This window comes from Hyperolius riggenbachi, chromosome 12, assembly GCF_040937935.1.
Source record: "Hyperolius riggenbachi isolate aHypRig1 chromosome 12, aHypRig1.pri, whole genome shotgun sequence".
NCBI lineage: Eukaryota > Metazoa > Chordata > Amphibia > Anura > Hyperoliidae > Hyperolius > Hyperolius riggenbachi.
In genome coordinates, this window is record NC_090657.1 from 181,952,662 (window position 1) to 182,522,089 (window position 569,428).

Here is a 569,428-nt window from a genome sequence, read left to right on the forward strand (position 1 = left end):
GCTGCCCAGCCCCTCAGTGCTGCTGCCCCCACCTGCCCTGTCTCTCTGCTGCCCCGCCCCTCAGTGCTGCTGCTCCCACCTGTCCTGCCTCTCTTTTGCCCCCCCCCCCCCCCCCCCCCTCAGTGCTGCTGCCCCCACCTGTCTTGCTTCTCTGCTGCTCCGCCCCTCAGTGCTGCTGCTCCAACTCTGCTGCCCCCACATGCCCTGCCTCTCTGCTGCCCTTCCCCCACCTGCCCTGTCTCTCTGCTGCCCTGCCCCTCAGTGCTGCCCCCACCTGCCCTGCCTCTCTGCTGCCCCGCCCCTCGGTGCTGCTGTTCCCACCTGGTTTGCCTTTCTTCTGCCCCACCCCTCAGTGCTGCTTCCCCCACCTGCCCTGCCTCTCTGCTGCCCCGCCCCTCAGTGCTGCTGCCACCACCTGTCCTGCCTCTCTGCTTCCCTGCCCCTCAGTGCTGCTGCCCCCACCTGCATGTCCCTCAGTACTGCTGCCCCCACCAGCCCTGCCTCTCTGCTGCCCTACTCCTGGGTGCTGCCCCACCAGCCCTGCTCTTCAGTGCTGCCCCCACCTGCCCTGCCCCTCAGTGCTGCTGCTTCCACCTGCTCTGCTGACCTGCCCCTCAGTGCTGCCCCCATCTGCCACCCCCACCTGCCCTGCCTCTCTGCTGCCCTGCCCCTCAGTGCTGCTGCCCCCACCTGCCCTGCCTCCTGCCCCGCCCCTCAGTGCTACTGCTCCCACCTGCTCTGCCTCTCTGCTGCCCCACCCCTCAGTGCTGCTGTCCCCATCTGCCCTGTCTCTCTTCTGCCCCGCCCCACAGTGCTGCTGCCCCCACCTGCCCTGCCTCTTCTGCCCCGCCCCTAAGTGCTGCTGCCCCCACCTGTCTTGCCTCTGCTGCCCCGCCCCTCAATGCCTTGCCTCTCTACTGCCCCACCCCTCAGTGCTGCTGCCTCTTCTGCCCCGCCCCTCAGTGCCCTTGCCTCTCTGCTGCCCCACCCCTCAGTGCTGCTGCCCCCACCTGTCTTGCCTCTCTACTGCCCCACCTGCCCCTCAGTGCTACTGCCCCATCTGCCCTGCCTCTCTTCTGCCTCGCCCCTCAGTGCTGCTGCCTCCACCTGTGCTACCTCTCTGCTGCTCTGCCCCTCAGTGCTGCTGCCCCATCTGCCCTGCCTCTCTTCTGCCCCGCCCCTCAGTGCTGCTGCCCCACCTGTCCTGCTGCTCCGCCCTTCAGTGCTGCTGCCCCCACCTCTCTGCTGCCTCGCCCCTCAGTGCTACTGCCCCCACCTGTCCTGCCTCTCTGCCCCTCAGTGCTGCTGCCCCCACCTGCCCTGCCTCTCTGCTGCCTTGCCCCTCAGTGCTGCTGCCCCTACCAGCCCTGCCCTCAGTGCTGCTGCCCACCACTTCTGCCTCTCTGCTGCCCTGCGCCTCAGTGCTGCTGCCCCCACCTGCATGTCCCTCAGTGCTGCTGCCCTGCCCCATCAGCCCTGCCTCTCTGCTGCCCTGCATGTCCCTCAGTGCTGCTGCCTCCACCTGCTCTGCTGCCCTGCCTCTCAGTGCTGCCCACATCTGCCCTGCCTCTCTGCTGCCCTGCCCCTCAGTGCTGTTGCCCCCACCTGCATGTCCCTCAGTACTGCTGTCTCCACCTGTGCTGCCCACAGCTGCCCTGCCTCTCTGTTGCCCCCACCTGCCCTGCCTCTCTGCTGCCTCGCCCCTCAGTGCTGCTGCCCCCACCAGCCCTGCCTCTCTGCTGCCCTGCCCCTCAGTGCTGCTGCCCCACCAGCCCTGCCTCTCAGTGTTGCTGCCCCACCTGCATGTCCCTCAGTGCTGCTGCCCTGCCCCTGGGTGCTGCCCCATCAGCCCTGCCCCCACCTGCCCTGCCTCTCAGTGCTGCTGCCCCCACCTGCATGTCCCTCAGTGCTGCTGCCTCCACCTGCTCTGCTGCCCTGCCTCTCAGTACTGCCCACATCTGCCCTGCCCCTCAGTGCTGCTGCCTCCACCTGCTCTGCCACTCAGTGCTGCCCCCACATGCCCTGCCTCTCTGCTGCCCTTCCCCCACCTGCCCTGTCTCTCTGCTGCCCTGCCCCTCAGTGCTGCCCCCACCTGCCCTGCCTCTCTGCTGCCCCGCCCCTCGGTGCTGCTGTTCCCACCTGGTTTGCCTTTCTTCTGCCCCACCCCTCAGTGCTGCTTCCCCCACCTGCCCTGCCTCTCTGCTGCCCCGCCCCTCAGTGCTGCTGCCACCACCTGTCCTGCCTCTCTGCTTCCCTGCCCTTCAGTGCTGCTGCCCCCACCTGCATGTCCCTCAGTACTGCTGCCCCCACCAGCCCTGCCTCTCTGCTGCCCTACTCCTGGGTGCTGCCCCACCAGCCCTGCTCTTCAGTGCTGCCCCCACCTGCCCTGCCCCTCAGTGCTGCTGCTTCCACCTGCTCTGCTGACCTGCCCCTCAGTGCTGCCCCCATCTGCCACCCCCACCTGCCCTGCCTCTCTGCTGCCCTGCCCCTCAGTGCTGCTGCCCCCACCTGCCCTGCCTCCTGCCCCGCCCCTCAGTGCTACTGCTCCCACCTGCTCTGCCTCTCTGCTGCCCCACCCCTCAGTGCTGCTGTCCCCATCTGCCCTGTCTCTCTTCTGCCCCGCCCCACAGTGCTGCTGCCCCCACCTGCCCTGCCTCTTCTGCCCCGCCCCTAAGTGCTGGTGCCCCCACCTGTCTTGCCTCTGCTGCCCCGCCCCTCAATGCCTTGCCTCTCTACTGCCCCACCCCTCAGTGCTGCTGCCTCTTCTGCCCTGCCCCTCAGTGCCCTTGCCTCTCTGCTGCCCCACCCCTCAGTGCTGCTGCCCCCACTGCCCCACCTGCCCCTCAGTGCTACTGCCCCATCTGCCCTGCCTCTCTTCTGCCTCGCCCCTCAGTGCTGCTGCCTCCACCTGTGCTACCTCTCTGCTGCTCTGCCCCTCAGTGCTGCTGCCCCATCTGCCCTGCCTCTCTTCTGCCCCGCCCCTCAGTGCTGCTGCCCCACCTGTCCTGCTGCTCCACCCTTCAGTGCTGCTGCCCCCACCTCTCTGCTGCCTCGCCCCTCAGTGCTACTGCCCCCACCTGTCCTGCCTCTCTGCCCCTCAGTGCTGCTGCCCCCACCTGCCCTGCCTCTCTGCTGCCTTGCCCCTCAGTGCTGCTGCCCCTACCAGCCCTGCCCTCAGTGCTGCTGCCCACCACTTCTGCCTCTCTGCTGCCCTGCGCCTCAGTGCTGCTGCCCCCACCTGCATGTCCCTCAGTGCTGCTGCCCTGCCCCATCAGCCCTGCCTCTCTGCTGCCCTGCATGTCCCTCAGTGCTGCTGCCTCCACCTGCTCTGCTGCCCTGCCTCTCAGTGCTGCCCACATCTGCCCTGCCTCTCTGCTGCCCTGCCCCTCAGTGCTGTTGCCCCCACCTGCATGTCCCTCAGTACTGCTGTCTCCACCTGTGCTGCCCACAGCTGCCCTGCCTCTCTGTTGCCCCCACCAGCCCTGCCTCTCTGCTGCCCTGCCCCTCAGTGCTGCTGCCCCACCAGCCCTGCCTCTCAGTGTTGCTGCCCCACCTGCATGTCCCTCAGTGCTGCTGCCCTGCCCCTGGGTGCTGCCCCATCAGCCCTGCCCCCACCTGCCCTGCCTCTCAGTGCTGCTGCCCCCACCTGCATGTCCCTCAGTGCTGCTGCCTCCACCTGCTCTGCTGCCCTTCCTCTCAGTACTGCCCACATCTGCCCTGCCCCTCAGTGCTGCTGCCTCCACCTGCTCTGCCACTCAGTGCTGCCCACATCTGCCCTGCCTCTCTGTTGCCCCCACCTGCCCTGCCTCTCTGCTGCCCCCATCTGTCCTGCCCCTCAGTGCTGCTGCCCCCACCTGCCCTGCCTCTTCTGCCCCCCCCCCCCCCCTCAGTGCTGCTGCCCCCACTTGCCCTGCCTCTCTGCTATCCTGTCCCTCGGTGCTTCCACCACCTGCCCTGCCTCTCTGCTGCCCAGCCCCTCAGTGCTGCTGCCCCTACCTGTCCTGCCTCTCTGCTGCCCCATCTGCCCTGCCTCTCTGCTGTCATTTGCATAGCACCACCCCTGGCACGCCAGTCGCATGCCTTTCACCTCCCCTCGATAGTAACATACTCCCTGCTGGACAGGAAGTATGTCACTGGGATTCCTGGCTTTCCCATTGCATTTGCGTATTTTCAGTGCATGCATGCTGCACCTCCACTGCCAACAAATTTACATTTTTTTGCGTTGCCCAGTGACTTCCATAGAGAAAAAGAAGATACTGCAAAACACTGCACCATTCTCTCGAACAACAACAATGTTCAATATTTATTGTACCGCAAATATTACATTAAAATTACCTAAAAACATGAATATATAGCAGTATAGCGCAAAAAAAAAAAGGATCCATAATACTGACAACAATCAAAAAATATATAAATATCTCATGTCAGTAGTTTAAATATAAAGTGAAACAGTAGCTCAGCTGATGACAATTGCAACAATAAAAAAAAATTATATATATATATATATATATATATATATATATATATATATATATATATATATATATATATAATCTTCTCAAAAATTAGCATATTGTGATAAAGTTCATTATTTTCTGTAATGTACTGATAAACATTAGACTTTCATATATTTTAGATTCAAATACACACAACTGAAGTAGATCAAGCCTTTTATTGTTCTAATATTGATGATTTTGGCATACAGCTCATGAAAACCCAAAATTCCTATCTCAAAAAAATAGCATATTTCATCCAACCAATAAAAGAAAAGTGTTTTTAAAACAAAAAAAGTCAACCTTCAAATAATTATGTTCAGTTATGCACTCAATACTATCAGGAGATTTTGGAGTACTTCATGCTTCCATCTGCTGAAAAGCTTTATGGAGATGAAGATTTCATTTTTCAGCATTACCTGGCACCTGCTCACAGTGCCAAAACCACTGGTAAATTGTTTACTGACCATCGTATTACTGTGCCCAATTGGCCTGCCAACTCTCCTGACCTGAACCCCATAGAGAATCTGTGGGATATTGCGAAGAGAAAGTTGAGAGACGCAAGACCCAACACTCTGGATGAGCTTAAGGCCACTATCGAAGCATCCTGGGCCTCCATAACACCTGAGCAGTGCCACAGGCTGATTGCCTCCATGCCACGCCGCATTGAAGCAGTCATTTCTGCAAAAGGATTCCCGACCAAGTATTGAGCGGATAACTGAACATAATTATTTGAAGATTGACTTTTTTTTAAAAAAACAAACATTTTTTTATTGGTCGGATGAAATATGCTAATTTTTTGAGATAGGAAATTTGGGTTTTCATGAGCTGTATGCCAAAATCATCAATATTAAAACAAGCACCCATAGCGTGTGCTAACTTACACGCGCTTAACTTTACAGCTGCTCCATTGAACCCGCCCTGAGCCCTGGAGAGTCCAGTGGCTTCAAAGGATGAGATTCCTGCACTTTGATTGGCCCAATAGGCTGCCTCTCAAGTGACACACAGCCTACTGGGTCAATCAAAGTGCAGGAATCTTGTTTTTTGAAGCCACTGGACCCACCGGGGCTCAGGGGGGTTTCATTGGAGCACACGCTAAGTTATTGGCATGCTCGTTACACTAATAGAGCGCGCATAAGTTAGCAGCGCATGCTATGGCAGAATAGCGAGCGCTAGAGATTTTTACTGCTTGCTGCTGGTTCTGGGTGCGTGTACTGGACAGGCATGGTCGGAAAATTCCGCGGAATTATTAATTCCGTGATTCCGGTATATAAGCATGCTTTTCAAAAAGTACCAATCCTTAATCATGCTACTTTTTCTATTGAATTGATCATAATGGTAGTATGGTTTATGCTAGGCCAGCTTTACCATGTAGTGTGGTTCATAGTCTAGAGGTTAAGACAGATACCTACTAGCTACTACACACTGTATCCTGGGTTCAAATCCCAGCTATGGTATATAAGCATGCTTTTCAAAAAGTACCGATCCTTAATCATACTACTTTTTCTATTGCATTGATCATAATGGTAGTATGGTTTATGCTAGGATAGCTTTACCATGTAGTGTGGTTCATGGTCTAGAGGTTAAGACAGATACCTACTACACACTGCATCCTGGGTTCAAATCCCAGCTATGGTATATAAGCTGTTTTGAAAATCTGCAATTCCCTACTGGATGATATGGATGGATGGATGGATGGATGGATGGATGGATGGATGGATGGATGGATGGATGGATGGGAGGAGGGGGAGGAGGAGGAGGAGTTTTAAAATTTTCTAACGGAATTCCCTCGGAATGAAACGGTAGCGGAATTTCGGTAGTGGCGGTATGCGGAATTACCACGGAATCGGAAATTGGCTATTCCGACCATACTGGATGCTATGTGAGTGTTTGGTGTGGGTACTGGGTGCCAAGTGGAGGCTTGCTGCTGCTGAAACTACTGTAGATGAAACATGGATGCAGGTACTAGATGTCACATCTTCCAATATTCACCTGTCACACACCTTCTGGCCTATGTCCAGGCCTCCGTGCCGGTGCTCGCCTCCTGCAGGTACACCACTCCCGCCTCAACGTAGGACAAATGGAGACAGCACACAAATGGCTTCAGTCAAATAACTGTATTGAATAGCATGCAGAGGCACACATACGACATGTTTAGGGCGGAGCCCTTCCTCACCGGAGGTCTTTCAAAAAACGTATATGGTTTCAACAACGACCACAGGAGGCAGAGGAAGGGCCGCAGGAAGGGCAGGAAAGGAGGAGAAGGAAGACCAGACGGGCCGGGAAGAAACATAGAACTAGGAGGCCCAGTTCAGGGCGGGAGGGGACACAGAGCGTGGTGAATCTCTCTCAGCATGTGCTTTCAGATGTGGAACAGCGGGTCCTTGAGAAGGGCCTGTCATTTGCACCTACTAAACATATGAATGTTTTTGAGACCATAGTTGATGTCAATAGATTTGTTAGAGCTTTTCTACTTCGAAAGCATTTTTCTGATGGTGAAGCAACCGGGGGCAGGGTTAACAGAGCTAGGGATAGCGTTACCGATATTGGAGATTTTAGGGAGCTCAGTGCAAGATGGGCCCTGGATTCTCTGGCCGCAGAAAGCACTGGTTCAGTCTCCCTAGAAGATGTCAAACCGATCCTTGCCCGTAACCCGTCTTTTTATCCCCTGACCAGCCGCACACATCATGTGGAAACCTTTCAGGAGTTGGTGGAGAGAGATTTGGTGGAATTGGAAGGGGCTTTGAGTAAAAACAGACCGAACTTGACGCACCAGGAGCGACAGGCCCTCTCTAGTCTTCAAAGTAACTCAAATATAGTTATCCGGAATGCGGATAAAGGAGGTGCTGTCGTTGTCCTGGATAGCGACAGTTATAGGTCTGAGGCCCTGAGGCAACTAAATGATTCTATGGTGTATCAGAAATTGGGAGCAGACCCTATGAGGGTTTTCCAGAGAGAATTGTTTGATTTGTTGTCATTTGGACAGAGTTTGGGTGTGTTAGATCAAAGAATGGTGGACTATTTGGGTGTCCTTGATCCGATCACCCCAGTCTTCCACCATCTTCCCAAGATTCACAAACCGGGCGCTCCCCCGGAGGGCAGGCCCATTGTGGCTGGCATTGGCTCTCTGGGGGAGCGCCTGAGTGAGTGGGTCGATTCAATGTTGCAGCCGCTGGTCAAGCGCCTTCCGGGCTATGTTAGAGACACCAAGCATTTGCTTTCTAGCTTGAAGGGTTTTGTGTGGGAAAAACACTTTGTATGGATCACCATCGATGTGAAGGCCCTATATTCATGTATCCCCCACAATTTAGCCATTGAAGCTGTTAAATATCATCTTGAAAAATACTCCTCTTACACTGAGGATCACCGGACCTTCATCTATTTGGCTGTCGAGTACCTCCTGGCCCGCAACTATTTCATGTTTGATGGCGGCTTCTACCTCCAGAGGTGTGGCGCCTCCATGGGGGCCAAGTTCTCCCCATCTTTGGCCAACCTCTATATGGGGTGGTGGGAGGAGAGCCACATCTTTGGGGGTGGGGGTCGCCGTCTGGGGGATGTTGCGTGGTACGGGAGGTACATCGACGACCTATTATTGGTCTGGCAAGGAATCCCTGAGGATATCTCTGCCTTTGTGAGTGACCTCAATAGCAATTCTTTGAATCTACAGTTCACCCATAGCTGGGGGGTGGGCTCAATAGACTACTTAGATGTCACTTTAGTGGGAGACCCTGTCCGGGGGAGAGTACACACTAGGACATTCCGGAAGCCCTGCAGTGGTAACACAACTCTCCGGGCCACGAGTTGCCATCCAAAGCATACCATCTGTGCGGTCCCTGTGGGTGAATTTATCAGGGCGCGACGTAATTGTTCGGAGGAAACGTGGCTCGGGGAAGAATTTGAGAGGGTGGAGAATAGACTCTTGGATAGAGGTTATCCTGGGTGGATGATCAACAAAGGAAAAACGAGAGCCAACAAAAAAAGTAGGGATCATCTACTGACAACAATTGGAAGGAATGATACCACAGATTCAAGGCCCACCTTCGTTACAACCTACAGTGTGGAATATAACAGGATAGTTTCCATTTTGAGAAAGTATCTTCCTGTGTTAAAAGGGGATGAGGACTTGCGGGGTATTTTACAACAGGGAGTACGTTTTGCTAGTAGGCGCGCGCCCACTCTGGCCCAATCCCTCTCGCCTAGCCTGTTTGAGTCTAGTCCTAGATCCTCAACCTGGCTCAGTCTGACCGGCTCGTACAAATGTGGGGTGAGAACATGCCACTATTGTAGTGTACATAAACGAACACGGGAGGCAATATCAACCTCAAATGGACGTAGGTTCCCCATTAAGGAATTCATCAATTGTGGCACGCCTTATGTGATATATCTTGTCACGTGCACGGAGTGTTCCCTACAGTATGTGGGGTGCACTACCAGACCTTTACGTGCCAGAATTGGTGAACATTACTGCGGCCCAGGGTGGTTCACTACCAACATTTCTAATGTAGCGAAGCACTTTCGCCAGGTCCATGGTGGAAATATGGCTTCGTTCTCTTTTCATGGTCTGGAGAGGATCTTTCCAGCCCAGAGAGGGGGTAATTTGGTCAAACGGCTTACCAGCCGAGAGGCTCTATGGATTTTTAGACTGGGAACGAGACTTCCAATGGGTTTAAATTCCCGTTGGGATCTAGCATTAATAACTTAGTGAGGAGTTGCTCCGGTGCATGTGTTTCTCCCTGCTCTCTTGCTATCTGATTTTATTTATTTTATATTGGGAACTTTTTCTATATATTTTTAAGTAAAATTTGACAGAGTACAGACATTTCGCATGAGATATACCATCAAGGATTGTTTCTCTTTGGAATGTGAATATCCCATCCTGGATGTGGTGCTTAGGGGAGTGCCTCTAATTGTGGGACCTCCCCCTCCACAGGAGGCTGGTATATATAGTGTCTAGTGTCATAAATTTTTAGCTATGAGTAAGAACCGTCTGGTTCGAAACATGTCAGCTATATGATGTGTGTTGTGGTGTGGATACGTCCATAATAAAGGAACCTGATGCAAGGGATATCGTGCGGACACCCTTTCTTTGCTTTTGTCTCGTTGGATTGGCCTGTCCCGGTTCCAGCACTGTCCCAGGGAAGTGTGAGCGGATTTCTGGGGATTTCTACTCCCGCCTCAACGTAGGACAAATGGAGACAGCACACAAATGGCTTCAGTCAAATAACTGTATTGAATAGCATGCAGAGGCACACATACGACATGTTTTGGGCGGAGCCCTTCCTCACCTGAGGAAGGGCTCCGCCCGAAACATGTCGTATGTGTGCCTCTGCATGCTATTCAATACAGTTATTTGACTGAAGCCATTTGTGTGCTGTCTCCATTTGTACTAGATGTCACATGGCTGCAAATACTTGGTGCCATGCCTGCACTGGGTGCTGGCTATGGGTGGGCATTGTGGGTTCTGAGTGCAGGTACTGGTTATGTGGGTGCAGATATAGGATGCCATGTGGAGGCTGTGTGCAGGTGTGAGTACTGGGTACAGGTACTGATTGCCAGCTATAGGGGGTATGGGTGCGAGTACTGGGTGTCATGTGGCTGGCTGATGCTGAGTACTAAGTGCCATATGGAGGCTGGATGTGAGGATTGGGTGCAATATATGTGTGTGTGGGGCTGCTAGACTGAATATCATGTAGCTGCTTGGTGCAAGTACTGGGTGCCACCTATAGGGGTGTAGGGTGCCATGATGGATGGATAAGTATTGTAAAGGCTGCTAAAACACTCTAAATAGAACATCTCCATTATCCATCAGGCGTGCCGGTTAGTTGAGACTTCCAGTTGCCCCAGTTCTGGATAACGGAGACTTTGCTGTATTGTTTTGAAGAGTGGATGGCTTTATGTGAAGGCCTACCCTAACAGACTGTTACGCTTTTCTCTGTACAGAGTTCTAATGGTTGCCAGGGAAGAGTTCCTTCCTGTGGAGGGAGTTCATGAGGAAGATGATGGTGCCCATCCCCTATATGTTCCCCACTGCCTACACTGTGCCCATCACTACCCTGACGAAGGCCATGCTGAATAACGCTGTGGTGCCAAGCGAGAAGAGGAACTGGGTGAAGGGAATGCTAAGGGGAATATGATGGGCTTCTGCTGCACTCAGGAATTGTGTATAGACTTCCTGACAATGTCACGCTTAGGGATTATGGGTAGACATCCTGCCAGTGCCGCACTAAGGGATCATGGGTAAATACCCTGCTAGTACCGCACTAAGGAATCATGGGTAAATACCCTGCCAGTGCCGCACTAAGTGATCATGGGTAAATACCCTGTCAGTGCCACATTGAGGGATTATGGGTAAATACCCTGCCAGTACCGCACTAAGGGATCATGGGTTAATACCCTGCCAGTGCCGCACTAAGTGATCATGGGTAAATACCCTGTCAGTGCCACATTGAGGGATTATGGGTAAATACCCAGCTAGTATCACATTGACAATTTATAGATAAACTAGTTGACCTAAGCCCGTTTAAAAACAGGCTAGGTATGTCCCTAATGCACTGCACGCATGCGCGCACACACACGCGTGCCCCTTCTGACCCCGTCCTCCCCCGGCTCTTGGCAGTGTCTCTGCGTCCCTGCACATGCGTAGTGCACAAAAAGCACTGACGGACGGACATAGCGACACTTGCCCTTTATTAGGTAGGATTCCCTGCTAGAGCATGACTAAGGGATTTGGGGTAACTATCATGCTAGTGTCACACTGAGGGCCATTCATGTGAAAGATCAATACAAAGTGGTGTACACGTGAGAAGTGGAACGGAAATCATACATGATTCCAAACATTTTTTACAAATCAATAAGTGCAAAGTGGGGTGTGCGTAATTATTCAGCCCCCTGAGTCAATACTTTGTAGAACCACCTTTTGCTGCAATTACAGCTGCCAGTCTTTTAGGGTATGTCTCTACCAGCTTTGCACATCTAGAGACTGAAATCCTTGCCCATTCTTCTTTGCAAAAAAGCTCCAGCTCTGTCAAATTAGATGGACAGCGTTTGTGAACAGCAGTTTTCAGATCTTGCCACAGATTCTCGATTGGATTTAGATCTGGACTTTGACTGGGCTATTCTAACACATGGATATGTTTTGTTTTAAACCATTGCATTGTTGCCCTGGCTTTATGTTTAGGGTCGTTGTCCTGCTGGAAGGTGAACTTCCACCCCAGTCTCAAGTCTTTTGCAGACTCCAAGAGGTTTTCTTCCAAGATTGCCCTGTATTTGGCTCCATACATCTTCCCATCAACTCTGACCAGCTTCCCTGTCCCTGCTGAAGAGAAGCACCCCCAGAGCATGATGCTGCCACCACCATATTTGACAGTGAGGATGGTGTGTTCAGAGTGAAATGCAGTGTTAGTTTTTCGCCACACATAGCGTTTTGCATTTTGGCCAAAAAGTTCCATTTTGGTCTCATCTGACCAGAGCACCTTCTTCCACATGTTTGCTGTGTCCCCCACATGGCTTGTGGCAAAATGCAAACAGGATTTTCTATGCTTTTGTTCACAATGGCTTTCTTCTTGCCACTCTTCCATAAAGGCCAACTTTGTGCAGTGCACGACTAATGCTGGATACACACCATGCGTTTCCGCGTTCGATGCGTCCGTCGATACGCGTCGATTCGATTATTTCCGACATGTTCGATTCAAGCTTCGATGGATCGTTAGGTCGATTTGCCATACTTTACATGGCAATCGACCTAAAAATCATCGAAATTCGTTCGGAAATGCTCGTAAATAATCGAATCGGCGCGTATCGATGGACGCATTCGACGCGGAAACTCATGGTGTGTATCCAGCATAATAGTTACCCTATGGATAGATTCCCCCACCTGAGCTGTAGATCTCTGCAGTTCGTCCAGAGTCACCATGGGCCTCTTGACTGCATTTCTGATCAGCACTCTCCTTGTTCGGCCTGTGAGTTTAGGTGGACGGCCTTGTCTTGGTAGGGTTACAGTTGTGCCATACTCCTTCCATTTCTGAATGTTCGCTTGAACAGTGCTCCGTGGGATGTTCAAGGCTTTGGAAATCTTTTTTGTAGCCGAAGCCTGCTTTAAATTTCTCAATAACTTTATCCCTGACCTGTCTGGTGTGTTCTTTGGACTTCATGGTGTTGTTGCACCCAATATTCTCTTAGACAACCTCTGAGGCCATCACAGAGCAGCTGTATTTGTACTGACGTTAGATTACACACAAGTGCACTCTATTTAGTCATTAGCATTTATCAGGCAATGTCTATGGGCAACTCACTGCTCTCAGACCAAAGGGGGCCGAATAATTACGCACACCCTACTTTGCAGTTATTTATTTTTAAAAAATGTTTGGAATCATGTATGATTTTCGTTCCACTTCTCACGTGTACACCACTTTATATTGGTCGTTCACGTGGAATTCCAACAAAAATTATTCATGTTTGTGGCAGTAATGTGACAAAATGTGGAAAACTTCAAGGGGGGCGAATACTTCTGTCTAGTCGGTACAGTCATATATATTGATATTTATGCACATTTTAATTGACAGTGTAATTTTTGTCATTACTGTGTTTTTATGTTTCAATAATTTTTATTGGAATTTTTTCAAAAATTAAACATATGTCACAGACATATATGTATAAAAACAAGACACTGTATACATAAACATACTTTGTTTAACAGATATATGAATAAAAGAAAGAAGGACCTGTACACCTGACCTTTTATATCACATAATGATCTTAAAATATAAACACATATTTATTCACAAACATCTGTTGGTCTTTTTATTTCTATATTTATACACCTCAGACGTAGAACTCCACTGGATATTCACCAATGTTTAATAACTGATTCTTACAGCATTTGCTCACTAATTTTACTAAAAAAAAAAAAAAATCCCATATGCGTAAGAACCTAATCCCAATACCCATCACACGCGTACAATACGCGCATAATTACGCATTAATATACGCATAAAATACGCATCTAATACGCATTCCCTCAAAAAAACGCATCTAAACTCGCTTAATGCGTCTGAACGCAAACCGCGGCAAACGCATATAAACGCACATTGAGCGCGTATTAACGCAAACGCAAAAACGCTTAAGTTTTGCGAAAATTACGCGAAAAATCACCAATTAATGTATCAAATAACAAAAATAACGCATATGAGATCAGAATATCACAAATTTTTGCCAAGTTACAAACAAGAGATTCATACTCCTGTCTGTGCAATGCCAAGCGGAAATTCTGCATACTAACTACCTATCTACCCATTATAATTTAACTTCTATAATAACCTAATATGTCTAAAGGACCTCAGTGAGTGTCCAATTATATTTCAAGAAACTCCAAAGTCGCATTGTAGGCAGCTCAACCTCTGGAGAATGGGGGCACTTAAGCCACCCTACAGAGACTCCAGAGTGCGCCACCTCGATAGTTGTCAATACCTTGCTTAATCTGATTACTGTGTTTTTAATGTCTTTTATTAAAATAAATCAGAAACTTAGGTCACAAAGTAATCTGCTAGTCTGTCTCTCATTTTTCTGTAAAAGACCCCTGTAATGTAGCAGCAGCAACAGGTGTTAGTCTACTTCAGGGGTGCCCACACTTTTTCGGCTCGCGAGCTACTTTAAAATTTCCCGAGGCCAGGAGATCTACCAACGTCTCAAATGCTAAGCACGCCCCCCCGCGTAGGTTAGCCAGGTATATGTGCCTGCAGCATAGGTTACGTGCCCTCAGTATAGGTTAGCCAGGTGTATGGGCCCTCAGTGTAGGTTAGCCAGGTATATGGGCCCCCAGTGTAGGTTAGCCAGGTATATGGGCCCACAGTGTAGGTTAGCCAGGTATATGGGCCCCCAGTGTAGGTAAGCCAGGTATATGGGCCCCCAGTGTAGGTAAGCCAGGTATATGGGCCCCCAGTGTAGGTTAGCCAGGTATATGGGCCCCCAGTGTAGGTTAGCCAGGTATATGGGCCCTCAGTTTAGGTTAGCAAGGTATATGGGCCCTCAGTTTAGGTTAGCCAGGTATATGGGACCTCAGTGTAGTTAGCCAGGTATATGGGGCCTCAGTGTAGTTAGCCAAATATATGGACTCTCAGTGTAGTTAGCCAGGTATATGGGCCCCCAGTGTAGGTTAGCCAGGTATTAGAGATGTAGCGAACGGTTCGCCGGTGAACGGTTCCAGGTGAACTTTGGGGGTTCGCGTTCGCCTGGACCAAGCGAACTTTTGCGGAAGTTCGATTCGCCCCATAATGCACTATGAGGGTCAACTTTGACCCTCTGCATCACAGTCAGCAGGCACATTGTAGCCATTTAGGCTACACTAAGCCCTGGAGCCCCCCCCCCCCTTATATAAGGCAGGCTGCAGTGGCCATTAGCCTCACTCGTGTGCCTGCTAGAGACAGACTAGGGACAGCTGCTACAGACTTGTTCTTCTAGGGACAGATTAGTTAGGTTCTTGGCTGCTTAGCTTGCTCCTGGCTGATTATTATTGCTTTTATAGCACCCCTCAACAGCTCTTTTCAGAGCTCATCCTGTACTTTTTTTTTTTCTGTGTCAAACTGACATTTTAGTTGCATGCACAGCCTTGCTAATTCATAGTGTGTGTGCCACTGCCAGCAGCCTTACTTAACCTCCTTAGCGGTAACCCCGTGCTGGACACGGGGTAAGCCGCCTCGGAGGATATCTCAGCCCCTGGTGGGCGATTTAAATTCTGTAAAGTGCTGTACGCACAGCTAGCAGTTTGCTAGCCACGCATACAGCTTGATCGGCACCGCTGCACGGCAATTGGCCGCACGCAGCGGCGGAAGAGGGCCCCCCGCCAGAGCTCTGTGCAGCCCGGACCAATCACTCCCGGGCAGCGCAAAGGGCTGGATCGGGTGCGCCTGACGTCATTCCGATCGTAGCCATGGCGACAGGAGAAGCCAAAAAGGAGGTCGCGTTCTAAATGCAATCTCCTGTTTGCTGTTGTTGCCGGCGGCGATCGGACTAGAGGGACACATGCGCCCTCTAGTGGTGTTTCATGTAGCTATCACTCGGGTAGCTACATGAAACAAAATAATTACAAAAAAAGTGTAATGCAGCCTCCTTGGCGGAAAAATTGAACCGCCAAGGAGGTTAACCCACCTCATCACTGCATATACCTAGCTTTGTGTTGAGTGAACCCAGCTCACTGCATTTAACTACCTGTTGTGTTCTGTGAACCCACCTCACTGCATATACCTAGCTGTTGTGTTGAGTGAACCCACCTCACTGCATCTAAGTTCCTTTACTGTTGAGTGAACCCAGCTCACTGCATCTAACTACCTGTTGTGTTGAGTGAACCCAGCTCACTGCATATACCTAGCATCCCCCAAGATGGACAAAATGGACAAACCAGGTAGAGGAAGAGGTAGAGGCAGACCCAGAGGAAGGCCATCAGGCACTGGCAGGTCTGTGCAAGGTGGTGTTGCTGTGATTTCGTGCGGACCTGGCCCAAAATACAGTGCTCAGAACGTGCCATCACTTCCCAAGATCAGGACGTGCTTGACTATTTAACACAGAACACCTCATCTCCCGCAGCCACCAGCGGTACAACAAGCACCACATCCGCTGCATTTGACACTTCGCAGGAGTTATTTGGTGGTGGTGGTGAAATCACTGATTCCCAGCCACTACTGCAACAACAAGAAGAAGGCGCAGGTATACCACCTCATACGTCTGAGTTAAGTGGCGATAGTATGGACGTAACGTGTGAGGAGGGGGATGATGAACCACCTGAAGTTGGTGCAGTTGAGGAGTAGAGATGTCGCGAACCTCCGATTTTCGGTTCGCGAACCCCGTTCGCGAACCTTCGCAGAAAGTTCGGTTTGCGAAAAAGTTTGCGAACCGCAATTCACTTCAATGGGGAGGCGAACTTTAAAATTTAGAATTTTTTTTACTGGCTGAAATCTTAATGGAAAGCATGTTTCAAGACTTCTCCCTCCTCCCTCCACCCTCCTCCCCTTCTACCTCCTCCCCTTCTACCTCCACCCTCCTCGATCCTCCCTCCTCCCCTTCTACCTCCACCCTCCTCCCTCCAGCCTCCTCCCCTTCTACCTCCACCCTCCTCGCTCCACCCTCGAAAAAAGTTCGCGAACCGCAATTCACTTCAATGGGGAGGCGAACTTTAAAATTTAGAAACATTTTTACTGGCTGAAATCTTAATAGAAAGCATGTTTCAAGACTTCTCCCTCCTCCCTCCTCCCCTTCTACCTCCACCCTCCTCGATCCTCCTTCCTCTCCTTCTACCTCCACCCTCCTCCCCTTCTACCTATTCCCTCCTCCCTTCTACCGGAGGGAGGAGGGTCTCATCTGCCAGGGAATTCCAGTATTTCAAAAAACAGCTTACATACCATGACTGGGATTTGAACCCAGGTCTCAGTGTATGGTAGGTAACTAAAAGTATTCAGTATCCTACTGAATAGGTGCTGGCTTACTGAGCAGACAGAGCCAAGATTCGAACCCTGGTCTCCTGTGTCAGAGGCAGAGCCCTTAACCATTACACCATGCAGCCACTGCTTACAGATATGTAGCCAGACATGGCCTTGTCTTTTGTGTTCAACAGTTGTCAAGAGAAAAATTAGACAAGATAGCAGTGTTAGGAAGACTTGCCTAAGGTCTCCTACTGAATAGGTGCTGGCTTACTGAGCAGACAGAGCCAAGATTCGAACCCTGGTCTCCTGTGTCAGAGGCAGAGCCCTTAATTATTACACCATGCAGCCACTGCTTACAGATATGTAGCCAGACATGGCCTTGTCTTTTGTGTTCAACAGTTGTCAAGAGAAAAATTAGACAACTGTTGAACGCAACTGTTGAACACAAAAGACAAGGCCATGTCTGGCTACATATCCTTAAGCAGTGGCTGCATGGTGTAATGGTTAAGGGCTCTGCCTCTGACACAGGAGACCAGGGTTTGAATCTCGTCTCTGTCTGTTCAGTAAGCCAGCACCTATTCAGTAGGAGACCTTAGGCAAGTCTTCCTAACACTGCTACTGCCTATAGAGTGTGCCCTAGTGGCTGCAGCTCTGGTGCTTTGAGTCTGCCAGGAGAAAAGTGTGATATAAATGTTATTTGTCTTATATAATTTTTCTCTTGCATTGAGCATAAATGGTACATGCTAGGCTACTTTCAGCTACTTTCAGCTACTTTCAGCTAGTAGTGTTGGTGGTATAATGGATATGTTAGTTACCTACCATACACTGAGACCTGGGTTCAAATCCCAGTCACGGTATGTAAGCTGGTTTTTGAAATACTGGAATTCCCTGGCAGATGAGACCCTTCTCCCTCCGGTAGGAGGGAATAGGTAGAAGGGTACAAGGGTAGAAGGGGTGGAGGGTACAAGAGGCTAATTAAAATTTCCTTAGCAGAGTGTGTAGCAGCTGTCCCTTAATTAATTAGTATAGGCAGACTGTAACGATTGTGGAATTCTCTCCGTGATCAGCGCACAAGACGTGCACTGACACTGCGGAAATCCTCCACAAGCGTGTAATTTGAGGAAACCCAGCAGAAGGTGCAATGCACCTGTAGAGGGAAATTCCTGTCGACAGGTGGAGCTGTGGAGTGCAGAGGAACAGCTCCTCTGCCCTGCCACACACGCCAGACAGGAATTGTATGAAGGGAAGAAACGCAGGGCAAGATAGCCCTGAAAGAGAGAGATCAAAGCGACAGAGGGTATGTGTGTTCACCAAACTAGTCGCCACCCTGCGACGATGAACACACAACCAGGAAGACAAAGCGAGAAGGCAATCGCCGGAGATGGCGATTGCTAACAGCGACACAAGACCGAATAAGCACAGATGAGGAATGTATGTTTGTCCACCAATCTAGCCGCCACCTGCGACGGTGGACACACAACAGAAGAAACCAAGTGAGAACGCAATCGCAAGAGAAGCGATTGCGGAAGAGAATGAGCACAGGGACAGATTGTATGTGTGTGCACCAAACTTAGTCGCCAACCCGCGACGGTGCATACACACAGCAGATATGAAGTAGGAACGCAATCACGAGGGAGGCGATTGCCAGAGGTGACACAAGGCTACAGCAAGGCAGAACACGAGAGTAGCAAAGGCACAGAAAATCATACAATGAGAGGATAAGGAAAATAACAAACGCTAGCTAAACGCGAACACCGCACTCATTCGCAACAGTGCACGCATTTATGCGCGGTCTCCACGTGATAAGCACAATAGAGACAAGCACGCCTAACTAACCACCGACAGACAAACATGAAACAGAGGACGCGAGCGCTTGCTTAACGGTTACCTCACCGAGCCTCCAGCAAGCGTTCGTAGCAGATACACGAAAACAGGAACACGTAAGAGACACGATCCACTGCTCTTTCCGCCAGAGCGAGTGCGATCCAAGTATAGTAACAATAGAACAGAAGGGCCTACCAGTAACAACCGCTGCTCTGGTAGCACCCCACAGACAGACAGAACAGGCAATACAAATAATGCAATCCTAACTGCACTAGGGAAACCTGCCTAGTGCAGTCCCAGGAATACTCTAAGCTAATCTTCAAACAATGAGCAAGGCTGACACTCTCCGGAGTGTTTCACAGGAACTAACCCTTATGACCAGCAACTTACTGTGGGAAACATAGCTCTTTATATAGCAAGCCTACAAAGGATGTGGCTAGGCAATCTGCATGACAAACATATGCAAATTCCTCAACAGCAAGCTGCACAACTGACAAAAGGTCTCTCTTCCAGAGACCTGCAGAATGCAGACCTGAACAGTGGTCAAAAGGCTGCCTGCCTGCGCAGGCAGCCACGCGGATCCTCACACAGACGAGTGAGTCAAATGGCTCAAGGACCTTGACTTGTATAAGGGGGGGGGGGGTGGGGCTCCAGGCGTGAGTGCAGTCTGATTGGCAACAATGTGCCTGCTGACTGTGATGTAGAGGGTCAAAGTTTTGCTCAATAGAGCATTATGGGGCGAATCGAACTTCCGGGAAAGTTCGCCATTGGTAGGCGAACGCGAACCACCGAACTTCGCCTGGAACCGTTCGCCGGCGAACCGTTCGGGACATCTCTATTGAGGAGGTGTCTGAAGAAAGCGAAGCTGGGCAGGAGGATTATGATGACGATTATACGGATGCCACGTATGTTCCCGGTAGAGGAGATGACCAGGGGGACAGTTCAGAGGGGGAGTCAGAGAGGAGTAGGAGGAGACGACTCCATGATAGAAGCAGAGGGAGCTCGTCCTCAGAAACAGCTGGGGGCAGCAGCACACAAAAGACAAGCCACCCTCCTTCTCCTCTTCATACTTCAGGTGCATCGTCTTCATCCGCTTTCTCCCTTGCACCTTCACAGCCACCCTCCTCCACACCGCCTCTTCCCTTCAGCGGTTCTTTCTCCTCTGCCCACAGCAGTACCCAGCTGTCCGTGAAGGAAGTATTTGAGCGTAAGAAGCAAATGTCTGCCAGTCACCCTCTTGCCCGGCGTCTGACAGCTGGCGTGGCGGAACTATTAGCTCGCCAGCTATTACCATACAAGCTGGTGGAGTCGGAGGCTTTCCGGAAGTTTGTGGCCATTGGTACACCGCAGTGGAAGATACCAGGCCGCAATTATTTTTCACAAAAGGCCATACCCAAACTGTACCGTGCAGTTGAGAGGCAAGTGGTGTCATCTATTGCGAAGAGCGTTGGGTCAAGGGTTTACCTGACCACGGATGCCTGGTCTGCCAAGCACGGGCAGGGCCACTACATTACATACACAGCCCATTGGGTCGACTTGGTGACCGATGGCAGCAAGCAGGGAGTACGTGGCTGCGCAGCGGACCGACTTGTCACACCTCCACGGCTTGCAGGCAGGCCTCCAGCCACCTCCTCTCCACCTGCTACCACCTCTTCGCTGTCGTCATCCTCCTTCTCCTCCTTGGCTGGTGCCGCAATCTCCTCTCCAGCTACACAGCCCCAGCACCCCAGGGCCTATGCTGCATGCCAGGTACGACAGTGTCACGCAGTGTTAGACATGTCTTGCCTGAAAGCGGAGAGTCACACTGGAGCAGCTCTCCTGGCTGCTCTTAACAAACAGGTGGAGCAATGGCTGACCCCACACGAGCTTGAGATCGGCAACGTGGTGTGTGACAACGGCAGCAATCTCATTTCTGCGTTGAATTTGGGAAAGCTGACACGCATACCCTGCATAGCACATGTGCTGAATCTGGTTGTGCAAAGATTTGTGTCCAAGTACCCAGGCTTAGAGGACATCCTGAAGCAGGCCAGGAAGTTGTGTGGGCATTTCAGGCGCTCTTACAAGGCCATGGCACGCTTTGTGGACATTCAGCGTAGAAACAACTTGCTGGTGAGACGCCTGATTTGCGATAGCCCGACTCGCTGTAATTCCACCCTGCTGATGTTCTCTCGCCTGCTAGACCAGGAGAAAGCCGTCACCCAGTACCTGTATCATTACAGTACAAGGACACAATCTGGGAGGATGGGGATGTTGTAGCCCAACAACTGGACACTGATGCAAAATGCATGCAGGGTCATGGAGCCCTTTGATGAGGTGACCAAACTGGTAAGTCGCGCTGAGGGCACCATCAGCGATTTGATCCCCTACGCCTACTTCCTGGAGCGTGCCGTTCGTAGAGTGGTGGATACAGCTGTGGAGGAGCGTGAACGAGAACAATTACGGCAGCAGGAGTCGTGGGAGCGATTTACATCCGAACCCGATGTTTCCACAACACCTGCAGCAGCACAGAGGGGGGAGGAGGAAGAAGAGGAGTCGTGTGGGGAAGGAGAGGAGTCAGACTCTGATGATGGTGATGAGGAAGGTGTTTCTGTGGAGGAGGAAGAGGCGGCGGAAGAAGAACAACCGCAGCAGCCGTCACAGGGGGCTTCTGCTGCTCCATGTTCCCGTGGTATTGTTCGTGGCTGGGGGAGGAAGAGGAGTTGCGTCCCGTCACTGAGGAAGAGCAAGAGGAGATGGAGAGTACGTCTGCATCCAGCTTTGTGCAGATGTCCTCTTTCATGTTGTTCAGCCTGTTGAGGGACCCCCGTATCAAAAAACTCAAGGCGAATGACCTGTACTGGGTGGCGGACCTGTTACCAACTCAACAGAAGGCGGAAAGGATGCAGCACATGCAGAACAAGCTGTCGATGATGCTTTACAATGCGTTTAAGGGTGATGTGGCTGCACAACGCAATCAAGGTACCACTGGCAGTAACCCTCCTCCTCCCAAGTCCACGCAGGCAAGGACAGGACGCTCCAGCGATCTCAGGGTGATGTCGGACATGCGGACATTCTTTAGTCCAACTCCTCGCCAAAGTCCTTCTGGATTCACCCTCCACAAACGCCTGGACCGGCAGGTAGCCGACTACCTGGCCTTGAGTGTGGATGTAGACACTGCGAAAAGCGACGATGAACCCTTGGACTACGGGTTGCGCAGGCTTGACCTGTGGCCAGAGCTGTCCCAATTTGCCATACAACTTCTCTCTTGCCCTGCCGCAAGCGTCCTGTCAGAAAGGACCTTCAGTGCAGCTGCAGGCATAGTTACTGAGAAGAGAAGTCGCCTAAGTCACGACAGTGTTCAGTACCTGACCTTTATCAAAATGAATGAGGAATGGATCACGGAGGGCTACTGCAGGACCGAAGACTAAGTCAGTCCCCACACACAGCATCTCTGCCTGCAGGCCGCTTGCCTTCTCCGCCACCACCAACAGGGTCCAAGACTCTAGGCGGATTCCTGAAATTGCTACACTAATTTTTCTGGTGCGTGTACATGCCTGCCTAATTTTTCTGGCTGCACTGCGGGCTGCTGCAACAAATAAACAAAAGACATGTACATGTGCCCATCGCCATTCGTGATCATTACCTTGCCGCGGCGAAGGGGCTTGTGTATCACAATGAAGCAATGACCGCCAGCTATTTGAGTGTCTCGGGTGGGGGTGGCACACAAAATATAATAAGGTCGTTGCTTCATTGTGGTCAGACCAAATTTGATCAGCTGGACAGTCACTGTTGTTCTATCATTGAGCTACCACAGCCCCGCGACCATATGGGCTTGAAAAACGCCACGGCCTACACTCTGACTACAGTGCGCACCAGTCCAGCACGGCCGTCACTACGCAAACAGCTGTTTGCGGTGCGCTACACAGTGAGTTTGGTGTGTCAGTGTGAAGCAGAACTCTAATTACACTCCCTGATTGATGTATACCCATGCAAGATGTTTGAAAGCACTTTAGGCCTGCAATTTAGCATTCAATGTGATTTCTGCCCTTAAAATGCTGCTTTGCGTCAAATCCAGATTTTTCCCCGGGACTTTGGGCATGTATCCCACTCCGCCATGCCCCCCTCCAGGTGTTAGACCCCTTGAAACATCTTTTCCATCACTTTTGTGGCCAGCTGTGAGGAAACGCGGAAAAGCCGCCGCTTCTCAGGGTGAGGCGGTTGTTTCCTCGTCCAGCATGGCGTCACAACGCGGAAAAACCGCCGCATGCCGCATAGGCAGAGCGGCGGAATCCGCATTGGGAGCGGCGAAATCCGCATTGGAGGCGGTGGACTTGCCGCATGGTAGTGTCCCTGACAAGGGGGCTGAGCGTGGGGAAGCCGCCGCTGGTGTAGTGAGCGGTGCGGCGGCTCCCACGCCCGGTCCAATGGATACATTGCAAGACAGTACTGGTGTGGCTGGGACTGATAGTCCACCAAGATTCAGAGTGACACGCGCGCGCACACAGAGGCAGAGCTTATATAACAGCCAGAAGCGAGTCAGCTGACCAGGCCGGTCAGCTGACAGTTGTTACACCTCTCATTGGTCCAGCAATTAGGGAGGGGCCTGGAGAGTGTTCTGGTATATATACTGCTGGCTGTTCAGTTGCTGGTTGTCTGGCGTTGTGATCACTACGTGGTAGCACGCAGACCTGAGTCAGATCCGAAAGTGTGCCGGGACCAGCTGGAGCTGTAATCCTACACTTAGCTAGATTTGTTGATAGTTTAAAGTACTAGTTTGATTGTGATTATCTGTTATGACCTTCTGCCTGCCTGACCATTCTCCTGAACTCTGATCCTGTACTTTGTCATTCTGATTCTCTGTTGCCGAACCCCGGCTCGTCCTTAGACTCTGCATCTGCCTTCTGATTTTGTACCTCGATATTTCTGATACCCTGTTGCCGAACCCTGTCTGTGCTTTAGACTTTGCCTCTGCCTTCTGAATCTGTACTTTATCTGTCCGTGTGTTTACGACCTGGCTTGTCCGACCTCGAGAACCGACCTTACTGTTAGAGGCGGTTCCCAGTCCTGATAGTGACACTCCCTTTTGAGTGTCACTCTCGTTCTGTAGTTCCTTCTCTCAGCCTGACTCCTCCCTCCGGGAGGGTCCAGAAGGAATTGGGCAGTACTCCTTACTGCTCTGAGGCCCAGTCCTCTAAATATTACTGTTTGCACCAAACACCCTCACTCTACTCAGGTGTCCAGAGTGGTATATCGAATTATCGGTGATACTGCAGATCATCTATAATCTGGTATATATCTGTATTCCCACATGATACTGCAGATCACCGGTAATCAGATCCTCTGTGTTACACCGATCGTTACACCAGCATAATTTTTTCTATTTTTCAAAGTTCGCATCCCCATTGAAGTCTATTGCGGTTCGTGAACTTTTCGGCGAACCGAACCTTCCGCGAAGGTTCGCGAACAGGGTTCGCGAACCCAAAATCGGAGGTTCGCGACATCTCTACCAGGTATATGGGGCCTCAGTGTAGTTAGCCAGGTATATGGGGCCTCAGTGTCGTTAGCCAGGTATATGGGGCCTCAGTGTAGTTAGCCAGGTATATGGGCCCTCAGTGAAGTTAGCCAGGTATATGGGCCCTCAGTGTAGTTAGCCAGGTATATGGGGCCTCAGTGTAGTTAGCCAGGTATATGGGCCCTCAGTGAAGTTAGCCAGGTATATGGGGCCTCAGTGTCGTTAGCCAGGTATATGGGGCCTCAGTGTAGTTAGCCAGGTATACGGGCCCTCAGTGAAGTTAGCCAGGTATATGGGCCCTCAGTGTAGTTAGCCAGGTATATGGGGCCTCAGTGTAGTTAGCCAGGTATATGGGCCCTCAGTGAAGTTAGCCAGGTATATGGGGCCTCAGTGTAGTTAGCCAGGTATATGGGGCCTCAGTGTAGTTAGCCAGGTATATGGGCCCTCAGTGTAGTTAGCCAGGTATATGGGCCCTCAGTGTAGTTAGCCAGGTATATGGGGCCTCAGTGTAGTTAGCCAGGTATATGGGCCCCCAGTGTAGGTTAGCCAGGTATATAGGCCTCCAGTGTAGGTTAGCCAGGTATATGGGCCCTCCAGGTATATGTACCTGCAGCGTAGGTTACCAGGCAGGCAGAAGAGAAGAGGCGGCGAGGATAGACTCTGGCAGGCCAATGGGATGTAGGAGAGAAGCGGCGGCGAAGAGAGAGGCGGCGCGGCTGCTACGTCATGGCTGGGGGCGGTGCCGGGCACGTTGCAAGCACGCACGTTGCAGGCTGCCCGTCGCCGCCCCCAGCCATGACGTAGCGGCCGTGCCGCCTCTCTCCTCCCTCTCTCCTCGCCTGCATCCTTATTGGCCAGCAGCTAAACACGATGACCTGCTGGCCGCAACAAACTTTTACTAGACGCGGCTGAGAGGCCGCGGTCTACCAAGAAGGCGGTCGCGATCTACCGGTAGATCGCGATCGACCTATTGGGCAGCCCTGGTCTACTTAGTGTCATTTCCACTTTCACCTGTGCGCCATCTAAGGTTCTGACGTAATTATGCAATACACAGGTGGCTTTGACAACAGTGATAGCATATTTAGGCTGCATTTCCATGGCAGTGTGGAAAATGCGCCACTTACTAGTAAGAATCCCAAAGGCACATTCAACAACTTGCCTTGCTCTTGTTAGGTGGTTGTTGAATACCAGTTTGTTATGCGACAGATTCCTTTGAGCATAGAGTCGCATGACATGCTCAGAAAGGGCAAAAACCTCACCACCAACACACAGGGGTAATTAGGTTCTTGTGTGCCAGGCCAGGGTCGTGGTGCAGGCAGATTCAAATTTCCAGCTTGCAGTTTAATTCCAAACCGACTATGGCGAAATATAGCAGGGTCATGAGAACTACCATAACCACCCACATCCACATATATAAACTTGTATTCAGGATCTACCACAGCCATTACTACAAGTGAGAAGTATTTTTTATAATTGTAATAAAGACTGCCACTGCCGGCAGGCATGACTACTCTCACATGCTTGCCATCCACTTCTCCTAGGCAGTTGGGAAAACTATGTTTGTCCCAAAACATCTGAATGTTAGACTCCCACATAGCAGAATCAGGTGTGGGCATAAACTCTGACTGAAGCACATTCCAAAGCAAGGTGCAGGTGTCCAAAACCAGATAACGAATAGTTGTTCTTCCCATCCTAAACTGATAGTGCAGTGCAGCATAGGAGTGTCCTGTTGCCAAGAATCTGTGAATAGAAAAAGCAATGGTTACATTTTGTTTTGCAGTTGCTGTCCTTCGGAGAAGATGGAAGTCGGTACGTGATAGTTATCGAAAAGAGTTAGAAAAACAATTTCAGGAATCCAAAAGTGGTTCTGGCAGCTCACAACGAGTTAAATACAAATTCACATCAATCCTAGAACTCCTAAGACCACATAATGATTATCCTGCGTAAGTATAGCGCAAATGTGAACCTATTGCTATACCATCATTATACCTATGCTTATGATATAGATTTATATATTTCATTCAAGAACTGAAGATAGCCTACCACCAGACCCAACAGAGGAAGAAGCAGAAGTGTTACCACAACCAGACAGTGAGGTGGAAACACAAGATCTCTATTTCCAGGACCACGAGACAGCGACACAGGATGAAAGTGAATGTACTCCACCAGATCACACACAACACAGCTCACCATCTACCAGGCCACGCACCAATGTGACACATAGAGGGTTCAGGGCATCAACACAAGGCAGGAGAATGGGGAGAAGTATAAGCAGGGCAGAATATGATGAGAAGCTAACCAGTTCAATAAAAAAGGCTGTGGATCACATGGAGAAAAGAGAGGATGAAGTAGCCAAATTAAAAGATCCATGCACACAGTATCTTTTAAATTTAGTGCTTTTTCTGCAAAAAAGTTCCAGAACACAAACCATGGGCAGCCAGGCTTGCAATTTCAAATACACTGGACAGTTTTTTGCAAACTGACAGACAGCCATCAGAAGGTAGTCAAGACTACTTTCCTCAACCACACGTGTCTGCCCCTGCCCCTTAACATCACTATACTCAATACCAAGCACAAAGTTACCATCCTCATCATATGTATGAGCCACCTACTTACCCAGCTATGCATAGGACAAATATCAGACATGGTCGCCATGCTCATTTGCCTATACCAGCACCTGCACGTTATGAGCCACCTCATACCTATCATACTACATCATTGTCTCATGAAAATCCTGTGTACACTGACTTGAACTATCAAAACACCTCACAAAGCAGCTCTGCCAGTACACCACCATCTTTCAATGCTGATAATACAATGACAGAATTCCTGTTCCAACAGGATTAATAGTACTTTCAGATCATGAGAAAATACGTGTATTTTTAGTGAAATGTTGTACGATTCCATGTATTTTGGGGGAAACTCCATGACAGAGCTCAAACTTCCCCGACAGATCTTTTACAGCACTGCTAAAGTCATGTATATTTGGCCCCACCCACATTCTCTTGCATTACCACGCCCATTTTTCGGCATGCGGCGCAGGGGTTTTTGTCAGAGAAAAAAAATCCTGTGTCAGTAAATTTTTATGTCTTTGCCAGTAAATAATAATGTAAAAGGTTGGCAACACTGGTGGCGGTGCTTTCAATTACCGTAAGTGTTAGCATGAGACGGAGTCTACAACCCACAAAAGTGGCTCAGGTAGTGCAGCTCATCCAGGATGGCACATTAATGCGTGTTGTGGAAAGAAGGTTTGCTGTGTCTGTCAGCGTAGTGTCAAGAGCATGGAGGACCTACCAGGATATAAGTCAGTACATCAGGAGATGTGGAGGAGGCTGTAGGAGGGCAACAACCCAGCAGTAGGACCGCTACATCCACCCTTGTGCAAGGAGGAACAGGAGGAGCACTGCAAGAGCCCTGCAAAATGACCTCCAGCAGGCCACAAATGTGCCTGTGTCTGGGTCAGGTGGGGGTTGTGCTTACAACCCAACACTGTGCAGTAGGTTTGGCATTTGCCAGAGAACACCAAGATTGGCAAATTCGCCATTGGCACCCTGTGCTCTTCACAGGTGAAAGCAGGTTTACAGTGAGCACATGTGACAGAGTCTGGAGACGCTGTGGAGAATGTTCTGCTGCCTGCAACATCCTCCAGCATGACAATTTTTTGTGGATGCTTTAGTCCAGATCTGTGAGGAGATCCCTCAGGAGACCATCCGCCGTCTCATCAGGAGCATGCCCAGGCATTGTAGGGAGGTCACACATCCACATGAAGGCCACACACACATATACACACTACTGAGCTTATTTTGTCTTGTGTTAAGGACATTACCGTACTATAAGATGTACTTTTTCTCCCCCAAAAATGGGCAGAAAGTCCCTGCATCTTATACGGTGAATGCAGGTAATTTCCGACTTACGAACGCCCGCCGAAACGTTGGGGATTCCCTGCAAATTTTGCCCTCTGTTGCAATCCAGTTTTTACAGGGCAATCAACACAAAGCCCCAGTGTGAATGTAGTGTAAAAAGTTTCATACTAATGAGGTGGCCTGTGGTCAGACACTTCATACACACCACCGTCTATTGCTACCAGATCTCAGCTGCCTGTAAACGTTATGTATTTATAAGAGGGGGCCAGCAGGATATGCTAATAATTCAAAGTCAATGCTAATTTCATGCAAACTTGCATAAATCTGCATAAAATTAGCATATCAGTGATCTTCCCTAGTGGACAACCAGAAAAAATACCAATATGCCTAAAAAATATCAATACTTTTCAGATGGCCGGATTTATTGTAGTCGATATCAGCTGAGAAGGTCAAGGCGAGACAAGACCAAAAACATTTATATTGCGCTCTTCTATCAGACTCAAGTGCCAGACCTGCAGCCACAGGAACTCCAGTGAAAATAATGTAATAAAAAAAGTGCTTCATTTTTACAATAATTATGTATAAATGATTTAGTCAGTATTTTCCCATTGTAAAATCTTTTAAATCCGATTTACATTTGGACATTTATCACATGGTGACATTTTTACTGCTGGTAGGTGATGTAGCTGCTGCTTGCTGTTTTGACAGTTGGAAACAGCTGTAAACAGCTATTTCCCACAATGCAACAAGGTGCACAGACAGGAAACTGCCAGGAGTACCATGGTCCTCAGAGTTTCTTGTGGGCGGAGTTTCACCACAATATCAGTCATACAGCGCCCCCTGATGATCTGTTTGTGAAAAGGAATAGATATCTCATGTAAAAGGGGGTATCAGCTACTGATTGGGATAAAGTTCAATTCTTGGTCACGGTTTCTCTTTAAGGCACGCTCCATGTGCGACCAGGATAATTAGTGGGCCCATTAGTGCCCATAAATTGATTGATTTTGTTGGCCAATTTAATTGCCGATCTGACCTTCTGACTCGAGGAGCTCGATCAGGTACACGCCGGTAGCCGTGTTCGATTTCCCGTCGAGTGTATGTGTCCCCCCTCTGTGCCATGTTGATGGCTCATCTGCCATGTCGCCGCAAATCCTCGCCCCCTAGGGTGTCACAAGGAGCGCTGGTACCACTTGGCATTGTAGCAACGTCACTACATGTGCCTGTTTCATGCTGTACACATGCTCTCTGCGACGCCAGACACCGGAGGAGTCCAGGATTCATGCCAGAGGACAGTTTAACCTCCCTGGCGGTAATCCTGACCTACGCTCAGGCTAGCCGCTGGGAGCTCTATGCAGAGTATAGCGCACAGCGGGCGTTTTTACTCACCTCCCTGGGGATCCAGACGTCGGTAGCCATTCTCCTTCCTGTCCTTGGAGGCTCTGCTTCCCCCTGGTGTGATCGCCTTCTGTTGTAATGATGACAGATGGCAATCTTACTGTAGAGTTACAGCGCCACTCGGAGGACGGAGGGAAAACTGCAGCACTGGACCCCAGGGAGGTGAGTGAGGTGAGTGGGTGGGGGGGGGGGTTAACACTGCACAAGGTGGGTGGGGGAGGCTGAAGTGGCGCTGGGACGATTTCTAGTTGACTTCAAGCTAAATCTTTTGGAAATCTGTGTGCAGTGTGTGGGCAGGCACCGAATTCAGATTCGATCAGCGTGGGATCTATATAATGTTTGATCTGGTGGCAGATCGAGTGATCCCAATAAATCACAATCCTATGCATTACCATTCAGCAGAAACAACAGCTTGCAGCAATGATGGGTAGCTATAGCAGTCCCTTTCTGCTGTACTGTACGTACACAATTAAAATGCATAAACAGAAAAAATATTTATGTATATATTAAAGATTAACACACTATGATATGTTTATGTACAATATGCTGGTTTCATTTACACACGTGTAGCTTAAAAAAAGAAAAAGTCAATAGAATGTTATTTTACAAAGAAGATGCAGAGGTGAAGTGGGCAATGTACCGCAGACCACTCTGTGATGATTGGGGGGTCTATACCGATTCCACTCAGTCTGTGGCTGCAGTGAAAACCCACGGGGTGGGGCGTGACCTCTGTTCAGTACCAACAGCCAATCACGTGCAGACATTGGCATCGATTTACTAAGGCATCGCCATCGATGGCCCAACATTTCCAAGTGGGGGTATTCTAAAAGTGCCCACTAATGGTTTAATTTTCAGCGAAGAATCGCCCTAGCGATCAGGTAAATGCGAATGGAAATAAAATGTCGTAATATAATACATTATGTCATCATCAACCAACCAATCTGTGCTTCCTATCCATCACAACCGATGATAAAAACAGTTTTTCCAATTGACTAAATTGTTGAACGATCACCATCAAAATTGTTCACAGGCCATTTGGGATATGAACGAGACTTATTTTCTGCCAATCTGGTCGCATTTATCTGATCGTTTGAGCGATTCTTCACTGAGAATCATACCATTAGTGGGCACCTAAAGTGATCTAGGAAACCTGGATTTTATTAATTTAAAAATTCGTCATTAGGCGTTAGATGATCAGTGAGATATTAATCATTCAGAGCCATTTAATGCAAATTAATTTAAATTAGAAACAAACCAATCAAAGGCAGCTTGTGAGATAGGGTTGGGCTATTTGCAAGCTACATGCAATCTGCATCAATGATAATTTGCATCTCTTGCATACAGTAGACAGAGATCGCTGGCACTAGATGCAAGGCAGAGTGTCTTAAAGGGAACCTTAACTGAGAGGGATATGGATGTTTCCTTTTAAACAATACCAGTTGCTTTGCAGCCCTGCTGATCTCTTTGGCTGCAGTAGTAGCTGAATCGCACACTTGAAACAAGCATGCAGCTAATCCAATCTGACTTCAGTCAGGGCACCTGATCTGCATGCTTGTTGAGGGGCTGTGGCTAAAAGTATTACAGATACAGGATCAGCAGGAGAGGCAGGTAACTGGTATTATTTTAAAAGGAAAAATCCAAATCCTTCTCAGTTTAGGTTCCCTTTAAATAAAGCACTTGTCCAAATACCTGTGCTCACGGTGAAAAGCAGATTCCAATGTAGACAAGAGGAGAGGAGCCAGGCACATAGGCTTTAAAAAGACTCCAGTGCCTTATTACTCATCCAGGGTTACGACACAGGCAGACATAAACAGGGCAATGGGGCTAAGGAAACACTGCGGCCTAGAAGCCGTTTCATTGTAAGTACCGCTTCGTCAGAGGCTCAAATGCAGAGTGTTTGTATTTTTAAACAATAGTAGTTCCCTGGCTGTCCAGCTGATCCTCTGTTAATACTTTTAGCCATAGCCCCTGAACAAGCATGCAGAGCAGGTGCTCTGACTGAAGTCTGACAAGTTTAGCTGCATGCTTGTCCAGGGTGGGTGACAGAATAGTCAGCAGGACTGCCAGGCAACTGGTATTGTATAAAAGGAAAACAATCTTTTCATTTCAGGTGCCCTTTAGATCACACATCACTTATGGCAGTACCCTGAATAGAGACGTATGGAGATCTTTGGAGCTGTCTTAGTAAACCAGGCCTCTCAGGGCTGAAGCCTATTTTATCGGTTCCCCTGCACATGATTGGATGTATAGATTGAACACAAACGCTCTTCCTTCAGTAAATCGCCCAAAGAGTTATTGCACAAAGCCAGAAAAGTAGTCCTAAAATATATGGATACTTATTAATCTATCATATGATTAGGATGCACAGTGCTGGTCACAAACACAGGAGTCAGCTAGACCCCCTCCACAGTGCTGGTGAAATACACAGGGGTAAACTAGACCCCCCTCCCCAGTATACACTGTCGGTTAAAGTTCTAAAAGTAAAAATCCTGGCCAGAGTCCCTGCATTGGGAACAGTGCTGGTCCAAGCCTCCACTGCAAACAGTCCAAGACAAGGTCCAAAGTCTATGCAAGGCAGTGGCGCCAATATGCTGAATGCAAATTCAGAGTTCCCAGTAAATACAGTGCCTCCAATGTACCTGGCGCTTATTAGATCCTCTAGTCTGCAGTGGAATTCAAATTGACCAATATACAAAGTGCTGGTTCCGAGCTTCCAAAATACACAGCCCTAGAACAGTTCTGGTCAGACCCTCAAGCAGGTGTGGTGCTGGCACGTAGTCTCTGACTGTATATAGACAGTTTAGGGAAAATCGTCCAGTATACACAGTTCAGGTCAAATCCTCCAATATACACAGCATTGGTTTGGAGCCTACAGTATACGCCCTACTGGGCAGAGACTCAAATGCATGCAGTCATATAGTTCCTCTTGTCCAAATTTAAACAAAAATAAAAATTTGACATAGCTAAAGCAGAATTCTTAAGCCACAGCACCCTCTAATGGCTGGATGTAGGGACTGCATTTATGACATATCAGCTGAATTCAGTTTTTGCTGTAATATGCATAGCTGTAATAAACTCTGCCTAATCAATATGCAAAAATACAGACTCCACACATGTATGAAACGGCTCCACACAGGTGGGGTGGAGGGTGTGAGGACCTTCCATAAGGTAGAAGATAAAGGGCTTCCGGTTTAGCTTGGTGAAGATAAAGACAGCCTGGCACAGAGGCGGCATAGCGGGCTCTATTGCATTAGGCTCTGCACTGCAAAGCTTTGGGGCATGGCTGGGTGGTCCGTTAAGGTTTAAGGCTGCTGCTGGTACTGGTGCTCGGTGGCAGTAAAGTAATCCTCCAGAAGGCCTTGCAGGTATTCGAAGGTGGGCCTCTGCTCGGGGTTGTGCTGCCAGCACTCCAGCATGATGTTGTACAGCTCCTGGGGGCAGTTTGCTGGGCATGGCATACGGTAGCCTCGCTCCAGAGACGTGATCACCTCCAGATTGGACATGCCTGGAAGAAAAAATATGAAAGATTTCAGCAACATGGCTTCATCACCGTCTTAAAACGGACGTAAGAGTAGAACACATAGTTCTATTTCGAGTAATGCTGCTGTTCTAGCTCCATTTATCTATCCCTGACATCTATTGTTCAGACCTGCTGCAGGACCCCTCAGTAGCGGCACATTTAGATAGAGGCGGCTCTGGATAGGGGGACCCCCCATTAGAGTCACCTCTGGATAGAGGCTCTGGATAGAGGGACCCCCCATTAGAGTCACCTCTGGATAGAGGGACCTCCCATTAGAGTCACCTCTGGATAGAGGGACCCCCCATTATAGTCATCTCTGGATAGAGGGACCCTCATTAGAGGCATCTCTGGATAGAGGATCCCCTCGGTAAAGGCACCTCTGGAGAGACAAAGTGTAAAGGCATCTCCCATGCGATGACAATCTCTGTCCTCTGCACCCATGCAGAGACTGAACTGTGGCCACATGCAAGAAGGAGGCGAGGCAAAAACAGCCTCAGACTCACTGACCTTATGGGGAACTGCCATAGCCTAAAGAACTTGGTCTTACAGACAATATCTTGAATATTATCTATTCTACCCTGTCCTGTAAAAAAAATATGTGCCTCCCCACCTCTAAAAGGAGCACCATATTTTTCGGGCTATAAGATGCTCCTGACCATAAGACGCACCTAGGCTTAAAGGACAAAAACCGGGTGGTGGAAATATACTAAACCTGGTGCATCCATGGTGAAGGGGCATCTTGTGAATTATTCCCCTTTTGTACCTCATGTCCCCCTGTATCCTCTGTTAGTCCCCGTGTCCTCATCTGCACGTGTACATACCTGGAGTCCCTGAAATTGCGGTGGATTGGAGGTTCATATTGGCAATCCTTGCATTTGGACTATAATTCGCAGTGACTTTTCCCCCCACTTTTGGGGAGAAAAAGTGAGTCTTATAGTCCACAAAATACCATTCATGGGCATCCTTAACATAGCGGATCATGTGACTGGATCACCCCTCCGTTCCAAATAGACTAGCCTGCTCCAGCTTCCTGTTTTTTGGACATCTCCTCCATCAACCAGGCCACACCTCCCACTACGCCATAGGATAACTGGTAACAATCTGATTGGCAGGCCGGCCCTGCTTCCTCGTACCAACCCTGTGTGCCAGATCCTACAACCATCAAGTTAGGCCAGTTTAATTGAAAACTCCACTGTTCCGTGATGCATATCATTGCCACGCCAGCGCTTTTGCAATGTAAGTAAAATTATTTTTTGATTCCAGGCTTCAACCATCTATGAGTTTCTAAAATTGGAATTTCTACCAACTCTTATATTTAGTTTGTAAGAAAATATTTCATGGATCACTTCTCAAATCACCCTCACCTGGATATGGCGTCCGCCCGTATGTAATAATCTCAGTCATAAGGATACCGAAAGACCAAACGTCAGATTTTATAGTGAAGGATCCGTAGTTGGCAGCTTCAGGCGCAGTCCATTTTATGGGAAATTTAGCCCCTGGTAAAATAAAAGATGACGTTGTTAGACTGAAGGCTTGCAAAGCAAAATAACTTGTTTAATGAGAGTTAAAGAAGAAAGCGCAAACCTGACTTGCTACTAAGATTATGTCAACTGTTTCAGTTAATGGTTTAATCATATACAGGGGGAAGAAGTGGAGGTCGTGACAGATTTTATTTTCCTGGGCTGACCATGAAATCTTAAAAAAAAGCTTTAAAAATTCTGCTTTTACATGGTAAAAGTTTGCACTGCTGTCCTGCGTTTGCTAAAAGTAAAAGTACGGAAAATATCAGTTGGGTGATTCACACCAGCAGTGATAATTATTTATAATAATTTTTTTGTCTTGGATTTATTACAACAGGTGATAATTCCCTAACCTTTCAAAAAACACAGTATACTGCCACGACCCAGTAAGAGCTGGGCTGAGGCAGAGGCAAAGAAGGCACCGGCATGTGGTGCAGAGTGGGAGGGGCACATCTGACTCGCCATCAGCGTCCCACTCTCATCTGGGAATGAGGGCCAAGCAGTAACACGCACCATCCTGCACAGCCCAGCCCTGCTCTGATCTCCTGCTCTGTGAGCTGATAAAATGGGGCAAGTGATGGTGAGTACATAGACAAGAAATCCTGAGGACTTTAGTAAAAATCCTGTAACACACTGCACTACTTAGGAAGAAACAGTGGCGGCTCAGTAACTGGCTATAATGACCTAGTCCTAGATCACAACATATGCTTGCCGAGATTTGTTTAATTTTTTTGGTGTTTTGAAGATTTCAAACATTGGTGAGTGTCCAACAGATTTTAGGAGAGAATTCCAGAAGAGAGATGAAGCATGTGAGAAATCCTGCTTGACTAGATGAGGCGGATACCGGTGCGGAGTATGTATTTTGTATGCGACTTCTACTCACCCTCTCTGGCTGTATATTCGCTATCTTCAATCACACGAGCCAATCCGAAATCAGCAATCTTGCATGCCATGGTGGAGGAAACGAGGCAATTTGCAGCTCGAAGGTCACGATGGATGTAATTCTTCTGCTCAATGAACCACATTCCCTCCGCGATCTACAGCAAATAAAATAAGACGACTTAATGATCAACTCCTCTGTGATGAGCCACAACAGACAGTGCTTGCAGCCGATACTGCAAATATGGTGCCAAAACATACACCTGATCTTGGATTCATGTTCTAGTTCTGAAGCCCTTTCCGTTAGCACATGCGATAGTAAATGTGCACAAACTTTTATCCATTGCATGACGGTAGTTTTTGCAAGAAATATTACAACAGAGCGAGTGGGTGGCAGCTACAGGAGAGCGGTAGCGTGTGATAATTGAATCTACATCCTGGCAGGGATAACAGGTCCCAAACATGGAGAAAAATGTCAATTATCAAAGTCTAGAAAAGGTTAAGGATTACTATAGTATTCAATGCACCAATGGAAAGCTAATAAGATAGATGAAGGAGGGCCCCTCTGGTCCAGGGACCCCGGTGCGGTCACAACCTTTGCATCCCCTATTGCTAAGCCACTGGATGGACAACACTCTGTATTCCTTTATTTATGCCCAGCATGATATTGCTTATAGGAGAGAAAAGCAGACTGATGAGATTCTCACTTGGGCTGCTGACCTGTACTGTCCAATCAGCAGGCAAGGGAGGAGCTTTGCCCGCTCTTTGGTACTCAGATTTAGAGAAGAGAAAGGTGTGAGCACAGAACTGCTTGTACTGCTGGTGTAATGTTACTGGGCTATGTGGATCCATGAACTGCCCAGACAGAATGGCAGATCTTTAAAGCACAACTGAAGTCAGAAGGATATGGAGGCTGCCATATGTATTTCCTTTAAACAATACCAGTTTCCTGGCAGCCCTGCTGATCTATTTGGCTGCAGTAGTGTCTGAATCACACCAGAAATAAGCGTGCAGCTAATCCAGTCAGATCTGACGAAAATGTCAAACACCTGATGTGCTGCATGCTTGTTCAGGGTCTATGCTTAAAATGGTATTACTTAAAAGGAAATAAGTATGTAAGCCTCCGTATTCCTCTCACTTCAGTTTTCCGTTAGGTAAGTAAGATATTCTACATGTAACAAATTCACAGGGGCAGATACTTATCCCAGTGACAGGGAAGCTGGAGAAAAAGGGCTACAAAAGTTCAAAAGTTGCTCAAAGTGACCAGACATGACCCTGGGTGCTGCTTACATTTTCCTTGAAATGTTTTTGATAAATTTGTCCCTGTTTATTTTAGTGGTCTGACTGCAGTCCAAGTAAGAGCCCCTCCCATAATCCCCGGTGTCTCACCTGAGCGGTGAAGTCGATGAGTTGCGGCACTTGTAGACGGTTGCCTTCATCGCTCTTCAGGAAGTCCAGCAAGCTGCCCTTCTGCATGAACTCAGTGATGATGTAGATGGGCTCGTCTACCGTCACGACAGCGTGTAAGCGGACCAGGCGCTCGTGCTGCAGCGTCTTCATCAGGTTGGCTTCTTCCAAGAAGGCTTCGGGGGACATGGTGCCCGGCTTCATCGTCTTCACCGCCACCTGGGTGTGCCCACTGTACGTGGCTACAAAGAATAAAGAGGGTCATTACTAGAGGCGGGCATTCTTTATGTTAAAGGATACCCGAGGTGACATGTGGCATGATGAGATAGACATGTGTATGTACAGTGCCAAGCACACAAATAACTATGCTGTGTTACTTTTTTTCTTTCTCTGCCTGAAAGAGTTAAACATCAGATGTGTAAGTGGCAGTTCCTGTCTGAGTCAGGACTGGGTCAAACTACAGTGTGACCCTCATTGATAAGAAATTACAACTATAAAACGCTTTCCTAGCAGAAAATAGCTTCTGAGAGCAGGAAAGAGATAAAAAGGATCAATAGTTCATCAATTTTAGCTCTGGCATACTTCAATTAAGGTGTCATTGAGCAAAAACAATACAGTAAAAACTTAAAAAGTGGATTTAAATATGAAATAAAACTGTGAAATATCTTAAAAAGTCATTTTTAAGAGAAGGAAGATAGATACAATTGTTTATTTCATTAGTTTATTTTCACCTCGGGTGTCCTTTAAGAAAACTTTGTAGCTGCGATAGGACAGAGTGTCTGACTGCTAAGCAGCTGCTGCTAACCTGCAAACTTCACCATTGCCCAACACTATTTTCCCTAGCTAGTGTGATGTGCAATCTTTCAAAACTTTGAGGACGGTTTAACACTTGTTTTATGCGTTGCCTTGCCGTGGGATGCTCCTGCCCCATCACACCACAACGCAAAAAATGACAATCATATGACCCCGTGGCAGAGTGCGCAAACGGGGTCATATGTATAGTGAAGTGATGTACTCCGAGCTGGGCAGGAAGTACATCACTGGGATTCCCTTCAGTCTGCGCATGTGTGCATGACGCACATCGCTCCGGGGTTTACACTTACTGTATATACTCGGGTATAAGTCTAGAAATTAAGGTCTGATTCACTTCATAAAAGTATAGGGGTCGACTTATACACAAGTCTAAGTTAGCGGTCTAGAGACTGTCGGCACTTTTATTGGCCTGAGGAAGGCTCAGACCCGTGAAACGCGTTGCCTGTGCTTTGCTATTAAAAATTCTTTGTCTAAGAATTTCGTATCTGAGGAGCCACCTGATTTGTTCTTTTTTAGTTGTTTTAATGTATTTTATACAACCAGAGCGCCTCTTTATCCCCTATATGTGCTAAATCTACCCCTCAACTTCCCCCGTTGAAGGGGTATAAGCATTAGCCACGGTGTTTTTACACAAGCCTAGTGCTTCTTTTTATCAAGGAGATCGACCAGTCGAGGTCCTGACGGACCACCCCGAGTGGAGTCGGGTTCATTGTCTTCACCTGCTGCCAGTGGTCGGTTGCCCCTAGCAACTTACCTTTGTGAGTAGACCTTATGTTTAATTCTTTCCACATATTGTGTTACTTTGACAAACTGCACCATTGGGCTCCCATGTTCTCTCTTGTATGTTTTGCTCCAGGGTGCTTACACACGCCATACACTTTGTGTCTCTCTTTTCAGAATCGATCAGAGAGAGATTTGTATCTTGGTCGAATCTGTCCATATATCGCTAGATGTACGGCTACCTTAAGAACAATTTTCTCTTTTTATTACTATAGAAAAATCACTAAAATCAAAATGTGGACAGTGCAATACATGTGTTATGTAAGTAGAGCAAGTATTTCTCTACTATTTATGTGTTTGTTTTTCTGAGATAGTAAGGTTGACAGCTCCATGCATTTTATTTAAAAGTTGTGAAAATATTACCTAAGAGAAAAGTAGATTGCATATTGGGCTATGGTGTGTAAATAAATTAATGGATTTAATTTGCATTCAGCAATGCTACTGACTGCCACTGGAGGGCACCCAAACCCCATAATATCTCTTCTTAGGTAAGGAAGTTTTGTGCAGTAAAAAAAACCTATTGTCACGGACGGTTGCGGGGCCGCAGACGCGTCCTGAAACCGCCCGTGAAGAAAAAGCGATCGCACTCGATTCTCTGCATCGATTGCGCTTCAGATCAATAGGACCAAGATTTGATGTGTAGTATCCCTCTGCCTAGGAACAGCTGGGGGATCTGTCTTAGCTGAGTAAGAGCCTGGGGGAAGGTGTTAATTAGCTTGGACATATTCCCTGTGGAAGGCACAATTCCCCTTTCTGTTCTGGGAACCAGGTGACACCTAGATGTTAATTAGCCAGCAGAGAACTCACTCTGCCTTTTGGGAAAGACAGGATGAGCTCCCAGCAGGGGGCTATTCAAAAATCTGCTCTGCTCAGACCGGCCGGAGCCACATGAGAAAGCATGGAGATTAGGATTTTGAGCATGTTTAACCAGCTGAGCGGTCTGGACGAGCTCAGCTCGTCCAACACCGCCAGCGGCTGCCGCTCAGGCCCTGCTGGGCCGATTTTAATGAAATAAAAAGCAGCACACGCAGCCGGCACTTTGCCAGCCGCGTGTGCTGCCTGATCGCCGCTGCAGCGCGGCGATCCGCCGCGTGCAGCGGCGAAAGAGGGTCCCCCCAGCCGCCCGAGCCCAGCGTAGCCGGAACAAACAGTTCCGGCCAGCGCTAAGGGCTGGATCGGAGGCGGCTGACGTCAGGACGTCGGCTGACGTCCATGACGTCACTCCGCTCGTCGCTATGGCGACGATGTAAGCAAAACAAGGAAGGCCGCTCATTGCGGCCTTCCTTGTTTATTATGGGCGCCGGAGGCGATCGGAAGAACGCCTCCGGAGCGCCCTCTAGTGGGCTTTCATGCAGCCAACTTTCAGTTGGCTGCATGAAATAGTTTTTTTTTTATTTAAAAAAAACCCTCCCGCAGCCACCCTGGCGATTTAATCAGAACGCCAGGGTGGTTAAGCAATACCGTTCAGGTGAGAAATGTGGAAGTTATATCATTCTGCTGGTCCGGATCTTGTGAGTGTTTTGATATTAAATTTGGGCCACTGGCATAACCAGAACTCTGGGAATTCCACCGTTTTTTAACCGGGCATGCAAACATGCCCAAGTTTGATATCATATTAATCGGTAGGTTCTGGGGATCGAGAATATGTAATTATTATTTGTGTTCCGGCCGCGCAGGTCTGCCTAGGGAACATGTCAGGATTATGAGGTTGCTAAAGCCCCTGCCCAGATGTGATTACCATAGTCCGGCCTGGGGGCCGACTCTGGAAGCCCGCCTCTGATCTCAGCTCCATTAAAAGTGAATAAGCTGCCTGGGAAAGAGAGTCCTCCACCCTGAAAACATCTTGAACTCATCGGTGCCAGCTTGAGGATATGCTGGCATCCACCTGGTCTGAACTCTGAACTTTGATTGAAACCAAGAACTTTACAAGTTTTCCCACTAAAGGACATCTTTCCAGGAACTAAGTATTTTTCTCCCTTTTTTTATTTTTTATACTGGCTATTACTGTTTTAATAATTGTTGATTTTAATAATTGTCTGTATATATTAATTATTTATATTGCTGTGAATAAAAGACTTCCTCCAAGTCATTCACTGTTCCGCTACCCTGCTTATCAGCACACACAGAACTGATCCCGGGTCTCTGAAGATACGCTACTGTTTGTTTGTTGTTGGCTAGACAGAATACCGTGTGTTTAACCGTTTTATTCGCAGGACTAGTCAGTCAGTGGGCTCCTCGGTCCCATGGTAACCACGGTGGTGGCAGATCTATCCTGAACCAGTGTGTGAAGTTGTAATTACCCGTATCTCACAGGCTCCCTTCTGGTTTGTCTGCGGCTAATTCTTAGCGGTTCCTGCGCATTGACTGCGACCAGAGTTCGCACGATCTGTGCGCTGGCACCGTTTAGAAGGCCAATTGCGGTCAGCCACTAGGGCTCCTGTGACAGTGTTAGGCAGCGGTTGGGACCTGTGTTGTGCTGAAAGTATCTAAGATAGCGCTAGCGCTATCAAGAAACGAACTAATTCGTTGGTGTAGCTGGAAGGCAATATATTTTTTATATATACAGAGAGACTGTGTAGCCAGTACCCCTCCCCAAAAGTTTTATTTTATCTGGCGTGGAAATGTCAGGGAACTACAAGAAAATGTGCCTGGCGGACCTGCAAAATCTTTGCCAAGAGAGAGGCATTGATGTCGGCCGCAAGAAACAAGGGGACCTGGTAACGGAATTGTTTCAATGGGATACCCAGCAACTGCGGGAGCCGGGAGTGTCCGCTGAAGTGGATACCAGCCCATCTGACAATCGAGGGGAACCAGAGACTGAGACTCCTGACCGTACAGAGGTTGTGCATCCTGAGGGCCCTGCATCAACAGTTACGCAGGAGAATGTCAGTGTGGACCCCAATCCCAGAGTTTCTGAAGGTACTCGCCTGGAACCGGCCAGTACTGGACTGTCCGTTGGTACTGACCCGGTAATGCAGCAGGCATTACGAAAGCTGATGGAGACTGACCTGGAAAAGTACATGCAGTACATGGAAGCCCGTGAGGAGCGGGAACGCCAATCTGCAGAATGCAAGGCTGCTGCTGCTGCAGAACGCCACGCGGAGAGGGATGCCGCTGAGCGAGAACGGGAGCGCCAACGACAGCATGAGCTAAACATGGCAAAAGTGCAACAGGCCAGCCGGAGTTCACCGCCCAGCCTCCCTGCTGAAGGAGCTGCACCACCCGTAAGTGCAAAGTTTAAATTTGCTAATATTGAAAAGGACACAGACATTGACTTGTTTTTGCGGTCTTTTGAAAAAGCATGCCGTCAGTATCGTCTGTCCCAAGACCAGTGGGCCAGACATCTGACACCTTTGCTGCGCTACAAAGCGCTTGATGCTTTCGCAGAATTGCCTGCGGAAAAGGATAATGATAATGCTGCTATAAAAGACGCTATCATTACTAAGTACCAGCTGACGCCAGAAGCCTATCGGAAAAAGTTCAGGGCCTGGCAGAAAAAGTCTTCTGATTCGTACCGAGATGTGGTCAGCAGCTTGCTCACCACACTCCGCCAGTGGACTCTAGGCCTCACCAAAGGGTCTTATGGCGTCCTGGAGGACTTGATAGTCCTCGAACAATTTCTGAACATTTGCCCTGCTGATGTACGACAGTTTGTGTTAGAACGCAGGCCGGCTTCAGCCACTGTCGCTGCAGACCTTGCTGAGACTTTTGCAACTACCCGGGTGGCTGATACCCGCAGAACTGTCCCATCCAGCTGGAGAGGAGGTCAGCCCAATACCTCAGCAGACTCTCCTGCCCCTGTGAGCCGTCAGCAACAGAGGCCACCCAGCACAGCTTCTGCACCCAGGGCTGCAGCGCCTGGAGAGGTCACCTGTCACTACTGCCGCCAGCCCGGACACATGAAATTCGACTGTCCGGAGCGGAGACAGACACCACCAGCACCTGGATCATCTGCATCACCTGTACCTCACCCACAGCAGAGGCAACCCGCCAGCGAACCACAGCCTGGATCATCAGATTTTGTCCTGTTTGCCCGCGGAAAGGAAATCCGCGACCGAACCGACCAGCAGCAACTTGTTAGAGTGAACGGCAAAGTTGTCACCGGATTTCGAGACACCGGAGCTGACATCACGTTAGTTCACTCACACCTTGTGCCAAAGGAGAGCATCAGCTCCAGCCAATCCCTTGCCCTTACTGGAGTAGAGGGCACCCTTTTTCACATAGCCCACGCGAGAGTGAAGCTGGATTGGGGAGGAGGGGTCCAAGAAAGGGTTGTTGGGGTTATGAAGGATCTCCCAGTCCCTGTGTTTCTAGGGACTGATTTGGGCAAGCTTGTGTCCTACTATGAACCTGCCACGACCGCCTTGTCGCTCACGGAAGGAGACGGACTCTCCACCCACCACCAGGTACTTTATACACTTGGGGGAGCACCAGGGGGGGTGGGTTGAATGTGCCCAGTTCAAGGGTACCAGGTTCAATAGTGCCTGCTTCAAAGGCACCTGAGTTTGATGTACAGACTGTCTGTTGTGATGATGCTGTAACTGTACCTGAGTTTACTGTACAACCTGTCTGTGATGAAAAAATGTCTATACCTGTCAATGTCATTACTGCATGCAACGATGATTTGAGTAATGTCCGTCTGTGCCATTCTGACAGTGTACCTGTGCTAGCAGTACCGCGCAGCTGCACTGCTCAGAACCCGAGCTCAGAACAGGTGGAGGGGGTTCCGGCCTCCTCCCCCTCCTCTGACCGCAGGGATGAGACCTTTCAGCCGCTGGCCTCGTGTGACATGAGCCAGTTGGCTGAAACTGACAACGCTGTATTCTCAGCCGCACTACAAAGTGACCCAAGCCTGGAGGTGCTCAGGCAGCAAGCCGCTGAGCCCCTCGCAGACGGGCCGCTTTCAAGGTGTCCTGGGAAGGAGGGAGACTGTACAGTGAGTCTGTACAGCCCCCTACCGGTAGATCACATGCGAATACCAAATGGCTTGTGGTCCCGAGTGCGTTCAGGGGACATGTGCTGAAATCCGCACATGATAATTCCCTGACAGGACACTCTGGTGTCCGCAAGACACTTGCAGGTATTCGGAGGCAGTTTTATTGGCCCAGGATGAACAGGGATGTAGCAAACCACTGCAAAGCATGTGCAGTCTGTCAGGAGCCGGGAAGGTCCAGGGATTCCCGCGGGGTTCCCTTAGGTCCACAGCCACTTCGCAGGGAACCCCTGCGTGGGCGGGCTGTTGACCTACCCAAACCACTGCCCGTTGTCAGCAGTCCCGGCAGACACCACATCCGACCGCAGTGGCGCCAACGCCCTGTCCAGTACGGTCCATGTCGGGCCAAACCTGAAGGTAGCAGACCGCGACCTGTCCAGTGGAACCAAGCCGCAGGCGCCAAGGGGTTTTCCCGCCGTGCCGGAAGCTCGAGACCCATCAGCCAGGTTAGCGGCGCCGCCACACATCTTGCGGATATGTATCTGAGCCGCAGACAAGAGGGAGGGCTGTCACGGACGGTTGCGGGGCCGCAGACGCGTCCTGGAACCGCCCGTGAAGAAAAAGCGATCGCACTCGCGATTGCGCTTCAGATCAATAGGACCAAGATTTGATGTGTAGTATCCCTCTGCCTAGGAACAGCTGGGGGATCTGTCTTAGCTGAGTAAGAGCCTGGGGGGAGGTGTTAATTAGCTTGGACATATTCCCTGTGGAAGGCACAATTCCCCTTTCTGTTCTGGGAACCAGGTGACACCTAGATGTTAATTAGCCAGCAGAGAACTCACTCTGCCTTTTGGGAAAGACAGGATGAGCTCCCAGCAGGGGGCTATTCAAAAATCTGCTCTGCTCAGACCGGCCGGAGCCACATGAGAAAGCATGGAGTTTAGGATTTTGAGCATGTTTAAGCAATACCGTTCAGGTGAGAAATGTGGAAGTTATATCATTCTGCTGGTCCGGATCTTGTGAGTGTTTTGATATTAAATTTGGGCCACTGGCATAACCAGAACCCTGGGAATTCCACCGTTCTTTAACCGGGCATGCAAACATGCCCAAGTTTGATATCATATTAATCGGTAGGTTCTGGGGATCGAGAATATGTAATTATTATTTGTGTGCCGGCCGCGCAGGTCTGCCTAGGGAACATGTCAGGATTATGAGGTTGCTAAAGCCCCTGCCCAGATGTGTTTACCATAGTCCGGCCTGGGGGCCGACTCTGGAAGCCCACCTCTGATCTCAGCTCCATTAAAAGTGAATAAGCTGCCTGGGAAAGAGAGTCCTCCACCCTGAAAACATCTTGAACTCATCGGTGCCAGCTTGAGGATATGCTGGCATCCACCTGGTCTGAACTCTGAACTTTGATTGAAACCAAGAACTTTACAAGTTTTCCCACTAAAGGACATCTTTCCAGGAACTAAGTATTTTTCTCCCTTCTTTTATTTTTTATACTGGCTATTACTGTTTTAATAATTGCTGATTTTAATAATTGTCTGTATATATTAATTATTTATATTGCTGTGAATAAAAGACTTCCTCCAAGTCATTCACTGTTCCGCTACCCTGCTTATCAGCACACACAGAACTGATCCCGGGTCTCTGAAGATACGCTACTGTTTGTTTGTTATTGGCTAGACAGAATACCGTGTGTTTAACCGTTTTATTCGCAGGACTAGTCAGTCAGTAAATCGGGTCCACTGGCCCATACCAGTGGTGGTGGCAGATACCGTGGAATCGTGTGTACGTTGTAATTACCCGTGTCTCACAGGCTCCCTTCTGAGTTGTCTGCGGCTAATTCTTAACGGTTCCTGCGCATTGACTGCGACCAGAGTTCGCACGATCCGTGCGCTGGCACCGTTTAGAAGGCTAAGTGCGGTCAGCCACTAGGGCTCCTGTGACACCTATTCTGAAAAAACTAAATCAAATACTCACCTATGGACAGGGAAGGCTCTGGGTCCTTTAGCTCCTTCCCTTTCCTCTCCTGGTCCCCTCATTTCAGCGCTGGTTGCTCTCTCTGCCGCTGCCTGAGGCTTCAGAAGTCTTTGGGTGCATGAGTGCTCCTGAGGATGGGCATACGCGAGAGAGCAGCCAGCGTTGGAACGACAGGACCAGGAAAGGAACGGGGAGGCGCTATAGGACCCAGAGCCTTCCCCCTCCTTGGGTATCTGTTGTATTTTAAACCTGGCTTCAGACTCACTTTAACCATTTCTGCAGCCCAGACGTGAAGCTCACGTCCGGGCGGCTGCTCTGCTGCGGTGCCGCGCTTCGGCACACTCCCACGCGCGATCGCGGGCGCGCTCCTGTGCTGTCCCCCGGTAGCCCTGGGATCAGTGAACGGGAACATGGTTTCCGATCACCGATCCGTGTCCCCAGCAGAAAAACCGAAGCGCTCTTACAAGAGGCTTCAGTCTTTCTGCACGTAAAATTTTCCGCGTCATCCTTGTGCTTCCGGTTAGCGAGAAGCACAAGGAGAAAAAAAAAACCTCAAGGTAGCCATCTTGTGGCCAAAGAGTAAAACTACATCTACATATTTTTTACATTGCAATTTACACATATAATAACATTAAAAATTAACTGTTTATTGCCCACACCAACATATTACCGAAATAAAATTTTTATTGGAAAAAAAAAATTACAATAATAATAAAAAAAAAAGACATAAATAGTTACCTAGGGGTCTGAACTTTTTAAATATGCATTTGAAGGGGGTATACTACGAATTATAAGCTTGTAAATAGTGATGGACACAAAACGGAAAAAATGCACCTTTATTTCCAAATAAAATATTGGCACCATACATTGTGATAGGGACAAAATTTAAATGGTGTCATAACCGAGACAAACGGGCAAATAAAATACATAGGTTTTAATTATGGTAGCGTGGATTATTTTAAAGCTATAATGGCAGAAAACTGAGAAATAATGATTTTTTTTCTTATTAATCCTGTTAAAATGCATTTATAAAAAAATAATTCTTAGCAAAATGTACCACCCAAAGAAAGCCTAATTAGTGGCGGAAAAAACAAGATATAGATCAATAAATTGTGATAAGTAGTGATAAAGTTATTAGCAAATTAATGGGAGGTGAAAATTGCTCTGATGCATAAGGTGAAAAATCTCCGTGGGCTGAAATGGTTAAAGGAAACCAGAGCTGAGCAAATATAAAAGTTTTATACATACCTGGGGCTTCCTCCAGCCCCATGCGCACGGATCGCGCCCACGCCGCCGTCCTCAGTCTTCTCCCTCTTCGTTACTGGGTCCCATAACTTTAGCCAGTCTGCGCAAAAGAAGTGCACCCTCCACGTATCTCTCTGTAGATAAGGCATCATACAGAGGTTTGTAGACAGTCCCTAAAGGTAGCCATACATATAGTGATTCTGATTCCATCGACAAAGCGATCGACTTTATTAAGAAATCGACCACAGCATTGTTGGGGGCAGTTGGTTTGCCCAGTATAGGGCCCAGAAAATTCTGAAGGCGGCCCTGCAGCCCGGCTCCTGGTCTAACGGCTTCCCTTTCCTCTCTGCTCTCCTGATTGGGGCTGAGCAGCTTTTCAGAAAGGGACTTGTTCTCATTGTGAATTGTTACAGCGCTCTATGTAAGAAATGTGTTGCCTACCCAACCAAACGTCGCCAAACTGCCCGGCACCCAGCTTCTTCTCCAGCTTCAGCGAATCTCGCGGCACCTCCCAGGCGTCCTTCTCCCACGGCTTCTCCGGACGGTCAGCTTTACAAGCTTTGGTGAGTTTCTGGCATAAGCCGTCATTATTGTCTGCAAGTAAACAAAAACAAATACATCAGAACTCCTGCAGGGAATAAATCAGAAGCTATACAAATGGTGCCGAGTTTGGATGCCAAGTCATCTGCTTATTATTTAATTTCCTCCTGAGACTCCAGTGACGGCCTAAATCTTAGCTCTGGATCTGTCCCTATTAGGTATACACTCCAATGGGACAGTCCCTATTATCTATAGGGAACCATAATGTGAGGGGGATATTGAGGCTGCCATATTTATTTTCTTTTAAGCAATACCAGTTGCCTGGCTAACCTGCTGATCCTCCCCCTCTATTACTTTTAGTCGTAGACCCTGAACAAGCATGCAGCAGATTGGGGACTCTGATCCACCATTCCTTTCCTCCATAGTTAATACGGCCAATATTTTCTCTCTCCAACATAACAATTGTGTTCACCACATACGTGGCATCACCATCCCCCCCCCCCCCCAACACAGGTAGTTACCCTAACTCCCCTCTCCCCATAACAAGTATAACTACTTGCCCTTGCCCTTCCCCCAAATAAAAAAAGTGTGGCCACCAAACCACCATCATGCGAGAATCAGTGGCGGGCAGCTGCAGTGAGGATGAGCAGACAAGGTGCTGGAGCAGGTAATATATACTGGTCTACTGTGCTACTCATGGAAGGTGGGCAGCAGCTACTGGTGGATTGCTAGAGCGAGAAGTCCTATACTCAGGGCCGGATTTGTACTTCTTACCGCCCAAGGCCGACTATTACCAGCCGCCCCAACCGAAACCGTATCCTACCACCTCTCTCCACACACACACACCCAAAAAATTTTGGGCCGCTGGTGTCCACTATTGCGGCTAGTGCCGAGGTCTCCATGGCAACGTGAAGTGAATCAATCACGTCACACGGGGGAACTGGTCAATGAAGCGATCTACAGGTGATGGGCGTGGTGGGAGCCGTCCACCACACACACATTGTCAAAAGTGGCTCACAATTGGACATTGGGTGGGGTCAGCAACACGTAAAAGTGAGTCCTGTACCCACTGCTGTCTCCAGGGTAACAGCGCTGGCCAATCAATAATTAAGAAATGGGTACTGTGAGAGGCTGCTTTCAGTATTCTGTACTATTTGCTGGTGCTGCCCCTGGTCCTTTCATTCCCCACACCAAGTGCGTGAGACCCGGCCTTCTGTAACTGCCTGGAGCTGCTGCTATGTCATTGGACAAGGTCTGGCTTTTTGCTAGTCACACACTGTTCACAAACATTTAATTAACGGACTGCAGCTGCCTGTAGCACAGCACAGGCAGATGCCAGCTGGTACTAATAGTGCAGTTATCCTGACCCCTTTCATTTGTTTGGACACTTGCAAATAATGCCCTGCAAATAATGCCCACTGTCTGCAGGCCGCCCCTTGTTTATCTGGTGCCCTAGGCCATGGCCTATGTGGCCTTGCCAGAAATCCGGCCATGCCTATACTGGAGGGGGGCATAGCCGTAGCATTCACCCCTGCGACCCCTGCCTTTGCAGGGGGGCCCAGAGGCTTTGGGGGCCCCTCCTCTCTCTCCCCAAATGCAGGTGCAGCCAATTAGCAAAAAAAAAACACCTCCCTGTTAAAATTTCAGAAACCGTCCCTGCCACCTCCTCCCCCCATGCAGAATAGCGGAAGAGTGTGTAATTTTCTCCTGCTTCAAGACGCTGCTTCTCAGCGAAACACTCTCTCCACCTGATCACGTGACCCTCATGGGGTTTGAGGACCAAGGGGGGTCATTTTTGCAGGAGGGCCCTATTAAAGTGACCCTTAAGCCAAAAAAAAAATATTTTTTCTCACCTGGGGCTTCCAATAGCCCCCTGCAGCTGATCGGTGCCCTCGCCGTGTCACTCCGATCCTCCTGGCCCCGCCGGCAGCCACTGCCGGTTTCGCCGTCAGGACCCGACAGGCTGGGAACGCGAGTGAACGCGCGTTCCCAGCAACAATAGCTCCCTCTATGCTGCTATAGCAGCCCTCTATGCTGCTATAGCAGCATAGGGGGAGCTATTGTGGCTGGGAACGCGAAGAATGACTCGCGTTCCCAGCCTGTCGGGTCCTGACGGCGAAACCGGAAGTGGCTGAGGCGGGGACAGGAGGATCGGGAGGGGCACGGCGACGGCACCGATCTGCTGCAGGGGGCTATTGGAAGCCCCAGGTGAGTAAAACTCATTTTTTTTTGGCTTAATGATTGCTTTAAGTCTAGTTACGCCACTGGAGGGGGGTAGGAAGAGGCCAGATTCTCACAGCTTCTGTACACTCTTCAGCTGCAGAACCCAATCCCCCAGTAATTCCACCATTTACAGAGATTCACCAAACGAACACATGCCCTTTACTGTCCCAACATCCACCTGACCAGGGCCAGTTCGCTGATGAAGCAAGGTGAAACATTTGCATCAGGCGCTGGTATTACAGGGGCAGCATGTTTGTACTGTGTTTACACTAATAGCATGCAGTCAGAGTAGGAGGAGAAGCGAGAGGAGAGCGAGGTGAAGAGGTCATCATTGGGGAAAAGCAGCTTGTTGTGCAATGTGGGGAGTCTGACAGTGACTGAGGAAGGGGAGGCAGGGGGTTAGCGCATACTTACAAGTTTGCCACAGGCAGCAAAAAGTCTAGAGCCGGCCCTGCACCTAACACTGAAATATCTGTTTCTACCGAGTTTCTAAGTGAACTCATCCCATGTTAATACACAGATTATCATCCCAAAAAAACAGCATGTATCCGTTCTGAAAAAAGGTCTTACTTTGGTAGTGTTTGACCAGCTCATGCAGCGTTTTGAACGTTTTCCTGGGAGAGATGTAAAAGCCACCGTCGTCCATACTGCGAATCTTGTAATGTTTCACCGCAACTCCTGTCTGAGGGTTGAAGTCTCTGACGGACAGCGAGTAGCAGCCTGAATGACATAAAGTGAATATATACAGTATTATGCATAAGGCGGGGTTCAGATGAACTGAAACATGCAAGCTGAAATCGTGCAAAAACTGCACTTCTGTTTTTCAATGGCATCGCAATGTTTATGCATTTTGTGTGAGTTGCTTTTTCCGATTTTCATGTGTTTTAAATTCAGACGGCAGGTCTGTATTTTTTCATGGGCGATTTGTATTTTTGATGTAAGTCAATGGCAGCACTGAAAATTCACATAAACATTTTTTTTTCAAAATACATTTTCATATAAAATCACTTCAATGAAATTCATGGAAGAATCACAAAACTTAAATTGGCATTCAAAAATCAAAAAAATGCACAAAAGTTTCAACAAAAAAATACCCGAAAAATCGGAAACACCAATTCATGCATGCGGGAAGTTGCATGCAGAATTCCCTACGACAATTGTGAATGGCCCCCAAGTATTAACCCCTCCCCCGCTCCCACTTACCTTGGTTTATTCTGTATCTTTCAATCTGCCGCTTGGGGCAAATAATTTGTGTTATTAATAATAACATAGTTATTTCAGCTGAAAAAAGACAAACGTCCATAGAGTTCAACCAGAAAACAAAGTACAACACCAGCCTGCTCCCTCACATATCCCTGTTGATCCAGAGGAAGGCGAAAAACCCTTACAAGGCATGGTCCAATCATCCCCAAAAGGGGAAAAAAATCCTTCCTGATTCCAGATGGCATTCAGATCCCTGGATCAACACCACCGGGCATTACCTAGTAATTATAGCCGTGGATGTCCTTCAATGCAAAGAAAGCATCCAAGCTCTCTTTCAGGGCTGGAACCCACAGGAGCGCTTTTGGCAGCGTTTTGGCAGCACTGCGATACGCTAGCAGTTTGCCAAAACGCTGGGCTAATGTTAATGGATGGGTCAACTTCCACAGGAGCGTTTGCGTTTCTCAGAAACGCAAACGCAGGACGTGCAGCATTTTGGGAGCGTTAGCGCTTCAATGTAAAGTATTGAACCGCTAGCGGAAACGCTCAGCAAAACCTAAACTGAGCGGTTTTGCTAGCGTTTTGCGGTTCAGCACACTGTAACAAAATGAAAAATAATTCACAGGACCAATCAGGATAAAAACGCAAAACGCAAAACGCTAGGCACCCGCTGGGGAAAAAAATACAATATTGCAAAACACGACCAAAAACGCGCATGAATCCGCCTGCAAACCGCTCAGACAAAACGCTAGCGGTTGCGTTTTGCGTTTGCGGTTTTCAGTGGGTTCCAGGCCTCAATGCAGCTATAGTTTGCCATAACTACTTCCTGTGGTAATACATTCCACATATTATGGTAATCACTCGTATGCCTGGTACACACCATGCAACTTCCCATCAAATAGATGGGTCAATAGATCATTTCTAACATTTTGCTGATCGATTTTCTGATCACTTCTATGTAAATCGATCAAAAAAATGATCGGAAATCAGATTGGACCTGTCGGAAATTATCTATTCAACCCATCTATCTGACAGGAAATTGCATGGTGTGTACCATTCTTTAGGGCTGGAACCCACTAGGAATTGCTGCAGCGCTTTTAAATCACAGATGTGCTGTGTGTGCAGAGTTGCCTAGGCCGATTGCATTTCCTTCCGATTTTAAGCGTTGTACAGTAACCTGTACAGCGCTTCCGATTAGCGGTTCTTTAATTTTTAACACAAAAAGGGAAGGGTATCCGCACTCCTATGTGTAAGTGCTGGATGTGCTAGGGTCAAAATATATGTTAAATCAGATTAGAAGAAAGCGGCCCATTAAATAAGCACCAACCAGCTAATGGTAAATATAGTCACAAGAATCTTTATTTACACACATGATAAAGTCACAACATATACCGTAGTTCATATGAAATATATAGGATATTGGATAATAATATACTCATATGCTTATACCAACACAAAAATAATTTTTTTCAGATGTGCACGCTGACACACTGTGGGGACTGGCAGTATTACACGCTTTTCACATCCTTGCAAGCCACGTTGGTTCTTCTTCTCTTCCGCCTTCCTTTCTGGCTCTCTATGCCGCACTCGTCATTTCCGGCGGACGGGATCCATGACGCACTCTCCTCTCCTTCCTAGGTATATTTAAACGCCGCAATGGCGGCTGCACCATTACGCTCTCCTCTCCTTGAGAAAGCGGACGGAGATCCGCGGAACTAGTGGGACCTACCTTGAGGGGAACCCCTGCCTGTCTTGCCACCTTGCGCTCCCGTTCATTCAGACCTGGTCTAAGTATTAGCTATTTTTCTAGCACTTTTCTTCTATCACTCACTTTGTGTACTTTATCTATGGGCTGCTTTATTCAGTATTAGGATGTTATCACATGAGTTTATGCAATACGCAATATGCATTATATGAAATGATGTTTGTTACTATGTTTATGCACTGCACTTTAGACTGAACCCGGGTTCCTTCACTTCGTGGGCTTTATATTAAACCCTGAGTGGAGATAGATTTAATAATTAATTGATTGGTTTACCATTGTGGGGATGTGCAATAGTGACCAGATGGCTTAGCTGTGCAATTATGTGTTTTTAAGTGTTTTTATTTTTGTGTTGGTATAAGCATATGAGTATATTATTATCCTATATATTTCATATGAACTATATGTTGTGACTTTATCATGTGTGTAAATAAAGATTCTTGTGACTATATTTACCATTAGCTGGTTGGTTCTTTAATTTTTGTTTCTTTTTAAATAAATGTTATTATACTTACCAGGTGTCCCAATGTCTGGCTTATGTCCGTAGCCCCGCCCCCTAACAGAGTGGTTATAGGTGCTTCTCTAGGCCCAATCACAGAAGCTGTGACCTCTTCTGCTAGCTGACGGGGCTACGGGCAAAAGCCGGACATCAGGACACTTGGTAAGTATATTTAACTTTATTTAAAAATCAAACCGCTTGGCCCCAAAATCGCTGCAAAATCACTTTCAAAAGCTTCTATACATAGCATTGAGCGCAAACATGCCCAAAATGCTGCATGTCCTTCAATTACGATTAATCCTAATCACAATCGCACTAGAAGGTTCCCCAAAATTCAAATACATTGGGAAAGTTTTTTGGAATCGTCTGTGATTTTCAGCGAGCCAAAATCGCTGTAGTGGGTCCCAGCCCTTACTGTAAAGAACCATTTTCTAAATAGATGGCAAAAACTTTTTCCTCCATGCGTAGATCATTTCCCCTAGTCCTTTGCCCAAGCCTAGGGACAAAAAAGCTAATCTGCCAAGCTTTCATATTGCCCTTCTATTGTCACTATTTTATATTGCCCTTATAGGGCTTGATTCACAAAAGCGTGATAACTGAGTTATCACGCCTAAAAGCTTTGCATGTGCAAACTAGGGTGCTAAGTAGTTTGCACGTGCAAACTAGGGTGCTAAGTAGTTTGCACATGCAAACTAGGGTGCTAAGTAGTTTGCACGTGCAAACTAGGGTGCTAAGTAGTTTGCACGTGCAAACTACTTAGCATTGTAGTTAGCACGTGCAAACTACTTAGCACCCTAGTTTGCACGTGCAAACCACCAATATCTATTTTTCTCTTCCTTCATTAACTTTGACAAAATTAAAAAAAGAGCATTTTTTTCCGATGAACTCGGTCCCCTCAGTTTGGCTCTGTCTATCGCGAAGGCTGACTAGTAAACATGATTCCTGTTTGCTTTATTTTACATGCATATGAAACGCAGTGGTTCCACAGTGTTCCTTACACAAAGGTCGTCACTTAATCACCTTTCATGGTCTCGCTGTCTCGAAGCATAAAGGCTCCGGTCTGATTGTCGGACGCCATCAGCTGCCGCTCTGCTTCTTTTCTGCCCACACTTTTGAAATACCAACTGCGAAAGGAAAGAGCAGCATTCAGAAACTCCTGTATTCTCACAGTTCCAGTCAAAAACAAACAAAAAGTGTAAAGGACAACTGTAGTGAGAGGTCTATGGAGGCTGCCATATTTATTATCCTGAGTAGAAGAAATAGAGAGATCCGCTCGACAGGTGCAATAAAAGTCCGATTTTTATAGAAAAAACATGTGGCTGGACATAGCAGATTAGCTATGGTTTCCCTTCCATGTACATATTTATTTCCTGTGAAACAATACTAGTTGCCTGGCAGCCCTGCTGATCTATTTGGCTGCAGTAGTGTCTGAATCACACCAGAGACAAGCATGTGGCTTATCTTGTCATGATAATAATGTCAGAAACACCTGATCTGCTGCATGCTTGTTCAGGGGCTATAGCATAAAGTATTGGAGACAGAGGAACAACAGGACAGCCAGGCAACTTGTATTGTTTAAAAGGAAATAAATATGCCAGCCTCCATATCCCTGTCATTACAGGTGTCCCTTTAACACAGCTTTTTATTTATTGGCATTCTAATCCATTCTCAATGCTAAATGACTTTATTTATATTGTAGTCAATTGTTAACAAAGAAAAATAAAACAAGGGGTTTTCATATTTTTTTAAACAGGGAAATATGAAAGCCTATTTTAAGGGGGGGGGGGGGGAACAAAACAAAGCACAGGTCTAGGACTGACTAGTTCAACACTGCACCAGCTGCCCTATGACTCTTTCCACCCCCACTTGTGTTTTCTGAAGGCAGGGTAGGTGGATGATTGATTTTGTTTGTTCCCTGGTGTCTAATGGCCTCCATCCCTCCACTGTACAGTTCCTTGATGTCTACTGCCTCTTCTCCCTCCCCTATATAGTTCCCCAGTGTCTAATGGTCTCCCTTTTCTCCCATATACAGTTCTCTGGTGTTTAGTGGCCCCTCCCTCCCCTATACAATTTCCTGGTGTCTAGTTGCCCCCCACCCTCCCCTATACAGATCCCTAGTGTCTAGAACCCCCCTCCCTCCCCTATACACTTCCCTGGTGTCTAGAAGCCCCCTCTCTCCCCTATACAATTCCCTGGGGTCTAGTGCTTTCCCCCTCTCTCCCCCATATGCCTTCCCTGGTGTCCTATGGCTTCACCTCCAATATGGCTTTCCTGGTGGTCTAGAGTGGGTCAAACATAATGCAAAGTGGGGAAACCACTTGGGGGCCAAATTTGATGGCTCGGAGGGCAGATTTGGCCCGTGGCCGGAGTTTGACATGTATGCTCTAGGGGGATCCAGAGGTGAATGTGTAACTTTTTTTTTCAGTGTCGCTTCAAATTTGCATTAAAAGAAAGAAGGACCAGATAAGATTGCTCCATACAGAGCAAAATGGTCTAAATGGTCTGATGATCAGTGTATGAAGTTTGTACTTCAATTACACCTGAGGTGACATGTGACATGATAAGATAGACATGGGTATGTACAGTGCCTAGCACGCAAATATCTAGGCTGTGTTCCTTTTTTGCTGTCTCTGCGTGAAAGAGTTAAACAGGCTTGCAAGTGACAGTTTCTGTCTGGGTTGGACTATAATGTAACCCTCACTGATAAGGAATTACAGCCATAAAACACTTTCCTGGCAGAGAATGGCTTCTAACAGCAGGAAAGAGATAAAAAGAGTCAATAGTTCATAGATTTTGGCTCTGGCATACTTCATTGAAAAGAGGCCATGAAACAGTAAAAACTTAAAAATTCGATATAAATATATAATAAAACCGTAGGATAACTAAAAAAAGTCATTTTTAGGAGAAGGGGGATAGATACAATTGTTTATCTCATCATTTTTTCACCTCGTATGTCCTATAAGCCTCATACACATGATGGATAGTCTTCGGCAGAGATCAGGGCTGGTGTTTCTATGCGGCATAACTGGGCAATTGTACGGGGCCCCCAAACTCATCAGGGCCCCAAGTCAGGGAATGTAGAATTCTGTCAGTACAGTATGAAAATGTAAGGGGCCACACACTTATTTTTCTCAGGGCCCCATTTTACCTTATACTGTCCTGAGCCAAGATGATAATTTTGGCCCATCTGGGGCGCAAATCTAGCGGGTGTACAGCTGGCCCCCAACATTATTTAGCAATCCCCTATGGCAATTCGCTAAGCAATGAACAACAAACATTGTGGTCTTCTGTTATTATCAATGCCACTTGCTCATTTGCTCCCCATCGTCCCTCCTCCCCTCTCACATGAACAGTACATGAGCATTGCACAGAAGGTTGCTCAGCTACAGCACGGCAACATTCTGTGCAATGCTCACTCCTAGGATTGATGCCATAATGAATTGGTCTATAAATCAAAAAATACAGTATATCCCACACTCAATTTTCTGAAAAAATGTACCAGAATAATCCACCAAAGGCAGATCAACCAATATAAAAAAGGGAAACTATCACATTGAAGAAGAAACGGAGGTAGATACAGATAGAATGTAAATATAACTTACTCTTCTGATTCCAGAGAATTGGCTTTTCCAACATAATTACTCGGAAGATAACCTTCTTCCCCCGTGCGTAGCAGTCGCGCCCGCCACCACTCCCCCGAGCTGCAACCAGGCAAACACAGGCGGTTATTGCAAATGGAAGGGATCGTATACAGAATTTATTACATTACATTTTTATACTTTATTTAGAGTTGTATTTTGATTACTGACTAGATACAGTAGTAGTGCTGGGTACACACGGTGCTATTTCCCGTCTGATCGACGCTTGATAACGGGGTTAATTTTCCCCCTCCACCCATGAATGTTGATGGTCCACAAGAATTTGAGGTAGAGAAAATTCTTGACTCTCATTTTGTAAGAAATTCTTTGCAATATTTAATTGACTAGAAGGGATATGGACCAGAAGAAAGGTCTTGGGTTCTTGCTAAACAGGTTCATGCTGAGTTAGCTATTAGGGAGTTTTATGAGAAATTCTGGGAAACCCAGGTTGGAGTGTCCAGAGTCCACTCCTAAGGGAGGGGGTACTGTAAGATCCAGTGGCCGCTCATGGCAGCAGAACTCTGAGACCCACGTTGAGGCGCAAGCCTCTGGGTCTCGGCCTGTCTCTGACGTCACTGGAGCGCATGGCACTCAGCTCCCATTGGATAAGCAGCGGACGTGCACTCAGTACGAGCTCTGCCGCTGTAATCATTAACCACGTGTGTGCATTGCGTGTCAGTCTCCCTGCTGACATGCTCTCTGTTGATTGGTTACTTTGGATTCCTTTACTTTCTGATTGGTTAGTCCTTGTATAAATCAGAATCAAGTTTATTTCGCCAAGCATGACTGGGTCATGCCTGGAATTGGGTTCGGCACAAAAACAGAGAACTCTGCTACACAAAAAGGCAACAACAATGACATTAAAAACAACCATGACAGCTTGCAAAAAAAAAAGAAACAGAAACAGTAGATAGATGTACGCTAAAGAGGTGTAGCTTAAAGAGACACTGAAGCGAATTACTAGAAGATTAGCAGCAAAGAAAATATTCTCATACTTTTATTTTCAGGTATATAGTGTTTTTCTAACATTGCATCATTCTATAATATGTGCAGATTACACAACACTCAGCTTCCAAAATAAGTCTTTCAGAGCAGTCTGTGAAGTAATGACCTCTCCTCTAGCAGAGGAAAAGTAAATAGTCCAGGAACAGTTGAGATAATAAAAGTCAGATAACAGCCCTCTCCACGACTAAAGGTGGCCATACACTGGTCGATTTGCCATCAGATTCGACCAACAGACAGATCCCTATCTGATCGAATCTGATCAGAGAGGGATCGTATGGCTACCTTTACTGCAAACAGATTGTGAACCGATTTCAGCCTGAAACCGTTCACAATCTGTTGTGGTGGTGCTGCTGCCGCTCCCCCCCCCCCCCCCCCCCGCCGCATACATTACCTGCTCCGCCGGCACGACTCCCGGGTCTCTCTCCGCTCTTCTCCGTCTCCGCTCTGGTCTCCGGCTCCAGCATGCTTCACTTCTTCCTGCCCGGCAGGAAGTTTAAACAGTAGAGCGCCCTCTACTGTTTAAACTTCCTGCCGGGCAGGAATAAGTGAAGGCATGCCGGAGACCAGAGCGGAGAAGAGCGGAGACGAGCGGGGGCAGTCGCGCCGGCGGAGCAGGTAATGTATGCGGGCTCTATTGCGTCGGTCGTCGGGCACTCGAACGCCGCTAGCGATGCGCTCTTCACCCGCGGGCGATCGACGGTAATTTTCCGCACGGCGCGATCGACGGGATCGGACGAAATGAATCGAAATTCGGCATGTAACGCGAACGATTGCCAGCAGATTCGATCCCAGTGATCGAATCTGCTGTCGAAACGGCAGTAAATCGGGCCAGTGTTTAAGCTTAACTTTAGTCGGAGAGCTTAATGGCTTGTTTGCATAGAGATAACAACTGGAGTTTCTCAACTCTTCCTGTACTAGAAACAATTAGACTGATGTATCTGATCTTAATGTTTTATTTCTTAGCTGTGCTACACATACAAATCATAATATCATTTTTTTTCGCTTCAGTGTCTCTTTAACAGAAGTAAATGAAAGGTGACGGCTCTCTGTCATCGCCCGTGATAGCTTATGCTAGGCTTGTTGCTGAGACTGCACTCACACCAAGTTGCCTGTCTTGCTGCCGACTTGTGTCTGTCTCTTGACTAAGCTTCTTTCAGATTGCTTTACCGTTGCCGACCTCTGCCTGTAGCTGACCACGCTTCTCTATTGGATTACCCGTTGCCGACTCAGCTAGTACCTGGATTTCCCTGACTGCCACTTGGACCGATCCCTGCTTGTAAAAGGACTTCCATAAACTCTGCCTGGACTGACTCTGGCCTGTTATTGACCACGCATCTGTCTAGTGATTATACTTCAGCCACAGCCTGCTATTTTGCCATCATCTGGACTGCCTCAGCCTATAGGCCTCAGGTGACTATTAAGTATACGGTGTTTGCATTGCTCATTGCTGTGTTTGGTGATTGCTGTCTGTCAGTTTGTATGATAAATCTGCCTGCAGGGTACTGCAGTTTGTATAAAGGCTTGTACACACGCCGTACTAAAGGCAACGACGGGTCCGTCGTCGGATCGTCCAGAAACAGCCTTATCAGTCCGCCGGCAGACTGTACACACGCTGTACTGTCTGCTGAAAACCCGCCCTGCGGGAGGTGCCGACAGACCCGTCGTTGCCTTTAGTACGGCGTGTGTACGAGCCTTTAGGCAGGAGTTTCCGCAGGCATTAGGGCTGGGCTATAGGTCAGTCATATGGGCATACAACTTAACTTATAGCAGGTAACCAGACAAGCCTGACAATGGCTCAGTCCAAATAATAGAAGATAGGAGAGGTGGGTGAATACTTACCTGTCCTGACGTCTTCCCCCCAGGCAGGTGATTGCAGGGGGCAGTCCGTGACCACACAGGCAGAGGCTATTGAAGAGCTTTGGCAGTCTTGACAGACATATGAAACCAAATGAAGCAGGGGATCCCTGTCCGCGTTCAGCACCTCACCTGACAGATGAGATGATGTCCAATATTTAAAATGATGTTTCTATGTTTCTAATGTTTGGTTGTTGTGTTTTCCACAGTGAGCAGAAACACCTGGTCCCCCAAAGTGCACTGAGGAAGAAAGATGCCTAACTAAATAGCTTAGGCTATGCATCATTGGGAGGGCGGGGCTACATACCAATATACAGCTATATATAGATTTAGGAAGTGTTTTGGATGCTGAAACCAGGATAATTAACATAAAAGTGAGCATCCTTAATAATCTGCTACATGTTGTTATGGTTCTTCTTTAAAGGTATGGTTTTCTAGTACAATAGACTTTCCAATCCGAAATTAGTGATCTGATTGAAATTAGAGGATGTTGCAGAACAACAACAAAAAACAACCAGCAGCCGATCCTTTTTGCAGACTGATTCCATCTGAAATGATCAAATTCGATATAAAATTTCATCCCATTTATGGTCGCAATCGACGATTTACAATCTTTTCCTTTTGATCAGATTGGAAAGTTGATTGAAACAGAAATTTGTACCAATAATGGGCAGCTTCAAAACAGGCCACAGTCGCAGGCCAGAGCAGGATCATCCACCAGGCAGCCTAGGCAGGTGCTGGGGGCCTAGTGGGTATCAAGGGGCCCACCTGCCACCTTCTTTGACTTCTCTCCACTTCAGCTTACCAAAGGGACCACAAGGGGGCCCCAAATCTACTCCTAGGGCCCCAATACATCTTAACCCATCTTTGTCGCAGGCTCTGAATTAGTGGATCTTACTCTTCCAGCAGCTTGAAAAGGTCGCCTTTGTTGAATCTCAGGTCATCGGGGTGAACCCCATCATAGTCGTATAAAGCCACCAAATCTGCTTCTTCTGCTGCAAGGAAACATGGAGAGGCAAAAACGTCAGAGCAGAGAGAAGCGAAGAATGAATAATCTGCTAGCGAGGAACTCACAGGGCAGGGAAATAAAAGTCACACACAGCCAAAGACATCAAATGTAAGCAAAACTCCAGCTCTATTCACATGAGGTTAGAGGATGGACATAACAGTTCCCCTTGAGGCCCCTATTACACGTGTCTTGCAATGCTTTGTTGCGTTACCCTGTTTTACTAACGCAACAGTAATGCAAGACAATGGGGCCTAGAAAACATACAGTCTCACGTCGGAAGTGCCCGATCGTCCGACGAGCCAGTGACGTATCTACAATTCATGGGGCCCCCGTATTACTTTGAGGGCCCCTCCCCCCAATGTTCACACCCCTTCCCTTGTCACTTTTCACAGCCTTGGGGCCCATCTCACAAGGGTTATAAAAGAAGTGTGGCCATCATGATCTTCACACCCATAACAAGTGTCGCCACAAACACACCTGATCTGCAGTATAGTCCCCTGTATAGGAGGAAGGGAAGGTTAGTAGTTGGGGGGCCCCCACAGCTCTGGGCCACCTTACAATAGCAGGTGCTGCTCCCCTCTAGTTACACTCCGGCCCCGAACCACCACAAAGTCAACAGCGCATTACCCCTTGGACTTCCGCGGCGTTGGACTTCCCAAAAACATACAGATGAGTTAAATGGCTTCCCCCTAAATTGGCCCTAGACTGTGATGAGCATATAACTATGCTAGGTTTAGATTAGATTGTGAGCATCTCTGGAGGCACAGTGAAAGACAAGACTGCATATATTTTACAAAGCGCTGCAAAAATTTTTCCCGTTATATAAATCCTCTATAATAAAACCTAACTGTCCCTGCGTCATCATCTTTCCCTGTCTGTGTGTCCGTGGTTTTCTGTACTGCGCATGTGCGCAATACAGTCAACCGTTCAGACAGGAGGACGGGTCTCCATTCAGTGTACAGAGTACCCAGCTAATCAACACTGTATCATAGACACGCCTCCATTAAGTGTACAGAGTACCCAACTAATCAACAATGTATCATAGACACGCCTCCATTCAGTGTACAGAGTACCCAGCTAACCAACACTGTATCATAGACAAGCCTCTATTCAGTGTACAGAGTACCCAACTAATCAACACTGTATCATAGACACGTCTCCATTCAGTGTACAGAGTACCCAGCTAATCAACACTGTATCATAGACACGCCTCCATTCAGTGTACAGAGTACCCAGCTAACCAACACTGTATCATAGACACGCCTCCATTCAGTGTACAGAGTACCCAGCTAATCAACACTGTATCATAGACACGCCTCCATTCAGTGTACAGAGTACCCAGCTAATCAACACTGTATCATAGACACGTCTCCATTCAGTGTACAGAGTACTCAGCTAATCAACACTGTATCATAGACACGCCTCCATTCAGTGTACAGAGTACCCAACTAACCAACACTGTATCATAGACACGCCTCTATTCAGTGTACAGAGTACCCAGCCAATCAACACTGTATCATAGACACGCCTCCATTCAGTGTACAGAGTACCCAAGTAACCAACACTTTATCATAGACATGCCTCCATTCAGTGTACAGAGTACCAAACTAACCAACACTGTATCATAGATACGCCTCCATTCAGTGTACAGACTACCCAACTAATCAACACTGTATCATAGACACGCCTCCATTCAGTGTACAGAGTACCCAACTAATCAACACTGTATCATAGACAAGCCTCTATTCAGTGTACAGAGTACCCAACTAATCAACACTGTATCATAGACACGCCTCCATTCAGTGAACAGAGTACCCAGCTAATCAACACTGTATCATAGACACGTCTCCATTCAGTGTACAGAGTACCCAGCTAATCAACACTGTATCATAGACACGCCTCCATTCAGTGTACAGAGTACCCAGCTAATCAACACTGTATCATAGACACGCCTCCATTCAGTGTACAGAGTACCCAACTAACCAAGACTGTATCATAGACACGCCTCTATTCAGTGTACAGAGTACCCAGCTAATCAACACTGCATCATAGACACTCCTCCATTCAGTGTACAGAGTACCCAACTAATCGACACTGTATCATAGACACACCTCCATTCAGTGTACATAGTACCCAACTAATCAACACTGTATCATAGACATGCCTCCATTCAGTGTACAGAGTACCCAGCTAACCAACACTTTATCATAGACACGCCTCCATTCAGTGTACAGAGTACCCAGCTAACCAACACTGTATCATAGACACGCCTCCATTCAGTGTAAAGAGTACCGAGCTAACCAACACCGTATCATAGACACGCCTCCATTCAGTGTACAGGGTACCCAACTAATCAACACTGTACCATAGACACGCCTACATTCAGTGTACAGAGTACCCAAGTAACCAACACTGTATCATAGACACACGTCTATTCAGTGTACAGAGTACCCAACCAATCAACACTGTATCATAGACATGCCTCCATTCAGTGTACAGAGTATCCAACTAATCAACACTGTATCATAGACACGCCTCTATTCAGTGTACAGAGTACCCAAGTAACCAACACTTTATCATAGACACGCCTACATTCAGTGTACAGAGTACCCAAGTAACCAACACTTTATTATAGACACGCCTCCATTCAGTGTACAGAGTACCCAAGTAACCAACACTTTATCATAGACATACCTCCTTTCAGTGTACAGAGTACCCAACTAACCAACACTGTATCATAGACACGCCCTTCATTCAGTGTACAGACTACCCAACTAATCAACACTGTATCATAGACACGCCTCCATTCAGTGTACAGAGTACCCAACTAATCAACACTGTATCATAGACACGCCTCCATTCAGTGTACAGAGTACCCAGCTAATCAACACTGTATCATAGACACTCCTCCATTCAGTGTACAGAGTACCCAACTAATCAACACTGTATCATAGACACACCTCCATTCAGTGAACAGAGTATTATTATTATTATTATTATTATTTAGTATTTATATAGCGCCGACATATTACGCAGCGCTGTACAGTGTATATATATTGTCTTGTCACTAACTGTCCCTCAAAGGAGCTCACAATCTAATCCCTACCATTGCTATATGTTTATATTATGTAGTGTAAGTACTGTAGTCTAGGGCCAATTTTTTAGGGGGAGCCAATTAACTTATTTTGTATGTTTTTGGAATGTGGGAGGAAACCGGAGTGCCCGGAGGAAACCCACGCAGACACGGAGAGAACATACAAACTCTTTGCAGATAGTGCCCTGGATGGGATTCGAACCAGGGACCCAGCGCTGCAAGGCGAGAGAGCTAACCACTACGCCACCGTGCTGCCCCTAGCTAATCAACACTGTATCATAGACACGCCTCCATTCAGTGTACAGAGTACGCAGCTAATAAACACTGTATCATAGACACGCCTCCATTCAGTGTACAGGGTAACCAACTAATCAACACTGTACCATAGACACGCCTCCATTCAGTGTACAGAGTACCCAAGTAACCAACACTGTATCATAGGCACACCTCTATTCAGTGTACAGAGTACCCAACTAACCAACACTGTATCATAGACACGCCCTTCATTCAGTGTACAGACTACCCAACTAATCAACACTGTATCATAGACACGCCTCCATTCAGTGTACAGAGTACCCAACTAATCAACACTGTATCATAGACACGCCTCCATTCAGTGTACAGAGTACCCAGCTAATCAACACTGTATTATAGACACGCCTCCATTCAGTGTACAGAGTACCCAGCTAATCAACACTGTATCATAGACACGCCTCCATTCAGTGTACAGAGTACCCAGCTAATCAACACTGTATCATAGACACTCCTCCATTCAGTGTACAGAGTACCCAACTAATCAACACTATATCATAGACAAGCCTCTATTCAGTGTACAGAGTACCCAACTAATCAACACTGTATCATAGACACGCCTCCATTCAGTGAACAGAGTACCCAGCTAATCAACACTGTATCATAGACACGCCTCCATTCAGTGTACAGAGTACCCAGCTAATCAACACTGTATCATAGACACGCCTCCATTCAGTGTACAGAGTACCCAGCTAATCAACACTGTATCATAGACACGCCTCTATTCAGTGTACAGAGTACCCAACTAATCAACACTGTATCATAGACACGCCTCCATTCAGTGAACAGAGTACCCAGCTAATCAACACTGTATCATAGACACGCCTCCATTCAGTGTACAGAGTACCCAGCTAATCAACACTGTATCATAGACACGCCTCCATTCAGTGTACAGAGTACATAGCTAATCAACACTGTATCATAGACACTCCTCCATTCAGTGTACAGAGTACCCAACTAACCAACACTGTATCGTAGACACGCCTACATTCAGTGTACAGAGTACCCAGCTAATCAACACGGTATCATAGACATGCCTCCATTCAGTGTACAGAGTACCGAGCTAACCAACACTGTATCATAGACACGCCTCCATTCAGTGTACAGAGTACCCAGCTAACCAACACTGTATCATAGACACACCTCCATTCAGTGTACAGAGTACCCAACTAATCAACACTGTATCATAGACACGCCTCTATTCAGTGTACAGAGTACCCAGCTAATCAACACTGCATCATAGACACTCCTCCATTCAGTGTACAGAGTACCCAACTAATCGACACTGTATCATAGACACGCCTCCATTCAGTGTACAGAGTACCCAACTAATCAACACTGTATCATAGACACGCCTCCATTCAGTGTAAAAATTCAAACATTAACATAAAACCCAAACACTGTACTTTGGGTGGCCACATGCAATACGATTTTTTTTTTAGTTTGAGAATTAAAATCGATTCTTCCAATTGTTTGTTAGCTTGTGTAAAATTAGACCAATGTAACACACACACACATACACGTGTGTTCAAACTACAACCCATGAAAAAAAAAATGATCGAAAACTGAAAAATAAATTGCTCAGGTCTATAAATGAAGAAATGTGCAATCTCTCCTACACCATACAATATGAGATTTTTACTGTGACAGATAGAAAAAAACCACCAGGGGGAAATACAAACAAGAAAAACGCATCATACTTCTCGACTGAAAAAAGGAAAAAATGCAACCTTCAATTTTTCTACACATCCAATAGTTTTTATCAAAAATACGGCAAAATCAAAGTTTTATAGTATTGAGTGTGGCCACCTTAGTGACAGAGTTTGCGCAGACTTTGGTATATAAAGCTGTACCCTCCATGGACACTTACCTCCCCCTCCAGGGTTCTCTCGTGGCTTGTTCTGTAAAATAATCAGAGATAGCGGGTTATTTGCTTGTCCGTGTAAATAAATTAAATAGAACAAGGTCTCCCGTATAAAGGCGTCTGCTCAGAAGATTAGAAATCTGCAGCCGGACGGAGAAAACAAACACCCGATTAATCATTACATTGAGCATTACTGGCAGGGAAGATATTTTTCACGTGTGTTGACTGCACTTATGTTTTGTGTGGATAGGGGAAAGGTCATTATAATCCAGACACTGATATTACGCGTTTCACAGATCACTGCTATTCATCTGAAGAAGCGGACTATGACCCGTGAAACGCATAATCTCATAAGTGTCTGAACTGCAATAAATCATAATTACCTCATTCAGGCTTTGTCCTTTTTAGAGTCCCTTACACACTCCAATGAGTTCTGGGTCACCATGAGCTTGCTGGTTAGTCTGTGCCTCTCGGATTCACAAGCCCTACTCCATAGAGCCAAATTAATCCATGCCATGCACTGATGAGGATCAAACAATCCGAAACAGTCTGTATGCATGTTGGATTATTATGGCTCTGTACATATTAACAAGCTAACACATCATTGCATTCCAACCAGCGGTTCTGGAGGTGTGTTTAGCTTCTAAGGGTACAATGGTTAATTTGCATATATTCAGCAGTGTTGCTCTGGGAGACATCTCAAGCTCACTCCAACCTGAATTATCGCAAATTCTTTCTGTTTTAGGAAAGCAAACTTTTGTTTTTCCTTTTTAGAGGTAAGCTTCTTTATATTTTGTTATTATTCATTGTCATTTTTGGGTCTCCTCCTTCTTTGAACTTAAAATATACCATACATTTTTGTGGAGCACAACCCACCCGACAGAGAGGCCCAGAAATGAGTGTGGACAGGATTTCTTCACTAGCGATTATTCTGTGGTTACTGGTCCTGCAACGCTTGTTTGGGAGTATCATCCATACCTTGCTTTGATGCAAACCATCACTTCAACATACTTAACTGCACTATAAGGGGCTCCCGGTATCTATTCATTCTGAAGGTCGGAGTATGTTGTGGCTCCCCTTTCATGTGCAGCGCCCCTCCCATTCCATGTGCAGCCCCCTCTTCCATGTGTACCATCCATGTACAGCAGCCCCCTTCCATTCCATGTGCAGCGCCCTTTCCATGTGTGCCATCCATGTACTGTGGCCCCCTCCCATTCCATGTGCAGCTCCCCCTTCCATGTGTAACATCCATGTACAGCAGCCACCCTCCCATTCCATGTGCAGCCCCCTCTTCCATGTGTACTATCCATGTACAGCAGCCTCCTTCCATTCCATGTGCAGTGCCCTTTCCATGTGTGCCATCCATGTACTGTGGCCCCCTCCCATTCCATGTGCAGCTCCCCCTTCCATGTGTAACATCCATGTACAGCAGCCACCCTCCCATTCCATGTGCAGCCCCCTCTTCCATGTGTACCATCCATGTACAGCAGCCCCCTCCCATTTTATGTGCAGCCCCCTCTTCCATGTGTATCATCCATGTACAGCAGCCCCTCCCATTCTTTGTGCAGCCACCTCCTCCATGTGTACCATCCATGTACAGCAGCCTGCTCCCATTCTATGTGCAGCCTCCTCTTTCCTGTGTAACCTCCATGTACAGCAGCCCCTCCCATTCCATGTGCAGCCCCCTCTTCCATGTGTACCATCCATGTACAGCAGCCCCCTCCCATTTTATGTGCAGCGCCCTCTTTCATGTGTATCATCCATGTACAGCAGCCCCCTCCCATTCCATGTGCAGCGCCCTCTTCCATGTGTATCATCCATGTACAGCAGCCCCTCCCATTCTTTGTGCAGCCACCTCCTTCATGTGTACCATCCATGTACAGCAGCCCCCTCCCCTTCCATGTGCAAACCCCTCTTCCATGTGTACCATCCATGTACTGCAGCCCCTCCCATTCCACGTGCAGCCCCCTCTTCAATGTGTATCACCCATGTACAGCAGCCCCCTCCCATGTGCAGCCCCGTCTTCCATGTGTACCATCCATGTACAGCCGCCCCCCCATTCCATGTGCAGCCCCCTCTTCCATGTGTAACATCCATGTACAGCAGCCCCCTCTTCCGTGTGTAACATCCATGTACAGCAGTCTCCTCTTCCATGTGTATCATCCATGTACTGCATCCCTTCCCATTCCATGTGTAACATCCATGTACAGCAGCCCCCTCCCATTCCATGTGCAGCCCCCTCTTCCATGTGTATTATCCATGTACAGCAGCCCCTCCCATTCTTTGTGCAGCCACCTCCTCCATGTGCACCATCCATGTACAGCAGCCCCCTCCCCTTCCATGTGCAAACCCCTCTTCCATGTGTAACATCCATGTACTGCAGCCCCTCCCATTCCACGTGCAGCCCCCTCTTCAATGTGTATCACCCATGTACAGCAGCCCCCTCCCATGTGCAGCCCCGTCTTCCATGTGTACCATCCATGTACAGCCGCCCCCTCCATTCCATGTGCAGCCCCCTCTTCCATGTGTAACATCCATGTACAGCAGCCCCCTCTTCCGTGTGTATCATCCATGTACTGCATCCCTTCCCATTCCATGTGCAGCCCCCTCTTCCATGTGTAACATCCATGTACAGCAGCCCCCTCCCATTCCATGTGCAGCCCCCTCTTCCATGTGTATTATCCATGTACTGTAGCCCCCTCCCATTCCATGTGCAGCCCCCTCTTCCATGTGTATCATTCATGCACAGCAGCCCCTCCCATTCCATGGGCACCCCCCTTTTCCAGCTGTATCATCCATGTACAGCAGCCCCCTCTTCCATGTGTATCAACCATGTACAGCAGCCCCCTCCCATTCCATGTGCAGCCCCCTCTTCCATGTGTAACATCCATGTACAGCAGCCCCCTCCCATTCCATGTGCAGCCCCCTCTTCCATGTGTATTATCCATGTACTGTAGCCCCCTCCCATTCCACGTGCAGCCCCCTCTTCTATGTGTATCATCCATGCACAGCAGCCCCTCCCATTCCATGGGCACCCCCCTTTTCCAGCTGTATCATCCATGTACAGCAGCACCTTTCCTTCATTAACAGCTCCCTTGGGCATCAGTTTCCCAGATTTATGAATAAAGCTAGCCATAAACAATACAATTTCGCTTTCCATTGCTATTAAGATTGACAATACAATCAACTGACCAAACACAATATTGCGGTTTAGCGTTTCGATTGTATTGTCGATCATAATTACGATTGTGCAAACTAAAAGCCACTTCCATTCATGATCGATTAGACGTTTTCTTCTGATTGAATGTCTAATTGGGCATAAAAAAATTGTACAGTGCATGGCTACTTTTCTATGGCTGTTAGAAGTCCTACGAGTTGGAAGGTACTAGTTAAGAGGGGGCATCCCATCCACTAATAGAGACTAGAAGCTGTCAGATACTGGATAGCGGTATTTTTAAGCATTTTACTGATTTTGTGCTGCAGGTATGACATGAATGAAGCAATGCGAACTAGCATACACATGTATGCAAATTTTACAGGAGAACTGAAGCGAGAGGGAAATAGAGGTTGCCATGTTTATTTCCTTTTAACCTCCCTGGCAGTATGATTATTTCTGGATTTTATGGTCTAAAAGTGGTGCAATTTTGTGCACGCTTTCAGACCCTAAGGCCTCTTTCACAGTGGGACGTTAAAGTCGCACATTACAAAAAATTATAACGCAGACTAACGCACAGCAATACAAAGTCTGTGCGACAGTCACAGTGCACAGTGTTGTGTGTAATGTGTAGCAATATTTAGAAAGTGCTGCATGCTGTGCGTTTAGCAATACATTTGCTGCGTTATGTGTGTTGCACATGCTCAGTAATGTTTTAAAAAAAAATGTAACGCATGCGCCGTTTTTGTTCCATCAGTATGCAATGAAAACGGCACACCAAGAGACACATAACGCAGTGCAAAATAATGTCCAATTTTATAACCTACATGCGCTGTGTTAGGGGCATGTTGTGCGACTTTAACGTTGCATCAAACGCAACATCCCACTGTGAAAGAGGCCTAAAACCAGGAAAAAATCATGCTGCTAGAGAGCCACTTCCCTGGGATCCAGCGCTGCAGTTCTCCCTCCATCCTCCGGGTGGCACTGTAACCCTGTCGTGAGATCGACCGCCTGTCCTCATGACGAATCCAACTCCTCTGAGGACAGGAAGGAGAATGGCTGCTGGTGTCTGGATCCCGGGAAGGTGAGTAAAAACGCCCGCTGCGCATAAGGCTCTGCACAAGCCTCCCGGCGGCCATCACGAGTCAAGCTCCGGATTACCGCTACTGGCTCCTTTTTTCCACTCTGAGCCTGACTCAAGGATTAAGCCAGGGAGGTTAAAGGATACCCGAGGTGACATCTGACATAATGAGATAGACATAGGTATGTAAAGTGCCAGGCACACTAATAACTATCCTATATCCTTTTTTTCTTTCTCTGCTTGAAAAGTTTAAAAATCAGGTAAGTGGCAGTTTCTGTCTGGGTCAAGACTGAGTCAGACTACAGTGTGACCCTTACTGATAAGAAATTACAACTATAAAACACTTTCCTAGCAGTAAATGGCTTCTGTGAGCAGGAAAGAGATACAAAGGGCCAATTGTTCACAGATTTTAGCTCAGGCATACTTCAATGAATGTGTCATTGAGCAGAAACAATGAAACGGTAAAAAATTTAAAAGTAGATTTAAATATACAATACAACTGTGGAATATCTAAAGAAAAAGTCATTTCTAGGAGAAGGAGGATAGGTGAAATTGTTTATTTCCACCTTGGGTGTTTTTTAAGCAATACCAATTGCCTGGCTATCCTGCTGATCCTCTGCCTCTAATACTTTTAGCCATAGACCCTGTACAAGCATGCAGCACATCAGGGGTTTCTGACATTATAGTCAGATCTGACAAGATTAGCTGCATGCTTGTTTCCGGTGTGATTCAGACACTACTGCAGCCAAATAGATCAGCAGGACAGCCAGGCAACAGGTATTGCTTAACCACTTGAGGACCACAGTAATAAACCCCCCTAAAGACCAGGCTGTGTGTTGCATAATTGGCCACTGCAGCTTTAAGGTCAAGCTGCAGGACCGCACAACACAGCACACGAGTAATCCCCCCCCCCCCTTTTCTCCCCACCAACAGAGCTCTCTGTTGGTGGGGTCTGATCGCCCCCCCCCCCCGCCCCAGTGTTTATTTTTGTTTATATAAATATTTATGTGTTTTTTTAATTTATTATTTTTTACTATTTTTTAATATATTTATTTATTTAAAACCCTCCCTCCCTCCTCCAGCCTGCTAATCATAGCGATCAGCTCTCATAGGCTTCACCCTATGAGAGCCGATCGCTCTCTTGTCCCCCAGGGGGACAGCCGTGTCACGCTGTCTAACAGTCTACCGAGCTGCAATAGTCGCTCGGAGACTGAAGAGGTGGTGGAGCTCCGCCCCCCCGAGCAGGAGATGCGCGCGATCTCCTGCAAAATGCCGCCCCAAGACTTGACGCCAATTGCCGTTAGGCGGTCCTGAGGCTGCCACCGCGACCACGCCCGTTGGTGTGGGGCGGTCTTTAAGTAGTTAAAGGGACCCTGACCTCTTAAAATAAATGAAATTGGTACTTACCTGGGGCTTTCTGCGGCCCACCATAGGTCGGGAGGTCCCCCGGCGTGGTCCTGGCTCCTCTCCCGGTCCCCACGCTGCATACCACACCGCCAACACCCGGGCCGGGTGTCGGGCTCCCACTTCCTGAACTGGGAAGCTCTTCAACGTCACGTCGGCCGCTGCGCGTCATCACGGCGGACGGCGTGACAGTACTGCGCATGCGCGGTTAAATTGCGCATGCGCAGTACTGTCACACCGGCCGTCGTGATAATGTGCAGCGGCCGACGTGATGACGAAGAGCGTAAGGTAAGGTAAGTACCAATTTTGTTTATTTTTAGAGCTCGGAGTCCCTTAAGGCCTCTTTCCAACCAGGACATTGCGTTTTAGGGGACGTTATAGGTCGCATAACGTGCCCCTAATGCAACGCCTGGTGGTGTTGGAGGAGGACGCTACCTAGAGCTGCGTTATGCAGCTCTTGGTGCGACTTTTCTGTCCTATGCGCTGCGGAGACCACGTGATCGGAACACTCCGCATCACGTGGTCCCGCCAGCTAATCAGCCGCCGCTCCAGGAAGAAAACACTGGAAGTGCAGTGAATATTAATTAGCCATGTGGCTAAGTACGAAAGCGGACTCTCCACTCCTGTAAAAAAAAACATTACTGAGCATGTGCACACAGTCTAAAGGGCAGTTCCAAAGGGTAGGAGCAGCATGACAGAAAGCTCTGTGTCCAAAGGGTCTCAGGTGCCCTAACAGCTCTGTCATTTCCGATCCTGTTTTGCCTATAGCAAGGGAAGATCGCAGCTGATAACTGCGGTCCTGTGCAATCCGCACCATCCTCGGGTGAAGCAATGCGTTACAGCGTAATTTCACATGCAATATGCTATTGCCGTAACTTCTTAACACACTTCTGAAACATCTGATCTTGTGTTTGGTGAGGCTCTCATCATGGGCGGGGATTTCCAGCATTTCACCACTTCCTCATTCAGCAGCATCCGAGTCACACTGACCACGGGGAACATTCTGCCTATTGCAATGCAGAACGATGTGATTGAAGAAGTAACGTTCACCTTACAGGAAGCACCTTCCAGGGTTACAGCGATCTGCAGGAAGTGGGGAGACTTTCAAGGAATCTCCGTCCGTACATACAAATGAAACTCGTGCCTTAGGGCTTGTTCACTCGTGTGGTCAGGCACGTCGCCTTCTAGCTGGTTTTAAATGCTTCTCTGCAAACGGCGGTTACCTGACCCTGGGAGCTACATGTAGTGTCATCAGAATTATAGCCCAAGCTGCAGTGTAGTAGAGCAACCACAAGATGTCACTGTTTGTAAAATGCAATGATCTCTATGGTAATGTCATTTCCTGTATTCACTCTGTGTTCCTCTCTGTTCTGACTAAGTTGCATTTCCTGATAGTGGTGTATGATTTATGTATGCATGTTTTCCTTCAGTAAATAGTTTTAACTTGTTATACTGGGTGCCTTTCTGCATGTTTTTTTTTTTTTGAATCTTTTTTAAATTAAAGTTGAAATTTATTGAAATTTTGAGAGGGAAAAAAATGGACCAGCAACAAACATTACAGTATTATATATTAACATCCCCCCCCCCCCATCAATCCCTTCCCATCCCACCCTCCCTGGGTTCAGTGCAACTTAGAGCAAAGAAGAACTCGTCACAACAACTCTGTATATTAGAATAGTAACTTATTCCAACATACACCCAGAGCCTTCAATTAAGTAGGGTTGTCTAAAACATTGTTGTTGTCGATATATTCAATCCAACATTGCCACATCTTCTTAAATTTTTCAGGGCATTTACGCTTGAGAAATGTAAGTTTGTACAACACCATGGCCCCATTCATTCTCTTAACCCATGAAAAGACAGAGGGAGGGGTATCACTGCCCCATCTATAAAAAACCTCCCGTCTTCCATAGAAGCTCATCAACTGTACCATGGCGATGCCTTGGGGAGAAATATTAGAGTCTATATATAAACCCAACAAAAGAGATCTAGGGTCAACCACCACCCTCTCTCCCATTACCTGTCATAATATGGGCCAGATCGGACCATGCCTGTCTGCATGTTCAAAACACTCTGTTGCAACAATGGGAAATGATTGAACGCGGCGTTTGCGCAAACAACAGTAAACTATTGCGCCGGTAGGGGCAGTCACACACACCAAAACAATTACTACTCAAAAACAGAGTGCGATAGGCCAGGGGATACCATTTATAATTACTTTATCGTATCAAAAATTCATGTGCAAATGTAGGCATGCTCGCCCATAAAATCACTTAAAGAGAGACTGAAGCGAAAAAAAAATGATGATATTATGATTTGTATGTGTAGCACAGCTAAGAAATAAAACATTAAGATCAGATACATCAGTGTAATTGTTTCCAGTACAGGAAGAGTTGAGAAACTCCAGTTGTTATCTCTATGCAAAAAAGCTATTAAGCTCTCCGACTAAGTTAGTCGTGGAGAGGGCTGTTATCTGACTTTTATTATCTCAACTGTTCCTGGACTATTTACTTTTCCTCTGCTAGAGGAGAGGTCATTACTTCACAGACTGCTCTGAAAGACTCATTTTGAATGCTGAGTGTTGTGTAATGTGCACATATTATAGAATGATGCAATGTTAGAAAAAAACACTATATACCTGAAAATAAAAGTATGAGAATATTTTCTTTGCTGCTAATCTTCTAGTAATTATTCATAGTACACAACCAATTCACTATATTAGTCCACATATATTTTTTTTCTCTTCAGTGTCTCTTTAAAATGTAAAACCTGTGGAGCGCTCCTCTCACATAACCCAGCCACCATACACGCCTCAATCACACTGGTTCCGGTACCGCACCCGATATTCCACAGCGTGGAGAGACAGAGGTAGCCAGGTTCTGCTGACACAGCTTAACAAAAGTCTGCCATGCACTGATGCCCGCAAGAAGTAGCCGGTTTTTCACCTAGGCACTGTCAGTCCTGTTCATGACATCTCAGGATCTCGGCGTCCTTCTTCAGAGCTTGTCGCTCATCCCAGCCACGCACGGGGAGGGGGGGAGGGGGGGGGGGCGGCAGCTTGCTTACACACAGGGCAAAGGTTTCTTCCAGCAGGTAGTTGTTGCTGGTAGGGAGCGCTCAGATCTCCGTCACAGGTTAAGCCCCGCCCACTATTCGCTAGAATGGACAACACCTAAACGATGAGCATCCTGGCAGCCGTTTACCGGCGTGCAACCGAGTGAATGAGCCCTTTACTCAGGCAGCGCTGACTGTTGTCCTAAGCAAACACACCTGATATTTCACACATGACTACTGCACCTGCGCTGGAGCCGGGGAGGTCAATATTGCTACTGCGCCTTTGGCTGTGGTTTCAGGGGCTTCCAGGGCTGGATCGCCAGGACAGAGGAGGACGGGGGAAGCCTCATTAGAATCCAGAGGCTTCGGGGGGCGCATGCGCGGCGTCGGCGTGATCGGATGTAGGTCAGCCGAGCTCCGTGCCTGAGTGAGTGATAAGAGGCTAACTACAGCAACCCAGACCCCACGAACAGGCTCAGCTCACAGAGGTGGCTCCCGGGACATGTCCACGAGGAAGCGGACCAAAAAAGGGAAAGAAAAGAAGGCCAAGAAGGGTACTATTCCCAAACTATTCGCGCACAGCTCTGAAGGCCTCAGCCCTAAGATGGCCGCCACCGCGACGGACAAGACGCCCAGCCCATCGGCAGAGTCTTCGCCTCAATCTAGCAGGAGCTCCCCAGGCAGCATTACTCCTCCGAAACAAGACAACTCAGCTCTACTGAACTCCATACACAAAATGCTCAGGAAGGAGCTGGACAATGCAGTCACGAGCATTAACACCAACCTGCGTGACCTGGGTGAGCGAGTACATGTTGTCGAACAGCGGCTGGACTCCTTCGCGGACGCCTTAGCTGTGGACAAGAAGCGCCTAGATGCACACGAGCAGAGAATCGAGGCTCTAGAAGCCAGACTAGAGGACCAGGAAAATCGAGCCCGCCGATCTAACGTCAGAATACGGGGCCTCCCTGAGTCCTTCTCAGATGTCCGCGCAGTGGCCACAAACCTATTCTCTGCAATCCTGCCTCAGCTAGACCCATCACTACTGCGCTTAGACAGAATTCATCGGGCCCTGGGAAGACCACGGAATCCGGATCTACCCCGAGACGTAATTCTCAAATTCCACTACCACAAAACGAAAGAGCAGGTAATGGCGGCCACCCGAAACCTAACTGCGTTACCAGGGGTCCCTACGTCTGTGCAACTTTATGCGGACCTCTCCCCGCTAACCTTACAAAAGCGGCGATCGTTCCGGCCGGTGACGCAAGCCTTGCTAACAGAAGATATACGCTATAAATGGGGCTTCCCGTGCTCCTTGATTTGACAGGGGACAATCCATCGTGTCACCACAATGGAGGAAGGCAGGCGTATCTTAGCAGCGGCGAACATCTCTGTGACTCTGCCTCAAGCCTCAGATACCCCTAGAGTACAACGCCCTGAACGCACATGGCAGCCATCCAGACGGAGGTCGAGCTCTACTCCTAGATCACCAGCTTCTTCCCCAAGATAAGTGTAATCTTCTTAACTTTTGCTTCATCCTTACTTTTTATCTTACCCTAAACATAAAATATGTCACTTTATACTGCCATTATTATATGGGCCCAGAAGGCTGGCGCCTGGGATATACAGGCCCGCTGAGTGACTACCCTACAACCTTTCAGCTTGCCACCTTATGGCACGGCGAACTTATGCAAGCATCATATCTACTCAGCGCTCACCGTGCCCAAGGAATGCACCAAGCACCTGATTATTAAATCCTGAACTATGGGTATCACATAGGCCTTCACCGTCAACAATCTCATATACTTGGGACGATCCTTCTACCTTGACAGCTGGCCTACCCCTGCCTGAGAGGACACTGGCGACCCCATATACCAGATACTGTTACATGTGGTATTATGCTATATACGCTCCAGGAATAGCAGGCACCCCCTGCGTGGTAGGCCCCTGTAGAAGGGCCCCCTGTGCCACTCGATAACAAATGTTCCCTGAAACATAATCTCCTACTTGGACGATGTTGTCCTACTTACATAATTATTATCAATCTGTATTGCATACTAAGCCATAAATGTCATATGCTCTCTATGGGGCCTCTCGAACTCTAGCTGGGGTTGCCCATTGTGGGGACCGGATGGCTGCTGCGCCCGGAGTGTTGATTTTGACGCCTGGCCGCAGGGGCTGGTTCACCCTCCCCCCCCTGGGCTCCCCTGCTTCTGTTAAGACGGGTCTGGACAGTACAAAACGAGGGTAACTTCCCTCGTAACCACTTTGTCTGGTCTCACCTCACTCAGGTTAAATATGTTGTTTCCCCTCGACTCTAGGCAGATGATGAGGAGGACTCGTAAGTTCTCCTTTACTGCCTCCCTGATAGTATGTGTTATTATCTTAAGGTTCAGGGACTTGCTCGGTTGCAAGTCTTCTGCTGTTTACTTAAAGTTGGTTAATGTTCTAATTTCACTGTTGGTCACCTGTCCTAATAGAAAGCTCTCCATCCCCACTACTATAGGCTGCACTAATAATTCCTCCCTAATTAAACCTCATGGAATCCTTGAAACTGATATCCCTTAATGTAAGGGGTTTTAACTCCCCAATGAAGAGGAGAAAGGCATTCTTAGAAATAGAAAAGCATAAACCAGACATTTTATGTCTGCAGGAGACGCATTTTTCTGAGACCTCCTGCCCCACCTTTTTTCACAAACACTTCTCTACTGTGTTTCATGCCAGAACTAACAAAAAGCATAGAGGTGTTTCGGTACTAATAAGAAATACACTACCCGTAGAAATATCATCTGTTGACCTAGACCCAGAAGGATGCTACATTATCTTAAAAGGCTCACTCCATGATAAACTGCTATATCTAATCAGCTGTTATGCCCCTCCTGATAAAGCACTTCAGGTTTTTACAGAGATACAGAACAACCTTGAGATAGGGCCTAACACAATGTTTATATGGTGCGGCGACTTTAATCTGACCATGCATGAGAGGCTTGATAAATCTAGACTATCGCCAGATAAACTGACTAAAACCCAACGCTCTCAGCTATCCCTGATGATTGAAGATAACTTCTTAGTAGAAACCTGGAGGGAACTCTACGGTGAAAAGAGAGGATATACACACTTTTCCAGCGCACATGGTACCTACGCGAAAATTGATCATGTACTGGTTACATCCTCACTTACACCATCCCTACGCTATCTAAGACATATCCCGGTTACCTTCTCAGATCATGATCTCTTGCTCCTTAGCGTTGATCTTCACATCCAGGCATATTCACGCCCACATTGGCGCTTAAACGAATCCCTGGTTATTAACCAGTCCACCAGAGCCCAGATCTCTGATTTCCTTGAGGAATACTTTGACTTAAACAATGTCAACAATATATCGCCAGTCACTCTGTGGATGGCGCATAAGGCAGCCGTTAGGGGATTCCTGATTAAGACCGCCTCTCAGGTCAAGAAACATTCTCTGGAACAGTTTGATAACTTGCACTTTAAGCTACTTAGACTTCAGCGCATCCACCAACAAGAGCCATCCCTCTATCTCCTCAAACAAATAAAGGATACGCGAGAGCAACTAGATGTCATATTAGCAAAATCTACGGAAAGGGCCCTTAGACTAACTAAAGCTAGCTATTACAGATATGCAAATAAGCCAGATTCCTGGTTGGCTACCAAACTTCGAAACCAAAAAAAGTTTAACACTATTAATAAGATCCGCATGGCCAATGGTCGAGTCACTAGCAATCCAGAAGAAATATATCAAGCCTTTCATGCATACTACTCTAGCTTATATTCAGCCCATCCATCCCCTGCACAGGTAAATATCCCTGACTTTCTAGCAACCCTCAATCTACCCAAACTTACCACCAAAGCAGTCCAAGAAATTAACAAAACATTTACCGATGATGAAATTGAAGATGTCATAAAGAAAACGAAACTTCATAAGGCCCCAGGCCCAGACGGCCTAAGCTCTATTTACTATAAAAAGTTCTCTGCTACGTTAACCCCCTACCTTACCAAATGCCTTAATAACATAAGAACTAAACCCCTGGCCTTCCCAGAATTTCTGGACTCTCATATAACCACTATTCCCAAACCTGATCGTGACAAGCTTAGCCCCAAAAATTATAGACCCATAGCCTTACTGAACCAGGACTATAAAATATTAACAAGTATACTAGCTATCCGTATCAATAAAGTCCTCCCGGCCCTGGTAAACAGGGATCAAGTAGGGTTTGTACCATTCAGGCAAGCTGCGGATAATATCCGCAAAACTATCAACATACTCCACCATGCAAGGGCTTCTGGGTCTCAGGTGGTGTCGTTGGCCTTGGATATTGAAAAGGCCTTCGACACCATCTCCTGGAAATATATGCTTGAAGTAATGCATCATGTTGGTCTTAAGGGGGCATTTACTCATATCATTCGCCAGCTATACTCTTCACCCAGAGCCTATCTCAAGTTGCCAGGGAGTACTAAAAGCCCAATATTAATACAAAGAGGCACACGTCAAGGGTGCCCACTGTCACCAGCAATCTTTGCGCTAATCATGGAACCCCTTGCGAACTTTATTCGTTTGAACCCAGATATTCAGGGATATCGGATTGGTGACCGGGAATATAAATTAAGCTTATTTGCGGACGACGTGCTTCTGACACTGACCAACCCTGTGATATCTATCCCCAACCTGCTGAAATCACTTAAATCTTTTGAGGGTGTCTCAGGTCTTAAGCTCAACTTCTCCAAATCAGAAGCAATGTTCAGTAATTTCCCCAAAGGAATGGGCAAATACATTAGTGATATTTTTAACTTTAAACACCAGCCGCATTACCTTAAATATCTGGGCATTAAAATAACGGTAGACCCCTCACAACTTCATCACTGGAACTATACCCCCCTCTATAAAGCCCTTTTGAAGCTAATTCAATCTTGGATGAACTATAATATCTCCTGGGCAGGTAGAATCTCTGCAATTAAAATGACCTTACTGCCTAAAATATTATACTACTTTCGCACCCTTCCTGTACCTGTAACCAAGAAAGAGTCAGAACCCCTACAGAAACAAATTTTCCAGTTCATCTGGGCTGAGAAAAAACCTAGAGTTACTAGGTCCACCATGATGAATCATAAAAAGGAGGGGGGTCTCTCCGTACCAAACCTGTTTAAATATTATCAGGCCTCCCAGTTGGCTTTTATTCCAACAGTCTACTCCGGCCCACACACACCGTTATGGGTTAAACTGGAAAATGATTGTATGAATCCCTTAACATGGAAAGGTATTTTATGGGCTAAAAAATGGAATAACTCTGCAATCAAGCAGCTCTCGCCTTTCTCTCATCATACAATAATCATCTGGAAAAGGGTGAGGTTTAAATATCATTTGCAGTCTGATCCCTCCCAGCTGACTGAGATACTACATAATCCTGAGTTCCCTGAGGGGCTGAAAGGTCCTAACTTTAAATGGTGGATTAATAATAATATCTGCTCTATAAAACACCTACTTTATAGAAGTAAGATCCCCTCTAAACAGACCATGATGTCAGAGTTAGCGATTCCGCCATCAGAATTTTTTCGAACGCTCCAGCTGCATCATTATTTGACTTCAATAGCCAAAGTAGACCAAAGTGTCCCCCTAACAACATTTGAATCTATCTGTACGTCAGACCCACTACGTAAGGGCATACTATCCCTATTGTATTCCACACTGAACGCTAGGCCTCAGGACGTCAAGTATTCTTTTCAGCTGGCTTGGGAGAAGGACCTGCAGAAAGATCTGGATAACAATGAATGGGATCAATGTTTTGACACACTTTCCAAAGGCAGCCTCTATGTAACAGATATGGAAGTCTCACTTCGACTCCTTCACAGGACTTACTTGGTCCCTGAGAGACTGCACCGCATCTTTGTAGATCAATCTGATCTCTGCTTCAGGGGATGTCCAGATGTAGGTTCACTGTATCACACGTGGTGGGTTTGCCCAGAGGTTGCCTCCATTTGGCGAAAGATTATACAGAAACTTAAAAATATTTTACTAATTCATCTAGAGCTAGACCCTGCTATGTGCCTGCTAGGTTTACAACCTGAGCATGTTACGTTTGCACAGCACAAACTTATTCAGTTTGCTCTGAACGCAACCAAAACGTATATAGCCTCGCAGTGGCGCCAACCTAAACTACTTTTCACCAGAGTACTACACCGGATACATATTACAATGCTTAATGAAAAAATTAAGGCAAACCTGCTGGACAGGACCGACCACTTTGAAAGAATCTGGCTCCCCTGGATACAGAATGGGTTATCCCCGGGAGTAAGATGCCAACTGGGAGCTTTCTAGATAACTATGCTGGCCTATCAGCCCTAACCAAGGTCCTACACCAGAAGTGTATCCTTCCCTCCTCTTCCCTTCTCATAAATAACCAAGGACACTGAGGCTCAGGTGACCATCAATTCCAACTCTGTATTAATTTTTTCTTTCTGTTTATTTTTCGTTTTCTTTTTCGTTGTTCTGTTCTTCGTTATTGTTTAGTTGTTATACTATCAATACTAGCCACAGGCTATCTACATCCAAGACTATACCTAGTCTTTATCTCAAGATAATCTTTAGGTAGCTCTAGAGACTGACCACTGCTTCAAATTAGGCCACCAATTGCATACTGTAACCTGACGAAATGTATGTATCTGCAGTCCTTCTGTATTCAATCAATAATGCCAACTTGTGCCTATTGTTTGCTCTTTACAATAACTGCATGTAATTCCTTTTCTATGGCCACCTAATAAAAAAGTTTTTGAAACTAGAATCCAGAGGCTTCCCCCTCCTGAGGTAAGGGGGGGGGGGGGGGGGGGTTACTAATTTTCTAAATGTTAACCATACACTGTACAGTTTTTGTTGCCCAGTTAGACATTAGTCGTTTAGGCTAAATGATCTCCAATTACCAACGATATTAAGGGCCAACATGGATCGAATGATTGATCTGCAAAGTTATAATAATGGATCGTTGTATCGATTGTAATAATGATCATGATATTGATCAAAAAGAAAATCGCTTGATAATTGAATAATGTACAGCCAGCTTTAGGCCTCTTTTGTAATTGAGATTTTCTATTTTTACACTGCGTGCGTTTTGATGCAATTATCATGCGTGGCCATGTTTACTGCATTTGTGATTTTTTTTTTGTGACGGGATAAAAAAGAGAGAAAGATTTGACCAAATTGTGAATGCAAAGAAAATGTTGCAAACAATGCGTCTGCGTTTGTCCAAAAATCGTTAGTTAGCAGTAATCATTACATAGAATGTTCCAACATAATAGGGGCGGAGACTATAGATGCGGAGGTGTTATAGAAGTAACTGACTATTAACTCAGCAGATGGGTACAACAGTGTGCTATATATACTAAAGTCTAAAGAAAGCCCAACAACTTTCCCATTCTATTTCAGTCCTATTTTCACACAAAGTATTCAGACCGTGTCATGTGACTCTTTACCATAATGCAATTTCCTAATTTAAGAACACCAGACAAATATAGTTTAAAGTGTACCTGAGGTGACATGTGAAATGATGCAGATGTATGTACCGTATGTACAGTGATATGTATACAAATAACTGGGCTGTGTTCCTTTTTATTTTTTTTCTGGCTGAAAGAGTTAAACATCAGGCATGCAAGTGACATTTTCTCTCCAGTCGGGACCTAGTCAGACTATAGCTAATCCCCACTGATCAGGAATTACAGCCATGCAACTCTTTCCTGACAGAGAACAACTTTTGAGTGCAGGGGATAGATAAAAAAGGCAAAGAGTTCATATATTTTAGCTCTGGAATACTTTAAAGGATACCCGAGGTGACATGTGACATGATAAGATAGACACGTGTATATACAGTGCCAAGCACACAAATACCTATGTTGTGTTCCTTTTTTTTTTCTCTCTCTCTGCTTGAAAGAGTTAAACATCAGGTATGTAAGTGGCAGTTCCTGTCTGAGTCAGGACTGGGTCAGACTACAGCGTGACCCTCACTGATACAATAAAACTGTGGAATATCTTAAAAAGTCATTTTTAGGAGGAGGATAGATACAATTGTTTATTTCATTAGTTTATTTTCACCTTGGGTGTCCTTTATAGACATGTCATTGAGCAGAGACAATAAAACTTTAAGTCAAACTTTTTTTTTTATCTTCTTATCTGCAAAAATGATAATAGCAAAACAATGAAAAAAACTCCCTTGAGTTTAAAATCTGTATGTGTAACTTAATGGTTAAAGAGAAACTTACAAGTATGTTGCTGGACACGCACAAAAAACATTTGCAAATACGACAACCTTGGATACAACTTGAGTTTCCTGGCCTAGACAATGACGCCTATACTGCATATTGGAAATTATTCTTTTCTGGTGGACTCCTCTCCCCTCCTCTTACCCCATTGCCTCCTCCTGATGCTCACACTCCTTTATTTTCTTCCATGTTACTCTTTAGGGCAGGGGTCCACAAACATTTTGGGTCGAGGGCCGGGTCAACATACTTCAGACTGCTGGGGGGGCCAGAGTATACATAAAATGATGTAGAAGTCTTTGCGGGCCAGACAGTGAAGCATACCCAGGTGACAACCTGCAGTCCAATTGGACAGCAGTGTCACCTGATGTGGAATGTGATTGGAAACCAGCGAATTACTGCTTTCTGCCTTCCATGTGGATGGGTGGTGCCAGAACTGCTATTCTGTATGTGGACCATCAATATTTAAAGATGTAGCTGCATCTATAAGTAATGCATTTTGTGTGTGGAGGGCCGGAGAAAAAGCCTCAGGGGGCCACATTCGGCCCGCGGGCCTTAGTTTGAGGACCACTGCTTTAGGGCTTGGGGTGGGCACATTAACCACTTCAGCCTTCAGTCGTTTTCACTTTTTTGCATCCGAGCAATGTTCACCTCCCATTCATTCGCCTATAACTTTATCACTACTTATCACAATGAACTGATCTATATCTTGTTTTTTCCGCCACCAATTAGGATTTCTTTGGATGGTACATTTTGCTAAGAGCCACTTTACTGTAAATGAATTTTAACACGAAGAATAAGAATAAAAAAACTGAAAATGTCATTATTTGTCAGTTTTTGTCCATTATAGTTTTAAAATAATACATGCCTCCATAATTAAAACTCACGTATTATATTTGCCCATTTGTCCCAGTTATTACACCGTTTAAATTATGTCCCTATCACAATGTATGGCGACAATATTTTATTTGGAATTAAAAGTGCCTTTTTTTCCATTTTGCATCCATCACAATTTACAAGCTTGTAATTAAAAAAAAAATAGAAATATTTCATCTTTACATTGATATTTAAACAGTTTAGACTCTTAGGTAAATATTTACATGTTTTTTTTTTTTATTGTAATGTTTTGTTTTTTTTTTGTTTTTTTTTAAATTAAACATTTTATTTGGGTATTTTTGGGTGGGTAGGATGTAAACAGTAATTTTTTTTTATGTAAATATGTGTTGATGTTTATATTTTTTACATTTAGTTGTAGTTTTACTTTTTGGCCACAAGATGGCAACCTTGAGTTTGTTTACATGACGTCACTCTAAGCGTAACATGTACGCTTAGAGCAGGCTTTCTCAACCAGGGTTCCCTGGAACCCCAGGGTTCCTTGAGAACTCTGCAGGGGTTCCTTGGCATTTTACCCCATCGTGGGGGAAGTATAATAGAGCACACCATAATAGGTGGTACTGTAACAAGAAGCACTATATTGGGGGGTCAGGAGACAGTATAATGAGTGGCAGTGTAATAGGAGATAGTGAAATTAGCAGCCTAACCTATTTAAAGACCATGCCTCCCAAAAAATAAATGTAGGGGTTCCTCGAGACCAAAAAATTGTTTGCAGGGGTTCCTTGAGATCCAAAAGTTATTTACAGGGTTCCTCCAGGGTAAAAAGGTCGAGAAAGGCTGGCTTAGAGGGACTAAGGGGCACGCAAGAGACAGAAAAAGCGAAGCTTCCGAGAGAAGCTGTCGCTTTTTCTGCAGGGGAGAGGAATCAATCATCGGGTACCATGGCCCGATTGATTGATTCCTGGGCTAACGATCCACGGCCGGGAGTGTGTGTGCACGCGCGTGATCGGCCGCGGGAGCGCACATGGCCTCCTGGACGTAGCTTCTACACCCAGAAGCTTAAATGGTCAAAGGGGTTCTCTGGGGGGGGGGGGTGTGTGTTGAAAATAAAAACCGACACTAACCTGGAGCTTCTACCGGCCCACTGTAGCAGTAATGGCCCACGCCGTCCTCCAACGTTCCGCCTTTCCCTGGTGCCGGCCCCGGTCTAACGCTGCATCCCATCCAACTGCGTGTTTGCTGCCGCGTGCGTCATTGGAAGCTTACTGAGCAGGCGCAGTACAAGAAAACTTTGTACTGCACCTGCGCAGTAAGCTCCCAATGACGCGAATGGGAGCGCGCATTATTCATCTTGTTAAGGTGGCCACACACCATACAATTTTTTAAATATCTGTTCAATTTAAGAACTGCAATCAATTTTTCTGACTGATTGTAACATTTCAAAAATATGACCAATGTACCACACACTTATGTTCATTATTTTTTCCTCAATTATGATAAAAATGATTGGAAATGCTGAGAAAATTGCTAGGGTGTGTATATTTATAAATTAACAATCCAACACACACCATACAATCTTTAGTAGAAATTGAAGAGAAATATCTGGCATTCCGGATCGATTTAAATCGGAAAAAAAAAAACGGGAAATCCGATCTGATTTTTCAGTCGAATGAAAAAAAGCTTTCAATTTTTTTGAGAGATATGATCGTTTTTATCGAATTACTGTAAAATCTGATCATTTTATTGTATCGTGTGTGGCCACCTTTAGACGAATAATTGCCCAGTGCCGGCGGTGGGGAACGGGTGATCGGAGGAGGACGGCGCGGGATATGACAGCTACAGTTCTTTTTGAAAAAACAATTGCAACATTATGATTCCGGATTACTATTACATGCAAAATTAAAATTTCCCTGAAATGTCGCATTATGATTTTGCAATGTAATTGCGAATTACGATTCAAAATTGCGATTATGTGAACTTCTGCTGATCGCTACGGCTGATTGTGCTCCTCTAAAGACATATGATGACCCCCTGACAGTCTATTATTTACAAACACCTCCCTTCCAGAGCAGCCTGTATACTACTGTCCTCTAACACCTGCATCCTTGTATGACAGCTTTATTCACAAGGCTTGTAGATCAGGTCTGATAATGTTCTGTGCTGCACTTCCTGGTCCCGCAACTGCCCTTCATGTCTGGTGAGCACACAAGGAACAGGACGTTTCAGACCTCACTGCAGATCACAGATGTGTGAGTACAGCTCTCACACAGTAACAGGAAGCAGTGGTGGGTGTTCAGTGAGAGACATAGGGAAACTGGCAGAGTGCTGAGTTATTAGAGTTGGTTTGCAAACAAGTCCTTGTATCTCTTCAGGGGAGCAAAATCAGTAGAGACACACTTTAATTGAATTACAAAACAGGGAGCAATGTCAGGCTGATTTCATCTATTAATGCTACATTTTACACTTTTTACAGACAACCACTGCAGACAAAACTGTATATGTGTGCTGGAATGCACAACTGTGTCTATCAACGATGCTGAAGATTGATCGTCTCACAATCCCAGAGTGCACTGCTGCAGCCCGGGCCGGAACTTTACATACCAAGAATTTAAATTATATATATATATATATATATATATATATATGTTATTTTATTTATTTATTTTAAATTGCACTTTTTCTGAATTCATTTTCTGAAGTCCAGTAGAGTGACAAAAGAAGGGTCCACCAAAATACAGAAGGAAGCTCAGCGCAAACTTAAAAAACACCCGAGGTGAAAATAAACTAATGAAATAAACAAATGTATCTATCTTCCTTCTCCTAAAAATTACTTTTTAAGATATTCCACAGTTTTATTTTATATTTAAATCTACTTTTTAAGTTTTTACTGTTTTATTGTTTTTGCTCAATGACATATTCATTGAAGTATGCCAGAGCTAAAATCTATGAACTCTTGACCCCTTTTATATCTTTCCTACTCTCAGAAGCTATTTTCTGATAGGAAAGTGTTTTATAGTTGTAATTTCTTATCAGTGAGGGTCACACTGTAGTCTGACCCAGTCCTGACTAAGACAGGAACTGCCACTTACAAACCTGATGTTTAGCTCTTTCAGGCAGATTAAGAAAGAAAGAACACAGCATAGTTATTTGTGTGCTAGGCACTGTACATACACATCTCATACACAGCCAGCAGGTAGAAATGCAGTCAGGGCCAGTTGAATGCACATCACCTGCGCCCACCTGGAAGCCGGCACCCTGAGCGACCGCTCAGTTCAAAGGCCGGCCATGTGCAGGTGCATCTGCCAAGGACAAGCATAAACTCCAAAGAGTAATTAGTGCTGCAGAAAAAAAATCATAGATTCACCCTGCCTCAGCTAGACCTCTTTCACACTGCAAGAATGGAGTCGAGGGCCTCCAGGATTTCACATGGCCCCTCCCACCCGGGCAGTCACTTCTTCGAGCTCCTCCCATCGGGCCGACGGTAAGGACCCATCGCCTTCAGAACCACCAGGCGCAGGAGCACATTCTTCCCTCAAGCAGTCCTCCATCTGAACTCCAACTCCTCCCCAGAGCAGGATTATCCATCAGGCAACCTAGGCAGGTGCCTGGGGCCTAGTGGGTGTCAAGAGGCCCACCTGCCAACTTCTTTGATCTCTCTCCACTTCAGCTAACCAAAAGGACCACAAGGGGACCTCAAATCTACTGCCTAGGGCCCCATTACATCTTAATCCATCGCTGCTCCGCCTGCCTGTGGCACGCTAGCCCCTAGTCAACAACAGCTCCCTTGCTGATCACTCTGCACTCACGCACCCTCTTGGACAGTACTGCCCCACACCCTAGTTGTTACAGCTCTCAATGAATGATCCTATATCCCCTACGTATGCTGCTATGCCTGTCTCAATGTATATCTTTATGTTTGTCAACACAATATGTCTGTCAATGTAACACTGCCTATGCCACGTGTACCACAACCAATTTCAGGTACGACAATCATCGCACTTGGCAAAAAAAGTAAATTCTGATTCTGAAAAGCTATTTACAAAAAGACTTCCCATTTTTAATGCAGGCCTTTTTTAGGTTTGCGCCCGCATTTCTCAGTGCCAGGAATTGTGGGGAAGTGAGACATTTCTTGATGCAGATAAAACTGCACTAAGCAATCAGCAAACAGGAACTTCATGTTAACTAAAAATAAAAAAGTAAGCTAAAATTTGAGCAGAACCTCCCAACCCTCGGGTCTTACATTGGTTTAACCTTCTTAGCGGTAATCACGAGTTCAGCTCGGGGTGGAAAAATCATGCTAGGAGCGGTAACCCCGAGCTGAACTCGTGGTAGCTGCCGGGAGCTCTATGCAGAGTGTAGTGCTCAGCAGGCGTTTTCACTCACCTCCCGGGGGATCCCGATATTGGCCGCCATTCTTCTTCCTCTCCTCCGAGGCTCTGCTTCCCCCTGGTGAGTTTGCTGTCTATCGTCATGACAACAGTCGGCAATTTCACTTTAGGGTTACAGCGCCACCCGGAGGATGGAGGGAAAACTGCAGCCCTGGATCCCAGGGAGGTGAGTGAGTGCTGGGCTGCTGCAGAACTTCCTAGCAGCATGGTTTTTTCCAGGTTTTGGGATCTAAAAGCATGCAAAAAAAAAAAAAAATTGCGCTGCTTTTAGACTCTAAAATCCAGAAAGAATCATAACGCCAAGGGGGGGTTTAAAGGAAACCTAAAGTCTAACTTAGGTGCCCAGTTGAGGTTACCTGGGGCTTCTTCTAGTCCCCTGTAGTCCTTCTGGTCCCTTGCTGTTGTTCTGGTCCAGTCCCCTCAGTAGGTGTCCCCTCCGAAAGCTGTGTGTGAGGCCTTGGGCCGCGCAACTCCTTTAACACGCATTTCAGAGGGTCTTAGCTACTGAATGGAGCAGAACAGAATGGCAGTGAGGGACCTGAAGGGCTACAGGGGGCAAGAAGAAGCCCCAGGTAGGTTAAACTGGGCACCTTAGTTACACTGAAAGCGGACCTGAACTCAAAACTTCTTCTTTGCTCTAAAAGATAAGCAACAGCATAATAAGCTTTAAAGTAAAAAAAAAACATTTGTTACAGCTGATACAAATCCTGAAATAAATCTGCAGTGTCTACTTCCTACTTTCATGGAAGCAGACATAGGGTTAACTTCCTGTGTTTACAAATTAGCTGCTCTGCCGAGGCAGCCAGATGACACAGCTGAGAGATCAAATTACAGCTGCGATTGGTCACAGATGAGGGGTAATTAGACAGGCTAAACTCTCTAAATACAATCAGGGTGCATTTCTCTCTGTTTTACTTCTGTCCTGTGCAAGAGTTCAGGTCCACTTTAATGGAACCTTTAAATAAGAGGATAGATTACATATATGATACAGGGGAAATTCTGCATACAAAACAAGATCAGAGTGCATAAATTGACTCCTATATCAGCATTATGGATTGAGTTAAAATCAACAATAATTACAAAACTGTACAGTGCTGGGCAATAATTGAAAGGTTTTAGGGCCAGTTTCCACTGAGCGACGTCCGTTTTTGTTTCTGGCCACCAAGGCTCCCCTTATGCTGTGAAGACGCAGACCGGATCGCTAAGTCGTGCCATGCACAGCTATAGGGATTCAGCTGCACGCTGCAGAACTCTGAGGCATGTCGTTCATTCACACAGAAATTAGATCGGGATGGCAAAGATAGATAGCGTTTCCCTGCCCCCCTGGCCTGCGGGGGAAACGCTGCAGATTTGCACAGAATTCAGCAGTAGTGGAAATAGGCCCTCTCTGCAGAGTTAGGGAGCCCTTAAAGAGACACTGACGTCTCTTAAAAATCATCTTTTTAATACAAAACCCTGTGAAACATTACTGTCCTAACTAAAACGCCGCATCCCTGTGGCTGAAATCTAACTAAATCCCCCCTAACTCCCCTCCCCCGCAAAATCCACGACTTTCTTGCTCGTGGATTTTGCTGCTGTTGGAGGCAGAGCTATGAGCTGCAGCTCTGCCTCCATTTGCGCCTATCAGCGGTGGATCTCCGCCTCTCCCCCGCCCCTGTCAGTGAAGGAAGATGAGAGGGGCGGGGGAGAGGCGGCGATCCGGGCTGATAGACGCGCTGAGAGGCAGAGCTGCGACTCATAGCTCTGCCTCTCACGGAAGCGCTGCCCGGATTGCCCCCCGGGGAGTTTGGGGGGATTTAGTAAGATTACAGCGGTGGGGATGCGGCGGTTTAGGTAGGGTAGAGATGTAACACAGGTTTTTGTAATAAAAAGAGGATTTTTAAGAGACTTCAGAGTCTCTTTAAAGAGGAACTGTAATGAAAATAACATAATGAATAAAATTGTTTTTTTTTCCACAATATTCATTTATGGATTACTTAGTCAGTGTTTGCCCGTAGTAAAATCTTTCCTCATCTTGATTTACATTCTGAAATGTATCACTGGTATCTTTAGTTCTGTCAGATGATCTGTACAGAATGTTCGTTACTGAGAGTTCTAGCCACAGAGGGAGATACTGCTTGCTTGGCCCTTGGGAAAAGCCATTATTTCCCACAAAGCAATGAGGTTCACAGACAGGAACTGTCAGGACCTTGGTCCTGACATCACACTGTGGGAGGGTTTTCACCACAATATCAGCCATACAGACTTCCCTTGTTTGAGAAAAAAATAAAGATTTCTCAATGGAAAGGGTGTATCAGCTACTGATTGGGATGAAGTTCAATCATCTTTAACACTCCTAAGTGATTTGTCTCACCTCAACCACCAAACCCCCCTCTTTTTTGTATTTATAATTTGTAATCAAGATATACCGCCCATAAATATCGGAAGAGGCTGTGTACATTAACCGTAACTTTACCACTGCGTACAGAATTACAAATCAGTCTAAGTTTCATATTAGTTTCTTTTGTTATTTTAAAGTGGCCCTGTAGTGACATACTGTATAGTAGAATGTAATATATTAGGATACCCACTTTTATGTCAAGTATCCTGGTTACAGCATCAGAAACATTTCATACATCTATATATTGCTGTATGTAGCCCAGCCCTCGCAGTGATGTTTAGCCTAGGCTATTATGTCATTGCAGTCTACCCCAGAGCATTCTGGGACACCAGGTGTTGTTCCTGCTCCCTTTCAGGACACAGAACAAACATTCCACAGGGATGCACTGTGTCAGCAGTAAAGATGCTGCAACCTGTGATAAATTTCAAAATAAAAATCATAGTGTGGACAGATTTTACAGTTCACAAACACTGATTAAATCATTTAGTAATATTGTAAAAAAAAAAAAAAAAAGAAGAAGCAAATTTATCCATGAAGTTCTTTAAAGTGGACCTGAACTCTTGCACAGCACAGAAGGAAAACAGAGAGAAATGTACCCTGTATGTATTTAGAAAGTTTAGCCTGTTTAATTCTTCCTCATTTGTGTCTAATCACTAGTTGTAATTTGATCTCTCCCGTATCACGTGACTGCCTATGACAAAGATGGCAGATAAGGCTGCGCAGCACTAGGGCCAACCCCCCGATCCACGCAACAGGCTGTTTCCTGTTGCGTGGATCTGGGGGTTGGCCCTAGTGCTGCGCAGCCGCAGTAGCGGCCATGCGGAATGCGCAGCCGCGGCCACGGCCGGCAGCCATCTTTATACAGGCAGCAGAGCCCGACTCTGGCCTTGGGGTCGGGAGCCATTCGGGGTCATATTGAGAGGCGGGGACCCGGCGGAACGGCACGGAGGGCGCGGACGGCGTCCTCCGTGCCATTCAAAGTCATGCAGGTAGTTAACTTTTTTTACATTTTGGGGGCAGATTTTGGCCTCGGAAGTCCTTTAAAGGTTATTATGCTGTTGTGTATCTTTTAGAGCAGAGAGTAGTTCTGAGTTCAGGTCCGCTTTAAAGACCAGTTTAAGGCGAATCAAGTTCACTTTTAGCTCTACTGTGATATTAGAATAACTACATAATAATGCACACAGCTCATACCATGGCATTGAATTCTCGGATAAAATACCTATATAATATAATATACCTATTGTTTGCTGGCTCCATTGTTCCTAAGTATGTGTTATATGTGGGAACACATGCTTACTCTTCAAACATTCTTTAGTGTGATAAGTGATAATTAAACTGTAATCATTCCATACTTTCGTCATCGTCTTTGAGGAATAGATAAGACTATGTCAATATTAATAAGGTTGCATGTTGATGCCCTGTGAGTGATGTGACATACTGTACTCGGTGTACTCTGTATAGCACTGTGGAGAATGTGTCTGACCAATATAAAGGCATAATAATAGTAATATTAATAAGTGCTTGTACTAAAGTGTGCTTTAAATGCCATAGCATTGCTGTATAAGCTGTTACTCTGTGCCTGTACTGATAGGAATCTAGCTGCAGTATGTGCTGATCTCTGCTACCTCCAGTATGTATATTGAAAGCTGTTACTCTGTGCCTGTACTGATAGTAAACTAGCTGCAGTGTATGCTGATCTCTGCTACCTGCAGTATGTACAGTATAAGCTGTTAAGGTAGCCATACACTGGTCGATTTGCCATTAGATCGACCAGCTGCCAGATTCCTATCTGATCGAATCTGATCAGAGAGGGATCGTATGGCTGCCTTTACTGCAAACAGATTGTGAATCGGTTTCAGCCTGAAACCGATCACAATCTGTGGAGCTGCTCCTGCCGCCTGTCCCCCCCCACCCCCGTATACATTACCTAAAGCTGGCTCCGGGTCCTCTTCTCCGCGCTGCACCACATCCCAGCATCCCGCACCGCATCCCAGCGTACAGTGTCACTCCGTGACCAGGAAGTTCAAATAGAGCGCCCTCTATATGAACTTCCTGGTCACTGGAGTGACACAGGAAGTTAATGTACGCTGGGATGGAAGCAGGAACAGAGCGGAGAAGACGCGGAGAAGATGCCCGGGAGCCAGCGTCAGGTAATGTATACCTTATCGGATCGGCCGCCGCTAGGGACGCGCTCCATACCCGCGGGCGATCGACGGTATTTTTCCGCACGGCGCGATCGACGGACCGATCTGATTTCGGGAGGAAATCAGATCGGCGGGTGCGTTTAGCGTGAACGATTGGCAGCAGATTCGATCCCAGTGATCGAATCTGCTGTCGAAACGGCCGCAAATCGGGCCAGTGTATGGCCAGCTTAACTCTGTGCCTGTACTGATAGGAAACTAGCTGCAGTGTGTGCTGATCTATGCTACCTCCTGTATGTACAGTATAAGCTGTCACTCTGTGCCTGTACTGATAGAAAGCTAGCTGCAGGGTGTGCTGATCTCTGCTGCTGCCAGTGTGTACAGTATAAGCTGTTACTCTGCTGCTGTACTGATAGTAAGCTAGCTGCAGTGTGTGCTGATCTATGCTACCTCCAGTATGTACAGTATAAGCTGTTACTCTGTGCCTGTACTGATAGAAAGCTAGCTGCAGGGTGTGCTGATCTATGCTACCTCCTGTGTGTACAGTATAAGCTGTTACTCTGTGCCTGTACTGATAGTAAGCTAGCTGCAGTGTGTGCTGATCTATGCTACCTCCAGTATGTACAGTATAAGCTGTTATGCTGGGCATACACGGCTCGATTTTGCTGCTCGATTCTCCCGCTCGATCGTTTCACCGCTTGATTCCGCAGTCACGCATGCTTGTGGTCACTTCCTGTTTCGGGTATGCGGAAGTGCACGAAATCGTATTGTAAAAATACGCTTCCGTGCATGCATGACAAGAGCTTGTAGAGGGTCCCGGGCAGCGGTGGTGGTTGTGGGAAGCCTCTGGAGGATGCCTGTGTCCTCCTGGAGCCCACTATTACTGTGCACGGATACCTGGAACATCTGCCAAGAGCTTCTAGAGGGTCCCAGGCAGTGGTGGTGGACATGGGAAGCCTCTCTAGAATCCGTGTCCTCTTGGAGACCACCATTGCCACGCACTGACCCCTGGAACATCTGACAAGAGCTTCTAGAGGGTCCCAGGCAGCGGCAGAGGTCATGGGAAGCCTCTGTAGGATCCGTGTCTTCCTGTAGAACACCATTGCCACGCACGGACCCCTGGAACATCTGACAAGAGCTTATAGAGGGTCCCAGGCAGCAGTGGTGGTCAAGGGAAGCCTCTGTAGGATCTGTGTCCTCCTGGAGACCACCATTGCCACACACGGACCCATGGAACATCTGATAAGTGCTTCTAGAGGGTTCCAGGCAGCGGTGGTGGTCATTGGAATCCTCTGTAGGATCCGTGTCCTCCTGGAGACCACCATTGCCACGCACGGACCCCTGGAACATCTGACAAGAGCTTCTAGAGGGTCCCAGGCAGCGGTGGAGGTCATAGGAAGCCTCTGTAGTGTCCGTGTCCTCCTGGTGACCACCATCGCCACGCACGGACCCTTGGAACATCTGACAAGAGCTTCTAGAGGGTCCCAGGCAGCGGCGAAGGTCATGGGAAGCTTCTGTAGAAATGTACTTCTTATCTGTATATATTTATACAGGGAGCAGGGTGGCAGGGAGCAGTTATAGTTACCTGTTCCTGTTGGCTCTTCCTCCACTGGCGGCTCTGAGCCTCCGTCAGGTCTTTTGGGTCTCGATCACATGAAATGACGTGATTGGGATCCAAGAAGGCATGTCGGGATAACATCTCTCTCAACGTGAAGGAAGACGAAGACGATCCAGCCATCTGGACTGATAACTATAAAAGCTCCCTGCCTCCCTCTCTGCATACCCTGCCAAGCCCAACAGGCTGAGGGCGGCACACTTTCCCAGCAGCAGGAAAAATTCGGCCCTGCAGCCAAATAAAGTTTTACTTTATTTGGCTGCTAAAGGGTTAATGAAAGTATGTAATTCTCAAACATCCGAATCCAAGCAGTGAAGTGCATTGAAGGCTCACCCGAGTGTTGAAGGAAACATGGAGGTGGTTGTAGGCATCCATCTGAAAATGGCGCCTGTGAATAATGGCGCACAGTGTTGCCGCTAATCCATTTGCCGCTTATCGCTATTTAACGTTAAAGCCTTATTGTTATTTAGCGTTAAAGCCTTATCGTTATTTAGCGTTAACACACAGAACCCTCTCTGTACCTATCCCTAACCCCTAAACCCCCCCAGTGGTGCCTAACCCTAACCACCCCCTGGTGGTGCCTAACCCTAACCACCCCCCTGGTGGTGCCTAACCCTAAGACCCCCCCTGGTGGTGCCTAACCTTAAGACCCCCCAGTGGTGCCCAACCCTAACCTTGACAGTGTTACATTAAATCCATTCACCGCTTTGCAGTTAAATAACGTCTGCAGTTTGGCTTATGTAGGGCGCTATTGATAAATAACGTTAGTGTGTGCCACTATTGATAAATAACGTTAGTGTGTGCCACTATTGATAAATAACGTTAGTGTGTGCCGTTTTTCTTCTTTTTTCCCTGTGCGCCATTATTATGCAGTACTAACGATAAATAGCGATAAGCGTATCTTTTTAATGCGGCGCCATTTTTATGCATAGGCGCTGGGCGCCATTATTCACTGATCCCGGTTGTAGGGCCAAAATAGCCATCCTCAGTGTCGGACTGAGAAGTGGTAAAACTGAGGAAATCCACCTACTGGCCATGTAGCAGAAACCCTGTATCATCACTCCCAATAGAAACCTGCAGCAGGTCTTCACTGTGAGCAGCAACACCTGATTACTGCTGCTTGGCCAGCAAGTGGATTTCCTCAGCTTTACCAGCTCCCAGTCCGACACTGGCCATCCTCGTCGCCAATGTGTTGTGTTCAGTAATCACAGATGCAGAACAACTGGAACTAGGTTTATTTATAAGTGTCTGCAGCTCTCTACATAAAGTACAGCTTTCCTCTGTGTCTCCAGAATGCATAAACAGGAACTAACAACCCACAGCAGTACAGATCATCTTATAAAAAATGCAAGTAGCAAAATGCCATATAGAGGCCAGACAGGACCGGGCCGAGGCATAGGCTGGAGAGGCTCCAGCCTCAGGGCGCAGTGTAGGAGGGGGAGCACAATTCATTCAGCTGTCATTCCTAATTGTGTTTGAAACAGAAAGAAATAAGAAAAGGGGATACATAGCAGTGACTGCAAGCCAGATAACTAGATATTAAGGTGTTGGGGAGGTTGTGGGCCCTGTGGCGCCTCTTAGTCTAATAGCAATCAGTGTGTGACGGCTGGAGGGGCGCACTTTGGTGTCTCAGCCTTGGGTGCTAGAGGACCTTGTCCCGCCTCTGAGGCCAGATATATGAACACCACAAGAATATTTTGCTAATTATTTAAAAGAGCATGTTCAATTGTAATACAGACACAGATAGAGGAAGGGCCTAAGAGCAGGGGTCTCATTAGGGGTCTGCATTAGCACCTCACTGGGGTCATAGTAGAAAACATGAGAATTACTGTATGTGTGCTGTGTGTATGGGGTGATATACAGCACTGGGGAGGGAGGGGGAGTATGGCCCAGTGTATACCAGTGTCGGCTGAATGGGAGGTGCTGATCCTTTCGTATTTACAGGATGGATTGCTAAATGATACCATTGGACACCTGCACAGATACTAAACTTTCACCTGATGCAATCAGGAACAAGCATCTCTGATAACAAAATGTCCAGGCTAGCCGCTGAATACTGGTAACTCATGGGACTGCTGCTGACGGAGTTATCAAAGAATTTTACCTTCACTCCCTGAATAAACTTCATGACACTCCTGCATATTTTTAAAAACTGTTCCTTCTATTAGATCCACAGTACCATGATTACTATAAGCAGAACTTTCTGGACCTCATAGCTTTACTTACTATCTACGGCCCAGATGCACCAAATGTTTCTCATGAGTTACTCCATCTTAACCACTTCCGGGTTTCGGGTGGTTTTGCTGATCTGTGTTGCGGGGGCTCTTCAGCCCGCAGCACAGATCAGATAGCAGCCAGGGCGATCAGACTTCCCCCCGCATGTCCTGAAGGGGGGTCTGATCACCGCCGGCTGTTTGCGCTTGCGGGGGGGCGCTCTCTTCAAAGCCCCCCTCCACAGCGCTTTCTGGCCTCCTTCCCCTTCCCTCCCTCTCCCTCCCCCTGTGAGCTTCAGCCTATCAGATGCTGGCGATCCCCGGCCAATCAGAGGCCGGGGATCGCCGATCTCCTCTACGGCGCTGCTGCGCAGCAGCACCGTATGTATGTAAACAGCGGGGAACTTCCCCGCGTGTTTACATTTACCCTGCGAACTGCGATCGGAGGCTCGCAGGGTGGTCACGGAGACACCTTCTGACATGGAACGGCCCCATGGAAAACACTTCCGGATTCAGGGACGTACTTATGCGTACGCAGAATCATGAAGTGGTTAAAGTAAATCTGTAGCGAAAATAAAAACAAATACTCACCTAAGAGAAGGGTCTGAGTCCTAATGAGCCTTCCCGCTCCTCTCACCATCCCTGCATTCCAGCGCTGGATCCCCGGTTCAAATCCCTGCACATGCAAAAGAGCGTGCTCACGCATGCACAGTACGGAGCGGCCCATCTACGGGAGCACTCGGGCTCCCAAAGATTTCTGTAGCCTCGGGCAGCAGCGAGAGCAGTCTTGGTCGGAGACTGCTCACCGGGAATTCAGCGCTGGAGCGCGGGGACAGTGAGGAGAACAGAAAGGCTCTAAAGGACCCAGAGCCTTCCATCTCCTTAGGCGAGTATTTTTTTTATTTTCACTTCAGAATCGCTTTAACTATCATATTTTTCGGACTATAAGACGCTCCGGACCATAAGACGCACCTAGGTTTAAAGATATACTAAACCGGGTGCATCTATGGTGATGTGGCATCTTGTACCTCATGCCCCCTTTTATCTCTTGTGTCTCCCTGTGTCCTCCTCTGTCCCCCTTGTGTCCTCCATGTGATCTACTCTATGCCCCTTTGTGTCCTCTGTTTGTCCCCATGTGTCTCCCTCTGCATGGGCGCAGTACAGAGAGTCCCTGACATTGCTGCAGGTTAGAGGTTGGTATTGGCAGACTTTCACAAGTCAGGAACTCCCTGCATTTGGACTATAAGACGCAGTGACTTTCTTTCCCCCCTTTTGGGGGAGAAAAAGTGAGTCTTATGGCCCTTTTCCACTAGCAATCGCTAGCATTTGTGCTAAACGCTAGCGATTGTGATTCAGCAAAGTCCTAATTTTTCCCGGCGATTGCGATTTTGCTATGCACTGCAAAGCATAGCAAAAATCGCGGCAAAAATCGTTCCATGGCGTGATCGCGCTTAAGTAGAGAACAAACCGCGGTAGTGGAAATTACCTACCGCGATTCCTATGTTGTGAAGCAAACCCTAGCGATTTTAAAATCGCTAGCGATTAGAGCTTTTGCAATTCAGCATCGCATTCGCCTCTAGTGGAAAAGGGCTCTTATAGTCAAAAAAATACAGTATATCTCTCATATTAATTATACAATTTATTAGCTACAGGCTCTCTATACACCAGTGAATCTGGATATGTCCCCAGCTTTCAAAGGGAATAAAGAGATGATTTGCATATTCAGGAGCGATGCATGTTGCAGTTGCTTACTTACAGCTGAATTATCGCAAATATCTTGTGTTTTAAGAAAGCAAGTTACACTGACCGTCGCATTTTGCAGGAGGGCTTCTTGATCTGTTTTAGCCCTTTATAATCTCCTAGTGCTTCTGGGTCATCATGATCAATCTGGTTATTCTGTAGTACTGGTTCCTATCCCATGGAGCCAAATCAATCCCACCCATGCACTAATGAGAACCAGAAAGTCCAAAACCGTCTGTATGTAAGTTGGATTGGTGTGGCTCTATAAAATGTATAAGCTATAGGCTCACTATATACCAGCGGTTTTGGATGTGTGCCCAGCTTTAGGCCCTCTTCAAACTGAAAATCTGATTTGCAATTCTGATTTTCTCTAAATGCTATCAAAACAAGAAGAAAAAATGCTGAAAAAAATGCAGCACCGATTAAAAATCGTAAATCAGAATCAGTTGTTAAATCTCGTCAAAATCGAAAATTGGAATCGCATGTAGTGTGCAAGAGGCCTAAAGGGCATAAAGAGATGATTTGCATATTCAGGCGTTATGCATCATGGGAAACCACGAATGTTTACTTACAGTTGAATTATCACCAATACCCTCTGTTTTAAGAGTGCAAAATTACACTTAATTATACAATAAATGTTCCCAATATATAACGCAGAACCTTTCCCTCCTCCCCCTGCATGTCACCCCCAGTACTCACCGGAGGTATGGTGGGGTCTCTCACATAGTGGCCAGTGTCAGATATCTGAGGGGTGTCATCAACCGTCTTAGGAGGCATGGTGGGGGTTTTGGGTTCTTTGGACTGCATACAACCCATCTTCGTAGAGTTTTGAGACACAAGATGGGAGACAGAGAGAGCGAGAGACAGAAAGAGATAGACAGAGAGAGAGACACAGAGAGAGAGACAGAGAGAGATAGAGAGACTGAAATACAGGAGAACAGAAAGAGAGACCGGGTTGAAGTTATAGGTGGAAAACTTTGTGAAGTGTTTTCAGAAAAGTTTGGAATCCTTCCCGACGACAGTCAGTAATCTCCTCTTCTTTCCTCTTTGCGGAGCGGCTGCACAACCTCTCTTGTCTGTGGAGAAGCGGAGAAAGTGCGAGGTCACACAGAGGAATTACAGGAATAGTTGTCAGCTGGGACATTTGCGCCTTTCAGTGGGTGACAACTTCTCTTTTCATAAAGCCCATTTACATGAAATTACTTCACATCAGCAGCTTCCGTAAGAGAACTTAAAAAGCAGAAGTTGTAGGCGAAGCGCTGCATGGCTGAGATAATATAGCTGCAACCGAGGGAAACTGAACAGTACTAAAGAGGCCTTATTTACTATGCTTCTCCTGGACGCTTCTCCTGGACGTGTGGAGAACTTGGTGGTCCCGCCAACCATAAACGTACCAACCTATCAGCCAACCTCACCATGGACCATACGATCCATATTATCACCATGAAATATGGAGGCCTATGTGTTAGCATGCATGAAAAGCTTAGTTGTCTTTTTGTTTTTTCCTACCTTGGTAAGCCTTTTCTTCCCCGACAAAACTTTGAGAAAGGTGCAGTGACATCCAATTATTTCAGTAGCTGTTTGAGGTCAGGAAGGTGGCTCTATTCCACAGGTGTCAAACTCAAGACCCGCCTCCGAATTCTGCCCTCCTTGCCATTTTATGTGTCCCTGGAGAGTTTTCAATGTCCATCAAAAGAAAGACGGCACGCGGCCTTCCTGTCTAGAAGAGAACACCGATGATGGTGTTTCTGGTTAAAACACACCAGTTTGAGCCGGGGTGCAGCAATAACCCATGGGACACCCCCAATTAAATTAGCATGGGGCCCCCTCCTGGTATCCAATACTGTGTTGTGTCTTTTCTGTTCCTACTGGAGTGGAAGTCGCAAGCTCTGTGCTTCCATACTTCCATCTCCTGGTCATATTTCATGCTTCAGGAGCCAGAGGTATGCAGCATAGAGCCTTTAGCTATCAGGAAGATCAGAGGAGATCCATAACAGCACAGGAGCAGGTAAACATTAAACTGCTCAACTAATTATTTGTTGCACGAGTCACAATTGCTGACTGGCAATACAAAAAACTTTATTGCACATAATGATAAAGACAAAAATCCACAATAACCACCAGGGATTAACCAGAGGGCTAGGCCAATACTGCCTACCTAATTAAAACCACTAAAACTGGAACTGGTGCATTGTGCCTACAGCCATCCCGTAAATCAATAGCCCAGCCATAACAAAATTGAATACAATGTGCTATGCATACTCACTAGTTGGTAATCAATCCCTAGATATCGCATGCATGGCCGCGCATTCATGCATACACTCACACTGCCTTGATTCATTGGAATGCAGTGTTGGGGGCCCCCTTAATGTAGATTAGGAAGCTGATCCAGTTCCAGAGATTGAGTTAATAAATAAACGGAATCCGTAACGGCATAATGTATTCAAAGGCCACAGTTCCTCACCATCCAAGACTAGTGAACAGAAGATACGGGGGCTGAATCATCTCTGGACTGACTCAACACAGACCAATGGCTTAAAGGACCACTATCTCGAAAAAAGTAGGCAGTTAAAATCTGACAGAACCGACAGGTTTTGGGACAGTCCATTTCCTCATGGGAGATTCTCAGGCTTTCTTTGTTTTCAACAGCATTTCCTGAACAGCAGCTTGACTGCCAAAATAGTAATAGATACCAGCCTGCCTCCCTAATCACTTGCATGCTATTTTATCAGTAAAGGTAGCCATACACTGGTCGATTTGCCATCAGATCCGACCCACTGATAGATCCCTCTCTGATCGAATCTGATCAGAGAGGGATCGTATGGCTGCCTTTACTGCAAACATATTGTTGCTAGGCTTGGTGGTATATTCTCCACAGTCAGCACGTGGTGTATATCCTGATGTGAAGGAGGTACACACGCTAGCACAAGGAACCAGGATATCCCCAGTTTAGTGGAGGAGAGGACTGACTCCCGTAGGAGATGTGGCGCACAGAGCAGGCATAGATCCGAGCAACCACAAACAATACTTAAATACAATGGATACGATATTCCTAGTGTATTACAATTACAGCTATCAATGAAGCTACAAATGACTGACTAACATATGTATATATCGGCGATGAACCGATATATAACATAAGCAAGGAACGGTAGCTAGGAACTGGACCAATACAAGAAACATGACTCAGAAGGATTCGCTACTTCTACGCAGAAGTGAGCGCAATCCACGCAAGGTAACAGGAACAGAACTAGGAAGGATTCGCTACTTCTACGCAGAAGTGAGCGCAATCCATGCAAGGTAACAAGAACAGGATTTAGAAGGATTCGCTACTTCTATGCAGAAGTGAGCGCAATCCATGCAAGGTAACAGGAACGAACTAACTAAGCACGGGTGATCACGATACGCGCAACCTACCAAAGCATGCTAGAAACTGACTGACTGAACACAGGATATAAACAGTTCGAGTACGTATATATCAGCGACACTGATGTATTAACGTAACACGAATACAAGGAAAATAACAAACTCATCGAGCTGTAGGCTCGATGAGGTAACCGTTAAGCAAGCGTTCACGTTCTTTGTTTCGTGTTTGTCTGTTGATGGTTAGTTAGGCGTGCTTGTCTCTATTGTGCTTATCACGTGGAGACCGCGCATAACCGCGTGCACTGTTGCGAATGAGTGCGGTGTTCGCGGTTAGCTAGCGTTTATTATTTTCCGTATATTCTCATTGTATTTGCTGTGCCTTTGCTACCCTCGTATTCTATTCTGATCTGCCTTGTGTCACGTCTGGCGATCGCACCTCTCGCGATCGCGTTCCTGTTTCGTATCTGCTGTTGTGTGTGCGCGGTCGCGGGGTGGCGACTAGATTGGCGCACACACATACATCCTATCCCTTTGCTCAATCTCATTCGCAATCGCCTCTCTTGCGATTGCGTTCTGCGCTTCGTACAAATTCCTGTCTGGCATTTGTGGAGGTACAGAGGATTGGTTCCTCTGCACTCCCCAGCGCCATCTGCCGACAGGAATTTTCCCTCTACTGGTGCTTGCACCAAAAGCTGGGTTCTAGTATCTTGACACGCTTGTGGAGGACCACCGCAGTGTCAGCGCACATCTTTGTGCGCTGAACACGGAGATATCCCACAATCGTTACACTATGCAAGCACATGCATGTAATGACATCAGAACTGCTTGGTTTGCAATACCACTGCAGCCAGCAGTACACGCTGCAGAATCGATCGTGACAGTACCCCCCCCCCCCCTTAAACGCGGCCTCCGGACGCCTATAAAAACTGGTATATTTCTCCTGAACCACCTAGACCAAAAAATCAGAAGTGGAAAATACAGCAAACTGATCTAACTGATAATTCATGAAGGTCAGGACAGCCCGACAAGACCAAATTCCCGAATCAGTCTCACCAAGACTGGACCAATCGGAACCAGAACCTACCGAACCAAGCCCATCAGTACTACAAGCCCCAGTGTGTTACCCATCAGAACCGTGATCTCCAGAAAAAAAAAACCCGAAACTCTCTGAGCGATACCCACCGCCTTCCAGGGACTGGCTAAAAATGCCAAAGCCTTTGCAATGCCCACCGGAACTGTCTTTACCAACACAAAACCCACTGTTGAACCAGTCCAAGGTACCAGGACAAGTTTCCTCAGAGATCTCCCAGAACACTTTGAAGTTCCATAGAGATCCCAAAAGGTTAAAACGCCCTTTAGGGTCACATGGAGAACTATCAAGAACCCCTATGGAACCTAGGGGAATTCCAGAGTCAGGGTTACAAGGACAAATATCAAGATCAGGGCTTTCAGGGACCAGAACCATCTCTGGGCATGCAGGCAGACTGGCAACATCAGAACATGTCTCCACTAAGGAAGCATCTGAGCACGCCAACACCTTAGACACAATTGGGCATTCTGGCACACGGAGCACATCTGGGCACACTGGCACAAGAGAAACTTCTGGGCATGTCATGGAACTGCGGACCTCAGAGTCAGTCAAGATAGGACCGAAATCAGGACTGGGCAAAAAAAAATCATTATGACTAGACTTCACAGCTACTGGATTCTCACTAAAGAATGCAGGATCAGACTTAGATGTCACTGATTCTAGCAAGGTTATTAACAAATCATGTTCAGGGGCATTTACAAGACAGGACAAATCTTCTGATGTATGCACCGAACTAGACAGGGTTTCCATAGCTTCTTCTGGACTGGACAGAGACTCATCAAATACACTGGATTGAAGCTCATGAAGGGCTGCAAAAAAAGTCAGTATTGCAGCAACCCCCACTGAACTAGGCAAAACTGAGGAACTCACTGGACAGGAAGGGGACTCTGGAACTTCTGCCAAACCGACCAGAGAACCAGAATTTTCCAGGATACAGGGCTGGGTTTCAGGAACACTCATTAACCCAGACTGAAACTCTGAGATTTCTATTATTTTCTCCAGAGAGTCAGAATTATCCATGTTACAGGGCAATACTTCTAAAACATTCAGAGGACAGGGCTGAAGTTCCCTGGCCACTGTGATATCAGAGAGGGACTCAACATCATTAGCAAAATCAGACTGTGTACAGGGCAAGGTATCTAAGTAGCTTCTGTCTTACTGGGAAGTAACACTGAGTTATCCATGGTACAGGGTGGAATTACAGGAACATTTACTGGACAAGGCAGGGATTCAGGAACAATTTCACACAAAAGGAGCTCTGAATCACTCGCTGAATCAGCCAAAGGTGCTGAAGCAGGCGGGTCAGAACGCCAAATTTGCGAATCTGGAGTCAAGTTCAATTGTGGTTTTGTAACGATCGGTGTAACACAGAGAGGGTCTGATTATTGGTGATCTGCAGTATCACCAAAAATACAGATATATACCTGATCATTGATGATCTGCAGTATCACCGATAATCAGATATATTACTAACCTCTGGACACCTGAGTAATATGAGTGTTTGGTGCAACAGTAATACTTTGAGAACAATATCTGGAGGACAGGTACAAAGGCAGTAAGGAATACTGCACTAGAGAATGAGTACCTTTCAGCAGCCTGAGAATCTCCTGCAGGGGGGAGTCAGGCTGGGAGAGGAAAGGACCAGAGCGTGAGTGACACCAATAGGAGGATGTCACTGACTGATCTGCGAACTATCTCTAAACTGAGGAGATAGTTCTCAAGGTCGGGCAAGCCAGGTCGGCAACACACGGACATACAAAGTACAAAGACAGGAGGCTGATTCGGTAATTCTAAGGCACGCAGGGTTTGGCAACAGAGTATCAGATATAGCGAAGTACCGAATCAGTGAACAGAAGAGTGGTCAGGAAAGCAGTAAGTCATAACAGATAATAAACAATGCCTAGTCTTGGGTGTGAGCTCCGTGATCATCAACACCCTGGAACTAGTCTGACATATAACAGAATGGTAACACAAGTCCCTAATCTTGGGTGTGAGGTCCTTGATCATCAACACCCTGGAACTAGTCTGAAGTATAACAGAATGGTAACACAAGTCCCTAATCTTGGGTGTGAGGTCCTTGATCATCAACACCCTGGAACTAGTCTGAAGTATAACAGAATGGTAACACAAGTCCCTAATCTTGGGTGTGAGGTCCTTGATCATCAACACCCTGGAACTAGTCTGACGTATAACAGAATGATAACACAAGTCCCTAATCTTGGGTGTGAGGTCCTTGATCATCAACACCCTGAAACTAGTCTGGAGTATAACAGAATGATAACACAGATTCTGACAATAAGAGTGCTTCCACGTAGTGATCGCAACGGCAGACAACCAGCGAATGACCAGCACCCGGTATATATAGCACAGCGCTCTCCAGCGCCTCCCCTAAGTGCTGGACCAATGGGAACTGGTTGAATCGTCAGCTGACCGGCTTGGTCAGCTAACTCCCTTCTGGCTGTCATAAAAGTTCTGCCTCTCAGCGCGCGCGCACGTCCTTCTGAACCTGTGTGGAATATCAGTCCCAGCCACACCAGACATGTGTTGCGTACCACCCGCCGCGCTGGACGCGGAACCAGCCGCACTGCTATCAGGGCATGCGGCGGTTTCTCCGCGTTCAGCCATACTGGCAGATGTAGGCCTACGCGTGCAAACCGCCGCGTTGAATGCGGAATCAGCCACCTTGTTCTGAGCACACGCGGCGGCTTTTCCGCGTTTTCTCACAGGTTTTTATTAAATTATAGGCAGACTTAATGCATGCATTCAATACTGCTTCACTTTTAGCACTGAAGAAATGACAGAATGAACTTGAATCACTCTCCAATTCACAGACCAGAGCTTCAATCTCCCATTTCTCAAATGGAGGATCTCATGCACACTTAACGACAGCTGAACATTCAGGCTGGACACAGTTCACAGGTGTGGTTGTGGCAGGAACATGTATTGCGTTATTTATCAGGCGATTACTTATTCCTAAGAATCTCCAAAACCTGTAACAAGTTCAACTGTAGTATATGCAAATTTCCCTTGCTGCACAAATAAGTTGATCTGCTCAATACTCTGTAATATGTCTTCATAATCATATTCAGACAATTCATTTAAACAAGAATCTTTATTCTCCCTGGCTAGCAACAAAAGTTCACTAGTAGTCTCATAAGTCCATTTGACTCCCATGAATGGTAACTGAATTTCATTATCTGCTAATGGCAGAGTCTCATTACAGGTCTTATGCGCAGTCGCTATGGATAACGACTCTGCTGATTGTAGACGTTTCTTGGAATGTTTACGCTTGGCTTTAGACCTTGCTGCCTTAGGTGATTTATTCAAAGATGAAGGAAAGTTATCAGTGCAACTATCTGCTTGCTGATTATTTTTGCAAGCAGTTAAAGGAACAGCTGATTGACAAGCTGCCAGGAGCTCATTAAAAGGATAAGGCAAATTAGTTTTGCGCAGCCAGTTATGGATCACAAAAGCTAGAAATTTCAGCGGACGCTCTTTCAAGTTGGTATGATCCAGGACATCATAAGCCCACTGAAACAGTTTTCCCTTAAACAAGATATAAACTATCTGGGATGCCCAGGTACTGACAGGAGTAGCCTGGAGTTCGGGATTAGCGAGAAACCTGGTACATTCAGAAAAAAACTCATTTTCTGTTTCAGAGTTAAGTTTCTCAAATCTCTTAAAGGAACAGGAACCATTTGCTGGAGGTCTCCTCCACAATGGGGATTTGTAATGGGGCTATCATAATGTTAGGCTTGGTGGTATATTCTCCACAGTCAGCACGTGGTGTATATCCTGATGTGAAGGAGGTACACACGCTAGCACAAGGAACCAGGATATCCCCAGTTTAGTGGAGGAGAGGACTGACTTCCGTAGGAGATGTGGCGCACAGAGCAGGCGTAGATCCGAGCAACCACAAACAATACTTAAATACAATGGTGTGAGAAAATGCGGAAAAGCCGCCGCGTGTGCTTAAAGCAAGGCGGCTGATTCCGCGTCCAACGCGGCGGTTTGCACGCGTAGGCACGCGTCTGGTAGTGTGGCAGAGCGCGGAAAAGCGCTGCATGTTCTAACAGCAAAGCAGCTGTTTCCGCGCCCAAAGTGGCTGTTTGTACGCAGCAGCGTACCTTTGGAGTGGCTGGGTCTGTTAGTCCACATAGATGGATGAAGAGCTACGCGCGCGCGAGCCAGAAGTCAGTACCTTTATACCAGCAGGGGAAGTGTCAGCTGATCAGGACGATCAGCTGATTCCTGCTGGACTCATGATTGGCTGAGTGGCTCGGGCGAGGCAGCAGAGTTCAGCTACATATATATTCTGCTTGCTTGTCAGTTGCTGGTTGTCTGCCATTGCGAACACTTACGTGGAAGCATTCAGACCTTAGTCAGATCCAACAGTGTGTTATAACCAGGAGGACCTGGAAATTCACACTTAGCCAGATTGTTTGAATTGTATTTTGTTTATGCTTAAGCTAGTTCCAGGGTGTAGAGACCAAGAACCTCACACCTAGTTTAGGGAATTGTATTATCATTTGTGTTATACTCCAGACTAGTTCCAGGGTGCTAAGACCACGGACCTTGCACCCAAGACTAGGGAACTGTATTATCATTTGTGTTATACTCCAGACTAGTTCCAGGGTGTCGAGACTACGGACCTCACACTAAGACTAGGCGTTGTTTGATATCTGTTACTACCTTGGGAGCTATCTCTCTTCCTTAAGAGATAGTCTCCAGACCTGCTAGTGACATCCACTCTTCAGGTGTCACTCCCGCAGGGGTCCCCTACTCCACAGAGGGGACACTGCTCCTTATCAGTCAGGGACTCCCTTTCCAGGGGTCCTTGACTGCAGTAGAGTCTTCTCTACTTATTGGACCACCTGCTACCCCGGTGGTCCAAAGGTTACTGTTGTACCAAAACACTCATAACACTCTCACTTCTGGTGTCCAGAGGTTAGTAATACATCTGTATTATCGCTGATTCTGCAGATCATCGATAATCAGGCGTATATCTGCATTTTTGGTGATACTGCAGATCACCAATAATCAGATTCTCTCCCTCCCTCCGCGGCCGCTGCTGCTGCTATTACCTGCTTTAGGCAGCGGCCGCTTCCTAATCCGGGTTCCCCTCTTCATCCTGCGGACTCCGTAACTGTATCACAGCAGCGCGCCCGGCGCTGCTGCTGTGACGATGCAGGGGCCAGGAAAGAGCGGTTCCCCTGGTAACGGCGATGCACCGCTCTTTCCTGCCCCCTGCATCGTCACAGCAGCAGCGCCGGGCGCGCTGCTGTGATACAGTTACGGAGTCCGCAGGATGAAGAGGGGAACCCGGATTAGGAAGCGGCCGCTGAAGCAGGTAGTTTAGCAGCAGCGGCGGCCGCGGAGGGAGGGAGGGGGCGGGCGGGCGAGCGAGCAGGCGGGGGGCGCAGACCACCACCCACGACTCGCATACAAGCCGACCCCCCAACTTTTGGCCCCCTTTTTGGGGGTCAAAAATTCGGCTTGTATGCGAGTATATACGGTAAGCAAGGAACGCTAGCTAGGAACTGGAACAATACAAGAAACAGGACTCAGAAGGATTCGCTACTTCTACGCAGAAGTGAGCGCAATCCACGCAAGGTAACAAGAACAGGACTCAGAAGGATTCGCTATTTCTATGCAGAAGTGAGCGCAATCCACGCAAGGTAACAGGAACAGGACTGAACTAACTAAGCACGGGTGATCACGATACGCGCAACCTACCAAAGCGTGCTAGAAGCTGACTGACTGAACACAGGATATAAACAGTTCAAGTACGTTTATATCAGCGACACTGATGTATTAACGTAACACGAATACAAGGAAAATAACAAACGCGCTAGTATGCGTATATATCGGCGATGAACCAATATATGATGCAAGACCAGCAAAGTAACAAATACTGAAAAACAGGATCAGGACCAGAATGACTCACTGACCCCTTCGCAGGAGTCAGTGCAGTCCACATGAGATCTAGGAGCGAGGGGGCCCAGACAGAGTAACAGACTGATCTGAAACTATGATAGCCCGTGGAGCCCTGCAGGAAGCAGATATTTATACTGAGGTCATCCAATGGGAGCAGACATGCAGATTCTCACACAGGTGAATGGTAATTATTCAATCCTGAGCTGGCCAGAACTGCAGAGCCACTGCAGATGGAATCAGCAACTAGTTTGAGTGCAAACCAAACTATGCACGCAAATGCATGTAATTATTATTATTATTATTATTATTTAGTATTTATATAGCGCCAACATATTACGCAGCGCTGTACAGTGTATATATATATATCTTGTCACTAACTGTCCCTCAAGGAGCTCACAATCTAATCCCTACCATTGCCATATGTCTATATTATGTAGTGTAAGTACTGGAGTCTAGGGCCAATTTTTTTATGGGGAGCCAATTAACTTATCCGTATGTTTTTGGAATGTGGGAGGAAACCGGAGTGCCCGGAGGAAACCCACGCAGACACGGAGAGAACATACAAACTCTTTGCAGATAGTGCCCTGGCTGGGATTCGAACCAGGGACCCAGCGCTGCAAGGCGAGAGAGCTAACCACTACGCCACCGTGCTGCCCAGTTCTGATGTAATGACATCAGAACTGCTTGGTTTGCAATATCACTGCAGCCAACACCTTGAAACTAAACTGCATCACGGTGGCCAAGACCATACAGCGGTTTAACAGGACGAGTTCTACTCAGAACAGTCCACAGATGTTGAGTGTATGTGCTCAGTATCATTTCCAGAGGATGCCTTTTGCAAATAGACGTATGAGTGCTGGCAGCATTGCTACAGAGGATGGAGGGGTTAAGGGTCAGCCTGTCAGTGCTAAGATCATGCGCCACACACTACATGTAGTTGGTCTGCATGGCTGTCATCCCAGAAGACAGATAGGGGGTTGGGGTTGTACTCATTTTTGTTGCCAGTGGTTTTGACATTATTGGCTTTGTGTTAAGTTATTTTATATTTGACAGCACTATTGCGCTGTTGTGGCTCTCGGCTCGGAAATAGCACATTCCAGTCAGGTCCGCTCCACTGTGCAGGCGCAAGAGATGCCTGCATCTGTTCAATAGAGCGGACCCAACTGGGATCGGCTATTTCCGCCTATTTCCGAGCTGAGAGCTGCAGCGGCGCCCCCACTGGAGCCAGGGAAGGTAAATATTACACAGCCCGACAAATTGTCAGCTGTGCATTGCGAGGGCCAAAGTGAGACCACCGTGGGATGGAGGAGGACGGGGAAAGCCGCAATAGTATCCAGAGGCTTCCCCCTACCAAGGTAAGTACCCCCCAGGAGAACTTTTTTTTTAATTTTTTTTTACTTTTTAAATGTTTCCATGTTTTTATTGAACACACCATGTAAACATTCACAGTGCGGGTGGAAAAACTATGTGAACCCCTGGATTTAATAACTGGTTGAACCTCCATTGGCAGCAATAACCTCAGCCAAACGTTTCATGTAGTTGCAGATCAGACGTGCACAATGGTTAGGAGTAATTCTTGACTATTCCTCTTTACAGAACTGTATCATTTCAGCCATATTCTTGGGATGTCTGGTCAGCAATATATTCAGCAATATTCTTGGGATGCCACAGCATCTTAATCGGGTTGAGGTCAGGACTGATGAACTGCAAGGCTTTTGGAGGTACTTTTATAACCCTTTCCAGCTTTATGCAAGTCAACAATTCTTAATTGCAGGTTTTCTGAGAGCTCTTTTGTGTGAGGCATCATTCACATCAGGCAATGCTTCTTGGAAAAAGCAAACCCAAAACTGGTGTGTGTTTTTTTTATAGGGCAAGGCAGCTGTAACACTTCCGATCTCATCTTACTGATTGGACTCCATCTGGCTGACACCTGACTCCAATTAGCTTCACGTACTTTTTCCACCTGCACTGTGAATGTTTACATGGTGTGTTCAATAAAAACATGGAAACATTTAATTATGTGTGTGATATTAGTTTAAGCAGACTGTGATTGTCTATTGTTGAGACTTAGATGGAGATTAGATCACATTTTATGAACAATTTGTGCAGAAATCCATATCATTCCAAAGGGTTCACATACTTTTTATTGTTACTGTATTTACAAAAAACGTTTGTTCGATACTGTATATAAGATAAAGGAATTGGATACTCACAAAACAGAGTCACCCACTGGCTATCACTGTATAAGCGGGTATGGAAAGCCCATCCTTACCTAGGTGAGGGTGCCAACTGCGTACGAGAGGAATCGTCACCGGGAGACTTGGGTGCAGGACACAGCCGGTATATGGATGGAGGGGAATGAAATAATTTGGATTCCAGCAATTGCTAGAGGCCGAATTATAATGTTTTATAAGTAACTTTAGCTCCGTCTACTGAAGGCGCCGAAGTTACTCCGTGTGCCGCTATAGCTGTAATTCCTATTACGGCCTATGGTGGCGTCGGCTGCGCCAAAATCTCTTGCACCGGAATGGGAGTGTTCGTGCCGACCTTCCAGCCATATGGCGATGGTGGTCACTCCACAATAAACAGTTTATATGCTAGATCCATCATAAGAAGTACCTTCAAAAAGTCATAGGACTAGACTATGGATCCATGTAGGCTAATAGCCCAAAATTTTCATTTTTACAAGGACGGCCTGTTTTGTAATTACACACAGCACTTGTTCAGGCTAGTCATGCAGAATTAGAAGCACCTGATGTGTTCAATGTTACTAACCATGCACGGCTAGCCTGACGCAGTGGTCTCCTAAAACACGAAACATGTTGTTCACATGCTAATAAATTATTATAGCTTTTAGTTTGTGTGATTCTTTAGGAGATCAGTGCGCATTTATACCCTTCATCATTTGTAGGGAACTGCATATTCCCACTGATGACCACAGTCATCTCTCTACGCTGCTAGCTTCAAATATTATTATTATTTAGTATGTATATAGTGCCAACATATTCCGCAGCGCTGTACAGAGTATATGGTCTTGCTACTGATTGTCCTCAGAGGAGCTCACAATCTAATCCCTACCATAGTCATACATCCACATAGTCAACGGCCGATTTTAAGAGTACATCAATTATCTGTATGTTTTTGGGATGTGGGAGGAAACCACAATGCCTGGAGGAAGCCCATACAGACACAGGGAAAACATAGATCATGTCCTGGCTGGGATTCAGACCAGGGACCCACAATACTGTTGCAATAAATTCAATAATATATCATGATACCTATTCAATAAAATACAAATAGACAAGCAGAGACAAATGATAAACACTTCTTTTGCCTTCTCCCTCATCAGTCACTCACCTTTGCCGCTCTGTAACATACGTGTTCCCGTCAGTTAAGTCTGCTCAACTTACAACTGTCGCGGCTCTTCTGCTCTTGTGGGAGTCATGCTGCAGCTCTGTCGCCCAGACTGACCAACAGGAAGGTGCAGTGGTCTGAGTGATGGGGAAGGTGACAGAGATGGAAACTGTGACATTAGAGGCTACAGCATGTCACTCTGTGAGTTTCAGAAGCATGGAGACCAGCCAGGCATAAAGCACAAAGTCCGATACAGGAGTGGCAGAATCCCAGCCGCTAATCAGGCAGGTGTAATGTCAACCCTCTCTTATCCACAGTGTAATATGTGAGGAATGAGTACTCACCATACTGCACTAGGACCTCAGGCTGCAGCTCTGCATCACACAATGACGGGGGTGGGGGGGGGGGGTTAAGAGGAACTAGAGGCGCGATTATCAGCAGGAAACAAACACTGTAAAATACAGCCCTTACATAACATGGGGAAAGTTTGTTTTGTGCATGTAACGCAGTGACATTTAAATGAATACTCCGCTCTCCCTGAAGAAAGATACACAGTACAGTATATGACTGTATAGACAAGTAATTCTGTACTTTAAAGCAGGGGTCCCCAACCTTTTTGAGCCCGGGGCCCACTGTCCCGACCAAAATTTTCTCCGGGGCCACCCGGGGGGGATGGGGGGGGGGGGGGGTGGAGGGGCGTGGCTAGTGGCGGCGGCAGTTACCACAGTATAGCAAGTACAGTTAACCTAGTATAGCAAGTACAGTTAGCCCAGTATAGCTAGTACACTTAGCCTAGTATAGCTAGTACAGTTAGCCCAGTATAGCAAGTACAGTTAGCCCAGTATGCCTAGTACACTTAGCACAGTATAGCTAGTACAGTTAGCCCAGTATAGCAAGTACAGTTAGCCCAGTATAGCTAGTACAGTTAGCCCAGTATAGCAAGTATAGTTAGCCCAGTATAGCAAGTACAGTTAGCCCAGTATAGCAAGTATAGTTAGCCCAGTATAGCAAGTATAGTTACCACAGTATAGCAAGTATAGTTACCACAGTATAGCAAGTAGAGTTAGCCCAGTGTAGCCAGTAGTTACCCCAGTATAGCAAGTACAGTTACCCCAGTATAGCCAGTAGTTACCCCAGTATAGCCAGTAGTTACCCCAGTATAGCAAGTACAGTTAGCCCAGTATAGCAAGTACAGTTAGCCCAGTATAGCAAGTACAGTTAGCCCAGTATAGCAAGTATAGTTAGCCCAATATAGATGCCCCAGTGTCGCCAGTACAGTTAGCCCAGTGTAGCCAGTAGTTACCCCAGTGTAGCTAGGATAGGTGCCCTCTCTCCACCGCGGCCGCCGCTCCTGTTACCTTATGAGCGGGCGGTCGCTTCCTTCCTTATATTCCCCCAGGCGCTCCTCTCCTCGGTTGCAGCATCTCGTAATACAGCAGCGCTTCCCGCGCGGCTGCTGTAAAGAAGGGAAGGAAGCAGGGCAGCGGCTTCCTGTAGCGGCCGTTACCATGGGAACCGCTGCCCCACCCCCTTCCCTCCTTACAACAGCTGCACAGGAAGCGCTGCTGTAATACGAGATAGGTGAAGGGCTATGGGGAATATAAGGGAGAAAGTGGCCGCCGCTCTTAAAGCAGTAGGATCAGCTATATTATTCCAGGGAAAAAAACACATATATAAGTAGATAAATACTTGATCTACTTACATAACACATGTATTGTACTGTCCACGTTTTGATTTCAGTGAATGTTATATAGTATAAAGATGAGAATTCTGTTCCTGGTGGGGGCCATGTCTTTTGCCCACAGTAAAGGCTAACTCGTGATGTCATTTCTGCCCTTTACTTTTTTTCTTGTCTGCTCCAATCGCTGAGTCACCTCAGCCTTGCTTGTAAACACAAGTAATTAGGGGATCAGGTTTCTGATAAGCAGCAGACAGGGAAATAAAGGGAAGAGGAGGAATATATTATAGATAAAAATAACTCCCAGCATGCAATTCTTTAGCAACGACTACTAAAGAGCCAGTGCTCCTAAGGTATATGATAACTCCAAATCATAACAGCAGAAAATGTTTTGAAAGTTTTGAATGCAGGATTAGCATCTTTATCACTTAATACACTCAGACCAGTTGCTGTTGAAATTTGATTTTTATGGTGACGATACCGCTTTAAGGTAACAGAAACGGCGGCCGCGGGGGGGAGAGGAAGAAAGGCCAGATCCGCCGCGGCCCCCCAGAAATTTGCCCACGGACCACCAGGGGGCCGCGGCCCCCAGGTTGGGGGCCTCTGCTTTAAAGCATACATGAGCTCAGGAACCTTACTGCAAAGTAAATTTCTAATCTGCCCTCACAAACACAGCTTTAAATATACATTGTGTAGGATTTCAACTTGTGAGAATTTGCTCTCTTGTATTGGAGAGTCTCTCTGAAGTTGACAGCACTGCTTGACCTGGTTCTGACACTCTACTGCAGGGGTGTCAAACTCAAACACAAAGTGTGTCAAAACTGAACACTGGGACCAAGTCACGGGCCAACCTCAATGTCTAAATCAATTATAAAAGACCTTTGCACTGCCTTACAGTCCACTATATTGTCCACAAATAGGCACGTACACACGCCATACTAAAGGCAACGACGGGTCCGTCGTCACCTCCCGCTGGGTGGACGTTCCAGCGACAGTCCGGTGTGTGTACAGTCAGAGCTGGGACAAGGTCCTCCTGCACCCAAGGCTGAGACACCAAAGTGCGCCCCTCCATCCCTCCCACCCCAGCCGTCACACACTGATTGCTATTAGACTAAGAGGGCCACAGGGCCCACAACCTCCCCAACACCTTAATATGTAGTTATCTGGCTTGCAGTCACTGCTATGTATCCCCTTTTCTTATTTCTTTCAGCTTAAAACACAATTAGGAATGACAGCTGAATGAATTGTGCGCCCCCTCCTACACTGCGCCCTGAGGCTGGAGCCTCTCCAGCCTATGCCTCGGCCCGGCCCTGTGTACAGTCTGTCTGCAGACTGATAAAGCTGTTTCTGAGTGATCCGCCCGGCGGATCGCTCATAATCAGCCTTATCAGTCCGCCCACAGACTGTACACAAGCTGGACTGTCTGCTGAAAACCCGCCCAGCGGGAGGTGACATGTGTACGGGCCTTTAGACCAGGCTTCCTTTTGTTTCTTCAACTCTTCCAATTCCACTCACCTCAGATAAATACAAACATAAAATTGCAAGTACAGCAGTAATCTTCCACCTTAAAATTCCCCACGTGGTATATTATGGTTCACCGTCTAACTCATGCTTTACCACCTCTAGGGACCACCCTCACCTTTTGCTAAGGCTGCCCCGACCCACAGACAGCTCACAAAGCTCTATGTGATCCAATACGATCTTATAGGCTCTCCGATTCCTTCAAACTTGTGTGGCGATCAGGGCTGTGGAGTCGGTCCAAAAATCCACCGACTCCGACTCCGACTCCTCAGTTTAGGATTCCACCGACTCCGACTCCACGACTCCGACTCCTCCAATTTGCATATTACAATTTTGTTGATTAAAAGTATGTAACATGAAATTCGTCTCTTAACTGCCAACGCTTAGGAATTTTACAAGACAACTGAAGTGAGAAGGATATGTAGACTACTATATTTATTCCCTTTAGACTAAAACTAGTCCTTGGTAAGAGTACTTGTAAAAGGTACAACCGGAACAAAGAAAATCTATCAAGTGTGGGTGCATGTAAGAATGTGAGGAGATTGTAAACAGACAACACCTCTGTGTTCAATGTGCACAGCATTCTCAGTGGATTCCCTGCAGCTCTGTGGGGAGTGCATATGTAGAGTATAGTACTACTGTGTAACAAAGTAAACCTGAGACAGATGAAATTAAAGTTTTATACATACCTGGGGCTTCCTCCAGCCGCCTTCAGGATAATCAGTCCCTCGTTGTCCTCCTCCACCACCTGGATCTTCTGCTATGAGTCCAGGTACTTGAGCCAGTCAAGCGTAGTGCGCATGCACACACTCCGCCGCCAGGAGCATATTACACCTGTGCAGCACTATTGCGCAGGTGCAGAATGTTCCTGGCTGTGGGAGCGGCATGCGGCCAGACAGCGCTGACTGGCTGAATTACCAGGACTCATAGCAGAAGATCCGGGTGGTGGAGGACAGTGAGGGACTGATTAGCCTAAAGGGGGCTGGAGGAAGCCCTAGGTATGTATAAAACTTTACTTTTCATCCGTCTCAGTACCCTTTAATTTGTAATCACCAAACCAAATTTTAATAACATATCAAATTATTTGATTTCATCAGCAAAGGGAGTGCATACATTTGCATAAATCAGCATCAATGCAGAATTATTTCCATCTCGTTGACCATCTCTATTAGTGACACAGCTACACATCAGGCTTTATTCTTACAGCATAGATGTTATTTAGTATATATAAGAGATTCCTGTGTACACATCATATATACAGTCACAATCTGACCTTAAAAATACGGGGACTGCTTTATTGAAGCAGCACAAGTAACTAATTTTGATTGGTTTATTTCATTTTTGTGGACTAAGCACAGCTATTACTGTATATATACATTATTTTTAATGACTATTATCTGAGAAATAGAACATTTTATCATATTTTCTATTTTAATTACAGTTACAAATTCATTAGGAGTCGGAGTCGGTGCATTTTTTCCCGACTCCAGGCACCCAAAATTGCCCGACTCCACGACTCCGACTCCGACTCCACAGCCCTGGTGGCGATGTCACGAATATACTGTATATAACCAAAAAGAAAGACTATTATAGCGTAGACTGCCTCAGAAGCCTTGCGGGGGGACACCACTACCAGTTATATCACCGTGTATAAGCGAAGGGGTCACCACATCCACACCTGTGCACCCGGCACCAATAGAGACCGTGCTCACCTTGTATCTCTGCTGTCCAGGTCACAGACAGCTTTAAACAGCATACGTGCACGGCTCTTTCCACTATGGATCCCTCACCACCAGCCAATACACAGTTCACTGCAACTGGATAAACTCAAAGGCCTAGTGCACACCGGAGCGTTTCCGCTGCGGTTTGCGATCTGCTTGCGGGTGCGGATCTGCTAGGGTAATGCATTTCAATGGGGTGGTGCACACCAGAGCGGGTGGCGTTTTGCAGAAACGCATACTCCCGGGCTGCAGCAGATTTTGGATTGCGGATGCGTTTCTGCCTCAATGTTAAGTATAGGAAAAACGCAAACCGCTCTGAAAAACGGCACTTCAGAGCGGTTTGCCAGGCGTTTTTTGTTACAGTAGCTGTTCAGTAACAGCTTTACTGTAACAATACATGAAATCTACTACACCAAAAACGCTACACAAAACCGCAAAACGCTAGCTGAAACGCTGCAGAAAAATAAGAAAAAGCGTTTCAAAATCTGCTAGCATTTTGCGGATCTGCTAGCGGTTTTTGGTGTGCACCAGGCCATATAGTGTAAAACCGTTTATTAAAAGGACTAAAAAATAGTAGCGCTACTCACAAACATCAGGTCAAACAAGCATGTAATAAAAATCCGAGCACTGCAAGCCACCTCCTGCCCGTTAAGCCACGCCCTACGCATTTCGTCTCATGACTCATCAGGGGCTATGGACAGGATTGGTGCTCAGTGCTCATATATCCCTCCCCTCATACATATTCAACAGTATTACAATTCCCCCATGTCTAGCACTTTCAATGTTTCATACCCTTAAAGGGGAACTGAAGAGGGAGGTATATGGAGGCTGCCATGTTTATTTCTTTTTAAGCAATACCAGTTGCCTGGCAGCCCTGCTGATCCTCTGCCTCTAATATTATTAGCCATAACCCCTGAACAAGCATGCAGCAGATCAGGTGTTTCAGACTTTAAAGTCAGATCTGACAAGACTAGCTGCATGCTTATTTCTGGTGTTATTCAGATACTACTGCAGAGAAATAGACCAGCAGGCCTGCCAGGCAACTGGTTTTGATTAAAAGGAAATAAATATGGCAGCCTCCGTATACCTCTTACTTCAGTTCCCCTTTAAACCCATGTATACATGTGTATTTATACGGCTCCCGAAGGTTGCACGCCCGAGCCTTATTCGTATAAAACTTCACATTAATAATCAGCCCGTTTACACAATACTATACCACTACTTCCTTCCGTTCCAGGGGTATTCTCGGCCCAAGCGCATGCGCAAATAGTTGATTCTCATCTCCCGAGATCATCCCTTCATGACCACCGCTATACATGCCACATCCCTCACTTTGGTATCCGCATGCGCAAAGCCCTACTGCTTCTCCCGGACCTCCCCACTCCTCACCATGGCAACCCAAACAACACAATCCCTCCCACCCACCCCTGCAGCTTAATCTCCTGTATATACTTAGGTCCGTGCAACGCTTCCTGCGCCGTTTACAGATCCGTACTGTAATGATCAGTGGTGTATCTGATAAACAGAATGAGCTCTATCAGCACAGCAGTCAGTACTTTATTGAAGTGTGATCACACGTGATTGGGTGCACAGTAGTATTCCGGAATACGTATAAGTGATAGCCCTTAGTGGCAATGTCGTTCACAGATCGGTCAGTATAGGTACAAAGTCAAGAGGCAAACTCAAAGTCAGTAATCAGGCAACAGATCAGATTGGCAGAAGTACAGAATCGTAGAGCAAAGAATAGGCAGAAGAACAGGCAAAAGGTCATACACAGTAATAAACAATACAATTTGATATATTTTCCTGAGCTAAGTGTGAATCCCCGGGGACCTGCCAGATCAAGCACACATGGATCTGACTAAGGTCTGAGAGCTTTCACTGCGAAGTTTCAGCAACAACAGACAAAGAGCAAATGATCCGCACATCCTTAAATACGAACAGCAATTCACCGAGCCGCCCAGAATGCCCAGCCAATCAGAAGGCGGCCTGACGTCAGCCGACTTCCGGGTCAGCTGACACGTCTCCGCAGCCCATAAAGATGCTGGTGTTGCCAGCCGCCCTCTATGAAGCATTGACAGACTGGACCTTCCAGGGACCATTGGGAGGTCCGGAGACGCCGCAGGGGTGACAACCGTGACGTCAGACGCGGAAGCGGCGTTCGCGCCGCTATCCGCATAGGAGGTAATTTCACTACTTCTGACACGTACCTACTATAACCAAAAAGCCACCCCAAAAAGACCCCACCCTCATAAATCAATAATACTTATTGTGTATAGCATATATTCCACTCTACATTACATAACATTATATTACATATTGCGTCACCCATTTAAAAATCCCATAGTGTATCTGTCTAGAATAAACATATATACCTCACCTCTTATGCTTCAAACATCATAACCTCACTAAATTATATGAATACATTCGTGTTATGCTCTACATATACCTTACTATCCCCATACTTTCTCATTAAATTCTAACGTGCTATTATTACTACGGTGTCACGGAACAGCCGTGAGAAACGCGGGCGACTTGGAAGGAGCCGCGCAGTCCAATTTCTGATCGCTGTCTGGCTAAATTTGTGCAGCCATTACAGGAATCATAAATTGACATTCCTGGTTTTTTAAAGTACAAGTTTTTCTCCTCTGCCCCTGACTTAGATGATTTTGATGTGTTTTGATGTGTTAATTAGATTAGAATGTTTATCTTTCATTACCTCTCTAGTCACCAGCTGGGGACTCTATTCAGAGAAGGCTTCCCTCCCCAGCAGGGGGCTACTCCAAACCTACTTTCCCCCCAGACTTCTTGGCACCGATGAATGGCCAATCTGAAAGCCGGGGTGGTATGATTTCCTGTTGGTATACGAAAACCGAATATCGCACAGCTATGAAATTCATATAGTCTTATTCAGTAAAATCTGGCCATCGTGCTGATATGAAATTCATTGTGATGGCCCGTCCAGTTATTGAGGTATGACCCTTCTCAAGAACTGGGTCCGCTGCCCTAGCCATGTCTGATGTCATATTAATCCGTATTTTCCGACAAGTATGAATCTGTTACCCCCCTAAATATAACGTGTATCGTTCATGAGTTACAGCATTTTATAAAGTTTAGCCCTAAAATCTCTCAGAGGGAATGAACTGTCATTGGTTGGTAATTCAGAGGGGGCTGGCATTGCCACAGCCCCAAACCAGCTTCAGCAAAAGTATCTGCGAGGGACCCTCCCCTCAGTCCTCCACATTCCATCTGTACAGAGCTGTCTGGTGCTAGCCAGAGGACACATGGCTAGCGGTCATCTTGATCGGCCATCTTGTCTAAACTGAACAAAGGACATTTTCCATATTGCTTGGATTTTAACTTTGCTGAACTGAACAAAAGGAACTCTACAAGTTTTCCCAGAACGGAAATTTTTCCACAAACCCTTAGTATTTTCTCCCTTTTTTTATTTCACACTGGCTATTACTGTTTTAATAATTGTTGATTTTAATAATTGTCTGTATATATTAATTATTTATGTTGCTTTCAATAAACCGACACTATCGTCAGTTGTTGTTCCAGCTACCCTATTATTCAGCATACACAGGAACTGAACTCAGATCTCTGAAGAGATGCTACTATTGTTGATATCTAGACAGAATAGAGTGTGTTTAACCGTTTTATTCGCAGGACTAGTCAGTCAGCGGGCTCCTCTGTCCCATGGTAACAGAGGTGAATGATACAAGGTCGACTGGCACACCATGTCAATTCTCCAAGCAAATTTATTGTTTGCACAGCATGACAATTGTTTCGGGGCCACGGAGGGTCCCCTTCATCAGATAAAGTGCAGACATACGTATGTCTGCACTTTATCTGATGAAGGGGACCCTCCGTGGCCCCGAAACAATTGTCATGCTGTGCAAACAATAAATTTGCTTGGAGAATTGACATGGTGTGCCAGTCGACCTTGTATCATTGACATTGGATTGATGTTGCCTTCACATCGAGACTGAGCACCCAGACTACACACGGTAAGGTGTGCCAATCTTAAACCTGCAATTACATGGTAACAGAGGTGGTGGCAGTTATACCCTGAACTAGTGTGTAAAGTTGTATTTCCGTAACCCACGGGCTCCCTTCTGGTCGGGCTGCTGCCCAAATTTCTGTCGGTTTCTGCGCAAAGATCGCGACCAAAGCTTGCATGGTCTGTGTGCTGAAACCGATTGGAAGGCAATTTGCGGTCTGACCACTAGGGCTCCTGTGACATAAGGTATATTCGTATTTTTCTTATTGCCACAATTCTATGTGCAATTAATACTCTTGTGCTCTTACCACACTGATAATTACCTCCTAATATTACATGAATACTAGCATCCCATTATATATATACAGTATTACCCATGTGCTACAACATAAACTTAACCATGTGTACTTTGCTTATTATCCTATGCAATTGTGTCCACAAAACACACTTTTATACCATCCTTTTAAAGTCACAGTATCCTCTCACAAATCTCTTTATCAAGTGTATTCACATATTCCACCCCTTCAACATCTACATTAATGTGGGGTGCCATGACCCCTCCATCCCTTATACAGTGGCTTGCAAAAGTATTCGGCCCACTTGAAGTTTGCCACATTTTGTCACATAACTGCCACAAATATGAATCAATTTTTTTGGAGTTCCACGTGAAAGACCAATACAAAGTGGTGTACACGTGAGAAGTGGAACGAAAATCATACATGATTCCAAACATTTTTTACAAATAAATAACTGCAAAGTGGGGTGTACGTAATTATTCGGCCCCCTGAGTCAATACTTTGTAGAACCACCTTTTGCTGCAATTTCAGCTGCCAGTCTTTTAGGGTATGTCTCTATCAGCTTTGCACTTCTAGAGACTGAAATCCTTGCCCATTCTTCTTTGCAAAACAGCTCCAGCTCAGTCAGATTAGATGGACAGTGTTTGTGAACAGCAGTTTTCAGATCTTGCCACAGATTCTCGATTGGATTTAGATCTGGACTTTGACTGGGCCATTCTAACACACAGATATGTTTTGTTTTAAACCATTCCATTGTTGCCCTGGCTTTATGTTTACGGTCATTGTCCTGCTGGAAGGTGAACCTCCGCCCCAGTCTCAAGTCTTTTGCAGTCTCCAAGAGGTTTTCTTCCAAGTTTGCCCTGTATTTGGCTTCATCCATATTCCCATCAACTCTGACCAGCTTCCCTGTCCCTGCTGAAGAGATGCCCCCCCTGAGCATGATGCTGCCACCACCATATTTGACAGTAGGGATGGTGTGTTCAGAGTGATGTGCAGTGTTAGTTTTCCGCCACACATAGCGTTTTGCATTTTGGCCAAAAAGTTCCATTTTGGTCTCATCTGACCAGAGCACCTTCTTCCACATGGTTGCTGTGTCCCCCACATGGCTTGTGGCAAACTGCATTTGGTTACTTTATGGAAAAGGACTTAAATTCAAAAAACGAGGAACTGAATTGTTATAGTATCAAAAACTTTGTAGAAAAACTTTATTAACATGTATTGCAAAAAACATTAAAACAGGTTCTTCGATTCCACATAATTAATTTCCAATAAATGGTACATCAAAATACATCCAAAAGGCTGAAGCTGATGGAGCTGGTAAGAATTATATTCTGGCTTGACTTGGTTGTAACCTTAAATAAGCATTGTGTCCTTAAAGGCAACGACACATGTTCGTTTCGGGCTCTTTATATAATATAGCCTAACTAGGCTTCCACCATAGCAGCGTCCTCTTTACATTTCGCCGTGGAAAGGCCACTTTATGCATCTGGTGGGTCAGATGCTATTCCACTTTTTCTGGCCTCTATATTGACTGAGCCATACAGAATTTTGTGTTACGGCCTGATGAAGGGCATATGTATTATATAAAGAGCCCGAAACGAACATGTGTCGTTGCCTTTAAGGACACAATGCTTATTTAAGGTTACAACCAAGTCAAGCCAGAATATAATTCTTACCAGCTCCATCAGCTTCAGCCTTTTGGATGTATTTTGATGTACCATTTATTGGAAATTAATTATGTGGAATCGAAGAACCTCTTTTAATGTTTTTTGCAATACATGTTAATAAAGTTTTTCTACAAAGTTTTTGATACTATAACAATTCAGTTCCTCGTTTTTTGAATTTAAGTCCTTTTCCATAAAGTAACCAAATGTTTATACAGGCAAAGTGGATTGCCTTTTAAAAGGACTGTGTTTTCGGATCCTTTACTTTTAAAAAAGGACTGTACCCTAATATATATATATATATATATATATATATATATATATATATATATATATATATATATATATATGCCGAGGGATGAGCAGCACAAACCGAATTTTATGCAATACTATGCAAAGCATGCACGCAGCACTGGAGGTCCCCAATCTCCATAAGAAATATATAAATACAGAGGGTGCTGCAGCACACAACAGGAAAATAGTGACAGGGGCTCTTGGTTACGCTTTAACGCGTTTAAGCTCACCAACTGCGCCAAAGTGTCCCCGATCTGGTGAGTCCTACTCTAACCAGGCAAAAATGCTAGTTTTTATCAGCGTTCTAGTGGGAACCATGCCAAAAGCCCAGGGGTCAGCTAAATGGGAGAAATGAAATTAAAAACACCTCACCTTCTACTAGCTACTAACTGAACTATGAGCACCGCTCATTTATTTGCTTAACTGTGCTAGAGGTGGGTGTGGTTATGCACGCTCACAGGGGAAAATAACATAAGCCAAGGGATGAGCAGCACAAACCAAATTTTATGCAATACTATGCAAAGCATGCACGCAGCACGGTTTGTGCTGCTCATCCTTTGGCTTATGTTATTTTCCCCTGTGAGCGTGCATAACCACACCCATCTCTAGCACAGTTAAGCATATAAATGAGCGGTGCTCATAGTTCAGTTAGTAGCTAGTAGAAGGTGAGGTGTTTTTAATTTAATTTCTCCCATTTAGCTGACCCCTGGGCTTTTGGCATGGTTCCCACTAGAACGCTGATAAAAACTAGCATTTTTGCCTGGTTAGAGTAGGACTCACCAGATCGGGGACACTTTGGCGCAGTTGGTGAGCTTAAACGCGTTAAAGCGTAACCAAGAGCCCCTGTCACTGTTTACCTGTTGTGTGCTGCAGCACCCTCTGTATTTATATATATATATATGTATATATATATATATATATATATATATATATATATATATATATATATATATATACACAGTTGTGGCAAACTGCAAACAGGACTTCTTATGCTTTCTGTTAACAATGCCTTTCTTCTTGCCACTCTTCCATAAAGGGCAACTTTGTACAGTGCATGACTAATAGTTGTCCTATCTCCCACCTGAGATGCAGATCTCTGTAGCTTGTCCAGAGTCACCATGGGCCTCTTGACTACATTTCTGATCAGCGCTCTCCTTGTTCGGCCTGTGAGTTTAGGTGGACGGCCTTGTCTTGGTAGGTTTACAGTTGTGCCATACTCCTTCCATTTCTGAATGATCGCTTGAACAGTGCTCCGTAGGATGTTTAAGGCTTTGGAAATCTTTTTGTAGCCTAAGCCTGCTTTAAATTTCTCAATAACTTTATCCCTGACCTGTCTGGTGTGTTCTTTGGACTTCACGAAGTTGTTGCTCCCAATATTCTCTTAGGCAACCTCTGAGGCCCTCACAGAGCCGCTGTATTTGTACTGACATTAGATTACACACAGGTGCACACTATTTAGTCATTAGCACTCATCAGGCAATGTCTATAGGCAACTGACTGCACTCAGATCAAAGGGAGCTGAATAATTATGCACACACCACTTTGCAGTTATTTATTTGTAAAAAATGTTTGGAATCATGTATGATTTTCGTTCCACTTCTCACGTGTACACCACTTTGTATTGGTCTTTCATGTGGAATTCCAATAAAATTGATTCATGTTTGAGCAGTAATGTGACAAAATGTGGAAAACTTCAAGGGGGCCGAATACTTTTGCAAGCCACTGTATATAACAAATTATACCAACCTATTTAACATTAAGACTAACATCTTCTTCATGTCCCCAACGAGGGAAAACAACCCACCCCCATCACCCCACTGCCCACGACAAATTATGTTTGTATTTATCTGAGGTGAATTGAATTGGTAGAGTTGAAGAAACAAAGGGAAGCCTGGTCTAAGGTGGATTTTGTGGACAATATAGTGGACTGAAAGGCAGTGCAAAGGTCTTTTATAATTGATTTTGATACTTGAATATGAATGTGATATTCTTACCTATGCAGCATGCCTACAGGTGGGAACAATAGCAGTAGCACCTCCTGCACTACCTCAGATTGATAAGTATTGCTGTTACATGTCTTTTATAGCATATCATGCCTCTTGTATTGGAAGATTTAAATTAAAGTTTGAAGCTTTTATTGAAGTTGGAGATGACGAAGTGGCTCCTGGATTTTCTTTTTCTCCTATTGAAATAAGGTTTATATGTAGTGTGGAGCGCGCCAATTTTTTCCTCTTTGAGTTGTCTGGTGTCTAGTGGCCCCCTCCCTCCTCTATACAGTTCCCTGGTGTCTAGTGGCCTCCCTCCCTCACCTATACAGTTACCTAGTGTCTACTGGATGCCTCCATCCCCTATACAACAGGTGACAAACTCCGGGCCTGGGGGGCCGGATCCATACCAGTGTTTAGGATGGACTGAGAAAGAGAGGAACGTGTTCTACCTGGTGGACCACACCTTTCCTGATCCAGACCCATCAATTCAATTGAACTGTGTCAAAAATGTGTGATGACCTCGGCCCTCGAAGGACCAGTTTGACATCCCTTCCCTACACAGTTCCCTGGTGTCTAGTGGCCCCCTCCCTCCCCTACACAGTTCCCTGGTGTCTAGTGCCCCCCCTCCCCTATACAGTTTGCTAGTGTCTAGTGGTCCCCTCCCTTACCCTTTACAGTTCCTTAGTGTTTAATGCCCCCCCCCATATAGTTCCCTGGTCCTCCTCTCTCCCATACACAGTCCCCTGGTGTTTATTGGTCCTCCCTCCCCATACAGTTCCCTTGTGTCTAGTGGCCCTCTTCCCTCCCCTATACAGTTCCCTGATGTCTAACGCCTCCTTCCTACCCTATACAGTTCCCCCCTCCCCTATACAATTTACTGGTGTCTAGTTGCCCCCTCCCCTATACAGTTTACTGGTGTCTAGTGGCCTGCCAGCTGATCTCTGGGGAATGTTGGTTTCTGAGAGTTCCAAAACCAGTGAAAATAATGCCTGGTCTCCCAGAATGCTCTGGGAGAAGAATTCTGCACTTAGGCTGTGATGTCACTGGAAGGGTGGGGCTACATACCAATATATATATATATATATACAGCAATATATAGATATAGGAAGTGTTTCTGATGCTGAAACCAGGATAATTACCATAAAAGCGTGTATCCTTAGACTGGCAGGAGTAGAGTTAGGTATTAACACCCATAGCTCTGGTTATGAGTTCAATTAAGACAACACAGGAGGGTACAAGTGATGCCCCTCATAACGCTGCATCTGCCAAGCAGCCACACAGGAAATGCTGACACTTATTTAGCAAAATCATATTTGGAATTATATTTCTGTTGAAAGACATAGGGCCTGAGCTAACTAACGCAGCTGTGTCCCCTTCTGTCCACTTTTCAGCATCTGTAGCATTGATGTGTACCTGAAAAGCGGACACAACTGCGTTAGTGGGCTCAGGCCCATAGCGTGTCTTCAATATACCGGTACAGCACAATGTTTTCACTGATGCCCGGTGTTCTGCCTTAGGTAAAGGGTTGCCCTCACAACACACCACACCACACAACACACACGCACACACACACATAGGGCTGCACGATTTTAGGGAAAAATCAAAACTGCGATTTTTCTCAGAAATTGCAATTTCGATTTTACCCCGATTTTTTTCTAAACAAGCTTTTGCACTGTAGGGCAGAGTGGGGGGGTGATGTTAAGACGATCTGGTGATCGTCTACTATCTGCAGCAGCTTTGTGCCAGCACTGCCCGGCCCGTTGTCTGTAGTACCTCATGTCTGTCTGGCCCCGCTGTGCGCTCTGTACAGCTCCGCCTACTGCTGCCGTCATTCCATCTGTAAATTGGTAAAGCTGTATGTGCCCGGCCGCTCGCTCAAGTGGATCCGCCCCCCCCGCTTATTAACACTCATACATATTCACTGCTTCTGGCCAATCCGCGCACAGCGGGGCCAGACAAGGTACAGACAGCGGACCGAAAAAACGAGGTTACTGACGATCAGAAGATCGTCTTGCCACGAACCGCGGTTTCGGTTTTAAACCGAGAAACCGTGCAGCCCTACACACACACACACCACACACACACACAGACACACCACACACACAGACACACACCACACACACAGACACACCACACACACACACACACACACACACACACACACACACACAAACACACACACACACAGACACGAACAGAGACACACACAGCCACACACACACACACACACACAACACACCACACACACACAGACACACCACACATACACAGAGACACACACACCACACAACACACACACACCACACACACACAGCCACACACACACACAGACACACACACAGACACACACACACACCACACCACACACACAGACACACACAGAGACACACACACCACACAACACACCACACACAGACACACACAGAGACACACACACACAGAGACACACACAGCCACACACACACACCACACAACACACCACACACACAGAGACACACACACCACACACACACACACACACATACACACACACACACACACACACAGAGACACACACACACACAGACACACACACACACACACACACACACACACACACACACACACACACACACACACACACACACACACACACACACACACACACACACACCACACAATACACACACACCTCTGACAGCATGGAGATCTTGAGATCTTTATTTTAGATGTATTTAAAGAGGAACATTAACCCAGGATTGAGCTTCATTCTAATCAGTAGCTGATACCCCCTTTCCCACGATACATTTTTACCTTTTCTCGGATAGATCATCTGGGGCTCTGTATGGCTGATATTGCGGTGAAACCCCTCCCACAGTATGATGTCAGAGCCATGGTCCTGACAGTTTGCTGTCTGTGAACCTCGCTGCATTGTGGGAAATAACAGCTTATTCCTACTGCCCTTTTTTCCAATCTCCCTCTGTGTATAGAATTCTCAGTAACGGACATTCTGTACATCACCTGACAGGACTAAAGATGTCCCACCAGTGATAAATTTCAGCGTGTAAATCAGGGAGAGGAAAGATTTTACAATGGGCAAACACTAACTAAATAATCTATAAATTAACATTCGTAAAGCATAAATAATTGTTTTCATTACGTTATTTTCACTACATTTTCTCCTTAACCCTCCTGGCGGTATGAAACATTCCGCCAGGAGGCAGCACAGCAGTTTTTTTTTGTTTTTGTTTTCTTAAATCATGTAGCGAGCCCAGGGCGGATAGCGGCGCAACGGATAGCGGCGATCGGGAACGGGGCGGCAGCGATCGGTGTGCTGGCGCAGCTAGCAAAGTGCTAGCTGCGTCCAGCAAAAAAAAAAAATTATGTAAATCGGCCCAGCAGGGCCTGGGCGGCACCCTCCGGCAGCTTACCCCGTGTCACACACGGGGTTACCGCCAAGGAGGTTAAAGGAACCCTGAACTTATATAAACAAGATGTTAACATCAAGGCTGCTCTGCATTAAAGTGGACCTGTAGAGAAAATAATGTAATTTAAAAAAAAAACTGCTTTTTTTTATTTTTTTTTAACAATATTTATTTATAAATGATTCAGTCAGTATTTGCCTATTGTAATCTTTCCTCTTCCTGATTTACATTCTGATATTTATCACAGGTGGTGACATGTTTAGTCCTGTCAGGTGATCACTGCAGAATGTTTGTTTACTGAGAATTCAAAGTCAGTGAAAAAAATGCCTGGTCTCCCAGAGTGCTCTGGGGTGGGGGGGGGATTCTGCAAAGCTAAATAGCTTAGGCTAAGCATCGCTGAGAGGGCGGGGAAACATACCAATATACAGCAATATATAGCTATAGGAAGTGAGTTTGATGCTGAAACTAGGAAAGCTACCATACAAGTGGGTATCATTAACCACTTCCCGACCGCCGTATTGACAATTGGCGGCCGGGAAGTGGACCCCGCAAGGACCGCCATATAGACAAACGGCGGCGGTCCTTGTAGGGGCATGGGCGGAGCGATCGCGTCATCCGTGACGCGATCCTCCGCCTCCGCCTGGCGCCGCTCACCCGCCGCAACATCCCGCCGGCCATACGGAAGCGCCGGCGGGATGTTAAATAGACGATCGCCGCATACAAAGTGTATAATACACTTTGTAATGTTTACAAAGTGTATTATACAGGCTGCCTCCTGCCCTGGTGGTCCCAGTGTCAGAGGGACCACCAGGGCAGGCTGCAGCCACCCTAGTCTGCACCCAAGCACACTGATTTCCCCCCCCCCCCTGCCCCAGATCGCCCACAGCACCCCTCAGACCCCCCCCTGCCCACCCCCCAGACCCCTGTTTGCACCCAATCACCCCCCTAATCACCCATCAATCACTCCCTATCACTATCTGTCAACGCTATTTTTTTTTTATCCCCCCCCTCCCCCCTGCCCCCTCCTGATCACCCCCCACCCCTCAGATTCTCCCCAGACCCCCCCCCCCCCCAGACCCCCCCTGTGTACTGTATGCATCTATCCCCCTGATCACCTGTCAATCACCCATCAATCACCCCCTGTCACTGCCACCCATCAATCAGCCCCTAACCTGCCCCTTGCGGGCAATCTGATCACCCACCCACACCAATAGATCGCCCGCAGATCCGACGTCAGATCACCTCCCAAGTGCAGTGTTTACATCTATTCTCTACCCTAAACACCCACTAATTACCCATCAATCACCCCCTATCACCACCTGTCACTGTTACCCATCAGATTAGACCCTAATCTGCCCCTTGCGGGCACCCAATCACCCGCCCACACGCTCAGATTGCCCTCAGACCCCCCCTTATCAATTCGCCAGCGCATTACTTACATCTGTTCTTCCCTGTAATAACCCACTGATCACCTGTCAATCACCTGTCAATCACCCATCAATCACCCCCTGTCACTGCCACCCATCAATCACCCCCTGTCACTGCCACCCATCAATCAGCTCCTAACCTGCCCCTTGCGGGCAATCTGATCACCCACCCACACCAATAGATCGCCCGCAGATCCGACGTCCGATCACCTCCCAAGTGCAGTGTTTACATCTATTCTCTACCCTAAACACCCACTAATTACCCATCAATCACCTCCTATCACCACCTGTCACTGTTACCCATCAGATCAGACCCTAATCTGCCTCTTGCGGGCACCCAATCACCCGCCTACACGCTCAGATTGCCCTTAGACCCCCCCTTATCAATTCGCCAGTGCAATATTTACATCTGTTCTCCCCTGTAATAACCCACTAATTACCTGTCAATCACCTGTCAATCACCTATCAATCACCCATCAATCACCCCCTGTCACTGCCACCCATCAATCACCCCCTGTCACTGCCACCCATCAATCAGCCCCTAACCTGCCCCTTGCGGGCAATCTGATCACCCACCCACACCAATAGATCGCCCACAGATCCGACGTCCGATCACCTCCCAAGTGCAGTGTTTACATCTATTCTCTACCCTAAACACCCACTAATTACCCATCTATCACCCCCTATCACCACCTGTCACTGTTACCCATCAGATCAGACCCTAATCTGCCCCTTGCGGGCACCCAATCACCCGCCTACACGCTCAGATTGCCCTTAGACCCCCCTAATCAATTTGCCAGTGCAATATTTACATCTGTTCTCCCCTGTAATAACCCACTGATTACCTGTCAATCACCTGTCAATCACCTATCAATCACCCATCAATCACCCCCTGTCACTGCCACCCATCAATCACCCCCTGTCACTGTCACCCATCAATCAGCCCCTAACCTGCCCCTTGCGGGCAATCTGATCACCCACCCACACCAATAGATCGCCCGCAGATCCGACGTCCGATCACCTCCCAAGTGCAGTGTTTACATCTGTTCTCCACCCTAAACACCCACTAATTACCTATCAATCACCCCCTGTCACTGCTACCTATCAGATTAGACCCCTATCTGCCCCTAGGGCACTCAATCACCCGCCCACACCCTCAGAACGCCCTCAGACCCCAGTCCTGATCACCTCGCCAGTGCATTGCTTGCATCTATTCCCCCCTCTAATCACACCTTGAGACACCCATCGATCACCTCCTGTCACCCCCTAGCACACCTACCCATCAGATCAGGCCCTAATTTGCCCCGTGTGGGCTCCTGATCACTCGGCCAAACCCTCAGATCCCCCTCAGACCCCCTTCCGATCACCTCCCCAGTGCATTGATTGCATCTATTTTCCCCTCTAACCACCCCCTGAGACACCCATCAATCACCTCTTGTCACCCCCCCCTAGCACTCCTATCCATCAGATCAGGCCCAATACAACCTGTCATCTAACAGGCCACCCTGCTTATGACCGGTTCCACAAAATTCGCCCCCTCATAGACCACCTGTCATCAAAATTTGCAGATGCTTATACCCCAGAACAGTCATTTTGAGACATTTGGTTTCCAGACTACTCACGGTTTTGGGCCCGTAAAATGCCAGGGCGGTATAGGAACCCCACAAGTGACCCCATTTTAGAAAAAAAGACACCCCAAGGTATTCTGTTAGGTGTATGACGAGTTCATAGAAGATTTTATTTTTTGTCAAAAGTTAGCGGAAATTGATTTTTATTGTTTTTTTTTTAACAAAGTGTCATTTTTCACTAACTTGTGACAAAAAATAAAATCTTCTATGAACTCGCCATACACCTAACGGAATACCTTGGGGTGTCTTCTTTCTAAAATGGGGTCACTTGTGGGGTTCCTATACTGCCCTGGCATTTTAGGGGCCCTAAACCGCGAGGAGTAGTCTAGAAAACAAATGCCTCAAAATGACCTGTGAATAGGACGTTGGGCCCCTTAGCGCACCTAGGCTGCAAAAAAGTGTCACACATGTGGTACCGCCGTACTCAGGAAAAGTAGTATAATGTGTTTTGGGGTGTATTTTTACACATACCCATGCTGGGTGGGAGAAATCTCTCTGTAAATGGACAATTGTGTGTGAAAAAAATCAAACAATTGTCATTTACAGAGATATTTCTCCCACCCAGCATGGGTATGTGTAAAAATACACCCCAAAACACATTATACTACTTCTCCTGAGTACGGCGGTACCACATGTGTGGCACTTTTTTACACCCTAAGTATGCTAAGGGGCCCAAAGTCCAATGAGTACCTTTAGGATTTCACAGGTCATTTTGCGACATTTGGTTTCAAGACTACTCCTCACGGTTTAGGGCCCCTAAAATGCCAGGGCAGTATAGGAACCCCACAAATGGCCCCATTCTAGAAAGAAGACGCCCAAAGGTATTCCGTTAGGAGTATGGCGAGTTCATAGAAGATTTTATTTTTTGTCACAAGTTAGCGGAAAATGACACTTTGTGAAAAAAAACAATTAAAATCAATTTCTGCTAACTTGTGACAAAAAAATAAAAACTTTTATGAACTCACCATAATCCTAACGGAATACCTTGGGGTGTCTTCTTTGTAAAATGGGGTCATTTGTGGGGTTCCTATACTTCCCTGGCATTTTAGGGGCCCTAAACCGTGAGGAGTAGTCTTGAAACAAAATGACCTGTGAAATCCTAAAGGTACTCATTGGACTTTGGGCCCTTTAGCGCAGTTAGGGTGCAAAAAAGTGCCACACGTGTGGTATCGCCGTACTCGGGAGAAGTAGTATAATGTGTTTTGGGGTGTATTTTTACACATACCCATGCTGGGTGGGAGAAATACCTCTGTAAATGACAATCTTTTGATTTTTTTACACACAATTGTCCATTTACAGAGTTATTTCTCCCACCCAGCATGGGTATGTGTAAAAATACACCCCAAAACACATTGTACTACTTCTCCCGAGTACGGCGATACCACGTGTGGCACTTTTTTGCACCCTAACTGCGCTAAGGGGCCCAAAGTCCAATGAGTACCTTTAGGATTTCACAGGTCATTTTGAGAAATTTTGTTTCAAGACTACTCCTCACGGTTTAGGGCCCCTAAAATGCCAGGACAGTATAGGAACCCCACAAATGACCCCATTTTAGAAAGAAGACACCCCAAGGTATTCTGTTAGTAGTACGGTGAGTTCATAGAAGATTTTATTTTTTGTCACAAGTTAGCGGAAATTGATTTTTATTGGTTTTTTTCACAAAGTGTCATTTTCCGCTAACTTGTGACAAAAAATAAAATCTTCTATGAACTCACCGTACTACTAACGGAATACCTTGGGGTGTCTTCTTTCTAAAATGGGGTCATTTGTGGGGTTCCTATACTGTCCTTGCATTTTAGGGGCCCTAAACCGTGAGGAGTAGTCTTGAAAACAAATGTCTGAAAATGACCTGTGAAATCCTAAAGGTACTCATTGGACTTTGGGCCCCTTAGCGCAGTTAGGGTGCAAAAAAGTGCCACACATCTGGTATCGCCGTACTCAGGAGAAGTAGTATAATGTGTTTTGGGGTGTATTTTTACACATACCCATGCTGAGTGGGAGAAAGATCTCTGTAAATGGACAATTGTGTGTAAAAAAAATTAAAAAATTGTCATTTACAGAGATATTTCTCCCACCCAGCATCGGTATGTGTAAAAATACACCCCAAAACACATTATACTACTTCTACTGAGTACGGCAATACCACATGTGTGGCACTTTTTTGCAGCCTAACTGCGCTAAGGGGCCCAAAGTCCAATGAGCACCTTTAGGCTTTACAGGGGTGCTTACAAATTAGCAACCCCCAAAATGTGAGGACAGTAAACACACCCCACAAATGACCCCATTTTGGAAAGTAGACACTTCAAGGTATTCAGAGAGGGGCATGGTGAGTCCGTGGCAGATTTCATTTTTTTTTGGTGCAAGTTAGAAGAAATGGAAACTTTTTTTTTTGTCACAAAGTGTCATTTTCCGCTTACTTGTGACAAAAAATAATATCTTCTATGAACTCACTATGCCTCTCAGTGAATACTTTGGGATGTCTTCTTTCCAAAATGGGGTCATTTGGGGGGTATTTATACTATCCTGGAATTCTAGCCCCTCATGAAACATGACAGGGGGTCAGAAAAGTCATAGATGCTTGAAAATGGGAAAATTCACTTTTTGCACCATAGTTTGTAAACGCTATAACTTTTACCCAAACCAATAAATATACACTGAATGGGTTTTTTTTAAATCAAAAACATGTTTGTCCACATTTTTCGCGCTGCATGTATACAGAAATTTTACTTTATTTGAAAAATGTCAGCACAGAAAGTAAAAAAAATCATTTTTTTGCCAAAATTCATGTCTTTTTTGATGAATATAATAAAAAGTAAAAATCGCAGGAGCAATCAAATAGCACCAAAAGAAAGCTTTATTAGTGACAAGAAAAGGAGCCAAAATTCATTTAGGTGGTAGGTTGTATGAGCGAGCAATAAACCGTGAAAGCTGCAGTGGTCTGAATGGAAAAAAAGTGGCCGGTCCTTAAAGAGAACCTGTACTGAGTAAAAATATTTAAAATAAACACATGAGGTAACTTCAAATGAACATTACATAGTTACCTTGCCATCAGTTCCTCTCAGAAGCTCACCATTTTCTTCTGACAATAATCCCTTCCAGTTCTGACAATATTTTGTCAGATCTGAAATATATCAGTTGCTGTCAGTAAAATATCAGTTGCTGTCAGTTATAGCTGAGGGGAAAACTGATGTGGCAGGTAATGTCCATGTGTCCCTATGGCTCAAGTGGGCGATGTTACAGTTTAACTGTGTCCTGACAAGAAAGCTGTTATGGGTAATGGCCATTTTCAAAATGGAGGACGGAAAATTCCCTTGATCACAGTGGACAAACCGGATGCAGGAAAGGAGAAAGACACTGAGGAGTAGACTACATGGAAGGTAAGTATGACTTGTGTATGCTTATTTTGACTTTTAATTTTCAGTTCAGGTTTTCTTTAACCTATTTTGGTTCCTGGGCGTAGTTTCTACGTCCAGGAACCATGCGCGCTACCACGCGCTCCCGCGGCCGATCGTGCGCGTGCACGCGCACTCATGGCCGCGGATTCGGTAGCCAAGGAATCAATGTATCGGGCTATGGAGCCCGATCACTGATTCCTCTCCCCCGCTGAAAAAGCGACAGCTTCTCTCGGAAGCTGGGCTTTTTCTGGCCGTCTCCTTCCCGATGCGTCACTCTAAGCGCGTGCTACGCTTAGAGTGACGTCATGTAAACAAACTCATGGCCGCCATCTTGTGGCCAAAAAGTAATACTACACCTGAAAAAAAAAAGAAAGAATTAACACACATTTACATTATAAATCTATTGTTTACCTCCCACCCGTCCCAAAAGTACCCAAATAAAATGTTTAGTATAAAAAAAAAAAAAACCATTACAATAAAAAACAAACAAACATGTAAATATTTACCTAAGGGTCTAAACTTTTTAAATATCAATGTAAAGATGAAATATTTCTATATTTTTTTTATTTTAAACTTGTAAATAGTGATAGATGCAAAATGGAAAAAATGCACCTTTATTTCCAAATAAAATATTGTCGCCATACATTGTGATAGGGACATAATTTTAACGGTGTAATAACCGGGACATATGGACAAATACAATACGCGAGTTTTAATTATGGAGGCATGTATTATTTTAAAACTATAATGGCTGAAAACTGAGAAATAATGAATTTTTCCATTTTTTTCTTATTCTTCCTGTTAAAATGCATTTACAGTAAAGTGGCTCTTAGCAAAATGTACCCCCCAAAGAAAGCCTAATTGGTGGCGGAAAAAACAAGATATAGATAAGTGCATTGTGATAAGTAGTGATAAAGTTATAGGCTAATGAATGGGAGGTGAACATTTCTCACGTGAAAAGGACGGAACCTGAATGGGTTAAGGGGGGTAAAGCCCACGGTCCTCAAGTGGTTAATCATTTACTGTATTCTACTATATGTCATTAAGGTGCGTCTTTACAGTTATATACCGGTAATATACCGGTACAGCAACATATTTTCACTTTGATGCCTGGGGTTCTGCCGTAAAAGTTTGCTTTAGCCATCCTCAATCTAACTTCATTTCGAGGCCATTCATATAGACGATCTTCTTTTTGAGGCCATTCATATTGGGAATCGCAAAACAATTTTTCCATGATTATATAGGAAAGCGATTTTGGAGAGATTGCGTTTTGCAATTCTTTAACAATGAGGGCAGGCGCACACATAACATAACATGAAAGGCTGGGTTTTAAGTCATGTGCAGATGTTTTTTGTGCGTTTTTGGGTGCGTTTGCGTTTTTTTTTACCGCAGATGCTTTTCTTTAAGCGGTTTGCGTGCGTTTGAATGCGTTTGTGGTTCATATATGCGTTTTGCATGCATTTTACAATTGCGTTTTATGCAAATACCTGGGAAGACAACAGGAAGCGGTAATACATCACAAAACAATTTTTTTACAAAGGCGCAAATAAAAACGCATGAAAAATACATACCATTGCATTTCCATTGACTTCCATTATGTGCGTTTTTGATGTGTTTTTGCATATTATGCAACAAAACCAGCATTTTTGAAAATGTACGTATAGAAAACGCATATCCGTTTTTTATATGAGTTTTTTCCTGCGGCCTGTAGACTTCCAATAACAGCACAAAGTGCAGCGTTTTCCGCATTGCTAGCATTTCTGCTAAGTGTGTTCCTAGCCTGAAACGCAATTTCTCTACAATTGCTAAACGCTGCACACGCCGCATTTGCGATTAATCGCTGGCAAGCAATACAGAGAGATCCCTGCCATACACTTTACAATAGGGCTTTTCAAAACAACAGCGATCACCAGCAATTGAAAGCAATGTGGAGATCGTGCCGGAAACACTCTGATGTGAATGGGCCCTTTAGGGCTAGTTTCCATTAAAACGCAGAGCTGCGCGTCACTCCCGGCAGGTGGGCAGGGCTTGCGTTCCCATTCATTATACTAAATGGGATCGCGGGCTGATGCGCCCTGAAATGCAGGCAACCATGCATGGCGATTTAGCGGTGAATCGCAGAGCATGAATGGAACCAGCAGGCAGTGCAGTCTGCTGTCTCTGCGATCGCATTTCCATAAGTACGCATGAAAGCGCGCTATATGGAAACGAGCCCTTTGGTGTACTTAAAGTGGACCTGAACTCATGCACAGGACAGAAGGAAACAGAGAAATCCACCCTTTATGTATTTAGAGAGTTTAGCCCAGGCATGGGCAAACTTGGCCCTCCAGCTGTTGAGGAACTACAAGTCCCACAAAGCATTGCAGGAGTCTGACAGCCACAGTCATGACTCAAAAAGGCAAATGCATTGTGGGATTTGTAGTTTCTTAACAGCTGGAGGGCCAAGTTTGCCCATGCCTGGTTTAGCCTGTCTAATTCAATTCAGTCAGCTGACTGCGATAGCAGAGAGCTAATTGATAAATACAGGATATTAACCCTATGTCTGCTTCCATGAAAGCAGGAAGTAGAAGCAATGGTGATTTATTGCAGGATTTCTATCAGCTGTAACAAAGAAAAGGTTATTATGCTGTTGCTTATCTTTTAGAGCAGAGAGGAAGTTCTGAGTTCAGGTCCGCTTTAAAGGGGCCTGAAGTTCTATTACCAAGTCGCTAACAGTAAGGCAGGGGAATGGAGTGGAGATGAATACCTTTAAAGCTGTGTAAATGGGTTGATACTTATCACGCAAACAATAAATGTTAATCCCAAAATTTGGGGGCGTTTTTCAATGGAGCATATGATCGGGGGGTGGGGTGGTTTCTGTTGTGAGTGTGGGTGGTTGGTCGGCAGTCCACCGGTAATGCATGGAGGGGGGTGAAACTAGCTGAGCAGTTGCACGATCAATTCAGATGCCGTCCATCATGCCTCCCCAATCAGTAATGATCTGGGGGGGACAGCAAATTTGTGTTGTCAGTGCAGGTGGTCGGTCAGAAGTCCACTAACCAGTAATGCATGGAGGTGAGTGAAACTAGCTGAGCAGCGCCACCATGGCTGGATTTAAAGCAAGGCCACAAAGGCCATGGCCTAGGGCACCAGGAAGCAAGGGGTGGGCAGCCGGCTAGCACCCTCAGTCAAATTGCCAAAAATGTAAATGGCAGTGATCCCAGACCCAGTCTGCAGCAGTGAAGGGCATTATTATAAGACGGCAAGAGAACAATTATAAGACGATGAGGGATGGGGGGGGGGGGGGGGGGGGGGGTTAGGAGCAGCATCCATCATGCCTCCGGGCTCATTATGCATTTCATTGCTTGCAGCACAGTGGCGTAGTGGTTAGCTCTCTCACCTTGCAGCAATGGGTCCCTGGTTCAAATCCCAGCCAGGACACTATCTGCATGGTGTTTGTATGTTCTCCCCCATATGGCGGTGCTGAGAAACAACAGAGCCACTCTGCGATCACCATTCTGTGTTAGGTGGTCGCAGAGAGGTTAATCTTGTGGTTAATATTAGTTTCTGTGGAAATAACATTCAAGTCATTACCTCCTCTTGGGATGCTTATATATCACACCTTCCAGGAATGCAACCACGCCGGTTACTGTATGCGGGAATTATAGGGAAGGTATATATATGTATACACAGACACTGTCTATAGACATCCAGATGCAGTATGTTCATTACTTACTATTTAAATAGGAAAAATGCATTTTAGCACGTTACAACGTATCTACAATTTTTCTTTGTCTTCCAGGGCCGATTTGTGGAAAGGCCACAAAGGCCTGGTCTTTAAGCAGCAGATGGCCAAGGGGCATCTGGCCATGGAAGAGGGATTGCTGCACATGGAAAACGAGGCTGCAAATGAAATATGGAAGCAGCAAATAAGGAGCAACATATGGACATAGAGAGCTGCTGCGCGGCTCAAGGGATCTGTATATACAGTAACTAAAGGGGTTGCTGTACATGGAGGTTAGACATGGAAGAGGGGGCTGCAAATGATTAGGAGGGGGTGGGGGGCTGCATATGGAAGGGGAGCTGCAAGAATGTTGGCCTAGGAGCAGGAAAACTATAAATCCAGCCTTGTTGTTCTATCCTATAAGTTCCTATACCTGTACTAATGTGGTCTGGATTACTGTAACCTTTTCTAGCTGCACTGTCTCAGTAATATATCTAATCTTCTTTTCTTTGTCAAGCTTTGTCGACCCAGCGAGGAATGGGCTGCCTCTGTTGTAATGAATACAAGTTATGCACGCCCCCTGCATGCTCTGGGGTCCATTCACTAAAGCGTGATAACTGCTATAACAGCAGTTATCATGTGATCTGCCGCGTGCAAAAGGTTACTCCGCGTGAAAAACGGAGCTGTGCGTGCGATCACGTGCGCTCTTCACGTGAAGCGCGCATGTGATCGTGCACAATTCTCCGCTTATCACGCGGAGTAACCTTTTGCGCTTGGCAGATCGCGTGATAACTGCTGTGATAGTAGTTATCACGCTTTAGTGAATTGACCCCTCTGTGTGCTTTGTTTACTCCTCACTCTTTGCTCTTATTTTCAGCTTGTCTGTGATGCAATTTGTGAGGCTGGAGGGATCTGCCTGTCACATGCTGAGAAACCGTGGGAATTCCAGACTGGAGTGCAGATAATTCACCATGTAATAAAAACTTGTAACATGATAAATATATATATATATATATATATATATATATATATATATATATATATACATCACTTCCTGGTTAGCGGACATGTTTTTTGTTTGTAAACACTGCCTAAAACTGGCGATTAAAAGCCAGGAACGTGTCGGGGAGCGGCGGAAACGGCAAAGAGGGATCCAGGAGATCACAGTGTCTTGATTGGTATGTTTTTTATTGTACAAATCGGACAGTACAGATTCTCTTTAAAGTGGTATAAATTCAAAATTAATTTTTGTTCCAAAACATTTACCAAAGCAAGAAAAAAACAAAACAATGTAAAACATAAAACGATGGATATTATGACACGTGAAGGCATATTTACACTTCACTGAAGAAGACATTGCAGGTTTGCAGGGCAAATTGTCAGATTGTCTCGTTATTAACTAACTGCTGTGCAAACAAAGTAGAGAACAATCTGCAGGAAAAATGCATTTTAACACTATCTACATTTTTTCTTTGTCTTCCCGCCCTGCTTAAAGTGAACCTGATGTGAAAATAAACTGATGAGATAAACAATTGTATTTATCCTCCTACTCCTAAAAATGACTTTTTTATATAACCCACGGTTTTATTTTATATTTAAATATTTACAAAGCAGATTAAATGTTCTGTTGTGTCTGCTCAGTAGCAGCCTAATAAGTGTCCCAGAGTTAGAAAAAGGTCAATAGTTCATGTATTTTATCTCCCTCTCTCCTCAGATGTTGTATTATGCCAGGAAAACCTTTATGGCAGTAATTAGTGTATCAGTGATGTTTACTATATTCCCAACAAGGTACCTACAGAAGCTGTCACATGCATGCCTAAATATTAACTCTTTCAGGAACCAACATAAAACAAGTAAAACAGTCTGGTTATTAATGTTTTTCACTGCACATACACGTTTATCTCATCATGTCACATGTTGCCTCGGGTACACTGTAAAGTGGTATAAAACTCATAATTTCATTTTTGTTCTAAAACATTAAACAAAGCAATAAAAAAAATAATATAAAACAAAAGATGTATATTGAAGGCGTATTTACACTCAACTGAAGCTAACTGATGACAGTGCCGATTTGCAGGACACATTTTTCAGATTGTCCTGTAATTAACTAATTGCTGTGCAAATAAAGTAGAGAACAAGCTCAACCTCCCCCCCCCCCCCCCCAACCTGGACACAGAACCTTTTCAGAATGTATTACTTAGCTTAGTGCAGCTCAAATCAATCTGATCATTTTGGTATGACAATGTTAATGTTAGCTTAAGGAAATATAGAATTATTAACCATTCCAGTAACCACAAAACCAATATTATTGTGTTTTCCTATGGGCCTATTTCCACTAAATCTGTACGGACAACAATGCCATTTCAATGGAGTAGTTTCCATTCAATGTGTTTTTTTGTAGTCGGTTCTGATGCAGAAAAAAGAACGGACAGCTTGGTGCAGATTTTTGCATACAGACTTAAAGTGAACCTGAGATGGTTCATTAGCGCTTATTTATAATTACCTGGGGCTTCCTCCAGCCCCATGAGCACCAGGCCTCCCTCACCATCCTCCTCGGCCCCTCCGACAATTTGCACCACATGTTATAGCCATTGTGCAAACAAAAAAAACAACCTTAGTATAGGTAGGTAGCAAGGTATAGGTGCCCCCAGTATAGGTAGCCAGGCATATTTGCCTCCCTAGTATAGTTAGCCAGGCATAGGTGCCACCCTAGCATAGGTAGCCAGGTATATGTGCTCCCAGTATAGGTAGAAAGCCATAGATTTCCCCCTGTATAGATAGCCAGGCATAGGTGCCTCCAGTATATGTAGCATGACATAGGTTCCTCCAGTCTAGGTAGCCAGGCACAGGTGCATCAAGTATAGGTAGCCAGGCATAGGTGCATTACGTATAGGTAGCCAGGCATAGGTTCATTAGGTATAGGTAGCTAGGCATAGGTGCATTAGGTATAGGTAGCCAGGCATAGTTGTATTAGGTATAGGTAGCCAGGCAGGCATAGGTGCATTAGGTATAGGTAGCTAGGCATAGGTCAATTAGGTATAGCTAGCCAGGCATAGGTGCATTAGGTATAGGTAGCCAGGAATAGGTGCATTAGGTATAGGTAGCCAGGCATAGGTGCATTAGGTATAGGTAGCCAGGTATAGGTGCATTAGGTATAGGTAGCCAGGTATAGGTGCATTAGGTATAGGTAGCCAGGCATAGTTGTATTAGGTATTAGGTAGCCAGGCAGGCGTAGGTCCATCAGGTATAGGTATCCAGGCATAGGTGCATCAGGTAAAGGTAGCCAAAAATAGGTGCTTCAAGTATAGGTAGCCAGACATCGGTGCATCAAGTATAGGTAGCAAGACATAGGTGAATCATAGGTGCATTAGGTATAGGTAGCCAGGCATAGGTGCATTAGGTATAGGTAGCCAGGCATAATTGCATTAGGTATAGGTAGCCAGGCATGGGTGTATTAGGTATAGGTAGCCAGGCATAGGAGCATTGGGTATAGGTAGCCAGGTATAGGTGAATCAGGTATAGGTAGAAAGGCATAGAAGCATTAGGTATAGGTAGCCAGGCATTGGTGTGTCATAGGTGCATTAGGTATAGGTAGCCAGGCATAGGTGCATTAGGTATAGGTAGCCAGGCATAGTTGCATTAGGTATAGGTATCCAGGCAGGCATAGGTGCATTAGGTATAGGTAGCCAGGCATAGGTGCATTAGGTATAGGTAGCCAGGCATAGGTGCATTAGGTAAAAGTAGCCAGGTATAGGTGCACAGGTATAGGTAGCCAGGCATAGATGCATTAGGTATAGGTAGCAAGACATAGGTGCATCATAGGTGCATTAGGTATAGGTAGCCATGCATAGGTGCATTAGGTATACGTAGCCAGGCATAGTTGCATTAGGTATAGGTATCCAGGCAGGCATAGGTGCATTAGGTATAGATAGCCAGGCATAGGTGCATTAGGTATAGGTAGCCAGGCATAGGTGCATTAGGTATAGGTAGCCAGGAATAGGCGCATTAGGTATAGGTATCCAGGCAGGCATAGGTGCATTAGGTATAGGTAGCCAGGCATAGGTGCATTAGGTGTAGGTAGCCAGGCATAGGTGCATTAGGTATAGATAGCCAGGCATAGGAGCATTAGGTATGGTTAGCCAGGCATAGTTGCATTAGGTATAGGTAGCCAGGCATAGGTGCATTAGGTATAGGTAGCCAGGCATTGGTTTATTGGGTATAGGTAGCCAGGCATAGGTGCATTGGGTATAGGTAGCCAGGCATAGGTGCATTGGGTATAGGTAGCAAGGCATAGGTGCATTAGGTATAGGTAGCCAGGCATAGTTGTATTAGGTATTAGGTAGCCAGGCAGGCGTAGGTCCATCAGGTATAGGTATCCAGGCATAGGTGCATCAGGTAAAGGTAGCCAAAAATAGGTGCTTCAAGTATAGGTAGCCAGACATCGGTGCATCAAGTATAGGTAGCAAGACATAGGTAAATCATAGGTGCATTAGGTATAGGTAGCCAGGCATAGGTGCATTAGGTATAGGTAGCCAGGCATAATTGCATTAGGTATAGGTAGCCAGGCATGGGTGTATTAGGTATAGGTAGCCAGGCATAGGAGCATTGGGTATAGGTAGCCAGGTATAGGTGCATCAGGTATAGGTAGAAAGGCATAGAAGCATTAGGTATAGGTAGCCAGGCATTGGTGTGTCATAGGTGCATTAGGTATAGGTAGCCAGGCATAGGTGCATTAGGTATAGGTAGCCAGGCATAGTTGCATTAGGTATAGGTATCCAGGCAGGCATAGGTGCATTAGGTATAGGTAGCCAGGTATAGGTGCACAGGTATAGGTAGCCAGGCATAGATGCATTAGGTATAGGTAGCAAGACATAGGTGCATCATAGGTGCATTAGGTATAGGTAGCCAGGCATAGGTGCATTAGGTATACGTAGCCAGGCATAGTTGCATTAGGTATAGGTATCCAGGCAGGCATAGGTGCATTAGGTATAGATAGCCAGGCATAGGTGCATTAGGTATAGGTAGCCAGGCATAGGTGCATTTGGTATAGGTAGCCAGGAATAGGCGCATTAGGTATAGGTATCCAGGCAGGCATAGGTGCATTAGGTATAGGTAGCCAGGCATAGGTGCATTAGGTGTAGGTAGCCAGGCATAGGTGCATTAGGTATAGATAGCCAGGCATAGGAGCATTAGGTATGGTTAGCCAGGCATAGTTGCATTAGGTATAGGTAGCCAGGCATAAGTGCATTAGGTATAGGTAGCCAGGCATAGGTGCATTAGGTATAGGTAGCCAGGCATTGGTTTATTGGGTATAGGTAGCCAGGCATAGGTGCATTGGGTATAGGTAGCCAGGCATAGGTGCATTGGGTATAGGTAGCAAGGCATAGGTGCATTAGGTATAGGTATCCAGGCATAGGTGCATTAGGTATAGGTAGCCAGGCATAGGTGCATTAGGTATAGGTAGCCAGGCATAGGAGCATTAGGTATGGTTAGCCAGGCATAGTTGCATTAGGTATAGGTAGCCAGGCATAAGTGCATTAGGTATAGGTAGCCAGGCATAGGTGCATTAGGTATAGGTAGCCAGGCATTGGTGTATTGGGTATAGGTAGCCAGGCATAGGTGCATTGGGTATAGGTAGCCAGGCATAGGTGCATTGGGTATAGGTAGCAAGGCATAGGTGCATTAGGTATAGGTATCCAGGCATAGGTGCATTAGGTATAGGTAGCCAGGCATAGGTGCATTAGGTATAGGTAGCCAGGTATAGGTGTATTAGGTATAGGTAGCCAGACATAGTTGTATTAGGTATAGGTAGACAGGCAGGCATAGGTCCATCAGGTATAGGTATCCAGGCATAGGTGCATCAGGTAAAGATAGCCAGACATAGGTGTTTCAAGAATAGGTAGCCAGACATCGGTGCATCAAGTATAGGTAGCAAGACATAGGTGCATCATACGTGCATTAGGTATAGGTAGCCAGGCATAGGTGCATTAGGTATAGGTAGCCAGGCATAGTTGTATTAGGTATAGGTAGCCAGGCATAGGTGCATTAGGTATAGGTAGCCAGGTATAGATGCATTAGGTATAGGTAGCCAGACATAGTTGTATTAGGTATAGGTGGCCAGGCAGGCATAGGTCCATCAGGTATAGGTATCCAGGCATAGGTGCATCAGGTAAAGATAGCCAGACATAGGTGCTTCAAGTATAGGTAGCAAGACATCGGTGCATCAAGTATAGGTAGCAAGCCATAGGTGCATCATACGTGCATTAGGTATAGGTAGCCAGGCATAGGTGCATTAGGTATAGGTAGCCAGGCATAGGTGCATTAGGTATAGGTAGCCAGGCATAGGTGCATTAGGTATATGTAGCCAGGCATAGGTGCATTCGGTATAGGTATCCAGGCAGGCATAGGTGCATTAGGTATAGATAGCCAGGCATAGGTGCATTAGGTATAGGTAGCCAGGCATAGTTGCATTAGGTATAGGTAGCCAGGAATAGGCGCATTAGGTATAGGTATCCAGGCAGGCATAGGTGCATTAGGTATAGGTAGCCAGGCATTGGTGTATTGGGTATAGGTAGCCAGGCATAGGTGCATTGGGTATAGGTAGCCAGGCATAGGTGCATTGGGTATAGGTAGCCAGGCATAGGTGCGTTAGGTATAGGTATCCAGGCATAGGTGCATTAGGTATAGGTAGCCAGGCATAGGTGCATTAGGTATAGGTAGCCAGGTATAGGTGCATTAGGTATAGGTAGACAGGCAGGCATAGGTCCATCAGGTATAGGTATCCAGGCATAGGTGCATCAGGTAAAGATAGCCAGACATAGGTGTTTCAAGAATAGGTAGCCAGACATCGGTGCATCAAGTATAGGTAGCAAGACATAGGTGCATCATACGTGCATTAGGTATAGGTAGCCAGGCATAGGTGCATTAGGTATAGGTAGCCAGGCATAGTTGTATTAGGTATAGGTAGCCAGGCATAGGTGCATTAGGTATAGGTAGCCAGGTATAGATGCATTAGGTATAGGTAGCCAGACATAGTTGTATTAGGTATAGGTGGCCAGGCAGGCATAGGTCCATCAGGTATAGGTATCCAGGCATAGGTGCATCAGGTAAAGATAGCCAGACATAGGTGCTTCAAGTATAGGTAGCCAGACATCGGTGCATCAAGTATAGGTAGCAAGCCATAGGTGCATCATACGTGCATTAGGTATAGGTAGCCAGGCATAGGTGCATTAGGTATAGGTAGCCAGGCATAGGTGCATTAGGTATAGGTAGCCAGGCATAGAAGCATTAGGTATAGGTAGCCAGGCATAGGAGCATTAGGTATAGGTAGCCAGGTATTGGTGCATTGGGTATAGGTAGCCAGGCATAGGTGCATTGGGTATAGGTAGCCAGGCATAGGTACATTGGGTATAGGTAGCCAGGCATAGGTGCATTAGGTATAGGTATCCAGGCATAGGTGCATTAGGTAAAGGTAACCAGGTATTGGTGCATTGGGTATAGGTAGCCAGGCATAGGTGCATTGGGTATAGGTAGCCAGGCATAGGTGCATTGGGTATAGGTAGCCAGGCATAGGTGCATTAGGTATAGGTATCCAGGTATAGGTGCATTAGGTATAGGTAGCCAGACATAGTTGTATTAGCTATAGGTAGCCAGGCAGGCATAGGTCCATCAGGTATAGGTATCCAAGCATAGGTGCATCAGGTAAAGGTAGCCAGGCATAGGTGCTTCAAGTATAGGTAGCCAGACATCAGTGCATCAAGTATAGGTAGCAAGACATAGGTGCATCATATGTGCATTAGGTATAGGTAGCCAGGCAGAGGTGCATTAGGTATAGGTAGCCAGGTATAGGTGCATTAGGTATAGGTAGCCAGGCATAGGTGCATTAGGTATAGGTAGCCAGTCAAAGGAGCATTAGGTATAGGTAGCCAGGCATAGGAGCATTAGGTATAGGTAGCCAGGTATAGGTGCATCAGGTATAGGTAGAAAGGCATAGGTGCATTAGGTATAGGTAGCAAGGCATAGATGCATCATTGGTGCATTAGGTAAAGGTAGCCAGGCACAGGTGCATTAGGTGTAGGTAGCCAGGCATAGTTGCATTAGGTATAGGTAGCCAGGCATAGGTGTATCTGGTACAGGTAGCCAGACATAGGTGCTTCAAGTATAGGTAGCCAGACATCGGTGCATCAAGTATAGGTAGCAAGGCATAGGTGCTTCATAGGTGCATTAGGTATAGGTGGCCAGGCATAGGTGCATTAGGTATAGGTAGCCAGGCATAGTTGCATTAGGTATAGGTAGCCAGGCATAGGTGCATTGGGTATAGGTAGCCAGGCATAGGAGCATTAGGTAAAGGTAGCCAGGCATAGGTGCATTAGGTATAGGTAGCCAGGCCTAGGTGCATTGGGTATAGGTAGCCAGGCATAGGTGCATTAGTTACAGGTAGCCAGGCATAGGTGCATTAGGTATAGGTAGCCAGGCATAGGTGCATTAGTTACAGGTAGCCAGGCATAGGTGCATTAGGTATAAGTAACCAGGCATAGGCGCATTAGGTATAGGTAGCCTGGCATAGGAGCATTAGGTATAGGTAGCCAGGTATAGGTGCATTAGGTATAGGTAGCCAGGTATAGGTGCATTAGGTATAGGTAGCCAGCAGCAGTGCACCACAACCATCTTGGCGCGGGGGGGGGGGGGGGGGGGGCGTGGCTAGTCATCACTGCTGGCCAGTGGTAGTGGGGGCTTGGCCGGCAGGCAGCTGCTTCCCTATGCATCAGTGATAGGCAGGGTGGGCAGCAGGCAGTGTGACTATTCAGGTCACTTCCGGTTTCTGCCTCCGCCCGCCGTCCCCATCGTGTGCAGTAGCCGGCAGCGTGGGCAGGGGCTGGGGGGTCACGTCCGGAGTCGTCGTGATCTCCAGGCAGGTGGTGGCAGGCCCGGCACATTCTTCAATTCCTGTTTCTGCCTGGCGCCACCCCAACACTTCCGCCGCCTGAAGAAGCAGCGTCACCCCGTGTCATGGGCAGGACGGCCCTGGACACAAGTGCTCCTGAGTCCCGAAGACAGAAATGTCCCAGAGGTCAGCACTGAAGCCAGGACAATGAAAGGGTACCGGGAAGGTTCTATGAGATCAAGAACCTGCCTTCGCCATAGGTGAGTATCTGACTTTTTTTTTCTTTTATCTTCAGATTTGCTTTAGACCCTAGGTTCTCAACATGTGGTACGCATACCCCAGGGGGTACTTCTGATGGTTCTAGGGAGTACTCGGGCTAGATATACTTAACCAAAAATTACAAATTTAAAGTTTTAGAAAATGATGAATCTTATTTAAACAACACCAAATTAGTATTTTAGCTAGTTAAAAGCAATAGTAAATGCTTGGAAAATGTTTAGAACCAATTGTACTACGATTAAATATATATTTGTCAAGTGAGACTTGTGATAATGTATACTATGCTAGGGGGTACTTGGTGAGTACAGGGTTTTAAAAGGGATACATACCAATAAAATGTTAAGAAACACTGCTTTAGACCATACATGTCAAATCTGCCTTGTGGTGCCATCAAATTTGGCTCTTAATTGGTTTCCCCACTTTGCATTATATTTGGCACTAGACATCTGGGAACTGTATAAGGGAGGGAGCTACTACACAACAGGGAACTGTATAGCGGAGGTTTGGGGGCCACTAGACACCTGTGAACTATATAGGGGAGGTAGAGAGGCCAATAGACACTAGGGAACTATATAGGGGAAAGGGGGGGGGGGGGGTGCAATTAACACCAAGGAACTGTATAAGGGACGGAGGCGGCCACTAAAAATTGAGGTTGCCCACCACTTGGTCCCAGTTTTCAATTTTGGCCCACTGTGTATTTGAGATTGACAACTCTGCTTTAGACTATAGATGGAATTTACAGTTCCATCCCACTTTGATTCTAACGAAAGGCCTTCATCACCCACCTCCACCCACCAAGAACAGTCACAAAATGCCCTGCGATCATCCTGACATCACCGTGGTCGCAAAATAATGTATGTAGTAACATTCCGTATGATCTACCGTCTAGGCCAGGGGTGGAGCGCCTTTAATGGTGGGTGGACAGCACTGTCAAGCAATTCAAGTGGTGAAAGACCAGTAAGCACTCCAATTGTTTTGGGGCTACGGACGACCCCTTTATCAAGACTGTTTTCTTCAGGAGGAGGCGAGGTGAAGCGCGACGTGATGACGTAGGGGGCGTGTCTTGGTGCCCCTCCCGGTCCATGAGTCTCGCCTGATGAAAGTATGCGCGCCAAGGAAGGGAGACTCCTAACCCTCTGCTAAATACGGGGGATGACGGGCCGTAGCAAGCGAAAGGCAACACAGGATAGCGTATTGGAGAGGCAAAAGACTCCACAACGCTCCGTAAAAGATCTGTTGATGAAGCCCCCAGGGGAAGCTACAAACGGGGACATGGCGGAGAAACACGCGCAATCAGCGGTACTTGCAACGCCGCCGCATACATCCTCCACAAAGAAGCAAGGGAGCCTGGAAGAGATCTGGAGGCACCTAAAGAATCTCCCAACTAAGCAAGACATGGCGGAACAGACGGAAAAAATACTTCAGGCGACCAAAGCAAAGATTGAAACACTCCGGGTGAATCTGCAAGAGGCGAATGATAAGATTGGACGTCTGGAAGCTGATATGAATGGGATGCAGACAAAAATACAGGAACTGACTATAGCCAAAGAACAGCAGGTGGCCTATAACAACGCAATACGATACCAACTAGAGGATACGCAGAACAGAGCCAGGCGCAATAACATAAGAGTGCGGGGCCTGTCAGAAGCAGTGAAGGCAGAGGACCTGATGCAGACGGCGACAACCATTTTCAATAAGGTGCTGGGTAGATCGACTGACCAACCGATTAAGATGGAAAGGTGTCACAGGGCGCTTAGACAGCTACCAAAACTGTCAGACCCACCGAGAGATATAATATGCCGCATACATCATTATCAAGAAAAAGAGGCCATAATGGAGGCGGCAAGAAGGCAGGAAAAGATTGATTATGAAGACAATGAGATCCAACTATTTCAGGACCTGACGATGAGCACACTACAGCAGAGAAGGGCCTTAAGACCGATCTTGCAAGCCATGAAGACGGAGGGGACGCCATACAGATGGGGATTCCCCTTTAGTCTGATTATCAGGAAGAATGAAAGGACTTTCGCTCTAAGATTCCCGTCCGACCTACCTGATTTTTTTCGCTTCTTGGGAATTGAACCGATTAAGGTCCCCGATTGGAACCCAGACTTGGACTTGGTCGAGGGTGGGCGGCGAAACCGCAAGTATTAATGAAGTATAATGAGACTGTTTTGGTTTTTGCCTGCCTAAACTTTTCTCCCTATCGGGAGTTTTTTTCTCTCTGTGGTTTTTTCTTTTTGTGTCACTTTTTGCAATAGTGGACTTTTTGGGACTTGGATGAGGCCCCCCTGGATGGCAGGGGGAAGGAAGCGAAAGGGTTAGGAACTGGTTGTGTATGGTTGGAGGGAGGGGGGAGGGGAGTGAGGTTTTTTTTTTTTTTTTTTTTGTGTTATATTTATTTTTATGTGGGGTGGGGGGGGATGGGTGGGAATATGTGTGGTAGAAGCTATATTACCGCTGATAGGCTGATACTAGATAAGATGAGGGAATAATGTTATAAAACGCAGCCAGGTTATGAACTAAGCGTGGTTGATCATGTGGATCCCCCCTTGGTGGTGCATCGCGGACTCGGAGGGGAGGGGGGTGAGGGGGATGAGAGGAGACGCGGTCCATCACAGGGGGGGGCTGAGCTGGTGGGGGTGGAGAGTAAGTAGGATATCTAAGGATTGAAGGGAGAGGATGAGAAAGTATGAAAAACATATGAGGTGCATGTTTGTTATTTTACTAACTGTCTGTTTATATGCGGCACTCCGATTTCAGCCGGGTGCAGGTGGGCTGCGGCCTGGTGGGCTCGGGGGTGATGTGATGTACGGGGGGTGGGATACAGTGGGAGTGTGCCCTGCCCCCCGTGCGCGACGGGGTCTACTGGGAGGATAGTACTGGGCGATCCGGGGATAGACATGGCGGGAAATAGGGATACATTTGGTGCAGCAGGACATATGGTGGTATTCAGCTCAGAAGAGACTAGAAACTCCCTAAGCCATGTTTCATGCAGAGTGGGGGCGTGGTGTATTAATATGGGCGATGGGAATTTAAGAGATGGAATAGGAATGAATAATGGGTGGAAGATGTTGTGGTACACTTATTATGTACTTGAGTTGGTGGCGGAGATAGGGGAGGACCCATTTTGCACGTATTTGGGATTATATAAACGGGGGAGGGGGATGTTGGATACAACACTTTGGAAGGGGGAGACCACCGGCAGTATAGAGAGTGATCTATAGGAAGAAATGGAGGAATAGTATTGAATTAAACAGTCACAGATTGTGTACTAGCACTGGTTTGGTTGATAAGATATAGGAAAGTTAAAGACTATAGGGCGAAGAAGTAAAATATATATAGGGGCTTAATATATACTTGGGGGGGGAGGGGATAGGAAACACTTAAATGAATACAGCGGAGAGAGAGAGACGGGAGGAATAAAGGAAGTTAGAGTATTGATAGTCTGAAGGTAACATGAGGCAATGGCACGATTATCACTTTGGGACCAGAAATAGGTAAAGTGAGGATAAGCGGGGGGTGTACTAGGATGAGGGATAGCAATTTGTCAGAATAAACACGAATGTACACTGGATATAAGAAATGTTAGGGGAAGTATAGGATATAGAATCACTAAAGTGAATAATAAGAACGATAAAAGACTTATTAAGAAGGGATGTGATAGAGAGAATATAATGATACACCTGTGGGGTGAATAATAAAGACTTGTATGGCGACCCCCACCGACATCGCTAGGTGTAGACTCAGGTGTGTGTGTGTGGGGGTGGGGGGGGAGGGGGGCGTTTGGGGGGGGAGAGCGGGAAGAGAAAAGGGGGAGGGGAAGGAAAATAAGTAGAGTACGATGTCGGCGGGATGACACCATATAAGTTTAACAATGTATGTGATGAATTAGTAGAGTTTATGACACTGAGTGATGGGTGAAAGAAACGGTTATGTAGTAAAATAATGTGGGTGACTGAGGTGGAAGAGATTGCGGACTTACCATAGAAATATTAAATAATAATAAAATACTTAGTAATAATAATGCACACATGCACCCACATTCTTGCATTGGGGAACAGTGCTAGGGGTTTTGTCCTGCTACCGCTGTGCACCGATCGACCACGACGACCCGACACCTTGCAGCAGGCCCGGCCGATGTATGCCCAGCCGATTTCGGCTTGAGGTTGGTTGCATTGCTGGTCGGGTATACACTTGGCTGCGCCAGTTTTTATCCGGTTGAGGTGGTCGGGTCGGGTGGTCGATCGGTTGCCAGGATATCTGATGTATGGCCACTTTAAATGGTTTTCCAAACTTCATCTCAAAGTTTGTCTGCTCTTTGTTGCAACTTTTTTAAAAGACAGTTAGGCCACAATGGGGTATCCAGCAAGTACTGGGGCATTTGTCTGTAAACAGGCCTGTGGCTGACAATTAGACTGTGTTTATCTAGGGGAAGGTACAGGACACACTAGTGATTGCACAGAGTGGATAGGCTGAGGGAGGCGAGGATAGCAGCGGCTCATACACATTCCAGTAACAACAAACTGAAAAATCACTACCAGGTCCAGTAGGGGGGCATCTACAACATAAGCAAAAAATAAGACAGAAATGTGAACTACAACAACCGCCTTTATTGTCCTGGCTATTCATATAACAACAGCATCTTTTTTTGTGGTGGACAAAGGGCACCCTGTGGTACAGGCATTCTCCTGTTTGCAAAAGATTCGAGTTGCAGACAGGCAAGGGTGCCTTCATACAGTGCTGTTTTTTTGTTACATATTTTTTGTTGTTGATAGGATTACTGTATTTATTGAGCTAATCTACCAGATGAGACTGGTTTGGTTCCCCCCCCCCCCCCCCGCTGTGTCTACCCGCTCGTTCCCCTGCCCCTTGGTGTGTTCCTATGTGTTCCTGTGTGGGGACTTGTCCCCTCCTCCCCGCCTCCTTTCCCTTCCCCCCCCCCCTTCCCCCCCCCCTTTTTTTTTTTGTTGTTGTTGTTTTGGTTTTTCCCTCTCCTTCCCCCCCCCTCTCTCTTTGGATTACTGAATAGATTTATTTCCTCCTTGGTGATAGGGCGGAGGACTGGACCGGGAGGTGGGCGAGCCCCCCTTAGTTAGGACGGAACTTCACCTTACAGGGTAGTGTTACCAATCTATAGGGGACACAAAGCGTGGACCCCAGAAGGGAATTTTTACCCAATAGGCCTCTAGGAAGGCCTTTGTGGATTAGCCCCACAAAAGAGGAAGATGAAAGGGTGGGAGAGTGTGATGAGTAAGAGAGAGGGTGCGAGGAATGTGGAAGGAGCGAATGAACAAAAGATTAGTTGGTATGGGTGGTTTTGGAGGCGGTGTGTGGGTGGATGTGGGAGGGGTCCGTGCGGTGGGGGGTGGGGAGGGAGGGTGGGAGATGGATGAACCATCTTAAGTGTTTGTCCCTGAATGCCCATGGCCTTAATGTCCCAGAGAAAAGGATAAGCCTTATGAGAGACCTGCATGAACAGCGAGTACAGGTTGCATTTATCCAGGAAACCCATTTTAGGGGACCATCACACCCTAAACTAACAAATTGGAGATTCCCTCAAGCTTTCTATAGCAGTGTGGGGGATGTAAAGAGGAAAGGGGTAGCAATTATTATATCAAAAGAGGTGGTTACTGAAAACCTTAACATATATCAAGACCCTAATGGTAGATTTCTACTAGTGAAAGGAATATTTAATTCACATAAATTCACATTGGGAGCTGTGTATGCACCTAATAGTAAACAAATTGGATTCCTAGAGCAGCTCATAAGTGTGCTGGAGGGATTTGCAGAGGGATCGGTGATATTGGGAGGGGACTTTAATTTTACATTGGACCCTCAGATAGATAATTCTACTGGAAGGGCTTTCCTCACATATAAGGCGATCAAGAAAGGAAAGGGCCTCTTACAGAGAAACCAACTTCTGGATATATGGCGCATACAACATCCCACTGTTAGGGATTATACCTATTACTCCCCTCCTCATGGGTCCTACTCCCGGATAGATATGTTTTTGGTGTCACACAATCTTCTGTCTATACCAATTAACACAAAAATCGGGGTGATAGCGAACTCGGATCACGCACCAATTTATATGGAGGTAGGGCTGGGAGACATCAGTCCAAAATCTTACAATTGGAGATTAAACACCTCCATTATTCAAAAAGAAGAAATAAAGAAAAAGATAGAGGAGAATATCCAGAGTTACTTTGAACTAAACGATACGGGAGAAGTCCCTCATATGACAGTATGGGAGGCGCATAAATGCGTTATTAGGGGGATACTCATACAGGAGGGGAGTGAGAGGAAAAAAGAGAGGGAAAAAGATAAAGCTGAGCTATTGGGTAATATAGCACGTCTAGAAAGACAACATAAGATCTCATTAGATAGAGATGTGCTGGGAGAACTCACAGCGGAGAGGGAGAAGTTGAGAAATCTCCTGACTATAAGAGCAAAATATATAGGGCAAAGGTGTAGAAGAATGTTCTATGAACATGGGAACAAAGGAGGGAGGCTACTAGCAAGAGCTTTGAGAACTCAACAAACCGCTAATTATGTCCCATATATATTGGATGCCACCTCTAAGAAGCATACGAGAAATGAATCATTAGCCCGAGTTTTTAGGGAATATTATGCCTCCCTATATGGACTTTCAGAAACTGAAACACAAAAGGGAAGGGAACATAGAATAGAGAAAATGCAGAATTATATAGCCTCTTCAGGTCTATCAAGTATAACAGCGGAAGAAAGGAATGAGCTGGACAGACCGATTACAGAGGAAGAAATAAAACAGGCAATAGCACAGACCCCTCTGGGGAAGTCACCTGGACCGGATGGTTTTGGGATTGAGTATTATAGGCAATTTGGCGAGACCCTGGGACCATATCTGGCGAGGGCATTGGGTACGCTGGCAGAGAGAGGGGGCAATAGGGGAAGATTGGGTAGAGATAGCCTGGAGTCCCATATCACAGTGATTCATAAAAAAAATAAGGATCCAGCAAATTGCACAAGCTATAGACCTATATCGCTGTTAAATGTTGACCTGAAGTTGTTTGCAAGAATCCTTGCTAGACGCCTATCCCAGGTTGTCCCTGGCCTGATACATTATGATCAGACAGGTTTTGTACCGGGAAGAGAGGCACGGGACAACACTATTAGGACTTTGATATTAATGAGATATGCGAGAGCCCGGTCCATTCCTGTCATGTGCCTCTCGACGGATGCCGAGAAGGCGTTTGACAGGGTGGACTGGGACTTTATCAAACTGGTCTTAGAACAGATTGGGCTGGGAGATAGGATGAGAGCGTATGTTATGGCTCTCTATTCATCCCCTGGAGCTAGGATTAGGATAAACGGAGTACTATCGGAACCCCTAGAAATAAAAAATGGGACAAGGCAGGGTTGCCCCCTCTCCCCGCTGATTTTCGCACTGACCTTAGAGCCCTTACTGAGGCATATCAGGGGAAATGTAGATATAACGGGGATAGAGATAGGAAGGGGGACCCATAAAGTCGCTGCTTATGCAGATGACCTTCTGTTTTTCCTTACCCGACCCAGGGTCGCGTTGCCTTGCCTGCTCGCAGAATTTAAGAAATATGGGCTGTTGTCCAACTTTAAAGTAAATTGGGATAAATGTGTGGCCTTAGGAGTAGAGATGAGTTTGGAAGATATAAACTCTATAAAAGAGAACTTTCCAATAAGATGGGTCTTAAAGACCCTGACTTATCTGGGGGTAAAAGTGGCAGCCGACTCCAGGGATATTATACAATCTAATTATAAAGAGATGGAGAAGGAAATAGACAAAGATTTAAAGAGATGGAATAAACCTGAATTTTCTTGGCTGGGGAGGGTGAGCATATTAAAAATGAACATCTTGCCGAGACTTTTATATCTGTTCCAGACCCTCCCAGTCGCAGTGCCATCGTCTTTTTTCCAAAATGTTAGAAGAAATTTCCTAAGGTTTATATGGAGGGCAAAACCTCCCAGAATAAGTTTTAAGTTACTGACGCAACCCAGACAGAGAGGAGGGTTAGCAGTACCAGACCCCCAACTATATTACGTGGCTTCCATTTTCAACAGGATTGTGGACTGGCATAGACCTATACAAAGCAAGAGGTGGGTCGACTTGGAGCAAGAGCTGGAAAATAGACCGTTAAGAAATATTCCTTGGATGGGGTTGAAATATAACCCCATCCACTCGGCAAATGAGTTGCTAGAGCACACACTAAAAATATTTTATAAACATTATAAGAAATTAGAGCCCGAGGCCTATCCCTCTCCATTACTATCGGTTCTGGATAACCCGGAGTTTGTCCCTGGGACGCAAAAAAATGCATACTGTAATTGGAGAGGACCAAAGGGACTGCAAGCACGTATGCTAATAAAGGGGGGAAGGTGGAAGACACTAGCCGAAATAGAAAGTTCCCTGCAGAAAGAAGGACTGGACTTCTGGAGTCTGGCACAATTCAGGTCATTCCTGAGTGCGAAAGGTACAAGGGAGAAACTATCCAGGAGAAACACTAAATTTGAGGATATTTGCGAAGGAGAGAAGGGATGGAAAGGAGTGATATCTCAGATCTACGAAATGTTAAATGGTCAGAATGACCACACACAAGTTATTCGAAATAAATGGCAGGTGGACCTACAAAGGGATCTGACAGACCTACAATGGAGAAAAGCATTAATATGGGCACACAAGACATCTATTTCAGCAAGAATACAGGAAATGGGTTTTAAAATATTAACAAGATGGTACTACACACCGGAGAAATTGGGTAAGATGTATCAGGGAGCCGATAGAAACTGTTGGAGATGTAGAAAAGATGTTGGCTCCTTGAGACATATATTCTGGGACTGTAGTGATATTAGACCCTTTTGGGAGGAAGTTAGGGAAATGATGAAGGAGATGACAGGGAGTGAGGTGCCAGATGACCCAGGTTTCTTCCTCCTCCACCTTAACAGTTGGAGTATTGGAAAATATAAGAAGTCTTTAGTACGACATCTAATAGACGGTGCCAGAACACTTATTGGGAGGCATTGGAAGTCGGTGAGTCCCCCTTCTGTGGTGGAGTGGCTTGGGGAGATCTCGCATATATATAGAATGGAGCAATTAACTCATTATTTACATGGAACAGAGGATTGCGGAGCGGAGATATGGAAAAATTGGGTTGGATTCATGGAAACAGAAAGGTATAGGCAGATTTTGGGAAGGGGAAATTAACATGACCGGGCCGGGGCTGGACGGGACAACCTGAATGAGGGGCCCTTGTGGGCCTTGTCTCTCTCCCATGCCCTCCCCCCCTATCTCCCCGCCCGTGGACTCCCTATGACATATGAATGAGCAGGATGGAAGGTATGAGTGAGGTGGGAATGGGGTAGGATGTATTAATTAAGACTGAAGATATTATAATGGATGATTAAATATAGAATGTATTTTGCACTTTTGGAGTTTATTGGGTTGCTGGGGGAGGGGGGGGGGGCGGGTGGAGGGGGGACTAAGTGAGATTATATACACTGCTACATGTTTAAATGTTTGTGATAAATTAATTTATTTGTTAAAATATGATATATATTTATGTGTAGAAGATATTTGAACCTTGGTGATTAAATGAAAATGATAAAGAATATTTAAAAAAAAAAAAAAGACTGTTTTCTTCACATGGGACAAATTTTAAGAGCCCACAAACCAGAGAGCTTGTGCCACTGGACATCTGTTACATAAAAAAAGATCAGAAACGTAACGCAAATCAAGTTTTTAATGGCAGGTCTCATGTTTGTCCTGGACTCTTTGTAGAACTTTCCACAGATGCTTCCCATGATGCACTGCGTTTTCTCCACAGTCTCTTGTCTGTCGGTGACTGCGTTCATTGAATATGTTCAGCGCTGCTCGTATAAATTTGCTTTGAAGTTAAGAGTTGCTAGGCAACAGGTGCAGTTAGTGTCTAAGAGGTCACTTACCAGCCTGGGTCTGCACAGCTGCTGCAGTTCATCATTCTGGACATCAAACTCCCTCAGGGACCTCAATCAAGATCTAAAGCAAGAAGATTGCAAAACACAAGATTCACCTTTTGTTCAAAGCTGGTACAAAATGTATTTCTGACGAATGAAGGAAAGAACAAGTGGATGTAAGTTATCGCCAGGGCCACTTAAATAACTCTCCGATGTGGCAAATAAAATATCATCTTAGTTATATCACTTTTTTGCAATTAAAGTGGAGCTGGACTCTTGCGCAGGACGGAAGGAATACATGGAGAAATGCACCCTGTATGTATTTACAGAGTTTAGTCTGTCTAATTTCCCCTCATCTGCGACTAAGCACAAGTTGTAATTTGATCTCTCATCTGTGTGCCACCGCAGAGAGCTAATTGGTAAACACAGGATGTTAAACCTATGTCTGCATCCATGAAAGCAGGACGTAGACACACTGCAGATTTATTTTAGGATTTGTATCAGCTGTAACAAAGAAATGTTTTTCTTTAAAGGTTACTATGCTGATGTGTATCTGATAGAGCAGAGAGGAAGTTCTGAGCTCAGGTCTGCTTTAACTGTAGCAATGTATAGTAGGATTACCAACTGTTACGTTAAATATCCAGGTTTCAGCATCAGAAACACTTTACAAAGCTATATATTGCTTGCATGTAACTCCGCCCTCTCAGTGATGCTTAGCCTAGGCTGTTTATTATGCAGAACCCCCTCCCTCCCCCGAGCATTCTGGGAGACCAGAGATCTTTTATTTTAATCAAATTCTTCAAAGAAATACAGAAGTCAACAACACGTTTTAATAGCATACAATAATAGCTACACAGAATTATCTTCAGTAAAAATTATTACAAGCTTCATGGACAAAGAGTCGCTTCACACTTGTTTTAAAAACGTATCTGTGGCTCCGATTTTTGGCCCGGATGAAAAACGGAGCCACGGATACCAATGTTAAAAATAGCAGCCGTCTTCACTAAAAGAAACGGATCCGTGTGCATTCAGAGGGATCCGTGCTGAAAACCTGAACGGACGTCCGGATTTGCAGGATTTTCATGGACACAGAGTGAAAATCAATGCAAAAACGGATCCCCCTCTACACAGACAGCTTTGGACAACGAAAAGGGTCAGTTCCCCGTGTCCCAGCACTGTCTGTGGGTGGGGAGGGGGCTGCCATGCTGGAGGGATTAGCAGCAAGGAGGGGGTGGGGGGATCCAGCGGGCAGCAGCAAGGTGCCCCTCCCTTCCTCACCTGGGTCGCCCGTCCGTCTCCCCCTCCTGCTAGTTTCTTTTAAAAATCTTTTTAAAGGAATACTGTAGGGGGGTCGGCGGAAAATGAGTTGAACTTACTCGGGGCTTCTAATGGTCCCCTGTAGACATTCTGTGCCCACGCAGCCAGTCACCGATGCTCTGGCTCCGCCTCCGGTTCACTTCTGGAATTTCCGACTTTAAAGTCTGAAAACCACTGCTCCTGTGTTGCCGTGTCCTCGCTCCCACTGATGTCACCAGGAGCGTACTGCATAGGCAAAGAGCATACTGGGCCTGCGCAGTACGCTCCTGGTGACATCAGCGGGAGCGAGGACACAGCAACGCAGGCGCAGTGGTTTTCAGACTTTAAAGTCGGAAATTCCAGAAGTGAACCGGGAAGTTAGAAGCTCCGGGTAAGTTCATCTCACTTTCCCCCGACCCTCTACAGTATTCCTTTAAATCAATGTATCAGCAAGCGGCAAGTAGAGAACTTACTTCCTTGCTTCCCACCAATCTCAATGCCGCTCAATTAAGTACAGAGGGCGGTATTGCAGGAAGCGACGCAGTGATCAGTGGAACGCAAGGAAGTAAGTTCCCCGCTCACCGCATGCTGATACATTGATTTAAAAATGATTTTTAAAAGAAACTAGCTGGGCTGGAGGGGGAGCGGGGAAAGGGGGAGCCACGTGGAGGGGAAGGGCCGACCCCCTCCCTGGCGCTGTGCCCGCTGCCCCCATGCAGTAAAAAGACAAAAAAAATAGAAAAACTGTGAGAGACATTTTTTTTTCTCGAAAAACAGATCTGTTTGATACGGATCGGATCTGGAGCTGGACAAGTGCGGACCTAGCTAAAAACTATTGGGTTTTTTTGTGGCTCATGCAATTATATACAAAAACTGTGTGAGAGAATGTTTCACATAGACTTTCACCTAGCTAGACTGCTCCAGGCAAATATCATTTAGTAAGGTAAACTTCTAGGTGTAATGAAATGCTTTTTCTTTATTTTTTTTTACTAAATGTTACACTAAAATTCAAATAAAAACAAAACAAAAGAAAAAAGATCTCAGGTCCTAAGGGGTCAGCGCACATCATCTATCAGCTGCTATCGGGCAATTTTGAGCTAAAGATGAATGCCAAGGTACCATAGACCTTTTCTACTGGCTTTAGAACTCTCAGTAAAAGAACATTCCACAGAGATCACCTGCCAGTACTACAGATGTTGCTGCCTGTAGTAAATTTCAGAAGTAAATCAGGGAGAGGAAAGGTTTTACATAGGGCAAACACTGACTACCACTAAATAATTTACAAATGACTCTTGTAAAAAAAAGGAAGCAATTTTATTCATTATGTTATTTTGACTAGAGTTCCTCTTTAAAGAGAATCTGTATTGTTAAAATCGCACAAAAGTAAACATACCAGTGCATTAGGGGACATCTCCTATTACCCTCTGTCACAATTTCGCCGCTCCCCGCCGCATTAAAAGTGGTTAAAAACCGTTTTAAAAAGTTTGTTTATAAACAAACAAAATGGCCACCAAAACAGGAAGTAGGTTGATGTACAGTATGTCCACACATAGAAAATACATCCATACACAAGCAGGCTGTATACACCCTTCCTTTTTAATCTCAAGAGATCATTTGTGTGTTTCTTTCCCCCTGCAGCTATCTTCCACTGAAGTGTCAGGCTGTTTCTTCCTGCAGAGTGCAGACAGCTCTGCCTGTATGTAATTCCTCAGTATGTGAAAGCCCAGCCAGCTCAGAGGAGGATTTATCCAGCTTGTAAAAGATAATAGAGCAGAGAGAAGCTGCACTAATCTAAACAACACACAGGCAGTGTGCAGAGAGGGGCCTGGAGGGGGGAGATGCATCACAGAACCACAACACTGAAGAACTTGGCAGCCTTCCAGACACAGGCCGACAAGTCTGACAAGAGAGAGATAAGTTGATTTATTACAGAGATGGTGATAGTAGAACATGCTGCAGTAAGCCAAAACACATTAGAATAGATTTTGGAACTTGTAGGATGGAAGAAAACCGGATGAAATTTTTGTTACGGAGTCTCTTTAAAATAAAATGTTTAGTGCTCTCATAAGTTTTTGTGAGCACCTTCTGCCCTTTATTTATTTCTTTTTAAACAATGCAGATTGCCTGGCTGTGCTGCTGATCCTCTGCCTCTAATGCGGGGAGCATACTAGGTAGTGCAGAAAACCATGTGATTTCTGCACTGAAACAAATAGATGGGCTAATCTGTGCTGGTGGTATAAACAAGAGTATTGGACCTCCACGATCACCTGCAGCTTTTCAGCCTGACTGTCAGGCAAACTTGAACAAGCATGAATGAGAAGAAAGAAAAAAAAGTGCTTTGATCATGTAGTATGCTACAAAAGGAGATTTATTCACGCAATAAAAATATTGCACTTACTAGAAGCGAAAGTAAAAACCTATCTCAAGGGTAGAACTCTTTGATGAACCTCTGGGTGGGTCCTGACACCATCACTTTGGCCAGTAATGATCGGTCCCAGCTGGAATAGGGAAAACAGGTTGCCACCCAGGTGAATCTCTGCCAATGACGTCACAACGCGTTTCGGCTTTCCAAGCCTTCGTCAGGCGACTCAGGAGGGGAGCACCACTATGCATATGACCCTCTCGGCGCACTCTGCCGCAGGGTCATATGAATGTCGTTTTCTGCATTGCGGTAGGATGCAATGGGGGCGGAGCGTTGCACTGCAAATGCAATGGCCCAGTGTAAAACCGGCCTAAAAGGAAATACTTTTTTTTAAAATAAAGTAGCTACAAAATGATTGCCCTTCGTGTCATTTTCCTGCTATCTTGTATGCAAACAATATGCCAAGTGACCCATAACGATCACACCCCATGAAAGACAAGAAGCATAAGCAGGCTGCTGTTGTGGCTGTTTATTCACTGTGAGGCTCTGCACTGTTCCTCTGTGTATCTGAGGCTTAAAAGCAGAACTAAAGTCAAATATAGAAATTAGATCAATATGTAGCAACACCACAGCGATGCCAAAAGCTTAAAGGTCCATCTCTTCCCCTCCTCCATCTAAGAGAAAAAAGAGCTCTCCTCCACTCAACAGAATTCCCCAAATGCACGTCGCCGGTGAGTTGGGCGCAGGGATAGCTGAATAACGGCTCTCCATGCTGCCGCTAAACTCCCCGGTAGTTTTAAATACTATTGCCCATCCGAGTAGCTAATTAGGGGTCCGGCAACCCAGAATTATCCTTACACCACACGCACAACATTAGATTGCTGCTATGGGGCGTCTGGTTTCGGTGCCCGGTGCTGAGCGGATGTTAACAACACTGTTCTCCCTAGAATTTTTTTTATCCAGCCGGGTGGCATGAAAAAGGCGCCAGGTGGGGTGAGTTGAGAGAATGCAGGGCCGGTACTTCTTTGTGCAATTTTGCCTAAAGCAAAGGAGGAGGTGAGCTGATGACAGCCGGGTGCTCACCAAAACTAGCCGGGTGGAGCACCCAGCTAAAAGCCTGGGGAGAACACTGAACAATATGTCTGCTTCTATGAAAGCAGGAAAAAGACACACTGCAGATTTTTTGCTGGATTTGTATCAACTGTTACAAAGAAATGTTTTTTCTTTAAAGGCTGTTATGCTGTTGCTTATCTTTTAGAGCAGAGAGCAAGTTATGAGTTCCGGTCCACGTTAAAGAGGAACTTTAACCCAGGTTTGATCTTTATCCCAATCAGTAGCTGATACCCCCTTTCCCCCAAGACATCTTTACCTTTTCTTGAATAGATTATCGGGGGGAAAGGGGGGGGGAGGGTCTGTGTAGCTGATATTGTGGAGAAAACCCTCCCACAGTGTGATGTCATGACCAAGGTCCTAACAGTGATGGCTGGATAGTGTACTGGTTAAGGGCTCTGCCTTTGACATGGGAGACCAGGGTTCGAATCCTGGCTAGGTCAAGTACCTATTCAGTAAGGAGTTCAAGGCAAGACTCCCTAACACTGCAGGGTGGCCTCTTGAGCGCGTCCCAGTGGCTGCAGCTCTTGAGCGCTTTGAGTCCAACAGGAGAAAAGCGCTATACAAATGTTCAGATTATTATTATCAACAGTTTCCTGTCTGTGAATTGTGGGAAATAACGGCTTTTTCCAACTGCCAAGCAAGCAATATCTACCTCTGTGCATAGAACTCTCAGTAACGAACATTCCGTACAGATCACCTGCTAGTAGTAAAGATGTCACCACCAGTGATACATTTCAGAATGTATATAGGGGAAGGCAAAGATTTTACGTTGTGCAACCACAGACTAAATAATCTAGTAATGAATATTGTAAAAAATAAGCAATTTTATTAATTAGGTAGTCTTTAACTACAGTTGCTCTTTATAGTGGCCACACACGTCACAATTTTTCTGTTCGGTTTTACCACGATTCAATGAAAACAATCAGTTGTACAGAAGAATTGAAACTTTTTTTGTTTATTTGACTGAGAAATCTTATACAATTTCCTGTTTATCTCGATTTTTTAAGATTGGATATGTTCGAAAATTCACATCAACTTTACCAAGAATTGTATGGTGTGTCATTGACTGTCAATTTGTATATAACTATTCAGTACATAACAAATATATATAAATAATATACCGGTATATGAAAATGGATTAAGGTAGAATTATAATAAAATGTATCTGTAATGTACTTGGTTTATTTATTTACTAAACAGAAATCAATGAGTATTTGCAGTAACATAAAAGTATGTTAAGGTGGCCACACATATAGAGATTTGGCGGCTGATCGACCATCCGTTTAGATAATTATTGGATCAGATAAGAATTGGTGATGCCACAAGCATGCTCAAACCCCGATTCAACCTGTTTTGGCTAGAAATTGGTTAAATGGATCGATCAGACATGCTAGAAATTCTCAGGTCGACATGGTTGATCAGGGGCACGGTGGTAACAGCGTGCAATATTGCGAGCGACAAACATGACGGAACCCTTGGCCACTGTCCCTCCAAATGTTATATGTAATGGGGGTGGCGTCACAAGGCCAATTACGGAAAGATTTCACGCTGAAATTGATAGGGAATCAGCCTGCGATGTATGGGCAGCCAACAGATCTCTCTCTGATTAGATTCGGTTAGAGAGAGATCTATCTCTAGGTTGAATCTGCCCGTACGTCGGTACTTTTAACTACTAATTTGGTGCTCAGTGGTAATTGCAATGCTAAACAGAGAATGATAGTGGCATAGCTACAGACCTTGTGGCCACGATGCGGAACTTGGACCTGCCCCTCTCCAATAAATAATGTGCCCCCCACCATGGTAGCCAGATGTGCCCCACTCCCTCACCCCTATCCCTCGTATGGTAGCCAGGTATAGGTGGCTCCAGTATAGGTAGCCAGGTATAAATGCCCCTAGCATGGATAGCCAAGAATAGGTGGCCCAGTATAGGTAGCCAGCAATAGGTGCTCAATTAGGTAGCCAGGAATAGGTCTCCCAGTATAGGTAGCCAGAAATATGTGCTCAGTATAGGTAGCCAGGAATATGTGCCCCCAGTATAGGTAGCCAGGAATAGGTGCTCTGTATAGGTGCCAGGTACATGTGCTCAATATAGGTAGCCAGGAATAGGTGCTCTGTATAGGTGCCAGGAACAGGTGCTCAGTATAGGTAGCCAGAAATATGTGCTCAGTATAGGTAGTCAGAAATATGTGCTCAGTATAGGTAGCCAGGAATAGATGCTCCAGTACAGGTATCCAGGAAAAGGCGCTCAGTATAGGTAGCCAGGAATAGGTGCTCAGTATAGGTAGTAGTCAGGAATATGTGCCCCCAGTATAGGTAGCCAGGAATACCTATGTATAGGTGCCAGGAACAGGTTCTCAGTATAGGTAGCCAGGAATGGGTGCTCTGTATAGGTGCCAGGAACAGGTGCTCAGTATAGGTAGCCAGAAATATGTGCTCAGTATAGGTAGCCAGGAATAGGTTCTCAGTATAGGTAGCCAGGAATAGGTTCTCAGTATAGGTAGCCAGGAATAGGTGCTCCAGTACAGATATCCAGGAAAAGGCGCTCAGTATAGGTAGCCAGGAATAGGTGCTCAGTATAGGTAGTCAGGAATATGTGCCCCCAGTATAGGTAGCCAGGAAAAGGTGCTCTGTATAGATGCCAGGAACAGGTGCTCAGTATAGGTAGCCAGGAATAGTTGCTCAATATAGGTAGCCAGGAATATGTGCTCCTATATAGGTAGTATAGGTAGTAGGGCGGGGGGAGGGACGCAGTGGCAGGTGAACGAGCAGTGGCTGAGGAGGAGGTAAATCAGTTACATCGAACCCTGGGATCCATGCGCTGCATGTACTTACCTCTCCCTCTTCTTGTGTTCCATAAAACAGTAACAGCGCCCCCTAGGGGATTCTGTTACTGTGAGATAAAACGCAAGACCAGGAAGAAGTAAGTATATGCAGCCCGTGGATCCCGGCGATGTGAGTATTTGATGACCTCCTCAGCCGCTGCTCATTCACCTGCCCCTGTGCACTCTCATGCAGCACGTGTGGAGGACGAGTGGGACCTTCAGGGGCCCCAGGCCTGGTCGCAAATGCGACCGTGGCCCCTATGCCCGTGGAGAATGATGATCACATAAGATACTGATAGATGTACAGATATGTAAAATGGTAAAAATGTCACAGTGTAGTCCTATTAAAAATCAAAAAAATCAAAAGTTAAGTGAATTTTTTTTTCCAGTCTAAAAAAAAGTTTTCACCGTGTATGATCGTTTCCCCTAAAATTGCAGCAATCTTCAACACACGTGTTTGGTACCTTAAACAAGTTATTCAAAACCTTCAACCAAAACCTTCAATCAAACAAAAAAATTAGATCGTATTGGTTGGATCAAAACAATATAAAAAAAATGCAATGTGTGTGGCCACTTTTAGGCCTGTTTTACACCTGGCCATAGTATTGCGGTGCGATGCTCTGCCACCATCACATTGCACTGCCAAAAACGTCATTCATATGACCCCATAAAGAGTCTAGCGACAGGATGATATGCGAATGCCACCGCCGCCTCGTACGCCTTCCCCTCCCCCCCCCCCCTTGCCACGTGATGTACTCCCTGCTGGACAGGAAGTACGTCACTGGGCTTCTCGGCTTTACCAAAGTAATCACATTGTTAAGCGCATGTGTTCGGCTGCCAAAATAAATGTTCTGCGTCACCCACTGAGTTACATGCATTTCGCCTCCGCTGTGTCACCATGGTAATGCAATGTTGACATTGCGGCGGGTCGGCGGCCCATTGGGCACCTCCAGTCCAACGGGACGTCTTAATTGTGCTAGGAACCATTGCCTTGTATTGTTGTTGCGTTACCCTGCGGCAAAACAGGGTAATGCAACGCACACTTGCCTGAATGTAAACTCATAAAGTCACAGATCAGTGTTTTACCAGCATTTATAAACCAAGGTGGAACCAGTAATGGAAGTATATTGCTTCACCAATCAGGGGCCCTTCACAGTGGGACGTTGCGGCGATTTACTGCACTGCTAATGCTGGGTGAAAGTCTATGGGGAAGATCACATTACCTGCGTAGCGTTATGGTGCGCTGGAATTTCTCAATCTGACGCGTGTCCATAATTACGTTACCATGCGTATCTGTGTCACCTTGCCTCGAACTGGAAGTCATGTTAGTCTATGGCGACGTGGGGATTTTAAAAAAGTTGGCGGTGCGACGATGTTATGGCGTGTATGTGCGGACACATATTTTTACAATAGGCTTCCGTGCACTTCCGCATACCCGAAGCAGGAAGTGACCGCAAGCGCGTCACTTCCTGCTTGGCCAGATGCCAGATAAGGAATATCGAGAAGTAATGTGGTATTCCTTGAAGGCTTGTTTTTGGGTTGCGTTGGGCACGACGCACCGCATCGCAAACGCCAGTTTACAATGTGAAACCGGCCTCAGGGGCTCATATTCCACACTTTTAAACAGAAACACATAGACACTTTAAAATTACCCCATTCTGTCAATGAGTTAGGGAACATGTCTGTTGCAGTGTCTGTACATTCCTGAACGTCTCCCATTTCAGTAATGTGCAATTGGGTAATGGAAAGGAATGAGCTGAAGAAATTTGCAGATTCAGTATCACAGTGTTTTCATGAAAATAAGCTTCAGTTTCACAACGTGATGTCTTTTCGTGAAATTGCACTTTTTCTGTAGAAACTGACCACTTCCTGTTACAGGGTGGCTGAGTTGACGTGTTGCACAGTGAGATATAAATGGGTATGTGTAGTACCAGTCCTGCCTGTGTTCTCTTTCTCCCCCCCACCCCCTGGGAGGGTAAATACTCCAGTGCTGTAAATCACAGCCTCTTTGCAGTCACATAACATGACGCTGGGTCACAGAGAACGGGCGCCAGCGAGGATAAAAATGAAAGGACGCAGCCTGGAGGGAGTGTGCCAGCCAGACAAGCAAGTTAGTTTTTCTGCTAGTATTCTGCACCAGGGGGCACCATTAGCCTGGGAGAACATGGGAATATACGTATTGGTACGCCGAAAGAGAAAGTGTGCCCCCTGCCTGTTGCCTCGCACCATCTTTTAAGGCGATAGTTATTCACTAAACTGGGTTCATTAGAATAACATGTGTAAGACTTTACACATGTTATTCTACTTAACGCAGTTTAGTGAATATACCCCTAAGTATATGTAAACACCAGAATACATGAGGGAAACTTAAAAAAAGTTTGACTTACCTGGGGTTTTTTCCAGCCCCTAGAAGTCTTTAAGTCCCTCGGCACTCGGGCCGTTTGCTGGGCAGTGTGGGCGGGGTGACCACCCTGAGCGCAGACCAGCAAGTAGAGGAAGGGGGGTGCAGGCAGAAGGACATAACTGCTAGGGAGCTGGTGATGCACAATGCAGCTGAATGGAAGAAGAACACCAGCGCGATCACCTTCCTTGACTCCTCCTAGGCTGCCTGCATTAGATGTCAAGTTATCATCACATCACCACCGCGTGTTGACACCTGATGTCCTTTAGCGGTACTGCAGGCTGTCAGTGCTTGGCGTCCATGGAGGAGTCGGCTTGCCGGGGTTCTATTCGCCTGTGTGTTCTCCTGGTCCCTGCTTCCTCCTGGATGAGCGGCTGGTCACTAGTAAGTAGGCAGATCTACTTGTGACCTGTGGCTGTGTGATTGTCCATAAAAAGTACACCCTCGCCCTGGGTGAAATTTAGCCTAGAAATTGCCCTGCTCGGCACAGCTGCGCAGTCATTCACTCGTTAGCAGTTCCCTCCATAATGGTCAGCAACCCGCAGGGCCGGCCCTAGGTTTCACAGCGCCCTGAGCGAAAACCTGATTTTGGTGCCCCCCCCTTCATTCTTTTCGCACATGCGCACACACACACACATACACAGACAGGCCCATATGCAAGTCACCTTCTCTCCTGAGTTATCTCCCAGGACAGTGGTTCCCAACCTTTTTTAAATCGTGACACAACACATCAAATGCTCAGATCTCTGTGACACATCACATATGCATAATAGAAAAATACTAATAACCACAAAATGGATGGAAAGAGTGCATTATCCTGAATATACTTGAAAATGAAGGCCAGAAACTTTCAGGAATATTAATAAAAACGCTCAGTGGGACAGTTAGCGCCCCCCCCCCCCCCCCCCTTGGTAGCCCATGCAGAATATGTTTGAAGGGTACCAGAGCACAAATGGGGAGCTTGAGGGGGATTGGGTAAGCTTTTGGATTCCCCCAGGCTTCCCTCTACTGATGGCCTCAGGTACACTGTACACTACTTCAACAAGCACCCTAGTATAACTCCATCCGAGGGAAGGACCCGACTGTAGCCATTTTGTTGGAGAACAGGCAAATGCTCAGCTCAGCTATATTAATATGCTTATGCTATATTTTGTGGAACAAGTCATATACTGGCCTATCGCTTTCTTGCTGGTGGTTACTGTATCACTATCAAATGTTTAACAGGGAGGGCGTGGCCGTCACTCATTACTGGAGGGGGCGTGGTCAAAGTATGTCACCTGATCCAGCGGATGTCAGCGACGTGCGCAGGCTCAGAGGGAGTGACGTCATCATGAAGCTTGTAGACGGAAGTATGTCCTGGAAGAGGAGCCGGTAACGGGGCCGGTGACGTCAAGACCGGCTCTGTGGGAGCATGTCCGTTAGACACGGTAATCCCTGTCCGCTGTAGTTCCGTGCAGGCTTAGAGGAAGGGAATGTGCTGGTGGGGCAGAAGTCCTGAGACAGCACTGTCCATATACGATAGAGACTACTGTCACCTAGTGCTACTACAGGGTGGTGATGTACGCCAGTGCTGGGACACTACAGTGGGACATGTATGCCAGTGCTAGGACACTACAGTGGGACATGTATGCCAGTGCTAGGACACTACAGGGGAACACATATGCCAGTGCTTGGACACTACAGGGGGACACGTATGCCAGTGCTGGCACACTACAGGGGGACACGTATGCCAGTGCTGGGACACTACAGTGGGACATGTGTGCCGGTGTTCTTGTCGGGTATGCTAAAATGTTGGAACACCGGTGCTTGGACACTACAGTGGGACATGTATGCTGGTGCTGGGACACTACAGCGGGACATGTATGCCAGTGCTGGGACACTACAGGGTGATACATGCCAGTGCTGGGACACATATGCCAGTGCTGGCACACTACAGGGGGACACATATGCCAGTGCTGGGACACTACAGGGGGACACATATGCCAGTGCTGGGACACTACAGGGGGACACGTATGCCAGTGCTGGGACACTACAGGGGGACATGTATGCCGGTGCTGGGACACTACAGTGGGACACGTATGCCGGTGCTGAGACATTACAGTGGGACATGTATGCTGGTGCTGGGACACTACAGTGGGACATGTATGCCGGTGCTGGGACACTACAGTGGGACATGTATGCCGGTGCTGGGACACTACAGGGCGATACATGCCAGTGCTGGGACACTACAGGGGGACACGTATGCCAGTGCTGGGACACTACAGGGGGACACGTATGCCGGTGCTGGGACACTACAGTGGGACATGTATGCCGGTGCTGGGACACTACAGGGTGACATATGCCAGTGCTGGGACACTACAGGGTGACACGTATGCCAGTGCTGGGACACTACAGGGTGACACGTATGCCGATGCTGGGACACTACAGGGGGACACGTATGCCGGTGCTGGGACACTACAGGGGGACACGTATGCCGGTGCTGGGACACTACAGGGGGACACGTATGCCGGTGCTGGGACACTACAGGGGGACACGTATGCCAGTGCTGGGACACTACAGGGGGACACGTATGCCAGTGCTGGGACACTACAGGGTGACACATATGCTGGTGCTGGGACACTACAGGGTGACACATATGCCGGTGCTGGGACACTACAGGGTGACACATATGCCAGTGCTGGGACACTACAGGGGGACACGTATGCCAGTGCTGGGACACTACAGGGGGACACGTATGCCGGTGCTGGGACACTGCAGTTTGACACGTATGCCGGTGCTGGGACACTACAGGGTGACATATGCCGGTGCTGGGACACATATGCCGGTGCTGGGACACTACAGGGGGACACATATGCCGGTGCTGGGACACTACAGGGGGACACGTATGCCAGTGCTGGGACACTGCAGGTTGACACGTATGCCGGTGCTGGGACACTGCAGGTTGACACGTATGCCGATGCTGGGACACTGCAGGTTGACACGTATGCCAGTGCTGGGACACTGCAGGTTGACACGTATGCCGGTGCTGGGACACTGCAGGTTGACACGTATGCCGATGCTGGGACACTGCAGGTTGACACGTATGCCGGTGCTGGGACACTGCAGGGGGACACGTATGCCGGTGCTGGGACGCTACAGGGGGACACGTATGCCGGTGCTGGGACGCTACAGGGGGACACGTATGCCGGTGCTGGGACGCCACAGGGGGACACGTATGCTGGTGCTGGGACGCTGCAGGGGGACACGTATGCCGGTGCTGGGACGCTACAGGGGGACACGTATGCCGGTGCTGGGACGCTACAGGGGGACACGTATGCCGGTACTGGGACGCTACAGGGTGACATGTATGCCGGTGCTGGGACACTACAGGGGGACATGTATGCTGGTGCTGGTATGCACGTGAGTCCAGCTGAGCAACCTGACATCCATACATAAATTTCATTTTGGATTATAGTACATTACTAAAAGTGTTCTAATTCCATTAGAGCTGTAATGTGTGTTTATTTGGGTGTGCACATCTGTAATTGTCCGCTCTAGAACCAGTTCCACCCACTTGGCTCATGAAATGAATTAATGACATGAAAGCTATCTTATTGAATATCCATACTGCCAGGTGACACATATACCAGCTGCAGGAACACCACAAGGTGACATACAGTGGGATGTGAAAGTTTGGGCAACCTTGTTAATCATCATGATTTTCCTGTATAAATCGTTGGTTGTTATGATAAAAAAATGTCAGTTAAATATATCATATAGGAGACACACAGTGATATTTGAGAAGTGAAGTTAATTGGGGGACTGAGATGGCCATTCCAGAATGTTGTACTTGTTCCTCTGCATGAATGCCTTAGTGGATGAGCAGTGTTTAGGGTCATTGTCTTGTTGAAAGATCCAGCCCTGGCGCAACTTCAGCTTTGTCGCTGATACGTTTTGGAACTCCTTACCTCAACAGATCAGGACAGCTCCATCCCTGGACGTGTTTAAATCCAGACTGAAAACCCACCTGTTCAGTTTGGCATTTGCAGAAATATAACTTTTGTTGTGTGAATACTTCATCCTACTAATTACTGAATCTGAGAGAGCCTAAGCGCTTTGAGTCCTATGGGAGAAAAGCGCTATAGAAATGTTATTGTATTGTATTGTATTGTATTGATTCCTGGACATTGGTCTCCAAAATCTGCTGATACTGAGTGGAATCCATGCGTCCTTCAACTTTGACAAGATTCCCAGAGCCTGCACTGGCCACATAGCCCCACAGCATGATGGAACCACCACTATATTGTACTGTAGGTAGCAGGTGTTTTTCTTGGAATGCTGTGTTCTTTTTCCTCCATGCATAACGCCCCTTGCTATGCCCAAATAACTCAATTTTAGTTTCATCAGTCCACAGCACCTTATTCCAAAATGAAGCTGGCTTGTCCCAATGTGCTTTAGCATACCTCAAGCGGCTCTGTTGTGCTGTGGGCGGAGAAAAGGCTTCCTCTGCATCACTCTTGCAGAAAGCATCTCCTTATGTTAAGTGCGCTGAATGGTTGAACGATGCACAGTGACTCCATCTGCAGCAAGATGATGTTGTAAGTCTTTGGTGCTGGTCTGTGGGTTGACTCTGACTGTTCTCACCAATCGTCTATCTGAGATTTCTTGGTCTGCCACTTCGAGCCTTAACTTGAACTGAGCCTGTGGTCTTCCATTTCCTCAATATGTTATGATATATGATATAGCATCAAGATGGCGCCTAGGTAGGACGCCTCGGCACGCGGGGCTCCGGCTCTTTAAACTCTTTCCCCCCTTCCCTTTGTGACTCACCTGTGCCGGAGGTCAGGGAAGTTCCCCCTGCTCTCCTCGTCCTGGAGAGCCTGGGCATGCTCTGTTCTGGGTCCTGTACCACCCGGATCGCCGCCATCGCATCGCCGCAGCCATCCCCCACATGACTAGCCGCATGGACCGCACGCAGGGCCGCTCCACCGCGGCCGCTCTGGGGAAGTCGGGAGGACACCGCCATCTGTGCGGGGGCCCTCGTGCAGGACTCAGGAGGCAGTGCGCAGGCATGAAGGAGCAGCACGGTACCTGCTGATCCCACCAGCGGCGCCTCAGTTCGTCATCCGGGACGGTTACCTGCAGAGAGGCCCCCGTCCTCCACACATCCATCCATAGGGGAAGTCACAGTGCTGGCCGCCGGGCCACCGCCACAGATCCGGACACGGGACAAGCGCGCACCATCCTCTACTGGCTCCCGGCACAAGCTACGTCCTCCCTGTGAGCCTGCCCAGCCGACATGGCTCTCTGACATCGCCGCCACATGGAGTTTTCGGCTGCATGCAGGGGGCCATCCCCTGCACACCGGCGGGGATGTTTGCCAGGCTCTGCTGCTCCACTGCACCCTCGTTTCTGTGCTCCATCCATCATCTGCCTGCCGCCCCAGCACCCATCATCTGCCTGCCGCCCCATTACTCATCATCTGCCTATTGCCTGTAAAAAGCAGGGCTGTGGAGTCAGAGTCGTGGAGTCGGGCAATTTTGGGTGCCTGGAGTCGGAGTCGGGAAAAAATGCACCGACTCCGACTCCTAATGAATTTGTAACTGTAATCAAAATAGAAAATATGATAAAATGTTCTATTTCTCAGATAATAGTCATTAAAAATAATGTATATATACAGTAATAGCTGTGCTTAGTCCACAAAAATGAAATAAACCAATCAAAATTAGTTACTTGTGCTGCTTCAATAAAGCAGTCACCGTATTTTTAAGGTACATATCTGATTGTGACTGTATATATGATGTGTACACAGGAATCTCTTATATATACTAAATAACATCTATGCTGTAAGAATAAAGCCTGATGTGTAGCTGTGTCACTAATAGAGATGGTCAATGAGATGGAAATAATTCTGCATTGATGCTGATTTATGCAAATGTATGCACTCCCTTTGCTGATGAAATCAAATCATTTGATATGTTGTTAAAATTTGGTTTGGTGACTACAAATTAAAGGGTACCTGAGACGGATGAAAAGTAAAGTTTTATACATACCTGGGGCTTCCTCCAGCCCCTTTCAGGCTAATCAGTCCCTCGCTGTCCTCCACCACCCGGATCTTCTGCTATGAGTCCTGGTAATTCAGCCAGTCAGCGCTGTCCGGCCGCATGCTGCTCCCACAGCCAGGAACATTCTGCACCTGCGCAATAGTGCTGCACAGGTGTAGTATGCTCCTGGCGGCGGAGTGTGTGCATGCGCACTACGCCCGACTGGCTCAAGTACCTGGACTCATAGCAGAAGATCCAGGTGGTGGAGGAGGACAGCGAGGGACTGATTATCCTGAAGGCGGCTGGAGGAATCCCCAGGTATGTATAAAACTTTAATTTCATCTGTCTCAGGTTTACTTTGTTACACAGTAGTACTATACTCTACATATGCACTCCCCACAGAGCTGCAGGGAATCCACTGAGAATGCTGTGCACATTGAACACAGAGGTGTTGTCTGTTTACAATCTCCTCATTCCCCTGCAGAGTACCTGCACATCATTCTTACATGTACCCACACTTACATTGCCTAGGTCCTGATAGATGTTCTTTGTTCCGGTTTGTACCTTTTACAAGTACTCTTACCAAGGACTAGTTTTAGTCTAAAGGGAATAAATATAGTAGTCTACATATCCTTCTCACTTCAGTTGTCTTGTAAAATTCCTAAGCTTTGGCAGTTAAGAGACGAATTTCATGTTACATACTTTTAATCAAAAAAATTGTAATATGCAAATTAGAGGAGTCGGAGTCGGAGTCGGTGGAATCCTAAACTGAGGAGTCGGAGTCGGTGGATTTTTGGACCGACTCCACAGCCCTGGTAAAAAGGTCAGTCAGCCCACGCACAGGGGCAGGCAGCTGGGTTCCGCTGCAGCCATACCATCGCAAAAGCCCCTCCACGATCCGACCAGTCCGCAATGCCCAGATCTCCAGCGCAAAACCAGCCATCAGGACACTAATCGGCCAGGTCACACTGTAATTTGAAGGGGACTCCTTCTCACTGTTCTTTTTTCACCTTCTTTCTTTACTCTCCTCTATCTCTCTTCCCAGGTCGGAACCCGGGCATCCGATTCAAAGTATCGCTGCAGAAGCGGTTTGAGTGCTATGTACGGCAGCGGATACCCTCTGGTCCTTCTCCTGGTCTATCCTTTATGTATCCCTCTCTATCTATGCTTTATATTTTTATGCCTGCATAAGCACTGAACCTACTGTATGTATCTGTATGCACTTTATGTATATACTGTATATCTACTGTATGCCTTTCTACTGTACCACCACCGACCCTGTCGTGCCAAAATCCATTCCGGGTACAACTCTGTTGTACTTGGCGAAATAAATTCTGATTCTGATGTTCCTAACTGTGGAAACAGACAGCTGAAATCTCTGAGACAGCTTTCTGTATCCTTCCTCCTAAACCATGATGGTGAACAATCTTTGTCTTCAGGTAATTTGAGAGTTGTTTTGAGACCCGCATGTTGCTTCTCTTCAGAGAAAATTAAAAGAGGAGGGAAACTTACAATTGACCCCGTTAAATACTCTTTCTCATAATTGGATTCACCTGTGTATGTAGGTCAGGGGTCACTGAGCTTATCAACCCAATTTGAGTTCCAATAATTAGTTCTAAAGGTTTTGGAATCAATAAAATGACAACAGTGCCCAAATGTATTAATATAATTCTCAAATATTATAGATATATTTAACTGACAATTTTTATCGTAGCAACCAATGATTTATACAGGAAAATCATGACAATTAACAAGGTTGCCCAAACTTTTGCATCCCACAGTCCTGTATGTCATTAGAGAAAGGTGAAATTTTGTGGGACTAAGAGGGTGACTTACGGAAAACCTGTAACATCAACAAGTCCCCTGGGGGGTACTCGCCTCGGGAGGGGGAAGCCTCAGGGTCCCAATGAGGCTTCCCACGCCATCCTCCATCCCTCTGGGGTCTCGCTGCAGCCCTCCAAACAGCGGGGATGTAGAGGTTTACCTTCCCGGCTCCTGCGCAGGCGCTCTGACGGCTGTCGGCTCCGAAGTAGACGGACATACCCGATCGCCGTCGGGTCTGCTCTACTGCGCAGGCGCAAGTCTCCGGCGCCTGCGCAGTAGAGCGGACCCGACTGAGATCGGGTATTTCTGCCTACTTCGGAGCCGAAAGCCGCAACAGCGCCCCCGCTGGAGCCTGCAAAGGTAAATATTGAACAGGCTGTCGGGTCTTCCGGGCGGCTGTTCGGAGGGCTGCAGCGAGACCCCTGAGGGATGGAGGACGGCGTGGGAAGCCTCATTGGGACCCTGAGGCTACCCCCTCCCGAGGTGAGTACCCCCAGAGGAACTTTTTGATCTTAGAGAGTCTCTTTAAGCCTTGCACACATGCCAGATGGTTTGCAGCTAGCTGGGTCTGCCTCTGCTGAGAATTTGTGTGTACAGCAGCTTCCGACTTCCATTAGCACCTCAGACAGTGATCAACCTGATGGATCAACGCATCTGATTACTTGATGGGGGCATCATTCTCTCCACTCACTCTCTGCCTGCCTTCCTTCCTCCGCTTAACAGAATGTCTTGCTAGCGATGTCTCTGTACAGCCTCAGTCCTGCAATGTTGCTCGGCTCTATGGGGTCAGTCATCATACGTGTGTGCAAGGGTTTAGGAAACGGTAGCATGCTCGGGGTGTAGAGTAAAGGTAGCCATACATCAGATAATGTATGGGCAGATTCGATCAAGAGACGGATCTCTCTGATGGAATCTGATAAGAGAGAGAGATCTGTCTGCTGCCCATACACTACAGGCCGATTCCAGATCGATTTCGGCATGAAATCTCTCGGGAATCCAGCTCGCCACTGTTCCCTCCGTGTATAAATGTGTGTACCTGTGCATTTATACATTACCTGTCCTGTGTGCTGGTGCCCGTCCGTCTTGTGAATCCACTGCTTTGAAATTAGCGGTATACACACCGCAGGTGTGGCAGGTGACTTCGCACACACGCCAGTGTGCTATGCGCCGGCGGCATGTATGGGGCTAACAGAACAGAGGTTTCGCAAGACAGAACGGGCACGTAATGTATAAATGCACACATTTATACATTAGAGGAATAGCGCCGAGGGTTTTGCCGCTTGTCCCGATATCACTCGCCGTTACTGCCGCGCATCTGATCTACCAATCCTGGCCCAAAAATTGTTGGCATTGTCGATCGGGCATGCACTTGGCGGCACTGATTTTCATCTGATTATAATAATCGAATGGGATGGTCGATCAGCCGCCAAGTTGCCTAATGTATGGCTACCTTTAGCGTTTTGGTATGTGAGAGGCGTAATGTCAATTGGTTACTAGAAAATGGGCATGTTAGATGGCTCAGTGGTTAACATATGCAGATAGCCTTGATGCTTCAGTTGGTAAATGATGATTGGATGAGAACAGCAAAGCAATATACACACGTGTACAATGGCCTTCCTATCCAGTCTCATGTTCACAACCAGCTCTGACATGTTTTCAGCTATCTTCATTGGTTGTTTACACACAAACATGCTGCGTTATGTGCAGGACTGATCAATATTGACTGGCTTATCTGATCACTGCACTGTGAAACCGTCCAGCTGTTTCATAAAAGAATTGACTCCCAGTCAACAGGCATTGTGAAGGGATCATCTGTTGAGTAAGAGTAAATATTTCCTGGCGTATAAGCCAGTGGTACGCTGGATGTAAAGCTACATACACACGTTCAGCAAGCGCATGGCGTGCAAACGACCACCCGCATGACACGATGCACTGCACTACCTGACGTACTATACGACCTGTACATCCGGACGACCAACTCATTTACATACTGCGTACGATAGCGGAATGACGCACCACACATCGAAAACACGTACACACGCCTGATTGTCGTACAACAGTCTAAAACGGAATAAAGTTGGACAACAATCAGGCAGTTTTGTTGAGTGTGTATGGGCCTTTAGCTATCCTTTCAACCAGGGCTGTGGGATCGCGGAGCAGGGGTAATTTTTAGGGAAAAAATTCTGACTCCTATTAAACTTAAACTGTAAATAAAATATGATAAAAGGTTCTCTTTGTCAGATGATAGTCATAAATAACTTATATATATACAGTAATAGCTGTGCTTTGTCCGCAAAAATGAAATAAACCAATCAAAAACCAAGTTACTTGTGCTGCTGCAATAAAGCAGTCACCATATTTTTTTTTTAAATCAGATGTAAATGTCTGTGACTGTATATCTGATGTGTACACAGGAATCCTTTTTATATAATAACATCTTTGCTGTAAGAGTTGGGCCTGATATGTAATTGGGTCACTAGTAGGGGTGGTTAATGAGATTCAAATAATTCTGTGTTGATGCAGGTTTATGCAAATTTTGCATGCAAATATCAAGTTGCACAGTAGTCTTATACTCTACATATGTACTCCCTGCAGAGCGGTTAGGCATCTACTGAGAATGTCGTGCACATTGAACGCAGAGGTGTTGTCTATCACCCATAAACCTGGTTCTGAATGTCCATGAAAAATGTGTAATAGAGGAAGTATCCCCTCATTTCCCGCTGTGTACCTGCACATCACTCTTAGCTGTACCCACAGTTAGATTGCCTAGGGCTTGATTGATGATCTTTGTTCCTCTCTGTACCCTCTACAAGTAGTGTTACCAAAGACTAGTTTTGATTTCTATTTAAAGAGAACCTGTAACAAAAAAAGTGCCCCTGGGGGGTACTTATCTCAGAAGGGGAAGCCTCTGGATCCTATCGAGGCTTCCCCTGTCCTCCTGTGTCCCATGGTGGTCTTGCTGGGCCCCTCCGAAGCCACAGACGACAATTTTGTCAGCCTGTGGCGCACTAGCGCCGGCAATATTTACCTTCCCTGGCTCCAGCGCAGGCACAGTAGCGGCTCGGGATCAGGCGGAAATAGCTGAACCCAGTCGGATCCGCTCTATCGCCTGCGCAGTACAACGGATCCATCTGGGATCGGCTATTTCCGCCTGATCCCAAGCCGAGAGCCACTACTGCTCTGGAGCCGGAGAGGTAAATATTTACATGGCCGCCATTCTGAGGGGCCCAGCGAGACCACTGTGTTGACAGAGGAGGACAGGGGAAGCCTTAATAGAATCCAGAGGCTTCCCCCTCCTGAGGGAAGTACCCCCATAGGCACTTTGTTACAAGGTTTTTATTTAACAGCTACTCTACAGCTATATCCTAAGTTTAGTTAAAATGTATCTCTGGTGTACATAGAAAACACAGAAGTACGTTAATGCTTAAAAGCTAGAATGTCTCAACACATTGGCCCATATCCAATTAACTTTTTCTCCTAAGAGATCATTTTCTTTTTTATGTTGTATTTAAAATAGTTTTTCAGCTTTTTTCAATTGAAAAAGTATCAAAATATACTGTATATATATTCGCATATAAGCCAACCCGTGTATAAGCTAAGGTACCCCCCCCCCCCCCCCCCGACAAACCAGGAAAAAGTGATTGACTCGCATATAAGCCCACTCCCCCAGTATCCAGATGTGCTCCCAGTACAAGTCAGCCCACCTTCCCATAGCCAGATTTACCCCAAGGATAACAGCTGTGTGTCAAGATGCCACTAGATGGCATCATAGATATGATCAATTGCCACACAGGAATAATCCCTGATCATTGCACCACTGACATGTTTCTTGCATGCTCCACTCCACAAGCCAGGGGACACAGGTAGCCTTGAGCAGAGCACTCTGCAGACCATGTTGCAGGGGATGGAGGGCACAGACACAACAGGGAGCCAGCTGGCAAGAGCAGGATCACTAGTAACGATCCTTACTCTCCTCTGCGAGTAACACTGCTCCACCATCCGTTCTCCACTGACTTGCATATAAGCCAAGGGGGTAACTTTTCAGCACATTTTTTGTGCTGAAAAATTAGGCTTATACACGAGTATATAAGTTAAGTGAAAAGGTGCCATCAAAATTATTTTGAGCATTTTTCTTGCTGGAGGTTTAAAAGGCATTTTGACAAGGTGTGACTACCGGTATATCACATAGGAGAAAACTCAGGAGAAAAAGTGAACTGCATATGGACTATGGTCTGTTGAATAAGATTCACCGTAACCCCATATCGGCTTGGTTCAGGTGCATAGATCTGCACCCTTGCAGAAAATGCCCCTGGCCTTTTCTATATCAGAGACCGCAAAGGTTAGAGGCTTTTTTGTGCAGGCTGGCAGGGCATCACGCTGGAACCCAGCAAATATGGGGCTCCGGTGAATTTTATTATACAGACAGTGTCCTCAATTCACCAGAGGTTACCGACCTATTTATCGCATGAGAGATAATTTACCTCCTGTGATATCTCAAAATAGCAATTCTCCAGAAGTATAGGGTGAAATACTGACAGGTAGAAATTCATGCGAAATTCGTGCGATAAATGTGTGATAAATAGGCGATAATCAGGGCTGTGGAGTCGGTCCAAAAATCCACCGACTCCGACTCCTCAGTTTAGGATTCCACCGACTCCTCGACTCCGACTCCTCTAATTTGCATATTACAATTTTGTTGATTAAAAGTATGTAACATGAAATTCGTCTCTTAACTGCCAACGCTTAGGAATTTTACAAGACAACTGAAGTGAGAAGGATATGTAGACTACTATATTTATTCCCTTTAGACTAAAACTAGTCCTTGGTAAGAGTACTTGTAAAAGGTACAAACCGGAACAAAGAACATCTATCAGGCCCTAGGCAATGTAAGTGTGGGTACATGTAAGAATGATGTGCAGGTACTCTGCAGGGGAATGAGGAGATTGTAAACAGACAACACCTCTGTGTTCAATGTGCACAGCATTCTCAGTGGATTCCCTGCAGCTCTGTGGGGAGTGCATATGTAGAGTATAGTACTACTGTGTAACAAAGTAAACCTGAGACAGATGAAATTAAAGTTTTATACATACCTGGGGCTTCCTCCAGCCGCCTTCAGGATAATCAGTCCCTCGTTGTCCTCCTCCGCCACCTGGATCTTCTGCTATGAGTCCAAATACTTGAGCCAGTCAGGCGTAGTGCGCATGCACACACTCCGCCGCCAGGAGCATACTACACCTGTGCAGCACTATTGCGCAGGTGCAGAATGTTCCTGGCTGTGGGATGCGCATGCGGCCGGACAGCGCTGACTGGCTGAATTACCAGGACTCGTAGCAGAAGATCCGGGTGGTGGAGGACAGCGAGGGACTGATTAGCCTGAAGGGGGCTGGAGGAAGCCCCAGGTATGTATAAAACTTTACTTTTCATCCGTCTCAGGTACCCTTTAATTTGTAGTCACCAAACCAAATTTTAACAACATATCAAATTATTTGATTTCATCAGCAAAGGGAGTGCATGCATTTGCATAAATCAGCATCAATGCAGAATTATTTCCATCTCGTTGACCATCTCTATTAGTGACACGGCTACACATCAGGCTTTATTCTTACAGCATAGATGTTATTTAGTATATATAAAAGATTCCTGTGTACACATCATGTATACAGTCACAATCAGATATGTATATCTGACCTTAAAAATACGGGGACTGCTTTATTGAAGCAGCACAAGTAACTAATTTTGATTGGTTTATTTCATTTTTGTGGACTAAGCACAGCTATTACTGTGTATATATACTGTATATATACATTATTTTTAATGACTATTATCTGAGAAATAGAACATTTTATCATATTTTCTATTTTAATTACAGTTACAAATTCATTAGGAGTCGGAGTCGGTGCATTTTTTCCCGACTCCGACTCCAGGCACCCAAAATTGCCCGACTCCACGACTCCGACTCCACAGCCCTGGTTACTCGTTATTTTTTCTCAAAATCACAATTCACCACGAAAAAAGGGGGTGTGGCCATTCATTATTTTAGATCTATTTATCTCCTGCATGTACCTGGCAATATGTGTTTTTTCGCACAGCTGCTGCAGCTCACTCTGCAGCTAGTTTACTAGCAGCACACAGTAACGGCTTATGCTGTACTTATTTCAGGCACCAGAGAGCAGCCCGTTTACAATATTAAGCATTTACAATATGAAGTGGCTGGGCAAAACGAAGGAGGAATCTGGATAAATTTTTCATCGGGAGTGAGCGCGAAAATGTATCCAAATACCTCCTCTGTTTCGTTCATCCACTTAATATTGTAAATGCTTAATATTGCTTAGTATGCAGAACGGAGGGAGGGATTTGTAATGGAAGGAGAAGGTCAAAAAACAGGGAGGGAAACTCTCTGCGGTCACGTGCTGGTAATAAGCTCCTCCTCCTACCCACAATGCTTTACTTCCAGCATCTACAGAGGCAAAGTATTGCATGCAAATCATTAACACCGCATAACTACCGACCGTTTATCGGTTTTCGCATCCATATCGCACCATTATCGCCTGCTACCGAACACTCCTCTCTCTATCCTCGCACAGTGGTGAATTGCAAACAAAGTGTTAAAATACAGCATGAGATAAAATACCAACCTTTTATCTCTTACTAACTCTCCTCTGGTGAATTGAGGCCAATGTGGCAGGGAATTCACGTTGGCAGTGCCTGGCCAACAGGGTAGAGTGTCAGCTTCCTGGCCAGAAGCTTTTTGTTCTCAAAAGCAAATTGGCATCTTAATATAGCTTTAAAATTACTAAGCTTTGGCAGTGAAGAAATTACTTTTATGTTACATACTTTGAATCAACAAGATTGCTGTATGCAAATTAGAGGAGTTGGGAGTCAGTGGAATCATAAACTTTGGAGTTGGAGTCGGATGATTGTCGTACTGACTCCACAGCCCTGTTACTAACTGCAGCATGAGGTGAGCATCATTTCGCTTGTGAAACGGTTTCCATGTCATTATACATCATAGTTCAGTGTTCTCCCCAGAATTTTTTTCCAGCCGGGTGGCATGAAATTAAGCCGGGTGGCATGAAAAAGTAGCCAGGTGGGGCGAGATGAAAATGAAGGGCAACTCTGCTTACAGCATAGGAGGAGGTGAGGAACTGAGCCGATGACAGCCGGTTGGTCACCAAATCTAGCTGGGTGGAGCACCCGGCTAAAAGAGCCTGGGGAGAACACTGTAGTTACTGCAGGTTACAGCAATAAATTGTGTTTTCTGTCACTAATGTTGCTGTTTATGCTTTTATTTCCCCTAAAGGCAGTGAATTCCGCCGGCGCCGTAAACTCGCTGACATCCAGAAAGCTCTCAGCAAGGACCCCCCTGATGTGGCCACGCTGCGGAGGATGGCGATCAGCGAGGGAGGGCTGCTGACCGACGAGATTCGCTGCCAAGTATGGCCTAAACTGCTGAATGTCAACACAGATGAGCTGCCCCCACCCCCAGGTAGGCTGACATAACCGCAGCGCAAACTTCTGATTTTTGTTAAAGGGAAATTTTAAGAGAAAAAACAGATACTTACCTAAGGAGCGTGAGTCCTATAGAGCCTTCCCATTCCTCTCCTGGTGCCCGACTTCCCACACAGGCACCCCCGTTAGCAGTCTATAACCCACCTGTCATAGACTGCTCTCCTCCACTTTGTTGGGGCTTCTGAAGATGGCCTGCTCTGTCCTGTGCATGCGTGGGCGCCCTCTCTCACGCACTGGTGCATGCGCAGCGCACAGCCGCCCGTCTTAGAAAGCCCGAGTGCTTCTGAAGATTGCCGAAGTCTCCCACCTTGGGAGATTTAAACTGAGAAGCCTGAGGCCAAAGAAGGGGACCGGGAGGAGAACGGTCCCAGAGCCATCCCTCTCCTTAGGTAAGTATCCTTCAGATTCACTTTGTCTTGCGGGGCGTTTATCAAATTGCGCAACGCAGTATGCCAAACAGGAGAAGTGTTCCAATTTCTATCATTAAAGTGCGCCTGAACTGAGAGGAATATGGAGGCTGCCATATTTAATTTAATATTCCATTGAAAACCTTTCACATTGCCTTCCTGTTCTGCTGATCCCCTGCCTCTAGTACTTGTAGCTGTAAACCCTGAACAAGCATATGCAAATCAGATGTTGATTTAAAGTGTACCAAAGCTGATTAACAATTATACATACCTGGGGCTTTCTCCAGCCTCATTCGCATGGATTGCTCCCACGCTGTTGTCTTCAGCCTTCTCCAGCTCCGTTATCCAGTCCCGTAACTTCAGCCAGTTTGTGCAAGAGAAGTGCGCCCTCTACGTATCTCTCTGGCAGCCGCTGGAGAGATACGTAGAGACCGCACTTTGCATGGCCTTGCTTCTGTACGAGCACAAGGCATTGTCGCTAATCACATTGGGGCCACGCCTCTCCTCTTCCTGGTTTATAGCCGACTGAGCACGCCCACGCATGCTCACACGGCTAGTGTGCGGCCATGATCGAGGAAGAGGAGCTGTGCGACCCCCAATGTGAAAGGGGGCCTGCATTTAGCAATGGGTGGCTCAATAGGATCCTGAGGCTTCCCTTTCTTCAGGGTAAGTATCTGATTTTGAATCTGAGTTTCGGCTCGGGTTCACTTTAAGGGGTAACAGCAAAAGCAGCATCTGCAAACCTGTCTGCTCTCTCATAAAGGATATACTGTATATATTTTTGACTACGTTTCTATCTTAAGCATCTGTTTCTGCTGCATGCTTGTTTTGCTAAATGTCCTAAAATCTGGTCTGTGCAGGACCTGAGCTGCGAGTCGACAATAAAGACTACAATCAAGTCCTGCTGGATGTCCGGCGCTCACTGCGACGATTCCCACCAGGTAGGATGTGAGAGTAATAGTTGGGGTTCTAGGAGGTAAATGTGAATAACAAGGATGGGCATTGAATACACTGCCAGGAGCATCGCTGTCGGCACTCTCAGAGCTTAAAGAGAACCTGAGACGGAAGGGGGTAAAAGAAATGATACTTACGGCTTCCTCCAGCCGTATGACCACTGGTGCCTCCCTCGCCGTCCTCCCGGGTGGCTCTGTTCGCCTGGTATGGGCCCCGGTAATCCTCATTCAGTCGAATCAGTCGGGCTCTTCTGCGTAGGCGTGGCCATGCAAACGCTTTTTGCGATGTGTCGATTACTGACAAGGCATTGTTGCAAATCATCAGGGCTCTGCAGCTCTTCTTATCCCAGAGTGGCCGCACAATAGCAGACCCAGCCCACCCATGCATGCGCAGTGAGCCACAGGCTCCGTGGTTCTGCGCATGCGGCTCCGCTGTAGGAAGAAGAGCTGCACAGCCCCGATGTAAAGAGGGACCACATTCAGCAAGATGTTAGTGGACGTAACTCGCCACAGATGAAAACTGTCATGAGGAGAGCTTGCCTGTCTCTGCCACAAAAACTGAAAATAGCATCCATACTGAAAGTTAGCATTTTTTTTAGCTGAGGGAAAATGAGGAAGCCATGGCTCCACCATTTAGTCGCTAAACTAAGAAAAGTATATAGCGTTCTAATTTCTATCTTCCTGTATGTGCCTGATCGAGGGTCACCAACTTGCTGACCTCTGTACCCTGGAAGTTCACAAAAAGGCCCAAATATCTGTCGGCCATGACAAGTTAGCTGTAGCAGTGTGTGTCCCATCCTTGCTGTTTATCTTGGTGGTGGGAGGGGTGAAAGAAGGGGGGGGGGGGGGGGGGGGCGGTGAGGTGTGTGTTTTCTCTGTCTTCTCTTAAACATGGGCTGCTCTGTCTGCTTTTGCCTCTCAGGGATGCCTTTAAAGGAGCGGGAAGATTTGCAGGAGCAGCTGATTGACATCATCCTGCAGGTGCTGGCTCCAAACTCCCAGCTGCACTATTACCAGGGATATCACGATATTGTAGTCACTTTCCTGCTGGTGGTGGGAGGGCCGCTGGCCACTCTGCTGGTGGATAAACTCTCCACACATCACCTGAGGTGGGTCTGTGTGCGCCTTCATGCCCTTTTCGGGTCTCTGGTTACAGCTTGGCAATATTCTGTATATAAATACGCATACATCCATCTATGTATGATCCTAAGAGACAGATCTCTCTGATCGAATCTGATTGCAGATTACACCGCACGCAAACTCCCAATAGATCATGGCATGAAATGTATCAGGAATCGGCCTAGAGACGCCCCAAGTGTAAGCGTTGTTGTCGTCTTCATTCCTCCCCCCCCCCCCCCCCCTGTTGCCTTGCATAGTCTCCTGTTCCGGTGCCAGGAGCATGCCTGGGCCCATGTGCAATGAACTTTTTCTCTTGAGGTTTTTTTTTTTTTTTTTTTTTTTGAGAAAATTGTTAATCTTCAATTTAAACTTACTTTTTAGCACTTTACAACTGGAAAAGTACCAAAAAGGAGGTGAAAAGTACTGTCAAAATCCTTTTCAGTATTTTCTTCCTTGCTGGTGGTTTGAAGGGCATTTTATTGACAAGTCTGAAAATATCACCAAGGAGAAAACACAGGAGAAAAAGTTAATTGCATATGGGCCTTGGTCTCCTCCACTGTCACCCATATGATGTCACACACACGCGCCTGCTGCCACAGCGGGGTGACTGTGGATAAGGTCAGGAGCCGTGACAGCGGAACAGGTGACATTTTACACTGCACAGGCCCCCATTTGGGGGGGGGGGGGGGGGATTAGATTTTACACTTGGGAAGGGGGACATCGGCCAGGGGTCCGCCGTGTACACTGGCCGCCGAGTTATCAAACGTTTACTTTGTGCACCCACTCAAGCACTTTTCACTGAGATTTTCCAGCAAGTCCGATCAATGCAATAGACCGATTTCAGAGCGAATCATCGATCGGACTGCCATGTTGTGGTTCTGATTTTGATCCGATTCAAAACAATTATCAAATTGGATGGTCAATTTACCTGTAAAATCACTAGATGTATGGCCACCTTAACTTACAGCTGGTGTGCAGCTACTAATTCTAGAGGGTCCCCCTGTTGATCTCAGGAGTTGAAGTTCCACAAGCAATCCCGTCTCTCATTGCTGATCTATAAAAGTACCCAGAACCTGCAAAGCATCTTGCAAAACTCCCTGATCTTTCTGCCTCTGATTCTTTACTGGTGATAACCACGCTTTCTGCTAAAAATTAATCTATGGAAGTGGGGTAGTAGATGATTGTGACAACTGGTGGACATGAAACATCAACCCATAGCACTGCTTATTCCTCATTTTACTACTGTTCTTAAAGGGAAGGTTCGAAGTAATCAAAAAACAATATCTACTTACCTGGGTCTTCCTCCAGCCCCTGGCAGCCACCCTGTGCCCTCTCCGCAGCTACGGTGGCTCCCGGTCCCCTCTGGTGCAGATGCCAGGTCGGCATCTACTGCGCCTCAGCAAGAGGCTCACGGAGTCGTGCTGACGTCATCCGGACTGTAGTGCGCAGGCGTCTGCACAGTACAGTCCGGATGAGGTCAATGCGACTCAGTGAGCCACATGCCGGAGCGCAGTAAGATGCCGACCTGGCATCTGCACCGGAGGGGACCGGGAGCCGCGGCGAGGGCACAGGACGGCTGCCAGGGGCTGGAGGAGGATCCAGGTAAGTAGATTTTTCATTTTTATTCACCTCTGACCTTCACTTTTTAGAAGTTCTTTGGGAAAAATGTTTCGACCTGAAATTAATATACTTTATACGCTTACATTTTTTTTTCTTCTTTTATATTGTTTGCATGTATATTTGTTTTTGTTTTCAGATTCATTTCCTGATGTTCAATGCCTTGATAAAGAAACCATTAGTGGTCTTGAAACATCTGAAGTGAGAGGGATATGGAGGCATATTTATTTCCTTTTAAACTATTATTATTATTGATTTATAAAGCGGCAACATATTCTGTGGCGTTGTGCAAAAGACAAACATGAGGTGCATAATAATACAGACCATGGTATACACCAATATACAAAATACAGAATTGGTACAAAATACAGAATTAGTAATTACAGTGACAGAAGTAACATGATAAATAAAATGTATAACAAATTCTGAGATACAATAGGGTGAGAGCCCTGCCCCTGTGAGCTTGCAATCTAAAGGAATGGTGGAGAAAAAGAGGTGGGGTAGTGTACAATAATCATTACAACGCAATGCATGGAAGCAGTGTGGTTTAGGTTATCTAATAAGGACTGTAACTTGGCTTTAGGTCAAAGTTGGAATGACCTAAGGTAAAGTGTATGCTTTTCGGAAAATGTGAGCTCCTCATGTCAGTCAATGACATGACTATGTACTCTGTAAAGCGCTGTAGAAGATGTCCGTGCTATATAAATACATAATAATAATAATATGGTAGGACATTACACTAGGACTAAGGTAGGATTATATTGTGAGCTCCTCTGAGGACAGTCAGTGACATGACTATGTACTCTGTAATGTGCTGCAGAAGATGTCACTGCTATATACATAAGAATTCTGTAGCTGCGTTGCTAATCTGTTTTCTCTCACAGAGACTTCATGGATCCTAGCATGGATAACACCAAACACATCCTGAACTACCTGATGCCCATTATAGAGCGGGTGAACCCAGAACTGTATGACTTCATGCAGAGGTAATTGCCGCCCGTGGTGCCATACTTATCTGCCATGTGTGTACAGCCTCATTGCTCACCCTGTCTTCTGTTCCTGGCAGGGCGGAGGTGGGTACCATATTTGCCCTGAGCTGGCTCATCACCTGGTTTGGGCACGTCTTGTCTGATTTCAGGCATGTGGTGAGGTTGTATGACTTCTTCCTGGCGTGTCACCCACTCATGCCCATCTACTTTGCTGCTGTGGTAAGGACTGCCATTTACTGACATCCCGTGTTGGTTAGATAGCTACCCCTCAAGGTGAACAAAAAGCACTGACCAGATGGGTTACTGTGACGACAGCAGTGGCTGGTTTGACGACAGCCTAGTTTTTAAAGCCCACCTACTGCTGTAGTGACATTTTAAAGAGAAACTTTACACAAAAATAAATCAAGACATTGCTGAGAAGTTAAAAAAATAGAAGATAGATCAATGAATTATTGATATTAACACCTGCCGTGTTATTAGTTCATGTTGTTAGGTCCACTGTGAACCTGCAGGTCAGCAGGCATAGGAAAAAAAAAACAGCACAAATTGCATTTCTCTATGAACCCACCCAATAACAATGTGATAGACTGAAAGGTTGTGTATATAAATATAGCTTGCTTGGCACTCAGAAACAGCTGTTATTTCCCACTATGCAATGAGGTTCACAGACAGGAGCCAGGGCCATGGGCGTGACATCACACTGTGGGAGGGGTTTCACCACAATATCAGCCACACAGACGTGTCCTGATGATCTATTCAATAAAAGGTAAAGATTATTTGTGGGAAAGGTTAAAGTGACCCTCCAGACTAAAAATCGACTCCGCAGCACTGAAAAAGCCTGGTGTTTCTTTAACAGTTTCACAGCATCAGAACTTTGTTTCTCTTATACAAGCCTCATTTTTAGCTGCACGGAAGAAAACTGCCCGGGCATTTTTCCCCTGATGCTGTGCAAAGCATGATGGGATTTCTGATGTTATTATTCTCGTTCTGCTGTTTTGGTGCAATTTTTTTTTTTTACATTTTGAATTTGACATTTGAAGCCTAGGGTGTGCAGCTGGGAGGGGTAATCAGGACACAGGACAGTTGGTACTGTGTCACCTGCTCCCTGTCACCTCCTTTCAACCAAAAAGATGGCTGCCCCCATGAATCACAAACATTTGCCTGTTTTTTAAAAACAGGGTTGGTAAGAGATTATATTACCTATCTATTCTAATTCACATAACTAATGTAACTTAATGACAGTATGTTTGTTTAGGCTGAAGTTCCCCTTTAACGATTGGGATAAAGTTTCAATCTGGATTAAAGTTCCTCTTTAAAAATAAATGTTAATTATAAATAAATAACTAACCAAAGTTACAGGCAATCCCAATTCCAAGCACAAATGTAAACCTGTTCAGGCTTTTGTTGCCAGATCTCTCTTTTTGTATGTCAATAATTATTATTGTTACCTGGCATTTATAAATCTCTGACATGTCAAGCAGCGCTGTGCAAGGACTGTGGGTTGCAGATTACAAACCTACCGTATATACTGGAATACAATCGACCTCGTGTATAAGTCGACTCCAATATTTAACCCTCTTAAGCTGGAATTTTTTATTGACTCAAGTATAAGTCTTCCCAGCAAAGTTAATGGCTGCACTTGGAGCTCAGGAGGGGGTTAATGACTACACTGCATACAGTATTGCAGCCATCAACCCCTCCTGTCCCTTAAGTGCAGCCAATACCTCCTTCAGGCCCACAAGTGCTGCAATTATTCACTCCCTTTTATGCAGCCCAGTATTTCCCTCCTGTCCCTTTCCTTGTTAATTGTTGTGGCCAGGACTTTCAGACCTGTGTTTTCTTGGCATTTCTTTTCCTCAAAGTACCACTGGGTAATTGCTGCAAATGGGAATGTCACTATTAGTACACACATTACTCAGTGTGCTTAGTGTTGCCTGTGACTCGTGTATAAGCCGACCCCCTATACTTTTATGAAGTGAATCAGACCTAAATTTCTAGACTTATACTCGAGTATATACAGTAGATAGATAACTGCTGTGATCCAGGAAGGACAGAGGGCTCTGACCAACAGTGTGAGAAGTGGGGGAACAAACTATACAATAGGCAAGGAAAATGTGGATAGGTGGATGTTATGCTGGGAATACACAATGAGTTTTTTTTAGCAGAAACATGGATTGATAGATCATTTCCCACAGGTTCAATGTGATTTCAGACGTTTTTCTGAACAATTTTTTTCATAGAAGTGAATAGAAATTGTTCAGAAAATCGATGGGACAGTAAATCTGCTGAAAAAACTCATTGTGTATCCCCAGATAGCAAGATAGGTAGGAGAATTTGAGGAGGTGCGTTCTGAGGACTTTATTCTATATATTTTTTTAATTGTGTTAAAGGGGCCCTGACCTCCTAAAAATAAACAAAATTGGTACTTACCTTGGGCTTTCTGCAGCCCACCGTAGGTCGGGAGGTCCCCCGGCATCGTCCCGTCTCCTCTCCCGGTCGCTCCGCCGCATACCGCACCGGCGACACCCGGGCCGGGTGTCGGGCTCCCACTTCCTGAACCGGGACGCTCTTCGTCATCACGTCGGCTGCTGCGCGTCATGCGCAGTACTGTCACGCGGGCCGCCATGATGACACGCAGCGGCGGACATGACAAAGAGCGTCATGGTTCAGGTAGTGGGAGCCCGACACCCGGCCCGAGTGTCGCCGGTGTGGTATGCGGCGGAGGGACCTGGAGAGGAGTCGGGGGACCTCCCGACCCACGGTGGGCTGCAGAAAGCCCCCAGGCAAGTACCAATTTTGTTTATTCTTTGAGCTCTGAGTCCCTTTAAAGCCTAATGGGATGAGGGATGAAATTCTAGAGGAGGGGGGGGGGGAATTACAGCCCTAAGGAAGTCTTGGAACTGTATGTAGGAGTATATTATTAATTTATAAAGCACCAACATATTCCATGGGGCTGTACAAAGTAAGAAACAAACATGGGGTACATAATAATACAGACAATGGTGTACACCAAATACTGACACTGATAAAATATACAGAATTGGTAATTACAGTGACAAATTAATGATGAATTAAATGTATAACAAATTGCAAGACACAAAAGGGTGGGAGAGCCCTGCCCTTGCAAGTTTACAATCTAAAGGAATTGGGAGGGGGTTTGGAGAGGGAATGGCCTAAGTTAGAACTTAGGCTTGTTGGAGTATGCATTTTTATATAGTATAAAGGTTTGTACCCACGCTAAACTAAAGTCTTTTGGCGTGTCTGACAAGAGAGAGATTTTTCTGTGTTGGACAACAATCGTGCGCACAAATGTACGAGGGACCGACATCGGGCATTTTGCTCGATCCATAAACTGGATCAACTCAGACAACGGTTGGAAAGAAATCGTGCAGTTGCCTAGTGTTTACAAGGTCGTTTGAACAACATTGTTCTACTGAATGCAGACATGTCATGCATAATGTAATTTCTGCTTGCATGCGCAGTATTTACATGAGTTGGTTGTTTGCAACATTGGTGTGCGAAAAACAACGTCTTTTCAACAACATCGCCAGTAAAGTTGGTCGTCTGTTTTCTGCAACGTTTGTTAGGCCTGTGTACGGATCGTAAGGGCTGTGAGTTAAAGAGGAGCAATGTGAGATTGAAGCCAGTGTACAGATCTGCAGAGAGGAGCAGCAGTGGGAGGACCCAGTGTGGAGATTTGCAGAAATAATCTGCAGGCGAGTGGAGGGAGGACCCAGTGTGGAGATTTGCAGAGGAGCAGCAGCTGAGTGGTGGAAGGAGCCAGTGTAAAGATTTGCAGGGGAGCAGCAGTTGAGGTGGATTTTTTAGTTTGGAGAAGAACTCAGGGGTGAATAATCCTTATACTTTTTCTTTAATTTAAGTGAACCTGTCAGGGTTTAAATATAAGGTGTTGTTAAAGTACATCTTCATGTACAAATGTAAATATATCCTCTTATATTCCTAGAGCTTAGCATGGTACCCAAATGTTGTTTTTATTTTTTATTTATACAATTTGGCCACATGACCTGAAGCAACCCATATGAAGCAGTCAATGGCAGGCTGTGAGGGCAGCAGTGACACTGAGAGTGCAAAGCTGTGCACAAGGTCACAACAGGAGTCCAGAATGTCTTTCGCAGTGGCTGAGACTAGATAAGCGACCAACTAATGTCTAGACCACATTTGCGTTTGCTTATGTTTCTTTGCCTCGTCCATTTATTGGAAGCTTGCAATACAGTAGAATCCCTTTATAGTAAACTCAAAGGGGTCAGGAAAGTAGTTACGGTAACTATATCAGAAATGGTCATACTCAAGCACAGAAAGTATACTACAATACTGGATCTTAATTTAGTTAATTGGGAGACATTTTTTAATGCCTCAGCACAGTAAGCTAAATCAAAATGCACAATATGCAGGGAATTGCATTCAGTGATCACTCAACAGCTTGCACAGGAAACATAGGTCTCTAAGGTTAATGCAGGTACAGTACTTATAGGCACTCCGAGCAGTGCAGAAACTATGGAAAGATGCATATCCTTTTAAAGCTCTCTTTCTCCTCTTTCCAATGATATATAAACCGCCGCCCTACGCCTTTTAGTTTTCGCTATTTTCGTGATTGAAATTGCTGCGGCTGCGTTTTCAATCGCGAAAATAGCGAAAACTAAAAGGCGTAGGGCGACGATTTACATATATACGATATTACACAGGGCGACACTTTCTCCAGTGTCAGCAGCTCCATTCAGCAGACTGGAGCTGCTGACTTTAGGAAAAAGTCGTCCTGTGTAATACAAGTAACTATGGAAAGATGGATATCATTTTAAAGCTCTCTTTCTCCTCTTTCTGGCGACACCTAAATCGTCGCCCTATGCCTTTTAGTTTTCGCTATTTTCGTGACTGAAATCGCGGCTGTGGCAATTTCAATCGCGGAAATAGCGAAAACTAAAAGGCGTAGGGCGACGATTTCTATATCATTGGAAAGAGGAGAAAGAGAGCTTTAAAATGACATGCATCTTTCCATAGTTTCTGCACTGCTCGGAGTCCCTTTAAGGTGTGCTCCTTTGTCCACTTGTCTGTGCAGTCTGGTTGATGCAACCATGCACAAGCAACCCACAGATGACAGGCAATTCCCTCAGCTTGCACAGGAAGCATAGGTTTCACCAGTTATTGCAGGTGCAGTACTGATAGTGTGCTCCTCGGTACACATTTCTGTGCAGCCTGGATGATGGTGTAGTGTTGCAGCCATGCACAAGCAAGTCACAGATGACAGGCTATTCTCTCTAATCAGGCTGCAGCTTACACAGGAAGCATAGGTCTCACTGGCTGGTGCTTTTGAAGTAATCCATGCAGGCCCAGAGTAGTGTGCAGATAGTGAGCAGGCTACAAGTGGCTGCCTACCTGCTCACTGACCACGGCTCATGGGTCTCTGACTGACGTATGTTGCATGCGCCAGCCCACTTTCCACTATAGCCAGATACAAAATACCACAGGGGCTGAAAAACAGGTTCAATATAACAGTTCTATTATATCAAGGTTTACTATACCAGGTGTTACTTTCCTATACTTATAATGGGGCTTGGCTAGGACCTAGACATTTAGTTTACTATACTCAAATGTTTACTATATAAGAGTTTACTATTTTAAGAGATTATACTGTATTATTAGCTTAGGGTTGTATTTTTACCTAAAATAGCTCAGGTTTTCACTATTGATATATTACTGGGGTGCGGTGGGCAATATGAAGGGTTTCTCCTCCGCACACCTACTTAAAGTGTGTCCCTCGTGTCACTTTCTGCAGATTGTGCTGCACAGAGAGGAGGAGGTGCTAGACTGCGAATGTGACATGGCCTCAGTACACCATCTTCTGTCACAGATCCCACAAGACCTTCCCTACGAGACTCTCATCAGCCGAGCCGGGGACCTCTTTGTTCAGTTTCCGCCCTCCGAGCTGTCCAGGGAAGCTGCACAACAGCACCAGGCCGAGAGGTGAGTGCGGGCAGCCATCTTCAGAGACATGCTCAGCACTACACTAATAATTACAGCTGGCACGCTGACTGAATGCAAAATGTACGCACCTCGGAATTTGGCCAGTAAAAAAACATTGGCCAATTAAAGCAACCTGGAATTGAGGAATAATAAAAAGTCTTAAGGTTCCCATAGATTACTTGACTTAAAGAGACTCTGTAGTCTCCAAAAAATGAGATTTTTACTTTCAAAAGCCGCATCCCTGAGGCTGAAAACTCCATAAATCACCCCAAATTCCCTGGGGCACAACGCGGGGCACCTTCCGCAAAGAGGCAAAGCTTTTCTGCCGCCTCTCCCCGCCCCTCTGTCTTCCTTTAATGAGTGGGGCGGGGGAAAGGTGGCGATCATTGCTGATTGACGCGTATGGAGGCAGAGCTACAGCCCAAAGCTCTGCCTCCTTAGGGCAGCTAAATCCATGACCATAAAGTTATGGATTTTGCTGGGGGAGTTAGGGGTGATTTATGGAGTTTTTAGCCACGGGGATGCTGCATTTTAGGAAGGGCAATTATGTTTATAGGTTTTTAAAGTAAAAACCTAATTTTTAGGAGAGTTCAGAGTCTCTTTAACTGCCTATCGACCGACCGATTCTATTTGTATGAAAATCAGTGCTGCCAAGAGCATGCATGATCAACCTACGCATGCCAAAATTGGTGGCAGGTATCGATCAGACATGCTGGAAAATCTAAGGACGACATGCTCGATCAGGTGCGTCAGTAATGGCGTGCAATTAATCGCGAACGACAAATGCAACAGATGGCCCCAGCGGCTGTCTCCTTTTAATGTTATATGCAGGAATAGAAGAACAAGACAGCGCTGGGCACCATCTGCATCTGCTTCCAGTGAACCATTTATTAGCAGACTATACATACAGAGTATTAAGCCAAGGGGGTATTAGGTCTTACAGCCGTTTCACGGTTACCCGCTTCCTCAGAGACCAAAGGACTCCTTTGGTCTCTGAGGAAGCGGGTAACTGTGAAATGGCTGTAAGACCTAATACCCCCTTGGCTTAATACTCTGTATGTATAGTCTGCTAATACATTTTTCACTGGAAGAAGATGCAGATGGTGCCCAGCGCTGTTTTGTTCTACTATTCCTGATCACTATTGTTTGGCTGGTGCACACTACATTTCCAGAGGGCAGACTGCTGGAAGCCAGCCGGCATCGAGTGCCAGCTGACTCCTTCTCTACTGTATACTGTTAATGTTTTAAGCCCCCCCCCTCCCCCCCTGTGACCGTCGCCTGTCTGCGCTGCTTCTGTCCTCGTACTTCCGCATTCGGGCCACTTGTGACTAGTGGCATATAGCACATAAAGCATGTGTGTGATGTTACACACGTGCCCAATCTGCTATAGCCCCGGGAACCACGTGAGGGCGCAAATACAGAAGTACAAGGACAGCGGCAGCACTGATAGTGTGACAGGTGATGTATAACTGCACGGAGACGGGGGGGCATAAAACATTAGGGGGAAAAGCAGCCAAGGGGCAGTGTCACAAGGCCGATTCCTGCAAGATTTCATGCTGGAATCAGCCTGTGGTTTATGGCGTCCAACAGATCTCTCTGTTCAGATTTGATCAGAGTGAGATCTGTCTCTTGGTCGACCTGCCGCCGAAGTCGCTAGATGTATGGGTACCTTTAGAGGGAAGGTTCTGGATCCCACAGAGCCTTCCCGATCCTCCCTCAGTGTCCTCATTCCTGCGGAGTCCACCTGGTGAAATTATTCAACCTGCTGGTCAAATACGTCTTTGGCCCTTCTCTGGCCGCCTTCAGAAGTACTTGTGTCCCTGAGTATTTCTGAAGACGAGCGGATCTATACTGCGCTCGCAAAGTACGGATGTGCCCATCTTCAGAAGTACTTGGGGTCGCAAGAGCTTCCAAAGCTTAAAAAGGAGTCTCGAAGACGCCACATTTGAACGGGACAGCAGGGGAAGAGGAAACAGAGAAAGGACCAGGAAGCCTCTATGGGATACAGAGCGTTCCAAAGGATCCTACATCTTCACTATATCTTCAGCAAGAGACCTAGTGCTGGACCTTGCAGCAAATGAAATCCAAAGTAGGGTCTGGACACGAGCAGGTTCAAGGAACCAAAAATGTATTGTTCCATGATATGATCACACCCCGAGGGAAGATCATATGCCTTTGTGGTCATATTATGGAGCAGTAAATCTCTGGTTCCATAGACCTGATTGTGTGCGGACCCGACTTTGGATTAATCTACGGGATATAGAACCTTCCCTCTACATAGCTGAGTATCGAAATTTTTTTTTTTTTTTTTTTTTTTTTTCAGGTCACTTTGGGGTCGCTTTAAACTTTTAGCAGCCAAATAAAGTAAACATTTCCTGCCGCTGGGGAAGTGTGTCTTCCTCAGCCTGGCAGGGTTTGCCGAGTGGGCAACTGGGAGCTTTTATAATTACCTGTCCAGATGGCGGGATCGGCTTCTTCTTCCACCACCACGGCAACGTTCTCCCGGCAGGTTTTCTCGGTTCCAATCACTTGATATGCTGTGATCAGGATCCAGGGGACAATGTCAGCTTTACAGCGCCACCCGGTGGTGGAAAAGGGGTGATGGAAGAGCTTCTTCCACCACCAGGTGGCTCTGTAATGCTGACACGGTCTCATGATATGATGTGATCAGGACCCAGAAGTCATGCTGAACGTTCAGAGCCGCGGGTGGAGGAAGACTGTAAGCCGTCTGGAGCAGGTAAATATAACTTCTTAACTGCCACACACTGGTTTGGCTGCACTAGGCAGCCAAACAAGTTATGCTGACAGAGGCTGTCACTGCACCAGCAGCTTTCAAACGAAGCATTTCATTTGAAGCTGCTGTTGGGTTAAATGACCGCTGAAGTGAGTGGCACACCAAAGTCCTTCCTGCAGTGCATTATAGTATAACACCAGTGTTGTTAGTATTATTATTGATGTATAATCCACACACATGCTTCTTGTGGGGGTCAAGTGGGTCTTAAAACAGAAGAAGAAGGCAAACTAAGCATTGCTTTTTTTAGTAGTAGGGCTTTTCGGTCTCTTTTAGTCTGCTATACTCTCCTTGTGGTTTTGGGTCACCCCAAGCTGCTTGGTTACTCTGTACTGGTCCAAGCCCTATCCCATAGAGGCACATCAATCCCTGCCATGCACTGATGAGGACCAAAAGTCCGAAACCGGCTGTCTACATGTGGAGTTGATGTGGTTATGTAAAATTTAAAGCTATAGGCTTGCTGTACACCAGCGGTTCTGGATGCTAGCCTGGCTTTCAAGGGGCATAAAGAGATAATTTGCATATTCAGTAGCGGTGCATTGTAGATAACCTCATATGTTCACTTAAAGCTGAATTATTGTAAACAAGTTGCCTGGAATCACTGTTTAAATGCACACCTCTTCTTCTTCTTCTTCCAGGACTGCAGTTTCAACCTTTAAAGACTTTGAACTGGCGTCCACCCAGCAGCGGCCAGACATGGTCCTCCGCCGGCGTTTCAGAGACTCTGTCCGTCCGGAGCACCCGGCCAAGTCCGTCCTTACCAAGCCCCGCACTAATAGACTGGTGAAGCTGGCGGTCATGGGCCTGACGGTAGCTCTGGGAGCGGCGGCCCTGGCCGTGGTGAAGAGTGCCTTGGAGTGGGCGCCCAAATTTGAACTGCAGATTTTCCCATAACCGGATCCCTCCATCATCTCACAGGGGTGGATGAAAGTGCCTTTGTCCCCTCTAACCCCTTCTTTTCACCAAGTCCGCTTCATGGCACCCAACTGCCTCCATCTGCCACTACAGACGCCACTACAGATTAACATTCGCTGCTTCGAGGTGCCCCACGGACACAACCCAAGCTTCCAGTGACAGGCGGGTGAGCCGTCACACCAATAACCTGTGTATAGCTGTACAGAGTCCTCATTCACTTTATGATAAATATGTAACTCCACCCGCGAGGTCTGCTTATTGCCTCTGCCCTGCAATACTTACATTAACCACTAGAGATCATCCATTTATTCTACAGAAACCCTCCAAGAGAATATATGGAAAGGTTTAGGGCCGGTTCACAATACAACACAGACGCAGAAACGGTGTGGTAAGCATATCCGCGCTGTTCACACCCCTCCGCCATACTGTCCACTGCTTCTGCTGACTCCTCCCCTTGTCCCAAAACCGATCAGACCCCGGCAGAAACATGGGGCTCCCTATAGGATTGTAAAAATATCAACTGGAGTTCAACCTAGCAACAAGGAGGATTCCCATTGGTCCACCATGAACCAATGTTTTTTTTGCAAACCAATGGGCTGCCTGTGCTTCTGCTGGGCTCCAATCTGCTGCACACCAATTGGTGGGTGTCAGCGATGGCGGAACTGAATCTACGGGACTGGTGAGTCATAGTTTTGCATGTGGTGATCAATCTAGTGGAAACGGACACCGCCTGTTCCTATAGGCTCCCATGTTGCATGTGCATTCCAGCATTGTGTTCACGTACTGATAGTATTATCGAGCTCCAGCATTGCGTTCACGTACTGATAGACCGTATGATCGAGGTCCAGCATTGCGTTCACGTGCTGATTGATAGTGTGACCGAGGTCCAGCATTGCAGTCACGTTCTGATAGTATGATCGAGGTCCAGCATTGTGTTCACGTTCTGATAGACAGTATGATCGAGCTCCAGCATTGCGATCACGTACTGATAGACCGTATGATCGAGGTCCAGCATTGCGTTCACGTTCCGATGGACCGTATGATCGAGCTCCAGCATTGCGTTCACGTACTGATAGACCGTATGATCGAGCTCCAGCATTGCGTTCACATACTGATAGACCGTATGATCGAGGTCCAGCATTGTGTTCACGTTCTGATACATTATGATCAAGGTCCAGCATTGCGTTCACATTCCGATTGATAGTGTGACCGAGGTCCAGCATTGCGTTCACGTTCCGATAGACAGTATAAACGCTTTGTATTCATAACACAAGACGCGCTCACCATCCAATTTAGCATTTTTTCTGTGTTTCAGAAAACCTGATTTTTTACTGCAGTGTGAATGGACCCTAATTATTGATTTGGCTCCGGCAACTGATTTGCTACAGGTCAACTGTGACTGCATTATATAAATGAACGATTTTCTGCCTGATTAAGAAAACGATTGGATGGGAAGTTATTGAATCACTGCTATCACACTATTCCTGCTGAAATCTTCTAAAAAATAAATCAAGCTGCTGTTCTGTTTAGCTTTGTACTGCTCTATGCTTTGCAGAACTAGAAAGCTGTCAATCGATCTGCCGATCTGTACCATGGCTCCCAGTCTTGCTTCAGAGATCAATAGACTGTCATAAATCTGGTTGGTTAACATCTGATTAGTAGAGACAGTGATTAGATTGTGATCATCATTTAATGTTTGGAATTTGAGGACGCCTGATTGGCTGGAAAAATTGACACTGTGTTAATCTGTGATTTGCCAGTTGAGGCCACATGATCATCTCGTACCTCTGCTCCCCAGGTGGACTTAAAGGACCTCTGTCGCAAAAATCTTAAAATTTAAAGTACATGTAAACATATACAAATAAAAAGTACAAGTAAAATGAGTCATAAATTACTTTTCTCCTATGTTGCTGTCACTTGCAGTAAGTAGTAGAGATCTGACATTCCCAACAGATTTTGGACTAGCCCATCTTGTTGTGGGGGGGGGTCTTTATTTTTAAAAGCACTTAGTGAATGGCAGTTGCTCCGTTCAACTGCCAAAAAAGTGTATGATGAGCAGGGAGGCTGTCCAGCATCATTGTATAAATCTTTTTAAGGGAATGTCTTTATAAAGAATAAAAGCCATGTTGAGAATCCCCCATGAAGAGATGTACTAACCCAAAACCTGTCGGTAATGTCAGATTTTTACTAACTACTGTAAGTGACAGGAACATGGGAGAAAAGTAATTTATGGCTCATTTTTACTCTGGAAGAAATGTACTGCTTATTTGTATGTGTTTTAAATTTTAGGATTTTCGCGACAGTTCCTCTTTAAGGTGCCTGATACACATATTAACTTTCCTGTTCAATTCCCAGCAGATTATTTCAATCTTAAATTATTCCCCCAAAATGTCCAATCCATTGAATTTCAATCGACTCTTTCCATAAATTGGTTGAAAGTATCGATCTGACTGGACTGAATTTTTAGGTCAAACACTGCAACACTGTTGTGTGATTTTTTTTTTTTTTTATTTTTATTTTAATTCCCTGTATAAATCCATTGAAAATCGATGTGAAAGGAATCAATCACGCATTGATCAGATTCTGATAGGAGACTGATCGATCGGATATGTGCATTGCTCTTAATCGAGCACTGTATGGCTAGCTTTATACAGGAAGCAGGAGTGACATGTCTTCATGATCAGCCAATCATATTCTTGCAAATCACTCACACATTTTCTTGATGTCTAGTAATGAGGGCAAATCTGGCACTGCACATGAGATGCATAAAAAGGGCTTTAATCCTTCCAAATTATTACAATCAGTTCTGTGACCTCAAAACGTGGTTTGCAGTTAAGACCTACGCAATCCTGTGGTGTGGCTGTGGCGATGTTGGAGCAGCGGTCTGCCTAACGTTTCGATCTATGAGCGTCTTCAGAGGCTTGTGTTGCACATGGCATCCCAGTCTGGGCATTTAAAGGGAAACTAAACTGAGAGGGATATGGATGTTTCCTGTTAAACAATACCAGTTGCCTGGCAGTACTGCTGATCTCTTTGGCTGCTGTAGTGGCTGAATCACACACCTGAAACAAGCATGGAGCTAATCCAGTCTGACTTCAGTCAGAGCACCTAATCTGCATGCTTGTTGAGGGGCTGTGGCTAAAAGTATTAGAGACACAGGATCAGCAGGAGAGTCAGGCTACTGGTGTTATTTTAAAAGGAAAAATCCATATCCTTTTAAGTTTAGGTTCCCTTTAAATACCAGAGGAAGATCCTATCTTTCCATCCACGCATCCCAGCGTCTGCTCTGCCAGGTTTCCTGGTGCCATAAGCCACCACTGACACATGTCGCCTACCAGGAAGCAGGGCTGTGGAATCGGTACAAAAATCATCTGACTACGACTACTCAGTGTATGAAACCGCAGACTCTGACTCCAGGTACCCAAAATTGCTTCCAACTCCACAACCCTGCCAGGGAATACCTTGTGTTCTACTGTTAAACTGTACTTCCTGGTAGGTGGGACGTGTCAGTGATGACGCACCTCACCAGGAAGCCTTGCAGAGCAGACGCCGGTACATGCAAACAGAAAAAGGAGAAACTCCCTCAGGTATTTAAATGCCCAGACTAGGATGTCACGCATGACATGGAGCCTCTTTAGATGCTCAGAGCGAAACGGTCGTTAGGCAAGCTTCTGCTCCCACAGCCACACCACAGGATTAGGTATGCCTTAACTGCAAACCATGTTTAGATGTCACAGAACTGGTTGTAATAAGCTGGAAGGATTAAAGTACAACTGTAGTGAGAGGAATATGGAGGCTGCCATATGTATATCCTTTTAAGCAATACCAGGTGCCTGGCTATCCTGCTGATCCTCTGTCTCTAATACTGTTGGCCATAGACAAGCATGCAGCAGATCAGGCGTTTCTGACATTATTGTCAGATCTGACGAGATTAGCTGCATGCTTGTTTCTAATGTGATTCAGACACTACCACAGCCAAATAGATCCACAGGGCTGCCAGGCAACTGATATTGTTTAAAAGGAAATAAATATGGCAGCCTCCATATCCCTCTCACTACTTCTGGCTTGTTACAAGCTCTTATTATGCAACACAGGTGCAATGCTGGCTTTGTCCTCTCTTTACTACTTATCGTTGTTTCCGCCTTGAATCCTGAACAAACAGAGGGATGTGGTGAATACCCAATTAGAAAAACAGTAAGCTCATCAAAGTGAAAAATAACCCTTTATAAGCAGGTAGCTGTAGTGCATGTCGCTTCATCTTCATACACAATTTCTCTTGATTTCTCTGTAGAATAAATGTCCTCTCTACACATGGCTAGCTGAACTCTGATGCATTGTTAGATATTGTTTTGCGGCCAAATAAAGTTGGTGAAGTTCTGAAACAGATGTGCTCTGCTATTGGCTGAGTGCCTGAACGGATTCAGAAGAAGCACTCCATACTAGCAAGCATTAATTGGGGGGTTGGCGCTTTTGTGGCTGGACTGGAGATTGTATTATCACTGCTGCTATTGTTCATAATATGGATTTATATAAGCCTGATCTCAGAAGAGCTCACAATCTAAGTTCTACCGTAGTCCGATATCCCTATTGCAATCTGGGGCAAATATATGGGAAGAAACTCAATGAAGGTACCAGTATATTTTGGGTTGTGAGAGGAAACTGGAGTGCTTAGAGGAAACACACACAAACACTGGGATAACATACAACCTCTATGCAGATAGTGTCCTGGCTGGGAATCAAACCTGGTAGCACTGCAAGGCAAGAGTGACAGCCTTTCTTGCATATATTAGAATATAAACTTAAGCAATTGGCACCTGTAATTTCCCATGATGCATCATACCTGAATATAATGTTCTGGATCAAAGCTTGGCTTTCAGGGGCATAAAGAGACGATTTGCATATTTGAGGGTGATGAACCATGGGAAGCCACAGCAGCTCACTTAAATTGTACCCAAGTTGACAAAAAGACCGACATACCTAAGCAGAGGGAAGCGCCTGGATCCTAATGAGGCTTCCCATGATGTCCTTTGGTCTCGTCGCAGAGCGCCGACCCTCCAAAGAATACAGAGAAGGGCTTAATTAGCATGCTCCTATTAAAGTACGAGTGTGTCCGCAATGCACCTGCGCAGTAAGCTGGAGCTGCTCATGCACCAGCGCCGCTAGTACGCAGACCAGACCCGGATTTACATCACAGCTGTTCTGGCACCCTAGACTCCGCCCTCCATGAGCCTACAGACCCCCACTGAACTGCACCACAAGTGTGCTGGCTGGCTGGCCCCGCTGTTACCTCTTCCCTACTTCCCCTGCCCAGCATAGGTAGCCACTTGTGCCATTTAGTGTTAGGGAGCTGATGATGCCCCCAGCTGAAGGGAGATCTCATCAGTGTAATAGAGCCAGGTGAGTAACCTCTCATTTACACTCTCATCAGGACTCTGCATAGGGAAGGATGGAGGGAGGCACTAGGGGAGGGAAGTGAGCCACTTTATCATCAGGCTCCTGTAGGCACGTGCCTTATGGGAAATCCTGCCCTTGGCACGTGCCTTATGGGAAATCCTGCCCTTGGCACGAAATCCTGCCCTTGGCATGCCATGCCGGGTAAGGGAACATTTTATAGTAGTAGATTATCTGTAAATGTATCGATATTCTACAACCAAATTGATTGCCAATACTTCACCATGACCTTACCTCTCCCTACACTTCGTGCATGCTATTGGTAGCCGCAGTTACCATATTGGGTGGTCCCGGCATCCGTTATTGTGTGCGCCCATTTTTGTGGATGGGCTACAATTAATTAGCTGCTCCATTTCAGACCCCCAAGCTCTCCACCCATGCCAGTGATTCCCCTGTGGCATTACCTGTACTGTAGAGACATCATGAAATGTTTTTATATCCAGGTTGCATGATACTGCCCTGGTCAGATGCCAGAGGCTGTTCTGAGAAGGAGGCGGAGCAATCACCTGCCTGGAGGGAGCAATTCAGGACAGGTGGATATGTAACCCTGCCACCTCCCCAATCCTCCATCATTCAGACAGAACCTGTCAGTTACTTTTTACATTTTAAAGACAACTGTAGTAAAAATAACATAACGAATACAATTGCTTGTTTACAATATTTAGTTATAGATTATTCAGTGTTTGCCCACTGTAAAATCTTTCCTCTCCCTGATTTACATTCTGACATTTATTACTGGTGGTGACATCTTTAGTTCTGCCAGGTGATCTGTACGGAATGTTTGTTACTGAGAGATCTATGCACAGAGGGAGATGCTGCTTGCTTGGCAGTTGGAAACAGCTGTTATTTCCCACAATGCAACGAGGTTCACACACAGCAAACTATCAGGCTCTAGGTCAGGCATGGGCAAACGTGGCCCTCCAGCTGTTAGGGAACTACAAGTCCCACAATGCATTTGCCTTTGAGTCATGACTGTAGCTGTAAGACTCAAGGAACTACAAGTCACACAATGCATTGCAGGAGTCTTACAGCTACAGTCATGACTCATAAAGGCAAATGCATTGTGGGAGTTGTAGTTCCTTAACAGCTGGAGGGTAAAGTTTGCCCATGCCTGCCCTAGGTCATGACATCACACTGTGGGAGGGGTTTCATCCCAATATCAGCCATACAGACCCCCCTGATGATCTGTTTGAGAAAAGGTAAAGATTTCTCATGGGAAAGGGGGTATCGGCTACTGATTGGGATAAAGTTCCTTCCAATCCTTGGATAAAGTTCCTGTTTAAATACCTTCTGTTTTATTTCCTGCTGTTACCTGGTGCACATTCAGTTTGGAGCATTATCTCCTTCTAGAAGATAGAATTGCAAAAAGTCCCTCCTTAGTGGGTGCTTACATCATGAAAATATCTATAAATTCACTCTTCTACGCCTCTTGGCAATCATTTCCATGTAAAAATATGCTATTGAGTTTCAGCCTGGCCTGCTGGCTGCGGTTTCATCCTGTGACTGCAGATAAGGTTTCTTGTCCTTAATGCACCTATGTGATGTGACGCATGTGACTGCCTATGTTATGGAAAGGTGAGATTTCTCATTGCTCATCAATAATGAGCGGGGGGAAATGTGCTAAGCTCAGGCATTGCGGGAAAGCTGCATCTGGCCATATGCTGAAGTCCCGCCACAGGTCACATTCAGCCAATAGCATGAAGCGCAGTCACAGATAATCACAGAAAATGGAAAGTCTGTATTTTCTGAAATGTGCTGCGCTTGATCTACACGCCGCTCAGGAAATACATTTTCCATCACAACTCGGTGGCCGCGGCTGACCTGCTGAGCGCACCACATCCAAAACCAGCTGATGAAGAGCACCTGTTCCCAGCCTTTGGTAGGGCACCTCTGTGATGTCTAGGGACAATAAAATTGCTTTTTGTTTTAATTAGCCTCCTGTGACATGGCAGTGGTCACTCAGTTTTCTCTTTGCAATATCACTGGTCAGTCATCCTGCTGTGAAATGGCAGTGATCACTCATAGTTACATAGTTATTTTGGTTGAAAAAAGACACGTCCATCGAGTTCAACCAGAGAACAAAGTACAACACCAGCCTGCTCCCTCACATATCCCTTTTGATCCAGACGAAGGCGAAAAAACCCTTACAAGGCATGGTCCAATTAGCCCCAAAAGGGAAAAAATTCCTTCCCGACTCCAGATGGCAATCAGATAAAATCCCTGGATCAACATCATTAGGCATTACCTAGTAATTGTAGCCATGGATGTCTTTCAACGCAAGGAAAGCATCTAAGCCCCCTTTAAATGCAGGTATAGAGTTTGCCATAACGACTTCCTGTGGCAATGCATTCCACATCTTAATCACTCTTACTGTAAAGAACCCTTTCCTAAATAAATGGCTAAAACGCTTTTCCTCCATGCGCAGATCGTGTCCTCTAGTCCTTTGAGAAGGCTTAGGGACAAAAAGCTCATCCGCCAAGCTGTTATATTGCCCTCTGATGTATTTATACATGTTAATTAGATCCCCTCTAAGGTGTCTTTTCTATACACTAAATAAACCCAGTTTATCTAACCTTTCTTGGTAAGTGAGACCTTCCATCCCACGTATCAATTTTGTTGCTCGTCTCTGCACCTGCTCTAAAACTGCAATATCTTTTTTGTAATGTGGTGCCCAGAACTGAATTCCATATTCCAGATGTGGCCTTACTAGAGAGTTAAACGGGCAATATTATGCTAGCATCTCGAGTTTTTATTTCCCTTTTAATACATCCCAAAATTTTGTTATCTTTAGCTGCATCAGCTTGGCATTGAGTATGATTATTTAACTTGTTGTCGATGAGTACTCCCTAAGTCCTTCTCCAAGTTTGATGTCCCCAACTGTATTCCATTTATTTTGTATGGTGCTACACAATTGGTTCGCCCAAAATGCATGACTTTACACTTTTCAACATTGAATTTCATCGGCCGTGTATGTGCCCATATAGCCATCCTATCCAGATCCTGTTGCAATATGACACTGTCTTTCTGAGAGTTGATGATACAATTTTGTATCATCTGCAAAAATGGCAACATTGCTCACTACTGCATCTACTAGGTCATTAATAAATAAATTGAAGAGCACTGGACCCAGTACAGACCCCTGTGGGACCCCACTGCTAACAGTCTCCCATTTTGAGTATGATCCATTGACCACAACTCTTTGTTTTCTGTCCATTAGCCAGTTCCCTATCCATGCACACAGACTCTTCCCCAGTCCTTGCATCCACAACTTTTGCACCAGACTTTTGTGTGGAACAGTGAACTCCCGTTCATGCCCGTCATATGCCATTGCAGTCTGGCCAGTAATCCTCCTGTGACATGGCTGTGGTCACTCAGTCTTTGCTTTGTAGTATCACTGGTCAGTTAGCTTACTGTGACATTGCAGGGGTCACTCAGACTTCTATGTTACTGCTCTGGTCAGTCAGCCTCCTCTGACATGGCAATGGTTACTCATCCTTCAATGATACTGCACTGGTCAGTTAGCCTGTTGTGACATGGCAGGGGTCACACAGTCTTCTATGATAATGTACTGGCCAGTCATCCTCTTGTGACATGGCAATAGTCATTCAGTCTTCTATGATATTGCACTAGTTTGTTGTTTCACAGTAGGCTGAGCGATCTTTGTCACGTCATAGGAGGTTGAGCCGTCTTTGTTGCGTCACAGGAGGTTGAGCAACCTGTGTCAAGTCACAGGAGGCTGAGCCTCCTGTGTTGTGTCACAGGAGGCTAAGCGACCTTTGTTGCAACACAGGAGGCTGAGGGGCCTTTGTTGCGTCACAGGAGGCTGAGTGACTTTTGCTGCATCACAGGAGGCTGAGCGGCCTTTGTTGCGACACAGGAGGCTGAGCGGCCTTTGTTGCGACACAGGAGGCTGAGCGGCCTTTGTTGCGACACAGGAGGCTGAGCGGCCTTTGTTGCGACACAGGAGGCCGAGCGGCCTTTGTTGCGACACAGGAGGCCGAGCGGCCTTTGTTGCGACACAGGAGGCCGAGCGGCCTTTGTTGCGACACAGGAGGCCGAGCGGCCTTTGTTGCGACACAGGAGACTGAGCGGCCTTTGTTGCGACACAGGAGGCTGAGCGGCCTTTGTTGCGACACAGGAGGCTGAGCGGCCTTTGTTGCGACACAGGAGGCTGGGCGATCTTTGCTGCGACACAGGAGATGGAGCGACCTTTGCTGTGTCACAGGAGGCGGAGCGACCTTTGCTGCGTCACAGGAGGCTGAGAAGCCTTTGTTGTGGCACAGTAACTATTTTGATGTCACAACCTCAGTGTTCTCTTACCAATTTATTCATCTGACAGGTACTGGCACAGAGGGCAGCCACAACGACTACAGCTCGGCCCCATGTCGTGTCCTTGTTTATTGGCAGCACCCACCCTGCCAGCAGTTACTGAGAGGAGCCCATATCAATTAACATAAGGGCTGGCTGCTCTGTGCCTCAGCTAATTGCACAGCAGAAAATATGTGTTCCAGTTCCATAGAGCCACCCACAGTCATATCCAGCCTAAGAAAGAGGGGATGGGGGGAAGGCATGAAATTGGGTCGGCTGGGTTGTAGCTCTCAGGCCACAGTCTAGACAAGCCAGGTGGCATAAAGTGAGCAAGGGGCTGTGCTGAACTTTACTGCTTGCCGTAGGCATGTGGAACAGAATTACTGTAACCGGACTGTGACTACCAGTTGGTCGGCTCACAGCAGCACCAACATTACGTCGGCATCTCAGGAAACTGCACATACGTCTAAGCAGGCCAGAACTTTAAACCTACTCTCTGCTCTAAAAAAATAAAACAGCATAATAACCTTTAAAGAAAAATATTTCTTTATTATAGCTTCTACAAATCCTGCAATAAATCTGCAGTTTGTCTACTTCCTGTTTTCATGGAAGCAGACATAGGGTTAACATCCTGTGTTTACAAATTAACTGCTCTGCTGAGGCAGCCAGCTGACACAGCTTATAGATCAAATTACACTTGTGACTAGTCACAGATGAGAGAGAATTAGACAGGCTAAACTCTAAATACATACAGGGTGCATTTCTCTCTGTTTTCCTTCTGTCCTGTACAAGCGATCAGGTCCACTTTAAAGACAGCCTGAAGCCTAAATTAAAACAAAAAAACAGATACTTACCTCAGGAGAGGGAAGGCTCTGAGTCCTAATGAGACTTCCCTCTCCTCTCCCTGTGCCCGGTCCCGCTCAGGATCCCCCGTAGCAGTCCACGGCCAGAAGGGTCATGGTTGCTCTCTTCCAGGTTGGGAAGACTTTGGCAGCCTTCGGAAGCACTCGGGCTTCTGAAGACCAGCCGCTCTGTACTGTGCATGCACAAACGCCCTCTCTCGTGCACTTACATGTGCGCAGTACAGAGCCACCGTTCTCCCAGCGGGAGATACAGACCGAGGAGTCTGCTGGAGATTGAGGACACCGGGGGGAGAATAAGAAGGCTCTACAGGACCCAGAGCCTTCCCTCTCCTTAGGGAAGCACCCGTCTTTTTGTCTTAATTTTATACTTTAAGGTGCCCATTAATAATACAATTTCCTGAACAATCGACTGCGATCGACTGAAAAATGATCATTCAGGCTCGCCGATGGAGGGGAGAACGATAACTAATCCCATAAGACCAAAAGAACTGTTTGTTCATTTGGATCCAGCAAACAATCTTACATCGTCGATCGGCATTAATGACGGTACCCGATCTGATCAATTGTACGATTAATGCTTCTGGAGATTGTACTGTTAAGAGGCGATTTTGCTAAGTTCTCAGACCAATTTGAAATGAAACAAAATGTTAATAAAACAAAAATATATTTTTTTTCTATATTATTGAGTGTGAAATTGGGAATACATAAGTCCTTCCGCATAGATGACTTATTCCATGTGAGAGCACAGGGGATACAAGTATAGCAGCTTACTAAATTACAGTAATGGGTTAATATGCGCTAGACAAGTGGTTATATAACTTCTAGCCTCAGCAGACTCTATATAGGCTCCATAGGTCTCTCTAAGCTGCAGGCAGCAGCTGCTCTGCCACCTAGTGGATATCCGGCATCACTGCAGTTCTATGTAGGTCAGCATTCCATAGAAAACAGGTGACGTCAGCACAAGCAGCAGCATACAGCTATATATAATAAATAAATAAATATATGATAATGCGTTCTGCCTCATATCCATGTAAAAAAGGAGGGTTTTTTCCTCTGTCCTTCAGCAAAAGTCTGCGTGTTGCTCTCTGAGGTCTGCAGGCGGCCTGAGACAGTTTTACCGCTCAACGCCTCCAGTCGTTGGGAGATTGCACATTCCAGCTTTTCCCGTAATATCTCTGCAAAGCCAAATTACCCAGAACTGTAATGGACTTGAGTTATCCGTTTCAACACTTGGCATAAAAGTGGTGTTACTGGCCATTTTATTATGATTATTGATTAGGTTCCACCAACATGTTATGCAGCATTGTATAATGAATAAGGGAGCAGATGATACTGAATGTTGTCTGAGGAGCTCACACTCCTACCATAGTCATAGTCTAATGTCCTACCATAATATTATGCATTTATAAAGCATTGACATCTTCTGCAGCACTTTACAAAGTACATAGTCATGTCACTGACTGTCCTCAAGAGCTCACAATCTAATTCTACCACAGTCATAGTCTAATGTCCTACCATATTATTATTATTATTATTATTATGTATTTATATAGCACTGACATCTTCTGCAGCACTTTACAGAGTACATAGTCATGTCACTTACTGTCCTCAGAGGAGCTCACAATCTAATTCTACCACAGTCATAGTGTAATGTCCTCCCACATTATTATGTATTTATATAGCACTGACATCTTCTGCAGCACTTTATAGCGCACATAGTGATGTCACTGACTGTCCTCAGAGGATCTCACAATCTAATCCTACCATAGTCATAGTCTAATGTCCTAACATATTATTATTATGTATTTATATAGCAATGACATCACTTGCAGCACTTTACAGAGTACATAGTCATGTCACTGGCTGCACTCAGAGGAGTTCAAAATCTAATCCTACCTGAGGGCTGTAACCCACTACAGCACTTTTTTGAGCATTTAGGGAGCGCTTTAAATCACTAGCGATTTCCCTAAACACTACGTATGCAGCATTTTGGGAGCGTTTGCGCTTCCATGTAAAGTATTGAAGCGCTGGCAAATCGCATTTGAGCATTCAGTCTGGCTTTGCTCAGGAATCATTATAGCTGAGTTGTTATAGCAGAGCCACAAGTGGGCAGGCTTGGGCTTAAAAAGACATCAGAGAAGCCAGACTGAATGCTCGGGGGATTTTATCAGGGCTGATAAGAAGCAGGCTGAGCAGTGAAGAATGAAACAGAGAGCAGGGTAGGTGTTTTCTCTAATGTTCCCACTGATCTATATGGTAAAATACATGAGGGTGCTTCGTCTCTGGTTCACTTTAAAAACGCTAGCAATTTGTAGTGGGTTCCAGGCCTTAGTCATAGTCTAATGTCCTACCATGTTGTTATCTAGTAAATGTATTTATATAGCAGTGACATGTTCTGCAGCACTTTATTGAGTACATAGTCATGTCATTGACTGTCTTCATAGGAGCTCAAAATCTAATGCACATAAAATAAGGTAAAGTCAGAGCACTGTGATCATGAAGCTATAAGGTGATATTTAAAGAGGGGACTTTCAAACTGCAGTTTTTGCCCCTGAAACTAATTGCTCCCAGGCAGGGTTATTGTTCCTCAGGGTGATTTAGCTGTCTTTGAACCTGTTTAGTTCAGCTACTTGTCTCTCGGGTTAGTCGCCCTGCTAATTTTCAGGCATTCGCCAGAATTACAACCTAAAGCAGATTATAAATTGCCGGTGATAACTACAAACTGAAAAATGCCATTGCTACACATTACAAATATTCCTCCTATTTATTGGCCAGTTCAATGGTACTTTGGTAAGAAAATCTGAACATCTTTAGAGTTCCCCTTTAAATGGGAATAAAGATAACATCACAGCCTCCATATTTCTCTAACTTCCTTAAAGTTATTGGGAATAGTTCATAAAAAAAAAAAGCTAGATACTTACCCAAGGAGGGGAAGGCTCTGGGTCCTAATGAGCCTTCCCTCTCCTCTCCTGGTTCCCGTTCCAGCGCAGGATCCCCCGTAGCAGCATTCAAACAATTTGGTCAAATGTTGCTCTCTCCGCCACCGAAGGGAGGCTTCGGAAGTCTTTGGTCCGCTCCATTCTGCGCACGCTCTCTCGCACACTAGTGTGTGCACAGTATGGAGCCCCCTGTCTTCAGGAGGACTCTGCTCCTAAAGACTTCCAAAGTCCCCCGCGGCAGGGGATTTGAACCGAGGAGCTACCGCTGCAACGAGGGCATCGGGAGAGGAGAGGGAAGGCTCATTAGGACCCAGAGCCTTCCCTCTCCTAAGGAAAGTATCTGGTTTCTTTTTTCAATTATTGACTCCCAATGACTTTAAAGGGAACTTAGCACTAGAGTTTAAAAATGTGTCAAATAAACCTCCCTTCTAATGAAGGTTTGAAAAATGAGAAGGCTTTTGGTGGTTCTGCATGCATTTACTTACCTATGTTGAGGCTGCTCGCGAGCATACAACCCATATGGAGGCATCCACCGCATATGAACCCCCAGTAGCCCACTCAGTTTTTAAACCTGCATTAGAGGGGAGGTTTGCTTGACAAGTTTTTAAACTGTAGTGCCAAGTTCCTTTTAAAGAGGACCCAAACCAAACATTTTTTTAAATCAAAATATTTAGTTGCACCACTCTGACACATACAAAGATAAATATACACTCCTACAAGCCTATGAGCATTTCAGTGCATGCTTTTCACCCTTCTCTTTTCATAACTAGGGTTATACAGGTGGCAGCCATTAGCAATTCCTCCTTTGCCATCTCCTACTCCACCAGTTTGCTGGATTCTGTCCCGGCAATATGAAAGGAAGGGAGCTGTTCATCCAATAAATGTAAAATATTTTATATTTGTCATCATGCAGCTGAAAAAAAGACTGATATTCATTATTATAATTTAGAAAATAGATTTTATTTCTGAAATCTTGTATTTTTAATTTGGGTCCACTTTAAGGGAACTTGGAGTAAAAGTGCCAGAAGTGCAGAGTAATTGCCAAGACACTCAGGCAATAACAAGGTACATAAAGCCCCGCACACAGCTCTGGCATATAGAGGTGCATCCCCTGCATGTACCCTGCACTTTTGACACTTTTAATGGAGGTGCTTTGAATATGTAATAAAACTTTGTTAATGCTGTACATTAACAATACTGTGTACAGCAACACATGGAGGTACCTGCTAGGCTGCTCTGTTGGCACTGACACTGTCAGACGCCTCAGGTACCAGCAGGGCTGACAGGAAGATATGCCAATGGGAGATGGCACTGGGGGAAGTAGTGCAAATTGTCACAGTAAAACCTGCATTTCACTATGGGCTTGAATCATTAAGCTGCTGCTTAAAGAGAAACTCCGACCAAGAATTAAACTTTATGCCAATCAGTAGCTGATACCCCCTTTTACATGAGAAATCTATTCCTTTTCACAAACAGACCAACAGGGGGCGCTGTATGACTGATAATGTGGTGAAACCCCTCCCACAAGAAACTGAGGACCGTGGTACTCCTGGCAGTTTCCTGTCTGTAAACATTGTTGCATTGTGGGAAATAGCTGTTTACAGCTGTTTCCAACTGCCAAAAAAGCAAGCAGCAGCTACATCACCTGCCAGCAGGAAAAAAATGTCACCATGTAATAAGTCAGAATGTAAATCAGGGATTTAAAAGAATTTACAATGGGCAAAAAACACTGACTAAATCATTTATACCTAATTATTGTAAAAATGAAGCACTTTTTTTTATTACATTATTTTCACTGGAGTTCCTCTTTAAACTGAACAGCATGAGATAAAATGTCCGTGCGGCGGCTACAAGCGGTAGTGCTGCATTAATCCGGTCGGATCCTGTGGCTTTCCAGGATGTGATCCCCGCATTTTGATTGGCCCAATAGACTGCCTGTCACTATAAGGCTGCATTTCCACTTTTGCGGTGCGAATCGCCGCGGTAAAAATTTGCATGCGGATGCGAATTTCGCATGCGGGTCCATGCGAATTTTCATGAAAATGTTCATGCGAATTCGCATGGATGACGATGCATGCGAATTTAACCATGGCAGTGCTGGTGTGCTTTTCCACTGTTTCTATGCAAATTCGCATGAAAATTTGCATACTCAAACCTCATGCGAATTTCCTATATAATAAATTGTTTGCGATTCGCATTGCGGTATGCGAATTCTGATGGCTCTGCCGTGCGAATTTTTTCTGCACAGAAAAACGCAAAGGAATCCTGACAAGTGGAAACAGTCCCAATCACTTGTATTGCTATGCGAATTTGCATGCGAAAAACGCATGCATAATTCGTGATAGTGGAAATGGGCCCTAAGTCAGAAATTTAGGTCTGACCCGCAGTGTTGAACTGGGAGCTGGAAAAGTTGAGGAAATCCACTTGCTGGACAAGCAGCAGTAATCAGGTGTTGCTGCTCACAGTGAATACTTGCTGCAGGTTTGTATTGTCCAGTCCAACACTGCTGACCTGTGTTCTATGATTTACTTTAAAGCAGGAGGGACAGCCATACTTTCCCAGGAATCTACACTGTCATACCTAGCTTGCTTTGTAAACACGTGAGCACAGCATAGATCATATTTCAGCAACTTCTGCAGATGGGTGAGGTGTATTTCCCTTCTCAGCCCCCTGTGACACTGAACTGTCCTCAGCCATTCAGTGAGGACCGATAATGTGGGAGGAGAGATAACAAGCTTCACTTTCCTATACCTTCCCTTTTCCTGTACCAGAATAAAGCCAGGCTGACTGAGATAAGATTAATTGCAGCAGAAACATTTATGATTATATTGGTATGCTTGCAATGCAGACTGCATGCAGATTACATAATAAACACAGAACAGTGGGTAAATGGAATTTGATTTTGTGGCTGACTTCCAGTTCTAGCCTTATAGTTGAGGGTGTGGTGGGGATGATTGGCAGCGGTAGCAGAAGCTGAGATCTTGTCTGCACGCTTTGTGAAATTTCGGTCTCCTTTCTCTTTAAGGTCCTAGAGTCACCCCGCTGCCACAGCCTCCCAGACTGAATTCCTTGTTAGCTAATGCAGCAGTGACTGCAGACACTGGTGCCCTTGTGCTCAGGTCTGCTGGAAGAGACTGCGGAATCATATGCTCTGATATCTCTATAAAGGGGGGCTGCATCCACTCTGATCTCAGCAAGCTGCAGGAGGAGAAGCACATAACAGAGCAGAAGGAAGCTGATTCATTATGTATGGAATCTCTTCTTCTGCCTGTCAGTGTAACAAAAGCCATGTCATGGCCCCGCAGTCTGTTACTGCGCAGACACTGTTCACTCACTGACGCTCTATAGGAAGCATTAAGAGCCTGTCCTTGTATATCTGCAGATGAAGACATTAAGCTTGTTGACAGAGCAAGTGCAGATGAGGTCTGCTAACCTAAAGCATCCAATCGGTGGGAGGGATTAACTGCTAGCTATAGGATACCACACTCTGCCCTTGTTAAAAATCCATGACATTTGAGGCGAGACTGCAGTGTGACATTAACCCCTGCCATGAGACATGCAGTCTATTGCAATGAAATGATGCACGCATGAAAGAAAGCATTAAAACAACCCTGAAGTGAAAATAAACTTAGGGGATAATGAATTGTATGTTTAGCACAGCTAAGAAATAGGACGTTAGCAAAGAAGAGAGTCTCATAGTGTTTCCAGTGCAGGAAGAGAAAAAAAGAACTTCAGTAGTCATCTACGGAAAAGAGCTTCTCTGAGCTCTCCGACCCAATGGGCCCAATACAGTCCTGTTTTATGAAGCACTTAAACAGCCAAGAAACAGTGAGAGAGACAGCTTGAGATAAAGTTTTACTGCAGGAAAGTTCAAAGGGGCATTAGCTCTGCTTTGTTTTATAGCTTAAAAGACAGAGTGTGGTTTTTAAACTGCAAACATGACAGAATGATGAAATGTTATAATGTTATTAAAAAAAAGGATATAACTGAAAATAAATACTGTATATGAGACTCTTTTCTCCGCTACTAATGTTCTACTCATTATCTGTACTACACATACAATTTATTATATCGCAAGGTTTTTTTCAGCTTCAGGTTTGCTTCAATGACTAAGTCGGAATGATACATTTGCAAACATTTCCCACTGGCATATTGTGCCTTATATTTCCTAAAGCTGAATAATGTTTCTTATTATGCTTTGAGGAGTCGTAGACCACAATTTTTACACTCTATGCTTTACTTGCTGAATCCATGGCTAGCACTGATTCTGTGGACAACTGAAGTGAGAGGGATATGGAGGCTGCCATATTAATTTCCTTTTAACCTCCCTGGCGGTATGATAAATGCGGCTGCGCGGCCGCGGGAGGGTTTTTTTCACCTTTTTTTTTTAGCATGTAGCTAGCCTAGCGCTAGCTACATGCTTCCCCCCTCCCTGCGGCCCCCCCCCCCCCCCCGCATTTACCGATCGCCACCGGCGCAGCTTGCCCATAAGGAAATCCCGTTCTCAACGGGATTTCCTTGAGGGCTTCCCCCGTCACTATGACAACGAACTGAGTGACGTCATAGGGAATCCCGATCCCCAGCTCCTCTGGTGAGGTATAGCTAAACCTATCATTACTACTGTTGCACCAAGCACTATACTTTGCTATCACATTAGCTGCTGGTATACTTGTATTATTAGTGATTCTGCAGATCACCATATAATCAGGTATATATGTGTATTATAGGTGATACTGCAGATCACCTAATAATCAGAACTCTGTTACTTGCTGACACATATCGTTACAGCTGCCATATTGATTTCCTTTTAAACATTACCAGTTGCCCAACAGTCTTGCTGATCTCTTTGGCTGCAGTAGTGTCTGATTCACATACCTGAAACAAGTATGCAGCTAATCCAGTCATACTTAAGTCAGAAACATCTGATTTGCATGCTTGTTCAGGGTCTATGGCTAAAAGTGTAAGGCCTTTTTTCCATCTATGCGCTTCTGTCCCCTATTTATCAGCCCATCGATGTTACAGATTGATACATGTTGCTGAAAAGCGGACAGAAGCGGACAAGGCCTTTGAGACAGAAAATAAGCAGGACAGCCAGGCAACTGGCAATGCTTAAAAGGAATTAAATATGGCAGCCTCCATATTCCTCTCGGTTCAGGTGTCCATTAAAGAGACACTGAAGCGAAAAAAAAAATGATGATATTATGATTTGTATGTGTAGCACAGCTAAGAAATAAAACATTAAGATCAGATACATCAGTGTAATTGTTTCCAGTACAGGAAGAGTTGAGAAACTCCAGTTGTTATCTCTATGCAAACAAGCCATTAAGCTCTCCGACTAAGTTAGTCCTGGAGAGGGCTGTTATCTGACTTTTATTATCTCAACTGTTCCTGGACTATTTACTTTTTCTCTGCTAGAGGAGAGGTCATTACTTCACAGACTGCTCTGAAAGACTCATTTTGAATGCAGAGTGTTGTGTAATCTGCACATATTATAGAATGACGCAATGTTAGAAAAAACACTATATACCTGAAAATAAAAGTATGAGAATATTTTCTTTGCTGCTAATCTTCTAGTAATTATTCATAGTACACAACCAATTCATTATATCATATTTTTTTTTAGCTTCAGTGTCTCTTTAAAGGATTTCTCATTACATTCCTGGGAAGACCTAGTTGCCTCCTTTTGTAAAACAACACTAAGGGCCCATTTACACGTAATCAGTTGGTGTACGTTAGTGTGCGCTAGTACGCGTTTTATCCATAGCCGTGCATTGTGAAAAAGATTTCAGTTAAAACGCGTTAAGCGTGAAAGGTGCCGTAGGAAAACATGGGCATTTCTTTGAAAATCAGTTTTCTTTCAGTTATAACTGAAAGCAACTGATTAAGTGTAAAAGGGGCCTAAGCTAAGTTAGGGGGAACGCTTAACTTACTGATGTGTGTATATGTGTATCTATGAGTTTTACCGAATATAAATCATCCAAGACAATAATGTATTTATATATACAGGCCTCAATTCACAGAGCTTTACCAAACACTTTATCAAACGTTTGATAATTTTCCTCATGGGCAAAATCTAATTTTGAATTCACTAAACGTGTTATAGATTTATCAAATGTTTTATCGATGAAATGTTCAATAAATCTATAACACCTTAGTGAATTCAAAATTAGATTTTACCCATGAGGAAAATTATCAAACGTTTGATAAAGTGTTTGATAAAGCTCTGTGAATTGAGGCCACAGTATCTCACAAAAGTGAGTATACCTCTCACATTTTTGTAAATATTAAATCTTTTCATGGGACAACAGTGAAGATGTGATACTTTGATACAAGGTAAAGCACTCAGTGTACAGCTTGTATAACAGCTTGAATTTGCTGTCCCATCAAAATTATTCAACACACAGCCATTAAGGTGGCCATACACTGGTCGATGTGCCATTAGATCGACCAGCTGACAGATCCCTATCTGATCGAATCTGATCAGAGAGGGATCGTATGGCTGCCTTTACTGCAAACAGATTGTGAATCGATTTCAGCCTGAAACCGATTCACCATCTGCTGAGCTGCTCCTGCCGCCTGTCCCCCCCCCCCCCCCGTATACATTACCTGAGGCTGGCTCCCGGGCATCTTCTCCGCATTGCACGGCTCTGTTCCGGCTCCATCCCGGCGCTTCCTGTGTTACTCCGTGACCAGGAAGTTCAAATAGAGCGCCCTCTATTTGAACTTCCTGGTCACTGCAGTGACACAGGAAGCGCCGGGATGGATGGACCCGGAACAGAGCCGTGCAGTGCGGAGAAGACGCCCGGGAGCCAGCCTCAGGTAATGTATACTTGATCGGATCGGCCGCCGCTAGCGACGCGCACTTTACCCGCGGGCGATCGAGGGTAATTTCCCGCACGGCGCGATCGACGGACCGATCCGATTTCGGGAGGAAATCGGATCGGCGGCTGCGTTTACCGCGAACGATTGGCAGCAGATTCGATCCCAGGATCGAATCTGCTGTCGAAACGGCCGCGAATCGAGCCAGTGTATGGCCTGCTTTAATGTCTAAATTGCTGGCAACAAAAGGGAGTACACCCCTCAGTGAAGAATAGCAAAATTCTGCCCAATTAGACTTTTTCCCTCCCCGGGGTCCTGTGAGAATGGGAAGCAGGCGTGTTATATTTGGTATTATCACTCTCACACTTTCTCATTCTGGTCACTGGAAATTCACAATGGCTACTCAATGGCAGAGAACTCTCTCAGGATCTTGACAGAAAGAATTGTTGCTCTACATAAGGATGTCCTAGGCTAGAAGATTGCCAACACCTTGAAACTAAGCTGCAGTGTGGTGGCCAAGACCATACAGTACTTTAACAGGACAAGTTCCACTTAGAACAGGCCTCACCATAGTCAACCATAGACATTGAGTGCATGTGCTCAGCGTCATATCCTGAGGTCTATTGCAAATAGTATGAATGCTGGCAGCAGAGGATGGAGGGGTGAGGAGTCAGCCTGTCAGTGCTCAGACCATCGGCTGCACATAGCATGTAATTGGTCTGCATGGCTGTCTTACCAGTAGGTGAACAAGAGGGCCTACAAACGGTTTGCTGAAGACAGACTACTGAAAGCCTGTCCTTTTGTCTGATGAGACCAAGATAAACTTATTTGGTTCAGATGGTGTCAAGCACATGTGGCGGAAACCAGGTGAGGAGTACAAAGACAAGTGGATCCTGCCTACAGTAAAGCATGGTGGTGGGAGTGTCATCGTTTGGGACTGCATGAGTGCTGCCAGCACTGGGGAGCTACAGTTCACTGAAGGAACCATAAATGCCGACATGTACTGTGACATACTTCCTCCAGAAATTGGGCCTCAGAACATACAACAACCCCAAACACACAAGGTGACCACTGCCTTGCTAAAGAAACGGAGGTAAAGGTGCTGGACCGCAAAAGCGTGTCTCCGAACCTAAACCCTATTGGGAATCTGTGGGACATCCTCAAATGGAAGTTGGAGGAAAGAGCGCAAGGTCTCTAACATCTTCCAGCTTCATGATGGAGGAGTGGAAGAGGATTACAGTGGCAACCTGTGGAGCTCAAGTGAATGAACTCCATGCCGAAGAGCGTTAAAGAGAGTCTGAAGCCAAAATAAATTCTTCTTTTTACAGGCTATTTATCTTAAGCAATATGAGTAGAGCTGAAACGTCGCATTCCCACGGCAGAACGAGGTTTTCTTACCCCCCGAATCCCCGGGGCAAAAATCGGGGAGCGCTTCCTGTAAGAGGCAGAGCTTTGCGCTGTAGCTCTGCCTCAACTGGAGTCAATCTCCGTCGATCACCGCCTCTCCCCGCACCTCTCAGTCTTCCTTCACAGAGAGGGACGGGGAGAGGCAGAGATCCGCACGGAGATTAACTTCAGTAGAGGCAGAGTACAGCGCTAATCTCTGCCTCCCCAGGCAGCCAAATCCACGACTTTGAAAGTGGTGGATGTTTGCCCTGGGATTTGGGGGGTATAAAGCCCTTGTTCTCTCACGGTAATGTGGCGTTTCAGCTCTACTCCTACTGCTTAAGATAAATAGAAGGTAAAAAGAATATTTTATAATGGCTTCAGACACTCAGTGCTGGAAAATAATGGTGGGCACACAAAATATTGACACTTTGGGCAGAATTCTGACATTCTTCACTTAGGGGCGTACTCACTTTTATTGCCAGCGCTTTAAACATTAAAGGAACAGTCTCGCAAAAAATTGTCAAATTTAAAATACATGAAAACACAAATAAAAAGTACATTCTTCCCACAGTAAAATTGTGCTATAAATTACTTTTCTCCTTTGTTGCAGTCACTCACAGCAGGTAGTACAAATCTGACAGGATTTGGACTAGCCCATCTCCTCATGGGGGATTATTTATTGGTTTTATTTTCAAAAGCACTAAGGCCCGGTGCACACCAAAAACCGCTAGCAGATCCGCAAAATGCTAGCAGATTTTGAAGCGCTTTTTCTTATTTTTCTGTAGCGTTTCAGCTAGCGTTTTGCGGTTTTGTGAAGCGGTTTTGGTGTAATAGATTTCATGTATTGTTACAGTAAAGCTGTTACTGAACAGCTTCTGTAACAAAAACGCCTGCAAAACCGCTCTGATCTGCAGTTTTTCAGAGCGGTTTGCGTTTTTCCTATACTTTACATTGGAGGCAGAAACGCCTCCGCAATCCAAAATCTGCAGCAGCCCGGGAGTATGCGTTTCTGCAAAACGCCTCCCGCTCTGGTGTGCACCAGCCCATTGAGATACATTACCCTAGCGTTTCCACATCCGCAAGCGGATCTGAAAACGCGACCGAACCTCTCTGGTGTGCACTAGGCCTCCGTGAATGGCAGTTGCTCAGTCCAACTGCCAGAATAGTGCATAAGCAGGTAGTGGGGCGGCCTGCATCTTTGTATAGATTCTTTCCAGGGAGTGCTTTTGTAAAGAATAAATGAAATATTTAAAATCCCCCGTGAAGATAGACTAGTCAAAAAAACTGTCAGTTCTGTCAGATTTCTACTAACTACTGTAAGTGACAGCAACATAGGACAAAAGTATGTATTTTAAATGTTACTATTTTTCGGGATAGTGGTCCTTTAACAGCTGTGTGTTAGTTATATGGGACAGCAAATTTACACTGTTATACAAACTGTACACGGACTACTGTATCTGTATCAGTGTCATATCTTCAGCGTTGTCCCATGGAAGGATATAATAAAATATTTACAAAAATGTGAGAGGTGTACTCAATTCTGTGAGATACTATACTGTAGGTGACACAAATGAGTTCCCTTGTAATAGTAGGCTGGAGACAATCAGTGGAGATTGTAAAATACCAGTGAATAAGGACTCATAAATATACACAGCACTACTTCACTTAGAAGGCTTTTCACTGACCCCTCGGGGCCTGTGTTACTTGCCGTGCAGAGCCATAATCATTTTACAACATACTACTCGCATGAGGGAACGATTTCAGCGTTTAATTTCTCAGAGGTTATTTATGCCAGATGCTGTCCTGGCTATCTATGAACATTTTCACAGTTTACTCATTGCTATTTTATCATCTCTACTTATACCGATTACTTATACAAGGGTACTGTTTCAGGCACATATATATACTATATACAGGTCCTTCTAAAAAAATTAGTTGTTTGTGATGAAGTTCATTATTTTCTGTACTGTACTGATAAACATTAGACTTTCATACAGGGGTGTAACTAGGCCCCACCGGGCCCCCCTGCAGCATTTCAGAGCGCCCCCTTCCTGGGGCCCGTTCGGGGCAGTTTTGTGGGGCTGGAGGGGTGGCAGCATGAGGGGAAAGCCTTGGCCACAGTCGGCGGGGAGAGGGGAAGTTCCCCCCCTCTCCCTCACCTCGGGGCTCTCCCCTCTGCGCTCCCCTCCAGCTAGTTACAGTTTGGGCAGTGAGCAGCGGCAGTAAGATATATACCTTCTTCCGTGCGTTCCACCGCATACTCCTCACTCTAGCGGCTGACGTCACTTCCGGAAGTGACGTCAGCCGCTAGAGCGAGGAGTATGCGGTGGAACGCACGGAAGAAGGTATGTATCTGCCCGCCGCTGCCCACACTGTAACTAGCTGGAGGGGAGAGCCCTGGGGTGAGGGAAAGGGGGGGGGGGACTTCCCCTCTCCCCGCCGACTGTGGCTAAGGATTTCCCCTCATGCTGCCACCCCTCCAGCCCCCACAAAACGGCCCCGAGCGGGCCCCAGGTCGGGGGCCCGCCCCCCCTCCCCCCACGGGAGCAGGGGCTGCAGGGCCTATTGTTACGCCAGTGCTTTCATATATTTTAGATTCATTACACACAACTGAAGTAGTTCAAGCTTTTTATTGTTTTAATATTGATGATTTTGGCATACAGCTCATGAAAACCCAAAATTCCTGTTTGAATGCTGTTCTGCTATTTTTTTTTGTGGTAGTAGATTTTTATGCTGTTAAAAATGTTTTAAAACTACTGTATGAGGAAATGCTGAGTTTCATACCAATTTAAGAACCTACACACGGTAGATTAAAATCAGCTGAGGTGGCCGATAAAGATCGCCGAGGCAGATAATCCGCCATGTGTACAGCAGCCCCTGATGGCCAGGCAATGGCTTATAGCTTTATTCTCTCTGCCAGCTCATAAGCAGGACATCACAGCTCAATCTATAACACTAGCAGTGTAACATGCAGTTTCTTCATTCTTTTGTTTCCTGGGTCAGGTTTAGGTAAACCACTTCAGTTCCATGACCTGAGTTAAACCTCCTTAAAGGATTAAGTCAACTTATAACTATACTAAGTGTTAGGAGGCCTAATGATTGCTTTATCCATATTCATTAGTGTTCCTCTCTGTGAGAAACACTCAAGAGAACAAGGCAAATAATAGAAAGTAGCAATCAGACCACATCTACGGATCCCAGATAAGAGTTAAAGTGTAACTCCGGGCTAAAAATCTGGAGAGAGAAAACCTAATATACTGTATATCACATAAGGGTCTTGAGGGTCTTTGGTCATCCTCTTCAGTAAAGCTTGTGGAGCTCCAGGCGGGCCAGTTTTAAAGCAGCAAAGAAGCGCTAATGCAGCAGCCATTCATGGGTTCCTCTAGACTAGGTAACCTGAAGTGGTTGCATCCAGTGATGAGCGAAAATGCCAATATTATTTTCCCATTCATTTTCAAGTAAAAATAACATTGAAAATCACTGTGTAATAAATTTGTGATTTTTAGTGAATTTTGGCACTGAAAATAAACGATTTCATGGTTTTCGCAGCCTGAAGGGGAGGTAAGTGGCTGCCACATGGGGTTCCTTTAACCTTATAAAGCAGTAGAGAGTGGGCCGCTAATCATTTCAGCGTGTACATAAATTCTATACTAAGGGCTCAGACACACTAAGTGCTTTTCTGAGCGCTTGCGATTGATTAGCGCTTTCTGAGCATTCACTCCCATTCACTTTCATTAAAGTCAGGGTAAAAATTGTGTAAAAATAGTACGCGATTGCAACGATTTTTACTGCTAATCAATCACAAGTGCTCAGAAAAGCGCTTATAGTGTGTCTGAGTCCTTAGGGCCCTTTTCCACTTGCACTCGCAAAATCACAAATTGCTAGCGATTTTTAAATCGCTAGGGTTTGCAAAATAACATAGGAATCGCGGTATGGATTTTCCGCTAATGCGATTCGATTTTTACCAACCTCGGAGCGTTTTTTACCGCAATTTTGCAATGTAATGCATTCCATATGCAAAAACGCAATCGCTAAAAAAAAATAGTGACTATCGCAACTGCTACCGTTTAGCAATTGCGATTGCTATTGGAAAAGGGACCTAAAGAGTGATTGGAGGGCACATCACAGCAAGTCCACCTCTTCCTGTGTGAAAATTTGATTTGAGCCACAAGTCAAATTTTCAAGTAGTGATTATGGGGTCCGGAGAGGAATGGACAATGCAAAGCGCATGAATGTACCTAAGTAAGTGCTCTGCCTTGTGTCAGGTATGCTTTATAGAGGAATTGTAGGGAAAATAACATGATGAATAAAACTGCTTATTTTATAATGATTTAGTTAGTGTTTGCCCATTGTAAAAACTTTCCTCTCCCTGATTTACTGTCTGACATTTATCACAGGTGACCTCTTTACTGTTGTCAGGTACATTATTGCAGAATGTTTGTTTAATGAGGCTGGATTTACGCATAAAAATGTGCGTTTGCAGTGTGATATCCTGCCCCGGCGCATCGCAACGCACAAAACCTCAAACATATGACCTTGCTGCACAGCGTATCGACAGGGTCATATGCATAGTGCCACCCCCTGCACGCCCCCTGCCAAGTGGCATACTTCCTCCTGGAGTGGACAGTAAGTACATCGCTTGGGATTCAGCCGGTAATGTGTTGTTGACCTTGCGACGGCTCGGTGGTGGATCGAGCACAATGCATCATGGTAAGTCTGCTAGGCCCCATTGCCTTGCATTGCCATTGTGTTACCCTGTGGTGTAACAGGGTAATGCAATGCAGATTTGCATTGCAAGTGTAATTGGGGCCTTGCAGTTCCAAAGCAAGTGAAAATAATACCTGGTCTCTAAGAAAGTTCTGGGAGAAGAATTTTGCATATCTAAATAGCCTGTGCTGTGGCATCACTGGAAGGGCGGGGCTACCTACCTCAATATACAGTACCTTATACACTCATGTATAAGCTAAAATTTTCAGCACAAAAAATGTGCTGAATAGTTATTCTCTCGGCTTATATGCGAGTCATTGGAGCAGAACGGCTGGTGGTTCAGGTTTTGTTACTGGCAGAGAAGTGCAAGGGTCGTGCACCAGTGATCCTGAACTTGCCAGCTGGCTCCCTGTCTGTGCCCCCCGTTGCCTGCAGCATGGTGTGCTGAGTGTGCTGCTCAAGACTACCTGTGTCCCCTGGTGTGTGGAGCGTGCAAGCAACATGTCAGCTGTGATTCTACCTGTGAGGCAATCGCTGTGTCTCATATCTATGACACCATCTATGGCGTCTTGAGACACAGCTGTGTCATCGTTGGGGCACATCTGGCTATGGGGAGAGGCGATAACTTGTACTGGGGGCACATCTGGCTCTTGGGGAGGGGGCTTATGTACGAGCCAATCACTTTTTCCTGGTTTCTGAGGGAAAAGTAGGTACTTCAGCTTATACGTGGGTCGGCTTATATGCATGTATATACGGTAATACATAGCTATATGATGTGTTTCTGATGCTGAAATAAGGGTATTTAGCGTAAAAATTAGTATCTTAAATTTACTGAATTGTGCTATTTGTCACTGTACTGGAAGAAGCTGAAACTTACTTTTAAAGATTTTAAAAATAACACACATTGTTTCTGAGTTAAACATTCTTTAACTCCTACTAAATGTACAAATTAAATACCCCTGCATTGGGATATCGCTGACTAGTTCAGCACTAGCTCACTGATCATGCCAACCCTGTGATAATGGTATAGCACAGTGTTTCTCAACATTTTATTGGTATGTACCCCTTTTAACCTCCCTGGCAGTTAGCCCGACCTACGCATCACTTTGCCCTTGGAGGTTTTTTTTTAAGAAAATGTGTTTTATATGCTTAAGCTAGCACTTGGCTTGCTAACTATGTCCCCCAAGTTTTGCCGCTCTTCACCGATCCCCCCCGTAATACGTACCCACAGGGATCCCGCGATAGCGCAGCCTCCCAATAAGCTCCAGGCTTCGCTATGGGGAGGATCGTAACTGCGCATGACGTCATGTCCGATCGTCACCATAGCGACGAGTGAAGCTGAATGGTGAAGCCGCGGCTCTCGCGGGATCGCGGAGGAGTAAATATTGCCGGCAGCGATCGGGGGGTTTAATTAGGTGCGGCGGGGCTTGGGGGACTTAGTTAGCTAGCGAAGTGCTAGCTAAAACATATTTTATTTTTTAAAAAATCCTCCCGCGGACGCAGCCTCTGAAACTGCGTACCATCAGGGAGGTTAAAATACATCCAAGGTGAAAATAAACTGATGAGAAAAACAATTGCATCTATCCTCCTTCTCCTACAAATGACTTTTTTATATATCCTACAGTTTTATTTTATATTTAAATCTAGTTTTTAAATTTCTATTGTTTCATTGTCTCTGCTCAATAACACCTTCAATGAAGTCTGCCAGAGATCAAATCTACAAATTATCAACCCTTTTTATCTCTTTCCTGCTCTCAGAAGCCATTTACTGACAGGAAAGTGTTGTATGGCTGTAATTACTTATCAGTGAGGATTATGCTGTAGTCTGAGCAAGTCCGACCTGGATAGAACTGTCACTTGCATACCTGATGTATAACTCTTTCAGGCAAAGAAAGGAAAAAAGGAGTACAGCCTAGTTACTTGTGTGCTTGGCACTGTACATACACATGTCTATTTCATGTCACCTCTTGTATCCTTTAAAACCCTGTAATCACCAAGTACCCCCTAGCATAGTAAACCTTATCACAAGTACCCCTTGACAAATACATATTTAATTGTAGTACATGATAATCGGTTATAAACAATTTTTAAGCATTTACTATTACTTTTAAAGTGGACCCAAATTAAAAATACAAGATTTCAGAAATAAAATCTATTTTCTAAATTATAATAATAAATAGTAGCCTTTTTTCAGCTGCATGATGACAAATATAAAATATTTTACATTTATTAGAGGAATCCCTCCCTTCCTTTCAAATTGCCGGGATTTTTCCGGCAAACTGGTGGAGTAGATGGTGTCCGGCAATGGAGGAATTGCTAATGGCTGCCCCCAGTATAACCCTAGCTATGAAAAGAGAATGGTGAAAAGCATGCACTGAAATGATCATAGGTTTTAAGGAGTGTTTATTAATCTTTGTATGTGTCAGAGTGGTGCAACTAAATATTTTTCATTAAAAAAATGTTAGGTTTGGGTCCACTTTAATTAGCTAAAACACTAATTTTGTGTTGTTTAAATAAGATTTATAATTTTTTAAAACTCAAAATTTGTTATTTTTGGTTAAATATATCAGGCCCGAGTACCCCCTGGAACCATCAGAAGTATCCCTTGGGGTACGCTTACCACACGTTGAGAACCTAGGGTATAGAAGACCCCATCTTCGCTGTACCAGCAGTAAGCCAACAAGGAATCAGGGCTGGGTCCAACGTCCCATAGACTAAGGTTTAGGTGTTGCATGTGCATGCGTGCCCCCTACTGTTTGTCCATAAGAGGTGCTGCAAACATTAAATCTATAAAAAACTGCAAGCTGGGGCGAGGAGACGTAAACCTGATGTTTTCTCCTGTAATTTTAGTAGGACTTTCATACGATTTAGAAAGTGGTTAAAGACAAACAAAAGTTTTTTTATTCAGCTGTAGCTTCGAATAATGTTGAATATACAATAAATTATTTTGGCAATAATGGCACTTTAATCAAACAAAGTTTACATCATAAAATAAAACTTCAGCTGAAGAAATAAGAAATAAATGAATAAATTCTAGTTCTGGTTGAACTTGATGGACAGATGTCTTTTTTTTTTTCAACCACTATGTAGATGGAAAAAAATCTGTAACGTGGTTTAGCATACCGGTATATATTCTGGATCATTTCCAGGTTCACACTAATAAAAAGATTTTCCGAAATCGTGATCGCCACACTTGTAATATATTTCAGGCTTCTTTTAAGTTGCAAATAGCAATTCAGATTCTCAATTGTGATTCTGAATTGCGAATTTCACTGGGTGCTAGCAACAAGGAGTCAGAGCAATTTTGGATACCTGGAGTCGGTGGTTTCAATAAACTGAGGAGTCGGATGATTTTTGTACAAACTCCACAGCCCTGGTAAGTATTAGACTAAAGAGTCGAAGTTGAGGAGTTGGAGCAATTTTGGGTACCTGGCCCCGACTTCGACTCCTGAACTCCGACTTCTTAATCTAATACTTAACAGGGCTGTGGATTTTGTACAAAAATCATCCGACTCCGACTTATCAGTTTGTGAAATCAACGACTCTGACTCCGACTCCGGGTACCGAGATGGCCCTGAATTTGACTCCTCGACTCCGACTCCACAGCCCTGAATTTTTGTACTGACTCCGCAGCCCTGATCGTGTGTAGTGTTAAAGAGCCCTAAATGACATTGCATTATTTTTGGCATTCGTATGCGAATTTGCAGTCACAGTTTTTCTGCATTTTAAATTTGCATGGTGTAATTCACGTTTCAATGCAAGTCAATGGAAACACAATAAATTTGCATAAAACGTCACGATTTACAAAAACATTTTCATGGATCTTGCACGTTAATTGGATTAATAAATTAACTTCATTGCCATACAGTAATTGCAAAGCATGCATAAAGTGGCATTCATAAAATGCTAGGACAAGTGTGAACACTAACAGCAGAGCTAGTAGTGATACCCCTGGTTACAGCCTGAACCTCCTTAGTAACGGGCTCACAAGTGACAATGATTCTGGCAGATGCAGGTGGGTGCCGTGCAGGAGTATGTTGCTGGTGGGAACTATACCTAGAATACTACCAGAACCCCAACATATTGAAGACATGACACAAAAAACTTTTATTTTAGCATTTTATTTTTTTCATGTATTGTTTTTTTTTCCATCTCAAGATCAAACCCGTTTCTCTCCCCCACCCAAAAGCCCACCCGCAACCTCAGCCCACCCCCACCCATCCATTCCCTTTAATACTTGACCAGAAGAACATAAGGTCAAGGGTTCAGGAATGTCAACCCCTAAAAAGTCACCACTTGGCTCCATTCCAAGAAGAAAACCCCCCCAATATGTGCAAATAGCATGATCCCAGGGGACATGATAACACTGTTCGCTGGTAACCCAAACCCCAAAAAAGCCCCAGCCCTGATGGAAGTCCAACTGCTCAGTGTCTCTGCCCTGCTGGCATCATTGGAACACAAGCCTTCGTTTGTGAGTTTTGGTCAATGCCACCCGATGCCCATGGTCCTTACAATCAAATAGGAATTTCCCTGCACTAGTCTTCAGTTCCTGAGCAAGTCTGAGAGTTTCCCAAGAGGAAGGGGTCAAAAAAGGGCAAAAAATACCCTACCCCCAAGAGATGTACCCCAGCCCCGAACCCAGACCCCCACCCCCCAAAAAAAAGAAGAAAGAAAAAATATACACTATTCCTGCTTATTAAGGAAAACTCCAGTCAAAACTTACAAAAACCTCAGCTGACACAGGATTTAAATATGAAAGCTGCCATTCAACTTGTTTTAACGGTGTAAGTTCCGAGGCTTTCACTGTTTTAAGAGGCCCTGAAAAAGACCTGAGCATAGAATGAAAAAAGACATCATCAGAGGTTACCTCCTATCTGCTGCAGAGCTAAAACTAGGAGAGTAATATACAAATTACTACTGCTGATGTCAGAAGGACATCCCCCTGTGTAAAGAGGAAGTCCCTCCCCTTTGACTTATCACGCCTCCTTGTTGGTCCATTAATGCAATACATGGACAGACGGAGGTCATCTCACTGTCTTATGACATCTCCCGTCCAGGAACTAGCGACAATTTAGCCATTCACTTTTCACTGTTGGTAGACTCTGATCATATAGATTTTCATCCATGCTCTCTTATTATTTGGCTTTCCTCAGCCGTCCTGACTTGAGCAGTGGAGCTGAAGATCTGCTACACAGTTACATTCTGGGGGAGTGATTTCATCTCTAACATGTACATTCTGCAATATGGCGGCCCTGTGGTGAAGCCATAAAGTCAGCAATGGCAGCTGCCATATCTCCTGCCTGAAATGTACCTTTAAAAGTGAAACTTCGCTTGAAATTCGCTGCAAACTTACGTCAGTATTTCACAAGACTTTTGTAATTTAATAAAATGTATCGTTCAATTTGATTTTGCAGCCGAACTTCCCATCTTACAGCACAAGTAACTAGTTGCACAGAGTGGGAGCCCTTGTTACTCAATTTCCACTCCTAGGCTACTCCATCGGCTGGCAGCAATCTTAGATATTTCGGTGTCATGGTCTATGTTAGGAACCTTGTGGAACAACAGTCTACATGCTTACAAGTGAACAAGCTGAAACAAGGCTGTCTTTTAATACCTGCAAAGTACAGAGCTGAACCGAAGCAATAGGAGTTTTCACTTTCAAACAGCATAACTATTTTATTGCACTAGTATCAGGGGAGGCGGGTGTCTAGATCAGGCAAAATTAAGCTGGTTTAGAAGAATGGCAGGAACTGAGACTCCCTAGTCTCGAGAAATAATTGTAGTGTTATCTAGAAACTGTGTGTGACGGAAATAGTGATCAGTTTGATTATGTGGCAAATTTCTAAGACACTGATTTACAGTGATCACTTCCTGTGTTAGCTTACACAGAAGTGACGAATGGTTAGTATCAGCCAATCAGAACCTTACAAATCGATCACATGATCAAACAGATCACATACTTGTCTGTGAGCTCTGCTACACACAATTCTAGCATTGTCCTAATCACAACAGCGGAAGTTTCAGAGCAGGCTGAGAGAAAGGATTGACTGAGCTAAAATAAAACAAAGGAGGAAAAGGGGAATGGTGTTTGAGGATAAGTGCAGATCACAAAATTTAACTAATGTGCAAATATCACCAAGGCCTAATATAGAAGTGACAATAGCTGAATTAAAGCTAGGAGCTGCTGACCCAATTAACAGTCAGATGTGTAAATTGAACATCCACCGGTTAATTTATCTGCCGCTTCTGGCTTTGATGCGGCCAACGTCACTTCCATTGTTGGCTGCGTCATTTCCGGTCTAAAATGTTTTCATGTTTTATTAACTCTGCTTTATTTATTTATTTTAAGTATTTATATAGCGCCGACATATTACGCAGCGCTGTACAGAGTATATTATCTTGTCACTAACTGTCCCTCAGAGGGGCTCACAATCTAGTCCCTACCATAGTCATATGTCTCTGCATGTATCATAGTCTAGGACCAATTTTAGGGGGAAGCCAATTAACTTATCTGTATGTTTTTGGGATGTGGGAGGAAACCCATGCAGACACGGGAAGAACATACAAACTCCTTGCAGATGTTGACCTGGCTGGGATTCAAACCGGGGACCCAGCGCTGCAAGGCGAGAGAGCTAACCACTACGCCACCGTGCTGCTTGAGCGGTTGTGCAGAAAAGTTATAGTGGAGCGCCTTAATCTGACACTTATATGTTTATTTCACTTTTATTTCACTAGTAGTTTTTTTTAAAAAGGATCATAAAGAGGGGTTTTTAACAAATGCCAGATGCCCAGCTGTTAGGCTATCATTTGGCTTTCATAATTGAGAGCCTCAGATCTGGAGCCAGCATGCAGCCAGTGGAGACACAACTCCTGGAACCAACATAGTCTGAACTCTTGTTCTGGAGGTAAAGGCAGGGAGTTGCCACAATAGCCAGGCAAGAAGCATTTGTAACAGGAAGTCAGCAATGGCACTTCCTGTAGTCTTCTCACTCCAGACATATGGCTGAGGTAAGTATTCCTCTAATCCTCTATACAGTAGGATGCAGAGTGAAAGAGGGAGGGCCAAGACTGTGCACCCATCAGGCTCTTCTGTATTAAACATGGCATCAATTTTACAGGTCAGACACTGTACGGTATACCTGACTGACCTCTGTAAAGTCTATATCCAGCCACCATCTTCTTATATGCATGAAACAGACCAGTTTTTTATATTACATCTACATGTTGTGTCACAAAACATTGCCTTATAATGAAAATACCTGCTACACCAATTTGTAGATATAACAACTTCCTACTGCCTGTTTGACACCCCCCCCCCCCCCCTTTTCAGTCAGTCTCAATTCACAACTCCTCAGTAGAGAATGACAACCACAATTGGCTATCAGTCAGACAGGAGGCGTATCTTCAGCTGGCAGAGTAGACCATCTGCCCTCTGCATGCCCATGTGACTAAAGGGGGAGTGCTTCAGACTCACTGGGAGGTGGCAGACTGCTGTGGGTCACCCAGCAGAAGGTGAGAATCTATAAATTGCCACAGCAGGTATTTTTCCATTTTATTTTGCTTCTCACAAAAGCTTCTTTATGCGTAAAAAAATGGCCTATGAAATGCAAAGAACAACTTGTACCTGATATAACTGTTGTAGAGAAAGGCAAGGAGTCGCACACTATTTAAATGATTCTGTATGTAGGTTCTTCACATTTTTATAATGACTCGGAGGTGACTGGTGAGCATTTATCAGCCACTATGGAAATATTTTGGAATCCTAAGCAGGACACTGTAAAAATTAAGGCAGTACCTAAGTACCCAAATCTCATAATGTAGCCCCCAAGCTGTCAGCAGTTACAGGTGTTCTCAGACTTTCAGATTGTCTTTGGTCACAAAAGTGGGAGAACACTACAGGAAGCCCCAAAAACATGGGGATGCACAAGAGATCCCTAAAAGTAGGAACACTCTAAAGAGGGTCCAAATATAAGTAGGAACACACTATGGAAAGCCCAGACAGTGGGAACACACTATAAGGGGCCTTACAAGTGTGAACACACTTTAAGTGGCCCAAAAAATGGGAACACTACAGTGAGTCCCAAAAAAGGCAACACACCCTCTGCACTGTGTTCCCAAAAAAGGGAACACAGTACAGAGGGCCTCATCTACAGAGGTTCTAGAAATAAGTGGGATCACACTATGGGAAGCCCAGAAAGGAACACACTATAAGGGGTCCAAAAAGTGGGAACACTACAGTATGTCTCAAAAGTGGGCATCCACTGCAAAGTGGAATATAGTACAGAGGGCCCCAAAAGGTGGGAACACACAACAGAGAATCTCAAAAAGTAGGAACCATCTATAGAGGTTCTAAAAATAAGTGGAATCCCACTACAGGAAGCCCAGAAAGTGGGGGTGGGAGGGGGTGCAATGTAAAAGTGGGAACATGCTACAGAGGGCCCAAAATAGTGGGTACACACCACAGGGGCCAAAAATTCACAACACAAGCTATTATCTACACCTACTTTTTGACCACCTAGCTATGGCTTTGCCCCACACAGCTAAAATAAATTCTGAGGATCATTAGATCAGGAAGAATATATTTGTGCAATTGTTTACTTTCTACACTTTCTACGCTTTTAAAGGGGAACTGAAGAAAGAGGTATATGGAGGCTGTCATGTTTATTTCCTTTTAGACAATACCAGTTGCCTGGCAGCCCTGCTGATCCTCTGCCGCTAATACTATTAGCCATAGCCCCTGAACAAGCATAGAGCAGATCAGGTGTTTCAGTGGTTCAGACTTATAAGTCTGATCTGACAAGACTAGCTGCATGCTTGTTTCTGGTTTTAATCAGATACTACTGCAGAGAAATAGACCAGCAGGGCTGCCAGGCAACTGGTATTGATTAAAGGGAAATAAACATGACAGCCTCCATATACCTCTCTCTTCAGTTCCCCTTTAAGGTCATGACCATCTGCTATGGCTGCACTTCTCATGCAAGTAGATGGTGGTGATGTTTAACTAGGATGTCTTTATGAAGAGATATTTCACTGGGCTTTCACCCCTGCTCTTATGAAGGAATCTTGTAGCAGATGACATTACCCGGCAAAAATAAACAAAAAGTCGTTTAAATAAAAGTGAAATTTAGCACGACATGCGAACATGCTCTGGATGCCCTATTGTTGTCTGAAGTTATCTGCCAGTTGGATTGGGTGATCACCTGTTGTCGCTTAATGTTGTTTGGCCAAATTCTTTCTAACAGCGCGAGGCTAGGTGGATTAGGTACTTTAATTGTGTCCAGCCGAACGGACTGAATGAATGCTTGAGTCTTAAATGCTTTCTTTAATGTGTTTTCTCCCCTAGACTCTGCTTGGCTGCCACGAAAATTCTACATGGGACTCATAATATAACGATTGATATCGTTGACAAATCAATATTGGATTGGTTATTGCAAATACAAAAAGAAAAAATGTTAATGTGTTATACATGTTCCGGGGTGGACTGACCTCAGTGATTTTGTTGGGGTAGACACTTATGTGTAGTTCCCTGGAAGTTTAAAAAAATATATATATGTTTGTTTTTGGATTATGTGATTATCCTTTGTTCCTGTGGGTGGGGTATATAAGTGTCACTGGTAATGGGTGTGGTACACCTGAGGAAGGGCGACGCCCGAAACATGTCGTGTACCTTGTCATGCTTGGTTTGCTGTGAATACATTGGTTGAAAAAGCCTTCTGAGTGCGGTCTCTGATTTCTATGATCTACAGTGTGGTTTAGCAGGAGTGGTGTACCTGCTGGGGACCTGCACCAGCCTACAGGTCAAGAAACCGGCCTACAGGTCAAGACTACTGACCTGTTGAGTGGTGGTGAGAGGGTGAATCTACAAACAGATTTTAGCTAAACTTGGCTGATAATTCCTTTAAGATTGCCTGAGTAGTTTCCCGTTACCAAACTGTGGTCACCACCTACTTCCTGTGGACTACTAGCCTACTTCCTCTCGTACAGGGCTTTTGTTTTCTTCTATAATGCCTTTATGATGGGGAACATCATTTGGCATATTTTGGTCCTCCTGCTTTGCCATTTACATGGTCACACCTAACTGATCTGCCCGTCATCTGAATCCAGAGAGGAGAGGATGCAAGATATACTGCTGTGAAAATCAAATCTGGCCCCTGTCCACAACTACGCTTGTATAGACTGTATTCCCTTATTAGCTACATTGGTAAAAATGTGCCTTGTTCCATTGTAGGTTTGGTTGAACTTCAATGAACAGGGGCTTAACTAAGAGGGAGCAGCCCCTGCAACTGCAGGGGGGCCTAGAGGTGTGGGGGTACCCCAACTACTAACCTTACCTTTCTCTGATACTCCAGATCAGGTGTTTTTGTGGCTACACTTGTTATGGGTGTGAAGATCTTGATGGCCACATTTGTTTTATAAGCCTTGTACGATGGACCCCCAGTCTGTAAAGGGCACCAAGGGGAGGCAAGGGAAGGGGTGGGTGTGAACATTATGGAGCCCCAAAGTTTTGATGGGGGGGGGGGCACCATGATTTGTAGTTACGCCCCTGGGTGGAAAGTATCTCACTGGGATCAAAATACTTAGCTCTGCCTGTAGTGGGAAGCCTCCTGTTTCTCTTCCCCACTCCTCTCTCCATAAGACCATGAGTGAGTCCCCATGACTGTCACAGTCTGTCAAGGCCAACTGTTAACTGAAACGATCCAATCACAAATGGTTATTTAGAAGGCATGCGGCACTAGTCTTTGTAAAGAACCTCTCTGGCACTAAGTCCTATCTATAGTCTATCCTTTCTACAGCTCTGCTCTTCATCACGTTTTAGGCACCTTAGGGAATGAAGGAGGAGCTTAGGCAGCAAACCCGATTCAGGCACATGTCTGTAGGCGTGGTCAATTCACAGAAGCATCAGAAAATGATGCCACGCGCTATGGGATAAACCAGCTGTAATACAAGGCAAAATTAATAAATTACTGCATGAAAACAAGAAAATATCTCACAGGGCAGCAGCAGACCCCGCAACCACTTGAACAGAGGTTTTTCTTAGCTTGACTGGAGTGCCCCTTTAAGGAATATATCTTCCAAAAACCCCACCTAAAGGAATGCATTGGCGCCCCTCAGTGGCTCTCTCTGCTGAGGTGACCTTCTCATCCAGAATATAAATATAGAGACTGTGTAGGCGAGAGCCTGTGTAGCGTGAACAAGGAGCCTGCCAGTGTGCTGTGTGTGGGTGACGTGAGGCTCAGACATACATTAGGAGCCATACGTCCAGAGATTCAGATTGAGACACAGGCGGAGATGAATGCACATATGCGCAGACACGTGAGGGGGCAGAGCTAGACACACATACAGACGAGGCTGAGGGGAGCTTGGAGAGCGGCTGGTAACCCCCCTGCTAGAGGAGGGAATCTGAGGTCATTTCTGTTCCTGAGAGCTTCTGAGGATAAATCCAGAGAAAAGGGGAGGGTTGTGTGTGCATAGGGGGGGTCCTGAGGTCCTTACTGAAGGTGTCTGAGACCCTGATATACAGGGGAGAGTCCTGAGATATGTCCTGAGGTTTATCACTGTGTATAGGAGGGGTTGGCAAATGTCCTGAGGAGACAGAGATAGATAGATAGATAGATAGATAGATAGATAGATAGATAGATATTGGCATGGCTTGACAGAGAGAGGTAGACAAACAACCTATGGATGGATGGATGGATGGATGGATAGATGGATGTATAAATAGATTATGGATAGATAGACTGAGAAATAGACAGATAAGATAGATAGTCTATACATTGACAAACATACATACATAGATATACAGGGAGACTATGGATTTATAGATGAACAGATAAACAGATAGACAATCTTTGGATGGATGGATGGATATATATATATATATATATATATATATATATATATATATACATACAGAGACATCCTGAATGTTAAGATGATGGATCCATAGATGGATAGATAGTCTTTGGATGGATGGATGGATCTATGGGTGGATGTAGAGATCTACAGATACACTAGGAGATTACTCCTATATAGATGGTGGATACATGAATACACACAATGACAAGACAACTGATGGATGGATGGATGGATGGACGGATGGATGGATGAATGGATGGGTCGAGGGGAACAATATGGCTAGAAATATAGACAATGCTAGATAACTAGCTAGATAGACATACAGAAATATTTTTAAATGGAAAATGTAATGATGGAAAGGGTGGATGAATGGATAAATGGGAACATTATAGATATATAGATATTGGATATATGAACAGATGGACAGATAGATGCCTAGAAAGGAAGATTATATCTAGATAGTGATATATGGATGTAAGCAGGAGGACATTGATAGATTGATGGGTTGATAGACTAACATATAGATAGATAGATAGATAGATAGATAGATAGATAGATAGATAGATAGATAGATAAACAGACAGATAGATAGATAGATAGATAGATAGATAGATGATAGATAGATAGATAGATAGGCATACAGATGGATGGATGGACGGACGGATGGACAGACAGACAGATAGATACATGGATAGGCATATGGATGGATGGATGGATAGATGGACAGCCATATAGATAGATGGATAGAGAGAGAAAGAGAGATAGCTATAGGTACTAGGTCTGTTGAAGGCCAATATGCACACACACACACACATAACGGAGGTGTGCATGTCCTTACCTGGCATGAAGCCCCCGGTTGGGTGAGACGGAGGTGTGTGTCGCGGCTCTGCTGTCACGCAGGTCACATGGGGGGGACAGATGGACAGACAGACACTGACACATGCATAGTGAGGACAGGAGGGTGCACAGGTTGTCTGTCTGTCTAGGTTAGTGTAGCCGGAGAGCAGGTCAGCACAGCAGAGAGCGCCTGCACTGCAGTGACAGCTCATTCTGAGGGGCAGCTAGAGAGAGTGCACTGAGAGACAGCATGAGAGTGCTTGAAGAGACAGCCAGGAATTCACATGGCAACATCAGAGAGACAGCTAATAAGGAAAGTCAGAAGCTCAGACAGACAGCAGAGAGCACCCTGAGAAACTGCAGTAGGAGTGTTCGGAAAGAGACAACGGATATGACGGAAAGTGCTGAGAGACTGCAGAGAGAGCGTTTTTTCATGCGAATCACCTTTCTCGTTGGTCGGAAAAGTTTGTTGACAGTTCAACAAGGTGTTACCTGCTGCCAAGTCCTTTCAGATGGCGTAGGCGGTGTCTTAGAAGGAGAACACCAGGTCAGAGACACTTCCGAGGAGACCGCTATCGGAGATCATCTCCACCACCTCCGGAGTGCAGTGATCAGGAAACTCAAAGTGAGACCCACTGCTGGGCAGGAGGTCTCTGTCCGATGGGACGTAGAGTGACCCAGCACTGAGACCAGGGAGACTTTCTTCCAGTTCCTCATCTTCCTCCGCTGGCTCTGGTGAGGATGGCAAAGAGCGGGCATGGGAAGGTTGGGCAGGAGAGTAGGGGGGCACCTCTGGGCTGCGTGCTGACGATTCCCGATTCGGCGTCTCTCCTGATTGGTCAACTTTGTGCTCCCCCCATCCAGAGCTTTCATCCCCCCAGTGCATGCTGGATCCCAGATTCACTTCCGACTGGCACGGCGAGGGAGCTGGTTGGCACCTTGACGTTGTTCGGGGGAGCCTGGCGCGAGTCCTGCTCGCCGGATCCCTTGTACGCCGGCGTGGTCGGTACTTGTAGTTGGGGTAGTCAGCCATGTGCTTGAGGCGCAGCCGTTCAGCCTCCCGGACGTAAGGGATCTTATCTGTGTCCTCTAGCAACTTCCAACGTTGGCCGAGACTGCGAGAGATGTCAGCATTGTGCATGTTGGGGCACAGAGACATCAACTTTCTCCTCTCGATCTGGGACCACACCATGAAGGCATTCATCGGACGCTTGATGTGCCCACTAGGAGTCTTGCACCAGCTGGGGCCTCCAGGGGCCACATCTTGGCTCTTTGGGTTGCCCCCAACAGCTTTGTGTTGCACCATCCTGAGTGTTCCTAGGAGAAGTTGTTGCACAGTGGCATCACTAGACAGTCTGTAAGGTGGTGAGGAGTGCACAGAGGTGGATGGATGGTGCAGAGGGCAGCAGGTGCAGGACACAGCAGAACCAGGTGGTGGTGAAAGGGTTAGCAGATGAAGAATACCTGCAGACAGGAAGCTGTACAGGCAAGCAAGAAGAATGTGGCACTGGGGGAGCTTGAGGCTGGCACAGCAGGAGAAGGTCACAAGTGCCAGTCTGCAGTCAGGAGTTTGCAAGGCTTCCTCTGCCTTCTTTCCTTCTCCTCCTTTGTCTATTGCTCAGCTCTCTTTCTCCTGCTATGTCCCAGACGCTGCCTCATTGCCTGTCTCCCCACTTCAGTCTGGGGGGGTCAGTGTAAACACAAGTCTGCATCTCACAGCCCCCCCCTCCTCCCCACCACCACCATCTTCTTCTCCTGAGCTGCTATTGGTTACTGGGCGGGTCTAAGTCTGCACCAGCTCATTAATGGGCTGTGAGACTAGAGAAGCTCAGACAGCTCCAGCCCGGAGAGCGAGTGTGACTGAGGGGACAGGCAGCACGTGTCACAGTGCGGGTGGGAGGGATGGTCACCTGCAGCATGTCATTCCTGTGTGATGGCATGCAGTGCCCCTGCTCCATGCCATAGACAATATGTCTTCAGTGTGCTGCATGTACCCTGCCCCCTACACAATAAAGGCAGCATGCCATCTCTGTGTTATGGTATATCCCTTGTGTTATGCCATGTACCCTGCCCCTCACATAATACAGGCAGCTTGTGACCTCTGTGTTATGGCATGTCCCGTGTGATGGCATGTACCCTGCCCCCTACATAATACAGGCAGCATGCCCCCTGTGTGTGATGCCATGTACCCTGCCCCCTACATAATACAGGCAACATGTCCCCTGTGTGATGGCATGTACCCTGCCCCCTACATAATACAGGCAACATGTCCCCTGTGTGATGGCATGTACCCTGCCCCCTACATAATACAGGCAGCATGTCCCCTGTGTGATGGCATGTCCCCTTCCCCCTACATAATACAGGCAACATGTCCCCTGTGTGATGGCATGTACCCTGCCCCCTACATAATACAGGCAGCATGTCCCCTGTGTGGTGGCATGTACCCTACCCCATACATAATATAGGCAGTGTGTCCCCTCTGTGTGTGATGGCATGTACCCTGCCCCCTACATAATACACGCAACGTGTCCCCTGTGTGTGTGATGGCATGTACCCTGCACCCTACATAATACAGGCAGCATGTCCCATGTGTGTGATGCCATGTACCCTGCCGTCTACATATTACAGGCAGCGTGTCCCCTGTGTGTGTGATGCCATGTACCCTGCCCCCTACATAATACAGGCAGCATGTCACCTGTGTGTGTGATGGCATGTACCCTGCCCCCTACATAATACAGGCAGCATGTCACTTGTGTGTGTGATAGCATGTACCCTGCCCCCTACATAATACAGGCAGCATGTCCCCCGTGTGTGATGCCATGTACCCTGCCCCCTACATAATACAGGCAGCGTGTCCCCTGTGTGTGATGGCATGTACCCTGCCCCCTACATAGTACAGGCAGCATGTCCCCTGTGTGTGATGGCATGTACCCTGCCCCCTACATAATAAAGGCAGCATGTCCCCTGTGTGATAGCATGTACCCTGCCCCCTACATAATACAGGCAGCGTGTCCCCTGTGTGTGATGGCATGTACCCTGCCCCCTACATAATACAGGCAGCGTGTCCCCTGTGTGTGATGGCATGTACCCTGCCCCCTACATAATACAGGCAGTGTGTCCCCTGTGTGTGATGGCATGTACCCTGCACACTACATAATACAGGCAGCGTGTCCCCTGTGTGTGTGATGCCATGTACCCTGCCCCCTTCATAATACAGGCGCAGCATGTCACCTGTGTGTGTGATGGCATGTACCCTGCCCCCTACATAATACAGGTAGCAGGTCCCCTGTGTGTGATGGCATGTACCCTGCCCCCTACATAATACAGGCAGCATGTCACTTGTGTGTGTGATGGCATGTACCCTGCCCCCTACATAATACAGGCAGCATGTCCCCCGTGTGTGATGGCATGTACCCTGCCCCCTACATAATACAGGCAGCGTGTCCCCTGTGTGTGATGGCATGTACCCTGCCCCCTTCATAATACAGGCGCAGCATGTCACTTGTGTGTGTGATGGCATGTACCCTGCCCCCTACATAGTACAGGCAGCATGTCCCCTGTGTGTGATGGCATGTACCCTGCCCCCTACATAATAAAGGCAGCATGTCCCCTGTGTGATAGCATGTACCCTGCCCCCTACATAATACAGGCAGCGTGTCCCCTGTGTGTGATGGCATGTACCCTGCCCCTACATAATACAGGCAGCGTGTCCCCTGTGTGTGATAGCATGTACCCTGCCCCCTACATAATACAGGCAGCATGTCCCCCGTGTGTGATGCCATGTACCCTGCCCCCTACATAATACAGGCAGCGTGTCCCCTGTGTGTGATGGCATGTACCCTGCACACTACATAATACAGGCAGCGTGTCCCCTGTGTGTGTGATGCCATGTACCCTGCCCCCTTCATAATCCAGGCACAGCATGTCACCTGTGTGTGTGATGGCATGTACCCTGCCCCCTACATAATACAGGTAGCAGGTCCCCTGTGTGTGATGGCATGTACCCTGCCCCCTACATAATACAGGTAGCATGTCCCCTGTGTGTGTGATGCCATGTACCCTACCCCCTACATAATACAGGCAACATGTCACCTGTGTGTGATGGCATGTACCCTGCCCCCTACATAATACAGGCAGCATGTCCCCTGTGTGTGTGATGCCATGTACCCTGCCCCCTACATAATACAGGCAGCATGTCTCCTGTGTGTGATGGCATGTACCTTGCCCCCTACATAATACAGGCAGCATGTCCCCTGTGTGTGATGCCAAGTACCCTGCCCCCTACATAATACAGGCAGCATTTCCCCTGTGTGTGATGCCATGTACCCTGCCCCCTACACAACACAAGCAGCGTATCCCCTGTGTGATGCCATGTACCCTGCCCCCTACATAATACAGGCAGCATGTCACCTGTGTGTGATGGCATGTACCCTGCCCCCTACATAATACAGGCAGCATGTCCCCTGTGTGATGGCATGTACCCTGCCCCCTACATAATACAGGCAGCATGTCCCCTGTGTGTGATGCCATGTACCCTGCCCCCTACATAATACAGGCAGCGTGTCCCCTGTTTGTGATGGCATGTACCCTGCCCCCTACATAATACAGGCAGCGTGTCCCCTGTGTGTGATGGCATGTACCCTGCCCCCTACATAGTACAGGCAGCATGTCCCCTGTGTGTGATGGCATGTACCCCGCCCCCTACATAATAAAGGCAGCATGTCCCGTGTGATGGCATGTACCCTGCCCCCTACATAATACAGGCAGCGTGTCCCCTGAGTGTGATGGTATGTACCCTGCCCCCTACATAATACAGGCAGCGTGTCCCCTGTGTGTGATGGCATGTACTCTGCCCCCTACATAATACAGGCAGCGTGTCCCCTGTGTGTGATGGCATGTACCCTGCACCCTACATAATACAGGCAGCATGTCCCCTGTGTGTGATGGCATGTACCCTGCCCCTACATAATACAGGCAGCATGTCCCCTGTGTGTGATGGTATGTGCCATGCCCCCTACATAATACAGGCAACATGTCCCCTGCGTGTGATGGCGTGTACCCTGCCCCCTACATAATACAGGCAGCATGTCCCATGTGTGTGATGGCATGTGCCCTGCCTCCTACATAATACAGGCAGCGTGTCCCCTGCGTGTGATGGCATGTACCCTGCCCCCTACATAATACAGGCAGCATGTCCCCTGTGTGTGATGGCATGTACCCTGCCCCCTACATAATACAGGCAGCATGTCCCCTGTGTATGATGGCATGTACTCTGCCCCCTACATAATACAGGCAACATGTCCCCTGCATGTGATGGCGTGTACCCTGCCCCCTACATAATACAGGCAGCATGTCCCATGTGTGTGATGGCATGTGCCCTGCCTCCTACATAATACAGGCAGCGTGTCCCCTGCGTGTGATGGCATGTACCCTGCCCCCTACATAATACAGGCAGCATGTCCCCTGTGTGTGATGGCATGTACCCTGCCCCCTACATAATACAGGCAGCATGTCCCCTGTGTATGATGGCATGTACCCTGCCCCCTACATAATACAGGCAGCGTGTTCCCTGTGTGCGATGGCATGTACCCTGCCCCCTACATAATATAGGCAGCGTGTCCCCTGTGTGTGATGGCATGTACCCTGCCCCCTACATAATACAGGCAGCGTGTCCCCTGTGTGCGATGGCATGTACCCTGCCCCCTTCATAATACAGGCAGCGTGTCCCCTGTGTGTGATGGCATGTACCCTGCCCCCTACATAATACAGGCAGCGTGTCCCCTGTGTGTGATGGCATGTACCCTGCCCCCTACATAATACAGGCAGCGTGTCCCCTGTGTGTGATGGCATGTACCCTGCCCCCTACATAATACAGGCAGCGTGTCCCCTGTGTGTGTGATGGCATGTACCCTGCCCCCTACATAATACAGGCAGCGTGTCCCCTGTGTGTGATGGCATGTACCCTGCCCCCTACATAATACAGGCAGCGTGTCCCCTGTGTGTGATGGCATGTACCCTGCCCCCTACATAATACAGGCAGCGTGTCCACTGTGTGTGTGATGCCATGTACCCTGCCCACTACATAATACAGGCAGCGTGTCCCCTGTGTGTGATTGCATGTACCCTGCCCCCTACATAATACAGGCAGCGTGTCCCCTGTGTGTGATGGCATGTACCCTGCCCCCTACATAATACAGGCAGCATGTCCCCTGTGTGTGTGATGGCATGTACCCTGCCCCCTACATAATACAGGCAGCGTGCCCCCTGTGTGTGATGGCATGTACCCTGCACCCTACATAATACAGGCAGCATGTCCCCTGTGTGTGATGGCATGTACCCTGCCCCCTACATAATACAGGCAGCATTTCCCCTGTGTGTGATGGCATGTACCCTGCACCCTACATAATACAGGCAGCGTGTCCCCTGTGTGTGATGGCATGTGTCCTGCCCCCTACATAATACAGGCAGCATGTCCCCTGTGTGTGATGGCATGTGCCATGCCCCCTACATAATACAGGCAACATGTCCCATGCGTGTGATGGCGTGTACCCTGCCCCCTACATAATACAGGCAGCATGTCCCCTGTGTGTGATGGCATGTGCCCTGCCTCCTACATAATACTGGCAGCGTGTCCCCTGTGTGTGATGGCATGTACCCTGCCCCCTACATAATACAGGCAGCATGTCCCCTGTGTGTGATGCCATGTACCCTGCCCCCTACATAATACAGGCAGCGTGTCCCCTGTGTGTGATAGCATGTACCCTGCCCCCTACATAATACAGGCAACATGTCCCCTGCGTGTGATGGCATGTACCCTGCCCCCTACATAATACAGGCAGCGTGTCCCCTGTGTGTGATGGCATGTACCCTGCTCCCTACATAATACAGGCAGCGTGTCCCCTGTGTGTGATCGCATGTACCCTGCCCCCTACATAATACAAGCAGCGTGTCCCCTGTGTGTGTGATGCCATGTACCCTGTCCACTAAATAATACAGGCAGCGTGTCCCCTGTGTGTGATGGCATGTACCCTGCCCCCTACATAATACAGGCAGCGTGTCCCCTGTGTGTGATGGCATGTACCCTGCCCTTACATAATACAGGCAGCGTGTCCCCTGTGTGTGATCGCATGTACCCTGCCCCCTACATAATACAGGCAGCGTGTCCCCTGTGTGTGATGGCATGTACCCTGCCCCCTACATAATACAGGCAGCATGTCCCCTGTGTGTGTGATGGCATGTACCCTGCCCCCTACATAATACAGGCGTGTCCCCTGTGTGTGATGGCATGTACCCTGCACCCTACATAATACAGGCAGCATGTCCCCTGTGTGTGATGGCATGTACCCTGCCCCCTACATAATACAGGCAGCATTTCCCCTGTGTGTGATGGCATGTACCCTGCACCCTACATAATACAGGCAGCGTGTCCCCTGTGTGTGATGGCATGTGTCCTGCCCCCTACATAATACAGGCAGCATGTCCCCTGTGTGTGATGGCATGTGCCATGCCCCCTACATAATACAGGCAACATGTCCCATGCGTGTGATGGCGTGTACCCTGCCCCCTACATAATACAGGCAGCATGTCCCCTGTGTGTGATGGCATGTGCCCTGCCTCCTACATAATACAGGCAGCGTGTCCCCTGTGTGTGATGCCATGTACCCTGCCCCCTACATAATACAGGCAGCGTGTCCCCTGTGTGTGATAGCATGTACCCTGCCCCCTACATAATACAGGCAACATGTCCCCTGCGTGTGATGGCATGTACCCTGCCCCCTACATAATACAGGCAGCGTGTCCCCTGTGTGTGATGGCATGTACCCTGCTCCCTACATAATACAGGCAGCGTGTCCCCTGTGTGTGATCGCATGTACCCTGCCCCCTACATAATACAAGCAGCGTGTCCCCTGTGTGTGTGATGCCATGTACCCTGTCCACTAAATAATACAGGCAGCGTGTCCCCTGTGTGTGATGGCATGTACCCTGCCCCCTACATAATACAGGCAGCGTGTCCCCTGTGTGTGATGGCATGTACCCTGCCCTTACATAATACAGGCAGCGTGTCCCCTGTGTGTGATCGCATGTACCCTGCCCCCTACATAATACAGGCAGCGTGTCCCCTGTGTGTGATGGCATGTACCCTGCCCCCTACATAATACAGGCAGCATGTCCCCTGTGTGTGTGATGGCATGTACCCTGCCCCCTACATAATACAGGCGTGTCCCCTGTGTGTGATGGCATGTACCCTGCACCCTACATAATACAGGCAGCATGTCCCCTGTGTGTGATGGCATGTACCCTGCCCCCTACATAATACAGGCAGCATTTCCCCTGTGTGTGATGGCATGTACCCTGCACCCTACATAATACAGGCAGCGTGTCCCCTGTGTGTGATGGCATGTGTCCTGCCCCCTACATAATACAGGCAGCATGTCCCCTGTGTGTGATGGCATGTGCCATGCCCCCTACATAATACAGGCAACATGTCCCATGCGTGTGATGGCGTGTACCCTGCCCCCTACATAATACAGGCAGCATGTCCCCTGTGTGTGATGGCATGTGCCCTGCCTCCTACATAATACAGGCAGCGTGTCCCCTGTGTGTGATGGCATGTACCCTGCCCCCTACATAATACAGGCAGCGTGTTCCCTGTGTACGATGGCATGTACCCTGCCCCCTACATAATACAGGCAGCGTGTCCCCTGTGTGTGATGGCATGTACCCTGCCCCCTACATAATACAGGCAACATGTCCCCTGTGTGTGATGGCATGTGCCATGCCCCCTACATAATACAGGCAACATGTCCCATGCGTGTGATGGCGTGTACCCTGCCCCCTACATAATACAGGCAGCATGTCCCCTGTGTGTGATGGCATGTGCCCTGCCTCCTACATAATACAGGCAGCGTGTCCCCTGTGTGTGATGGCATGTACCCTGCCCCCTACATAATACAGGCAGCGTGTCCCCTGTGTGTGATGGCATGTACCCTGCCCCCTACATAATACAGGCAACATGTCCCCTGCGTGTGATGGCGTGTACCCTGCCCCCTACATAATACAGGCAGCCTGTCACTGTGATTAAGGGGGTGTCTTTAGGACTGACTGGACATGTGCAGGCAGCTGGAGGATGCTAAAGCAAAGATGAGGATTTATAAAGTGGTTCAGAAAACATTTTTCAACTTTGCTAAATCCATACTGTTTTATTTACAAACCTTTTTTAACGTATAATTCATTCAAAATTAGATCCTTTTAAATAAGACAGAAAAGAGCTGAACTGGGGACTTTTATAAACCTATGTGGTGATACCTAGGCAGAACTCCTGAGACCTGAGGATGTGTTGGTGGCCTATAATATCGTAAGTTTCTAAGTACTGACCCTGTCAGAAGAAGAGTGGTAGGTGCAGTGGCATAGCTACAAACCTACCCTACATTAAACAGCCAGGTATAGGTGCTTCCAGTGTAGGTAGCCAGGAATAGGTGCCCTCTATATAGATAGCAAGAAATAGATGCCTCAGTATAGTTAGCCAGGAATAGGTGCTCACAATATAGATAGCCAGGGATAGGTGCCTCAGTATAGACAGCCAGGTATAGGTGCCTCAGTATAGGTAGCCAGGGATAGGTGCCGCAGTATAGATAGCCAGGGATAGGTGCCTCAGTATAGATAGCCAGGGTTAGGTGCCTCGGTATAGATAGCCAGGGATAGGTGCCTCGGTATAGATAGCCAGGGATGGGTGCCTCGGTATAGATAGCCAGGAATAGGTGCCTCGGTATAGATAGCCAAGAATAGGTGCCTCGTATAGATAGCCTGGGACAGGCACCTCCGTTTAGGTAGCCAGGGATAGGTGCATCAGTATAAATAGTCAGGAATGGGTGCCTCAGTATAGGTAGCCAGGCGGAGGAGGGATGCAGCGGCATGCACCAGAAGCAGTAGAGGGAACATCAAATACTCACTTTACCGCGATCCACACGCTGCATCTAGTACTCCTTCCAATTCTTGCGTTCCATCTCACAGTAAGAGCTAGGGGGCACTGTTACTGTGAGCTGGAACGCAGGATAGGAAGAAGTTTGTAGATGCAGAGCGTAGATCATGACAAAGTGAGTATTTGATGTTCCCTCTGCTGCTACTGTTGCCTGCCGCTGCATCTCCCCACTCAGCACATGAGGAGGACGAGGCGACTGCTGTGACCGTGGCCCCTATGCCCCTGGGCAAGTGTCATACTAGCATATTTAGTAACCAGCAGTAAAAAAAGTCTGCTACGCCACTACGTCAGACGCCACTGTCATAGTGTACACTGTGCAATCAGGGTGTCCCATGTTACCTAGCTAATAGCTGTGTAACACGCATCACACTCTTTATGTAGTGTGCGTTACACTAGAAATGTGGCCATTACCTAGCTATTTCGGCAGCGTAAGTACCGCTAAAACTGCTGTCTGCCACTTGCTCACGGCAATATTACTGCTGATTAGTGAATACTCCCCATAGATGCCGCTTAAAGGGAACCTGAGACGGGGAAAAAATTATACATACCTGGGGCTTCCTCCAGCCCCCTCCAGCATGCTCTTCCGAGTAGTTACGAATACGTAGCTACTCGGATTCGATATGTAAATAAACAGCTGTGACCGCGGGAGATGGGGTGTTAATTTACCCATGCGTTCGTCGGATCCTATGCGTTCCATTCGCGTCAAAGGAGTGATTAAGGCTCATGGAAAGAGATAGAAATGCACGCTGAGGCCTAGTGCACACCGAAAACTGCTAGCAGATCCGCAAAATGCCAGCGGTTTTCAAAGCGTTTTTTCTTATTATTATGAAGCGTTTTGTGGTTTTGTGTAGCATTTTTTTGTGTAGCAGATTACAGATGTTGTTACAGTAAAGCTGTTACTGAACAGCGACTGTAAAACCGCTCTGATCTGGCGTTTTATCAAGCGTTTTGTGTTTTTCCTATACTTACGGTAACATTGGAGGCAGAAACGCCTCCGAAATCCAAAATCTGCAGCAGCCCGGGAGTATGCGTTTCTGCAAAACGCCTCCCGCTCTGGTGTGCACCAGCCCATTGAAATACATTACCCAAGCGTTTCCACAACCGCAAGCGGTTCTAAGAACGCTACCGAAACCGCTTGGTGTGCACTAGGCCTATGTGAGTTTCAGCACATGGATTATGCAAATAAGCTCAGCTGAATCAGCTGGTTTCCTTTCCCTCTATGTCACTTCAGGCCTGGAACCCACTACAAATCACTATCACTAATTGCAATCACTAGAGTTTTGTATGAGCGTTTTATAAGTGATTTCATGAGCGTTTTCTGGCGATTGCAATTTTAAAAGGTGTAAGTGTTTTGCCACCGATTGTGTAGCGATTAGCGTTTTTAATTCTGGTTGGTCCTTTCAATTAATTTGAATTTTTTTTACAGTGTGCAGTAATTTTCAAAACTCTAGCAAAATCGCCCTGTGTAGGTTTTCACGAGCGATTACGCCAGCGTTTACATACTTTACATTGCAGAAACGCTAATGCTAAAAATGCTGCATGTCCTGTGTTTGCAATTTTGGTAATCGCAATCGCTCCAGTGGAATTTGGCCTATCCATTAACATTAGCTTTGCGTTTGGGGAAATCGCTAGCGTTTTTGAATTGCTCCCTAAACGCTCACAAAATTGCTATAGTGGGTTCCTGCCCTCACAGTGGTTTGATAATGTAGTAAAATTCAAAGAAAACGCATATAAATGCATGGAAATGCCCAAAAACTCACTGACCAATTCTTTAGTTTTTTTATTCATGCATCTTAATGCATTTCAACTCACTAACTAGTGTGAATGAGCCCCTGCATTCTAAACGGCAGCCATGACAGTCTGATGTAAAATCTGCTTAATTCAGCTGCAAAACAAACAAAAGTAATGACCCTTTGAGCTTTTTCAACCTTCCTGGCGGTAAGCCCGAGCTCAGCTCGGGCTATGCCGCGCAGGAGGATTTTTCAAGCCCTGCTGGGCCGATTTGCAAAATTATTTTTTATTACACGCAGCTAGCACTTTGCTAGCTGCGTGCAGTGCCCGATCGCTGCCGCTCCGCGCCGATCCTTTGACGTCACGACGTTGATGACGATAGCTACGGGGGAAGCCCTAATGGAAATCCCGTTTAGAACGGGATTTCCTGATAGGCCTGATCGCCAGAGGCGATCGGAGGGGGTGGGGGGATGCCGCAGCTCAGCGGCTGTCATGTAGCTAGCCCTAGGCTAGCTACATGATTTAAAAAAATAAATAAATAAATAGTGCAGCGCTGCCCCCTGGCGGTTTTAATTGACCACCAGGAGGGTTAAAATGCTATAAGCATTGTTTTCTCAGGCAAATAGAAGTTTTCTATGAAGGGCCAGTTCAGACGAATGGCTTGCGGTGGTTTGTTTTGTCACAGCCAAATGCTTTTCTGCTGCTCTACAGAAAAGCGCTTTACATTGTTCGTTAGGCACTGTGTTTAGAGCCCTGGGGAGCACAATGTAACCGTGAACAACTCCAGAACTTGCATGTAGCATCCAGGAAAACTCAGACGACCACATCGCTCGATCAATCCCATCACAAACCATACAGAAAAAATACATTCATCATTGGCATCTGAAAATGCATTTATCAAACAATAATGTGACACACCAATATCCATGAAATATGTATGCATTAACCACTTCAGCCTTAAGGGGCCCATTCACACTAGAAATTCAAACGCTGGCGCTTTTTAACCACTTGCCAACTGCCCACTACCAATTGGCAGCGGCAAAGTGGCACCCCCAGGACCGCGTAACGCCAATTGGCGGCGGCTCCTGGGGGACTGAATTGCTGGGGATAGCGCAGTGATGCGCGAGCATCTGCCGGAATTAGGCTCCACCCACCCGTGACGTCAACCCGCCGGCCAATTAGCAGCGCCGGTGGGTTGTTAACCCCCGATCTGCCGCATAGTAAGCGTATAATACGCTTTGTAATGTATACAAAGAGTATTATACAGGCTGCCTCCTGCCCTGGTGGTCCCAGTGATCGAGGGACCACCAGGGCAGGAGGCAGCCAACCTGGTAAGCACACACACACACTGATCCTGCTCCTCCTGCCCCCTGATCCCCCACAGCACCCCTCAGACCCCCCCCCCCCCTGATCACCCCCTTAGACCACTGTTTGTACCAAATCACCCCCCTAATCACCTATCAATCACCCCCTGTCACTATCTGTCAACGCTATATTTTAGATTAGGTCCTAACCTGCCCCTTGCGGGCACCTGATCACCCACCCACACCCTCAGATCGCCCGCAGACCCGCCCTCAGGTTACCTCCCAAGTGCATTGTTTCCATCTGTTCTCCCCTCTAATCACCCACTGATCACCCATCAATCACCGCTACCCATCAGATCAGACCCTCATCTGCCCCTTGCGGGCACCCAATTACTCGCCCACACCCTCAGATCACCCTCAGACCCCACCTGATCACCTCCCCAGTGCATTACTTGCATCTATTCTCCCCTTTGATCACACCCTGATCACCTATCAATCACCCCGTCACTCCCTGTCACTGCTACCCATCAGATCAGACCCTAATCTGCCCCTTGCGGGCACCCAAACACCCGCCCACACCCTCAGACCCCCCTGATCACCTCGCCAGTGCATTATTTACATCTGTTCTCCCCTCTAATCACCCACTGATCACCCATCAATCACCCCCTATCACCACCTGTCACTGCTACCCATCATACCCATCAGATCAGACCCTCATCTGCCCCTTGCGGGCACCCAATCACCTGCCCACACCCTCACCCTCAGACCCCCCCCCCCCCCCCCAAAAAAAAATCACCTCCCCAATGCATTTATTGCATCTATTCCCCCTCTAATCACACCTTGAGACACCCATCAATCACCTCCTGTGACCACCTGCCATCCCTACCCATCAGATCAGCCCTAATTTGCCCCGTGTGGGCTCCTGATCACTCGGGCCAAACCCTCAGATACCCCTCAGACCCCCTTCCGATCATCTCCCCAGTGCACTGATTGCATTTATTCTCCCCTCTAATCACCCCCTGAGACACCCATCAATCACCTCCTGTCACCACCTGTCACTCCCTAGCACTCCTATCCATCATATCAGGCTCTAATCTGCCCCCTGCGGGCTTCTGATCACCCGGCCAAACCCTCATCCGCCCCACCGCAGTGAAAGAATTTTTTTTTTCTGATCACTGCTGGTCTCTACAACTTAATTGTGGCTGAGACCAACCGTTATGCCACACAATACGCAATCCAAGAAGCTACCATGCCCAGCCTTTTCGGTGGAAACCACTCCAAGTTTCCGAACGTAACATTTTTTGGGGCCTTCTCCTTAGCATGGGTCTAGTCAAAAATAATGTATTGTGGTCTTATTGGTCTTCGCACCTAATACATCACATGCCCATGTTCTCTGCTGCCATGTCCAGGTCACCATTTGAGAACATCCTGCGCTTCCTGCACTTCAGTGCCAATACAACCTGTCATCTAAGAGGCCACCCTGCTTATGACCGGTTCCACAAAATTCGGCCCCTCATAGACCACCTGTCATCAAAATTTGCAGATGCTTATACCCCCTGAACCTTTTGAGGCATTTGGTTTCCAGACTACTCCTCACGGTTTTGGGCCCCTAAAATGCCAGGGCAGTATAGGAACCCCCCAAGTGACCCCATTTAGAAAGAATACACCCCAAGGTATTCCGTTAGGTGTATGATGAGTTCATAGAAGATTTTATTTTTTGTCACAAGTTAGTGGAAAATGACACTTTGTGGAAAAAAAACAATAAAAATCAATTTCCGCTAACTTGTGACAAAAAATAAAATCTTCTATGAACTCACCATACTTCTAACAGAATACCTTGGGGTGTCTTCTTTCTAAAATGGGGTCACTTGTGGGGTTCCTAAACTGCCCTGGCATTTTAGGGGCCCTAAACCGTGAAGAGTAGCCTGGAAACCAAATGCCTCAAAATGACCTGTGAAATCCTAAAGGTACTCATAGGACGTTGGGCCGCTTAGCGCACCTAGGCTGCAAAAAAGTGTCACACATGTGGTATCGCCGTACTCAGGAGAAGAAGTATAATGTGTTTTGGGGTGTATTTTTACACATACCCATGCAGGGTGGGAGAAATATCTCTGTAAATGGACAATTGTGTGTAAAAAAAAAACTCATTTACAGAGATATTTCTTCCACCCAGCATATTTTTGCCCATTTGTCCCGGTCATTACACCATTTAAATCCCTAACATAATGTATGGCGCCGATATTTCATTTGGCAATAAAGGTGCATTTTTTTTCAGTTTTGTGTCCATCACTTATTACAAACTCATATTTTAAAAAAATAACAGTAATATACCTTTTTGACATACTGTATATTCCTGCGTATAAGACTACTTTTTAACCCTTGAAAATCTTCTGAAAAGTTTGGGGTCGTCTTATCCTCCAGGTGTCATTGATGCCGGGTAGTACGCTCTATCCTGTTACCGCCTCTCAGATCTCCCTGCTGAGGGAGCGCAATCTATTCTTCCATACCGCTCTGAACAGGTAGACAAGGAGAGCTGACCAGTCTACTTAAAGTGACTCTGCAACAAAAATTACAATGTTTTTTCTACCATCCTACAAGTTCCTAAACCTATTCTAATCTGTTCTGGCTCACTGCAGCACTTTGTACTATCACCGTTTCTGTAATAAATCAATGTATCTTTCCCCTGTCAGACTTGTGGCCTGTGTCTGGAAGGCTGCCAACTCTTCCGTGCTGGTCTGTTCCTCTATGCACACTCCAGTGTGTGTTTTATTTACATAAGCCAGCAGCTTCTCTGCTATCTTATCAGTGATAGAAGAGATCTGGATAAAAATCCTCCTCTGTTAGGCTGTGAAAGTAGCTGGCTGACACATACTGAGGAATTACAAACACAGGCACAGGCAGAGCTGTCTGCAGGAAGCCTGTAATGTTCAGTGCATGAGAGAAGAAGGGGACAGAAGGTAAACACACAAATTATCTTTTGAGATTCAAAAGGAAAGCTGTGTACAGCCTGCTTGTGTATGGATGTATTTTCTATGTGTGTACATCAATCTACTTCCTGTTTTGGTGGCCATTTTGTTTGTTTATAAACAAACTTTTTAAAACTGTTTTTGACTACTTTTAATGCGGCGGGGAGCGGCGAAATTGTGACAGAGGGTAATAGGAGATGTCCCCTAGCACACTGGTATGTTTACTTTTGTGCAATTTTAACAATACAGATTCTCTTTAAGGAGAGTTGACCAATGCAACAAGTCAATTGACTATATACTGTAACACATACAGTACAGCACCAGTATCTGTTCATACACAGCACCAGTACATGATTTTTTTATTTTTATTTTAATTTGGTGTGCATTGGAAGAGGGGTAGTCTTATACGGCGAGTATAGCCCAAACTGTATATTTTAAAGAGAACCCGAGGTGTGTTTAAAGAATGCTATCTGCATACAGAGGCTGGATCTGCCTATACAGCCCAGCCTCTGTTGCTATCCCAAACCCCCCTAAGGTCCCCCTGCACTCTGCAATCCCCCATAAATCACAGCCGTGCTGTGAGGCTGTGTTTACATCTGTAGTGTCAGTCTCGGCTGCTCCCACGCCTCCTGCATAGCTCCGGTCCCTGCCCCCATCCCTTCCCTCCAATCAGCAGGGAGGGAAGGGATGCAGGCGGGGACCGGAGTTCTGCAGGAGGCGGGGAGAGCAGCAGACTGACACTATAGAGATAAACACAGCCAGCTCTGACAAGCTGTTTGTCAGCAGCGTGGCTGTGATTTATGAGGGATTGCAGAGTGCAGGGGGACCTTAGGGGGGTTTGGGATAGCAACAGAGGCTGGGCTGTATAGGCAGATCCAGCCTCTGTATGCAGATAACATTCTTCAAACCCACCTCGGGTTCTCTTTAACTGGAAAAGTTGGGGGGTCGTCTTATACGCCCAGTCGTCTTATATGCCGGAATATACGGTAAATATTAAAGTTCAGTCCCGAACGTAACTATTTATGTATTTTTTTTAAATTCTATATTTTTTATTTTTTATAAAAAAAATATTTGTGTAACTATTGGGGAGTGTGGGAGGTAAGGGGCTAATTTTAAAAGTGAAAAAATGTAATTATCTGAAAATTTTATTTTTCAGATGTAGTTTTACTATTTGGCCACAAGATGTCCGCACACCTATCTTCCGTATGTGTAGTATTACTACGCAAAACAGAAGCAATGCGTTGACGAGCTTTATGAATGACGGAGCCGTCTCACAGACGGCATCAGTCTTTCATATGGGGACTTAGATCAACTAACCCTCCTGGCGGTCAATTAAAACCGCCAGGGGGCAGCGCAGCACTATTTTTTTTTTTTTTTAATCATGTAGCTAGCCTAGCGCTAGCTACATGACAGCCGCTGTGCAGCGGCATCCCCCCACAAGCCCGACCGGAAATCCCGTTCTGAATGGGATTTCCATTAGGGCTTCCCTGTCGCCATGGCGACGGGCGGGATGACGTCACCGACGTCGTGACGTCAAAGGGAGTCCCGATCCACCCCTCAGCGCTGCCTGACACTGGCACTGATTGGCCAGGCAGAGCATGGGGTTGGGGGGGGGGTGCGGCGGGTAGCGGCGAATCGGCGCGGAGTGGCAGCGATCGGGCAGTACACGCAGCTAGCAAAATGCTAGCTGCGTGTGCAAAAAAAAATTATGCAAATCCTTCTGCGTGGCATAGCGAGAGCTCAGCTCGGGCTTACCACCAGGAAGGTTAATGGGGACTGTGTTCCCATTTAGTGGCGGGCGGCAGCTTGAGATTGCGGCGGCCAGCGGCAGCTAGTGTAGCATTTTGGATGTAGCAGCTAGTAGTTAAAACTTACCAGTATATATAAGTACTTATGTGCAACAATCAGTGACGTACCTAGGGCATTTGACACCCGTTGCTGGGTATTGAAAGACGCCATAAAAAAAAAAAAAAAAAAAAAGAACGACTGTGTAGTCCAGGTGTAGGCTCCCCTCCCTAAAGTTGGCCTCAGTATAGGTAGCTAACAAAAAAATGGTATAAATGGTAAAATAAAAATATAACCTGCGGCGAGCGAAGCGGCGAAAAATGGGCGTGACCATGACTGGATGAGCGCGGAGCTAACTGTAATTTAAAGTGAACCCAGGATGAGAGTGATATGGAGGCTGTCATATTTATTTCCTTTTAAACAATAGGCAGCCCTGCTGATCTATTTGGCTGCAGTAGTGAACTGAATTACACCAGAAACAAGCATGCAGCTAATCTTGTCAGTTCTGACAATATTGTCAGAAACCCCTGACTTGTTGCATGCTTGTTCAGGGTCTATGGTTGAAAGAATTAGAGGCAGAGGACCAGCACGGTAGCCAGGCAACTGGTATTGCTTAAAAGGAGATAAATATGGCAGCCTCAATATTTTTCTCACCTCGGGTTCCCTTTAAAAGTGCAACGCAAAGGCAGTGGGCCCAAGTTTTGGTGACCCTTTCCCCAGAATATTCACATAATTGTGCAGGTTTTCTCAAGAAAATACACGTAATGTGAGCAGATTTGCCCAGAAATTACGTTAAATCATGTCGGCAGATTTGACCAAAAAACACATTCAATCATGTCGGCAGATTTGACTAGAAAATACGTGCAATCATGTCGGCAGATTTGCCCAGAAAATAGTTCAATCATGTCGGCAGATTTGCCCAGAAAATACATGCAATTATGTTGGCAGATTTTTCCAGAAAATACATGCAATCATGTCGGCAGATTTGCCCAGAAAATACATGCAATTATGTTGGCAGATTTTTCCAGAAAATACATGCAATCATGTCGGCAGATTTGCCCAGAAAATACATGCAATCATGTCGGCAGCTTTGTCCAAAAAATACATACAATCATGTCGGCAGATTTGGCCAGAAAATACATGCAATCATGTCGGCAGCTTTGCCCAGAAAATACATGCAATCATGTCAGCAGATTTGGCCAGAAAATACATGCAATCATGTCGGCAGATTTGCCCAGAAAATACATGCAATTATGTCGGCAGATTTGCCCAGAAAATACGTGCAATCATGTCGGCAGATTTGACCAGAAAACACATGCAATCATGTTGGCAGATTTGACCAGAAAATACATGCAATCATGTTGGCAGATTTGACCACAAAATACATGCAATCATGTCGGCAGATTTGCCCAGAAAATACATGCAATCATGTCGGCAGATTTGACCAGAAAATACATGCAATCATGTCGGCAGATTTGACCTGAAAATACATGCAATCATGTCGGCAGATTTGACCAGAAAATACATGCAATCATGTCGGCAGATTTGACCTGAAAATACATGCAATCATGTGGATGATTTGACCAGAACATACATGCAATCATGTGGAAGATTTGACCAGAAAATACATGCAATCATGTGGAAGATTTGACCAGAAAATACATGCAATCATGTGGAAGATTTGACCAGAAAATACGTGCAATCATTTGGCAGACCTGACCAGAAAATACATGCAATCATGTGGAAGATTTGACCAGAAAATACATGCAATCATGTGGAAGATTTGACCAGAAAATACATGCAATCATGTGGCCGACCTGGCCAGAAAACACTTCAGTCATGTAGCACAGGGGTCCCCAACCACCGGACCGCGGCCCACTGCCGGTCCGTTGGCAGTTTCCAGCTGGGCCGCGGCGGGTCTGTCCTGTCGCCCATCGATCCCCCCCGCCGCTCATGTTACCTTATGAGCGAGCGGCCGCTTCCGGATTCCCCCAGGCGCCTCTCTCCTTCATGCAGCATCTCCGCTAACAGCGCGTCTTGCGGAGGAGGGAAGGAGGTTGCCATGGTAGCGGCGTAGCATATCGCCGCTACAGGAAGCCGCTGCCCCGCCTCCTTCCCTCCTCCGCAAGACGCGCTGCTGGTATCGGAGATGAGGCATGAAGGAGAGCGGCGCCTGGGGGAATCTGGAAGCGGCCACCCGCTCGCTCATAAGGTAACAGGAGCGGGGGCACCACCTACCCATACTAGGGCACTTTACTGGGCACTATACTAGCCACGCTGGGCACTATACTAGCCACGCTGGGCACTATACTAGCCACGTTGAGCACTATACTAGCCACGCTGGGCACTATACTAGCCACGCTGGGCACTATACTAACCACGCTGGGCACTATACTAGCCACGCTGAGCACTATACTAGCCACGCTGGGCACTATACTAGCCACGCTGGGCACTATCCTAGCCACGCTGGGCACTATACTAGCCACGCTGGGCACTATACTAACCACGCTGGGCACTATACTAGCCACGCTGGGCACTATACTAGCCATACTGGGGTACTGTACTAGCCATGCTGGGCACTATACTAGCCATACTGGGGCACTATACTAGCCATGCTGGGCACTATACTAGCCACGCTGGGCACTATACTAGCCATGCTGGGCACTATACTAGCCATACTGGGGCACTATACTAGCCATGCTGGGCACTATACTAGCCATGCTGGGCACTATACTAGCCATACTGGGGCACTATACTAGCTATATGGGCACTATACTAGCTATACTGGGCACTTTACTAGCTGTACTGGGGCACTACCTACCCATACTGGACACTATATTAGCTATACTGGGCACTACCTACCAATATTGGGACTATACTAGCTATACTGGACACTATACTAGCTATACTGGGGCAACTAGCCATACTGGGGCAACTAAACTACCTATACTTGGGCAACTATGCTAGCAATGCAGCTGCACCCCAGAACCCCCCATCCCCCGTAACCCGCTGCGCACGACACTGCTCACTAGGTCGCGCACCCCACTCATCACCCCATAACGCCCCCCCCCGGAGAAAAATTTGGTCAGAAAGCGGTCCCCGGGCCGGAAAAGGTTGGGGACCCCTGATATAGCAGACCTGGCCAGAACAGTCGATACCTCCTGTCCCGGCCTCTGTCCGGCGCGCAGCTCCCACGATCCTCTGCAGCCAGCCAGCAACTGAAACTACCGCGCTGACAGCAGGGCTACGGGAAAATGGCGCCCAAAGCCCTGCACTGCAGACTCAAAGTCTCCAGAGCAGGGCTTCAGACACCATTTTACTGTAGCCCTGCTCTGCCGCTGTCGGAGCTGCGGGCTGCTGCTGTCAGTGAACTGACATGGCGTCTATTTAACGCTGAAAGTCAGTTCACGCTAGGGGGTGCTTGGAGAAATTTAAGGGGTGCTTCAGCACCCAAAGCACCCCCCTGGTGCCGCCACTGCCCCAGTATAGCTAGTAGAGTTGCCCCTAATATAGCAAGTAGAGTTGCCCCCAATATAGCTAGTATAGTTGCCCTCAGTGTAGGTAATATAGTTGCTCCCAGTGTAGCTAGTATAGTTTCCCCCAGTATAGCTAGTATAGTTGCCCCCGGTATGGCTAGTACAGTTGCCCCCAGTATAGCTAGTACAGTTGCCCCCAGTATAGCTGGTACAGTTGCCCCCAGTATAGCTGGTACAGTTCCTTCCAGTATAGCTAGAACAGTTGCCCCCAGTATAGCTAGTACAGTTGCCCCCAGTAAAGCTAGTATAGTTGCCCCCAGTGAAGCTAGTTGCCCCCAGTGAAGTTAGTATAGTTGCCCCAGTATAGCTAGTATAGTTGCCCCCAGTATAGCTAGTATAGTTGCCCCCAGTGAAGTTAGTATAGTTGCCCCCAGTATAGCTAGTATAGTTGCCTCCAGTAAACTTAGTTTAAATGCCCCCAGTATAGCTAGTTTAGTTGCCCCCAGTATAGCTAGTACAGTTGCCCCCACTGTATAGATGCCCCAGGAGGGGGAAGCAGCACTAGAAGGAAGGGCAGTGGGGGCAGCGGCGGGGAGGGGGCCAGAATCCCCCCTCCCTCACCTGGGACCCCTCCTTCTGCCTCTCTCCCCCTCCATAAATTACAGGCAAGTGTAGGCTCGGCGGGAGGCGTGCAGAGAATTACTCACCTCACTTCCACGTTCCAAGCGCTGGCAGCGTCATGTCGCCACAGATCTCCGCCTTCAATGCCGCCCAGTGCTTCCGCTAATCAGGAAGCACAGTGGGCGGGATTGAAGACGGAGACCTGTGACGACGTGACGCTGCGCTCCAGCGCTTGGAACGCGGAAATGAGGTGAGTAATTATCTGCATGCCTCCCCGCCGAGCCTGCACTTGCAGGTAATCTATGGATATGGAGAGAGGCAGAAGGCGAGGCCCCAGGTGAGGGAGGGGGGGTTCTGGCCCCCCATCCCACCACTTCCCCTCCTTCTAGCGCTGCTTCCCCCTCCTGCTCTGCTGCTGTGGGGTGCCGTGGCGACACCCCCCTAGCTGTCAGTCACTCGGTGCGCCACGCCCCCTGCGCTCTATGGTAGGAACGCCACTGGCAACAATGCATACAGTATATGAAAAGTGCAAGAAGAAAGTGAGGAAAGTGCTTACTATGGAAACCCCGACGTCCAGACTGCAACCCTGCCTGACGCATATTTCGGGCCAAATCTCCACTTCTTCGGAGGCCAAAGTGGCCAGAATGTTACCAGCATGGATGTAGACTGCAGTATTGATCCGACAGAGGTTCTAGTCTTTACTCATTCTGTCTAAACCTAAAAACAAACAAACAAACAAACAAAAAAAAACATTTTGAGCCACAGTTGGTCAAAATAGCATCAATGTGCCTTTTTTTTTTTTTTTTTACATCATAAGAATGTCGCGTTCAGTACATATAAAGAAAAATGTTGGTTTACTAAGTTAAGCTAATAACCTGCATGTGAAGAGCTTCCTTGGCAGAGAAATCAGACGCATGGGCAACAATTAAAAAAAAAATAGCTAAATACACACACACACACTCAAACACACACACACACACACACACACACACACACGATTTCCACTGCCAGTATCAGTGGAATAACAACAATAACAACAGTGGAATAACAACAACTACAATAACAGACTGTAGACTTCCACACAAACACACACACACAAAACAACAAATGCAAGTAAGCATGGTAAGTGTAAGTACACTGTAAAGCATACCGGAAGAGAAAACTTAAGCCTGAAGTGAGAGGGATATGGAGGCTGCCATATTTATTTCCTTTTAAGCAATACAAGTTGCCCGACAACCCTGCTGATCCTCTGCCTCTAATACTTTCAGACACAGACCCTGAACAAGTATGCAGCAGATCAGGTGTTTCTGACATTATTGTCAGATCTGACAAGATTAGCTGCATGCTTGTTTCTGGTGTGATTCAGACTCTACTGCAGCCAACTAGACCAAATACATTTGGCAGCTTTCTTTTGTTCTTGCTTCAGTAGTCCTTTAAATGCCCAAAATATGGGGACTTTTCCGTTAGCCGGCCGCATCCACTAGGTGGTGATAATTACTATTCCCCCTCCAGGCCGCCATGGGTAGTAGGGAAAGATGTAATTCTGGTGGAGTTTTATCGCCACCTAGTGGATGCGCCCGGCTAACGGAAAAGTACCTAAATATGCCCTAAAACTCTACTACATTACATTTCTTTCATCCCAAAATGTAGCCCTGTTTTTCAATGAGTACATCATGCAACTCAGCATCCGACCCAACTGCAGGGAGGATGTTCAGCGGCGCCCTCGGGGCCAAACACTGATCCTCCTATTAGCGCTGCTAAAGACATGGACCTTGCCGCTCACGTCACTGTAGAAGCGGGGATAGAAGGAGCAATGTTCAGCTTTAGGGGGAGTAGAACATCACAGGTGGTACCACCTGTTACTTTTCATGAGATCTCAAGTCAGGTTGCTTGTGCAGAGTATTGCTTCATACACACTTGAGATAAAAGTCTTTGGAAAAGGCAAGATCACAGACAAATCTTACCACCCTTCATGTAGTATGAGAGCCATACTCTACACAGTCTATTCTATGGAGCTGCACTCCCCATCAGATAAAATCTTTGCAAGATGCTGCACACAAAGATACCCGTACACACTCAAAAGATCATTATCTGCAAAAGATCTGTTCCTGCAAAATATCCATTCCTGCAAAATGCATTCATAGTCTATGAGATCTGCAGATCATCATACACACTTGGTTTAACAGACAATCATCTGCAGATCATCTGCAGATCAGTTCCACCAGGATGGATTTTCAGATCTGCAGATGATTGCCAGATATGCAGATGAAGTCTGTTAAACCAAGTGTGTATGATGATCTGCAGATCTCATAGACTATGAATGCATTTTGCAGGAATGGATATTTTGCAGGAACAGATCTTTTGCAGATAATGATCTTTTGAGTGTGTACGGGCATCTTTGTGTGCAGTATCTTGCAAAGATTTTATCTGATGGGGAGTTCAGCTCCATAGAAAAGACTGTGTAGGTATGGCTCTCATACTACATGAAGGGTGGTAAGATTGGTCTGTGATCTTTCATTTTCCAAAGACTATAGTCTGATGTGTGTATGCACCTTAAGAATGGGGATTGTTTGGTTTGCATTCAGCTGGCCAGTTATGTGCTCTTGCTTCTAAAAGGTTTTATTACACGTGTGCTTAAATCATTAATAACATTTTTATATTCTTGCATTTACACAAGATACCAGAGCAGTATATTTTTTGGAGTAGAACATCTTCCCTGCAGATGCATCAGCTGTTCATTTTCATGGTGGGCTCCTGGGAAAATGGCGCTGCATTTAGGGTTAAAAATGAGGCAATTTAGGACAGGGCTGTGAAGTCGGAGTTGGAGTCGAGGAGTCGGAGCAATTTTGGGTACCTGGAGGGTTCATAAACTGAGGAGTCCAAGTCGGGAGTTGGATGATTTTTGTACAAAAACCACAGCCCTGCTAAGTATTAGACTAAAGATGGCCGCACACCATACAATTTTTTCAATATCTGTTCAATTTAAGAATTTCAATACATTTTTCTGACTGATTGTAACATTTCAAAAATATGACCAATGTACCACACACCTATGTTCAATTTTCCCCCAATTATGATAAAAATGATTGGAAACTGACAAAATTGCTAGGGTTTGTATATTAATAAATTGACTCACACCATACAATCTTTAGAAAGAAATTGAAGAAAAATATCTGGCATTCCGAATCGATAAAAATCGAAGAAAAGGGGAAATCCGATTGGATTTTTCAGTCGAATGAAAAAAAAAGCTTTCGATTTTTTCGGGAGATCCGATCGTTTTTATCGAATTGCTGTAAAATCGGATCATTTTATTGTATCGTGTGTGGCCACCTTAACCACTTCCCGACCGCCGTATAGACAATTAACGGCCGGGAAGTGGACTCCGCAAGGACCGCCGTATTGACAAATGGCGGCGGTCCTTTTACGGGCATGGGCGGCGCGATCGCGTCATTCGTGACGCGATCGGCCGCCGGCGCCTGGCTCCGCCCCCTCACGCTGTAACCCGCTGGCCGTTCGGAAGCGCCGGCGGGTTACTAGCACCCGGATCGCCGCATACCAAGTGTATAATACACTTTGTAATGTATAAAAAGTGTATTATACAGGCTGCCTCCTGCCCTGGTGGTCCCAGTGTCCGAGGGACCACCAGGGCAGGCTGCAACCACCCTAGTCTGCACCCAAGCACACTGATTTCCCCCCCCGCGCCCCCTGATCGCCCACAGCACCCCTCAGACCCCCCCTGCCCACCCCCCAGACCCCTGTTTGCACCCAATCACCCCCCTAATCACCCATCAATCACTCCCTGTCACTATCTGTCAAGTCTATTTTTTTCTTTATGCCCTAAACTGCCCCCTGCTCCCTCCTGATCACCCCCCACCCCTCAGATTCTCCCCAGACCCCCCCCCCCCTGTGTACTGTATGCATCTATCCCCCTGATCACCTGTCAATCACCCATCAATCACCCATCAATCACCCCGTCACTGCCACCCATCAATCAGCCCCTAACCTGCCCCTTGCGGGCAATCTGATCACCCACCCACACCAATAGATCGCCCGCAGATCCGACGTCAGATCACCTCCCAAGTGCAGTGTTTACATCTGTTCTCTACCCTAAACACCCACTAATTACCCATCAATCACCCATCAATCACCCCCTATCAACACCTGTCACTGTTACCCATCAGATCAGACCCTAATCTGCCCGTTGCGGGCACCCAATCACCCGCCTACACGCTCAGATTGCCCTCAGACCCCCCCTTATCAATTCGCCAGTGCAATATTTACATCTGTTCTTCCCTGTAATAACCCACTGATCACCTGTCAATCACCCATCAATCACCCCCTGTCACTGCCACCCATCAATCACCCCCTGTCACTTCCACCCATCAATCAGCCCCTAACCTGCCCCTTGCGGGCAATCTGATCACCCACCCACACCAATAGATCGCCCGCAGATCCGACGTCAGATCACTTCCCAAGTGCATTGTTTACATCTGTTCTCTACCCTAAACACCCACTAATTACCCATCAATCACCCCCTGTCACTGCTACCTATCAGATTAGACCCCTATCTGCCCCTAGGGCACTCAATCACCCGCCCACACCCTCAGACCCCAGCCCTGATCACCTCACCAGTGCATTGTTTGCATCTATTCCCCCCTCTAATCACACCTTGAGACACCCATCAATCACCTCCTGTCACCCCCTAGCACACCTACCCATCAGATCAGGCCCTAATTTGCCCCGTGTGGGCTCCTGATCACTCGGCCAAACCCTCAGATCCCCCTCAGACCCCCTTCCGATCACCTTCCCAGTGCATTGATTGCATCTATTTTCCCCTCTAACCACCCCCTGAGACACCCATCAATCACCTCCTGTCACCCCCCTAGCACTCCTATCCATCAGATCAGGCCCAATACAACCTGTCATCTAAAATGCCACCCTGCTTATCACCGGTTCCACAAAATTCACCCCCTCATAGACCACCTGTCATCAAAATTTGCAGATGCTTATACCCCTGAACAGTCATTTTGAGGCATTTGGTTTCCAGACTACTCACGGTTTTGGGCCTGTAAAATGCCAGGGCGGTATAGGAACCCCACAAGTGACCCCATTTTAGAAAAAAGACACCCCAAGGTATTCTGTTAGGTGTATGACGAGTGTATAGAAGATTTTATTTTTTGTCAAAAGTTAGCGGAAATTGATTTTTATTGTTTTTTTTTCACAAAGTGTCATTTTTCACTAACTTGTGACAAAAAAATAAAATATTCTATGAACTCGCCATACACCTAACGGAATACCTTGGGGTGTCTTCTTTCTAAAATAGGGTCACTTGTGGGGTTCCTATACTGCCCTGGCATTTTAGGGTCCCTAAACCGTGAGGAGTAGTCTAGAAAACAAATGCCTCAAAATGACCTGTGAATAGGACGTTGGGCCCCTTAGCGCACCTAGGCTGCAAAAAAGTGTCACACATGTGGTACAGCCGTACTCAGGAAAAGTAGTATAATGTGTTTTGGGGTGTATTTTTACACATACCCATGCTGGGTGGGAGAAATCTCTCTGTAACTGGACAATTGTGTGTAAAAAAAATCAAACAATTGTCATTTACAGAGATATTTCTCCCACCCAGAATGGGTATGTGTAAAAATACACCCCAAAACACATTATACTACTGCTCCTGAGTACGGCGGTACCACATGTGTGGCACTTTTTTACACCCTAAGTACGCTAAGGGGCCCAAAGTCCAATGAGTGCCTTTAGGATTTCACAGGTCATTTTGCGACATTTGGTTTCAGGACTACACCTCACGGTTTAGGGCCCCTAAAATGCCAGGGCAGTATAGGAACCCCACAAATGACCCCATTCTAGAAAGAAGACACCCAAAGGTATTCCGTTAGGAGTATGGTGAGTTCATAGATTTTATTTTTTGTCACAAGTTAGCGGAAAATGACACTTTGTGAAAAAAAAACAATTAAAAACAATTTCCGCTAACTTGTGACAAAAAAATAAAAACTTCTATGAACTCACCATACTCCTAACGGAATACCTTGGGGTGTCTTCTTTCTAAAATGGGGTCATTAGTGGGGTTCCTATACTGCCCTGGCATTTTAGGGGCCCTAAACCGTGAGGAGTAGTCTTGAAACAAAAATGACCTGTGAAATCCTAAAGGTACTCATTGGACTTTGGGCCCCTTAGCGCAGTTAGGGTGCAAAAAAGTGCCACACATGTGGTATCGCCGTACTCAGGAGAAGTAGTCTAATGTGTTTTGGGGTGTATTTTTACACATACCCATGCTGAGTGGGAGAAATATCTCTGTAAATGGACAATTGTGTGTAAAACAAAATCAAACAATTGTCATATACAGAGATATTTCTCCCTCCCAGCATGGGTATGTGTAAAAATACACCCCAAAACACATTAGACTACTTCTCCTGAGTACGGCAATACCACATGTGTGGCACTTTTTTGCAGCCTAACTGCGCTAAGGGGCCCAAAGTCCAATGACCACCTTTAGGCTTGACAGGGGTGCTTACAATTTAGCACCCCCCAAAATGTCAGGACAGTGAACACACCCCACAAATGACCCCATTTTGGAAAGTAGAGACTTTAAGGTATTCAGAGAGGGGCATGGTGAGTCCGTGGCAGATTTCATTTTTTTTGTCGCAAGTTAGAAGAAATGGAAACCTTTTTTTTTTTTCCGCTTACTTGTGACAAAAAATAATATATTCTATGAACTCACTATACCTCTCAGTGAATACTTTGGGATGTCTTCTTTCCAAAATGGGGTCATTTGGGGGGTATTTATACTATCCTGGAATTCTAGCCCCTCATGAAACATGACAGGTGCTCAGAAAAGTCAGAGATGCTGGAAAATAGGAAAATTCACTTTTTGCACCATAGTTTGTAAACGCTATAACTTTTACCCAAACCAATAAATATAGGCTGAATGTTTTTTTTTTTGTTATCAAAAACATGTTTGTCCACATTTTTCGCGCTGCATGTATACAGAAATTTTACTTTATTTGAAAAATGTCAGCACAGAAAGTAAAAAAAAATCATTTTTTTGACAAAATTCATGTCTTTTTTGATGAATATAATAAAAAGTAAAAATCGCAGCAGCAATCAAATAGCACCAAAAGAAAGCTTTATTAGTGACAAGAAAAGGAGCCAAAATTCATTTAGGTGGTAGGTTGTATGAGCGAGCAATAAACCGTGAAAGCTGCAGTGGTCTGAATGGAAAAAAAGTGCCTGGTCCTTAAAGAGACACTGAAGCGAAAAAAAATATATGATATAATGAATTGGTTGTGTACTATGAATAATTACTACAAGATTAGCAGCAAAGAAAATATTCTCATACTTTTATTTTCAGGTATATAGTGTTTTTTCTAACATTGCATCATTCTATAATATGTGCAGATGACACAACACTCAGCATTCAAAATGATTCTTTCAGAGCAGTCTGTGAAGTAATGACCTCTCCTCTAGCAGAGGAAAAGTAAATAGTCTAGGAACAGTTGAGATAATAAAAGTCAGATAACAGCCCTCTCCACGACTAATGCTGGGAATACACGTTTCGTTTTTGCCTTCGTTTTAGCCTTCGTTTCGATTGTGCCTTTTGTCCTTTTCGTTCCCGAAATAATCGAACGTACGGTTAATATCACCACCCACGGTTTCGTTTTTTTTTTCGATTCTAATGGTTTTGTTTTTCCAATGATCGAAGGCTGCAAAGAAACGAAACGAAAATCCCTTTTTACAGGGACGGAGTAACATAAACGAACATATAATCGATCTGAACAGCCATCAAGCCTACCAATGGCTCGATTAGATGGATAAAGAGAGATAATATCAAACATGTTCGATCACTAGTCGTTCGTTTTTGGGGTCTATTAATCGAAACTATAATGAGATTATGACTATTTTCACATACGTTTTCAACACTCAATTCGTTTACTGAACGAATCGAAGGCTAAAACGAAGGCAAAAACGAAACGTGTATTCCCAGCATAACTTAGTCGGAGAGCTTAATGGCTTGTTTGCATAGAGATAACAACTGGAGTTTCTCAACTCTTCCTGTACTGGAAACAATTACACTGATGTATCTGATCTTAATGTTTTATTTCTTAGCTATGCTACACATACAAATCATAATATCATCATTTTTTTTTCGCTTCAGTGTCTCTTTAAGGGGGGTAAAGCCCACGGTCCTCAAGTGGTTAAGGTGCATTAGAGGGCTCAGCTACACTATAAGCACTTTTATGAGCACTTGTGATTGATTTGCGCTTTCTAAGTGTTTTAAAAATCGCTCCCATTCACTTTCATTAAAATCGCAATAAAAATTACAGCGAAAAATCTCGGCAATTTTTGGACAATTTTTACCCTTATTTTGATGAAGGTGAATGGGAGCGATTTTTAAAACGCTTAGAAAGCTCAAATCAATCACAAGCACTCAGAAAAGCGCTTATAGTGTGGCTGAGCCCTCTAATTTCAGATCTTTCGGAGCAGACAGCGGCATCCTGGAGAGGATGAAAACTACAGCAAGTGATCTGACAGACTTTAGAAGGATGGGAGAAGCCCCAGGTAAGTAATTACCGGTAGTATCTCACCCTTCCCCCCCGGCCTCGGTATTCCTTTCAGGGCCTTTTTACATTTACTGCGTAGCGTCACGTTACCCATTCTTACCGCAGCTCATTGCATTGGCCATTAAAGTTAATAGAGCATGTTACACTTCCTGGGATGCACCAGAAATGCTCCAGCTGACGCAGACCTGCAGTGCGTTACCGCGCACGGCACCAGAAGCAGTCAAAGTCAATGGTAAAGTGAACATTTTGTATTTGTGATGCGTTTGTGATGCGCATGCGCAGATTTTCAGATGACACGCTTCCTGTCTAGCGGTATACACGTGACTGGAGGGTGCGACTTTTTGAAGGCAGAGGTTACCTCCACTTTCTCTGTCAAATCAGTCTGCAGCACATACTAAAGAAGCTTTTCTCAACCGTTTTACCTTGAAGGAACTCAGGGAACCCCTGCAAATATCTGGAGGAACCCCTGCATGTATTTTGCTGGAGGCATGGTCTTTAAGATAGGTAGGTGAGGCTGTTTATTTCACTACCCCATTACACTGCCACTCATTATACGGTCTCCTTACTGTAGTGCTTTTTATTAATGTTCTCATTACTATTCTGATATTCATATCATAATGTGCTCTATTATCTATTTCTGCCGCCCGGAAGTGAAGCTCACGTCTAGGCGGCTGCTCTGCTGCGGTGCCGCGCTCCCGGGCGCGATCGCGGGCGCGCCCCCGTGGTGTCCCCCGGTAGCCCTGGGATCAGTGAACGGGAACATGGTTCCCGATCACCAATTCGTCTCCCCAGCAGAAAAAACGAAGCGCTCTGACTGGAGGCTTCAGTTTTTCTGCCCGGAAAAATTTCTGCATCCTCCTTGTGCTTCCGCTTAGCGAGAAGCACAAGGAGGGGGAAAAAAATTCAAGGTGACCATCTTGTGGCCAAATAGTAAAACTACATCTACATATTTTTTACATTACAATTTACACATATAATAACATTAAAAATGAACTGTTTATTTCCCACACCAAAATATTACCCAAATAAAATTTTTAATGGGAAAAAAAAAAATTACAATACAAAAAAAAAAAAAAAAAAAGACAAATAGTTACCTAAGGGTCTGAACTTTTTAAATATGCATTTGAAGGGGGTATACTACGATTTTTTTTTAAAATTATGAGCTTGTAAATAGTGATGGACGCAAAACGGAAAAAATGCACCTTTATTTCCAAATAAAATATTGGCGCCATACATTGTGATAGAGACAAAATTTAAATGGTGTCATAACCGAGACAAACAGGCAAATAAAATACATAGGTTTTAATTACCGTACGGTAGCGTGGATTATTTTAAAGCTATAATGGCCGAAAACTGAGAACTCATGATTTTTTCCATTTTTTTCTCATTAATCCTGTTAAAATGCATTTATAAAAAAATAATTCTCTTGTCTTACTCACCAATATTGACCAAATACTCTGTATGTTTTATAATTTTTCTACTTGTAAAAATAAAAAACTTTAAATATAAAAAAATAATTCTTAGCAAAATGTACCACCCAAAGAAAGTCTAATTAGTGGTGGAAAAAACAAGATTTAGATCAATAAATTGTGATAAGTAGTGATAAAGTTATTAGCAAATGAATGGGCGGTGAAAATTGCTCTGATGCATAAGGTGAAAAATCCCCGCGGGCTGAAATGGTTATGCTTCCCCCACCGTGGGGCAAAATGCCCGGGAACCCCTGCAGAGTACTCAAGGAACCCTGGTGTTCCAGGGAACCCTAGTTGAGAAAGACTAAGATGTGTGTACTAGTGCGGTGCGATGTGATAGTTATTTTGCATGTCGAAATCCGATTGCATCAAGTGTAAAAGGAACCTTAAAGGATATCCCGAGTTGAAAATGTATGCATAAAAGTAGTATATACAGTACATACTTTCTTTAAAGGAACCAAGTGTTCTAAAATGATAATGTACAAATAATGTCTAAGTAGCTGTGTAAACATTTTTCTACTTTTCATGTTAAATATCAGAAGCAAAAGCTTTAACCTTCCTGGCGGTGAGCTCGGGCTATGCCGCGCAGGAGGATTTCTCAGGCCCTGCTGGGCCGATTTGCATACATTTTTTTTGCAACACGCATTCCGATCGCAGCCGCTACCCGCCGATCGCCGCGCCCCCCCCCCCCAGACCCCGTGCTCTGCCTGGCCAATCAGTGCCAGGCAGCGCTGAGGGGTAGTTCGGGACTCCCTTTGACGTCACGACGTCCATGACGCCGGTGACATCATCCCGCCCGTCACCATGCCGATGGGTGAAGCCCTCCAGGAAATCCCGTTTGAACGGGATTTCCTGATCAAAGATCGCCGCGATCGAAGCGGGTGGGGGGATACCGCTGCACAGCGGCTATCATGTAGCGAGCCCTAGGCTCGCTACATGATTTAACAAGAAAAAATTTAAAAAACAATGCTGCGCTGCCCCCTGGCGGTTTCTAATAGACCGCCAGGAGGGTTAATTGTGTAGATTTTAGCTACGTTTGAAATGTCTCATTTGCAAAGGTATGGATCTCTGCAGCCTGACATGCTAAGAGCAGTGTAATATTGAAGCAGAGTTAAATGAAAAGCCTGTCAGGTATCATGTTTCACACACACAATTACAAATGTTTGTGCTGCACATAAGATACATTTCCTCTGATCTCTGTGAGAGAAAGCTCTGTCTGTCTCTGCCTGAGCTCTCTGCACACACAGGATTAACAGATGCACTGTGAGGGAATTTCCCCCTCCCCTCATGGCCCAGTCTGCCGTCATATTACAGCAGACTGACATCAAAAAAGTGTGAAAGGAATTAGATAACAGTAAATAAAGAGATAAAGATTCAACTGTATACACCAGTATTTAGCAGCACTTCCCAAACATTTCCTATCTCAACTGAAAAAAACACGTTAATCGATAGTGTTCCTTTAAAGTATCCACATCACGACCATTGCCTCTGTTTCCCATTGCCAGGCTTTGTTTCCGCAATCAGTCCCAGACTAGGGTCCAACAACCAGAAGCTAGCAGCCTTTGAACCGGATATGAATTACCTGTGCATGCACAGTTCACCCTTGGATGCTGCTCTGGCCGCACGCCCGGTGTCTTTGTGATCATACAATTAAAAAGATTCAACGATTTTTCATTTTCAGAAACGAAAGGCTTGTACACACGTTCGACAAAACCCGCCTGTTTGTCGTCTGAATATGGTCTGATGTACGACAATCAGGCGTGTGTACCCGTGGCAAACGACTAGACAATTGACAGGAAACAGGCGGTTTACCTGATCCAGCTGCAGGATCAACTCACACGACTGTTGGACTGATAGCATGCAGTTGGCCATGTGTGTACAAGTCGTTTGAACAACTTGCGGTTGTTTTGAGTGTGGCCATGTTGTGCGGCCTGTCATTCTGCTTGCAAGAGCAGTACGCAAATGAGTTGGTCATTTGGTTGGTTGGTGCGAGGAGAATACAGGTCGTGTAAATGGTTGGTCATGGGGTTGGTCGAGCAATTTGTTGGACGCTTGTATGAGCCTTAGGATAACTTCAAATGAAACTGCACATATCCAGGGGATATTTGTAGAAACAGAGTAGTGCAGTGTTCTCCCCAAAAACTATTTGAATAAGAGGAGCGACGCTGACAGCGCGTGCGTCCGCCCTCTTTCACTCCAAGAATGGGAAGCCCAGCCGGAGCGCAGCTGACGTCATCCTGCATGGACCCAGAAGATGCCGATACGCTGCTGGCAGCTGCAGCGCCGGTGAGACTCGCAGCCCTGACATTACCCCTCCCCTGAGGCGTGGTCTCCGAACACGCCGGAGCAGGTCTATCTGGGTGAGAAGTATTGAATTCAGCAATCAACTCATTAGCATGAATTCTATTGGCCGGAACCCAAGACCTCTCCTCAGGCCCGTAACGTCTTCAATGAACCAGATACTGTACAGAACTCCTCACTCTCCTGGAGTCCAAAATTTTTTCTACCTCATATTCTGGTAAACCATCAATGATTACAGGAGGGGGAGGAGTGTTATCAGCTTCAGAAGCAGATTTGAGCAGCAAGACATGGAAAAGATTAATGAAGTAATTTACAAGGTGTCTCTTTCAGCTTCCATGAGTGTAACTAGGTCCCTCTCATGGAAGCTGAAAGAGACACCTTGTAAGTTACTTCATTAATCTTTTCAGTGACACTGTAAGGACCAATGTATTTTGGACCAAGTTTAACTGAAGGCTGACGTAGCCCTATATTTTTAGTAGATAGCCATACTCTGGGCCTGATTCACAAAGCGGTGCTAACAGTTAGCACGCTGGTGAAAAGCCCTTTATCATGCCTAAACTCAGTTTAGGCATGATAAGTTTAGGTGTGATAAGTTTAGGAATGATAAGTTTAGGTGTGATAAGTTTAGGCATGATAAGTTTAAAAGCCATTCCGGAGCGGGGACTAGGAGAGGAGCCAGGACTCCGTCGTGGGACCTCCCGACCAGCACTGGGCTGGAAAAAGCCCCGGGTGAGTACAACTTTCTTTTTTTACTTGAGCTCGGAGTCACTTTAAGTGCCAACTGGGTTAGCACCGCAGTGCACAGCTGATCAAAAGTTTTACGCTAGCAAAGTCTGGTGCACTTCGTATAAAGTTTAGTGGCGCTGCTTTGCGTGCGGGACTTTGCAAGCGATCTAAACTTATCTAAACTTATCATGCCTAAACTTATCACACCTAAACTGGCTTTTCACCAGCGTGGTGCAATGGTTATCATGCCTAAAGTCTCTAACTGTGTTAGCACCGCTTTGTGAATCGAGCCCTCTGTCTCCGGGTAAAAAACCCCTTCTGAGGAGAATGATGGCGATCGGTTTGCCTTTTCTGAGAGGCAACAGCCGCTTTCAGATTCTGGTTAACAGAGGACCATATTTCCTTCATCCTATTCATCCAATCCTGGAGTGCAGGAAAAGGTGTGGATGAAGAAGGAACAAATGAAAATCTGGGAGAGCGACTAAACACTACCTGAAATGGAGAGCATTTAGACAAAGCATTCAACAAGTTATTATGTGAAAATTCTGCAAATGGAAGGAAGTGCGCCCAGTCTTCTTGGGACTCAGATACATAGCAACGTAAAAACTGCTCCAAGGACTGATTAATCCTTTCCGTCTGGCCATTAGTCTGAGGATGAAACCCAGACGAAAAAGACAGGGACATGCCAATATGGGAGCACTTGTAAAAACAAAACAGAGGACACCAAGAGCCCAATAGTGCAATATTGTCTGATAAGCTCAATATATACTGTAATGTCAAAGGTTCTTATACTCACAAAGGTGGGTTACCATCAGGCAACCACTTGGGGAGTATTAGTACCTGACCCCACTCAGGTATAAAAGTCGCTCTCTGTAGATAGGAAAATGGGGAAAGAACCCCTCCACCAGGGGTGGACTTAATCGTGCTGTAATATGTACGAACAGAGGCGCCAAGCAGAGTAAAACAATGTTCTAAAAATGATAAAAAGAGGGAAGTCGAGGTGGACTTACCTCCCTCTGGTAGTGGACATATACTCAAATGCAGAGTAAAAAATATACAATTTATTCACAGCTCCATAAAATCGCAACGCGTTTCGCAGTCAACAGTCCCGCTTCATCAGGCAGTACAGGAGCATATAAAACTGGTTCAGGTCCATAAAGCGTGTGAGCGCCAATGTCATAGTTGCCTTCAGCGGAGGAAAACTTCAGAGAAAAGAAGGCACAGGGATGTAGGCGTTCCGGCTGACCTGCGTATTGAGACAAGACAGCACCTAGACCTATTTCTGAGGCGTCAACCTCTACAATAAAGGGACGGAGCACATCAGCATGTTTAAGAATAGGGGCCGAACAGAAAGCTTCTTTGAGAGTCTGGAAGGCCAGGGAAGCTTCAGAAGACCAACAGGAGGGATTAGCGCCCTTCTTGGTCATGTCGGTCAAAGGAGCCACTATGGCCGAAAAGTTGAGAATGAATTTTCGATAGTAGTTCGCAAAACCCAGAAACCTCTGAAGAGGGTTAAGACCACAGGGTTGAGGCCATTCCAGGACGGCTGCAACTTTTTTCTGGTCCATAGATAGTCCCGAATCGGAAATTATGTATCCTAAAAAGGGGATTTCTTTAACCTCGAAGAGGCACTTCTCTAATTTAGCATACAGGGAATTCTCCCTGAGTTTCTGCAGGACATATCACACATGCTGGCGATGTATATGCAGGGACTCAGAAAAAATGAGAATGTAGTCAAGATAGACTATGACAAATTTACCGAGCACCTCCCTAAATATTTTGTTCACAAAGTTTTGAAATACCGCAGGTGCATTACATAGCCCAAATGGCATGACCAAGTACTCATAGTGGCCATCTTGAGTGTTGAAGGCGGTCTTCCACTCATCCCCCTGTCTGATCCTGATTAGATTATAAGCCCCTCTCAGATCCAACTTAGAGAAATGTGTGCTCCCGCGACATGGGAGAACAGATCCTCTATGAGTGGTAACGGGTATCTGTTTTTTCACAGTGATGTTGTTTAAACCCCTATAATCAATACAAGGTCTGAGACCACTATCTTTTTTCTGAACAAAAAAGAAGCCTGCTCCTGCTGGAGAGTTAGTAAGGCGGATGAAGCCCTTCTCTAAATTCTCCTTGACATACTCTTTCATAGCTTTCTTCTCAGGACCAGACAGAGGGTAGATATGACCCCTAGGAGGCATTGTTCCAGGACCTAAATCTATGGGGCAATCAAAGGGGCGATGAGGAGGAAGTTTATCGGCCGCTTGAGGGGAAAATACATCAGCATATTGTTCATACTGCCTAGGTACACCTTCTACCACTAAATTGACAGAACGTAATGGCAAATTTCGTAAACAATTCTCCTGGCAAAAAAGAGGACCAGGAGGTGAGTTGCCCTGTACTCCAATCAAACTGGGGAGAATGCTTTTGTAGCCAAGGAAGGCCTAACACAATAGAACATGAGGACATTTTGAGTACATAGAATTGTATCTCCTCGACATGGAACAACCCTATACGGCAAGAGAGCAGTGCCGTTTGAGTAAGAGGTTGTCTTTCCTGTAGAGGAGAGTCATCAATCCCTGTGACATACAATTTTTTTTCCATGGGTATTAAAGGAATATCCCAATCACAAACAAGAGTAAAATCGATAAAGTTCCCTGCTGCTCCGGAGTCAATGAAGGCCTGTGAGGAGAACTAAGAATCCTTCAGCGAGACCTTAATGGGGAACAGCAATTTATCAAACTTTTGGGGTGTCAGAAGCTCGCCTAGGGGTGCACCCCTAACTGATCCTAGGTGGAGAAGTTTTTTCCGACTTCTTACGGCAATTCTGAACCACATGCCCTTTTTCCCCACAATATAAGCATAAGCCTTCCTGTTTTCTTCTCTGCCTTTCCATAGCTGAAAGTTTGGTATGGCCTATCTGCATAGGTTCATCACCTTGTGTACTAGGTGTACTGGGAGCAAGTAACACAGGACGAAAAGATGACCGAGACCTGCTTTGTTGGTGATAGCGGACTCTACGGTCAATCTTAATAGCAAGGGAAATCGCCTCGTCCAGTGTACGGGGTTCAGGATGATCAATTAACAGTTCAGCAATTTTGACAGACAACCCCAAAAGAAATTGGTCAAGCAGAGCAAAGTTCTCCCACCTAGAAGCACTAGCCCATTTTCTAAACTCTGCCGCGTATTCCTCCGCAGAATTGAGGTCCTGACGGAGGTTACGGAGCTTCCTAACAGCAGTGGCGGCTACGTCAGTATCGCCATAGATAATTGCCATTGCATCGAAAAAATCCTTGACGGACCTTAGTGCCTCATGCTCAGGTGGTAGATTATATGCCCAGGTTTGAGAGTCACCCTGCAAGAGTGTTTTGATGAGGGTGACTTTTTGGTGCTCGTTGCCTGAAGAATTGGGTCTGATCTCAAAGTAAGACTGGCAGCGACTCCTAAAGTTGCGGAAATCGCTCCTATGACCAGAGAAACTCTCAGGCAACGGCATTTTGGGCTCTGTTGTACTGGTGGAGCAGGTTGACCTGGCTGTTGCAACTGCAGTCCGCGAACAGCCTGAGACAAACTGTCCAATTGTTGCTGCTGATTGGCTACAGTATTACTTAGGTTGCTTGAACCTGTTTGCACAGTTCTTCCATATTATATTGGTCTGTTCTAATGTAACGATTCTGCTAGTGTATGTGGGCACTAGCAGACAGACAGAAAATAGACATTCCCTGACAGGGGAAATGTCTAACAGTCAGTGACAGCAGAAGGCAGTAATGTCCCTAATACAGCTATTAGAATGGTCAACAGGCAGGGTCGTTAACAGATCTGACAGATAAGGTACAAAATCGTGAGGCAAAAGGGTAGTGAGTATTCAGGCTGAGGTCGGCAACAGATCAGATAGGCAAAGGTACAGAATCGTTAGGCAGAAGAGTAATAAGAGGCATGGCAGAGGTCAATAATACAATCACAATAATATGTTTATTCCTGAGCTAAGTGTGAATCCCCGGGGTCCTGCCGGTTCAAGCACACACGGATCTGACTAAGGTCTGAAGCCTTCACTGTGAAGTGTTAGCTAGAACAGACAACGTGGTACTGACAGAGGGAGCCTTATGAAGCTCGAGGTGAGAGATTAGACATGCCCCCGCACGCCCCGCAAATTAGGATGGAGAGGTGGATCCCTGCGTGTCAGCTGACCGGCTGTCAGCTGACACGCTTCCTAAGTGAATAAGAGGAGCGACGCTGACAGCGTGTGCGTCCGCCCTCTTTCACTCCAAGAATGGGAAGCCCAGCCGGACCACAGCTGACGTCATCCTGCACGGACCCGGAAGATGCCGATACGCTGCTGGCAGCTGCAGCGCCGGTGAGATTCGCAGCCCTGACAGCTGCTATGCGGAGGGACGACGAGCGTGATGTCACAATGGGATTGGGGAAGCTGGGGTGATTAGATATGTTTGGAGGATTGCTTGTGAGTTGGGGGTTGCCGGCTGCAGTACACACGCCTGATTACCGGCTAAGGCGGTCATTATTGGCCACCTCAGTTAACTTAAAGGATACCCGAGGTGACATGTGACATGATGATATAGACATCTGTATATACAGTGTCTAGCACACAAATAACTATGCTGTGTTCCTTTTTCTGGCTGAAAGAGTTAAATATCAGGTATGTAAGTGGCTGACTCAGTCCTGACTCAGACAGGAAGTGACTACAGTGTGACCCTCACTGATAAGAGATTACAGCTATAAAACACTTTCCTAGCAGAAAATGGCTTCTAAAAAAAGGAAAGAGATAAAAAGGATCAAAAGTTCATAGAATTTAGCTCTGGCATACTTCAATGAATGTGTCATTGAGCAAAAACAAAAAAAACAGTAAAAACTTAAAAAGTAGATTTAAAGCGGATCCGAGATGAAAAACTAACTATAACAAGTAACTTGTCTATATATCTTATCTAAAGTTTAGATAGTTTACACAGCAAATCTAGCTGCAAACAGCTTTAATAGAATATGATTATTTCTTCCTGTGATACAATGACAGCAGCCATGTTGTTTGTAAACATTACACAGAGGCAGGCTTATCTGCATCTTGAGCAAAAAAAACTAATCCCCCCTCCTCCTCCCCCCCCCTCTGCCTCTGAAATCTCTGGCTAGTAATACCTCCCCCTCCTCCTGCCCAGACTGAGCTCCCATGAGCCCTTGCTACTGTCTGAAAGTGCCTTGGCTCTCTGAAAACCGGTGGGCGTGGCTTATTTAGTTTATAGGGAATTAGAGTATTAAAACAAAAACAAAAAAGTATTTGGCTTGGGGAATGCCCTATTGTTATTATTATTATTTAGTATTTATATAGCGCCGACATATTACGCAGCGCTGTACAGTGTATATATATATATATCTTGTCACTAACTGTCCCTCAAAGGAGCTCACAATCTAATCCCTACCATTGCCATATGTCTATATTATGTAGTGTAAGTACTGTAGTCTAGGGCCAATTTTATGGGGAGCCAATTAACTTATCTGTATGTTTTTGAAATGTGGGAGGAAACTGGAGTGCCCGGAGGAAACCCACGCAGACACGGAGAGAACATACAAACTCTTTGCAGATATAAACAATAGGAAAGGAACACAATTATGCAATGAGTAAAAATTCATCTCGGAACCACTTTAAATATAAAATAAAAGTGTGGAACATCTTAAAAAGTAATTTTTAGGAGAAGGAGGATAAAATTGTTTATTTTATTACTTTATTTTCACCTCGGGTGTCCTTTAAGTCTGGCCTGTGTACGACGCTTTAGTTCTTCAGGAGATGTGTTTGAGGAAGAGAATATGGGTAAGTGGGGATCCATCTGAACAATTCTGACAGGGACATTTTGTGACCGCTATGAAATTGAGACCCTCATTCAATTCACTTTGTCTCCTGCATTTTCTCCTAGGCGATATTTTCACATCTTATCAATAAAATGCCTTTTAAAGAGGAGCTGTTAGGTATAGGGTCTCAGAGAAAATAAACACATATATCAGTAGCTAAAGATTGGCTGTACTTACATTACATATGCATTTCACTGTCCACGTTTGGATTTCACAGAATTTTTATATAGTATTTGCAGAGAATGATGCTCCTGACAGCTCGTGGCAGGTTCCATGTTTGTCTGTCTCCTATGAAGCCGAATGTGTCGTCATGTCCTCCCTGCTTCCTGATGATTCGACTCATAAAAAAGATCCTAATGGACAACACTACTGTGCAGTGAATATTAATTAGCCATGTAGCTAGGAACAATAGCAGACTCATGCAGTATACTCTGCCCTGTGATTTTTCAGTGCTGTGAGCTGGGCTGCGTTACAAGCTGCTGTAACATGAGCCTGTAACTTCTCACTAGCAGCCGAGGGGAGGACCCAAGGTGGGGAGAAGCAGCCCCAGAATGCTTTGCAGTATGTTATGCGGCCTCTCGTCCTTTTAAGAGCTTGGGAATAACAGTCTTTCTGTTCAGCACACATTAAAAGTAAGAGAGATTTTTAACTTCAGTATTGCCTTTTTGGCTTCCTTCTAAACTGTTTAACACAGGAGAATAGAGGTTTAAATTAGCTTTTGCAGCCTGACAGTTACTCTTTAAGTCACCAGCAAGCAAGAAAATATTCAAATGAATTTAGACAGAACTTTTTCACCTACTTTTTGGTACCTGTGTACTGAAAAGTTTTTTGAGAGAGAGAAATGAAAAAAATATTTCCTAGGACAAAACTTAGGAGAAAAAGTGAATGGAATAAGGGCCTGCACCTTCGCTGTGTTGTAAGGTGTTCCCAGTATACTGTGGTTTTTACCTGCAAAAAAACAAACAAACCAGGGAAGGATCGGGTTTGTCCCGGACCGCACAATTTTTACACACAGCGTATACTTTGCCATTCATCAGACAATACACTACCCATCGACCCCCAAGTGTCAGTCACTCTCAACCTTGCAGCGCAGGATCCCCAGTTTTGTATATCAGCCAGGGCACTATCTGCACAGAGTTTGTATATTGTCCCCATGTCTGTCTGGGTTTCCTCCGATGACTATAGTTTTCTCCCACATCCCCAAAACATACTAATAAGTTAACTGTCTTCCACATTAATTGTCCCTAGACTATGACAGACATAAGACTATACTAGGGATTAAATTGTAAGATGCTCTGAGGGAGAGTCAGGGACATGACAATGTACTCTGTAAAGTGCTGCAGGTGATGGCAGTGCTATATAAATACATAATGATAATATGCTAGACATTACACTAGGACTATGCTAGGATTAGATAGTGAGCTCCTCTAAGGACAGTCAGTGACCTGACTATGCGCTCTGTAAGGTGCTGTAGATTATGTCAGTGCTATATAAATACATAATAATAATATGATGAAACATTACACTATGACTATGGCAGGCAGTAGATTTTGAGTTCCTCTGAGGACAGTCAGTAACATGACGATGTACTCTATAAAGTGCTGCAGAAGATGTCAGTGCAATATAAATACACTAGCTGATGGCCCGGCATTGCCTGGGTATGTATTTGGCTGGTGTTGGCTCTTTTTCTAACCCTAACACACAATTACTCAAGGACCTAGTTTGTGAGGTTTGCGGTCTTTGGCATCAATAATTTGCATTGAAATGAAACAAATCTGACTGGTTGTGGCTCCATCCCCTTTTCTGAATTTGAACACCAGTCACCCAATGACCAACTGTACCAGGTTTGAGGCTTGTGCCACTAACATTGCAAGAATGGCAGCAATTAAATATTCCCCTTGAAAATCAATAGGTGAATTTTAATTGGCTTTTGTAGGCTCCACCCACTTTTCTGAATATTAATCTCAGTCACCCAGTGACCAGCTGTGCAAAGTTTGAGAATGGCTGCAGTTTACATTTTCCCAGTGACATTTGTATTTGTCTCTCCCAATTTTAGGCTATGGGGATAAAAAGTATCCTATATGTTATTCCAGGTAATGTACTATGTGTGCCAAATCTCATTCAAATCCGTTCAGCCATTGTTGCATGATTGAGTAACAAACATCCAAACTTTCACATTTATAATATTAGTGACATTTATATAGCACTGACATCTTCTGCAGCACTTTACGGAGTACATAGTTATGTCACTGACTGTCCTCAGAGGAGCTCACAATCTAATTCTTCCATAGTCATAGTGTAATGTCCTACCATATTATTTTTATGCATTTATATAGCAGTGACATTGTCTGCTGCACTTTACAGAGTACATAGTCATGTCACTGACTGTCCTCAGAGGAGCTCACAATCTAATCCTACCATAGTCATAGTGTAATGTCCTACCATATTATTATTATGTATTTATATAGCTCTGACATATTCTGCAGCATGTTACAGAGCACAGTCATGTCATTGACTGCCTTCAGAGGAGCTGACAATCTAATACGTACTTCAGACATAGTCTAATGTCCTACCATAAATCAAATCTAGGGGGACGCAAAGAAAAAATTGATGGAGGCCTGAAGGACGTGAGAGTAAAAGAGGGTTAAAGACGATCAAGATGGAGAGAGGAACGTTAGTTTATAGGGTTAAAATATAGTGGCATAATTGTCCATTTGCCGGTAATATAAGATTACAATGTCATGCACTTACATACGGAAACAGGATATGCGATGGGTTATGGCTGTAATAGATGTCTACAGCCCAACAAGCCAGTCAGTGTGTGCTATAATTGGGGACATGAGGTTCAGTAACTTCCTGATCAGGGACGGCATGGAGTAGAAGTTGTTTGATAAATTGAATCAGGACACAGGATCGTCTTGGGGAAATAAGCAGCGCGGTCACAAGCAGTTATTACAGCCTAACATCACTGCTGAAATCTATATCTGTAACGGGTGATTTAAGGTGTGCACTTATCAGTGGCTCCAACCTGCCATTTCAGTCTGAGCCGTAGCACTCGCGGCTGCAGCGTGTACGCCTGTCACCGCCGGGAATTAGTATGACATGAATTATACTCATTGCATCCTATTTAACGTTCAGGGATCGTTCAAGTGGCCTTAAATGTTCAATTAATAAAAAGAAAAAACACTTCCTGTGAGACGCCCATCCTCTTTAGAGAAGCAAGATTTTGGGTAGAGGGGTGTAGTTTATGTCATGTGTTACATTATACAGTATTACTAGGGATTACATCACATGAGGCTTCGCTATTACTATCATTTTTTCCTGGGTGCTTAACCACTTCAGCCCTAGAGGTTTATACCCCCCTAGTGACCAGGCCATTTTTTCCAATTCAGCACTTCACAACTTTAACAGTTTATTGGCATTTAACGGCAGCACGGTGGTGTAGTGATTAGTGCTCTCGCCTTGCAGCGCTGGGTCCCCCGAACTGAATCCCAGCCAGGTATACATCTGCAAGGCATTTTATGGTCTCCTTGTGTCTGTGTGGCTTTCCTCCAGGGCACTCTGGTTTCCTCCCACATCCCCAAAACATACAGATGTGTTAATTGGCTTTCCCCTAAATTGGCCCCAGACTATGGAACATACACAACATGATACATACAGAGACATATGACTATGGTAGGAGATTGTGAGCCCCTCTGAGGGACAGTTAGTGACAAGACAATATACTCTGTACAGCGCTGCGTAATATGTGCTATATAAATACTTACATAATTGCTCATTCATACAACATATATATATATTATTTTTTTTTGTTATTCTGTCCCCCCCCCCCCCCCCCCCTCCAAAAAAAAAGTGTCCCTAGACTACAATACATACAGCAGGAGTTAGTTTGTGAGCCCCCCTGAGGGACTGTTAAGTGACAAGAAAATGTACTCTGTACAGCGCTGCGTAAGATGTCAATGCTATATAAATATTTACATACATAAGTACTCGCGCAAGCTCCCGTCAAATCTCGTTGTTCCTCGCAAGTTGATGCACATATGCATCGCGGAGGTCTGAGAGAGACACTCTCCCACCGCAATTGTGCGTTAGGCGGTTGGGAAGTGCTTAAAGGGGACCTGAACTGAGAAAAATTATTTAAAATAAACACATAATGCAGCTGTAAGTGAATATTACATACTTATCTTACCGTCAGTTCCTCTCCAAAGCACACCATTTTCTTCTTACAGTGATCCCTTCCAGTTCTGACAATAAATTATCAGAATTAAAATATACCAGTTGCTGCCAGTTATATATCAGCTGTTGTCAGTTACAACTGAATGCGCAAGGTAATGTCCATGTTTCCCTATCGCTCAAGTGGGGGATATTACAGTTTAACAGTGTGCTGACCTGGACGCTGTTATGGGGTAATGGCCATTTTCAATATGGAGGACGGAGAATTCCATTGATCACAGTGGAGTAACAGGACGAAGGAGAGGAAAAAGAGATTGATGAGGGGGCTACAAAGGAGGTAAGTATGACTTGTGTATGTTTATTTTGACTTTTAATTTTCAGTTCAGGTTCTCTTTAAAGGGACCCTGAGCAGAGCTTTAAAATGATAATCTGCACTTACCTGGGGTTTCCTCCAGCCCCCCGTAGTACACGAGGTCCCTTCGCTGTCCTCCAAGTTACCTCCATGATACTGCTGGCGGCCCCGTTAGTGCAGCGGCTTTGGCCAAACTGCGCATGTTCATACACCAAGCTCGATCACGTGCACTCGATCGCCTTGAGCACGTGATCGATCCAGGTGTATGAACATGCACAGTTTCAGTCAGGAAGTGAACTATTCCGGAAAAGAATTAATACAATGTATTTATTCTTAAAAATAAAAAACGCAATCGCTACACAAAGCGATTTTGTGAGAGTTTTGCGTATTTTCTTTACCTTCCATGGAGGCAAAATCGCCTCAAAAATGTCTCAAGAACCGCTTTACAAAGCGGAACGCAAATGAGTCGCTCATATGTGAACTATCTCAATAATCATTGGGTAAGTGATTTCAGGGCGATTTTGAAAAATCGCCCACGCTTAAAAAAATAACACAAAACGCCTGCAAGGTGAACAAGCCCTAAATTCTTCTTGGACCCCAGGTACTTTTCTGGGTAGACCTATACTTGAGTTCCAACATAAGAGGGTCAAATATTGGAGTCGACTTATATACAAGGTCGACTTATATTCGAGGATATATGGTAGGTAACAGCTAATAAACAGTAATAACACATAAGGAGAAAGAGTCTAGCCCATAAGGGGCTTACAGTCTAAAGACTGTGGCAGATCGCCCCACGATGCCTTGGACGACACTGCAGGGACGAGGTGGTACAAACGTGTCACTAGTCTGCAGGCTAGCGATGTGCTTTGATGCAGGGGCCGATGGAGCGGCATGCTAGTGCCATCTTGCAGCGGCCGGGGTGAGTGGAGAGAACCATGCCAGCGATCAGTCAAATCGATCCGCTGGCCGAGGCATCGGGGGCCGCTGTACACACGAGATTACCAGGAGCGTACTGCATCTGCATCTAACACCTGAATAAATCTTACAGCTGAATAAATCTGAGGAACTGGTTGGTGCCCAGCTTCATGTTAAAGGGCACCTGAACTTACACTATATCTATAAAACTACACACGCCACTGTGTGTAGTAAGGGAGCCTTATACTCACCTGACCCCTGGTTTGGATGGGCTCCACTCCGTTGCACCGATTAGCAGTGCTATGCATGCTAATTGTGATCGCTAATCGCGAATCGCCGGCAAACAGCTGCATGTAACACATTTGCGGTTAACGTTAACCGCAAGCGCGGCAGTGAGAACACTGCCATAGTGTTACATGTGCTAGCGGTTTTTAAAACTGCTAACGGTTTGCCTTTGAGCGGGAATCGCACGATTCCCGCTCAAGTGAGAACGGACCCCAAGTAGGGATGATCAAAGATATGCAATTCCTTTCTGAGTTGATGTAAAAAAAAATTGCAAATCTGGGTTTAAATTGATTGGTTCATTTTCAAACTGCATACAATTGCATAAAATTTTGCATAATTTCAGAAGAATTTGCATCTTATTGATCATCCCTAGTGGTAAGGCGCTGCAGACTTTGTGTCAGATCGGATGCTTCCAGTGCACTGCACTGCATTAACTCTGCAAGGCTGCATAGACTTCCATTGCACTCGCAGCACCTTGCGGTAAGAAAGGTGAATGCAACGCAGGTTACCAATGCCAGTGTACAAGGGGCCTCAAATACACTTTTGATCAATTTCGTGCTGTTTAACCATTGAAAGTCTGATTGGGCATGCTGAAAAATCTTTGTGCGATTTGGGTGGGGCAGGAGAAGCGAGGCATCAATGGCCCATACCGTTGCATTACAGTGATCAGTACAACACCTACGGTGCATTCGCTGCTCGATAGATTTGTACTGAAATCTATCAAACTTCTGTTTGCCGTGCCAAGAGGCCCTACTCCCAGACAACCTTTCAGCATTGGAAAATGGATTTTAGATTCTCCCAGAATGCTCTAGGGGTGAGAATTGCACATAGCAAATCAGCCTAGGCTGTGACAACAATGATAAAACATTCGGAAGGGCTGGAACCCACTAGAACAATTTTTGAGCGTTTAGGGAGCGATTCACAACGCTAGCGATTTCCCTAAATGCTCAGCTAATGTTAAAGGATGGGCCAAATTCCACTGGAGCGATTGTTATTAGCAAAACCGCTATTGCAGGGCATGCAGCATTTTGGTGGCTTTAGCATTTGCGTTAGCGTTTCTGAAATGTAAAGCATATAAACGCTGGCGTAATCGCTAATGAATTGCTACACATAGCGCTTTGAGTGCGATTATAAATTAATGCAAACAGTAAATAAAATTATGATATATATTGTAAGGACCAATCAGAATTAAAATTGCTAATCGCAAATCGCTATCACAATCGCTGGCAAAAAGCTAACACTTTTTAAAATCGCTACCAAAATCGCCAGAAAATGGTCATGAAATCGCTTACAAACCGCTCATTATAAAACACTCATCGATTGCGATAGCAATTTGTTGTGGGTTGCAGGCCTCAAGCACATTCTCCCGTGAGACCCAAAGTGCATAAGCTTGTCTCAGATCAGTACATAGTGAGGTGTGCAGGGAAAAAGTTATGTGATCATAAATGCCTGGCTAAACAGGTGGCTTTTCAGATTTGATTTAAATGTGTCCAGGGTGGGAGCTGTCTTGATTTTGTTTGGCAAGGCATTCCAAAGGGTAGAGGCAGTATGACAGAAAGTTTTTAGTTGTACTCTGGGGGTGGTCAAGTTATTGGATCCTTTTGATCTGAGGATGTGTGAGGTGTGATGCAGTTCCAACAAATCCTTCAGGTATCCAGGCTCTAGGTCATGACATCACTGGGTGGGCGGGGTTACATACAATATACAGCAATATATACATATAGGAAGTGTTTCTGAATCTGTAAAGTACAGTAAAAGTGGGTATCCTGGATAATTTACTGCATTCTACTACGGTATGTGTCACTACAGTATTGACTGGTTTGATCTTCTGGCAGTCCAGGGAACTCTTAAAAGCCTTCTGCACACCCACAATTCAAAAGCTGCAGCGCTGCATATAATTCATATCAAATAGTGTTCTGTTAAATACATAAAAACGTGTTTTCTGCACCTGACTCTGCCCTTTGGTCCCCAGGCCAGTCTATACATCTGCAGCGCTCACTAGTACAGCACTGGTAAGAGTTACTGCTAGAGTGTGACCGAGCAGGGTCATATCCCGTGACTGATGGGAGAATGCACCACACCGGACACCCCGTGCAAATCATTAACTGCAGCCTCCGGCATTGTAAGGCATCCTTATATATCTGGTCCACAGTCCCATTCCTGCGGCCACTGCTGGACGGGAGACAGGAGAAGCATGCAGAGCACCGAGGACTTCAGGTCAGTGGATGATCACTCCCCACATCAGCCCATTTGCTATAACATTAAGCGGGACTCCGGTGTGCTAAAGTACCTTTGTGCCTAAAAAATGTAAGACTGGCACTCTAAACAATAATGCAAAAATACAGTTTTTTCATGTTATACTTTTTTTTTAAGGTACCAACATGTTACCCCCAGTATGTGCAGTTTAACCACTGGACCACTGAGGGTTTTTTCCCCTTTAGGACCAGAGCAATTTTCACCTTTCAGCGCTCCTCCCCTTCTTTTGCCTATAACTTTATAACTACTAATCACAACAAAATGATCTTTATTTAGTTTTTTTCACCACCAATTACGCTTTCTTTGGTAGGCACATTATGCTAAGAATTATTTAATTTTAAATGCATTTTAAAAGGAATAATATGAAAAAAGGGAAAACATCATTAGTTTTCGGCCATTATAATTTTAAAATAAAACGTTCTACTGTGGCTAAAAGCCACACATTTTATTTACCCATTTGTCCCGGTTATTGCAAAGTTTAAAATATTTCCCTGTAAAAGGTATAGTGCCAATATTTTATTTGTAAATAAAGGTGCATTTTTTTCAGTTTAGCATCCATTACTAATTACAAGCACTATGATTAAGGACCTGGTGTCCGAAACATGTTAGTGGAATGCTTCTTGATTGTATGGATACGTCCTGAATAAACCATTATTCTCAATTTTTGATATTGGAGACAACTGTGCGGATCTCCCTTCCTTGATCTGTACATATTGGGCACGGCTGCCTGTGTTCCTGCACTGTCCTCCATAGTGCGGTCGAGCGGTATTTTCCTACTGTTTTCCTAATTACAAGCACATTATTTAAAAATTAACAGTAATGTAACCTCTTAACGTACATAATAAAAAAGTTCAGTCCCTAAGGTAACTCCGGTGTGTAAAAAAAATTTTTATTGTCATTTTTTTTAAGCAAAAATGTTTTGGGGTACTATCGGAGAGTGTGGGAAGGAAGGAGTTAATTTTAAATGTAATTGTGGGTCTTTTTATTAAAATAAATGTATGTACTATTTGGCCACCAGATGTCCTTGCGCATTATTTCCTATTAGCGTACTATAAGTACGCAAACAGGAAGTAATACATGGACGTGTTACTCCGGAAGATACAATAATGCAGGCATCTCATTGATGCCATCAATCATTTACACAGGGACTTAGATGCGTTCCCATCCATTGATCTCCCTGTTAACCGACGGCAATGGGAACGAGCGCGGAAGCGGCAATGCGGCGGGAGCTGTATATCTACGCCTCTGGAACGGGAATAGTCCTCCCGCGGGGTGTAGATATACTGTCTTGATTTCATTAAATGGTTAAGGTGTTGCACTGGGATTATTCTGATAGTAAACTAGATGAAGAATGTGCTGATATCTGCTACTTCCAGTAGGTACAGTATAAGCTGTTACTCTGTGCCTGTACTGATAGTAAACTAGCTGCAGTGTGTTGATCTATGTAACCTTCAGTATGTACAGTATAAATTGTTAATCTGTGTCTGTACTGATAGTAAACTAGCTGCACTGTGTCCTGATCTCTTCATCCAGTGCATACAGTATACAGTAAGCTGTTGCTCTGTGTCTGTACTGATAGCAAACTAGTTGCAGTGTGTGCTGATCTCTGCTACCTCTAGTATGTGCAGTATAAGCTGTTACTATGCATCTGTACTGATAGTAAACTAGCTGCAGTGTGTTGATCTATGTAACCTTCAGTATGTACAGTATAAGCTGTTAATCTGTGTCTGTACTGATAGTAAACTAGCTGCACTGTGTCCTGATCTCTTCCTCCAGTGCATACAGTATACAGTAAGCTGTTGCTCTGTGTCTGTACTGATAGCAAACTAGTTGCAGTGTGTGCTGATCTCTGCTACCTCTAGTATGTGCAGTATAAGCTGTTACTATGCATCTGTACTGATAGTAAACTAGCTGCAGTGTGTCCTGATCTCCTCTTCCTCCAGTACATACAGTATACAGTAAGCTGTTACTCTGTCTGTGCTGATAGCAAACTAGTGGCAGTGTGTGCCAATCTCTTCTGCCTCCAGTATGTACAGTATAAGCTGTTACTCTGCGACTGTACTGATAGTAAACTAGCTGCAGTGTATGCTGATCTCTGCTACCTCCAGTGTGTACAGTATAAGCCGTTATGGTGGGAATAGACGGGTCGACCGGCGGCTAGATTAGCCGCCGGATCAACCCCAGCCGCGTCCCCGCTCGTACGCGCGGATCGATTGCTGCTCGTCCCCGCCGGCGCTTTCTAATCAGTGCTCGATTCCCTGCCATTGTCCGCCGGTGGGAATCGAGCGGGCGAGGGTCGAGAGGCTTGATCGGGCCAGCTGACTATTATCAGCTGGCCGGATCAGCTGGTCGATACACGGTACACAAACGTACCGTGTATCCCCAGCATTACTCTGTGTCAATACTGATAATAATCTAGGTGCAGAGTGTGCTGATCTCTGCTACTTCCAGTATGTACAGTATAAGCTGTTACTGTGTCTGTACTGATTGTAATCTAGCAGCAATGTGTGCTGATCTCTACAACCTCCAGTATGTACAGTATAAGCTGTTACCCTGTACTTATACTGTTAGTAACCTATATCAATCTATAGCTGCCTCCTCATGCACAGTGAATCCAACACACACCCCCTTTAATCACACAGGCATGCATGGAGATGCGGACTGAAAACCTATCGTGGCTGACAAGATAAGAAGCAGTGCATGGGCTGCAAAAAGTGTGTTAAAGCATAGGGTAGCCACCAAATCTTGTGGTATTGAAGAACGTTATCACATATAAAATACTAGAGATGGGATGAGTTCCAAATGACTTTGAATCCGAATCCATAAAGATTTCTTGAATCTTTCTAATATGAAAAATAATGACTATAATATTGAAAAATTGACAAGCGTTTATTGAAACTACCTACAACCACCTTAAAACCAAGCCATGAATTAACCCTGCAAGATTTTATTTGGAAATACTGAGGCATTTTTTACAAATCCTTTTTGTGCAGAATTAATTTAAACTAATTGGAATGCATGATCCTGGCAGGTATGAGGACTACGAGGAGACCGCGCGCTGGATCTTAGACCGCATACAGTCACCTCCCGTCATCGCTATCATCTGTGGAACTGGTCTGGGGATTCTCGCCGATACGCTGCCTGAAGGGAAGACCTTCGACTACAGCCAGATCCCCCATTTCCCTAGAAGCACTGGTAAGTACCACCGATACTAACTGCAAAATCACAGGAACCCCCAGCAAATCTTTGATGTGGTTGCGTCCTTGTGCTCACATCAGCCTTCCCTCTCCTCCACCCCCCTTGTGACTGCTGAAGCAAGGGGGGCATCTACCAGCGGTCATATAACAAGTATGGCCACCATGAACCCCCATGTCCCACACATTACTAGTGTGGCCGAAAACAACAAATTCCCTGGAGGGGGTGGGCCCTGTATCAGTGTGTGGAAGATAAGCAGCTGGGTCCCCATATCCTTGGGCCCTCTTGCAGCTGCAGGTGTTGCTCTACCAATAGATGTGCCTGAAGTGGTGAAAGGCAATGTGTTAGAAGTAGGGATGATCAATGATACACAAATTCTGAGTTTATGAAAATTTGTCATTTTTTTTAATGAAAATATCTGCAGCTTGAAATTGGACCAATCAATTTAAACCTGGGTGGGACTTGATTGGTCCATTTTCAAGTTGCATATATTTGCATCTCTTTGATTATCCCAAGTCAGCAGTTGCGTTGGTCTATCAGATGCAAATAATTTTGGCTTGCAAACAATTTTAATGTACATTATATGCAACTTGGTATTGAACCAATCAAATGTGCTTCCTGGTGTTCATTCTGAGCTTTCTTTTTTTCAGCTTTAGTCTGCACCTGCAATCATTTTTTCTTAGCGTTTGACTCGGAGCTAAAATTACCCAGAATGGTCCTCTCCTGTTTGTGTCTTTCATTTAAAAGTCTGCATAAAGAACAAAGTATAAGGCTATGTTTACATTATAAACCACAAGTGTGATCGCTGAGCGTTTTTGTGGGTGATTTCTTTTCAAGCGATTCCCGGCGTTTTCTGAGCATTGGGTGATTTCGTGTAAGCACTTTCTAAGTGCTTTTGATGAGAAGATTTTCACTTCCTGGCATAAGTCAAGAAGTGAACTCTTTGACCTGGAAAATAATAAATACAATGTATTTATTCTTAAAAGCTCTCAGGCAATCAATGTACAAAGCGCTTTTTCAAGTGCTTAGCGATTTCCCTATACCTGCCATTGAGCCAAAGAGCTCAGAAAATGGTACAACCATCGCTTTTGGAAGTGGATTGTGATCAAACCGCTCATATGTGAACACTCTTATAGGAAAACATTGCACAATCTCTTTTAGGGCGATTTGTAAAATCACCAGTGCTTAAAAAAATACACAAACGCCCTTAGTGTGAAACAGCCCTCAATGACTGTTCCCTTGTCACCTTTCCAGCTTTCCTGTGTTTACCTTAAAGTGGTTCGAGGCCCCTTTCACACTATTGCGTAGCAGTAACGGTAAATTAAGCAAGTCTATAGAGACTTTACTACTTAGTGCGATGCGACGAAAGTACTTAAATTGCCACAATCCCGAAGCTAAGTCAACAGTGCGTTACCCCATGATAAGTGCCTACCGCACGGATTATGTAGTAATGCAAGTCTATGGCGATGCAGTAAGTCCTAACGATGAGCGCGGAGCAATGTGGCGTGCTTGTGTGGACCGACGGGGATCCCAGTGATGTACTTCCTGTTGGGCAGTGAGTACATCATTGAGCAGGTGGCGGGCCTATGCATATGACTGTCGGAGCACTCTGCCGCAGGGTCATGTTTAGGCCGCACTCTGCCGCAGGGTCATGTGGTGGTTTCATGTGGTGAACCCGTGGCAGGCTCCCCTGCCGCACCAAGTTTGAAACCAGTCTGAAACTCAAAATGGCATTTTTGCTCTAAAGCCTTAAACACAGCAAAAAAACTAATAATTTACCAAACATAAAAAGACTAGTATAAGGTAATTAGAAGGCAAAGTTACACTGAAGCTAAGTGATATCATTACTGGCTGCAGGACAAATGATCAGATTGTCTTGTAATTGAGTAATTACTGAGCAAATAAAGTAGTGAAAGTTCTCTACTTCCTCCCTAGCTAAAACAGAAGCTTTTCTGCTTTATTTACTCTGCAAAACAGCTCAACACAATCTGATTATATTGGAAACGACCATTTTATCATTTAGCTTGAGTGAAGTGGAAGTTGAATTTCTAACCCTTACAGTAACTTAAAAAAAACTCATTTTTCCCTATCACTTTTATGCTGTGTTTAATGCTTTAGACCACAGACAAAATTTGAGTTACATCTCACTTCATATAAACCTACCAGAGGTGAAGAAATCCTCCCAGCTGTGGGAACGCAGGCACGCATATCCATCAGTTTCCATCCCATTTCACTAACAGCTGACAGACAAGTCAAGCAACTTTCCCAACTGAGCATATAGAGAGGATCAGAGGGGAATGACTAAAAAACCTGTTGTCTGTCAAATGTACCACATCAATGTGATTAGCTCATGGGCATCAGGGGGCAAAGTAGAGATTGCCAGGAGTGGGGAACATGGGTAATTGTGCGAAAGTAAACATCTACACTGGCAGTAAGGAACTGGCCACTTGTGATCTGTCGAAAAATGTGAGTTACTTCACTGTAACAAATTAGGCCATATCTGCAAGTTAGTTTGAAATTCATGTTTTTTTACAAAAGTTATTTTATTGTATGATCATGCATTATTAGGATAAAGCGATGACATCTCCTGCAGAACTTTACAGAAGACACTGAATAAGGCCCGGTTCACATTAGCGTTCCCTGTCCGGATTCGCCGGGCCGGATACGGACTGTATACTGTACAAACGGAACGTACGTTCAGCATAGCAATGCAAAGGCTATGCGGACGTTCACATACGTACATTCCGTACAGTACGGAGCCGGACCGGATCCGGACTCCGGACACTTTTCCAACATGCGCTATTTTTTGGGTCCGGATCTCCGGCCCACGCACCCGGAACGGAGCCGGACCCGAGCCTGACAGCACCATCCGGAACACAGAAACCAATGGGGAACGGAAGGCACAGAACACACTGCCTACAAAAACCTGACGTTCTACCCCACTTCCTATGCGTATCCAAGCGGCCATTTCGGATGGGGACACATGGGCCAAGCATGTCTGGAGTTGAGCAGCAGTGACAGACGAGCTGGAGCTGTTTGGCAGAATGTCGGAGGTGGAGGTGAGGCCTACAGCGGAGGAACCTGATTCTACAGGTGCACCAGGTGCACCTTCTGCTGACCCCAACATTTTTTTCTTTAAATTTCGCTATTTTTTGCCCACGGATCCGGATGGCAGCCTGATGCATGCCTGATGCAAACGGACCCGATCCGGATCGGATCCGGATCGGAACCATACGGTTCCGATCCGGATCAGGTCCTGATCCGATCAGGATCCAGTCCGTTTGCATGGCAAAACGCAAGTGTGAACGGGGCCTAATTCATATATTTAAGAATAAATGCATTAATAAATGTGCCTAAACAGGGACAGTAAAGGAAACTATAAGTCTTTGTAGTTTACCTGAAGGTGATCAAAGTCCTGAAAACAATTACATAACATGTGTGCATTTTAAAATCCAAAACTTTATGTCTGTGTTGAGTGTCTGATTCAAACTGTTCCAAAAAGATTGTACACCAACAGTCAGGACAATGTAGCAAAAGTCAATACAGGTATCCAAGAAGTTGAGTAAAGTCCACCACTTTAAGTGGAAACTTTTACTGCCCCATAACCATATACACACAATCGATCCCAAGACCGACGATCGTGTCGGGGGCCACGCAGGGTCCCTTTTGTCAAGGCACAGTTACAATCATATCCAATGTAATATGTAACCTCTTGTACCTGGTCTGCCTTTTATCCAGAAATAAATAAGAACTTTTACAAACCACTGAAAGCATCCCTGTTTTATCTTGTTGCACCTTGAGTGCATACACAGGTGGTGACACAGTGGAGAGAAACACACCAGCAAGACGTACACAGAAGAACTAATCTGCGCTGTGATTTATTGAATCACATCCAATATCAATATGATCGTAACTGTGCCTTCACAAAGGAGACCCTGCATGGCCCCCAAAACAATCGTTCGTCTTGCGGGCCATGATTGTGTGTATAAAAGTTCCAACTTTCCTGGGTACCCAATTACATTCAAAGTAGTGGGAAGCTATATTTTACATTTCTCATGGCCTGATGAGCTTACTAAACCCCACAGGCCACATACAGAATTAGGGATAGACGGCAGGGAAAAAAGAAGGAGGCGGGGAAGACACGAGGAAGAGCCCAAACTGGTTTTATACAGTAACATGGGGAATGTAGCGCTACTTGCACACTTTCTGCGTTTGTATGTTCTTCCCGTGTTTTCCTGGGTTTCCATCAGGTACTCTGGTTGCATACATGTAAAAGGGACGCCGGGAAGTTTCACAGGGTGAAGCCAAAAATCGGCTCACCCTGCTTTTGCAAATTTCCCGGCGGCATTAATTATTATTCCCCCTCCAGGCTGCTGTGGACTCAGGGGTAAGATGCAAATTACCCTCTGAGCGCCGCTATAGCTGTAATTCACATACCAGTCTATGGCGGCACCCAAATATCTGGCACCCTATTTACCTGTCTCACTCTGTTTTCCTCCCTCATACCAAGAAAGTACTGGTAAAGGAAGTGGGTTCCCCTCTCATCACTGACCTTAGACCGGAGACGGCAAATGCCACTGTGAGCCCCTCTGAGGGACAGTTATGGCTGAGACTTGTTTAACCTCCTTAGCGGTAATCACGAGTTCAGCTCGGGGTGGAAAAACCAAGCCAGGAGCGGTAACCTCGAGCTGGACTCGTGGTAGCCGCTGGGAGGTCTGTGCAGAGCAATGTGCGCAGCGGGTGTTTTAACTCACCTCCCGGGGGCTCCCGACGTCGGCCGCTATTCTTCTTCCTCTCCTCCGAAGCTATGCTCTCCCTTGGTGAGATTGCCGTCTGTCGTCATGATGACAGGCGTCAATCTCACTATACGGTTACAGCGCCACCCGGGGTACGGAGGGTAAACTGCCGCGCTGGAGCCCAGGGAGGTGAGTGATTGCTGGGGCTGTGCACATCTCCCTGACAGCATGATTTTTTTTCCAGATTTTAGGATCTAAAGGTATGCAAAAAATTTGCACTTCTTTAAGACCCTAAAATTCGAAAAGAATCATAACGACAAGGGGGTTTAGGTACTCTGTGTCAGCTCTATATAAATACACAATAATTATAATAATCACTTTGTGCCTCCATGGCTAATGTCCCTCTGTATAACTGTCATTGCAGTGGTCGGCCATTCCGGACAGCTGGTGTTTGGTACTCTTGAAGGGAAGTCTTGCGTGTTTATGAAAGGACGCTTCCATGTCTACGAAGGGTACCCGCTGTGGAAAGTAAGAGCCTAACCTCTCTCTCTCTCTCTCTCTATCTATACTAGCTGATTGCCTGGCGCTGTTATGTATTTGGCTGGTGCTGACCACTTTTTCTAACCCTAACACACAAACCCTCAATGACCAAGTTTGTGAGCTTTGGGGTCTTTGGCATCAATAATTTGTATATTCCCATAGAAATTAAACAAATCAGATTGGCTTTTTGTGGCTGCGCCCCTCTCCAGCATTTGAACCCCAGTCACTCGACCAACTGTAGCAGGTTTGAGGCATCTGCCTTTACCAGTGTAAAAATAGCAGCAATTTAAATATTCCCCTTGAAAACCAACAGGTGAATTTAGATTTGCTATTACAGGCTCCACCAACTTCCCTGAATATTAATCTCAGTCACCCAGTGACCAGTTTGAGAACCCTGCCATTAACAGTGTAAGAATGGCTGCAGTTTACATTTTCCCAGTAAAATGTTTTGGCTCCGCCCACATTTTGTAACCTGGACACACAGTCACTCAATGACCAACTTTGTAAGCTTTGGGGTCCCGGCATCAATCATTTGTATTTTCACATGAAATGAAACAAATCTGATAGACTGTTTGTGGCTCTGTCCCCTTTTCTGAATTTGAACCCCAGTGACCCAATGACCAACTGTACCAGGTTTGAGGCTTGTGCCATTAACAGTGCAAGAATGGCAGCAATTTTAATATTCCCCTTGAAATCAACAGGTGAATTTTGATTGGCTTTTTAGGCTCCACCCACTTTTCTGAATATTAATCTCAGTCACCCAGTAACCAGCTGTGTCAAGTTTGAGAACCCTGTCATTAACAGTGAAGAAGGGCAGCAGTTTACAATTTCCCAGAAAAATCTGTTTTGACTCCACCCACTTTTTATAACCGTGACACACAGTCACTACTCAATGACCAAGTTTGTGAGCTTTTGGGTTCCTGGCATCAAAATTGTGCTAATGGAAGCAGTTTATCCAGCAAAGAAATCTGGCTGTTTGTGGCCCAGCCCCTTTAGTGAATTTAAACCCCAGTCACTCAACAACCGATTGTAGCAGGTCTGAGGCCTCTGCCATTAACAGTGTAAGAATGGCAGCAGTTTCAATATTCCCCTTGAAAATCAATAGGTGAATTTTGATTGGCTGTTGTAGGCTCCACCTACTTTTCAGAATATTAATCCCAGTCACCCAGTGACCAACTGTGTCAAGTTTGAGAACCCTGCCATTAACAGTGTAAGGATAGCTGCAGTTTATATTTTCCCATGTAAAAAGTTAGTTGTTTTTGGCTCCGCCCACTATTTCTAACCTTGACATACAGTCGCTCAATGACCAAGTTTATGAGTTGTGGGGTCTTTGGCATCAATAAGTTGCATTTTACCATTGAAATTAAACACATTTGATTGTCTGTTTTTAGCCCGCTCCCTTTTCAGAATTTAAACTCCAGTCTCCCAGTGACTGACTGTACCAGATTTAAGACCTTTGCCATTAACAGTATAAGAATGGTAGCAATGTAAATATTTCCCTTGAAAATCAATTGTTGAATTTTGATTGGCTGTTGTAGGCTCCACCTAGATTTCTGAAAAAGTGGGTTTTTAAGCTCCACCTAGATTTCTGAAAATTAATCCCAGTCCCCCAGTGGCCAATTGTGTCAAGTTTAAGAACACTGCCATGTTAAAAATTAAGTTGCTGGTGCCACCCACTTTTTCTAGCCTTGATATACAGTCACTCAATTATCAAGTTTATCAGCTTTGGGGTCCTTGGTATCGATACTTTGTATATTACTATTTAAAAATAGACAATTCTGATTGGCTGTTTGTGGCTCCGCCCCCTTTCTGAATTTGAACCCTAGTCACCCAGTGATCAACTGTACCAGGTTTGAGGCCTCTGCTATTAATAGTGTAAGAATGATAGCAGCTTAAATATTCTTTTTGAAAATCAAAAGGTGAATTTTGATTGGATGTTGTAGGCTCCACCTACCTTTCAAAATCTTAATCCCAGTCACCCAGTGACCAACTGTGCAAAGTTTGAGAACCCTGCCATTAACGGTGTAAGAATGGCTGCAGTTTATATTTCCCCAGTAAAAATTGTTTTTGGCTCCGGGCACCTTTTGTAAACTGAACACACAGTCACTCAATGACCAAGTTTGTGAGCTGTCAGGTTCCTGGCATCAAAAATGTGTGAATGGAAGCAGTTTATCCACCAAGGAAATCTGATTGGCTGTTTGTGGCCCCTCCCCTTTAGTGAATTTGGACCCCAGTCACCCAATCACTAACTGTAGCAAGTTTGAAGCCTCTGCCATTAACAGTGTAAAGGTGGCCATACACTGGTCGATTTGCCATCAGATTCGACCAAAAGATAGATCCCTCTCTGATAGAATCTGATCAGAGAGGGATCGTATGGCCACCTTACTGCAAACAGATTGTGAATCGATTTCAGCCTGAAACCGATTCACCATCTGTGGAGGAGCTGCCGCTGCTGCCGCCCCCCTGCATACATTACCTGTTCCGGCCAGCGCGAGTCCCCTGGTCCACCGCTGTCTTCTTCTCCGCCTGGTCTCGGCATCTTCTCCGCATCGGCATCCGCGTATAACTTTCTGTCACTCCTATGACAGCGGAAGTTCACATAGAGCGCCCTCTATTTGTACTTCCACTGTCACTGCAGTGACACAGGAAGGTCTGCCGGATGCCGTGATGCGGAAAAGATGCCAGCCGGGAGCCAGGAGGTGACAGCGGTGATAGCGGGGACTCGCGCAGACGGAGCAGGTAATGTATCTCCGCTGTATTGCATCGGTCATTCGAACACCGCTATCGACGCACTCCCGACCCGCTGGCAATCGAGATAAATCTTCCGCACGGATGGATCGACTGGAACGATGGATTTCGGACGGAAATCCATCGTTCTGTCAGCGGTGTGCGCAGTGATTTCACGGCCGTTTCGATAACTGTGATCGAAACGGCCGCATTTCGGCGGGAAAATCGTTAGGTGTATGGGCCCCTTAAGAATAGCAGCAGTTTAAATATTACCCTTGAAAATCAATAGGTGAATTTTGAGTGGCTGTTGTAGGCTCCACCCACTTTCCTGAATATTAATCCCAGTGACCAAGTGTGGCAAGTTTGAGAACCCTGCGATTAACAGTCTAAAAATGGCTGCAGTTTACATTTTCCCATTAAAAATGAATGGCTGAAATTTGATTGGCTGTTTTATGCTCCGCCACTTTTCATGGATTGTGTGGGGACTCTGGGATTACTGCGAGAATGGCAGCCTTTTACATTTTTTTCCATTGACATGAATGGGTGGAATCTGATTTGCTGTTTGTAGCTCCGCCCAGGTGTGCAGGGGGGACGCGAGACCCTCAGAACGGTCACACATGCCGATGAGCGAGGACACTGAAGTCACCCCGGATGCAGAGTGAAAGTGGAGCAAGCGAGTGAGCAGTGCATTCTACACTCACCTGTCAGCGCCGTCGAGATCCCTATTCAGCTCTGTCGCACAGTCTCATCTCTATCACTCCCTCTAGTGGCATCTCTCATTGGGCTTGATTCACTAAACTTAGTGCAGTGTAACAGCGCGAGTTATCTGCTGCTACACATGCTAGTGAATTTGCGTGCCTTAAATCTGTGTCCCTGCATGCTGCACGCGCTATTGGCAGCGTAGTGTTCATAATAGGGGAGCAGCACTCTGCACACGCTATGCTGCTGAATTGCAGCGTAGCGAATTCTAACAACACTCCTTCTGCCCTGAGCCCTAGTGGGTCCAGTCACATTAAATGACTTGATCCCCGCACTCTGATTGGCACAATAAGCGGTCTGACAGACTGCCTATTGGGCCAATCAGAGTACGGGGATCAGGTCCTTTGATGTGACTGGACCCCCTAGGGCTCAGGGTGGGAGGAGTGGAGCTGACGTTAATTGCAAACATTCGCTTTGCTGCAATACAGCAGCATATCGTGCGCACAGTGCCCGCTCTCCGATTACGCACGCTACCTTGCCAATTGCGCGTGCAGCATGCAGGGACACTGATTTAAGGCGCGTGGATTCACTAGCACACGTAGCAGCAGATAACTCGTGCTGTTACGCTCTGCTAAGTTTAGTGAGTCAAGCCTATTATATGCACCCTGAGGGGTGGTAAAGTTGAGACTGCGTGACAGGCAAAGCTGAAGGGCTGGCTGTGCTAGCTGGTGAGTGAAGCAATGCTCCGCTGCTCTGCATATAAAGGGGGGGGGGGGGGGGGGGGCATTTTTCTGTCTATGCTGGGGAGGGGGCTGCTAATACTGGGGGAACAAGGTAGCCGTCCCTTAATTAATGTTTAGAACCACAGTACTTTCCTTGCTCCTCACTTGTGCTTTTTTCCTGTTAAATCATTAAATTGATAAATTAAAAAGGCAAATGTTGTACCTGTATAAGTATTTTTGTAAAAGATATTCAATAGCTTATCAAAAACGCACACAGCTGGAAGCTTGTGGCCTATGGCGCCGCCTAGTATAACTGATGGGCACTGCACCCATATGAGCGGCTCTAGCCGTGGATTAGCCATAGGGCTGCAACTGAGCGACCTCAGTACTGGCTCCCCTTTCTTTTGGATGGCAGCAGACCAAAACACAGGCCGCATGGATCCATGCTTTCCTATGCACCCCTGCATACATCCAGTTTTACCAGGTCCACAGCTGTCCTTTGCATGGCCACAATGGACAAACCTGACCTATGGGGGCATGCTGGGAGTTGTGGTGCCTCAGTGGGAAGCCCGTGGGAGCATGAGAGGCGGTCCACTAGAAGGTCAGGGAATGCTATGGGGGAACTGCCAGATAACCTGGCGGCAGGCCAACCCACCCTGCAGAAAGCCAGACCAGCCAGCACAGAATCCAGTAACTCTGACTATTCATATAAGAAGCTGAATTTTTGTTTTTTTGTATTAATGAGAAGGCTTCATCCAACATGCTGGGCAGGGCCACATAGACCACTGTTAAGTTCATGTAAATTTGGCTTCCCCCATGACCACACCCACATTATGGTGCAGTGCCACACCCATTTTCTGGCTGGAGTGCTCAAAAGTGCCCAAGAACTCCTAGGATCCTAGGAACGCACCTGACTGCAGCTTCCCTTGGCAGGCTTTGGTGCTCCATATCAATTGTTATGTATAGAGCGATTGAGGGTGTCATGAATGATACGGAAGTCGATACGATTAGCGATTCTGTATCGTTCCGCAAAGCAGAGCAAAATGACATTTTTTTTCTTTTCAGGAAGGTATGGTTGTTTTAATTAACTGTTCAAAAGAATTCCTTGCTGGCCAGTGACACAGAGGTGTGAAACACTAGCCAGAATCCTGGTGTAATACATCAAAGGTTGCTGTAGCTGGTCACCCTTAGATGATAATTAACACACCAAAAGGTCCTTTCCTCCAAGGGAAGCCAAAGGAAGCTAGCTCCACAGGGGTCCACGGAAGAGCTAGCCGCCCTGGCACCGCTTGGGGGGCAGATTTAAATGCATGTGGTTTATGATTTCGGTCTGTTAAATGAAACCCGTGTATAGCACAGCTATGGAATTAATATAGTCTTATTCGTTAAAATCTGCCCAATGTGCTGATATAAAATTCATATTCATAACCTGTCCGGTTATTGGTGTACGACCCTTCAGGGCATGACAGCCTAACGCCCTCATGCAAGATGTCAGAAAATACTGATTAATATGGCAAGTATGAATCTGCCTACATATGACATGTATAGTTTATGAGTTACAGTGTTTTACAATTTAAGCTCAAAATCCTCCTAGGAGGAGGTGAACTGTCATTGGTGGGTAATTCAGAGGGGCAGGCGTTGCCACACCCCCAAACCAGCTTCATCAAAAGCACATTGCCAGCAGGCGGACTTTAGTCCTCCAAATCCCATCTTCACGAGCGCCTGCTACTGCTAACCAGAGGACCATGTGGTTAGCAGCCATCTTGGAACTGTAACATCTGCTTGGATTACATAATATACCTAAAGGCCTATGATTCTGAAACCAAGGACTTTGCATTTCTTTTCCCAGAAGGAAATATTCCCACACAGACTGCATTTCAGCGAAGTAAACCTTTCGCAATTATTCCCTTTTATTTTAGCTTTGTGTGTGTATATGTTAATTAGTGTATGTAAATGTGTGTAATGCATTTTTGTTATTGAAACGTTTAAAAATCGTTTTACGGTTATGACCTGTTGCTGAACATACACAATCGTACTTACTCCTCCGAAAACGTTACCTTGTGTTCTATAGTATCTTGTAATTACAACCCGTATGCTTGAATCGTGCACAGATAGATAGATCTGGCGCCGATCCCTGCATACAGATAAGGGTTAACGTACAGTGTTCGCAGTGTGCTAATATATTTACAGTCATGTGCTGACTCACATGTGGTGGCAAGCATTTGAATTGTACGTGTGTGGTGAATCCTTTGGTGTCAAGACGCTTCTCTTGGCTAGTCGGTTCATAGACTGCGAATCCACATACGGGCATCTATGTGCAAAGCGACAGCGAGACCGAGTTTCAGACTCTGAGCGATTGACCCAATCAAGGACCGGCCCGTGCGGTCTATGACAGAGGGGACCCGATGTAAAACTCCCACTGGGGCCCAGAGCTCCTAAGCTTGGCTACTGGCTCCATGGCCTCCTCTATTACCAACTGGACCACATGGGATGCGTGTCGCACTAAAGGTGCCCATTAACGCTACAATCTCTCAAAATATCAACCATTCGATCAATCAGATTGAGTGCTGTTAATACTGCCGATCGACGTCAAATGATTGTTCTATAAATCGTTATAAATTTTGGAACTACTATTTTAATTTGATAGGATTGCTTACTGTTCTCCCCTTTGTTGGTGGGACTGGACAATAGGTGCAGCAACAGGGTCCTATGCATAGGCCTGCCCCCAGTGACGTACTCCCTGCTGGGCATGTGCACTGTGTTGCACCACTCTCCCGTCGTGCACACTGCCGCACCGCCCACTGACTTGCATTACTACATAATCCTTGTGGGAGGCCCAGATCCTGCCGTAACGTGCTTGCGGTGAGGTGTGCAAGTCTCCATAGTCTTGCATGGCCCTTGCAGCGGGGAAGCGCTGGGAAAGACTAGCACGGTGCAACGCACTGTGCTCTACTACTCTACTCTTTCACACAGAAGGTATTTACAAGTTTGAAAGATGCAACATTCGCTCACAATACACTTCAGGGCAGAGCGTGGAATGTGCAAGTCATTGCTGCACTGCGTGTTTATTCCACCGACTGACCTTCCAGGCTTGTTTTCTCCCCTGTCCGCCCCGCACGCAGCAAGCCTTGTCACTCTATGTCACTCTGCCAACATCTCTTTCAGGTCATCCTCCCCATCCGCGTGTTCAAGCTCCTGGGGGTCAAGATCCTGATAGTGACAAACGCAGCAGGGTCACTATGTGAGACCTACAGGCCCGGTGACCTGATGATCATCCGAGATCACATCAACATGCCAGGACTGGCTGCCCTAAACCCTCTGAGAGGGCCGAACGACGAGAGGTGAGAGGGAGGATCCTTCCAAACAGATAGCTTCTTCTACCCATGCTAAAGTGGAACTCTGCTTCTCCTTTAAAAACTGCTTTGAACTCTGAGCTAAGACCCCTCATTTAACAGGTGTTTAGTTAAATGTGAATAACATAGCAGATGGACTGTTTTGTTTAAGGGCCCGTTTCCACTGGCTTGGTTCACCGAATCCACAGAGTTTACCCTCAGGCAAATCATAGGGTATAATGGCGCCACCGGCCGAATCGCTTGCGCTAGGGATTCGGATGAAATTTTCATCCGAAATGGTGCGGAAGGCTGCGAATCCCATAGCCGCGCATGGCACGTATGATGGGATTAGGGTTGCAACGGTATGAAATTCCACGGTATGATAATCGTCAAAAAAAATACCACCGTATGACGGTATTACGGTATACGGTATTAAACAATTATTTGGACTCGGGCCCCACCCCCTTCCATTAAATAATGTGCCCCCACCCGCCCAGTATTAGGTGGCTGCAGTATAGGTAGCCAGGGATAGGTGTAGCCAGTGGTAGGTGGCGCAGCATAGGTAGCCAGTGGTAGGTGGCCGCAGCACAGGTAGCCAGGGATAGGTGTAGCCAGTGGTAGGTGGCGCAGCATAGGTAGCCAGGGATAGGTGTAGCCGGTGGTAGGTGGCCGCAGCATAGGTAATCAGGGATAGGTATAGCCAGTAGTAGGTGGCCGCAGCATAGGTAGCCAGGGATAGGTGTAGCCAGTGGTAGGTGGCCGCAGCATAAGTAGCCAGGGATAGGTGTAGCCAGGATTGGTGCCCACAATATAGAGAGCCAGGGATAGGTGTAGCCAGAATAGGTACTCATATAATAGGTATCATTCTGCACTGCAGTGCAATTCTCTTTTAAAATTAGCTTATTGGTGGCAGTCAGGTCAGGTGACACGAGGACTGGGAGAAATCAAATTACAACTTGTGATCAGTGTCAGACTTTTTTTCAAAATGAGCTTATCTGCAGGTGGTAGTCAGAGATGACACATTGGGGAGATCAAATGACTGCTTGCTTAGTCACAGAGTGCTTGTGTCAAACAGGCTAAACTCTCTAAATACATGCAGGTGCAGCCAGGCAGGGTCTGCTTTCGTAGCTGGCTCAGGCTGGCAGGCAGGCCCCAGAGTATAGAAGGTTATCCTCTACAGTCCACATCCACACTACTCAGACAGTGGGGGACGCTCTCAGATGGGGCTGGGTATATGGATACCCTTAAGATGGTGGTGGCGATGCCCTTATTTTTTGGTGGCTCTAGGCGTTTCCTGCTTGCCTTACTTGTTGTTGCTGGCCTGGAAATATGGCTCCCTCCTGAGTCGTACAAGCTACGCAGTGGCAGTACGCAGCACTCGCAGACTCTGGGCGGGAACGCAGGACTCGGGAGGAGGAGTGCGTGGTGTGTGTGCGCTCCAGCCGCTAGGGGGAGAAGCGTCTAAATTACATGCCGCGGTCGCATCATCATTACAGGACGCCTGTAAGCAGCGCCTGACATCATCCAGGAAATAGCAGAGAGAAGGGCAATAACGGCGGAAACCGGTATTTCGTAAATGTGCACAGTACGGTTACCATGCACACTGAAACCGTGATATATCGTGAAACCGGTAAACCGCGGCAACCCTAGATGGGATTCGTCTCAGTATCCGCACACCAGGAAGTGATCCCGCTTGTCTCACAGACGCATGCGCCACAAGTGGAAACAGACCCTAAATTTCACGTGTTGTTTAGAATAACATGAATTATCCAGGCATCTTGAGAAACCTTCCACCTATATCTAACACTCCCCCCCCCCCAACATCTATGCCTTACACTAACCTCCCCATACCTTACAATAACCCCCCCTCCCACCTATGTCTAACATTAACTAACCCTACCCGTACCTAACAATAACCCTTTTACATCTATGCCTAGCACTAACTTCCCCCTATTTTACACTCACCCCTCCCCCTACACCCAAAACTTTCCCCCCCACCACTACCTAACCATAACCCCCCTGCATTTATGCCTAACACTAACCTCCCTCAACCCTAAACTACAAAACTACACCCCTCCTAAGTCTAACACTAACTCCTCCTACCCATACCTAACACTAACCCCCTACATCTATGCCTAAAGGTGGCCACACACCATACAATTTTTTAAATATCTGTTCAATTTAAGAATTGCGATTAATTTTTCTGACGGATTGTAACATTTCAAAAAAATATGACCAATGTACCACACACACACGTATGTTAAATTTTTCCCCGATTATGATAAAAATGATTGGAAACTCTGACAAAATTGCTAGGGTGTGTTTATTAATAAATTGACAATCTAACACACACCATACAATCTTTAGAAAGGCTGAAGAAAAATATCTGGCATTCCGGATCGATAAAAAATCGAAGAAACCAGAAAATCCGATCGGATTTTTTTTTTTGAGTCGAATGAAAAAAAGCTTTCGATTTTCTTCGGGAGATCCAATCGTTTTTATCGAATTGCTGTAAAATCGGATAATTTTATTGTATCGTGTGTGGCCACCTTAACACTAACCTCCCCCAGCCTTAAACTACTACACTACCCCCCCCCCCTCCACACACACACACCTACATTATGTCTAACACTAAAGGTGGCCACACACCATACAATTTTTTAAATATCTGTTAAATTTAAGAATTGCAATCAAATTTTTCTGACTGATTGTAACATTTCAAAAATATGACCAATGTACCACACACCTGTGTTCAATGTTTCCCCAATTATGATAAAAATGATTGGAAACTCTGAGAAAATTGCTAGGGTATGTATATTAATAAATTGACAATCTAACACACACCATACAATCATTAGAGAAATTGAAGAAAAATATCTGGCACTGCGGATAGATAAAAATTGAAAAAAAACGGGAAATCCGATCGGATTTATCAGTCGAATGAAAAAAAAAAGCCTTCAATTTTTCGGGAGATCCGATCGTTTTTATCGAATTGCCGTAAAATCGGATCATTTTTTGTATCGTGTGTGGCCACCTTAAGTCCTCCTACCCATACCTAACACAAACCTCCCCCTTCCTTAAACTACCTCCCCACCTAAATCTAACACTAACACCCCCTGCCTGTACCTAACACTAACCCCCTACCTATGCCATACATTAACCATCCTACTTATTAACCCACCTACTAACAGTAAATAGCAAATATTCAGAGCATGGCTAATACTACCCCAACTCTGGCGCCATTACCCGATCACTGGTGCCCAACCGAAGCTGATATCCACAGCTAGGCTAATAACAGCTGAACTCTAGCGTAATTTTCAGGTCATCAAAGCTGATACATAATTGGCAAACTCCAGACCTGTTACCCGATAACCAGCTCCCAACTAAAGCACTCAACGCACCATAGCGGCAAACTTGGTGGTGTATGGTGGTGCCTGGTGCAGCCAATAGCCTGTGCACCTATATACCCAAATGATCTGGTCCGCTTCAGTTTAGCTATATAGGAAATGGTAGAGATTTTCCTGACTTCACTGGGTATACAATGTGGCTCAGCAATGTGGGCAGTAGTAAAGACCTAATATTCTATAATCTTTTGTTGCAGGTTCGGTCCACGCTTCCCCTCCCTGTCGAACACATATGATCATAACTTGCGCTGCACAGCCCTGGACATCGCCCACAAACTTGGCCACGAGGACTTTACCCATGAGGGGGTGTACTGCATGGTAGGGGGACCCAATTTTGAATCGGTGGCTGAAGCCCGGTTTCTGCGACGACTGGGAGCTGATGCTGTGGGTAAGTTTGGAAATGGGCCCTGAACAGCAGGAGTATAGCTTCCCTTGCATGTCTATTTAGGATTAGGACTATAGATATGATTGTTTATTTCATCATCTTATTTTCGCTTCAGGTTTGGTTGCAGGTAAACAGGAAATATGGTATTGTCAGGCAGGCCTTTAACGCACTAACAAGGTTTGTGGATTGTTTACACTCGGTAGCGTGACTAACTCAGACACTGCAGTTTCCCAAGGCCGACAGCGGTAAACATTCCGCAGGTGAATGACCCCCCATGCGTTGTGAAAAGGGAACATCCTTTATAGACATTTCAAGGCTGAGTGATAAATGGAATTGTGTTTAGGATTTTCTGAACACAAAGCAAAATATATCACAACATACAAGTCAGAAAAACAGATGGATAATTCTATAATAAGCAGTTAAAGAAAAATGATTCCAAATATTATATTATACTATAGTGTATATGGGTGGTACACAGCTGATTCTGTAATTTAACTATATTAAAAGTGATATTCATTTATTTTGCTGTTTGCGGTCTGTAAAGTATGTCCTGTCCAGTAACTCCCCTGGTGTAAAGTATGTCCCGTCCAGTAACTCGCCTGGTGTAAAGTATGTCCCGTCCAGTAACTTGCCTGGTGTAAAGTATGTTCCGTCCAGTAACTTGCCTGGTGTAAAATATGTCCCGTCCAGTAACTCGCCGGGTGTAAAGTATGTCCTGCCCAGTAACTCCCATGGTGTAAAGTATGTCCCGTCCAGTAACTCGCTGGGTGTAAAGTATGTCCTGCCCAGTAACTCACCTGGTGTAAAGTATGTTCTGCCCAGTAACTCCCCTGGTGTAAAGTATGTCCTGCCCAGTAACTCGCCTAGTGTAAAGTATGTCCTCTCCAGTAACTCGCCTGGTGTAAAGTATGTCCCGTCCAGTAACTCCCCTGGTGTAAAGTATGTCCTCTCCAGTAACTCGCCTGGTGTAACGTATGTCCCGTCCAGTAACTCGCCTGGTGTAAAGTATGTCCTGCCCAGTAACTCCCCTGGTGTAAAGTATGTCCCGTCCAGTAACTCCCATGGTGTAAAGTATATCCTGCCCAGTAACTCGCCTGGTGTAAAGTATGTCCCGCCCAGTAACTCCCCTGGTGTAAAGTATGTCCCGTCCAGTAACTCCCATGTTGTAAAGTATGTCCTGCCCAGTAACTCCCCTGGTGTAAAGTATGTCCCGCCCAGTAACTCCCCTGGTGTAAAGTATGTCCCGTCCAGTAACTCGCCGGGTGTAAACTATGTCCTGCACAGTAACTCACCTGGTGTAAAGTATGTCCTGCCCAGTAACTCGCCTGGTGTAAAGTATGTCCTGCCCAGTAACTCGCCTGGTGTAAAGTATGCCCTGCCCAGTAACTCGCCTGGTGTAAAGTATGTCCTGCCCAGTAACTCCCCTGGTGTAAAGTATGTCCCGTCCAGTAACTCCCATGGTGTAAAGTATATCCTGCCCAGTAACTCGCCTGGTGTAAAGTATGTCCTGCCCAGTAACTCCCCTGGTGTAAAGTATGTCCCGTCCAGTAACTCCCATGGTGTAAAGTATGTCCTGCCCAGTAACTCCCCTGGTGTAAAGTATGTCCCGCCCAGTAACTCCCCTGGTGTAAAGTATGTCCCGTCCAGTAACTCGCCGGGTGTAAACTATGTCCTGCCCAGTAACTCACCTGGTGTAAAGTATGTCCTGCCCAGTAACTCGCCTGGTGTAAAGTATGTCCCGTCCAGTAACTCGCCGGGTGTAAAGTATGTCCCGTCCAGTAACTCGCTGGGCGTAAACTATGTCCTGCCCAGTAACTCGCCTGGTGTAAAGTATGTCCTGCCCAGTAACTCGCCTGGTGTAAAGTATGTCCAGTCCAGTAACTCGCCTGGTGTAAAGTATGTCCTGCCCAGTAACTCCCCTGGTGTAAAGTATGTCCTGCCCAGTAACTCCCCTGGTGTAAAGTATGCCCCGTCCAGTAACTACACTGGTGTAAAGTATGTCCTGCCCAGTAACTCCCCTGGGGTAAAGTATGTCCTGCCCAGTAACTCGCCTGGTGTAAAGTATGTCCTGCCCAGTAACTCGCGTGGTGTAAAGTATGTCCTGCCCAGTAACTCGCCTGGTGTAAAGTATGTCCTGCCCAGTAACTCCCCTAGTGTAAAGTATGTCCCGTCCAGTAACTCCCCTGGTACAAAGTATATCCTGCCCAGTAACTTCACTGGTGTAAAGTATGTCCTGCCCAGTAACTTCTTAAAGTATGTCCTGCCCAGTAACTCCCCTGGTGTAAAGTATGTCCCGTCCAGTAACTACCCTGGTGTAAAGTATATCCTGCCCAGTAACTCCCCTGCTGGTGTAAAGTACATCCTGCCCAGTAACTCCCCTGCTGGTGTAAAGTACATCCTGTACAGTAACTCAACTGGTGTAAAGTATGTCCTGCCCAGTAACTCGCCTGGTGGTAATTCTGCAAATTACTTGCAGAAGTGATCAACCAGATGTCAATTGTCCCCTTAAAGGGAAGGTTCAGGGACGCTGTGAAAAAAACAAAAATCCAAATCCACTTACCTGGGGCTTCCTCCAGCCCATGGCAGGCAGGAGGTGCCCTCGTCGCGGCTCCGCAGGCTCCCGGTCTCCTCCGGTGGCGCACCCGACCTGGCCAGGCCGGCTCCCAGGTCGGGCTCTTCTGCGCTCCAATGTGCGGCTCACTGGTGCGTGCTGACGTCGTCGGACGTCCTCCGGGCTGTACTGCGCAGGCTCAGAACTACCGAGCCTGCGCAGAACAGCCCGGAGGACGTCCGATGACGTCAGCGCGCACCAGTGAGCCGCACATTGGAGCGCAGAAGAGCCCGACCTGGGAGCCGGCCTGGCCAGGTCGGGTGCGCCACCGGAGGAGACCGGGAGCCTGCGGAGCCGCGACGAGGGCACCTCCTGCCTGCCATGGGCTGGAGGAAGCCCCAGGTAAGTGGATTTGGATTTTTGCTTTTTTCACAGCGTCCCTGAACCTTCCCTTTAAATGCAAATTTGATTCTAATTTGCATGCAGATTGAGATTAGAACAATGAAAATGAGCTGCAACTGGTCCAATTTCAATCTGCACACAAACTGCAATCAAATTTACATCAACTCAGAAAAATGTGAAGTTCACGGATCATTCCTACTCCCCTATTCCTGCATGAGTAACTGCACAGTGCAGGGAGCAAGGCAAGGCTGTACTACCGTAATTAGCAAACTATATTATCAAGTAGGCATTAGGCTGATACCAAACCCGTGGCAAGGCTGCAGTTGTCTCTACAGGAAGCATGGCAACCTTGTAGAAGGCCCATCATTCATGAAGCAGGATAAAACACATTTGGTTTTAATACCAGTTGTCAAATAATTCACTGATGAAAAGGTTTTAGGGCTGCATAATACGTAGCCGTACCACCCCCATAGCTGACAGGATCACGCAAAGCAACTAATTTGCAATTATATATGCACTGACTAATAAATATTCTTTGACATAAAATTACCTTGTGTCTGCAGGTATGAGCACAGCCCCAGAGGTGGTGGTTGCAAAGCATTGTGGGATGCGAGTGTTTGGCCTCTCTCTAATCACAAACCGTGTGGCACAAGGCTACGAGCTGCAGGAGTCGGTGAATCACGAGGGCGTCCTGGAAGTAGGCAAGCAGCGGTCACAGGTCCTGCAAGATCTCATCACAGGCCTGGTAAAAAGCATAGATCTGAAAGAGGAAGAGCAGCAGGAACCAGAGTAAAGCCTGGGGCGAGGTGCCAACGACTGACAGCAAAAGTAGCCCTGTATGGCCATACACTATGCAATCTGATTGCACATTGTACATTTAGTCTTTTCATATCTTTGTATTATGAGGAATAGTGATGATTATGTCTAGGAGAGCTCATGGAGAAGCATGTGATCAGTTGGGTCATGTGATAGATATGTAAGCCTCTGATTTGCTAGTCATGATCATGTGCTAAAGCAGGATGTGATCACAGCAAATCAGAGCTTTGCTAATCTATCAGCTGATCAAACAAATCACGTTTCTCCATGACTTTTCCTAGACATGACCAGCACTGATGAGGACCTACCTCAACTACCTATTCAGATTACATCCTCTCTGATTTAGGCATAGGCAAACCAGGCAGATGCATAGGGAGGCAATTGTAGGAGAGGGCACCACAGAGCTAGTCTTGGCACACTATGCTTTATGGAATTTTCAAAGTCAGTTGCTAGTTCCAATAAGAAAGTGATGGATGGTAATTTAACACCTAAACGGGCACTTCTGTGTCAAATATTACAAATCTGATTGGATTTCTAGGAGAATATTCTAACCTGTAAAGACCCAGGCTGTACATAAATAGTATAATGTTTAAAAGTGGGTACACACCCCTGAAAATCGTTATTAAAAGGGCTTGTTACATGAGTTCAGTGAATTTGGGCCAGTAAGATGTATATGTCCTGGTAATAATTTGTGTATTATTTTCAACATTATTTTTATGTAAACTATCAATTTCTTATTGGTGACTACAAAGAAAAAATTAATGCAAGTTATGATCTTGTTGTTAAAGTGAACTCGAAGTGAAAATAAACTGATTAGATAAACAAATGTAATTATGCTCCTACTCCTAAAAATAACCTTTTTAGATATCTCGTGGTTTTATTTTATATTTAAACATTTATAAACTAGATTGAATGCTTTGTTGCCTTTGCTCATTAGCAGCCTAATAAGTGTCCCCGAGTAACAAAAAGGTCAATAGCTCATGTATTTTATCTCCCCCTGCCTTTAGGGCCGGTTCACACGGACGCTTGGCGGCGTCTACCGTCAAGCGTTCGGGACCCATCGGCTAAACTCTCCCATTCAAGTGAATAGGAGCGTTTAGCATTGCGCGGTTACCGTCGATTACCGTCGATTGCATAAACGCGGCGTTCTGATCCCGATTTAACGCATCGTTTCGGCCGTCCCTAGAAGCCGCATGCAACGTCCAGGGACGGCTAGCCGGCGCGGCTTCATGTCCCCCTGCGGGGAAGAGAAACGCCGATCGCTGTACCGCCGCCACCGAACGGGACGTCACAGGACGACGCGACTTCCTGGCCGCCCCAACGCCGCCTGCCGTCCGTGTGAACCGGCCCTTAGAAGTTGTATTCTGCCAGAAAAACTTGTATGGCTGTAATTTGCTTATCAGTGATGATTACTATATTCCTGACAAGCTACTGACAAGACAGAAGCTGTCACATCCATGCCTAAAAATTAACTCTTTCAGGCAGCAAAATAAAACAAGTAAAACAGCCTGGTTATTAATATGTTTTGTACTGTACATACACATGTTTATCTCATCATGTCACATGTCGTCTCGGATACACTTTAGATTAGGGCAGGTTGACAAAAGGTGCATTGCCTGGGGGGCCAAAATGCCCAGAAACAGCCTTGCATCTGACAGCTTTAGTGTGTGTGTGTGTGTGTGTGTGTGTGTGTGTGTGTGTGTGTGTGTGTGTGTGTGTGTGTGTGTGTGTGTGTGTGTGTGTGTGTGTTTCAGTGTGTGTGTGTGTGTGTGTGTGTGTGTGTGTGTGTGTGTGTGTGTGTGTGTGTGTGTGTGTGTGTGTGTGTGTGTGTGTGTGTAGCGCACTTTACTGTGTTTCTGTGCAGGTCGCTTGCAGCCGGCTGCAGGTGTCCAGCATTTGCGGCGACCACCGCAATGGGCATCCGAACTGGCGGTAGCCATCCCTGGATGCTACATGCAGCATTCTTATTTAACCAGGCGGTAACCGCATGGCATGTCAACCGCTGACACGCATGTGGTATGAATGCTCCCATTCGGTTGCACTGTATTGCAACAGAAGGGCGCTTGACCCCGGCAATCAGCAGCTAAATGGCACAATTAACAAGCCGTTTAACCATTCGTCCGAAAGAGCCTTTAAGGCCCATACACACGTCGGATTTTTGCGAACGACACGTCGTTTGAACGTTCCGTCGTTCGCACGTCAAATCCGGCGTGTGTACAGACTATCGTTCGGGTGATAAGACTGGTTTTAACCAGTCTTATCACCCGAACGATAGTCTGTACACATGCCGGATTTGACGTGCGAACGACGGAACGACGGAACGTTCAAACGACGGGTCGTTCGCACAAATCCGACGTGTGTATGGGCCTTTATAGATTAGGAGGCAGGACAGCACTGTATGGCATTAAAGTAGTCTGTGATTGCTTAAGCCAGAAAGTTCACGGCCAAGTACATTACCTATATAACAGCACTGTACAATATCTTGCTGTGATTTCATATGGGGCATTCATTAGCAGCATGACCAGAGATATTATATGTAACATTTGGAAAAATAACAATAATAAAAAAATGGTAAACTATAACCTATTTCTTGTATCCATTATTATAAACTGTAACCACATTTTGCACACCTCCTTAATGAGAACCTTTAAGTAAAAAAGAGCCCCGGGGAAGGGGGGGGGGGGTACTTACCTTGAGAGGGGGAAGCCTCTGGATACTAATGAGGCTTCACCCTTTTCCTCCTGTGCAGCACAGATCCCATCACAGACAGCAGCAGACGGCAATATTTACCTACACAATCCAGCATGGGAACAGTACCATCTTCCCCCTCGGGCTCTGGCATAAATAACTGAGCCCGATCAGGTCCGCTCTGCTGTTCAGACGTCTTTCTGCCAGAACTCAAGGGGAAGATGGTACTGTGCCGGATCCCAAAAGTAGATTTCGATGTGTGCTGTAGGCGCCTGCGTGCATCTGCTGACAAGCTTGTCAGCAGACTTTTCTTTTGGGGGGGCAGCGCTAGATCAGGGCTACACAGGACGGGGGGAAGCCTCATTAGGATCCAGAGGCTTCCGCCTTCTGAGGTAAGAACCCTATAGGGGCACTTTTTTCCCTTACAGATTAGTGTACCTGACCTGAGGCAAAGCTACCGGAGGGCAAAGCAGGAGGAAACTAGGTGCCGCCATAGCAGTAATGTTATACTGTGCGGGGCACATAAGGGTAATTCAGGGTTCTGGTGATCATTGGGCCCCATATACGTATAGGTATGTTCTTACTCCCCCCACTACACCCCACCCGGTCACCATGATCACACTTTGAAAAATATGCCTTTAGTCAAAAGTCAAACTTTCAAACAGGAAGAGGCGGGGTTACTGGGATGCTTCTACCTGTCACCCTCCCATTCCCTGCCCCACTCACTCCCCTTTTGATTTCTGATTCTAAAGGGCAGGGAAGAGAAGGGAATGTGAAAGCAACAGGAGGGGACATCACAACAAGCCTGCCTCTATCTGTCTGCAGGGTTGCTCTTACGAGTTATCACGCTTGTGATTCAAATGAGGCCTAATTGGCGCAGGTGTGCAGCGGGGATACAAGGGGTTATTTACCCATAATTCCGCCATCCACCCTGCGTTCCAAACAGCTTGCACGTGTCCTATTGGTCGCGTTGCAAGCCTTCACACTCACGTTCATGCCTCACGTTCACGCGATAACGCTAATTTAGCGCGCTAACACGACCGCTAACACACGAAAAATTTGCGTTAACGCGTGAACGCAATTTTTTGCGTGCGATAACCGTTATCATGCAAAATTTTGCGCGAACCACTTTTCACAGCGTGCTAACAGTTAGCACCGTTTTGTGAATAAAGCCCTTAAAGTTAAAGGAACTGATTATGGGGACTGGGTGGGTAGGAAGGAAGGACAAGAAGACAAACGGACAAGGCACAGAGGGATTGTGGGTCCAGCATGAACATTCCTCTGTACTTTTCTTAGGTAGCTTTGCTACTTTTAGACCTTGTTCACACTTCGTAAACACGCCACAATCGTTGCAGTGACAGTAATCGGGGCAAACCCAGGATTTTCAAGGGAGGGATTCCTAAAAGGTCTCCCTCAGCCACGCAAAATACAGTATAATAATATGGTAGGGCATCATGTACCCACATAATGCAATATCCCGTCCGACTGACAGGATCTGACAATTATTTCCTAAATGTCTGATCTGCTCCCAATGGACAACTGGATATATCAGGAGCAGTATGGATACAGATAATAATGAGGAGAACCAAAAAAGGGGAAAGTGAAGCATTCACACAGCAGGGCACAGGGCTGTGCTCATACCTAGCTCTGTTAAATTTCCCAGAGCTGTGTACACACGTTGCTGCTCCATGCTCAGTACACACGCTGCTGCTCCATGCTCTGTACACACACTGCTTCTCCATGCTCTGTACACACACTGCTTCTCCATGCTCTGTACACACACTGCTGCTCCATGCTCTGTACACACACTGCTGCTCCATGCTCTGTACACACGTTGCTGCGCCATCCTCTGTACACACGTTGCTGCTCCATGCTCTGTACACACGCTGCTGCTCCATGTTCTGTACACACACTGCTGCTCCATGCTCTGTACACACACTGCTGCTCCATGCTCTGTACACACGCTGCTGCTCCATGGTCTGTACACACGCTGCTGCTCCATGGTCTGTACACACGCTGCTGCTCCATGCTCTGTACACACTCTGCTTCTCCATGCTCTGTACACACTCTGCTTCTCCATGCTCTGTACACACTCTGCTGCTCCATGCTCTGTACACACTGCTGCTCCATGCTCTGTACACACTGCTGCTCCATGCTCTGTACACACTGCTGCCCCATGCTCTGTACACACTGCTGTTCCATGCTTTGTACACACACTGCTGCTCCACGCTCTGTACATGCTCTGTACACACACTGCTGCTTCATGCTCTGTACACACTGCTGCTCCATGCTCTGTACACACACTGCTTTCCATGCTCTGTACACACACTGCTGCTCCATGCTCTGTACACACACTGCTGTTCCATGCTCTGTACACACGTTGCTGTGCCATGCTCTGTACACACGTTGCTGCTCCATGTTCTGTACACACACTGCTGCACCATGCTCTGTACACACACTGCTGCTCCATGCTCTGTAAACACGCTGCTGCTCCATGCTCTGTACACACGCTGCTGCTCCATGCTCTGTACACACACTGCTGCTCCATGCTATGTACACACGCTGCTGCTCCATGCTCTGTACACACTGCTGCGCCATGCTCTGTACATACGCTGCTGCTCCAAGCTTTGTACACTGCCTTTCCATGCTCTGTACACACACTGCTGCTCCACGCTATGTACACATGCTGCTGCTCCATGCTCTGTACACACGCTGCTGCTCCACACTATGTACACACGCTGCTGCTCCATGCTCTGTACACACTCTGCTTCTCCATGCTCTGTACACACTCTGCTGCTCCATGCTCTGTACACACTGCTGCTCCATGCTCTGTACACACTGCTGCTCCATGCTCTGTACACACTGCTGCCCCATGCTCTGTACACACTGCTGTTCCATGCTTTGTACACACACTGCTGCTCCACGCTCTGTACATGCTCTGTACACACACTGCTGCTTCATGCTCTGTACACACTGCTGCTCCATGCTCTGTACACACACTGCTTTCCATGCTCTGTACACACACTGCTGCTCCATGCTCTGTACACACACTGCTGTTCCATGCTCTGTACACACGTTGCTGTGCCATGCTCTGTACACACGTTGCTGCTCCATGTTCTGTACACACACTGCTGCACCATGCTCTGTACACACACTGCTGCTCCATGCTCTGTAAACACGCTGCTGCTCCATGCTCTGTACACACGCTGCTGCTCCATGCTCTGTACACACACTGCTGCTCCATGCTATGTACACACCCTGCTGCTCCATGCTCTGTACACACTGCTGCGCCATGCTCTGTACATACGCTGCTGCTCCAAGCTTTGTACACTGCCTTTCCATGCTCTGTACACACACTGCTGCTCCACGCTATGTACACATGCTGCTGCTCCATGCTCTGTACACACGCTGCTGCTCCACACTATGTACACACGCTGCTGCTCCATGCTCTGTACGCACACTGCTGCTCCACGCTATATACACACGCTGCTGCTCCATGCTCTGTACACACTGCTGCTCCATGCTCTGTACACACACTGCTTTCCATGCTCTGTACACACACTGCTGCTCCATGCTCTGTACACACACTGCTGTTCCATGCTCTGTACACACGTTGCTGCGCCATGCTCTGTACACACGTTGCTGCTCCATGCGCTGTACACACGCTGCTGCTCCATGTTCTGTACACACACTGCTGCACCATGCTCTGTACACACACTGCTGCTCCATGCTCTGTACACACGCTGCTGCTCCATGCTCTGTACACACGCTGCTGCTCCATGCTCTGTACACACACTGCTGCTCCATGCTATGTACACACGCTGCTGCTCCATGCTCTGTACACACTGCTGCGCCATGCTCTGTACATACGCTGCTGCTCCAAGCTTTGTACACTGCCTTTCCATGCTCTGTACACACACTGCTGCTCCACGCTATGTACACATGCTGCTGCTCCATGCTCTGTACACACACTGCTGCTCCATGCTCTGTACACACACTGCTTTCCATGCTCTGTACACACACTGCTGCTCCATGCTCTGTACACACACTGCTGTTCCATGCTCTGTACACACGTTGCTGCGCCATGCTCTGTACACACGTTGCTGCTCCATGCGCTGTACACACGCTGCTGCTCCATGTTCTGTACACACACTGCTGCACCATGCTCTGTACACACACTGCTGCTCCATGCTCTGTACACACGCTGCTGCTCCATGCTCTGTACACACGCTGCTGCTCCATGCTCTGTACACACACTGCTGCTCCATGCTATGTACACACGCTGCTGCTCCATGCTCTGTACACACTGCTGCGCCATGCTCTGTACATACGCTGCTGCTCCAAGCTTTGTACACTGCCTTTCCATGCTCTGTACACACACTGCTGCTCCACGCTATACACACGTTGCTGCGCCATGCTCTGTACACACGTTGCTGCTCCATGCGCTGTACACACGCTGCTGCTCCATGTTCTGTACACACACTGCTGCACCATGCTCTGTACACACACTGCTGCTCCATGCTCTGTACACACGCTGCTGCTCCATGCTCTGTACACACGCTGCTGCTCCATGCTCTGTACACACACTGCTGCTCCATGCTCTGTACACACGTTGCTGCTCCATGCTCTGTACACTGCCTTTCCATGCTCTGTACGCACACTGCTGCTCCACGCTATATACACACGCTGCTGCTCCATGCTCTGTACACACTGCTGCTCCATGCTCTGTACACATTCTGCTGCTCCATGCTCTGTACACACGCTGCTGCTCCATGCTCTGTACACACGCCGCTGCTCCATGCTCTGTACACACGCTTCTGCTCCATGCTCTGTACACAGCTGCTGCTCCATCCAAAGTCTACTGTGACAGGGAAACAAAGGGGGCAGTGCTGTGAGCTGCAGGGTGCCTGCAGATATTCTGGTGTTTCAACTTGTGCATTTGCCCAGACCCCTGGTCTGAGGGGGGATTCTGGTCAGCTGTAATCCCGCCCGGCATTTGCCTATGGTAATCCCATAGGATTACTTTGCAGCACTTGTGCAGCAGGGCTTTGCTGACTGCCGATCAGCAAAGCACGAATCGCGGGCAAAAACTGCCCAATTGTGAATAAGCCCTTAAGGAGACTTCGGTCTACAGCAATTTGGCAGTGAGGGCGGAGCTGACTCCAGATAAGATTCTCATCCATGCCTGTCTAGCAGCTGAAGAGATGGCCCTGAGGGGACGCTTGCTCACACTCTCACACTGCTCTTGCTGTATGAGGCATCATTTGAATCCATATATTTATTTGCGTACATTTGAAATCGGCGCCGGTAGACTTGGGCGCAGGATTCAGCGGTATATAGCTGATCCTGCTTCTGCACAAGTCCGGGCCGATTTAATTACTATTCCCCCTCCAGGCTGACATGGATAGTGGGGGAATTAAATAATTCGGCTTCCAGCCATTGCTGGAGGCCGAATTATTATGTTTTTAAGCAACTTCGGCTCTGTCTTCTGACGGAGCCGACGTTACTCACTGAGCGCTTCAATGGGAATGATTCCTATTGAAGTCTATGGAGGCGCCAGCTGCGCCCAAATATAGCAGCGCTGAAAAGCACTGCTCCGTATATATTTGACTACAGACCACCACAGTAGTCTATGGTTCACTGTGAAGTGTTTGTGCTGGAAGTGCAGCCCATGTGCGAACAACATCCGGACACTGTCCGCAAATTTAGGCAGCTTGATGAATTCTAACTTGGTGGGATTGGATTGGTCTATTTTCAAACTACATCAATTTGCATAATCCAGCATCATCTTGATTAATTAGCCATAGTTCACACAAGAGAACACAGACAAGCAAAGGTAAAACAACCTCTTCATTTCGCTTTATACTTACGGTATACAGAGTCGGTGGATTTTTTTTTTTTTTTACATCTTGCCAAAACATTATGGGCTATAGCAGCGACCAATTCACCAGTCATTTAGCCTTCTAATAGCCACTTTCCAGAGTTAATTTATACTAAGTAAGTTTAAAGGGAATCTGAAGTGAAAATAAACGTATGATATAATGATTTGTATGTGAAGTGCAGCTTAGAAATAGAACATTAATAGCACAGATATGAGTCTCATATTGTTTCCAGTACAGGAAGAGTTAAAAAAAACTTCAATTGTTATCTATGCAAAAGAGCTTCTCAGTGCTCTCCGACCCAACTTGGGTCGCAGTTTTCTGGAGCACTTATACATCAAAGAGACAGTCAGAGACAGATTTAGGTAAGATTTGTACTGCATGCAGGGAAGCTGAAAGGGTCATTAGCTCTGCTTGTGTTATAGTTTAAAATACAGAGTGTGGTTTTTAACTGCATATATGACAGAATTATGCAATCTTATAAAAAAGCTATATATCTAAAAATTTTAATATTAGACTATTTTCTTTGCTACTAATGTTCTATTAATTATCAGTACTACACATACAAATCCTTACATCATAAGTTTTTTCACTTCAGTGTCACTTTAAGAGATAAAAAAGCTTCTATTGGCAGGCTTCACTTAAAGGAGTTATCAGGCAATATCAAGAAAATAAGTGCTACTTACTCTGGGCTTCGTCCAGCCCCAAGCTCCCAGCATGTCCCTCGCTGCAGCTCTGCAGTCAGCCGTTCGCCGCAGCTCCCTCCCGGTCCCCGGCGATGACGTCAGGCCGACCTCCAGCAGCGCTGTCAATCACCGCCACGTGGACCGGAGCGTACTGCGCAGGTGCAGTAGCCCTGCGCAGTACGCGTCGGTCCATGTGGCAGTGATTGACAGCGCCGCTCGCGCAGGCGCAGTACAGGCCGACCTCTGTGTCGGCCTGACATCATCACCACGGACCGGGAGGGAGCTGCAGCGAACGGTTGCGGGCAGAGCTGCAGCGAGGTACATGCTGGGAGCTTGGGGCTGGACGAAGCCCCGGGTAAGTAGCAGTTATTTTCTTCATATTGCCTGATAACTCCTTTAAGATTCTGAAGAAACTGCCACCCAAACCATGCCCTCCATGTAGGAGAGCAGGGGCGTTGCTAGCTCCAAAGATCAGTGGCACATGCCCCGGATCTATTCTGGGGTGTGCCAAATGCCCCCACGCAGAGTAGAAGCACCACAGCACCCAGCATGACACCACACAGTACCCAGAATGCCCAACAGGGGCACCACAGCACCCAGAATGACACCACACAGTACCCAGAATGCCCAACAGGGGCACCACAGCACCCAAAATGACACCACACAGTACCCAGAATGCCCAACAGAGGCACCACAGCATCCAGCATGGCACTACACAGCACCCAGCATTACATTACAGCACCCAGCGTTCACCAGAGGCACCATGGCAATCAGCATGACACTACAGCTCCCAGCATGGCATCACAGCACATAGCAATCGGGGGTATGCTGGGTCTTATGGTGCCTCTATGTGGGCATATTGGGTGCTGTCATGCCACGCTAGGTGCTGTGATGCCTCTATAGGGGCATGCTGGGTGCTGTGGTGCCATGCTAGGTGCTGTGGGGCCTTTATGGGGCATGCAGGGAGCTGTGGTTCTACTATGGGGGCATGCTGAGAGCTGTGGTTCCCGGGAGGGGGTCCAATAAAAGGTCAAGGAATGTTATGGGAGAACTGCCAGACAACCAGGCGGCAGGTCAGCCCACCCAGCAGAAAGCCAGCATAGAAACCAGGCGACTCTGCCTAGTTATGTTTAAGTGACACTGCCTATTTATGTGATATGCTGCATATTTTGTTTGTATTAATGGAGAGGGGGCTTCATCCAACATTTTGCTGGGCAGGCCTACTTAGACCGCTGTTAGGTTCATGTAAATTTGGCTCCATCCATGACCACACCCACATTTTGGTGCATGGCCACACCCATTTGTCATCTGGAGTGGCCAAATTTCCTCCGGATCTCTTAGGATCCTAGCAACGCCCCTGTAGGAGAGGCTGCCCCTACCCCCTCTACTGCATCCTGATTGGGAAAGGAGGCAAGCGGCAGTTAAAGAGAACCAGAGATGAAGCACCCTCTTGTATTTTACCTTATAAATCAGTGGGAACATGACAGTAAACACCTAATCTGCTCTTTGTTTCATTGTTCTCTGTTTAATCTGACTGTTATCACCTCTGATAAGAATCCCCGACTGAGCACTCAGTCTAGCTTTGCTATGGAAAGATTATAGCTGAGTCTGTCTTCTCTGGTGTCTTTTCAAGCCCAAGCCTGCCCCCTTGTGGCTCTGCTATAATGACTCAGCTATAATTATTCCCTGCAAAGCCAGACTGAATGCTCAGTCCGGGATTCTTATCACAGCTGATAACAGACACTTTTAGCAGTGAGGATGAAACAGAGAGCATGGTAAGTGTTTTCGCTAATGTTCTTACTGATATATATGGTAAAATACACAAGGGTGCTTTGTCTCTGGTTCCCTTTAAGCCTCACCTCCCCTTCCAAACAGCAGTTTGGCTCAAGCAGAGGGGTTTCACGGAGCAGCAGTTATCACACCCCATGAAAATTAGGGAGGGGGGGAGCTAATTTTTTAAATAAACAAAAAAAGAAACAAACATACTTACATATCTAAGTACTAGTAATGGGAGGGAATCAGTAATTAATGAAATTAGAGCAAGCCCAAAGGGTTGAAAAAAAAAATGTAGAAGGAAGCTTCTGGAAGTTCCAGATTCTTCCCCAATGTCCAGGGCCCCTTTGCTGCAGGCCAGGACACTCTTCTTGCGGCTGCGCTCCCCTTCATGTATGAGCCCCAGCAGCACTTTGAAGGCGCTGTAGCTCCCTATGCAGGGGTCTAGTCCTGGGAAAAGAGGTGAGTGGACTCACCCTAAAACCCCCTGCGCCAAAAATGGGTGTGGTCAAGCATAACATGGGCGTGGTCATGGGTGGGGCCAAATATACATGACCTTAGCAGTGATGTAAAAGGTCTGCCGGGGAAGTTTGAGCTCTGCCATAGTGTATCCCACCCAAAAATAGATGTACTCTGACAGCATTTCACCAAAAAGACACGTAATCTGGCAGAAGTTCCACCAAAATACAGATAATATGGCAGTGGTTCCCCCAAAATAGACAATGTGGCAGCAGCAGTTCCCCCAACATACACATAATCTGGAAGCAGCTCCCCAAAATACGCGAAACCTGGCAGCGGCTCACCCAAAATACACGTAACACCCAAAATACATGTAATCTGGCAGCAGTGCTCCCCCAAACATACACAATCTGGCAGCAGTTCCCCAAAATACACGTAATCCGGCAGCAGCCGTTCTCCTAACATGCACATAATCTGGCAGCTGTTCCCCAAAATACACTTAATCTGTTAACAGCGGTTCCCCAAAAATGCAGATAATTCGACAGCAGTTCCCCCAAAATAGGTACCCCCAGCATAGGTAGCCAGGTCTATAGGTGTCCCTACAGTAAGTAGCCATGAGTATAGTTGTCCCCAGAATAGGTAGCCAAGTGTATGTCCCCAGAATAGGTAGCCATGTGTATAGATGTCCCCAGAAAAGGTGGCCAGGTGTATATATGTCCCATAGGTAGCCAGGTTTATAGATGTCCACAGAATAGGTGGCCAGGTGTATATGTTCCATAGGCAGCCAGGTCTATAGATATCCCCAGAATAGGTAGCCAGGAGTTTATGTGTCCCCCAGCAGGAGGGGAGGCAATGCAGGGGGGGGGGATGCTGGGCACAGCGGCGGAGAAGGGACGTCTCCCCCCCCCCCCCCCCTCCCTCACCTTGGGGCTCTCCCTTCCTCACTCTCCCCTCCAGAACTAAAATTTGCGGCGGCTTGCAGGCGACTTACCTCTTCCTCGTTCCGGCGCGAGAGGGAGCACTCCACTACCGCTAGTCTGGTCTTGACCAGAGCAGCGGCACGCAGAACTTCCCCGGCGCTTGGAACAAGAAAGAGGTAAGTCCCGCCCGCTGCCAGCCACCGCAAATTTTAGTTCTGAAGGGGAGAGTGAGGAAGGGGGAGCCCCAAGGAGAGGGAAGGGGGTGGAGACATCTCCGCCGCAGTGCCCAACACTCCCCCTTCACTGCGTTCTCTCCCTCCACTATACATGCTAGGGTGGAAGACGTCCACCCTCTAAAAAAAGCAGGTGGACGTCATCCACCCGCGTACACGCCTGACTCAACCCCTGTCCCTATGTCTGCACTAGCCGTACTTTGCACCTAAGCAGTCCGATCATGCTCATACATGAAGGGGGAATGCGCCTGCAAGCTCAATATTCACCATGTCAATTATTTTTAGTGTCACAGGGCATGAATAGAGGAGTGAAGAGAGATAATGAAGCCTCTGGACTGTTCAAAAGCTCCCGTTTACTGAGGTAGGAATCCTTCTTGGCTTCAGGTACCCTATAAGACTGCCTGGACAGGGGCATAATTCTGACAAAAAATAATCCATGATGAGCAGGAAATTGTGGTACAGCTGCTTGATGTCCCCCCCCCCCCAGCTGAAGACAGATTTATAGACATGTTCAGTGTAGATACTGTCCCAGCTCACTATCAGCATTACCTGAATGGGCATTTGTCTTGGCTGCACATTGGTGACTTGAGGAATTAATGAATTAGTATAACTGTGAGGCGTGGAAGTCACGCGTCGCCGCTCTGGACGGCCGGTGGTACTCCCCTCACCTCCAGCCTGGGTGCTTCCCGCCAAATCTGTAGTACTGCCTCACCTGCCGCTCAACATGTGACTCTTCTATGCGCGCGCGCGGTCTGCAGAAGGAAAGCCCCGCCCCTCTCCCAAGAGCTCACCTGAGGACCGCTTCCCGCCATATTGGCTCGCTTGGGTGTGGTAAGATGGCGGTAGGGGGAGTCATGTGACCTTGCTGCCTTGGTTACGGAATGAAACTTTTTATAGCGTGAAAAAATTGACCAAGGAAGGAAGATTTTAGGGCGTGGAGAGCTGGGGGAACCGAGTGATAAGGCTGCAGCCCGAGAGAGAAGCAGGAGAGACTGCTCAGTTGTTCACGGAGATTTATTGACTGCCCCACACAGATTTACAGGACACTCCAAGAGACGTATTGCAGGGGAGAGAGAGAGAGAGGCTGGCTGCATCAGAGGCAAAGTGAGTGAGTTATTTAACGAGTATGGCTTGCTAGCTATCTCTTCACCAGTGACTGACTGACACCTGCCTGGGGCCTGACTGACTGAATTTGCCTGGAGACTGACTGGCACCTGCCTGGAGCAGTGTTGCCAACTCATCCCTTTAATTACTGACACATCTAAGTTATACAGGTTCTGGGGCTTTTTAGGCCCGGTTCACATTAGCGGTGGCCGTCCGGAATCGCCGTGCCGGAGCCGGACCGCTTGCAGAACGGACGCACGGCATAGCAATGAAAGCCTATGCGTCCGTTCACATGCGTCCGTTCTGCCGATCCGGACTCCGGCGTCCGTTCCAACATGCGCTATTTTTTGGTCCGGCTCCTCCGGCAGCCGTATCCGGGGCGGAGCCGGACTGCACCATCCGGCCAATACAAAGCTATGAGAACCGGAGAGCGCACAACACACTGGCTAAAAATCCGGATGTTCTACCCCACTTCCTATGCGTATTGAAGCGGCGATTTTGGATGGGGACACATGGGCAAGCATTTTGGAGTGGAGCAGCAGTGATTTTTAACGTGCTGGAGATGTTGGCAGTATGTCGGAGGTGGAGGTGAGTGCTAAACAGCGGAGGGCCTGATTCCACAGGTCCACCTTCTGCTGACCTCCCAGACCCCAACATTTTTATTCCTTTTCTACTATCTTTTGCCAAACGGATCCGGATCGCATCCTGATGAACACCTGATGCAAACTGTCCGGATCCGGTCAGGTCATCCGGTCCGTTTGGCAGAGAACCGCAAGTGTGAACCGGGCCTTACACATAATCCATACCTCCCAACATTTTAAAATTAGAAATCGGGACACAGGCCACACACCCCAACACACCCCTAGCCACACCCCCTAAACAACCCAAGTCACGTCTACCATAAAGTTTTTTTTGAAGATTTTTTTTTTAATATTGATGCCCTTATATTTTTTAATAAATATATTCCTCATATACCCTGCCCGTGGGTGGGGCTAACTGTAATGTAGTTATACCAGCTAATGTAGTTACATAAATAAAATATGAAGTAAATGCACATGACAGACAGCGTTTCCCCAGTAAATGCATGAAATGAAAGACAGCGTTTCCTCACTAAATGCACATAAGAGACGGTGTTTCACCAGTAAATGCACGTAATGAGAGACAGCGTTTCCCCAGTAAATGCACATAATAAGAGACAGCTTTTCACCAGTAAATGCACGTAATGAGAGACAGCGTTTCCCCAGTAAATGCACATAATAAGAGACCGCTTTTCACCAGTAAATGCACATAATAAGAGACTGCTTTTCACCAGTAAATGCACATAAGAGACCGCTTTTCACCAGTAAATGCACATAATAAGAGACCGCTTTTCTCCAGTAAATGCACATAATAAGAGACAGCTTTTCACCAGTAAATGCACATAATAAGAGACAGCTTTTCACCAGTAAATGCACATAATGAGAGACAGCTTTTCACCAGTAATTGCACATAATAAGAGACAGCTTTTCATCAGTAAAAGCACATAAGAGACAGCTTTTCATCAGTAAATGCACATAAGAGACAGCTTTTCACCAGTAAATGCACATAATGACAAACAGCCAGTTGTCCCCAGTATATGTAGCCAGGGTTATATGTGCCCAGTATATGTAGCCAGAGGTATACGTCCCCAGTATATGTAGGCAGGGGTATATGCGCCCAGTATATGTAGGCAGGGGTATATGCGCCCAGTATATGTAGGCAGAGGTATATGCGCCCAGTATATGTAGGCAGGGGTATATGCGCCCAGTATATGTAGGCAGGGGTATATGCGCCCAGTATATGTAGCAGGGGTATATGTGCCCAGTATATGTAGCCAGGGGTATATGTGCCCAGTATATGTAGGCAGGGGTATATGTGCCCAGTATATGTAGGCAGGGGTATATGTGCCCAGTATATGTAGGCAGGGGTATATGTGCCCAGTATATTTAGCCAGGGGTATATGTGCCCAGTATATGTAGCCAGGGGTATATGTGCCCAGTATATTAGTGATGGGAATTCCGGCTCTTTGGAGATTCGGCTCTTCTGAATCGGCTCCCATTAAAGAGCCGGCTCTTACGGCTCTCAATCGGCTCTTCATTAAATATCACTAGACACCACTCAGAATCGGAGTAAAAGCCCCGCCCCCATCTCCATGACAACTCCAGACTGCTTCTTTTGCTCGGGCAATCCCTCCTGCTACTTCTCTGTTCTGCCCCTACACTGCCCCTACACTCCTACAAGCTGCACGAGGAGGACTACATCTCCCAGCATGCCTCAGCGCCCTTTATTACACAGCAAACCAGAGCTGTGTGGGGCTGGGCGGCTGAGGCATCGGCTCTTTCAAAACTGAGAGCCGGCTCTTGTCGTTCACAGCAAAGAGCCGTGAACGACCCATCACTACAGTATATGTAGCCGGGGGTATATGTGCCCAGTATATGTAGCCAGAGGTATATGTCCCCAGTATATTGTAGCCAGGTGTATATGTGCCCCAGTATATTGTAGCCAGCTGTATATGTGCTCCAGTATAGCCAGTGGTATATATGCCTAGAATAGGTAGCCAGGTGTTGTCCCGTCCCCCCCAGGAGGAGAGAGCGAGGGAAGGAGAGCGGTGGAGAAGGGTGGCCATCTCCCCCCCCCCCCCCCCTTCCCTCACCTTACGGTGCTCTCGCTGTCCCCTCCGGAATGAAGTGCGGTGGCTGGCAGAGGGGCGGAACTTACCTTCCGTGTCCTCCGTCTGGTCTCGTCGCCGACGCGGGATGATTTGCCACTACTCTGGTCTGATTCAGACCAGAGCAGCGGCTGCGGCACCAGAACTTCCGGCCGGCGCATGGAGCGACACGGAAGGTAAGTCCCGCCCGCCGCCAAAAGCTGCCGCACACACAGATCGGAGGAGAGAGGGAGGGAGAGCACCCTAAGGTGAGAGAAGGGAGGGAGATGGCCCTCTTCTCCGCCGCTGCCCACCGCTTTCCCTCCACTGCCCTGCTCTCCTCCGGCTAAGGGCGGCTGTCAATACTGACAGCCACCCGGGACTTGGGTGGCTCTTACTGGGAGAGCCCCCCCAAATCGGGAGAATCCCGACGAAAACAGGACGGTTGGGGACTATGCATAATCAGTGCCTTAACTGCATCTACCTAGCCACGAAACCTGTATAATTCATATGTGTCAGTAATTAAAGGGATGAGTTGGCAACACTGGCCTTGAGCCTGACTGACTGACACCTGCCTGGAGACAGGCTGACTGACACCTGCCTGCCTGGAGACAGGCAGACTGACACTTGCCTGGAGACAGACAGACTGACACCTGCCTGGAGACAGGCAGACTGACACTTGCCTGAAGACAGACAGACAGACTGACACCTGCCTGGAGACAGACTGACTGACATCTGCCTGGAGATTTTAGGCCCGGTTCACCGTTGTTTTTTTTTTTTTTTTTTTCTTTTTTGGCGGAGCCGGCGTACGGATCCGGCCATCAGGATCAGGTAAAAATGGTCAGTTTTCTATTTGTTCCTATGCAGCTGCAAAACCTTCCGTTCCGCTGGGCACAACGGTCCGGAAAATATAGGTCCTGCAGCATTTTTTTGTCCGTTGAGCTGAACGGACAACGGATACGTACAAGCGGATGGATGTGAACGGATCCATTGGTTAGCATTGCATCCGTTCGCATACAGTGGAACGCAGCATGACCAAGCGTCCTGTTGGACGCGAAACGTCCGTCGCCGACCATTTCACACCCTAGGCACCCACCGGACCACCGCTATCACCATCAGTATGTATGTGCAGTTACAATTCTAATGTGTTCACTTATGTTCACCCGCATTTGTATGGAATTGATCTAGAGGATTGAAAGCAAGATTGTTGATAAAAGGACAGTTGGTGCACGCTTCTGCTTCTTTATTTCCTGATTGACACCTCCATGGAGACAGACTCACTGACAGGTGCCTGGAGATATACCGACTGACACCTGCCTGGAGCCTGACTGACACTTGCCTGGAGCCTGACTGACACTTGCCTAGAGACTGACTGACTGACACTTGCCTAGAGACTGACTGACTGACACTTGCCTGGAGCCTGACTGACACTTGCCTAGAGACTGACTGACTGACACTTGCCTAGAGACTGACTGACTGACACTTGCCTAGAGACAGAGTGACTGACACCTGCCTGGAGACAGAGTGACTGACACCTGCCTGGAGACAGAGTGACTGACACCTGCCTGGAGACAGAGTGACTGACACCTGCCTGGAGACAGAGTGACTGACACCTGCCTGGAGACAGAGTGGCTGACACCTGCCTGGAGACAGAGTGGCTGACACCTGCCTGGAGACAGAGTGGCTGACACCTGCCTGGAGACAGAGTGGCTGACACCTGCCTGGAGACAGAGTGACTGACACCTGCCTGGAGACAGAGTGACTGACACCTGCCTGGAGACAGAGTGACTGACACCTGCCTGGAGACAGAGTGACTGACACCTGCCTGGAGACAGAGTGACTGACACCTGCCTGGAGACAGAGTGACTGACACCTGCCTGGAGACAGAGTGACTGACACCTGCCTGGAGACAGAGTGACTGACACCTGCCTGGAGACAGAGTGACTGACACCTGCCTGGAGACAGAGTGACTGACACCTGCCTGGAGACAGAGTGACTGACACCTGCCTGGAGACAGAGTGACTGACACCTGCCTGGAGACAGAGTGACTGACACCTGCCTGGAGACAGAGTGACTGACACCTGCCTGGAGACAGAGTGACTGACACCTGCCTGGAGACAGAGTGACTGACACCTGCCTGGAGACAGAGTGACTGACACCTGCCTGGAGACAGAGTGACTGACACCTGCCTGGAGACAGAGTGACTGACACCTGCCTGGAGACAGAGTGACTGACACCTGCCTGGAGACAGAGTGACTGACACCTGCCTGGAGACAGAGTGACTGACACCTGCCTGGAGACAGAGTGACTGACACCTGCCTGGAGACAGAGTGACTGACACCTGCCTGGAGACAGAGTGACTGACACCTGCCTGGAGACAGAGTGACTGACACCTGCCTGGAGACAGAGTGACTGACACCTGCCTGGAGACAGAGTGACTGACACCTGCCTGGAGACAGAGTGACTGACTGACACCTGCCTGGAGACAGAGTGACTGACTGACACCTGCCTGGAGACAGAGTGACTGACACCTGCCTGGAGACAGAGTGACTGACACCTGCCTGGAGACAGAGTGACTGACTGACACCTGCCTGGAGACAGAGTGACTGACTGACACCTGCCTGGAGACAGAGTGACTGACTGACACCTGCCTGGAGACAGAGTGACTGACTGACACCTGCCTGGAGACAGAGTGACTGACTGACACCTGCCTGGAGACAGAGTGACTGACTGACACCTGCCTGGAGACAGAGTGACTGACTGACACCTGCCTGGAGACAGAGTGACTGACTGACACCTGCCTGGAGACAGAGTGACTGACTGACACCTGCCTGGAGACAGAGTGACTGACTGACACCTGCCTGGAGACAGAGTGACTGACTGACACCTGCCTGGAGACAGAGTGACTGACTGACACCTGCCTGGAGACAGAGTGACTGACTGACACCTGCCTGGAGACAGAGTGACTGACTGACACCTGCCTGGAGACAGAGTGACTGACTGACACCTGCCTGGAGACAGAGTGACTGACTGACACCTGCCTGGAGACAGAGTGACTGACTGACACCTGCCTGGAGACAGAGTGACTGACTGACACCTGCCTGGAGACAGAGTGACTGACTGACACCTGCCTGGAGACAGAGTGACTGACTGACACCTGCCTGGAGACAGAGTGACTGACTGACACCTGCCTGGAGACAGAGTGACTGACTGACACCTGCCTGGAGACAGAGTGACTGACTGACACCTGCCTGGAGACAGAGTGACTGACTGACACCTGCCTGGAGACAGAGTGACTGACTGACACCTGCCTGGAGACAGAGTGACTGACTGACACCTGCCTGGAGACAGAGTGACTGACTGACACCTGCCTGGAGACAGAGTGACTGACTGACACCTGCCTGGAGACAGAGTGACTGACTGACACCTGCCTGGAGACAGAGTGACTGACTGACACCTGCCTGGAGACAGAGTGACTGACTGACACCTGCCTGGAGACAGAGTGACTGACTGACACCTGCCTGGAGACAGAGTGACTGACTGACACCTGCCTGGAGACAGAGTGACTGACTGACACCTGCCTGGAGACAGAGTGACTGACTGACACCTGCCTGGAGACAGAGTGACTGACTGACACCTGCCTGGAGACAGAGTGACTGACTGACACCTGCCTGGAGACAGAGTGACTGACTGACACCTGCCTGGAGACAGAGTGACTGACTGACACCTGCCTGGAGACAGAGTGACTGACTGACACCTGCCTGGAGACAGAGTGACTGACTGACACCTGCCTGGAGACAGAGTGACTGACTGACACCTGCCTGGAGACAGAGTGACTGACTGACACCTGCCTGGAGACAGAGTGACTGACTGACACCTGCCTGGAGACAGAGTGACTGACTGACACCTGCCTGGAGACAGAGTGACTGACTGACACCTGCCTGGAGACAGAGTGACTGACTGACACCTGCCTGGAGACAGAGTGACTGACTGACACCTGCCTGGAGACAGAGTGACTGACTGACACCTGCCTGGAGACAGAGTGACTGACTGACACCTGCCTGGAGACAGAGTGACTGACTGACACCTGCCTGGAGACAGAGTGACTGACTGACACCTGCCTGGAGACAGAGTGACTGACTGACACCTGCCTGGAGACAGAGTGACTGACTGACACCTGCCTGGAGACAGAGTGACTGACTGACACCTGCCTGGAGACAGAGTGACTGACTGACACCTGCCTGGAGACAGAGTGACTGACTGACACCTGCCTGGAGACAGAGTGACTGACTGACACCTGCCTGGAGACAGAGTGACTGACTGACACCTGCCTGGAGACAGAGTGACTGACTGACACCTGCCTGGAGACAGAGTGACTGACTGACACCTGCCTGGAGACAGAGTGACTGACTGACACCTGCCTGGAGACAGAGTGACTGACTGACACCTGCCTGGAGACAGAGTGACTGACTGACACCTGCCTGGAGACAGAGTGACTGACTGACACCTGCCTGGAGACAGAGTGACTGACTGACACCTGCCTGGAGACAGAGTGACTGACTGACACCTGCCTGGAGACAGAGTGACTGACTGACACCTGCCTGGAGACAGAGTGACTGACTGACACCTGCCTGGAGACAGAGTGACTGACTGACACCTGCCTGGAGACAGAGTGACTGACTGACACCTGCCTGGAGACAGAGTGACTGACTGACACCTGCCTGGAGACAGAGTGACTGACTGACACCTGCCTGGAGACAGAGTGACTGACTGACACCTGCCTGGAGACAGAGTGACTGACTGACACCTGCCTGGAGACAGAGTGACTGACTGACACCTGCCTGGAGACAGAGTGACTGACTGACACCTGCCTGGAGACAGAGTGACTGACTGACACCTGCCTGGAGACAGAGTGACTGACTGACACCTGCCTGGAGACAGAGTGACTGACTGACACCTGCCTGGAGACAGAGTGACTGACTGACACCTGCCTGGAGACAGAGTGACTGACTGACACCTGCCTGGAGACAGAGTGACTGACTGACACCTGCCTGGAGACAGAGTGACTGACTGACACCTGCCTGGAGACAGAGTGACTGACTGACACCTGCCTGGAGACAGAGTGACTGACTGACACCTGCCTGGAGACAGAGTGACTGACTGACACCTGCCTGGAGACAGAGTGACTGACTGACACCTGCCTGGAGACAGAGTGACTGACTGACACCTGCCTGGAGACAGAGTGACTGACTGACACCTGCCTGGAGACAGAGTGACTGACTGACACCTGCCTGGAGACAGAGTGACTGACTGACACCTGCCTGGAGACAGAGTGACTGACTGACACCTGCCTGGAGACAGAGTGACTGACTGACACCTGCCTGGAGACAGAGTGACTGACTGACACCTGCCTGGAGACAGAGTGACTGACTGACACCTGCCTGGAGACAGAGTGACTGACTGACACCTGCCTGGAGACAGAGTGACTGACTGACACCTGCCTGGAGACAGAGTGACTGACTGACACCTGCCTGGAGACAGAGTGACTGACTGACACCTGCCTGGAGACAGAGTGACTGACTGACACCTGCCTGGAGACAGAGTGACTGACTGACACCTGCCTGGAGACAGAGTGACTGACTGACACCTGCCTGGAGACAGAGTGACTGACTGACACCTGCCTGGAGACAGAGTGACTGACTGACACCTGCCTGGAGACAGAGTGACTGACTGACACCTGCCTGGAGACAGAGTGACTGACTGACACCTGCCTGGAGACAGAGTGACTGACTGACACCTGCCTGGAGACAGAGTGACTGACTGACACCTGCCTGGAGACAGAGTGACTGACTGACACCTGCCTGGAGACAGAGTGACTGACTGACACCTGCCTGGAGACAGAGTGACTGACTGACACCTGCCTGGAGACAGAGTGACTGACTGACACCTGCCTGGAGACAGAGTGACTGACTGACACCTGCCTGGAGACAGAGTGACTGACTGACACCTGCCTGGAGACAGAGTGACTGACTGACACCTGCCTGGAGACAGAGTGACTGACTGACACCTGCCTGGAGACAGAGTGACTGACTGACACCTGCCTGGAGACAGAGTGACTGACTGACACCTGCCTGGAGACAGAGTGACTGACTGACACCTGCCTGGAGACAGAGTGACTGACTGACACCTGCCTGGAGACAGAGTGACTGACTGACACCTGCCTGGAGACAGAGTGACTGACTGACACCTGCCTGGAGACAGAGTGACTGACTGACACCTGCCTGGAGACAGAGTGACTGACTGACACCTGCCTGGAGACAGAGTGACTGACTGACACCTGCCTGGAGACAGAGTGACTGACTGACACCTGCCTGGAGACAGAGTGACTGACTGACACCTGCCTGGAGACAGAGTGACTGACTGACACCTGCCTGGAGACAGAGTGACTGACTGACACCTGCCTGGAGACAGAGTGACTGACTGACACCTGCCTGGAGACAGAGTGACTGACTGACACCTGCCTGGAGACAGAGTGACTGACTGACACCTGCCTGGAGACAGAGTGACTGACTGACACCTGCCTGGAGACAGAGTGACTGACTGACACCTGCCTGGAGACAGAGTGACTGACTGACACCTGCCTGGAGACAGAGTGACTGACTGACACCTGCCTGGAGACAGAGTGACTGACTGACACCTGCCTGGAGACAGAGTGACTGACTGACACCTGCCTGGAGACAGAGTGACTGACTGACACCTGCCTGGAGACAGAGTGACTGACTGACACCTGCCTGGAGACAGAGTGACTGACTGACACCTGCCTGGAGACAGAGTGACTGACTGACACCTGCCTGGAGACAGAGTGACTGACTGACACCTGCCTGGAGACAGAGTGACTGACTGACACCTGCCTGGAGACAGAGTGACTGACTGACACCTGCCTGGAGACAGAGTGACTGACTGACACCTGCCTGGAGACAGAGTGACTGACTGACACCTGCCTGGAGACAGAGTGACTGACTGACACCTGCCTGGAGACAGAGTGACTGACTGACACCTGCCTGGAGACAGAGTGACTGACTGACACCTGCCTGGAGACAGAGTGACTGACTGACACCTGCCTGGAGACAGAGTGACTGACTGACACCTGCCTGGAGACAGAGTGACTGACTGACACCTGCCTGGAGACAGAGTGACTGACTGACACCTGCCTGGAGACAGAGTGACTGACTGACACCTGCCTGGAGACAGAGTGACTGACTGACACCTGCCTGGAGACAGAGTGACTGACTGACACCTGCCTGGAGACAGAGTGACTGACTGACACCTGCCTGGAGACAGAGTGACTGACTGACACCTGCCTGGAGACAGACTGACTGACTGACACCTGCCTGGAGACAGACTGACTGACTGACACCTGCCTGGAGACAGACTGACTGACTGACACCTGCCTGGAGACAGACTGACTGACTGACACCTGCCTGGAGACAGACTGACTGACTGACACCTGCCTGGAGACAGACTGACTGACTGACACCTGCCTGGAGACAGACTGACTCACTGACACCTGCCTGGAGACAGACTGACTGACTGACACCTGCCTGGAGACAGACTGACTCACTGACACCTGCCTGGAGACAGACTGACTCACTGACACCTGCCTGGAGACAGACTGACTGACTGACACCTGCCTGGAGACAGACTGACTCACTGACACCTGCCTGGAGACAGACTGACTCACTGACACCTGCCTGGAGACTGACTGACTCACTGACACCTGCCTGGAGACTGACTCACTGACACCTGTCTAGAGCCTGACTGACACCTACCTGGAGACTAACTAACTGAATTCCCGGGAGACTGACTGATTGACTGACACCTGCCTGGAGGCAGACTCACTGACAGCTGCCTGGAGATAGACCGACTGACAGTTGCCTGGACAGACTCAATGCTAGCTGCCTAGAGATAGATCAAGTGACACTTGCTAGGAGACTCAGTGACTGACACTTGCCTGGAGACAGACTCACTGACAGCTTCCCAGGGAATGACTGGCACCTGCCTGGAGACAGACTGACTACATCTGCCTGGAGACAGAGTCACAGACAGTTTCCCAGGAACTGACTGACTGACACCTGCCTGGAGACGGAGTGACTGACACCTGCCTGGAGACGGAGTGACTGACACCTGCCTGGAGACGGAGTGACTGACACCTGCCTGGAGACGGAGTGACTGACACCTGCCTGGAGACGGAGTGACTGACACCTGCCTGGAGACGGAGTGACTGACACCTGCCTGGAGACGGAGTGACTGACACCTGCCTGGAGACGGAGTGACTGACACCTGCCTGGAGACGGAGTGACTGACACCTGCCTGGAGACGGAGTGACTGACACCTGCCTGGAGACGGAGTGACTGACACCTGCCTGGAGACGGAGTGACTGACACCTGCCTGGAGACGGAGTGGCTGACACCTGCCTGGATACAGACTGACTGACACCTGCCTGGAGACATACTCACAGTTTCCCAGGAACTGACTGACTGACACCTGCCTGGAGACAGACTCACTGACAGCTTCACAGGGACTGTCTGACTGACACCTGCTTGGCGACAGACTCACTAACAGGTTGACTGACACCTGCTTGGAGACAGACTTACTGACAGCTTCCCAGGGACTGACTGACACCTGCTTGGAGTCAGACTGACTGGCACCTGCTTGGAGACAGACAAGGTACAGCTTCCAGGGGGCTCAGTGACAGATTCCCAGGGACCTCCTGGCTGATAGCTTTTCAAAAAAGTGTATTTCAACTTTTTACAGTCCAGCTGACAGTATAGTGACATCTCCCAGAGACTGACTAAAGTTTTTCTGGAAATTCACTGAAGCTTTTTAGAGGCAGACAGACTGACTGCAGCCTCTGAATGAACCTCCCAGAACCTAATCTTATCGGAGAATGACATCCTTCCAGAGTCTAACAGCTTCCCAGACACCGACTGACAGCTTCCCAGAGCTTAACAGCTTATCAGAGACTGACAGCTTCCCAGAGACAGATTGACAGCTTATCAGAGACTGACAGCTTCCCACAGCCTAACGGCTTATCAGAGACTGACATCTTCTTAGACACCAACTGACAGCCTCCCAGAGCCTTACAACTTATCAGATGCTGACATCTTCCCAGAGACAGACTGACAGCTTCCCATAGCCTAACAGCTTATTAGAGATTGACATCTTCCCATAGACAGACTGACAGCCTCCCAGAGCCTAATGGCTTAGCAGAGACTGACATCTTAACCTAGACAGACTGACAGCTTCCCAGAGTCTTACAATTTATCAGAGACTAACATCTTCCCAGTAACAGACTAACAGCCTCACAGAGACTATTATCTTAGCAGAGACTGACATCTTCTCATAGACAGACTGACAGCCTCCCAGAGCCTAATAGCTTATCAGACACTGACATCTTCCCAGAGACGGACTGACAGCTTCCCACAGCCTAAACATCTTATCAGAGATTGACATCTTCCCAGACACCAACTGACAGCCTCCCAGTGCCTAACAGCTTATTGGAGACTGACATCTTCCCAGATACAGACTGACAGCTTCCCAGAATCTAACAGCTTATCAGAGACTGACATTTTTCTAAAGGCAGACTGACAGCTTCCCAGAGACAGACTGACAGCCGCCCAGAGTCTAACAGCTTATCAGACACTGACATCTTCCCAGAGACAGACTGACAGCTTCCCAGAGTCTTACAACTTATCAGAGACTGACATCTTCCCAGATACAGACTGACAGCTTCCCTGAATCTAACAGATTATCAAAAACTGACATTTTTCCAGAGGCAGACTGACAGCTTCCCAGAGACAGACTGACAGCCTCCCAGAGCCTAACAGCTTTTCAGAGACTGACATCTTCCCAGAGACTGACTAACAGCTTTCCAGTGTCTTAACAGCTTATTGGAGACTGACATCTTGCCAGAGACAGACTGACAGCTTATCAGAGTCTATCAGCTTATTAGAGACTGACATCTTCCAAACTGACAGCCTCCCAGTGACTGACTGACAGCCTACCAGAGACCAAGTAACTGACTGGTTGACAGCTTTCAAGAGACCAACTAATTGATAGCTTACCGGATATTCTGAAACATATCTCCAGAGACTGACTGACAGATTCTCAGAGAATGGCTAACTGACTTATCTTTGAGACAGACTGACATCTATACAGAGACTCAGTGACAGTTTGCCATGGTTTTCCTAGAGACTGAAATCATACTCTCTGTACAGAAACACAAACATCCCATACAGACTATCTCCGAGTAGGTAACCTTATTGTGCTGTTATGTAGGCACCCCACGTTTGTACAGAACTGCAGTGTGTTCTTTCGGAGCTCATAGAGAGACGGACAGACTGACTTCTCCCCAGAGACAGACAGACAGACAGACCGCCGATAGAAAAATATAACATGTTGAAGTTTAAGCCTTTTGTATGTCAGAATTCGCATTGACTGATTACAAGTCCACAGAGACCACTTACAATCCTATAAAATCTCATTTCTTTTCGTAGGTTGGCAGGTGAGTCCAGGGTATGAGGTTCAGTAGCTTATAAGTGACGGATGTGAAGGACGCTAGAGGTACATTGTCACATTGGACGGATCGTCCCTGGCAGTATCCTGCTTGATTAGCTCACGGTGACAATCGAAGCTCTGGGTAAAGTCACTCTGCAGACACAAAGACTTCTTGAGCACCTGACTGCAGTGCTAATGGTAAGTGCTTATGTCACCTTTCTGGGAATACATGCTGGTCTCTCTTAGCATTGTATTGAGTTTTTGTGTAGAATGGTACAGTGCTGTTTACAACTTTTATTCTTGGTAATTGTAATGATGGATAGGGAGGGAGCGCCAATGCCGTTTCTGTCCACTAGATGGCAGGCTTGATTGTAAGACCAACTCAGCAGTGAGAACATTTTGTACAGACAGTCTGAAACATAACTAAATTATGTAACACTGCAGATCTTTAGATTGTGTTAGCTGCCAGCCTTCTGCATGTCAGCAGGGAAATAATTACTTAGCCTGAAGCTCTGCAGTCCCCCATCTGTAAGCCAACTGCCTCTCTCTCCTCTTTCCTTAGCTGGCCCGTACCTGTAATAATGTTATTTATATATTCGCTTTAATAAATCCACTGTCACCTAATGCATTCAGAAATTTCTTGGCCGCCAGACAGAAGACCGGAGATGAAATCGATACCGAGACTACCGGTATGAATAAAGAACCTGAAAAAGAAAGTTTGAGGGTCCCATTTTATCATCGCTAAACCAGCCATATGCATTTATTGCCGTCTAAAAACTCTCGCTGGCTTCTTTTTTTACATTAAATGCAATTCCGATTTTGATGCGATTTTTACATGCGATTTCGATTTTTGATGCGATTAGAAAAAGTCCTGCATGCTGCTTTTTGTGTGTGTTTTTCTTCTTGTGTTGCAAGCATGCAGTGCAAATCGGAAAACGGAATTGCAATTTGCAGTGTAAAGAAAGATTTAGGAAACATGGACTCACACTCAGACATGGCTAAGGTCCAGGGGGAGGGGGGACCATCCACGTTGCCCTCCCCCCCCCCCCCAATCCCTGTTGCGAATTGCCCCCAGCTGCAAGGTTATGCATGTCCTGGGAGTGACATACACCAAAAGTAGAGGAGGGAAGAGCTGCCATCACCAGGGGAACTATCTGATTCCCCCTCCCCCAATCCCAAGATGGAAGACTTGTTTGAAATATAAACGAGAATCATATAAGCCAGGGGTCCCCAAACATTGTGGATCGAGGGCCGGCTCAACATACTTTAGACTGCTGGGGGGCCGGAGTGTACATAAAACTATGCAGAAGTCTTTGCGGGCCAGACAGTGAACCATACCCAGGTGACAACCTGCAGTTCAATTGGACAGAAGTGTCACCTGATGTGGAATTGGATTGGAAACCAGCAAATTACTGCTTTCTGGCTTCCATGTGGATGGGTGGTGCCAGCACTGCTATGCTATATGCGGACCACCAATATTTAAAGATGTAGCTGACCGCATCTATAAGTAATACATTTCGTGTGTGGGGGGCCGGTAAAAAAGCCTCAGGGGCCCCATTCGGCCCGCGGGCCTTAGTTTGAGGACCACTGATATAAGCCTTCCTTCTTGGAGGTGTTGTTGGGGGGAGGTGCAGATGGTTCTCCACGTGGTGGCAGCACTTGTGGGGGCTGTCTGGACCTTTCCTCCCCCCTCCTCTTTTTTTGGTGTTTGGGGCACTAACTATTTTTAGGCAATTATTTATTTTTAGATGTTACAACACCCTTTAAGGATTTGAGGTGACCCCGCCCCCTACCATGATGGGTTGATACATTCTTTCATCCAAAGACACTTTGAAGAAGGGCTACTCCCATTGTTTTGATTTGGGATTAGGAAGCCGGATAGGTTTGTGTGGGCATCGCACCTTGTTACCTATATTAGGAGACTCATACTGCAGCTGTATCATACATTTTCACTGACCTGAGCAGAAGGCACTGACCTAAGGCATTACCCAACAGTCTTCTGAAAGCCTCCTTCTTTTTATGGTGGCTCTTAGAGTAATACTCAAATGACCAGCAGCCCATAATCTTCAGACATTGCCATTTACTAACTCTGTGCTTTCATTGGTCAGGATTACAGCAAGTGGCAGAGGAGCACAATGACTGGACATGGCTCAATATGCCTGCCATCCCGGTGCCAGCGAGATGGACGAGAGTCTGCTGTCAAGAGCCTGGCTTCTAAAGGTGACACAGATAAGAGAAAAGCGACTATTATTTTCTGAGAACAATTAAAGTGAACCCAAGTTCAAAATAAGCTGATGAGATAAACAATTGTATTTATCCTCCTACTCCTAAAAATGACTTGGTTTTAGGCTGCATTTCCACTTGTGCGGTGCGAATCGCCGCGGTAAAAATTCGCATGCGGATGCGAATTTCGCATGCGGGTCTATGCAAATTCGCATGAAAATTCGCATGGATAATGATGATTGCGAATTTAACCATGGCAGTACTGGTGTGCTTTTCCATTGTCTCTATGCGAATTTTCATGCGAATTCGCATGAAAATTCGCATACCCAAACCTCATGCGAATTCCCTATTAAATACACTGTATGCGATTCGCATAGCAGTATGCGGTATGCGAATTCTGATGGCTCTGCCATGCAAATTTTTTCTGCACAGAAAAACGCAAAGGATGCAAATTCGCGATAGTGGAAATGGGCCCTAAGATATCCCATGGATTAATTTCATATTTAAACATTTACAAAGTAGAATGAATGTTTTGTTGTCTCTGCTCAGTGGCAGCCTATTAAGTGCCCTTAAATGAAAATCATGAACTATTGACCTTTTTTTTCTCTCTCCCCCCTGCTCTCAGAAGTTGCATTCTGCCAGAAAAACTTTTATGGTTGTAATTTGGTTATCAGTGATGTTTGCTATATACACGCTACCAACAAGGCAGAAGCTGTCACTATCATACAACCTACAAATAAACTCTTTTAGGCAGCAAAATAAAAGGTTATTAATATGCTTTGCACTGTACATACACATGTTTATTTCATCATGTCACATGTTGCCAGAAGACATTTCATCTCTCCAACACAGTAGCTGCTTGAGTTCTAATGAGTGAATGAGATTTTGGGGCTTTTATAGGTACAGTAGTTACTGTATTTCACACTATTATATTGATAGTGATCAAGTACTACGTGGCTAAAGGTGTTTACATTAAGTAAATATGATAAAACAGCCGTGGGCAGCACGGTGGTGTAGTGGTTAGCTCTCTCGCAGCTAACATACATATACGTTAATTGGCTTCCCTCTACAATTGTCCTTAGACTGCGATACATACACTACACGATACATACATATGCATAGGACTATGGTAGGGACTAGATTGAGACAGCTAAGTGACAAGACTGTACAGTATACCGTATATTCCGGCGTATAAGACGAACCCCACACTTTTCCAGTTAAAATATAGTTTGGGATATACTTGTCGTATAACACTACCCCTCTTCAAACACACACCAAATAAAAATTAGAAAAAATCATATACTGCTGTACTGTATGTGGTACCCAGTATATAGCCGTATATAGGTGATTGACTGGTTGGATTGGTCAGCTCTCCTTGTCTACCGGTTTATCAGAGTGGTATGTAAGGATCGCACTGTGCCCATAAAACACGCGTCTTTCACCCTTCTGGCCCACCAGTGTATCCTATTTACCTCCTTCTCTGCCTCTCAGATCTCACACATGTGCACCTGTACCACTTCACTACAGTCCTCAGCAGCGAGATCTGAGAGGCGGTAACAGGATAGGGCGTATCACCCGGCATCAATGACACCCGACGTATAAGACGACCTCTGACTTGTCAGATGATTTTCAAGGGTCAAAAAGTAGTCTTATACGCCAGAATATACTGTACTCTGTACAGTGCTGTGTAATATGTTAGCGCTATATAATGACTTAAATAAATAAATTAAATAAGTAAGTCGATTTCAAGTGGTATAAAAGAACACCTCCACTGCTGGGAAATGTTTGTTCCATTTTGACATAAATGGCCTCTTCCCCTTTTCTTGTGAACCAGTTTTTCTTCTCTGACCAAAATGTGAGCTTCGCAATTCTCAAGAGTGTCCTTTGTCGTTGAGATGTAGGTAAGACCACAGACTACTAACCTGCTGTGCTAGCCTTCCTATGTTGGACAGTAGAGTAGTGGTTAGTGCTCTCGCCTTGCAGCGATGGGTTCCATGTTCGCATTACAGCCAGGTCAACATCTGCAAGGAGTTTGTATGTTCTCCCCATGTCTGTGTGGGTTTCCTCTGGTCACACCAGTTTCCTCGCACATCCCAAAAGCATAAAGATAAGTTAATCGGCTTCCCCCTAAATTGGCCCTAGACTACAATACATACACCACATGATGCATACATAGACATATGACTATGGTAGGGAATAGATTGTGAGTCCCTCTGAGGGACCGTTAGTGACAATACAATATACCCTGTACAGTGCTGCGTAATATTTTGGCGCTATATAAATACTTAAATAAGTAAATTACTCTGGGGGAGGGTGCTTGGTCTCCAGAACTTACAAAGCTCTGCAATCCTCAGTGCCCTGGACTGCCAACACCAAGTTGCTTTGCCTTTGTTTAGGTTGTAGATCATTAGGATGAGCAAGTTATGTACAGCAAAGATGTGATGTTTATTAGAGCCGAAAGGCTCTGGTAAAAATGTAAGATGCAGTGCTTAGAAGGTTAAAAGTTGACACTTACCGCGTTTTCGTTCCCCGCAGTCAACCGCCGATCTTCTCCTATACGTCCCGGTGTCCTGGCGACTTGGCTGACCTTTAACCCCGGACAGTCTTTGCTTCTGCCCAACGCATTATTACGGACAGAAGTGCGCACACTCCTGAAAAGCAAGTGTCAGATGCTAAGTGGAGTCGCACTCACTTAGCATCTGACGCTTGCTTTTCAGTGGAGCGCCGGCGCTAGGACGGAGGAGGCGGTGAATGTGCGTAGTTTCTGCCTGTAATTGTGCGCTAGGTAGAAGCGAATTTAAAGGTCAGCTAGGTCGCCAGGACACCGGGAGGTATAGGAGAAGACTGGCGGATGACTGCGGGGAACAAGAGGCACTGTAACTATCGACTTTTAACCAGGGCTGTGGAGTCGGTCCAAAAATCCTCCGACTCCTCAGTTTAGGATTCCACCGACTCCTCGACTCCGACTCCTCTAATTTGCATATTACAATTTTGTTGATTAAAAGTATGTAACATGAAATTCGTCTCTTAACTGCCAACGCTTAGGAATTTTACAAGACAACTGAAGTGAGAAGGATATGTAGACTACTATATTTATTCCCTTTAGACTAAAACTAGTCCTTGGTAAGAGTACTTGTAAAAGGTACAAACCGGAACAAAGAACATCTATCAGGCCCTAGGCAATGTAAGTGTGGGTACATGTAAGAATGATGTGCAGGTACTCTGCAGGGGAATGAGGAGATTGTAAACAGACAACACCTCTGTGTTCAATGTGCACAGCATTCTCAGTGGATTCCCTGCAGCTCTGTGGAGAGTGCATATGTAGAGTATAGTACTACTGTGTAACAAACCTGAGACAGCTGAAATTAAAGTTTTATACATACCTGGGGCTTCCTCCAGCCGCCTTCAGGATAATCAGTCCCTCGTTGTCCTCCTCCACCACCTGGATCTTCTGCTATGAGTTCAGGTACTTGAGCCAGTCGGGCGTAGTGCGCATGCACACACTCCGCCGCCAGGAGCATACTACACCTGTGCAGCACTATTGCGCAGGTGCAGAATGTTCCTGGCTGTGGGAGCGGCATGCGGCCGGACAGCGCTGACTGGCTGAATTACCAGGACTCGTAGCAGAAGATCCGGGTGGTGGAGGACAGCGAGGGACTGATTAGCCTGAAGGGGGCTGGAAGAAGCCCCAGGTATGTATAAAACTTTACTTTTCATCCGTCTCAGCTAGCCTTTAATTTGTAGTCACCAAGCCAAATTTTAACAACATATCAAATTATTTGATTTCATCAGCAAAGGGAGTGCATACATTTGCATAAATCAGCATCAATGCAGAATTATTTCCATCTCGTTGACCATCTCTATTAGTGACACGGCTACACATCAGGCTTTATTCTTACAGCATAGATGTTATTTAGTATATATAAGAGATTCCTGTGTACACATCATATATACAGTCGCAATCAGATATGTATATCTGACCTTAAAAATACGGGGACAGCTTTATTGAAGCAGCATAAGTAACTAATTTTGATTGGTTTATTTTATTTTTGTGGACTAAGCACAGCTATTACTGTATATATACATTATTTTTAATGACTATTATCTGAGAAATAGAACATTTTATCATATTTTCTATTTTAATTACAGTTACAAATTCATTAGGAGTCGGAGTCGGTGCATTTTTTCCCGACTCCGACTCCAGGCACCCAAAATTGCACGACTCCGACTCCACAGCCCTGCTTTTAACCCCCTAAGCACGGCATCTTACATTTTTACCAGAGCCTTTCAGCTGTACCTGTAGTGATAAAAGGTGCCCCAAATGGGGACTTGGGATAATTGGCTTCCTTCTCCACTGGGCCGTTCCAGCGCTGTGTTCTCCCCGGAAAACTTTCCGACTTGCAGTAGCATGGACCTGATCTGACTCGGCTTTTTCTGCTGAGGCCAGAGCGCTTTTGTGCTACAATACAGACGCAGTGTGGCTGCGTTCGTGCTCATAACGCGACTGCGAGTTTCAGGGGTCTCAGCACTGGAAGGGCCTGGTGAAGGAGGTCCAAAGGCTTACCTTTCCTAGGGTATCTAACTTTTTTAATTAAAAAACTTACAGGTTTGCTTCACAATCCTGCTGACCTGCTGAAGTGCTGCTCTCTGATTTCTGATTCTCTCCTCCATTTCTTCATCTGGTGCTTTCTTTTGAACTTGCATTTATTTTTACAAAAGCCCAGACTTCGTAGCCACAAACATTTGAAGTTCCTCTGAGGTGTTCCTTATTCTTCTCATCTGTGCTAGTTTTCATCTCAGCCTGGTGGTGTAAAGTCATAACACCCAGCTTGTGCTTCAGTGGGTGGTGGAAGACCACACGGAGGTTCTGGTCTGTGTGAGTAGATGTCCTGCAAACGTATATGTCGAAGTATTGTCTGTATCTGACATGTAGCTCTCAGTCCAAGAAGGCCAGTTCGTTGCTTTTGTGTCTTCTTGCACCTTAGACGTTGTGGAGTAGGAACATACACCTAAAGCAGCCCTGAAGCATGTAAAAAAATACCTATGTAGAGGAAAGGCTCTGATTTCCATAGAGCAGACATGTCCAAAGTCCGACCTGGGTTCCAAATGGGGCCCACTGAGCCTTTTCTGTGGCTGGAAAGTGTAATGGTTAAGGGCTCTGTCTCTGACACAGGAGACCTAGGTTTGAATCTTGGCTCTGCCTGTTCAGGAAGCCAGCACCTATTCAGTAGGGGAGGAAGGATGTAATATCCGTAACATGCAGTATACTCGTTCCAATACAGCAAAGTTTATTGCAGCCAGTGGTGTGCCGTCTCTTTTGTTTTGTGTGGAAGATACCCTGAAGCCGTAGGAGCAATCCGGCTGGGACAAGGCACCGGCTCCGTTGAGGTCCAGAGGACCATTCAACAGTGTTCTCCAGGCATCCAGTGTGTTTGCCTATTCAGTAGGAGACCTTAGGCAAGTCTCCCTAACACTGCTACTGCCTATAGAGCGCGTCCTAGTGGCTGCAGCTCTGGCGCTTTGAGTCCGCCAGGAGAAAAGCGCGATATAAAATGTTCTGTGTTTTTTGTTTTCTGGTGTCCCCCAAAGCTCTCTACAGTTTTTAATTCCATGCGTATGCAGGCTGTAGCTGCGGTGCCACATGCAGGGGGCACCTTATGTTGCCACCCTCCTCCCCCTTTTGCTCGCCTGTAGGTTATCAGCCACCACTGTGGCAGTAGCAGCCACTGATAAGCAACCACCACTGTGCCAGCAGCAGTAACAGCCACTGATTATCAGCTGCCACTGTGCCAGCAGCAGTAACAGCCACTGATTAGCAGCCACCACTGTGCCAGAAGCAGTAACAGCCACTGATTAGCAACCACCACTGCGCCAGCAGCAGCAACAGCCACTGATTATCCGCTGCCACTGTGCCAGCAGCAGTAGCAGCCACTGAATAGCAGCCACCACTGTGCCAGAAGCAGTAACAGCCACTGATTAGCAGCTGCCAGAAGCAGTAACAGCCACGAATTAGCACCCACCACTGAGACAGAAGCAGTAACAGCCACTGATTAGCAGCTGCCACTTTGCCAGCAGCAGTAGCAGTCACTGATTAGCAGCTGTCACTGTGCCAGGAGCAGTAACAGCCACTGATTAGCAGCCACCACTGAACCAGCAGCAGTAACAGCCACTGATTAGCAGCCACCACTGCACAAGATATATGGGTTATTTCACGTGGAAATATTTTATTTAACAAAATGTCACAGGCATAGTGTACCTAACGGCAGTCAGTAAAAGTTTGGCGGCAATTACCTTTATTGCACCATTATTATTATTTTAATTTTATTTTTTTGCATGGTATAGCACATAATTCTCTTGAAAATAATTCCACATTTATGCACTTGCTATGATCAGCTTGAAAAACATATACATTAAAAAGGCAACAATGCTAGGTTGTTTATCCTTTGCAGTCATGAGCACAGCTGCAGCCAGCGTGATTCCTCAGTGAAATGCACACTGTGCATGCACTGACTTCTGGCATGCGCAGTATGCATTGGGTTTCACAGAGAAGCTGTGGGAGAACTACAGGTGCTACGCTGCTGTTGGAGCAACCTAGCTTAGTGTAAAGTGCCACTTTCTCCTATGCGCCTCTGGTGTGAAGCGTGTCATTTGGGCATCTCTGTGCACTTTGGGCACCATATAGACCACAAGGGTAATTGCGTCTATAGCAGCACCTAGAGAATAATTTGAGTGCTGGGGGCATAGGATGTGGCCAAACCTCAGAAGACGATAAATAGGGCAGGAGGGATGCTGCAAGAGCAAGAAATAGCGGTGTGGGTGAGTTATAGGTTGCACATTGGCAATAGTGCTGGGGGGAGGCGGTAGTTTTAGGAGTAGGAAGTTTATAGGTTAGCATTAGGAGTAGTGTTCGATGTAGGCAGTGGTAGATTAGTGTTAGGAGTAGGTACAGGGAGGGTTAGTGTGAAAGGTAATAGAATATTGGTAAAATAACTGATATTCTGCTATCAGTAGAAGCCAGTGCCCAATATTAGAATATCTGTAATATTACCCATATTCTATTAGCCGCTTCACCAGGTGCCCAAATTCCTTTTTTCAGCCCTTGCCCTGCAGAAGCTGTGCAAAAAGGTTGGAATGCTCCAAGATTGCTTCCACAGCTTGGGGGCCCTGTGGCGCGGCTTAGTGTAATAGCAATCAGTGTGTAACGGCTGGGGTGGGAGGGATGGAGGGGCGCACTTTGGTGTCTCAGCCTTGGGTGCTGGAGGACCTTGTCCCGGCTCTGGCTGTTTCTGGACCCTTCTTATTTCAAAATGTAGTACTTCTAAAGTCGATGAGGAAGTGATAATTCTAATATTGTAAGTCACAGCTTCTACTGTCTTGCTTTTATTTTACAGGGTTATTTTTTTTTAATTTTGAACACATATGGCTATAGCGCCCCTTTATGCCTTGTACACTCACTATATGGAAGTCAGTGAAAAAGGAACAATGATCAACTGATCGCCTAATCATTTTGTACGAATAAAGCTGCAAACGCTGGCAAAATGTGACGATAAACAAAAGTTCTCAGGTATCAACCGTGCGTACAGAAATCATTAAAGGACCACTACAGTGAGAACATAAGCAGTTAAAATCTGACAGAAATGGCAGGTTTTGGACTATTCCATATTCCATCTCCTCATGGGGGATTCTCAGGGGTTTTTGTTTTCAAAAGCATTTCCTGAACGGCAATTGCCAAGTCTAACTGCCAAAATAGTTAGGTGCCAGCCTCCCTGCTTGTACTCAATTTTGGCAGTTAGACTTAGCAACTGCCATTCAGAGAATGCTTATGAAAACAAAGAAAAAAGACAAAACTGAAGGCAGGGGTCACACTTGTCTTTCAGTTTTCTACACTTTGCAGAAAACTGAAAGACAAGTGTGACCCCTGCCTTACAGCAGGTAATGTAATTTATAGAGAAAACTGACAAATTGCGCAAGATGTCAGTTTTTTTTCTACATGCGGAATCTGCATTAAAGTGTGACCTTGCTTATTGATTAACATGAGTTCTCAGTTAAAGTCAGTTTTTTCTGTGCAGAAACCGCATACGAAAGCCGGTAAGTGTGACCCCTGCCGAATGCTGACAAAACTGAGGTCCTTGTTGTCCAAAGCCAGCGCTTGGCATCAAAACAGCTCTATCCTAAATCAACACCAATCAGGATTGGGAATTCAGACATACAGCTCCAACCTTGTGCGCAGCCTTGGCGTACTAATGGGGAAACCAAATTTCATCTGTAGTCAAATCTTCCTACTTCCATCTGCAGAACATTGCAAAAATTAAACATCTGATCCCCCCCAGAGGATCTTCCAACCCTAGTTCACGCCTTCATCACAGCACGGCTGGACTACTGCAATGCCCTTTATGCTGGCCTCCCAAACAAGCACCTGTACCACCTGCAGTTAGTACAGAATGCTGCTGCCAAATTGCTAACTAACCAGCCTCGCCATTGTCACATTACACCGATCCTTCGCTCACTGCACTGTCCATCAGTCAAATGGAGAATACTCTTCAAGATTGGACTGCTGACATTCAAATCACTGCACAATCTGGGCCCTGGATACATGAAGGACTTGCTGAAGCTGCACCACACCTCTCACAACCTCAGATCAGCAGGTTCTATAAACTTGGTCACTCCCAGAGTGCAACTCAAAACCTTTGGAGACAGAGCTTTCTGTCCTGCTGCCCCTACTCTTTGGAACTCCCTGCCACACCCAGTAAAGACAGGACCATCCCTGGAGCTATTCAAATGAAGACTGAAAATCCACCTGTTTAGCCTGGCATTTCCGAACTTATAAGGGGCCCAAACACTGGTCGATTTCAGCCATCGATCGATCGAAATCGATTCTTTCAAATTTCCAAATCGATCGATTTGCAGCCGATTTCAATCGATCTGGCAGGGGGGGAAATCTAGGTTAATCTGTTGAGATTGCTTATCATTTTGCATTGACCCTAACGGAAATCTGATGGCAAAAAAATGCCATCAGATCGATTTTCAATAGATTTCAAACTGAAATCTATTGGAAATCAGTTCCTAGTAAAAAAATGTTCCTAAACACATCAGATAGATCAGAAATCTATCTGATGATCTATCTGCTGCTATTCTAACGAGTTCTTCCTCTGTACCACAATTTGCTAATCAACTAATTATTGCCATGCTTATGCACTTTGAGTCCTATGGGAGAAAAGCGCTTTACAAATGTTGTTTGTTGTTGAAAACAAAGAAAACCCCAAAGAATCTCCTATGAGGAGATGGACTAGTCCAAAACCTGTTGGTTCTGTCAGATTTTAATTGCTTAATTCCTTCACTGTAGTGGTTCTTTAAATACAAACCGATGTTTCCAGGAAATGCGACTGCATGAAATTAAGGACGGCACATCACTTCCATCACCTGTCGCTACACACACGTCACCGAGTCTGAACTCTCATCTGTACTGTGTGTACGTTATTGTTTACCCATTGCGGTGCTCCCTATTATCAGTAGCCTGTCGTACATCGTTACTTTCTACCAACTTCCAGCTAGTGTTTGTACTTTACTCTGTAGAAGGGATAAAATGTCTTCTACCACCGTGTTTCGCAATATTGAGGCCCCGTTCCCACTTGCTTTCTGCATGTGGGCAGCGGGGGAGTGGACAGCATAATATTTGCTCGGACGGTCTGCAGTGCTCTGGCTGGAGGCCAAAGTAGATATGCAGGGCCGGTTCAAGACTTTTTGCCACCTGAGGCAATCTTGTGAGGTTGACACACACACACACACACACACACACACACTCACACACTGTGCACACACACACACACTGTGCACACACACACACACACACTGTGTACACACACACACACACACACACACACACTGTACACACACACACACACACACACACACACTGTGTACACACACACACACACTGTGTACACACACACACACACACACTGTGTACACACACACACACACACACACACTGTGTACACACACACACTGTACACACACACACACACACACACACACTGTACACACACACACACACTGTGTACACACACACTGTGTACACACACACACTGTGCACACACACACACACACACTGTACACACACTGTGCACACACACACACTGTTTTACACACACACACTTGTCCTTAATCATACGATAGTGCCATCTTCTCCCTTCTACTGTGCAAGTCAAATGAAATGCTGCTGCTCTCCTGCCTCCCCCCTCTTCACTCACTGTCAGACTCCTCACACAGCACAACAAGCTGCTTTTCCTTAATGAGGACCTATTCACCTCGCACTCCTCTCGCTTCTCTTCCTACTCTGACTGCATGCTGTAAGTGTAAACACAGTACAAACATGCTGCCCCTGTAATCTCTGTGCCTGATGCAAATGTTTCACCTTGCTTCATGGGAGAACCGGGCTCTGCAGTTGCGCTCCCCCATAGGCATAGGCTATATGGGAGAATGCATCTGCCTGTCCAAGGATTATCGGGGACTACACAGAAGCGCGGTCCACTTACTGCAACGGATACCGCGGATCCATTGCAGAGTGACAAGTGTGAACAGCTCCTATATATAACATAGGAGCCGTTCACTGTCAGCATAGCAATGAGCTGAGAACGGACAAAAAATGTCTGTTCTCCGTTGTAGTAGTAACAGAAGCTAATATAGCATGTACTTTGTTAATGATTGCTTTGGTCAAGTACTACTATTCTCAACATCATCTCAAGTACCCCTTCATGCAGAATTATGTGTAAATATTTTTTTCAAACATTCCTTGATGCTTTTAACTTACTATAAACAACCAGGTTTGTTTACATAACACTTACCATAATGAGTTGACTATGACAAGTTCAAGTTAGCATCACTAAACTACCCCCTGGGGTATGCGTACCATGTGTTGAGATCCTAGGTCCAGGAGAAAAAACAGTTGTTTAGTTAAAGCCCCCTTAGTTTTGTTTTGGGTACAGCAGGACCTGGATAACTGAGACTCCATTCTGTCAGTGCTGCGCAGAGCAGAAGTGTGCTCATCAGTGCTGCATTTTCTGATGTCCTTGCGCATCGCACCCCGATACACATTGCCAAAATATACACACCAGCACGACAGTGTGCCCAGCCCCTTAGGAGCACTTACCTTCCTTTTACAGCAGAACTTCATCTCTGTTGTAAAACATAAGCAACAGCATTATAACCTTTAACGTAAAACATCTTTGTTACAGCTGAAACAAATCCTGCAATAAATCTGCAGTGGAATAATGGAAGCAGACAAGGGGATACCATCATGTGTTTCCATATTAGCTGTGTCTGCCGAGACTGCCGAATTTCTGTGCTGACACAGCGGAGAGATCAAATGACACTTGTGATTAGTCACGGATGAGGGGGAACAGGCTAAATTCTCTAAATACATACAGGGTGCATTTCTCTTATGTTTTCCTTCTGTCCTGTGCAAGAGTTCAGGTCCACTTTAACCTTTTAATAATTGTAATTCGTTTTGTGCTTCTTTAAAACTTCCACTCATCTTTGTGGCCAGCACTGCAGCTCAGTAAAATCTCATCACTTTGCTGACCAATTCATCCCTGCTCGGTGTGTAGTAATCCATTTAACCCTGCTAATGCTGGGTACACACTATGCGATTTTCTGGCCGATTTACTGTTAGATCGATAATTTCCAACATGTCCGATTTGCTTTCCGTTCGATTTCCGTGCACTTTAATAGGAAATCGATCAAAAATTGCTCGGAAATCGTTCGGAAAGCAAATCGGACATGTTGGAAATAATCGATCTGACAGTAAATCGGCCAGAAAATCTCATAGTGTGTACCCAGTATAAGACTCTACCCAGTGTGCTTATAAAAGCCATGTGTATCTCTCATCACCTTATCTTGTATGCAGTAATAAACCATAGTCACTTTCAAGTTAAACCTTTTACAAAGACATTAGGTAAGTTGAAGAAAGAGGGCTATATGCTTTCCTCCTTACACACTAAGCAGGGATAAGACAATAAGACACGACTTCTCTCTACTGCTTTGGTGGTGGCCACAAAGGGTTAACCACAAACAAGGTTTGTCCAGTAAGATTGCAATGTAAAATTTTTGGCATTTTTTTCAACCCACCTTCTCCAAACCTGACCAGAATGTTGTCCATTTAGCTTCTCCACACATCGTCTCTGAGTGGTCCAGGAAGAAAAACAAACCGGCAAGTTCAACAGCAGCGTGTCGCTCAGACAAAAATCACGATAAGAAGGTTGAAGAACCTGGTGGCCGTCTAATGCTGGTATGCCGTCTTAATTTCCTGCTAGGAGCTACCTCTGTGAATTCCTGTAAAGGTGGCCACTAACTATACAATCTTTTTCATCCAATTTTACCAAATCTATGTAGTATAAGGGTGGATTGAGTGAATATATTAAATGGATAATTTAGGCAGTTACCTTATATTACATAGAAATGGTAAGATTGGATGAAAACGATTATATCGTTAGTGGCCACCTTTACTGTGTCTGTGTTATATAGCAGATTGCCAGCCAAAAATTTTACACATAGGTCAGTTTTTTGTTCAGTCAAGCAGTGTTTTTTGACTGTTACACAGCAAATCGAATCTGGATTTCAAAAACAGGAAGTGATTGATTAAGCGTAGAATGGGAATGTCAAGGTTGACAGGCGCAGTACGCGTCTGGTGACGTGGACATGCGCAGGTGCTCACACCCCCACGCATGCGCAGAACCGCCAACGGGTTGGTATTCTATACAGGCAGCCAACGGGACACCGAGGAGAACCGCAGCTGCGGGGAGGGACAGAAATGACTTCTAGGGGCTGGAAGAAGCCCCATTTAAGTTCAGATAGATGAAGCTTGTGGCCTTGGAAGTCCTTTAAAGGGAACCTGAAGTGAGTAAAATTATTTAAAATAAGCATATGACGTAGCTGCAAATGAATATTACATAACTCGCCGTCAGTTCATCTCAGAGGCTCACCATTATCTTCTTGCAGTGATCCCTTCCAGTTCTGACAAGATTTTGTCAGAACTGAAATACTGTATATACTCGCGTATAAGCCTAATTTTTCAGGACAAAAAATGTGCTGAAAAGTTACCCACCTGGCTTATATGCGAGTCAGTGGAGCAGAGCAGATGGTGGAGCAGGTTTTTTTACTGGCAGGTTTTGCTAGTGGCTCCCTGCTGTGTACATGCCACCATCCACTGCTAAATGGTGTGCGGAGTGCACTGCTCAAGACTACCTGTGCCCCTGGCTTGTGGAGCAGAGCGTGCAAGCAATATGTCAGCAGTGCAATGATCAGGGATTCTTCGTGTGTGGCAAGCGCTGTGTCTCATATCTATGACGCCATCTAGTGGGGCCTTGAGACACAGCTGTATCATCCTTGGGACACATCTGGCTATGGGGAGAGGGCTGATTTGTGCTGGGGCACATCTGGCTACTGTGGTGGAGGGGCTATTCTGGGGAGGTGGCTTATATGTGAGTCAATCACTTTTTCTTGATTTCTGAGGGAAAAGTGGGTACCTCGGCTTATACACAGGTCGACTTATATGCGAGTATATACGGTATACCAGTTGCTGCCAGTTATATATCAGCAGCTGTCAGTTACAACTGAATGTGCAAGGTAATGTCCATGTTTCCCTATGGCTCAAGTGGGAGATATTACAGTTTAATAGTGTGCTGACCAGGAAGCTGTTATGGGGTAATGGCCATTTTTAAAAGGGAGGATGGAGAATTCCATTGATCACAGTGGACAAACAGGACACAGGAGAGTAGAAAGAGATTGAGGAGTAGACTACACAGGAGGTAAGTATGACCTGTGTATGATTATTTTGACTTTTTTTATTTTCAGTGCAGGTTCTCTTTAATCAGAACCAGAATCATTTATTTCGCCAAGTACAACGTGAGTTGTACCCGGAATTGGTTTTGGCACAACAGGGTCGGTGGTGGTACAGTACAGAAATTGAACAGCATACAGTAGGTACACAGTAGATACATATAGTGCATACATATATACAGCGAATACATACAGTAGGTACAATGCATAATACAGTCATAGTAAAGCATAGGTAAAGAACTCGTAAGGAATGGGCCCAATAGCAGGACCAGGGGACATCCGCTGCCGTCTAAGGCACTCAAAACGCTTCTATAGCGATACTTTGAATCAGATGCCCATGGACTATCTTGGGGAAGAGAGAGAGAGAGAGAAAGATAAGAAAGAGAGTATGTAGAAAAAGTGAGGTGAGTCCCCTGGGGTTGTTAGTGTTAGGGCCTGTACACACTGCTGCGCTTGCGCTGCGTTTTTAAAATCGCAAGGTCTTTTGAAAAAGAATGAAAATCGTGATGACTTGTACACACTGGTGCGATGCGTTTTTAGAAAAACGCAATCGCAGTGCCTGCTGCGCTTTTTTAAGCGCAGCGCATGAAAAACGCATGCGCTTGCGTTTTTGCCTGCGTTTTTCAGAAGTCAGTATCCCAGAAGACTCTGCAATCTCCTGATTCCTGTTGAAATGTAAACTAAAAAACAAAACAAAGGATTCTTTAGCCAATCAGCAATTACAAGAAAAACGCAAACGCACAAAAAACGCAGGCAAAAGCGCCTGGGTTTTAAAACTACATGCACTTTAAAAACACATGCGCTTGTGATTTTGCTTGCGTTTTTCAGTGTGTACAGGCCCTAAGGGCCCTTTTCCACTAGCAATCGCTAGCGTTCACGCTGAACGCTAGCGATTGCTGAATCGCAATTACCGGCGATTCCCCGACGTTCGCGGCCGCGATTTTGCTATGCTATGCACTGCATAGCAAAATCGCGGCAAATATCGCTCCGCCGCGCGTTCGCGTTCCCGGCAAAAACGAATCACGGTAGTGGAAATGACCTACCGCGATTCCTATGTTAAAAAGCAAACCGTAGCGATTGTAAAATCGCTAGCGGTTTGCGTTTTTGCGATTCAGCCAGCGCTGGTGGAAAAGGGCCCTAAATGTCCCAAAACAGGCAACAGCAATGAGACCACGGCTGCTGGTCTGGCGTTGTCTTAGTCCCTATGTCGCTGCTTTGTGCCAGTGTACAGCTGCTCAAGGGAGGCTGGCAACCTTTAAGTGCAGTGGAAGGCTGATAGAGGCTGGAGTGAGCTGCCTCCAAAGAGCCGGAGGATAAGGGCAGAGGGGACAGCTGGTGGGTGGATGAGCGTGGCTGCCATGATGGATGGATGGATGGATGGGCAGGCAACTGGAGCTGTGGCCCTGGCTGGGATGTACAGGGGCCGGGGGAGAGAGGCCAAGGGGACAATCTGATGGTAATGGAGGAGCTCTGCATTACTAGAAGGGCAGACAGCAATGGCCATGGCTAAGTGCATGTAGCCTTCCAGAAAGTGCCCCCTTGCCCCTGTTGATCAGGCCGGATTCCTCCAGAGCAGCTGGGCCACTGATGGGGCGACAGACATACCTCCCCTGATAAATCAGCAGACCAGCCACATCAGCAGTGAGCGGGGCGCCAGCATCCCACTGCTCTCTGAACTCCCCAGCTGAAGCAGCGTGCGGTCCTCGCAGCTACCCGGCATCACTGGCTCTTCTGAACTCCCCGGTGGTGGCCCGTTGATCTTCCCCGCAGCAGCGATGTCAAGCGGGAGTGCTGGGCAGCAGGGACGGGGTCCTCCAGAGCAGCTGGGCCCGATGGCAGCAGGGACCGGATTCTCCAAAGCAGCTGGGCCTGACGACACATCTCCAAGCTGCAGGATGTCCCCAGGCAGCAGCGGAGAATCAAGGCAGCGGTGGAGGCGAAAACTTAGACCGGCTGATGCCGGCTGAAATGATGGCAGACCCGGCACCATGTGGATTATCAGCTGAGCCGGCCACGTGGTGAGCCTCCCATTTATGCAGAGCACGTGGGTCCCGTCCGCCGATGTCCGAATCAGCTGGACCCGATGGCTGGTGCAGAAAAGTCCGGCATGCCCGTGATCCCCACATCTCACCCCGGAGGCAAGGGGGCTCAGAAGTGAGCAAAGGTAAGAGATTACTTGGGCAAAAAGAGAAAAAGCCGGAGCCCTGTGGCCGTGGCGTCCGAGTCCGGCGCCATCTTGGAATCAGACCTACTTTAAGTAGGGGCTTTTAGGCTGCTTTTACATTTGTGCGGTGTGGTGATCCCACAGTGGTGGAGCGCGCCACCATGCGAATCAATGACCCTGAGTCAGAGTGCGCCGACCGGGTCATATGCATAGGCCTGCCCCCCACCTCCTCCTGCTCAGTGACATACTGCCGCTGGACAGGAAGAACTTCACTGGTGTTCCTGTTGCCACATTCCCATTGTTTACACTTACTGCATCGCCATAGACTTTCATTGCTGCATAACCTGTGCTTTAGGGCTCTTTTCCACTATGAAACGTGATTGCAATCACAATCGATCGTGTTTCAGTTTCCACCATGCGATTGCGATTCAGCTACTATACTCAGTATAGTAGAGCTCAATCGCATCCAAAATGCGACAGGATGATGATTGCGCTTGGACCAAAATCACAACACAATCGGATCACACTAATGGATATTGCTGCTGCCGTTTCTATTAGTTTAATGTACCTTGTGATTTGCGGTCGGAATCAAATCGCAAATCGCAGGGTAGTGGAAAAAGGCCCTTAGTGATTCTTTTAATATTCTTGCAATCCTCTCATTTAACATGTATCCACCATCAGATAGCGCTTCCACGTGGATTTCCGATCAAAATCTCACTGTCACCTCCACCAGCATCAACCTGTGAAGTTTGCACTCACCAACAGCGGTGGGCCAGGATTACAGTGGCCATTTAGCACTTTTAGGGCATTAACAGGTACCCCACACCTCGGGGCAATAATCTCCACACGTATCCACTCCACGGAATACCTTGCTCTTAATCACCACAAGCACATTGATCCAGGGATATACCTCACCTCCACCTATATTGATATATATTCTAGTGGAGTTCAAGCGCTGTATATTTAGTGGAAAAATTCTCTCGTTTACCACTGGGTGGCAGCAAAATGTAACATTGATTGTGGGTGACAATTCTTGTGACTTGGGTACAGTAAGATGATCTGACCTGTGAATTGTGATTGGCAATTTAAATATTTACAACTGAATCCAGATGCCCCAAAATATGAGAACACCATATATTTAGATATGCAGAAATCCTGCTATGGGCTTGAAATGCATTATGAATCCGATCTCAGCCGAAACACACATATTCAGGCAGATTATAAATGTCTATTTCCCCAGAAAACTACCGAATGGGGCAGTTAAAGTGTACCTGAGAAAAAGAACATCCCAAGATTTATACTTACCCGGGCCTCCCTCCAGCCCCCTGTAGTCTGTCTGGTCCATCAGCTTCTGTCCGGTCCAGTCTGGCCCTGTAAATTCCACGATTGGCACAGCCCCGGGCCACTGCGCATGTGTAGTCCCAGCCGCATGCCCCCCCAATTGTGCAGTTCACAAATACTAGCTGTGCTTGTGCAGAGCAGTCCCAGTCATAGGAACACGATTGGATGGTGAGCAGCCAACACTGCACATAGCCTCACAGCAGCGCAACAGAGGGGTCTGGACAGGATTCGAGGGACCAGACAGTCTACAGGGCCTGGAGGAAGACCCAGGTAAGTAAAAATCCTGAAGGGTTTGTCATCATGTGTCCTTTAATAGTGATTCATTGAAGATTTATAACTTATCCATTCAAGTTTTGCCCTTTTAGAAGAAGTTTGTCACCTGTAACTGCAAACCTGTAGCTTTCAAAAAATTAAAGTTAGATACTTACCCAAGTAGAGGCTTCCCATGCCACCTCCACTGGCCGGGACCCGCTTCTTTTTCAGGGCTGTGCTTGAACATGGAGGGGGTGGCATGGCCACGAAAAAGTGAGATATGTTCAGAGGGTCCTTGAGCAGCAACAGTGGGCTACACGATGGATCCTGAAGCCTGAGGATCCATTCACAGACTTCCCTTTACTACGCTAACTTGTTAAAGTTACAAACTAAGCTTGAGAATTCCATTGATCACAGTGGACAAACAGGACGCAGGAGAGAAGAAAGAGATTGATGAGTAGACGGGAGGTAAGTATGACCTGTGTATGGTTATTTTCACTTTTAATTTTCAGTTCAGGTTTGCTTGGAAGTGTGACAGCTATTGTGCTTGTGCAGGCACCTTTACTGACCAATTCCCTCAGTTCTAACCAGATGGGGGAAACCCTAGACACCAACAATTACAGGTAATCCACCTATTTCAGCCTGCAGTCCAGCTAAACCACACTCATTATGCCGATATTAAGTTCCCCAGCTGAAGCTGTGCACTGTTGTGATAATACATATGTTGGGAATGAACTTTCAAAAACAATACAGAGGTGTTTACACAAAGACAATTACTGTTGCCTGCATGGATTGTTCAATCCCTATGGAGACAGTTTGGGGTTGAGTGTTGTACAGACGCATCTCTACTTACACAGGCTAGCAAACCTTTTGCTACGGAGGATGAAGAAGTGATAACGGCACGACGGGTGATAAAGCAGCACATCTCGTATCTTCAGGTGCTGCACATCTCGTGGGAGAAGAGGGTTGCAGCTTCCGGTGGGCATGGGGAGTAAGGCCAGATCCACAGCGCTTTTGTGAGCGCTTGTGTTTGATTAGTGCCTGCTGATCGCCTGTTAAAAAATTGCTCCCATTCACTTTCATTAAAATCGCGGTAAAAATCAACACGATTATTTTTTACATGATTTTTACCATGATTTTAATGAATTATGATGATTTATATATTTGATTTATATATATATATATATATATATATATATATATATATATATATATATATTTACATGATTTATATATATATATATATATATATATATATATATATATATTTACATGATTTATATATATATATATATATATATATATATATATATATATATAATATATATATATATATATATATATATAGTTTTCAAAAGTATTCGGCCCCCTTGAAGTTTTCCACATTTTGTCACATTACTACTACGAACATGAATCAATTTTATTGGAATTCCACGTGAAAGACCAATACCAAGTGGTGTACAATACTTTGTCAATACTTTGTAAAACCGCCTTTTGCTGCAATTACAGCTGCCAGTCTTTTAGGGCATGTCTCTACCAGCTTTGCACATCAAGAGACTAAAATCCTTGCCCATTCTTCTTTGCAAAACAGCTCCAGCTCAGTCAGATTAGATGGACAGCGTTTGTGAACGGCAGTTTTCAGATCTTTCCACAGATTCTCGATTGGATTTAGATCTGGACTTTGACTGGGCCATTCTAACACATGGATATGTTTTGTTTTAAACCATTCCATTGTTGCCCTGGCTTTATGTTTAGGGTTGTTATCTTGTTGGAAGGGGAACCCCTGCCCCAGTCTCAAGTCTTTTGCAGACTCCAAGAGGTTTTCTTCCAAGATTGCCCTGTATTTGGCTCCATCCATCTTCCCATCAACTCTGACCAGCTTCCCTGTCCTCCTGAGGAGAAGCACCCCAAGCATGATGCTGCCACCACCATATTTGACAGTGGGAATGGTGTGTTCAGAGTGATGTGCAGTGTTAGTTTTCCGCCACACAGTGTTTTTCATTTTGGCCAAAAAGTTCCATTTTGGTCTCATCTGACCAGAGCACCTTCTTCCACATGTTTGCTGTGTCCCCCACATGGCTTGTGGCAAACTGCAAACGGGACTTCTTATGCTTTTCTGTTAACAATGCCTTTCTTCTTGTCACTCTTCCATAAAGGCCAACTTTGTACAGTGCATGACTAATAGTTGTCCTATGGACAGAGTCTCCCACCTGAGCTGTAGATCTCTGCAGCTCATCCAGAGTCACCATGGGCCTCTTGACTGCATTTCTGATCAGCGCTCTCCTTGTTCGGCCTGTGAGTTTAGGTGGACGGCCTTGTCTTGGTAGGTTTACAGTTGTGCCATGCTCCTTCCATTTCTGAATGATCGCTTGAACAGTGCTCAGTGGGATGTACAAGGCTTTGGAAATCTTTTTGTAGCCTAAGCCTGCTTTTAATTTCTCAATAACTTTTATCCCTGACCTGTCTGGTGTGTTCTTTAAACTTCATGGTGTTGTTGTTCCCAATATTCTCTTAAAGTGAACCTAAAGTCAAGTAAAAAAAATGAGATTAACTCACCTGGGGTTACCCTCAGCCCCCTGCAGCCAATCGGTGCCCTCGCAGCCCCGCTCCGATGGTCCAGGACCCGCCGGCGAACACTTCCGGTTTGGCCATCACCGGCCGACAGGCATGGGAATGCGAGTGATTGTTCGCGTTCCCAGCCTGTATATCGCCCCCTATGCTGCTATTGCGGCCAGGTGTCCAGACCACATTAGAACAGGAATAGGAACTTATAGGATAGAAGAAATAAGGCTGAAAATTGTGTTACAGAGTCTCTTTAAATAGTAACTGTAGTGAAAATAACAATGAATAAAATTGCTTTTTTTTTTTTTTTTTTTTACAATATTGATTATAGATTTATTTATTTTTTTTAGTCAGTGTTTGCCCATTGATTGTAAAATCGTTCATATCTGATTTATATCTTGAAATTGACTACAGGTGTTGACAACTTTAGCTCTGCCGGGTGATCTGTACGGAATGTTTGTTAATGAGAGTTCTATGCACAGAGGGAGATACTGCTTGCTTGGCAGTTGGAAAAAGCCGTTATTTCCCCACAATGCAATGAGGTTCACAGACAGCAAACTGTCAGGACCATGGCTCTGACATCACACTGTGGGAGGTGTTTCACCACAATATCACCCATACAGACCCCCCTGATGATCTATTCGAGAAAAAGTAAAGATTTCTCATGGGAAAGGGGTATCTGCTACTGACTGGGATGAAGTTCAATTATTGGTTAAAGTTCCTCTTTAAAAGACATCTGAGGTGAAAATAAACTTATGAGCTAAACAATTGTATCTATCCTACTCCTCCTAGCAATGTATTTTTTAGCCATCTCACAGTTTTATTTTATATTTAAGCCCATTTTTTAAGTTTTTACTTTTTCATGGCCTCTTATCATTCATATTTATTGAAGTATGCCAAAGCTAAAATCTATGAACTATTGAACCTTTTTATCTCTTTCCTTCTCTCAGAAGCCATTCACTGACAGGAAAGTGTTTTATGGCTGTAAGTCCTTATTAGTGAGGGTTGTGCTTTAGTCCGATCCGGTCCCGACCTGGACAGAAACTGTCACTTGCATTCCTGATTTGTAAGAGAAAGGAAAAAAAAGAAAAGAACAAAGTATAGTTATTTGTGTGCTTGGCAGTGTACATACACGTCTGTTTCATCATGTCACATGTCACCTCGAGTATCCTTTAAGGTGGTGGTGATGATAAATAGAACTGTAATTAATCCAGGCCAGACTCCGCTGAGCCTGTCCTCATTAGCAGTGTGTCATACTAGCTGAATCCATCTTACTGCTAATCACATTTATCTGTTTTTTATTCAGCCATGTAACAAGCCAGCAGCATCCGCCTTGCACACCCGCTGCCAGCGCCTGGAGCAGGACAACGCCGCCATGCTACAGAGGATCATCAATATGGAAGATCGGAGCATGAAGAGCGCCACCCAGCAGCTGCTGCAATATGACAGGGCAGGGGTGAGTGCTGCAACAGCAATATAATGCATAACACACATGATTTTTAAGAAGTGTGGCCCCTGCCCTAAGGGTTGAAAGTGTAGACTTTGTGCCTGATATAGCGTTATGCTTACATTATGCTGTTCATACAGCTCCCACACAGAAATGATGACCTATTGACCTTTCATCACTATCATGCTATCAGGAGTGATTGGTCAGCCACACAGAGGATTTATGACCTCCTATTATCATGGGGAACAGCCCCTGACTTCCCCTCCTGCAGAGATAAGGCACTGCTTTATAAACCCTTCCAATGTATAAATAATTCAGAAAGTCAACACAGGCAAGTTCTAAGGGCTCCTACACATGCACTATTGATGTCACCTGTTGGGGACCAGGAGCTGATTGCTTTGGGCAACCTCGCTGGGCCAGGCTGCACATACGTGTCAGCTGTGTAGCTGACAATGCACTGTGTTCCTATGCTGGGTGGCATCGGAGGGCCAATGAGTGGCGCATGCGTGGGATCGCATGAACAATGGGATCGGCGTAGATGGGGTTGGGTAGATCCGTCTGGCGGATCGCTTGCAGGTTGGGTGTCGGGTGCTGTACACACGACTGATTGTCAGCTGAGGTGGTCGTTATCGCCCTCCTCAGCCACTTGAGGCTTAAATAGGATTGGAGCTTTACGTTTACTTATTTATCTCATAATGCTTTACATACCCTTTAATCAAGCTATGTAAGCTAAATAAAAGGTAAAAAAATTGTTTTTAAAATGGTTTCAGTCTCTCTTTAAAGTCCCTTTTCTACTTCTACAAAACGCAAATTGTGAATGCATGCATTGTGTAAAATGGTGGCTCTCAGTAACCAGACAATCACTGCATACTCTCCTTCCCCAGGCACACAAGAGCGGTATCAGGAAAGCTTGGGAACAAATCCACAACAATTGTTTAATACTTCATATTTATGCACATTCCCATAGGAAGGCATGCAGAGCCTCGGTCCATTAAGAGGTCTTTTAAAAGTAATCCCTTTAAAAACATCAAAGTACATTCCAGCTACAGTAAGAAGGATGTAAACTTGTCCTTTTAAAGGATTACTTTCAGAAGACCTCTTCATGGACCAAAAAACACTGCATACCTTGCTGAAGGAATGTGAAGGAATACTAGCTTTTAAACATTCGTTACGGATTATGATCACAATAGCAGAAATGAATAATGTCCAAGTATGTTTTTGCAGACCCTGATCAGTTCAGAGGGAGTTCTGTGCATTCAGTACACTGCAGACCAATTTTTGATAGATTTCAGCATGAAATCTACCAGATATCAACCTAGCCACACCCCCTCCACAATAAATATATGCGGTTGTCGGCCAGGTAGGCAGCCTACCTGGCCACCCCCATATATTTATTGTGTCCGTCCCACACCAAGCTCCCCCCCCCCCCCCCTTTCCACCATGACCCGTGGTATGAAAATTCTCACTTGTCCTGGCCAGGGTGACTCTCAGCCACTCCACCACTGCCCCCCCCCCCCCCCCCCCCCATGTCCGCAGTTACCATGAGTTCCTTGATGTCACGCGCGTGCCATGTCCCAACATTGCACAGCACTTGTGGCAACGGGACTCGGGTGGGGGGGGGTGGGGGGAATCATCGGAGGAGTAGCTGGGAGTAGCGCGAGCGTGATTGGTGAGAATTTTACCGGGCACCGGGGTGTCATGTAACACTTGTGGGGACGACGGGCAGGAGTCTGTCGGGTACGTCAGTTGTCGCAATATCACACCGCCACGCACCTGATCGACACTGTTCCAAGCATGTCTGATCAGTGCTTTTGACTGTTTTTGTCCAGAAATCGATCTAATCATCGATTGGGCAGACATGTTGCAGCACCAATTTTCATGTAATTTGATACAATTATTGAAATGGATGGTCAATTGCTAGGCGTCAGCACGTTGGCGTAGTGGATAGCACTCTTACCTTGCAGCGCTGGGTCCTCAGCTTGAATCCCAGCCACTATCTGCAAGGAGTTTGTATGTTATTCCCGTGTCTTCAAGGGTTTACTCTGGGCACTCTGTTTTCCTCCCACATCCCAAAAACATACAGATAAGTTAATTTGCTCCCTCCTAAATTGGCCCTAGACTACAATACCTACACTACAATATGCTATAGATAAAAAATTGGCCCTAGACCACGTTACGTATATAGACATATGATTATGATTGGGGTTACATTGTAAACCCCTTTAGGGAGTGTTAAAGAGACACTGAAGCGAATATAAATTATGATATAATGAATTGGTTGTGTAGTACAGATAATTACTACAACATTAGTAGCAAAGAAAATATTCTCATGTTTTTATTTTCAGTTATATACTGTTTTTTATAACTTTGCATCATTCTCTAATATTTGCAGTTTACACACTACTCAGCATTCTACATGATTTTACAGAGCAGACCAGTGAACTTTTGACCTGTCCTCTGGAGAGAAAAAGAAAATACAGTGCCAGACACTTGAAATAACAAGCTTCAGAAGACAGAACTCTCTGTGACTTTGAAAGTCCTGGAGCTCATTGACTCTTTTGCATAGATAATAACTGGAGTTTCTTAACTCTTGATGTACTAGAAACAATATTAGACTTATGTCTCTGTTCCTAATGTTTTATTTTGTAGCTGTACAAATCATATCAGCATTTTTTTCCGCTTCAGTGTCTCTCTAAGTGACAATACTATGTACTCTGTACAGTACTGCGGAAGATGCCAGCGCTATATAAACTGAAATAATAATAAAACAGCCTGCAGATAATACATGAATGCTGATCTCCTCTTTATGACCGTGTAGCAGCATTTTATCAGTTTGTGCTTCTGTCTTCCCTCAGAGTAATGTACTGGCCGTGCAGCTCTGGGCGGACCATCAGATTCAGGATGCTCAGCAAGATTTGGAAGAGACCAGAGGAAAGAGACAGGAGTGCTTAAACGGTGAGAATCTGCAGAGAAGCCCTCTGTGTGATCTTGTCATTACTTAGTACTGATACTATCACAGAGAGCTCCACAGCTGAACTAGAAGGGAAGCAGAGCAGCAAGACGGCGCTACAATAATCCTTGCAGCTCTACGACAGCAGAAGGAATCCTAAGGAAGAACTCTGGGCTCCTCAGCATCCCATACATTACAGTCCAAGAACTGCAGCCGTTACAAGATTCTCTTATCACTTATTACCTACTGTGGAGCTGCGCACTCTGTGGCTGTTTAAAGCGAACCTAAACTCAGAACTTGCTCTCTGCTCTATGCAACAGCATAATAAACCTTAACTACTTTAGGACCATGCTGATTGAAACCTATGCCCTATTTTGATGGCTACCTGGCTGGAAGGGCATAGATTTCAATAAACCGACGCGGCGTCTTCCCGCCGGTTTCGTCACTCCCAACGATCTCACTGCTGTCTCCCTGCCGCAGCTCACTCGCTCTGCCGTCTCTATAACGGCAGAGCCCTGTGAGCGGGAGAATCATTCATAAAACGATATTTCGCAAACTTTATTACTAGTGGCAACCTTAAAGGGAATGTACAGGCTGGAGGAAGCCCCGGGTACATACAGTGGATTGCAAAAGTATTCGGCCCCCTTGAAGTTTTCCACATTTTGTCATATTACTGCCACAAACATGAATCTTATTGGAATTCCACATGAAAGACCAACACAAAGTGGTGTACACATGAGAAGTGAAACGAAATTCATACATGATTCCAAACATTTTTTTTACAAATAAATAACTGCAAAGCGGTGTGTGCATAATTATTCGGCCCCCTTTGATCTGAATGCAGTCAGTTGCCTATAGACATTGCCTGATGAGTGCTAATGACTAAATAGAGTGCACCTGTGTGTAATCTAACGTCCGTACAAATACAGCTGCTCTGTGAGGGCCTCAGAGGTTGTCTAAGAGAATATTGGGAGCAACAACACCGTGAAGTCCAAAGAACACACAAGACAGGTCAGGGATCAAGTTATTGAGAAACTTAAAGCAGGCTTAGGCTACAAAAAGATTTCCAAAGCCTTGAACATCCCACGGAGCACTATTCAAGCGATCATTCAGAAATGGAAGGCGTATGGCACAACTGTAAACCTACCAAGAGAAGGCTGTCCACCTAAACTCACAGGCCGAACAAGGAGAGCGCTGATCAGAAATGCAGTCAAGAGGCCCATGGTGACTCTGGACGAGCTGCAGAAATCTACAGCTCAGGTGGGTGACTCTGTCCATAGGACAACTATTAGTCATGCACTGTACAAAGTTGGCCTTTATGGAAGAGTGGCAAGAAGAAAGGCATTAACAGAAAGCATAAGAAGTCCTGTTTGCAGTTTGCCACAAGCCATGTGGGGGACACAGCAAACATGTGGAAGAAGGTGCTCTGGTCAGATGAGACCAAAATGGAACTTTTTGACCAAAATGCAAAATGCTATGTGTGTCGGAAAACTAACACTGCACATCACTCTGAACACGCCATCCCCACTGTCAAATATGGTGGTGGCAGCATCATGCTTAGGGGGTGCATCTCTTCTGCAGGGACAGGGAAGCTGGTCAGAGTTGATGGGAAGATGGATGGAGCCAAATACAGGGCAAACTTGGAAGAAAACCTCTTGGAGACTGCAAAAGCCAGGGCAATAGTGGAATGGTTTAAAACAAAACATATCTATGTGTTAGAATGGCCCAGTCAAAGTCCAGATCTAAATCCAATCAAGAATCTGTGGCAAGATCTGAAAACTGCTGTTCACAAACGCTGTCCATCTAATCTGACTGAGCTGGAGCTGTTTTGCAAAGAAGAATGGGCAAAGATTTCACTCTCTAGATGTGCAAAGCTGGTAGAGACATACCCTAAAAAACTGGCAGCTGTAATTGCAGCAAAAAGGTGGTTCTAATACTTTTGCAACCCACTGTAGATCTTTTTTTATCATTAGCCTGGACACTACCTTTAAGTCTGCATACACAATTTCCATCAACTCAGACTTATTTTAGTCTCATTGACCAACCCTACTAGTGACACAACTACTCACTCACAGTGGCAACCATTATGCTTCTTGTCAGATTATGTCTGACATCCTAGAGCTAGAGAAAATGATCCCAACAGTGGACTGCACAGTGGATTGGAAAGGGTGAATGGCACAGGCTAATAAGGAACACCATTTATGGAAAGAGTGCCAAACACGGCATTTTGGCTCCTGGAAAGGGACGTCTGTTGCGATGCTTATCGGCTACCAGGTCCTTGATGAAGTCCCCTGTATATTGCTGCACTCCGGATCCGTGACTCTCTGGATGCCTCACCTCGCCCACGTCTAAAGGCCCGTACCCACTTTGCGATTTTTCTGACAAATTTGACAAAATACTGCAGGTTTTTTTTTTTTTTTTTGAGCAACCATTTCCGCAGTCTCGCAACGTGGGTGCAGGCGCACAATTACGCAAATTACATTTGGCAACAACAATGACCGTCACATCGGACAGTCAACAAATCAACAACTTTTGTGTAAAATACCGCGATCGCTTGAACTCTCGTTCACGCCCATCGTGTGCCATCGCGTGTACTCACCGGCAGGGAACGCTTGTCGATGGGGGACGTCGCTGTCATCCATCTTGCTGTGTTTTTAGGGGAGTATTTAGTTCAGGTATCACTTGTTGCTTGTGCTCCTGCACTTGCTCTCTGCTAGACATCTGTATGCTGTTCCATCCAGGCGTACTAACTCTACAGTGTATTGTTTCCACCAGTATTCACACATTTCCTTATGAGTTTTGTGTTTATGAATTGCCCACATGTGATTTTATGGCGCTAAAGCACTTTATTGTATTTACCTGCTGGAAAGCATCAGCACTGTTATGTTATTCATTGCCTGTTGTAACAGGCATTTGCACAGTATTATATAGCACCTTCTAGAAACTTGAGTTTCTTCCAAGTGAGGTCCAACCAGGAACCACTGAGGATATTCAATTGCGGCTATTAAGCAGCATTATTTTAGGCTGCCAGGTGTCTTTACTGTATGTAGGTAGCAAGCTAATATTAGGAGCACCCTCTGTTAAGGTTCACGTACATGTAGCGATTTTGTGGGCCAATCTACCATCCAATTCGATAATTTTATGTGCCTGTACCAAGTACTCCACGTGGTAGAAGCACTCACAGTAACAGAAATGACAGATGGAGGATGCCAGGAGTTGCGCCAGTGAGACAGATGAGAATTTACACAGCACTGGCATGGGAGGGTGGGGGGGGGGGGGAAGAGAGAGGTGACACTTTACACTTGGGGCAGGTAGCAGAGGCAGCATTGCTAGGCCGATTCTTGGTACAGTCTGCAGTGCATGGGCAGCCAACAAATCTCTCAGATTCGATCAAAGAGATCTGTGTCAAAATCCTAACCCCAGTCTGTTACAGGACCTGTATAAAAAGCACTTTGCCACAGGAGCAGTCAATCAATTAAACTCCAAACTATCCACCATGACCAAGACCGAAGAGCTGTCCAAGGATGTCAGAGACAAGATTGTTGATCTGCACAAGGCTGGACTGGGCTGCAAGAATATCACAGAGCAGTTTAGTGAGAAGGTGACAACGGTTGGCGTGATCATTCTCAATACTCTACAAACTCAGCACTTCAGCATCAGTTTTGTAAATCCATAGCTTGCTGCTAACATGGAGAGATACATTTTAAAGTCAACTTAAAAAAAAAAAAAAAGTCTTGTAACGCTTGGAATTTTCTATGAATGTGGCATCTCTTTTTAGCAGACGGTAAATGCCGGACAGAGCTCTCATTGGTTGCTTTCCATTTCCAGACCTGGGTGCCCAGCTGCGGTCCTGTGAGGAGGAGCTGAAGGGGGCACAGGAGGAGCTACAGCGACTGCGGGAGTACCGGGATCGGGGACACTCTGTGGCGGTGCTGCAGGCGGCAGGACTGGAGAGACAATTGCGTAAACTCAATGAGATTCACCAGGTGAGGTGCCGGAGAGGCTAAATTCTTATGGTGCCCATACACCTTGCCAGGGCAGCCATCAGGGGGGTACAACTGACACTTCAGTGAGGGGCCCAGGGCTTCTGGGGGCCCTGGGCCCCCCCAAAGCGCTGGAAGGGCTGCATGTGATGGCTGCGGGCCTGTGGCTCACTAACCAGCACACCGCGTTCCAGCACTGAGAGAAGAGTGCTTGAACGTGGGGAGCAGATGAGTGAGCCTGCTACAACGGACTTTCTATACTTGGGCAACACCTATATCTGGCTACAGGCTACCTATACTGGCCTACCACTAATACCTGGCTTCCTATTCTGGGGCTGGAACCACCTATGCCTTGCTACCTATACTGGGAACCACCCATACCATGCTACCTATACTGGGGACCACCATACCATGCTACCTATACTGGGGCACCAACTATAGTTGAATACCTATACTGAGGCACCTGTATCTTGCTGGCCTATACTGGAGCTCCAGCTACACCAAGCTACCTATACTGGGGGGAACCCTTCCTGGATACCTTTACTGGGGGCAGCTATACCTGGCTAGGGCAGGGGGACAAGAGGTAACACAGGAGGATAAAAGAGGCACAGGGGGAACCGAGGTGAGACGAGAACATGAGGTCACACGGAGGGACACAAAAGAGGCACAAACTGAGGTGAGACAGAGGGGAACAAAAGAGGCACAGGAAGAAGAGGGGGACAAAACAGAACAGATTAAGGATAAGAACGGACCTACAAGTTCCTATCTCATTTTTTAACCGGGGACTACCTGTATTTTGCTAGTATTTGGCTTCACCCACAACATGCCATGGTGACGTCCACTTTTTGCCGCTTTCTTCAGTGTCAGAGCCATGCACATTTTTTGCCGCAGCGCACTTCGCGCACAGACACAGGAGTAGGGTGGCTAGTGGGCGGACACAGCAACCAGTGGGTGGGCCGAGGGAGGGGGGGGGGGGCAGGCCTGATGATGTGTGAGGGGCCCCAAAATTTCTGATGGCAGCCCTGCACCTAGCAATGTATGGGCAGACCGACCAAGAGGCAGATCTCTCTCTGATCGAATCTAATTTGAGAGACATCTTTTGCCTGCCCATACATACTTCTATGGTTAAATAAGAAACACAGAGAGCCTAATATAGTGTAGTATGTATTGGAAACCGTGGATAAATGTAAGTGTGAGATGAATATACTCACAAACATGGGTTACCTCTTAGGCAACCACTGTAGATGCAGGTGAGGAGATTAGACCTATCCTCACTCAGGATTAAGATGTCACTCTCTGTAGATCAGAGAAGTAGGGGTAGGTCACCCCTCCACCAGGGGTGGACACAGTATTCTCGTAAGAGAACAGAGGCGCTATTCGTGCTACTGACGAGCTACTGTTTGTCCCCTATCTTATTGCCTGATGAAGTGGGCTGTGCCTGCGAAACGCGTTGCATCTTTTGGGGTACCAATAATAAAGTTATTTGTTTAATTTAGACAGTATTTTGAGTCTACTTTCCAGAGGTAAGTCCACCACTGTCTCCCAGCAAATTTTAAAACTTTTATTACCTTTTATCCTGCTGGCGCCTCTGTTCTCTTACGATAATACTTGTATGGTTGAGATTCTCTTCACAGTGCCGGGTGAGCACTATGCTGAGTAACCATTGGTGGCCTGTGTGTCGGCACTGTAGAGCTTCTATACTGCTTTCCTATTGCTGGTCTATGTATGGGCATGGTATGACTTCTATAGTGAATGACTATTGGTGGCCTATGTATATGCACTGTAAAGCCTCTACAGTATAATGAATGGTTGTTTTTCTATATTTGAGCACTGTAAAGTTTTTGCCTCTTTTTCTCATCTTGTTTAGGATCAGGCGGCTGATGTAGAAGTTTTAGCTGAAACAGAGATTCAGAAATTACTGGATAGACAGAACTCAGTGAAGGAGGGAGCTCTGCAGTCTGTTGTGAAGGTGAGTTAAGCCGGCATTGTGAATGTAAAGCTGAACCCTCGGCCAGCAGCAGCAAGTAAGGATTTATACTTTTTGTGTCCCTAGGCCAAGAATGTGGTGGCTCACCTTTCATTTGCAGCAGCGCTCCTTCCATTCCATGTGCAGCCCCCTCTTCCATGTGTAACATCCATGTACTGCAGCCCCACTGATTCCATGTGCAGCCCCTCCCATTCCATGTGTATTATCCATGTACTGCATCCCCACCCATTCCATGTGCAGCCCCACTGATTCCACGTGTAACATCCATGTACTGCAGCCCCTTTCTTTTATGGACCGCTTTCTTGGGCATCAGTTTCCCTTTGTCATGTGTTGCTTCCCAATTTCAGCCTCCTCTTTCAAATGTAGCAGCCCCTTTTTAATGTCCAGGTGCCCCCTTGGGCAGCAGTCGCCCAAAGCCTGGGCCTTTGTGGCCTTTCCAGAATTCTCGCCCTGAGCAGCAGAACACAGAGGATATGTAGAAATGTACCGGAATGGTTTGCAGCGAATAGATTTGTGATTTTTTTTCCAGCTGTTCTTGGTATTCCATTGGCTGCACACCATGGCCAAGAGCCTGAACTAAGTTTTCTCACTTTCACATACACTGATAGGCCAAGCATTACGGACTAAAGGCCGTACATTCATTGAGTCACCATTGCTATAAACCAAGCGATCCCCGATGGTTAGCGACGAGCGGACAATGTCAGAGCAGATTTAAATTCAATGATGGTCTGATCGTTAGGGGAAGGGCAAAAATGAGCAGCCGGAAGTGCAAAATTTGTCACACGTGAGTAGTTTGAATAGAGCGAACGCTTGTCATCGTTCAGTATAAACAACTACCACCGATTACTGTCAAAACCGATCCTCCAGGATTGCTCCATCAATGGACGATAATTGATAATGTCGTTTACCATCATTGGGACACATTTTTAAATGATTCTTGGCAGACCCGTCGTTCGTTTCAGGTGACTTTCAGTATCTCCTGTATTTTAAGCAAAAGCACTACCCGGAAAGGATCTATCCAAAGATGTTGACCAGCCTCCCTACTCATTTGCACAATATTTTGGCAGGTGGACTGAGCAACTGCCGTTCACTAGTGTTTTTGAAAATTAAGAAAATCCTGAGAAACCTCTATGAGGAGATGGATTAGTCCAAAATGTATCATATTTTTTACTACTTACTATAAGCAACAGAAACATAGGAGTATATATAATATATAGTGCATTTTCATCTGAGAGAACACATGTATTTTACATTTTACAATTTTTCGATAGTGGCCCTTTAAAGAAAAGAAAAACATTTGATCTCTGTTGCTGCTTTTCTCTTATCCCAGCATTGTGGCCACAGCGGTCCTCTGATCTTTCCCGATGACAGGCACGTCTGGCTCTAATTGGCTGGAGATACAGGAAGGGGAGAGACATTACATAGACTGTCAGTAAGTCCACATGCAGAACTCTCACTCTCTGCAGCACCCAGGTGTGACCTGGTGCAGCACCAATAAGCAGGAAGGACAGATGGTCCTCCGTACACAAGGCTAGTGAGCGATAGACATCCATTTATGCCAGTGGCAACCGCACCGGGGCCCTTGGGCCAAAGTGGCCCTCCCTTAACCACAGTATCAGCTCTCTATTCTCTTTGGATAGTAGTAATCATTAACACACTGTTTCCCTTCTTGCACCTCTGACACTGTGATTGTCCTTGGCAGGTGTTGGTGCACGGTATCAATTGTTATGTAATGAGTGCTTGGGGGGCCTAATGTAAAATTCGCACTGGGGCCCAGAGCTCCTTAGCTACACCACTGGATCCAGCAGTTGTTTTTGGGCCATACAGCATCGCCTTTATCAAGGCAGTGGACAGAAGTGTTGCACCAGCCCTTTGTACTGACCACCGTTCTGCTTGCATTGTTATTATTTATTATATTTACAAAGCGCCAACATATTACGCAGCGCTGCATAATAGATACATGGGTTAACATACAAGGTAGGACATTCAAGGAGCTCACAAGAAAGCAAGATCATGCAAATGATTTGATTACAGTAGTTCGGTGTCTTTGGTCAAAATAGAGACTGTTCTAGTCCACAAGAGGGTTGTCAGACACTAATGGCCCATACTCACGAGGGACTTTTGTCGCCTCAACACGCGGTGCGCGCGTGTTGCGGCGACAGGTCGCCCGTGAGTATGGGCCGTTGCCCGCGCGCGCACCCCGAACTGTCGCCCGTCGCTCATGTCGTCATGCGATTGAAAGTTTCAATCGCATGGCAACAGTCGCCGCCGCACCTCCGCCGCAACTGTCGCTAGTCCGCGTGAGTACGCGGACTAGCGACAGCAACATGATAGTAAATAAACGGCGCTTCCGGCGGGGGGAGGGACAACGGCGACAGCTTCCGTCGCATCAGTTGCCAGGTCCCTCCGCCGTGTGTATGCGGAGGGACCTGGCGACTAGCTGTCGCCAGCATGTCGCAAGCACGCTCCCGTGTGCTTGCGACATGCAAAAAAGTTGCCCGTGAGTATGGGCCATAAGATTGCATAATTAGCGGGAAACACTAGGGAGGAGGGCCCTGCCAGAGGTTTACAATCTAAAGGATTAACGGACAGGTCGGCTAACCTCGAAAGGTCAGGCCATGCAATTTACCTGCAGATTCTATTTCCAATCCTGAAAAGAAGATCGGATCAGGCAAAAAATGAACAGCCTACTGGTTGCCAGTGACTAATTCCTGCTCAAAATCAATCTCTGTCGAGATCGGAAGCAGATCAGATATACTGGAAAATGGTGTTCTAAATACTGGCTATATCGATTAAAATTCTGCCTATCCTTCCCTGTGTATTTCCTTTCCATCCATTTTCAGTCAGTATCCGAACAGAAATCTGATCAGAATTTGGAAAAATCGAATATGTGTGTACGCCAGCTTTCTTCTGTAGCCAGGATAAAGGGGAAAGAGGCGCCCAGAGAAGATAAAAAGCGTTAAAAACAAATAAAATGAAAAAAGTGAGGTGGCTTACCTCAATGAAGACAAATTCACGTGTTAATAGAATTTTATTGCACTTGCAATGCGTTTCGTGGTTGCATACCCACTTCGTCAGGCCAAATAGCAGTGCCTAATAGTGCTTGTAGCCACAAGTAATGCGCCTCTGTAGCCAATCGATGTCAGATCTGAATATCAATCCCTTTAATAGAATCGGATATGAAAATTGCATGGTGTTTACCCAGCTTTAAAGGGAACCTTAACTGAGAGGAATATGGATGTTTCCTTTTAAACAATACCAGTTGCCTGGCTGTCCTGCTTATCTCTTTGACTGCAGCAGTGGCTGAATCCCACACCTGAAACAAGCATGCAGCTAATCCAGTCTGACTTCAGTCAGAGCACCTGATCTGCATGCTTGTTGAGGGGCTGTGGCTAAAAGTATTAAAGACACAGGATCAGCAAGAGAGTCAGGCAACTGGCATTATTTTAAAAGGAAAAATCCATATCCTTCTCAGTTTAGGTTCCTTTTAATTTCTAATAGTTCAGTGAGCGGAAATAGTGGTATAGGACAGCCATGGAGGAGGTGCTGGATCCTCAGTTCACGGATTTAAAAGGGGAAAGATGAAAGTTCAGATTACAGAAGTGAAGGATTGGCCAAGGTTTAGAGCTTTACTGGAGCAATACTTAGTTTTTTTCTCTTTTTGACTTTACCCAGAGATCCACTTTCACCACTTAGGTCTGCAGGACTTCAGTTCCTGCCCAGGCAGGTAAATAATCGTCAACTGAATCCACTCCCGCGCACATTTCCACAGCCTCCCGTAATGCTGGGCATAGACGGGTCGATCCAGCGGCCGATTACCCGCCGGATCAACTCCAGCCGTGTCCCCTCTCGTCCGCGCGGATCGGTTCCCGCTCGTCCCCGCCGGCGATCCATATCAGCCACTCGATTCCCTGCCATTGTCCGCCGGCGGGAATCGAGCGGGCGCGGGTCGAGCGGCTTGATCGGACCTGCTGAATATTATCAGCTGGCTAGATCAGCTGGTCGATACACGGTACAGAAACCTACCGTGTATCCCCAGCATTAGAGGAGAGATGAATGAATGGGAACACTGCCAATCATTGTAACTAACGGAGTAACACATCCATGCATTACTTCTATATTTAAAATGTAACACCTTACCTCCCACACTCTCCCATAATTACCCAAATAAATCTTTTACATAAAGACAATTAAAAAAATAAATAGTTACCTTAGGGACTGAATTTTTTTAATATGTATGTCAAGAGGGTATATTACAGTTAATTTTGAAAATATGGGCTTGTAAATAGTAATGAATGCAAAATTGAAAAAAATGCACCTTTATTTCCAAATAAAATATTGAAGCCATACATTGTACTAGGGAAATATTTTCGTTTCAAAAACCTTTATTGAATTTTTGTAGAACACGGCTTAAACGCCAAATAAAACCCACGCAGGCGCTATAGCAATCAAAAAGAGTACTATACTTATATTCTGGTTGCTAGGACATAGTGTCCTTGCACAGGACACTATGTCCTAGCAACCAGAATACATGAAGACGAAACAATGGCAAGACAGTCTCAGGCTCCATCAGAAAGCATACAGGGTTATACCTCAAGCAAACTGAATATTAGAAATCATGTAATATATGTGGAAGGCCACCATTCACCAGCCAAATGATCCAGCAGGTGCAAGTGCTATGAAATCCCAACATATCTACAACTTTTTTTGCCTGAATATGAGCTGCTAGCATGATATCCAAAACCAAAGAAAAAATATCCTCTACTGAGAGGCTTGGGGAAATCCAGTTATGGGCTATTACACTCCTTGCTGCTGCAGCAACATGTTGTAAAAAACTGTGGGCTGGGAAAGAAAGTCTGGAAGGCTTGTCGCCCAGTAACAGGACAGTAGGACTAAAAGGTATATGACATGACAATATAGAAGAACATCTATTCAAAATAGATCGCCAAAAGGACTGTACTTTAGGGCACGTCCACCAGATGTGCCACATATCCCCAGTGATATGACAACCTCAAAAACAGTGTGGAGATTTTGAGCTATCCAGGTTATGATATCTACCTGGGGTATAATATACCCGATGGAGAAGCTTTAACGATGTCTCCAACGTGGAATAGTACATACTGTATTTAAATAGCGTCTCACAACAATATGCCCACCTCTTGTCAGGCAGGTCTCTACTCAGGTCTCGTTCCCACTCGTTATTTTCACTACCGGTCCTCTTTAAAGGGAACCAGAGACGAAGCACCCTCATGTATTTTACCATATATATCAGTGGTAACATTAGAGAAAACACCCACCTTGCTTTCTGTTTCATTCTGCACTGCACAGCTTGCTTCTAATCAGCCCTGATAAAATCCCTGACTGAGCATTCAGTCTGGCTTTGTTCAGGAATATTTATAGCTCAGTCTGTGTTCTCTCATATCTTTTCAAGTCCAAGCCTGCCCCCTGCTGGCTCTGCTCAGGAATAATTATAGCTGAGTCATTATAGCAAAGCCAGACTGAAGGCTCAGTCAGGGATTTTATCAGGTCTGATAAGAAACAAGCTGTGCAGTGCAGAATAAAACAGAAAGCATGGTAGGTGTTTTCTCTAATGTTCCCACTGATCTATATGGTAAAATACCTGAGGGTGCTTTGTCTCTTGTTCACTTTAAAGGGAACCTGAAGTGAGTAAAATTATTTAAAATAAACACATGACGTAGCAAATGAATATTACATACCTCACCGTCAGTTCATCTCAGAAGCTCACCATTTTCTTCTTACAGTGATCCCTTCCAGTTCTAACAATATTTTGTCAGAACTGAAAAATACCAGTTGCTGTCAGTTATATATCAGCAGCTGTCAGTTACAACTGAATGTGCAAGGTAATATCCATGTTTCCCTATGGCTCAAGTGGAGGATTTTACAGTTTAACAGTGTGCTGACCAGGAAGCTGTTATGGGGTAATGGCCATTTTCAAAATGGAGGACAGAGAATTCAATTGATCACAGTGAACAAACAGGACGCAGTAGAGGAAAAAGAGATGGATGAGAAGACTACACGGGAGGTAAGTATGACCTGTGTATGTTTATTTTGACTTTTCATTTTCAGTTCAGGTTCTCTTTAAGTACCAGTTTTAACAGTAGAAAGTAAATGAGTGAAAATCCCCAAATCTCCGAGAGATACAGAGGAAGGCTGCTGTGAGCGGTATATCTGTGCTCTGCTATCAGGGGGATCTACAGCTTTCCTGGAGCTATGCCTGGCATGTTGCATATAGGATCTCAGCTGAGCCTCTTCTATAAGCTACATTCTTCCCTCCTCTAAATCTTCCAACAGCGCTCCAAAAAAGGAGCCAAACCGCCTGACTCAGCCGGTCCCCGGAGCTGGCTGCACTTTCCAGCTGCCGAGCACACAGGGATACCCAGCAGACTGTTGTCTCTGACGGGGGAGCCGCTTGTGTCCCTCCAAGCCATTCTGTCCAGCTAGAGTGATGACAGCTGGAGCCTGATTGGCTGCAATACGTTCTGCCTATCACATGCTGATAAATGATGTCCACCGCATCAAGGGAGGAGGGATGAGAAATAGCGATGGAGAGAAAGAAATCTGTCATCCCCAGGCTGCTATGGGGAAGTAAGATGTGGGGTTTGGTTGCTGTGGGCAACAGGTCCTAACTTCCTGATTATTTCCTTATCGGCCTCTCTAGCTTAGGAAACTCTGGGAAAAAAATATAAAACCATTTATTCTTTTAAACATCACAAAATAAAAGCAAAAAACTAGTATACTCATAAGTATACTCATAAGATGTACTTTTGTCCCAGAGTAAAATGCACTGTAAATGTTTTTTTTTTTCCCTAAGTAGCGATACTCACCATAAGTATTATTTACCCACCATAATAGTTTTGCAAAACCATGTTTTGGAAAAGTCCATCTTTGTTGGCTTACAGAGAACCTGTACTGAAAAAAGGGCCCCTGTGGGTACTAACCTCGGGAGGGGGAAGCCTCTGAATTCCGATTGAGGCTGCCCCCGTCCTCCTCAGTTCCACGGTGGTCTCTCTAGGCCTCTCTGAAGCCACATTGGACAAATTGTCAGGCTGTGGCGCAGGCTCAGTAGCACCTGCAATATTTACCTTCCCCTGCTCCAGCGCAGGCGCAGTAGCAGCTTTTGGCTCAGATCAGGCGGAACTAGACGATCCCAGTCGGATCCACTCTACTGCGCAGGCGACTTGCCCCTGCGCAGTAGAGCGGACCCAACTGGGATCGGTTAGTTCCGCCTGATCCGAGCCGAGAGTCGCTACTGCGCCTGCGCTGGAGCAGGGGAAGGTAAATATTTACATGGCTGCCATTCAGAGCGGCCTAGAGAGTCCACCGTGGGACGGAGGAGAACAGGGGAAGCCTCAATCGGATCCAGAGGCTTCCCCCTCCGGAGGTAAGTACCTCCCAGGGGCCCTTTTTTTCAGTACAGGTTCTCTTTAAAAAAGGAACAGTAAGGAAAAAAGTGCCCCTATGGGGTACTCGGGAAGGGGAAGCCTCTGGATCCTGATAAAGCTTTCCCTGTCCTCTTCAGCCTTGGGGATTGAACACTGGTGAGGTAAATACAACGGAGGAATTGGCACTGCTTCCAAATGCAGGCTGCACCCGATTGACCAGCTGCATAGATGTGCAGAGCCCACACATGGGCAGATTACACAACTTGCATTCAAAACAGATGCAGCAGTTTGCGCGCAGATTGTTCAGTACTAGACTCTTCCACGGCGTTGACGTGCACTCACGGAAGGGACCTAACCACTTACTAACAATTAAAACATAGTGTAAACCTGAGGCTGCTAGCCATAAATGGTCTACACATTTTCAGGAAAAAATTGGGAGCGCTCCTAATCAGGCTGCAACTGAAATGAACCCCCTCCCCTTTTTTTTAGGTTTGCTTTAACCCCCTTCTAATCACCTAACGCCGATCGGCAGCAGGAGGGTGGCATCCCCAGAACCGCCGATCGGCGTCAGGTTCTGGAGGCGGGGTTTAGCAGGGAACGCGCGCGTTCGTTCCCTGCAGAGATACGGAACGAGGTTCCGTGATCAGCTTGCCAGCCCGCGATCGTGGCTAGTAAGCGATTAACGAAAGGAAAAAAAATATTTTTACATCTGTGCAGCGCTGTGATCTAGCACACAATTAGCTGTCCCTCCGAGCGGCTCACAATCCAATCCATCTCATAGGCTGATGCCTATGAGAGGAGGGAAAAAGTATTGATGGCTGCCTTTTTTTTTTTTTTTTTTTTTTTTTTTTTTTTTAATAAAAAAAAACCTAACGATAGCAGCAGCAATAAGAGACCACCAAAAGAAAGTCATCCTGGTGACAAGAGAAGGGGGAAAGATTCATTTGGATGGTAAGTCGTATGACCGAGTAATATACTGTTAAAGCTGCAGTGTACTGAATTGTGAAAAATCTTCTGGTCACTAGGGAGGTGGGGGGTTAAGCCTGTGGTCCTCAGCTGGTTAAGCTGCGTACACACGTGAGAAAATGAAAGATCAACGACTGATCGGCAGAGAATCTTCATAACATTTTTTTGCAAAGATTCGGGATGCAATATTTGTACAGACACATAGATTTGTAGCTTTTTCTGGTCTATGGAAAGGAAAGGATGACTGAGAGATACCCTGCTGTGGGGACTACAATTGGAGAACAGTAGAGGGCAGACAGTAGTGATCCAACATGATTTCATCACTAATGATGTTATTAGCGGGGTCGGGGGTCACCTGTACTTGCGCTGTTTCATTGAATGATCTTTCCAGCTGACAGTAGACAGAAATAGTGTGTGCACCCAGCTTTGTTTCCAGCACATCACATGATTTTTACAATGATGTACTTTTCTCCTCCAGCATCATATGGAGCGTCTTCCCCTGTCTCTCAGACGGATGTGCCTGCAGAACCAGGAGATGAAGCTGGAGATACAGGCCTATCAGAAGGTTAGTGATATCCAGTGTGGTGGGCAGTAGTCAGATAGGTGTCTGAAACAAGCTACCCAGTAACAGGCAGAAGGTACTCTACATTTGTAGCTGACATTTGATTATTAGTCTGATTTAATAAATCTGTGTTTGGGTGCTGTGTGTACAGAGCCTGGCGGTACAGGCTGCAAAAGTGGTAAGTGGAAGTTTGCTGTATAGACAGAAGAGCATTTAAAATAAATGTGAAGCGGGGGAAAATAAGAGTTAGATACTTACCTATGGAGAGGGATGGCTCTGTATCCCATAGACCAACAGAGTACACTAGAGGAAAGGCTCCGCCCGAAACATGTCATATATCTTGTGACTCCAATACAGCTTGTTGCAGCACAGCTCCTGAGTGCCATGTTCTTCTTTGCTATTGTGGTTCTGTATCCCATAGAGCCTTCCTGGTACTCTCTTCATCCTGTAGTTCCACCACCAGGCCTCGGTGACATTCTTCGACCAGCTTGATGGAATATGTCTTCAGCCTACCACGGGAAGTCTTTTAAGTACTCGCGTCCCCCAGTATGTCCGAAGACAAGTGTATCTTTACTGCACTTGCGCAAGTCTTAGCTTCCACATGTGCAGTGCGAACGAGCCACCTTCAAAATACTCGGGGACGTGAGTACTTCCAAAGACTGCCTGAGGAGGGCCGATGGATGTACAGGAGAAGGAGTTAGGTGCTTGCTGGCTGCACAGGAGAAGCAGTTAGGCGCGGGGTGGCTGCACAGGAGAAGAAGGGGTCAAGTACTGGGTGGCTGCACAGGAGAAGGGGTCAAGTGTTGGGTGGCTGCACGGGAGAAGAAGGTATTAGGTGCTGGGTGGCTGCACAGGTGAAGAAGGAGATAAGTGCTGGCTGGCTGCACAGGAGAAGAAGGGGTTAAGTGCTTGGTGGCTGCATAGGAGAAGGAGGGGTCAAGTACTGAGTGGCTGCACAGGAGAAGAAGGGGTTAGGTGCTGGCTGGCTGCACAGGAGAAAAAGGGGTTAAGTGCTGGGTGGCTGCACAGGAGAAGAAGGGGTTAAGGGGTTAAGCACTCGCTGGCTGCACAGGAGAAAAAGGGGTTAGGTGCTGGCTGGCTGTACAGGAGCAGAAGGGGTTGAGCACTTGGTGGCTGTGCAGGAGAAGAAGTGGTTAGTTCAGAGGTCAGGAACCTTTTTGTCTGAGAGAGACCTAAACACCACATATTTTAAAATGTAATTCCGTGAGAGCCATACAATATGTTTCAAACTGGGACAGTAGGGCTCACGTCCCTGTTGCCATGGCGATGTGTATACAGTTGATCTGTTAGGCAGCGGAAATGTTAGACATGTCTTCAGCTTCTCTTGGGTTTCGGCAACATCAGCAATTTCCCTGAGAGCCAGACAGGAGAAATACCGACTAACAGCTTGTACAATTAGCTAGCTGACTTGGGGGTTGATTCACTTTGTAGGACGAGATCCCCACACTTTGGCCCAATAGGCTGCCTGTCAAGTGACAGGCTGCCTATTGGGCCAATCAAAGTGTGGGGATCTCGTCCTACAAAGTCACTGGACCTTGCAGAGTCCAGAGTGGGACAACTGGTGCAGCCGTTCGTTTTGGGTAGCGCGAGTAAGTTTGTAGTGCATGCTACAGCAGTAGCGTGCCTACTTTGGAAATTTTACTTGCACTGCCACAATAAGCTGCGCTGCTTGAGCAGTGTAGCTTAGTGAATCAACCCCTACTGATTAGTATGTGAGCCAGATGTAGCCATCAAAAGAGCCACATCTGGCTCCTGAGCCATAGGTTCCCTACCCCGAGGTTAATTAGTTGCTGGCTGGCTGCACAGGAGAAGAAAGAGTTAGGTGCTGGGTGGCTGCTCAGGTGAAGAAGAAGATAGGTGCTGGATGGCTGCTCAGGTGAAAAAGAAGATAGGTGCTGGATGGCTGCTCAGGTGAAGAAGAAGATAGGTGCTGGATGGCTGCTCAGGTGAAGAAGAAGATAGGTGCTGGATGGCTGCTCAGGTGAAGAAGAAGATAGGTGCTGGCTGGCTGCACAGGAGAAGAAGAAGATAGGTGCTGGATGGCTGCACAGGTGAAGAAGATAGGTGCTGGATGGCTGCACAGGAGAAGAAGAAGATAGGTGTTGGATGGCTGCACAGGAGAAGAAGGGGTTAAGCGCTTGGTGGCTGCACAGGAGAAGAAAGAGTTAGTTGCTGGGTGGCTGCTCCGGTGAAAAAGAAGATGGGTGCTGGATGGCTGCACAGGAGAAGAAGGGGTTAAGTGCTTGGTGGCTGCACAGGAGAAGGAAGAGTTAGTTGCTGGGTGGCTGCTCAGGTGAAGAAGAAGATAGGTGCTGGCTGGCTGCACAGGAGAAGAAGAAGATAGGTGCTGGATGGCTGCTCAGGTGAAGAAGAAGATAGGTGCTGGATGGCTGCACAGGAGAAGAAGAAGATAGGTGTTGGATGGCTGCACAGGAGAAGAAGGGGTTAAGCGCTTGGTGGCTGCACAGGAGAAGAAAGAGTTAGTTGCTGGGTGGCTGCTCAGGTGAAGAAGAAGATAGGTGCTGGATGGCTGCACAGGAGAAGAAGGGGATAAGCGCTTAGTGGCTGCACAGGAGAAAAAAGAGTTAGTTGCTGGGTGGCTGCTCAGGTGAAGAAGGAGATAGGTGCTGGATGGCTGCAAAGGAGAAGAAGGGGTTAAGTGCTCGGTGGCCGCACAGGAGGAGTTAGTTGCTGGCTGCACAGGAGAAGAAGGGGTTAATTGTTGGGTGGCTGCACAGGAGAAGAAGGTGTTAGGTGCTGGCGGCTGCACAGGAGAAGAAGAGGTTAAGTGCTGGGTGGCTGCACAGGAGAAGAAGGTGTTAGGTGCTGGGTGGCTGCACAGGAGAAGAAGAGGTTAAGTGCTGGGTGGCTGCACAGGAGAAGAAGGTGTTAGGTGCTGGGTGGCTGCACAGGAGAAGAAGGTGTTAGGTGCTGGGTGGCTGCACAGGAGAAGAAGGTGTTAGGTGCTGGGTGGCTGCACAGGAGAAGAAGGTGTTAGGTGCTGGGTGGCTGCACAGGAGAAGAAGAGGTTAAGTACTGGCTGGCTGCACAGGAGGAGTTAGTTGCTGGCTGCACAGGAGAAGAAGGGGTTAAGTGCTGGGTGGCTGCACAGGAGAAGGGTTTAATTGCTGGGTGGCTGCACAGGAGAAGAAGGTGTTAGGTGTTGGATGGCTGCACAGGAGAAGAAGAGGTTAAGTGCTGGCTGGCTGCACAGGAGAAGGAGTTAAGTGCTGAGTTGCTTTGCTTGCATAGAAAGTAATAAGTGTTGGGTGGCTGTACAGGAAGGAATCGAGACATAGCTAGGGTCTCCGGCCAGGTAACAGCTCTTGGTGGGTTTTACATGTTGGACTGGTTTGCACAGATGGTTGCAGATCTCGAGGATGAGGTGTTGAATCTGCAGAGAGATGAAGACTCCCTTCGGAGGTCCTGGAAGGAGGAGACTGACACATTCTGCAGAGACTTGCTACTCAACAGACCCAGGTGAGCAGATGTCTGTGACTGTAATTATTCATTAGGGGGTCTCACCTTGCTGGCAGACCAGGTTACTGCAATCCCCCTCTAAAAGGGGTGTGGTCATGGCTGGGTAAGAGTGAGCAGACAGCTGGACCTCACTGAGTAGAAGATGAGGACTATGGTATTGGTACAGCCAGGATTTTTATGTTTAGAAAGTGTCCCTAAAGCCGAAAGAAATGCCCCTGGGGAGTACTTACCTTGGGAGGGGGAAGCCTCTGGATCCTAAAGAGGCTTCCCTTGCCCCCCTCAGCAGCCCCGTCCCAGCACTGGAACCCCTGAAAGAGAGCTCGTCGGCAGCTCACTCAGGCACACTAGCACAGCCCCGCTTGCATTTTTTCGCAAATATCCAGGCCGGATCGGGTCCACGCTATTGATCAGCCGCGAGCTGTCTGCCCCTGCGCAGTAGTATGGCCCCGATCAGACTCGACTATTTCCACTACAGCCCGTGCGGGATGGTGCTGGTGTGCATGCGCAGGGAGGCCACTCCTTGGGGGTCCCTTCTCTGGAACAGTCAGACATACAAGGCCAGGATACCTTCTTTAGGATCCAGAGGCTTTCCCCTTCCAAAGTAAGTATCCATTTTTTTGCCTTTATAGAAGTCACAAGTTAACTTTAAAATGCCAAAAAAAGCCTATTTTTACTATCTTACAGTCCCTCATCTGTTTGGGTCTTCTCCAGACTTAAAGCAGACCTGAAACCAGAACTTCCCCTCTGCTCTAAAAAATTAGCAGCAGCATAGTTAAAGTAAAACATTTCCTTGTTTCAGCTTATAGGACTCACTGGGATTCTGCAGAGTGGTTGGTAACATCCTGTGAGCACAGACAGGGTTAACCTCCTGTGTTTACATATTAGCTTACAACTCGTCAGACAGCTGACAGATCAAATTACACTAGCTCATTATTTGCTGAGAAGGGAGAAATAAGCAGGCTTCTCTCTATAAACACACTCAGGGTGGATTTCTCTGTGTTCTCCTCATCTCCTGTGCAAGAGTTAAGGTCCACTTTTATAATTGAATCGGATGAAATTCGGTGCTGCCAAAAGCATGCCTGATCGATGATGCCACCAATTTCGGGCCAAAAGTGGTCGCATGTATCGATCAGACATGCTGGAAATTCTTGGGCCAACTTTCTTGGGCCAGGTAGTAGAAATCTGACAGAAGCGACAGGTTTTGGACTATTCTATCTCTTCATAGGAGATTCTCAGCAAGGCTTTTATTCTTTATAACAATATTCCATAAAAAGGATTTAAACAATGATGCTGCCCAGCCTCCCTGCTCGCCTCACAGTTTTTTGACAGTTGGACAGAGCAACTGCCATTCACTAAGCGCTTTTGAAAATAAATAAATGACTGAGAATCCCCCATGAAGAGATGGACTAGTCCAAAACCTGTCGCTTCTGTCAGATTTCTACTACCTACAGTAAGTGACAGCAACATAGGAAAAATGTAATTTATGGCTCATTTTACTCTGGAAAAAACATACTTCTTATTTGTATATGTTAGCACATATTTTCAATTTTAAAATTTTTTGCCATAGTGCCCCTTTCAAGTCCATGAGAAACAAAATCCTGACTGTATTGATATGAGTGGGAATGTGTGCCCACTACCTATAATTACCAGGCAGTTTGGGACTCACTGGAATTCTGATATTGGATGCTCAATGTGGATTTAAGGCTGCATATTATACATTTTTGGAGCAGGACACAGGTTTATTCTCCCTCCAAACTCAGACTCTGTCACATTATGGGCTTGGTTTACTAAGCTTAGTGCTGCGAAACAGAGCGAGTTAGCTGTAGTGAATCAGATGGCCTTAATTTAGTGACACTGCATGCTATTGGCTGCGTAAAGTGCGTAATCCGTTTAGCCTGTTTAATTTCCCCTCATCTGTGTATAATTACAAATTGTAATCTGATCTCTCCCCGTTTCACATGGTTGTCATGGCAGAGCTGGTAGATAAACCCATTTGAAAGCACAGGATGTTAACAACATGTCTGTTTCCATGAATCAGGAAGTAGAAACTGCAGATTTATTTTAGGATTTGTATCAGCTGTAACAAAGAAATAGTTTTTGGTTATTAGGCTGTTGTGTATCTTTTAGAGCAGAGAGGAGGTCTGAGTTCAGGTGCGCTTTAATGTGGGTGGGAGGAGTGGAGCCACGTTATGTTGTTAGCGTTCGCTATGCTGCCATTCAGCAACATAGCGTGCACAGAGTTCTGCTCCCCGATTACACATGCTACACTGACAATAGCACACGTATCGTGCAGGGACACTAAATTAAGACCGTCGGATTGACTAGCGCATGTAACAGCAGATAACTTGCGCTGTTACGTAGCACTAAGCTTAGTGAATCAAGCCCAATGTACCTTGTAACTGGGCTCTTTTCTTCTTGCAGCTGTTTCCCTGATGAAGATGTGGTCCTCAATATCCCCCGCCGTTATCATCTGCCCCTATAGCTTCAGGAACAGCGCTAGCAGAAGCCTGCCGGACCTGTTGGTGGGTGTAACATGTTTAGGAATAAATCACTAGGAAATTAGACTGTGTCTGAATTTATCATTCTTGCTCCCCTGGGCCAACTTCCTTGTGGTGCCCCCTCTCCACTTCCTTACCATGTATGACAGCCTCTCTTCTGTGTGCAGCAACCCCTCTCCATGGGCACTAAACCCCTCCTATTCCATATGCAGCAGCCCCTCCTTCCATGTGCAGCAGCCCTCTCTCTTCCATATACAGTCACCTCATTTGGATAGCAGCTTTCCATTTCCCTTTACAGCCCCCTTCTTTGAATTGCATCGCTTGCTCTCCCATGACCAGATTTCTGGAAAGGCCTGGGCCTTGGGTGGCTGCAGCCCAAGGGGAAACCTGGACATGAAATAGGGGTTACTACATATGAAAGAGAAGGTTTTAAATAGGGAGCAACACATGAAAACTAAAGCTGATGCCCCAATGGAGCTGTACATGAAAGGTGTGCTGCAGTACATAGTGTAGATGTTATACACAGAAGAGGGGGCTGTACATGGAATGGAAGGGGCACTGCTGCACATGTGACCTCCAGCATAGGTGGCCTAGGGGTGGGAAAACTAGAAATCCTGCCTTGAGCTCTCATCCATACTACGCAGCCTTTCCATGTCCACATCCCCCTTGCACAGCAGCCCCCTGAGGCTTCGGCCCCTGAGGTATTAACTGGGTGCACTGTCTGGTATATAAGCAATAGGATAACAGAGGCAATGAGATTAGTGACAGACTTTAGAGGGTGGTTGGAGGTTCAGGCACATTGTGAACATTGTTCAGGACATGTAATATGCTTGGAAGGCTTGCTTAGTCCGTTATACCATACAGGTTTACATGAATGGCTTACCAAGATAGGGTGGGGGAAGGTGATGCGCAGCTATAGGGATTTACATGCGGGATTCCTTACAATGCAGCATGCATCCAATTGTTTCCCCACATGCAAATTTGAGTACGTTGAAACGGGTCCTTTACTGTTGGGCATAAAATAAAAAATCAATTCTTTCTTTTTATCTAGTAAACAAATAATAAGCAGTGACGTAGCAATAGGGGGTGCAGAGGTGGAGAGCGCATCGGGGCCCTTGGGCTAGAGGGGCCCCGTGGGGCCCACCATCAACCACAGTATTAGGTATTTATTTCTCCTGTGCTGGTAATAATCACTTCTATAGATGCTTTAAATAGCAGTAATCATTAACAAGCTGTTCCCCATCCCCTTCTTGCACCTCTGACACTGTGGTTGACCTGTATGGTTTTGATGAACCATATGAATTGTCATGTATAGCAGGGGGGCCCCAATGCAAAACTTGCACTGGGGCCCATAGCTTCTTAGCTACGCCACTGGTAATTAGGATACCAACCAGGCAATCCTCAAGTTAAAAATCACTATTTTTCTTGTTGATAAATGATCATTCCCCAGTTTACCTGACTCTTATTTGGTACATTGCCGCTCAACGGAAGTTGCAGGGCATGCTGGGTTGTCTTTTTTTGCTTCTTTACTTCCCCCTCAGGCTTGAGTAATGAACATTCCATACAGATCACCTGGCAGGACTAAAATTAATTCCACATCATATAAGTTGTCAATCAATTGTCATTGGACATGTTTTACTATCTGAATGATTAAGACCATAAACCTCTCGTATAATCATCAGGAATTAAGAAGTGAAAGTGAGTACATCAAGGCCGAGCATTTAGCTCTAACTATATGCATCAGACCTCCCCCCTCCCTCACCTGGGGCTCCCCCTCCAGCTATTTGCACAGCATTTCATTTCTGTCAGTCAGCAGGGGAAGCAATGACTCACTTACCACCGCTCGCGTCACTTACTGCAATACCGCCGACTACTGTGGACGTGGGAGCCTCAGGTGAGGGGGGGTCTGACCCTCCTCCCCACCGCTGTGCCCACTGCTCCCCTTCCTGGCTGCTACCCCATCCAGCTCGGCGGCCCCACTCCGTCTCCCTACTCCGCCGCCTGAGGAACCTGCCTCACCCTGCCTCATGGGCGGCCCGGGGCTGCTCACTTTTACTGCTCCACCTCCCACTCCGCACATTTCATTCCATTGTATAAAACTAAATTGGTCACCACCAATGATAAATTTCAGCATGTAAATCAGGGAGAGGAAAGATTTTACAATGGGCAAACACTGACTAAATGATCTATACATGAGTATTGTAAAAAAAAAAATATGCAATTTTATTCATTACGTTACTTTCAATACAGTTCTTCTAAGTAGCCATGATGTTGCTATGCTGTCCCTTAAATTGGTTTGGTGGCTTAGAAGACCTCTTTAAAGAGAACCTGTACTGAGTAAAATTATTTAAAATAAACACATGAGGTAACTTCAAATGAACATTACATAGTTACCTTACCATCAGTTCCTCTCAGAAGCTCACCATTTTCTTCTTACAGTGATCGTTTCTAGTTCTGACAACATTTTGTCAGAACTGAAATATATCAGTTGCTGTCAGTTATATATCAGTTGCTGTCAGTTACAGCTGAGAGGAGAACTGATGTGTCCATGTTTCCCTATGGCTCAAATGGGCGATGTTACAGTTTAACTGTGTGCTGACCAGGAAGCTGTTATGGGGTAATAGCTATTTTCAAAATGGAGGACGGAGAATTCCCGTGATCACAGTGGACAAACAGGATGCAGGAGAGGAAAAATAGATTGAGGAGTAGACTACGCAGGAGGTAAGTATGACTTGTGTATGTTTATTTTGTCTTTTAATTTTCAGTTCAGGTTTTCTTTAAACTTAAATTTCCTGAATGTGTATATAAAACAACATTAAAGACAGCTTGGGATTGTAATGGTTTGATTGCTTGTTCCTGCATGGAGTATTGTTGCAGGCTGGTAATATCGTCTCTATACCGGTATGTTGTGTGACAGCTTTGCCTAGAAGTGTGAGCTTTCAGTACTTGTCAGCTCCCTGGGATCACAAGTCAGTGACAGATCTGTACCACTGTCTCCCCCTCTGTTAACCTGCTCCACCTACAAGAAGCCAGCTGTCACTGCTCTGCTGCACAAGTCTCTCCTCAGATCTGCCACCAATGTTACCGGCATCTGCCTGCTTGTTGGCAGCTTAGAAGTCTCTGTAGTATATTGGTCTTTTTATTCAAGAATATACTCATCCGCCTCTTGGATAGAGCAGAGATTTTAGTGGAGCTCTGCAGCCACATACACTGAACTTCTACAGTATGGGTAGCTTTATGAGAAGACTCCGACTCATAACTTCATGCATCAGAGTAGTGCTTGTCTCTGCAGTCCCCAGCCCTGCATCACACTGACTCAGAGGATTACAGATTGTCCTCCAATGGTAAATGCGGCATGCAACTATGAGATCAAGTCACATTCAAAGGTCGAGGCAGTTGGCAATATGGGGAGCTCAAAATTTCAGGTAGGCAGGTAGGTCAAAGTTAAGACAGATCGAGGCAGGCGGAAATAAAGCAAAGTCATAATTCAGGCAGAGGTTGAGGTAGGTGGCAATAAGGGAAGGTGAAAGTTCAGGCAGAGGTCGAGGCAGGCGGCAATAAAGCAAAGTCATAGTTCAGGCAGGGGTTGAGGTAGGTGGCAATAAGGGAAGGTGAAAGTTCAGGCAGAGGTCGAGGCAGGTGGCAATAAAGCAAAGTCATAGTTCAGGCAGAGGTTGCGGTAGGTGGCAATAAGGGAAGGTGAAAGTTCAGGCAGAGGTCGAGGCAGGCGGCAATAAAGCAAAGTCATAGTTCAGGCAGGGGTTGAGGTAGGTGGCAATAAGGGAAGGTGAAAGTTCAGGCAGAGGTCGAGGCAGGTGGCAATAAAGCAAAGTCATAGTTCAGGCAGAGGTTGAGGTAGGTGGCAATAAGGGAAGGTGAAAGTTCAGGCAGAGGTCGAGGCAGGCGGCAATAAAGCAAAGTCATAGTTCAGGCAGGGGTTGAGGTAGGTGGCAATAAGGGAAGGTGAAAGTTCAGGCAGAGGTCGAGGCAGGTGGCAGTAAAGCAAAGTCATAGTTCAGGCAGAGGTTGAGGTAGGTGGCAATAAGGGAAGGTGAAAGTTCAGGCAGAGGTCGAGGCAGGCGGCAATAAAGCAAAGTCATAGTTCAGGCAGGGGTTGAGGTAGGTGGCAATAAGGGAAGGTGAAAGTTCAGGCAGAGGTCGAGGCAGGTGGCAATAAAGCAAAGTCATAGTTCAGGCAGGGGTTGAGGTAGGTGGCAATAAGGGAAGGTGAAAGTTCAGGCAGAGGTCGAGGCAGGTGGCAATAAAGCAAAGTCATAGTTCAGGCAGGGGTTGAGGTAGGTGGCAATAAGGGAAGGTGAAAGTTCAGGCAGAGGTCGAGGCAGGTGGCAATAAAGCAAAGTCATAGTTCAGGCAGGGGTTGAGGTAGGTGGCAATAAGGGAAGGTGAAAGTTCAGGCAGAGGTCGAGGCAGGCGGCAATAAAGCAAAGTCATAGTTCAGGCAGGGGTTGAGGTAGGTGGCAATAAGGGAAGGTGAAAGTTCTGGCAGAGGTCGAGGCAGGTGGCAATAAAGCAAAGTCAAAGTTCAGGCAGCGGTGTCAGTAAGGGAAGGTCAAAGTTCAGGAAGTGGATAAGGCACGTGGCAATCTGGCAAAGTCAGAGTTCAGGCAGTGGTTGTGGTATTAAAGCAAGGTCAAAGTACAGGCAGAGATTGATGCAGGTAGCAAAAAAGAAAGGGCAAAGTTCAGGCAGGTGGCAATAAAGCAATACATATTTAGGACAAATTACTTACCAGTTGCGATTATACCAATGAGAAAATCTGCTGCGCCAGTCCAGCATTTCTTTAGGGAAGCGATCGATAATGTGACTGTTCAGGGTCGATTGGGCCCACCAGCTCCTCTATTTTCATTGGACCATGGTGGTGTTTTGCTTATAGCAGCTGCATGGTCACATTTTCACTATCTAAATATTTAAAGAGAATCTGTAATTTAAAAAAAAAAAGTCCCTCTGGGGGGTACATACCTCGGGAGATGGAAGTCTCTGGATCCTAATGAGGCTTTCCCCGATCCAGCGCTGGCTCCCACCCAAAAATCCGCCGACAACCTTGTCGGTGGATGCGCGCAGGCACAGTAGCCTACCTTTTGGATCCAGCGCAGGCGCATTACCACCTTCTCCCTTGGACTCCGGCTGAAATAGCTGAGCCTAATCGGGTCCGCTCTACTACACTTGCGCGAGGCGCCTTTGCCTGCGCAGTAGAGGGGACCTGATAGGGCTCGGCTATTTCAGCTGATCACATGTCATTTTAATTGCATGGCTCTGCTTTAAAGGGGTTCAGTGGTGGTCTGTAAAAACAAAAAGTGTCACTTACTTCTTCTAACTATCTTCTAGTTAGTCACTTCTAGTTAGACGAATAATTGGACAGTGACCCGCAGCAGGGAATGGAGGATTTTTGTGATAGCGCGGGACAGGATATCAGCAGGGGGGCATTAGAAGACCCAGGTAAGTGACACTTTTTATTTTTACAGACCACCACTGAACCCCTTTAACCCTTCGGGGACCAGCTGCCTAACCCCTTTAAGGACCAGGCCATTTTACATGCGGGGGGGGGGTGTATTTGGGGGTCAGGCAGCCGGATCCCCAGTATAGCTAGCTGGGCATGGTGTCCCCAGTGTAGCCAGGTGTCCCCCGTATTGCCAGCAACCTTTACTAACCTCCCCGGCTCCAGCGATGAGCAGCTCTAGCCCCCTCCACTCAGCTCTTGTCCCCTCTACTTAAAGGGAACCAGAGATGAACGTTTCACACAAAATAAACATATCAGTTGATGGCTTGTAAAGAATAAATGCTCTACCTGATAATTTTGCCGCTCTGGTGTGCCTTTTTTAGTGTTTTTTATCCATTATTGCTCCAGGAAAAATCAAATATGGCCGCCGGCTCATATCCCTTCTCCTTCCGGGTTATGAGTTGTTCTGGATGTGCTGTCTAGGCTATATGATACTATGCTGCTATCTAGGCTAAATGCAGCCTTTCATCTATGTGCTTTCATTTTGGTATGATGTACAGCTGCCTGTAGGAAGTGTCTCTCATAGGAATGAAACTGCAGTCATCATCAGTATCTAGTGCACACAGAGCACACAGGGATCATATTGCAGCCACAGAGCTTCTCTCTCAGCAGGAGCAGCCCCTCCCATGTCATCACAGCTCTCAGTATGCAAAGCAGGAAATCTAAGCCAGGAGGGGGAAGGCTTGGGCTTGAAAAGACTCCACAGAAGAGTGACTCAGCTATAATGATTCCAGGTCAAACCTCCACTGAATAGTCAGTGGATTCTTATCACAGTTGCTAATAGACTAATTAAGCAGATAACAATGAAACTAAAAGCAGGGTAGGTGTTTACTGTCCTGTTCCCACTGATAAATGTAATAAAATACATGAGGGTGCTTAGTCTCTGGTTCTCTTTAAAGCCGCATCTACACGCGTAGATGCGGCTGCGATGCTGCTTATCAATTGATAAGATCCGACAGGACGGATCTCCGTACTGCCGATTCCCTGCTCGATCCCTGCGAGGGGACAATGGCAGGGAATCGTGCGGGAGATAAGCGGCGCCGGCGGGGAATCGAATGCGGCGCACGCGCGGCGAGCGGGGACGCGGCGGGCACGCGGAAGAGGCGATCCGGCGGCTAATCGAGCCGCCGGATCGCTACAATGTCCCTCCGTGTAGATGGGGCTTAAGTTCCAGGTCGCGACTTGATGATGTCCTCAAGCCGGGGCCTTACACTTAATGCAGAGCGAGCTGGGATGCTAGCCAGAGCGGAGGCATGCGGCGATTGCCAGGGGGACGTTAGGAAGGTGAGTCCCTGTCCTCTTCTTCCCCTCAGACCGCCGATGCCAATAGTGATCACTACGATTCGCTGGCAGTCGTAGTGATCATGTGATCAGGAGCCAATCGTGATGGCTCCTGATTACTGAGGGGAGATGTCAGCTGTAATATGACAGCTTAATCTCCCCTCTCGGGTGCGCACGATCGGAAATGGTAGGTGGCATAAATCGTACTCCGCATCAGGCTTAGACAGCCACAAGTGCGGCGTAGGATTTTCACTGCGCGGTTCCCAAATTCTTAAATATCGATTTCTTCTCAGCAGTACTGCTGTTTTTTGCTTTTTGCCATGTTTTGGCTCTGGAGGACAACAGAACCCTTTCCAGCTATAGCAGTTGAAGTCTCCATTGGAGTGCTGGGTCTACCTTGTTTGTGTTTATTAATTGCATAAATAAACCAAGTGCAATGCAGTTACATATTATGAGAAGTCTACAAACAAATACAAATCCATATTTATTATTTTTACACTACATACCATATCATACTCTTTCCATCTTTTCATTATAGACATACTGTATATACACACACACTGATTTATAATTCCATCCTTTTTGTTGTTTATTTTTTATTGTTTATTCAGACAACAGTTTGCTATGTACTGAATAGATATCTACAATTTATTCTTCCTCCTTAAAGGTGTTCTTTAAAGGAAACCTGTACTGAGTAAAATTATTTAAAATAAACTCATGAGGTAACGTCAAATGAACATTACATAGTTACCTTGCCATCAGTTCCTTTCAGACGCTTACCATTTTCTTCTGACAATAATTCCTTCCAGTTCTGACAACATTTTGTCAGAACTGAAATATATTAGTTGCTGTCAGTTATATATCAGTTGCTGTCAGTTATAGCTGAGTGGACAACTGATGTGCCCGGTAATGTCAATGTTTCCCTATGGCTCAAGTGGACGATGTTACAGTTTAACAGTGTGCTGACCAGAAAGCTGTTATGGGGTATTGGCCATTTTTAAAATGGAGGACGGAGAATTCCATTGATCACAGTGGACAAACAGGACGCGGGAGATGAGAAAGAGATTGAAGAGTAGACTACACAGGAGGTAAGTATGACTTGTGTATGATTATTTTGACTTTTAATTTTCAGTTTAGGTGTTCTTTAAGGTTTAAAGAAAAAAAAAAGTTTCACTTACCTGGAGCTTCTGCAGGCCCCCTGCTGACGTCCTGTCCCATGCCGGTCCTCAAGGGTCCTCCAGCTTCCTAACATGGCTTACTTTCCATTTCGCCAACTACGGCCACTGCGCCTGCATGCCCGTGGCCGCTCGCATCCTCTCTCCCGCTCATGTCGGCGAGAGCGTCCATCCCAGGCACAGTACGAGAAAACTTCGTAATGCACCTGTGCAGGATGCTTCCGGAGACGTGAGCGGGAGCGAGGATACGCATGGCTGCGCAGGCACAGTGGCGGTCGACTTTTAAGTCGGCCAAAAGGAAATTTAACAGCGGCGGGGGACCTGAGGTTCCTTGAGGACCGGCGTGGGACAGGACGTCTGCAGGGGGCCGGTAGAAGCCCCAGGTAAGTGAATTTTTTTTTTTAAACTTTAAAGAACCCCTTTAAAGTGTACCTGAGGTGATATGTGACATGAGATAAACGTGTGTATGTACAGGTGCAAAACACATTAATAACCAGGCTGGTTTACTTGTTTTATTTTGCTGCCTGAAATAGTTAATTTCTAGGCATGGAAGTGACAGCTTCTGTCTTGTCTGTACTGTGTCGGAAATATAGTACACCTCACTGATAAGCTAGTTACAGCCATAAACGTTTTCCTAGCAGAATACTACTTCTGAGATCAGAGGGAGATAGGAAAAATATCATTAGTTCAAGTATTTTCATTTAGGGACACTTAATAAGCTGCCACTGAGCAGAGACAACAAAACATTTAGGCAGGGAACTCATTTGTCTTTCAGTTTTCTGCGCACGTTTTTCTGCACGCATTTTCTACATACCATGGGCTTGATTCACAAAAGCGTGCTAAGTGTTAACACGCCAGTGAAAAGCCGCTTATCACGTGCAAACTGCCTCTTCGCGCGCTAATGCGCGCATAAGAGTTTGCGTGCGTAAAGGTTAGTGCGCGTTACATTTTGCACGCGCAAAGTTTTGCGGGCACCGTTTCGCGTGCAAAATCAGCAATTTTGTGTGATAAGTAGCGTGATAAGCATACTTTGCACGCGAATCGGTGCGCGCAAAATTTTACGCGTACCGTAACAGCTTTGCTCGTGCAAACTACTTAGCACCCTAGTTTGTGCAAAGCCTTACCATGTGCTAACTGAGTTAAAGAATCGAGCCCCATGTGTGTTTGTATGCGGAAAAACGTGCGTTCTTTCACAGCAGCTAATGTCATTGATAGAGAAAACTGACAGACTGTGCAGAATTATCTTGCAGGATGTCCGTTCTGTTCTGCGCGCGAAAAACGCATTCAGGTCTCGTTCACACCTAGGGCATTTTTGCCCTTTTTTCAAGCGCTGGCGATTTTGAAAATCGCCCTAAAACACTTGTGCAATGAATCCCTATGGGATAGATCATATCAGCGCCATTCGTTGGCTTTCCACTCTGTAAAGCGGTGTATGTACCATTTTTAGGGCGATTTTGCTACAATGGAAGGTATAGGAAAAACGCTCACAAAATCGATGTATTCTTAAAAGCATTTGCGCTTTTAAGAATAAATACATTGTATTTATTATTTTCTGAGTCAAATAGTTCACCTCCTGACTTGTGTCAGGAAGTAAAAAAACAAATCGCTCTGCAAAAGCGCTTAGAAAAGCGATGTACACAAAATCGTAGCGCTTAGGTAAGCGACAGAAAGGGGGGGGGGGGGAATCGCTCACAAAATGCTGGCGTTTGCGATTTCGATTTTAGATGTGAACTAGCTCAAAATGAACATGAGTTCTCAGTTTAAATCAGTATTTCTGTGCAGAAAATGTGCACAAAAACAGTCAAGTGTGTTTCCTGCCTCAAGCTACTTTTATAAATGTGTAAATAAAATAAAACCATGGGATATCTTCCAAAGGTCATTTTCAGGAGTAGGAGGATAAATATAACTTTAAGGTATAGATGAAGTCTTGTCTTTCTTATTCAGAACTGTAGGCATTGGTTTAGCTCTTCCATTGAACTGTGCTGCGATTGTCATAGTTTTAGTCCCACAGTGCATTCCTGTAGGGTGGTCACTGTTCTATACAGGGGGAGGGGTTCCCTCACCGAGAGAGGTGGACTGACTTATATACACAGCATGATTGTCCAGAAACACTCATCAGCTGCGGAATCCGCTGCCCTGTCAGCCTGTCACATCTCAACAGCTGATAAAACACATGGACTGAGATAAATCATTATAATGACCATCTCACAGTGTCTGGAGGCCTCAGGCAAGTTCAAGAACACTGATTAAACTAGTACAATAACAGAACAATCTGTGGGAATTGAAGAACAAGAGGACTCTGATAGACCGGGAATGCACTGTTTGTAGGAACTGGTAAAGAGCTAACAGACGGTGATTTTACAAGGGGACACAGAAATACTTAAAAAGCAGGACTATCCGTGGGATTCCCAGAACTGTCACACAGTCCTGGTTGTGAAACTACCATCCTTGAGGACAAGATTGTTGCCTAAAGTGCATGGACTGACAATGAGAAGACCAGCTTAGCCCATTAGAGGTGATCTGCGTGGACGTCGGTCTCAAAGCACAGAGTGTGAGAGGACATTACTTTATATGAATAGACATCGCATGTCTGGAGAGAAAGCAACAACCCTCTCTGACAAAACAGGGACCGTTGCCATGAGCACCAGCAGAACAATGTAATATAAACGAATGATGGGCAAAACGTAGCACTGTCTGTGCCGCACTGAAAGCCTGACAAAGAAGGGAGAAAGTTTATGTGATAGTGCATCTGCCAGGACTGTGAGAACAAACACTGCGAGAGAACAGAGAGCCTCTCTGAGACAACAGAGGAGGCTTCAGCGAGAGAGAGAGAGGATCGCTGGCACTTCGGATGGGGATTTCTCACCATCAGTCCACAGAGACAATTGTTGCAGCTTGCTGAGAGATTTCTGAGAGAGTATCAATTGTACAGAGAAGTAACAGAAGGGATCATTGTTGGGTCAGCAACAGTGCCAAGGTAAGGTCAACACTTTTCACTAATAGGTGTGCAAAGCTGTAGTTAGGTGATGTAAGAAGACTCTAGGGCCCATATGCAATTCACTTTTTCTCTAAGTTTTCTCCTAGGTGAGATTTTCGCATCTTATCTAAAAATGCTTTTTAAGCCACCAGCAAGCAAGAAAACACTCAGAATAATTTTGACAGTATATTTCCCCACGACTTTTTCAATTGCAGAGTGCTGAAAATGTATTTTAAATAAAAGATGAAAAATGATCTCCTAGGAAAAAACTTTGGAAAAAAAGTGAGTTGAATCAGGCCCTATGGCCGCTATTCACTTCACTTTTTCTCCTAGGAGTTTTCAATCTTCTCTTTAAAGCGGACCTGAACTTAGAACTTCCTCTCTGCTCTAAAAGATAAGCAACAGCATAATAACCTTCACGGAAAAAATGTCTTCGTTACAGCTGATACAAATCCTGCAATAAATCACCTGTGTGTCTAATTTCTGCTTTCATGGAAGCTGAGATGGGTTAATATCCTGTGTTTACAAATTAGCTGCTCTGCAGCAAATTACACTGGTGATTAGTCACAGATGAGGGGGAATTAGACAGGTTAAACTTTCTAAATACACACAGGGTGCATTTCTATGTTTTCCTTCTGTCTTGTGCATAGAGTTCAGGTCCACTTAAAAGTGAACCCAACCTCTCATCAAAAACAAAACAAATACTTGCCTAGGAAGAGGGAACCCACCTTCAGAGGGCTTTCCGCGTCTTCCTCGCCCCCATCACCGTTTGCCAGGACCCTGTGGAGGATCCGGACTCCTCTTCGTACATAATCTTGGCTGTGCAGCACCTGTTGGTGCACGAGCGGCTCTGGCATACTGCGCAGGTGAGGCCATACTGGTACAGGCGCAGTATGGCCACGCTGGTGCTTCAAGAGGAGCGCGGTCACGATTTCAAATCCAACAAGCTCTTCTCAGATTTCTTTCTGGGGTCCACTGGCAGCGGCTTCTTGGCTAAGTATCGGTCTTTTGAACTGATGTTTGCCTTGGGTATACTTTAAATTGTTTTTAGGCACTTTGCAGTTGAAGAAAGTATGTAGTAAAAAAAAAAGCAAAAAACTGATTTTCAGTATTTTCTTGCTTGCTGGTGGCTTTAAAGAGACTCTGAAGCGAGTCTAAATCCATGTAATTAACTTCTATTTATGTTAAGCACTATAGCTAGTGCTAAATCACTGCATCCCCTCAGCAAAACGAGGGGTTTATACTCCCCAAATCCCCTCTGCAAAATCCCCGACTTACTTGGTTGTGGATTTTGCTGCCCTTGGAGGCAAAGCTTTGAGCTGCACCTCTGCCTCCATAAGCATCAATCTGCCCACAGATCTCCGCCTCTCCTCGCCCCTCTCAGTGAAGGAAGATTGAGAGAGGCGGGAATTGACGTGCGAAGAGGCAGAGCTACAGCCCTATGCTCTGCCTCAAGCAGGAAACGCTCCCCACACTTTACACAGGGGATTTGGGGGTATAAACCCCTCGTTTTGCCACGGGGATGCGGCGTTTTAGCACTAGCTATAGTGCTTAACATAAATAGAAGTTAAAAACGTGCATTTAGACTCGCTTCAGAGTCTCTTTAAATGTATTTTATTGATAAGGTGTGAAAATATCCCCTAGGAGGAAACACAGGTGAAAAAAGTTAATTGAATAGGGGCCCATGGGTCTGATTTATTAACACCAAAAAAGCTGTTACCTTGAGGTGTCTTGCACAGTACATGCGATTACGATTTTTTTATACGATCCGATTTTTGATTCCGATTATAAAAAAAAAAATACTGCATGCTGCTACTTTTTTTTAACTGGAATCAAATATCGGATTGTGTAAACAAACGGAATTGCATGTAGTGTGCAAAAAGCCTAAAGGAAATCATAAATCTAGAAAAAAAGCAGTTTAACTTAGGGCTCAGACACACTATAAGTGCTTTACTTAGCGCTTTTTAGTCACCAGCGCTTTCTGAGAGCTTTTTAAAAACGCTCCCATTGACTTACATTAAAATTGCAGTAAAATTGTGCGATTTTTTTTTTTTTTTTTTTTTACCATGATTTTACAGCAATTTTAATGTAAGTCAATGGGAGTGTTTTTTTAAAAGCTCTCAGAAAGCGCTGGTGACTGAAAACCGCTCAGAAAAACGCTTATAGTGTGTCTAAACCGTTACCTCTGGGTTCTTGCAGCCTCCTGCAGTCATCCTGCGCCACCCTTTCTCTACCCTCCAGCCAGCAGCAGCTACCCCCTCAAAGCTGACCGGCTACGTACCTCCTTATCGCATCCCCGTGCATGCACAATACAGGCAAATTGCTACTGCGCATGCACACAGAAGTGCGAACAGGGTGCATGCGACTCGGGACCGTGCATACACAGTAGCCTGCAACTAGATGCGACCGGCCAGCTTTGAGGGGGTCACCGCTGCTGGCTGGAGGGTCTGGGAAGGACGGCGCAGGCACAGGATGACTGCAGGGGGGCTGCAAGAAGACCAAAGTAAGTTAAACTGCTCTTTTTGTTTACTTAGAGACTCTGTACTTAAAAAAATCCGCTTTGGGGGATACTTACCTCAAGAGGGGGAAGCCTCAGGGTCCCAATGAGGCTTCCCTGTCCCCTTTAGCTGCAGGGAATCCAGCGCTGGCTCCCCCGAATCCTCCCCCTCCCCCCAACAAGCTTGACAAGCTGCAATATATATATAATATATTAATATATTTACCTCTAGTGGCTCTTCGTTCGGGCTAGGCAGAAATAGCCAAGCCCATTTGTATCCGCTCTTCTGCAAAGGCACAGATGACTTGCACCTACGCAGTAGAGCGGATCCGATCGGGTTCGGCTATTTCCGCCTTAGCTTGAATGAAGAGCTGCTAATGTGCCTGCGCAAGATCGCGGTAGGTAAATATTTACCTCGCCGCGGTTCGGGGGGCTGCAGCGATGGATTGCAGGGACAGCGGAGGACGGGGGAAGCCTTGTTAGGATCCAGAGGGTTCTGCTTCCCGAGGTAAGTATCCCCCAGAGAGTTTTTTTTATTACATATTTTCTTGAAGTAACCCTTTAACCAGAGAACTTGATTGGTTGTTTTAAGCAGCTTCTGCTCTTTGGCTCCAGTTCTGTTTGTGTGCTTATAAGTTGCCAGCTTTATGGTTTAGTTAATTTGCCCACGAAAAACAACGGAAATGGGACAGAGCCAATGCCCTAGAGCAGTACGCTGCTGCTGAGAAACCGTCCTGCAGAATCCCGTCAGAACAATAAGATGATGAACTCAGAGCGCACACACTTTGTTCAGATTTTATAAGTTGCAAAGCCGATTCCCTGCCCCCCTCATTTTAGGGGTATGCAAGTTAAATATACATTGCAGAATGTCCTCGTCCCAAGTAATCGTTTTTGATCATTTCAGACTGAAATCTCAAGTGTGTAATGTTTTCCCCCTGACATTGCTGGCCTCCCTTTAAACACTACGTCCGATTAGATTGCAAGCTGCTGCTCACACATCTCCCACTTCCCTTTACATACAGCAGTACATGCTGCTCAGCTAGGAGTAAAATAGCAAGTCTGTACCTTGATTGTTCCAAAAACTACAACCCAAGTATAGCGGGAGGCTTCCTGCTATACATAGCAACAAAACACTGTGCCAAACAAAATTCCACCATGTCCAATTGCTTGTCACCCTTGTTTTGACATTGCCAAAAGGTGGAACGTTCCTATTTAGACATTAGGTTGTCAGATGAAAAAGCCACAAACAATAGATTTGCCCATCGGATGGCTGACATCTGTATAGCTACAGAGGGACAGTTCTTATATTTTATATCTGGGTACAAGCTGTTGGTTTAGGTCATTTTCCTGGATGCCCCAGTGATGAGATCAATGCAGGACTGTTGCCTAGATAAACAACCACGTGGTAAATGTTTTTTGTTTTAAAGTTTTGTGACATTTTATAATGAGAACTGTGGGCTATGTTTAGGAGACCTCCCTGCAGGAGCCTCTGGATGATATAAGGCAGGGCTTTTCAACCTGTGGTACTTTGTTGTTGACCAGGTGGTACGTAACAGGTTTGCCTGCCACTTAATTGCCTGCCTGCCTGCAGCTTGTCCTGGTCCCGTCCTGCCTTCACAAAGTTAGGTTTCCCCCTCGTTCATGCCCTGCTGTGCTGCCCTGTGGCATACTTCAGACCTCAGATCAGCGAAGAAGAGACCAGACATCACTGGCCACTTCCTGTATTTGATGTATACGTGCTGTCACTGTGCACCGATTACATGGCTGTCTCTTTAGCTGGGTTACTGCTGATCTGAGGTCTGAACTATTCCACAGGGCAGCACATCAAGGAGCGAGCAAGGGGTAGCCGAATTTTGTGTTGAGTCACTGCCCAGCTCTCTGATGGTGGTGGGAGGCTACCTATGTTGAAGCTCTAGAGCCAAACAAGGCTTCCCCCATACCTCCCAACTTGTTGAGATAAGAAAGAAGGACACTTAAGCCATGCCCCTGCCACACCCATGACCACACCCCTAGTCAAGCATACCAAAAAGATTTTATAAAAAAAGATGTTTTATAATTAAAACCACACTGGTCCTTTCTATCCTGGTTCATTTTCCTTCATTTTAACATTTTAAAATTAGTAATATATCAATTTCAAGGATGGGAATAAAGTTTAGAGTCAATCAAACACATTTTTAGGTAGAATGCAAGTGTCCAGGAGCTCCAAACAAGGCTCAAAGTAAAAAAACTGGTGTGCCAAGGTCCTCACCCTGGTACCTAGGGGTCACAGCATGACCATTTAACAACTTGATAAAGGCCGGAGGAGGCCGAAACAACTGTTTGTTGTTGTAATCATGTCTGCATCAATAAAACCTTAAAGAGCTATACGTTCTCTGTGATGTGCCGATCCTTTGTGGAATACTTACATTTTTAGGTAGAGAAATATATATATTTATATAGAAAGATGGACAAAGTCCTGAAAGAGGGACACATGAGGAGGAAAGAGGGACAGAGGGAAAGGGCTCCCATAGAGGGACTGTCCCTCCGAAAGAGGGACAGTTGGGAGCTATGGCTTCCCCCTTCTTCCTCAGTAGAAGGGATCCAGCGCTGGCTGCCCCTGAAGCAGTTGTCGACGTGTGCACATGCGCAGTGACAGCTCTCCCCTCTGGTGGAAACAACCGAGCCTGATTAGGTCCAATCTACTGCACAGGCACACTGGTGGTACTTGAAAATTTTCAGGTGATAAAAGTACAATTAGTGAGAAGGTTGAAAAGCCGTGATAAAAGGAGCTGATAGGGGTCACAGGCAGTCACTGCCCACCCATAACTGGAAGATATTCTTTGGGGTGAAATGACTTTTAAAGGAAACCCCAGGCAAAAATAAACTGATGAGATAAACAATGGTACCTATCCTCCTACTCCTGAAAATTACGTTTTCTTAGAATCCCAGCGTTTAATTTTATTTTAAACCCCTTGAGGACCCTGGGCTTAAACCTGCCCCCCCCCCCCCCCCCTTCCCCAACCCACCCCCGTGACCAGACTATTTTTTCCGAATTAGGCAACTGCAGCTTTAAAGGCTTGCTGCAGGGCCGCACAACTCAGCACACAAGTGATCTCTCCCCCCCCTCCTCCTTTTCTCCCCACCAACAGAACTCTGTGTTGGTGGCATCTGATCGCTCCCCCAATGTTTATTTTTTTATTACAAATATTTATTTTATTATTTTTATAAATAAATTTTGCCATTTTTTTTTTTTAATATTTATTCCCCAGCCTTCTCTCCCCCCACCAGCCAATCACAGTGATCAGCTGTCAAAGGCTTCAGCCTATGACACCCGACTACTGCAGTGCCCTCCAGGGGGACAGCCATGTCACACGGCTGTCCCCGGTACAGTGCTGCCTTAGATCGCAGTGCTGTACTAAGTGAATAGTACAGCAGTAGTAGCAGTTTCGCTGTCTAACAGTCTCCTAGCGTCGATTGCCGCTGGGAGGCTGATGGCGAAGCTCCGTCATTCATGTGGAGATGCGCGCGTGATCTCATGCAAATCCCCACCCCCGGACTTGACGCCTGGGGCTGCCGCCTTGGTCACGCCCATTGGCGTTAGGCGGTCTTAACCCCCTTGGCGGTATGAAAAATACCGCCAGGGGGCAGCGCAGCAGTTTTTTTTTAATTATTTTTTTTTTAAATCATGTAGCGAGCCGAGGGCTCGCTACATGATAGCCGCTGCTCAGCGGCATCCCCCCAGCCCCGCCGATTGCCTCCGGCGATAGGCGATCAGGAAATCCCGTTCAAAGAACGGGATTTCCTGGAGGGCTTCCCCCGTCGCCATGGCGACGGGGCGGAATGACGTCACCGACGTCAGCGACGTCGGGACGTCATTGGGAGACCCGATCCACCCCTCGGCGCTGCCTGGCACTGATTGGCCAGGCAGCGCTCGGGGTCTGGGGGGGGGGAGGCGCGTGCTGCACCGGATAGCGGCGATCGGGCGCGCGGCGGCGGCGATCGGGGTGCTGGCGCAGCTAGCAAAGTGCTAGCTGCGTCCAGCAAAAAAAAAATTAAGTAAATCGGCCCAGCAGGGCCTGAGCGGCACCCTCCGGCGGCTTACCCCGTGTCACACACGGGGTTACTGCTAAGGAGGTTAAGGGGGTTAAAAGCTAAAAAAGTAGGTTTAATGTAGTATTGTCTCATATGACTGATACAGTCTTTCAAGTGTCCCAGAAGCTAAAATATATGAACTAATGACCCCTTTCTTTAATCTATCCCTTGCACTCAGAATCAGTGGCAAGAGTTTTATGGTTGTAAGTCCTCATCAGTGAGGATTAATTTATAGTCCTACTAGGTCACACTGGATAGAAACTGTCACTTGCATACCTGAATGTTTAACTATTACAGGCAGAGAAAGGAGAAAAGGAACACAGCCTAGTTATTTGTATGCTTGGTACCGTACATGCACATGTCTATCTTATTATGTCACTTCAGGTACACTTTAAAGGGATACTGTAGGGGGGTCGGGGGAAAATGAGTTAAACTTACCCTTCTAATGGTCCCCCGCAGACATCCTGTGTTGGCGCAGCCACTCACCGACGCTCCGGCCCCGCCTCCAGTTCACTTCTGGAATTTCTGACTTTAAAGTCAGAAAACCACTGCGCCTGCTTTGCCGTGTCCTCGATCCTGCTGATGTCACCAGGAGCATACTGCGCAGGCGCAGTATGGTATGTGTCTGCGCAGTACACTCCTGGTGACATCAGCGGGAGCGAGGACACAGCAACGCAGGCACAGTGGTTTTCTGACTTTAAAGTCAGAAATTCCAGAAGTGAACTGGAGGCGGGGCCGGAGCATCAGTGAGCGGCTGTGCCAACACAGGATATCTGCGGGGGACCATTAGAAGCCCCGGGTAAGTTCAGCTCATTTTCCCCCGACCCCCTACAGTATCCCTTTAAGCAAAGCTTATAATGCAGTGTTTTCCTAATATAGCAGATTTTTTTTTACCCCCACACGTTTCAGGGAGCCATCCTGCCTTTCCATCCCCTCTCTGTAGTAGAGTACATGCAATGTAGGCAAGCTGATCAGGCATGAACTATTACTGCCTGTCTGGGAAATTTGTGACTGAAATAAGCATAACCATTTGGCAGTAGTCACATATCTATATATAGCTTAATTCAGTGAGCCATATAGAGCTAGCTACACACATCCAATCTTCATTGGCAAATGTTATCACTTCAATGTAGTAGGAGGGCCAACAGATTAATGCTACATACACACTTGAGATAAAAGTCTTTGGAAAAGGTAAGATCACAGACCAATTTTACCCCCTTCCATGTAGTATGAGAGCCATACTCTACACAGTCTATTCTATTGAGCTGAACTCCCCATCAGATAGAAATCTTTGCAAGGTGCTGCACACAAACATGCTGTACACATGCAAAAGATCAGTATCTGCAAAAAATCTGTTCCTGCAAAAGATCCGTTCCTGTAAAATGCATTCATAGTCTATGAGATCTGCAGATCTCAATACACACCTTGTTTAACAGACATTCATCTGCAGATCTGAAGAGCCATCCTGGTGGATCTGATCTGCAGATGAATGTCTGTTAAACAAGGTGTGTATTGAGATCTGCAGATATCATAGAATATCATAGACTATGAATGCATTTTGCAGGAACAGATCTTTTGCAGATACTGATCTGTTGAATGTGTACAGCATCTTTGTGTACAGCATCTTTGTGTGCAGCATCTTGCAAAGATTTTATCTGGTGATCAATGGAATAGACTGTGTAGAGTATGGCTCTCCTACTACATGGAATGGGGTAAAATTGGTCTGTGATCTTGCCTTTTTCAAAGACTTTTATCTCAAGTGTGTATGTAGCATAAGAATACTATGCACAGATTAGATAAGTAAGCTTTTATACTGCATGGAAGTTGAAAAATTGGCCAAGATTGGATGTGTGTACACACCTTATAGTGTACCCGAGGCGATATGTGACATGACATGAACGTGTATCTACAGTACCAAACATATTATTAACCAGGCTGTTTTATTTTGCTGCCTGAAAGAGTTAATTTCTAGGCATGGAAGTGACAGCTTCTGTCTTGTGGGTACCTTGTTGGGAATATAGTAAACTTGACTGATAAGCAAATCACAGCCATAAAAGTTTTCCTGGCAGAATACAACTTCTGAGGGCAGGGGGAGATAAAATACATGAACTATTTACCTTTTTCTAACTCTGGGACAGTTTAGAGGCTGATACTGATTAGAGACCGTAAAAAACATTCAACCTACTTTGTAAATGTTTACATAAAAATGAAAAAGCCTGAAATACTTAAAGCCAATGTTACCCCTCCTAAAAAAAAAAGTCAGATACTCGCCTAAGGAAAGGCAAGGCTCTGAGTCTTAATGAGCCTTCCCTCTCCTCTCCTGGTGCCCTCAGGATCCTCTGTTCATATCCCCCCCCCGCGGGGGACTTTGGAAGTCTTCGGGAGCCGAGTCCTCTCGAAGACAGGCGGCTCCATACTGCGCACGCGCGAGTGCGTCATAGACACGTACGAGTGCGTCAGAGAGGGCGCATGCGCAGTATGGAGCGGCCCGTCTTCGGGAGCCCGAGTGCTCCCAAAGACTTCATAAACCTCCCTTCGGCGGCAGAAGTGGCAGTATTTGACCGAACTGGTCGAATACTGCTATGGTGGATTCTGAGCGGGACCGGGCATCGGGAGAGGAGAGGGAAGTCTCATTAGGACCGAGCCTTCCCTCTCCTTAGGTGAGTATCTGACTTTTTTATTTATAAATGGGTTCCCATTAGCTTTAAAAAAGTCAATATAATTGTTTATCTCATCAGTTTAATTTTCACCTCGGGTTCACTTCAATATGACCATAGATCAGATGGCCTCATACATGGCACATTGGGGGACTCTGAACTTTTTGTACTTTCTGAAAGGAAACCTAAACTGAGAAGTATATGGATTTTTCCTTTAAAAATAACACCAGTAGCCTGACTCTCCTGCTGAGCCTGGGTCTCTAATACTTTTAGCCACAGCCCCTCAACAAGCATGCAGATCAGGTGCTCTGACTGAAGTCAGACTGGATTAGCTGCATGCTTGTTTCACTGGTGTGTGATTCAGTCACTACTACAACCAAAGAGATCATCAGGGGCTTGATTTACTAAGAGGTGCTAACCTACTTAGCACGTCTAAAGTCTTAAGGCGCGCTAACCAGGGTGCTAAGTAGGTTAGCACCAGTTTTCTCAATCAGATCGTGCGCTAAGTACCGCGCGCAAAGTCCTATGCGCGCGCTAAGTCCTATAGGCTTTAGTGGGCACTTCGTGCGGAGCGCTCTGAGCTCTGTGCAGTGTGCGCAGTACTTTGCGCACGATCACTACTTCTCACATTTCAACTGAGTTTAGACGTGCTAAGGGCCAGTGCTAAAGTTAGCACCATTTTGTAAATCAAGCCCCAGGAGTGCCAGGCAACTGGTATTGTTTAAAAGGAAACATCCATATCCCTCTCAGTTAAGGTTACCTTGAAGGACTGGAAGAATTCCAAGAATCAGGACACTGGGAGACTCATGGAATAATTGTTTTCCACTTCTTTTTTTCGGACTTGTTTTGGACACGGTTCATTATCCACCCATGTCCCTTGTCTGCCAAACAGCCCTAATGTAATCACTTATATCATTCCGTTCCTCTTCCTCTGAAAAGTCCTAAATTGGATAATTATGGATTCCCCCCTTCCCCAGGCTGGGTCGCGCACACTAATGCCCTGTTTTTCTCAATCCCGGGATGGATGGATTTTTCCATTGGAGAATAGTGGCTGTAATCAATAAGCGGCAGCCATCATTGGAATGCTTTGTTCTGATGACGATTTGTTTGAGTTTATATTGAAGGCCCAGTCCTATCCTCCACTAAAACTACTGTTAAATTCACAAAGTAGGATAGGTCAATAAGCAATCCGACTTGGAGTAGAATTTTGCAGCAGCCTGATGGACTAGAGCAGGCATGGGCAAACTTGGCCCTCCAGCTGTTAAGGAACTACAAATCCCACAATGCATTTGCCTTTATGAGTCATGACTGTGGCTGTCAGACTCCTGCAATGTATTGTGAAATGTGTTGTTCCTCAACAGCTGGAGGGCCAAGTTTGGACTAGAGGGTGATTTGTTGCAGAAATATGGATGGGACGTTGTAATGACAGACTGCAGAAAAGGGATTTTTTTTCATAGAATGGATAGTTTTGTTAAAGGGAACCAGATGCGAGAGAGATATGGAGGCTGCCATATTTATTTCCTTTTAAACAATACTAGTTGCCTGGTTGTCCTGCCGATCTTTCTGGCTGCCGTAGTGCCAAATCAAATACCTGAAACAAGCTAATCCAGTCTGACTTCAGTCAGAGCACTTGATCTGCATGCTTGTTCAGGGTCTATGGCTGAAAGTATTAGTGGCAGAGGATCAGCAGGCAGCCAGGCAATCTGCATTATTTAAAGTGGACCTGAACTCTTGCACAGAACAGAAGGAAACTACAGAGAAATGCACCTTGTATGTATTTAGAAAGTTTAGCCTGTCTACTTCCCCCTCATCTGTGACTAGTCACAAGTGTAATTTGCTCCCTCCGTGGTGTCATCTGGCTGCCTGGGCTAATTTTTAAACACAATATGTACTGTAAAAAAGAGAGAAATCGAGAGCCCAATATGGTGTAGTATGTCAGAGATACGAAGGGAAATGAATAGGTGAGATGGTTATACTCACAAACATGGGTTACCGCTCAGGCAACCACTGTATAGGCAGGTGAGGAGATTAGACCTGTCCTCACTCAGGATTAAGAAGTCGCTCTCTGTAGATCAGAAAAAATGGGGTAGGGTCACCCCTCCACCTGGGGTGGACTCAAGTATACTGGTAGGTGATCAGAGGCGCCACTAGAGGTGCTAAATTCACTGCACATTGATTGCTGTGTTTGTTGTCCCCGTTTTATTGCCTGAAGAAGTGGGTCTGCTCCCACGAAACGCGTTGCAGATTTTGGGGTACTATTGAATAAATGTATTCGTTTGATTCGATGACAGACCTTGGTGTCTAATTATTGAGGGGAAGTCCACCACTTTCCCACCCGGCAATTCTTAACAATTTTATATTAATTTTATTCTGCTGGCGCCTCTGATCACCTACCTTTAAACACAATATGTTAAACCAATGTCTGCATCTATGAAGGCAGGAAGTAGAGACACTGTAGATTTATTACAGGATTTGTACCAGCTGTAATAAAGAAATGTTTTTCCATAAAGGTGATTATGCTGTTGTGTATCCTTTTAGAGCAGAGAGGAAGTTCTGAGTTCAGGTTCACTTTAAAGGACAACTGCAGTTAAAAGAATAAGGAGGCTGCCATATGTATTACCTTTTAAATTAAACCAGTTGCCTGGTAGTCATGCTGATCTATTTGGCTGCAGTAGTATCTAAATAACACCAGAAACAAGCATGCAGCTAATCTTGTCAGACCTGATCTGCTGCATTCTTGTTTGGGGTCTATGGCTAAAAGCATTAGAGGCAAAGGATCAGCTGGATAGCCAGGCAACTTGTATTGGTTAAAAGGAAATCAATATGGCAGCCTCCATACTCCTCTCACTACACTTGTCCTTTAGAAGGAAATAAATATTTCAGCCTCCGTATTCCTCTCAGTTCAGGTGTACTCTAAAGCTGTAGAATAAACCTGAGAATTGTTTGGTCGGTTTTCAACCAACCACAGATGCGCTGGCAGCGAACCTACACACCATGCTACGCTGACAACATCTGTCTCTCTGGTTGATGTCTCTGCAGGGTTTTCACGTTTGTCAAAGTTTAAAAAAAAAAAAGTCAAATTGGACAAAGTGCCAAGAGCAGCTCTATAAATAGCCAAACTGTCACGACCAATACTCCACATAAAAACGACAGCCTATCGATTTTGACCTTGTAATAGGTCCTCTAGTTGTGCTTTCATTTGTCCGCCGGAATGTAGCTGCCAGATGTGCCCCGCGGTCCTGCGATCCTCACCTTCAGCTCCGTCCAGCAGGTCTCTCTGTCAGAAATATGACACGGCACCTGCTACGGAACGCTTGACAAAGGCAACAAGTAGCAAACGTGCCAGTTGGCTGGCAGCCTTCCAAAGAGGCACATAATTGGCTGTAGCTACAGGGGTGGGAGTGCAGCGCAGAGCTGCTCAAGAGTTCAGTGGAAAGTGGGACAATCCGTTAAGAGCAGCACAATTGTTGACTAGGAACAGGCAAAGGGAGGGCAGTGAGATAACTCATGACTTCTGTTTTGTGTTGGTGTAGATGTGCGCTGCTCGTGCCCCCCTGCGGAGGAGAGCCAGCACACCCCTGCCGTGCTCCCACCATCACCGCACACAGCGGGACAACTTGGTAATGGAGGTCTCGCAGCCCACTCGGGACCCCCACGGCAGCGAGTCCGCCACAGACGGAGACGGGGACTGTATTTTCAGGGTTGTTCTTCTGGGGGACCCCGGAGTTGGAAAGTCCAGCTTAGTCGGGATCTTCAGAAGAGAACAGGACAGAGACACGTCAGACCAGCCTCAAGGTGAGTGCAAAGTTCCATATTATGCCTTCTTTTCATGGGCTTACTAACCAGAAAGGAAAATGCAAATACAACATTGTAGTATTGTTGCTACCCATGCAGACATTGTATTGATCAGACCATTGCTGTTGTGTAACCACTTAACAACCAGAAGTCTCTGACCTCTTAAGGACCAGAGACTTTCTGACAAAAAACACGAATGCATTAAAAGGGAGATAAACATTTGAGATGCTAGCATAATATTGCCCGTGTTTAACTCTCTAGTAAGGCCACATCTGGAATATAGAATTCAGTTCTGGGCACCACATTACAGGAAAGATATTGCAGTTTTAGAGCAGGTGCAGAGACAAGCAACAACATTGATACAAGAGATGGAGGGTCTCACCAAGAAAGGTTAGACAAACTGGGTTTATTTAGTCTGGAGAAAAGACGCCTTAGAAGGGAACTAATTAACATGTATAAATACGTCAGAGGGCAATATAAAAGCTTGGCGGGTGAGCTTTTTGTCCCTAGGCTTTTTACAAAGGACTTGGGGACATGATCTGGGAATGGAGGAAAAACGTTTTAGCCATTTATTTAGGAAAGGGTTCTTTACAATAAGAGTGATTAATATGTGGAATGCATTGCCACAGGAAGTAGTTATGGCAAATTTAAAGCATTTAAATGAGGCTTAGATGCTTTCCTTGCATTGAAAGACATCCATTGCTATAATTAGAAATCCATAGCTGGTTCAACCCAATGGGGTTGATCCAGGGATTTATCTGATTACCATCTGGAGTCGGGGAAGAATTTTTTCCCTTTTGGGGCTAATTGGACCATGCCTTGTAAGGGTTTTTCGCCCATAGGTCTTAAGCTGGCCAACTGGTTCACAGTTGGAGGACCATTTCCCAAAGCGGACACGTGGAACATAAAAATGCTTTCCCATGGGCCTGTTCACACACATCTATTTCCACTGTCCATTTTCGCAACGTGCAATCCCAGCCTACATGACATTTTTGGACATGGTTGTGTTGCCATTTATCCAGTAGAATAGCACTAATCTGCTCCAGAGTGCGGTGGACACCACAGAGGACCTCCTGAGTACAATGTGTCTATACTACTTGGATACACTGGTGCTTCAGCTGCTCCAGCATAGTGTGAACTGAGCCTAAGGGTCATGAAAAAAACACTTATGACCAGTCGCACCAACTGAATCGCCAGGACTTGTAGCTGCAAACCTGAAGCGAAAATAAACTTATGAGATAATGAATTGTGTGTGTAGTACAGCTAAGGAATAGAACATTAGTAGCAAATAAAAGAGTCTCATATTATTTTCCAGTACAGGAAGAGTTAAAAAAAACTTTGGTAGTTATCTATGCAAAAGAGCTTCTCTGAGCTATTGGACCCACTGGGTCAAATACAGTCCTGTTTTCTGAAGCACTTAAACAGCCAAGAAAGTGAGAGAGAGCTTGAGATAAGGTTTTACTGCAGGAAAGTTCAAAGGGTCATTATTTCTGCTTTGTTTTATAGCTGAAAAGACAGAATGTGGTTTCTAAACTGAAAATATAACAGAATGATGCAATGTTATACAAAAAAAGGGTATATAACTTAAAATAAAAAAACTTATGAGATTTTTTTCTTTGCTACTAATGTTCTGTTCATTATCTGTACTACACATACAATTAATTATATTGTAAGTTATTTTTCACTTCAGGTTTGCTTCAAAATACATTGTAATGGAGTGATAGGAGCAAGTCACTAGAACTACTACCTTATACCAATGGATCCTTAGTGCTAGCACAGTAACTACCGTAATTGCAAGCCCTGCTTCTGTTTTCTTGGATCATTTCTCTGCCTGGCTTCTCCAGTTCCTATCCTCTGACATCCCTACCATCATCATGGGTGATTTTAACATTCCTATTGACACCAATAACACTGTCTCCAAAAAACTTCTATCACTCACTTCCTCCTATGGCTTGTCTCAGTGGTCCTCTACCTCAACCCACACTGATGGCCATACGCTTGACCTTGTATTCACTCGTCTCTGCTCTGTCACTGACTTTACTAATGATCCACTACTACTCTCTGACCATATTCAAAGGTAGAAAGTAACCTGCGCTGTGCTGGTACTAAGAAGGTGTAAGGGTGCTGCTCCTTTTAGCTGGGTGGCGCCAGTAATCCTAGGTAACAGAAGAAGAAACAACGGAGCGCTCCTTTGTGCATTAACTTTTTAATCTTGAAAAACACGCAACATAAATACACTTACAGTGTGTTGATGAAAAGTGCGCTTGTCAGGCCTGCGGGCGGTCCTCTCTCTGCTCCTGTGCCTGGCCGGGACAGCAAGAGCGGTGGTATCGGCGGGAGTGACACGCGGTGAGCGGAGCCTGGTGCGCTGGAGCCGTATGACGTCACGACGCGTTTCGGCGTAACCACGCCTTCGTCAGGTGACGCTACGGTCCATACGGCTCTTATTTATACTACCCAAAGTGGGAGTGTTTGGGAGTATTGAATTGAAGGACCCCGCCTATATGGCGTGTCCTATTATTAAGCAGGTGTGCTTTTTTGAAACAGGGAAACTTTATTAGTTTAAGGACAATTATAAGGGGCAATAAAACGCCTTTATTAAAATAAAACAAAAATTAAAATTACGGGCGGTGACATTGCACTCTGCCCACTGTGCTGTAAATATAAGTGATAAATATAAGTAATACGTGTGTGTTGCTCGGGCAACATTTATGTCCCAAGTAGTGGTGTCTCAAACCATTGGATGCGGGGTCTGGGTGTGATGCCGCCTCAATGGGCTATACAATGGCTCCCCAGTGTCCTCAATCAAATTAATTGATGCGACGGGAGAAGTGCATATCTGCTAGATGTACAGCAAAGGTGCGGCTGCAGATGCGACAATAAAGTCGCATCGGTGTCCAGCGCTGGAGGGGTATGTGGCTAACAGATGCATAAATGCAAAGCTAGCGTAATCATTATGCGACTGGGTTGCCGTGGTTAAGGGCTTAGGCATGAAGATATATGTTACTAAAACATCAGGTGTTCCAGTGTTGCTGTTGCAGGGTGGGGTAACTGTCAGACAGTACTCGTTAAGTATAAATTGGGCTAAGAGGTGCCCCCTAAGGGTGTGTGTTTTATGGACTTGCTTGCAACAACTGCCCTAAAAATGCACAAAAATGCTCTAAAAATGCCTAAAAAATGCCTAAAAAATGCCTAAAAAAATGCCTAAAAAATGTTTGAAAAATGCCTAAACATTGCATAAAAGTTATAAAAATTATAAAAATCACAAACCATAATGGGAAAAACACATGTTAAATTAGTATAAGAGCAACTGGCTTTCTTAATAATCCAATAATTCCCGGGATGCGTAGACAGTCCTTTTAGAGGGGAGGGGTAGGGGGGTGGGGTGGGGTGGGGGGGTTAAAGGGGAAAGGGGGGCGGGGAGAAGGGGGGAGAGGAAAAGGGGGGGGGAAATGGGTGGGGAGGGAGGGGCGAAAGGAGGGGGGGAAAGGGGAGGATTGTTTTGGAAGGGGGGAAAGGGAGGGGGACCGAGGCAGGGGGGGGGGAAGGATAAGGCCTATTGGGCCCCAGAAAGGTGGAAATGCCAAGAGGTTATAATCGTTACAAAAAGCTGCGGACTTCCAGGTCCTCATTTAGGCCTTTTGGTGATAGACAATCTAACTTGAAGATCCAGTACACCTCTTGTTCACAGAGTTTCTTATATCTTAGGCCTCTAGGGATGGTGGCAGGGATTTGCTCTAGGCCAAGTATCCTCAGGTTATTCGGATCTGATTGATGACATTTAGCGAAGTGTCTGGGGACACTATGTTTCTCAGACTTGGATATAATGTTACATTTGTGTTCCCCAAGTCTTTTTCTTAATGGCCTAGTGGTCCTTCCGACATACAATTTTCTGCAACTACATTCTAAAACGTAGATCACAAAGTCTGAAGCACAGTTTATGAATTGCTTCATTGGGATAAGCCAACCCTCTGGGTGCTCAAAGGTTTTTTGGCCATGCTTCATGAAGGCACAGCACCCACAGCGAGCATTTCCACATCTGAAGTTCCCCACTATACTACTTTTCAACCACGTTTGTGGAAGTTCGTTTCTTTTGTTACTTGGGGCAATCTGGTTTCTGAGGGAACGGGCTTTTTTGAAGATGACCTTAGGTTTTTCTGGCAGAGTTTTTTGTAGGAGGGGGTCCTGTAGGATGATTGGCCAGTGCCTCCTAATTATGCTCTGAATTTGTCGGGAACTTTCTGTATAGCCAGTGATGAAAGTTGGACCATACTCCTTTTCCTCCCCTGTCTTCCTCTCTTCTTCATGTTTTCTTTTTTGTTGATACTCTTCTATTGCTGCTCTGATGTTGTCTTCTGGGTATCCCTTTTCTCTGAATTTTTTACCCAGTTGTTCTGCTTGTTTTAGATAGTCTTGGTCCCTGGTGCAGTTCCTCCTGAGTCTGCAGAACTGGCTACGTGGTATGTTGCTTATCCATTTTGGGTGATGACAGCTGGCAGCATGTAGATATGAATTTCCCGCTGTCTCTTTAAAGTGGGTTTGTGTGCAGATTTGTAGATTATCATCTGTTGATAATTCAAGATCAAGAAAAACCAGTTTATCCTTATTAATAACTGACGTGAATTTTAAGCTGGTGGTGCTGTTGTTGCAATATTCCACGAATTCCTCGAATCTTCCTATCGATCCATCCCAAATGAGCAAGATGTCGTCTATATAACGAGTATATAGAACTATATTTTCCTTAAAAGCATGTTCAGACCAAATGTATTGGTGTTCCCAATGAGACATGAATATATTTGCAAAGCTGGGGGCAAATCCAGCCCCCATCGAAGTTCCACAGGTTTGTAGGAAAAAACGGTTCATATAAGTAAAATAGTTATGTTTAAGTGCAAAGTCCAGGAGGTCCAAAATGAACTGTGCTTGTTCAGGGTTAAAAGAGCCATCTTGAAGCAAGAAATGATTAACGGCTTCCAATCCTTTGTCATGCGGGATGCATGTATACAATGAGCATACATCTAAGGATGCCCATGAAAAGCTGTTTTTCCACTGGTACTGTGCCAGAATCTCAAGTACATGCATGGAGTCCCTCGTATAGGCCTCTGTATGTAAAACGATGGGCTGGAGAAAATGGTCAATGTAGTCTGAGATTGGGGCTAGCAGGCCTTCCATCCCGGCTACTATAGGTCGTCCAGGGGGGGAGGTTTCATCTTTGTGAATTTTGGGGATGTGGTAAAAGTAGGGAACTAAAGGATTTGTGGGTGAGAGGAATTTGTATTCTTCTTTTGTCAAAATCCCCTGTTGTAGACCCCTATCTAGTATCTGGGTCAGATCCTTGCTGTATATTAACGTGGGGTCACAGGTGAGTCTGGAGTAGGTGTTCACATCTCCCAACAGTCTGTCCCCTTCCTTCTGGTAATTGTCAAAGTCCTGTATGACAATACTGCCGCCTTTGTCGGCCTGGCGAATAACTATATTTTTGTTCTTCTTCAGACCCGCCAAGGCGGTCTGTTCTTCCCTGGTGATATTACTGGATTGATGTCCAGTTTTCTTAGATTTACAAAGTGTATTGAATTCATCCATCACAATTTGGTAGAAGGTATTGATATATTGACCTTTCGACTGTGTGGGGTAGAAGATGGATCTCGGTTTTAGTCCGGATGATCTAATAGGTTCCAAATGTTGATCATAGTGTTCCCACATAGAGTCTTCAGAGTTTGATGCTCCCAATTCAATCAAATCTGATAGGGGCTCAAAGTCTTCTTCAGTCAGCCTTATCCATGGTGCTTCCAAATTTTGTGTTACTAGAGGTTCCTTTTCCTTTTTCTTTTTCTTTTCCTTCAGAGCAAAAAATCTTTTCAGAGTAAGCGTTCTGATGAATCTATGAAGATCCTTAAATAATTGGAAGGAGTTAGGTCTTATTGTAGGTGCAAAATTCAGACCCCTTCTTAATAATGATAGATCCCCATCTGACAGCTGATAGCTGGATATGTTGTAAATTTTTATTGTTGAGGTCCCTGCGTTTCCTTCTCCGAGTCGCTCTCTTTTCTTCCTTTTTTGCAGTTGGACTTTCTTGCCTCCCCTGGATCCTCTTCTTCTCCTTCCAGTCGTCTCTTTATTGCCCCTGGAGTGGGGGGAAGGCATAAAAAATTATTGGGGGAGGAGGGAATGAGGCGTCTGTCCTGACCTGGATCTCGTATTGCCTCCTCGTTGGTGCTGAGTGTGTCCACTATAGAATCACAAGGGGCATTCCTGGTAGGAAGCATCCTCCCTCTATTTTCTCGATTCTTTACTGTCATTTCCCAGGCTTGGTCTAAAAATCTGCCTATCGAGCTATGTGGACTTAATTGACCTAAGGGGGACCCCTGTGAATCTCTATTAGGAGACTTAGATGCGTGGAATCGTCCCGGCTTTGTTCTCGGTCCTTTTCTGTGGATATTTTTAACTTCCTCCGGTCTAACTTTAGGTCTGGCCCCTAGTCTTTGGCCATTTTGATTCAAAGGTGGTCTGTCCTGTATGTGGTTTCTTCTAGGTGATGGTGGTGCTCTCCAGGATTGTCTTTGGCGTTGTGGTCTTGACATCCCATGGTCAGGATTATATCTGTATTCCCGTTTCCGGTTGTTCCGTTTGTTTTTTTGCCACAGACGTGAATCTGCTCTATCAGGAGGTGCTCTTAAAAAGGGTTTTCTTGTGTTCCCTTTATCTGATGGAACATTAGTGTCTGTTTCCTCTTTGGTATCTGTATCGGGATGTTTCCTTTCTTTAGGCCAACTGTATATGTTCCCTAAGAGATAATCCCTTTTATCTCTCTCAAACTTTTTTAGCTTCCTGGTTAATTGATCATTTTCAAATGTTTGTACACCTGTTGTAATTTTGTGGGACCATTCATCATATTCTGATAGATTTTTGTAGGGTTTAAGGTCACTATGGATTTGGGGGAGAACTTCGCGTACTTTCCTTAAATTTCGTTCCCTTTGCATTACAACAATCTTCATCCACTGTGATGTGCACAGGTCAGCGACAACTTTCCATAGGTCCATCAGGTCTTTCTCTAGGAAGTCACATACTTTAGTGTTTCGCATTCCTCTAGGAGCAATTTTGTATTCCAAATACTCTGACAGGAACGAAGAGTCTAGCCATTGAGCACACTCGAAGGTCAGGGCATCCTCTAGTTGACGAAAAAGCCCGATCATTTCCTCCAGATTCTTTTTATGATTGTGTGATGGTAACTGCTGTGAGTCTCGACTGTCCTGGTGTGGACGTTCCATTTGATGTGAAGAAATTCTGTTAGAAATTTGTTTGAGTTGGTTTCTAATGTCCTGTTTTAGATCCTCCCATTTCTGGGGCTGTAGTTGTTCTGTTTGTGCTTCCACTTCCTCCAGGGCTTCTTCCAAAGCCTCTAGTGGGTCATCCATCTTGTATCAGGTATTGCAGCAGGTGTGTCCAAACGAGCAGATTCAAAGGTAGAAAGTAACCTGCGCTGTGCTGGTACTAAGAAGGTGTAAGGGTGCTGCTCCTTTTAGCTGGGTGGCGCCAGTAATCCTAGGTAACAGAAGAAGAAACAACGGAGCGCTCCTTGGTGCATTAACTTTTTAATCTTGAAAAACACGCAACATAAATACACTTACAGTGTGTTGATGAAAAGTGCGCTTGTCAGGCCTGCGGGCGGTCCTCTCTCTGCTCCTGTGCCTGGCCGGGACAGCAAGAGCGGTGGTATCGGCGGGAGTGACACGCGGTGAGCGGAGCCTGGTGCGCTGGAGCCGTATGACGTCACGACGCGTTTCGGCGTAACCACGCCTTCGTCAGGTGACGCTACGGTCCATACGGCTCTTATTTATACTACCCAAAGTGGGAGTGTTTGGGAGTATTGAATTGAAGGACCCCGCCTATATGGCGTGTCCTATTATTAAGCAGGTGTGCTTTTTTGAAACAGGGAAACTTTATTAGTTTAAGGACAATTATAAGGGGCAATAAAACGCCTTTATTAAAATAAAACAAAAATTAAAATTACGGGCGGTGACATTGCACTCTGCCCACTGTGCTGTAAATATAAGTGATAAATATAAGTAATACGTGTGTGTTGCTCGGGCAACATTTATGTCCCAAGTAGTGGTGTCTCAAACCATTGGATGCGGGGTCTGGGTGTGATGCCGCCTCAATGGGCTATACAATGGCTCCCCAGTGTCCTCAATCAAATTAATTGATGCGACGGGAGAAGTGCATATCTGCTAGATGTACAGCAAAGGTGCGGCTGCAGATGCGACAATAAAGTCGCATCGGTGTCCAGCGCTGGAGGGGTATGTGGCTAACAGATGCATAAATGCAAAGCTAGCGTAATCATTATGCGACTGGGTAGCCGTGGTTAAGGGCTTAGGCATGAAGATATATGTTACTAAAACATCAGGTGTTCCAGTGTTGCTGTTGCAGGGTGGGGTAACTGTCAGACAGTACTCGTTAAGTATAAATTGGGCTAAGAGGTGCCCCCTAAGGGTGTGTGTTTTATGGACTTGCTTGCAACAACTGCCCTAAAAATGCACAAAAATGCTCTAAAAATGCCTAAAAAATGCCTAAAAAATGCCTAAAAAAATGCCTAAAAAATGTTTGAAAAATGCCTAAACATTGCATAAAAGTTAAAAAAATTATAAAAATCACAAACCATAATGGGAAAAACACATGTTAAATTAGTATAAGAGCAACTGGCTTTCTTAATAATCCAATAATTCCCGGGATGCGTAGACAGTCCTTTTAGAGGGGAGGGGTAGGGGGGTGGGGTGGGGGGGTACTCTCTGACCATAACCTACTTAGCTTCTCTCTCTCCTCCTCTTTTCCTACCACCCTGGCACAAGCACGCTCACATACTCGAAGAAACTATCGCAATCTAGACATTCAAACTGTCTCTGATGCCCTGACACCTCTCCTCACACAATCCTTTACTGACCCAGACTCGGCTGCTATACACTACAACAGCTCCATTACAAAAGTCATGGATGACTTCACCCCCCTCGTCAATGCCCGCCCTCACCGTGTCTGTCGCCAACCCTGGATGACCAAAACCACTGAACAGTTAAAAAGATGCTCTAGAGCAGCTGAACGGTGCTGGATGAAAAGTAACACAAGTGAGGACTTCATCTTATATAAAATTGCCTTGAACAACTTCAGAAACGCACTCTCTGTGGCAAAAAAGTCCTATTTTTCTTCCCTAATATCGCCCATTTACACAATCCAAAACGCTTGTTCAGCACCTTCAACTCCGTTCTCCATCCCCCTCCTCCTCCTCCTTCATCTTGCTTATCAGCTGAAGAATGTGCAACATACTTCACTGATAAAATTGACAAAATCAGAAGTGAATTCCCCATGCAGCCCTCAAATCCCACCTCCACACCTCTCATTGACTGTTCTCTAACTGCCTTCTCTCCACTCTCTGAACACTCTTTCCTCTATAATTGCCAAAGCTAATCTAACCACCTGTTCTTTGGATCCTATTCCCTCCCATTTCATTCCGCAGCTATCCTCACCTCTCTTGCCTGCACTAACAACGCTATTTAACCTGTCCCTCTCTACTGGCATCTTTCCGTGCCCACTCAAAAAAGCTGTTGTGACACCACTACTTAAAAAACCTTCTCTAGATCCTACCACACTTGCCAACTACCGCCCAGTGTCACTTCTCCCATTTGCATCCAAACTACTTGAACGCCATATACTGTACATGCAGAATTAAGCCATTATTTATCTGCTAACTCCCTACTTGATCAGTTCCAGTCTGGCTTTCGCTCTAACCACTCCACGGAAACGGCCCTTACCAAAGTGGCCAATGACCTTCTTACAGCCAAATCCAAAGGTCAATTTTCCATACTCATCCTTCTTGACCTGTCATCAGCATTTGATACTGTCGACCACACCTTACTCCTACAAATACTTTCAAATGTCGGAATAAAGGGCCTTGCTCTTACATGGTTATCTTCCTACCTCTCTGGAAGGTCCTTCACAGTCTCCTACTCAGATCAGATCTCTTCTCCTCATGCCTTGTCTGTCTGGGTTCCCCAAGGCTCTGTCCTTTATCCCCTCCTCTTTTCCATCTACATGCACGGTCTTGGTGATTTAATCAACTCATTTGGGTTTCAATACCACCTCTATGCAGACGATACACAACTGTACCTCTCTGCCCCAGACCTCAACTCCCTCCTTAAACGTGTTCCTGACTGCTTGTCTGCTATATCCTCCTTCATGTCCTCTTGCTTCCTAAAACTTAATATGAGTAAAACAGAACTAATAATTTTTCCACCGTCTCTGTCCACCTCCCTGCCTGAAGTAACAATAAATGTTAATAACACTCCCATAACTTCAGTTCCCAAAGCTCGGTGCTTGGGGGTGATATTCGACTCATCTTTCTCTTTTATTCCTCCTGTTCACTCCATAACCAGCTCCTGCCATCTCCAACTCAAAAACATATCTCGCATCCGTCCCTTTCTCACTCAAGACACAACTAAAATGTTAGTACATGCTCTCATAATTTCTCATCTGGACTACTGCAACGTACTACTTTGTGGACTACCGTCTAACAAACTGGCCCCGCTCCAGTCGGTATTGAACTCAGCTGCTCGTCTCATTCATCTTTCTTCTCGATCTTCCTCTGCCGACCCTCTTTTACAAGCTCTTCACTGGCTGCAAATTAACCAGAGGATTCAGTTCAAACTCCTAACCCTAACCTACAAAGCTCTCCACAATCTCTCTTCCCGGTACATATCCTCACTAATCTCCAGATACAAACCCAATCGCAATCTCAGATCGGCACATGATCTTCTGTTGTCCTCCTCTAGAATCAACTCCTCACATTCACGTTTACAAGACTTCGCACGTGCTTCACCCCTCCTCTAGAATGCCCTCCCACAACACATCTGTCACTCGCCAACCTTTGTTACCTTTAAACGCTCTCTAAAAACACACTTGTTTCGACAAGCATATGCGCTACCTTAGGCCACTTCCCTTTGTCCTAAGACCAAATTGCACTCCTCCTAGGTATCCTAAAACACACTGCCTCTATATATTTGCTGCATACTACCCCTCCTCCTGTTTCCTCCCCCCATTCCCTTTAGATTGTAAGCTCGCAGGGGCAGGGCTCTCTCCCCCCCTTTTGTGTCTTGGTAACCATTATACATTGTATTCCTCATGTTAATTTTATCACTGTCATTACCAATTCTATAATTTGTATTTTGTATCATTCTTTGTTTTTTGTCACTAATTATGTATCTTGTATATTGGTGTACACCATTGTCTGTATTATTATGTACACCATGTTTGTTTCTTACTTTGTACAGCGCCACGGAATATGTTGGCGCTTTATAAATCAATAATAATAATAATAATTGCTATGTTTAGTGATTAGTTGCTGCAACATTTAAGAAAAGGACAACTGTTGTGAAAGTTCTGCAAATTGTTTGATACTAATAATGTCACAGTTATTGAGAGTTAAAAATATATGTGTAGTTATTAGGTGTGCTTTTACCATACTTTTCTACTCTCTGTAATATCAGACAAGAAATATAAACAAAACTATAAACAACTCCAGTAATGCATAGTAATAGTATTGCTTAATGTTTCTTTAAATGTAGATGCTCTCACCATAGAAACCGCCATGTTAGGACAGCAGTGTAGGTATTAATGGCGTCCTCCAGGTATGGGGTCATTCTGGCTTTAAAGCGGACCTGAACTCAGAACTTCCTTTCTAAATAAAAAAAATAAACAGCATAATAACCTTTAAAGAAAAAAACATTTCTTTGTTACAGCTGATAGAAATCCTGCTGTAAATCTGCAATGTGTCTACTTCCTGCTTTCATGGAAGCAGACATGGGGTTAGCATCCTGTGTTTACAAATTAGCTGCTGCGCCGATGCTACTGAGATTCCTGAGTTGACATAGCTGAGAGATCAAATTACAATTGTGATTAGTCACAGATGATGGGGAATTAGACAGGCTAAATGCCCTAAATACATACAGGGGGGTATTTCTCTACATTTTCCTTCTATCCTGTGCAAGAGTTCAGGTCCACTTTAAAGGAATCCTGTGTGTGTGTGTGTGTGTGGGGGGGGGGGGGGGTAGATGGGATACTTGCCTTAGTAGAAGGAAGCTTTTGGATGATCAGGAGACATCTCCGGTACTCCTTCACCCCTCCACTGCTCGCCGGGACCTCCTTCTTCTTCGCCGGGTGCACTCCCATCCCTGTACGATCATTACTGCACTACATAGATGCGTCTAGGCAGTGCAACCGCGATTGTACATATTCAGCAAACTATTATTGAATATGTTTCGGAGGGTCCCAGCGCTGGATCGGTGGGGTTGAGAAGAATAGTAAAGCTTCAGGACTCTCCAGAGCCTTCCCTCTGCTGAGTTATTTGATTTTAACTTTTTATTCATTACAGGTACTCTTTAAATTCTCAGTCCCTACCATATTACCATTGTGTATTTCTATAGCAATGTTAAATTTCAGTGAACAATTGTATAAAAGCACGCGCTCTGGAAGTCCCTTGACAAATGCCTCTGCTTCTTTCCTTGATTTCAAAAAACACCGTACCAGCCCACTAGCCTACTAAATTCTATCTTATTGTAATACATCATTTATTCCATTGTGCCATTAGCCAACATCCAATGATGTTGGCTCCATCCAAATGGCTCAGTGGGTACTTCACTGAAGGTAAGTAAGCCGGCATTGCCAAGGACCCGCCTTCCGACAATGCCTCCAGCCTTCTAACCTTCGTTTAGAAATTGTATCAGCCACTAGCCTACCAAACTATGTTTACCAAATGCCTCCTCTCGGCTCACTTTACTTGCTTCCATACCTGGCTTGGTGGATACATCCCTGGAAGGTAATGTTGTACCCAGTTAAATTCCTCATACAAAAGGCTGAGCCCGCTGCCTTCACTTTTGTTCCACTTACCTGGACCACCCACTTTTGACACCTAGCTAGCCCTGTGGCCCTTCCCACTAGCCATCTGATCCCCCTCATTCCCAGCCAGGCCATCCCTGAGCCCGCCCTGTCATGTGCCCTATCTCCTATGCTATTGCTCCGCTCCCGGGGCTTCTTTCTCCTGATACCCAACTCTTAACAACCTCACCCATAAAACCAACCTCTCTCTACTGCATCCAATCCCTGTCTAGGCTGAAATCTTCAGTGTCGGGTGTTCTGCGGCTGTAGCAGCCAATAGCCTGGTGTCACCAAGATGCTGGGCGGAGTTCTTGTTTAAGAGGAACCGTGAGGCACCATCACTGTACAGCGCTACTAAGCAGCTCCTACATCTAGTGCGCAGCAAGGAATTGCTTCCCTGACATACATATAGGCTGGTAAATGTGATGTAGAAACGATGTCTTTACACACTGCTCGCATTTTTAAGATTATTTACATAAGGCTTAACCTATGCATAGGCATATCTATAAATATTTTAGGATGAAATTCCACAGTTGTTGAGAAAGAAGTAATCCCTGCAGTCCCACATAACAAACACTGCTTTAGCCTGTTTACCTCATTTTAATACATACAGATCGCAGTCATTTCGCGGTGTTCCTAACACAGACTCTCAGACGAGAGTGTGAAAGGCTGCTATCAGATGGGAAAGATGGCCAGAAATGGATTAAGGTGGAACGGGCGAGGTAAGATAGCAGCTTGTGCCCAGCACTGATGGCTTTATTTATAGCAAGATTTGGTGGGGGCTAGCAGCAGCCAGGCCCCTAAACTCTCCAGACCCTAGGCAACTACTTAGGTGTGCCTTGTGTACGACCCCGCTCTAAAGGTGGCCATACATCATGCCTGATCAATGTTTCCATTAGAATGGATCGATTAGACATGCTGGAAAATTTCTGTGACAAGTGCTCGAGTAGATACTTGGCAGTAGTGTTGGCCCGAACTGTTCACTTGGGAACACTACATGGGGAATGTTCCATTTTCACAAGCTTCCTCAATACTGCGCAGACGCCTTCCTGGGGTCGCGCGCCGACAGCCGGGAGCACTCTGCACTTGCGCATGACGTAACGTTTGATATCACGATGAAGGATGTACCCGACTGACCCCAGGCTGGTGCCCCCCGTGCTCATGTGCAGTGTTTTATAGTCTCACCTCTCCACCGATGCAATTTCTGGCCTCCTCCACCATCACCTCTGTGTCCTCTGTCACTGTGAGCACCTGTATCACATGGCTGTGAAAAGCATCATTGGGACATCCTTACCACCACTGGACCTCATACACACATCCAGACTGTTGTCCAGGGCCATCAGGACACTGAACGACCCCACCCACCCCAGCAGTTGCACCTTCATCGGTCTCCCATTGGGCCGCCGCTACAGATCCATCCCCACTAAATCCTCCAGACACAAGAACACCTTCTTTCAGGACCAGTTCTAGACTTTTTGCTGCCCGAGGCAAACTTGTGAGGATGCGTCTAACCCCCCCCCCCCCATTCAATTTGGAATGATCGCACAGCAACCGACGATTTACTCTGCTTCATTTAATGTTCTCACATGACATGCTGCAGCTCAACACAATAGCACACTGGCTGGCTGTGAGTCTGTGACAAGCAAACTGCTCACCCTTAGCCGGTCAGCCATCCTCCATCCCACCTCCTCCCTTCTGCTGTGCAAGTCAAATGAAACACTGCCGCTCTCCTGCCTCCCCCCTCTCACTCGCTGTCAGACTCCTCACACAGCACAACAAGCTGCTTTTCCCCAATGATAAACTCTTCACCTCGCTCTCCTCTTGCTTCTCCTCCTACCCTGACTGCATGCTGTTAGTGTAAACACAGTACAAACATACTGCCCCTGTAATCTCGGCGCCTGATGCAAGTGTTTTACCTTGCTTCAAGAGAGAACCAGCCCTGCTTTCTTCCCCCAAGCTGTCCTGCTGAATTCCGTCCACCACCCCTGCAAAATCCCCTAGTCTTGCACTGCTGTCTTAGTCTTAGATTTCTTTATGTCTAAATGCCTGATAAAGTGAACCTGAGTTTTATACATACCTGGGGCTTCCTCTAGCCCCCTCCATGCTGATCGCTCCCCCTCGCGTCGCACGGTCCAAAGCCTCCTTGATCTTCCATGGCTAGTCAGTTCCTGTCGCCGGGAGGGCTCTGTTCCCAGCCACAGGAGCGAAAAGGGGGAGCGCGATTGGCCACACAGCGCCTGCCCTGACTGGCCACGGAGAAGGGGGCTGCTACTGGAGGATCAAGGAGGCTTTGGACCGCACGAGGGAGCGATCTGCATGGAGGGGGCTGGAGGAAGCCCCAGGTATGTATAAAACTTTTATTTCTCCTTGTCTCAGGTTCACTTTAACTGCACTACAGCACTCCATGCTATGTGTACCACAAAACATTCTGGATACGACATCTGTTGAACTTGGCGAATAAAGCTATTTCTGACCAGATGCATGTGATGTCACAACACACGCCTGGTTCCATGTGGTACAGGTGCTTGCGCTGACGGTGGACATGGGGGGTTGATGGCAGAGGAGGCCAGGAATTGTGCCAGGGGAGAGGTGCGCAGGGGTGGAGTAGATATTATTATACTTGGGTGGGGGGGGGGGGGCAGCAAAGGCAGTTCCTCTAGGCCAGTTTCGGATAGATTTCATGCTGAAATCTATTGGGAGTCGGTCTGCGATTTAATCAGGGTGGGATTTGTCTCATGGTCAGTCTGCCTATACATCACTAGATGTATGGCCAACAGTAGAGGCCAACTATGACCAACAGTAGAGCAATACACACAAAAACCAGGGACACCGGGAGCCCACTATGGGGCAGTATGTTAAAAAGACTGGTGGACTGGAAAGTTTGGGTTGCTTAAACCACCTGTATAGCACTTAGCCTTGAGATTATGGTCATGGCGCCAAAAGATTAAAGGACACCTGTAAGGACTTTAAAAAAAAAAGTTTAACTTACCTGGGGCTTCTACTGGCCCCCTGCAGACGTCCTGTGCAGGACAAACTGATCCTCCAGTCCCCCGCAGCAGCTCACTTTTTTCGTCTAACTAGACGAACGCCACTGTGCCTGCTCTGCCCTGGCCGCGGGCGTCCTTGCTCCTGCTCACGGTTGCTGGGAGCATCCTGCCCAGTCACAGTATGAGGTTTTCTCATACTCCACCTGCGCAAGATGCTCCTGGCAATGTGAGCAGGAGCAAAGATGCATGGCCAGGGCTGCACAGGCGCAGCGGTCGTCAACTTGTAAGTCAGCGGTAACGAAAGTGAGCCACGGTGGGGGACTGGAGGATCGTTTTGTCCCAGCTCGGGCACAGGACGTCTGCAGGGGGGCAGTAGAAGCCCCAGGTAAGTTATTTTTTTTTAAGACTTTACAGATGCCCTTTAAGTTTATGTGAGGATTATAAAATGTAAACCCCACAACAGGGGTTAGTTAAAGAAAAGCAAATTGAGGACCCCAAAAATGCAATAAAATATTTAAAATCTGGTTAAAAAGAAGGCAAGTGTCATTATTGGGGGTCTTGCACAGTCATTCAGAAGTTTAGGGATACCTGCTTCAATCAGATCTCAACTACCTTTAACATTCGGGTCCAGAAAGATGTGTTGCTCTGTTCTGCAAAGACAGCCCAGCACTTAACAAATATCAGATTTTTTTTTTATAAATTAGTTTGTGTGGCCAACAGGTGCCTTTCTGGAAAGGTCCCTTACCCTCACCACGGCCTTTTTAGACAACATTTGGTGGCTATGTCACATGGAACATATCTGGTACTTATTGCAGTCCAGACTCCACATGTTCACCCAGATTTGGGCCCATTATATAATGAGGAGTCACCAACATGACAGTAGCCTTCAACACGGGTACACAGGGAACCCATATACACTTTGGGGGAAATCGTCCGGGCGTCCATTGATCAACACGATCTCAAACGCTGTTACCATTGTGCACCCATTCAGGTGGCCATGTTGCGGTTCCGATTCTCCTTCAATGAAAATTATTGGCTCAAGATATTGATCTGCTCGCAAAATCAAGTGATGTATGGGCACTCTAAGTGAAGTGAATAGAGTATTAACGCCTTCAGTAACTTGGAAACCAATAATACGTTGTTTGCTATTTGTTTTATGGTGTGTTAAATGTTTTAGACCTGAGATGTAATTTGAGTTCCATCCCACTATAAGGAGGACAGATTGCTTGCAGAGAGTTTGTGGTGAAGTAATAATAGAATGGTTTATAATGCTGCGTGTCACTGATCGTGCGTAATGGCAGATGCCCATGTAAGGGTTACCGAGCAATGACTGGCATGTCAAGGAACATCGGAATTGTTTGCTATTTCTCACAGGGATTTCCAATACACGTGTCATCCCTCGTAGAGGTTTCCATGCGGGTGACGGATAATGTATATGTACATATGGCAGAGAGAGGGGCCACCCTTCAGCTCTCAATACATTGCTGGGATAACCGGGAGACATATTTAAAGGGAAACTGGATTGACATGTAACATAAAGGAAAACAGAAAATTGCCTTCTTAACCTCCCTGCCGTTCTAATTATTTCCTGTGCACGGCCGCGGGAGTAGTTTTTTTTGGGGGGGGTTTTTTGGGGTTTTTTTAGCATGTAGCTAGCCTAGCGCTAGCTTCATGCTTTCCCCCTCCCTTCGCTATCCCTCCCGCCCCTCCGGCGCAAATACCCAACAGGAAATCCCATTCTGAACGGGATCTCCTGTATGGGCTTCCCCCGTCGCCATGACGACAATCGGACTGACGTCAGACGGAGTCCCGATCCACCCCTCAGCGCTGCCTGGCAGGCTGCACAAGGGGTCTCGGACTGAAGCCAACCCTGATGTAATTTCCTCCCTTACTCTTTTTTTCTTCCTAGAAACTGCATTGTCATATCTAGCTTGCTTTGTAAACACATGCAAGCACAGCATAGATCGTATTTCAGCAGCTTCTGCAGAGGGGTGAGGGGTATTTCCCTTTTCAGCCTCGTTCCACACTGAACTGCACTCAACCAATCAATGAGGAGCAGGAATGTGGGAGGGGAGATAACAAGCTTCCTTCTCCCCAGCAATGTACCAAATAGAGCCAGGCTGACTGAGATAAGATTTATTACTGCAGAAACACTTCTGATTATATTGGAATTTCTTGCGATGCAGGGTCAGGTTGTAGACTGCATAATAAACAGGGCAATGGGTTACTTGATTTTAGGGTTGACACTCCTGCTTTAAAACAGAAGGGATTTGCGATTATTCAGGTTGGACTAAGCATATGAGGAGTCCCACAGTGCATCACTGCTCAATATGGAAAATATCCTTTGTTGTCCCTGTAAGCTAAACACACCTCCAGAATGCTGGAATGCAATAATAATAACAGCTTGCCTTTTCCCTTCAGTGTCCCTCGCTTGTAGTACACTATCCCAGTCCACCAAGGTTAGTGCCTGCCTGAGTTTATTGAACTTTGCTTTTCTAAAATTTATAGTTTTAGTTGTCCCCTGCTGCTCCCCAACCTATCAGTCACCAGATCAAACGTTATCAAGTTTGTTGAGGCAGCCGCTAACGACCTCCTCATCCGATAATCAGGTTTGTGTACCGTGGCCCCCGACACATGCCACGCAAGTGATTCGCCTGGTGGATCTACTCATCCCCTGCGACGGCCGATTTTTATTGTTCAAGCCGCTCCCCCGCCTGCCATGGGACATCATGCACTTGCCGCTCGCAAGATCCCCTTTAGTGTATATAGGCAGATCCCCCCCTTTGGTGTATATAGGCATATCCACACCCTTTTTAGTGTATATAGGCAGATCCACCCCCTTTTAGTGTATATAGGCAGATAACCCCCCCCCCCCCCCTTTGTGTATATAGGCAGATCAATCCCCCCTTTAGTATATATAGGCAGATGTTTCCTTTAGTATATATAGGCAGATCCCCTTTTAGTGTATATAGGCAGACCCCCCCCCCCCCTTTTTAGTGTACTGTATATAGGCAGATTCCCCCCCCCCCCCCCTTTAGTGTATGTAGGCAGATCCCCTCTTTAGTGTATATATAGGCAGATCCCCCCTTTAGTGTGTGTGTATATATAAGTATATATATATATATATATATATATATATATATATATATATATATATATATATATATATATATAATATATGCAGATTCCCCCCTTAGTATATATGTGCAGATCCCCCCTTTAGTGTGTGTGTGTATATATAAGTATATATATATATATATATATATATATATATAGCAAGGAAATGAACAGCGCTACTTAAAAACAGACTTGTGCCTACCTGCAAAAGAGTGCAAGCCCCACTTGTGGGATATAATACACACCGAGCATACACACGACCTGTCTACCACTAGAGGAGGATGTTGGTTTCCATTAACAGCTTGCATGCAACCTATTAAGTACTCGTCCCTCCATGGAGGATTGACTTCTTCGCAGTGGGAGGGACGAGTACTTAATAGGTTGCATGCAAGCTGTTAATGGAAACCAACATCCTCCTCTAGTGGTAGACAGGTCGTGTGCATGCTCGGTGTGTATTCTATCCCACAAGTGGGGCTTGCACTCTTTTGCAGGTAGGCACAAGTCTGTTTTTAAGTAGCGCTGTTCATTTCCTTGCTATGTACTAATGTAATTCGTTTTTGGTCAGCTGCTCCCACTTAACAGTCATGGTTTTGGTGTATGTGCAGAGCTTCTGTTTGGGTTCAAGGTGCGTTTGTAGTTCCTGGGGGGGCTCAGCGCATCTCTGATGGAGGCCATTCGGAGGCGGCCTGGTGTTGCGCTGATCCACCTTTTGCGCAATATACATATATATATATATATATATATATATATATGCAGATCCCCCCTTTAGTGTATACAGGCAGATCCTCACCTTTAGTCTCTATAAACAAATCCCTCCTTTAGTGTATATAGCTAGGCAGATAAATAGTATACAAGCAGATCTCCCTTCCCTCCACCCCCCCACCCCCCCCCCCCCCCACACACACACACACACACACACAAACACACACAAACACACTTCCCCAACAGGGAGGCATTTGGGGAATCTTCTGCTTGTAGCTGGGGACAGAAGATGGCCAGTCAGGAGTGACAAGCAGGTCTCTGTCTGATTATCACCTGTGAGCGAGGGGCGGAGCTACTGGCACGCACGGTTCACACAGACTCAGCAGGAGGCAGCAGCAGATTCCTGGAGTTTTCGCCCCATCACCCCTAGCGACGCCAGGGGGCGGAGCTACCACTCGCAGCAGCCACAGACGGATCCAGAGGCCAGGGCCAGTTGAATGCACATCACGTGTGCCCCCCTAGAAGCAGGCGCCCTGAGCGACCGTTCAGGTCAAAGGCCGGCCATGCTAAGAATGTCAGGAGGAAGTTCCCTGGTGTCAAGAGGAAGTACCTTCCCTGTGACCTTTAAAGCCTTCTGATTGGTTCTGTAGTTATACGTACTGCAAAACAGGGAAGCACAGCTCAGTTAAATGTCAGACAGAGGAGCTTGGACTGTAAATGTCAGCTCCACTTGCCTGATAGCATCTGTTCTGATCTTTGGAAGTGCCGGAAATGTATTAACCTCTGATTATGCAATTTCTCATCCTATGCACGATTTATATTGCTCAGAGACCGGTTAAAATGGAATTTCAGGTAATGAACCAATCTTTGCTTCCTATCTATCACAACCAACAAGAAGTGTGAAGAAACGTTCCGATTCCTATTGCCCCCAATGCTGCAGTATTTTTTGTCCGGATCCGTTCCACTAGGCAAAACGGTCCGGAAAATTAGGACCTGCTGCATTTTTTGGATCCGAGAGCCGGAAAGTACAGAACGTATCCGTGCCAACGGATGCATGTGAATGGATCCATAGGTTAATATTGGATCCATTCACATCCGTTCTGTTTGTACAGTATACGTTCCGGTTACGTTCCGGGGAAAAAACGCAAATGTGAACCGGCCTTACATTATGTGTGTTTTTTCTGTGTTTTCCGCAACGCTAGCGTTTCTGACTAGTGTTTTCCCAACCTGAGAGTACTCACAGCCCCAGCTGCTTTGAGATCTTCTTCATCAGCATTGCTGTAACTCTGTACTGCAGGAGTGTTAATTCTTATTGCAATAGGGGAAAGGGGTTACGGCCCTGTAAAAAAGAAAATGTCCTTGCTAGTGCTGACTAATTTAGCACTGCCCTGCAATACTCACCACTCCCTGTTTCTATTCTCCCTTGTAGCATTTGCCAGGATACTGTGTACAGTTTGTCAGGCGTTTAGTTGTTAGCCCCATATTTGTATGCGTGGGTTTCCCATGGGCACAGCAGTTTGCTTTTAACATTCCAAAAATATACTCATAAGCTAAGAGGTAGCGCCCCCCCCCCCCCAAAAAAAAATTGAGGATCGTTTCAGGTGTGTGATTCACACACTATTACAGCCAACGAGATCAGCACGACTGCCAAGCAACTGGTTCATTGTTTAAAGGAAACAAATATGGCTGCCTTCATATCCCTCTCAGTTCACATGCCCTTTAAGGGGGAATAAAGGGGTTTGGGGTGGAGGGGATGGGAAGCTGCTAAGGGGTTTCTGAGATTGGAGAGGATATGTTCTAAAATTACAAATTCCGTACCTGTTATGTTATCACTTGTATTTCGAGGTCTGATCTTTTTTCTTGTTAACTTTGAAATCATTTGATGTAAAGCTTTGTCATGTTTTTACATGGACAGTGCAACAATACAATTGTGAGCTCCTCTGAGGACAGTCAGTGACATGACTATGTATTCTGTAAAGTGCTGCAGAAGATGTCAGTGCTATATAGATACATAATAATAATAATAATAATAATATGGTAGGAAATTACACGACGACTATGGTAGGATTAGATGGTGAGCTCCTCTGAGGACAGTCAGTGACATGACTATGTATTCTGTAAAGTGCTGCAGAAGATGTCAGTGCTATATAGATACATAATAATAATAATAATAATATGGTAGGAAATTACACGACGACTATGGTAGGATTAGATGGTGAGCTCCTCTGAGGACAGTCAGTGACATGACTATGTACTCTGTAACATGTTGCAGAAGATGTCAGTGCTATATAAATACATAATAATAATATGGTAGGACATTAGACTATGGCTATGGTAGGATTAGATTGTGAGCTCCTCTGAGGACAGGCAGTGACATGACTATGTAATCTGCAGAGGCGTAGAAATAGGGGTTGCAGAGGTTGCAACCGCATGGGGCCCTTGGGCCAGAGGGGCCCTGAAGGGCCCTCCCTCAACTACAGTATTAGCTCTCTATTGGTCCTGTGCTCATAATAATCACTTATATTGATACTTTTAATAGTAATAATCATTAACAAACTGTTCCCCATCCCCTTCTTGCACCTCTGACACTGTAGTTGCCTTTGGCAGGTTTTGGTGCGCAGTATCAGTTGTTATGTATAGAGTGCTTGGGGGGGCCCCATTGTAAAACTTGCACTGGTACTCTGTAAAGTGCTGCGGAAGAGGTCAGCGATATATAGATACATAATATAATAATATGGTAGGACATTAGACTATGACTATGGTAGGATCTGATTGTGAGCTTCTCCGAGGACAGTCTGTGACATAACTATGTTGTAAGGATTCCTCCTGTGGCGTGTTCTGTCCGTTGCGGTGGAGTCGCAAACGGACACTTCTGGCTTATCTGTGTAACGAACGGTGGAGCACAGAGAGGATCTGATTACCGGTGATCTGCAGTATCACTGGGAATACAGATGTATACCAGATTATAAGTGATCTGCAGTATCACCGATAATCCGATATACCAGCTAACCTCTGTACTAGAGTAGAGTGTAGTGTTTGGTGTAACAGTAACACTAAGAGGACTGAGCCTCAGTGCAGTGAGGAGTACTGCACGGCTTCCTTCCGAAGACCTGAACTCTCCAAGGCGGGAGGAGTCAGGCTGTGAGTAGGAAGGTAAGTCTGAGAGTGACACTCAGGAGAAAGTGTCACTAACAGGACGGGGAACCGCCTCCAATAGTGAGGTTGGTTCTCGAGGTCAGACAAGCCAGATCGTAACACACGGACAGATAAAGTACAAATTCAGAAGGCAGAGGCGGAGTCTAGGTACAGGCAGAGTTCGGCAACAGGGTATCAGAAATATCGAGGTACAAGATCAAGAGGCAGAAGCAGAGTCTAAGGACGAGCCGGGGTTCGGCAACAGAGTATCAGAATAGCAAGGTACAAGATCAGAATACAAGAGGATGGTCAGGCAGGCAGAAGGTCATAACAGATAATCACAATCAAACTAGTACTTTAAGCTATCAACAGAATCTAGCTAAGTGTAGGATTACAGCTCCAGCTGGTCCCGGCACACTTAAGGATCTGACTACGGGTCTGAGTGCTCCCACGTATGTGTTCGCAACGCCAGACAAAGAGCAAGTGAACAGCCAGCAGTATATATACACAAGGACCTCTCCAGGACCTCCCTAATTGCAGGACCAATGAGAGTAGTGGAAAATGTCAGCTGACCCGCCTGGTCAGCTGACTCCCTTCTGGCTGTTATATAAGCTCTGCCTCTGTGCGCGCGCGCGTCACTCTGAATCTAGGTGGACTATCAGTCCCAGCCACACCAGTACTGTTTTGCAATGTATCCAGTGAACCGAGTGCGGGAGCCGCCTCCAATGCGGCTTCCGCCGTTACCAATGCGGATTCTGCCGTTACCAATGCGGATTCCGCCGCTCTGCCTATGCGGCATGCTGCGTTTTTTCCGCGTTGTGACGCCATGCTGGACGCGGAAACAGCCGCCTCACCTTGAGAGGCAGCGGCTTTTCCGCGTTTCATCACAGTCTGCCTGCATTCGGTTGTGCATTCGCAATGAGTCACATTGTCATTTGCAATTGCTCTGCAGTTCTGGGCAGCTCAGGATGCTGTCATCATTCCACCAATGGCTTACTACAGCTGAGCTGCGGCCAGATAGCCCTGGATTTCCTGCAGGCATGTTGTTACATAATACTGCATGTATTTCCTATGGGAGTCCTTTGCATTCACAACCAGCTAGCAAATGGAAATCAAGCCAGCTCAGGATTGAGTGATTACCATTCATCTGTGTGGAGATTTGCATACCTGCATCCATTGGCTGATGCCAGCATAAAAGTCTGCCTCCCATTTCATACCCAGCCCATCATAGTGATCACTATGCTGGTCTGCTGGGCACTGTGCTACTCTGTATACAGTAGTTCTGTTATTGTAGTTCAATGCGACCTTATTATTTGTGCTTTAGCTAGTTCTTGATAAATATATATGCAGACTTGCTAATATATATTTATCCATTATTTGAGCTGTTTATTATTTTTCTGTATTATTGTTTATTGCCTAGTTTCCATGCCTGATGGACGTTCGCTGCATCCGCGGTGGATCAGTGGAGTCCATTATCCCGATAGCTTGGATTCTGCCATCACCACGTTGGTGACTGGTAGTATTCCTGCTACTCTAGTTCTGGGAACATAACTATAGGCTGCGGTTGCTATTAGTTACGTTCTATCCTGTAGTCTTGCCTGGGTTGATGCTTGCTGGTGATTGTTGTTAACCTGCTTGCTCTGCTTCTGTGGACGTGACTGTGAGCTGTGGTTGCTACTGGTTACGCTCCAATCTATCATTTATGGTCGTTATTAGAGATTCAAGTAAGAAGTCGAGTTCCGCCACCATCGTCTCTAAAAGAACTGGAGGGTGTTTTAACTGAAGAATGGGCTAAAATTCCTTTGGAAACCATTCATAATTTGTATAAATCAATACCTCAGAGAACTGAGGCTGTAATTGCCGCAAAAGGTGGACCTACACCATATTAAAATATATTTTGTTGATTTTCAAGGTGTTTCCATTATTTTGTCCAACCCCTGTAAATACATAATAATAATATGGTAGGACATTACACTATGACTATGGTAGGGATTAGATTGTGAGCTCCTCTGAGGACAGTCAGTGACATAACTCTGTACTCTAAGTGCTGCAGAAGATGTCAGTACTATATAAATACATAATAATAATATGGTAGGACATTAGACCATGACTATGGTAGGATTAGATTGTGAGCTCCTCTGAGGACAGTCAGTGACATGGCTATGTACTTTTAGTGTGCAGTGGTTTGTTTTTATTTATTTTTAAACAATTAATCAAGAAAATGTAATGTAAATTAAAAATAAATCACTGTATGGTGTACATCCACCTTTACTCAGATTACTTCAGCGTTACAACCATGATGCAGATCATCATGGCTGCCCCCACTTTAGGAGAATATCTGCTTTAGGTTGTAATCCCCCTTCACCCTCAGTGACATAGGATGTACGAGTTATTCTTTGAAAGAAAGTACCCAATTTTGATATGTACAGTGCAGTGCTACATCATGTGTTGGCACTTTATGAATAAATGTAACTTTTGCATTTTCATGACACATCCCTCTTTGTTTAGAGTTCTATCAGTGCACACTGACAGTGGATGGGGAGGACACCAACCTGCTTCTGATGGACATCTGTAACGGCCAGGTAAGTGGCAAGAAAAAATGCTGTGGGCGGGGCCACAAGACGAGCGTTCTATGCCAGAGAAGGGATTTTTGTATTGAACTCTCCAGTTAAAGCTGCTGCCTGTTTATTGCTTTTTCCTGTTTCCTCTTTGCCAGTGGCTCAACTAAGTGACTAACTTTCTCATGGGGCCACCACAATACTGTACATTGTTTACAATAACAAAACATTTGTAAAGCGCTTTTCTCAGGACCCAAAGCATATAGATTCGTCTCTGATCAATCCATAGTTGCAGTTGTAGTTTGTGATGTGTTACAGGGAAAAAGGTTACGCGATCATAAATGCCACACTAAACAGGTGGCTTTTTAAGTGAACTCGTGGTGAGGGGGATATAGAGGCTGCTATAATTATTTCCTTTTAAGCAATACCAGTTGCCTGTCTGTCCTGCTGATCATCTACCGCTAATACTTTTAGCCACAGACCCTGAACAAGCATGCAGATCAGGTGTTTCTAACTTTATTGTCAGATCTGACAAGATTAGCTGCATGCTTGTTTCTGGTGTAATTCAGACACTACTGCAGCCAAATAGATTAGCAGAACTATCAGGCAACTGGTATTGTTTAAGAGGAAATAAATATGGCCGTGTCCATATCACTCTCACCTTAGGTTCACTTTCAGTTTCCATTTAAACGCCTCCAGGGTTGGAGCTGTCTTGATTAAGTGTGGCTAGGCATTCCAAAGGGTAGGGGCAGCAAAACAGAAGGTTCTGGCCCCAAAGGTTTTGAGATGGACTCAAGTTATTAGATTATGTTGATCTGAGATTGTGGGAGGTTTTACCTAGTTGCAACAAATTCTTCAGGTATCCGGGGGCTAGATTTTGATGAGATTTGAATGTTAGCATGCCTATTTTGAATAGGATTTTTCATTTTACAGGTAGCCAGTGTAGTGAGCAAAGGATTGGTGTTATGTAGCACTGTCAAGGTTGGCTATTCCCAGCTCAAGTACAGCCCCTCCAATATAGCCACACCCCCAAGTGCCTTAACCAAACATTATCCCAGAATCTGCCCCTCCTATAAATAATACTTCTTTCAGTGTAGTCCCACCCACCTTTAAGCCTTGCCTCCAGTGGCAGCTCCAGCTTCAAATTTTTGGGGGCACAATGGCTTGCTGGTGGGGGGCTCATTTGGGTGTTTAAAATCAATGTCTGTATGGCGAGGTTTAGATATTTGTTGCCTAACTCAGTCGATAAAATTAAGGCTAACTAGTTCAGCAATTATAGGACGCAAATGATGTTGCTATTACTAAAGAAAAGTTACCTACAGATGTATTTGGCTAGTTTGCACGCATGCTTTAACCCTTACTTGCTAGCAAGCTGCTCCTGTGTAGACAGATCACAGAGAAATCATTCCAGCCTGTGTCTCACTACTCTACAAGCAAGGGAAGGAAGAAAAGCAGGAGGGAGAGATACTCTGTGTATGTAATTCCTTATCTTAGTAGCTAAGCACTGCCACAGACTCGAGCTTGTATTTTACCGACAGGAAGTTTAGAATCAGGTGATAATTATCACAGTGATTCCCAGTGGGCGCCAGTGACCCAGTGTGGCGCCGCCTAAATTTGCCCCACTCTTCATTTCTCCTCTTTCCCAACCAGTGTTGCATTCCCCAAGCTTAACCTAAAATAATAATTTTACTTGGTTCAGGAACTACTACAGCCAAAGAGATCAGAAGGACAGCCAGGCAACTGGTGTTGTTTAATGGGAAATAAATATGGCAGCCTCTAAATCCCTCTTGCTTCATGTTCTCTTTAAGCCTTGCTGACACACTCAATTTCTGTTGCTGTAACATTTTTCAGTTGACTGAGTTGTGGGAGTGAGTGCTGTATAGACATGCTACTATAGCTGAGCAGCGTATGTTGTTTTGAGAGGAGGAGGAAGAACAGGTGGGAAGCAAGGGGCGCAGCACCCTGTGGGGCTGGGTACCAAGGTAGACAATTCTCTCATTTGTCATGGTCTTGGTAGATCACCAAATGATGTTGAGGGACAGCTGTGCATGCTGTAGTTTCTCATCTCAGACGACTGGAAACAATGTTGTCGGTCGGTTTAAGATTAGTTAGCAAATGTACGAGTCCTCTCAAGCCACTGGTTGTCGTCCCCACCCCCACCATAGTTGATGTGTTCCTGTCTTTATTTTATTTTGTATTTTACTCTTTTCCAGAAGACCTCTGGCGGGTGTGACAGCAACGCCATGCGTGTGGGTCATGCGTACATCCTTGTCTACTCCGTCACGGACCGCTCCAGCTTTGAAAGCGCCTCTGAGTTACGGATACAGCTGAGGCGCACACGCCAGTATGAAAACATCCCCATCATCCTGGTCGGGAACAAAACAGACCTGGTCCGAAGCCGAGAAGTGTCTGTGGAAGGTGAGTGATGGGGAGAAAGAGAAGCCTGCTGGAGATGTGGCGGCAGGCCAGGGCACTTCCTGTCCAATGTCAGTCAGGCCTTGCCAAACTCCACTTCCTGTATCCTGTGCCAGAAATCTCTCATCTATTATGCAGAGCTGCCCAAGATAGGAAGTTCAATTTGTGGTGAAAAATGACGTTCACAGGTATTTGGCTCCCCCACACTGTGCCAATGCCAACATCTCTGGAATAGACATTTCTTGGCAGAGTGTATCCTCGGTGGAGTGTGTGGAAACAGGTACAAAGGAAATGGGACGAGGGAAAGTAGGGGATTTCTGAGCTAATTCTGGTTCCAGTCTTCAGTGTCAGATTCCTAAAATGTCCAAGCTCCTTTATAGCAAACAAATGTATGAGGTATCTACTCCTACTCCTTAATAGGACTTTGTTTGAATCCCACTATTTTATTTTGTGTTTAAAAGCTAATAAATAGGTTTAATGGTTTTTATTCTCTCAGATGAATGATAGTCTTGATGTGTTCTGGAGCCACAATCTATGAACTTTTTTTTTAACCGTATTACCGTAGGTTCAGGCATCAGGCCCACTGGGCCAAATCCTGTTCCAGGTGAAAATTAGCTTGCAAATGCCAGCTACTTATCACCTTGCCATTGCACGAGGATTATCGGCAAATCCTATTGGCGGTTTCACTCGTGCGATGGCCAATCATTAGGAAGCATTACTCAAGCGAAAGCCTGAGAGATGCTCCTGTATCCCGATGGGTTGCAAGGTTTTGCACTGTGGTTCTGTCCTTCAGCGTTACGGCACTGCTGCCTCACTCCCCAGAGGTACTCTTGCACCTGCCACCATCTTCCGGCGCTGCATCTGGGGGTCTCCTTTAATAAGAGACCCCCAGAGCTCCTTGTCAGGCCGTCCGTGATTGCCAAAGCCCCCTGCAGCTGAGGCAAGCTCCCCTGAGCAATTTACCTCTCGCAAAGAGGGCCATATGCAATTCACTTTTTCTCCTGAGTTCTGTCCTTGGAGATAATGTTTCATCTGCTATATAAAATAACTTTTAGCACTTTGAAAGTACCAAAGAGTAAGTGAAAAAGTACTGTCAAAATTACTTTGAGTATTCCTTTGCTTGCTAATGCTTTAAAGAGAACCCAAGGTGTATCTTTGGGGGGCAGATGGGACACAGAGCCACGTTCTCTGCCTATTGACATGCCTCTATGTCCCCACACCGCTGCTCTCCCCCCCCCCCCCCGCACTGCGCTATAGCCCCCCGAGTTTAGCGACAAGATTTGTTGTTAACTCGGAGGTAAACAGAGGAGAGGAATTCTCTGTTTAAAACGCCCGCCGTGGGCGTTCCTGCAGTGCTCCCAGAGCTCTCTCTCCCTGGCTACGCCTCCTGCCCCTCCCCCGCCTACCTGCACACTATGAGAGACAACACAGTCTCTCAGTGCAGGTCGTGACCCAGGGGTCCTGCAAGTGAAAGTGGGCCAGTGCAGCCCACAGGAGCTGAGGTTTTTGCGACTACCTGATCCGCTCAGAGCTGCGGATCAGGCAGTCTAATTTTTTTTTTTTTTTTTTTTGAGCCCACCTCAGGCTCTCTTTAAAGGGCATTTCACTTACAAGTTCTGAAGTTATCACCTAGGAGAAAACTCAGGTGAAAAAGTAAATTGCGTATGGCCCAGAATCTTTAAAGCTCCCGCCGGGGCTCCCCATTGGTCCACTGTGTGGCCCAGTTAAAATGGTCCAGACAGTGGACCAATGGGGAGCCCTGGCGGGAGCTCCAAAGATGCAGATATAGTAGTTACAGTGAGAGATACTATAATTATAGCGCCGGGACTTGCGATGAGAGGCGGCGGATGTCCGGCAGCTGATGGTAAATGACTCAGGGGTAAAACAAATGCAGTGACGTCGCGGTTAGAGTCTCACACACTCACAGTACTTTTCCTTCGGGTGGAGCGCTGTAGTTATGACCACCCACAGTCCAATACGAAATACAAGTTTACAAATAGTGTAGCATCAAACTGCTGCACACCTTTTTTTAACCACAATGACACCTTTGATAATAAAACCAATAATAGTAAAAGGGCAAATCATAGTGTAGGTTTATGTAAACCCACTGGATCCTCTGCACAAACAGGCCCAGGAGTGTAGAATATAAATCCGTTACCAGGGTATCGGGGTCTTTCCCCCCCCCCCCCCCCCCATTCTCCCCCTGCTCACCAGAAATCTTCTTGCTGCCTAGTGTATCAAAAGCTGTTGCTCCCTTTCTGGCATCCAGTACACACCAAAACATATAGCCTTTCATGTGTAAAACCAGCGTTTTTAATTTAGCAGGCACTAAAACCATTAAGAGTTCATAAAATTGTCTTTAAAAGTTGTATATCAGTCATATCACCGTGTCCTCAGAAACGGTCCCGGACGCGGCTCATCAGCTTTGCTTCCTCACGTAAGTCCGGTGTGTCTCCCTTAGCTCTGCCTGGAAGCTGGCCTAATACATTTTAACCTGGCTACACTGTTCTCCATACTGTTTTCATGTTTTTCATGTCTGTGGCTGGAGTTTGTGCAAAATGAAATCTGATTTTTGGCTTGAGTTCTCTGCACTTCACATGTTTACATGCTTTGCCTCCACTAACATTTGGTCTTTCTGCAGAGGGCCGTGCCTGCGCTGTGGTCTTTGACTGCAAATTCATTGAGACCTCAGCCGTCCTGCAGCACAACGTCCAGGAGCTGTTTGAGGGCATGGTGCGCCAAATCCGGTTGCGGCAAGACGGTCCTGATGGGGCGGAAAGCTGCCGAATACGGACCCATCGCAAAGAGAGCCTCAGCAAGCGAGCCCGCAGGTTCCTGGACCGGATTGTTACCCGAAACAGCAAGACCGTCCTGAAAGTACATTCTCGCTCTTGCCACGACCTATCCGTCCTTTGAACGCTCTACTGACTGACTGGCCAACAGCCTCTCTCCCTCGCCGTTGGCCGGACATGTCTCTGTTATCTGATGGTATGAATAAAGCTATGAATCGGCCTCCAGTGGCCAGGCTACTATTACCTCTCTGCACATTGCTGTACTGAGTGATGCCAGGATCCCTGCAGACTTCCAAGTTTAAGTAGCCATCGTGGCGGTCCTAGTGCAAACAAGCTGTCCACTTTCAAGCAACACCTATCAGAGAAGTGAGCCACCAGCAGGAACAATCTAATTGGTCAGAGAAGTGAGCAAACAGCAGAAACTATCCTATTGGCCATCACTTAATGGCCTGGCATCCAATCAAGATGGACAGTTTGAAGGATGTAAAATATTTTCTTGGGACTCTCTTTTTTTGGTCGCACATTTCACTTCTGTTTTGCACTATTGGTAGGAAATCTCACAGCAGACTGTAAATGGTATTTTTTACTTTTTAAAAAAATATGGGATAGTTTCCTTAGTGGATCAGTTTCTTAGGAGTACTTTTCTAGTGAGTGCATTTTCAAGCCCTAACGTGCCCATAGTGTGAAACGAAATGGGTCTCACTAATAAAGTGTAAACAATTCAAAATCTGTGTTAGAACAGAATGTTGCTAAAAGTGTATGTGATGTGCCAAACACGGTCATCCATGCCTTACAGTAGGCCTGAACAATTTTAGAAAAAAATTGAATTGAGCGATTTTTGTCAAAAATCGCGATTTCAATTCACGATTTCCTTGAAATCAAGCTTTGTTTCCCCCTCCTGTGCCTGTTTGTTCCCCCTCTGTGCCTCTCTGTCCCCCGTCTCTCTTTGTGCACCCTCTGTGTCTTTCTTTGTGCCCCCTTTTTCTCTTTCTGTGTCCCCATTGTGTCTCTCTCTTGCCCCCTTTGTGTCTCTCTCTTTGTGCCACTTTTGTCTCTCCGTACCCCCTCTGGGTCTCTCTGTGTGCCTCCTCTGGGTCTCTCGGTGTGCCCCCTCTGGGTCTCTCGGTGTGCCCCCTCTGGGTCTCTCGGTGTGCCTCCTCTGGGTCTCTCGGTGTGCCCCCTCTGGGTCTCTCTGTGTGCCCCCTCTGGGTCTCTCTGTGTGCCCCCTCTGGGTCTCTCTGTGTGCCTCCTCTGGGTCTCTCTGTGTGCCTCCTCTGGGTCTCTCTGTGTGCCTCCTCTGGGTCTCTCTGTGTGCCCCCTCTGGGTCTCTCTGTGTGCCCCCTCTGGGTCTCTCTGTGCCCCCTCTGGGTCTCTGTGTGCCCCCTCTGGGTCTCTCTCTGTGCCCCCTCTAGGTCTCTCTCTGTGCCCCCTCTGGGTCTCTCTGTGTGCCTCCTCTGGGTCTCTCTGTGTGCCCCCTCTGGGTCTCTCTGTGTGCTTCCTCTGGGTCTCTCTGTGTGCCTCCTCTGGGTCTCTCTGTGTGCCCCCTCTGGGTCTCTCTGTGTGCCCCCTCTGGGTCTCTCTGTGTGCCTCCTCTGCGTCTCTCTCTCTCTGCCCCCTACGTGTCTCTCTCTGTGCCCCCTCTGGGTCTCTCTGTGTGCCTCCTCTGCGTCTCTCTCTCTGTGCCCCCTACGTGTCTCTCTCTCTGTGCCCCCTCTGGTTCTCTCTCTGTGCCCCCTCTGGTTCTCTCTGTGTGTCACCTCTGGGTCTCTCTGTGTGCCTCCTCTGGGTCTCTCTGTGTGCCCCCTATGTGTCTCTCTGTGCCCCCTCTCGTTCTCTCTCTGTGCCCCCTCTGGGTCTCTCTGTGTGCCCCCTATGTGTCTCTCTGTACCCCCACTGGTTCTCTCTCTGTGCCCCCTCTGGGTCTCTCTCTGTGCCCCTCTGGTTCTCTCTCTGTGCCCCCTCTGGGTCTCTCTGTGTGCCTCCTCTGGGTCTCTCTGTGCCCCCTATGTGTCTCTCTCTGTACCCCCTCTGGTTCTCTCTCTCTCTCTGCCCCCTCTGGGTCTCTCTCTGTGCCCCCTATGTGTCTCTCTCTGTGCCCACCTCTGGTGTTCTCTCTGTGCCCCCTCTGGTTCTCTCTGTGTGCCTTCTCTGGTTCTCTCTCTGTGCCCCCTCTGGGTCTCTCTATGTGTCTTCTCTGGTTCTCTCTCTTGCCCCCTTTGTGTCATTCTGTGTGCCTCTTTTTGTCTCTCTGTGCCCTCTCTGTGTCCCCTCTATCCCCCAAGCTGTAGCAGTGCTGGACATACCTTCCAGCACAAGTCCAGTGATGCCTGTCTATCCAATTCACCTCCTGCAGGCTCTAACGCACAGCATACTTCCTGTATGTCGTGTTCCTCAGGTGGCAAAGAGCGAGGGGGGGCGCTCCGCCTGACCTTGGGTGTGGGGGGCCGCCGAGATGGAGGGGGTAGCGGGTAGCCCGTTCCAGCGTGCGTTCTAGTGTCAACACTTCCTGCAATGCCGCCTACTGTATTGTAAGTGGACGGCATTGCAGGAAGTGATGAGAGGAACGTACGCTGGAAAGTGGGAGAGACGAGTCATCCCTGCCCGCTGCCTCCTATTACAATGCTCGCTCCTGTAGTTAAAAGCTAGAGGGGGAGCACAGATTGGGGGACCCAGGTGAGGGGGGGGGTCCGACCCCCCCTCCCCGCCGCTGTACCCAATACCCCCTTCCTGCCCGCTACACTCTCCAGCACGGTGGCCCCCCACACCCACGGTGGGAATGAATATGGAGAGCACAGACTGAGCAGCATGCTGGGACAGGTTTAGTTGCTATGCTGCAAAAACAGTGCAGGGGCCCTAGGGAGCACAAGTTGGGGGGGGGGGGGGGCTGGGAGCTCAGCAGCGCTCAGGGTCCCTGGGGCAATTGCACCTTTGGTAGCGCCTGCCATGGGTATTTCTGATGACAAGGCTGGCACGGACACCTTTTGGTGACATTCTTTGTGAATATTGATAGGTTTTGAATTGTTAAAACTGTAGTGACCAGTTTGTCAATGTGTGTCCATATGAACTGCAATAAATACAGTAGGTATCATGTACAATATTCTTGACTGCTTCACTCTCAGCATCCGATGTGTGTCTGACCAATGCCTTGCACACACCCTAGATATCAATTGGTTATCGATTGGTATGGTGACATGTTCAGTAATGAGTGCTGTACAGACAAGTTGCTTAAATATAGCCGAGCAACATGTACTGCTTTATGGAGAAGGAGGATGAGGGGTAGTGAACAAGCAAAAGCGGTGTCTTGGAAGAATGGGGAGGAAAGGATGCAATGTGCTCGCTTCTTGTTTTTGGATCCACAGTGATGGAGGGGGGGGGGGGGGGGGGGGCTGTACACAAACTAGCTTCTCAGCCAAAGCAGCCCGAAGTGATCGTCTTGGCCAAGGATTATCTAATGTGTGTATGAGGCTGTGGGATAATTACATTAGTTTAATTTTCCTTTTGGTTAAATTGAACCTGAAGTGAAAATAAACCTATGAGATACTTAATTCTGTGTGTAGTACGGATGATAAATAGAACATTCGTAACATGGATATGAGTCTCATATTTTTATTTTCAGTTTAATGGCTTAATTTTGAAGATTGGATGAGACTGTCACAGTTGCTGTTTAGAATCAGCACTCTGTCTTGTTAAAGGATACCCGAGGTGACATGTGACGTGATGAGATAGACCTGTGTATATACAGTGCCAAGCACACCAATAACTAAGATTTGTTTATTTTTTCTTTCTCTGCATGAAACCGTTAAACATCAGGTATGTAAGTGGCAGGTCCTGTCTGAGTCAGGACTGGGTCAGACTACAGTGTGACCCTCACTGATAAGAAATTACAATTATAAAATACTTTCCTAGCAGAAAATGGCTTCTGAGAGCAGGAAAGAGATAAAAAGGGTCAATAGTTCATAGATTTTAGCTCTGGCATACTTTAATGAATGTGTCATTGAGCAAAAACAATAAAACAGTAAAAACTGAGGAGGATAGATACAATTGTTTATTTCATTAGTTTATTTTCACCACAGGGGTCGTTTAAGCACAAAGAGAAGTAATGATCCTTTGTACTTTCCTGCACTTAAACCTCGTTAGAAGCCTAATCTCACTGTTTCTCAGCTGCTTTAGCTTATTTTTACTTTTCAGGAAACTGGACTAAATTCATAAACAATCTCTTGTGCATAGATAACAACACTAGTTTTTCAACTCTTGCTGTACTGAAAACCAGAAAGGGACTACAGAGCGTTTCTTACTAGGGCTAGTATTATATTTACCTAGGTTTATCTCATGTTTTGTGTAACTTTAGGTACTTGCAAACTTTTTTCAAAATGGCACTCAGCACTGAGCCATTGTGGAGAGGTTCAGTACTAGGCCATAACTCTCACCACATTTATTCAGAAAAGTTGGCGCCCCTAAAATGAATCAAATTTGTATTCTTCAGAACATGTAGTCAACATTTCAAGATTGCAAAGTGTCTTCAGGGCAAACAATATATACTTTTAAGTCTCAAGAAGACATTTTTCTGAAACATTTGTATCTATGATGTGTCAGGTTTAGGTGGCTGCTGGTAAGAACCTAGATACGAGTGTTTGAGGAGGATGTCCTCTTGAGATTTGAAACTACTTACTGTTTTCCCTGAAGAAGAGCCCTTGTGGTCTCAACATTGGCTACATGTTCTGAAGAATACAGATTTGATTGACTTTGGAGGTGCTAACTTTTCTTATTATTCCTAGGGGTCAGTGGCATATCTAAGGAGCTGTGGGCCCCCGATGCAAGTTTTACATGGGGCCCTCCAAGCACTCTATTCATAACAATTGATACGGTGCACCAAAACCTGCCAATGGCAACTACAGTGTCTGAGGTGCAAGAAGGGGATGGGGAACAGTTTGTTAATAACTACCACGATTCAAAGTATCTAAAGAAGTGATTATTATGAGCACAGGACCAATAGAGAGCTAAAACTGTAGTTGAGGGAGGGCCTTGGGGGCGCAAGGGCCCCGATGCGGTGGCAACCTATGCACCCCCTATTGCTACGCCCCTGCTAGGGGTGCTGTCTTGACTCCCCTTTAAAGCGTTTGGCACCACTTCACCTATTCAAAAGCAATATATCATAAGGTGTGCTAGACCCTATTTTAAAACGAACTGAGCAGCATATTTTTTTTTTAAATTAACCTCCCAAGTCCCCCACAAGGGAGATTTGTAAAAGTGTTCTGTTGGGGGTTGAGGTGAGAGGGTTTACTTACCTATGGAGGGATGCTCCTGTGGCCTCTTGTCTGTACGGTTGTCATCCATCTGCATGGAGGGGGCGTGGTGGTGCTGGCTCCAGCTCTTGCACTGTAGCAGTGCCTGACACTTTGGCCTAATGCTGTGCCAGACTAGATCCAGTGGTGGTGCAGGGAGCCCACATGCTCAGAGTGAGGCTCAAGGGGATCAAAGTTTTGGATTATGTCCGACACGTTAACCTAAAGGCACTGATGCTTTGTCAGATAAGCTCTCCCTCAGTCCTGTAGCACTTTTGAGCCATGAGCTCCAGTATCAGGAAAAGTAAGTAAGTAGCAATCCCGTCCCCAAAAAGTCATAAAAAGCAGGTGGATGGGATCTCAGACCTCACTGTGTATACAGTTGGTAGAATGACTTCATTGGTTCATTTATCTTGTAAGCAGACCTATTAAAGGCCTCAGAAATTGTGAACCAATGATGCAGATGCTCTTAGAAAACCCCACTGACCAGAGGCCTTCATTTCTCTGACCGTGAACTTTGTCAGGTGAACACTGACCAGAGTCCTTCACTTCTCTGACTCTGAACTTTGTCAGGGAAACACTCACCAGAGGCCTTCACTTCTCTGACTCTGAACTTTGTCAGGGAAACACTCACCAGAGGCCTTCACTTCTCTGACTCTGAACTTTGTCAGGGAAACACTGACCAGAGGCCTTCATTTCTCTGAATGTGAACTTTGTCAGGGAAACACTGACCAGAGTCCTTCATTTCTCTGACTGTGAACTTTGTCAGTGGAACACTCTTCAGAGGCCTTCACTTCTCTGACTGTGAATTTTGTCAGGTGAACACTGACCAGAGGCCTTCACTTCTCTGACTCTGAACTTTGTCAGGTGAACACTGACCAGATGTCTTCACTTCTCTGACTGTGAACTTTGTCAGTGGAACACTCTTCAGAGGCCTTCACTTCTCTGACTGTGAACTTGGTCAGGGGAACATTGACAAGAGGCCTTTACTTCTCTGACTGTAAACTTTGTCCCATCCCTTTCCTATTGTTCACAAACACAGCTGACAGTAACTATAATCCTATTGGTTTGTCTGTGGGCATCAGGAATAGGCAGGACTCCACGGTCACAGTTCAGGATAATCCAGAGATTGCGGGGGCTTCCTAGGTTGACTAGAAAGGATTTGGACCATAGTGGTGCTTGCTGACTCCTTGTAGGACCTATGATTTAAAAGCAGAATCAGTTTGCTTGACAGATAGTTCTGGCACACATTTTTCATGTGGGTGTTGGGATAAATTCCTTGAACTCACTGTAGTTGCTCCCCTGCTGGAAGGATAACCGCTAGAAGCAATTGTTCTGAAAAATCTCCCCTTTATAAAATAACATCCCACTCTATAGCTAAACAAAATTTTTGCTTGCAGAAGTTTATGAATATGTTTTTTGTTTCCCCCTCTCCTTCCTACGTCTCTCTCCCCCCTTCTCCCGCTCTTCGAGATCTCATGGAATTTTGCCCAGCTCTGTTTAATCCAGAGCTGACCAAACAGTGGAAAAATTGAGCTCAGTGTTTATGGAGAAGGTCCGGGACACATGGCAGGGGTAGGCGGGAGATGTATTAAGTATATATATATATATATATGTACTATGTATAGCATGGGATGCTTGCAGAAGGGCAAGGATTTAGGGATGCTGTGTGTTTTAATGAGGAGAACCTGAGAACATGGCCTGGCCTGAATTGGCCACATGGGTAATCGTGTTGGTCAGGGGTGTCCAATCTTTTTGACCAAGGGCCATATAACCCGCCTTGAGATGGCTACGGGACTGAGCTAGAAAAATTAAACTTTTTTATGATTGCCCCTAGGTTCAGTATGTCTGTTATTGTTTTGTTAGATAAATAATTTTCATGGGAAATAAACCATATACCATGTGTGCGGTCAGCATCTACCCATCAGTGTGCAGTAGAGGTTGCTAGAGAGTGGCTGCTGCTGCTAGCGTAGTGGCATCTGCTAATGAGTGGCTGCTGCTAGCATAGTTGTGGCTGCTGCTAGCATAGTGGTATCTGCTAATGAGTGGCTGCTGCTGACACAGTGGCAGCTGCTAATAAATGACTGCTGCTGGCACAGTGGCATCTGCTAATGAGTGGCTGCTGCTGACATAGTGGCCTCTGCTAATAAGTGGCTGCCGCTGACATAGTGGCATCTGCTAATGAGTGGCTGCTGCTGACATAGTGGCATCTGCTAATGAGTGGCTGCTGCTGACATAGTGTCCTCTGCTAATAAGTGGCTGCCGCTGACATAATGGTATCTGCTAATGAGTGGCTGCTGCTGACAGAGTGGCTGCTGCTGACACAGTGGCATCTGGTAATGAGTGGCTGCTGCTGACACAGTGGCATCTGGTAATGAGTGGCTGCTGCTGACAAAGTGGCATCTGGTAATGAGTGGCTGCTGCTGACACAGTGGCAGCTGCTAATGAGTGGCTGCTGCTGACACAGTGGCATCTGCTAATGAGTGGCTGCTGCTGACACAGTGGCATCTGCTAATGAGTGGCTGCTGCTAGCACAGTGGCATCTGCTAATGAGTGGCTGCTGCTGGCACAGTGTCAGCTGCTAATGAGTGGCTTCTGCTGACATAGTGGTATCTTCTAATGAGTGGCTGCTGCTGACACAGTGGCATCTGCTAATGAGTGGCTGCTGCTGGCATAGTGGCATCTGCTAATGTGACTGCTGCTAGCATAGTGGCATCTGCTAATGTATGACTGCTGCTGGCATAGTGGCATCTGCTAAAGAGTGACTGCTGCGGACACAGTGGCATCTGCTAATCAATGACTGCTGATAGCATAGTGGCATCTGCTGAAGAGTGACTGCTGCTGACACAGTGGCAGCTGCAAATGAATGACTGCTGCTGGCATAGTGGCATCTGCTAAAGAGTGACTGCTGCTGACACAGTGGCGGCTGCTAATGAATGACTGCTGCTAGCATAGTGGTGGCTGTTAATGAGTGGCTGCTGCTAGCATATTGGCGGCTGCCAATGAATGGCTGCTGCTAGTATAGTGGCATCTGCTAATGAGTGGCTGCTGCTGGTATAGTGGCGGCTGCTAATGAGTGACCACTGCTAGCATAGTGGCATCTGCTAATGAGTGGCTGCTGCTGGCATAGTGACATCTGCTAATGAGTGGCTGCTGCTGACACAGTGGCAGCTGCTAATGAATGACTGCTGTTAGCATAGTGGCCTCTGCTAATGAGTGGCTGCTGCTGACACAGTGGAAGCTGCTAATGACTGACTGCTGCTGGCATAATGGCAGCTGCTAATTAGTGGCTGCTGCTGACACAGTTGCACCTGCTAATAAATGACTGCTGCTGGCATAATGGCCTCTGCTAATGAGTGGCTGCTGCTGCTGACATAGTGGCAGCTGCTAATGAGTGACTGCTGCTGGCATAATGGCAGCTGCTAATTAGTGGCTGCTGCTGACAAAGTGGCACCTGCTAATAAATGACTGCTGCTGGCATAATGGCCTCTGCTAATGAGTGGCTGCTGCTGCTGCTGACACAGTGGCAGTTGCTAATAAATGACTGCTGATGGCATAGCAGCATTTGCTAATTAGTGGCTGCTGCTGACATAGTGGCAGCTGGTAATGAATGACTGCTGCTGGCATAGTGGCATCTGCTAATTAGTGGCTGCTGCTGACACAGCTGCTAATGAATGATTGCTGCTGGCATAGTGGTGGCTGCTAATGAATGACTACTGCTGGCATAGTGGCATCCGCTAATTAGTGGCTGCTGCTGACACAGTGGCAGCTGCAAATGAATGACTGCTGCTGGCATAGTGGCAGCTGCTAATGAGTGACTGCTGCTGGCATAGTGACATCTGCTAATTATTGGCTGCTGCTGACACAGTGGCAGCTGCTAATGAATTACTGCTGCTAGCATAGTGGCAGCTGCTAATGAGTGGCTGCTGCTAGCATAGTGGCATCTGCTAATTATTGGCTGCTGCTGACACAGTGGCAGCTGCTAATGAATGACTGCCGCTAGCATAGTGGCTGGCATCGGCTAATGAGTGGCTGCTGCTGACACAGTGGCACCTGCTAATAAATGACTGCTGCTGGCATAATGGCCTCTGCTAATGAGTGGCTGCTGCTGCTGACACAATGGCAGCTGCTAATGAATGACTGCTGCAGGCATAGTGGCATCTGCTAATTAGTGGCTGCTGCTGTCTGCTGACACAGTGGCAGCTGCTAATGAATGACTGCTGCTGGCATAGTGGCATCTGCTAATTAGTGGCTGCTGCTGTCTGCTGACACAGTGGCAGCTGCTAATGAATGACTGCTGCTGGCATAGTGGCATCTGCTAATTAGTGGCTGCTGCTGTCTGCTGACACAGTGGCAGCTGCTAATGAATGACTGCTGCTGGCATAGTGGCACCTGCTAATTAGTGGCTGCTGCTGACACAGTGGCAGCTGCTGATGAATGACTGCTGCTGGCATAGTGGCATCTGCTAATGAATGACTGCTGCTGGCATAGGAGCATCTGCTAATTAGTGGCAGCTGCTAATGAATGTCTGCTGCTGGCATAGTGGCATCTGCTGATGAGTGGCTGCTGTTGACACAGGGGCAGCTGCTAATGAATGACTGCTGCTAGCATAGTGGCTTCTGCTAATGAGTAGCTGCTGTAGACACAGTGGAGGCAGCTAATGAGGGACTGTTGCTGGCATAAGTGGCTACTCTTCACGCATCAAGTCCATGTATCAAGTCCAAGCCAATATATCTGTTTTTACCGAAAATGTTTGCGGCCATTTTCCGTAGTCCCAGTAATCACTATAGGACTACAAAAAATGGCTGACATTTTCCAGTGTATACTGAGTATAAACTTTGGCGGCCATTTCTTGGTAGGTCTATACTAATTCCTATTGATCTACGGAAGAGCAGATGAAATGGCAGAGTGGGTGACACAGGTTGGCCCTAAGCAAGACTGCATGCAGCGCCACAGCAATGGACTGCGGGCCGCATGCAATCAAAATCTCACAAGAGCTTTGGCGGGCTACATTTTGCCCACGGACCGGACTTTGGACACCTCCAGTGTAGATAGACTCCTATCGGTATGGAACCTCCCTTTTCCACCACGACAGTATATCTATGTCTTCTGTGACTTTACCTAAGCCACGAGGACGTAGCTTTACATCTTGTAGCTGAAGCGATGCTGTGCTTGATTGGGCTTGCTCCTGTGCAAAACCTCCGGCACGATCTACTGCAGCACTAATTGGTGAATTAGAATATATGTTCCCTTAGTCAATAAGATTGATTTTTAAAAATACCGTATATTCTGGCGTATAAGACGACCCCCAACTTTTCTAGTTAAAATTTAAATTTTGTGATATGCTCGCCGTTTAAGACTACTCATCCTGATTGTTGGACATTTGTATACTGTACTGTATGTACTGGTGCTATACTGTATAAACAGGTACAGATATTGGTGCTGTACTGTGTGTGGTATCCAGTATACAACAACCAGCCAATCACGGCAAGTGATGTACCTTACCAGCGATTGGCTGGTTTTTGTATATGTTACGGCCAGAACCCGAAGTGTGGCCACTTCTAGTTCTGGCCGGCCACTTCGGGTTCTGGCCGGCCAATGTGCGAAGTGGCCGCAGCGCAGCGGCCAATGTTAGAAATGGAAAGTTTACATTTATTTTACAGCCGTCTCGCTGCGGCCAAATTGTATTAAAAGTTGTTTAATTTAATTAAATATAGCCGGCGGCAATGTGATAGATGAAGCCGCCGGCTTTTGCACTGCCTCCTCCTCCTCTCCTCCTCCCCCCGCCTCTCTCCTCTCCCTGCCTCCTATACGACATACGGAGCAGCCGGGCGGGGACACGCGTGTCCCCGAGAGTAGTTCGTCGCGGCAGGGGAATCCTGCCGTTCCTGCAGAGCGGGTGCTGGCAGAAACAATGTCTGCAGCCTCCCCGCTCTGCTTCCCCTGCCACAACGAACGACTCTCCCGGCGGCTCCGTATTGTATGGAAGGCGGGGACAAGGAGAGAGGCGGGGGGGGGGGGGGGAGAGAGAATCGGGGGAGGCAGTGCGAAAGCCGGCGGCTTCATCTATCACATCGCCGCCGGCTATATTTCATTAAATTTAAGCAACTTTTAATACATTTGGCGGCCGTAAAATAAGTGTAGCTTTGCATTTCTAACATTGGCCGCTGCGCTGCGGCCACTTCGCAAATTGGCCGGCCAGAACCCGAAGTGGCTGGCCAGAACGCGAAGTGGCCACACTTCGGGTTCTGGCCGTAACATATACAAAGCCTGCTTGGATTGGTCAGTCTCTAAGACTACTTGTACAGCACCACCCATGCTGCTTTCATATGGTTGCTGCATACGGCGGGGATGCTGCCGCTGATGTTTTTGTGCCCATATGTGGCAACCGCAGATTCTCCAATCCGGCTCGGAAGTTTCAGCACCGGGCGTTTAAGATGACACCCGGCATATAAAACGGCCCTCAACTTTTGACAAGATTTTCCTGGGTTAAAAAGTAGTCTTATACGCCAGAATATACAATACTTTTATTTACTCAGTTCATAGTGAAAAATTCACACTGTAGCAATATTTCGGAATCAAATATCCTCACTATAAATTGTGACAGGAACATAATATAAGTTGTGTGATAAACGGTAGAAATAGGCAGACAAAATTTGTGTTGTTTTTTTTTTATTTACAATAGTGCTTTTTATTTTTAAACTGGAATTGGTAAAACTGAGAAATGTGTTTTTTCAATTTTTTTCCTCTTTTTTTTCCATTAAAATACATAGAAAACAAAACTGTTCAAGGGAAATAATGCCGTAGGATGAAAGCCTGAAAAAAAACGATATGTTTCACTTAAGTGTCATAAGTAGGGATAAAGTTATTGCTAATTAAATAGGGACATGGCTAAGGCTACTTTCACATTGGGACGTTGCGGTTTGATGCGAAGTTAAAGTAGCACCGCAAGCTTACAATGCATGTCCTAAAAAAGTTGCAACGTAACTTAACCACTTGAGGACCACAGTCTTTTCGCCCCCTAAGGACCAGAGCCTTTTTCTCCATTCAGACCACTGCAGCTTTCACGGTTTATTGCTCGCTCATACAGCCTACCACCTAAATGAATTTTGGCTCCTTTTCTTGTCACTAATACAGCTTTCTTTTGCTGCTATTTGATTGCTGCTGCGAGTTTTAGTTTTTATTATATTCGTCAAAAAAGACATGAATTTTGGCAAAAAAATGACTTTAACTTGCTGTGCTGACATTTTTCAAATAAAGTAAAATTTCCTATACATTTGAGCGCGAAAGTTATTCTGCTACATGTCTTTGATAAAAAAAAAAACATTCAGTGTATATTTATTGGATTGGGTAAAAGTTATAGCGTTTACAAACTATGGTGCCAAAAGTGAATTTTCCCATTTTCAAGCATCTCTGACTTTTCTGCGCACCTGTCAGGTTTCATGAGGGGCTAAAATTCCAGTACAAATACCCCCCAAATGACCCCATTTTGGAAAGAAGACATCCCAAAGTATTCAGTGAGAGGCATGGTGAGTTCATAGAAGATTTTATTTTTTGTCACAAGTTAGCGGAAAATGACACTTTGTGACAAAAAAAAAAAAAAAAAGTTTCCATTTCTTCTAACTTGCGACAAAAATTTTTTAAATCTGCCACGGACTCACTATGCTCCTCTCTGAATACCTTGAAGTGTCTACTTTCCAAAATGGGGTCATTTGTGGGGTGTGTTCACTGTCCTGGCATTTTGGGGGGTGCCTAATTGTAAGCACCCCTGTAAAGCCTAAAGATGCTCATTGGACTTTGGGCCCCTTAGCGCAGTTAGGCTGCAAAAAAGTGCCACACATGTGGTATTGCCGTACTCAGGAGAAGTAGTATAATGTGTTTTGGGGTGTATTTTTACACATACCCATGCTGGGTGGGAGAAATATCTCCGTAAATGACAATTGTTTTATTTTTTTTACACACAATTGTCTATTTACAGAGGTATTTCTCCCACCCACCATGGGTATGTGGAAAAATACACCCCAAAACACATTATACTACTTCTCCTGAGTACGGCGATACCACATGTGTGGCACTTTTTTGCACCCTAACTGCGCTAAGGGGCCCAAAGTTCAATGAGTACCTTTAGGATTTCACAGGTCATTTTGAGAAATTTCGTTTCAAGACTACTCCTCACGTTTTAGGGCCCCTAAAATGCCAGGACAGTATAGGAACCCCACAAATTACCCCATTTTAGAAAGAAGACACCCCAAGGTATTCCGTTAGGAGGATGGTGAGTTCATAGAAGATTTTTTTTTTTTGTCACAAGTTAGCGGAAATTGATTTTAATTGTTTTTTTTCACAAAGTGTCATTTTCCGCTAACTTGTGACAAAAAATAAAATCTTCTATGAACTCACCATACTCCTAACGGAATACCTTGGGGTGTCTTCTTTCTAAAATGGGGTCATTTGTGGGGTTCCTATACTGCCCTGGCATTTTAGGGGCCCTAAACCGTGAGGAGTAGTCTTGAAACCAAATGTCGCAAAATGACCTGTGAAATCTTAAAGGTACTCATTGGATTTTGGGCCCCTTAGCGCACTTAGGGTGCAAAAAAGTGCCACACATGTGGTACCGCCGTACTCAGGAGAAGTAGTATAATGTGTTTTGGGGTGTATTTTTACACATACCCATGCTGGGTGGGAGAAATATCTCTGTAAATGACAATTGTTTGATTTTTTTTTTTACACACAATTGTCCATTTACAGAGAGATTTCTCCCACCCAGCATGGGTATGTGTAAAAATACACCCCAAAACACAATATACTACTTCTTCTGAGTACGGCGATACCACATGTGACACTTTTTTGCAACCTAGGTGTGCTAAGGGGCCTAACGTCCTATTCACAGGTCATTTTGAGGCATTTGGATTCTAGACTACTGCTCACGGTTTATCTTCTATAAACTCATCATACACCTAACAGAATACCTTGGGGTGTCTTCTTTCTAAAATGGGGTCACTTGTGGGGTTCCTATACTGCCCTGGCATTTTAGGGGCCCTAAACCGTGAGGAGTAGTCTTGAACCCAAATGTCTCAAAATGACCTGTGAAATCCTAAAGGTACTCATTGGACTTTGGGCCCCTTAGCACAGTTAGGCTGCAAAAAAGTGTCACACATGTGGTATCGCCGTACTCAGAAGAAGTAGTATAATGTGTTTTGGGGTGTATTTTTACATATAACCATGCTGGGTGGGAGAAATATCTCTGTAAATGACACATTTTTGATTTTTTTTACACACAATTGTCCATTTACAGAGAGATTTCTCCCACCCAGCATGGGTATGTGTAAAAATACACCACAAAACACATTATACTACTTCTCCTGAGTATGGCGATACCACATGTGTGACACTTTTTTGCAGCCTAGGTGCGCTAAGGGGCCCAACGTCCTATTCACAGGTCATTTTGAGGCATTTGTTTTCTAGACTACTTCTCACGGTTTAGGGCCCCTAAAATGCCAGGGCAGTATAGGAACCCCACAAGTGACCCCATTTTAGAAAGAAGACACCCCGAGGTATTCCGTTAGGAGTATGGTGAGTTCATAGAAGATTTTATTTTTTGTCACAAGTTAGTGAAAAATGACACTTTGTGAAAAAAAACAATAAAAATCCAATTTCCGCTAACTTTTGACAAAAAATAAAATCTTCTATGAACTCATCATACACCTAACAGAATACCTTGGGGTGTCTTCTTTCTAAAATGGGGTCACTTGTGGGGTTCCTATACTGCCCTGGCATTTTACGGGCCCAAAACCGTGAGTAATCTGGAAACCAAATTTCTCAAAATGACTGTTCAGGGGTATAAGCATCTGCAAATTTTGATGACAGGTGGTCTATGAGGCGGCAAATTTTGTGGAACCGGTCATAAGCAGGGTGGCCTTTTAGATGACAGGATGTTTTGGGCCTGATCTGATGGATAGGAGTGCTAGGGGGGTGACAGGAGGTGATTGATGGGTGTCTCAGGGGGCGGTTAGAGGGGAAAATAGATGCAATCAATGCACTGGGGAGGTGATCGGAAGGGGGTCTGAGGGGGATCTGAGGGTTTGGCCGAGTGATCAGGAGCCCACACGGGGCAAATTAGGGCCTGATCTGATGGGTAGGTGTGCTAGGGGGTGACAGGAGGTGATTGATGGGTGTCTCAAGGTGTGATTAGAGGGGGGAAATAGATGCAAGCAATGCACTAGCGAGGTGATCAGGGCTGGGGTCTGAGGGCGTTCTGAGGTGTGGGCGGGTGATTGGGTGCCCGCAAGGGGCAGATTAGGGTCTAATCTGATGGGTAACAGTGACAGGTGGTGATAGGGGGTGATTGATGGGTAATTAGTGGGTGTTTAGAGGAGAGAAGAGATGTAAACACTGCACTTGGGAGGTGATCTGATGTCGGATCTGCGGGCGATCTATTGGTGTGGGTGGGTGATCAGATTGCCCGCAAGGGGCAGGTTAGGGGCTGATTGATGGGTGGCAGTGACAGGGGGTGATTGATGGGTGGCAGTGACAGGGGGTGATTGATAGGTGATTGACAGGTGATCAGTGGGTTATTACAGGGAATAACAGATGTAAATATTGCACTGGCGAATTGATAAGGGGGGGGGGGGGGTCTGAGGGCAATCTGAGCGTGTGGGCGGGTGATTGGGTGCCCGCAAGGGGCAGATTAGGGTCTAATCTGATGGGTAACAGTGACAGGTGGTGATAGGGGGTGATTGATGGGTAATTAGTGGGTGTTTAGAGGAGAGAAGAGATGTAAACACTGCACTTGGGAGGTGATCTGATGTCGGATCTGCGGGCGATCTATTGGTGTGGGTGGGTGATCAGATTGCCCGCAAGGGGCAGGTTAGGGGCTGATTGATGGGTGGCAGTGACAGGGGGTGATTGATGGGTGGCAGTGACAGGGGGTGATTGATAGGTGATTGACAGGTGATCAGTGGGTTATTACAGGGAATAACAGATGTAAATATTGCACTGGCGAATTGATAAGGGGGGGGTCTGAGGGCAATCTGAGCGTGTGGGCGGGTGATTGGGTGCCCGCAAGGGGCAGATTAGGGTCTAATCTGATGGGTAACAGTGACAGGTGGTGATAGGGGGTGATTAATGGGTGATTGATGGGTAATTAGTGGGTGTTTAGAGGAGAGAAGAGATGTAAACACTGCACTTGGGAGGTGATCTGATGTCGGATCTGCGGGCGATTCATTGGTGTGGGTGGGTGATCAGATTGCCCGCAAGGGGCAGGTTAGGGGCTGATTGATGGGTAGCAGTGACAGAGGGTGATTGACGGGTGATTGATGGGTGATTGACAGGTGATTGACAGGTGATCAGGGGGGATAGATGCATACAGTACACGGGGGGGGGGGGGGTCTGGGGAGAATCTGAGGGGTGGGGGGGGTGATCAGGAGGGAGTAGGGGGCAGATTAGGGACTAAAAAAAAAATAGCGTTGACAGATAGTGACAGGGAGTGATTGATGGGTGATTAGGGGGGTGACTGGGTGCAAACAGTGGTCTGGGGGGTGGGCAGGGGGGGTCTGAGGGGTGCTGTGGGCGATCAGGGGGCAGGGGGGGGGAAATCAGTGTGCTTGGGTGCAGACTAGGGTGGCTGCAGCCTGCCCTGGTGGTCCCTCGGACACTGGGACCACCAGGGCAGGAGGCAGCCAGTATAATAGGCTTTGTATACATTACAAAGCCTATTATACATACGTGCAGCGGCGATCCGGGTGCTAGTAACCCGCCGGCGCTTCCGAACGGCCGGCGGGTTACAGCGAATGGTGGGCGGAGCCAGTCCCCGGCGGCTGATCGCGTCACGAATGACGCGATCGCCGCATAGCCACTCCCGCAGCCGCCCCCGCCGATGGGCGTATTGCGGTCGTTTGGGCCCGGACTTTGCCGCCGGCTGGGGACGGTCGGGAAGTGGTTAATGCCCTGTTATCGTCACATACAAGCAATGAAAAGTATGCTTGCAAGTTAGTACTGAGCATGTGCAAACAGTCCAACGTAGCTAATAACGTGTCTAACGCACAGCATGCAGCACTTTCTAATAATGCTACACGTTACACACAAATGCAACGTGTGCACTGTAAATGTTGCTCAGACTTAGTGTTGCTGTGCGTTAGTCCACGTTAAAACATTTTCTAACGTCACACTTTGAAAGAGCAATAAAATGTGAAAACTGCTCTGGTCCATAAGGGGGATACAAGGTCTGGTTGCGAAGTGGTTAAAGCCCAACTAATCCAAAAATTGAAAGAGGCAAATTCTAGCAGCAATCAGGACGATAAATTAATATGAATTGTGTAGAAGCAAGTTGTCACTAGAATACATTTTTAATGGCTCTTAAAGGGTCACTTAAGTCTATAAAAAAAAGAGTTTTACTCACCTGGGGCTTCCACCAGCCCCCTGCAGCTGTCCGGTGCCCACGCAGTCTCGCTCGGATCCTCCTGGCCCCGCCGGCAGCTACTTCCGTTTTCAGTGACAGGCGCCGACAGGCCTGGGAACACGAGTAATTCTCCACGTTCCTGGCCGCAATAGCGCCCTCTATACTGCTATTGCGTCAAGGAATGCAAAGAATCACTCGCGTTCCCAGGCCTGTCGTGCATGTCGCCAAAAACGGTAGTAGCTGCCGGCAGGGCCAGGAGGATCTGAGAGAGACTGCGTGGGCACCGGCAGGCCCGGTTCTAGTAACAATTAACGCCAGGGGGCCCCCCAATAGACACCCCCAATCAAAAATCTGCAGTAGGGACCCTTTGTTGCAGCCAAATTTCCACCCAAGGCCACTGAGGCAAGGGCTGACACCACCTGGCTCACCCGAAGACTCTGCAGGGCCACCGGGAACAACAGTTAAGTTGGGAGACACCTTGGGGGCCACTACAGGCTCTGGGGCCCTAGGTCAATTGCCCCCTTTGCCTCTATGGTAGCGCTGGCACTGGGCACCGGGCAGTTGCAGGGGGCTGGTAGAAGCCCCAGGTGAGTAAAACTCATTTTTTTTATAGCCTTAAGTGTCCCTTTAAAGAGAACCTGAGGTGATTCTTGCGGGGCAGATGGGACAGAGAGGCATGTTCTCTGCCTCATGTCATGCCTCTGTGTCCCTCCACTGCCACGCTATAGGCCCCCAAGATTAGCCACAATATTTGTCGCTACCTCGGAGGTAAACACGGGAGAGGGATTCCCTGTTGAAAACACCCGCCAGGGGCATTCCTACAGGAGGCCATATGCAATTAACTTTATCACCTTAGATTTCTCCTAGGAGATATATTCAAACTTTTCAATAACGTGCCTTTAAAACCAGCAGCAAGCAAGAAAATGCTCGAAATAATTTTTATAGTAGTTTTTCAATTGCAAAATTCCTAAAAGTTATTTTAAATAGAAGATTAAAAATTATCTCTAAGGAGAAAACTCAGGAGAAAAAGTTAATTGCACATGGGCCAGGGTCTCCAGAGCTGCCATTGGGCAGATCTCCCTGGCCACGCCCCCTTCTCTGCACGCTGGGAGAGAGAGATCTCTCTCCTTTCATTGTCATGACCCAGAGGTCACAAAAGTGAAAGTGGGCCTGTGCGGCCCACAGCAGTGGCGGGGAGCGGCGGTTTTTGCGGCTACCTGATCCACGCAGCCCTCTGGATCAGGTAGCCTAAGTTTTTTTTTATCTATGAGCCCACCTCAGGCTCTCTGTAAATGTACTTTAAAATGCATGTAGCATGCTATATTTCCCTTTCATGCTGCAGCCGCTGGGTGGGTCAGTCTGGTGTGACCATGTGACACGCAACATAGGAAAAACTAACGGTCCCAGCATTGCCCCAGAAACCCGACTCTACGTGAAGCAGTGGCACTTGTACAGGATGCAGGCTGGTAGACAACTCTGCTCCTGTTCACCACAGTGGTAAAGAGTAGTTATCTGAGTAGCCTTTCTGTCAGCTCAAACATGTCTGGCCTCATAATGCTATTATGAGGTATACTCGCTTATTCTTTTCGATATTACTTTCTTTCCTCGACTTTTCCGTCACCAATTTACATTCTGAAATGTATCACTTGTGGCGACATCTTTACTGCTGTCAGCAGGCCTGGATTTACATCAGAAGACCCTATAGGCACAGAAGTCCCGGCACCCTGGACTTCAAACTCCATGAACCTACAAACACTCTACAAACTGCACCGCAAGTGTGCTGGCTGGCCCAGCTGTCACTTCCCACTTACCCATCATACGTAACTACAGGTGCTTCTTAGTATTAGGTAGGGAAATCTGGTCAGTGGAATGCCAAGAGCAGGCTGAGTAACCTCTCATTTACACTGCACTTGGAACTCTGCATAGGGAAGGAGGGAGGGGGGCACTTGGGGGGAGAGGAATGAGCCGCCTTTTCATCATCAGGCGCCTGTAGGCACCTGCCTACAGTGCCTTATGGTAAATCCGGCCCTGGCTGTCAGGTTCAGTTCTGTGGAATTTTTGTATACTTAGTGTTCTGAAGCTAGAAGAAAAAATACCTGATCCCCAGAATGCTCTGGGATGAGAATTCCGCATGGCAAAAACAGCCTAGGCTGTGACATCACTGGTAGGGCGGGGCTACATACCTATTATGCAGCAATATATAGATATAGGAAGTGTTTCTGATGCTAAAAATCTGTGCCAGCCAATCAGATTTACGTTTGAACAAATATATAAAAAGGTTTTCACTGATTGATTGCTAAGAGTTCTTACACTTCTCACTTTTACTTTTAATTGATTTGATGCCACCAATGCAATATATGTAGACCAATTGTGAGACATCAGGTTACTGCTTGCACAGCTGCTAGCTCCCACTAACTTGTAGGTCAGAAATAAGTAGCAAGTTATACATTAACTGTGTAACTAGACCTGGTAATACTATAAAAGTGTGATACAAATCACTTATATGGCTTCCGGACCTTCCGCTAATGGCCATTTGTCGCCTGTGTCCCATTTTAATGACCTAGCAGGCAGTACATAAAGCAGGGCGATGCAAAGAAATGTAGAAGGGCAGTCTATGTACGGTGCCGTCACTTCTGTTATGCTACTCAGCCATATGTTTGAGTTAAAGAAAATCTGTAATGTAAAAACAACCCTCTGGGGGGGTGTCTCTGGAGCCCTAGTGGTCAGAACGCGAAATGCCTTCCAAACGGTGCCAGCGCACGGATCGTGCGAACTCTGGTCGCAGTCAATGCGTAGGAACTGTTGGGAATTGGCCGCAGACAAACCAGAAGGGAGCCTGTGGGGTTACGGAAATACAACTTACACACGATTTCAGGGTATAACTGCCACCACCACTGGTATGGGCCAGTGGACCCACTGACTGACTGGTCCTGCGAATAAAAACGGTTAAACACACTCTATTCTGTCTAGATATCAACAATAGTAGTAGCGTCTCTCCAGAGACCTGGGATCAGTTTCTGTGAATGGCTGAAAAGCAGGGTAGTGGAACAGTGAATGACTTTGATAAAGTCTTTATTCACGGCAATATAAATAATTAATATATACAGACAATTATTAAAATCAACAATTATTGAAACATTAATAGCCAGTATGAAATAAAAAAAGGAGAAAATACTTAGGGTTTGTGGAAATATGTCCGTTCTGGGAAAACTCGTAGAGTTCCTTTTGTTCAGTTTCAGCAAAGTTCAAAGTCCAAACAAAATGGAAAGTGTCCTTTGTTTCAGTTCAGACAAGATGGCCGATCAAGATGGCCGCTAGCCATGTGTCCTCTGGCTAGCACCAGACAGCTCTCATATAGATGGAATGTGGAGGACTGCAGGAGTGGTCCCTTGCAAACACTTTTGAACAATGCCCACCTTTGGGTGGAGCCTCAAGTACAGCCCAGGGGTTGGACAGGGGCGGTGAGCTCCCTGGAGGGGTGCTCTATGCCCACCAAATATGATATTTGCCATATCTCGGCTTACGCTTTCCGCACACACATGACCATCACATATTCATATTTCTCAGACTAGGCCAGTTCATATGATACCAAACTTGGGCATGTTTGCATGCCCGGTTAAAAACGATGGAATTCCCAGAGTTCTGGTTATGCCAGTGGCCCAAATTTTATATCAAAATACTCACAAGATCCGGACCAGCAGAATGATATAACTTTCACATTTCTTACCTGAACGGTATTCAGGGATGCTCGGATGTGCCTCATCCACGAATTCGGAAATCCGCGTGGTTGCAAAAAAAAATCCGCATTCGGCCCCGCCGCATGCGGATTTTCGTCCACGTCCACGCAACCACGCGGATTTTCTGCCGTGAATGGCGTAATCACGTGTGGATTCCCGCCCGGAGGCGGATTTTCTTTTAACGTTAATAACAAAGCCCCCATACATGCTACAATCCCCCAAATTGCATGGATTATCGAGGTGATAAGGGGCAACATAACTTCAACATAAACAATTCCCCAAAAAATTTTTTTTCTAGAGAAAATGGATTTTAAAGTGAAATCAACACTTTAAATGGGGCTATTAATTGGTAATAAGTGGTTTTAAAAAGGGATATACGCGTTAAGCAGTCAAAGAGGTGAAGGCGTGTTCCAATGGCACTTGGCGGCGAAGGTACCGCTGGAGGAGGATGAGTGGCTGACGCCAAAAAGGCCCCAGAGAGGTTTTTGTAATTTTTTTTTTGTTTTTTTTTGCAGCAATTAGCAATGACATCGCAGCAGAGTTGTCAGTGGACACGGGCAGTGTGAACGCAGAGTGCAGTGGTGGTAGCGACTGAGTCAGGAGAAGGACTATGCGGGCGGTCAGTTCAGCAGCACAGAAGGACCACGGCAACATACTGGTAGTAGTAGTAGCAGCAAAGCGTCATAGTGCTGGCCAAAAAATTAAATGCACCTGGTGACCCGGGCAGTGTGAACGCAGACAGAGTACATTGGTGGAAGCGAGTAAGTCAGGAGGAGGAGGACAATGTCGGCGGTCAATTCAGCAGCACAGAAGGACCATGGCAACATACTGGTGGTAGTAGTAGCAGCACAGCGTCATAGTGCTGGCCAAAAAATTAAATGCACCCGGTGACCCGGGCAGTGTGAACGCAGACAGAGTACATTGGTGGAAGCGACTGAGTCAGGAGGAGGAGGACAATGCGGGCGGTCAGATCAGCAGCAGCAGCACAGAAGGACCATGGCAACATACTGGTGGTAGTAGTAGTAGTAGCACAGTGTCATAGTGCTGGCCAAAAAATTAAATGCACCCGGTGACCCGGGCCGTGATAACGCAGACAGAGTGCATTGGTGGTACCGTGGTAGCGACTGAGTCAGGAGGAGGAGGAGGACAAAGCGGGCGTTCAGTTCAGCAGCAGCAGCACAGAAGGACCATGGCAACATACTGGTGCTAGTAGTAGCAGCACAGCGTCATAGTGCTGGCCAAAAAATTAAATGCACCCGGTGACCCGGGCAGTGATAACGCAGACAGAGTACAATGGTGGTACCGTGGTAGCGACTGAGTCAGGAGGAGGAGGAGGACAAAGCGGGCGTTCAGTTCAGCAGCAGCAGCAGCAGCAGCAGCACAGAAGGACCATGGCAACATACTGGTGGTAGTAGTAGTAGCACAGCGTCATAGTGCTGGCCAAAAAATTAAATGCACCCAGTGACCCGGGCAGTGTGAACGCAGAGTGTAGTAGCGACTGAGTCAGGAGGACAAAGCGGGCGGTCAGTTCAGCAGCTCAGAAGGAGGACCATGGCAACTTACTGGTAGTAGTACCATAACACCAAAAAATTAACCAAGGTAGGCACTAGGCAGGTAGTAACTGTCTTTATAAAGGCAGGCATAGTTAACAACAGCACATGCAGCAGCCACTTCATGTCCCCCTGTGTCCGACAATAGGGGCCAGGAACTCACCTTCCACCCAAGCCTGGTTGATTTTCAGGAAGGTGAGTTTGTCCACAGAGGCGTGGGAGAGCCGAGAGCGCTTCTCTGTGACCACGCCACCGGCCGCACTAAAGCATCTCTCTGAGAGGACACTGGAAGGAGGGCAGGATAGGAGTTCCAGGGCGTACTGGGAAAGCTCGCTCCAGATGTCCAGTCTCTTGACCCAGTACTCCAAGGGGTCCACGGGGCTGTCGGTGTCATTGAGCCCGCTGGATGACCCCATATAGTCAGACACCATGGTGGTCAGTCGTTGCTTGTGCTGGTTGGTGGTGGATGCTGTGGCGGGCACCTCTGTTCTGGGCTGCTGCACTGCATACAGGCTCTTGCTTAGGCTCTTCAGGTCTCCGGGGCGCCAGTTGCTGCTGCTGCTGCTGCTGGTGGTTGTTGTTGTGCTGCTAGTGGCAATGGCAGGCACCTCTTGCTGGCTTGGCAGAGCAGTTACAGTGGGGGTGGAAGGCTGGGGGAATGCTTCCAGTAGTCTGCGCACAAGGGCCTCCTTCAACTCCCTTGTGCGTTGCTCGGTGGTGGATGGCGTCATTAAGTCTCCCAGCTTCCCCTTCAGACGGGGATCAAGCATCAAGGTAATCCAGATGTCCTCCCTTGAACGCATCTGGATCACCCGGGGGTCCCTGCAAAGGCAGCGCAACATGTGCACAGCCATGGGAAACAAGTGGGCCCTGCCAGCAAGATCTTCCTCGTCCTCGCCATTGTCCCATAACGCATGCCTGTCCTCTTCCTGTGCCATGTCGTTGTCCTCCTCAAACCGCCATCCACGTACAACGCCTGCTGCACTCTGCTCCTCCTCCTCCTCCTCATTCAGGTTAGGGACCTCCAACTCTTCCACTACCTGCTTTGAGCCCTCCTCTGAGCTGGACTGTGCTGCCATCTGCTCCTGTTCTTCCAACTGCCTCAGGGCTTCATCCCCACGCTCAATTAAATTGTCCATTGCCTGCTCCAGTAGACAAACCAAGGGCACCCACTGGCACACAGAGGCCCGCTCCTCACTGACCATCTTGGTTGCCTCCAGGAAGGGACTCAGCACCAGGCATACTTGCTGCATCAGTGTCCACTGAGTGGCAGTAATCATGGGGACTTGCTGGTTGCTGGGGACACTTGGGTCTAGCATGTAGGCCCTAAGAGCCAGCCTGTGCTGACACAGCCGCTCCAACATGGCCAGAGTCGAATTCCAGCGAACTGGCATGTCGATGATCATCCGGTGTTGTGGCCTTCCATACTGCTGCTGTAAGGTGGACAAGAGTGCAGAGGCAGTGGCTGACAGGCGGAAAAAGCGTACCACCGCCCGGGCATCCTGCAGCAGCTCGCTCATCCCCTGGTAGGTGCGCAAGAAGCGCTGCACTAGGGCTGCACGATTTTAGGGAAAAATCGAAATTGCGATTTTTCTCTCAGAAATTGCAATTTCGATTTTTCCCCGATTTTTTTTTTCAAATGCTGAGGGGGGGAGAGGTTGGTCCGCACTGCCCGGTCCTGTCCGTAATACTTTGCTTCTGGCCCCGCTGTGCGCGGATTGGCCAGAAGCAGTGAATATGTATGAGAGTTAATGAGCGGGGAAGGGGGGGCGGATCCACTCCAGCAAGCGGCCGGGCACATGCAGCATTACCAATCACTGGCTAGCGATTAAATGACGGCAGCGGTAGGCGGAGCTGTATGCTCTGTACAGCTCCGCCTACCACTGCCGTCATTCCATCGCTAGCCAGTGATAGGTAATGCTGTATGATGTGCCTGGCCGCTCGCTCTAGTGGATCCGCCCCCCGCTCATTAACATTCATACATATTCACTGCTTCTGGCCAATCCGCGCACAGCGGGGCCAGAAGCAGTGAATATGTATGAGCGTTAATGAGCGGGGGGCGGATCCACTAGAGCGAGCGGCCAGGCACATCATACAGCATTACCTATCACTGGCTAGCGATGGAATGACGGCAGTGGTAGGCGGAGCTGTACAGAGCATACAGCTCCGCCTACCGCTGCTGTCATTCCATGCTAGCCAGTGATTGGTAATGCTGTATGTGCCCGGCCGCTCGCTGGAGTGGATCCGCCCCCCCGCTCATTAACTCTCATACATATTCACTGCTTCTGGCCAATCCGCGCACAGCGGGGCCAGAAGCAAAGTATTAAACAGCAGACCGAAAAAAAACGATGGTACTGACGATCAGCAGATCGTCTTGCCACGAACCGCGGTTTCGGTTTTAAACCGAAAAACCGTGCAGCCCTACGCTGCACCACAAGATTGAGCACGTGGGCCAAGCAGGGGATGTGCTGGAGGTTTCCCTGCTGCACTGCTGCCACCAGGTTGGCCCCGTTATCGGCTGCCACATACCCCACTTCCAGGCCTCTGGGGGTCAGCCACCTCCGCTCCTGCTTCCTGAGGGCGGCCAGGACGTTGGTGGCCGTAAGCCTCTCCTTCCCCAGGGTCACCAATTTTAAAAGGGCTTGGCGCTGCTGCTGCCGAGGCGGGCTTGCTTTCCGGGTGCAGAGGGAGTGTCGTGACAGGACCCTTCTGCATCCCCCCTGATCCCGCGTGGTGGCACCACTAGCTGGGCTGATGCGCTCTTGTCCTCCCTCCCTTCCATCAGTGTCACCCAGTGGGCCGTAAAGGACAGGTAGCGACCTGTCCCAAATCTGCTACTCCACGAGTCCATGGTCACGTGGACCCGCTTGCCCACAGAGTAGTCCAGGGAACGGGCCACGTTTTCCACCGCAAACTTGTGGAGTGCTGGGATCGCGCTCCTGCTGAAATAGTGGCGACTGGGGACTTGCCACTCGGGGATGCCAAATTGGAGCAGCGTCCGCATGGCGCTCCCCTCCTGCACCAGGGAGTAGGGAAGCAGCTGTAATGCCATGGCCCGGGCCAGCAAGCCATTTAGTTTGCGGATCCGCCTGTGGCTTGGAGGCAGAGGCTTGGTCAGACCCTGAAAGGTGTCGCTCAGCAGGGTCTGACGACACTGGGATGCAGGGGAGACAGAGGAGAGAGACGAACACTGGCTGCCAGCCTCAATGTCTGTGTCCTGAGTAGCCGAGGTGGAAGAGCGCTTGCGTGCTACTACTGCTGCTGCTGTGGGGGATTCACGACCCTGAGGGAGGGATGATGCTGCTGCGCTGGTGGGCCTTCTGCTCTAAGGAACCCCTGCCAGCAGTGCCTGCTTCCTCTTAAAGTCCGCATACTCGCGGCAGTGGCGGCTTCTCAGGTGGCCCTGGAGGGATGAGGTACCCATCTTGCTCAGACTTTTCCCACGGCTCAGTCTTTTGCTGCATAACCTGCACACAGCATACCTTTTGTCATCAGTACATTCCTCAAAGCAATCCCACACTGGTGACTTTAATTTACTGCGGCCCCCACTAGCAGAGGGTGCAGCGGAACAATGTGTGGTAGTAGTTGCCGGGGGTTGCATGGTGGTGGTGCCGGCTGAAGCAGTGTCCTGTCTACTTCCTCCACGCCCACTGCTGCCGATGCCCCTGCCCCTGCCTGACATATGGCGATATCCTTGCCTAGGCCGAGGTGACTCGTCATCCTGCTCTGCCTCTGACCATTCTTCCACGGACTCAGCAGGCTGCACATAGTTAGGGTCCACAACGTCGTCATCATCAGCAGCATCTTCATAATCCAGTTCTTCCTCTGACTCCCCTGCCTCCTCTTCTGTCCCTACATCCCCAGACACAGACCCCTCTTCTTCATCACCAGAACTCAATAACGCTTGTGATTGTGGCCCGATCTCAATCTCTGCCACATCAGTCCCCAGTAAGTCCTGAGCTTCTTGCATCAGCAGGTTCCCAGAAGCCAGACTGAGGGACAGAACGCTGTCATCCTGGGAGGGCTGCTGACCAGTGGGTGCTGGGGTGGATGTCACAACAAGCGTGGGACGTTGGCTGCTGCTGCTGCTGCTGCTGCTTGGAGTGGTGCTCACAGTAGAGGTCTGGGAGGAAGTCATGATGTCCATGAGTACGTCAGGTTCCATTTGCTCAACCACCACACGGGGACCAGAAACTTTAAAATATTTCGACAATGGCGTCCGCTGACTCGGCCCAGGCTTTGCTGCCCCCCTTTCTGCTGCATCACGACCACGTACAGCTGGGCGTCCTCTCCCTGGACGTGGAGCAGTCCCAGAAGTGGCTGAGGCAATTGAACTCCCTTTCCTCTCACCCCGCGAAACCCTGCCAGACATGTTGCTAGTAATGAATCACTGGATGCAGTGGGCACAGTACAAGGTCACTGAAGGATGCACCAGGCACAGTACAACGGCACTGAAGGATGCAGTGGGCACAGTACAAGGTCACTGAAGGATGCAGTGGGCACAGCAGTGGGCACTGGATATACACCTAGGTCACTGAAGGATGCAGTGGGCACAGTACAAGATCACTGAAGGATGCAGTGGGCACAGCAGTGGGCACTGGATATACAACTAGTTCACTGAAGGATGCAGTGGGCACAGTACAAAGTCACTGAAGGATGCAGTGGGCACAGCAGTGGGCACTGGATATACAACTAGGTCACTGAAGGATGCAGTGGGCACAGTACAAGGTCACTGAAGGATGCAGTGGGCACAGTACAAGGTCACTGAAGGATGCAGTGGGCACAGTACAAGGTCACTGAAGGATGCAGTGGGCACAGCAGTGGGCACTGGATATACAACTAGGTCACTGAAGGATGCAGTGGGCACAGTACAAGGTCACTGAAGGATGCAGTGGGCACAGTACAAGGTCACTGAAGGATGCAGTGGGCACAGTACAAGGTCACTGAAGGATGCAGTGGGCACTGGATATACAACTAGGTCACTGAAGGATGCAGTGGGCACAGTACAAGGTCACTGAAGGATGCAGTGGGCACAGCAGTGGACACTGGATATACCACTAGGTCACTGAAGGATGCAGTGGGCACAGTACAAGGTCACTGAAGGATGCAGTGGGCACAGCAGTGGGCACTGGATATACAACTAGGTCACTGAAGGATGCAGTGGGCACAGTACAAGGTCACTGAAGGATGCAGTGGGCACAGCAGTGGGCACTGGATATACAACTAGGTCACTGAAGGATGCAGTGGGCACACAAGGATGTCACACTGTGTAATGAGATGCTCATATGCCAGCGAGCGAGCAGTGGGCACTGGGCACGGCACAAGGTCACTGACAGAATGAATGAACAGCGCTGGCAGAGAGTGGCGGCGCCGGCGGTGTGACTGGCTGCCTGCAAATAGTACAAGTGTATAACTGTCACTGGAATATGCATGTGAACACTGCAGTTGCACTAACCTGCCTGCCTGCACTACACACAGATAATCCCCACTCCCACTACACTGACTACACTGCAGCACTGAACCTGCCTGCACTACATACAGTTAAATAATCACTAGACTCCCACACTCCCACTACACTACACTGAGTACAATTAACTACAGCAATCACTCACTGACTAGCTAACTGTGTACAGTATAAGAGCAGTGTTAGCAAAAAAACCGCTTTGTTTTTAACAAAATAAATGCACTTGCTCAAACAACAATGGCCTGGAGATAATCCTCTCAGCACCACAGTCTAGCAAGGACAGAGCTTTTCCATCATGGCCGCCGCTTTATATTCAGGAGGGGAGGGCATAGCTCCCCTCCTGTGATTGGTTGCTAGGGCCTGGCTGGGGCACTCTGATTGGCCTGCAATGTGTCACTTCCGCATAGTTTGACGCATTTCCGCAAACCACGACTTCAGCGCCGGGTTTCACGAGCGTGAATGCGGATTTCTGTCCGCATTCACGCGTAGCCGAAGCAGATTTTCGTGGTTGAAAATCTATTCACGGATTTTCGTGTCCGAGGCGGAATGCGTCAAAATGGTCGTGAATCCACGCGTAAGCGTGATCACGACCTGGCGGTGAGCACCACTGACGGTATTGCTTAAACATGCTCAAAATCCTAAACTCTGTGCTTTCTTATTCTGCCTATATGGCTCCGGCCAGTTTGGGGGGAAAGCAGGTTTTGAATAGCCCCCTGCTGGGATTAGCTTCCTGAAAGCAAGGGTTTGTTCCTGCTCATTAGCATATCAAAAGAGCCATCCTGCAGTTACCCTGATGCTATCTCTCTGCTGAGAAAAGACTGCAGATGCTCCTACACAATCAATCCAGATTCTATTGATCTGAAGCGCAATCGATGCAGAGAATCGAGTGCGATTGCTATTTCTTCACGGGCGGCTCCAGGACGCGTCTGCGGCCCAGCAACCGTCCGTGACAGGGGGATACTTACCTCGGGAGAGAGGGAAGCCTCTGGATCCTAACGAGGCTTCCCCCGTCCTCCAGCGGTGTCCTGGCAATCCAGTGTCCCCGAACCGTGTCAAGGTAAATATTTCCCTACCACGATCCTGCGCAGGCGAACTATCTGCTCTCTGTTTGGGTTAAGGTGGAAATAGCCAAACCCGATTATATCTGCTCTACTGCGCAGGCGCGAGTCCTTTGCGCCTTTGCAGTAGAGCGGATATGATCAGGTTCGGCTATTTCCACCTTACCTGAACGGAGAGCCGCTAGTGCGCCTGCGCAGGATTGCAGAGAGGTAAATAAATCATAGCTTGTCAAGATTGTCGGGGGAGGTTTGGGGGGAGCCAGCGCTGGATTCCCTGCAGCTACAGGGGATGTGGAAGCCTCATTGTGATCCTGAGGCTTCCCCCTCTCGAGGTAAGTATACCCCAGAGGGCTTTTTTTTAGTACAGGTTCTCTTGAAAGCAGGGGCGTAACTAGGCCCCACCGGGCCCCCCTGCAGATTTTCTGAGCGGCCGTTTTGTGGGTGCTGGAGGGGTGGCAGCATGAGGGGAAAGCCTTGCCCACAGTCGGCGGGGAGAGGGGTAGTTCCCCCCTCTCCCTCACCTCGGGGCTCTCCCCTCTGCGCTCCCCTCCAGCTCGTAAGTGTCTGTGGGGCTGTGGTGGGCAGCGAGCGGCGGGCAGATACATACCTGCTTCCGTGCGTTCCATCGGAGACTTCTCCCTCTAGCGGCTGACGTCACTTCCGGAAGTGACGTCAGAGGGAGAAGTCTCCGATGGAACTCACGGAAGCAGGTATGTATCTGCCCGCCGCTCGCTGCCCACCACAGCCCCACAGACACTTACGAGCTGGAGGGGAGCGCAGAGGGGAGAGCCCCGAAGTGAGGGAGAGGGGGGAACTACCCCTCTCCCCGCCGACTGTGGGCAAGGCTTTCCCCTCATGCTGCCACCCCTCCAGCACCCACAAAACGGCCCCGAGCGGGCCCCGGGGGGGGGGGGGCCGGGCCCCCCCGCGGGCGCAGGGGCTGCAGGGCCTATTCCTACGCCCCTGCTTGAAAGCAAATCTGAAGCAAAAATAAAACCTTAGGCCGGTTTCACACTGTGCGTTGGCTTTTTTTTGCCGTGTGATGCAACGGTGCGTTGTTTCACTAGCGTCGGCCGGCTTCATCTCAAGCTGCTTCTCACTGTTTCTTGGCTGTTTAAGTGCTTCAGAAAACACATTTTTTTAAGGAGAGTGACCAACATTGGAGCCCCTCAGGGCTGCGTCTTGTCACCATTTCTGTTCTCTCTATACACGAATAACTGCACATCCACAGCTGACTCTGTTAAAATCATCAAATTTGCGGACGATACCACAATAGCCTTGGCCTTATTAGTGAGAACGACGAGCAGGCTTACCGCAAGGAGGTAGACAGAATCTGCAATTGGTGTAGAGAGAATAGGCTAGTTCTTAACACAGCCAAAACTGTGGAGATGGTCATTGTTGATTTCAGGAAGCATGCCAGCAACCCCCCTCCGATATATATCGAGGGCATTGAGGTCGCTAGGGTTCCCATCGTCCGCCTCCTGGGTACAACCATCTCTGCTGACCTGACCTGGAGGGCAAACACTACCACGACTCAGAGGAAGGCACAGCAAAGACTCTTCTTCCTTCGCCAACTTAAGAAGTTTGGCATGGCCCATGATCTTCTGAGGTCTTTCTACTCTGCTACGATCGAGTCAGTCCTCTGCTCATCCATCCTGGTCTGGTTCGCTAGCTGCACCGCCAGCGTCAGATACAAACTCCAGAGGGTCATCAGCTCAGCGGAGAGGATTATTGGGAAACCTCTTCCCCCTCTAGATCTCATCTATAACACTAGACTGCGAAATAGAGCAATGAAAATTGTGGGCGACCCCTCTCACCCTGGCCACAGTTTTTTCACTCGACTCAAACTGGGCCGGAGGTTTCGGTCCATCCCTGCTAAGACTACTAGGCGTATGAACACTTTTTTCCCCACGGCCGTCAGAGTCTTGAACTCTGCCCATTCCGCTGACCGCCCCTATAGCCATCTACCGGACTAATATCTGACTTCGGCTGCGGCCGCTCTGTTTACTGCCTTGCAGGGCCGGCCCTAGAATTTTTGCTGCCTGAGGCAAGATTTAAAAAATTTAAATTTACAATGGGCGGCGTTGCAGGAAGTGACGTCAGCGGAGCGCTCGCTGGAACGCGGAAAAGGTGAGTGATCCCCGCTCATTGCCTCTTATCTATACGCTGGAACTTAACTATTTTCATCTGGCGGGGAGCGCAGTTTGGGGGGACCCAGGCGAGGGAGGGGGGGGGGTCCGACCCCCCTCCCCACCGCTAGGCCCAATACCCCCTTTCTGCCCGCTACTCCTCCAGCTCGGCGGGCGGCCCCCCACCCACGGACAGGCGGGTGTCGCCCCCCCCAGATGTGCTGCCTGAGGCAAATGTTTCACCCCGCCTCATGAGCAGGCCGGCCCTGCTGCCTTGAACTAGAATTATCTTCTGCTACACGCTGCTGTCCCTGCTAGACCCGCAACTGACCTACTGCAAATATTATATTACTCCTGTGTCTGTTGTATTGTTCTGCTGCACTCTTGTTATGTTGTATTATTCCTGTCTGTTTGTACAACTCTTTCTTGTCAATCAACGTGCCAAACCTAATTCCGGGCACGGTGCAACCGTGCTTGGCGAAATAAACGAATTCTGATTCTGAGAAAAATCCACTTATTGACATAGAACTGTACATCAGTCCCGAAAGAGGGACTAATAAGGAAGAAAGAGGGACAGAGGGATTTGGTTTACAAAGAGGGACTGTCCCTCCAAAAAATGGGACAGTTGGGAGCTATGCATTATATTTCTTTAGTAAGGTAAAACAGCTCCTGTTTGTGCTTCAGCACTAGCATGATGTATTATTATGGCGACTGTAAATAAAATACTAAGGGTCCATTCACACTGTAAATAGCTTAGCGCTACCGTTTTACATGGGTGATTTTACCGCGATTAGCGTGATAAAGTCACTTCTCACACTTCCGCGATTCAGAGCGATCACCATCAGCACTTTATTAAGTACTGTACCGCAATCGCTCTAAAATCGCCGCAAAATGCTGCATGTAACACGTTTTGCAATTGGCGCTAATAGCAAATTGCCCGTATTCAGCGCCAATCACAGCAGTGAGATCACTGCCATATGCAGTCTATTGCGCTAGCACTTTAATCACCCGCTAATCGCTCAAGTACGAACTGGCCTTCAGCCCACAGCATGGGGGGCACAGTGTCCACCTTCATATCATCCTCAATCTTTACCCATCCTCCAGGCTGGAGTGTCCAACCCCCGTGTCACCTCTCCATGGGGTTGATTCACTATAACAAATAGTGTGCCCTATCAGAGTTAACATGCCTTATCAGAGTAGCATGGCAAGCACTACAAACGTATGCCTGCTAATTGGCAATGACGAGAGCTCCACTCGTCCTGCCCTGAGCCCCTGCGGGTCCAATCACTTTAAAGGACATTTTAATTGGCCCAATAGCATGCCTGTCACTTGACAGGGAACTTGATAATAGATCAGCAGGGCTGCCAGGCAACTGGTATTGTTTAAAAGGAAAACAATATGGCACTTCAGTTGCCCTTTATTCTAGTGTACGTGCAAGCTGTGATATCAAGAGGTGATACACTCTCCTTCTATCACATCCTTGGAAATATAACTGAAACAACCCAAAATGTCTTGGCCAACATTTACATGTTACGTGCAGTAAAGTCGGGACCGCAGATCCAGGCAGTGCATAGCTCTGTGCCTGTGTGCTACAAGAGAAATAGACGACACATGACCTTTGTAGCCCCCAGAATCTGTATTTTTAGACAGTCACATACTGAGAAACCCAAAATATGGAGTTAAAAAAAACTATATATGTCTATATTCTGTCCACTTCCTGCACATCTGCCCACGCAGAGAAAAATGTAAAACTGGACTTCATCTTACAAAAATATTTTCTAAGGAACTTTTTTCCCTTCTGTTAAATGGGGTCCAGACTTAAAGAGGACTTGTCACAGCAATGCAGTGTCATAACTGTCACAGGTATAGAGGGCTGTATTCCTGAGTGCATTTGTGACAGTTTGATGGCATTATGCTACAGTGATGGCATTTTGTCTTATTTAATAAAAAAAAAAATTCTGCATTTAATTGGTCCATTTCCATGTTGCATACATTTGTATGACACCACAAATCTTCATCATCAGCATCTCACTGACTACTGACTGAGAACTACCTGAGGGAAGATAGATACTTACCTAGGAAGTGGCTTCCCGTGTCCTCATGGTCCCCACTGTTGCTGGGTTTGGACCCCCGGACCATATCCAACAAGAGCTTGTAGGATATATTATTGTGGCACTGCCAGGGTACAAGCAAGACAATCCTTGCTGTCCCTGGCGGGCTGTCCTGTTCTCCACGGCTCTCTGCTCCTTCTCCTGTTACTCACATGCCCTGCTCCACCGTCGAATTTCACCGCTTTCTTGCCGCCAGCTTCGCGTCCTGTCACCATGGCTACTTCCAGCCAGCGCCTTCTCATGACATCAGAGGCGCCGGCTGGAGAGCTAAGCGCTCGGCAGGAGAGCAGTGAGATTCGGCGTCGGATCCAGGCCATGTGACTCATGGCCCCGATCCATGGTACGTCTTGCTAGTATGGTCGTGTCCCTTTTTGGCTTTATGCTCCCTTCGTTGGGGAGGGCACACCCATTTTTTTTTCCGCTCCCTTTGGTGGTGGACTGCAAAAATTATTTTCTGCTTGGGGCCACAAAAACCTTAGCATCACCCCTGGGCAACGCTCCCCGCATGTAAAACTGTGGCCAAGCGGCACCTACGGGAGTATGGATGCGCCTGCACAGAAAGCCAGAACTGCCCGCCCATGCTGGTGCCGCCCATGCTGCTGTACTCTTGCGAGCGCAGGACAGCCATGCACATCAACGAAGAGAAGCGCAACCACGAACTTCCAGAGGGCCCCGGCGTGGGGCGAGGGGGACATGAGAAACCTCTGGAAGACCAGAGACTTGCCTCTTCCTAGGTAAGTATCTCTCTTTTGTGTTCCAGGCCGCCACGGGTTCCCTTTAAGGCCTGAAGCTCTGAGTGTTGGGTGTACGTGTTTAGCTGCATTAACTTACATTTTCTATATAAATCAATGTCCCGCAGTGTTTATAGGGTGTTTTGCGGTGTGTTAACAATGCGTATAAATATCGCGGCATGCGAGATGACCTTACTGAGGGAACGTTAAGCTGCTCCTTAGCTGTGGCTGTATTTTCTAAGAAGAACTCGCCGAACCTTACAAACACAGAGGAGACTGGGGAGAGGGGGGCTATGGAAAATCTAATCTGCACAGGGGAATAAGCGATCTGGTGCATCGCCCTCATGTCTGGGTGCTGTGAGCCTGGATTCCTGCAATGTGTTTAATGACCTGGCACACATCTAATAAACACAGAGAGCTGTGCGTACAGTCACACACGGGCTGTTATTGATTTCCCGGGACACAGCAAGGAGATTCAGAGCCTGAGGCCCTTATCTGTGCCTCCCTGTGCTGGGGCCTGTTGGGAAAACATGGGGGGGGGGCTTCTGATAACTGCCGTACACCCTATAATGATACAGACAGTGCACAACGGCACAGCGGCCAGCAGGACAGATAAAAGGAGGATTCCATGAAAAGTTATTGGATTGGCCACTGAATAGGAATTAGAGTTGGGCCGAACGGTTCGCCTGCGAACGGTTCCATGTGAACTTCAATGGTTCGCGTTCGCGTCCCGCAGGCGAACCTTCGGTTCGCCCCATAATGCACATGGAGGGTCAACTTTGACCCTCTACATCACAGTCAGCAGGCCCAGTGTAGCCAATTAGGCTACACTAGCCCCTGGAGCCCCACCCCCCCTTATATAAGGCAGGCAGCGGCGGCCATTACGGTCACTCGTGTGCTGCCTGCGTTAGTGAGAGTAGGGCGAGCTGCTGCAGACTGTCTCTCAGGGAAAGATTAGTTAGGCTTAACTTGTTCCTGTCTGGCTGCATACCTGTTCTGTGAACCCACCACTGCATACCTGTGCTGTGAACCCACCACTGCATACCTGTGCTGTGAACCCACCACTGCATACCTGTGCTGTGAACCCACCACTGCATACCTGTTCAGTGAACCCACCACTGCATACCTGTGCTGTGAACCCACCACTGCATACCTGTTCAGTGAACCTGCCACTGCATACCTGTTCTGTTCAGTGGACCCGCCACTGTATACCTGTTCATTGAACCCACCACTGCATACCTGTGCTGTGAACCCACCACTGCATACCTGTTCTGTGAACCCACCACTGCATACCTGTGCTGTAAACCCACCACTGCATACCTGTTCAGTGAACCTGCCACTGCATACCTGTTCTGTTCAGTGGACCCGCCACTGTATACCTGTTCATTGAACCCACCACTGCATACCTGTGCTGTGAACCCACCACTGCATACCTGTTCTGTGAACCCACCACTGCATACCTGTGCTGTGAACCCACCACTGCATACCTGTTCAGTGAACCTGCCACTGCATACCTGTTCTGTTCAGTGGACCCGCCACTGTATACCTGTTCATTGAACCCACCACTGCATACCTGTGCTGTGAACCCACCACTGCATACCTGTGCTGTGAACCCACCACTGCATACCTGTTCTGTGAACCCACCACTGCATACCTGTTCAGTGAACCCGCCACTGCATACCTGTTCTGTTCAGTGGACCCGCCACTGTATACCTGTTCAGTGAACCCACCACTGCATACCTGTGCTGTGAACCCACCACTGCATACCTGTGCTGTGAACCCACCACTGCATACCTGTTCTGTAAACCCACCACTGCATACCTGTTCAGTGAACCCACCACTGCATACCTGTTGTGTTCAGTGAACCCGCCACTGCATACCTGTTCTGTTCAGTGGACCCGCCACTGTATACCTGTTTAATGACCCCGCCACTGCATACCTGTTGTGTTCAGTGAACCTGCCACTGTATACCTGTTCTGTTTAGTGAACCCGCCACTGTATACCTGTTCAGTGAACCCGCCACTGCATACTTGTTGTGTTCAGTGAACCTGCCACTGCATACCTGTTCTGTGAACCCGCCACTGTATACCTGTTCTGTTTAGTGAACCCGCCACTGCATACCTGTTCTGTTCAGTGGACCCGCCACTGCATACCTGTTCTGTTCAGTGGACCCGCCACTGTATACCTGTTCATTGAACCCACCACTGCATACCTGTGCTGTGAACCCACCACTGCATACCTGTTCTGTGAACCCACCACTGCATACCTGTGCTGTGAACCCACCACTGCATACCTGTTCAGTGAACCTGCCACTGCATACCTGTTCTGTTCAGTGGACCCGCCACTGTATACCTGTTCATTGAACCCACCACTGCATACCTGTGCTGTGAACCCACCACTGCATACCTGTTCTGTGAACCCACCACTGCATACCTGTTCAGTGAACCCGCCACTGCATACCTGTTCTGTTCAGTGGACCCGCCACTGTATACCTGTTCAGTGAACCCACCACTGCATACCTGTTGTGTTCAGTGAACCTGCCACTGCATACCTGTTCTGTGAACCCGCCACTGTATACCTGTTCTGTTTAGTGAACCCGCCACTGTATACCTGTTCTGTTTAGTGAACCCGCCACTGCATACCTGTTCTGTTCAGTGGACCCGCCACTGTATACCTGTTCTGTGAACCCACCACTGCATACCTGTTCTGTGAACCCACCACTGCATACCTGTTCAGTGAACCCATCACTGCATACCTGTTGTGTTCAGTGAACCCGCCACTGCATACCTCTTCTGTTCAGTGGATCCGCCACTATATACCTGTTTAGTGACCCCGCCACTGCATACCTGTTGTGTTCAGTGAACCTGCCACTGCATACCTGTTCTGTGAACCCGCCACTGTATACCTGTTCTGTTTAGTGAACCCGCCACTGTATACCTGTTCAGTGAACCCGCCACTGCATACCTGTTGTGTTCAGTGAACCTGCCACTGGATACCTGTTCTGTGAACCCGCCACTGTATACCTGTTCTGTTTAGTGAACCCGCCACTGCATACCTGTTCTGTTCAGTGGACCCGCCACTGCATACCTGTTCTGTTCAGTGGACCCGCCACTGTATACCTGTTCAGTGAACCCGCCACTGCATACCTGTTCTGTTCAGTGGACCCGCCACTGTATACCTGTTCAGTGAACCCGCCACTGCATACCTGTTGTGTTCAGTGAACCTGCCACTGCATACCTGTTCTGTGAACCCGCCACTGTATACCTGTTCTGTTTAGTGAACCCGCCACTGTATACCTGTTCTGTTTAGTGAACCCGCCACTGCATACCTGTTCTGTTCAGTGGACCCGCCACTGTATACCTGTTCAGTGAACCCGCCACTGCATACCTGTTGTGTTCAGTGAACCTGCCACTGCATACCTGTTCTGTGAACCCGCCACTGTATACCTGTTCTGTTTAGTGAACCCGCCACTGCATACCTGTTCTGTTCAGTGGACCCGCCACTGTATACCTGTTCAGTGAACCCGCCACTGCATACCTGTTGTGTTCAGTGAACCTGTCACTGCATACCTGTTGTGTTCAGTGAACCTGCCACTGCATACCTGTTCTGTGAACCCGCCACTGTATACCTGTTCTGTTCAGTGAACCCACCGCATCAGTGCGCATACCTGTGCAGTTAAGTGAACCCACCTACTTACGTGAGTGCACGCAGTGTGATATACCACTCCGTGCATACCCGATATGGACAAAACAGGTAGAGGAAGAGGTAGTGCCAGAGCCAGAGGAAGGCCACCCGGCAGGTCTGCGCGAGGTCGTGTAAATGTAATTTCGTGTGGACCTGGCCCACAGTACAGTGCTCTGAAGAAGGCACGTCCCATCACCTCTCAAGATTGTCAGGACTGTTGTGTTCAGTGAACCCGCCACTGCATACCTCTTCTGTTTAGTGAACCCGCCACTGCATACCTGTTCTGTTCAGTGGACCCGCCACTGCATACCTGTTCTGTTCAGTGGACCCGCCACTGTATACCTGTTCAGTGAACCCGCCACTGCATACCTGTTCTGTTCAGTGGACCCGCCACTGTATACCTGTTCAGTGAACCCGCCACTGCATACCTGTTGTGTTCAGTGAACCTGCCACTGCATACCTGTTCTGTGAACCCGCCACTGTATACCTGTTCTGTTTAGTGAACCCGCCACTGCATACCTGTTCTGTTCAGTGGACCCGCCACTGCATACCTGTTCTGTTCAGTGGACCCGCCACTGTATACCTGTTCAGTGAACCCGCCACTGCATACCTGTTCTGTTCAGTGGACCCGCCACTGTATACCTGTTCAGTGAACCCGCCACTGCATACCTGTTGTGTTCAGTGAACCTGCCACTGCATACCTGTTCTGTGAACCCGCCACTGTATACCTGTTCTGTTTAGTGAACCCGCCACTGTATACCTGTTCTGTTTAGTGAACCCGCCACTGCATACCTGTTCTGTTCAGTGGACCCGCCACTGTATACCTGTTCAGTGAACCCGCCACTGCATACCTGTTGTGTTCAGTGAACCTGCCACTGCATACCTGTTCTGTGAACCCGCCACTGTATACCTGTTCTGTTTAGTGAACCCGCCACTGCATACCTGTTCTGTTCAGTGGACCCGCCACTGTATACCTGTTCAGTGAACCCGCCACTGCATACCTGTTGTGTTCAGTGAACCTGTCACTGCATACCTGTTGTGTTCAGTGAACCTGCCACTGCATACCTGTTCTGTGAACCCGCCACTGTATACCTGTTCTGTTCAGTGAACCCACCGCATCAGTGCGCATACCTGTGCAGTTAAGTGAACCCACCTACTTACGTGAGTGCACGCAGTGTGATATACCACTCCGTGCATACCCGATATGGACAAAACAGGTAGAGGAAGAGGTAGTGCCAGAGCCAGAGGAAGGCCACCCGGCAGGTCTGCGCGAGGTCGTGTAAATGTAATTTCGTGTGGACCTGGCCCACAGTACAGTGCTCTGAAGAAGGCACGTCCCATCACCTCCCAAGATTGTCAGGACGTGGTTGAGTATTTAGCGACACAGAACACCTCATCTTGCTCAGCCACCAGCGCTACTACTAGCACCACTTCCGCTGCATTTGACACTTCGCAAGAATTATTTAGTGGTGAAATCACTGATGCACAGCCATTGTTGTTACAGCCAGATTAATTTTCACCAGCTCATATGTCTGAGTTACGCGGCAACACTATGGATGTAACGTGTCAGGAGGATGAAGGACCTACTGATGGTGCAAGTTTGGATTTGTCTGAGGCAAGCGAAGCTGGGCAGGATGACTACGATGATGACGGTAATAGGGATCCTCTGTATGTTCCCAATAGAGGAGATGAAGAGGGGGACAGTTCAGAGGGGGAGTCAGAGAGTAGTAGGAGGAGAGAAGTTGCTGAAAGAAGCTGGGGCAGCTCTTCGTCAGAAACAGCTGGTGGCAGAGTCCGGCACCATGTATCGCCACCTATGTACAGCCAGCCAACTTGCCCTTCAGCATCAGCTGCTGAGGTCCCCATAGTGCCCACATCCCAGGGTGGCTCAGCGGTGTGGAAATTTTTTAATGTGTGTGCCTCAGATCGGACCAAAGCCATCTGTTCGCTCTGCCAACAAAAATTGAGCCGTGGAAAGGCCAACACTCACGTAGGGACAAGTGCCTTACGAAGGCACCTGGAGAAAAGGCACAAACAGCAATGGCATGGCCACCTGAGCAAAAGCAGCAGCAGCACACAAAAGCAAAGCCACCCTCCTTCTCCTCTTCCTCCTCCATCAGGTGCATTATCTGCTTCTGCCGCTTTCTCCTTCCACCTTCACAGGCACCCTCCTCCACTCCGCCTCTGCCCTTGAGCGGTTCCTGCTCCTCTGCCCACAGCAGCAGTCAGGTGTCCGTGAAGGAAATGTTTGAGCGGAAGAAGCCAATTTCGGCCAGTCACCCCCTTGCCCGGCGTCTGACAGCTGGCGTGGCGGAACTGTTAGCTCGGCAGCTGTTACCATACCGGCTGGTGGACTCTGAGGCCTTCCGTAAATTTGTGGCCATTGGAACACCGCAGTGGAAGATGCCAGGCCGCACTTATTTTTCGAGAAAGGCCATACCCCAACTGCACCGTGAAGTTGAGAGGCAAGTGGTGTCATCTCTTGCGAAGAGCGTTGGGTCAAGGGTACACCTGACCACGGATGCCTGGTCTGCCAAGCACGGGCAGGGCCGCTACATTACCTACACAGCCCATTGGGTGAACCTGGTGGTGAACGATGGCAAGCAGGGCGCAGCGGACCAAATTGTGACACCTCCACGGCTTGCAGGCAGGCCTCCTGCCACCTCCTCTCCTCCTGCTACATGCTCTTCGCTGTCCTCCTCCTCCTTGGCTGAGTGGCAGTTCTCCTCTCTAGCTACACAGCCCCAGCTCCGCAGGGCCTATGCTGCATGCCAGGTAAGACGGTGTCACGCCATCTTAGAAATGTCTTGTCTCAAAGCGGAGAGTCACACTGGAGCAGCTCTCCTGGCTGCTCTTAAGAAACAGGTGGATGAGTGGCTGACCCCGCACCACCTGGAGATAGGCAACGTGGTGTGCGACAACGGCAGCAATCTGCTTGCCGCTTTGCATATGGGGAAGCTGACACACATACCCTGCATGGCACATGTCATGAATCTAGTGGTTCAAAGATTTGTGGCAAAGTACCCTGGCTTAGCGAATGTCCTGAAGCAGGCCAGGAAGTTCTGTGGGCATTTGAGGCGGTCTTACACAGCCATGGCACGCTTTGCGGAAATTCAGCGCAAAAACAACATGCCGGTGAGACGCCTCATTTGCGATAGCCCGACTCGCTGGAACTCGACCCTGCTCATGTTCTCCCGCCTGCTAGAACAGAAGAAAGCCGTGACCCACTACCTCTACAACTACAGTAGAATGAAACAGTCTGGGAAGATGGGGATGTTCTGGCCCGACAACTGGACACTGATGAAAAATGCATGCAGGCTCATGCGGCCGTTTGAGGAGGTGACCAACCTGGTGAGCCGCAGTGAGGGCACCATCAGCGACTTAATTCCCTACGCTTACTTCTTGGAGCGTGCTGTGCGTAGAGTGGCGGATGAAGCTGTGAATGAGCGTGACCAGGAACCGTTACGGCAGGAACAGGCATGGGACCAATTTTCATCAGACCCAGCTGTTTCCTCAACACCTGCGGCAGCACAGAGGGGGGAGGAGGAGGAAGAAGAGAAGTCGTGTGCAAAAGACGAGTCAGACTCAGAGGATGATGAGCAAGGTGTTTCTTTGGGGGAGGAGGAGGAGGAGGAGGAGGAGGGGACAGCGGCAGGAGAACAACCTCAGCAGGCATCACAAGGGGCTTGTGCTGCTCAACCTTCCCGTGGTATTGTTCGCGGCTGGGGGGAGGAGGTTGACTTACCTGACGTCACTGAGGAAGAGCAAGAGGAGATGGAGGGTACTGGATCCGACTTTGTGCAGATGTCGTCTTTTATGCTGTCCTGCCTGTTGAGGGACCCCCGTATAAAAAACCTCAAGGGGAATGACCTGTACTGGGTGGCCACACTACTAGACCCTCGGTACAGGCACAAAGTGGCGGACCTGTTACCAACTCACCGGAAGGTGGAAAGGATGCAGCACATGCAGAACCAGCTGTCAACTATGCTTTACAATGCCTTTAAAGGGATACTGTAGGGGGGTCAGGGGAAAATGAGCTGAACTTACCCAGGGCTTCTAATGGTCCCCCGCAGACATCCTGTGTTGGCGCAGCCACTCCCCGATGCTCTGGCCCCGCCTCCGGTCACTTCTGGAATTTCTGACTTTACAGTCAGAAAACCACTCCACCTGCGTTGCCGTGTCCTCGATCCCGCTGATGGCACCAGGAGCGTACTGCGCAGGCCCAGTATGGTCTGTGTCTGCGCAGTACACTCCTGGTGACATCAGCGGGAGCAAAGACACGGCAACGCAGGCGCAGTGGTTTTCTGACTTTAAAGTCAGAAATTCCAGAAGTGGACTGGAGGCGGGGCCGGAGCATCGGGGAGTGGCTGCGCCAACACTGCGGGGGACCATTAGATGCCCCGGGTAAGTTCAACTCATTTTCCCCCGACCCCCCTACAGTATCCCTTTAAGGGTGATGTGACGGCACAACGCCAGCAAGGTACCACTGCCACTAATCCTCCTCCCGTGTCCACGCAGTCAAAGACAGGACGCTCCAGCGATCTCATGGTGATGTCGGACATGCAGACGTTCTTTAGTCCAACGCCTCGCCGTAGCCCTTCCGGATCCACCCTCCACCAACGCCTGGAACGGCAGGTAGCCGACTACCTGGCCTTAAGTGTGGATGTAGACACTGCTGTGAACAGCGATGAGGAACCCTTGAACTACTGGGTGCGCAGGCTTGACCTGTGGCCAGAGCTGTCCCAATTTGCCATCCAACTTCTCTCCTGCCCTGCCGCAAGCGTCCTGTCAGAAAGGACCTTCAGCGCAGCTGGAGGCATTGTCACAGAGAAGAGAAGTCACCTAAGTCACAAAAGTGTTAAGTACCTCACCTTTATCAAAATGAATGAGGCATGGATCCCGGAGGGCTGCTGCCCGCCCCAAGACTAAGTCAGTCCCCGCACACACAGCATCTCTGCCTGCACGCCGTGTGACTGGCTGCCTGGCCTGCCCCAAGAAGACTAAGTCGCTCCCAGTCCCTCCACACAGCATGTCTGCCTGCAGGCCGCTTGACTACCTTCTCCGCCACCACCAACAGGGTCCGGGACTCCAGGCGGATTGCTGAATTTTTTAGGCCGCTGCTAGCAGCGGCCGCTGTAATAATTTTTCTGGTGCGTGTACATGACTGCCTAATTTTTCTGGCTGCACTGCGGGCAGCTGCAACAACAAAAGAAAAGGCATGTACATGCGCCCATTCCCCTTCGTGATCATTACCTTGCCGTGGTGAAGGGGCTTGCGTATCACAATGAAGCAATGACCGGCGCCTAGATGAGTGTCTCGGGGGGCACACCCACGATAATAAGGTCGTTGCCTCATTGTGGTCAGACCAAATTTGATCAGCTGGACAGTCACTGTTCTGTCATTCAGCTACATCAGCCAGGCGACCATATGGGCTGTAAAGCCACCAAAACCTGCACTCTCGCCATGGTGCGCACCAGTCCAGCACGGCCGTCACTACACAAACAGCTGTTTGCGGTGCGTTACACGGTGAGTTTGGTGTGTCAGTGTGAAGCAGTACCTTAATTACACTACCTGATTGATGTATACACATGCAAGATGTTTGAAAGCACTTTAGGCCTGTCATTTAGCATTCAATGTGATTTCTGCCCTTAAAACGCTGCTTTGCGTCAAATCCAGATTTTTCCCCGGGACTTTTGGCATGTATCCCACTCCGCCATGCCCCCCTCCAGGTGTTAGACCCCTTGAAACATCTTTTCCATCACTTTTGTGGCCAGCATAATTATTTTTTTTTTCAAAGTTCGCATCCCCATTGAAGTCTATTGCGGTTCGCGAACTTTAACGCGAACCGAACCTTCCGCGGAAGTTCGCGAACCAGGTTCGCGAACCTAAAATCGGAGGTTCGGCCCAACTCTAATAGGAATAACAGTAGTGATTTTTAACTTTAAAGTGGACCTGAACTCTTGCACAGGACAGAAGGAAACCTAGAGAAATGCACCCATATGTATTGTATTTAGAGAGTTTAGCCTAATTCCCCCTCATCTGTGACTAATCACAAGTGTAATTTGATCTCTCGGCTGTGTCAGCTGGCTGCCTTGGGAGAACAGCTGATTTGTAAACACAGGATATTAACAATATGTCTGCTTCCATGAAAGCAGGAAGTGGACACACTGCATATTTATTGCAGGATTTGTATTAGCTGTAATAAAAAATGTTTTTCTTTAAAGGGAACCTAAAACGTTGGGCACACTGCTGTCGTCACCTATTGACTTGTATTACTGCATAATCCATGCGGTTCACACAGTAATGCGCTGCAGCCTTTGCACTGGCATTGCACAATTGGGATACTACCAGCGCACTGCGTCGCATTGCACAAAGTGGGCAAGTCTCCATATACTGTACCAGGGCCGGCCTTAGGTTTCACAGCGCCCTGAGCATAACCAGATTTTGGCGCCCCCCCCTCCCAATTCATCCTCTTTGCGTGTGAGCACACCACACACATACACTAATGGGGGGGGGGGGAGGTTCAATCTGCTGCCTAAATACACTAAAAGGGGATCTGCGACTGCAAGACCAGTAGCCTATATACACTAAAGGGGGAATCTGCCTACATCTACAAGACTAGTAGCCTATATTCACTAAGGGGGGGATCTACCATAGGTAGGTGCCCCCAGTATAGGTTAGATAGGTAGCTGCCCCCAGTATAGATTAGATAGGTAGCTGCCCCCAGTATAGATTAGATAGGTAGCTGCCCCCAGTATAGGTTAGATAGGTAGCTGCCCCCAATATAGATTAGATAGGCAGCTTCCCCCAGTATAGATTAGATGGGTTGCTGCCCCCAGTATAGATTAGATAGGTTGCTGCCCCCAGTATAGATTAGATAGGTAGCTGCCCCCAGTATAGATTAGATAGGTAGCTGCCCCCAGTATAGGTTAGATAGGTAGCTGCCCCCAGTATAGATTAGATAGGTTGCTGCCCCCAGTATAGATTAGATAAGTAGCTTCCCCCAGTATAGATTAGATAGGTAGCTGCCCCCAGTATAGATTAGATAGGTTGCTGCCCCCAGTATAGATTAGATAGGTTGCTGCCCCCAGTATAGATTAGATAAGTAGCTGCCCCCAGTATAGATTAGATAGGTAGCTGCCCCCAGTTTAGGTTAGATAGGTTGCTGCCCCCAGTATAGATTAGATAGGTTGCTGCCCCCAGTATAGATTAGATAGGGAGCTGCCCCCAGTATAGATTAGATAGGTAGCTGCCCCCCCAGTATAGGTTAGATAGGTAGGTGCCCCCAGTATAGGTTAGATAGGTAGCTGCCCCCAGTATAGATTAGATAGGTAGCTGCCCCCAGTATAGGTTAGATAGGTAGCTGCCCCCAGTATAGATTAGATAGGCAGCTTCCCCCAGTATAGATTAGATGGGTTGCTGCCCCCAGAATAGATTAGATAGGTAGCTGCCCCCAGTATAGATTAGATAGGTAGCTGCCCCCAGTATAGATTAGATAGGTAGCTGCCCCCAGTATAGGTTAGATAGGTAGCTGCCCCCAGCATAGATTAGATAGGCAGCTTCCCCCACTATAGATTAGATAGGTAGCTTCCCCCAGTATAGATTAGATAGGTAGCTGCCCCCAGTATAGATTAGATAGGTTGCTGCCCCCAGTATAGATTAGATAAGTAGCTGCCCCCAGTATAGATTAGATAGGTAGCTGCCCCCAGTTTAGGTTAGATAGGTTGCTGCCCCCAGTAAAGATTAGATAGGTTGCTGCCCCCAGTATAGATTAGATAGGGAGCTGCCCCCAGTATAGATTAGATAGGTAGCTGCCCCCCCAGTATAGGTTAGATAGGTAGGTGCCCCCAGTATAGGTTAGATAGGTAGCTGCCCCCAGAGCCGGGACAAGGTCCTCCAGCACCCAAGGCTGAGACACCAAAGTGCGCCCCTCCATCCCTCCCACCTCAGCTGTCACACACTGATTGCTATTAGACTAAGAGGCGCCACAGGGCCCACAACCTCCCCAACACCTTAATATCTAGTTATATGGCTTGCAGTCACTGCTATGTATCCCCTTTTCTTATTTCTTTCTGCTTCATACACAATTAGGAATGACAGCTGAATGAATTGTGTGCCCCCTCCTACACTGCGCCCTGAGGCTGGAGCCTCTCCAGCCTATGCCTCGTCCCGGCCCTGGCTGCCCCCAGTATAGGTTAGATAGGTAGCTGCCCCGAGTATAGGTTAGATTAGATAGGTGCCCCCCAGTATAGGTTAGATAGGTAGGTTCCCCCAGTATTGGCAAGATAAGTAGCTGCCCCCAGTATAGATTAGATAGGTAGCTGCCCCCAGTATAGATTAGTTAGATAGGTAGGTAGGTAGGTAGGTAGGTGCCCCCCCCCCTCATAGTGGAGGGGGAGCCGCGGGGATGGCAGCCCGACCTCTCCCTCCCTTCCTCTCCGGGCCACCCTCCGTGCTCCCCCCTCCGATGCTGCTGCAGACTGCAGAGAGATCAACTCACCTCCCTGGTTCCGATCGCCGGCGCCTCTCACGTCACTTGCCGCTGGTCTCCTCTTCTACATTGTCACTGATGCACACTAAACTTCCTGCTTAACAGGAAGTTTAGTGTGCATCAGTGACAATGTAGAAGAGGAGACCAGCGGCAAGTGACGTGAGCAGGAAGTTTAGTGTGCATCAGTGACAATGTAGAAGAGGAGACCAGCGGCAAGTGACGTGAGAGGCACACTAAACTTCCTGCTTAACAGGAAGTTTAGTGTGCATCAGTGACAATGTAGAAGAGGAGACCAGCGGCAAGTGACGTGAGAGGCGCCGGCGATCGGAACCAGGGAGGTGAGTTGTTCTTTCTGCAGTCTGCAGCAGCATCGGAGGGGGGAGCACGGAGGGTGGCCCGGAGAGGAAGGGAGGGAGAGGTCGGGCTGCCCTCCCCGCGGCTTCCCCTCTATTACGGGCATGTTTGTTTGCGGCACCAGGGGGCGGAGCGAGACGGACCCAGCCGGGGCCGCAGCTTCCGCATTAAAACACAGGCTGCAGGAGCGCCCCCTGGAGGCCGGCGCCCTGAGCGATCGCACCGGTCGCTCAGGTCAAAGGCCGGCCCTGTACTGTACTTGCATGGCCCTTGCGGCAGGGAAGCGTTGGGGAAGAGTAAAACGGTGCTCCATAGTGTGCAGGTGTACAAGGAGCCTAAAGGACAACTGAAATGTGAAGGATGTGGAGGCTGCCATATTTATCTCCTTCTAAACAATGCACATTGCCTGGCTGTCCTGCTTATCATCTGCCTGTAATACTTTTGGTCATAGACTCTAACCAAGCATGCATACCAGATGTTTGGCTTAAAGGTGCCCATTAATGGTACCATTTTTTTTCATCAGATGTGATCTTTCAACACAGTTTTTACGATCGAACAGTACAGAAAACTGTGCAGTGTGTGCACATGTAAAGGTGTCGATGTAAAGGTATTTTGTGGTTGATTGTAACAGAACAGGGCAGTTTCTAGGCTAAATTGCACCCAGGGCGAGGGTGTAAAAATTGTGCACCCCCCTTGGATTCGTGAACCCTTACGCTTTAGGGACAGCCACACAGCCACAGGTCACAAGTAGATCTGCCTACTTACTAGTGACCAGCCGCTCATCCAGGAGGAAGCAGAGGCCAGGAAAACACACATACAAAGAGAGCCCGGAAAGCCAACTCCTCCATGTGCGTGGCGCTCTGACAGCCTGCAGTACCGCTACAGTACATCAGGTGTCATCACGCGGTAGTGACGTGATGCTGACTTGTCGTTGGACACAGGCAGCCCATGAGGAGTCAAGGAAGGTGATTGCGCTAGTAATCCTCTTTCTTCATCCATTTGGCTGCACCGAGCGTCACCAGATCCCTAGCGGTTATGTCCTTCTGCCTGCGCCCCTCTTCTTCTACTTGCGGGTCTGCACCCAGGGCGGTTGCCCTGCACGCACTGCTCAAGAAACAGCCCTGGAACAGAAAATGTAATCGATCGAATGTTGGATTTTATGATCGAACTGGAAGAGAAAAAATGCTCTGATCAACACTTTGATCCCTTCCGGTACTATAGTAGCGTAATTACAGAATGATGCTGCGCTGGGGTTGAGCTATAGCAAGCAAACTGGCACCAGTCCCACCCCCTCCCCCTGATGCTGGGTCACCTCTTTGCTCTAGTGCAAGGAGGCAGAGACCTGCCGCTGCACCACTCCCTGCATCACCCGCATACCCCCCTCACACAGAAAAAAAGTAAGTACTGGGGGGAGGAATGTGGGTGGTCCAGTAAATGAATTGGAAAATGGTAATTGATCATCTCTAGCAGGCATCAGGGAAGGATAAAAATGTCATATGCTGTAAATGTATTATAAAGCCGTCGTTTTCTGGGCCATAAACAAACAATTTACACCCTGAAGTAATGCATTATGGGTAGGCCCAGATTTAACATAAGGCACCGTAGGCACGTGCCTACAGGTGGCTGATGATGGAAGGCGGCTCACGTCCCTCCCCGAGTGCCTCCTTCCCTATACAGAGTCCTGAGCAGAGCATAATCAAAGGTTACTCACCTTGCTCTCGGCATTCCACTGACAAGATCTCCCTTCAGTTGGGGGCACCTCTTGCTACTTAATATTGAGGGTACCTCTGGCTACCTAATGCTAAGGGACACCTGTAGCTACCTATGATGGGCAAGGGAAGTAAGGGAGAGGTGACAGCTGGGCCAGCCAGCACACTTGTGGTGCAGTTCAGCCGGGGTTTGTGGTTTCATAGAGGGTGAATTCTAAGGTGCCAGGACATCTGTGCCTATAGGCTCCTGTGATGTAGATCTGGGCCTGATTATAGGAGTAACTATGTGAATAGATTCAACACATCGGGCCATATGCAATTAACTTTTTCACCTGTGTTATTAGCTAGGAGATACATTTCATCTTCTCTTTAAACTTTTTAGCATTTTACAATTGAAAAAGTACTCAAAAGTTGATGAAAAGGTACTATCAAATTTATTCTGAGTATCTTCTTTCTTGCTGGTGGCTTAAAGTGAATGTTTACCGGTTTTAAAAACAAAAAGTCAGATACTCACCTAAGGAGAGGGAAGGCTCGGTCCTAATGAGCCTTCCCTCTCCTCTCCCGGTTCCCGGTCCCGCGCAGGATCCCCCGACTCAGGGCCGGGCCGAGGCATAGGCTGGAGAGGCTCCAGCCTCAGGGCGCAGTGTAGGAGGGGGCGCAGAATTCATTCAGCTGTCATTCCTAATTGTGTATGAAGCAGAAAGAAATAAGAAAAGGGGATACATGGCAGTGACTGCAAGCCAGATAACTAGATATTAAGGTGTTGGGGAGGTTGTGGGCCCTGTGGCCCTCTTAGTCTAATAGCAATCCGTGTGTGACAGCTGAGGTGGGAGGGATGGAGGGGCGCACTTTGCTGTCTCAGCCTTGGGTGCTGAAGGACCTTGTCCCTGCTCTGTCCCCCGTGGCAGTATTCGACCAGTTCGGTCAAATACTGCCACTTCCGCATGCCGAAGGGAGCTTTCGGAAGGCTTCGGGAGCACTCGGGCTCCCGATGACGCGGCCGCTCCATACTACGCATGCGCGAGCGCCCTCTATGACGCGCTCGCGCGTACGTAGTATGGAGCGGCCCGTCTTCGGAAGCCCAAGTGCTCCCGAAGACCTCCGAAGTCCCTGCGGCGGCGGACGCGAACGGGGGAGCCAGCGCAGCACCGAGGGCGCCGGGAGAGGAGAGGGAAGGCTCATTAGGACCGAGCCTTCCCTCTCCTTAGGTGAGTATCTGACTTTTTGTTTTTAGAAACGGTACCCATTAACTTTAAATGGCATTTTATGACAAGTTGTAAAAGTATCACCTACAAGAAAACTGAGGAGAAAAGGTGAGTTGCATATGAGCCATCATCTCTGTTATTACTCACATTTGTTATGCAATTGATGTGAAGCAGAACATTACTAAGCAAGCTTGCCAAAATGAAACCAATGCCCCGTATTTTGGGCTATACTAATACTTTATCCAGATCTGCATTTGCATATTCACTCACTGTCCGGAGATGATGCATCATGCGGTAATTTCCTTCTCATCATAAATATTTGCATTACCTTCTGTTTTATAAGGACAAAACTGTAATTGGCATAGTGCTTCCAGCACGAGTTGTTTTGGGCTTTCTGTTCACTACAACAATGTAGTGGTTATGGATCTCAGTGATTTACAGTAAATAGTTAGCCTCACAAGTGCTATAATCCTTTGTTTTTGAATGTACCTACACTTGGGACATGAAGCACTGGATTACATGTTCTCTGGTGGTCATGGAGTGATGCATTGTGGGAATAACTATGTAAACAGTAAGAACATAACACCCTTATTACCAAATCCTAGCAAATATGTGACTGTCGGGCACAGCACACGCACCCTCCCACCAGCCAGCTGTGTAGCCTGCCTACCCTCGCTTCCTCCCACCAGCCAGCTGTGTAGCTCACCCTCCCTCCCACCAGCCAGCAGTGTTGCCCTTTCTCCCTCCCACCGGCCAGCAGTGTTGGCCTCCCTCTCTTACACCGGCCACCAGTGTTTCCCACCCAAACAGTCAGCAGTGTTTCCCACCCTCTCACCCCACCAGCCAGCAGTATTTGGCATCTGGGGTAATGGTTTCTGCAGTTTATATCTGGCCTAGTGTTTGTTTTATTAGTTATGACTTGCTAGTACTGAGTTAATTCTACATGGCATTCCTCAGTTTCTACAGATTTATTGTCTCCACATCTGTTATAAGTCCCCACATCATGGGGGAAATGCTGCATTGTTGTGTGTTTTTTTTGTGGGGGAAATGCTGCCTATATGTGTGTTTTGGGGGAAAAAAACATTGTCTATTTACTCGTAGGGTCACCTTGCCTAACGGTTTTGGGGAAAAAAATCAGGGCTCTGGCCAAGCCCATTCTTTAACGCCCATGACTTGGCCACGCCCATTTTGGCTCCTTTATTGAGTTTGATGCCCCTGCTCTATGGTTTCCAGAGCGTACGCTCTACCTAGGTATCTATCTGTACCTTTTTTGTGGGGAGCGGGGTGGGAGGGGGGAGCTAACGATACAATTTGCTGAACGATCATTTTACAAAAGATTCCTCATATGAACAATTGGAAATGATTGTCTGGGAACATAATGGACAAAAAATTTCCAACCAATCCAATCAGATTACTGAAATCAATAAGATTGATTGGAAAATATTTTTTTTCCATTAGTGGTCACAAACTATAGTTTCTGATCGTTCATACAAAGGATCGTTCGTAAACGATCGTTCAATAGAGATGGCAAAACCTCCGATTTTCGGTTTGCAATAGACTTCAATGGGGAGGCGAACTTTGAAAACTAGAAACACTTATGCTGGCCAGAAAAGTGCTGGAAAAGATGTTTCAAAGGGTCTAACACCTGGAGGGGGGCATGGCGGAGTGGGATAGATGCCAAAAGTCCCGGGGAAATATCTGGATTTGACACAAAGCAGCGTTTTAAAGGCAGAAATCACATTGCATGCTAAATTGCAGGCCTAAAGTGCTTTAAAACATCTTGCATGTGTATACATCAATCAGGTAGTGTAATTAGAGTACTGCTTCACACTGACACACCAAACTCACTGTGTAACGCACCGCAAATAGCTGTGTAGTGACAGCCGTGGGCCCGTGCTGGACTGGTGCGCACCATGGCCAGAGTGCAGGCCATGGCGGTTTTCAAGCCCAGTGCTTTAAAACATCATGCATGTGTATACATCAATCAGGGACAGTAATTAGAGTTCTGCTTCACACTGACACACCAAACTCACTGTGTAACGCACCGCAAACAGCTGTTTGTGTAGTGACGGCCGTGCTAGACTGGTGCGCACCATGGCCAGAGTGCAGGCCGTGGCGGTTTTCAAGCCCATATGGTCGCCAGGCTGTGGTAGCTCAATGATAGAACAACAGTGACTGTCAGGTAGGTATATGCAGTGATGGGTATTATAATATGCACCTGTCACACACAGACAGGTACCGAACAGGCACAGTGACACGGCGTGCGCTCTCGTAGGTAGGTGGGTGCACTGAAGTAAACAACAGGTAGTAGGTATATGCAGTTATGGTTATTACAATGTGCACCTGTCACACACAGACAGGTACCGGACAGGCTCAGTGACACTGCGTGCGGTCGCGTAGGTAGGTGGGTGCACAGTGAACAACAGGTAGGTATGTGCAGTGATGGGTATTACAATGTGCACCTGTCACACACAGAGGTAGTCACTGAATGTGCTGGGCCTGGCAGTGGCACACACAGTAGGAATTACCAAGGCTGTCTATGCAACACAAGTGTCAGTGGGACACACACAAAAAAAAATAATGGTTGGTTATCACCCGCCGACTTTAGCAGTTAATAGCAAAGGCCCCTTACATCCTAGCAACTCCAATTTGCAGAATATGTTAAAAAGATAGTGGGAAACAATATAAAAAAAAAATATCCCAGCCTGCATGTGGGACAAGGGGTTACAGAGGTTCGGCAAGGGGGACCCCACGCCATTTTTTTTTTCAGATTTCCCACACGCAGAACATTCCCCAAAATAATTTTTTTTTTATTTTTGTTTTCAAATAAATTGCTGTGGGAGATCTTCAATCAAGATAATTGAAGATCGCAAGATTGGAGGATACTGTATTCGTTGGATCACTTACCGAGGATATGGGCGTGGGAACATTTTTTTAAAGGTACAGGTAAGTATTTCTGGTTAATTAAGAATATTAAAATACTTTTTTCGTGGTTGCGTTTTTATTTCATTTAACCCTTTGTGGAAATGGGTAAGGGGTACCCCCAGGTAGCCGTCGCCCCACCTCCTCCTGGGGCACCGGAGGTGGGAAAGAGCCTCTTGTCTATGGATTGGACAAGGGCTCGGGGGGAGAGGGGAAGGCTTGGCCATGCGGGCTGGTATAGCTCTGGGTGTGAAACCCCAGCCGGCTGGGGCTCCGCATTCTGGCTATCCCAGCCTGCATGGGGGACAAGGGGTTACAAAGGCTCGGGAGGGGGGACCCCACGTCATTTCTTTTTCAGATTTCCCACACTCAGACAGAACATTCCCCAAAATTAAAAATGTGTATTTTTTTTTTTTTAATATTGTTTTCCACTATCTTTTTAACATATCCTGCAAATTTGGTGTTGCTAGGATGTAAGGGGCCTTTGCTATTAACTGCTGGGAAATATTTCCAACACTCTTTGACCGGCAGCATTTAAATGTTTCGTTTCTTTTCTTTGAACTTCTAAAATCGATTTTCTCAAAAAGTATAAGGTCTTTTTGAAAAAAAAAATGTTCCCCTTGCTCCCACTTTTCTTCTTAACATAATCTGCAAATTTGGTGATTTTGGCATTTAAGGGGGCTTTGCAATTAACCCTTTTTGAATCACGAATTCGTGATTATGGCCGAATTTTCCCGACTCGGATTCGAATCCACCCGAATCGAATTCGAGTCCATTCGAACCGGCCAAATCCGAATTTGACCTGGACCCGAAATCGAATGTACTCGAATCGAATTTGGGTACATTCGAGCATCCCTGCTTACTGTTGTAGTAAACATGTTTTTTGGCCCCTACATGACTTTAACTCTGGATATAGTAATCATTGGGCGGTGCATGCATCATATGTCAGTGGACGGTGCATGCATCATATGTCAGTGGGAAGCTGGTCTACTGCTCTCTTCAGGCTGGTTGCAAGTGAGTTGATGCCTGATAAAAATTTTTAGACAAGAAGAATGGCCCCGGTGCTGGATATCCAGTACTGTACAAATAAGCAACCTGGGGAAAATGAGGAATAATGTGAACATAAACAAAAGAGAATGCAGCGTTACCACTTCCACTTTGCAATCACTGACAAAAAGTATCGGCACAGTCCTCCCATGGGATTGTACGCACTCCCGGGTATGTCGTTAGCGATGACGCTTCTGATAGCGTGTGGAGTGCAGAACAGGCTACTTCCACTTGCAGTGAGTGGGCTACTCACTGCAAAACTAAGGAGAGTAGAGAACAGAGTGCTAAGTCCCACCCGTGGAGTTATCGGAGCCACTCGCAGCATTACAGATGCGAGTGGATTATTATGATTGGCTGCATTTTGAAGAGAGGCTTAATGATAGGCTCAAGTGTGAGCAAAAATTTTTACACGACACGCACTGCAAGTCCCGCCCACGGTGGTATTGGAGCCACACAGGAAGCAAGTGGCTGCCTCTATTCAGTGAGGGATGCAATTTTTAAGTAGCCTTGGATACTGTACTAGCAAATTATCCAGCCTGGCTTGCAGTACTAAGGTGTACTTAACCTTGTAGTCCACCAAATGTGCAAGTGCTTGTCCTGTACCTCCAGTGGGAGGACAAAGTTGGTTCTTTGCAGCAGAGAATGTACCAGTCCATGCTGGACCATTTCAAGGACAATTTCTGATATAGTAAACCAGGTTCTTTTCCGTTAGCAGGGCGCAACCACTAGGTGGCGCTAAAACTCCGTTAGCCGGGCGCAACTGAGCTAAGTGATATAGACTGTAATCTCCCTCGCCAGCGATCGCTGGCAGCAGAGTTACATTTTTCCCTACTATCCATGGCGTCCTGGAGGGGGAATAGTAATTAACGCCGCTGGGATTTTGCAGGCCGAGGGGGATTACATTCTAAATTACTTAGCACCACCTAGGGGATGTGCCCGGCTAACGGGATAGTACCATAAACCACTTTTCATTGTCCCTTTGAGTTTACTATAATGAGATTATCTATCTAATCATCTATCTCAGGGGCAAACCCAGGATTTTCAAGGGGGGGATTCTTGAAAGGTCTCCCTCAGCCACGCACCATACAGTATAATAATATGGTAGGACATCATGCTGGGTACACATAATGCAATTTCCCGTCTGACTGACAGGATCTGACAATTATTTCCTAAATGTCCGATCTGCTCCCGATCGACACCGGGAACGATCAGGAGCAGTTTGGATACAGATAATAATGAGGACAGCTGACATTGGTAATGGAGGGGAAAGTGAAGCTCTCACACAGCAGGGCACAGGGCTGTGCTCATACCTGACTCTGTTAAGTTCCCCAGAGCTGCCGCATGCTAAAAACACACGCTGCTGCTCCATCCACGGTTGCCATCTCATCCCTTTAAATACTGGTACATATGAATTATACATGCCTTGTGGCTAGTAGATGCAGTTTAAGCACTGATTATGTATGAGTATAACTGTATAACTTAGTTGTGAACCTGTATAACTTAGATGTGTCTGTATTTAAATCGATGAGGTGGCAACCCTGGCTCCATCCAAAGTCAACTGTAGCAGGGAAAGAAAGGGGGCAGTGCTATGTGCTGCAGGATGCCTGCAGATGTTCTGGTGTCTCAACTCGTGCCTGTCCTCAGACACTGTACCGGTATTGGTCTGAGGGGGGATTCTGGGCAGCTGTAATCCCGGCCTGCGTTTGCCTATGTATCTATCTACCTATCATCTATCTATCTGTCTAATCTATCTCTATCTATTCTATTTTGCATCTTCTGTGTATCACTAGACTCCCATCCTGTGATCATAATTTATAATGCTCTTACTATTTGTCTGTGAAATTATGTCTACAAGGGGGCGGAGCCTTCTCCCTTTGTTTCCACCTGGCCTTGGTACTCCGTGACATCCTGTTGCTATGGGCTCAGCCCCGCCTCCAAGTGACGCTCTAGCCGGTTGCCAGGGAAAGTCGCGCATGTCACACGTCACTTCCCGCAGCTATTGGTAACGTGTCCTTACCGGCGGAACGCAGTAAACCCGACAGAAGAGCCGGACTATGGCGGAGCTGGAGCCCTCCGCTCTGCACAATGACAGCGGCGAGGCGGCCGCGAACGGCACCGGGAAACTGCTGAGCTCCCCAGAGGGCACCGCGCTGGCGTATGGCAGCCTGCTGGGGATGGCTCTGCTGCCCATTTTCTTCGGGGCTATGCGGAGCGTAAGCTGTGCCAAGGGCAAGGTGAGGGGAGAGGGTGGCTGCCATCACTGCACTGTATACCCCATCATCATACATACAAAGGAGAGGGGGGTCATCTCTATACACCACACTGACCATCATTACCTGTGTATATATAGAGATCATTATACAGAGGAGGGCTGTCATCACTGCACTGTATACCCCATGATCATACATAGGAGGGGAGGGGTGGGGGACGGGGTCATTACCTGTATATATAGAGAGATAATTATACAGAGGGGGCTGTCATCACTGCACTATATACTTTATTTAGAGATCATTATACAGAGGTGGAGAGAGAGATCGAGATCATTCTACGGGTGGGCATTCATCACTACACTATTTACATCATATAGAGATCATTATACAGAGGGGGCTGTCATCACTGCACTATATACTCCAGCATCATACAAAGGAAGGGGGCGGAAGCTGTCATATCTATATCCCCCACTGGCCATCATTACCTGTATATATGTAGATCATTATACAGAGGGGGCAGTCATCACTGCACTATATACTCCAGCATCATACAAAGGAAGGGGGCGGAGGCTGTCATATCTATATCCCCCACTGGCCATCATTACCTGTATATATGTAGATCACTATACAGAGGGGGCTGTCATCACTGCACTATATACTCCAGCATCATACAAAGGAAGGCGGAGGCTGTCATATCTATATCCCCCACTGGCCATCATTACCTGTATATATGTAGATCATTATACAGAGGGGGGCTGTCATCACTGCACTATATACTCCAGCATCATACAAAGGAAGAGGCGGAGGCTGTCATATCTATATCCCCCACTGGCCATCATTACCTGTATATATGTAGATCATTATACAGAGGGGGCTGTCATCACTGCACTATATACTCCATTTAGAGATCATTTTACAGAGGTGGAGGGGACTATCAAATCTACTCTCCATTGGCCATCATTACCTGTATATAGAGATAATTATACAGAGGGGGCTGTCATCACTGCATTGGCCATTATTCCATATATACCCCAGATAAAGATCATTATGGGTGGGGATCATCTCTATACACCTCACTGTCTATTTTAACCTGTGCAGTCATATATTCTATGCACAGATCAATCTACGAGGGGAGGGGGCTGTCGCTGCTATACTGCATACTATCCTTTTATTACCTGTATATCCCAACTGCCTCTATATTCTGTACACAAATCATATGGATGGATGGGATCACTAAACTGTATGCTACCACTTTATTACCTGTGCATCCTAATAGCCTATAATATATGCTGTATATTAATCATTGTATGGAGGGCTGTCATCACTTTTCTGTGGGCTGTTTTTTTTTATCACATATACAGTGGCTTGCAAAAGTATTCGGCCCCTTTGAAGTTTTCCACATTTTGTCACATTACTGCCACAAACATGAATCAATTTTACTGGAATTCCACATGAAGGACAAGTACAAAGTGGTGTACACGTGAGAAGTGGAACAAAAATCATACATGATTCCAAACATTTTTTACAAATAAATAACTGCAAAGTGGGGTGTGCATAATTATTCAGCCCCCTGAGTCAATACTTTGTAGAACCACCTTTTTCTGCAATTACAGCTGCCACCTTTTAGGGTATGTCTCTACCAGCTTTGCACATCTAGAGACTGATATCTTTGCCCATTCCTCTTTGCAAAACCGCTCCAGCTCAATTAGATTAGATGGACAGCGTTTGTGAACAGCAGTTTTCAGATCTTGCCACAGATTTTCGATTGGATTTAGATCTTGACTTTGACTGGGCCATTCTAACACATGGATAAGTTTTGTTTTAAACCATTCCATTGTTGCCCTGGCTTTATGTTTAGGGTCGTTGTCCTGCTGGAAGGTGAACCTCCGCCCCAGTCTCAAGTCTTTTGCAGACTCCAAGAGGGTTCCTTTCAAGATTGCCCTGTATTTGGCTCCATCCATCTTCCCATCAACTCTGACCAGCTTCCCTGTCCCTGCTGAAGAGATGCACCCCCCGAGCATGATGCTGCCACCACCATATTTGACAGTGGGGATGGTGTATTCAGAGTGATATGCAGTGTTAGTTTTCCGCCACACATAGCGTTTTGCATTTTGGCCACAAAGTTCCATTTCGGTCTCATCTGACTAGAGCACCTTCTTCCACATGTTTGCTGTGTCCCCCACATGGCTCGTGGCAAACTGCAAATGGGACTTCTTATGCTTTTCTGTTAACAATGGCTTTCTTCTTGCCACTCTTCCATAAAGGACAACTTTGTGCAGTCCACGACTAATAGTTGTCCTATGGACAGATTCCCCCACCTGAGCTGTAGATCTCTGCAGCTCGTCCAGAGTCACCATGGGCCTCTTGACTGCATTTCTGATCAGCGCTCTCCTTGTTCAGCCTGTAAATTTAGGTGGACGGCCTTGTCTTGGTAGGTTTACAGTTGTGCCATACTCCTTCCATTTCTGAATGATCGCTTGAACAGTGCTCCATGGGATGTTCAAGGCTTTGGAAATCTTTTTGTAGCCTAAGCCTGCTTTAAATTTCTCAATAACTTTATCCCTGACCTGTCTGGTGTGTTCTTTGGACTTCATAGTGTTGTTGCTCCCAATAGTCTCTTAGACAACCTCTGAGGCCCTCACAGAACAGCGGTATTTGTACTGACATTAGATTACACACAGGTGCACTCTATTTAGTCATTAGCACTCATCGGGCAATGTCTATGGGCAACTGACCGCACTCAGACCAAAGGGGACTGAATAATTATGCACACCCCACTTTGCAGTTATTTATTTGTAAAAAATGTTTGGAATCATGTATGATTTTCGTTCCACTTCTCACATGTACACCACTTTGTATTGGTCTTTCACTTGGAATTCCAATAAAATTGATTCAGGTTTGTGGCAGTAATATGACAAAATGTGGAAAACTTAAAGGGGGCCGAATACTTTTGCAAGCTACTGTATAGCCTATATTATTATTATTGATTTATAAAGTGCCAACATATTCCGTGGCGCTGTACAAAGCCTATATACTCTTTGCTGGTCTGTCATCGCTATACCCTGCATTGCTTACTATTACCTGTATGTCACATGTACAGATCATTAAACAGAAGGAAGGCTGAGGGAGATGTCATCATTAAATGCTTCTCTGTCCTTCAAATCACTGTATAATGAGGGATGGGGGAGGGTCTCATTGCTATACACAACACTTTCCATTGTCACATCTATCTTCCATATGTTCCATTTATAGAGCATTATAGCATGGTGTAAGGTGCCTATAAGCCTCATAAGCCTAGATTGTAAGCCTTTGGGCAGGGTCCTCCTCCTTTTGTGTCCTACCTGATCATGCACCTCTATTACTGTGAACCCATGCTATGCATCTGAGTGAACCTAACTTGCCTAATCTCCATGCTCCCATCCAGTGACTGACTAAGCATTACCTGGTACTCATACTGTGCTGTGTGATCTGGTTTTCTTGTATTCCTGTATTGCTGTATGTCACCCCTAAATATTGTCTGTAACCTAAATTAATGTTCAGCGCTGCGTAATATGTTGGCGCTTTATAAATACAATAAATAAATAATACACATGATACAATTTTCCATCAGATTGACAGGTGATCTGATAAGACGTTGCATCGGTTGTAGACGTCCAAATTGTTTCCGATCGATATTGCGATCTTTTTTTGCGTTAACTACCCAAACTTGGAGCGGTTGGAAATTATCTCGTCTATCTGACAGAAAATTGTACCGTGTGTACCTAGCTTTACACTTGCAGTTGTTTTATTCCAAGGATTTTTTTTTCTGAATGTTATAGTATTATACAGAGGCCTGTCCATCCTTTGAATACCTGTACTGTCTATTTTTTTTTCTGTATACAAAATCATTTCCTGAAAATTTGGGATGCTGTGTAAACTGTAAATAAAAACAGAATGTGATGATTTGAAAATCATGTAACCCAATGTTTGTTTAACTGAATATAATAAAAAGACAAAATGGCAGATGTTTAAATTGAGAACAAAATATGCTGAAATTGATAATAGCAATATTTTTCATGAAGTTGAAATCGGCCGTTTGTTTGGCACTGTGTTACATCACCCATTCTTTTAAGTATGTTCTGTGAACATTTGGAAATAGAGAAGACCAGTTGTTGTAATTTGGTGCCATGCTGTTGTAATACGTGCATATGCAGTTTGGCATTTTCTTGGTGAAATGAGACCTTCTCTGAAATAGATGTCATCTAGATGGCAGCATATGTTGGTCCAGGGCCTGTTTATATCATTCACCATAAGTTTTTATATAGAAATCCTTGCATTCCTATATCAAGTTTTAGATACATGACTATGTGGCGCTGCATTCATTGCTTTATCTTTATGCCTGCTTAAACTGTGCAGCAGGAGTTCTTTGCATGTCCATCTCCATTGTTGGCTTATCATTGCAATCTGCTGATATGATGCTGCTTTTCTAATATATGGTTGTGGCCGGCCATGAATGTGAGTGGTGTTGTGGCTTTTGTCACCCACGGCTTATACTCTGGTCAAACATTTTTCCATGTTTTTTTTAAGGTAAAAGTTGGGGGTCGGCTTATACTCGAGTATATACAGTCATTTTTATCTTTGCATGGGGACGTTTTAAACTTGCACTTGAGGATTCATAGACAATTTTTTGTTTGAATTGTTCCTGATCCCATGCATTGATTTCCGCTACAGAAGCAAAAGACACAAATGAAATGCCACACGTCACTGAGGAAGTTAGGCCATTCCAGGTTAAGCAGCTCTTTAAGGTTTTAAGGGCCCGTTTCCACTACACTCGGTGCGATGCCATCATTGTTCCGCATTTCACTGCAAGGAAAACGCAAACAATTCATGTAAGTGGAGTAGTTTCCATTGCCGCAAATTGACCTACACGATCCAGCATGATGTGACGCGGTGGAAATTTATGGATAGCATGCTGCAGATTTCTGCAGCACGCATCCAATTCCCTATAGCCGCCGATGGTAAGCCGTGTGATGCCACATCTGGTTGAACGGATGACAACCGGAAGTACCTGCGTGGGATCTTAAACGCCAGTGGAAACGGGCCATTAGTGTAGCTTTTTGCAGGGCTGTGAAGTCTGAGTTGAGTAGTCGGAGCAATTTTTGGGTACCTGGAGTCGTTTTTATAAACTGAGGAGTTGGATGATCTTAGTTCCGACTCCACAGCCCTAGCTTTTTGTTGTGTTGATAATCTGTGAATACAAAATGAATAGGTTATTCCAATGTGCAAGTAAATGAGATCCAACAAAATGAGGGAAATGCTCACGAGATGTACTGACTCGTATGTACATGTGTTTAAGGCTTCATGTACATGCCAGATGCTTCTTGGTGTAGTCGCCAGGCCTTCGGCCATTGTTGTCTTCATGTAATCCCTGTAGGGGACAGTACTTGTACCCAACTGAAGTCTGCGACAGTATGCGCTTTTGATTGCACTGACGTGGAAAGGCTCACCTCAGCTGTATCAGAGATAAGTGTGTGAGGAACTGACTGGGAAAGTCCACATGCAGTTGGAACAGTCTCTCCAAGGAAGGAAAGAGCGCAGGGGAGTATTGTATTTAAGCCCATATCATGTTATATTTCTGTGCTATTCCTCAGAATAGTGTTGTATAATACTACCCTGAGGAACTGTTGGCAGACTTGGGTGTGGGGAACCTTCATGCGCCATTTCAACACCTGTGAACCCTGCTGTAACTTACACATACGCGTAGCCAAAACAGTACGTTACCTCATTTTGTAGGACCTTGTCACCACAAAATTATTTGTAATGCGATGCCACATAAAGGGCCAAGAATACTGGCCGCCCAGTATGTTGTCTTCTTTCCTGTGCACCGAGATCTTTCTGAGTTCTCTTAATCTTTTAATGGCCTTTTGCATATCCGATGATGAAATACACTAATTCTTCGCAGTTTTACAACTTTATTATGCAAATATCTCACAGTTTTGTTTTTATTATGCAAATGTATGCAGCTTCATTGAGTGGTCCATTATCCAACTGCATACATCGGCATCATTTTATATCCATTCAGAATTCTTTTCATCTCATTGACCATCCTTAGCTGGGACATACATGTTCCACTAGGACAGTGATCTGCAATCTTGGCTCTCCAGCTGTTAAAGAACTACAAGTCCCACAATGCATTTGCCTTTATGAATTATGATTGTGGCTGTCAGACTCCTGTAATGCATTGTGGGACTTGTGGTTCCTTTACAGCTGGAGAGCCAAGTTTGCAGATCACTGCACTAGGAGCTTGCTTTGTTTGTTTTGGGGCTGGTTCCCACAAGTCGAAAGTCCCTCTCAAAAGCACTTGTGTTTTTGAGAGTGATGTTAACACTAAACAACCCACGCTTTTTGGAGCTGTTTGAAGGAATGTGATTTTTGGCCCCTGAATTCCTCTTCTGAAATCACTCTGAAAATGCTGCAGACACCATGATTACAATCTCCATTGCTCCTATAAAATCCTGCCATAGGCTTATGTTGGCAAAGTGCTTTTGAAATTGCTGGCGATTCCTCGGAAGCAGGAAATGTTCTAGCGCACAAGTGTCGAGCTCCAGGCCTGGAGGGTCAGATCCATGCCAGTGTTTAGGATGGGCTGAGAAAGAGAGGAATGTGTTCTACCTGATGGACCACACCTTTCCTGATTCAGACCCATCAATTCATTTGAGCTGTATCAAAAATGTGTGAGGCTCTCGGCCCTTGCAGGACCAGTGTGACATCCTTGTTCTAGTGGGCCACAGCTCTTAGACCGGATCCACACTATAAGCACTTTTTCTGAGCACTTGCGTTTGATTAGCGCTTGCTGAGCGCTTGTTAAAAAATCACTCCCATTCACTTTCATTAAAATCACCACGATCGCGTGTGTTTTTTCACATACGCGATCATGGCGATTTTTACCTCAATTTTAATGAAAGTGGATGGGAGAGATTTTTTTTTTTTTTTTTACAACCGCTAATCAGACCCAAGCACTCACAAAAGCGCTTATAGTATGGATCCGGCCTTACAGGATTTTTCTAGGCTTTTGTTGTTGCTGTCCAAAAAAGGTTTGTTGTGTATGTACTGATTTGAGTTGAATATGGCATGTACAGTTTTTGCAAATCACTTTCTCTTTTACATTTTTATATGGCATTTCAATTTTTTTTTCTCATACACAGATCTGTATACACCGAGCTGATCACCCACTGACACCTCTTTACTCTGTACTATCTGTTGTTACCGTAGCTATATAATCACATATACTGATCATTATACAGAGAGTTGATCAGCCATTGACACCTCTTTACTCTGTACTATCTAGTGTTACTGTAAAGGCCCATACACACGTCGGATTTTAGCGAACGACCCGTCGTTTGAACGTTCCGTCGTTTGGACGTTTCCGCATCAAATCCGACGTGTGTACAGACTATCGTTCGGGTGATAAGACTGGTTACCAACGATCCGCCGGGTGGATCGCTGGTAACCAGTCTTATCACCCGAACGATAGTCTGTACACACGTCGGATTTGACGCGGAAACGTCCAAACGACGGAACGTTCAAACGACGGGTCGTTCGCTAAAATCCGACGTGTGTATGGGCCTTAACAATATATCACACATACTGATCATTATAAACAGAGCTGATCACACAATTGACACCTGTTTACCCTGCACTGCCCAGTATTACCTATATATCACATATACTGATTATTATAAAGAGAATTGATCAGCCATTGACACCTCTTTACCCTACAATGCCCATTATTTCCTATATATCACATTCCCCCTGCAACCTCTGGCCAAGTTGTACTCCTTACTAAATAACATAAAAACGCACTGTCTCTGGGTATGAATACTGCATGCTACCCTACCTCTTGTTGCCCTCCATTCCTTCAGATTGTAAGCTTGGCAGGGCTCTCCCACCCTTTTGTATCTTGCAATTTTTTCATTTTGTATCTTGCAATCTGTTTTATTCATCATGTTACATTTGTCACTGTAATTACCTATTCTATAGTATATTTTGTACCAGTGTCCATATTTGATGTATACCATTGTCTGTATCATTATGTACCCCGTGTTTGTTTTTCATACTTCTTACAGCTCCACGGAATATGTTGGCACTTTATAAATCAGTAATTACCTACAGTGGTGTGAAAAACTATTTGCGCCCTTCCTGATTTCTTATTCTTTTGCATTTTTGTCACACTTAAATGTTTCTGCTCATCAAAAACCATTAACTATTAGTCAAAGATAACATAATTGAACACATAATGCAGTTTTAAATGATGGTTTTTATTATTTAGTGAGAAAAAAAAACTCAAAACCTACATGGCCCTGTGTGAAAAATTGCCCCCTGAACCTAATAACTGGTTGGGCCACCCTTAGCAGCAATAACTGCAATCAAGCGTTTGTGATAACTTGCAACGAGTCTTTTACAACGCTCTGGAGGAATTTTGGCCCACTCATCTTTGCTGAATTGTTTTAATTCAGCTTTATTTGAGGGTTTTCTAGCATGGACCACCTTTTTAAGGTCATGCCACAACATCTCAATAAGATTCAGGTCAGGACTTTGACTAGGCCACTCCAAAGTCTTCCTTTTGTTTTTCTTCAGCCATTCAGAGGTGGATTTGCTGGTGTGTTTTGGGTCATTGTCGTGCTGCAGCACCCAAGATCGCTTCAGCTTGAGTTGACGAACAGATGGCCGGACATTCTCCTTCAGGATTTTTTGGTAGACAGTAGAATTCATGGTTTCATCTATCACAGCAAGCCTTCCAGGTCCTGAATCAGCAAAACAACCCCAGACCATCACACTACCACCACCATATTTTACTGTTGGTATGATGTTCCTTTGCTGAAATGCTGTGTTACTTCTACGCCAGATGTAACGGACACGCACCTTCCAAAAAGTTCAACTTTTGTCTCGTCGGTCCACAAGGTATTTTCCCAAAAGTCTTGGCAATCATTGAGATGTTTTTTAGCAAAATTGAGATGAGCCTAAATGTTCTTTTTGCTTAAAAGTGGTTTGCGCCTTGGATATCTGCCATGCAGGCCGTTTTTGCCCAGTCTCTTTCTTATGGTGGAGTCGTGAACACTGACCTTAATTGAGGCAAGTGAAGCCTGCAGTTCTTTAGATGTTGTCCTGGGGTCTTTTGTGGCCTCTTGGATGAGTTTTCTCTGCGCTCTTGGTGTAATTTTGGTCGGCCGGCCACTCCTGGGAAGGTTCATCACTGTTCCATGTTTTTGCCATTTGTGGATAAAGGCTCTCACTGTGGTTCGCTGGAGTCCCAAAGCTTTAGAAATGGCTTTATAACCTTTACCAGACTGATAGATCTCAATTACTTTTGTTCTCATTTGTTCCTGAATTTCTTTGAATCTTGGCATGATGTCTAGCTTTTGAGGTGCTTTTGGTCTACTTCTCTGTGTCTGATAGCTCCTATTTAAGTGATTTCTTTACTGAAACAGGTGTGGCAGTAATCAGGCCTGGGGGTGACTACAGAAATTGAACTCGGGTGTGATAAACCACAGTTAAGCTATTTTTTAACAAGGGGGGGCAATCACTTTTTCACACAGGGCCATGTAGATTTGGAGGTTTTTTTTCTTACTAAATAATAAAAACCATCATTTTAAAACTGCATTTTGTGTTCAATTATGTTATCTTTGACTAATAGTTAACGGTTTTTGATGAGCAGAAACATTTAAGTGTGACAAACATGCCAAAGAATAAGAAATCAGGAAGGGGCAAATAGTTTTTCACACCACTGTACATATCACATACCGGTATACAGAGAGCTGATCAGCCATTGACACCTCTTTATCCTGCACTACCTATTATTTCCTATATATCACATATACTGATCACCTATTGATGCCACTTTACCCTACACTGCCCATTTTTTACTATACATCACATGTAATAATGACCTTTATATAGAAAGCAGATCACCCATTGGCACCTATTTAACCTCCGCTGCCCATTATTTCCTATATATCACATATTCAGATTATTATACAGAGCGGATCACCCATTGATACTTCTTTACCCTGCACTGCCCATTATTACTGTGCATCAAATATATTACGTATTCAGAGTTCTATAGAGGTCTGTTATGTACAATTAAAACTCATTACTCTACAGTTTTTACTAGTCTTTATATCACAGGTGCTCTCTACTATCCTTGTATACTCCACCTACATATCTTCATTCGTTTCAGCCAGACTTCTGATTTAGAGGCTGTAACCCTTTGTCTCTGCAGAGCTCCTCGGATATGCCGGAGACAATAACCAGCAGGGACGCTGCCCGCTTTCCTATCATCGCTAGCTGTACCCTCTTTGGGCTTTACCTCTTTTTTAAGGTAAGTTCCCAGATTATGTTTCTGTATTCTGTGGGGTGCGTGCTTGTCTCACATGTCTGATGGGAAATCCGATCATTCAGAACATTAAACCTACTAAAGCAGGAAGACTGGGAAATGGAATGATTGAGGAATTGTAATGATAGCCATATTATGTTCAGTAGATGACCAGATCAGAGCATCTCTAATACAGCAAGTCTTGTAGGGTGTTCCTGCTATGTTGTCGTTAGTACCTACCAAAAGTGGTCCAAGGAAGGAGAGCCAGTGATCTGATGAAGGGGTCATGGGTTTCAAAGCTAATAGCCATATAAGGGCCGCAAGGGTTTTTCCTGTCCAATTATCTGACAGGTTACTATAGCACAAATTGCTGGAAGGCTTAAAGAAACCTGTAACACCAAAAAAAAAAAAACCCTCTGGGGGTTACTTACCTCGGGAGGGGGAAGCCTCTGGGTCCCAGTGAGGCTTCCCCGACCTCTGAAGCTTGGAGGAAGTGCTGGCTCCCTCAAAACCTGGTGTAAGCCTGTAGTCCTGAAGAGGTTAAAGGACCTCTGCTGCCCGGCAACAATGGACACCTCCGAAGATCTTGTAGAGGCCAAGCCTTTATGGGTCGGAGCATTTTTGGCAAAACAAGGGAGCTAACACAATATGAAGCTAGTCAGTCCGGACTGATCCGTGTATATTTGCATCTAAGTCTGGGACTCTACATTAAAATGTACCTACGGCATTACCAAGAAGAAAAAATACTTACCTAGGTCTAGATCCTGCAGAAACTTCATATGTCCCCCTGCCCCCACTGTTGCTGCAAGTGGATTACTGAAAGATATCCAACAGCAGCTTGTTGAATTTCTGATCGTGACAGCGCTTCCCTTCATGCAGCAGTGCAGCCGTACAGCGCCTGCAAGAATCCAACTTTCTTTTTGGCTTGTCTTTAATCTTTCTCCCACATAAATTGGCATGCTTAACGATTTGGTTCTGGAGTATGGACCCCCGGATTTCCCAGAACTTTATAGAGATTAGTGTGTCATTCACAGACTCAGGCACAGTAATAGAAGGACAGATAAGAAGACAAATGAGGCAGCAAAAAAACCCAAAACAATAGGAGAGACAGAAGGGAAAAAAGAGAGAAGTGAAGAATGGCAGGGAGGTGAGAATAGGACACAGGTGAAGCTTCACATGTTCTTTTGTATATCCAGGTCCTTATTCAATTCACTCTTTCCTGAGTTCTCTCCTAGGAATATTCGCTACTTATCAGTAAAATGCCTCTTAAAGTCATTGGGAATCGAGATGAAAAAAAAAATGCCAGATACTTACCTAAGGAGAGGGAAGACTCTGGGTCCTAATGAGCCTTCCCGTTCCTCTCACAGTGCACGTTCCAGGGCAGGATGCCCCGTAGCAGCTTTCGACCAATTTGGTCAAATGCTGCTGTCTCTGCTGCCGAAGGGAGACTTCAGAAGTCTTCGGGAGACCGAGTGCCCTCTCCCGCACACTCGCGTGTACGCAGTCAAGAGCCGCGTGTCTTCAGGAGGACTCTGCTCCCAAAGACTTCCAAAGTTCCCCCCGGCAGGGGATTCAAACGGGACAGCCAGTGCTGTACCGAGGGCACCGGGAGAGGAGAGGGAAGGCTCATTAGGACCCAGAGCCTTCCGTCTCCTTAGGTAAGTATCTGGTTTTTTTTTTTATTCCCAATGACTTCAAGTGGAAAAAGAAGGATCTGCAAATCGCAGTGGGATGGATATAAGCTAGTTTACTTTATTGGTGAAATCTACACATGAAGACAAACAGCCACAGGATCAAACTGGCGTGTGTCGGGCTCAGAATGCGCCCTTTGTCATAGTTATAATGAACCTGTAGAGAGGTGGGATCTTTATAGTGGGGGCAGACAGAAAACTCCACCCAGCAGATAATATATGAAGATACGTACATAGAAAGTGAAACCTGTTTCTCTAAAAACACCTTTTCCATGGAACAAGTACAACTTTTAAAAAGGAAAAGGGTAAAAAATTCTACCTCCAATTTTTTTTTTGTCATCTTGATTCTCAATGACTTTAAGCCAGCAGCAAGCAGGACAATAATTTCCTTTAGAGCGCTGAAAAGTTATTTTAAACAGGGGATGAGAAATTATCTACTAAGAGAAAAAGTGAATTGAATTAAGGTGCCCAGATGTTAAATGATAAAGTCAATATAATGTGTTTTCTCTACCTCTTCCCCTGCACAGATCTTCTCCCAGGAGTATATAAATCTCCTCCTGTCCATGTATTTCTTCATCCTGGGCGTGTTGGCCCTCGCTCACACCATCAGGTAATCCTCTGTGGAATGCTGCCGTTTCCTCTCTTCCTGTCAGATATTTAGGGCTAGTTCACACCAAGAGTGCTGTTGAAAGTGCCAGTGTTTTGAAAAGCGCTTGGCTAATGTGTTTGTTTGGGCTTTTTTTCCTAAACGCAGGTCCTGCAGCATTTTGGAGACAATTACGCCAAGTAAAATGTAGAAAAACTTAAGAGCAATTTTCAAAGCGGTTTGTGCCAAAAGCTCTTCACTTCCAGGTCTAAGTGTACTTCCTGTTTTGCCACAAGAACTACAAAATCTCTAAACGCAAACTCCAAGATCGCTAGGCATATATAGAAAATCGCAAGGTTTATGCTAGGAACAGCTACTGCAAAGTGCTACAAAAAGCGATAAGCTTTTGCGATTACACTTAGTGTTTTTTTGGTGGGAAATAGCCCTTAAGGTAGCCATACACTGGTCGATTTGCCATCAGATTCGACCAACAGATAGATCCCTCTCTGATCGAATCTGATCAGAGAGGGATCGTATGGCTGCCTTTACTGCAAACAGATTGTGAATAGATTTCAGCCTAAAACAGATTCACCATCTGCTGAGCTGCTGCTGTCACCTACCTCATGCAGTAAAGAATGTTTTTTTTTTCTTTTAGTTATTCACTAAGATTTTCACACACTTAATAGTTTTTATTATTTTTACCTCATATAGTATTTCATTTGGTATTTTAAATAATCCATGTGTTTCATTCGTTATTAGCTAGATTATTTCAGCATGTGATAATGGATGAAAGATGTGATACAGAAAGCATTTTTTTATTGGAGGATCAGGATATTTATCAGAAGGACAGCCAGGCAACTGGTTTTGTTTAAAAGGAAATAAATGTGGCAGCCTCCATATTCCTCTCACTTCAGGTGTCCTTTAAAGGTTATGGTAGATACTTTAAAAAGGACCCACAATGTCATTTTTAAATCTTAACAGGACACAGACGCATGTTCTGTGTACAATCACATGCCTCTGTGTCATTATATCGCTGCTGTCAGCCCCCTGGGCTCTGATGTCCCCCCAGCAAAATACCGCCAGGCTAGCGACTATCTGCTTGTCGCTAGCCTGGTATTTACCTGCGCTTGTCACTCCATTACAGGCTCTCCCCGCTTCCTCCGATCGGAAGCTAAGCCGCAACCCAGGAAGTACTTGTCGCACTGCCGTCTGTGTACGAGCTTCTCCTTACTGGGCATGTGCGAATACGGTCTGCACATGACCTGTACAAAAAAGCCAATTGGGCACGGAAGACAAAGCCATGCACTAAAGGCTCCTTCCATTGTACTGGGCATCCGCGGACTGTACTCTTCAATGCAAAGTATGGAGAAGCACAGACGGGGGACACTCATGAGAACTTATCTGATAAGCTCTTGGCTAATATGGTCAGAAGGCCACAGCGCTGGAACAATAGGCATCAGGAGGATCAGAGAGGCCTCCGGACTATCCAAAGGCTTCCTGAAGTAAGTATCTAACTATATTGTTTAATATTAGTAATGTCTAAGTGTTTTTCATGTGCAAATTGCAATACATTGTAGCAGATCACAGTATGCTTAAATCTGATTGGCTTGCACAGCCACACTTACTTAACAGGCTTCTGATTGCTCCACAGCCCAGCGATGAATAGGCTGTTCCCAGAAAACTTTCCAAACAAGCAGTATCAGCTGCTCTTCACTCAGGGCATCGGGGACATTAAGGATGGTGAGTCGCTGCCTGTGGGTGCTGGCCTTGGTGAAAGTCCTTATAAGCTGACGGTAACATTTCAGGCACTAGCAGATGGTGGGAGGTGCTTGGGCATTATGTAGCGTGGAGAGGACCTGTAGGTGTTTGCCCACTGTAAAATCTTCCCTCTCCCTGATTTACATTCTGAAATCTATCTCAGGGGATGCCACCTTTAGTCCTGTCAGGTGTAGCTCTGTGCAATATTTGTCTTTGAGAATTCCAAAGCCAGTGAAAATCATGCCTGGTGTCCCAGAATGCTCTTGGAGGAAAATTCTGTATAGCTAAACAGCCTGGACTGTGGCATCACTAGGAGGGCAGGGCTACATACCAGTATACAGCAATATGTAGATACTAGTGACCTAAGCCCGTTTGAAAACGGGCTCTAGGTCTGTCGCCACCGTGCGCGCACCCGCCTGTCGCGTGTGCGCCCACACACCCGCTCATCCGCTTGCTCGGCGCAGTAGTGCAAAATCACTAACACACGGACAGGACTCAGGGGCACTTGCAAATTATTAGGTAGGATACGAAGTGGTTCTGATGCTGAAACCAGGAAAATTACCGTAGAAGTGGCTATCCTGAATATTTTACTGATTCTATATGTCGCTACAGTGCCTCTGGTGTCTCTGCCCATGTAAAGAAAATTATTGTTTATAAAATGCTCCATGATTTATAGTAGCACAGATGTAAGGAGTGTGTGGGCAGCAAGGCCAAAATTCTGTCCACCCTTGTGGTATGTTCTTACATTAGGCCTCATATATGAGGTGTCTGACTGGGCGACACAAGCTGTTCCTTTCCTAGCTAGGAATTAGCTCCGCCCTTTCCTGTTGATGAGGCTTCTTTAGTGGGCAGCAGACAAGCGGTGCTCACACGACCTGTCAGCTAATCCATTGGTTCTGCTATGCAGGTAGCTGCAAGTGCTCAGCACAGGCAGTGGTGTGGCGGATGTTCCCTTGCATGTGCATATGAGCAGCAGCAGCTGCCTGCTAGACATGAAGTGTAACAGTTTTCTGCCTACACACGTTGTTACATACTCTAATATGCAGTAGCATCACGTAGCAACTGTATGGCCTGCAAGAACAGCAGCTGAATTGTATGGTGGGGGCACAGCTTACCTTTACATTTGAGAAGGGCCAGCTGGGTTAGTACAATGGCGAAAACACTAGTCTATTTCAGACCTCAACCGGTCCGTTATCAACTTTTTAAGATATTGGGATATGTTATTCTTGCAATTGTGTATAGTCTTAAAGTGCCAGTCAGCAGCAAGCAGTTGTGAAAGTTTGAGAGGCTTTTCACTACCTATCAACTGCTCGTGGACGAGAGGACTAATAGTCCAGCTGCCAGCTAACGCATCAGTAGCTACAGGGTTTGTTTTACTCAAGCCAGTGGAAGTTTGCATGCTTTGGGCTCATTTCCATGGGCAGTTAAACTGTGTGGTCAGCAAGCAGTCACCATGCAGTAGTAAGCAGTTGCCAGGCAGCAACGAGCAGTTACCAGGCAGCAGTGAGTAGTTACCAGGCAGCAGCAAGCAGTTGTGAGAGTTTGAGAGGCATTTCGCTGCCCTTCAACTGTTCATGGAAAAGAGGCCTTAGGCCTCCTTTCCACGGACTGTTGAGCTGTGTGCTCAGAAAGCAGTTACCAGGCAGCAGTGAGCTGTTACCAGGCAGCTGCAAGCAGTTACCAGGCAGCAGTGAGCAGTTGTGAGAGTTTGAGAAGTATTTCACTGCCTATAAACAGTCCGTGGAAATGAGGCCTTACTCAGGTCACCCACCAACAGTGGGAGGAGCAGAATTGCGTTTAATTCTAGAGATGGTCAATGAGATGCAATGGATTCCAAATTGATGATGGATTATGCAAATTTCCTATGCAAATGTGTGTAGCTTGAAAATAGACCAATTCACCTCGGCAGGATTCGATTGGTCCATTTTCAAGCTGCAGAAGTTTGCATACACAACGTGCATGATCCTGTTTCAACTGGAAATTATCTGCATCTCATTGACCAACCCTATTTAAGGCCTCTTTTCCACAGACAGTTGATAGGCAGATACCGCTCAAACTCTCACAACTGCTCACTGCTGCCTGGTAACTGCTTGCTGCTGCCTGGCAACTGCTTGCTGAGCACACAGTTCAGCTGCCTGTGGAAAAGAGGCCAAATGCCAATGCCTGGGGAAGTCCAGGGCCAGATGTGAGCAGCAGCTTCCCTGCGGTAATGCGGTGGCTGCAGAGTTGGTGTCAGAGGCGCCTCTGGCCATTTTGTCACTCCAGGCAAGGAAACCTGTGGCAGAAACACCCCCCCCCCCCCCCCCCCCGCTTTCTCCATGAAAATATTTGCAATGCGGCAGCTTTTCACCAGAAAATAATTGTATTAATGTAGTGGTTCAGTGCAGTACTACGATCCGCTTATCTACCGCCTCAATACCGCTGTGTCCTATTGTAAAAATGTACTGCTTGATTGTACTTTTGGTACATTTATGCCATGGATTGATTGAAATACTGATCGATGTGGTGGTTGATAATCGGCTTATTCGATCATTTTGAAAGAATCTGTCTGTAAAAATGAATGCATGTATTGACTGGGTGATTCAATTGTAAGGGTAAGATTGTGGGGGGGGGGGGGGGGGGGGCAAAGTAGAGAGTAACAAGGAACATTTATAATTACTTTTCTCCTGGCAGACTCAGTGCTGACTTGTTCAGTAGGCAGTAGCAGTGTTAGGGAGTCTTACCCAAGGTCTCCTACTGAATAGGTGCCGGCTTACTGAGTAGGAAGAAGCAGAGATTTGAACAAAGGTGAATGAGGAGGAGTGGAGAGAGACTGAGAATAGCCTGACATGGAGCAGAGAACTTATCTGTATCGCAGCCTCATAACACAGAGGCGACTTGCCTGTAATGTGACTCCTGTCCTGCCTGTCTCTCACACAAGGCTGCAGCAGCCACATGGAGTCTAGGGACTGTCGAAAACTTTTCAACCTGTGTAATATCTTATCTAGCTGACCACATGCAGGCTTTACAATGATGAGAAAGCAGACAGAGTTTTTTTTCTAAGGACACTGTAGGAGGCAAGCCTCTCTTCTGCATCATGCTGTGTACATTTACCAGCTTGCCATCAAATTGTACATTTATTTCCCTCAACCAGCCTAGTGCTTCGCATTGCCTTATATATTGTACCAGCAGCCTGGGGGAAAATCTTCCTCCTGGCTAGTCCGTTCTGGAATGCACACAGACACCATCCTACTCTCTTCTTTTCAAGTCATAAGGAAGGGCAGGACAGGAGTCACACAGACACACTCTAGATCTCGAGATAACACTAACATTAGGGAATGCCATACAAAGTGTTTGTAGACAAAAGGTTTGTACATTCCTTATTTGAGGCTGAGCAGCAAAGGCTTTCATTAGAACTTTTTATCTCCGTTCCCTAAGTTTTCAGTCTCTAAGGACAGGAAAAATAAACTTTTTTCCCCCTCATAGCGAAACTGTTGAATCAGGCACTGCAGTGATTACTGTTTTAATGGTGTTTCAGATTGTGAATAAAATCACCATTGTTATATCAAAAATTGTGACATTCAAAAAGGTAGGTACAAAACATCATCATCTATAGGAAAATCGTCATGTGCAAATATCTTGTGCATTCAAATAGTTGCAAGAGGAGGATGTCCTACCATATCAAGAGGTGGCGGTGGTGGGTGCAGGGCAAAAACGGTAGCCTAACGGCCGTTTCGCACGTCGGTGCTTCTTCCGCGGCTAATCCTCGGAAGAAGCACCGCCGTGCAAAACGGCGTTAGGCTACCGTTTTTGCCCTGCACCCACCACCGCCACCTCTTGATATGGTAGGACATCCTCCTCTTGCAACTATTTGAATGCACAAGATATTTGCACATGACGATTTTCCTATAGATGATGATGTTTTGTACCTACCTTTATGAATGTCACAATTTTTGATATAACAATGGTGATTTTATTCACAATCTGAAACACCATTAAAACAGTAATCACTGCAGTGCCTGATTCAACAGTTTTTTTTCTTTTTGATGCTGATCCTATGTGTATTTTCCGTAATTCAGTCATGAGCACGCAGTATCTGTTATAGTATCAAGGTGGCCTTTAGGACATCTGTCCATCCTCATTCCCAGTGACACAGCTACAGGTTTTGTAGTGCCGGCAACCTTTTGCTCCTTGATTTGATTTCCCCCTCATAGCGCCTGCTATAAATCTGGCATTCTAGGCAATTAGCTGGTCAGCTGGTCTCTAGAAGCGCCTCTGGTTGGTGTAAACACATGTTGTGGTGTTCGTATGAATGAGTTGTTCGCTAGGAAACTGCACCTGCATAAGGCTGGTATTGTTCCAACTCTGGAGTTTACTGGCATTGTGTGTCTTTAGCCTACAGGCAGAATAAACACCAGGATCCTGTCACATGATCAGTGGCGCTGCTCTGCCTAACACGACTGTTTAGCATAACTTCTAGCGGTTTGATTGCCGCAGGGTGTTTGCATCCAGCGCTGAGGGCTCATGGGATGTGTTTGTTCTCTCAAATTCCCCTTCCTCCTGCTCTCTCTTTTCTAATGCCAGGTGTACATTAATACAAACATCACATGATTCCTGTCATTGGCATGAAATATTAACTGCCCCTGTCCTTTGTGGTTTGCAGAGATCTTGAATTATGAATTTGATTCCCGGGATCTCGTGTGCCTTGTCATCAGCGGAGTGGTCGGGATCTGGTACCTCCTAAAGAAGGTGAGGCCTAACTGTTACTCACGGTCATATTAAATTATGCCTTCATTCCGTTTTCCACTTCTTGACCACATTCCATGGCAGACAAAATGGATGGTCTTCTGCTCTTTACTTCATACCAAAAGGACCACAATCGCAAGAAATTGTAAAATGTAATATACATGTAAATACATACAAATAAGAAGTGTTTCTTCCAGAGTACAGTTAGCTATACATTTTCTCCTATGTTGCTGTCACTTACAGTAGGTAGTGGAAATGTGACGGAACTGACAGGTTTTGGACTAGTCCATTTCTTCATGGTGAATTCTCAGTATTGCATTTTATTCTTTACAAAGGCACTCCCTGGAAAGGATCTATACAAAGTTGCAGGCCTACCCCTACATGTTTGCAAACTATTCTGGCAGTTGGACTAAGAAACTTCTGTTTTACTATGTGCTTTTGAAAGAAAGAAAGAGAAGAAAACCCTGAGAATCCCCCATGAAGAGATGGGCTATTCCAAAACCTGTCAGTTCAGTCAGATTTCTATTGCCCACTGTAAGTGACAGCATCTTAGGAGAAAAGTAATTTATAGAACATTTTACTCTGGGAGAAATGTACTTTTTAGTTATTTGTGTTTTTATGTATTTTACATTTTTCAGGATAGTGGTCCTTTAAATGTGGTCCTTTTATCCCATAATTGGACGAGGTTGTCTGTCTTCATATTACAGAAACATGTTTTGTTCTTTCTGACTCTGACTTTCCTCTTTATTTTAGCACTGGATTGCCAATAACCTCTTCGGTTTGGCATTTGCTCTCAATGGCGTGGAACTGCTTCACCTCAACAATGTCAGTACCGGCTGCATCCTGCTGGGGGGGCTCTTCGTTTATGATGTCTTCTGGGTGAGTAGACCTGAGGTCATGCATGGAAGATGGGAGGAGATGCGCACACAGATAGCTTTATTAGAAGCACAATACTAATACTTGGTGGGTCTTCCCTCTGCTGTCAGAATAGGCTGAGTTTTTCATGACACGGATCCCACAAAACGCTGGAAACACTCTTTTGAGATTCTGACCTATGTAGACATGGTGACATCACACAATTCCTGCAGATGTGTCAGCGGTAGGGTTGGCATTAGGATTCGGAACATCCGAATTCACAGCATGCCACATTTCAGCAGTGAACAAGCTGACACGGTCAGGTGGAGTCCACTCACTAGAGATGCACAGCGCATTTCACGTGACTCCATAATTCCTCTGTAAATAGAAAAAGAGGATCCCAAAATGAACCGCACCACTCAAATAGATAAATAGCAAAGACCACTGGTGATCAGAAGACTGGAGTGAAAGACCTCAGTAAATCCTTATCAGGAGAAGGAGAGACACAGCTCCACACGAGCTCCTGGTAACGATTCACTGAGGTGTTTCACTCCTGTCTTCCCCTCACTGGTGGTCTTTTCTGCTCTGCTCCCAACGGGCAGTGCTGTTTAATTTAACCACTTCACCCCAGAGGGGTTTTTACCCTAACGGACAAGATTGATTTTCACCTTTCAGTGCTTATCCCTTTTATTTGCCAATAGCTTAATCACTACTAATCACAATGAAATGATCTATATCTTGTTTTTTTCACCACCAATTGGGCTTTTTGGGGTTGATATTTGTTTTCAGTAATTACTTTATTTTCTATGCATTTTAAAGGGAAAAACAAGGAAAAAATGAAAAAATACACTATTTCTCCAATTTCATCCCCTATAGTTTTAATATAAACACTGCTACTGTACATAAAACCCACACATTTTATCTGCCTATTTGTTCTGGTTATAACAAGATTTTAATTATGTCCCTAGTACAAAGTATGGTGACAATATATTATTTGTAAATAAAGGTGTATATTCTCTATGGTGGGTTTTTTTCCACTATTTTCACGTGCATGGGAATGCACGCACGGGAGCTCGCGTACATGCACAGCGGCAGCAGTTTGCCTTTAGGAGGCTCTAGCAGGACGTTTTTATACGTCAGCATGTCATTAAGTGGTTACATTTTATTTACAAGTAGTTACTCGTAGTGCTCATCACTCATTCTGATCCCTACCATCTGTCACCTCAGGAGAAATCTAGATTCACCAGTCCTCGGTATGTCTTTTCCAGTCTTCAGCTGTCCAGTTTTGGCGATATTGAGCTAACACCCCCCCCCCCCCCCCCCAGTCTTTTTTCTTTCTTCTTGGCTGACAGGAGCAGATCCTGACATGGCACTATGTATTGTGTATTCTGAGATGCTTTTCTTCACACTGCTGTTGTAATTGTTATTATCTGACTTACTGTAGTCTTGCACTATGCTATACCTGATTGAGTCCGCTGCTGGCTGCGTCTTCCGTGCATACACGCGCCCCACGTGGTTGCCGGGGACAGGTTCAGGCCGGTGAGGTGGCGGATGCAGTGTCACAATGCCGATTCCTGAAAGATTTCATGCTGAAATTCATCGGGAATCGGTCTTCGGTGTATGGGCAGCCAACAGCTCTCTCTAATCAGATTAGATTAGAGAGAGATTTGTGTCTTGGTTGAATCCGTCCACCATCACTAGATGCAATAGATGTATGGCCACCTTTACAGAAACACTCCAGCCCAGCTTGTCTGGTGGCAGCCAATCGCCAGCAATCATGCCACGGTCAGAATCATTGAGATCACATTATCTGAAGCATCTGAACTGTATCTGCATTGAACTGCAGCCACATGATCGGCTGAGGACATTCATCATTGCTGGAATAGGCAGGTGTACTTTGTATCTCATTAGCTGTGCAGCGTTGTCAGGCACTAATATTATTATTATTATTTCTTCAGGTGTTCGGTACCAATGTCATGGTAACTGTGGCTAAATCCTTTGAGGCACCAATAAAATGTAAGTGTGTTGTTGTCAGTGGTCATATTTACCTTGTTTCCTTGCATCTCACAAAGGGCTTCTCTTCCTCTGTCCCTGTTTTTTTTAGCACATCTCTGTGATAGGCTCTTTGCTGCTGCTTTTCGTATTCACGCTTTGAATTCTCAATGACTGGCAGTACTGTTGGAAACAGTGAGGATTTGGTACTAAATATGCTGCAGTCATTTGAGTACGCTGATCAGCTTCCATCATGGCTCTTCCATTCTGATCGCTCCCTACACCTAACCCTCTACTCCATGTACATCATGCCTCACAGGGAGCATGCATTGCAACTCTTAAAAGATATATGAGGTGACATAATGGGATCGACATGTGTGATATAGTGCTAAGCACACAAATAACTATGTTTTGTAACCCTCACTAATAAGGAATTACAGCCATAAAACACTTTCCTTGCTGAAAATGGCTTGTGAGAACAGGAAAGAGATAAAGAGTCAATATTTCATAGATTTTAGCTCTGTCGTGCTTCAATGAATGTGTCATTGAGCAGAGACAACGAAACAGTAAAAACTTGAAAAGTAGATTTAAAAATAAAATAACACCGTGGGGTATCTAAAGAAGTCATTTTTAGAAGGTTAGGTACAATTGTTTATCTCAACAGTTTATCACCTCGAGTTTCCGTTAAGGTGGCCATACATTAGGCTATGGCCACCAGAACAACTATCAGATAGATCTCCCACTGATCGTCTGCTCAGAATGGGATCTATTGCCTTCCCACACACTGCAGAGAGATTTCCTGGGCCTCCTCCTGTGACCATCATCTTTTTGAATGACCACTGGGGGCGCCTGTATCTCTTGACACCGCCACATGTAGTGACATCCGTATTTGTGGCTGTGTCGTGTGGTACAGGTGCACCCAGTGGCCTTTCAAAAAGACGCGGGAACCAGGAGGAGGCACTAGACTAGAGACAGAACATTTATAACATTTCTCCTGGCCGACTCAAAGGGCAGTCACTAGGGCGTCCTCTGTAGGCAGCAGTTTTACGGAGCCTTGCCAAAGGTCTCCTCACTGAATAGGTGCAGGCTCACTGAACAGGAAGTACCAGGGACCAGCATTTACCACCGGCCCTTGCGGTACACATACACTTGGGGGGGAGACTGTCCAGGAGTCTGTCTGGTCCGTTGGTTGTCAGGAAATCTAACCCGCCACAAGTATGCCTGATTGCTGATTCAACCAAATTTGGGCTGAAATTGGACCAATGTATCGATTGGACATGCTGCAAGATGTCGGGCAGAAGTGGTTGAACAGGTGCACGTTGTTAACAGCGTGTGATATGGAACTAGTAACGGGCGCGATGGAACTCCCCTAATGTAAATGTGCCCCCCTCCCAGCCCTCACCCATGCTTTTCAGAATCAGTTTATTTTGCCAAGCACGGCTGGCCATGCTCTGAATTGGGTTTGGCACAATGATTAGCCGCAGTGAAAGTAATAAAAGTAATACAACATTGGAAGCAAAACAAAAATAAAAATAACACTGATATACAGAATCAACAAACCTATTACAACAAACATATTACAAAAATGAGACAGTGATAGTGGTACAACCAATAGCAAGACAGTAACAGTGGACAGAGCAGCAGCACCCGTAGACAGGTGGCAGTCAGTAGATGGCTATGGCCTAAGCTGGGGTGACTTGACCGCATAAGGAGAGTAGATCAGGCAGAGTTCAATAATCATACGCCTTGCAGTCCTGGCAGGGATGGCCCAGAACCTCCGGCCCAATTTGAGCCGTCTGAAGAAGCTTTGGCCTGGGTGGGAGTGGTCACCAGCAATTTTAGTTGCTCTAGAGCAGTGTTTCTCAACATTTTATTGGTATGTACCCCTTTTACAACCCTGTACTCATCAAGTACCCCCTAGCATAGTAAACATTATTACAAGTACCACTTGACAAATATATATTTAATCCTAGTACATGACAATTGGTTCTAAACAATTTTCTGAGCATTGACTATTGCTTTTAATTAGCTAAAATACTAATTTGGTGTTGATTAAAAAAGGTTTATCATTTTCTAAAACTCAAACCTGAGTACCCCCTGGAACCATCAGAAGTACCCCCTGGGGTACGCGTACCACACGTTGAGAACCTAGGCTCTAGAGTGCAGTCTGGTGTTGTAGATGAGGTCTAGACGGGGAAGGGGTCTTCCAATAATTCTCTCCGCTGAGCTGATGACTCTGAATTTTGTATCGGTCACTGGCGGATGAGCCAGCGTACCAGACCAGGATGGATGAGCAAAGAACGGACTTAATGGTGGCAGAGTAGAAGGACTTCAGAAGTTTCTGAGCCATACCAAACTTCTTTAGTTGGCGAAGGAAGAAGAGTCTTTGCTGTGCCTTCTTCTGAGGTGAGATGGTGTTTGCCCTCCAGGTCAGGTCATCCGAGATGGTTTTTCCCAGGAGGAGGACACTGGGTGCCCTTGCCACTTCGGTACCATTTATATAGATATTACCTGTTTGCTGTCTCCCGACGTGGTCCCCATTCATCTTCCGCATTGCTGCTGGGCTTCCGTAATGCACCCGGCAATGCAGAAGATGAATGGGGATCACGTCGGGAAACGGAGGACAGATAAAGAATTAAATGCATGGGCAAGGTGCACATTCACATTACGGGGGCAGCGACGGAGGGGGAGAAGGGGCAGATGCGGCATCACAAGGCCAATTCCTAAGAGATTTCATAACGTGTCTCGGAAATCTGTCTGCTGGTGTATGGGCAGGCAACGGATCTCTCGGATCAGAATCAGTCAGATCTCTTGGTTGATCTGCCCATACGTCTGATATATGTGCACCTTGAGACTGCCATCTACACCTGCATAGCAGTTTTACCTGATTTATATCCTTTTAGTACAACACTTGTGCGCAGTAACGGTTTGTTCTTTCACCTTCTAATTTTTCTGTTTGTTGACTCATTACCCTGTAAGCTAAATACAATGATGTACAATTGTCTGCTCTTGTTAAAGGGAACCTGAAGCGAGAGGGATATGGAGGCTGTCATATTTATTTCCATTTAAATAATTACAGTTTTTTAGCAGCCCTGCTGATATCTTTGGCTGCAGTAGTGTCATAATCACACACCTGAAACAAGCATGCAGCAAATTTTGTCAGGTTTTGGTCAGAGCACCCGATCTGCATATGCTTGTTCAGAGGCTGTGGATCAGGTGTCAGTTTGGGGGCGAGTTCTGTAGAGATGCTGTGCAAGGAGAACAATGCAATCGTCCAGTGCTAGTCTGAAATTACCGAACACTACGGATCTCTTGGCAATGCGTTAGGGTAGCCATACACGCGTTAGATTCTCAGCAGAGATGGTCACCGAGTGACCACCTCTGCTGAGAACCGTCTAACGTGTGCCGGGCTTAAGCCTTGTGAGCACCTCCATCTCCCTCTCCTCCAAACCCCCGCCCTCCCCCGAAAAAACACAAGATCTACAAACCCCTCCATGTTCATCTTCCACGTAAGCCCTCCTGCTTTGCTATGTTTTCACCCCAGTCTTTCCCTCTTGTATTACCCCCTAGTGGTCTTCCCGCAGGACTTGCTGGAAAGAGGACTCCAAGCCAATAATTTTGCCATGTTGGGACTTGGGGATATCGTCATTCCAGGTGAGTCCATTAGGTGGCGCTAAACATTAAAGCCTTTATTTGGATCTCTCCACCTGGCAAACATCCATTGTGGTACATGATATACTGTAGATTTAGGGTTTGTTTTTACTGAAATTTCAGCTTGATTTTTTTCTCTCTCCCCAGGGATCTTCATTGCTTTGTTACTTCGTTTTGACATCAGGTGAGTATCGGATCTGGCGACCACACTCTTGTAACCTCGTAAATGTACGATTGTGGCTGAGCATACTGTGGATGGGCAAAAGCTTTCATTCTCCTAACACACGTCAGGGGCGTAACTAGAAATCACTTGGCCCTCCTGCAAAACTTTGGATAGATAGCCAGGTATAGGTGCCCCCAGTATAGATAGCCAGACATAGGTGACCCCAGTATAAATAGCTAGTTATAGGTGCCCCTCTTTTATGAGGGGCGGGGGGAGCAGTGGGCACACACAGCAGTGGGGAGGGGCAATGGGGTAAGAGGTGGGTGTTTGGTATAGTTATAGGAGGGTTAGTGTTAGGCAGTAGGGTTAGAGGTTAGTGTTGGGCATAATTATAGGAGTGTTAGTGTTAGACAATTGGGTAAGAGGTGGGTGTTTGGTATAGTTATAGGAGGGTTAGTGTTTCCATCCTGTGTACAGTCAGAATTAAATTTTGTATTCAAGCTGGAATTATTTTGACCATTTTTGCACATGTGGTTGGCTGTAGTAAATACAGATGGACCGGGGAGAGACATGCAGTCTTGTTTCAGCGGTTCATTAAAGTCTTTCTCTCTTGCAGCCTGAAGAAGAACTCCCACACGTACTTCTACACCAGCTTCCTGGCGTACATCTTTGGCTTGGCCGTCACCATCTTTGTGATGCACACCTTCAAACATGCTCAGGTGAGGCTTCATGCGGTAATGTGCACCTCTCCAGTGATTTAATGTGTGTCACCGAGACGGGCCCCGTCAGTGTGGTCAGGCTGAAACCAAATAGCCTGTTATCAAATGGAATTGTTTTTCTTGGATCGAGACATTTTAAGCCTGGTACAACCTCCACGTAGTATGAGGGTCAACAGATATTGAATACTATGAGCAGATTGTGTAGGTAAACCCTCATACTACATGGAGGTGGTAAAATTGGGCAATGACTGGCCAATCATAATTGAAAGTGTGTACCAGACTTTATTCTCTGAAAACTGCTGTACATGACGGCTGTGTTATGTTGTCTGGCCCTCATTACTCAATCTATAGCATCTGAAGGCCCAGATCAGAGGAAAACACTAAGGCCTCGTCTGCTTATGTGTGAGTGTGTGTGGCCTAGCTTGCTGGATGAGCAACATATTGCTGTTTGTTGCTCAGGAGAGATGCGCTCTGCAGTGTAGTGTAGCCGAGCCTGCTGGATTAATAGCATATTGCTCTGTGTGGCTTAGGAGAGACATGTTTTGCAGTGTAGCCTAGCTTGCTAGGCGAGCAGCCTCTTGCTGTATGTAGCTCAGGAGAGACATCCTCTGCAGTGTAGCCTAGCTTGCTGGTCGAGCAGCCTGTTGCTGTGTGTAGCTCAGGAGAGGCATGCACTGCAGTGTAGCTTAGCTTGTTGGATGAGCAGCCTATTGCTGTGTGTAGCTCAGGAGAGGCATCTTCTGCAGTGTAGCCTCGCTTGCTGGTCGAGCAGCCTATTGCTGTGTGTAGCTCAGGAGAGGCATCCTCTGCAGTGTAGCCTAGCTTGCTAGGCGAGCAGCCTCTTGCTGTGTGTAGCTCAGGAGAGACATCCTCTGCAGTGTAGCCTAGCTTGCTGGTCGAGCAGCCTGTTGCTGTGTGTAGCTCAGGAGAGGCATCCTCTGCAGTGTAGCCTAGCTTGTTGGATGAGCAGCCTATTGCTGTGTGTAGCTCAGGAGAGGCATCTTCTGCAGTGTAGCCTCGCTTGCTGGTCGAGCAGCCTATTGCTGTGTGTAGCTCAGGAGAGGCATCCTCTGCAGTGTAGCCTAGCTTGCTGGACAAGCAGCCTATTGCTGTGTGTAGCTCAAGAGAGGTGTGTTCTGCATTGTAGCCTAGCCTGCTGAATGAGCAGCAGTTGCTGTGTGTAGCTCAGGAGAGGCAATCACTGCAGTGTAGCCTAGCTTGCTGGTCGAGCAGCCTATTGCTGTGTGTAGCTCAGGAGAGGCATCCTCTGCAGTGTAGCCTAGCTTGCTGGCTGAGCAGCAGTTTCTGTGTGTAGCTCAGGAGAGGCATGCACTGCAGTGTAGCTTAGCTTGCTGGATGAGCAGCAGTGTGCCTCAGGAGAGGCAGGTTCTGCAGTGTGAGTAGCACTGCTTCCAGAAGTGAGGCATCAGTAGCTGCCAGCCCTAGTTGTGCCCAGAAATGGCAATCCTGACACGTTCTTCTGAAGTATGGCACTTTTAGACCTGCATACCCGTGTTTCCTACAGAAAGCAGTAACTCTGCATGTAGCCACATGTGTAGGTGTCAGTGTATCAGGAAGTTTCTGGACTTACAGTAAAATGACAGGTCCTCTTTGCCAGTGTTTGCATTGATGCCATGGTCCTTACATGTGTATCTTGTATGTTTCTCCCCAGCCGGCTCTCCTGTACCTGGTCCCGGCCTGTATTGGCTTCCCACTGCTGGTAGCGTTGGTGAAAGGAGAGCTGACAGAGCTGTTCAGGTGAGTCTAGGGGTCTCTCCATCCAGGGAGGAGGGAGGGGGTACAGTACAGATCTGGGGTTGGGGGTGTACAGAAACTTTCTTCACACTTTTCTGCCTCCTTTTTTCTCTCCCCTTTTCCTCTATTTTATGCATTCTGTTGCTCTGCCCCATCCTTAATTTCTTGTGGCTCTGACTCTATCATATAAATGTTGTGCTTGTGTCTTCTTCCACACCTCCTTTTCCTGTGTTGACCACTTGGTGCTGTTCCTGCCCTTCACTATCCTCTTGTCTTGTGCCTCGCTCCTTCTATGATGTGTGGACATGTCCTCCTCTGTTTTTACTTTTATGTGGGCCCATGACTATATCTTGTGCCCCTTTGTTCCATGTGTGGCTGCCGCCTGTGTGTGACTGTCTTGTCCCCCTCTGTCCTGTGTGCGGCAGCGTCCTGTGTGTGTGGCTGCATCCTGTGTGCGTGGCTGCATCCTGTGCCCCTCTGTTGGGTGTGTGGCTGCGTCCTGTGGCCCTCTATCCTGTATGTGGCTGTGTCTTGCAACTCTCTACTGTCTCTGACTGTTTTTTGTGCTCTCTCTCTCGGGCTGTACCTTGTGCACCTCTGATCTGTGCTTATGTCTATCTTGTGCCCATCCTCTCTGTGTGACTGCTCCTCGCACCCCTTTTCTCTGTGGCTGTATGTTGTGGCCTTCTTTTCCGTTCTTGGTTAACCCTCTCCTTTCCCCTGTCTCCTGCTCTTGTTGCCCCTCCTGTCCTCTTCCCCCTCCACAGCTATGAGTCCTCTGCGGAACTTCTACCTCACACTCCTCGCCTCTCTCACTTTCCGGTGGTCTCTGGATCTCCCGCCAGCCTGGCCGAATCCATGCAACAAAAATCCTATTCCCCCCGCCGGCGGCGGCAGCTGAACCCCAGCTCCATGTGAAGGCCGCCCTCCCAAACATATCTGCTTTCGGACAGGCGTTTCCCCTCCCCCACTTCCAGCCTCACCCATCTTCCAAAAGACTTCATGACTTGACCCCTGTCATCTGCATTATCACTCTCCTGTATCAAATGGACATTAATGTTATGGACTCCATTGGAGCACCATTATTTTGCCAGTGTTCCTTCCTTGTCATTCGTACAGTGGGTGCCCATCGCACATAAACCGGCTGGATGGAACAGACTGTGGGCCTGAGGCCTGTGTTCTTGCTATAAAGTCAATGTCTAACATAAGGTGTACGTTACGGTGTTTACATTTCGTTTTTTGCTCTGTATTAGCAGTAGGAGGCTATTCTGATCTGCCCAAATATTAGGGTGTTACAAACCTACAAAAAGCCTACATTGGTGGCAAATACTAATATCACTAAGCAGTGTTCTCCCCAGAATTTTTTTCCAGCTGGGTGGCATGAAAAAGTGGCTGGGTGGGGCACGATGGGGAATGCAGGGGGCGGAGCTTATCTACAAATCTGCTTACAGCATAGGAGGAGGATGAGCTGGTGAGCCAATGACAGCCGGGTGCTCCCCAAAAGTAACCGTGTAGAGCACCTGGCTAAAAGAGCCTGGCATAACTACGTTCCTAGTCCATTTTCTTTCTCTTCAGGTCCTCCTTACGATCTAGAAAATCATGGAATCTGAATACAAACAGCCTACTGATTGCTATTGATTGATCCCAAACTTAAAGGACAGTTGAACTGAGAGGGATATGGAGGCTGCCATATCTATTTACTTTTTAAAAAATGCCAGTTGCCTGGCAGTCCTGCTGAACCTGTGTCTCTAATGCCTAGTACACACGATGCAATCTCCCATCAGATTGGCGGTCAAATCGATTATTTTCAGCAGGTCTGATTTAATTTTTTTTTCTCGATTTGTATAGAAGTGATCAGAAAATCTATCGGGAATCACGTCGGACCTGTCAGAAATTATCGATTCGACTTTGTCTGATGGGAAATTGCATTGTGTGTACCAGGCATTATACTTTTAGCCATAGACCCTGAACAAGGATATGCAGATCAGGTACTCTGACGCAGCTGACTCATGTTTTACTGGATTAGCGATATGCTTGTTCCAGGGTTTTGACTTGGACACTACATATGCCAAGCAACTGGCATTTTACAAGAAAATAAACATGGCAGAATCCATATCACCCTCACTTCAGGTTCCCTTTAAAATCGATCAGATTCTTGATTGGTAGCAGATCAGACATGCTGGAAAATATGGATTGAAATCATTCCATGTGTATGTCCTTTTTTTTTTTTTTTTAATCATTTTTGATTGTTTTTCAATCGGTAAATCTGAACGAAATTTGTTTATGTATATATGATGGATGTCCGATCTGAATATCGATCTGATCACTCGCACAAATAAGATCTGAAGGGAAAATTGCATGATCGAGACTGCTCTGAAAAGGTTTGTTTTGTATTTGAGGGAATATTTTCTTTTGAAGGATTCGGTTTATGGTCACAGCAGTCTTCGCAGTTCCTGCCGCTGCACTGTGAAAAGCAGTCTTGTTTACCATGGCGGCAGGAGCATGATTTACATTGGGCTAACTGGATTGGTCAGGGTATCTGACTTCCTGCCTGTGCAATGGGAATAGCAGCCAATCGGCTCACAAAGGAATAGAGAGGTTTTGGTGTTTCACGTGATAGGCTCACACTCCTGGAACATCTAGGTGCTAAGCGGAGAGAGCCCAAGAGCCCACTGGTGCAGTACTGTTAGTTTAGTGATAGCTCTATGTAGATAATATTATACTCACAAGGATGGGTTTCAGATACCTGCAGAAACAGTGCCTATAGGCACAGTTGTCCAAGCACCTTAGACTTCGGCCTCCATGAACCTACAAACTCCCGCCATACTTCACCGCAAGTGTCCTGGCTGTCACTCCTCAATTGCTTCCCTAGCCCATTATAGGTAGCTACAAGTGCCCCTGGGTATTAGGTAGCCAGAAGTACCCTCAATATTAAGTGGCTACAGGTGCCCCCAAGTATTAGGTAGATGAAGATGCCCCTGACTGAAGGGAATCTCAGCAGTGGAATGCCAAGAGCTGGGCGAATAACCACTCAATTACACTCTCATCAGGGTTCTGCACAGGGAAGAAGGGAAGGGAGGCACTTAGGGAGTGGAGTGAGCCGCTTTTCATCAGACAAGACGTTTCACAGGTACTAGCGTGCTTCCTCGGGTCAATGCACAGTGCCTTGTAACAGTGTGTATAGAGTATGGGTGCCCATATACTGTGCACACTGTTAGAGGGCACTGTGTATTGACCTGAGGAAGCAGTCTAGTACCCATGAAAAGCGTTGCCTGAGTTTTGGATAAATAAAAAATTACCTTTCTTTTTATGATTTTTATGCCAATAGAAAACTATCATTTAATATCTGGGTGCCGCCATTCCCTCAAATTTCGGCTCACAAAGGAGTTCACAATGAGGCTGCTGTGCTCTTCTGCCTTTCTGTGGCATGTCCCCGGAACACTGATTTCCCTTTACCCACTTCCTGGGACTATTTATATATTGGCGGTACAGTTGCAGGGGCATCACAGAGAACCTCAAATCGGACATCTGGCTTGAGGTGGACAATAGCTAGTTTTTCTGGTCTGCCTGACTGCATTTTTTTATTTTTTTTTTTGTAGTGTAGTGGCACAGAGATGTAGGCTGTCAACTGCAGTTCCGTCAGCCATATGTAGACAATTGTCACTTATCTTAAAAGACCACTAGTGCAAAAAAATACATGAAAAACACATAAAAAGTTCATTTCCTTCAAAGTAAAATGTGCTATCAAATACTTTTCTCCTAGATTGCTTTCACTTACAATAGGTACTGTGTTTCCCCAAATATAAGACACTGTCTTAGTCTTTTGGGGGGAAAATTATGTGCTAGGGCTTATTTTCAGGGGTGGGTGGGGCTTACTCTCGGGATGGGTAGGCGCTATGTTAGTGTGTGGGGAGGTGTGTAGTCTCTTACCGCTTCTCCCTTGTGGCTTGGTCCCCCTCCGTTTCCTGCAACTGCTCCAGCATCCTGTCCAAGATGTTCGGCGCCCTTTGACCCTCATGCTATACGCTGTCAGCTCAGTGACCGCGCTCCCCTCTTGCTATAATGTGCGCGCGCTGATGTGACCATGGGGCACATTGATTATGACGAGAGGAGAGCGGTCTCGGAGCCGACCCAGCGTATAGCATGAGGGTCAAAGGGTGCCAAACATCTTGGACAGGATGCTGGAGCTGTTGCAGGGAACGGAGGCTGTTGCAGGGAAGGAGGAGGATGCAGCCACAAGGGAGAAGCAGTAAGACACTACACACCTCTCCATACACAAAAAGCGTCCCATTTAGCTACAGCTTATTTTCAAGGGAGGACTTGTATTCCAATCGTGCTCGAAATATAAGCTAGGGCTTATTTTTGGAGGAGGTCTTATTTTAGAGGGGAACACAGTAGTAGAAACCTGACAGAACTGACAGGTTTTGGACTGGAGTTCTCTTTATTTACAAAAGCACTTAGTGGAAAGCAGTTGCTCAGTCCATCTGCCGGAATAGTGTGCAGACAGGTAGGGGGCAGTCTGCATTTTTGTATAGATTCTTTCCAGGGAGTCCTTTTGTAAAGGAAAGATAAAATCCTGAGAATTCCCCATAGAGAGATGGACTATTTAACAACCAAGCTGAGGGAGAGGACCAGCAGGCGGCCTTACACATGGATTGATGCACATTAAAGTTTACCTGAGACATTAAAAATAGAAGCATTTATACTTACCTGGGGCTTCCTCCAGCCCCACCTACTGCATTCGTCGGTCACGCCGTCAGTACTGCACAGATGAGGGCACTTCGTCAGATTTCTACTACCTACTGTAAGTGACAGCAACATAGGAGAAAAGTAATTTATAGCTCATTTTACTCTGGAAGAAACATACTTGTTATTTGTATATGCTTACATGTACTTTAAACTTTACCATTTTTTGCGGTACCGTTCCTTTAAGAAGCATCAAATACATGTGACATTATTAGAGGTGCTTACTACTGTGTGTTCCCCCTACTACTTTGATGCCACAGCAGATTTCTCTTATCTCTCTTTGCTTGCACAGGGGCAGCCATGTTGTTGATGATGGCAGCACTAGAGGTAGCCAGTGAAATGCTACTAATCCTTGGTTGCATGCCAGTCATTCAAAATGTATGCAATTTGGAATTTGGCCAATCGAGTGCACTTCCTTCTGGTTTTGATTGGCCGAATTTTAAGCTGCAAACAATTTGCATGCAAGTTGACGTTATTAGTAATCTCATTGATTACCTCTAGTCACAAAACAGGAAGAATTTACAGATTTTTTGTTTTAACTAGCTGTGCACACTCAGTCACACTCAGCCGGTTATCTGATCAGTTAGCTGTCACAGAACAAGGGGACCTATGAATTTTTTTATCATTTTGCTCAAGGGAAGTACCAATTTGGGTGTACCGTATTTTTCGGACTATAAGACGCTCCTGACCATATGATGCACCTAGGTTTAGAGGACAAAACCAGAGAAAAAATATATACTAAACCTGGTGCATCCATGGTGAAGGGGCATCTTGTGGATTATGCCCCCTTTGTACCTCATGCCCCTTGTACCTCTTGTGTCCTCCTCTATGCCCCTTTGTGTCTCCCTGTGTCCTCCATTTGTCCCCGTGTCCTCCTCTGCATGGGCACAGTACAGGGAGTCCCCGACACTGCGGCAGGTTGGAGGTTGGTATAGGCATTGTTCACAAGTCAGGAACTCCCAGGATTTGGACTATAACGCAGTGACTTTTTTTCCCTCGCTTTTGGGGGAGAAATAGTGAGTCTTTTATAGTCCAAAAAAATACAGTAAATTTGTGTAGATTCTTTACTGAGAAGGGATTGACCGGTCAGCTTGAAGACTCTTGCATGTGTACAAGGCTTCAGGGAAGATCCCCATACAGGAAATGGTGGGACCTGGCATGCACACTGATTTTCAACAATATGCTGAAAGTGATTAAAATCTGTGTGCTGTATGTGGAGCAATCCAGCAGATAGATCCTCTCTGATCAGATAATGTCACTTTGCAAGTCCTAAAATAAAACGTTTTGTTTCATGGGCAGCCCTAGAATTTCTTTTCTTTTTCATCTTCCACAGGACTCAAAGTACATAGTATGTCCCAGACAAGTAATAATAATGTTACAGAGGAAGAAAGCTACATGTAAATGACTAAAAAGGTGGTCTTTAATTTAAGATTTAAACACCTCTAGGGATGGAGCTGTCCTAATTGCTTGTAGTAAGGAGGTTCTGAGGCTAGGGGCAGCATGATGGAAGTTGCATACTCGCCTATGGAGAGGTGAGGCTCTGGATCCCCTAAAGCCTTCTTGGTCCCCCCCCTCCGAGTCCTCGTTCCACTGTTGTCCCTCGCTGAATTTCCATGCCTTTGGGACTCCTCGGCAGGCTTCGAAAAACACTTGTGTCCGGCAGTGCTTCTGAAAATGGGCACACCAGGATCAGAATCCTTTATTTCACCAAGCAAGACAAGGCCCTGCCCGGAATTAGTTTGGGCACATAGTACATATATTTATTTAGATTTTATTTATAGTTTATAGCACATAAGTACATAGCTCAATGGAGGGGATAGAGGTAATATATGGCAACACAAGAAAAAAATAATCAGCAGTAAACATCACACATCGTAAAGAGATTATTCCGATCCACTTGGGCCGGTTTACTCGCTACCCTGTCCTGCCTGGGGGGTGGGAGGATGTGGAGAGAGTTCAGGAGGCTGACAGCGGAGGGGAAGAAAGAGTTTCTGTGTCTAGTGGTCCTGGTGTAGATGGTCTGAAGCTTCTGGCCCAGTGGGAGTGGGATGAGAGGGGTCGCTGGCAATCCGCATCGCTGTAGATCGCAGTCTGCTGTTCTATAGGAGTCCAAGTGAGGGGAGGGGTCTGCCAATGACTCTCTCCATCGACCTGATGACTCACTGAAGTTTGTCTGTCGCTGGAGGTGGCACCAGCATACCAGAGCAAGATGGAAGAGCAGAGGATCGATTCAATTGTGGCGGAATAGAGACTAATCCGTACTGGGCTTGTGCGATTCCAGGTGTGTATGTGAGATACGGATGCGCTTATCTTCGGAAGCACTCGGGGACACGAGTATTACCCAATGCGGCCTAAGGAGAGCTGTAGAGCTGGTAGAAGAACTATGGCGGGACTCAGCGGTGGGCATGAGGGAACGGAGAGGGGACCGGGAAGTTTCTGTGGGATCCAGGGCTTTTCCTCTCCATAAGCGAGTAACTCATTTTTTGCAGCTCGCTTCAGTGTTGCTATAAGTTCTGTTTTTTATCGAGTTTCCCATACGATAGCTGGAATTAGAGGAAGTCACCGTCTATCATGTGAGCTCCGGGACATTTCCTGGCCCCGGCTGTCTCTTCATTCCTAGGCAGTCCCTTACCCTCCTTTGACATGCCAGGCCGGGTATTGCTTCCTGACGAGATATTTACTTCTGTTGAGAACACACTAGCGGCTGCATGATGAAACCGTATTTCTGCGCCTTGCGCCCTATAATGGTTTCTCCTTTTGAATGTCTTAAAGTGAACCGAGCACCATTTTTAGTATCCAGGGCATCTCAAAAGCACAATAAAATGCATACTAACAATGTGGCTCTTTGCTAAAAAAAAAAAATAAGAAAAAAATTCATCTTTTCACATTCAAGGGTTAATTACAGGCAGTATTCTTCTACTTTCTCTACTTCCTCCTCTACAAGGCCTCCAAAGACCACAGAAAATGGAAGGCTGATAAGGATACTTCTAATTAGACTTTTAATTGCACAGGAGCTGAGGTTAAACAAACCCATTCAGCGTTAGGGAGGGGGAGGAGGATCACTGTTCTTCAAACACACAAGATAAGTCACACTTGATTAACTTCACACCAACCCTGGAAAATGGCAGTGAAAAGGAAGCAGGGGGTGTTATCTTCTCAAACATGGCAGCCCTTAACAACTATTTGAAAGCAGGAGCTGCTAAGATCCCTGTGATACCTCAGACTGCCCAGGTGGCATAAGATCTGCAGCGCTGGTCGTGAAAGTGGGGAACGCTTTTTTAAAGTTTGTCTTGGGGAATAGGTACTCCCCTGATTCTGTGCCCCCTACTGAAGTGGAGCTGGTCTGTGAAGAGCTTCTGTGATTAGCAGGTATCACAGGTTCCTGGATAGGAGTCTGTTGGCCAGTGACTCCCTGCAGCACAGATTTCAGGCACAATGAGGTGGAGCCAAAAAAAAAAAAAAAAAAAAGCAGCAGCAGGCCCTCCCTCTTCCCGGTGATAGTCACTTTATTGAACATTGAAGTAAGTTTATACAAATTGATCTTTCTTTAGATGGCCATTAACGATACAATTCTGATTGCCCAATTCGACCGTATCATCGATCAGAAACAATCATTTGGGCCCACTAACGGAAAGAAAGCAGCTATTCAATCAGATGAGAGAGCCTAAGCGCTTTGAGTCCTATGGGAGAAAAGCGCTATAGAAATGTTATTGTATTGTATATTGTATAGATTGATGCAATTGATACATTTTTCGAATCGATTCCATTAATCTGATCAAATAGCATAGCAGCTTTTTCAAATAGTGGGCCAAAACAACTGTTAACGATCGAATTGGACGAATGCTCGGCCTCGGAATTGTACAGTTAATGGGCACCTTTCAAGAGTACCTAAGGTAAAAATGACAGAGCCTGTCTTAAAGGGAACCAGAGAGGAACGAGGGGTGAAAAAAGGCAAAGATTTTATACATACCTGGGGCTTCTTCCAGCCCCATAAGCCTGAATCGCTCCCACGCCGCCGTCCTCAGCTTCCTGGATCCGCCGGTACCGGGCCCGTCACTTCCGGCGGACGCGGCCAATTGTCCGCATCACAGGGCCTCCCTCCATACCTGTATGCTTGCGGCTGCGCAGTAAGCAGCCACATGCGTATCTGTATGGGGAGAGCACCCTGTGATGCGGAGAATTGGCCGCGTCCGCCGGCAGACTAGCCGACTCGCAGCAATGACTGGACCCGGTGGCGGCGGATCCAGGCAGCGGAGGACGGCGGCGTGGGAGCGATCCGTGCGTAAGGGGCTGGAGGAAGCCCCAGGTATGTATAGTTCATCCTCTCTGGTTCCCTTTAATGATGGATGAATGGAGGGTTAAATACTTACAGTTTCTGGTATCATCCCTCCAGGCAGGTGATCGCTCCGCCCCCTCAAAATGGGCCCCGATCTCTTTTTCCTTCTTTTTTTTTTGGTGTTCAAAAAATGTAAATAAAAGCTGCTACCTGCTTCAGGTAGTCAGATAAAGCAGATGATCTTATTGTTATTTTGAATTGCAATCAATTAAAAATGTAAATTCACACTGATTATTTCTGAAACTACTCACTATCTTTTATATGCATTTTCCATTGACGTCTGCCGTGTTAGCTTAGGTTTGTGTTGGAACTAAAAGGGAACTTTTGGGTTTTGTTTTTTTTTTTTTTGGTTAAGGTTCTTATATTGATTACGTCTTATAACCTAAATCGACAAAATGACAGCGAACTGTCAGATCTCCCCCCTCTAACAACATGTTTTTTATTGAGGAAAGGATTACTCAGTGTTCTAAAATTACTATCTACTTCCTCTTTCGATAAATAAAGTTTAAAGGAATCATCAGGTTAATATAGTGCAAATCTGATTTACATACCTGGGGCTTTCTCCAGCCCCTCGCAGCTGTCTGTCCCACGACAAGAGCTCTGTTCGCAGCGGCGGGCTCGGGGTCCCCGCACGGGAAGATCTCTAGTCGTCCTTACTGCGCCTGCGTGAAGTGCCGCTGTCAATCAAGCCCACGTTGTCCGCGGCCTACTGTGCAGGTGCAATAGTTCTGTGCCTGCGTGGTACGCTGCAGACAACATGGGCTTGATTGACAGCAGCACTTCACACAGGCGCAGTAAGGAGGACCTCGAGATCGTCCTCTGCGCTGTGTGGGGACCCTGTTCCGGCGGCTGCGAACGGAGCTTACAAATGCCTATGCTATGTTCCTTTTCTTCTTTCTCTGCCTGAAAGCGTAACCTTCAGCTATGCAAGTTGGACCAGTTGGGACTAAAGGTGCGTACACACATGCGGCTATAGTCGTTTGAAGCGATCATTCCCCAATCATTTCAAATGACGATCGTTTAAAAAAAAGCAGCCATCGACCATTAACCTCCTTAGCGGTCTGGACGAGCTCAGCTCGTCCATTACTGCCGGAGGGTGCCGCTCAGGCCCTGCTGGGCCGATTTTTATTCAAATAAAAAGGTGCACACGCAACCAGCACTTTGCCAGCCACGTGTGCTACCTGATCGCTGCCGCTCTGCCGTGATCCGCCGCGAGCAGCGGCAAAAGAGGGTCCCCCAAGCCGCCTGAGCCCTGCGCAGCCGGACCAATCAGTTCCGGCCAGCGCTAAGGGCTGGATCGGAGGCGGCTGACGTCCATGACGTCACTCCGCTCAAACAAGGAAGGCTGCTCATCGCGTCCTTCCTTGTTACGGCGATCAGAAGTACGCATCGGGAGCGCCCTCTAGTGAGGTTTCATGCAGCCAACTTTCAGTTGGCTGCATGTAATAGTTTTTTTTTTTTTTAATAAAAAAAAAAACCCTCCCGCAGCCACCCTGGCGATCTTAATAGAACACCAGGGAGGTTAAGTCTGACGGACGAGCTAGATCGTTAAAAACGAACGGTCTCGCTTGGCGGATTTTTTCCAACGACGATCGTTTGCAAAAGTAATACATCGTTGGAAAACGGTCGTTCGTACTAGGCTTGACATGCGCATTTCGCTATTTCTCCATGGAACTTTTCATTTTTATGCGCAAGCGCAATAGTTGCTTTACGTGATGTAACGTTCGTTCTAACTATCAGATTGTTACACACCTTTTAAAAGCTAACTTTACTTAGGTAATTCTTTCGTCAATTAAAAGTGTGTTCGTCGTTCACAATGAACGATCGTTGTCGCATGTGTGTACGTAGCTTTAGTCAGACTATAGTGTAATCCTCACTGATGAGGAATTACAGCCATAAAACACTTTCCTGGCAAAGAACGGCTTCTGCGAGCAGGGGGATAGATAAGAAAGGTTAATCGCTCATATGTTTTAGCTCTCGGGGACACGAAAAAACTGTGTCATTAAGCAGAGATTAAGCCATAAATGTACTTTTTGAAGTTTGTAAACATAACATAAAACTGTGGCATAGCTAAAATTGTTTATCTCCTCAGTTTATTTTTACTTAAAGGCCAACTGAAGTGAGAGTGATATGGAGGCTGTCATATTTATTGCCTTTTAAACAATACCAGTTGCCTTGCAGCCCTGCTGATCTCTTTGGCTGCAGTAGTGTCTGTATCACACACCTGAAACATGCATGGGGATAATCCACTCACACTTCACTCAGAAACCTCTACCCTGCTGTTCAGGGTCTATGGCCTCAACTATTATTGGCAGAGGATCAGTAGGACTGCCAGGAAACTGGTATTGTGTAAAAAGAAATAAATATGGCAGCCTCCATATCCCTCTCATTTCAGTTGTCCTTTAAGGTTCACTTTAATAGGCATCATGTGGTCAGTTTGCTCAGGTGACTAGTCTGTAAGGGCTCTGATTGGTTGCGATCACTTACTGCTTTAATCTGCACAGGAAGGCGGAGCATGTCCACATGAACATTTTTACCTGATAGGTGAACTACTTGTCAAGCAGTTTCCCATGGGCTGAGGTCCAGGAAAATGCTAATAAAAAACATTGAACACTTGTTGCTGTGTTACCAATCAGCTACTGGTAGACATTGACCTCAATTCTGGTAGGGTTATCAAACAAATTACCTAATGTAAGGTAATTTACCTCATGATGTAATGACATTTAGCAATTCAGGTAGGTTTTAGTCATGTTTGACCTCATGAGGTAAATTATGAGGTAATTCATGAGGTAATTTACTGAAAATGGCTATTCTCAAGGAAATTAAGGGAGCATGTTAGCACACAATTTACCGATCAGTTTAAGACCTGCCTGTACCTGGAGGTAAAGTCAATTTGTATGCATTTTGCAGTTTTTAGTGGAGTTCCTATTGCTGTTTTAGTGTCGTTCCTATTCAGGCTGTGTAATAGAAAAGAATAGTAGAAATAAACCTCCAAATATTTACTGGATTCTTTTTTTAGAAGAAATGCCTATAAATATACTTTTCATAGGTTGCTACATAACCAAATACAACGTTCTCCGTAAAAAAAAAAAAAAAAAAAAATCTTCCAAAGACTATTTTAACTTATGGAATGAGGTCCTCTTGAGGACCGCAGTGTTAACCTCCCTGGCGTTCTATTGAGATCGCCAGGGCGGCTGCGGGAGGGTTTTTTTTAAATAAAAAAAAACCTGTTTCGTGCAGCCAACTGAAAGTTGGCTGCATGAAAGCCCACTAGAGGGCGCTCCGGAAGCGTCATTCTGATCGCCTCCGGCGACCAGAATAAACAAGGAAGGACGCAATGAGCAGCCTTCCTTGTTTTGCTTACCTCGTCGCCATAGCGACGATCGGAGTGACGTCATGGACGTCCTGACGTCAGCCGCCTCTGATCCAGCCCTTAGCGCTGGCCGGAACTTTTGTTCCGGCTGTGTAGGGCTCGGGCGGCTGGGGGGGACCCTCTTTCGACGCTGCTCGCAGCGGATCGCCGCATCGCGGCGGCGATCAGGCAGCACACGCAGCTGGCAAAGTGCCGGCTGCGTGTGCTGCTTTTTATTTCGCTCAAATCGGCCCAGCAGGGCCTGAGCGGCGACCTCCGGCGGTGATGGACGTGTATAGTCGTCCATACCGCTGAGGAGGTTAAACCCCCCTAAAGACCAGGCCAATTTTCTCCTAATTGGCCACTGCAGCTTTAAGGCCAAGCTGCAGGGCCACACAATACTGCACACTAGTGATCTACCCCCCCTTTTTTCCCCACCAACAGAGCTTCCTGTTGGTGGGGTCTGATTTCCCCCCCCCCCCCCCTCCCCTCCAGTGTTTATTTTAAATAAATATGTTATTTTTGTATTAAAAATTTTTTTTTTCAAAATCCCTCCCTCCCCCCAGCCGGCCAATCCTGGCGATCAGCTGTCATAGGCTTCTGCCTATGAGAGCCGATCGGACTGTAGTGCCCCAGGGGGACAGCTGTGTCACACGGCTGTCCCCAGTACAGCGCTGCTGCTAATCACAGCGCTGTACATGTAAATAGACAGTATTTACGCCGTCTAACAGATCGCCGCTCGGAGACTGAAGGTGGGGTGGAGCTCTGCCCCCCGAGCAGGAGATGCGCGCGCAGCCTGTGATCTCCTGCAAACTGCAGCCCCTGGACTTGACGCCAATTGGCGTTAGGTGGTCCTGGGGCTGCTGCCGCGGCCACTCCCATTGGTGTGGAGCGGTCATATAGTAGTTAAAGACTACTATTATTTGTTTACTGCATGCTTACCGCTGAAATACCTCATGTTTTACCTCATGTTCGGAAATGTAGAAAATTCTTTCAGAAATGCTAAAAAAAAAAAAAAGAGGAAAATACCGCATGAGGTATTTTACCTACAAAAAAATATTTACCTCACATAGCCACCAGAATTGAGGCCATTGTGTTGCGTTTAACCTCTTGAGGACCCCCCTAAAGACCAGGCTATTTTTTTTCAAAATAGGCCACTGCAGCTTTAAGGCCAAGCTGCAGAGCCGCACAACTCAGCACACTAGTGATTCCTTTTCTCTCCACCAACAAAGCTTTCTGTTGGTGGAGTCTGATCGTCAACCCCCCGCCCCCCCAGTTTATTATTTTTTTTTTTTTTTATATATATACAAATATTTATTGTATTTTCTTTTTAATAAATTAACATTTTTTTCCCCCTCTCTGCCTCCCTCCCACCCCCCGCCAGCTAATCATAGCGATTGGCTGTCATAGGCTTCAGCCTATGAGAGCCGATTGCTCTCTTGTGCCCCAGGGGGACAGTCGTGTCACTCGGCTGTCCCTAGTACAGCACTGCTGCAGATCGCGGCGATCGCCGGAGACTGAAGGCGGATGTCCTTTCAGTCTACCAAGCAGGAGATGCGCATGCAACCTGCGCGCAATCTGCTGCAAACTGTAGCCCCAGGACTTAGGCCGGTGGCTGCTGCTACGGCCACGCCCACCGGCATGACGCGGTCGGCAAGCAGTTAAAGATAACACTATTGTCCTCGAAGCTTTTCTACTTATTTCCTGACTAATTGAAGCAAACGAGTCGGCCAGCTTGCGTGAGATGGTGCTTAAAATTTGACAGCTGCCAACTTTAAAAGGACAAATACAATTACAAGGCAAACCCAGGCCAACAGCACTACTTGATCTTCTCCATTTATAGCCCAATTCTATGATTCCTAAAATGAGTTCCTCGCCTCCCACCCTCCTCCCAATACACATGAGTAGTAGAGGCGGTCGATCAGATGCTAGTTATTGCGGCTTGCATGCAAATGTAATGCATATTGTAGGCTGCCTGGAACTGAGCCAATCACAATCAACTGAAGGCGGATTTGATTGGCTCAATTCCAAGCCACAAGTGGTTTGCATTAAATTTGCATGCAAGCCAGAGTCATTAGCCTATCATTGACTATTTCTAGTAAGTGGTCCTGTCCAGAGGCATAAACAATAGGGGAGGACTCCTAGAGGTGGCACATTTGAATGGGGGACAGTACTGGATTGAGGACACCATGAAAGGTCAGGCAAGGATTTTTGAGATCCAGAGCCTTTCCTCTCTATAGGTAAGTATTAAATGGTTTCACATGTGCTTAAAGATTTATTATTTTGTTATGGCTCAATGGCACAGTTTGTCCTGTGTCTGAGAGCTAAAATATATGAACCATTACTGTTCATCTATCCCTTGCTCTCAGAAGCCCAGTTCATTAAAGTGTTTTATGGCTCCTTATCAGTGAGGGTTAAGGCCCATACACACGTCCGTTTTTTGCGAACGACGGGTCGTTTGAACGACCCGTCGTTCAGTCGTTCGCCCGCTAAATCGGGCGTGTGTACAGACTGTTGTTCGCGTGATAAGAGTGAGTTTGAGCGATCCACCGGGCGGATCGCTCAAACTCACTCTTATCACGCGAACGACAGTCTGTACACACGCCCGATTTAGCGGGCGAACGACGGGATGTTCAAACGACCCGTCGTTCGCAAAAAAGGGACGTGTGTATGGGCCTTTACAGTTTAGTCCGACTGAGTACTGACTGGAGAGAAACGGTCAGTTGCATAGCTGAGTATTAACTATTTCAGGCTGAGGAAAAAGAAAAGGAACACAGCCTAGGTATTTTTATGCTTGCCACTGTACATACCAGTCTATCTCATCTTGTCACTTGAGTTTCCCTTTTAAAATCCACTGAGTTGATATATTTTTTTTAAAGATTCTTTTATTTTGTTTTTCCAAGACAAAGAGGTAACATATATACAAGACTATGTTGACAGCAGGTGTAGTACATGTCATAATTTTTGGAGAAACAAGACTTATACATGACAGGTATTGTGATTAAACATAGACAAATTGTGTCAAATAACTATGTATATGGAGCTTTACAGTATCAGTATCTAGCAGGAAAAAGGGAGGGATCTTCCGCACCATATTAATAGATCATATGAGTGAGACCGCGAACCAGTGCGATGGGTTGATATATTTTTAATTGCCGTTGTACATGTTCGCCTGAGGGACATCAATATGCTGATCATGAACTGTGGGCCGTGGTTGTGTTTTTGGGGTTGCAGGGGACCCAACATTGCCGGGTCTATGGGTATCTCAAGAGAGAATGATCATTGCCACCCTCCTTCTTCCAGATACGAAGAGAAGCCAAGGGAATCCACAGATTCAAAGACTGAAAACGACAAGAAAGAGGACTGATTTGCCATGCCTTGACATTTTCCATGGAAGGGGAGAGGGCCAAAAGTCTGTGGGAGGTAATGGGCACTGGGCCCTTGTCCTGCCCCCACTACAGCTCCCTTTCAAACCCCCCGCGGTCTGTGTGCTTATGTAAGCAGCTTTTGCCCCCCTCTCCATCACCCGTTTCGGGTGTGCATTTGTGCCTGTCGTGTTGCTGGGCGGTATTTTTATATTTTGTATGGTGGATATGCTTTCTATGGTATTAAATCATCACAAAGATGCTTCCTGTCTTCAACTTCTTCAAGAAAACAAACAAAAAAGATTGAACCTCTACAAATGTTACAGCATCCCAAAATGGTGCGTACCAAGATGGCCGCCGTACGGTCATTCCTCTCTGTGGCGAGACCACAGCTTTGTGATAAGAGACTTGTGTCCAATGTCAAAACCCTGTGTTTTTGTTTGGGGTTTTTTTGGTCAACAAACATTCCATATCCATTTCCAGCTTTCGTTACCGGGATTCTCATACATTTGCCATCATATTAAAACTTTTGCTTCAAGTTACAGGAACTTACATATATATTGTTGGCGATTGTGCAACTATAGCACGGTTGACACAAGAAAAGGTAATTTGGTTAATAAACATGCTGTGTGCGATTGTGCAATTATGGGATCATTGACATGAAAAGGTCATCTGATGGAAAACTGACCAGAAGGTTTTCCGTTCCACAGTTGGATTTTTATGATGGCAGGGGTGAGATGGGAGTATGAGCCTTGCTTAAAGGACCACTATAGAGGGAAAAAGTAAGCAGAACTGACAGGTTTTAGACTAGACCATCTCCTAATGGGGGATTCTTAGGGTTTTCTTTGTATTCAGAAGCATTTCCTGAATGGCAGTTCAAAGTCTAACTGCCAGAATAGTAAGATGTCAGCCTCCCCCTACTCACTCGCACACTATTTTGGCAGTTAGACTTAGCAACTTCTGTTTAGAAAACGCTTGTAAAGGACCACTATTGTGAAAATCGTAAAATACATACAAATAAGTACATTTTTTTCCAGAGTAAAATGAGCCATACATTACTTTTCTCCTATGTTGCTGTCACTTACAGTAAGTACTAGAAATCTAACAGAACCGACAAGTCCAACTTCTCATGGGGGTTCTCATGGTTTTATTTTCAAAGCACTTAGTGAATGGCAGTTTCTCTGCCCAACTGCCCCCCAAAAAAGTGTGAAGCAAATAGAGAGACTGGCCAGCATCCTACCTTATAATATACAAGTGTCCCTGTGTCAGTGCTTTTGCGCTACTGCATATGTCCTGCACTGACAGCCGTGCTGTAATTTGTTAGCGGCGACAGACCTGGAGCCCGTTTTTAAACGGGCTTGGGTCGCCTAGTCTTTGTATAAATCTTTTTCAAGGAGTGTCTTTATAAAGAATAAAGGCCGTGTTGAGAATCTTCCCTGAAGAGATGGACTATCCCTAAACCTGTTGGTTCTGTCAGATTTCTACTACTTACTGTATCTACAGAACATTGTGACAGGTAAGACTGGAGATGAGGCCATAATGGGCAGCTTGTATCCTTCACTGATGCTCAGACCTGCTTAGTCTTCTTTTACAATATACTTTGAAAAATTGATGTGTGTTAACTATCCATAGCAGTGCATTGTGAAAAACCTTTCAGTTAAAAGGCGTATAGTGGAAACTGAGGCATAAGACACAGGAAAACATGGTCATTACAGTTATAACTGAGAGCAACTCACTAAAGTACCCCTGAACTGAGAGAGGGTTTGATTACACTAGGTCAGTGATGGCTAACCTTGGCACTCCAGCTGTGACAAAACTACAAATCCCATCATGCCTCTGCCTCCCCAAGTAATGGTTAGAGCTGTCAGAGTATTGCAATGCCTCATGGGATTTGTAGTTCCACCACAGCTGGAGTGCCAAGGTTGGCCATCACTGCACTAGGTGCTGTGGGGTGAATGGTGCTGTGACATATGGCTCAGCACCATTCTCTCATTCTAGTGCCTCCAGACATCCCTGCTCTAGACATATGAAGATTCGGGCTGACTTAGGCCCCTTTTACACTTGGGGCTCTTTCACAGTGCGACGTTACAGTCGCACGTTAAAACAACATGTAACACAGAATAACTCACGGCGATGAAAAATCAATGGCCTGTTCACAGTGCACACTTTGGGTCGGTGTCTAATGCTGCACGTTAAATGAAAGTGCTGCATGCTGTGCGTTATACACGTTTTTAGCTGCGTTAGACTAGTTGCACATGCTCAGTAACACTTGACCACATACTCTTCATTGCCTGTATTTTCTACTGTACATGCTGTATGCGTTTGTAACCCTGCGCTGTGACTTTTTGGCCACGTTGCAGCAAACCGCAACGTCCTAATGTGAAAGTAGCCTTAATCAGTTGCTCTCAGTTAAAACTGAAAGAAAACTGATGTTTAAAGTAATAGCCATGTTTTCCTATGACACAGTTCACACTATATGTGTTTTAACTGAAATCTTTTTCACAATGCACTGCTATGGAAAAACAGTGTACCAACGCACACTAATGCATACCAACTGATTAAGTGTAAAAGGGCCCTAAGAACGACAAATATGGGTGGGTAGGAAATTGCAGTTATCCTCCCTAGGAACACCCCCTTGTACCGCCATCCTTTAACCACCTCCCGACTGCCTCATGGTGGTGGGTGAGTGGCGCCTCCAGGACCGCCTAACACTGATTGGCGTCAAGTCCTTGAGGCGGGGATTACCATGGAATACATGCATGCGTGTTACCTGCTCGTAAACCGAGCGGGTAGTCTTTAACAGCCAGCCGCGATCGGGACTGGGACTGGGAGGCTGTAAATAGAAAAGAAAAGCAAATAAACATTTGTACAGCGCTGCGATCTAGTGCATCGCTGTACTGGGGACAGCTCTGTCACTTAGCTGTCCCTCTGATTGGCTCACAATCGAATCCCTCTCATAGGCTGATGCCAGTGGGGGAAACGGTAGAGCTGACAGGGTGGAAAAGACGGCTAAGGCTCAAGTCACACTTGTTTAAAAACGTATCCATGGCTCAGTTTTTTGGCCCGGACCAAAACCGGAGCCACGGATACCAATGGTATAAATAGCGGCCGTCTTCACACCTTTAAAAACCGGATCTGCAGGATCCGGTTTGAGAAACTGAACGGAGAGTCCTGATTTGCACATACACAGAGGTAGTGAAAGGCAATGCAAAAACGGATCTCCCTCCTCACAGGCTACTTTGCACACAAAAACGGATGCCAAGACGTATTGCAGGTGCTGAAGGGGGTAGCAGCCAGGTGGGGGGGCAGCGCGCACAGCGGTGGGGAGGGGAGGGTCAGACCCCCCCCCACTGGGTTTCCCTTACGTGCTCCCCCTTCAGTTAGTATCATCAAAGCTTGTGGGGAACGTAATCACTTATTCCACTGCATTGCAGGACATCACATGGCGAGCAGTGGAACAAGAAGTTCTAGCTGAAGGGGGAGCACGGAAGGGGAACCTAGGTAAGGAAGGGGGGGTCTGACCCCCTCCCCACCGCTGTGCGGGCTGCCCCCCTACCTGGCTTCTACCCCCTTCAGCTTGGCGGCCCCCTTACCCATGGTCATGGGACACAAACATGGCTGCAGCATATTTTAGATTTCTGCCTCAATGTTAAAGTATAGGAAATTGGAAAACCGCTCTGCACAACGCTAGATCAAAGCGGTTTTCCAGGCGTTTTTGTTACAGAAGCTGTTCAGTAACAGCTTTACTGTAACAATATTTGAACTCTGCTACACAAAAACGCTCCAAAAAACGCTAGGCATGTTCAGAAAAACTCTCTCCACATGCCTAGACTCGCTGTGAATTCTGCTTCAAAAACCTCTAGCGGTTTCTGGATCTGCTAGAGGGTTTTGATGTGTACTGGGCCAAAAATGGTGTGGAGAAAAGGCATACAGAAAACCGACAGATGAGTGTGCTCCCAGCCTCAGCTTATTACACTTACTCTGTCTACCTCTGCTGGAGCAGAACTGGCTCTGCAGACTTCTCCAGTGTCACTACAGTACACAGCACTTGAGGCATGGTAGAGGGGTTGTGAGCTGGGAGCCTGTACACAAGAGCCTGCTGCACACTGAATAGGGACTGTCTACAAATCTTTGTCTGCAAAACTTTGTATGATTCCCTTATCAGTGGCTGAGCAGATGCAGTCATTAGAACAACTGTACAGAGAGCAGATTTTTTTTTTCTCCGTGCCCTTAGTTGTCAATCTTTCAGGACAGGGAACCTCTCTCCCCCCCCCCCCCCTCCACAGGGCCCCCTGTGGCTTCTGCCCCCCCCCCCCCCTGCGGCTGCATCCATTGCAGGGTCTATTGTTACGCCCCTCTTGGAGTGGGATTGTAATTAGATTTCGTAACACGTTAGATGGATTGGCTGCTACTCACACACAAGAGCATCAGTGTGCTCAGGCAATGTTCTTGTCTGTCAGGCAGGGGGCACACTTGTCTGTCAGTTTTCTGCATGCCTTTTCTACACACGTGTGTTTGCATTTTAGGAAACGTGTTCATGTAATTGATAGGGAAAATTCAGACAGTGTAGCACTGCTGTCAGGTTTTTTTTTTTCTGCATTTGAAAAATACATTCAAGTGTGTACTAGCCCACTGATTAATATTGGGTCTCAGTTTTCCTGTGCAGAAAATGCACAGAAACACCAACAAGTGTGACTGCGTCTTTAAAAACTCACTCCCATTGAGTTGCATTAAAGTTGCGGTGGCTTTTTTTAAAAAATGCTATTGCAGCAATTTTGCCTCTATTTTACCGTGGTTTTAGTCAAACGGGAGCGTGTTTTTTAAAAAAAAAAAGGATTGAAAAGCGCTCTGCAGTGTGTCCCTCAGTATTCCCCATTTCAACCTAAAGTTGTTCAGAGTCCTTTCACACTGAATCTATTGCATTCCGTCCCAGCCTGATGCAAAATTTCTATGCTACATTTATAGGGGCGCAATATAATTGTGCGGGTCTATAGCAAGAAACACTAACATACGCTGCAATAGGAACAAGCCCTGTAAGGAAGAAACATGGAATAAGGGCGAAACAACAAGGCTGCTACAATGAACAACCACACCCATGGTTTAAGACTATGCCTCCTATTAAATAGATTCCTACTGCCCGTGCGAATGCAGGGGTTCCTTGAGAGCCAAAAATGATTTGATGGGTTTCTCCACGGCAGAAAGGTTGTTCTGGAGTATTATGTTATGATGTATTAAGATTACCTTAAAGAAATCATCAAGCAAAAAAAAACGGTAGGTCAGATCTACTTACCCGGGGCTTCCTCCAGCCTCGTGCAGCCGACATGTCCCTCACAGCCATCGGCCAGGGGTCTCCGACAGTGCAGAGGCAGACCTCCTCTACACCCGCCTGCGCACAGTAATTCTGGGCCAGCGCAGTATGCTGCGGACAACGTGGCCTTGATTGACCGCGGCGCTTGCGCAGGCGCAGTAGAGGACGACCTCAAGGTCACCCTCTTCCCCCGCAGGGACCCTGCCCGGCGGCTACGAGAGACATGTCGGCTGCTACGGCTGGAGGAAGCCCCGGGTATATCATGGGGCAGCAAATTATGCTTGACTACTCGTTTAAATAGACACTGAAGAAAACTCAAAAAAATGAAATACTGAACTTACCTTGGACTTCCTCCAGCTCCCCATAGCCTTCTGGGTCCGCTCCCGGCTGGGGCTCATGCGCAACTGCACATAAGCGGCCCGTCCCGATCAAGCGCCTGTCGACCGTGAGTGATCTACTCATGTGCGGTTCTCAAATGAATGAACCACGTGCAGAGCGCTCATAGCGACGGGCATGCTTGAGATGGGTGCGTGGTTCTTCAATGAAGCAGCGTAAAAGTGGTAGAAATCGCCGCGATTGTGTCGTGTGAAATGTACGTGATCGCTGCGATATTTACCGCTATTTTAATGAAAGTGCATGGAAGAGATTTTTAAAAAGCGATCAGAAAAGTGCTTATAATGTGCCTGAGCCCTATTAGAGAGATTGGCAAGAGCCAGCTCCCCTCCCTAAAGGTCCCTCTCTCCGCACTCCCTCCCTTGAAAATAAAGCACACTGCTTCATTTCCCCAACCCCCTCCCGTATGGCAGAGATGCAATATAGCATAAATGCGGTTCACTCACTCCTCCTCAGTGTTCCAGCGATGGCATCTACAGCTGCCTGTCCAGTGTCTGGTATCCATGGCTACAGCGGTGCCTCATGTGACCTGTTATTACTTACTGTTGGGTCACATGAAGCGCCACTGTAGCGAGGAAGCAGAACGTGTGGCTGGGGATCCCACCGCTAATCTGATGAGAGCGCAGGTTACTTGGCGCAGCATCTGTGATAAGTCTAGAACATGCCCTGATTACGGTGACGGGGGAACAAGGATAGGAACGGATAATGTACAGCTACGTGGATCCAACAAGAATGTGTATACCTCAGTGCTTGCCTCCGGTAGCTGTGCTTAGGTCAGGTATGCTTTACCAAGTCTCTACAGCAACTAGGGAGGAGTGTTCCGATTCAGAATGCTGTTACGAATGAATCGGGAATAGAACTCAAATCTCAACTAAAGTGGCCCGCAGCAGAGGGAGATTATCTTATGCTAGGTACACACCATACAATTTTCTGGCAGATTAACCTGCCAGATCGATTATTTCCAACATGGCCTATCTGAATTCCAATCGATTTTCTGATCGATTTTTGTTCACTTCTATGAATATTGATCGAAAAAACGATCAGAAAATCTATCGTAATTCAAATCGAACATGGTAGAAATAATCGATTTGGCAGGTTAATCTGCCAGAAAATTGTATCGTGTGTACCTAGCATTACCCTTGTCGTCACCACTGGGGGTTGCCCTCCATGTTGGTTCGAGTGGAGGGCAGTGGCATTTTGGGAGTGATCACAATGCGATTCTCATTCCTCAATGCCAAAATAGTGATGTGAGTGTAGAGCAGCTCTTAGGGCTGGAATCCACTAGGAATCGCTGCAGCACCTTTAAATCGTGCAAGTGCTGTGTGCAGCGTTTCCTAGGGTGTTTGAGATTGCATTTTGCTACAATTTGAAGCGCTGTACAGTAAACTGCACGGAACTTTAAAAAAAACAAAAAAAAAAAACTTTTTTTATACTTACCAGGTGTCCTGTTGTCACGCTTTCATCCATAGCCCCGCCCCCTAAATCAGAAACCGCCTCTGACCTCTCCTGCTAGGGGGCAGGGCTAAAGGCGGAATTTGGACACTTCGGGACACCTGGTAAGTATAATTAACTTTATTTAAAATTCAGGGTTTTCTACCAGCACCTCATTTTCCACTACTGGGTCACTGAGGTGAGGGATTCTGATCTTTGCTTCCTCCACCTGATAAGACTTCTACTTGTCATTACTTCACTGCGGTAACGGACAGGTTAGCTGAGCAGGAAGCGTTGTGATTGGTCACTCATCTGGCATCTCCTGTTATGAAGCCCTTGACATGGCTGAGTTTGTCCACCCACAGAAAGGCAAGGTAAGGGCCCAGTGCACACCAAAAAACTTTTGGCAGACCTGCAAAACGCTCGAGGTTTTTGAAGCAGATTTTCAGAGCGATTCTTGGCATGTTTAGGGCCCATGCACACTTGAGCAGGAATCGCACAAAACGATAGCGGTTTTTTAAAACCGCTAGCCCATGTTAGCCTATGGCAGTGTTTTTACTGTCGCTAGCGTTAGCGGTTAGCGTCACATGCAGCATTTTGCCGGCAATTTGCAATTAGCGACCTCAATTAGCATTGCGATCGCTCCCAAAAGGCTGCAGTGTCCAGTTAATCGCGGAAAAATCACTCACACAAAACGCTAGCGGTGATCGCTAGCATTTTGAGATTCTAGGTGTGAATGGGGCCTATATGAGATTTTCTAAACATGCCTAGCGTTTTTTGGAGCATTTTTGTGTAGGAGATGTCATATTTTGTTGCTGTTACTGAGCAGCTTCTGTAACAAAAAAACGCTTGGAAAACCGCTCTGAGCTAGCGTTTTTCAGAGCGGTTTTCCACTTTCCTATACTTAACATTGAGGCAGAAAGCCTCAGAAATCTAAAAGTGCTGCAGGACAGGAGTTTGCATTTGGGAGAAAAACGAGCCGCTCTGGTGTGCACCATCCCATTCACTTTCATTAGCCAAGCGGTTTTCCTCCTGCAAGCGTTTTAAAAAACGCTCCAGAACCGCTCTGGTGTGCACCAGCCCTAAGAAAGCTGAAATATTGTTTGTTTTTCTTTTTTCTCAATGAAAGTGGGTTTCTTGTTACGGCAGCGGTTTGTGATGAACACTTGACCTATAAAGTAAAATAAGAACAAGGCTTAAAGGGAACCTGAAGTGAGAGGGATATGGAGGCTGCCATATTTCTTTCCTTCTAAGTAATCCTAGTTGACTGGCAGTCCTGCTGATCCTCTGCCTCTAATACTTTTAGTCATAGCCCCTGAACAAGCCTGCAGCAGATCAGGTGTTTCTGACGCGTACGTTAAAAAAGGGCGTCGGGAAAAAAGGGCGCGGGGTGTAAACGATAAAATATTGTAAAATTTTGTTTACAAATAATGTTTAATAAATTTATAAATCATTAAATAATGTGTATGAAATCGGCAATTGTGAAAACGTTAATCTTCCCTGTTTCAAAAGTGAAATTTATAATTACGTTTCTTAAATAACGATAATATATGTTTCATCGTTATAACTGTATATTATTGTGAATAACCTTCATTTATCGTTTCTTCTTATAATAAAATCTGAAAATATTATTTATAACGATGATATAAAAATAACTACGTTCGTAATAAGTGTTGTAAAACATTAGTAAGTATTACTAAAATTTTACTAAAACTATACCTAACCCTACTCTCACACAGAACCCTCCCTGTACCTATCCCTAACCCTAAGACCGCCCTGGTGGTGCCTAAACCTAAGACCCCCCTGGTGGTGCCTAAACCTAAGACCCCCCTGGTGATGCCTAACCCTAACCACCCCCCCCCCCCTTAGTGACCGCTTTATTATATGGATAATAATGTTTTACAAATGGTGACTGTAAAAAATATATTGCAATTTACGTTACGTACCCATCGCTTTATTTTGTGAATAATAATGTTTTTCAAACCGTAAGGGATACAATTTTAAATAATGTTTTAGTTAAATACGATAAATATGTTTAGTATTTTTATAAACGTTATTCGTCACGGATGCATTTTCTAAACGTAAATCATCACATGCACAGTTATAAAACATTAAAAATCTCCGGGCGCCGTTTATAAAACCTTATTAATCTCCGGTGCCCTTTTTTCCTGTTCGGCGCCCATTAAAGAATATTTACTATGGTAGTGAATGGCGGCGGCCTGTTTGTACACTAGCTGCCTGCGCCCTTTTTTCCTGTTACCGTTTCTGACATTATTGTCAGATCTAGCAAGGTTAGCCACATGCTTGTTTCAGGTGTTAGGGCTGATGTACACCTAGGGTGCTTCTGAGCGCTTTTCAAAATGCTAGTGCTTTGAAAAGTGCTTGGCTAATGTATTTGAATGGGATGGATCACACCACAGCGATATGTTTTTTTCCCCAAACGCAAACGCAGGTCCTGCAGCATTTCTGAGGTGATTCAGCCTCAATATTAAAGTAAATGCCCAGGATGAATAAAAAGTAAAAATCTATTTACCTGCAGCTTCCTCCAGCTCCTGGCAGCCGTCCTATGCCCTCGCCCGCAGCTCCGCTCCCCGCCAGGGGCCCGGAGTCTACTCCCGTACAAGAGGCCTACTTCCATTCCAGCGTGAGGCTCGCGCTGACGTCATCTGGACTGTACTGTGCTGGCACAGCACGGTCCGGGTGACATCAGTGCGTACGGTGAAGCGCAAGCAGATGCCAACCTGGCGAGGTCAGCATCTGCACCGGAGGGGGACCGGGAGCCACTGGAGCTGCGTTAGGGCACAGGACCGGCTGCCGGGGCTGGAGGAAGTAGATTTTTACTTTTTATTTATCCTGGACATTCCCTTTAAAGGGACTCCGAGCTCTAAATAAAAACGAAATTGTTACTCACCTGAGGCTTTCTGCAGCCCACCGTAGGTCGGGAGGTCCCACGGCATCCATCTGGCTCCCGGCGACACTGGGCCCGAGTGTCAGGCTCCTTCTTCCTGAAACGTCACGTCTGTTGTCACCACGGTGGGCGGCGTGACAATACTGTGCATGCACGGTTTAATCGTGCATGCGCAGTACTGTCACGCCGGCTGCCGTGATGACAGGAAGAAGGAGCCCGACACTCAGGCCCAGTGTCGCCGGGAGCCGCCGTGGAGCCATTTCTGGCCAGGCCCTGGGAGAAGAGCCAGATGGATGCCGTAGGACCTCCCGACCTACGGTGGGATGCAGAAAGCCTCAGGTGAGTACCAATTTCGTTTTTATTTAGAGCTCTGAGTCCCTTTTAAGTGTAAGAAAGTGGAAAATTGCTCTAAAAAAATGCTAGAATAACGATTTTCCAAGCGTTTTCTTAACAAAAGCTGTACACTTCCAGCTCTACTGTACCCCAAAAAAATTGCTACACCAAAACGCTCCAAAAAAGGCATAACTAGACAATCGCTAGGCCCATGCTAAAATCATTTTAAAAAATCGCTGAGCGTTTGTGATTACGCTAGCACTTTAGGTGTGCACCAGCCCTCATTCAGACGCTACTGCAGCCAAATAGACCAGCAAGGTTGCCAAGCAACTGGTGTATATATAAGTAAAATTAATTAAATATGGCTGCCTCCATATACCTCTCACTTCAGCTGTCCTTAGGGAAAACAAAGCGAAAAACTAGAATCTGTATGGAGAACGCCAAGGATGCTACAGAGCAGCGCCCCAGTAAGAGGCGCCCAATCCATGGTACATGCCATTTCTGCGCTCCTGTAAATACCCCACTGCTTACATCACTGCCGAAAGAATAGGTCATGGAAGGCCATCTTCCCTTGTCCCTCTGTAGGTGTGTTTTTTTGGCTACACATTCCCCTTGTGCAGAGGGAGAAACCTGAGCCCAGTTTACCTTCCCCTCAACTACTGGGCCGCCCAAATAGCTAGTATAGAAGTCACCCACAAAACCTAGTAGAGATATTCGGAGAATTTGGCCAATGAGCTGATCCAAACAGGCACCATGTGACCAGCATACAAAATTGTGATTGGGTGCTATTCATTAATGTCAATGTGACTTCTATGACTTGTGCAGATGTGTATAAAACCTTGGAATCTGTCCACATGCTTCGAAGCTAAATATTGCAGGGTTTAATGGTGAAAATTTCACCTTCTCTGTCGGGTAGGACTGTAAAGGTTTTTGGAATTAGTGCAGGTGAGGATAATGAAAAAGGCCTGTTCCTGCTTTTGTGTAGGAAACTTTTAATGCAGCATGGCAGGAGTATCATTCTAGACAGTCTGTTCTCAAGATTAGAAGTAGTCCATGAAATGTAAATAACTCTGGTTTGCATGAAAATGTAGTGCAAATTGGTATGCAGCGTAAAACTGGTCAAAACAAATGTACTTCCTGCAGAATATGCATGCAAGTTAGAAATATTTGCGTCTTGTTGAGCATCTCTACTGAGGATACCCTCAGCCTGGGCACCACCGTGCAATTCTCCACTTCGAAAATGTTTGCATGCAGAGGCGTATCCTGTGGGGGGCAAAAGGGACACATGTCCCTGGGCACAGCACTGCGAGAGTGCAGTGGTGGCTGTGACTGCTGCTTCTCTCTCTCACTCCCTCCACCTCTACAGAGGAGTGCAGATGTTAACAGAAGACTCACCAATGTTCTAGCAATGTCACCTCTGCTCTGCAGCACGGCCAGTGTCCTTTCCTTGGTGACAGCGGCATTTTTTGTCACATGATGCTGCTGTTACCAAGGAGAGGACACTGGGCGCTGCAGAGGAGAGATGGAAGATCTTCTGCTGTGGTGTTTCTTCTGCTGTTACTTCTGCACTCCTCTGGCAGAGGAGGAAGAGAAGCCGGGCACATCAGGCTATCTAATGGGGGCAAATCTGAATAATTGGGACACATGTGGTTATCTAATAGGGGAAAATCTAACTAATTCATGTTATTATTTGGGGGCTCATCTCGCTATTAAAGAGAGGGCACATCTGGCTATCTAAAGGGGGGCAAATCTGGCTATCTAAAGGATTAGGGGCACATCTGGCTATTTAAAGGGGCACATCTGGATATCTAAACAGCATTTGTTTATTTGGCTCCACCCATGCCCACGCCCACATTCTGTTGCATAGTCAAGCCCATTTTCTTCCACGTGGGTTTGCAAAAAACTGTCCTTGTCCTCGGGTGCTGGAAACCCCATAGCTACGCCTCTGTATGTGTGCTTTTAACAAACTACAAAATACAGTTCAATTCACCGCACCTGTTGCACATGGAATAAAGCTGAATGCTGGAATTTTTGCCGCAACGTAAGTGTGAAAAAGGAAACGCCAACAAGTGCAAAAGAATTTCTGAATTGCGAGTGACCCACAGGAGTACAGTGCAGCAACATTGACGGATTGCTGCAAAACAGGCATGTTCACCACAGTGTGTGCCCAGCCTTGTATGTTGCATCTATAGGAAGTTCCTAGCACAGCCCGGGAACGCCTTGTGACTTGTTCAGCTGCTCCCAGGCCTGGATTTCTGGAAAGGCCAGGAGGCTGCTGTACATGAATGTTAGATGTGGAAGAGGGGTCTACACAGGGAATAGGTGGAGGATGCTGTACATGGAAGGGGAGCTGCAAGAAAGTTGGTCTAGTGCAGGCTTGGCTGCTCAGATGCCCACCAACCCCCCCCCCCCCCCCCCCCCCCCCCTCACACACACACACACACCACACCACCACCATCACCACCTTGCCTCTCACCCCTCTTCTGCTGTACCGGTTTCAGTTCCTTGTTCTGCAGCCGCTGGTGTCTTTCTGCCTCTAGTTTTCACTGAGAGACTTTCAGCTCGACTAACTTTCCAGAACATTAAAGCAGAAGGAGCGGACGTTGTCTATTAATATTCAACTCTAGGCAGACAAACAAAAACGCAGACAGTCACAGGTCCATGAATGAGAAAGAAAACCTAAAGCCAAGTTTGAGTTTCTAGATTGATTTCACTAAGTGACTAGCAATATTCACTTCCCATGAAACAGGATGTTTGAAGTGAACCTAAGGTGAGAGGGATAAGGAGGCTGCCATAGGGGAAAGCAGGAAATGTGGGCTCCGGCTATTGGCATAAATTTGGGCGCCACCAGGGCTGTAACAATAGACCCAGCAAGGGGAGAAGTGTCTTTTCCCTGTCCTGAGAGACTGACAACTAAGGGTACAGAGAGAAAATGTTTTCTGCTCTCTGCACAATTGTTCTAATGACTGCATCTGCTCAGCCACTGCCAATGAATCATACAAAGTTTTGCAGGGGGGGGCCCAGTGATCTCTAGTTATGCCCCTGGGCACCACCATAGGTGCCCATTGAAATAGAAGCGAAATTTGGGCACCTGATGCCGCAATTTCAATTGGACACCTGTGGCGGCGCCCAAAAAATTAAGTTTCCTTGTTTATATTTTTGCAGCGATTGGCATTGTGGGGGTCTAAGGTAAGGTGTGAGGACGGGTTGTTAAGCATCAGGATTCGGGGGGGGGGGGGGTTAAGGTTAGGGTTATGCATCAGAGGGTGTTTGTGTTGTGGATTGTTAGGGTTATGCATTACATAGGGTGTCTTTGAAGGGGGACGATTAAAGTTAGGTGTCAGGGGGGAGGGATCTTGTGAGAGTAGGGTTAGTTTTATTTATTGTAAAATATTGGTATTTCATACTAATATTTTTCAATCTTTCAATCTTGCGATCCCATTCATTATAATTCACTACCATGCGCTTACAAAGTGAATCGAAGAGCGTGTACGGAAACATCAGACAGCGCAGTCTATGCACTGTCTGCTGTCCCTGTGATCGCATTTCCATTTCCGCGGATAAAAGTGCACTATATGGAAACGAGCCCTAAATAGTCGAATATCAGTAAATTTACCAATATTGTATTGTTGGCTTTTCTGGGCGCCCAAATCTCCACGCGCCCTTTTATTGCATATGCCCAATTATTATTATTATTATTATTATTATTATTAGGTAGTAAACAACAAATATATACTGTAGAGGCAGTGTGTTTTAGGACACCTAGTAGAAGTGCAATTTGGTCTTAGGACAAAGGGAAGTGGCCTAAGGTGTAGCGCAAATTAGTTTTTAGACAGCATTTAAAGGTAACAAAGGTTGGCGAGTGACGGATGTGTTGTGGGAGGGCATTCCAGAGGAAGGGTGAAGTGCGTGCAAAATCTTGGAAACATGAATGTGAGGAGGTAATCCTAGAGGAGGACAACAGAAGATTGTGTGCAGATCTGAGATTGCGATTGGGTTGGTATCTGGAAATTAGTAAGGATATGTAAAGGGGAGAGAGAGATTGTGGAGAGCTTTGTAGATTAGGGTTAAGTGTTTGAACTGGATCCTCTGGTTAATTGGTAGCCAATGAAGAGCTTGACAGAGAAGAGCCGCAGCCCCGATCATCTCTGCTGAGCGCCCATAATGATTGCAACCCGCCGGCGGGGTCGGCTCTTCTGCGCCCACACGTCCACCTCGTCTGTCATGTACTGCACCTGCGCAAAACTACTGCACAGCTGATGTACGGGCCAGATGATGTGAATGCGCACACGCGCATTAGAGCTGACCCCGCCGGCGGGGACACCGAGGAGGACTGAGACGGCTGCGGCGAGGGACTGAGACGGCTGCTAGGGGCTGGAAGCCCCAGGTGGGTAAAAATAGATTAGGGTTGTCGCCTTGGAAGTCCTTTAACGTCTATGTCCAGTCCCCATTGCAGTTCACACACTATGCAACTGTCTACTGTGAATCCAGCCTTAAGGTGGCCACACATGATACAATAAAATGATCCAATTTTAAAGCAATTCAATAAAAACGATAATTTCTACAGAAAGATCTAAAGTTGTTTTTTTCATTGATTTAAGTGAAAATTCCAATTGTTTTTTCCTGATTTTTCCCTATTTTTCTTGATTGGGAGTTGTGGAAATCTCTGATCAATTGTATGGTGTGTGGTAGACTGAAAATGTTGTAATGTAGAGACTCAAGCATTTTTTTCAGGGGTTTCAATCATTTTTGTTCATAATTGGGGAGAAATTGAACAAACGTGTGGTACATTGGTCAGATTTTTCAAATGTTACAATCAGAAAAAATTGATTGTAAATCTTGAATTGAAAAGAAATGTAAAAAATGGTGGGGTGTGTGTGGCCATCTTTAGGACAGGTTTAAACTGGGGCCTTGCGTACAGTTCTCTGTAAAAAACAGAATCGCACAAAAGGGAACAGTTGCACTTTGCACGCTTGGCATTTAGCACTTTTTTTCGGTGGATTTGCACTATACATTTAATAACATATGTTTTTACTGCATATACATTTATTGCTATACCAGAGCCCCTCCTCCCACCCCAGCAGCCCTGCCCCTCCTCCCTTCCTGAACAGGTGTGAGTCACTCTGTGACCTCTGGGAATCTAGACAAGCCTCCATGATGTCATCTACAAGAAAGATCTTGCAGCCTTAGCTCCACCCACAAAAGGTGGTGATGTCATACCATTGGCACAAGAATTTCCTCACAATGCCTGCCTAATTACAAGTGTATTTCAGCAGAGGTATGTGCTCAGCACTTAAATTCTTGTGCATCGTTTAATAACTGTATTTTGTTTTCATTGGTTTACCATAAAACTGTAAATCAGCGCTGTGCTTAGCGGATGCGCCCAAACCTGTTTTTCTGTGGTGACAACCTATCATGACAGAACTGCATAGAAGAGTATTGTGCGAGTCTCAGAAATGCTTCCAGAGTGGTCTCTGGCCCTCTTTCTTCCTTGTTTGTCAATTAAACACAGGGCCGTAACTAGAGGGGAGCAGCACCTGCGATTGCAGGGGGCCCAGAGCTGTGGGGGCCCCATCTACTAAACTTCCCTTCCGCGGGTGCGACCCATCGTGCTCCTGCGCATTGTGGCCACGCTCATATACAGACAGAAGTGCACGTGGTTGCGCGAACCTAATTGACAAGATGTTGTTGAATAGGATCATATGATCCCAGTGCTGGAATGGTGAACTCAAGGGGAATGGAGGAAGCTCCTGAGGTATCATTTTATTTTTATTTTTTAAAGTACTAGCAACGATAGCGAGATCTTTGCTCCTAAATTCCTTGCAGTAGGTGTGACTAAGGGTGTGGCGTGGTTGTGAATGGAGGGGTGTCTGCGGCCTGTCTAAAATTACCACTATCGCAAAAAAAATTATAAGTGAAATGTATTATAAATTACTTTTTTCCTACCCTTTTGTCACTTACAGTTTGTAGTAAAATCTGACATCTCTGATGGTCTAGTCCAAAACATCTCTGATATTTTGGACTAGTCCATCCATCTCCTTATAGGGGAATCTCTGTACTTCCTTTATTTAAAACCATGCCCTGGACAGGACCTACAGTGGCTTGGAAAAGTATTCGGCCCCCTTGAAGTTTTCCACATTTTGTCACATTACTGCCACAAACATGAATCAATTTTATTAGAATTCCACGTGAAAGACCAATACGGAGTGGTGTACACGTGAGAAGTGGAACGGAAATCATACATGATTCCAAACATTTTTTACAAATAAATAACTGCAAAGTGGGGTGTGCATCATTATTCAACCCCCTTTGGTCTGAGTGCAGTCTGTTGCCCATAGACATTGCCTGATGAGTGCTAATGATTAAATAGAGTGCACTTGTGTGTAATCTAATGTAAGTACAAATACAGCTACTCTGTGACAGCCTCAGAGGTTGTCTAAGAGAATATTGGGAGCAACAACACCATGAAGTCCAAAGAATACACCAGACAGGTCAGGGATCAAGTTATTAAGAAATTTAGTTTCAAAGGGTTTTATTGAGTATTTACCATGGAATATGACAGGTTGTGCATTTTGGTTTTGTCCCAGTGGGACTTAGTTTACAATAATAAGTGGTACAAAAAATGAACAAGGATGACATGACCAATTCAGCTGTATCAGGTGTACAGAACCACAGATGCAAGTTGTTATTTGACCATAGCGACCTGGTGTTGAGTTATTAGATAGATATAACAGACTGTCTCAAGTTTTGTGTATCTGCTAGTGATAGCCAAGGCTGCCAGGTATTTATAAATGGGATGGTTGAATCATTGACAATAGCATTAAGTCTTTCGTTAATCATTATTTCGTTAATAATACTTTTAGTTTGGGTTAGTGAGAGATTTGATTGCAGCCATTGTCTAGCTAAGTGTATTCTGGCGGCCTTGGCTATATGTTGCGCGAGCCTGTGATGTCGGTAGTTCCAGCCCACAGGTTTATGTCCTAATAGTAGGAGGAGTGGGTCAGGTGGGAGGGATTTCTCCAAGACTGTGCTAATGAGGGCTGATACCTGGTCCCAATAGTCTCGTGCTATTGGGCAATACCACCATGTATGTGCCAAGGTGCCAAGTCTGCCGCAATTTCTGAAGCATTGGCTCGGTTTAGAAGGGTCATATTGGTGGACTCTTTCTGGGACCTGGTAGGCTCTGTGGAGGATTTTAAGATTAGTTTCAATGTGTGAGTAGAACCCACTTCCTTTAGATAAGGTCAAGCAGCATTTTGACCATTCCTTTAAGGAGAGGGTTGAGTGTAAGTCTGATTCCCACTTTACCATAGATGGTAGCTTAGAGGGTGTGAGAGGTTGGGAAAAAATCGAATATAGGTGGGAGATTAACCCACCCTCTAGGGGTTTGTGTAAGCACCAGAGTTCAAAGGTGGTTCTAGGGGGGTCTCCCGTTTTTGGTATAGGAAGTGATTTTATAAAATGATAAATTTGGATCGCTGAGAAGAGTTCCGAGTGTGGGAATTTGATCTTTGATTGAAATTGAGTCCAATTTGGACATTTGTCGTCTGCCAGGTAATGTTTGAGTAGGAGTAGGCCTTTGTCTTTCCACCAGCGGAATGAATTTTTGTCGAGTCCTGGGGGGAAGTCTGGATTGCCAAATATAGGGGTTAGCTGTGGGAGAACTGATTGTAGTTGTTTGGTTATCTTAAGTTTATTCCATAAAGATAGTGAATGGGTAGATATAGGTGAGGCACCTCTAAAATTGGTTGGAAGCCTCTTGGTTGACCACATAAGGGCTGGAAGGGAGTAGGGTGCTAATAGGCTATTCTCTATCTGAGTCCAGAGTGGTGGGTTATGCTCAGAGAAGAGTTGAGATAGTTGAGCAAGTTGCGAGGCTCTATAGTAATTATATAGGTCGGGGACCCCTAGACCTCCCCTAGTTCTGTTCCAACCCATTACTTTCTTCGAGATCCTACTCTTTCTATTATTCCATATAAACTTAAATATAGCTGATTGGAGTTCTTTTAGGGAATTTTGAGAGAGGAATATTGGCAAAGAGCGAAATAAGTAGAGGATTTTTGGCAGTAGGGTCATACGTACTGCGTGTATGCGTCCCGTCCATGATAGGGTCGGAGAGATCCACTTTCTCAGGTCCATTTTAAGGGTGTTTATCATTGGTTTTATGTTGAGGTCGAAAAGCTCGGAGGGGCTGGAAGAGATCTTTATCCCCAAATATGTAAGGTACTTTGTTTGCAGTTTAACTCCCAGGGCAGATGTCAAGTGGGAAGCTGACTCTACGGTAAGGTTAATTGGGAGCACTTCTGTTTTTGTGATGTTGAGTTGTAGGCCCGATAGTTGACCAAAATGTTTAACAAGGGTGAGTAGATTAGGTAGTGAGGTGTGTGGGGAAGTGAGGGTCAGGAGTAGGTCATCAGCGAATAGGTTCGTTTTGTACTCGTGTTTGGATATTTTGATTCCTTGGATATCAGGAGAGCTGCGAATTTTTTCAGCCAGTGGCTCTATTACTAGGGCAAAAATGGCGGGAGATAGGGGGCAGCCCTGTCGCGTGCCCCTCTGGATCCGCACCACTTCAGGAGAACTGGTGGGCAGCTTCAAAGTGGCTGTTGGGGAGGAATAGAGACATTGTATGGCTTGCAAAAAGGCTCCCCCTATCCCCGCCTTCCTCAGTGCTTCTCTCATGAAGGGCCAATTGATGGTGTCGAAGGCCTTTTCCATATCTAGGGAGGCCAGAATTGTGGGCGTTTTTCGCTTCTTGACTACTTGTATAAGATTAATTACCTTCCTAAGGTTGTCTGGTGCTTGGCGTAGGGGTATAAATCCCACTTGGTCTTTGTGTATTAAGGGGCCTAGGACTTTGTTTAGTCTACCAACGAGTATGGATGTGAATATCTTATAGTCAAGATTTAGAAGGGAAATGGGTCTATAATTCTTTACATCTAAATGGTCCCGCTTTGGTTTGGGAATGACTGTGATTATGGATTGTAAAAATTCAGGGGCTGGGGTTTTACCGTTTAGTATAGAATTAAAGAGTTTTATAAGAGAGGGGGTTAGTATACGACTAAACTTTTTATAGTAGATGGCGGTTAGGCCGTCAGGGCCTGGGGCCTTTCCTTTCTTTAGTTTTTTGATTGCATTGTTTATTTCATGGTCGGTGACTGGGACGTTTAAAGTAGCTGCGTATTCTGCACGTAAGTGAGGGGTATGGGTTGTAGTTAAGAAGTCTCCTATATCAGGGAGTGCCTTGTTGTCTTGTGTGGCTGCATAAAGAGACTTGTAATAGTCGGAGAAGGTTTTATGAATTTTGAGGGGGTCGGATGTTACTGTGCCCTGTTTTGTTCTAATTTGGAGAACTCTGTTATTGGACTGAACTTCACGCAATTTTCTAGCTAGCCAAGGGCTGGGTTTGTTATATTGTGAGTAAATTTTGGACTTGGTCCATCTAATGGCTTTTTCTACTCTGTAAGATAGTAGGATGTTGATTTGGGTTGTAGTGTCCTCGATCTGTTTAAGGAGGAACAAAGTGGGGTTTAGTGCATGGGCATTTTTTAGGTGGAATAGTTTATGTTCTAGGCGTGTCTGTTTTTCGGTTTTGGCCCGCTTGATCCGGGACGCTATTTTGATAAAGTGGCCACGTATGGTGGGTTTGTGAGCCAGCCAGAGTATATCAGGTTTTATATTATTTATATCATTATCTCTGAAATAGTTAGTTAAGTGCTCTTCAATATCTAGAATATTTTCACTATCCATCAGGAGGGTCTCATTCAACCTCCATGGGGGCCGAGAGATAGGGGTGGACAAAGAAGTGCATGCTATCCAGACAACATCATGATCTGACCATGTTGTGATGGAGTGACGTGCAAATATCAGATTTGGTATGAGTGATGCTGAAAGGAGTATAGCATCTATGCGGGAGTAGGAGCGGTGGGCTTGTGAGTAGAATGAGTACCCCCTGGTATTGAGGTTGTACTCCCTCCAGGTGTCAATTAGCATATAGGGCGCAAGTAAGTCTTTTAGTTGTTGCGCTAGTTGGTGATGTCTGTGAGAGGTTGTTTGGTTGGATCTGTCCAAGGTCGGGTTAGGTGCTACGTTAAAGTCTCCTGCCCATATGATATGGGTGTTGTTTAAGTCGGAGATATGTGTCAGTATTTTTTTGATAGCCAGGATAGGAGCCTCAGGAGGGGCATATAGGTTAATCAGGCATATTTGAGTTTCCTGTATGGAACCTATAATGATGACAAATCTACCTTCCTTGTCTGCTATTGTTTTTTCGATTTGTAGAGGAAGGGAGTTGGCTATTAGTGTAATGACCCCCCTGTGCTTCTTATCGGCAGTTGAAACATAAAATCTCAGGAAGTCTTTATGGAAGTATCTTGGGGTTGAGGTGCTGGAGAAGTGGGTCTCCTGAATACATATGATGTCAGGATGACATTTTTGATAATCAATAAATGCCTTTCTCCTCTTTATGGGCGAATTGAGTCCTTTAGCGTTGTGGGAGATGATGTTTAGAGATGCCATTTATCTGTGGGGTGTAGGTCGCTAGGTCCAGTTGTAGCATGGTCAGTAGCTGGGGGGTTCTGGATGTCAAGTGAGTGTTTTTGGAGGCTGCAGGTCATGTCGGCTGTCATAGGGGAAACAGGAAGGGGATAACAGAGGTGATAAAGTATATGAACATGTAAAGTTATACGAGCAGGGTGGCTGCTCGTTTGGATAGAGCGAAAATCGCTCTTATAGACAAAAGGCACAGCTGGGGATAATACAGGGCCAGCAGTGCAGATTGTCATGGTGAGGCAGCACTTGAACCTAGAAGCTGCAAAAACCTAGCAAATAACAGTTAAACATTGGCATACATTTAAACAGTAAAGTTTGCAACATCATAAGTCTTCAGCATTTTTATCATGTTAGCCGGGGGCAGGTTGTGGCTATGAGGTATCCTAGGGTGGAATGATCTAGGTAAGCCAACGTTCAGCGTGAATCCTGAGGTTAACTTAAAGTATAGTGCCATGGTTAGCCAAGTGTCACAGGGGGCTGGGTGACCGGCAATTAAGTATGTGTTTAGTCTGTATAAGGGGTGCCGGTGCTCAATAGATAGATCTTGTATCCATTTAGGGTTATGGTAGTCCATGGGTAGCATAGTTTTAGAAATTGTCTGGTTTTCACCTTGCTGGTGGTTGGCTGCTCATGAGTAGCCCGAAGGCTATTGTATAGTTAGGATAAATGGGGCAGAGAGGCAGCACAGATTGAGTGTTTGGATGGGTGAAATGCCAAAGCGTTGCTTTCTAGCATAGCAGGGAGAGGGTGGAGGGGGGGTAGAGGGGGGGGGGGGAGAGGGGGTGAAGGGTGGGTGAGGTGGGGAGAGGGTGTAGTGGGGGGGGAAGACTGCCCATGTTCCATTAATTAGTAGATATCTCATGCTATGGGCTCGGGTGAGGTGCTAGTGTCCATGGCGTAGTCACCCAAGGGGGATTCAGTACTTACTGCCCGGCTGGTGGACTGATGGTGGTAGAGGAAAAAGTTCGCCGGTTGTTTAGGTATCTCCCGCTCGAGATGGTCGGCTGCGTGGTGCCTTGGTGGTCCAGGCTGTTGTCGGTCTGGAGGTCCGCATAGGGAGGGGAGCGAGTGTCATAGGTTCCATCGGGATTCCCGCCACTTCCAGATGCTTGCGGCCTTCTTCCAACGATCGGCAGGAGAGCTCTTTTCCACGGTGTAGGAACGATAGGGAGAAGGGGAATCCCCACCTGTAGCGGATCTCCGCTTTCTGGAGAGACAGGGTGATGGGACGAAGCTGCCGTCTCCTCTGGATCGTGCCTGGTGCCAAGTCGGCGAAGAGTTGAACTCCGTCTGGGGCTCCTGGTAGCGAGGTAAGGTTCCGGGCTGCTCGCAGGATCAGGTCTCGGACTTCCTCGTATTGGAATTTGAGGACCACGTCCCTGGGGAGTTCAGGGTTACGCGGTTTGTTTAAGGCGCGATGGATCCTGACCATGCGGAATTGCAGGGGATCTTCCTGTGGCAGGAGGGCCTTAAAGATGGCGAGTGCTGCTGCCGATAGATCCGTGATCGTCTCCGGAAGACCCCGGATCCTAAGGTTCGCACGCCTGTTGCGGTTCTCGAGGTCTTCCAATTTTAGTTCCATGATGTCTAGTTTGGTGGCCTGGTCATCCATTTGTTCTTTGTCTTCGGCCAGAGCAACAGTAATGGCGTCTGTTTGCTTTTCCAAGTCCGCGACCCGACCTCCTATCTCCCGCAGCTGGAGCGAGATATCGCGGACCGCTTCTTTTAGTTCAGCTCGGAAAACTCTCTGTATGTTTAATATGAGATCTTCTTGGTTAGCGGGAGAAGGTGGAGGGGAGTTTTGGTTCTTTTTCTCCTTGTTTTTGTTGGGGGGCGAGCGTTGTTCTGGAGAAGCTGGGCCTAGTTGGTCCGCATCTTGCTGGGTCTCCGCCATTTTGAGTATAGCGGCGCGTGTGGAGATCGGCGAGGTCTTCGGTGTGCTCGCTGTGGTGGAGTCCGGGAGCTTGCTTTTCTTGGTTTTGGTCCTCCTGGACATGTCACCTGGGTCACTCAGAAGTCTGAAGTCGGTGTTGTGCCCCGATTAATATGCTTTTAAGACAGGTTTTGCAGCTCTAGTGCGGAGCGACTGAAATTCACATCCGTGTCAGTCAGCGCCGCGCATGCGCCTCAAGTTATTAAGAAATTTAAAGCAGTCTTAGGCTACAAAAAGATTTCCAAAGCCTTGAACATCCCACGGAGCACTGTTCAAGCGATCATTCAGAAATGGAAGGAGTATGGATTAACTGTAAACCTACCAAGACAAGGCCGTCCTCCTAAACTCACAGGCCGAACAAGGAGAGCGCTGATCAGAAATGCAGTCAAGAGGCCCATGGTGACTCTGGACGAGCTGCAGAGATCTACAGCTCAGGTGGGGGAATCTATCCATAGGACAACTATTAGTCGTGCACTGCACAAAGTTGGCCTTTGTGGAAGAGTGGCAAGAAGAAAGCCATTGTTAACAGAAAAGCGTAAGAAGTCCCGTTTGCAGTTTGCCACAAGCCATGTGGGGGACACAGCAAACATGTGGAAGAAAGTGCTCTGGTCAGATGAGACCAAAATGGAACTTTTTGGCCAAAATTTAAAATGCTATGTGTGGTGGAAAACTAACACTGCACATCACTCTGAAAACACCATCCCCACTGTCAAATATGGTGGTGGCAACATCATGCTCTGGGGGTACTTTTCTTCAGCAGGGACAGGGAAGAGTTGATGGGGAGATGGATGGAGCCAAATACAGGGCAATCTTGGAAGAAAACCTCTTGGAGTCTGCAAAAGACTTGAGACTGGGGCGGAGGTTCACCTTCCAGCAGGACAACGACCCTAAACATAAAGCCAGGGCAACAATGGAATGGTTTAAAACAAAACATATCCATGTATTAGAATGGTCCAGTGAAAGTCCAGATCTAAATCCAATCAAGAATCTGTGGCAAGATCTGAAAACTGCTGTTCACAAACGCTGTCCATCTAATCTGACTGAGCTGGAGCTGTTTTGCAAAGAAGAATGGGCAAGGATTTCAGTCTCTAGATGTGCAAAGCTGGTAGAGACATACCCTATAAGACTGGCAGCTGTTATTGCAGCAAAAGGTGGTTCTACAAAGTATTGACTCAGGGGGCTAAATAATTACACCCCACTTTGCAGTTATTTATTTGTAAAAAATATTTGGAATCATGTATGATTTTCATTCCACTTCTCACTTGTACACCACTTTGTATTGGTCTTTCACGTGGAATTCCAATAAAATGGAATCTTGTTTGTGGCAGTAATGTGACAATGTATGGAAAACTTCAAAGGGGGCTGAATACTTTTGCAATCCACTGTATATACAAAGATGCTGGCCAACTAGCCTTTTGTGTTCTGCTAGTTCTTTTAAAACTATCGTCATTTTTAAGGAATAGTCCATGAGGCCTGGAACCCACTACAAAACGCTATCGCTAATCGCAATCGTAAGCATTTTGTATGAGCAGTTTGTAAGTGATTTCATGAGCGTTTTAGGGAGCGATTTTAGGGGGCATAATCTACAAGATGCCCCTTCAGTATGGATGCACCAGGTTCAGGAGCGTCTTATAGTCTGAAAAATACGGGTAATCTTCTCTAAGTGACAGGGACATAGGAAAAAATTAAATATGGTGCATTTACTCTGGACATAGGTACATCACATATAAATATGGGTATACAATGTTAATTGCGGCTATGGCAGCACGCAGGGGGTAAGTTGGGTGTTGAGGGCACCTGATAAATATTGAAATTAGGTCGCTAGCGATTGACAAATCGTGGAGTCGGGGGAGTATGTAGCGGCGTACAGCGTGCTGATATCAGCAGAAATTGCGGGGTGAAAGGGGGGGGGGGCTGTTAGGCATTGGTAGAGGGAGGATTAGTGTGAGTATAGGGTTAGGCTAAGTGTTAAATATCGGGGGATTTTTTAGGAAATAAATATGTCGGTCTCCGTTTTCCCTCGTCACACAAGACACAGACTGATCAAATAGCTTTTATTCATCAAAAAGTCCACACGAACGAGGAGCACCCAACAATAATATAAAGAAAGAATACAAAGAACTTAATCAAATAACACACAGTACAAAACACAAAGCAGAGAATAAAGCGTCTACAGTGGGCTGCATGCCAGGAGGAACCAAGACACAGCTAAACAATGAAGGAGGAAGAAATCTAGACTAATAATTGTTACCCAGCCAGGAAGCCCATCAGTAAAAATACAGACAGCAGGGGGTAGCTGGTGGGTGGTACACCTTACTTCCTGTTATGAGATAGGGAGAGTGTAACGATCAGTGATAGCTCAGGCAATATAGTAGTCAGTACTTTATTCAAATGTGAGAAACAGGTGATTGGTGCACACTTATATTTTACAGGAGTACTCCAAAGTAGAGTTGGGCCGAACCTCCGATTTTAGGTTCGCGAACCGGGTTCGCGAACTTTCGCGGAACGTTCGGTTCGCGTTAAAGTTCGCGAACCGCAATAGACTTCAATGGGGATGCGAACTTTGAAAAAAAAAAATAATTATGCTGGCCACAAAAGTGATGGAAAAGATGTTTCAAGGGGTCTAACACCTGGAGGGGGGCATGACGGAGTGGGATACACGCCAAAAGTCCCCGGGAAAAATCTGGATTTGACGCAAAGCAGCGTTTTAAGGGCAGAAATCACATTGAATGCTAAATGACAGGCCTAAAGTGCTTTAAAACATCTTGCATGTGTATACATCAATCAGGTAGTGTAATTAAGGTACTGCTTCACACTGACACACCAAACTCACCGTGTAACGCAGCGCAAACAGCTGTTTGTGTAGTGACGGCCGTGCTGGACTGGTGCGCACCATGGCGAGAGTGCAGGTTTTGGTGGCTTTACAGCCCATATGGTCGGCCTGGCTGATGTAGCTGAATGACAGAACAGTGACTGTCCAGCTGATCAAATTTGGTCTGACAGTGGCGGGTCCACTGAACAGAACAGGTATACAGTGGCGGGTCCACTGAACAGAACAGGTATGCAGTGGCAGGATCACTGAACACAATAGGTATGCAGTGGCGTGTTCACTAAACAGGTATACAGTGGCGGGTCCACTGAACAGAACAGGTATACAGTGGCGGGTCCACTGAACAGAACAAGTATACAGTGGCGGGTCCACTGAACAGAACAGGTATACAGTGGCGGGTCCACTGAACAGAACAGGTATACAGTGGCGGGTTCACAGAACAGGTATGCAGTGGCAGGTTCACTGAACACAACAGGTATGCAGTGGCGGGTTCACTGAACAGGTATACAGTGGCGGGTCCACTGAACAGAACAGGTATACAGTGGCGGGTCCACTGAACAGAACAGGTATACAGTGGCGGGTCCACTGAACAGAACAGGTATACAGTGGCGGGTTCACAGAACAGGTATACAGTGGCGGGTCCACTGAACAGAACAGGTATACAGTGGCGGGTTCACAGAACAGGTATGCAGTGGCAGGATCACTGAACAGGTATGCAGTGGCAGGATCACTGAACAGGTATGGAGTGGCAGGATCACAGTACAGGTATGCAGTGGGCTGAGGGCTCACTGAACAGAACAGGTATGCAGTGGCAGGATCACTGAACAGGTATGGAGTGGCAGGATCACAGTACAGGTATGCAGTGGGCTGAGGGCTCACTGAACAGAACAGGTATGCAGTGGCAGGATCACTGAACAGGTATGCAGTGGCAGGATCACTGAACAGGTATGCAGTGGCAGGATCACAGTACAGGTATGCAGTGGGCTGAGGGCTCACTGAACAGAACAGGTATGCAGCCAGGAAGAAGTTAAGCCTAACTAATCTTTCCCTATATGAGAGACTGCAGCAGCTCGCCCTACTCTCACTAATGCAGGCACACGAGTGGCCGTAATGGCCGCCGCTGCCTGCCTTATATAAGGGGGGGTGGGGCTCCAGGGGCTAGTGTAGCCTAATTGGCTACACTGGGCCTGCTGACTGTGATGTAGAGGGTCAAAGTTGACCCTCAGTGCATTATGGGGCGAACCGAACTTCTTCCGCAAAAGGTTCGCGTGCGGTACCCGCACGCGAACCACCTACGTTCGCGCGAACCACGTTCGCCGGCGAACCGTTCGGCCCAACTCTACTCCAAAGTGATAGTGCTTAGTAGCAGGGGCTTTCACTAAATAGAGAGTCGTCGTACAGGCGAGGTCAGTAACAGATCAGTCAAACAGCAGTACAGAATCGTGAGGCAAGTATCAGAGTCTATAGACAGGCAGAGGTCGGCAGCAGATCAGATTGGCGAAGGTACAGAATCGAGAGGCAAGAGAATAGTCAGAGGTTCAGGCAAGAGGTCGTTCACAATAATAATCAATACAGTAATAATAATATTAATAATATAATCCTAGGCTAGGTGTGAATCCCCGAGGTCCTGCTGGTTCAAACACACAAGGATCTGACTAAGGTCTGAGCGTTAGCACTGAAGTATTCGCATCAACAGATAAGGAGCAAATGACATCTCCAAGCTTAAATACAGAAAGCAAATTCAAGCTACCCGCCCAGAGGGCTGAACCGATCAGCAGTGTGTGATTGGCAGGCTGGTGTCAGCTGACCACAGAATCAGCTGACCGTCTCCTTAACCACTTGCCGACCGCACGCTTATACCGTGCGTCGGCAAAGTGGCAGCTGCAGGACCAGCGACGCAGTACTGCGTCGCCAGCTGCAGGCTGATTAATCAGGAAGCAGCCGCTCGCGCAAGCGGCTGCCTCCTGTCAATTCACGGCGGGGGGCTCCGTGAATAGCCTGCGGAAATAATCTGCTTTGTTTACATTGTACGGCGCTGCTGCGCAGCAGCGCCGTAAGGCAGATCGGCGATCCCCGGCCAATCAGCCGCCGGGGATCGCCGCCATGTGACAGGGGACGTCCTGTCACTGGCTGCACAGGACGGATAGCGTCCTGTGCAGCCCGGATCACTGGGCATGACAGGTAGGAGAGGGAGGGGGGGAATTTCGCCGCGGAGGGGGGCTTTGAGGTGCCCCCCCCCCCGCAACATGCCTGCAGGCAGGAGCGATCAGACCCCCCTGCACATCATCCCCATAGGGGGGAAAAAAGGGGGGCGATCTGATCGCTCTGCATGCCCGCTGATCTGTGCTGGGGGCTGCAGAGCCCACCCAGCACAGATCCCAACAAACAGCGCTGGTAAAGGGTGGGTCCTCAAGTGGTTAAGTTATAAAGGTCCTGCCGCCCCGTGCGCGAGCGTGCAGACCTTATTAGATGTCCCCGTGCGCGAGCGTGCAGACCTTATTAGATGTGCAGGGGAGAGCCCTGTCAGCCCCGAGCCCAGCAAGGACGCCTGTGATGGCGTGACGGCGGAATCCGTGACGTCAGACGCGGAAGCGCCGCCCGCGCTGCAGTCCGCAGCGGAGGTAAGGCCGCTACCGCTGACAGAGAGTTTTGGAATTATTATTATTATCATTGATTTTTTTTTTTTTTAACTGTTTTTCTATCGTTTTAAACTTTTTTTGTTTTGTTTTGTACCGTGTGCTTTTCTGAAAAAGATATTTGTGCTTTTTTTTAATTATATTTTTGTTGCTCCTTCTTTGTGGCAACTTATTTTTTAATTACTAAAAGCTACCTATTCCTCCCCAGAGATACGGAAGCCAAAGGGTTCTAGTTAAAGGGAAACAGCAAGAGGCTGGGGAAGAAGGGAAGACGCAAGAGGCTGCCATTTTAATTTCCTTGTAAACAATACCAGTTGCCTGGCAGTCCTGCTGGTCTATTTGGCTGCAGTAGTGTCTAAATCACACATCTGTAATTGGAATGCAGCTTATCTTTTCAGATTGTTGTTAGAAACATCTGATCTGCATGCTTGTTAAGGGGCTGTGGCTAAAAGTACTAGAGGCAGAGGATCACTAGGCAACTGGTATTGTTTAACTATTTTCGCCTTTTGGATGTGACTTTCACGACCAAAAGGCTGCTGCTCTGCTGCTGTGCACGTGCTCGTGCTTCCCGTGCGCCCCCCCCCCCCCCCCCCTCCGGTAGTCTGGAGATCAATGAATGGGAACATTGTTCCCATTCATTGATCTAAGTCCCCGGTAGAAAAACCAACGCCTTCTTTTCAGAGGCTGCAGCCTTTCTGAAAATAAAAAAAGCGAAGTTCAAGTCCAAGTCCACAAAAACCAAATCTCACTGTGGCCATCTTGTGGCCAAATAGTAAAACTACACGCACATACATTTTTATTACAAAAAGACACAATAAATTACATTTAAAATGAACTGTTTACACCCAAAAAATACTCAAATAACATTTTTAACTACAAAAAAAAAAAATGACAATGAAAAACAAAACATAAATAGTTACCTAAGGGTCTGAACTTTTTTTTAATTTGCATGTGAAGAGGGTATACAACTAATATTTTTTAAATTTTAAGCTTGGAAATAGTGATGGACGCAAAACTAAAAAAATACATATTTATTTCCAAATAAAATATTGGCGCCATACATTGTGATAGGGACATAATTTAAATGGTGTAATAACCGGGACAAATGGGCAAATGAAATACGTGGGTTTTAATTATGGTAGCATGTATTATTTTAAAGCTATAATGGCTGAAAACTGAGAAATAATTAATTTTTTCAATTTTTTTTCTTAATATTCCTGTTAAAATGCATTTAGAAAAAAATTATTCTTAGCAAAATGTACCACCCAAAGAAAGCTTAATTAGTGGCGGAAAAAACAAGATGTAGATCAACTAATTGTGATAAGTAGCGATAAAGTTATAGGCGAATGAATGGGAGGTGAAAATTGCTCGAATGAATAAGGTGAAAAATGACTGAAGGCTGAAGTGTGAAGCCAAATTAATCTTCTATATTTAATGTCCACATATGCTAAACATTAACACCAGAGCTGGCAGCAACAGCGCGGCATAACAAGGTTTTATCACCCCGAAATCCCTGGGACAAAATTATCCCCTCATTTCCTGGAAGAGGCAGAGCTTTGCGCTGTAGTTCTGCCTCCAGTCGCGTCAATCTCCGCAGATCACCGCCTCTCCCCGCCCCTCTCAGTGAAAGAAGACTGAGAGGGGTGGGGAGAGCCAGCGATCTGCGGAGATTGAGGGTTGGGGGGAATTTCATACGTGTGTAGGAGCTTTCTTCTACATCCAATCGGTGTCAGATCTGAATATGGAACGTGTCACAGGAGCCCTAGTGGCTGACCGCACTTAGCCCTCTAAACGGTGCCAGCACACAGATCGTGCGAACTCTGGTCGCAGTCAATGCGCAGGAACCGTTAAGAATTAGCCGCAGACAACTCAGAAGGGAGCCTGTGAGACACGGGTGATTACAACTTCACCCACTGGTTCAGAGTAAACTGCCACCACCGCGGTTACCATGGGACCGTGGAGCCCACTAACTGACTGACTAGTCCTGCGAATAAAACGGTTAAACACACGGTATTCTGTCTAGCCAACAACAAACAAACAGTAGCGTATCTTCAGAGACCCGGGATCAGTTCTGTGTGTGCTGATAAGCAGGGTAGCGGGCAGTGAATGACTTGGAGAAAGTCGTTTATTCACGCAATATAAATAATTAATATATACAGACAATTATTAAAATCACAATTATTAAGACAGTAATAGCCAGTATAAAAAATAAAAGAAGGGAGAAAAATACTTAGTTCCTGGAAAGATGTCCTTTTTGTGGGAAAAACAGAGTTCTGGGTTTCAATCAGAGTTCAGAGTTCAGACCAGGTGGATGCCAGCATATCCTCAAGCTGGCACCTGATGAGTTCAAGGTGTTTTCAGGGTGGAGGACACTGAGTTTGGCTCCTCTGCCATTCTTATGCCCCTGATTCAGTAGGAGGGAGTGAGGGCGGGGAGCCATACACCCCCTTAGAAGATGAGATGAGCCCTCCCCTTGTCCTGGGGGCTAGAAATCATATCTACCCATATATGGGCTCTATCTCACAGAACCGTACAGGTCAGGGCCGATTTATTAACATTTTCAGGTCTGTCTCGATTTACCCAGCGCCCTGATACCAGACATGAGGGGTGGGACCCCTGTGGTATCATCAGGGCATTTTCAAACTGCCTAACTGGCAGTCCTTACCTCAGAATGTTCTGAAACTTCCTCAGAACCAGCACCGGGGCTCATGCTACACTTCCCCCACGTTTGGCGAAGCTGCCATCTCAGGAACCCCAGAAATATGACAGATCTGGGAAGTTATGGA

At 46.5% G+C, this 569,428-nt stretch overlaps 7 protein-coding genes across 15 annotated transcripts; 5 read left to right on the top strand and 2 right to left on the bottom strand.

The window, feature by feature from the left end:
• Positions 1–29,966: 29,966 nt before the first annotated feature.
• On the bottom strand, positions 29,967–322,425 carry HCK (HCK proto-oncogene, Src family tyrosine kinase). Of its 6 annotated transcripts, none has more exons than XM_068264576.1 (15): positions 322,395–322,425; positions 308,700–308,909; positions 259,107–259,267; positions 157,409–157,481; positions 98,519–98,895; positions 65,563–65,593; positions 60,176–60,272; positions 56,383–56,481; positions 53,801–53,904; positions 49,890–50,039; positions 46,998–47,150; positions 36,785–37,044; positions 35,400–35,553; positions 34,361–34,492; positions 29,967–32,981 (listed from the first exon to the last, which is right to left on the bottom strand). In XM_068264576.1, exons 5-15 carry the CDS (start codon positions 98,633–98,635, stop codon positions 32,779–32,781), a joined length of 1,500 nt encoding a protein of 499 aa, XP_068120677.1. In that variant the 5' UTR covers positions 98,636–98,895; positions 157,409–157,481; positions 259,107–259,267; positions 308,700–308,909; positions 322,395–322,425; the 3' UTR covers positions 29,967–32,778. The 6 variants fall into 6 exon arrangements, with proteins under 6 accessions (XP_068120677.1, XP_068120675.1, XP_068120678.1 ...); XM_068264574.1 differs by lacking the exon at positions 322,395–322,425 and adding an exon at positions 322,153–322,300; XM_068264577.1 differs by lacking the exons at positions 259,107–259,267; positions 308,700–308,909; positions 322,395–322,425 and adding an exon at positions 168,568–168,661.
• TBC1D20 (TBC1 domain family member 20) lies at positions 168,684–197,760 on the top strand. The gene is made up of 8 exons (XM_068264581.1): positions 168,684–168,820; positions 182,541–182,726; positions 184,017–184,097; positions 185,032–185,218; positions 187,730–187,831; positions 187,912–188,053; positions 193,626–193,813; positions 197,243–197,760. The coding sequence occupies exons 1-8, from the start codon at positions 168,805–168,807 to the stop codon at positions 197,496–197,498; spliced, it is 1,158 nt and encodes a 385-aa protein (XP_068120682.1). The 5' UTR covers positions 168,684–168,804; the 3' UTR covers positions 197,499–197,760.
• Positions 181,700–383,668, top strand: C12H20orf96 (chromosome 12 C20orf96 homolog). Of its 3 annotated transcripts, none has more exons than XM_068264584.1 (11): positions 181,700–181,710; positions 335,929–336,127; positions 338,038–338,149; positions 350,314–350,438; positions 359,614–359,763; positions 362,610–362,709; positions 366,533–366,690; positions 368,555–368,656; positions 377,522–377,608; positions 380,988–381,106; positions 383,528–383,668. In XM_068264584.1, the coding sequence occupies exons 2-11, from the start codon at positions 336,125–336,127 to the stop codon at positions 383,586–383,588; spliced, it is 1,017 nt and encodes a 338-aa protein (XP_068120685.1). In that variant the 5' UTR covers positions 181,700–181,710; positions 335,929–336,124; the 3' UTR covers positions 383,589–383,668. The 3 variants fall into 3 exon arrangements, with proteins under 3 accessions (XP_068120685.1, XP_068120684.1, XP_068120683.1); XM_068264583.1 differs by lacking the exon at positions 181,700–181,710 and adding an exon at positions 322,337–322,434; XM_068264582.1 differs by lacking the exon at positions 181,700–181,710 and adding an exon at positions 322,441–322,707.
• Positions 236,436–238,408, bottom strand: LOC137541230 (transcription factor Sox-12-like). Its single transcript, XM_068262419.1, has one exon. It carries the CDS (start codon positions 237,992–237,994, stop codon positions 237,218–237,220), a length of 777 nt encoding a protein of 258 aa, XP_068118520.1. The 5' UTR covers positions 237,995–238,408; the 3' UTR covers positions 236,436–237,217.
• On the top strand, positions 285,320–310,472 carry LOC137542564 (purine nucleoside phosphorylase-like). Its single transcript, XM_068264586.1, has 6 exons — positions 285,320–285,417; positions 288,488–288,651; positions 293,812–293,915; positions 301,241–301,416; positions 305,009–305,199; positions 308,713–310,472. Exons 1-6 carry the CDS (start codon positions 285,395–285,397, stop codon positions 308,940–308,942), a joined length of 888 nt encoding a protein of 295 aa, XP_068120687.1. The 5' UTR covers positions 285,320–285,394; the 3' UTR covers positions 308,943–310,472.
• Positions 383,669–393,504: 9,836 nt separating the features above from the next.
• REM1 (RRAD and GEM like GTPase 1) lies at positions 393,505–438,436 on the top strand. Its single transcript, XM_068262750.1, has 5 exons — positions 393,505–394,555; positions 407,314–407,575; positions 432,940–433,013; positions 435,203–435,407; positions 438,046–438,436. Exons 2-5 carry the CDS (start codon positions 407,314–407,316, stop codon positions 438,318–438,320), a joined length of 816 nt encoding a protein of 271 aa, XP_068118851.1. The 5' UTR covers positions 393,505–394,555; the 3' UTR covers positions 438,321–438,436.
• Positions 438,437–494,024: 55,588 nt separating this feature from the next.
• On the top strand, positions 494,025–538,581 carry HM13 (histocompatibility minor 13). 2 transcript variants are annotated; one of them, XM_068262570.1, is made up of 12 exons: positions 494,025–494,298; positions 504,533–504,631; positions 506,844–506,926; positions 508,554–508,642; positions 513,303–513,388; positions 514,139–514,264; positions 516,199–516,256; positions 519,803–519,886; positions 520,031–520,067; positions 520,663–520,765; positions 522,438–522,523; positions 523,288–523,682. In XM_068262570.1, exons 1-12 carry the CDS (start codon positions 494,119–494,121, stop codon positions 523,436–523,438), a joined length of 1,182 nt encoding a protein of 393 aa, XP_068118671.1. In that variant the 5' UTR covers positions 494,025–494,118; the 3' UTR covers positions 523,439–523,682. The 2 variants fall into 2 exon arrangements, with proteins under 2 accessions (XP_068118671.1, XP_068118670.1); XM_068262569.1 differs by lacking the exon at positions 523,288–523,682 and adding an exon at positions 538,258–538,581 and having other exon boundaries at positions 494,029–494,298.
• The last annotated feature ends 30,847 nt before the right edge of the window (positions 538,582–569,428 follow it).

What these genes read in the sequence shown, in the direction of transcription:
- HCK (XM_068264576.1), bottom strand. Translation starts at nt 98,635, where the DNA reads ATGGGTTGTATGCAGTCCAAAGAACCCAAAACCCCCACCATGCCTCCT. An exon ending in GAGACCCCACCATACCTCCG is followed by an intron (nt 65,594 to 98,518) that starts GTGAGTACTGGG and finishes ATTATTTTACAG; the next exon opens with AACAAGCCACGAGAGAACCC. An exon ending in CTTTTCAAGCTGCTGGAAGA is followed by an intron (nt 56,482 to 60,175) that starts GTAAGATCCACT and finishes GCCTGGTTGCAG; the next exon opens with CTCGGGGGAGTGGTGGCGGG.
- TBC1D20 (XM_068264581.1), top strand. An exon ending in ACTGCGACGATTCCCACCAG is followed by an intron (nt 184,098 to 185,031) that starts GTAGGATGTGAG and finishes TTTGCCTCTCAG; the next exon opens with GGATGCCTTTAAAGGAGCGG. An exon ending in CTGTATGACTTCATGCAGAG is followed by an intron (nt 187,832 to 187,911) that starts GTAATTGCCGCC and finishes TGTTCCTGGCAG; the next exon opens with GGCGGAGGTGGGTACCATAT.
- LOC137541230 (XM_068262419.1), bottom strand. Translation starts at nt 237,994, where the DNA reads ATGGTGCAACACAAAGCTGTTGGGGGCAACCCAAAGAGCCAAGATGTG.
- LOC137542564 (XM_068264586.1), top strand. Translation starts at nt 285,395, where the DNA reads ATGCAGAGCACCGAGGACTTCAG. An exon ending in AGAGGGCCGAACGACGAGAG is followed by an intron (nt 301,417 to 305,008) that starts GTGAGAGGGAGG and finishes CTTTTGTTGCAG; the next exon opens with GTTCGGTCCACGCTTCCCCT. An exon ending in ACTGGGAGCTGATGCTGTGG is followed by an intron (nt 305,200 to 308,712) that starts GTAAGTTTGGAA and finishes TTGTGTCTGCAG; the next exon opens with GTATGAGCACAGCCCCAGAG.
- C12H20orf96 (XM_068264584.1), top strand. An exon ending in CTGGTGGCCGTCTAATGCTG is followed by an intron (nt 350,439 to 359,613) that starts GTATGCCGTCTT and finishes TTTTTTATTCAG; the next exon opens with CCATGTAACAAGCCAGCAGC. An exon ending in AACTCAATGAGATTCACCAG is followed by an intron (nt 366,691 to 368,554) that starts GTGAGGTGCCGG and finishes CATCTTGTTTAG; the next exon opens with GATCAGGCGGCTGATGTAGA.
- REM1 (XM_068262750.1), top strand. Translation starts at nt 407,314, where the DNA reads ATGTGCGCTGCTCGTGCCCCCCTGCGGAGGAGAGCCAGCACACCCCTG. An exon ending in CACGTCAGACCAGCCTCAAG is followed by an intron (nt 407,576 to 432,939) that starts GTGAGTGCAAAG and finishes CTCTTTGTTTAG; the next exon opens with AGTTCTATCAGTGCACACTG. An exon ending in CCGAGAAGTGTCTGTGGAAG is followed by an intron (nt 435,408 to 438,045) that starts GTGAGTGATGGG and finishes GTCTTTCTGCAG; the next exon opens with AGGGCCGTGCCTGCGCTGTG.
- HM13 (XM_068262570.1), top strand. Translation starts at nt 494,119, where the DNA reads ATGGCGGAGCTGGAGCCCTCCGCTCTGCACAATGACAGCGGCGAGGCG. An exon ending in TTACTTCGTTTTGACATCAG is followed by an intron (nt 520,068 to 520,662) that starts GTGAGTATCGGA and finishes TCTCTCTTGCAG; the next exon opens with CCTGAAGAAGAACTCCCACA. An exon ending in GAGCTGACAGAGCTGTTCAG is followed by an intron (nt 522,524 to 523,287) that starts GTGAGTCTAGGG and finishes CCCCCTCCACAG; the next exon opens with CTATGAGTCCTCTGCGGAAC.